The sequence below is a fragment of the Camelina sativa genome, chromosome 6, assembly GCF_030686135.1.
Source record: "Camelina sativa cultivar CO46 ecotype springtype chromosome 6, ASM3068613v1".
Classification (NCBI taxonomy): Eukaryota; Viridiplantae; Streptophyta; class Magnoliopsida; order Brassicales; family Brassicaceae; genus Camelina; species Camelina sativa.
The window spans coordinates 18724089-19204521 of NC_141885.1; the positions used below are offsets into that span (position 1 = coordinate 18724089).

At 34.9% G+C, this 480433-nt stretch overlaps 92 protein-coding genes, 6 long non-coding RNA genes, 3 other non-coding genes and 20 pseudogenes across 185 annotated transcripts; 66 read left to right on the forward strand and 55 right to left on the reverse strand.

The window, feature by feature from the left end:
* The first annotated feature begins 10502 nt into the window (after nucleotides 1-10502).
* LOC104699084 (uncharacterized) lies at nucleotides 10503-11636 on the forward strand. Its single transcript, XM_087456189.1, has 2 exons — nucleotides 10503-10993; nucleotides 11078-11636. The coding sequence occupies exons 1-2, from the start codon at nucleotides 10503-10505 to the stop codon at nucleotides 11634-11636; spliced, it is 1050 nt and encodes a 349-aa protein (XP_087312315.1).
* A 3694-nt stretch (nucleotides 11637-15330) lies between these two features.
* On the reverse strand, nucleotides 15331-16576 carry LOC104699085 (putative F-box protein At3g52320; annotated as a pseudogene).
* A 297-nt stretch (nucleotides 16577-16873) lies between these two features.
* Nucleotides 16874-17823, forward strand: LOC104699086 (F-box protein At2g26160-like; annotated as a pseudogene).
* Nucleotides 17824-20164: 2341 nt separating this feature from the next.
* LOC104791485 (putative sucrose-phosphatase 3b) lies at nucleotides 20165-22946 on the forward strand. Of its 3 annotated transcripts, none has more exons than XM_010517393.3 (8): nucleotides 20165-20674; nucleotides 20954-21033; nucleotides 21133-21537; nucleotides 21638-21832; nucleotides 21919-22209; nucleotides 22292-22481; nucleotides 22556-22602; nucleotides 22698-22946. In XM_010517393.3, the coding sequence occupies exons 1-8, from the start codon at nucleotides 20509-20511 to the stop codon at nucleotides 22785-22787; spliced, it is 1464 nt and encodes a 487-aa protein (XP_010515695.1). In that variant the 5' UTR covers nucleotides 20165-20508; the 3' UTR covers nucleotides 22788-22946. The 3 variants fall into 3 exon arrangements, with proteins under 3 accessions (XP_010515695.1, XP_010515696.1, XP_087309472.1); XM_087453346.1 differs by having other exon boundaries at nucleotides 20509-20674; nucleotides 20959-21033; XM_010517394.3 differs by lacking the exon at nucleotides 20954-21033 and having other exon boundaries at nucleotides 20345-20674.
* A 10-nt stretch (nucleotides 22947-22956) lies between these two features.
* TRNAC-GCA (transfer RNA cysteine (anticodon GCA)) lies at nucleotides 22957-23028 on the reverse strand. The gene has a single exon. It is a non-coding gene; the product is annotated as a tRNA-Cys (tRNA).
* Nucleotides 23029-23085: 57 nt separating this feature from the next.
* Nucleotides 23086-23924, reverse strand: LOC104791486 (G-patch domain-containing protein C1486.03-like). Its single transcript, XM_010517395.3, has one exon. It carries the CDS (start codon nucleotides 23607-23609, stop codon nucleotides 23205-23207), a length of 405 nt encoding a protein of 134 aa, XP_010515697.1. The 5' UTR covers nucleotides 23610-23924; the 3' UTR covers nucleotides 23086-23204.
* A 1108-nt stretch (nucleotides 23925-25032) lies between these two features.
* Nucleotides 25033-25982, forward strand: LOC109125293 (uncharacterized). The gene is made up of 2 exons (XM_019226938.2): nucleotides 25033-25451; nucleotides 25542-25982. The coding sequence occupies exons 1-2, from the start codon at nucleotides 25325-25327 to the stop codon at nucleotides 25682-25684; spliced, it is 270 nt and encodes an 89-aa protein (XP_019082483.1). The 5' UTR covers nucleotides 25033-25324; the 3' UTR covers nucleotides 25685-25982.
* A 7710-nt stretch (nucleotides 25983-33692) lies between these two features.
* On the forward strand, nucleotides 33693-35937 carry LOC104791487 (fasciclin-like arabinogalactan protein 15). Its single transcript, XM_010517396.3, has 2 exons — nucleotides 33693-35175; nucleotides 35725-35937. Exons 1-2 carry the CDS (start codon nucleotides 33927-33929, stop codon nucleotides 35781-35783), a joined length of 1308 nt encoding a protein of 435 aa, XP_010515698.1. The 5' UTR covers nucleotides 33693-33926; the 3' UTR covers nucleotides 35784-35937.
* Nucleotides 35938-36216: 279 nt separating this feature from the next.
* Nucleotides 36217-38239, forward strand: LOC104699087 (putative F-box protein At3g52320 pseudogene; annotated as a pseudogene).
* A 1790-nt stretch (nucleotides 38240-40029) lies between these two features.
* On the forward strand, nucleotides 40030-41565 carry LOC104791491 (RNA-binding protein CP33, chloroplastic). Its single transcript, XM_010517398.3, has 4 exons — nucleotides 40030-40544; nucleotides 40627-40728; nucleotides 40811-41119; nucleotides 41202-41565. Exons 1-4 carry the CDS (start codon nucleotides 40107-40109, stop codon nucleotides 41340-41342), a joined length of 990 nt encoding a protein of 329 aa, XP_010515700.1. The 5' UTR covers nucleotides 40030-40106; the 3' UTR covers nucleotides 41343-41565.
* Nucleotides 41403-43766, reverse strand: LOC104791488 (uncharacterized). Its single transcript, XM_010517397.3, has 12 exons — nucleotides 43667-43766; nucleotides 43527-43547; nucleotides 43318-43418; nucleotides 43170-43227; nucleotides 43045-43088; nucleotides 42866-42946; nucleotides 42676-42746; nucleotides 42467-42577; nucleotides 42282-42364; nucleotides 41924-42140; nucleotides 41749-41832; nucleotides 41403-41645 (listed from the first exon to the last, which is right to left on the reverse strand). The coding sequence occupies exons 1-12, from the start codon at nucleotides 43686-43688 to the stop codon at nucleotides 41576-41578; spliced, it is 963 nt and encodes a 320-aa protein (XP_010515699.1). The 5' UTR covers nucleotides 43689-43766; the 3' UTR covers nucleotides 41403-41575.
* A 1715-nt stretch (nucleotides 43767-45481) lies between these two features.
* On the reverse strand, nucleotides 45482-46988 carry LOC104791492 (syntaxin-122-like). Its single transcript, XM_010517399.3, has 2 exons — nucleotides 46314-46988; nucleotides 45482-46118 (listed from the first exon to the last, which is right to left on the reverse strand). The coding sequence occupies exons 1-2, from the start codon at nucleotides 46888-46890 to the stop codon at nucleotides 45664-45666; spliced, it is 1032 nt and encodes a 343-aa protein (XP_010515701.1). The 5' UTR covers nucleotides 46891-46988; the 3' UTR covers nucleotides 45482-45663.
* Nucleotides 46989-47806: 818 nt separating this feature from the next.
* LOC147942803 (outer envelope membrane protein 7 pseudogene) lies at nucleotides 47807-48276 on the forward strand (annotated as a pseudogene). Its single transcript, XR_015559229.1, has one exon. The product of XR_015559229.1 is annotated as an outer envelope membrane protein 7 pseudogene (transcript).
* A 1738-nt stretch (nucleotides 48277-50014) lies between these two features.
* Nucleotides 50015-53264, forward strand: LOC104791498 (lipase-like PAD4). The gene is made up of 2 exons (XM_010517406.2): nucleotides 50015-50545; nucleotides 51738-53264. Exons 1-2 carry the CDS (start codon nucleotides 50252-50254, stop codon nucleotides 53073-53075), a joined length of 1632 nt encoding a protein of 543 aa, XP_010515708.2. The 5' UTR covers nucleotides 50015-50251; the 3' UTR covers nucleotides 53076-53264.
* A 608-nt stretch (nucleotides 53265-53872) lies between these two features.
* On the forward strand, nucleotides 53873-55153 carry LOC104791499 (dof zinc finger protein DOF3.5 pseudogene; annotated as a pseudogene). The gene has a single exon (XR_015560474.1). The product of XR_015560474.1 is annotated as a dof zinc finger protein DOF3.5 pseudogene (transcript).
* A 2636-nt stretch (nucleotides 55154-57789) lies between these two features.
* Nucleotides 57790-58358, reverse strand: LOC109125298 (uncharacterized). Its single transcript, XR_015558964.1, has 2 exons — nucleotides 58220-58358; nucleotides 57790-58101 (listed from the first exon to the last, which is right to left on the reverse strand). It is a non-coding gene; the product is annotated as an uncharacterized LOC109125298 (long non-coding RNA).
* A 2123-nt stretch (nucleotides 58359-60481) lies between these two features.
* Nucleotides 60482-62260, reverse strand: LOC104791500 (E3 ubiquitin-protein ligase PUB22). The gene has a single exon (XM_010517409.3). The coding sequence runs from the start codon at nucleotides 62047-62049 to the stop codon at nucleotides 60742-60744; it is 1308 nt and encodes a 435-aa protein (XP_010515711.2). The 5' UTR covers nucleotides 62050-62260; the 3' UTR covers nucleotides 60482-60741.
* A 5792-nt stretch (nucleotides 62261-68052) lies between these two features.
* LOC104791501 (NDR1/HIN1-like protein 10) lies at nucleotides 68053-69535 on the forward strand. The gene has a single exon (XM_087453331.1). The coding sequence runs from the start codon at nucleotides 68448-68450 to the stop codon at nucleotides 69369-69371; it is 924 nt and encodes a 307-aa protein (XP_087309457.1). The 5' UTR covers nucleotides 68053-68447; the 3' UTR covers nucleotides 69372-69535.
* Nucleotides 69536-71863: 2328 nt separating this feature from the next.
* Nucleotides 71864-73088, forward strand: LOC104791502 (NDR1/HIN1-like protein 12). Its single transcript, XM_010517410.2, has one exon. It carries the CDS (start codon nucleotides 72177-72179, stop codon nucleotides 72801-72803), a length of 627 nt encoding a protein of 208 aa, XP_010515712.1. The 5' UTR covers nucleotides 71864-72176; the 3' UTR covers nucleotides 72804-73088.
* A 2709-nt stretch (nucleotides 73089-75797) lies between these two features.
* LOC104791503 (uncharacterized) lies at nucleotides 75798-76985 on the reverse strand. Its single transcript, XM_010517411.2, has one exon. It carries the CDS (start codon nucleotides 76639-76641, stop codon nucleotides 76003-76005), a length of 639 nt encoding a protein of 212 aa, XP_010515713.1. The 5' UTR covers nucleotides 76642-76985; the 3' UTR covers nucleotides 75798-76002.
* A 2749-nt stretch (nucleotides 76986-79734) lies between these two features.
* On the reverse strand, nucleotides 79735-83245 carry LOC104711799 (protein SMAX1-LIKE 3). The gene is made up of 3 exons (XM_087453348.1): nucleotides 81775-83245; nucleotides 81209-81410; nucleotides 79735-81120 (listed from the first exon to the last, which is right to left on the reverse strand). Exons 1-3 carry the CDS (start codon nucleotides 82917-82919, stop codon nucleotides 80014-80016), a joined length of 2454 nt encoding a protein of 817 aa, XP_087309474.1. The 5' UTR covers nucleotides 82920-83245; the 3' UTR covers nucleotides 79735-80013.
* Nucleotides 83246-92470: 9225 nt separating this feature from the next.
* Nucleotides 92471-94339, reverse strand: LOC104791505 (putative aspartyl protease At4g16563). Its single transcript, XM_010517413.3, has one exon. It carries the CDS (start codon nucleotides 94038-94040, stop codon nucleotides 92622-92624), a length of 1419 nt encoding a protein of 472 aa, XP_010515715.2. The 5' UTR covers nucleotides 94041-94339; the 3' UTR covers nucleotides 92471-92621.
* A 6767-nt stretch (nucleotides 94340-101106) lies between these two features.
* Nucleotides 101107-102021, forward strand: LOC104791506 (uncharacterized). Its single transcript, XM_010517414.3, has one exon. The coding sequence runs from the start codon at nucleotides 101140-101142 to the stop codon at nucleotides 101524-101526; it is 387 nt and encodes a 128-aa protein (XP_010515716.1). The 5' UTR covers nucleotides 101107-101139; the 3' UTR covers nucleotides 101527-102021.
* On the reverse strand, nucleotides 101111-103774 carry LOC147942804 (putative F-box protein At3g52320 pseudogene; annotated as a pseudogene). The gene has a single exon (XR_015559230.1). The product of XR_015559230.1 is annotated as a putative F-box protein At3g52320 pseudogene (transcript).
* A 995-nt stretch (nucleotides 103775-104769) lies between these two features.
* Nucleotides 104770-105542, forward strand: LOC104791507 (transcription repressor OFP6 pseudogene; annotated as a pseudogene). Its single transcript, XR_015560408.1, has one exon. The product of XR_015560408.1 is annotated as a transcription repressor OFP6 pseudogene (transcript).
* Nucleotides 105543-105966: 424 nt separating this feature from the next.
* LOC147942805 (uncharacterized) lies at nucleotides 105967-107152 on the reverse strand. Its single transcript, XM_087456190.1, has 2 exons — nucleotides 107024-107152; nucleotides 105967-106938 (listed from the first exon to the last, which is right to left on the reverse strand). The coding sequence occupies exons 1-2, from the start codon at nucleotides 107150-107152 to the stop codon at nucleotides 105967-105969; spliced, it is 1101 nt and encodes a 366-aa protein (XP_087312316.1).
* An 8254-nt stretch (nucleotides 107153-115406) lies between these two features.
* LOC109125300 (uncharacterized) lies at nucleotides 115407-120395 on the reverse strand. Of its 12 annotated transcripts, none has more exons than XR_015559239.1 (9): nucleotides 120076-120395; nucleotides 119782-119840; nucleotides 117674-119693; nucleotides 117218-117349; nucleotides 116844-116894; nucleotides 116645-116731; nucleotides 116409-116521; nucleotides 116208-116303; nucleotides 115407-115636 (listed from the first exon to the last, which is right to left on the reverse strand). It is a non-coding gene; the product is annotated as an uncharacterized LOC109125300 (long non-coding RNA). The 12 variants fall into 12 exon arrangements; XR_015559236.1 differs by having other exon boundaries at nucleotides 116998-117349; XR_015559234.1 differs by having other exon boundaries at nucleotides 116409-116731; nucleotides 116998-117345.
* Nucleotides 115518-122350, forward strand: LOC147942806 (putative F-box protein At3g52320; annotated as a pseudogene).
* Nucleotides 122351-126666: 4316 nt separating this feature from the next.
* On the reverse strand, nucleotides 126667-128715 carry LOC109125292 (uncharacterized). The gene is made up of 3 exons (XM_019226936.2): nucleotides 128523-128715; nucleotides 127241-128433; nucleotides 126667-127152 (listed from the first exon to the last, which is right to left on the reverse strand). Exons 2-3 carry the CDS (start codon nucleotides 127340-127342, stop codon nucleotides 126874-126876), a joined length of 381 nt encoding a protein of 126 aa, XP_019082481.2. The 5' UTR covers nucleotides 127343-128433; nucleotides 128523-128715; the 3' UTR covers nucleotides 126667-126873.
* Nucleotides 128716-129058: 343 nt separating this feature from the next.
* On the reverse strand, nucleotides 129059-130365 carry LOC104791509 (transcription repressor OFP18 pseudogene; annotated as a pseudogene). Its single transcript, XR_015559577.1, has one exon. The product of XR_015559577.1 is annotated as a transcription repressor OFP18 pseudogene (transcript).
* Nucleotides 130366-134043: 3678 nt separating this feature from the next.
* LOC104791508 (transcription repressor OFP15-like) lies at nucleotides 134044-134736 on the reverse strand. Its single transcript, XM_010517417.3, has one exon. The coding sequence runs from the start codon at nucleotides 134715-134717 to the stop codon at nucleotides 134142-134144; it is 576 nt and encodes a 191-aa protein (XP_010515719.2). The 5' UTR covers nucleotides 134718-134736; the 3' UTR covers nucleotides 134044-134141.
* A 1934-nt stretch (nucleotides 134737-136670) lies between these two features.
* Nucleotides 136671-138414, reverse strand: LOC104791511 (ubiquitin-conjugating enzyme E2 variant 1D). 2 transcript variants are annotated; one of them, XM_010517419.3, is made up of 4 exons: nucleotides 138138-138414; nucleotides 137438-137580; nucleotides 137188-137313; nucleotides 136671-137096 (listed from the first exon to the last, which is right to left on the reverse strand). In XM_010517419.3, exons 1-4 carry the CDS (start codon nucleotides 138169-138171, stop codon nucleotides 136956-136958), a joined length of 444 nt encoding a protein of 147 aa, XP_010515721.1. In that variant the 5' UTR covers nucleotides 138172-138414; the 3' UTR covers nucleotides 136671-136955. The 2 variants fall into 2 exon arrangements, with proteins under 2 accessions (XP_010515721.1, XP_010515722.1); XM_010517420.3 differs by having other exon boundaries at nucleotides 137441-137580; nucleotides 138138-138400.
* Nucleotides 138415-140340: 1926 nt separating this feature from the next.
* Nucleotides 140341-140872, reverse strand: LOC104791512 (protein GL2-INTERACTING REPRESSOR 1-like). The gene has a single exon (XM_010517421.3). It carries the CDS (start codon nucleotides 140788-140790, stop codon nucleotides 140485-140487), a length of 306 nt encoding a protein of 101 aa, XP_010515723.1. The 5' UTR covers nucleotides 140791-140872; the 3' UTR covers nucleotides 140341-140484.
* A 2945-nt stretch (nucleotides 140873-143817) lies between these two features.
* On the forward strand, nucleotides 143818-145866 carry LOC104791513 (uncharacterized). Of its 4 annotated transcripts, none has more exons than XM_010517422.3 (5): nucleotides 143818-144236; nucleotides 144318-144556; nucleotides 144770-144882; nucleotides 145244-145384; nucleotides 145482-145866. In XM_010517422.3, the coding sequence occupies exons 1-5, from the start codon at nucleotides 143984-143986 to the stop codon at nucleotides 145735-145737; spliced, it is 1002 nt and encodes a 333-aa protein (XP_010515724.2). In that variant the 5' UTR covers nucleotides 143818-143983; the 3' UTR covers nucleotides 145738-145866. The 4 variants fall into 4 exon arrangements, 3 of the variants coding, with proteins under 3 accessions (XP_010515724.2, XP_010515726.2, XP_010515727.2); XR_015559623.1 differs by having other exon boundaries at nucleotides 143823-144236; nucleotides 144765-144882; XM_010517424.3 differs by having other exon boundaries at nucleotides 143832-144236; nucleotides 144318-144530; nucleotides 144765-144882.
* On the forward strand, nucleotides 143820-143899 carry TRNAL-UAG (transfer RNA leucine (anticodon UAG)). The gene has a single exon. It is a non-coding gene; the product is annotated as a tRNA-Leu (tRNA).
* A 161-nt stretch (nucleotides 145867-146027) lies between the features above and the next one.
* Nucleotides 146028-147733, forward strand: LOC104791514 (small ribosomal subunit protein uS11x). Its single transcript, XM_010517426.3, has 6 exons — nucleotides 146028-146152; nucleotides 146390-146509; nucleotides 146613-146658; nucleotides 147050-147135; nucleotides 147228-147357; nucleotides 147483-147733. Exons 1-6 carry the CDS (start codon nucleotides 146150-146152, stop codon nucleotides 147548-147550), a joined length of 453 nt encoding a protein of 150 aa, XP_010515728.1. The 5' UTR covers nucleotides 146028-146149; the 3' UTR covers nucleotides 147551-147733.
* A 61-nt stretch (nucleotides 147734-147794) lies between these two features.
* Nucleotides 147795-156227, reverse strand: LOC104791515 (ABC transporter B family member 11-like). Its single transcript, XM_087454085.1, has 10 exons — nucleotides 155626-156227; nucleotides 155488-155542; nucleotides 155168-155343; nucleotides 151504-151725; nucleotides 151164-151402; nucleotides 149486-151073; nucleotides 149123-149389; nucleotides 148767-149030; nucleotides 148389-148688; nucleotides 147795-148295 (listed from the first exon to the last, which is right to left on the reverse strand). Exons 1-10 carry the CDS (start codon nucleotides 155881-155883, stop codon nucleotides 147942-147944), a joined length of 3723 nt encoding a protein of 1240 aa, XP_087310211.1. The 5' UTR covers nucleotides 155884-156227; the 3' UTR covers nucleotides 147795-147941.
* A 902-nt stretch (nucleotides 156228-157129) lies between these two features.
* LOC104791516 (ubiquitin-ribosomal protein eL40z fusion protein) lies at nucleotides 157130-158578 on the forward strand. Its single transcript, XM_010517428.3, has 5 exons — nucleotides 157130-157389; nucleotides 157476-157562; nucleotides 157645-157747; nucleotides 158188-158254; nucleotides 158357-158578. The coding sequence occupies exons 1-5, from the start codon at nucleotides 157287-157289 to the stop codon at nucleotides 158381-158383; spliced, it is 387 nt and encodes a 128-aa protein (XP_010515730.1). The 5' UTR covers nucleotides 157130-157286; the 3' UTR covers nucleotides 158384-158578.
* A 297-nt stretch (nucleotides 158579-158875) lies between these two features.
* Nucleotides 158876-161445, reverse strand: LOC104791517 (beta-fructofuranosidase, insoluble isoenzyme CWINV2-like; annotated as a pseudogene). Its single transcript, XR_015559624.1, has 6 exons — nucleotides 161178-161445; nucleotides 160932-160940; nucleotides 159818-160839; nucleotides 159498-159745; nucleotides 159300-159414; nucleotides 158876-159198 (listed from the first exon to the last, which is right to left on the reverse strand). The product of XR_015559624.1 is annotated as a beta-fructofuranosidase, insoluble isoenzyme CWINV2-like (transcript).
* A 1873-nt stretch (nucleotides 161446-163318) lies between these two features.
* LOC104791518 (uncharacterized) lies at nucleotides 163319-165691 on the forward strand. Its single transcript, XM_010517430.3, has 3 exons — nucleotides 163319-164403; nucleotides 164756-164924; nucleotides 165131-165691. Exons 1-3 carry the CDS (start codon nucleotides 163612-163614, stop codon nucleotides 165589-165591), a joined length of 1422 nt encoding a protein of 473 aa, XP_010515732.1. The 5' UTR covers nucleotides 163319-163611; the 3' UTR covers nucleotides 165592-165691.
* A 293-nt stretch (nucleotides 165692-165984) lies between these two features.
* On the forward strand, nucleotides 165985-166704 carry LOC109125295 (uncharacterized). The gene is made up of 2 exons (XM_019226940.2): nucleotides 165985-166211; nucleotides 166383-166704. The coding sequence occupies exons 1-2, from the start codon at nucleotides 166098-166100 to the stop codon at nucleotides 166530-166532; spliced, it is 264 nt and encodes an 87-aa protein (XP_019082485.1). The 5' UTR covers nucleotides 165985-166097; the 3' UTR covers nucleotides 166533-166704.
* Nucleotides 166705-166873: 169 nt separating this feature from the next.
* Nucleotides 166874-167752, forward strand: LOC104791520 (replication protein A 14 kDa subunit A-like). Its single transcript, XM_010517432.3, has 3 exons — nucleotides 166874-166999; nucleotides 167122-167399; nucleotides 167503-167752. The coding sequence occupies exons 2-3, from the start codon at nucleotides 167141-167143 to the stop codon at nucleotides 167565-167567; spliced, it is 324 nt and encodes a 107-aa protein (XP_010515734.1). The 5' UTR covers nucleotides 166874-166999; nucleotides 167122-167140; the 3' UTR covers nucleotides 167568-167752.
* Nucleotides 167753-167960: 208 nt separating this feature from the next.
* On the reverse strand, nucleotides 167961-173874 carry LOC104791521 (nicastrin). Of its 2 annotated transcripts, none has more exons than XM_087454086.1 (17): nucleotides 173515-173874; nucleotides 173272-173411; nucleotides 172978-173091; nucleotides 172781-172895; nucleotides 172123-172205; nucleotides 171895-171971; nucleotides 171396-171473; nucleotides 170859-170930; nucleotides 170683-170756; nucleotides 170442-170574; nucleotides 170271-170342; nucleotides 169970-170089; nucleotides 169658-169729; nucleotides 169421-169561; nucleotides 169132-169216; nucleotides 168598-169042; nucleotides 167961-168324 (listed from the first exon to the last, which is right to left on the reverse strand). In XM_087454086.1, the coding sequence occupies exons 2-17, from the start codon at nucleotides 173357-173359 to the stop codon at nucleotides 168060-168062; spliced, it is 2034 nt and encodes a 677-aa protein (XP_087310212.1). In that variant the 5' UTR covers nucleotides 173360-173411; nucleotides 173515-173874; the 3' UTR covers nucleotides 167961-168059. The 2 variants fall into 2 exon arrangements, with proteins under 2 accessions (XP_087310212.1, XP_087310213.1); XM_087454087.1 differs by having other exon boundaries at nucleotides 173272-173398; nucleotides 173515-173750.
* Nucleotides 173875-175271: 1397 nt separating this feature from the next.
* Nucleotides 175272-178951, forward strand: LOC104791522 (heterogeneous nuclear ribonucleoprotein Q). Of its 3 annotated transcripts, none has more exons than XM_010517435.3 (9): nucleotides 175272-175558; nucleotides 176350-176740; nucleotides 176829-176945; nucleotides 177084-177224; nucleotides 177382-177558; nucleotides 177707-177914; nucleotides 178005-178183; nucleotides 178279-178364; nucleotides 178449-178951. In XM_010517435.3, exons 2-9 carry the CDS (start codon nucleotides 176384-176386, stop codon nucleotides 178594-178596), a joined length of 1413 nt encoding a protein of 470 aa, XP_010515737.1. In that variant the 5' UTR covers nucleotides 175272-175558; nucleotides 176350-176383; the 3' UTR covers nucleotides 178597-178951. The 3 variants fall into 3 exon arrangements, with proteins under 3 accessions (XP_010515737.1, XP_010515736.1, XP_087310215.1); XM_010517434.3 differs by having other exon boundaries at nucleotides 175295-175558; nucleotides 175917-176740; XM_087454089.1 differs by having other exon boundaries at nucleotides 175315-175558; nucleotides 176118-176740.
* Nucleotides 178952-178991: 40 nt separating this feature from the next.
* Nucleotides 178992-180725, forward strand: LOC109125297 (FBD-associated F-box protein At3g52670-like; annotated as a pseudogene). Its single transcript, XR_015559625.1, has 3 exons — nucleotides 178992-180003; nucleotides 180082-180244; nucleotides 180336-180725. The product of XR_015559625.1 is annotated as an FBD-associated F-box protein At3g52670-like (transcript).
* Nucleotides 180726-180956: 231 nt separating this feature from the next.
* Nucleotides 180957-182518, forward strand: LOC104699091 (F-box/FBD/LRR-repeat protein At3g52680). Its single transcript, XM_087456191.1, is given in 5 exon segments — nucleotides 180957-181021; nucleotides 181115-181260; nucleotides 181263-181981; nucleotides 182062-182196; nucleotides 182309-182518. Coding segments are annotated over 5 exon segments (1275 nt in total).
* A 307-nt stretch (nucleotides 182519-182825) lies between these two features.
* On the forward strand, nucleotides 182826-184629 carry LOC104791523 (F-box/FBD/LRR-repeat protein At3g52680-like; annotated as a pseudogene). Its single transcript, XR_015559626.1, has 4 exons — nucleotides 182826-182945; nucleotides 183043-183911; nucleotides 183994-184108; nucleotides 184214-184629. The product of XR_015559626.1 is annotated as an F-box/FBD/LRR-repeat protein At3g52680-like (transcript).
* A 2529-nt stretch (nucleotides 184630-187158) lies between these two features.
* Nucleotides 187159-190014, forward strand: LOC104791524 (purple acid phosphatase 22-like). The gene is made up of 6 exons (XM_010517440.2): nucleotides 187159-187394; nucleotides 187709-188000; nucleotides 188090-188472; nucleotides 188764-188937; nucleotides 189054-189136; nucleotides 189496-190014. The coding sequence occupies exons 1-6, from the start codon at nucleotides 187299-187301 to the stop codon at nucleotides 189701-189703; spliced, it is 1236 nt and encodes a 411-aa protein (XP_010515742.1). The 5' UTR covers nucleotides 187159-187298; the 3' UTR covers nucleotides 189704-190014.
* Nucleotides 190015-193362: 3348 nt separating this feature from the next.
* On the forward strand, nucleotides 193363-194910 carry LOC104699092 (F-box/FBD/LRR-repeat protein At3g52680-like; annotated as a pseudogene).
* Nucleotides 194911-196938: 2028 nt separating this feature from the next.
* Nucleotides 196939-198528, forward strand: LOC104699093 (F-box/FBD/LRR-repeat protein At3g52680 pseudogene; annotated as a pseudogene).
* A 1137-nt stretch (nucleotides 198529-199665) lies between these two features.
* LOC104699094 (FBD-associated F-box protein At3g49020-like) lies at nucleotides 199666-202875 on the forward strand (annotated as a pseudogene). Its single transcript, XR_015559627.1, has 4 exons — nucleotides 199666-199676; nucleotides 199782-200628; nucleotides 200713-200847; nucleotides 200946-202875. The product of XR_015559627.1 is annotated as an FBD-associated F-box protein At3g49020-like (transcript).
* LOC104791525 (uncharacterized) lies at nucleotides 201134-202875 on the forward strand. Its single transcript, XM_010517442.3, has one exon. The coding sequence runs from the start codon at nucleotides 201589-201591 to the stop codon at nucleotides 202447-202449; it is 861 nt and encodes a 286-aa protein (XP_010515744.2). The 5' UTR covers nucleotides 201134-201588; the 3' UTR covers nucleotides 202450-202875.
* Nucleotides 202876-204392: 1517 nt separating this feature from the next.
* Nucleotides 204393-207211, reverse strand: LOC104791526 (alpha carbonic anhydrase 1, chloroplastic). Of its 2 annotated transcripts, XM_010517443.3 has the most exons (6): nucleotides 206990-207211; nucleotides 206786-206890; nucleotides 206329-206650; nucleotides 205840-205942; nucleotides 205558-205740; nucleotides 204393-204799 (listed from the first exon to the last, which is right to left on the reverse strand). In XM_010517443.3, exons 2-6 carry the CDS (start codon nucleotides 206856-206858, stop codon nucleotides 204605-204607), a joined length of 876 nt encoding a protein of 291 aa, XP_010515745.1. In that variant the 5' UTR covers nucleotides 206859-206890; nucleotides 206990-207211; the 3' UTR covers nucleotides 204393-204604. The 2 variants fall into 2 exon arrangements, with proteins under 2 accessions (XP_010515745.1, XP_087310216.1); XM_087454090.1 differs by lacking the exon at nucleotides 206990-207211 and having other exon boundaries at nucleotides 206786-206974.
* Nucleotides 207212-209024: 1813 nt separating this feature from the next.
* LOC104791528 (cytochrome b-c1 complex subunit 9, mitochondrial) lies at nucleotides 209025-210584 on the reverse strand. The gene is made up of 3 exons (XM_010517444.3): nucleotides 210242-210584; nucleotides 209917-209964; nucleotides 209025-209229 (listed from the first exon to the last, which is right to left on the reverse strand). Exons 1-3 carry the CDS (start codon nucleotides 210359-210361, stop codon nucleotides 209179-209181), a joined length of 219 nt encoding a protein of 72 aa, XP_010515746.1. The 5' UTR covers nucleotides 210362-210584; the 3' UTR covers nucleotides 209025-209178.
* A 1648-nt stretch (nucleotides 210585-212232) lies between these two features.
* LOC104791529 (protein BIC1-like) lies at nucleotides 212233-213211 on the reverse strand. Its single transcript, XM_010517445.3, has one exon. It carries the CDS (start codon nucleotides 212874-212876, stop codon nucleotides 212436-212438), a length of 441 nt encoding a protein of 146 aa, XP_010515747.1. The 5' UTR covers nucleotides 212877-213211; the 3' UTR covers nucleotides 212233-212435.
* A 1184-nt stretch (nucleotides 213212-214395) lies between these two features.
* LOC104791530 (uncharacterized) lies at nucleotides 214396-216522 on the forward strand. 2 transcript variants are annotated; one of them, XR_015559499.1, is made up of 4 exons: nucleotides 214509-214832; nucleotides 215040-215221; nucleotides 215828-215963; nucleotides 216249-216522. It is a non-coding gene; the product is annotated as an uncharacterized LOC104791530 (long non-coding RNA). The 2 variants fall into 2 exon arrangements; XR_002032561.2 differs by lacking the exons at nucleotides 215828-215963; nucleotides 216249-216522 and having other exon boundaries at nucleotides 214396-214832; nucleotides 215040-215375.
* Nucleotides 216523-218060: 1538 nt separating this feature from the next.
* LOC147942807 (uncharacterized) lies at nucleotides 218061-221177 on the forward strand. The gene is made up of 2 exons (XM_087454091.1): nucleotides 218061-220349; nucleotides 220730-221177. Exon 1 carries the CDS (start codon nucleotides 219029-219031, stop codon nucleotides 220079-220081), a length of 1053 nt encoding a protein of 350 aa, XP_087310217.1. The 5' UTR covers nucleotides 218061-219028; the 3' UTR covers nucleotides 220082-220349; nucleotides 220730-221177.
* On the forward strand, nucleotides 220175-222358 carry LOC104699096 (uncharacterized). Its single transcript, XM_087456192.1, has 3 exons — nucleotides 220175-220349; nucleotides 220476-220591; nucleotides 220730-222358. Exons 1-3 carry the CDS (start codon nucleotides 220175-220177, stop codon nucleotides 222356-222358), a joined length of 1920 nt encoding a protein of 639 aa, XP_087312318.1.
* Nucleotides 222359-224040: 1682 nt separating this feature from the next.
* On the reverse strand, nucleotides 224041-227383 carry LOC104791532 (cell division protein FtsZ homolog 2-2, chloroplastic). Of its 2 annotated transcripts, none has more exons than XM_010517447.3 (8): nucleotides 227022-227383; nucleotides 225932-226636; nucleotides 225534-225833; nucleotides 225365-225455; nucleotides 224870-224994; nucleotides 224627-224719; nucleotides 224486-224551; nucleotides 224041-224391 (listed from the first exon to the last, which is right to left on the reverse strand). In XM_010517447.3, the coding sequence occupies exons 2-8, from the start codon at nucleotides 226559-226561 to the stop codon at nucleotides 224266-224268; spliced, it is 1431 nt and encodes a 476-aa protein (XP_010515749.1). In that variant the 5' UTR covers nucleotides 226562-226636; nucleotides 227022-227383; the 3' UTR covers nucleotides 224041-224265. The 2 variants fall into 2 exon arrangements, with proteins under 2 accessions (XP_010515749.1, XP_010515750.1); XM_010517448.3 differs by having other exon boundaries at nucleotides 224041-224388; nucleotides 227022-227312.
* A 609-nt stretch (nucleotides 227384-227992) lies between these two features.
* On the reverse strand, nucleotides 227993-229077 carry LOC104791533 (uncharacterized). Its single transcript, XM_010517449.3, has one exon. The coding sequence runs from the start codon at nucleotides 228910-228912 to the stop codon at nucleotides 228145-228147; it is 768 nt and encodes a 255-aa protein (XP_010515751.1). The 5' UTR covers nucleotides 228913-229077; the 3' UTR covers nucleotides 227993-228144.
* Nucleotides 229078-233755: 4678 nt separating this feature from the next.
* On the reverse strand, nucleotides 233756-235489 carry LOC104791534 (protein LITTLE ZIPPER 3). Of its 2 annotated transcripts, none has more exons than XM_087454028.1 (2): nucleotides 235225-235489; nucleotides 233756-234338 (listed from the first exon to the last, which is right to left on the reverse strand). In XM_087454028.1, the coding sequence occupies exon 2, from the start codon at nucleotides 234321-234323 to the stop codon at nucleotides 234123-234125; it is 201 nt and encodes a 66-aa protein (XP_087310154.1). In that variant the 5' UTR covers nucleotides 234324-234338; nucleotides 235225-235489; the 3' UTR covers nucleotides 233756-234122. The 2 variants fall into 2 exon arrangements, with proteins under 2 accessions (XP_087310154.1, XP_019082487.1); XM_019226942.2 differs by lacking the exon at nucleotides 235225-235489 and adding an exon at nucleotides 234750-235182.
* Nucleotides 235490-237707: 2218 nt separating this feature from the next.
* Nucleotides 237708-241418, reverse strand: LOC104791535 (putative purple acid phosphatase 20). Of its 2 annotated transcripts, XM_087454094.1 has the most exons (7): nucleotides 241223-241418; nucleotides 240607-240798; nucleotides 239360-239663; nucleotides 238991-239234; nucleotides 238403-238733; nucleotides 238235-238323; nucleotides 237722-238122 (listed from the first exon to the last, which is right to left on the reverse strand). In XM_087454094.1, exons 2-7 carry the CDS (start codon nucleotides 240742-240744, stop codon nucleotides 237939-237941), a joined length of 1290 nt encoding a protein of 429 aa, XP_087310220.1. In that variant the 5' UTR covers nucleotides 240745-240798; nucleotides 241223-241418; the 3' UTR covers nucleotides 237722-237938. The 2 variants fall into 2 exon arrangements, with proteins under 2 accessions (XP_087310219.1, XP_087310220.1); XM_087454093.1 differs by lacking the exon at nucleotides 241223-241418 and having other exon boundaries at nucleotides 237708-238122; nucleotides 240607-240830.
* Nucleotides 241419-242279: 861 nt separating this feature from the next.
* LOC104791536 (uncharacterized) lies at nucleotides 242280-242829 on the reverse strand. The gene has a single exon (XM_010517450.3). It carries the CDS (start codon nucleotides 242764-242766, stop codon nucleotides 242437-242439), a length of 330 nt encoding a protein of 109 aa, XP_010515752.1. The 5' UTR covers nucleotides 242767-242829; the 3' UTR covers nucleotides 242280-242436.
* Nucleotides 242830-244687: 1858 nt separating this feature from the next.
* On the forward strand, nucleotides 244688-246678 carry LOC104791537 (zinc finger A20 and AN1 domain-containing stress-associated protein 6). 2 transcript variants are annotated; one of them, XM_010517451.2, is made up of 3 exons: nucleotides 244688-244908; nucleotides 245338-245480; nucleotides 245758-246678. In XM_010517451.2, the coding sequence occupies exon 3, from the start codon at nucleotides 245803-245805 to the stop codon at nucleotides 246334-246336; it is 534 nt and encodes a 177-aa protein (XP_010515753.1). In that variant the 5' UTR covers nucleotides 244688-244908; nucleotides 245338-245480; nucleotides 245758-245802; the 3' UTR covers nucleotides 246337-246678. The 2 variants fall into 2 exon arrangements, with proteins under 2 accessions (XP_010515753.1, XP_010515754.1); XM_010517452.2 differs by having other exon boundaries at nucleotides 244769-244908; nucleotides 245338-245674.
* On the reverse strand, nucleotides 246185-249908 carry LOC104791539 (purple acid phosphatase 21-like). The gene is made up of 6 exons (XM_019246367.2): nucleotides 249568-249908; nucleotides 249070-249361; nucleotides 248010-248404; nucleotides 247626-247799; nucleotides 247172-247260; nucleotides 246185-246980 (listed from the first exon to the last, which is right to left on the reverse strand). The coding sequence occupies exons 1-6, from the start codon at nucleotides 249718-249720 to the stop codon at nucleotides 246788-246790; spliced, it is 1296 nt and encodes a 431-aa protein (XP_019101912.2). The 5' UTR covers nucleotides 249721-249908; the 3' UTR covers nucleotides 246185-246787.
* A 471-nt stretch (nucleotides 249909-250379) lies between these two features.
* Nucleotides 250380-253168, reverse strand: LOC104791540 (purple acid phosphatase 22-like). Its single transcript, XM_010517454.3, has 6 exons — nucleotides 252813-253168; nucleotides 252251-252542; nucleotides 251677-252071; nucleotides 251202-251375; nucleotides 250996-251084; nucleotides 250380-250856 (listed from the first exon to the last, which is right to left on the reverse strand). The coding sequence occupies exons 1-6, from the start codon at nucleotides 252957-252959 to the stop codon at nucleotides 250649-250651; spliced, it is 1305 nt and encodes a 434-aa protein (XP_010515756.1). The 5' UTR covers nucleotides 252960-253168; the 3' UTR covers nucleotides 250380-250648.
* Nucleotides 253169-259338: 6170 nt separating this feature from the next.
* LOC104791541 (beta-galactosidase 2) lies at nucleotides 259339-264721 on the forward strand. 2 transcript variants are annotated; one of them, XM_010517455.3, is made up of 18 exons: nucleotides 259339-259743; nucleotides 259997-260092; nucleotides 260179-260291; nucleotides 260393-260459; nucleotides 260551-260643; nucleotides 260718-260861; nucleotides 261500-261588; nucleotides 261672-261777; nucleotides 261866-261950; nucleotides 262252-262370; nucleotides 262484-262645; nucleotides 262927-263102; nucleotides 263210-263319; nucleotides 263406-263515; nucleotides 263671-263781; nucleotides 263875-263985; nucleotides 264096-264301; nucleotides 264409-264721. In XM_010517455.3, the coding sequence occupies exons 1-18, from the start codon at nucleotides 259570-259572 to the stop codon at nucleotides 264518-264520; spliced, it is 2184 nt and encodes a 727-aa protein (XP_010515757.1). In that variant the 5' UTR covers nucleotides 259339-259569; the 3' UTR covers nucleotides 264521-264721. The 2 variants fall into 2 exon arrangements, with proteins under 2 accessions (XP_010515757.1, XP_010515759.1); XM_010517457.2 differs by having other exon boundaries at nucleotides 259448-259743; nucleotides 260393-260424; nucleotides 260505-260643.
* Nucleotides 264722-265018: 297 nt separating this feature from the next.
* On the forward strand, nucleotides 265019-269424 carry LOC104791543 (vacuolar-sorting receptor 1). Its single transcript, XM_019226927.2, has 12 exons — nucleotides 265019-265721; nucleotides 265820-266512; nucleotides 266788-266876; nucleotides 266989-267058; nucleotides 267145-267228; nucleotides 267345-267421; nucleotides 267522-267603; nucleotides 268107-268189; nucleotides 268292-268358; nucleotides 268602-268730; nucleotides 268849-268961; nucleotides 269061-269424. Exons 1-12 carry the CDS (start codon nucleotides 265424-265426, stop codon nucleotides 269154-269156), a joined length of 1881 nt encoding a protein of 626 aa, XP_019082472.2. The 5' UTR covers nucleotides 265019-265423; the 3' UTR covers nucleotides 269157-269424.
* Nucleotides 269308-270589, reverse strand: LOC104791542 (mediator of RNA polymerase II transcription subunit 28). Its single transcript, XM_010517458.3, has 3 exons — nucleotides 270266-270589; nucleotides 269721-269836; nucleotides 269308-269628 (listed from the first exon to the last, which is right to left on the reverse strand). Exons 1-3 carry the CDS (start codon nucleotides 270483-270485, stop codon nucleotides 269494-269496), a joined length of 471 nt encoding a protein of 156 aa, XP_010515760.1. The 5' UTR covers nucleotides 270486-270589; the 3' UTR covers nucleotides 269308-269493.
* A 226-nt stretch (nucleotides 270590-270815) lies between these two features.
* On the reverse strand, nucleotides 270816-273734 carry LOC104791544 (IQ domain-containing protein IQM3). Its single transcript, XM_010517460.3, has 9 exons — nucleotides 273216-273734; nucleotides 272963-273077; nucleotides 272646-272711; nucleotides 272448-272536; nucleotides 272233-272320; nucleotides 272002-272148; nucleotides 271805-271897; nucleotides 271620-271721; nucleotides 270816-271484 (listed from the first exon to the last, which is right to left on the reverse strand). Exons 1-9 carry the CDS (start codon nucleotides 273455-273457, stop codon nucleotides 271044-271046), a joined length of 1383 nt encoding a protein of 460 aa, XP_010515762.1. The 5' UTR covers nucleotides 273458-273734; the 3' UTR covers nucleotides 270816-271043.
* Nucleotides 273735-279818: 6084 nt separating this feature from the next.
* LOC104791545 (monodehydroascorbate reductase 1, peroxisomal) lies at nucleotides 279819-283179 on the reverse strand. Its single transcript, XM_010517461.3, has 10 exons — nucleotides 282907-283179; nucleotides 282458-282529; nucleotides 282304-282355; nucleotides 282088-282168; nucleotides 281804-281922; nucleotides 281494-281713; nucleotides 281288-281406; nucleotides 280864-280989; nucleotides 280640-280780; nucleotides 279819-280402 (listed from the first exon to the last, which is right to left on the reverse strand). The coding sequence occupies exons 1-10, from the start codon at nucleotides 282955-282957 to the stop codon at nucleotides 280079-280081; spliced, it is 1305 nt and encodes a 434-aa protein (XP_010515763.1). The 5' UTR covers nucleotides 282958-283179; the 3' UTR covers nucleotides 279819-280078.
* Nucleotides 283180-288340: 5161 nt separating this feature from the next.
* Nucleotides 288341-292740, forward strand: LOC104791546 (serine/threonine-protein kinase KIPK1). Of its 4 annotated transcripts, none has more exons than XM_010517462.3 (3): nucleotides 288341-288638; nucleotides 289608-291626; nucleotides 291705-292740. In XM_010517462.3, exons 2-3 carry the CDS (start codon nucleotides 289732-289734, stop codon nucleotides 292585-292587), a joined length of 2778 nt encoding a protein of 925 aa, XP_010515764.1. In that variant the 5' UTR covers nucleotides 288341-288638; nucleotides 289608-289731; the 3' UTR covers nucleotides 292588-292740. The 4 variants fall into 4 exon arrangements, with proteins under 4 accessions (XP_010515764.1, XP_087310222.1, XP_087310223.1 ...); XM_087454096.1 differs by having other exon boundaries at nucleotides 288443-288642; XM_087454097.1 differs by lacking the exon at nucleotides 288341-288638 and adding an exon at nucleotides 288874-289215.
* Nucleotides 292741-293160: 420 nt separating this feature from the next.
* On the forward strand, nucleotides 293161-294241 carry LOC104791548 (uncharacterized). The gene is made up of 4 exons (XM_010517465.3): nucleotides 293161-293486; nucleotides 293561-293671; nucleotides 293746-293826; nucleotides 293906-294241. Exons 1-4 carry the CDS (start codon nucleotides 293259-293261, stop codon nucleotides 293978-293980), a joined length of 495 nt encoding a protein of 164 aa, XP_010515767.2. The 5' UTR covers nucleotides 293161-293258; the 3' UTR covers nucleotides 293981-294241.
* LOC104791549 (uncharacterized) lies at nucleotides 294106-295987 on the reverse strand. Its single transcript, XM_010517466.3, has 7 exons — nucleotides 295722-295987; nucleotides 295382-295533; nucleotides 295231-295288; nucleotides 294793-294861; nucleotides 294611-294706; nucleotides 294428-294517; nucleotides 294106-294330 (listed from the first exon to the last, which is right to left on the reverse strand). The coding sequence occupies exons 2-7, from the start codon at nucleotides 295528-295530 to the stop codon at nucleotides 294280-294282; spliced, it is 513 nt and encodes a 170-aa protein (XP_010515768.1). The 5' UTR covers nucleotides 295531-295533; nucleotides 295722-295987; the 3' UTR covers nucleotides 294106-294279.
* Nucleotides 295988-300225: 4238 nt separating this feature from the next.
* Nucleotides 300226-302858, reverse strand: LOC104791550 (growth-regulating factor 4). Its single transcript, XM_010517467.3, has 4 exons — nucleotides 302345-302858; nucleotides 302049-302243; nucleotides 301459-301774; nucleotides 300226-300851 (listed from the first exon to the last, which is right to left on the reverse strand). The coding sequence occupies exons 1-4, from the start codon at nucleotides 302571-302573 to the stop codon at nucleotides 300407-300409; spliced, it is 1185 nt and encodes a 394-aa protein (XP_010515769.2). The 5' UTR covers nucleotides 302574-302858; the 3' UTR covers nucleotides 300226-300406.
* Nucleotides 302859-306343: 3485 nt separating this feature from the next.
* On the forward strand, nucleotides 306344-307620 carry LOC147942808 (uncharacterized). 2 transcript variants are annotated; one of them, XR_015559629.1, is made up of 2 exons: nucleotides 306344-306789; nucleotides 307591-307620. It is a non-coding gene; the product is annotated as an uncharacterized LOC147942808 (long non-coding RNA). The 2 variants fall into 2 exon arrangements; XR_015559630.1 differs by having other exon boundaries at nucleotides 307281-307615.
* Nucleotides 307621-310317: 2697 nt separating this feature from the next.
* LOC104791551 (uncharacterized) lies at nucleotides 310318-312430 on the forward strand. 2 transcript variants are annotated; one of them, XM_010517469.3, is made up of 4 exons: nucleotides 310318-310903; nucleotides 311462-311572; nucleotides 311848-311928; nucleotides 312054-312430. In XM_010517469.3, exons 1-4 carry the CDS (start codon nucleotides 310718-310720, stop codon nucleotides 312123-312125), a joined length of 450 nt encoding a protein of 149 aa, XP_010515771.1. In that variant the 5' UTR covers nucleotides 310318-310717; the 3' UTR covers nucleotides 312126-312430. The 2 variants fall into 2 exon arrangements, with proteins under 2 accessions (XP_010515771.1, XP_010515770.1); XM_010517468.3 differs by having other exon boundaries at nucleotides 310322-310903; nucleotides 312045-312430.
* A 730-nt stretch (nucleotides 312431-313160) lies between these two features.
* On the reverse strand, nucleotides 313161-315466 carry LOC104791552 (fructose-bisphosphate aldolase 8, cytosolic). Its single transcript, XM_010517470.2, has 3 exons — nucleotides 314940-315466; nucleotides 314311-314538; nucleotides 313161-314215 (listed from the first exon to the last, which is right to left on the reverse strand). The coding sequence occupies exons 1-3, from the start codon at nucleotides 314965-314967 to the stop codon at nucleotides 313395-313397; spliced, it is 1077 nt and encodes a 358-aa protein (XP_010515772.1). The 5' UTR covers nucleotides 314968-315466; the 3' UTR covers nucleotides 313161-313394.
* Nucleotides 315467-316300: 834 nt separating this feature from the next.
* Nucleotides 316301-319460, reverse strand: LOC104791553 (delta(14)-sterol reductase). Its single transcript, XM_010517471.3, has 13 exons — nucleotides 319220-319460; nucleotides 318990-319107; nucleotides 318832-318902; nucleotides 318668-318724; nucleotides 318458-318549; nucleotides 318068-318115; nucleotides 317803-317923; nucleotides 317672-317718; nucleotides 317500-317581; nucleotides 317283-317359; nucleotides 317089-317208; nucleotides 316870-316944; nucleotides 316301-316625 (listed from the first exon to the last, which is right to left on the reverse strand). The coding sequence occupies exons 1-13, from the start codon at nucleotides 319277-319279 to the stop codon at nucleotides 316472-316474; spliced, it is 1122 nt and encodes a 373-aa protein (XP_010515773.1). The 5' UTR covers nucleotides 319280-319460; the 3' UTR covers nucleotides 316301-316471.
* A 2305-nt stretch (nucleotides 319461-321765) lies between these two features.
* On the forward strand, nucleotides 321766-324164 carry LOC104791554 (CBS domain-containing protein CBSCBSPB3 pseudogene; annotated as a pseudogene). 2 transcript variants are annotated; one of them, XR_015559631.1, is made up of 2 exons: nucleotides 321766-321957; nucleotides 322247-324164. The product of XR_015559631.1 is annotated as a CBS domain-containing protein CBSCBSPB3 pseudogene, transcript variant X1 (transcript). The 2 variants fall into 2 exon arrangements; XR_015559632.1 differs by having other exon boundaries at nucleotides 321776-321957; nucleotides 322201-324164.
* Nucleotides 324165-324629: 465 nt separating this feature from the next.
* TRNAL-UAA (transfer RNA leucine (anticodon UAA)) lies at nucleotides 324630-324712 on the forward strand. The gene has a single exon. It is a non-coding gene; the product is annotated as a tRNA-Leu (tRNA).
* Nucleotides 324713-325286: 574 nt separating this feature from the next.
* LOC104791555 (bifunctional enolase 2/transcriptional activator) lies at nucleotides 325287-328664 on the reverse strand. The gene is made up of 13 exons (XM_010517474.3): nucleotides 328120-328664; nucleotides 327783-327846; nucleotides 327539-327603; nucleotides 327405-327452; nucleotides 327228-327314; nucleotides 327067-327147; nucleotides 326780-326962; nucleotides 326470-326685; nucleotides 326189-326383; nucleotides 326060-326110; nucleotides 325844-325984; nucleotides 325682-325738; nucleotides 325287-325586 (listed from the first exon to the last, which is right to left on the reverse strand). Exons 1-13 carry the CDS (start codon nucleotides 328183-328185, stop codon nucleotides 325506-325508), a joined length of 1335 nt encoding a protein of 444 aa, XP_010515776.1. The 5' UTR covers nucleotides 328186-328664; the 3' UTR covers nucleotides 325287-325505.
* A 228-nt stretch (nucleotides 328665-328892) lies between these two features.
* On the reverse strand, nucleotides 328893-329625 carry LOC104791556 (putative F-box protein At2g33200 pseudogene; annotated as a pseudogene).
* Nucleotides 329626-330117: 492 nt separating this feature from the next.
* On the forward strand, nucleotides 330118-331356 carry LOC104791557 (peroxiredoxin-2E, chloroplastic). Its single transcript, XM_010517476.3, has one exon. The coding sequence runs from the start codon at nucleotides 330532-330534 to the stop codon at nucleotides 331228-331230; it is 699 nt and encodes a 232-aa protein (XP_010515778.1). The 5' UTR covers nucleotides 330118-330531; the 3' UTR covers nucleotides 331231-331356.
* Nucleotides 331357-331715: 359 nt separating this feature from the next.
* On the reverse strand, nucleotides 331716-333877 carry LOC104699097 (cytochrome P450 76A1-like). 4 transcript variants are annotated; one of them, XM_087455543.1, is made up of 3 exons: nucleotides 333334-333877; nucleotides 332630-333045; nucleotides 331716-332484 (listed from the first exon to the last, which is right to left on the reverse strand). In XM_087455543.1, exons 1-3 carry the CDS (start codon nucleotides 333839-333841, stop codon nucleotides 332446-332448), a joined length of 963 nt encoding a protein of 320 aa, XP_087311669.1. In that variant the 5' UTR covers nucleotides 333842-333877; the 3' UTR covers nucleotides 331716-332445. The 4 variants fall into 4 exon arrangements, with proteins under 4 accessions (XP_087311669.1, XP_087311667.1, XP_087311666.1 ...); XM_087455541.1 differs by having other exon boundaries at nucleotides 331716-332500; XM_087455540.1 differs by having other exon boundaries at nucleotides 331716-332500; nucleotides 333268-333877.
* Nucleotides 333878-339078: 5201 nt separating this feature from the next.
* LOC104791558 (uncharacterized) lies at nucleotides 339079-342630 on the reverse strand. Of its 2 annotated transcripts, none has more exons than XR_768924.3 (6): nucleotides 342325-342630; nucleotides 341061-341111; nucleotides 340428-340501; nucleotides 339892-340321; nucleotides 339713-339811; nucleotides 339079-339553 (listed from the first exon to the last, which is right to left on the reverse strand). It is a non-coding gene; the product is annotated as an uncharacterized LOC104791558 (long non-coding RNA). The 2 variants fall into 2 exon arrangements; XR_768925.3 differs by having other exon boundaries at nucleotides 340402-340501.
* A 3193-nt stretch (nucleotides 342631-345823) lies between these two features.
* LOC104791559 (zinc finger CCCH domain-containing protein 18-like) lies at nucleotides 345824-348869 on the forward strand (annotated as a pseudogene). Its single transcript, XR_015559633.1, has 6 exons — nucleotides 345824-345948; nucleotides 346411-347322; nucleotides 347415-347844; nucleotides 347942-348082; nucleotides 348167-348272; nucleotides 348352-348869. The product of XR_015559633.1 is annotated as a zinc finger CCCH domain-containing protein 18-like (transcript).
* Nucleotides 348870-351135: 2266 nt separating this feature from the next.
* LOC104791561 (pyruvate kinase 1, cytosolic) lies at nucleotides 351136-354973 on the forward strand. 2 transcript variants are annotated; one of them, XM_010517477.3, is made up of 16 exons: nucleotides 351136-351457; nucleotides 351606-351702; nucleotides 351802-351899; nucleotides 351991-352146; nucleotides 352260-352337; nucleotides 352447-352578; nucleotides 352700-352780; nucleotides 352898-352969; nucleotides 353073-353162; nucleotides 353247-353391; nucleotides 353520-353608; nucleotides 353745-353840; nucleotides 353928-353995; nucleotides 354089-354188; nucleotides 354275-354334; nucleotides 354564-354973. In XM_010517477.3, the coding sequence occupies exons 1-16, from the start codon at nucleotides 351389-351391 to the stop codon at nucleotides 354714-354716; spliced, it is 1584 nt and encodes a 527-aa protein (XP_010515779.1). In that variant the 5' UTR covers nucleotides 351136-351388; the 3' UTR covers nucleotides 354717-354973. The 2 variants fall into 2 exon arrangements, 1 of the variants encoding a protein (XP_010515779.1); XR_015559634.1 differs by lacking the exon at nucleotides 353928-353995 and having other exon boundaries at nucleotides 351187-351457; nucleotides 353745-353870; nucleotides 354060-354188.
* Nucleotides 354974-356937: 1964 nt separating this feature from the next.
* On the forward strand, nucleotides 356938-359246 carry LOC104699098 (F-box protein PP2-A15). The gene is made up of 3 exons (XM_019246369.2): nucleotides 356938-357597; nucleotides 357717-357835; nucleotides 358399-359246. The coding sequence occupies exons 1-3, from the start codon at nucleotides 357286-357288 to the stop codon at nucleotides 358862-358864; spliced, it is 897 nt and encodes a 298-aa protein (XP_019101914.2). The 5' UTR covers nucleotides 356938-357285; the 3' UTR covers nucleotides 358865-359246.
* Nucleotides 359247-359645: 399 nt separating this feature from the next.
* On the reverse strand, nucleotides 359646-361733 carry LOC104791562 (putative carbohydrate esterase At4g34215). 2 transcript variants are annotated; one of them, XM_010517478.3, is made up of 3 exons: nucleotides 360472-361309; nucleotides 360191-360229; nucleotides 359646-360049 (listed from the first exon to the last, which is right to left on the reverse strand). In XM_010517478.3, exons 1-3 carry the CDS (start codon nucleotides 361084-361086, stop codon nucleotides 359753-359755), a joined length of 951 nt encoding a protein of 316 aa, XP_010515780.1. In that variant the 5' UTR covers nucleotides 361087-361309; the 3' UTR covers nucleotides 359646-359752. The 2 variants fall into 2 exon arrangements, with proteins under 2 accessions (XP_010515780.1, XP_010515781.1); XM_010517479.3 differs by lacking the exon at nucleotides 360191-360229 and having other exon boundaries at nucleotides 360472-361733.
* A 2222-nt stretch (nucleotides 361734-363955) lies between these two features.
* On the reverse strand, nucleotides 363956-365572 carry LOC104791563 (large ribosomal subunit protein eL24y). Its single transcript, XM_010517483.3, has 5 exons — nucleotides 365264-365572; nucleotides 364871-364946; nucleotides 364666-364767; nucleotides 364405-364553; nucleotides 363956-364293 (listed from the first exon to the last, which is right to left on the reverse strand). The coding sequence occupies exons 1-5, from the start codon at nucleotides 365272-365274 to the stop codon at nucleotides 364140-364142; spliced, it is 492 nt and encodes a 163-aa protein (XP_010515785.1). The 5' UTR covers nucleotides 365275-365572; the 3' UTR covers nucleotides 363956-364139.
* LOC104791564 (uncharacterized) lies at nucleotides 365548-367937 on the forward strand. The gene is made up of 4 exons (XM_010517484.3): nucleotides 365548-365955; nucleotides 366064-366999; nucleotides 367161-367208; nucleotides 367303-367937. The coding sequence occupies exons 1-4, from the start codon at nucleotides 365761-365763 to the stop codon at nucleotides 367714-367716; spliced, it is 1593 nt and encodes a 530-aa protein (XP_010515786.1). The 5' UTR covers nucleotides 365548-365760; the 3' UTR covers nucleotides 367717-367937.
* Nucleotides 367938-368211: 274 nt separating this feature from the next.
* On the reverse strand, nucleotides 368212-370032 carry LOC104791565 (late embryogenesis abundant protein At3g53040). The gene is made up of 3 exons (XM_010517485.3): nucleotides 369000-370032; nucleotides 368762-368919; nucleotides 368212-368668 (listed from the first exon to the last, which is right to left on the reverse strand). Exons 1-3 carry the CDS (start codon nucleotides 369909-369911, stop codon nucleotides 368365-368367), a joined length of 1374 nt encoding a protein of 457 aa, XP_010515787.2. The 5' UTR covers nucleotides 369912-370032; the 3' UTR covers nucleotides 368212-368364.
* Nucleotides 370033-370880: 848 nt separating this feature from the next.
* On the forward strand, nucleotides 370881-371727 carry LOC104791566 (beta-galactosidase 15). The gene is given in 3 exon segments (XM_010517486.3): nucleotides 370881-371191; nucleotides 371193-371301; nucleotides 371381-371727. Coding segments are annotated over 3 exon segments (489 nt in total). The 5' UTR covers nucleotides 370881-370925; the 3' UTR covers nucleotides 371495-371727.
* A 576-nt stretch (nucleotides 371728-372303) lies between these two features.
* LOC147942809 (beta-galactosidase 16-like) lies at nucleotides 372304-373085 on the forward strand. Its single transcript, XM_087454098.1, has 2 exons — nucleotides 372304-372756; nucleotides 372842-373085. Exons 1-2 carry the CDS (start codon nucleotides 372391-372393, stop codon nucleotides 372974-372976), a joined length of 501 nt encoding a protein of 166 aa, XP_087310224.1. The 5' UTR covers nucleotides 372304-372390; the 3' UTR covers nucleotides 372977-373085.
* A 946-nt stretch (nucleotides 373086-374031) lies between these two features.
* LOC104699099 (D-galactoside/L-rhamnose binding SUEL lectin protein) lies at nucleotides 374032-374861 on the forward strand. The gene is made up of 2 exons (XM_010414445.2): nucleotides 374032-374488; nucleotides 374576-374861. Exons 1-2 carry the CDS (start codon nucleotides 374153-374155, stop codon nucleotides 374687-374689), a joined length of 450 nt encoding a protein of 149 aa, XP_010412747.1. The 5' UTR covers nucleotides 374032-374152; the 3' UTR covers nucleotides 374690-374861.
* Nucleotides 374862-376172: 1311 nt separating this feature from the next.
* Nucleotides 376173-377427, forward strand: LOC104699100 (beta-galactosidase 16). Its single transcript, XM_010414446.3, has 2 exons — nucleotides 376173-376633; nucleotides 377108-377427. Exons 1-2 carry the CDS (start codon nucleotides 376247-376249, stop codon nucleotides 377225-377227), a joined length of 507 nt encoding a protein of 168 aa, XP_010412748.2. The 5' UTR covers nucleotides 376173-376246; the 3' UTR covers nucleotides 377228-377427.
* Nucleotides 377428-378274: 847 nt separating this feature from the next.
* On the forward strand, nucleotides 378275-379193 carry LOC104791568 (beta-galactosidase 11). Its single transcript, XM_010517489.3, is given in 3 exon segments — nucleotides 378275-378583; nucleotides 378585-378662; nucleotides 378768-379193. Coding segments are annotated over 3 exon segments (501 nt in total). The 3' UTR covers nucleotides 378882-379193.
* Nucleotides 379194-383650: 4457 nt separating this feature from the next.
* LOC104791570 (beta-galactosidase 6) lies at nucleotides 383651-384459 on the forward strand. The gene is made up of 2 exons (XM_010517490.2): nucleotides 383651-384073; nucleotides 384181-384459. Exons 1-2 carry the CDS (start codon nucleotides 383756-383758, stop codon nucleotides 384292-384294), a joined length of 432 nt encoding a protein of 143 aa, XP_010515792.1. The 5' UTR covers nucleotides 383651-383755; the 3' UTR covers nucleotides 384295-384459.
* Nucleotides 384460-385120: 661 nt separating this feature from the next.
* LOC104791572 (E3 ubiquitin-protein ligase UPL7) lies at nucleotides 385121-391871 on the forward strand. 14 transcript variants are annotated; one of them, XM_087454107.1, is made up of 16 exons: nucleotides 385202-385289; nucleotides 385713-385835; nucleotides 386111-386351; nucleotides 386460-387022; nucleotides 387187-387310; nucleotides 387415-388125; nucleotides 388214-388536; nucleotides 388686-388964; nucleotides 389069-389321; nucleotides 389431-389601; nucleotides 389709-389801; nucleotides 389881-389988; nucleotides 390096-390212; nucleotides 390303-390392; nucleotides 390484-390581; nucleotides 391471-391871. In XM_087454107.1, exons 6-15 carry the CDS (start codon nucleotides 387643-387645, stop codon nucleotides 390565-390567), a joined length of 2001 nt encoding a protein of 666 aa, XP_087310233.1. In that variant the 5' UTR covers nucleotides 385202-385289; nucleotides 385713-385835; nucleotides 386111-386351; nucleotides 386460-387022; nucleotides 387187-387310; nucleotides 387415-387642; the 3' UTR covers nucleotides 390568-390581; nucleotides 391471-391871. The 14 variants fall into 14 exon arrangements, 9 of the variants coding, with proteins under 9 accessions (XP_087310228.1, XP_087310225.1, XP_087310227.1 ...); XM_087454105.1 differs by having other exon boundaries at nucleotides 387190-387310; nucleotides 389881-389997; XM_087454106.1 differs by having other exon boundaries at nucleotides 387190-387310.
* Nucleotides 390898-392918, reverse strand: LOC104699101 (GDSL esterase/lipase At3g53100). Of its 2 annotated transcripts, none has more exons than XR_015559641.1 (5): nucleotides 392401-392874; nucleotides 392193-392323; nucleotides 391883-392116; nucleotides 391479-391718; nucleotides 390898-391334 (listed from the first exon to the last, which is right to left on the reverse strand). XR_015559641.1 is itself a non-coding variant. In XM_087454108.1 (5 exons), the coding sequence occupies exons 1-5, from the start codon at nucleotides 392639-392641 to the stop codon at nucleotides 391141-391143; spliced, it is 1056 nt and encodes a 351-aa protein (XP_087310234.1). In that variant the 5' UTR covers nucleotides 392642-392918; the 3' UTR covers nucleotides 390898-391140. The 2 variants fall into 2 exon arrangements, 1 of the variants encoding a protein (XP_087310234.1); XM_087454108.1 differs by having other exon boundaries at nucleotides 391479-391734; nucleotides 392401-392918.
* A 1054-nt stretch (nucleotides 392919-393972) lies between these two features.
* LOC147942810 (DEAD-box ATP-dependent RNA helicase 38) lies at nucleotides 393973-397066 on the forward strand. The gene is made up of 9 exons (XM_087454110.1): nucleotides 393973-394167; nucleotides 394304-394539; nucleotides 394717-395010; nucleotides 395120-395347; nucleotides 395478-395543; nucleotides 395909-396307; nucleotides 396404-396512; nucleotides 396632-396720; nucleotides 396808-397066. Exons 2-9 carry the CDS (start codon nucleotides 394306-394308, stop codon nucleotides 396874-396876), a joined length of 1488 nt encoding a protein of 495 aa, XP_087310236.1. The 5' UTR covers nucleotides 393973-394167; nucleotides 394304-394305; the 3' UTR covers nucleotides 396877-397066.
* Nucleotides 397055-398991, reverse strand: LOC104791573 (vacuolar protein-sorting-associated protein 37 homolog 1). Its single transcript, XM_087454111.1, has 7 exons — nucleotides 398791-398991; nucleotides 398230-398412; nucleotides 398054-398141; nucleotides 397790-397829; nucleotides 397657-397703; nucleotides 397443-397563; nucleotides 397055-397357 (listed from the first exon to the last, which is right to left on the reverse strand). Exons 1-7 carry the CDS (start codon nucleotides 398802-398804, stop codon nucleotides 397197-397199), a joined length of 654 nt encoding a protein of 217 aa, XP_087310237.1. The 5' UTR covers nucleotides 398805-398991; the 3' UTR covers nucleotides 397055-397196.
* A 127-nt stretch (nucleotides 398992-399118) lies between these two features.
* On the forward strand, nucleotides 399119-401849 carry LOC104791575 (carotene epsilon-monooxygenase, chloroplastic). Its single transcript, XM_087454109.1, has 9 exons — nucleotides 399119-399694; nucleotides 399850-400146; nucleotides 400252-400449; nucleotides 400547-400648; nucleotides 400752-400892; nucleotides 400962-401069; nucleotides 401172-401254; nucleotides 401348-401510; nucleotides 401603-401849. The coding sequence occupies exons 1-9, from the start codon at nucleotides 399179-399181 to the stop codon at nucleotides 401630-401632; spliced, it is 1638 nt and encodes a 545-aa protein (XP_087310235.1). The 5' UTR covers nucleotides 399119-399178; the 3' UTR covers nucleotides 401633-401849.
* Nucleotides 401850-402458: 609 nt separating this feature from the next.
* Nucleotides 402459-404566, forward strand: LOC104791576 (nicotinate N-methyltransferase 1). The gene is made up of 4 exons (XM_010517500.3): nucleotides 402459-402911; nucleotides 403127-403463; nucleotides 403573-403637; nucleotides 404094-404566. Exons 1-4 carry the CDS (start codon nucleotides 402546-402548, stop codon nucleotides 404391-404393), a joined length of 1068 nt encoding a protein of 355 aa, XP_010515802.1. The 5' UTR covers nucleotides 402459-402545; the 3' UTR covers nucleotides 404394-404566.
* A 103-nt stretch (nucleotides 404567-404669) lies between these two features.
* LOC104791577 (UDP-glycosyltransferase 73D1) lies at nucleotides 404670-406303 on the reverse strand. The gene has a single exon (XM_010517501.3). It carries the CDS (start codon nucleotides 406269-406271, stop codon nucleotides 404745-404747), a length of 1527 nt encoding a protein of 508 aa, XP_010515803.3. The 5' UTR covers nucleotides 406272-406303; the 3' UTR covers nucleotides 404670-404744.
* Nucleotides 406304-407670: 1367 nt separating this feature from the next.
* LOC104791579 (UDP-glycosyltransferase 73C7) lies at nucleotides 407671-412002 on the reverse strand. 15 transcript variants are annotated; one of them, XR_015559645.1, is made up of 5 exons: nucleotides 411360-412002; nucleotides 410186-411281; nucleotides 409976-410085; nucleotides 409831-409892; nucleotides 407671-409260 (listed from the first exon to the last, which is right to left on the reverse strand). XR_015559645.1 is itself a non-coding variant. In XM_087454114.1 (4 exons), the coding sequence occupies exons 3-4, from the start codon at nucleotides 409529-409531 to the stop codon at nucleotides 407837-407839; spliced, it is 1452 nt and encodes a 483-aa protein (XP_087310240.1). In that variant the 5' UTR covers nucleotides 409532-409591; nucleotides 409825-409892; nucleotides 409976-410063; the 3' UTR covers nucleotides 407671-407836. The 15 variants fall into 15 exon arrangements, 7 of the variants coding, with proteins under 7 accessions (XP_087310240.1, XP_087310241.1, XP_087310244.1 ...); XR_015559644.1 differs by having other exon boundaries at nucleotides 409825-409892; XR_015559648.1 differs by having other exon boundaries at nucleotides 409136-409229.
* LOC104699102 (protein fluG) lies at nucleotides 411987-416847 on the forward strand. Its single transcript, XM_087454112.1, has 17 exons — nucleotides 411987-412499; nucleotides 412637-412962; nucleotides 413064-413179; nucleotides 413258-413363; nucleotides 413593-413749; nucleotides 413835-413930; nucleotides 414044-414092; nucleotides 414226-414497; nucleotides 414589-414761; nucleotides 414846-414966; nucleotides 415051-415103; nucleotides 415202-415331; nucleotides 415410-415555; nucleotides 415638-415826; nucleotides 415907-416139; nucleotides 416357-416499; nucleotides 416604-416847. The coding sequence occupies exons 1-17, from the start codon at nucleotides 412338-412340 to the stop codon at nucleotides 416664-416666; spliced, it is 2535 nt and encodes an 844-aa protein (XP_087310238.1). The 5' UTR covers nucleotides 411987-412337; the 3' UTR covers nucleotides 416667-416847.
* Nucleotides 416848-421003: 4156 nt separating this feature from the next.
* LOC147942811 (uncharacterized) lies at nucleotides 421004-421509 on the forward strand. The gene is made up of 2 exons (XM_087456193.1): nucleotides 421004-421211; nucleotides 421349-421509. Exons 1-2 carry the CDS (start codon nucleotides 421004-421006, stop codon nucleotides 421507-421509), a joined length of 369 nt encoding a protein of 122 aa, XP_087312319.1.
* A 2562-nt stretch (nucleotides 421510-424071) lies between these two features.
* On the forward strand, nucleotides 424072-428625 carry LOC104791583 (putative pectate lyase 12). Its single transcript, XM_010517507.3, has 7 exons — nucleotides 424072-424728; nucleotides 424960-425214; nucleotides 425958-426166; nucleotides 427188-427438; nucleotides 427524-427715; nucleotides 427848-428056; nucleotides 428373-428625. The coding sequence occupies exons 1-7, from the start codon at nucleotides 424586-424588 to the stop codon at nucleotides 428572-428574; spliced, it is 1461 nt and encodes a 486-aa protein (XP_010515809.2). The 5' UTR covers nucleotides 424072-424585; the 3' UTR covers nucleotides 428575-428625.
* Nucleotides 428626-429376: 751 nt separating this feature from the next.
* Nucleotides 429377-430482, reverse strand: LOC104791584 (transcription factor MYB27). Its single transcript, XM_010517508.2, has 4 exons — nucleotides 430302-430482; nucleotides 430082-430211; nucleotides 429888-429988; nucleotides 429377-429798 (listed from the first exon to the last, which is right to left on the reverse strand). Exons 1-4 carry the CDS (start codon nucleotides 430423-430425, stop codon nucleotides 429431-429433), a joined length of 723 nt encoding a protein of 240 aa, XP_010515810.1. The 5' UTR covers nucleotides 430426-430482; the 3' UTR covers nucleotides 429377-429430.
* A 639-nt stretch (nucleotides 430483-431121) lies between these two features.
* On the forward strand, nucleotides 431122-432938 carry UMAMIT6 (nodulin MtN21 /EamA-like transporter family protein). 3 transcript variants are annotated; one of them, XM_087453350.1, is made up of 6 exons: nucleotides 431122-431476; nucleotides 431579-431641; nucleotides 431719-431835; nucleotides 431904-432309; nucleotides 432401-432552; nucleotides 432637-432938. In XM_087453350.1, exons 1-6 carry the CDS (start codon nucleotides 431292-431294, stop codon nucleotides 432827-432829), a joined length of 1116 nt encoding a protein of 371 aa, XP_087309476.1. In that variant the 5' UTR covers nucleotides 431122-431291; the 3' UTR covers nucleotides 432830-432938. The 3 variants fall into 3 exon arrangements, with proteins under 3 accessions (XP_087309476.1, XP_087309477.1, XP_087309478.1); XM_087453351.1 differs by having other exon boundaries at nucleotides 431195-431476; nucleotides 431909-432309; XM_087453352.1 differs by having other exon boundaries at nucleotides 431195-431476; nucleotides 431975-432309.
* Nucleotides 432939-433470: 532 nt separating this feature from the next.
* LOC104791586 (thioredoxin-like 3-3) lies at nucleotides 433471-434347 on the forward strand. Its single transcript, XM_010517510.2, has 3 exons — nucleotides 433471-433677; nucleotides 433789-433814; nucleotides 433956-434347. The coding sequence occupies exons 1-3, from the start codon at nucleotides 433471-433473 to the stop codon at nucleotides 434173-434175; spliced, it is 453 nt and encodes a 150-aa protein (XP_010515812.2). The 3' UTR covers nucleotides 434176-434347.
* Nucleotides 434348-434451: 104 nt separating this feature from the next.
* Nucleotides 434452-438172, forward strand: LOC104711881 (cell division control protein 48 homolog D). Its single transcript, XM_010517511.3, has 9 exons — nucleotides 434452-434654; nucleotides 434770-434935; nucleotides 435205-435433; nucleotides 435533-436299; nucleotides 436388-436609; nucleotides 436713-436784; nucleotides 436873-437154; nucleotides 437250-437609; nucleotides 437708-438172. The coding sequence occupies exons 1-9, from the start codon at nucleotides 434626-434628 to the stop codon at nucleotides 438011-438013; spliced, it is 2433 nt and encodes an 810-aa protein (XP_010515813.1). The 5' UTR covers nucleotides 434452-434625; the 3' UTR covers nucleotides 438014-438172.
* A 4348-nt stretch (nucleotides 438173-442520) lies between these two features.
* Nucleotides 442521-448339, reverse strand: LOC147942812 (uncharacterized). Its single transcript, XM_087456194.1, has 3 exons — nucleotides 446981-448339; nucleotides 446279-446902; nucleotides 442521-445208 (listed from the first exon to the last, which is right to left on the reverse strand). Exons 1-3 carry the CDS (start codon nucleotides 448337-448339, stop codon nucleotides 442521-442523), a joined length of 4671 nt encoding a protein of 1556 aa, XP_087312320.1.
* Nucleotides 448340-449715: 1376 nt separating this feature from the next.
* LOC147942813 (small polypeptide DEVIL 20 pseudogene) lies at nucleotides 449716-450338 on the reverse strand (annotated as a pseudogene). Its single transcript, XR_015560323.1, has one exon. The product of XR_015560323.1 is annotated as a small polypeptide DEVIL 20 pseudogene (transcript).
* Nucleotides 450339-457224: 6886 nt separating this feature from the next.
* LOC109133422 (small polypeptide DEVIL 20 pseudogene) lies at nucleotides 457225-457847 on the reverse strand (annotated as a pseudogene). The gene has a single exon (XR_015560324.1). The product of XR_015560324.1 is annotated as a small polypeptide DEVIL 20 pseudogene (transcript).
* A 1908-nt stretch (nucleotides 457848-459755) lies between these two features.
* LOC104791589 (uncharacterized) lies at nucleotides 459756-463403 on the forward strand. Of its 3 annotated transcripts, none has more exons than XR_015559244.1 (5): nucleotides 459756-460050; nucleotides 460413-460764; nucleotides 462322-462479; nucleotides 462555-462707; nucleotides 463001-463403. It is a non-coding gene; the product is annotated as an uncharacterized LOC104791589 (long non-coding RNA). The 3 variants fall into 3 exon arrangements; XR_015559243.1 differs by having other exon boundaries at nucleotides 460417-460764; XR_768930.3 differs by having other exon boundaries at nucleotides 459769-460050; nucleotides 460395-460764.
* Nucleotides 460795-461411, reverse strand: LOC104791588 (uncharacterized). The gene has a single exon (XM_010517512.3). The coding sequence runs from the start codon at nucleotides 461253-461255 to the stop codon at nucleotides 461013-461015; it is 243 nt and encodes an 80-aa protein (XP_010515814.2). The 5' UTR covers nucleotides 461256-461411; the 3' UTR covers nucleotides 460795-461012.
* A 2806-nt stretch (nucleotides 463404-466209) lies between the features above and the next one.
* On the forward strand, nucleotides 466210-466771 carry LOC104791590 (indole-3-acetic acid-induced protein ARG7). The gene has a single exon (XM_010517513.2). The coding sequence runs from the start codon at nucleotides 466276-466278 to the stop codon at nucleotides 466648-466650; it is 375 nt and encodes a 124-aa protein (XP_010515815.1). The 5' UTR covers nucleotides 466210-466275; the 3' UTR covers nucleotides 466651-466771.
* Nucleotides 466772-475129: 8358 nt separating this feature from the next.
* PAL2 (phenylalanine ammonia-lyase 2) lies at nucleotides 475130-478394 on the reverse strand. Its single transcript, XM_010517514.3, has 2 exons — nucleotides 477335-478394; nucleotides 475130-477044 (listed from the first exon to the last, which is right to left on the reverse strand). The coding sequence occupies exons 1-2, from the start codon at nucleotides 477739-477741 to the stop codon at nucleotides 475295-475297; spliced, it is 2157 nt and encodes a 718-aa protein (XP_010515816.1). The 5' UTR covers nucleotides 477742-478394; the 3' UTR covers nucleotides 475130-475294.
* Nucleotides 478395-480433: the final 2039 nt, after the last annotated feature.

The window sequence follows — 480433 nt, forward strand, 5'->3', positions numbered from 1 at the left end:
AAACTAATATTAAGCCTCTATTTGAAAACTATATGAATTGTAAAATAATTTTAAGAGACTCATGTTTATATCGTAAATATAAACTAAAAATAGTTTAAATTACTCTTAAATTTTTATTGTACGTTAATATTAATTATTGATATTTAACATGACATATCTAAAATTTAATTTACAAATTTTATTCTAAAATCAATTGTAAATTATTATATATACATTAAAAATAATTTTATCAATGAAATTTGATTTATTGATTATTTAATATATTTTAAAAGATATTTTTATTGTTTGATTATCATTTATTTATTTGTTCTTTCTCCGCAGATTTTTTTTTCATTCTTTAAAAACTGTTTATTCACTTATGCATTGTTCTTTTTATTCATTTTCTTTCTGTTCTTCTAATCGTTCTGTTTATTATTAGTCTCTATCAAGAAGGATTGTTCCCTAAAACGGTTCAAAGGAATCAACATTAAAAACATACACTTGCATAAAACATATTGGCTTGCTTAAATTTGCCTAGGTTTTAGATAAAATGCAAACAATACAAATTTGTCTCGTCTCGGTTTATAGTAAAAAAAAGTGTTATATAGTATGTTTTAAAAATCCTCATTTTTTTCTTATGGTTTTTTTTCTTTTTGGAAAATTGAGCATATGAGTGTGTGGGATCATATCCTTGTTTTTATCTGTTAGAGTGACCATTTCACAAGTTGACACCATAAACTCTCTCAGGCACTAATATCGAGGTATCTATTCCGCAAACTTTCTCCGACGCCGGTGTAGCTCCTACTCTCCAGCGTCGGGATCTCTTGTCTTTCTACCTTCTTCTAGTTAATCTTTCTTTCGGTTGTTTAAGCTTTTCCCCGTTTTTAGTCTTGTTACAAACCCCCTGGCCTCCTCAGATTCCGGTGACTTTTTGATCAGCAGTGACAAAGGACGACGGTGGGTTTTGGTTAACCCCCACACCTTGTCTCTGATTGCTTCAACCGGTTTAACAGATCCACGAATATCCGACATGCACAACCTCCGATTGGGATGTCGTTTCACCCCTGTAAAAGCCTCTATTGAGGCACCAAGCTTAACAGGCGAGCTCCTCTCTGGACCACTAGCCAAGCTATATCCGGTGGAGACGTTGGAGGCACACGACGTCCCCTTTTCCATGTCAAGAACCCATCTCTCCAAAATTGAACTGTCGGTGTGGATACTTGATCCTACCCTTTACAACAACTCTGGCTTGCTTATGCTGAAGGTTTGTTCACCGGAGATGCTCAGTCTCTTGCAAACCTATTCATCCTCTCCGTACAACCGCCGCCGCTCGCTCAATTTCGCTAGGTCAACCATCATGTTCTTCGGTCTTCTTTTGGTGGGCCTTTCCCTTATTGTCGGCCCATTACGCTTTCAGCAGGCTAAGCCCATGAGCACAAAACCCAAGTCAAAATTTTCTGAATATTTTCTAAGTCCACTTTCATTGTCTCTTCGTTATCTGGGTGGTAAGGACAAAAGTTTCCGTATACATCATATATCGATAGCTTTGATGTGGGTCTATGAATGTCAATGGAAATCCCTGGTACAAAGCAACCCGTCGTTTATCAATCTTCATCCTAGCGTTTAGCTATTGGGAATCCTGCCTTTGTTTTCAAACAACATCAATGGAGAGAGGAATATCGACATTATGACTCCGCCTCTACGGAGCGGTGGTTACCGAAATTTCCTCAACCCCATGTTTCCATATACCGTGATCTATGAGCCTAAGCATGTACAATCTACCAAATTCAGGGAAATAATCCACACAATGGTTGGTCCAGCTCTAAACCTCTGTAAGCCCAGGTACGAGAATTTATTTCTCTTTTTGACGCCCAATTTTAGCCAATGGTGTGGTCAAGTTTACGAACTTTGTGGATTCCATTTGAGTTGTAAAGCATCATTGTTGTTGTGGCGTCTCTCTTATTCCTTGAGAACCTTGGTTATAATATCTCTTTCGGTTTTGACCCATGAATCCTATTGCTTGATGTTCTTTGGTAATTGGATACTATCTCCAATTGGTCCGAGTTTAGTCTACGGCTTTGGTTTGATCAAGGTCTTTCTCTATCTATGGCAACTCTACCAAACATCTTTAAGCCCCAGAGCTCCACAAACCTTGCTCGAAAACTTGTCAAGCTACTACTTCGTGTAGGCTTCCTCAAACCGGAGAGAAGTTCAGCTTTGACCCCTTTATTAACGCCAACCAGTCTGATGACAGTGGCAATCTCCTCATCCGTTGGCTTGTCCATGGAAGAGCTATCGACAATCTTGATCTCACATGTACCAAAACTCCTTCAAGAATTTGGCTCAAAGCTCTCAAGAACCTATTGCCGATTAATCCTATCTTTTCTTTGTTCCTATGTTATTTTGGCATTGGGGAATGCCTCTTTATCTTGTATTCTAAGCTTTGTTGTAAGAACTTTGCATGTTGATTAATGAATGCAAGTTGTTTGACAAAAAAAAAAGAGAGTGTGTGGGATCATATGTATAGATTAATTTAGGGGAATTTTGATTTAAAAGGATGTTTCTTTTTTAATTTGTCCATCTATGCTTTCTACAGTAAATTGTTGATTATGCCTAAATTACCCTTTTAAAACATGAAATCAACTTTTAAGCAATTTCAAAATAGAAAATGAATGAAACAAATTAACAAGTAAGGAAGAGGAAGATTAAGGTTGACAAAAAATGTTTTTGATGAAAACATGATGATTTTCACATTAAAATTGTTTTGCAACATTTAGAATACATTTTCTGCAATTTGTATATATTCTCAAGATATTGATTATGAATTTTACGTACTCTACATGTTCTGAAATTTGTAGATTACGAATTCTACGTATTGTATTTTCTCTGAAAATTTTAGAATAGATATATCTTCTAAAAATTTTAGAAGTCAGATTTTGTCGGTGTTCTACGAAAATTAGAATATGTATTCTACACATTACTCTATGTTCTACTGAAGTTAGAAGACGAATTCTACCGTTTATTTTCTACAATCTACACTATGTTCTTTTTCTATTTTTCCCCCAAAAAATTAATAAAATAAAATAAATTAGTATGAACTCAATTATGAGAGATACTAGGTTTTAACCTGCGGTACACCGCAAGATTATTAATTTTTGTATATTTTATATAACTTACTAAAAAAACATAATGTTGGATCAAATATATGTTTTAAACTTTTTTACAATAATATTGAGTTATTTGTAATTTTATTTTCTTTATCTATTTAAAAATTATTATTTTCATTTGAAATTTAATTAATCAAAAAATTTTATTTTGGAATTTAATCAATCAAAATTAGTTGTTGTGAAAGTAAACATCTGTTAATATGTATAATACCTTGTAGTTAGTATAACATTATTTAAAGTTTATTCACGTAAAATTATTTAAAGTTTATTCAACAATTTGAAATTAGTTAATTTTGTCTATGAGTATGATGGAGCGGGTTAGTGTTGGTTTTTAATTTCTTTCATATAAAATTAAGTTTTAAATATTTTGTTTGTGTTTTTAGACCAACCCGCAAAAATATACTTATGATTATTTTTAGGTTTTTAATCTCTCTAGCCCCTTTTAGTTCAAATCCAATTTGAAAAATCCTCCACTTATTCTCACTATCCATTTCCTTTTCAATATTATTAAAATCCCACCATACCCTTCTTATATTATATTATAAATTTAAATCTTAAAAAAGAAATAAAAATAACCAATATAATAAACATTCTCTCTCCTCTCTCATTAACCCAAAAAAATGCGACATTTGTAAAAAAATTTGGAATTGTAGATATGGGACAACTGGAACCATTGGATAGAAAACTACTAATACAAAAATTTAGTGCAACTGAGACAAATGAGTACAACTATGTTTATGGACTGCTACGAAAAAATGTAAAATTAGGGACCGTTTTCTTTCTCTTTCTTTTGCAGTTGACAATGAAAATACTTCAGTCATACGCTTTCATTATGATGGATACTATTCAAGTATCAGAGAAAATATACGATGGATTTCAAGAGAGGATAAGAAAGTGTATTCTTTTCTTAAGAAGACATCACTAGTGATGTATCAAATGCTAAGTTGGTTGAGAAGATATGTAGTAAGATAAGGGTAGATGAGCCTATGAAAAATCTAAGAGTTAGTTACTTTCCCTTTTTCATTCCCGAACTATAAGGGAATACCAAATTATATAATTAGTGTTTGTGTTTGTATTTGTCTGTGAAACTTATTTGTTATGTTTCATACAACTAAGTTTTAACAGGTACAACTCTAATTAATTTCATTGTATTTGTACAAATTTGATTTGTTTTGTCTTGGTACAACTAAATACAACTGGTACAACTATAATATATTGTCTTGCTTAATTTGCAGAATTTTATTAAATTATAAAACTTAGAACCAAAATATAAAAACTTAGTCTTTTAAGATTACATTGTATATAACAACCACACAATTTTAACATATAGATCTACTTCACATGTAAAAAACAAATCTAAATCATAGAAATCCAAATTCTTACATAAACAACCTTAGTTTTTTAAAGTTACTTTGTATATAACAACCACAAATTATGAAAATCAAGAAATAATGGTGGTATCAAAATTTCAAAAGCAATCTCATTATCTAGATAACTCACACAATCTCATTATCTAAAGGAAAGAGATAAACTCACACAATCTCATTATCTAAAGCAAAGAGATAAACTCACACAATCCAAACAAAAAAACAAACTCAAACTCACACAAACTCAAACTCACACATATTCAAACTCACACAAACTCAAACTCACACAATCTCACAAACTCAATCCAAACACAAACTCACAATCTGAACACAAACTCACATAATCTCATTATCTATCTACATAATTATAAGAAATAAAATGTTTTTTTAACACAGTTCACGAAATCATTTCACCAACACATTTCCCAAACTCAAAACTCACAAAATTCAAATCCTTTTCACACAATTCAGAGAACTAAACCCAACAATTAGTCGAATTAGAGATCAAAAGAAAGAAACAAAGAGAATGGCTTACAATGACCGACAGCTGAGAGAAAACTAACGACGAATTTCGATTTCTCACGGCAGATTTCTCCAAAGAGAAGAAGAAAGGGGATTGAGAGAAACAGACGACAAAAAAAAAGATAAGTAGTAGATAAAAGATGTAATGAGATTGATTTTCCTCTGCAACTGTCGACTAGAGTCAGAGAAGAAGAAAGACGAGAAGAAAAAAAGATAATAAAAAAAATAAGGGTTTTGTCAAAGATTTGGGGATTTAAGATCCAAAATTGATATGGATATCTGAAAAAATATGGGTTTAGATCCAAAATAAGGTTGGATTTGTAAATATGTTAAAAACCCTAAATTTATTAGTCTTTTACTAATTATCAGAACAAAAATAAACATTTAAATATATTTTCTTTATTAGGGGGGCTAAATAGAATGGAAATTTAGATGCAGGGGCCAGAGAGATTTAAATCCTTATTTTTAGTCTAGGTCTGGACCCGTGGATATATAAAAAAATAGTTATTAAAAGAAATAGTTAGTTTTGTCTATGAGTATGATGGAGCGGGTTAGTGTTGGTTTTTAACTCCTTTCATATAAAATTAAGTTTTAAAATATTTTGTTTGTGTTTTTAAACCAACCCGCAAAAATATATAATTGCACTAATATTAACCTAATTCCCATCACATTCTTATGATTATTTTTAGTTTAGGTTTGGACCCGTGGATAAATAAAATTTTCCATAAATTATTGTTGTTTTTTTTAGTATTGTTATTGATATTTACACATATAATATTATTGATATTACTCATATGACTAAATCTGATGTAATCACTATTTAAATTGTGCAACAGGATATATATATATATATATATATATATGTATTTGACATCATAACTATATAAATGACACATGTTTTTAGTCAAAAAAACATATATCATTTTGTGGAGGTTAAAACAAAAATATATATATATATATATAGTATAATAAAATCATACATTATTAGTTTATTTTTATATTCTTTTCTACCCATTTTGACATCAATTGCTCTATCCATTTTAACATAGAAAACATTATACAATTTATGTATAATGGAAAACATGTATAATGTCAAACTAACTATGGAAAATCGAAATTGAATAAGGTAAGATACTATAGTTTCTTTTTTCATTAAAACATTTTAAAACTTGTAATTAAAAAGGAAAATAGAAATTGATGTTGTTCAGATATTTAGAGAAATATATATATTTCCATACTCGATTTTCCTAAATTATTTTTTTCTTAAAAAAAAATTTGTATTAAATGTTTTAATTACGATAGCATATAATGTAAATATGCCCAACTTCAAGCCTTCTTCTGAAAAATGCTGTGAAAATAATAATATAGATGATGGTAAAGAGAGTGTTTATGTTAACATTCATTGTGAGAAGCAAAAATAACCAAACTATATAAATAAAAAATTAAAGATCTAGGTTGCTTATCAAAACCATACTATAACCCTACTACATAAATTAATCAATGAAATAGAAACAATCTAAAAGCCAGAAGAGAAGAACAAAACGTAGGAGAATCACAGTAGCTTTATCTTCAGCGAAGAAAAACAAAAATATCTGGTTTGGCAAATTTTTTTTTTATGGTGTAGGAGAAGGGTTTTTAGAATTATTATTATTATTCTTTGGGATAATTGGAAATAATGGATCACTAAAAAAATGTTTGTCCATATACACCTTTATTTTAAAATTGTCATTTTTACCTAAAATACCCATACAAATTAATAAATCCAAATTCAACAAGTTTTAAGAAGTGAAATTTAGGTGTATATGTAGATATACAATTACTGAGGTAATATAAATATTTTCAAAAAAAAAAATTATACCATATTTTTTTGGTAGATAAAATTTGATATAGAATATTTAGAAAATGTTTCCTACTGTTCTGAAAATACCTGATTTTGTATTATAACATTTTGTACATGTTATACTAATTTCAGAAAAGGTTTTTGTTCTAAATAGTTTAGTAGTCTGAAATTCAAAATTCACGATATGCAGAATATGTATTCTACGGTTTATTCTATGTTCTAAACTTTTTTAGTATAAACCTTCTATGCTCTGAAAAAGTTATAATATGTTTTATTCCTTTTACTCTATCTCTGCGAAAATTAGTAGATATATATTACAGAAATATAGAATGTATACTCTGAAAATTGTAGATATCACTAAATATAGAAAGTGAATCTTTCTATATAGAAACTGAAATTGAATCTTTGAAAAAGGAAACTAAATATTTATCAAACCAAAAAAAAAAAAAACAGACCTTGAGAAACCGGTGAAGAACTCTTCCCTCTACAACAACCACGCTTCAAAGATGCAAGAACCGCTATTGAATTCCGCTTTCCTGGTTAACAAAATAAACACTCACGAATCAAGCTTCAATTTCAGTTTTCATATCAACACCCTTTTACATAAAGCAAACAGACCTAAGACCTGCTATATCAGAAAATCTGACTCTGATCTTGTTAGCTTCAAGAATTCTTGGAACTTCTTTGCCAGATTCAAAAGCTCTAAAGAACTTATGCTTTATATCTTTCATGGTGGGGACAAATTCTTTAGCTCTATGTGTGATATACTCTGATGGATCTTCTCTTTCACTGTTTCTAGCTTCATCATCATCATCTTCACAACTCTGTTTCCTCTGCTTTAAAACTCGACGAGTCTTGCAAAGTCACTGAGCCTTGAATAAACTTCTCTAATCCCTACAACTGGTGCATCACAATCGATCTCTGTTTGTTCACTTAGCCCTACAAATCTTAAGTTATCAAAATCATCACAAGTGTCAAAATAGTCCCAAGAAGACGTCTCCTGCCTGCAAGGAAGCGACAGAGGAGGAGAAAGCGCCGACATTGTCTCATCTAGATCGTCGTCGCCGCTACTCAGAGGGTTAATCGTGAAAGTCACAGCAGAATTAGCCGTATCTGTCTACATGTAACTTAGATTCACAAGGGGGTTAGGGTTATGGTTTGGATTCGAGCGAGTCGTCGGGTAGTTAAGAAGTTTTTTAAAAAAAAAAAATTTTAAATTAGCAATTTATATTTTTATTATTTAAGTTTATGTAAAAGTAAGGGTAAAACTGGTTTATGATTATTATAAAACCTAAATGACCAAAATTGTGAAAATAAAGTATATTTGGACATTTAAAAAAAAATATCCTTTATTTCCAATTCTCCCTTGTTCTTTTATGAGATTTTAGGAAAAAATAATCTCTAAGGAAAGACTCTTTATGACTTAGATGTTTTGGAATATGTTTAAAAAATTAGATTTTATTTCTATAAGTTGTCAAATAAGGGAAAATCGAATTCTAATTATTATAAAACCTAATACACCAAATTTTTCCAAAAAAGTCATAGATGGACAAATTTTAAAATAAACATCTTTTAAATCAAAATTCCCTTAATTTAGTTAAGAAATTGACTTGGTGTTACATGTGTTTTTCTTTTCTTTCTAGTTGTTGTATATTTTATTGCTGAATTGAGAATAAGAGGTTAAATTTTTGTTTCCTAAGTCTTCCTTTGCATTAATTATTGCAGCTTAGCTTTTCGAGTGAAAGTTAAGAACTCTGGTATATGATTCCAAACATTTCTGTTTGCAGAAAGTTCCAATTCTTATTGTTAGGATGCGTTGCATGTCTCATGTCATTCAACTACCACACATACAAGGAAGTGATCGGTGCTCTTGTAGTTATTATTATAAGATTTCGCTGGTAATCCGATTAGGATATCGATCAACACTTCTTCAGGGATCTTTGGTGTGGTAAGGCCCTATGAAGCACGGGGACGGCAGTTCCATGACGTCTCCCGTCTCGGAAACGTTTCAGGTATGGGGACGGCGAAGAAACAACATGGAAACGTCTCCGGGACGTTTTGCACACGGTGGGGACGGCAATAGTTTATGGGGATGGCAACGGTTCTAATCAAAAACGTTTCTGAAACGTTTCTATTGTAAAATAGGAAATTTAACTGTTTTTCTTCTATTGTCCAAAAAAGAAAAGGAAAATTAACCTTTTAAATATTGTCTAATTAGGGTTTACAAATATCAATGTTATATATATCTCATCTTTTTGCATTCTTACTTCACGTCGACGTCGTTCATCGCAAAACCAAAACACACAAACTTCTCCGTTTTTTATTTTTGGTGAAGACGAACTTCTCTGTTTAGCTCTGCAAAAGGTATGTCCCAACTCTGAAGCTTCTTAATAATTTAATATAAGTCAAATCTTTGTTTAATCAGTGTTTATAGATCGAAACAACGAAACTTATAAACATAGTAGTTGATAAGTTATGTAACTTACGTTTATATATTTTATATTGTTTGATTATATATTTTATAAGCGTTGGTTGATTATTAACTTACGTCTACGTAACTTTTTAATATTTATATGTAGGTTGATTATTGATATGGCTACTCAAGAAAACAGTGATAATGTCGATATTGATAGTGGATCTAGTCAAAACGGTGAAGCTCCATTATGGGCTTACGCGACTAAAATTCAGAAGCAAGGAACAACAGGAGGAACTTGGAAGTTTAAGTGTAAGATATGTAATGAAACCAAGGGGGGATCTTATTCGAGAGTGAGAGCACATCTGCTTGGATTGAAAAACGCTGGTGTAAATTCTTGTCCGAAAGTAACTAAGAGTGAAAGACAAAAGATGCAAGGGTTAGAAGATGATTTTGAGAAGAAGAAAAACGAGAGTGGAGCTAGAGAGGTTCCTTTACCTTGTGAAACAAGTTTTAGCTCTAAAAAAAGAAAGTCTGTCATCTCCCCTATTGAGAAAGCATTTGGTATTGAAATCAGAGACCAGTTGGATCAGGAAATTGCAAGGATGTTTTACACAGGAGGATTGCCATTTAATCTTGCAAGAAATCCGCATTATCACAGGTCCTACCAGTTTGCTGCTTCCCACAACATTGATGGTTATGTGCCTCCTGGTTATAATAAGTTGAGGACAACTTTGCTACAGAAAGAGAGAACTCATGTTGAGAAGTTATTAGAACCACTAAAGCTAACATGGAAAGAAAAAGGATTGACGATTGTGTCAGATGGTTGGAGTGATCCTACAAGAAAACCTCTGATGAATTTCATTGCTACTTCTGCTAGTGGTCCTATATTTCTCAAGGCTGTGAATTGTTTTGGCGAAGTGAAAGATAAATTCTTCATTTCTGATTTGATGAAAGAGGTTCTCAATGAGGTGGGTCATCAAAACGTCGTGCAAATCATCACTGATAATGCAGCAAATTGTAAGGCGACCGGTGAGATTATTGAATGCATGTTTCCTCACATCTATTGGACACCAAGTGTTGTCCATACACTTAATCTGGCCTTGAAGAACATATGTGCAGCAAAGAATGTGGAAACGAATGTCGTAACATATAATGAATGCAGTTGGATAACAATAATTCATGACGATGCGATGGCAATAAAAAATTTCATCATGAACCACAACATGAGGCTGTCAATGTTCAACAAGTTCAGTCCTCTTAAATTACTATCAGTTGCTGATACTCGTTTTGCTTCCATCATTGTGATGCTTAAGAGATTGAAGCTTATCAAAAGAGGTCTTGAAGCTATGGTCATAAGTGAGGAGTGGTCTACTTATAAAGAGGATAATTGGGGGAGAGCAAGCTTTGTTAAAGAGAAGATTGTGGATGATGATTGGTGGGAAAAAGTTTCTTATATCATTGATTTCACAAGACCTATATATGATATGATTAGGTTTTGTGACACTGACAAGCCATGCCTTCATTTGGTGTATGAGATGTGGGATTCTATGATTGAGAAGGTGAAGCTTGAGATCTACAAGAAAGAAAACCGTCAAATGTCTGAATATAGTGTCTTTTACACTGTTGTTTATGAGATCTTAGTGGCTCGTTGGACGAAGAATAACACTCCCCTACATTGTCTAGCTCACTCTTTAAATCTTAGGTAAATTTTAAATTATGTGTTTAACTTTTTTATTTTATTTCATTGACAATATATAATAGTTTTCATTTGTTGCAGATTTTATAGTGATGTATGGCTTAATGAGGATGCTACAAGAAAAGGTCCCTATAGAGATGGTGAAATCTCTCGTGAGAGAACGAAATGCTTTCGAAGATTGTTTCCTAATGATGATGAGCATACTAAGGTTCTTAATGAGTATGCATTATTCTCCATGAGGACTGGTCATTTTGCAGATTTATCATGCATTGTAGGAATGGGTACTATGGAACCCATTCGTTGGTGGGCTAAATTTGGTGCTGATACTCCATGTCTCCAAGCTTTGGCTTTTAAATTGCTTGGTCAACCTAGTTCATCATCTTGTGCTGAGCGCAATTGGAGTACTTACAACTTTATTCACTCACTCAGAAGAAATAAGTTAAATCCAAGCCGTGCTGAAGACTTGGTTTACATTCACAACAATCTACGCCACTTATCAAGGAATTCTGGTCAATATGAGGATGAAAAGACCAAGATGTGGGATGTTGGTGGAGATTCATATGATACCATGGAAGATGTCGGATTTTTGGAGTTTGCTAATCTTTCATTAGATGAGCCCGATCTTGAGAATGAGTTTCTCATAGAATAATTTATTTTAACTATTATTTAATATATTATAGTCATGTTTTGTTTCATGAAATTTTTTTTATAAGTGACTTTATTTATTTTATTTTACTAATATATGGATATTTTTATATTTTATATATTATAAAACTGACATACCCCTGCCGTACTCATACCCCTAAATATTTACTTCGCCGTTTCCCGTCTCTGTCTCTGTATCCGTTTCCCGTTCCCGTCCCCGTCTCGGTGCAGCATAGGTAAGGCCACGGTGGTCTTTCTTTCATTTCTCAATTTCCTACTACAAGACTTAAATTAATTTATAGATTTGTGTTTACAAAATCCTGTCGTAACTTGACACAAGAATCTGATCAATCACAAAAAAAAAAGGAAGAAAAGAAAAGGAGAGTACAAGAGCCAACAAAAAACACACATACTCAGAATTATGTTTCTTGTCCTTTAAGTTTGCTTTCGGGTCTCTTTGTTTGTATGTTGCGGCTCTAACAAGCTGCGCGGCTGCGCCTATCTATTTGTAAACCCTTGCTCCCTCATTCCTTTTCTCCGTGATTTCAAATTTAGACTGCAGGTCTAAGAGATATAGACGGAAGCAGCAGTATACAAACCATTATTAATTAATGGTTTAAAACTTGTATATTATTCTACACTAAAAAAACATAGATAAGTAACTTTAATTCATTGTTTTAAATTTTAATAACTTTAACCCCACAGTATAAAGTGATTCATGTCAAGTTATGTGAACACAACTTGGAAATCATTTAATCGGTTCGCAAAAGACAACTTTCATTTTAATTTGGAAATCATCATTATTCACATATTTATCAAAAAACAAAAAATATTTGGAAATCATTTAACCTTAACCCCACAGTATTTTATTCTGTATCTTATATAATAAAAGAAGGTTTTTTCTAATTTTTCTTAACAATGTGACATTTGGCACTCTACTTTTGTGACACATACCATTCTCATTAATTTTAAACTTCACATACTATTTTTTATTTGACTTTATTATATTTGTATCTTATATGGCATATAGTTTGTTAAAAACAAGATAATTATTGTATAGTTTGCTTTTTGAATTTCAACATTGTTACAAAAATATCTTCCTTCCATTTTTTAGTTTTAGCTTATAATATATTTTATAATGAAATCATATACCATAGAACCTAAAAAAAGTACTGATCAACCCAACTAAAAAATATAAACAAATTGAAACCAAATAAAAATAAATGGTTTCATACTTTTAAAATAAAAACTGAAACCAAATTAATTTATGATAGACTAATTTAAAAATATGGAACAATTTCAAATATATATATAAAATCATATTATATTCAATAATCATATATAATGTATTAAAGACACAACTCAAATTTGTATTTAATAGTATTGTATAAGTTACAGTTTGACTGTCTTTAAAACATATGTACTAAAAAAAATGGTATCATAACATAATTGTTTTATCTCCCCCAAGAAATAATAGAAAACAATAGTTTCAAAATTATTTATTGTTAATTATACTATTTATTTTAAAATGATTAGAAATAGATACAATTTATAGAAGAAAAAAAAATGTAGATTAAATTTGACACACTTTTATTTTCATGAATTATTATAAAAAATTAGTTAGACTTAGAGTATAAGATATATGTTTTATGATATCGTTTTAATAAATTATTTTAAAATTGACTTCTTTTTTTTTTGTCAACAAAAGATTAGCTCAAACGAGCCAATTTGTAGGGAAATTGTTTACATACAAAACATGATGCGGGGAGGTATGCGTTTGGCATGCCAGAGAATCCGTACTTACATTTGCGTTTCTAGAGATAAGAGATAACGAGAAAGTCGAAAATTCTGCTCTGTCTACCATGATGTCGTCTAGGTACACCGAGAAAGCTGGCTAGTCCGAAGGAGAAGACACCATATTCACCAAGTCTGAACAGTCTGTATAGAATGCCACATCTCTTAAGTCATGACCGATCATGCACCGTATGGCCCAAATGAAAGCTTCTACTTCGGCATATAAACGGGAGAGACTTCGTTATACATTAGTAGCTCCTTTAGTCAGCGTCGGGTCCTGAAACGATGAACAAACCCATCCCGCACCAGCAAGCGGATCACTCTGTTTCCAAGATCCATCTACGAAGCAGCGATACCCCGTTAAAATTGACTTATCATGTTATAAAATTATTTGTTGTTAACTATTACTTTTAGATATAAAAATAAAATCTGAAAAAAAAAATATGAAAATAAAATTAATATATAAAACAACATAATTTATATATCAAAGTAAGGTATTACTATAAAATGGTTTCATACATTTCAAAGTAAAAACTGAAACCAAATTAATTTATGATAGACTAATTTAATATAAAAGATTTTCTAATATATAAAAACCCACATTATAATCAATAATCATATATGTTTTATTAAAGACACAACTCAAATTCCTATTTAATAGTAATTTATAAGTTACATTTTGATTGTGTTTAAATTATATGTATTAAAAAACCATAATTGTATCATAACATAATTGCTTTATCACCCTATGATATAACATAAAACAATAATTTCAAATTTTAATTTATTGTTAATCATACTATTATATTAAAATGATTAGAAATAGAGACAATATATAGAAAATAAAAATTATATTAAATTTCACACACTTTTATTTTCATGAATTTTTATAAAAACTGGTTAAACTTATAGTATAAGGTATTTGTTTTTGTGATATTGTTTTAATAAATTATTTTAAAATTGACTTATCATACATAAAACTATTTTTTTTTAACTATTACCTTTAGATGATGACAATAAAATTAATATATAGGAAGACATAAAATTATCTATAAAAAAAAATAAGTAAGATCTTACACTTTTCTTTCTAGACTACTTATATATCAGTTTTTTATTTTCCAAAAAAAACAAAAAATATAAAAAATATATAAAAATATATATATATATAGTTTATCTTAACTATTTAACGAAAATACCATATATAGTTGACTTTGATATAAGTAATGGTCGTATTACTATAGTAACATACTGTTTAAATAATTTCAACAATACATTGTAATCAAAAATATTTAGTAATATTTACTTTAACTTTCCTCTTTTTCATGATCCTTCTATGAAACACTATATAACATATATAAATTATAAATTGTAGGTTAATCGTAGTATTATGAATATTATTTTTTAAGACATATATTAATAATTACATCTATATATTTCATATATAATTGAATAAAAACTTCATTTATATTTCAAGTTAATAATACATACATAAACCTCGCATCGCGTGGGATATTTTCTACTAAACTATAAACTAGATGTTATGTATAGTGTATATGAATGTTGTTAGTATCTAACGTCAACTTTCATCTTAATTACTTTTACTGTTCTTCTTCGTTGATCAATTCATGCATTGCCTTATCAGGTTATGTATCATAAAGTTTTGTAGTTTGGGCCTACTCATATTGAGGATCCTCGATTATTGCGAGACAGAGAGTGAGTTTCATTGTGCTTAATTGTTTTCAAGTATCTTACTAAAACAATCGGAATTTGACTAAGGTCTTGTACATGATGTTACTATCTCTCGCAAAAGAGTAGAGTTCGCTGGTTCGAGTGGCGCTTATTACTTCGCCTAAAATCTCTTTGTTATTCAAATAAATTTTTATATATATAACATATTACAAAATTTAGATTTCCAAGTACATGATGCTCTCAACATCATTCCAAAAAATTGACTGCGACCAATTGGTATCCTTGAAGCTATCCTTGAAGCTACCAGTTATAATATCAGGCCTTCGAGTTATCTCATTCCTCTCCAAATCATATATAAAAAAGTGTGAGGGCTGTTTATTCGACCACCAGTAATCTATCTTTCTAACGCAAACCTTGCCACTGCCACATGTGCCATCTATCGCTAAGCAATCTCCAAGATAGAAGTTAAGAGTTGGCAAAACAAAACTATTCTTATCCGACCATTGACTCGTGTTGGCATCTTCAACTACCCAAACATTTATAATAGAATCACCAATAAAACTATTACAATCAAAAACAGCTACTTTTCCTTTGTAGTTCATGAGACACCCCCAAAAGAATCTCTGGTATATGCCAGCGTCACAGGGTAATTCAATCAAATTGAACTCTTCAGAACTCAAGTCAAAACTCATAAGCACATATCTATGTGCATTAGTCCAAGCCCTATAATACAAAACACCGTTGATGGAGATACCTCGCGGGGAGGAGGATAATGGGCTATATAGGGTCTATGGGTAATGTGGCATTTAGTCTTTTTCCATGATGCTCCAGCTCCAAGTACCAATACTCGATGTTCTGATCTCACTACTATACGTTCCTTGTTGACGAGCTCCCAAACTATGCTAAGAACTTTGTATTCGTCATGAACAGGATCGTGTCCTAAATAGTACAATACATGATCGTTACCTTTTCCTTCAGAATTCATAACAATTGGCAATTCCACGAGCTGCCTTGTGTTAAGGTTACCAATTCGAACTCTCGTCCCAGCTTGGAAACACACCAAGCCACGATCAGCGTTCAAGAAGTGCTCTTCCATTCCCGGCATGTTCCAATCTTGGTCAAACACAGAGACAGATGTTGTGTCCGAGTGATCATGAGTCGATGATGTGAGCAACGCATACTCGCTCTGCTTTTTCGCATACAAGAACACGCGTCGGCGTGATGAGGCTTTAAGGTAAAGGTTGGTAAAGTATCGAGAGGTGATAAGGGAAAGCCATATCCTTGAGACGCACTTAAATCTCATCAGAGATTTCACCGGCAATCTGATTAGGATATCGATCAACACCTCTTCAGGGATCTCTGGTAACGCCATCTTTTTCTTTTTCCTCAAAACTTTTACAATCGCAAGACTTTTTTTTTTTGGTAATGCACAATCGCAAGACTTGATGAACACGCTCCCATGGTTTCACAAATTTGTGTCTCGAATTAATGTGTATGTAATTTTAATGACAAAACTCACTATTATATTTTAAACTTCTACTTACTTTATTTATTATTCGCCAAAAAAAACAAGAAAAAGGAAACCCTAACTCAGCAGATTCGGGATTTATCTTTTCTCTAGGTTAAGATATATCGAATATAAATACTTTTGATGTTTTAATCTTAGGGTTTCTGTTTTGAACTTTTTTTTAGACAAGTAATTAAAAAAAAAAAAACAGAGAGAGCTCGTCCATTGCTCTCTCGTCGATTAATCCAAAGATGGACAAACCTGAGTGGTCTGATTACCTGAAGAACTCATCGATTTTACTGCAAACCGCTTCTCAATCCAACGTCGACGTCCTCCGTATCCGTAGCATCTGTAAATCTTGGCGTTCCGCGACTTCTACCAAACAGGGTCTATCGAACAGCTTTCAACGCAAGCTTCCTTCCTCCAACGAGGAGATATAGACTCTTGATCTCTCTCCCACTACTTTCTTCCGTGTAACTGTCCCTTCTTCATGTTCTAACAAAGGGTGGCTGATCAGAACCAGAAAAGTCTCTGAATCAAGTAAGACTAGTCTCTTGGTCTCCTCTCTCTCGCCAGCTCATCACCTCTTGCCGCCGGCGCCGAACACTAGACCTATTGAACTTTGGGATTTCAGAGATTCGCAAATCGTACGAGATTCATGTATATGATGACTAATTCATTGAAGACTTGAACCATAGAAAACGACCATCACATATGTTGTCTAGAGTAGTTTTCCTAGACAATATGTATTTCGCAATCGGCCACGATGAGAAAATCTGGTACTGCAAGAGTGGAGAAGAAAGTGGAATTTGGACAAAAATCAAAAACCAAGGTGAAGATTTCTCGGACATTATACTTCACAGAGGACAAGTCTATATAAGCCTTACATGTAACCGGCGCAATTTGGTGGATGAATTTATCACAGCTCAGCCTCGTTAAATTCACACCTTCAACTCCAATGGACTACTACGGATATGAATGTTGCAAAGACAAGAGATTCGCGGACTATTGTGGAGATTTATGCATTATTAATCAACTTCGCCTAGAGGAAGCTGGTATCGAGAGGACCGTTGGTTTAAAGGTTTACAAGATGGAGGAAGAGTGGGCAAAATGGGTTGAGGTTAGTTCCTTGGAAGACAAGGCACTCATTGTGGTTAGGGACATTTGTTTTACGTACATTTTGTTCTATCTACTTCATTGATAATGTTGGAATGAGTGGCGAAAGAAGATGAGAGATTAGTCAAGGATGATGATGTTAGTTCCGAGTACTATGGACTTTCGAAGAATTATACCTACTTCACTAATAATAATAATAATATATATAAACTTTGGAATTATGCAATGATCAAAGGCGACGCTGTTAGAGACTTAGAGTGATCAAGCTTGATGATGGTAGTGTTCAAGGTTGATGATGGCAGTGTTCAAGGTTGATGATGGTAGTACATATCATCCATATGGCTAATTCTTTTACTCAGAGTTGTTTTCACATGTTCTCTCCTCCCTTTGTCTGGGAAGATTAAATCTCGATCAATTTTATATATGAGATCCAAATATCAGATTTTATAAATGTTGGCAATCGTTTATTAATTTTAATGTTGACTAATTAAGGCGGAAAATGACTAAAGTATACCAGAAAGAAAAAATTAAGACTAGCGTATAAAAAATATACTGTATGTTAATTTTTACTGATAATTCCTATTCCTTGTAATAATGATAATGTCCTATTCTTCGTTTTAATTGGAAATTAAAAGCTGATGGAAATAAGGAAATTAACTACAACAAGCCTATGGAAATTTTAAAACATTAAATAGTTTTTAACTTTGTATACATAACTAGGATTTAACCCGCGGTACACCGTGGGACTATATTTTTAAAATTTTAAATATTTAAATACGTATATTATATTTGTTTGTTATTTTGATGTTGTTTTATTAATTTTTAAATTATATACATATAACTATTTATTGAATTTACGGGACGATTTTAATGTTCATATATGATTTTAAATTAAATGGTTAAGTTTTTTTTGTTTTTTAATATAAATGTTACTATGTTATCTAAGTTTTGACCCGCGGTACACCGCTTGATTGTGTTTTTTTTATGTAGAATCATATAGAGATATGTGAGAAGTAATAGTTATTTTATGTTTTTAATGTATATAAAAATTAATTATTTTCACTTTTAATTTATCAATTAAAATTCATTGTTATAAAAGTAAACAGATCATGTTACTATGCAGTGCATCTATATATATAGATATATCTATATATATATATATGTGGGTAGAATATGCAAGTTAATAAATTTCAAACACATATGACAATTTTCTAATTTATGAAATTAGTTAATAATTAATTTCTTCAATTATTTTCTAAGGTTTTAAATTTTAGAATTTCATCCACAGGATATTTTTATTATTATATTAAATTTTATAAGATTTTAGAGGTTTTTAATGATAGTATTGAAATTATAGGATTTTTTTGAAGTGATACAACATGTGGTATATGTATAGTTTAGTAATATATTTGCTATGTGGTACACATTTAAAGGTGTTTAAAAGAGAATAACAATTCTACTTAACTCATCCTATATGGGACTAATGCCAAAAAAACGTTATATTGATAAAACATTGATATGCTAATTTGTTTTGTATTTGGTGAAAGATTATTTATAGAGGTAGTAATAGTTAGGTTTATGTTTTAAAAAAAGTCTAGAATATTGTGGTGATCAAATCTTTTTGCAATCTAAAATGAATGCTAAATATATATATATATATATATACTTTAAATATGATAGTCATATTTGTAGAATCATTGGTCGAACAATTATTTTTGATATAAGTATTTTAAGTTTTTAACACAAAGATTTGATTTTGATTGCACGTTTTATTGTTAGCATTTACTTGTTCTCTTTGTTATCCTTTGTTTAGGAAATTGGAGATATTGTTTGTTTCTATTCTCGATTTTAAGCTAATATTATGTATATTTCTTCAATAAATGTATAAAATATTAAATGAAAACTATTAATTAAGTCAAGATAATTTAGGGAAACTAACATATTTTTTCTCTAAAGATCTATTAAAATAGGTTTAAAGATTTTTATGGGATTAAAAATTTAATGTGTAGAGTTGTTTGTGGAAAAATCGTATAGATGTTGTCCAGCTATTTATGATAATAAACGTATCAAATTAGATAGATTTAAAATAGTTACATTAATTTAGTTTCTACAAAATGTTGTTTTAGAAAAATTGTTAGGGATTAATGTTGTAAATAAAACATATTAAATAAGTAAAACTTGAACGGCATAAACTAAAAATAATAATATAGAGTTTGTTTTTTCTAAAACGGAAAAAAGTATACAAACAGTCTGAATTTATGCTACTCGGCCCAAGAGAATCATTATGATTCATGCAATAATGTTAATTCCCTCTTCTTCCTTTTTCCTTTTCTCATCTTCTTGGAAATTTCCATAGCCATAAAAAGCTTAATGTAGTTATTATATCAAGACACTTTAAATTACGAAATTTTTCCAATAGCGTCCCCACAGATTCCCAAGGCCAATTAATTTCTAAGTGATACTTGTACTATGCTTTAAAGAAACTGCCCACAAGTTTAGTAGACACAATTATCACAACCCTCTCAAAATGTTCACTATCTTTAAAGAAACCTAAAGTTTGAAACTTTGTCTATTAAAAGAATTTTTTTTGACTTTGGAGTTGAAAAGACCCAATCTTTCTATTGCAGATACTCTGAACTAAACCAGAAACGAACAAGAGAGAAACAAATATTCTTTTCCTCTTTTAATGCTCGAGTGATCCTGACCGTTGATCTTGGCTTTATGGGTGGATGGGGCGGCATTAACTACGTGGTCCTTGAACTATCGCTGTATGTCCAACACGCGGAATAGTGTGTGTGAGTGTTATTCTCTCCTTCTCCTTCTTCTTCTCCGGAAAGCAAACAAAAGAACAAAAACAAAAACAAAAATAAAAAAAGAGAACCTTTTTCTCGTTTCTCTCAACTTGCAGAAGAAGAAGAAGAAGCGATTTACACAAGGTTTTCAGATCCTTCTCACTCATCTCCTCACTTAGAAACGTTTTAATGGGGGTTTCATCTTGTTTGATGCTTGGAATTGGTATCAAAATCGAATTTTTTTAATCTGTTATTGAACTGGGTTTAGTTAGACATGAGTTATAGAATCTACATTTTATCTCAACTTGTAAATAGAATCTTGTCCTGCTTCTTATCTACTTTTGTTTGGCTCTCTTCTTTACCAATTGTTTTAATGTTAAAAGAACAAAACCCATATGCCAAAACCCTCTTGCCTCTGTACAGGACAGAGTAATATAGTAACTATGGAGCGTTTGATTTCTCATCCTCCTCTCATGATTGTCTCAGACCTTGATCATACCATGGTAGGAGGAGATGGTTCTGTAACTCTCTCTTTTGTTTTTTTCTTCAGCCAAATGAAACAATTATGATTCTTGATGTGATTTTTTTTCACGTTTTGACAGGTTGATCATCAAGATCAACAGAACCTCTCTCTTCTCAGGTTCAATTCATTGTGGGAAGATGCTTATCGCCGTGACTCTCTTTTAGTATTCTCAACAGCAAGATCACCAATTCTTTACAAAGAATTGAGAAAAGAGAAACCTTTGTTGACCCCTGATATCATCATTACATCAATAGGAACCGAGATAGCGTTTGGTAACTCCATGGTTCCTGATCATGCTTGGGTTGAAACTTTGAACAGTGATAAATGGAACCGGGAAATAGTCTTGGAAGAAACTAGAAAGTTCCCTGAGTTAACTCTTCAGCCAAAAACTGAGCAGAGGCTACACAAGGTCAGCTTTTACATTGATGAAGGTAAAGGTGAGGCATTGACCAAGGAACTATCACAATTGCTGGAGAAACGTGGCGTTAAGTGTTTATTACTTATTATCTTTTTTTATGTTTTCTAATTCTTGTGGGATCTTTGTTACTTGAAACGTAATGTCTTTACTTTACTTTTTTTTACAGTTGGATGTTAAGATAATTTACAGTTGGGGAAAGAACGTGGATGTTATACCGCGAGGTGCAGGTAAAGGAGAAGCCCTCGAGTATCTTCTCAAGAAGCTGCAGGCTGAAGGAATATTCCCGGTTAATACTCTTGCTTGTGGTGACTCTGAACACGATGCTGAACTATTTAGCATTCCTGATGTCCACGGTGTCATGGTAATGTTCACTCATCAGTCATCACAGTCTCTATATTCTTAACAAAGCTCTGACTTGTTTTTTTTTTGTCAATGTGCTTTGTGAAGGTGAGTAATTCCCAAGAAGAGCTATTGAAGTGGCGTTCTGAAAATGCTTTGGACAATCCAAAGGTTATACATTCAACTGAAAGGTGTGCGGATGGGATTATTCAAGCCATTGGTCATTTTAAGCTTGGTCCAAATCTTTCTCCAAGAGACGTTTCTGAGTTCTTGAAACGCAAGAGGGATACTGCGAATCCTGGTCAAGAGGTTGTGAGGTTTTACTTGTTCTACGAGAGATTGAGACGCGGTGAGATCAACAACTATGAGACTTACATAGCCAGCTTCAAAGAGTCATGTGTGAGTAATTTAGTTGCAAAATGGAATCTATATTTATGTCTCCTCGGACTAATTCCTCTCTGTTTCTTTATAACATTTTCAGCACCAAGGTGCTGTCTTTGTACATCCATCAGGTGCCGAGAAATCTCTAAGAGACACCATTGATGAGGTGGAGATGTGTTACGGTGACAAAAGAGGGAAGAAATTTTGGGTTTGGGTAGATCAGGTTCTGGTAACAGACAACAACACTCCTGGGAAATGTATAGTGAAGTTTGCTAAGTGGGAACAATGTGGTAAGAAAAAACGGCATTACATTTTTGCAATATGATTTTTTCAATAACTTTAATTGTTTGTTTTTTATTGGCAGAGGATGAACGTAAATGCTGCACAACAACTGTTGAATTCACCTCAAAGGTATCAGATTCTTATAATTCAAATCAAATGAGCTTTGATTTTTAGTATCTTGAACAGTTGAATGAAAGAAAAAAAATGATTTGAAATCTCTGCAGGGAGGAGATTTGGTGTGGGAGAAGGTGAACCAGATTTGGTCAGAGGACGCAGAGGTGAAGGATGATGATAACAGTCGTTGGATTCTCTGAATATTTTTGGAGACTGTTTCTTCTCTTTCTCATATGGTATGAACATTCTTCAATATTTGTCTTCTCTTTCCCCCATATAGTCATTATAAGTTTTGAACTTTTTTTGGTAATCTCCAAAGAAGAATAATACTTGGGCAAAGTTTTCTTCCAAAAAACAAATAACTAAATGAGGGCCCAACCGGGTTCGAACCGGTGACCTCTTGATCTGCAGTCAAATGCTCTACCACTGAGCTATGGACCCAATGTTGTAAGCCATGGCTATCTAAAACTATTTAACTTTAAAGTTATAAACCTCGTATTTCTTCGTAGAACTAGGCCATAGGAAACAGAGTATTTCAGATTATGCAGTACAAAAATAAGCGATTGGAATATCTCTTCTTAAGGTAAACTAGAACAAAATAATGAGAAAATATATAGTTATACATTATCAGGCCAGAACTCCATGCGGAAGGCTCGTTCAAATACTTTTTCCGCTAAAAGTTTTTCGTGTTGGATCGTCTTCCGCAATTTCTTAGAGGGTTTCTTGTTCGTCGTCTTTGATACTGCTTCAGAATCTGTAACCCGAGGCTGTGCCGCCGCTTTTCTCTTAGCTGGTTTTTCAGATCCTAGTCCTTTTTTGTTATGTTTTGGCTCTGCTTGTAGAGGCACCAATATACCTTGTTCAGCGATTCCAAGACCAGTACCTTCCTTCCAGCCATGCTTCTTTAGGAGCTGAAAACCGATGTTAGATGAATCGATAGCAGCCGATGGATTGCTTGATCCAGAGGACTCTCCCATAACTGTGGACAACTCTTCACTATTTTGAGACTTTTCTGTTTTCATCCTCCTTTGAATATTTGTCCCAGTTTCTCGCTAAACAATCGTGGAAGTACAAACCAAGACTAAGAAGCTAAGGGTTCTAGGAATCCATGAGATGAGCTAAGGAAAAATTGCGCAAAAAAAAAAAAAAAAAAAAAATCCTTCAAGTAAATTTAGAAAAGGACTCGGCCTCTTTTTATAACCTTTTCTAATTAAAAATTCGACTGATGCAAATAAATTTAATTAGGTCATTAGTTTGTGAATTGTGAATGTAATGAACCGATGCAATCCACCTCAAACCAGAACATTACAATTAGAAACTGGTTTATTTAGTTAACAAAAAATAAAACCGATTCAAATATTAATTCCATAATTTCTTAATTAAAAAAAAGATATTTTATTTTCTCTGGTTCATATATTTTTCCCAAACAGACAAGTTTCAAAAAAGAGAAAAGAAAAAAAAAATCAGAACGAACCCACCCCACCTGTCAGTAAACCCGTAATAGAGGTTGTTGGAACCAAATCTCAAAAACCAAACCATATCTCTCTATCTTGGCTATTATTTTTATGTTATCCTTATTGAAAATCAGATGACTTTTTTTTTTTTTTTTTTTGATATAGAAAGCACACTTCCTTACCTTCACTCATTGGACAAAATATGAAATTATTCTAGAGTATATAAGACTTTGACAGTTATAGTCTTATTCTATATCTATCTCATTTTGTACAAGCTTCTGGATTTAAATAGTTTTTTGTGTGTTTCCAAATAAATGTCACTAATGGGACCAAAAAAAAAAAGCAAGTTGATGGTAGAAAGAAAACAAAATATAAATTAATATATGTACATTAAAAAATATATATAGTTTTTTTTCGAGGATTCCCGCCTTATATCAACAATTTGAAGGTAAGAAACAAAAAAAAAAAGCGAAATGAAATGTTTAGAGAGAAGACCTAATTATGTATAGTTAAATACTAAAGTTGAAAAAATGTCTTACTTTTTAAAGGGAATAATTGCTATACATAATAAATTTCTATACATAATGAAAGATTAAATTTGAAAAATACGAATTTTACAATTTGCAAAAACTCAAAGAACTTGAAAAGTTGATAGTTTGATAGGAGGTTTGTAGTCATTTGATTTGTGTTAGTATTGTCATTGTTTCATTATCTATTAGCAAAACAAAACAAAAAAAAATATAAGTATAGTGATAGATAATATTCCAAAAAAAAGTTATATGAAAACAAATTTGGAAGTAGTTAATAAGTTGGATTTTAGTTGTATATTTATGACGCATCGACTGTATAAAATGATCTCCTTTTGAAAAAAGAGTTGTTTATTTTTGTTGACCAAATAAAAATACTTTTAAAAAGAAATTAAAAAACAAAAAAAAAGTTTTAAAAAAAAGGCTGTGTTGTGTTGTGTTTTGTCTTGTGTGTATAAATTTAATAAAACCCACCATATCTCTTTCTCTCGTCCTCCTCTCTGTAATTTTTATTTTGGAAATGGTTCTTCCGTTTCTGTCTTCCTCTCTCCTTCTTCGTCTCTCTTCTCCGATCATGTCCCCTGATCCCATCACCTCCTTCTTCTTCTTATTCTCTCTTTCTCATTAAATTGTTTACCTTTTTTACCGTAGCAATTCAGATCGATCGCCCCAATATTTTTAACTAATTTTTTACACAGAAGAAGATTTTATAATAATAATAATAAAAAAACCCCTACCTACCTGCCTAAAAAAGATATGTCTATGGAGAGTTCATTAGGTTTCATGGCGGTGTTCGCCGTCTCAGGAAGCGTTGTCTTCTTAGCGAGTCAATTTCACAAGCGTCTTCTCTCCGATTACATGGACAAGTTCGATTTCGAAATCCGTACGCCCCCCCCCCCCCCACCATTGTTTTTCTCCATCCCTTCTGGTTCTTTTTTTTTTTTTAAATGTTTTTGGGGTTAATGGGTGACAGGATCGAAGAAAAATGTGGTGATGAAGAAGAAGGTGAGATTCGCGGCGGATGTGGTTGAGCCTTCGGGGAATAACAAAGAGTATCGCCGGAGACACTCTTCCAAATCCAAATCGTCCAATGCCAAGATGGCGGCAACTATTTGATCTTCTAAAGGTTTTTGTTTTTTTTTTTGTACAATTATTATGTAAATTATTCATTTTGGGGGTTTTTGTGATTTGAAAAAAAAAAACTCGTTATTTAATTTTCGGATTTTTATTTTTATATTTTCTCATATATGAATCTGAATCTGGGGAAAAAAAAACCTTCATCAAAGTCTTCTTCCCCAGGGGGTCAATTCTTTTTCTAAATTTTTAATTTTCTTGAGGGGTTTCTTACTTGTAAATAATTGTTTTGTGTAAATACATATTGGTGATTCCTAATTTACATATTTTTGTTCTTAAATCATTTGTTCTTTTGATTTTAGCCTAATCCTTAATTAAAGGGTTTACCATTCAATACAACACTGTATCTGTATGGAATATGTTGTGCTGGCTCTTCTTTAATTACAACTTTTTCCATTATCATTGTTTTTTTTATACATAAACTATCATTATGTTTGGTGACGTAATTAATATTATTTATTTAGATCCTTTACTTTATATTTAAAATTGATGATTTTATTTTTTAACCTAGTGTAATAAAAACCTTTTATCTCACTCAAGTTATTTCTTTTTTTCCCTTCCATATTGTGCAAAGTGAATTAAAATTTCTCTAGCCTCTTCTATTTCAATTTCATTCTGCATTACCCCACTTATTCTCACTATCCCTTTTCTAATGAAAGAATGAAACTGCTCTTCTAACAATTTTTAAAAGAAAATTGAACATCTAGTTGTACATATCAGCCTCCTAGTTGTACTATTTGCACCCTAGTTGTAATGGAATTCGAACCATGTGCACACATATGTGCGTATTTGCGTATGGAACTCACAACCATTAAGCTACTGTGTTTTTCGTTCAACACTTACTGACTTAATTATATTTAACTTTTAATAATCTTCATTAATGGTAATATTGTTTTTTTACTATTTAGTCCGTGCAAACTTCCCGATCTGATTTGATAGTCAAACATAACTTTTCTCTATTCAGTTAGTAATTTACTGATTTACTTTTACACAATTTTTCTGGATTCAATTTTTTAAAAAATCAAAAGAAGACGAGTCTCCCGAGAATTAAACCTTCACCACAAATCTGATAATATTGAAGCAAGTATACCTTTTTAAACAGTTAACTATAAAACAAGGTTTAAATACTTTAACTTATCTTTGCAGTAACGTATGAAAGCAATATCACAAAGTCAAGTTTATGCAACTAATATGTTTTCTGAAGCAAAGCCACAGCAGAGCCTTCAAGACTTTGGGAGTTGGGACTTGGGAGTGTATTAAACATTAAAGATCTTTTCAAAGATTTGGGATTTAAAATAACCGTTAATGAAAAAGGTTATGGTGACCAACTCCCGAAGGGTCACTGGCTAAATTAAATGTGGCTTACGAGAGTATGGAATTGGTCATTTTGATTTTTAAAATATAATTAATCTTCTGACGATTACAACGTGACGACATGCATATTTTATCCAACAAGATCGTATATAATATACTACTATTTGCAATGAGAATGTAAAGTGAGGATGACGACATAAACAGAGTGTAAAGAACAGAAGGTTCTTATTCTCGTTAAGAAAGGAGTTCATCACCATCTTAACCTTTGTCGTAGTTACAAGTCATATAAAACTCATAATCATGTTTGCGTTTATGGCCATGAACATGTTTTTACGAGGCACGTATTTAGTGGGCCGATGATGGGTAGTTTAAGTCACGTACGGCCCAATGTTTTGGAAACTATTTCTCTTGTGTGTATTTTATGAAGCTTAGCTTCTCTCTTATCAACAGTTTTGTTTCATACATGACTGAGATCAGTTTTGTTTTTTAGTCATGTAGAAGAAGACTATAATTATACATTTATTAACCTAATTAAACACATATGTTTCTATTTCAGCTATATATTGAAATATTTATTTGTATTAAGTTTGTAATAATGTAGCAAAAGTTTGTTTACTATACAATTGTCACCGCTCAGGCGCTCATGCATGCCAGCAAAGAGTAGAGAACTTGACTTAGATATGTCATATATTTTAATTTATGTCTCAGGTTAAATAGAGGAAATATATAGTATACTCCAGTGACTACAATTAGTGTTATGCAAATTTTATTAATTTTCAGATTGGCTTGAGTTTTATTACGTGCATGTGTCCAGGTCATAGACCAACTAGCTGTCTGAAATATAAATGTTGATCTATTAAATGCCACGATCCATAAAAATATCACGCATCAAATTCATATAGACGTATATTTTTTATATTTTACGAAAAATTTATTAAGCATACAGTATGAAACAATCATATGGTTGTCCAAAAGAAAGACAAATAAAAGAGATTTATTGAGAACTCCCATCTAATATTGAATTTGTAAGATCTTCCGTATCACAAGATTGGCCAAATTCTGTAGTTCGCATCTAACGGAGAAGTTTCCAAAGCAGTTTCTTCTTCCTTTCGTTTATTTTCATCTATCACATTCGTTTATGGAAAATATTTAGGTTCACTCTTAGGATGAATCATAATCATAATCTTCTATACAATATTTTATTTAAAATAATAAATCAAAATTAAATTAAAAACAAAACAAATTAAGGAAACAAATTTTGTATAATTTTTTTAAGGAAAGTTAAATATTGGTTTGGTTTAGATTTTACAATTATCAGTTTGAGTTTACAAATAAGGTGATTAGGGTTTAGATTTTACAATTCAAACAAAATTATATGTCGGTTTGGATTTACAAATGAAGTGGTTAGGGTTTAGATTTTACAATTAAACGAAATTATATGTCGGTTTGGGTTTACAAATGAAGTGGTTAGGGTTTAGATTTTACCATTAAAACGAAATTATATGTCGGTTTAGGTTTACAAATGAGATTGTTAGGGTTGAGATTTTATAATTAGAATGAAATTATAGTCGGATTTGGTTTAGAAATAAGATGGTTAGGGTTTAGTTTTTACAATTAGAATGAAATTATATGTCGGTTTGGGTTTACAAATGAGATGGTTAGTGTTTAGATTTTACAATTAGAATGAAATTATATATTGGTTTTGGTTTATAAATAAGCAGTTTAAGTTTTTAATTTTACAGATTTTATTTCCTTATTTTATAAGAAGGTGAATGAATAGGTTCTTAAATAAATTATGACATGTCAGATTCTAATTGGCTAAAATAATGAGAAGTGAACAAAAGGGTTTACTAGGCCTGAGACTTCGGTTATTTCGGTGAATTCGGTTCGGTTATTTCGGTTTTTCGGTTTTTTTGAGTTTTGAAAATCTTACTGAATTGAACCGAAATATATTTCGGTTTCTCGGTTAATTCGGTTTTAAATTTTCAAAATCGAAATTAACCGAAATTTGATTAAAAACATGAAAAAATCGGATTTTTCGGTTACTTAGAGATAATTTCGAGTTTTTCGGTTTTATTTCAAATATTTCGGTTTTTTCGGTTTCGGTTATTTCAGTTATTTTAGGATAAATTCGGTTATTTTAGGGTAAATTTCGGTTTTATTAGTTTTTTTCCTAAAAAAAAAAAAAAAAAAAAAAAAAAAGTTAAAAAAAAAAACCGGTTAACCAAAAATCGAACCGAAATAACCGAAATATTTCAGTTTTTAAAAAAAAAAAAAATTATACCGATCGGTTCAGCTGCCATAACCGAAACCGAACCGAACACCAAAAATATCGATTTAGTTATTTCAGTTCGATTTAAAATCCCAAGACTAGGGTTTACCTTAAGAGTGAACCCAAAAATTGTTCTTCTTTTATACTACTTCCTCACATAGCAAAATTTACCGGGCGAACACAACTATGAACTTATAGGATATACGTATTAGAATATATACAATATTGATCTGTGATATAGTTCTATCACATAAGGAAATTTCATCATATATAAAAATTCATGTTATGTTAATGAATAAATCAAACCTTTCTAAATTATGACATGGTATGAGAGTAGAAAGTTTTTTTTTTGGACAAAGAATAGAAAGTTTTTGTGATCTAATTTTTTTCTACTGATCGTCGTTGTGTGGCTTCAGCAATCGTCACATTCATTATAAAATCATTAACTTAATTTAGCCAACATTGTTGCACTAGCAGGTGTTGCTTCCGCTATCTTCTACTATTTTTTTAAAGATTCTACTAATTTTATGTTAAACTTGTCGTTATTGCTTTCATTTTTCATAAAAGCCACCGCCGTTTCTACTTTACTTCTACTTTGTCACCGCTTCACAAGCCACCACACATTTATCTTCTACCATTTCTACAAGTCGTTGTTACCATTGTTTTCCATGAAAGCCATAAGCCGTTGTAATTCTTCTACTTTGTCACCGCTTCACAAACCACCGTTTTTTTTATCTTCTATACATATTAAATCTGGTTTTTTTTTGAGAATTTATTGTCTAAGTTAATGTTTGAAATTCCGGATCACCAACTTGCGGGAGGATATTAAAATATATTAGAATACATACTTAGAATATTGATATGTGATATGGTTCAATCACATAAGGAAATTTTTATCATGTGTATAAATACTCATTTTATGTTAATGAATAAACAAGCCTTTCTAAATTATGTCATAACTATTCACAAATTTGGATGATCTAACATCTGATAAATGTTGAACCAGTGATCTGATTGCTTGTATATGTAGATTGTACGGTTTGAATCCAATACTTGTAAAAGTTCTAGGTAGACCATCATATAGTCTGGAAATCTATTATATGATTATAGCAAAGCTTCTATAAAATTAAATAGTATAAAATTTCCCCAAAATTATATGTAATTTTCAGAGATGCACATTTGATGAAAATGCGTATTTAGGAAACTTACTATTGTCTATTTGAAAGAATGAGTTCGAAGTAGATATTCATGTCACGGGATACTTGGCAAGTTTTTATGAAACAACTATTTAAATTTTTGAAAAATATCTGGTCACGAGTAAATAAATTCTTGATCAGTAACCTATTTGAAGACACGTTTATTATCTTTTTTTTTTTTAATTGATTTTGTTGGCTTATTTTATTCTTGACTTCAATAGAAATGTTTTGATTCATCTTTCCATATTTTGACTAAATATGTTTTCGATAAACCATATTTTGACTAATTGAAAAAAAAAAATCTATCAGTATAATAAAACGCACATTCATGACTTTAAAGTTTCATAATCATATTTCTCTTTAATGCAGGATGTGTTTGAGCTTGAAAGAAGCATACAAGCTGGTTCTGACAACACAAAGTCGAATTTGCAAAATTATTTAGAAGATCCAAGGTTAGATTTGAGGTCTTTTACAGATATGGAGGTTTTGAGCTATTGGAAAGGTAATAGGCAACGCTATGGTGATTTGGGTACTCTAGTTTATGATGTTCTTAGTATTCCAATTACCACAGTGGCAGCAGAGTCGTCTTTTAGCGTTGGAGGTTGTGTATTGTGTCTTTACAGAAACCGCCTCCTTCCAAAAAATGTACAAGCTTTGCTATGTATTCGAAACTGGTTACGTGGTTTTGCTGAGATAGAAGGTAAAAACATAGTCCATATTTTTAAAAAATTATTTTCTATTATTTTGTTGATTTATATTTTTATTTTTGAAAATTACAGGTGACATTGAAGATAACTTTGATGATGGATCTGAGTGTACTACATCGGTGGCAAGTAGCTCAGGAGTATGAACCTTTTATGTGTTTATGTTTGATTGTTGTTGCGTTGTGGTTTCTAAACATTTTATGTATTTAATGTTGCTGAACCTTTTATGTATTTAATTTTTGTTTTTGGTTTTTGCTTAATCTAATTAGAGATTATAAATTTTTGAAAATTGTCACAGATATAATAAAATACATAATATAAATCACATTTGTTTTTGGTACTGGTACAGAAAAGCTGTAGACACAAAAATACACAATGTAAAATGCAAAATAAATCATATGAGACAAAAAAAAAATGAGACAAAAAAAGTTCGGGGATCCACAAGTTTACCCATAAGAGTTAAAACCTGTTTAGCTTTATCCACCAAACCTAAAACCCGTTCAGATTTTTTAAATTTGGGTTCGGATCAGACCGGGTTTTTTTCGGATTCGGATTAGGCCGGGTTTTTTCACCCACCACAACATCCCTAGTTTGATTACTAAGCTTCAAAACAAAGTATAGTTTGAAGGCGACGAAGAATCTAACGGTTAGCGAAACGTCGCCGTTTTCTAGTTGTACGGCATGTAATAGAAGTAATGCCGACTCTTAAGTCTTAAGTCTTAACTAAGGCCGCTTGGCGTAAACGGTAAACACTATGGTAAACATATTCCCATGAGAACCCTAGAAGTCTTAATTTTAAAAGAAAAAATTCACGTACGACATTTATGTTTTAAAAATAACGTTGTTGCATACAATCCTAGTTTTTTTTCTTCAGCAATGACAATTTATATAATCCGTAATTAAAAATTTAAAACCCATCTATAATCTTGACCAACATGCAAGACAATTTATGTAATCCTGAATTCAAAGACACCCTCATGTTGTTATTCCAAACTTTTTCTTTCTAATCCTAGTGCCTTTTTCAAGTTCATCCAGGTTGTTCCAACCCGAAATCTTGTTGTTTGTCATTGTCCCATTATAATTAAGGAAGGAAATAAAAACCAGAAAAATTTACAAACAAGTTTTAATTTATTTATAGTTTTACAATTTACAAACAAATATGTACATCTTGAGACTATTGATATACAATACTGTTTGTTTTGCTATGCTTTGGTTGGTTTGTCGTGAATTAACAACAAAAAGTCTAATACATATCCAAGAAACGAATTCTACTTGGGCAGCGTTCATAGTTATGGGGATTGTGAGAAGTTTCAAGTTGAATCAAACCTGTTGAATTTTCTTTCTATATTTACTATGTTTTCTAAGTTTACAAAAGATCGATTATAACTTAACTCATTTCGTATACAATTTTTTACCATTTTGCGTTTACGCGTATATGTTAAATTTAATAATAAAATAGTCTTACAAGTTCTAAACGCAAGCATAGTTTTTCTTGTTGTAGCGTATATACAAACGACTTCCTAACTAAAACGAAAAAAATTAAAATTGTTAAAATTGAACATATACGATTATAAATATATATAAATAAATTCCAAAGAAAAGAAAAAAGTCAGTTTAGATCTAGATTGAATGATTTGCCAACTTGAACATCTGAGTTATTAGAAGGATCACCGGCGGCGAGGACTCTTTGTTTTCTAACAAACAAAACATTAAAATCAATGATTTTGAAAATAATAATTCTCTGTCTGTATAGAATTTTTTGAGAGGGGATGTGTTTTTTAAGTGTCGATTCACACTTAATAATAAGGAAATATTAAATCAGGCGGCTAGCATTCACTATCATATTAAAAACTATAGTCTATCAGTGATATTTTCAGTAATAGTAATTATCAGTGATATTATCAGGTGCTTAAAACATATAATAGTAATTATCAGTGATATTTTCATGCTAATTCCTTCCAAGTTTTGACGGTCACACCGACACTTTGTTTGATATGCCCGACCCGTGATCTCTTTTTTTTTTTTTTTTTTTCTTTCTTTTTCTTTTTGTCTTTCTTTAATAGTAAGTATGATACTAAATTACTAATTATGTTAGTGCTTTAACTCAATCTATATTGATAAAATAGTCTGGACAATCTCTCATATCTTAAGCGAAGTCATTTATGTTTACTAGTACGAACCAACTAGATTTAGCAAGTTATCCATCATGGTGAGTGGTGATGACCATAACTTATTTGAAACATTGCGGTTTACGAAATCAAAACATTTCCTTAAGACAATTGTCTGATACTATTACAATAAAAAGAACGAAAACGGAAAGTATATGACTTAAAGGCAACGTGAATGGTGTGCACTCGAGTAACCGACACACACGAAGCTCAAATTACAAAGACAGAGCTGAGCTGTTCCCTTAAAAAGCTGAACTCTTGGCTTCAAGTTTTATATGACGTCTTCATAAATTTATTTCCAACGTGTAGACCCCCAAAATTTATAAATAAATACGTAGAATAATTAGTGAAAGCATTAAAACCCACCCGCCCAAAAAACCATTACACAATAAAAAAAGAACATGAAACACAAATTAATTTATATAAAAAATAAAAATTAAAATAGGAAGAAGAGACATCACAATCACTTTTAATCACATCACCATATCAATCTCTCCTCCTTTATTCAACAAACCCAAAAATAAAAACTCAAGAAAACCAATTCTTCATTTCGCCGACACTTTCATTACCATGGAAGGCCTCTTCTTCCTCCTCCTCATCACTTTCTCCATTACCACCACCGCATTACCCGATAAACCCGGGTCGGGTCAAATAAACTCAAACTCGGTACTCGTAGCTCTTCTTGACTCACACTACACAGAGCTAGCAGAGCTCGTGGAGAAAGCTCTTCTCCTTCAAACCTTAGAAGAAGCTGTTGGTCAACACAACATCACAATCTTTGCTCCTCGCAACGATGCCTTGGAGAAAAATCTTGATCCTGAATTCAAATCTTTCTTGCTCCAACCAAAGAACCTAAAATCTTTACAATCTTTATTAATGTTTCACATTCTTCCCAAAAGAATCACTTCTCCTCATCAGTTCTCTTCCGCCGTCGTCAGCCACCGTACTCTCTCCAACGACCACCTCTACTTCACCAACGGAAAAGTCAACTCCGCTGTGATTACCAAACCCGACGATTTAACCCGACCCGACGGAGTCATCCACGGAATCGAGCGTCTTTTAATCCCACGTTCTGTTCAAGAAGATTTCAACCGCCGTCGTAGTCTCCGTTCAATCGCCGCCGTGTTACCGGAAGGTGCACCGGAGGTTGACCCGAGAACTCACCGTCTCAAGAAAAAACCCGCTCCAGTTCCGGCTGGAGCTCCACCTGTTCTTCCGGTTTACGACGCAATGTCACCCGGTCCGTCGCTAGCTCCGGCTCCGGCACCAGGACCCGGTGGACCTCGCCACCATTTCAACGGAGAGGCTCAAGTTAAAGATTTCATCCACACGCTTCTTCATTACGGTGGCTACAACGAAATGGCTGACATTCTCGTCAACCTCACTTCTTTAGCCACCGAGATGGGTCGGCTCGTGTCGGAAGGTTACGTTTTGACCGTTTTAGCTCCGAACGACGAAGCTATGGCTAAGTTGACCACAGACCAATTAAGCGAACCGGGAGCTCCAGAGCAAATTGTGTATTACCACATCATACCGGAATACCAAACCGAAGAGAGTATGTATAATTCCGTACGCCGGTTTGGGAAAGTCCGGTACGATTCACTCCGGTTTCCTCATAAGGTAGAGGCTCAGGAGGCAGATGGTTCGGTTAAGTTCGGTCACGGTGACGGTTCGGCTTATTTGTTCGATCCTGATATTTATACCGACGGAAGGATTTCGGTTCAAGGGATTGACGGCGTTTTGTTCCCGGAGGAAAAAACACCGGTCGAGAAGAAAACCGTCGCTCCGGTTATCAAGAAAACAACTAAACCAAGAAGAGGTAATCAATTTTTTTTAATAAATCTTTTAGTCTTTTAATTAATTTATGTCCTTACCTATTTTGATGGTGACATTTTAACCCCAAATTATATAATTTTTAACAAATACATACCACTATTACAAAAATAATAGAGTTTTGTTATAGACTATTATAAAGTAATTTGCTTAGTGAATTTCTTATGTTCTGTGATTTTATCATATTTAATGGATGATTAAATCATTGTTATAGAAAGGTAAGAGTGATTAGTCATTATATAATTAGTCTTTCAATGAGAGAGTACTAAGGGGGGTGTATTGAAACAATGAAGATATTAGTCATTATCTTTTTCTTTGTTTTTTCTAAATTCTAGTTATATTAGTCACATTGGTTAATAAAGATAACAACTTTCTATTTTTTTCTTCTAAATATATTTATTTAATTTGAGCATTAGTTAGAAACAATCATTAGCCTTCCTTGTTATTGCTATTGTTAATTCAACACACTGACAAAATAAATACTAAACCGATTGGAAAATTAATAATTTCTAATTGAATTTATATTATGGTGCAGGTAAATTGATGGAAGTAGCATGTACAATGCTGGGATCACAATTTCCCACATGTCAATGAGATTCTCACAGGCGACCAAACTGAATCCGGACATGAGAATTTTTATAATTCTGTAAACATGTGAAAAAAAAATGTTAACAGAAAGAAAGAAATAATGTAAATGATTATTTTTTGTGGCAGCTCGTTGCAATAAGAATGTTACATCGTAGTTTTAGTTTTTGAGCCAAACTTTTAATCAACCGGATTGGATTGATCCGGTCCAGCATTACTTAAGATGCATATATCTTCTGAAAGGATTGGTAAGAAAATAATTACAAACCTAACCCTAGATTGATTCGGTCCATATATATACGTGCTTGCGTGAAAAAAGGGTAACAAGACAATTCCTTCAGGTTTTAGGAGTTCGGACAACGAGTTGTTTTTTCTAGAAAGTACATGCTTCGGGTTGACTTACAAAAGAATAAAAATAAAGATAGACTTTTGGAACAGAAGTGTAGCTATGGGATTGTTTATTCGTCTTGCCACCGTGAAAGGGTTGAGGAAGAAGGTTGAAAGAGGATAAAGACGGAGACGGAGAAGAAGAGGCATCGTGAAGGCCGGTTCAAGATCAGCTACCTTTGAAGAGATCCCCGAAGAAGTGTTGATAGAGATTCTGGCAAGATTACCAGCGAAGTCGGTGATGAGGTTCAAGTGCGTGTCAAAGCACTGGTCATCCCTCATCTCCTCCCGATATTTCACCAACCTTTTCTTTCAAGTGTCATCACCGAAGCGAGAACCGCGTGTGTTCATGTTTCTTTCAGACAATGAACACCTTTGTGCGTTGCTCTCTAATAATAATAACTTTTTATCAGACTCTTACCCTCACCTCAACCAAGATCTGACCTTGCCGGGAATGGGAGGCTGCTTTGTAAACGCACTTTGTGGCTTAATGTGTTCAGAGTTGGGCGAGAGGTGCGTATATGTAACCTCACCACCAGGCAGCTCGTGAACTTTCCCCAAGTGAAATCTAACATTTTAGATGAAGCTGGAGGCGAGTTCCGTATGTGGAACTATTTTGGGCACGACTCTGTTCACGATGAGTACAAAGTGCTCAGCACAGTTTTTGAGGTGAGTAAGGAAGAGACAGTAGTGAGATCCGAGCATCAGGTGTTGGTACTTGGTCCTGGAGCCTATTGGAGAGGCACTCAGACCACAACTCTTCCTCCTCCTCCTCCTCCTCCTCATCGTCCTTACTCACAAGGTATCTCCATCAACGGTGTTTTGTATTATGGAGCTTGGATTGACAAGAACACATGTGTGCTCATGAGTTTTGACTTGACTTCTGAGGAGTTCAGTTTGATTGAATTACCCATTGAGGCTAGCATTGTCTGGCATGTCCATCGGGCTAATCTCATGATCTACGAAAGTAATATAGCTGTTTTCGAGTATTCACGTCTCATGACTGAATGTATTCTAGACCTGTGGGTGGTTGAGGAACAGTGGCGTATCTAGGAATTATTTTTACCGGGGTCGAAAACATAACTAAATTTTTTAAAAAACATAAATATAAAACATCTTACAAACCATTGTACGAGTTTTCATATCCTGAAATTAGAATCTATACAAAGAAAACAAAAAAGATTGTTTAGACTAGTTCTAATGATATAATTACAAATCGATTGAATTTTGTATCCTCAACGAAATCTTTCCTTTCAAAAACTTTCTCATTGTTTATTGTTTCCTGCATTTTCCTGAAATTAAAATTTTTTTGCAAAGAATAAATTTCTAATAACTTAAAAGTGTAAATCAAAACTAGTCAAGCTAATAAGCTATCAAAAGCAATGGCCTTGGTAAAAGTACTAGAATCTACATTTGCTTGCTTGCATTAGAACCAAAAAAAAATTGAAATCTACATAAACAATAATTAACAACTCATGGCAAATATTAGATACTAATTTTGTAATTTTGATTGGGAAAATTAGTATTTTTATGAATTTTATCCAATTTTCAATATAGATATATGAAATATATTCTTAGAACAAGATAAAAAAAAACAGAAGTTGATATGAAAATTTGACTTACTTGAAGACAAGGACTCGATGAGGAAGAGGAGTTGAAGTGGACCACTAAAAATAAAGTCTACCAAATATATATCTTTACAGAGGAATAAGATGATTGAAAGTTGAAACTAATATATGTATCACTAATTTTTTTTTTTTTTTAATTAATGAGGAGTCAATTGACTCCACACCCTTCAACGTGGATCCGCCCTTGTTGAGGATGCAGGGAAGAGCCTCCGTTTTGATGTATTGTTGATGCACAATACCGGTCGCAGCAGAGAGCTCAGGTTGTCTGGGGAAAGCTATGATAGAACTAAAGTATCATCAATCCATGCTATTTACGATCTAGAAAAGAACGGTGTATCAAGAGGGGTTGTTATAGGGGCACTACACCCCAAGTTCGCTGGAACCCGGTCTTTAGATACCACTCTTTGGGATGACGTCGAGAGCATCATGTGTTTAAAAACCTTAAACTAATTTCAGCTTCTTCTCTTTTTTTCTTTTGTTTATCTTTCTTGAAACTATATTTACCTTCTCTATTCAATCTAACAAGCACATAACTTATTATTATGTGGTCAAGCTCATCCTTCAGATATCTCAGAACAGAAATTTGTTATTGCATTTGTCTCTGGTCATCTTATACTATGAATTACTCATGCAAGTATAGAATGATCTTCATTGAGTCATTGGAAACATCTGTTTGCGTTATGACTTTGGTGTCCAGTGTAATCAAGCTTAGGAGGCTCAAGTACTATTTATTGGTTTATGGGCAAGACGGCAACACGCTAAATTCGAGAACAGTGTTTTTTACGAAGATGAATTATCTTTTTTTTTGGTAGGCCGTAGGGGACTAAGATCCTCTACAATTTATTAAGAAAAAAGGAAAAAACTACAAACGAACTTGTCGTGGGATCGCAGTCCCATTAGAGTCCTCTAACAACAACAAACTTAAATCAAGCGGACAATCATCCAAATAATGAAAACCAAGCGGTAATGAAAACGCCTAGTTGCCTAATCCATCTGCAAGACGATTAGCCTCTCTATACACGTGGGAAATTTGAACTGTCCAGTTCCTTGCAAGGAAGCCATAGCACAAACGCACTAGGAACGACAAAGGATGGGAATCACCTATACCTGTCTGAAAAAAGCCAGCAACTACTTCAGAATCCACCTCTACCTCAACAAAACTCATCTGACACTCCCACACCAAAACCAGACCATAATAGACCCCCATAATTCTGCTAATGGTGCCGAGCATATACCAATGTGCAAAGCAAACCCACAACACCATTCACCATTACTATTCCGCAGAACTCCTCCCGCAGTAGCCAAACCAGGATTACCTCGAGATGCCCCATCCGTATTGATCTTACCCCACCCTTCCCTTGGTCGAACCCATGAGATCAGCCTCTCTACCCTACCAGACTCCTTTCCAACTCCCCTCATCTTCTGATTTGCCTGATAGATCTCCTTAGCAAGGTCACGTAAAAACTTCACTCTATCCCGACATTTGCCCACAACACCAAAGACATTTCCACATCTCCACTTCCAACCCCACCAAACCACCGCTGCAAATAATATAGACCATGGGGTACCTCCGACAACAAACTGATTTCCCAAATTCTCATAAATCCACTCAAGCAAAGATTGTGTAAAGAAAACACCTCTCTGCTGTCTCGACACTAACCTGCTCCAAACTCCAGACATAGCAGGACAATCACGCAATATGTGGAGAATCATCTCCTCACCACTTTTACAAACTTGACACATGCCATTATCAGATAAATGACGCCGTTTATGCTCCATATTCTTCATTAGAATCTGATGAACATCCTGCCAAAGAAACAGTCTCACTCCCTCAGGAACTATAACCCGCCATACACGAACAAAGAACACACTCAAGTCTGGTCGTTGGACACTATCCTTAATTAAGGCAAAATATGCAGACTGGACCGTGAACCTCCCATCCGAGCTCTCCATCCACAACAACCTATCATAAGCACCCGTAACAGAATCAACCACAACTGCTGCAAGACGAAGGCCATATCTGCAGATACATAAGGCGAGATATTTTCCATACACAAATTATGTTGTCAAGTGTAACACAAATAATTTTTTTCACAACACTTTTAGTTAGTTTTATTTTGATGTAATATGATACTCCATATTTAATTACTTTCAAAGTAACTCTATTAAGTTTTAGTTTTACCCAAAAAAAAAAATAACTTAATAGTAAATTTTTAGGAAAATAATTTCCAAAAAAAATCGTTGATAAATAAATAAAATATATCTTATCCGCTCTCTCTTTCTCCTCCCAAAGTCTCACAAACCCCTTTTTGAAAAAATGTCGTCAGCTTATTATTGTTCCTCCGCCGTGGCTGTATCCGCCGCAGCCACCGCCTCTTCCTTTAACCCGTTATTCACCTCCCACTCCAATCTTCGACTCTTTTATCGCTTTACACCTAAATCCTTCAAACTCGTTGCCAGTTGCCCTAATTCGCTAATCCTCCATTCGAATACCCGTCGCCACCGCTTCTTCTGCACCGCCGATACCGAAGCTAACTCAGCCGCGAGCGAAATCGAAGCTTCACTAGAAGAAGAAGACGACGACGTAGAAGATGAAGAAGAAGAAGTAGAGGACGAAGAAGACGCAGATGAGAAACAGACTACGCAAGCGAGTGTTGAAGAAGGAAGGCTTTACGTTGGGAACTTACCTTACACAATCACTTCCTCTGAGCTCTCTCAGATTTTTGGAGAAGCTGGCAATGTCGTCGATGTTCAGGTTTGATGAGATTCTATCAAAGTATCGATTTGATTTGGAGAGAGTTTAAGTTAAGGTGAAAAGATTGTGTTCTTTGTTGCAGATTGTTTATGATAAAGTCACTGATAGAAGCAGAGGGTTTGGATTTGTAACCATGGGAACCATTGAAGAAGCTAAAGAAGCTATTCAGATGTTTAACACTTCTGTAAGTTCTCATCATTTTTGATCAAAGATGGTTTTAGCTTCTGAAGAATGATCTCTTCTCTGTGTGCGTGTTGAGTTTGTAGCAAATTGGTGGTAGAACGGTGAAAGTGAACTTCCCGGAGGTGCCAAGAGGTGGAGAGAGAGAAGTAATGAGAACCAAAATCCGTGATAATAACCGGAGTTATGTAGACAGTCCTCACAAGATCTATGCAGGAAACCTTGGTTGGAACTTAACCTCACAGGGTCTAAAAGATGCGTTTGGTGATCAACCTGGTGTGCTTGGTGCTAAAGTTATCTATGAAAGAAACACTGGGAGGTCTCGGGGATTTGGTTTCATCTCTTTTGAGTCAGGGGAAGATGTTCAGTCTGCTTTGGCTACAATGAATGGAGTTGTAAGGCTTCTTCTCCTTCCTTGTTTGGTTGGGTGATTTGGGTTTGAGACTTATTAGTTTTGGTTTTGGTTTGGTTTTTTAGGAAGTTGAAGGACGAGCGCTGAGGCTGAATTTGGCTTCAGAGAGAGAGAAGCCCACTGTGTCTCCTCCAAATGTAGAAGAAGGAGTAACTGAAGAGGCCAGTCTAGAGAGTAATGAGGTGCTTACAAACGTTAGTACATGAAGAAGCAACAGCACAATAGATTCCGGATAAGTTTTCAGACTGATCAGCACGAGGGCCAAAAGCGAAAATTTTGTTGTCTTTATAAATGTATTGTTGTGTTCTACTAAGAATAAGGCAATATATGAGATAGAAAACAAGAGACCATGTGTTGTAATGCGTTTAAATCCATAAATAGTGTAATGTAACGACATATCGTGATTCCAGTAAACTGCAATTTTTTTCATGATTACTGGCTAGTCAGTCTCGTTGTGCCCGGAAAGCATAGCATCTGCAGCAGCATCCAAATCCTGAGGGAAGAAGACCCTGCAGAAATATTGACAAGCCATCAGGACAAAACCATTTACATAAGAACAGTTCTTTGTTTTCTGTGACGAAATTATGTGAAACTGAAATAGAGAGAACATGCCTGCAAGTGTTGTGGTACAAGGTTGAGCTAACTTGATTTATATCACCAAGTCCTTTATAGCCAGCCACCACCTCAAGAACTTGCCTGGAGATGAAAATGAGTGTCTAAGAAGTGTGCCAGAGACTGAATAATATTTTAAGGATTTGGCAAAGGGTTTTTTCAATGATTCACTCACCGAACTAAACAAGGCTCGTTACGACCTTTGACAAGGGATTCTTGATCATACTTCTCTTTCTTCTTGGAAGGCCAAGTCGATTTTACAAACTTCATTCCGGCGTGTGTGTTTTTGATGTCACAATATGGCGAGTCTGTTTCGATCATCATCCTCTCTACTGGTATTCCTTTCATTACATCAAGATTCTCAGCTGTTTTCAACGAGCAACCGTTCACACCTGCCAATAGAATCACATACAACAAAATAAAAGACCAGAACAGTAATTCAAGATATTCTGAACAAATGTGATCCTATAAAAGCCAAGGAGAGCTAGCGCCTAAAGGCGTAGTTTTTATTGGAAAATAGTGAAAGTCTTTACCAAGGTACATTTTATCGAAAGAGAGAAGCTTATCACGGTCCAATGCACTACCAGTAAATGAATGAGCAACTCCTCCAGTGAACCTGATAGTGAATCATGGACTATAGAGTTAAGATGACTAAAAAAAGCAATCCAGGAAGTTTATCTAAACCCAAATCGAGAAAACATTAGCCTGGCATGTTCACCTGTTCTTGTTTCTCTCAACAATTTCACAGAAATCTTCAGCAGCTGCTCGCATGTGTAGGAACATTGGTAACTTTGTAGCATATGCTAGTTCAAATTGCTTCTCAAAATACCTTTCTCAACGAAGCAAATGTGGAAGATAATGTTAAAAGAAGAAGAAAACAAAACAATTTAAACATGCGATATATACCATTTTTATGATCAAACTTACTTCTTCTGGATATCAACAGAGCAGAACTGAAGCCTATCATAATCCAATCCACATTCACCAATTGCTACCACCTAAATTAATCATAAAAGAAAAAGAGTGTTCTGTTAATGGTTTTGATTGCTATCAATATGAAAACGATATGAAACCATCAATTCGAAGTATCTACTAGATTATAAGAATTAGCTAGCACCTTCCCTTTCTGCATTCCTTCTTTGGCTAATGAAAATAGAGCCTGGTAATGCTTTTCTGGATCACCGCTCTCTTCAAACTCCTGATGGACAAACAAAAAAATGACATTGAAGAACAATCCAAACAGAAGTCTTGAGTATTTTAAAACAACAACAACAACAAAAAAAAAAAATAACTGACATTGCATCTAGTTGGATGAACACCAACAGTGCAAAACAGCCTACCTGAAAAAATGCACATCCACCATCAAAAAACTTATAAAAAGATTAAAACTTTATGAGAGAAACAAAAAAAACAAACAAAACCATCAGTTTCTGCAATTGCAAGAGCTTCCCTTGATTCTTCCAGTGACCCACCAGTCACCTGTTCATAAAAATTGGAATCTGAAATTACTCAAATTCTATCATTTATAAATCATTCAAACAAAAAAGAGATCAATAACAGTGACTCAACTATGATTCTATCGACTCCAGCAGACCAAGCTCGGTTCAAGACAGTGGCAATATCGGGAACATGACAGTTCTTCCCATGGTAAAGTCCCTTGAACATCCCATCTGTTTCAATTAGACCCCAAAAAAATAATAAAATCATATGTTCAGTACAATAATTTGATCCAGAGAAGGATATGATCACAAAGTGTTTGTGGAAATGCCTCAACTAACCTGTGCAGTTAACGGCTATGTCTGATCTTACAGAAACACATCAGAAAGCAAAAAGAAACAACAGATAAGTTACAACAGAATCTTCCTACATTAGAAAGAAGAGAATCAATCGAAGAAGTGTTTCCCAAAATTTGACTTGCCTATCATCTTCAACGACGTCATTGCGAGACAGACAATGGCACAACGCAACACAGCACACAACCTTTTTTTTTTTTTAATCCTTCTGCTACTAATGGGCTTGTCCCGAAGCCCATTTGTTTAAGTCAATTTTATATTTTTTTTCCTTTGTATAAAAGTAAAATTTTATGAATACAACATTTTTGTAACGCTACAACATTAAAATGAGCTATAAGAAATTAAATAAAATCATTTATAAATAGCTATGGTTGAAGCAACTATTGTAGCATTAAAAAGACTCATTATTGCATTTGAAGAAAATATATATAAATGTGCTATAACAAAGCGGTTTATTGATGTTATATAACATACATAGAAAACACTATTGTAGGTGCTGTCTACCATAAGTGGGGCTGACATATATAGCTACCATATATGAAAACGCTATTCAAAACGTATTATAGCGAGTCTCTTGCTAGTAATGTGGACTTTTCTTGTATTGCAACATATACCATTACAAAATGCTTAACGAAAAACACCACAATTAGAACCACAACCGCCACCACTAAATAAGGATGATCTTGAGCCACAGAAGCTTGAGGGGGCGAACCTCCATCTCCACCATCATTACTGATCTCGTAACGCTTAAAAGCGAACACCAATAGTAGAACCCCCCAACACACCACCATTATAATCAAAAGCAAAACTGCAAAGCAAGTCCAGTTCCACGTGTTCTTCTGATAAAACCGCCCCTTGACAAGACGGTCAGCACCTCGTTTGACATTGCCTTCAATATCATCAAGCTGTTCACCCTGGTGAACAACCAACACAGCCATATCTAGCTCTTTAAGGTCCTTGTTCACTTCCTCTACGTCGTGGTAAAACTTGTCGAGATTAATCCCACTGTGACAGCTTCCGTCGGAGTTTTTCGCCTTTGTCATCTCAATGCTGTGTGAGTGCGGCTGAGACAAATCGTCCACGATGGAGCGGTTAAACGAGCGGGAGAGAAGATTGTTCATGTCTGAAGATAGAAGAGCTGACCAAAAAGAAAAAATCTTTGATCGGAATATTGTTTGTTACGTGTGTGATCATTATATAGATTATTACGTACCGAACATGTTAAGAAAAGTCCCATTACAACGCTGTTTTGAAATTTAAGGTTGCTGCTTTTGTCAATAAGGTTTCGCTAACCGGGTTTTCTTGTGAGCTGAGCGAACATAAACACATTTTCATTTAACAAATCCATTTTAACTAAACCGCATCGAGTACCATTTAACTGAACCATTTATGATGTGTAGTTGTGTACGGGAAATCTGAAAAAACCGCAATCTATTTTTTTCTTTTATGCTGCTGATGATCGAGTCTCACAAGAAAAATACAATTTTGATGTTGGTGTTGTTGTTGCAATTTCTCGGTGGGTTTGGGATTGTTTAAACCGGACGGTTTGGCTAACTTAACCAGGAGAAGGCTATGAATGTGATGTATTGAAATTAAGGCAAAGTGGAAGATTTTACAAATTTAGATTAGTATTAGTCGCCGATGAAAATTAAGACGGATATGTTTGAATTCGTACATTAGAAAGAATATAATCAATCTTTGTTTAAGTCATTTTTTTTAAAATGATGTATAAAAGTAAAATTTTATTCACCAAAAAAACATTGATTTGAGTTTCCAGAGCTTATTAAAGAAACAATAACAGAACATCATGTATGAATGTAAATTTTTTGATATATAGATATATCATAACACATCTGTTTTGATATATATATTTTTGGAAAGAATGTAAAATTTTGTTTGATTATAAGGACGGTCAAACTAATTTTTAGCTGATTGTGAAATGTGTGAATTAATCATAATGTAATTCATGGAAAAAATTCATAATCAAACAAAAATAAAATCTGTCTGAAGCATTATATTTACAGAACCAACAAAAAAACCATTGCAAAAGATAATTATCAAAAACAATCTCAAAACATAAATAGGCCAACAATGCATAGACCGAGAACCTAGCTCATAAGATTTAGCGAAGCAACCGCCGGTTCACAGACGGAGGTGGCGGTGGCAGAGCTTGAACCGGAGTAGCTTGACGAGGCGAACCTCCACCTCCACCACCATTACTCTCCCAAGGCCTAACAGTAAACACCACAACTAGAACCACAATACTAATCAAAAGCAAAATGGCAAAGCAAGTCCACTTGCGCGTATTCTTCTGATAAAACCGTGCCTTGACAAGCCGGTCAGCACCGGACCGAACAAGCGAGTTAGCTCGTTTGACATTTCCTTCAATATCATCGAGCTGTTCACCCTGGTGAACAACCAACACAGCCATATCGAGAAACACCTGGTGCAACTCGTTCAAGCTCTTCTCAATGTCTTTCACCGCGTCGTGCCTCTCTTGTATCTCGTTGATAGTGTCCAAAATCCTACCACGACCTTGTTCTTGTATCGCTTTTTGCAAAAACGTTTCACTCTCACCTGCAAAATTTTTAATTACAAAATTAATCTCATCAAAATAATTACTAATTTAACTAAAATATTCCCAATTATAAACTAAACCTCCAAAAAATTACAATTATCGATTATTAACAACTTACGCTATTTTCGTGCTCTCTAACGTTTAGAATTTAAAATTTGAAGTAAAACAAAAAGATTTTTTATAGAAATTGTTACCTGTGGAGATGAGGCGATCGACGGTATGTTCGTCGGGATTTTCTCCGGTGACGGTGAAGTACATTCTCATAATAGTCTCTCTGTACTCAGTCGAGATTGTCTCTCTCATTCGATTAAACTTATCCATAGCATCTTTAAGCTTCTTCCTCAACCCGTTAACCACCGAAGTCCTTTGCCGGTCAGACGACGAACCCGGTCCACACTCCGGTAAACCCCGGTTCACTTCATTAGCCCGATCCAAAGCCTCGAGGTTCCCTTTCACGCGCGTCGCAGTCTTAAGCGCAGCAGACACGTCAGCGTCCATCTTCTCCTTTAACTTCTTCACGGCCATAGCGTTATGAAGCGTCTTGCTCTGCTCGTGGCCCGATCGGAGGTTATGACAGAGACGATCGAGCTCTTTAAGGTCCTCGTTCACTTCCTCTACGTCGTGGTAGAATTTGGCCAGATTGGTCCCACTCCCACCATGACCGGTTCCGCCGGGGTTTTTCGTCTTTGGCATCTCGATGCTGTGTGAGTGCGGCGGCGATGAACCGTCGGCGACGGAACTTTTGAACGAGCGGGAGAGAAGATCGTTCATGGCTAAAGAAGATCTTCTTAGATTACGGAAAATTCAAAAGCGAGTTGAGAAAAAAAAAGATCTTTGATCACAATATTGTTTGTTACGTGTTATATAGGGTTTATTACCGAACATGTAAAGAAAAGTCCGATTGAAAACGCGGTTTTGAAATTAGGGGTTGCTGCCTTTGTCAATAAAGTTTACCTAACCGGGATTTTCTTGTGATTGAACCGAAACACGTTAACGAATCCATTTAACTAAACCATTATAGTTAGTTTAACTAAACCACGTCGAGTACCAGAAATTTTAATGTGTGCTGACTGCTGACTCGGTCAAATTTCACGACCTAGTCTCATAATAAAATACAGTTCTTGATGTTGTTGCTGCAATTACTTAGTTGGTGGGTTTGGATGCTTAAACCAAACGGTTTGGTTAACTTATTTGAATATCTGAACTTAAACCGGACCAGAACTTTCCAGGATAAGGCTATGAATTGAAAATTATTGAAAATGTTAGATGTATACATATAGATGTATGTATTGAAAATTAAGGCAAAGTCGAAGATGTTAGAAATTCAGATTAGTAGTAATAGTCGCCGAAGACAATTAAGACGGATGTTTGAATTCGTCGATGTCCATTTCTTAATTTATAATGCTAATATATTAGTTAATGACATGTTTCTAGTGGTGAATTGATTAGATAATTATAGTCTTTTTTGTCCATCCATTTGGTAGTTTCTTTATCTTTTTCTCCATTTTGTCGATGAAACAGTAGTTGAAACTTTAACGGTTGGACAAAATTAAAGTAAACAGGTAAAACTGAACTCAAAACATACCTATTTAAGTAGAATTGATAAAAATTAAAAATTTGTATCATCTACCACACAATGCAAATTTTGAACTCTAATAATGGTGAGGTAGCGAGTAGCGGCGACAAACACAATTTCGTTTTTATTCTTATTAAGAAGCCCAAATAAGCCCATTATAATCTCCTTAAAGCCCATCATGCAACCTTATACCGTCGATTCGACCGGCACGCGAAGGAGACGACGACGAGTGACGACGAAGCAGCGATGGGGAAAACATCGGGAGCTAAACAGGCGACTGTGGTGGTCGCAGCGTTAGCGTTCGGGTGGTTAGCCATAGAGATCGCTTTCAAGCCTTTCCTCGACAAATTCCGCTCCTCCATTGACAAATCTGACCCATCCAAAGACCCCGATGACTTCGAATCCGACGCCCCCGCCGCCGCTACTACTACTAAGACCCCGTCCGACGAGGGTTTGTAAAATTAGGGTTTTTAGCAGATCAAAGAGATTATGTTGATTTCAATCTTATATCTGTTTCGTGTATTGATGAATCTTTGGGTTTCGTATGCACCAAAAAAATCAAAAACAGTTGCGTTACTCAATTAGCCTAATGTTTTTTTTTTGGAAATTTCTGCTATAATCTTTGAATTTATGATTGTTCAATTGCATAACGAGAAGCCTTAATCTCTAACCAATACTTAGTACATGCTCTGTTACACATTTTAGAAACTGTTGTATCTAGTTTCAAGCTCAGAGTCAGAACCATCAAGGTAACCTTATAGGATCATATTGATATATGCAGAGGGAGATGAGACGACCATAACTTCAAAGGTCATGGGGATTTTTTTTTAACTTTTGTAAGACATAAGATAGATGTGTCAGATTGATTGGTTTACATATTTTGTTACAAAAAAAAAACTGTGTTTGTCTTAACACCTTTGTAGTTAACAGAGATGTCTATGCTCTCGTGAAAAGCTATGATCTGCATTTTGTAATGTATCTCAACTACACCGAGCTCATACAATGATAAGAAGACATCATTTTGGTACAAAAGAAAACAAAAATAATTATGTATGTTTGTCTTAACATCTTTGTAGTTAACAGAGATGTCTATGCTCTCGTGAAAAGCTATGATCTACATTTTGTAATGTATCTCAACTACACCGAGCTCATACAATGATAAGAAGACATCATTTTGGTACAAAAGAAAACAAAAATAATTATGTATGTTTGTCTTAACATCTTTGTAGTTAACAGAGATGTCTATGCTCTCGTGTAAAGCTATGATCTGCATTTTGTAATGTATCTGATCTACACCGAGTTCAAACAATGATAAGAAGACATCATTTTGGTACAAAACAAAACAAGATAACTATGCTTGTTTGTCTTAACATCTTTGTAGTTAACATAGATGTATATGTTCTCGTAAAAAGCTTTGATTTGCATTTTGTATTGTCTTTGCTCTATACCGAGTTCAAACAAATGATAAAAAGACACTGAAGGAGCTTTCACTGTCTTTTTTTTCATACATTGAGAGACGGCGACTTAAACTAAACACCTCTCTCAATGGATACTAACTTATAAGTTAGAACACACCGACTTCTCACTGTTTGAAGTATGATGATTATATTCTTCAGTGATCAATATCAGATTTGAATTTTTTCTTGACATCAAGGATTCAGATGATCTCATAGTTATCATTTGTAATTGCAAGAATTTTCAATACATGCTTTAAGTCTTAATCATCAGGTTTATCTTCCAATGACTTGAACCATTTTATTTTTTTAATTATGCCTCAAACCATTGTTTGATAATAATAATAATTGCCCCATTTCATACTCTAGCTTTTCTACACATAAATCCCAAACAGTGATTAAAAGATGAAATGGACATGTCACTGTTTTTTTTTTTTCTATTTATAAATGAAATATAGCATTTTGATGCAGTAAATTACTAAAATCATACCAAGTAGGATCAAAACTTGCATAGGGAGACCACAACTCAAAAATCTCCTCAAGAGTCAAGTCACAGTGACTCTAAGAAGAGGAACATGGGCCAGATTGAATGACTCAAACATGTTACGCCAAAAACAAAAGACTTCAATGCCTCGGTCATACTCTGATTTATCTGTAAGTTTCCATGAAAGGGATAAGTATCTTACCACAAATTTACTCCATATAAAAAAGTTGGAATTATTTTTCCATTTTTTTGTTAATCTATGCTTAAGTCTGAACCATTCAGCTTTTACATAGGATAATGCTTTGATTCGCATTTTCTAGTATACTTTTTGTCCTCTAGCCAGTGCTCAAACAATGATTAAAAAAAAACTAAAATGGACCTACCACATTTATTTATTTTTATTATAAATATATAAATAAACAGTACAATTTCATAACAACAAAAAATGTTAAAGAAAGAGACTTTGAGAGACGACGACAGAGCGAAGACTACCACCAAGAAAATACATAGGAAAGAGCCACGAAAGTAATATATAGACTCAAGCTTTAGAAATCCGATATAAACAATCTGAGAAGAAACGATCATCTTTCTTGCAACTCTCTATACTCGAATCCGATCATGGACGAATGTCGATTCGAGACGAGTGAGTTACAAGCATCTTTCATGATGTCAACTCCGTTATTTACCGATTCTTGGAGCTTTTGCAACGCCGCGAATTGCGAGGGGAATATAAAGATTCAGGACGTAGACAGAATCACGTACGTTGCTCTGCCGGCGGTGCCGGTGACTCAGTTGGGTGATCTTGTGGGTTTGAAGGTCGCCGGAGATGGGCTTTTCTCTGGCTTAGCCTCTGATGAGGAGCCTCTGCCTATGGTTGACGCGGCCATGCTCAACCTCTTCTGTCAATTAAAGGTTTGTTTTCTTCTTCTTTCTTTTCTTTTATGCAAATTTTACCCGATTTATCTTATTTAGTGTTTTTTACTTATTATCTTCAAGACACTTGGATTTCAACTAATGAGTTCACATAAATGCTACTGTTACAAATTCTATTACAAAGGGAGAACAAAAAAAAAATAACAGAACTAACTAACTAAATTACATATTTTACATCAGATAGTTATTTGTTTGGATTTGTGAGAAAAAAAAACTTAATTTTCTTCGACAGTTAAATTTACATATGGCTAGATGGTGGACCATATCACTATTTTTCTTTTCGTATAATTCTGACAAGTGTTTTTTGTGTGTAAATTAAATATTAAGGAATATATACATTTGTATTAAAATAATATCATTATCACTACCAACCCCCATTAGACAGTAGGCAAATAGGATAAGTAAGAAAAACTTAGATAGATAAATAAATGATTTTTTTTATAAGAAATCCTAAAAAAATTACAACTCATTTCTATATTTGTCTCTAAATATAGCAATTTTTATTTTAGAGGCAAATTTGTTTCAATCCACCTTTATTCTTATCTATAAAATAGAGATTGGTATATTTTTCTCTATAAATAGAGAAAAAATAGAATTTCTTTATATATTAGAAAAAAATAATAATCTTTATTTTAGAGGTGGGAATATAAGTAGATTGGAGTAAAACTCAACATTATTATAGAGTTCCTCTGTTTTAAAAATAAGTCAAGTTGAGATTTGAGAATTTTGGTTTGTCACCCACGTCTATCCTCCCAAGTGTCTATAAAGTAATTAATGGCATTGTTAATGGTAGCATTATGTGCTTAACACACCTCGCCAAGTTCTTTAATGTGCGCTCAAAAAGTTTATAAACCCATGACTATGTGTCAGCATCATTTTGTTTTTTCCTTTTACATCCAATACTTTTACCTTTTGTTTTGTCTCTAAGAATATAACTAAAAAAACAAATTCCAATTGTATTCATGAGTAGCAAAACAAGAACTTATTTTATCATATTGGGAGTTTGTTCGTTTATGTAAGTTGGAAAAATGGTAAATTGGCAAATTAATCTCTAAATAATCTATATGTGATTTGATTTTATAAGCTTGAGCAGGCTATAATTAGTACTATCGTAGTTGCAATCTTGATTAAACAACTAACTTACCACAATATCAATTGAATTAACGTATAGATCAAAGAAGGATTAGAGTCGGCATTGGTAGGAAAAAAGCTGGTGGTGATAACCGGCCATTCAACCGGCGGTGCATTAGCCGCTCTCACCGCACTTTGGCTTCTCTCACAACCTTCTCAGCCGTCATTCCGCCTCCTCTGTATCACCTTTGGCTCTCCTCTGCTTGGAAACCAATCTCTCTCTACCTCAATCTCACGATCACGTTTAGCTCACAACTTCTCTCACGTGGTCTCCATCCACGACCGCGTTCCTAGGAGCAGCAATGAACAATTCTTGCCCTTTGGAACGTATCTCTTCTGTTCTGACCATGGAGGTGTCTGTCTAGACAATGCTGATTCTGTTCGTCGGATGTTTCTAATGCTTAACGCCGCGGGAACTCTAAACGCCGAGGAGCAACAGAGGTATGGACACTATGTGTCCACTCTCTCTCACATGTTTCTTCAATCTAGAAGCTTTCTTGGTGGGAATATACCCAACAATAGCTATGAAGCTGGAGTTGCGTTAGCCGTTGAAGCTCTAGGATTCTCTAATGATGAACAAAGAGGTGTATTAGTCAAGGAGTTTATAGAAAGAGCTACAAGAATTGGTCGAGCTCCGATTCTGAGGTCGGCTGAGTTAGCTAATGAGCTTGCTAGTGTCTTGCCAGCAAGACTCGAGATTCAATGGTACAAAGACCGGTGCGACGCATCAGAGGAGCAGCTTGGTTACTACGATTTCTTTAAACGTTATTCGTTGAAAAGAGACTTTAAGGTGAACATGAGTCGCAAAAGACTAGCTATGTTTTGGGACAGAGTGCTTGAAATGGTGGAGACGAACGAGTTACCTTTTGATTTTCATCTAGGGAAGAAGTGGATTTACGCATCTCAATTTTATCAACTCTTAGCTGAGCCACTCGACATCGCAAATTTCTACAAAAACAGAGATGTAAGGAGCGGTGGACATTACTTGGATGAAGGGAATAGACCCAAAAGGTATGTGGTGATTGATAAATGGTGGAAAAGAGCTGGAGAGCCTGAGAAGTGTGTGAGAAGCAGATACACTAGCACTACGCAAGATACTTGCTTTTGGGCTAAGCTTGAGGAAGCAAAAGAGTGGTTGGATGAGGTGAGAAGAGAGAGTAGTGAGGCTCAGAGGCAATATTTGCTACGGGAAAAGATTGTTCCATTTGAGAATTATGCCGACAAACTGAAGAGAAATAAGGAGGTTTCTGTGGATGTTTTGGCGAAGAACTCGAGTTACATTATGTGGGTGGAAAATCTAAGAGAGTTCAGGTCGAAAATGGGTTATGGAAATGGAATTGAGATGGTTGTTGATGAAGGTGACGCAATGGAGACTTAGTAGGATTAGTAGCGTATCAAATGTTTGATATGCTATAATAACAAACTCTGTTAGTACTGCTGTTCTTCATTTCATGTAAGACTTTAATTTCTGATTTATGTTATGTTTATCATTAATGCTCAACAAGTTTCTGCAAGAGTTTCTATTAATGTAAAGTTATTACTCTAATAAAACCAACATGTTATATAAGGTAAGCTAATTTTTATGATTTTTTTTTTATATAGATAGAAAAACGTAAGACCTACATAGGAATCTTGGAGATTGCCATTGTTCACATGATCCAAGAAGCTCTTTTCCCCATTCAGATTTTCCTTTCCAATCCCCCTTCTTTTGTGGGTAATTAATGAAACTAATACAAGTCAAAGTATACTAATAGAGACAGCCCTTGTTCTTCAAAACTTGTGCTTTCTTGTTTCACATCCTCGTTTCTTAGTTTCTTTATATTCACAGATCGTTACGCATACCTTACATACCACACGACGATATATGATCTGTCTACTTACAAGTTCTGATCCTTAACGGCTTTGACTAAATCTTTTCATCGTGTGAATTTCAAATATGTTTCATATATAGTACTCGTTGTTATAATTAATTCCTACCATTATTGATATAAACTTTTGCTTTATTAAAGTGATTTTAATTACATTCTATTTAGTAGACTTATAATATAGAAGTCGACAAAAGAGAAGACATATATAGTAATCGTGCAGCCTCCATTAACTAAGCCGTACAAATAGCTCAATGTACTCCAAATAACCCATCTCTCCAAAGAAGCCATAGGCTTCTTAGTTCGCTTCGAAACAATCTCCAAGACGATCTATTAATTAACCATTTTCTTATTCATATCTTATTTTTTCCAAAACATATACTGGTATTTAACTATATATCAAAGATTCAAAACCCTTAACCCTGTCTCCCCCAAGAAGCAACAGTGAGCGCACCCTTACGAGGCATTTGCTCCCCCACACTTCCTCCACTCTCTAGCCTCCACGTGTTACACCCTCTCCACATGCACAAACTCACACACACACATTCATGCATGCGTATATAACACATTCTCCTTGTGAGAGAGGGAGAGTGGAAGAGAGAGATATGGAGAGAACAGAGGTCATGACGTCATCGTTCATATGGCGGCCAAACGCAAACGCAAACGCTGAGAAAACTCCCAGCTGTCCAAGATGTGGATCATCCAACACAAAGTTCTGTTACTACAACAACTATAGCCTCACTCAGCCTCGCTACTTCTGCAAAGGTTGCCGAAGATATTGGACTAAAGGTGGCTCCCTCCGCAATGTTCCTGTAGGGGGTGGCTGTCGCAAATCCCGCCGCCCCAAATCCTCCTCTGGTAACAACACTAAAACCGGCCTAACCTCCAACTCTGGCAGCTCGGGTGGTGGTTCACCAAGCATCGATCTTGCTCTTGTTTACGCCAATTTCTTGAATCCAAAGCCTGACGAATCTATACTACAAGAAAACTGCGATTTAGCCACAGTAGTCACTACGGATTTTCTTGTCGATAATCCCACCGGAACTTCGATGGCCCCTTCATGGAGTATGGACATCAATGATGGTCATAATCATCATCATTATAATAATCAGGTTGAACACATTGTCGAGGAATGTGGTTATAATGGTTTGCCTCCGTTTCCTGGTGAAGAGCTTCTCTCTTTAGACACTAATGGTGTTTGGTCTGATGCTTTGTTGATTGGCCATAACCAAGTAGACGTTGGTGTGACTCCGGCTCAGGCTGTGCACGAACCGGTGGTTAATTTCTCTAATGAATCCAATGATTCCACCAACCTATTGTTCGGAAGTTGGAGCCCTTTTGATTTCTCAGCCGATGGATGATCCTTATATATATGCATATATAAATATATGAATTTGTATTATTGCACCTATTATACATACATATGATATACACAATTATATGAAATCTTATGGATCATTTCATGTAATTAAAACAGTCGATCATTTAAGTACAAATTTAAGGGGTAATACTAATATGTATACACATAAGCTATATAATTATTTTGGTTATACTCGACCTATATCATATGCTGCTATAATTAGTCGTTTTCAAGATTTCCCCAAGAATCCCACGTGGAGGTCCTTGTCTTTGGATCCGATTGAGATTTGCTTGTTAATTACTTGAACTTGCAATTCACTGAAAGTGAGACGCACGTGTATCAAGATTGCACGTGTGTGAGCTTGTTAAGTATCTCTGGCCTATGTGTGTTGTAGATCCTTCTCCAAAAAGGGAGTGTCAGAGAAAGAGCATATTTGTTCCTACTTCTCGTTCAACTCCTTTCTACATATAAAAAAACTACACGTACGAACACATACATATGTACATATAGAAATAATTGACCATTAGAGATATACGTTTACATATTGATAATGAAAGAAAAAAAAACACAAACCATCTGGTCGCTAATCAGATAAGAATACATTTGAGCTACATTTGAAGATTTTTTTTTTTTTAAAGGATTGATTACAAGTGAGGCCATCTAACTCGTGCTTTTATCAAAGGTTACTCCGTCTACATGTGTAGAACCCTCATATTCCCATTCATATGTACAAGTACTGCTAGAGGTATAAATATATAGTAGTAATTGTGAATAATTTTCTCAAAAACTTAATTACATAATAGTTATACAATTATCTATGTATATATTAGGAAACCTTTTTTTGGTCAGAGAGTTAGGAAACCTACAAAAAGAATTATATTGTCTAATGAGAAAAAGGACTAGAATACACAGATTTGGTGAACTAGAATGGCGGTAATTACGAAAGTTGTGTTCAGCGGTAGGCAAAGAAGTTAACTTGGAAAGTTGTTTATCATCGAGCTTCGCGCGTCACACACGTTCCCCATACATCTCCACTTGATCCAAGAAATTAGTAAACTCTTTTTACTATAGAAAACAGTTGTGGTTTGATGTCAAAAAAAAAAAACAGTTGTGCATTTAAATTTCTTCAATTAAATGAAATAATTAAATACTATTGCCTTGTCATTTGTCAAGCCTGCTGCAAGGTGAAGATGAGTTCTTTGTAGGAGTATATAAATAGCTTAGTAAGTACGTAACCGAAATTGTAGATTCCCGGCCATACTATAATTAAAGAAATATATATATATATATATATATATATCTAAATCTTAATAATTTTAAAAAATTGTGTTGAGTTTTATCAAATAGAGATAACGTGGAAGTGAGTATATCAGAAGTAAAGGAAATTCCGAGAAATACACTTTAGGTTTAATTTGTATATAATATGCTTGTGAGGGTAGTTTTTAGGGTTAACGGAAAAAATTCACAGATAAACAATTGTTAGGTGATTGGTTTTGCAACATATCCTGCATTCTCGATATAGGGATTGATCAACGACAGACCAAGGGCTTATCTTAATTGGTTTTATGCAAACCTAAATAAGTAAATCTGTATAAAAACATGCTTAGACGATTTCTTCAAGTTAAGGTTTTCTGACTTGAAATATATCAAATCCTTGGTGCTACGTAGCCTTTAGAATTGTCGAAAGGGAAGTATTTTCTTGGTCACTGATTCCATCCAAAGGTCGTAGAGGCTCATAGAAACATAAGATTAAGGAAAGGTGTAAGAAAAAAAATGTATCGACAATTCTTTAAAACTTTTGTCTTTTATTTTTCACGCAATGTGGGTTTTCGGTTGGTGATTGTTCCAAGTCAACTACATATCAAGTAAAATTTAAAACGCCTTAAAATAAAAAAATAAAAATCTATTCTAAATTAATTTATAACAAAGAAAACGAATATCTCTAAAACTTTGTCCAAAACTAAGCTTTACAAAAGAAAAAACAAGGGGACCGCGTCAGGCGTTAACTACCGCCATGTAATCCGAGTCTTCGTGTCGACTTAACGTCCTTGTACATTTGAACATTGCATAAAATGAAATTCATAAATTAGAAGTTTTCTTAACCATATACTTAATACACTAGTCGTTAAATGTGAACCTACTACGTACACCATCAAAGTTAAAAGATATAAGCGTATCTATCGGTGTACGCCACGCGCGTCTATTTTTCAAAATTTTAAAATGAAATAGTATTTGTCAAGCGTGGATATTATTCTCTCCATATCGTTTTAACTACAAGTGCAAGTGGTGGTCGAGGCACCGCAGGACCAACTTCGTAGTTTTTAACTCTTATTTAGATGGCGACATGGTTGCTCCTATCGTAAGGTCAACCACAATGGGGTTATATTTTTCGAGCTCTTAAAATTTTTAATTACTATATTTTGTACTTTTGGTAGGATAAGAACTTTAGGAATCCTAATTAGAATTTTGCTCTCCAATGGTGGGTTTTAATTTTGAGTCTCTTAATTTTTTTTTTTTTAATTAAAAATTTAAAGTATAATATGAAATTATTACATTTAAGATATATGTTTATAAATTTTTTGCATTTCATAAAATTTTAAACAAAGAAAACATTAAAACATAATAAAATAGAAATACAATTCATAAAAAAGATCCTACAATTATGAAGTTCAAAACAGAATTTCAAGTAAATGCAGTAACCGTGATAAGAGAATTTGAAAGAGAATATGCTCAAGTTTGAAAGCACATCAAACATTGAAAGAGAATTTGAAAATCAGGAACGGCCAAAGTTACAATGACTGGACTATATATGAGATGCATATCACAATGAAAAATGGAGAAATCTCTGTAAATTGCAAAATATGAAGTTGAAGAATGCTATAAAATATGCTTAAGTTTCTCATGTAAAGCAGCACAAAACTGATTGTACATATACTCTATCAGAGAACAAGAGTTGCTTCTGAAGAAATCATACCATTAAGCGTGACCATGTCGTTGTCGGGAAAAACAAGCAAGTCCCTATCATCATCTTCTTCCAAGATCAACGACAGTTGTTACGCCTCTAGTCAAAGCATATTTGCTAGCTCTTATAAGTGCTTCCCTACGTTCTTCTACAGAGATTTCTTTAACCCAGGGAGTGACAAGCTCCATAGCAGCATCTATCAAAAGATCTGTCGGCTCTGCATTGGTTCAAGCATAAAAGCAAGTACCAGCATAAGTATACACTCACAAAATATAAAGTCCCTCTGCAATTCCAAGTATTAGAAGCATAAGCAGGCCACATGTTAGATGTATTACCGCCACTAGGCATCCTCATTATGGTTCCACCAACTGGATCTTTCGTTAAACTCGTAACACCAGCCATCCTAAGCGCAAGGGAACTTGCCAATGACTCTCAATCAACATCACAACTCCAAAATCAGTCTTTGGTTTCAGCTACAATGACCAAAGATAGAAAACAGAGGAAAAAAATCAAACCTTAGCCTTTGAATTTAGCTCTGCAAGCGGCATCTTTCCTCGAGTCCACCAGTCAACAGAACAAACATCAGCTGGGGGCTCTTCACTTGGCTCGGCCAACACGCACCTACAAGAAAGTGAAATGTCAAAACAGATGGAACATTGTCGGATCCATAAGAAAAAGAAAACATCCAAAGACTCAGAGTAAGAGAAACATACCTTGTCAGTTTTCAGTGTAGCAACTATCATATAATGAAGGTTAGATACAGATACTCCTCCTCCAGCGATCTCAAATTCACTAGCTTATGATCATGTACAACCTGCAACATAGTAAACTTCAGTCAAGACAAACTTATAGCTTTTTTTCTTAGTGGTAATCGAACAATAACACAAATTGAACCAAAGTTTTTCTGCTTCCTCTTAAACCAACAATAAAATGACAACTTCAACCAAAAATATGCATCATATCGGAACAAAGGCGAGGCAAGCAAGAACCCAAAAATTTCGAACAACCAACCCTAAACGCTAATTTGCGAACAAAATCCAAACAACCCTAATCCATTTAACTAATCGCGAATTCATACTACTAAACAGAGAAACTTACCCTCCGATTCCAATTGCTTCAACCTCAACCGAATGAATCGATTCAATATCCTCCGATTGGCCTCCCCATATTCAATCTCCTCCGCTTCGAATCTCCTCCTACCCCAATCTCCGATTCCATAGACTTTGATTCCTTCTCCTTCCTTTGTCAATTCTGGAATTCGATCGAGAGAGAGGAAAGAAAGAAAATATTCGATCGTCCGAAAAAAAAAATTCTACTTTTGTTTTTTTTTTGGCCAACGAATAGGTGACGCGTATGAGTTCTTATTCCATAAACGAGTCTACTAAATAAGAGAGACTCTTATATTTTTTTCTTTTATCTGATTTTTTTTTCTTCTTCTACACTGAAACTTCTCTTAAAACTCCCATTGGGGATAGCCTAAGATCTGACTTTTAATTTCGTGAAATTTGTTATATGTACAACTAATTAAGAATAATTATTCTTCAAAATATATACAAGTCCCTGATATAGCCAAATAAAGTGAGAATGACGGTCAATACTCAGCTGCTGTTGTCTTACTTTTTCCCAATCGGGTCTTATTTTTCTGGTTGTTAAATGATTTACAATAAGTAAAAAGAGGCATCAAATCATAAATTGATATGTTCCAGTTTGATCTTTAAGACTTTAACTACGAAACGCCTGTAGACTTTAACTACGATAAAGTAAAAGAATATGGAGCCAAAAAGAAAAACCGGGAGAGTAAAATCTCATGTAATCAAAATTAACTTTATATGGGAGATCATTTAGAAATATATATTGAACTTATAGCCCCAAAAGAATAATAATATTTTTTTTCCACGTAAAACGACACTGTACTCATGTTCACACCAATGCCTTGTTCCCTGATTGCTATAACCAAGGTGTATAGATTCAGAGATTCTTCCTATATTGTATTGCAATAACGTGCTTTGGCCTATACTGGTCTCCAAAAACAGAAAATTCTGAATGCGAAGCTTATTTTTTAACAAATCTTCAGTTTTTTATCTACGTTTCAGCTCTCTTTCCATTTGATCTACCGATAATGAAATGTCTACAGATCGTTAGAATGTACATTTTAGGGTAAGGGAATATAAGTTAATTTTTTTAACTGAACGGTCTAAAAAAATAAAATGATTTCAGTATTCATGACGAGTGCATGCAAAAAGCACATATATATGAAACATTTCTGGAATCAGAAAACAAATCTTAATTAGAAAAAAAGATAGTCGTCCAACGAAAAAACGACACATGTTGCCGAGATCAAAGATGTCGAAACGTACCGACACAAAATCCGCAGTGTACTTCCGCAGACATCAATTAAATGGTCAGAAACGTTACACATGCCGTATACAAATCTCTAAAAGAAATGGTTTATACAGATCGATGATGTAAACTTTTAGGTTTATCCACTCAATAAAAATGAGAAGTTGAAAGAGATGTTTTCTATAATTAGTGTGGAAATGAACAAAAAGAATATAAATAAGGAGCCTTTAACAATAATGTAAGCAAGTGGGGAAAAATAGCCATGTAACATGTGAATCCATTTATGTCGTCTTTGCAGTTAATTTTTTATAATTTCATGACAAGTATTCACTATTATCTACATGATAATGAACATTGGACAGGTATAACAAAAAAAAAGGAAGATCCGAGTTCGAACCAAAATAAAACCACTCTTCTTTGTTTTTAAATGAACTTATACGAAGAAGAACTCCCAAGGAATTGTTTGTATCTGATGAGAATTAATCAAACATATATGTGGTCCTATATATCTTGCTGTTCAAGCAGGATACGAATCATACAAATTTCTTGGAACACAAGGTGATTCCCGCCAAACCCTAGCGTGAAGCTTAAGCAATTCTTTCGCCTTTTCTTTAGTCTTGTTACCGCAGCTAACTTGAAGCACCAAACACAGCTTAGCTACAACTCCAAGTTGCAACATCTCCTGCAACAAAGACGGTGTTGCGCAGAACCTCCCAACCGAAAGCAAAACCCTGACCGCCCTTTCGCTAGTTATTTGTGAGACCCTCAATATCTTCTTAGACACAAGGGCAATAGCCGCACCGTGATTCAAGAAATCAGATCTCCCCTCCGCACACTGACATAACATATCAAGAACCACCATGGCCATCTCTAAATTTCTTCTCTCAGATGAGAAAGTTTCATCCATTAAAAGCTCGATTATCATTGAGATCACTCCAGCTTCTACGGCCTTGTGTCTATTCCTTCCCCATGGACATATGATCACCAAAATCTGCATTGCTGATCTTGTGGCCTTGTGAGAGATCTGGTCATGCAAGATCTGAAGGACCTCAGCAAAAAGCTCTCGCTCCAGCAATATTATCTGCATTGGATCCGCAACTTCAAGGATCTTCTTGAGAAGCAAAGCGGCATAGGCTCTTGACTCGTAGATCCCACGTTGCATAATCTTGGTCAACGTTTTCACAAGATTTGTTCCTTTCTTGTTGTTTAAAAGACTCTTGAGGGCTGTCTCTGACGTTTCGAGGTGGTAGAGTAAGCTTAGGGCTTCGTCCATCAAGCTTCTTGAAGAATCAAATCTATTTTCCAACATGTTTGACTGGCACATGTCGTTGAGGTTGGAAGAAGAAAGCGAAGAAGAAGGAGAGTTGTAAGTATCTACGGATTTGCTTACGATATTTGCCAAGAACTCAGGAACTTCTGCGGCTTCTAAGCACCGCTTGTTCGTAGTATTCTCCGATACTATTTGACGTAGTCGTTTGAGGCATTTGACTTGGTTTTGATGCGAAGAAGATGAATCTTTGATGAGCTTTTCGATCTCGGCTTTACAGATCGGAGGTTTTGGAGTTGGGATCCTCTCGATACCGTATGATGCGTTGAGCGTACACCAAGACTGGATCAGACGGCGAAGAGTGTGGTTTGGGGTGAGATCGGATTCGGTTATGACTTGTTTGGTGACCGGACATGTATTTTTCTTACCGGAGAATAGCCATTTCTCGATGCTGTCTCTGTCATATGTTATCCCGGTGGAAACTATCACCGGATCCTTCATGATATCTAGAGATATCGGGCAGAGAAAGAAGGAAGGAATCTCTATCTCTTGATCCATTTATCACGCCGAAAAATATGAGAAAATTAGAGAAGTATAAACTTGATGAATAGATATCGACGGATGAATCTCAAAGAAATGAAAATTTTGGTTTAATGTTTAGTAGCTGAGATTTAGGAGATATGTGGATTGGTTTTAATACGTTAGCAAAGAAGAGAGATGAAGGGTTGGGACTTTAAATATAAAGGAGTAGAGGAAAATATTCAGAATAATTACAAAAGTCAAAACACGGAAAATACAAGTATTGTTAAACTCTTTTTGGATAGCTGTCCCTATTTATTATTTTTGTATGGTTTTATAGAACGAACGAGGAACGCATAGAGATTTGACTTTTTTTTTTTTTTTTTTTGGGGTGGTGCAAATAACCAAAAAAAAAAAAATACTAAATAATCAAGTTGTATAGGAAAAGTGAGACGTATGAAGAGTGTTGACTTGTCAAAAGAGATGCGATTACGGCGAAGAAAGTGTAAATAGTAACGAAGTCATTGGGGATTGGTTGTGGCGGTGTTGAACACAAATAGGTTGTCTGCTTTGTGTCTATTTTTACTCACATGCCTTAATTGCTGATTCTTCCACTTTTTTTGCCATCCCCCATTGACTTTTTTTATATAATGTCTTCAACTTTACCCAAAAAATATGAAAACTAAACTTGGCAGGCTTATTTTCAAAACTATAGTAAACATTACTGTTATTAACCGAAAGGTAGATGCATGAAGATTTTTGGGTTTTTTTTGTCAACAGAAACAAGATTATTGTTTTGGTGCCGACAAAACCTAAAGTGCCATTAACGGTCCGTTGTTGGTTTTGTACATTGTTTTAGGCTGCAACTTTTATGACACCTTTTGGACCCATACTCCCTTGTTATGCTCTACCTTTTCTTTTTGTCTAGGCGCTTCCTTTCACAATATTTTGGATATTGGTACTTTCAGTTAATTTTTCTTTGATTTCCATACATTGTATATACGTTGGCTTTTTTGATATGAGTGCCAATGAATATTTGACATATGTCTACCTGGTGGCAAATACCTAAAACATATGCGGTTTTAAAAAAGAAATCTTTATGAAGTTAATTTCGGTATTCTTTAAACCAGTGGCATGTGATCCATATCCAAAAAGTCGACGTCCCTTCAAAACGAGAATCAAACTAAATGTCAATGTCCTAAATAATGTTAACTTTTAGAAGATTATATAAATTGCTACTAATTCGAAACTCACTTCGGTAAACCATAATGTATTAGAAATTTCTCTGTTTACCAAAAAATATATACTGCATATACAATTATACATATATATATTAGATATTTCTCACAAAACTTATTATTAATGTTATGAATGCGGATTCAGGTTTCAAGTTGCTCTAGCTAGGCACAGTAGATTTTACATAATGCTTTTAGGGATATTCACAAATTGTTGAGATATGTTAGTGGTAAAAGCAAAGTATCAAATTTTTTCGTAAGAAAATCACAAAAAAAATAATTATAATAATACTTACAAAAGTGGGCTGTTTTGTTTCTGTCAAAAACAACTTGCCAGTGCTAGGTACCACTTTGTGTTTTCCAAATAACATCTTTCGGTTCCAATGTCTTCGCTATTAAAATTTGCATATATTAGGAAGTCAAAAAAAAAATGTTTTTATAGCTTAATCATATGATTAATAAAACCATAATGGTAGTGATTGGTGAACAAAAACAAAGTATTACAAGTAGTATAGTTTTGAATTTTTACCAATCACAAAAACTTTACCAAAAACTTTATTAAAAGCTATCTTTTTAGTTTTTGTGTACAGTTTTCACGTACAGCTCTTTCTTACAGCTTTGCACTATTCCGTAACAGTTTACAGCTTCAGCTTATAGATTTTCTGTACAGTTTTGGCTACGTTACCAATCGGATCCAATATTGTTTATGTAGTCTCGTTTCTAATTTTCTTAGAGAAGGAAGGAATGAAAAGTGTATGATGAAGTTCTTCTTGGATCTTTGATTCTCTTTTTTTTCTGAGAAAAAAATCAATTTGTAAAGATCTAGAGTCTTTGATTGTTGGGTTGAGCCACTTGTTTTTTACATGGTCTCTTCTGCTTATGTTATTATTATTTGTTTCTATCTCACTTGAGCATAGTATGATTTTAAAAAAATTTAAAATATATGAAAAGTATGACAGAATCACAGAACTGAAGTGAATTATTTCCATTTTATTACTCCATCGAGATATCATTAGAAAATAGAAATAAGTTGGGCAACTCATGAGCACGACCCAGAATTATGACCAAGTTGCAACCATGCTACTAATCAGGGATTTATTCAACTACAAAATAATAAGTAATCTACATAGAAAATTGACTTCCATATTGAGGATATATATTTATTTGGATTATGTACAGATAGCTCTGTTCCCTTCTTTCAGCCGAGCGTCGGTCATATATTGCAACCAATTAATAAAGTTTAAGCATATAATATACGTATGCTGACAAAACACAGTATATACGTATACGTATATACATCAATGTGATTGATTTTTAGCTGATAATGCCAAACAAAAATTGAGTTACTTAATTCGTTATTTCCTTTAATTCGTTATTTCCTTGATTAAAGTATGTTTCTTTTATAAAATGTACTCCATTCCAACTGATCAGTTAGCCACGCCCATTTGTTAAAAAAAAAAAGAATATAATATTCATTCGGTAAAAAGAATGATGGTTCTGGTCATCCGTGAAATTGAAAAAAAAAAGCGTTGTAAACATTTCAAAATATTTGACTAATCATATGTTTTTGTATAATTATATTCAGTCGTTAAACAGTTTTTTCAGTTTAATGACCAAAATTTAAATATTATATATTGTTACGAAGTCAGATTATATCTGTAATTCTAACTTTATTTTACAATTTTTTTTTCAAATGTGTAACACACATATCATTATGTATTTGTTTCGTGGTTATACTTATAGATTAAAATTATTTGAATATAATTTTATACTAGGTTTTCACCCGTGGTACACCGTTGGACTAAATTATAAATTATTGCATTTTAAATAATAATTTTTAAGATATTTAGTTTTCAAAATCTCAATTAATTAACTTTTATTTAATTCATTTATAATTTTGTTTTGAATGTTTTTTCTTCTTCACGTTTTATACAATTTAGAACCTAATTACATTATATGTGTTATTAGCTAGATAGAATATAAAATTTAAAAACACTTACTTTTGTTTTCTATAATTAAACAAAGGTATATGTCTATATGGTATGTTAGTGCATATTTTTATGTGTATACAATTATTTTTATTTTTTGGAATATTAAGAAGTATGTGTAATATTTTGTAGTTCATATACTAAATAATGTATAAGTTAATTTTCCAAACTAAGACTACAAATTTATAGTATATGAAATAAATTAATGGTTTTAGTGTTAGTTCTATAGTCCAAACTCGTCATGCTAAGTGGATCACGCAACATATTTAAAGATTTTAAATCTGCAAAAACTCATCTAAAAGTTACTTTTTATCAAACCAAATTTTCAAATTTTTATCCAGTAAAAATACTTAGGTTCACGTGTTTACTTTCACGGGATTACTTCTAGGGTAAACTTCTTTATTCACCTCCTTATAAAATAAGGAAATAAAATTTGTATACATTTGCAATTATATTTGTTACCTTTTAAAACACTTAGTTTTTATAAAAAAAAATCAAATATAAATAAAATTAATTTATTTATTAAATTATTTATTTAATGCTAATGTCATTCCTATAAATAAGTATCAATTTCAGGAATTATTTTATAAATATTTTAAAAAATGTATATATAGATGCTAGTAATTCATTTACTTTTTCTTTCACCAACATGTATAATACATAGTATAAGAATTCGAGTAATGATGACCTAGCGACACCATTACCATGGATGATGGATAAGAAGAAAACAAATTCTAGTCGATTTAATTTTTTAATTTGATAGTACGATTTAACCTGTTTTTAACGTTTCAAACCGAATACTAATTAAAATGTTATGGTTGGTTACTTACAAGTTACAACCCACCACTAACGTAAATCTTAACTTCCAGATGAGAGTTCATCTACGAAAACAAATGTGAACACTTACCTGATCAAACTTTATTTATTTTAGTATTTAACTAAATCCCACAAAACGGTCAAAAAATGACCAATACGTAAAGAAACAAGCGGCCGTTTTTTTATTTGTTATTTCCTTAAAATGTACACTTTTTTTTGCTTGTTTCATAATATAATATGTTTTCAATTTTTAAGACAACTTTTAGACTACTTTTATATTTTTTTATTATTTATTTTATGCAATCTTGTTTTTAATTGGTTAAACTTTTTAAAAATAAACATTTTTTATTATATATGTTTTGGCTAAAACATCTTATATTTTGAGACGGATGAAGTATTAAACATGACTTTCTCCCTAATTAGTTTAGTGCCGATGCCAAAGAGAAAAACGTTTTAATTTATATGAAAACAATGACTTGTCAACCTATGATAACTATACTTTTGGTCAACCTATAGTAACCATGATACGGGCCACTGGTAAAAAAACATTGCAGACATCAATATAACAAAATAAAAGTCAATTAGACATTATCATATACTATGTATATAATAAAATTTTATACTTTCATGTCCCTAAAAAATTGATGTATAATTGATGTATGAGCGATTTCACGCAAATTAAGAAATAACGATTATTAATTTTAAATACAATATTATTTTCTTACTAAAAAATATTATATATTTATAAACCAATAACTATTAAATTTTCTTAATGATCACTTTTTGAAGTTTACAAAAGTTTAATATTAATTAAATAAAAGTGGTAAAACATCAATATTGCACAGATAGAGAGAGTATTAAATATGAAAACTGATAATATAGTTATTAGTATGTCAAGTTGGGACATGGAGAGCATGGTCTTGCACTCTATGTTGAATTATTCTAACACATTGAAGCTGATACAAGTTGAATAGTAATTCAAGTTTAGGCCCGTATGGGTGTGGATGGGTCCGATATGATAGGTTAACTTACCACGTCGGAATATGTCTAAATGGTACTTCTAGATATATTAAAATAAGAATGAGTAACGTAGAGATGTGTTATATTAATTTGGGACCAAAACTTGGTAATGAAGTGTGTGCAGCCAAAACTCGTCAAAAATGGTCAGAAAATAGACAGCTTCATACAGGCTACCACATGGGATTGGATTGAATATAAAAATGTTGGACCTCACATTATTGGCTATTCTACAGCTTCTTGGCCACATAACCAATTATTTTTTGTTTTCATTTTTTTCCTGTTTTAATAAATGGAAATAAGTAGGAGTTGAATTAGCAGATTCTAGCGTTGACAAAAGGAATCTTAGTATATATTCTAGCAAGTTGAATCTTAACCTCAAATCTATAGGATCGTGGTATAAAACAATTGCGTCTTTGAAATTCGGAAATGTGTTGTTGTTGTATTGTGATATTTTGATAATCTAACTACGAAAAGAAAAAAATTGGGATTTTACGAGGCCCATTTACGGCCTATTGAATACCATCTTATAACTGAGGCCAAATCTCCTGAATGGAAACACAATCACAACGTTGAGTACTAGCTACTAGCTAGGTTCAAGCCCAACCGTTCAATAGGATCAATGCACAGAACTACGAACTAACAATATACATAGATATTAGCTTTTATACATCACAAAAAGTTCAATTTTCTTTTTCCCATGTAAACTTCTCAGAAGTCTTGTTTCTTGTTCTATAAGTTACATAGATGCCACTGTTCGTTGTGAGTGTGACACATATGCTTTTCACCAAAGCATCCCAAAAAAGTAGTTAGTTGATCGGTTTGTGATTTGTCTTGTTGACTTGGCAATATTGTTGGGCATAAGAGGTGAAATTATTCACTAAATATTAGCTTCTCCATCATTACTACAATTACCAATTAACCTACCTCAAATATCTTACCATGTCATGCTAATTAGGTTTTTTTCCTTTTCCAATTTCGATCTCTTAGATCCATGACATTAAACATTGCTGAATTTTCTATCCTCTCAAAGATATGAAGACAGTGTCTTTTATGAGATTTAGGCTTTGGTTTTAAGATCTGTATGTTACAACAAAATGCCAGTAGTGCTAATTTTAGCTCAATCATATGGCAGATGCACTATTTTTATCGAAATTTATTAGCTTTGTCCATTAACCCAAAACAAAAACCAAAAAAAAAAACACCTAAGAAAGAGAAAAATCTTTAGCAAAATTAGGTTAATCTTCGTGCTTTCCACTAATCTCCCTTTCTTTCTCCAAATCTTTTCCGGGGAAATTTTTGTTTGATTAATATCAGAACTAATCAGAAAAAAGAGAGAGAGAGAGAGAGAGAGAGAGAGAGGAGAGAGACACACACAACGATGCCTCCTCCTCCTCCTCATCCGGAAGATGAAACCCAACCCAAACCCGATTCGGTTCCGGGTCAAACCTCCGAACGCGATACCCAACCAGCACCGGTACCAGTACCAGGTCCTCCACCACATTCTCAACCGCCTCCACCGCAAACGTACCCGCCGGTAATGGGATATCCAGACTACCACCAAGCCCCTCCATACCCAAATTATCCAAACGCACCTTACCAACGACAACAACAACAATACCCTTACGGTCAAGCCCCACCCGCTTCATATTACGGGTCATCTTACCCTCCCCAGCAAAATCCGGTTTACCAAAGACCAGCTTCATCCGGTTTTTTCAGAGGTATTTTCACCGGTTTAGTCGTATTAGTCGTCCTCCTCTGCATCTCCACAACCATAACGTGGCTCATCCTCCGTCCTCAAATCCCGGTTTTCTCCCTAAACAATTTCTCGGTTTCCAATTTCAACGTAACCGGTCCGGTTTTCTCCCCGCAATGGACGGCTAACCTCACGATCGAGAACCAAAACACGAAACTAAAAGGCTACTTCGATCGTATCCAAGGCTTAGTCTACCACCAAAACGCGATCGGAGAAGACGATTTTTTAGCGACCGCGTTTTTTCAACCTGTTTTCGTGGAGATCAAGAAATCGGTTGCGATAGGTGAAACGTTAACGGCGGGAGAGAAAGAACAGCCTAAAATACCGAGCTGGGTTGTGGATGAGATGAAGAAAGAGAGAGAGACCGGAACGGTGACGTTTAACCTGAGGATGGCTGTTTGGGTTACGTTTAAGACAGATGGTTGGGTGGCGCGGGAGAGAGGGCTTAAGGTGTTTTGTGGGAAATTAAAAGTTGGGTTTGAAGGTGCTTCTGAAAACGGTGCCGTTTTGTTGCCTAAGCCTCTTCCTTGTTTGGTTTACGTTTCGTAATTCTTTTTCTTGTTCTCTCTCTCTTTTTCTATGGATACGGTTAATTTCTTTTTTAAAATTCTTTTACGTGTTGAATGTGATTACTATACAAATTCATAGAGCAAACTCTTATGCTTAAGTTTTTTGAAGAGAGAAAAAGAAAAGGAATTAGATTCGATTTCCAATTTAGCTCGAGAAAAGAATTTTAAATGTTGTTAAATCAACTTACTATACAAGATCGTTGAGAGAATTTGTGTGGGAATAATTAAAAAGATATCAAAGTGATTGAGTGCGTCTCGGAATATAGGAAATTATTTTAGATCGCTAATTATAATTGCTTGTTTTGTCAAATGTTTTCTACTTGTTTTTGGTCTAATTATTATCTTGGTTCGGTGCATATCCAATTATTGTTACATGATATAAGAGTTCTTGCGCGTACATTTTCTCTCTTGTTGTATACTTGTATATATATATTTTTTTAATTCCACAAGTTACCATTTCTTTGTCTAAGCATATGCATTATTGCCTCGAAACCGAGTACTTGTTAATAAATCTTTTCTTTATTTGATAGAATCACTTTTCAATTTAGCTCGAGAAAAACCTCCATTTTCTAAAAATCAGCCACTCGGTTCTCAGTGTATTATGTGGTGAAGCAAATTAAAAAAAAAAAAAAAATTATGCTAATGTGTCACTTAAAGTTCATTCTTTTTTTAAAAAACTTATTCTTCTATATTGTATTTTATATGATAAGAAAGAAGATATTAGGTCAAAAGTTTGTTATATGCATTATTGTTTGTGATACATCAGGATAATGACGACGAGCTCGTCCCATCGTGTAATGCCTCACGTTAAATGGTATATATTGAACGTTAGGCATCTTGCGTTTTGTCAAACTGCATATCTTAAACTCTCTCTCTTTTTTTTTTCTTTCATTCTTTGCTAAAATCTTTTCCTCTTTAAGATGATCTATTATTAGCATAAACAGTCGATGCCCAAATATTGTTATGTGAATTCGATACGCAGATGTCACAGTCCGAAGGAAATGTTTCTTATATACTTTTTAATTTGGTTGGCTTCAATTAGCATTATGTTTGTATAAAGCTTTGAGTTATAAAAAAGGTTACATCTTCCATCAAACTTATGAACTGTCTATAGTTCAAAACTGATCATATTAAAGTTAAAAAGTAAGTAAAAACGAACATGAGGACATGAAAGCTAATATAATATAGTATATGCCTATATGATATTACGTTTTAATTTATTTACTTTATAATGATTAAAATCAATTTAATCAACTGTGATTATCTACAAGTGCACTCACTCACACAAGAGGCGGCTATTATATGCATAATTTATATAGATTCGTTGGTGATGTGTAATTTAAAGAGGAATAATAGGGTTGGTGCTTTGTCTTTTTTGTAATAAAACCAAATAAAAACTGTAACGAAGGAAAAGACACTTTGCATTATGATCAAATGTAAACTTTAAGAAAGAGATTCGAAGTCTCTAGTTGAGCTGTGGGGATAGAAGTTGTAGCCTTTAACGTGACCACGACGGTCCCACCCCTTAAACCGAAGAAAAGACGGAGACGTGTTTTGTTATCGAGTCAACAGTCAACGTCCGACGCAGACACCGTTCACAACAAGAGACGAGAGAAGCCATTAACATCATCAATCATGTAAAACAAATTACTTCAGGTTTGTTGATCATATACACGTTAAAACTGATCTATCAAATAATTTACTTATGTCCTCCATATATATATACTCAAGCAGCAAAGCTTTATAAAATTGTTAGGCAGTGTATCGAATGTTCGGAATTATATACTTCTTTAGGATATAGATATTAGTATTTTATACAGATTTGTTATATCTTACGTTGCATTCAATTGTCCTATAGACAAGTTGGCCATCGAAGAACTGTATAGGTGGCTAGGACTAGAAGAGTAGGAGTAGGTAATATTTTAACTTTCAACAGATTTCAATCGCTTTTGTCTTTGTAAATTTCTTCCACGAGATTGTTCAAAGCTTACAATACATTGTAAATTGTCGTCGAACTTTTTTATAAAAAAGTTAAACACCGACATCGAGTATGTAAAATAAGCATCGATACGACCAGGAACTATACTTTAGATCTTTCCACGTGGGAACATTAAACCGTAAATAATGCCGATAGCCGACCTGCCAATTTTTCTTCGAAGACAATAAACCACATATTTTAACAACCAAATTACCCTACCAAACCCAACGGTAAAATGACACGTGTAACTCGGAACTTTTTTTTCTTACAGAAATTTGTCGTTGATATACAAAAAAATTGCAATAGAAGAATACGCTTAGAATATATGCACATGGGCCATGTTCTTGTTTCGACAAAAATAATACTACTACTCCACAATTAACACTAAAAATGATGCATTGTCTTTTAACCGAATCAATCATGAGGGAAACTTCCATCATCACAACAAATCAAACTTTAAAATTTGATGCGCCAGAGCAAAACCTCACTAAATGTTAAAAGCCAAGCCACTTCCCAAAACTAAGAAAAAACTAATAGACAAGAGCGTAAATGTAACAATAAATATACGAATAGGTTTGGCTCAAAATCCTATAGTCTATACTTTATACACAACGGATATAAAAACGCGCATACATTAGCCTTTTTTACACACGATTATAATATAAGTATACACAACCATCTCTCTCATATACATTTTTTCCTCTATCTCCCATCATCACTAGTCACGACGACACGCAAAAGGAGAATAAATCATTTGAGAGAGAGAGAGAGAGAGGTACACCAGTGGCAAACTCGTAAAATAAAGATATGTCAAAAGATTGCGGTAACCACGGTGGTGGCAAAGAAGCAGCCGTCCGACGAATCTGCGCCGCCGTAATCGCCTTCATCCTAATAGTTCTGATCACTATCTTCCTAGTATGGGTCATACTCAGGCCAACTAAGCCAAGATTCGTCCTCCAAGACGCCACCGTCTACGCCTTCAACCTCTCCCAACCAAACCTCCTCACTTCGAACTTCCAAGTCACACTCGCATCTCGTAACCCTAACGCCAAGATCGGAATCTACTACGACCGTCTTCACGTCTACGCCACGTACCGGAACCAGCAGATCACTCTACGCACGGCGATCCCTCCGACGTATCAAGGCCACAAAGATGACGATGTTTGGTCGCCTTTTGTCTACGGAACCGCCGTTCCGATCGCACCGTACAACTCCGTAGCTTTAGGAGAAGAGCAAGGCCGTGGATTCGTACAGTTGTTGATACGCGCCGACGGGCGCGTGAGGTGGAAAGTGGGGACGTTGATCACCGGAAAATATCATATACATGTTCGTTGTCCGGCTTATATCAATCTTGGGAACAAAGCTGCTGGTGTTCTTGTCGGTGATAACGCCGTTAAGTATACGTTGGTTACTAAATGCAGTGTGAACGTTTAGAAAGTTTGACGCCGTTAAGTTGCTTTTCTTTTTTTTATTCTACCTATCATCAAATCATTTTCTTGAAATTACCAAACTTCTTCTTCCCACCAGCAGGATATTATTTCTGTTTCAATCTATATATATATATGTATATCTATCTTTAAAATGTCAGTACTTTTGGTTGTTATATTAAGCTTTAATTGTTAATTATAGATTATTACAATCACAACGGTCTGTGGTTGGATTTATTTGTAAATCCACTAAAGTTGAAATAAAATGGAGAATTGGGTTTGGTTCTTTTCAGTTTCGATTTTTTTTTGTTTTCCTTTGTAAATTTTACTACTTCGTATTCATCAAGAACAAAGCAGTAGTAACTTAGTAGAATCCCAGTTGCTTCATATTTTTTGCTATTGTGTTTATGTAGGTTTTGTTAATATCTGAGGAAGAATATAAATTATACTGCAAGGAGCCCTGATGCTCATAAAGTAAATTTATCTACTTTAGATGAGAAAATGCTAAAATGGTAGTAGGTGTATGAAATGTAAAATAACTGATATGATTTGGTGAGGCCTAAACAAGTAACAAGTCAAAATAACAACACACAGACACACAAAAAAATTTCAAGTTACTAGTTAAACTACCCAACAAAAAAAACAATTCTATTTTTCGTACTTGTATATTCAAGTCTAACAGAAGTATGCACTATACAGTAGTACTAGTATCTATTATTGGCTGTAGAATCCCCCACCCGGCTGTCAATGTCATGACCCTTATTCGAAAAGCTTGGGCCTTTGAGTTTCGTTTTAGGCCCGTAAGTTGCAATGGTGCAAATATAAACCTAACGTAGGCTTGTCAAAAACGCTTAGAATCATCATCATCAGACGCATCTGTTATCGCTAACTATCACAAAATTCCTAAGTATGTCACATGGAGGAGAAGCTCAAAACCATGACATCTAAGGTAAGAACCGAGTAAAGCTTTCGTTTTTCCCAGCTCGATTCTCAACATCTGTTTCTTAGTGGCCGCTTTGAACTTGGCGCTCACCTGTAAAGACTAGGCGATGTAATTGGATAGCCGAGCATAATACCTAATATCCAGAACATGTCGACATCGGTTTACATTGGCAGTTTTGATACATCTAATAACAAAAATTAGCGTAAAGACTAAAGAGAGGTCACCCTTGCGACCCTACTCATGTCATACGTTTCACGTTTTCACTGGGGATTTGCATCGACAACAAATTTAACGGTGATCAGTCCAGTGCTTACATGGAAGCGCCATTTATATCCTCAGACTCCACCAAGGATTTTTCCTTTGACCCCCTAATAAATACTTCCTATCCAACTATATTTGTTACGGGGAAAAATGTAGAAAAACAAAAAGAAAACAATATTCCAAGTCCAAACAATATAAAAATTTGGTAGATTCATAAAGCCAAGTATTTGATGTGGTTTATATTATATTTTTGGCAATATTTAATATTTTATGGAATCATACGATCCCACTACAAGAAAACATGGTGAAATCCTACCAAATTTCCTACAAAAATTTTGGTAGGAGAAACTTCCTACTAAAAACTTACGATTATTTTACAAAAAATAGTTGTCGTAGGAATTTAGTATAAAATTTCCTACGAAGTAAAATCGTGAGAAAATCGTAATAAATTTCCTACAAAATTCCTTCAAAATCTAATGTTATAAGAAAATTCGTAGTAAAATGGAAGTATTTAAATAGAAATCGAAACGGTATAAAATTGGTAGGAAAATTACCTTCTAATTTCCTACAAACACTGTACCGAAACAATTTCGTAAAAAATTGGTAAAAAACTTTTCCTACCAATTTCCTATGAAATTTATTTCCTTCCAAATTCCTACTAATTTCCTTAAAAAAAAAGCATAACCTACGTAATTCCTACAAACTAAAGAAACCTAAATCTACTTTCTCCCCTTCAAACATTTCACGCCTCCACCCAAACCTAGATCTACTAATTTTCGACTTCTTCTCTTCTCGTCTTTCTTCTTCCTTATTAGATTTTTAGGGCTTTGAAGCGTCCAAATCGAGAAAAATGGAGGTTGCGGTAGGTTAGACGAGGAGATCATGGATTCAGCATGTTACAGGGATTCAGTTTCCGAAGAACGCCGCTCTCGTGAGCTTAAGCATGTCGTCATCCTCTAATCCTTAGTATCGATTCACTTGTTCAACTTCGATCTCATCTTAGCTGAAACTTTGATCTCCTTGAATCAAAGATTTGGTTTCGTTGGTTGAAGCGGCTCCGATGTGGCGAGGCCAGTAAGAGGCTCCGATGTGGCGAGGCCAGTTAGCTGCGGCGAAGAAACTAAAGAATCTATGGCAAGGACATGGAGGCGACAGCTTCTCCGGTGATGTATGGTTTATTTCAGTTTTGGTTTGGTTTGTAGTCCTAACCGGACTAGTTGGGTTGATATGGTTAGGTCTTATGTTTAAAAGAATAATAATATGAAATAAATTGATTTTAGATTTATTTGTTATGTAAAAAATTGATTTTATATAGATTATTCAGATTTATCATTAATGATCATTTTATTTTAATTCAATTTCGGAATTCATATTATTATTGAAAAAAAGATTGTATATTATTTATTAATTTGGTAGGAAACTCATAGAAATCTCACAAGAATATTTTGGTAGAAAAATGGAATGAAATATATGGTAGGAAAATTGTAATATAGATTTGGTAGGAAAATGGTAAGAATAATTTTTTACGAACATTTTGGTAGAAAAATGGTTAAAAAGGTTGTTTCTATTTTCATACGAAAATTCTTACGAAAACGTTTTTGTAGGAAATTGGTAAGATTTTCCCTACGAAATTCCTATCAAAACTGATTTCCTTTGGGTTATTACCTCCAACATTTTTTGTAAGAAAATGGAAAAAAACACATGTTTCTTTCTATTTTCCTTCCAAATCTGCGGTAGGAAATCAAATGTTTTTTTGTAGTGCGAGTGATATTTTCAGTAGGAGTTATTACGTTAACGTTTAAGAACCCACACGTCCGTGTGATAGATAGCCTACTCTTCCATATGTTTACAAATTTACAATAAGATTTCGGTTTGGTTTATGATTTGGTTAATTACGGTTAAATACTCATAAAAACCAAACGAACCGGATATAATGGAAATGTTGACGCCGTATCTTTGACCGGGTCAATGTCCAGTTAATGAGAGAGATCAAACCCTTATCTCAGCCGTACAAACCCTCCTCACGTAGCGTCTTCGAGAGATCATCACGAATAGGAGAAGGCGACGGCGTGTAGAACGGCGGCGAAGCACATGGAGTAGAAAACGGCGTCGTTCCGTCGTGGTTATAGTCGCTAAAGTCAACCTCGTCGTCGCTTCCATCCGTCAGGATAATCTCCTCTTCAACTTCATCATCCTTCGCATGATCCTCCGTAGAGATGCTTCCACGTTGTTCAATCTCACCCGTCCGGTGATGATCGGACTCGCTCGTACAGTCTTCAGCGATGGTGAAGAGAGTCTCCGAAGGCCCGCTAAGTAGATTCTCTCCCGTTGACCACTTCGACGCCACGTCATCGACCGGCGGTGCGGCTGCTGGAGGGAGCGGCGGAGCTGTGGCGGAACCTATTCGGAACTGTTTGTTCTCGAGACAGAAGAGGAAGAAGTAAAGAAGCTCTTTGGACGGCGGTGGTGTAGCATTGGGATCACCTCCGCGGGAGGAGAAAACGTCGAGTTCTGATCCGGCGATACTACGACGACGAAACCGACGTTTCCACCACAAAACGTAGGCGAGCTGTGCCGTTACAGCGACGAGACAAAATGTGAACACAGCGACTAGTACTGCTGCGGTTTGGCTTAAACCCATTTTCACAAGACAGAGTTTGTGTAAGCTTGCGAGAGAGTAACACTAAAACTGCGTCGTTTCGTTTGTCCTAAATATGAATTTTGTGTGTGTTTTTTAGTAGATAAGCAAATAAACTGGGAGAGGGGTGATTTCGTACATTGTCTCTACAAATTATCTGGTAGTTGAAGTGTCATAATCGGAAAAGAGTTGCTGAGTAGGTTCCGGTTAGAAAGAAAGGTCTCTTTAATAGTCAAATCGCGATTGAAAGTGAAGTGAAGGTGTACAAACAAATGTACACGACTTATACTATTTCTAGTTCTAATTTTCTTTTGTTTTGTTGACCAAAAAAAATATCTATAGTTTTCTTTTTTTTTCAATATACAAACAACGAGCCAAAAATATTGAATTTATGATATGCTTCTTCACTCGTGAAAAAGACGAGCATCACCTTGACTCGTTGAGCATAAGCTAGGTGTGTGACTTTTATAGCAATCAAAGCTTTGGGCCACTAGTTATTAACTAACAACATATTAAACGGCCCAATATATATATAGTCTACTTCTTCTAAGGTTTATGATTAGGAATACGTATAATTTTTGTTTCATATCCAGACGTTCATTCACTTTTGCTTCATCAGTTTTAACGATGGTTCAGAATCACAACGTCTTCCAGATGTCAGTTAGAAACTATATAGTTTTTTCTTTAAAATAAGTTTCTAGTAATTCGTGTACATGTATATATGTACTGTCAGTACTGATAACATACCTTTGAATTATAAGAATTCTTCTTGAATATATATGCAGTTGAATTTATAGAAGTATTGTATATAAGATATATTATCCCTTGAAATGACCACTTATTTAAAGATATGGATTTGGGCCATGAAGTTTTTCAAAGTCGTTTTTGCCAACACCACTCAGTTTAATATAAACTGAACCTATATAAACTCGTACTCTCTTGTTTTTATTTAATTAATAATACCCGAAGAAAGTTTACAAGAGGAGAAAAAGTTAGTTTGTTTTATTGCTTTTTAGAAAGATAAATAAGCGAATTATGTTGAGATCAAAGTTTAGGTCTATAATGAGTAAATGCCCATCACAAGACTCTTAAAAGCTTAAAAACCCCAAAAGCAGAGAGATAGAATTTAGCTTTTTTACTCTTCTCTTTTTCTCTTCTGCTTTAAAAGGGTCACCCACTTTCTGCAATTCTTGTAAATAAATTAATTATATACTTTTCTAAAATCATGCTTAGCTTTATCTTCCTTCCTCCTTTTGAGGATAAACTTTAGATTCCATGCATGAATTGATGGACATATCTATAACGCATTCATATTATATGCGTTCATCTAATATGCAAATATATTATTGTGGATATCGTTGTGTTTACACTACACATGGACGTTTCCTTCAAGTGGTATGCCGTATGATTCACAATTTCACATAATCATAAAATGTTTTATCATTTAGAATCGACTATAGATGAAGTGAGTTTTAGTATAGAAAAAAGCTTTGTTGCATGCTTTTATGAATATAGCGCTTCTTAACATCGAATACATGTTAACCACGAGGTGGTGGGCTAATGGTTCTAGTCTTGGTGGAAGAGTCGCCCTATTGGTCTAGGCCAGAGATCGATTCTCCCCAAGCGCAGAATTGTTCAGCCTTTCCTGCAGAGAGATTAGTCTCGAATCTCTGCATAGGTTTAGGGATTTATTCTCTGGTTAACAAAAAAAAAAAAAAAAATCAAATACATGTTTTTTTTCATTGAATGTAAATTTTAATTAAACAAAAGAACTATTTTTAGTTTTTTACAATGAATGAGACCTTAAAAGTGAGACAATTTAGGGTTTAGAAAAAACATATTGAAACCAACAAATCGAAATATTCTTTGATAAGGTTATGCAGGACATAAACAAATAATATATGAATATTGTTCAAAGTAACCACTCTTTTTCCACCCTACTCCACAACATACCCTAGCGGAAAAAGCTTTTATCTTATTTAAAACCCACATTTTTTTGTACATAAAAATCAAAGCAAAGCACCAACATTGTGAAAGGAGAATCATTCACAAAAGTGATCCACACATATTCTAAGCCCTGATCCGGGGGATGTACTGTGTACATACATCAATAATACCTAAAACTTGTGAGATTGAAATGAAAACTTAAACTCGAAAAGGCAAAAGAGAAATAGAAAAAAGCAGTATAAGATTCTAAGGTGGTGGCTTCTTCCTTTCTCTGGGGAGAAAAGAAAAGAAAAGATGAAATGAAACAGAGAGGCAATAAAGTTTGTTGAGATCTTTAATATCAATCGAGCTGTCTAGGATTCTAAAGGAAACAATGACCAAATTTGTATGCTTTATCTTTAGACAGATAAAATGTTAACTATGGTTTGTCTAGTTTATATTCCGCCGGTTTCATATTAGACGATGGTTTAGTTAAATGTGTACTTATTAAAATATTTTAAACCAATCAAATATCTCTATTCTGTATTTGACGATCATAAGAACAAATGGATAAGTAAGTAATATTGGTTCTGATATCAACTACTTGTAAGTTGTAATGAAACAAATCAAATATTATCAGAAGTGCTATAATTGGCATGGCTAATGACAGTTTTCGTAAAAAGATAATAAGAGTAAAATTGTTTTATGATAAATGTAATTGAGTATTAGGTAAATACTGCACGGCATGTTCTTTCTTCTAGCTTAAGCGTTCTTTCTTCTAACTTAAGTATGTAGTCTAACTTCTTTTTGTAATAACTATTGTGAAGCAAACCAATTTTTTATATTCCTTTTATCAAATCAAACTTTCGATTTATTATAATGTTTTAAACCATGAATATATTATGTTTGGAAATTTTCAGTTTTTTTTTTTTGGAATATTCCTCATTTAGAATTTATTTAAGTATAGATGAATGGTTAAACCAGTGTGAACAAGTCATGTTTCTGTATTTTTTTCTTTTTCATTAAATCAAAATTATTTTGTATTATATGAACACCAAAATAAGTCAATTGATGTATCAACAAATTATTTTTATAACACTTGTATTAGCTCAATTCATCTTATATATATATTTTTTTTTCTTTTTTGTTTTCCAGCCATTTTCCGTCACATTTTCTTCAACATAAATTACCATTTACGACCATAATATGATAATTTTACATCGCGAAAGGAGAAAAAAAGATGAAAAGGAAAAAACTCAATTTTTTTCGACCCCCATATGGTCATATCCTTCTAGAAAGGCCCTAAGCCAAATTGAAAAAAAAAAAAAAAAAAAAAAAATCTACAACTACACGTTTAACGCAAAGTATTGTCCCAGCCCAATGAAAGAGAAGTCCGTAAGAGAAGAAACAAATAACGCTGACGATAAACCATGCATGCATGCATGATTGTTATTTTGATGAACACTTGAAATGAAACCGTGCATCCACCGCTTCGAGTAAGCCAATCTCATCACATGATTCTTCTTCACAAACGTCATCGTCAAGAGATAGGTTGAGATCGAGTGCGACACAAGTAGCAATGTTCTTATCCTCAGATTGTTCTGAACCGTCTGATTTCTTATTAACAGGAGGAGAACAAACTCTTGATCTTGAACTAAATCTTTCACAGCTCAAGATCACGATGGCGTCTCTAAGTGAAACTTCTTCACCACTTGAATTACGAACTCTTCCTCTCGCGATAGCTCTCTTGAAACCCACTTGAGACAAATAGTCAGCTTGTTCTATATCTTCCACTAAGAACACTCTGTTTGGATCAAACGACACGGCTTCAGAGAACCTTTCTATGTAACTCCAGCTTTGTTCATCTCTCGACCTCTTGTTCCTCAAATCTTCTGCGGCATCCGATCTTGTTGAAGAGAAACTGCTTAAGCAGATTGAGACGAAGCTGTCTTGAGACCCGAACACGAGTTTGGCCAATTCTCTAGCGATCTTTTCTTTGGCATCTACATCAAGACCTTGGAAGAACATCCATGTCTCTTCTTTTATATCATCGTTTCCGTTCATCTTCCTCGTATTTGACCCTGACCTGCATTTCAATATTGTTTTCGCTAACTCCGGGACTATATCCTTTTGCCACGGTACCTTACTCTCCAAGGCATCACATAGAGTTGCTAGGTTTTCTGCATTCATCTCTTTAAACCTAGAAGAGGCATGTTCCACCTCCATTGCATCGCCCGAAGAGGCTGCAGAGTTGATTGTTGAATTAGGATTCGAACAGACAAGCTCTGTTTTCTGCTCGCTGTCATGTTCTGGAATGAAGAGTCTTAAGTGAGATGTCTCAGGGACCACGGAATGATGACGATGCGTGTTTGTCTCGATCACGGGCCAATCACCGTTGGTTTGAAGATGATGATGCATAGTACTAGAAGGTTGAATGGAACCAGAAAAGGAAGAAGTAGGAGAAGAGAGTGAGAGTGTTTTTAGACATGGTCTCTTGTGGATTGAATCGCAGATTGAGTTCCACTTCACCACAAGTTCCTTGATAGACTCTGAATCCTACCAAGTCCAAAAATCAAAACTTAGACGCTATACATGTAAATGGAAATGAGAATGTGAAATTGATTCTATGTTTTATTCAACTTACAGTGTTGCTATTTTGATTCTCCTTCTTGTACTGCTGAAGCCACGCGGGTAAAGCTGCAGTGGTTACATTGCTATTGCTATTGCTGCACTTTAAGAATCGAGCTTCCACCTCAAACTTGACAGAACATTCCTCACAGAAACTGAGTTGATCCGATGGCTGCAGCTGGAGAGTCACGTTCTCTGACTTCTTGACTTCAACCTCACTGATTTGAAAGAAAAAATTATGATTAATTGCTTAATTAAGGAGTGTTAAACTTGATTTAGTCTTTGAACTAAAATGAAGTAACTTTTTTAGCATTTTCTCCAAAAAAAAATTAAGAAAAAGCTTATGATAAAAATATATAATATAATAGAGAAAAAGGTAGGAAAAGATGCACGTTGGTTCACCGCTCTTTTAGATGATCACCAAATAAAAGCAAAAACACTATAGGTAAAATTGTCCTTTTCGAAAAAAGAGACAAAATAGTTAGAACATATCCAACAAAAATATTAAAAATAAATAAATGACGAGATTTGTTGATTGCACATTATTTGACTATTTCAAAAGGAGAAGAAGACTTTTGTTACCTATCGGAGACGAGACTCAAACGGAGGCTACTACTACTACTAGTTGCCGGAATAGTAAGACTAGTGAGACACCAGAGGGACTCAAGCGAGGGTTGACCAGACTTGCATCTTACGTAAGTCTGTGAAGTCGCTAGACCCATCAACCAAAACCTCCCGTGATCTCCCATGACTAACCCACGAGCCAACTTCCCAATCTCCATTATCATATGCTCTACAACACCGTAGTTGCTGTTATTGTTATATACCGAAGAACCTCTGGTTCTTGACTCTACGAACCAGTTTAGATCTCCCAGATTTAGAATCACTCCTTTCCCTACACAGCTTCTCACGAGTGTCTCTAGCTCCTCTAGCTTATGTTCCACATCGGCTCTACTCGGTTGTCCGAACGATGAGAACGATAAAGTTATAAACTTTACGTCTTTTAAAGCCTCGGGCACGTCTTTTTTGTCGACTTTTTCCATCACCGATCTCACAACTCCGTCGACAGTAGCTAAACACTCTCCCACGATCACGAAATTTCTTCTCTTTTTGTCGACTAGACTGTTGATAACGTTCATGACATCCTCGTTCCTGACAGAAGTTAACAGCTTTCCCTCTTTAGGTTTACTAGAGGAAGTTGTTTTCGAGCAAATCTCTAAAGAAACAGCTTGTTCGACCTTGCTTTTCACTTGAGGACTCGAGAAACCAGCTTCTCTCATCACTCTACTTACGCTAGGATCATCGAGGATGGATATGATGAGCTGCTCCACCTCGATCTTGACAGCTAAAATTGGTTGCTGCTGGCTCTCGATGGATCCACGTCGCTGGTGAGCCTGTGCGCGTTTGAAAGCTGCACCAAGAGCGTTAGAGATAGAAGGGAAAGGGGAAGTTGGAACTCCTAACATAGGACTCCCAGTGGAGGTCGGGAGGCGGTTTAGAGCCACGTTGAAGCAGAGCTCAAGGGCTCGGCATTGAAGAGGGTGAGTGTGAGATTGGAGACAAGCTGTTCTAAGTAATCCCGTGGGAGCAGAGAGCATGGTACTTGCCACATGGAGAGGTGTGACCTGAGCATGTCCTCTCCGTCTAGCCAACCCCATGGCTTGTTTCACCACGTTTGCAGCATCCGGTGTGAGCGCTTGCTCCACCGTGCATCCTCCAGCTCTCATAGTAACAAAAAACCCTAAAGGAACACAAGGTGGGGGTAGTACTAGATAGTACTGCGAAGTAAAACTTCTACGAGAAAGGCTTCAAGGGTCTAGGCTTCATGCCATTTATCTTGGACAACAGAAACACCCAAAGCAGAAGGATCTATGCACTGTCTCTGTATGGAAGGTGGGACTAAGTCTTAACCTAAGAGCAGAGTAAGGATAGATAGAGAGCGAGGGAGAGAGAGAGAGAGAAAGAATGAAAAGGGCTTGGTCTTCAAATATATGAGGAGGGAGAAGGAGGAAATGTGTATGCTTTTCTTGTGAGAGAGGCAAAATTTTGGGGGGTGTTTTTGAGGGTCCAAAGTGGATTTTGTAGTGCAAAGTGGAATGCATGTGATGACAAAGCAGTATCAAAAGGCAAAGGTAACTCAGCTTTGCCAATATATTCTTTTCTTTCTCAAATTTCACAAAAATAAAGATGTAATGGGTACTGCAGCTAAGTGGGTCTCTCTCTTTTCTGCAAAGTGTATCACTTATTTAGAAAAGAACCTAATTAAAGAAGCAAATCATCATTCACTTATATAATATTTATGTAATAATTAATAGCCTCATCAGGAACATTTATAGAAAAATTTGGGATATTAATCGCTCTCCCTTTCTAGCACCTTGAGGCTACCTACTAGCCAAGTCCCAACACTTTTTCTGTTTTTCAGACAACAGTCTCTTACTCTAGATCCAGATAAGTAAGCTAAACTCAAGACGCACATGTAAGTAAGTAAGCAACAATCTAGGAGCCACAGAAAACATAGTAATGAACAGATTATTTTTTCCAATGTAGAAAATATATATATTTATAGCCAACTATGTCTTAACAAATCTAAGAATATTTTTAGTTTTACTCAAGTTAACATATTGTAATAAGTGCTAACATGAAAATACTTATGATTATAATGAATAGAAATCCTATCTCATTTTCAATACATAAAATTCAGTTCCAAAAGATAACCACAAATCATTGGCTTGACCGGTATCAAAGACTAGTAACCAATTTTATTGTAAACGAAAAATGTTGAAGAGTACGTTTCCCCAGCCAACTTAGGAGCACATAGAATGATTTTGAAAATCAGACATGTAATGTAAATTTCCTAAATGGAAAACATGTACAGAGAAGGATCACTAGCTTGGTCTTTGTATCATTTTTGAATTTTGGCATGGTATTTGGAAACTCAACCCCCTAAAAGTATCAAAACACTAAAAAGCAAATCAAACCATCTGACCCATCACAGACACTATATATATGCATCATTCACTTTCCTTTCAATACTTTCATAAAAGTGTGTAGCTTTTGGACCATATATCTCATTTTTAAAACGAGAGAGAAGAAGAAACGAAGGTGTTTCGAACAAGGAAAAGATTAAAAAGAAAGCGCATAAGGCAGTCTCTTGGTGGGGACAGTCTTTGATTGTATCTGCTATCAACACGACCAATCATTTTCAAGTGCCTAATGAAATCAGAGTTTCAGATCAGTAACAGGAACTCAAACCAATCATAATAAAAGAAAATGAGTTATTCAAGAACAAGAACACACAAGATATATACTGTCTTTCTATTCATACAAAACACAAATATTTATTCATAGAAGCAGTACTGTGCATAAATTATTTTTAAATTGCAACATAAGAGATAACAAAAGTTTGATTCTCATACCACTAACGAACATCTCAAGCCATGTATATATATATTTTGTTTTAACTTGGTAACACTAGATATATATATATATATACGCACACAAAGGTAAACAGATGCAGATGCCTGTTGTTAAATCTTTGAAGAATCCATTGAGAAAATCACAAAGCCATTATATTTCAATGAAAGTCCCATAATGAAAACAGTGATTAAGGAATATGCTACAGTCAGTGAACATAAAGAAATGATTCCGCGTATGGATTATTCAAACGTGAGATCATTGCAGTAATTGGTACAAGGAGCTTTACCTATTAGACTTCTTCTTTGATGAAAACATATCTATCTCTCTCTCTCACATGAAGCATGCCACTGCATAGAAAGAAGAGAAAAATGCACCACCGTTCAACTTGCCTAGGAATCTTCAATAAGATTTATACACTTTGATAAGAGAATCATATAAGCTATATTCCCACTACAGATATGTATGGCTTAAAAGACACATTTATTAGTTAACAAATGATCTCTTCTTGTGGTGAATTGACGAATAGAAAATAAAAATTACAATATCCTCTCACAAGAAACAAGAAATCTTCCTTTCATTCCCCAATCATCTTTTTTCAGCTTTTTACTTGTTTTTATGTAAGCCTTCACCTGAAAGCCACTATTCTCTGCAACAGGTACTATTACACTCACTTACTCACCCAATGCTTCTACAAAAGAAGCTAAAGTATCATTTACCCATGCATATATGTATCAACTCAAAATGGGGTAAATATGAGAATGTTGTGCCATGAAACAAAGAGAGAAATGATCTTATAATCATTATATTAAGGAAAAGCATATGCATTTTTTGGTCAAAGAAGTCCAAGTTATGACCCAAAAGACTATATAGAAATATCATGAACATAAGGTCACCATTTACAAGAGAGCTTTATTCTTCTATTTATCATGAATGCTAATAGGACACTTAATATTCAGCACGTTAATGTATCAGAACACATAGATCAATACCAGGGAATACATTAGGTTTCTAAATGCCCTTGGTTGATATTACGGGTCTTCATGAGGTTACTCCAAGTAGATCACATATATGTGCATACATGCTTAGTTACAAAGGATTTGTGGGACCAAAGAGGAAAGTTGTGAGAATAAACACAAACTCACAAACTGTTTCTTCCTCGCTGTCTGCATTTGAGACAGAAAAAAAAAAAAAAAGGAAAGGAGCTTTAATTTGTTTATTAGCTTAGACCCAAAAGAGATCCAAAGTGAGACCAAAAATCATTTGAACGCAAAAGCGTTCTTGAATGATGAGAGCCAAGGAATATATATGGTTGCTTCAGGCACACCCAATCAAAAACCCTTTTCTCCTTTAAATAAAATTAGCAAACTTTTTTTGCCCTAACTAAGATTCAACCTCTACCACAAAAGAAAAATCCATTTGCATAAACCAGTCCTTTCAAGAAAGTGTACATGACCAAAACAGTCAAATGTGAATGCTTTAACAAGGATCAGACCCCAAATGATTCTAAAGCGCTTGCGTTTACGAGAAGAACAGAATGTGAAATCAACCCATCTCTCCAGCCCACTTGCTAAAGTTTTAGCAAATGTAGACATCAACTTTTGAAGAGTTTAGCCTTTTACTCACACAGAATATTTTGCATCAGATTTTTAAAATTACTTACTGAGTAGAATTTGCTTGTTTCACATTAAACTGAAACTAGCGTGTAAGATCAAACAGCAAAATTTGAAAACAAATACAAACTCGCTAATTGTTTCTTTCATGCATTACGCGTTTATTAGTGGAAAAAGAAAAGAAATGGCTTTGTCTAAACCCCAAAAGACACACAAAGGTGAGACCAAAATCATTTGAATGCAAAAGTGTTTTGAACGAAAGAAAGCAAAGGAATATAGATGGTTTCTTCTGGCACACCCAATCAAAACTTTTCTCCTCTAATTAATCAAAATCAACTAACTTTGTTTGGTTCGACAGAAACATCCAGCTTCTGTCACAAAATAAAGAAGGGAAAGTCATTTGTGTAAACCTACCCTTTCAAGAAAGTGTGTGACGAGGATGGTCAAAATGTGAACACTTTAACCAAGACCAGACCCCAGATGATTCTAAAGCACTTATGTTCGCAAGAAAGATACATCGGAAATCCTAAGAGAGTCTCTCCATCCCACTTTATAAACGTTTGAGTTAATGTAATATCAGCTTTTGAATGAATTTGGCCTTATACAAAATGTTTTGCACCAGAATATCTTAAGAAAAAAAGTAAGGTACATATTGCTTGTCTTGAGTTAAAGTGAGAAACTGGTTTTAAATCTTGCATGAATTTTAAAACTCATACGTGGTTTTTCTGTGTCTTTTCTGCATGACTTTGCCCAGTGGTTTCTATCAAATCAAACCCTTTTCCAGGCGTTTTCATGAGAACACATACAATAGAAGAGTGCGTCTAGAATTCTTTAAAATAATACTAAAATAAGGCACTCTTATCATAAAATCAAGTATATAGAAAACCAATATATATATGGGATTATCTACTCAAAAGGGACTCCAATTTGGTTTCTAGCTCTAATTCAAAATAAGCATCTTTATTCTCCTGGGTGTGGCCATGTGGGGGAAAAAAAGAATAGAAGTAGCAAAGAGAAAGAGAGATATATGGGAATAGTTTAAGGCATAATTCTCCTTTGGATGGCGCCTAACTTTAAGAAAGAAAGAGATAAACTTCAAAGATTAAAGGAGGAATGGAGAAAAGTTGTCCTAACTTTGACATGACAGCCTTCTTAATCTAATGTTCTGACCTTTATTCACAACATGTTTCTTTATTCACAAAACTATTTCTTTGCCTTGCATAACAACATGACTTATTGATCCCACAATCTAAAAAAAAAAGGTTCGTTTTGTTTCAAATATATTTCAGTGTTCCTTTAAGAATCTAAAACTGTGGGATATATTCTTCATCACTTGTTCCCTAGATTTTCCAAGGGTTTTAATCTTAGCAGCGCCGCACAAGTATCAGATCATATCATATCATTGGATAAATATGTGAATCCATATAATGTCGAAGAGATCTAGCGTATGCAGTGAGCATCCGTCTGGAATTTGAATTTCATGGGCCACCTATCCTCTCGAAGATATAACTCACTATGCAAACAAGTATATTCACAAATCATACCAAAATTTGTTCTAAAAAAATAAAAGCCCCCAACAAAAATCAAAAACAGCTTGGTTACTACTTACTTGTAACAAAATAAAATTACTACAAGTCAAGTTCTGTAGTATATATCGTACTAGCTAACAATGATGAACATACCAAACATCAAAACAAAAATTTCTAATTATTTGCTAGAATCATTATGAACACTGTGGATTCAGGCTCGTCTCGAGCTAGACAGCGTGCACATTTGATCTAACCACATACAAACAGCTAAAGATCTCAATATTGAACCAATCAAGTAAGTGGCATGAGCTTAAAAACTAACTTAAATTGTGAGGTAACTAAGCAAACTGAGAACAAGCCCCATGAACAAATGCAATCTCAAAAGCCCAATAAAAAAAAAATTAGGATCATTGCATAATTCATGTTTTTTTTTTGTTACGGAATCCCAAAACCGACAATGTTCAGAGGAGAACCGTAGGGTTTGTAATTATTAAATTTGCTACTAATAAAATAATTAAAAAAATTGAGAAGAAATACTTGAGAAGCGAGAGAAGGCTGTTGATGAACCTTGTAAGTAAGTAAATGCCGGAGAAATGCGCCGGCGACGATTTGATCTGATCAGAAAGACGAAACCCTTGCTCGACCGTTTCGCTTGTATGATCCTTCGCGTCCGCGCCCGTCAAGCTTTGGGCTTGTTTGGTTAAATTTAAACATAAGGGATGAAGCCCACAAGTTAAGGCCCATTAACGGTATAAAGACAGCTTCCAGATAAAACTTTCTAGTTTGCTTTTATGGGGATCATTATTTTCCTTTTTGCGATTGATTATTATAATATCAACACCTCCTGCTATTTAATTCAAAACATATTTACAAAATTAATGTATTGTATCTTATAAAATTGCACGATGCTTACATGCATAAAATATGGTTTGTAATATCTGAAAAAAGGATTTTAAAATAAAAATGTGCTCCGAACCTTTTTTTATATATATAGATAGATACAGGTTTGTAGGATTATGAGTTCCAAAGTAAAAAACAGCTTGTTATCCGATACTTGATCTTTATATAAATTAAAAATGTGGCCTTTCGATTATTTTGTTCTTAATCAAAATTTATAGGTTAGTGGTTTGGTGTACTAGTGTGTATATCTATCAATATCATCTTGTTGAATTTAAAAATTTTAAATGTATGCATATGCAAGTGAGTAAATGGAAAGATAATATAGATTGAAGATGCTGCACTTTTTTGTTAGAAATTATGAACTTTTATTTATGGCAGATTTATGAAAATGGTCATGGTCTGTAAGCTTATCTTCTATTTCTTTGGACCAGCAGTTTTCAGATTGAAGGAGATCCATCCAGCTGCATTTTGGCTAATAGTGTGTCCCACTTTTTTTTTTTAGTCGGTCGGCCGCAACTAAGTGCAATGGTTACATTACTCCAAATGTAATCTTCTTAATCACATTCATTACACTTGTTGACAATGAAAAACAAAATAAAGTCACATTGGTTCATTCATTACACTGACCAAACAAAAATTACACTGATCGCGCGCGCCAGAACAATGAAACCAATCGGAACCTCATTAATTAGGTTTGGTCTTTACAAAATATCTTAATCTATGGACTTTTCGTGAGCTGGCATGGCATGGCATGATTAGGATATAGGAAGGTGCCATTGCTTTACAATATTTGACAAAAGAATAAGAAAAAGTAATGTTTTATTCGTGCATTGCTTATTGCCTCCTTTTACAATTCTCCAATTTTTCATTAAACCGAACATTTTGTGAACCGATTCTACTATATAGTTGCCTGAATTGTCATCAAAAACAATTTGTGAAAATGGGTTATAAATTCCAAGCTTTTTTTTTTTTTTTCGACTGAATGATTCATATATTAAGCTTCTGGAAGTATTTACAAGGTACAGAGCCCTTAGTTAGTATATCTCCAAAAAATAAGGATCTTAAACAATCAACACAGCTAAAACAAGAGAATTCAAAAAGACATTACTAAGGAGTAATGAGACTCTCTTGAGTGAAAAGCTCATGCAACCACCGTGGGTGCCCAGCTGCTATATATGATTGTAACTGATCCTCTTTTGTAACGCTTTGAGCAATCAAGAATGCTCTTGTGTTAGCGCTTCTATCCTCTTTTTGTATTTTCCAAAAAAGTAACAGTTGTAAAGCCAAAAGCAAAGTTTCAGAGTGGAATTTAAAAGATGGCCAAGCTTCTGGTCTTTGTATGGCCTGCATCAAGTATGTAGCCTCAACTGCTAATATAACTAGCTTAATCTTAAGGCTTCTAAGACTTTCGAGTACCCATAGCCAACATTCCAATTCCGTTTCCAGTTTTGTATCCATTCTACTAAAAGCTTTCCTAGAATGGAGCAGAACCGTACATTTGTAATTTCTGAGAACCTAGGACGCTCCTCCGAGCTTTTTATCTCTATTCCAGGAGAAGACGAAGTTGCATTTAAGCCATGATCTATCCGGTGATCTCCAGGGAGGTTTTGAGATTTTTCCATGATAGATTTCTCGTTGAACCTCTTCCCTGTGCTAGGAACCATTGCGCCGAGTCTTCCTTTATCTTCTCTATCATTTGAGGGATCATAAAGGCCCGACCTTCAAAAACTAAATTGTTGCGGTTTTTCCAAAGATTCCAAAGGATCCAAGGGATTGTACGCCTCACATTTCCTTCGCTTGTGGCCTTCTTTGCTAGCATCAACACAAAGTACAGGTTTTGATAGAGAGAGTTTTCAAGAAAACCCGATTCTGGAGAGGGTATATCAGAGAGAGCCCAAACCTGTCGAGCTACAGGACAGATGAATAACAAATGATTTAACGATTCTCCCTCCATTCCGCAAATTTGGCATCTTGAGTCTATGTGTATCCCCCTGGTCATAAGTCTTTCGGCCACTGGGAGTGCTCCGCTTAGTGCCTTCCAAATGAAGATTTTGAGTTTGGTTGGAGCTAAAGAATCCCAGATCTTCTCCTTTATACTATTTAGCGAAGGCTGCCAAGAGGTCTCTTGGATAAGCTCATCATGACGCTCCTGAGCTGCTAGCCAATATACTGAGCAAACCGAGTATTCACCACTCTTGTTGTGTTGCCAACAATAATAATCCGGGGAAGACACCACATGCTTGAGTTTGCGAATTAAGGCAATATCCCTCGGAAAGAAATGTTCATGCAGGGCATTAAGGTTCCACCCTTTGGTTAACGGATCTATAAGACTTTTCACCTTGAGCTCCAGATCGACAAGGATATTCTTCATTAGGGGGGCTCTCATTTGACCATCCAATAGCCATTGTCCTGTCCAGACATTTGTAGAAGCTCCATTCCCAATACAAAATCGCAAGCCTTTGATTAACAATTCTCTACCAAACAGAATACTCCACCAAGCAAAAAAGGGTCTAGGTCTGAGAGGGGCGTTGAGAAAGTGGTCCTCAGCGAAGTATCTGCTCTTCATGAAAAGGGAGAAGAGACTATTCGGTTGGTGAAGGAGTCTCCAAGCCTGCTTCGCCAACAAAGCTTGATTGAAAACTTCAATGTCTTTAAAACCCATACCACCTTGATCCTTGGAAAGACATAGCTTATTCCAAGAAACCCAATGAATCTTCTTTTGGTTCTCCATATTACTCCACGAGAAATCAGACATGGCACTTGAGAGAGTTGAGCAGGTGGACTTAGGCAGTTTAAAACAGGACATAGCATAAATTGGCATTGCCATCGCCACTGATTTAATCAAAATCTCTTTCCTTTCTTGAGATAGTGATCTAGCAAACCAACCAGAGAATTTGTTCTTCATTCTTTCATGGATGTAGGCTAGCATATCTGCTTTGGAGCCACTAAAACATTCTGGTAAGCCTAAGTATGATCCTGCTCCCCCTTCATTGGGAATGTTCAATTTGAATTTGATCAAATCTTTGGCTCTCTCCTCAACCTTTGCTCCGAAGGTGATAGAAGATTTAGCCAGGTTGATAGTTTGACCAATAGCTCGACCATAACTCTGCAGAATCTGTTGAAGTGCTTCACAATGGTTTTCTTCTGCCCGACAAACAAAGAGGTTGTCATCTGCAAATAATAAATGATGGATCGAGGGCCCATCCAAAGTGAATTGAAGATTTGAAATTCGACCTTCAAGCGCTGTTTTATTCAGGAGATGAGTTAAACCTTCAGTGCATAAATCGAAGAGGAAAGGAGAAAGGGGTCCCCTTTTGGCAGTCTTCTTTTTGGAGTTATCATCCCAAATGCTTAACCATTTATTAAAACGGAATATAAAACTGTGGTGACACACATCATAACCCAGCTTATCCATCTTTGATGGAATCCTATCGCCATTAGCAGAGCTTTTAATAGCTCCACTCCATTCTATCAAAAGCTGACATCTCTGTTTTGATAGCCATGAAATGTTTTGAAGTTGGTTCATGCATCCTCACACTGTGAACAATGTCATGCGCAATGATAAATTCCAAGCTACTAATTCCTGTTTTATTCGAACTTTATTAAATGGACTAAAAAGGTTTTACTTTTGGACCTTTAGTATACGTGGATATGTACTAACAATGTTTTGTTTCACAAGAATAAAATTTATAAAAAACAATACCATTATATAATTAGTGAATAAATTAGTGGTTGTTTCGTTATTTTTGATCAATAGACATCGACGTGTGCAATCATCACTGTTATTTGATAATAATGTCTAGCGTCGACAATTTTAGCATATGAAAAAAAACAGTTAAATTTTATTTTTACTTCTCTTACATATTTTTGTCACAATTTATAAACATTTAAACACCCTCTATTTTTTTTTCGGAAAAAAAAACATAAAAATTGATCTTCATCAAGTAAAATTTCCAAATTTACCCCTGGAATCTCAAGGGCTACACCTCTTCTTGGCGAACCCAAACCTGTCATTTTCCAAATCGTATTCAACTAAATAGTTCTGCTGCTGGAAACTCCCCAGTATAATCGCCGGACCAGTCCCGCCGGAGGGATTCACAGTGTTATCGGAAACCACCGTGAGACAAACAGTATCAGTGCTCCCAACGAACGTGAAAAAATTAGCTAACGGCAACTCCATCTTTGCTCCACCTTTAAACACAAAAATCAGCTCCGGGATCTCCACGTCTCCTTTCCCGGCGATGTTAAAACACGGTCCGATTCCGGTGACCTTCTCCACGTCTTTCTCGCGGGTGTAGTTCGACAACTGCGCCGCGAATTCTTCGGCGACGAGGCTAAACACGGGTCGCTCCATGAACGTGAATGTGGATCCGGAATCAACGATGGATCCTCCGTTACCGTTTGTTGCCGGCACGAGAAACTTGTACGGGATCTTCACCTGCTTCTTCCCGACGTAGATTCGCCGGAGATTGAGGTAGTAGTACCCGAGAAACGCTGCGTTTGAGACTTTGGGGTTTTTCCGAAACGGCGTGTAGCTAAGACCCGGGGTTTTCGACCCGGAGTTATGACCCGACCCGGCATCGAGATCAAGATCCGTGGTTACGTTGGTATCGTCGTACCGGCGAGAAACCAAACAGTGAGAGAATCTTTTGAGTTTCATCTGAGAAGGAAGCGACTCGGGTCCTCGTCCAAACCCGGCGATACCAGCGGGTTGTCGGGTCGAGAGAATTGAGCATCCGACTACGAAATTGGGTACGGTTAGATCCGGGATATCAAGTGTTTCGGATAATAAAACTCCAGCCGTTGATCCTAATCCGTATTGGAGAATGTACGGCGGACAAGGGACGGTGCAGTTTCGGGTATTCGGGTCACATCCTGGGCATTTAAGATTGGCTCCGAATAGAAACTGGCATTTCCGATTCTGACACCCGATGATTCGGGAAGAGGAAGAGTTCTTGGGGAAAAATCTAGGGATTCGGGTCGGATCCAAACCCGAGAAGTTGCAGCCGGAGCAGAGGTACCTCGAGGTACAAGGGAACCAAACGAGACTGCTTCCGGTATCGAAAACGAACGGGATTGCTTGAGACGGCGTGCCGAAGCTCAGGGAGACCGAGTAGCCGCCGTAGCTTTTCGCAGAAAGTGGGGATTTCACGACGGTTGCGGCGGAGGCTGTGGAAGCGGAGGAGAGAGCGTCTTCGTCGGGTTTAACGGATGTGCCATGTTTGAGCTTATATGCTCTAGCTATCGATGAGTCGGCGAGGCGGCGGAGAGAGAGGTAAGGATCTTTAGGAAGTGAGTGGTCGGAGTGGGAGAAGGGAGAGAGAGGTAATTTGACGGCGGAGACGATGGAGAGGAAGAAGATAAGGAACAAGAAGAAGAGAGGAGAAGACATTGTTTGTGTTTTGCGTTTTGTGTTTTGGGGGTTTGATGGCTTATGGGTTAAGTAAGTAAAGAAGGAGAAAGAAGAAGACAAAGAAGTGGAAAGTGGAGAGAATCATGTTCGATCTCTGTGACTTTCTTCTTCCTTCCTTTTTTTTTTTTATAAAAAAAAAAATGTTTTAGAATTAATTCAAAGTTGATTATATATTATGTGTCTTGTTTTTACAATAAGTACGTGGAAATGTATTTTTGTATCGTAAGTACGTGGAAATGTATTTTTGTATCGTCGACATTATACGTCTCTGTATACGTAGATATGAATCAGAGCCAGCCAGGACATATTTGTATTTATAGAAAAATGCCTATGGTATGGAATTTTGTGAATGTATGTGTGTTGATTAATGATATTCCCTGTACAATTAATTATTGAAATCCAAATTCTAATTATAGAACTAATAATGCTAAAGTTGCATGCACATATCGTTGATTTTTTTAAATAAATATACAGCACAAAGAAAATGAAAGAACAGTGGGAAATCACAATAGAGACACTCTTTTTTCAATTAATTGGGGTTGGATTGATAGGCCATGTGATCGCTCAAGTGGCTCCTAAACCCATTTACAATATCATGTGATGCATATTTATTAATGCATTCCTTCTCTAACCAATTTACACGTTGCTCTAATTAAATCCATTTATCTGGTTTTTATTCTAATTTGGAATGAGGTCCAAACTTTATTACTTTAAATTAAATTCATAAAGTAGAAAAAAAATCAACAACTTTTGTCACCAATTTAACTAATTACGTGTTTTTCTCCATATTTACACAAGTACACAACTACATAAAGATCCAGATTATTTGTGATTCGTAATATACTCAATGTTCTTGTTTTTTCTTATGTGATTTTTGCGTATAGATTGATATAAAACTTGAATAGAAAAATAAATCGTAACATGAACTTCGACTTTACAAAATCGATTGACCAAATAAAAGCATAGATACAATAGGTGTGAGTAATCGACCACATGTATATTTGTTGACCCTTATAAACTATGTGACCTTTACACTTTCAAAAGTGGCAAACAGTTATAAAACAAACATTTTTAATGGCTTTCCTTTCAAACATTTTTAGTGACTTATTAATGCACATAGTAAAACAGATAACCATACTGATGAAAGAGGAGCAATAAAAGTCAATAATTATATTTAACGCAAAATAACGTTTTGACAACTATGAACTTGCAGTGATTTTGCGACTACGATCCATTCAATATATTTTATACAGCAGCAGCGAAATATATATATATAGTCGCAGAAAAAAAATTGACACAAAAAGGTTTTCTGTTCATTACATATTGCAGAAACACAATGTAAGTATAAAGTGGTAAATTTGAGTAAGCAGATCAAGCCAAATAATATATAGTTTTACAAATATGAACGAACATGTACCAACACGATATAGTCAACTGAATTTTTTAATATTTTTTTTTAACTTCTTATTATTATGTTGAATGGACCAGCAACTATGGCACTACAGTCGGGTAAAACTACAAAAATCAGAAACGCAGAAAAAGAAATAAAAAAAAAAGTGAGAACAGAGAAACAAAGAGAGAATTAACCCATTATACATTAAGGTGATCAGTTATATATGTGAACAAAGAAATCAATTAGCAAAGCCCATTGAAAAAATGGTTGTATATACGATAATGAAAAGTGATATTACTACATCAGAAAATTAATCATGATGATACTTTTATAAGAGTATATATACAAATAAAAACTACACACAGATGCTTCAACTAAAGCAGTGATGTAGGTTACATCTGGAAGATGGTGAGCGAGAGCTTTCCTAGTTAGGCTCAACGGCTCAACCAATGATTTTTCGGAAGGGTTTAACAGTTCTTTTTTATTATTTTGATTAGGAGTTGTGTTGTTCTTTTACTCTTAAAATATGTCTTTGGAATTGCTGTTCTATTGGATATGGGGTTTTTATTTCACAGTAAAGCTATCTCAAGGGTTTTTCTAGCGTGCGATATGTATAGTAAGAATAAATAAAAATGATTTTAAAGATAGGTTTTTCTTTGAAATCAACCACTTTTATGAACCCTTCAAAATAACGTTCGTCATTCGAAGAATCAATGAATTTTGAAGTTTCCGTCAAGTAGCATTTTGATTGTTTCTATTATATATTCATTAAGGACAATACAAAAAAACTTTTCCAAATGACTTTTGTTTTACCAAAAAGAACTAGAATCTGACCCATACTACAGCGTGGGAAATATTTACAGATACATTAATCTGTTGAATTAGAATATAGCTAATTAAGATGAATCCTATATTTATTTGGATTGGATAAAATAGTAAAACGTAAAAGGTAATAAATTGGTAATAAAATGAGTTTTGATTAAAAAAATAACCTGAAAATAATAATAAAACATTATCACTATAAATTATTTAATTAAATATCGGTCATTAGTGTATTAGTTGTGATAAGATAACCTGAAAACAATAAAATAAAAAAGATTTCAGTATAAATTTTAATTCAGTCTGATACTCATAATTTTCATCATAATTAGGTATTTTAATGAAATTGTATACATAAACATGAGTTTGATATAATTACAAATTTTTTATGTTCCTGTAAAATAAAAGAAAAACATTAATATACATGATAATAATATTGAATTAAAAAATTCTTACAAACACATATATCTTGTTGATAAAAGCTAGATGAATTAAACAAATAACTATCAAAAGTGATTGGAAAAATAGCATGCAAATCCTATTTAATAGGTAAGAAAAGCATATTATTACCTTAAGAGAAGCGGTTTGTTCTGTACACACCTGAAAAAATTATAAGATGAAAGAGATTAGCTACGCTTATATGTACTAAACAATGAGAATAGTAAATCACTCAATGAAAATTCAAAATAACAAACATAGAAATCATGAATTCTACTATAATATATAGATGAACAACCATAAGAACAAAAAATGAGAAAAAGATAATCTGAAAATGCAAATGATTTATTCTCTGTTAATCATTATCATAAATTAGGTGTAATAAGATCATATATATTAAGATTTTTTTGATAAGATCACAATTTTATTATAAAAAAAACTAAGAAATTAATTCAAAACTAAAGATAATTTGATTTGTACGGTAACAACATTAAAGGATTTTTATAAATTTTGGATAGTAGTTATTTTTTAATTAATTTCGTTTATTTAAAAGTAATTACTGTTTAAAATTTTGGCTATATATCCATACCTAAACCCAACTAATGAATCCCCTATATAATTAACGACATTAGCTAAGGAAATAGTTACATTGATTGACAAGTTTAAATATTCAGTATTTACATTGATTACCAAGTTTAAATATTTATTATAGGAAACTCGAATATTCATGGTAAAGTTTATTTCCTAATATTACGTTTCGCATAATTAATCGCGTGTAAATTGGGATATTACGAAAACTGAAATTAATCACATAGTTACCTAAAAATATGGAAATAATTTTTAGAAATCCACAGTTTTAGAAACATGATAATATTTAATGCTACATATATATATATATATATATATATCTAGTAGATATCCAATAAATTCGGATAATCCATATGCTAAATATCCTATTTCTGATTTCGGATTTGTTAGCAAAATTGACTCGATCCGATTACAGTTTTGTACTTCTCTTTTACTAATATAGAGATTCAAATTTTTTTGCTTATGGTTTTTTTTCAGGACATGTGTATATGATTGTATAGATGATTTGCATACGGAATAGGCTTTGTTTTTGTAGCCATCGTCACCCATCTAAATAGCAAGTTATTTTTGTCCGCTGTTTTTATGTATACCAATCCACTTTTCATATATATGTGCATGTTCAATCATCTCTAATATGTGAACATTCATACTTTAAATTCTAAATATTCGTATACTGATCCGCAGTTTAACAACTTACGGTATATCATTGCACGAATATACAAAAAAAAAAAAAAAAAAAAAAAACTGATTTACCAACATGGCCGGTCACATGTTTGTAATCAAATAGAAATAGTAAAATAGTTGAAAAAGGGAAGAAAGATTTGAGAACTATCACGGGAAAAAATATCAAGTGCATCGAACGAAAGGGACAAAAACACAAAATATAATAAGAACAAAAGATTCAGAGGAACGATTAATAATAGTTTGTCCGCGGAAAATTAAGAAACACGTGAATTAACTTATTACGGAGGTACAAAGGTGGGACAAGCGCAAGCGGTGATGGTGGTCTATGCCTTGTTGTATCGTATGGTGACGTGACGTCACGTAGACTCCTGTAAGTCAAAAAGATAAATTCTACCTTCGTATGTAATAAACGATTAAAGTGCTAATATTACGTATATTGATCGTTATCTTAATATAACTAATTTTTGACTAGGGATTCTACTACATTTGAAGTGGATTTTATCTTTAGAAGTCGAAAAGTTAATTTTGCTCAAAATGCTCATTATCTCTGTCTTTATACTTAACTTTTAGAAGCTGTGATAAATTAGTTTGATTTCATTTAAAAAAAAAATTATGATTATGAATATGGGAAGTTGAGAATATGAATTAGAATAATGTTGAAGAACATCACGTTCAACATTTGGTTGATAAGGTAAGTAATGTGTAAAGTGTGTAATAGGTACATTCGATGTCAAGAGTAATTCAACTTTTTCTATTGTTTTAGAGTCACTCTCTAGTTCTATTTCGTAATCTTGAATTTGTTTTGCTGTCTTTTTCATTAGTCTGTAATTAGTTTTGGATTATATTCGCTTTGTTTGTCACCAATAATAACTAATAAGTAATAACATACCCAAAAAAAAGTGTTTATTTTGTTCGTTATTGGTTTGACGACAATATTAAATTTTGGTAGTAACATTATGTTTGTTTACCATCACAGCACCAACGAGCGATGTTAGCGTTTTAAATATTAACTTTAAACGTTGATTTATTAGCTTCTTTTAATCATTAGAATCAATAACAGAATCATTAAAATATGTAACTCCAGTGTTTAATACTAGTATTAATATCGTTGGATTATCACTCGGATTTACATCAAAAAAACAAATATGATCTGTTACAAACACCTTGTATTACATTCTGGCTTATCACACTTCTTATTACTGTCCTTCGTCACTGATACCCCTAACGTGACAGCAAATAAGCGAAGCATATGCTTGCAACAGATGGTATTATCTTTTATATTCGGCAAATTTTGGGAAAAGGTTTTTGTGGTCTGGTGGCTTAAAATCCATTAGTGAAGGCACGAGGGAATTTTTTTTTTCTTTTTCTAACAGCAAAATCATTATATAAATAAAATTTATATAGTCCATTTTTTTATTTTGGCTTCGTCTAACTCCCGGCTGGCTCTGACATCAAAACAAAATATTGATAGATAACTTTAATTTTGGTATAATTTTCTCTTTGAAAACTAGAATGGTGACTGCCATTAAAATATGGCCTTAGGGGTCTTAATTAGGACATTACAATACTTGACCATTTAGTGGAAACTATGCGTCTTTAACTAAGACATTATGATTATTCTATAAGTCATAGTTCAGAAAAAAAAAAACCAAAATACCATTTGATAAATTGCAAACCGGCCGGGAGAATGATGCAAAAGTTTTGAGGTTATGTATTTCTCAAAAAAGTATTTTTAATCAATTAAATATTTTTACCTATGCATAAAAGTGATTTAGCTCTAAGGGACTTTTGTTAGACCTTCATTTTATCCATATTAGTTAGTATATTACCAATGCCAACCATTTCAATAATACAATTCAAATTCAGTTTCTTCATGGTTAGTATGATCGATGTTCCTTAAAAGCTTAGAAAGGTATTTCTCCTTGTGGGACATACGCGTTTTCAAGGTCTCATAATACTACCATTTTGTCCTAAAGTCCATTGTATACATGAGAATCTAAAAAAAAAAGCAAATTCATATTTTGATCATAATTTGCAAGTGAATAAATTGTAAACCCATATACGAGCTAAATGGTATTTGAAGCCTTTTGCAATACAATGTTAGGGACATCAAAAGTATACAATAATGATGAACCATCAAAAAAAATAAAATAAAAAAGAATATATAATTCACAAGACTTTATCATTAATTACCTTTACTTCTCTCATTGAAACAGTAGTAACAAATTTACAATAAAGCTATCTTTTAATTGGGGTGATTATAATGATACTCTCTTGACATGTCGTGTTCTTAGAAATCGAATAGGCCCACATTCGTTTGTTTCGGCTCAATCACAAAATAAAAGTGGGCTTCGGATATTATTGACTGTCGGGCAAAGAGGTTGAAGCAACATGTGAGAGTATTTTCGTATTCTCGAATGGATATACAACTTATAACGCAACATCCGAGAGTATTAATCGGAGGATAACTCAATATTGACAAAGCTATAACGGAAGGAAAAGCGAACCAATGAAACATTATTCATGTGAAATGGGGCCAAAGCCGCTCCTATTTGACCCTTTTCTTGTGATGTTTGCTTTGACTTTATTCAACTCTTTCCGTGATATATGTGCCGTCTAATCGTCTTCATTTGGGGAGACTTATTCAAAGTGGAAACCTATTTTTTAGAGAAAAACATTACATAATTAATACTTATAGTGGAATGAATTAGTTTTGCATTACATTGCTTGTGTGTTATGTATTTTCAATCGTAAACATACTCAGAAAAAGTAAGAACAAAATCAATTTTGTACCAAAAGGCAGACACACTTGTTTTTAGAAATCAAGATAAAATAAAATATGGTCTTTGTTTTGCTTTGAATTATAGAAAGTAATCGTGACTGGAGCGTTCAGCTGCCAACCATCTAGCATTGCTAGTTTGCTACTACATCTCTCCTTTTCAATTTATCCAACATTTTGTTCGATATATATTTCTAATTCTAAAAAGCAAAAGATAATGTCTCAGTTTTAATATTTATATTAACACGCTTTACAATATAGTCCCTTTTTGACTTTTAAATGAAAAAAAAATAAAAATAACGTGATGATTGATATATAAACTTGTTAGCTCATATCCAAATTACTTCCAAATCTTCTCACTCTCTCTTTGATCAAAAATGGAGGCTGAGAATTTGATGAATCTCTCTCTTCTCCAACGTAGAAACGTTTCACGAAACCTAGACTTAGAGCTAGTCTCTGCTGTCAACAAATCCTCAGATGATCCTCTCCCATATTACACCTCCCTTAAAGATCTTCTCCCATCCTCCTCTACCACCGTCGATTCCCCTGCCGTCACCTCTGCTGCATCAGGTCCAACTATCAGGATCCGCAACCGCCTTGTAAAGCAAGCCGCGTGTGCTTACCTACAGCCTTCTACTCCAACTCCCTCCTCCAACCCTTCGTTCCTCCGCCGTGTCTCCTCCTCTTTCATCCGTCTCTTCTCCGCCTTATTTGATTCACTCCTCCGCATGTTCCCATCTCCTCGGAAAATCTTTAGAGCTTAGTGATTGACATACAACCGAGAGAATTATGAAACAATGATCGCATAATCTCTGATTTCTTTTTCATGTATGATTCAATATATTTTTTCTTTTATTTTAAAACAAATCGTGAAGATTTTTGAGGTTCACGTTTACATAAGACGCCTCAGCTTGGAAGTGGCGCGAGACACTCCATGATCGATGCTTTACTCAGTTACCTAGCCTTTTCGCCCGTATACGTTCGGTTATTCTAAGGGGATATGTTGCCAAGACTTGTCAAACGGACAAAAGAAAGGCGCCACCGATTTATTACTTACGTGTAACATATTTTTGTTTGTTATTTAAAGTTGAAAAACAAAAAAATTGAAAAAGGCTTTAAAGTTAAAAATAAGTTACGTAATTTTACTACTTTATATTAGATTAATGGATGTTTAGGAAATCCAGAGAATGGAGGTGTCAGCTATATCCAAAAAAAAAAAATGCTTTATATTATTCATGCTTATTTTACACTATTTTTTTTCATAGCATACATTTTTCTGAATTTCTTAAAGATCAATTGAAATAGATGTGTTATAGAGGTGGTACGGGGCTATATATGGTCTTTATTCTAATCTCCATCGTCTCGACTATTCGAAAGAAGAAGAGCGTTTGGTTAGAAATAGATAATGGATTTATGTGGGTTTGAATTTCTCTAGCTTATTCGAGCTAACTTGTTGGCTAGTTCAAGCCCATGCATCATCATAGCGCTTCATTATCATGTGTATAGTTTCGAGTCATATTAATGAAATGGTTGGTTCATTTCGATCTCAAATCCAACCGAAACAAACTCTCTCTCTATATATATGAAATCTACCCCTCCGTCTCCTAAATAGTATACACTCTCTCTTCCTCAGAAACAGAGCCAGAGTCAGAGCAGTTGCGGCAAAAAAAAAAAAGCAAGAAGAAGTTACAAGGGTATAATTTAGGTCTCCAAATACAAAATGCTCTCAATATCATCCTCCCAGAAATTGGATTGAAAACCCTTTTTTATTCCCAAAAAGCAAAGATATGGTGGTCGGCTTATTTCAAAGCTTCTTGTTATTTGGTTCCTGTTCAAATCATCAATGACAAAAGGTCTCGGTTGAAAGGATAAGAGATTTGTCTTTGCCAGCCTAATCTCTCTGCAATGGCCAGTCCCTAGGATCCCCAAGCTCTCGCCTTGGACAAAATTGATATTGGAAAGGGGGAAGACCAGAGTCTTGTTAGACCAATTCATCTTCCCCTCATCCTCCATAACCCACAGGTCCACAGTTGCATTAGCCTCATGTTGGGAGTAATCAAAAACAGCTAACTTGCCTTGGTAGTTGACAATGTTAGAGCGATATGTATGCCAGACTATGCCAGCTTCAACGGGTAATTCAATCAAACTGAACTCTTCAGAAATCAAGTTAAAACTCACAACCACACATCTATTTGCATCAGTCCAAGCTCCGTAGTACAAAACACCGTTGATGGAGATACCTTGTGAGAAAGGACGATGAGGAGGAATGGTACTAGTAGTATAAGGGCTTCTCCAAGAAGCTCCAGGACCAAGTACCAACACCTGATGCTCACATCTAACTGTCCCGTCTTCCTTGCTCACATCCCAAACTATGCTAAGCACTTTGTATTCATCGTAAACAGATTCGTGACCAAAAAAGCTCCAAATATTGTTGTCATTAGGTTCAGCCAAAAGTGTTGATGTTATGATGGGCAAAGTCACGCGCTGCTTGGTGGTGAGGTTACAGATTCGCAATTTTCTCCCAAGTCTGACACAGAGCAAGCCACGAAGAGCATTCACGAAGTAGCCTCGGAGTCCGGGCATGTCTAGATATTGGTCTAGTACAGAGGCAGACTGATCATGCCGCGGCGATGATGATGATGATGATGTTGAGAGGAATGCATACTTGCGCTGGTCTTCATGGTCCACAAGAGAGAGGAGCAAACGTGGTGGTTTCGAGGATGATGGTGATTCAAGGAAAAGGTTGGTAAAGTAGCGGGAGGAGATTACGTTATACCAGAGCTGTGAGACGCACATCGACCTCGTCACCTCTTTCGCCGATAACTTCACCAGTATCTCCATCAATAGATCCTCGGTGAGATTCTCAAACCCGCATGAGTTGTTAGCATCGGGCCTGACCATGACTCTTCTTCTCTTTCTCGGTCTGTCCAGTTCATCATCCTTCGACCTCATCTTCTTCTTCTTCTTCCTCAGCCCTCCTGTCACGGCGCCGAGACGGAAGGAAAACCCCATAGATTTCGATAGTTCTGTTCCAGAGTCTCGATCTTTTTTTTCTTTCTTTTTTTCTTTGTCGACGTATGTAAATTACGTTTATACAACTTTAGTTACCCTAAGTAAATAGAAAATAGGAATTATGAAAGTAAGAATATTAGTTATGCTTTTCTCTTTTCTTTTTGGGGTAATAAAAGTTAGTTTTTGTGAATTTCTCAAAATTAAGATAAACTGATGAAATAGATGGTACGAGAGGTGCTATGGGCCTATATATGGCCTCAATTCGAAAGTCTCGACTATTCGAAAGAAGAAGACCGTTTCGTGAGAAAGAAAACAAATACAATTGATAGTGTAAAGTGGGTTTGAATCTCCCTAGCTTATTCGAGCCAATTACTGTAGTTGGCTATTCAATCCCATGCATCATGAATTCATGATGCTCCATTATCATGTGTATAGTTTCGAGTCAAATCAATGAAATTGTTAATCTCACCCAAACTATTTTTTGGAGCTTATAAATTCTGAATGAGAGGATTTGTCCGACAACAATCGATCCCAACATCAACCAACAACTTTGACATTGAAGTTTGTGCTATACATATGATGTCCCAAACTATATAATTAGGAAATCTTATACATTCAAATTCAGGTTGTCAAAAAATCAATATATTGTGTAACAAATAAGTTTATCATTCATTCAAAAAAAAAATCAGTATATGCAATAAAATGTTCTATGTCAAAGCAAGAAATTAATAAATCAAACTAATGCTCTATATTTTTTGTGTAAGTTGACAACCAGAAATCAAAATAACGAACTATATTTTCTAATACACATTAATTAATTATGATGGTGATGTTTAAGAGTTTATTTAGTGTAAATACTATTAACCTTTTTCATGACCACATGCACATTTATACAACATATCCACTCTCTATATTTGTGACAAAAAAAAAAAAAAATCCACTCTATATATATATAAAATCTATCTCTCCCTCCTTTTATCTTTCTATATCTTCTCTCTCTCTTCCATAGTCTTTAGCGCAGAAACAGAGTCAGAGTCAGAGCAATGGCGGCAAAAAGCAAGAAGAAGAAGATCCTGAAGACTGTCTCCGTTGTCGACATAAGCTGCGGCAACTGTATAAAACCAACCTTGTCCTCTTTTCTCAACCTTTTCTCCAAAAAGCCCAAACCTCCCAGCTCCTCTAGCTACCGTCACTACCACTCCTCCTCCATACCATCCGCCACACCCTCCTCCACGCCTCTGTCCACCGCTGCCGTTGCCGTCGAGAAATATTCCGACGATCCTTACCTTGATTTCCGGCAGTCTATGCTTCAAATGATACTAGAGAACCATATTTATACAAAAGACGAACTCAGAGAGCTTCTTCAGTGTTTCCTCAGCATCAACTCGCACTATCATCACGGCATCATCGTTCGTGCCTTCTCGGAGATATGGGAAGACGTTTCCTCCGCCGCCGCTTCCGCCGTCCAAGCGTCCCCTCTCGTCACCCGTCACGTGTCACGTGCCTCACGTGATGACTATAATAACTATTACTAGGCTAATTAATAAAAATGAATAGCTATCTATCTATCTATCTTATGTATTTATGTTTGCTAGGGAAGTAACGTAAACGTGATCGTAATAACTCTTTTTAATTAAGATCATGTCACGTCATCAGTGTATTGACACGCGGGAAAACGTGTAATATGGTGATTAAGCTCTTACTTTATCCTTAGCTTTTGGGCATGTTCGTCTAATACTAATGTTATCCAACTTTGTATCTGTGTAGTGTGGACAGTGGACTTAGTTATTGTAATCTTCAAATATTGCAATTAACTAAAGTTTGTCTCTGTTACATGTTTATATGTTTTGTTGCGTAGTTTATAATCAGCCAAAACCGAATTGGGATAAATGTTTTAAAGGTTTTAGTCACTCGTGACTCTCGGGGATAGTGTGTTCCAAAATACACGTTTAATTATATTTATTTATTAGAAAAGTACAATGTCTGCAAACTTTCTGATCCTTAGTTAATTTTCTGCAAATACGATATTTTTGTACAAAAGGGGAAAATAGATCTGACGACGCATAGAAACATGATCAACGTTGTTTTTTTTAATGAATGTAAAATTCTATTCAACCAAAAAACGTTTGTACAATGAATGCTTTATTGTTTGGAAATAATAATCAAATAAGATTGAAATATTCTATACTTGGTCATAACTTATGTAAAAGTGGAAGATCGAGCATAGCTCTTGTGGAGAACCAGAATTGCAGGCCTTTATCGTAGCGATGATTGTGTAACCCCAAGATTGAGTTGAGGCGATTGCGTACAGTTTTGTCAAGGAGTTTTATAAGTCGAGCTTGCGGGGAAGGGGCTTCGCCATGTCGCCTAGCATTTCTCTCGCGCCACAAATGGTAAATAGTTGCTTGGAAAACATACTTGAGGACGAAACGTGGAAGGGGTGATAGAGCTGGGGAGGTAAGCAGTGGGAGCAGAGAGCTCCAGTCCGTTGAGTAGTGAGTCGATAGCAGAGACTGTGTGAGGTCTTTCCAAATAGCTGCAGAGTAAGGACAAGAGAAAAATAGGTGATCCCTTGTCTCTTCCGCTCCTGAACAGAGGACACATGTTACTTGTTGTCCCGAGGACCAATGTTTGATGCGATCTCCAGTGTCTAACCGGTTGTGAATCGCGAGCCAGAGTATAAACGAATACTTGGGGGTGGAATAGGAGTACCATACCCCTTTGTACCAGTCGACCCTTGCGTGTGTACTGCGAACATTATGCCAAGTGTGCCGAGAGGAGAAGGTCTTGGAGAACCGGTCACCTTGAGATCGCCATAACGGGATATCAGCAAAATTTGGTTGTCGAGCGGAGTGGCGACAAATGGCCTGAAGGGAGTTTTCAATGTCATTTAAGACAGCAAGCCGATGGTGTCGAGGCCTATGTGTGCTCATGGCCTCCTGGACTGTTGCCTCTTGCATAATCCCCAAGTCTATGGTCCCTTTCAATCCCACTATATCAAATAAACGTCCCATTGGTGACCAGACATTATACCAGAAGGATGTTGAAGCCCCGTTATTAACCTCCACCTTATACAGAGTTTTTGCCACATCCCGGTATTTGAGTAGTTTCTTCCACATCCAGGATCCAACAATAGAGCCATTATTAACCAACCAAAAGGATTCCTGGTATGAGATATGTCCAAATCCATTTCACCCAGAGAGTGTCTTGTTTCGAGAAAATCCGCCAGACTAACTTCAAACAACTGACCTTATTAGCATTTACTAGGGATTTCAGACCCAAACCTCCTTCTTGCTTCGGTTTGTAAATATCTATCCAAGCTATCCTTGCCTTCTTGGGGTTAAGATCCGGTCCAGACCACAAGAAAGCTGCACACATTTTCTCGATTTCCCGGAGGCACCCTGCGGGTAAGCGATAGGCAGATAACCAAAAATTTGTGACACTCATAAGAACATAGGAGATGAGAGTGAGCCGACCAGCATAGGACAAAGATCAAGCAGTCCAAGAGCTAATTTTATCCAAGAGTAGAACATAGTCAGTGGCAGAAGAGATCAACGTTGTTACCGTAGGAAATAGTAGACGATATGAAAGATAGGAGGAGACTTGTAGCCTTGTAGGTTCAGTACACTAAATTTTATTCGAACAGTATACGATTTCACTGAAGCACGTACAAGAAATATAGTAGTGCATTATAATTTTGTCGACATGTAACTGTATAAACAAGAAATTTTTGACAAAATAAAAAACAATAAAGTACAGGAATTGATGTCTAGAAAAACAAGAAAGGAGATATTTAATTTATCAGGAAACAAAATTATAGCCGGTTCAAATACGGGTAATAAATATACACCAAAGATTACGATTCTTGTTTTGAAATAAAATGAATTAGTGTACGGTGACAATAATAGCTTGTCCAAGTACGAAATTATTTAAATGGCAGAGCTCTTGAGTGTGGAGTGGACAATGAAGCACGTAGAAAACTTGTGGCTTTGGGCGATAAAATGCATGGCTCTAGAGAACACATATTTAAGATTCGCAATAATTAGAAAGAGAAGTATAATAATACTGATAATTGATAATCATTACGTTACTACACGGGTATTTATCAACTTCAACTATTTTTTTCGCACACACATGTGCACACGGATGTTATATATGATGCTAACATCCGACTTGTTATCAATTTTTGTAATCATGAATTTTTGTCAAGTTGCCCGCTAAGTTCCAATGAACATTTTTATGACATCAAGTGTGAAGTTTTGTCAATGTAAATTGTCAAAAAGAACCAACAATTTTTCCCCAAAATTCACCTCTGTCTAGTGTCTAGTGAGTTTTTTACTCCCATCACTACGTATGCTAGCTAAACAGTAAAAAAAATGTAATCGTTAAGATCAAGAAGACGAAAGATGTTGGTACAAAATGGTTTTCTCGACTCTGTTCACACTCGATTAGTTTCGGTTTTGAGTCCTTATAAATATATTCGTTATGGCGTCTAAAGATTTTATCCTTTTTTTTTCTCGTAAGCATCATTCTCAATTTCTCGTAAGCATCAAACCAGATCATAGCTATTTCCTTTTCTTTCTTTTTTTTTGGTTTTGTTATAGTTGATTTAAACTTTGAGTGTACGTACTGCAAATGGGTTCTATTGGAGTGAACCCGGCCTGTCACGGTTACCTTACATTATTATATTTTTCAATATCGACCTCTTTATGTATCTGGACAATTAATAAAGATAAAACCCTATACAGAAGGGTATACGCCTCATTTGCTTTCTCTCTTCTTTAATATCGCTTTTAAGAGTTTGTCCAAATTCACAACCTTTTTTACTTTGCCAATACTTTCTAAATTAAAATATACCAAAATCAATGTAAGTATGAACTTCTCGTCTTAAAAATTGTAAAAAACAAAAGAAGTAGGAAGTGATTGAGCTAACAGTCTAACACAATAGACTGTTCTGTATCCCATATAGTTTTACTGATGAGCAAAGTTTATTTCATAAAGTTTATTTTTGATAGTTTCAGTTTTTTAAACAGTTTAAGAACTTTAAAAGGACATTGATTCAATAATAGGTAGGGACTGTTTCATTTTGTAGGGTTTGGGATCTTGGAATGCTAGTTTCCGGGGTTTGAATGTTTCAACACTTTCGGATATATCTGAAAAAATCTTAGAAAAGTTTCAACGTTAAAATAATATCAGCCAAATTAACTCTGGACGGCGATATGTCGTCGCTACCAATTAAATGGAAAATGTCAATGTGTTGCAGATTTGTTTCCGAGACTTCATGTCTTTAAACTTTTAAATTTGTACGATTATGATTCACACGCATCAATGTCAAAATCCAATCCTTTAGGTAGACTGGAGCTCCATTAATTACATTAATTAGTCTCTCTAAGTTAAGTTAGAAATTTCTAAAACTTGTGGAAATATTATATCATGGACAACCGGTGCCGGATATATATTATGTGGTGCACTGTGCACATATTATTTTTTTTTGTATAAGATTGTGATTAATACTACTATATGTTACTCACTAGAAAGTTACCCACGTGATGAGTAGGTTATAAAATCAAATATTTGGTATGTAAAATAAAATTTTCATGATATATAAAATGTACATGATATTATTTATATATGTCTTGAAAAGAATTTAAATATATACATTTATAAGTTTATAATTATAAAGTGTGCATGTTAAAAGGACAATTTTCACAAATTGCATAAAAATAAATTTTTGTTTTAAATTTAGCACATCATTTTAAAAATTCTAAAAATACTAAAACTGCATCATACTTTTAATCGTATACTCTAAATACTAAATCATATCTCTTCAAAATTATACCCTAAATGTAAAATAGAAATTCAAACAAAAAATATATAGATAACCATTGGATGTGGTGTAAGCTTTTTTTGGCATAATGACGGATGTAGCAATGGTTACAGGAATATAGACATGAGGTATGATTGGTAACTCAAACAATACCAGTGCGATATAAAAGTAGTCTTGTTTTTGTACAAGTTAATCTACGTGTTAATTTATACCACTTTTAACGATTGACATATATCTATGATAAAAGTATTGAGATTACAATATGTACACATATATATATATATATATATTAAATATTTTCAATAGGTCTCTGTAATGTTTTCCGTATAATGCGAAAGGATGTTGTAAAATTTGGGAAGTGATTTCAAAGAGGCATAAAGAAGTACGTGATTTTTTTACCATGTATATATGGATTTTTTTACCATGTATATATGCATTACACGGTAAAATTAGGCAAAGTAAAATATTTTTTGTAATGGGGATAAAAAACTTTTTAAAACGAAAAAGAAAGCAAATTTACGAAACGTAAACTTAAAAATATATTGTAGTTGAAGTTCAGAGGACTTAAGAGAGAAATCTAAGGGACTTACAACTATAATATTATGAGTGAATGTTCAAAGCCAAAGAGATTGTGCTTTAGCATTGGGCTCATCTTTATCACCGAAGACTTCCAACTATAGTTTGAAAAAAAAAAAAAAACATTACAAAACAATGCAAAAACTTTAAATCATGACTATCATAAAACATAATCTTTTGAAAGAGGCTAATAGATATTGACAAGACTCTTATACCAAAAAACTAAAGTATGTGACTTCTTAAAATAGTCATCGATATATTAATCTGTTAATCATCATACTGCAAGACATCATTATATTTTTAAAAACTTCATAAGAAAAAAATAAAATAAAGTACCATGAAAAATGATGGGAAAAGAAAGACATATAGTGCATGATCGTTTTCTTCGTTATTAGTCATGTGAGCATTAGATCTTATATAATACACTAAACATTTTATGAAGTTTGTAAGAAATTCCATTGGCACATTATTCTGAGTAACTACATTCATGACAATAAATACAGTTATAAAGCATAATAATTGTAATTAATTCTATCATACATTATTGCAGCATGAATAGTTTGAACAAAAGAAAACGTCCACATATAATGTCTTAAGGTTATTGATTGAGCAAAGTAAATGTAACCTAAAGAAACTGAACAAATAAAATGTCTCAAATTAAAAAATGTGTGTAGACAATTTAGTTTTAGATTAGCAATAATGTGTATTTTATTTCATTAAAATTGAAAAATAATGACACATGTTAATAAAATAGAGTGGTGCCAAATGACAATTTCTCAGAACTCTACTTTACTATAGTTTAATATATAGTATATATTGACATGTGAAACCGATAAAAATAGTTAATTAATAAAGTTACGGTTATGATAAAAAAAATTAGTGTAGATTTTATAAATCATAAAAACAAAATAGTATAAATATATTCTTTTAAAGTAGATTACTTTTTTCTTTAACAAAAGTAAACTATCAAGATTTTTATGAAATAATACTAAATAAAAAAACTGAAAATAATTAAAGATTTGGTAAACAAAGAGTAAAGAAATTTAAAGGAAAATTAGTGAATAATTTACAAATTGTATAAATTAAAATAGATATATTCTTGTAAGATGGATTACTTTTTTTTTACCAAAGTAAACTATATAGAGTATTGCTATGAAATAATACTAAATAATACAAACCGAAAATAATTAAAGATTTGGTAGAAGATAAAAGAAATGAACATTTTTCTAAGTAAATAAATTTATATTTAAAAGATCAAAATTAAAACTAATGTAAAGTACACATGTCGCAAAAATAGAACGCTAAATGTCGCATCCATAAGCAAAGTTAGAAAAAACCTTGTCATCAAACTTAAAATTAATGTAAAGTACACATGTCGTAAAAATAGAACGTCAAATGCCACATAGGCAAAGTTAGAAAAAACCTTGTGATGAATATAAGATTCATGTTCTTAAATAGTTCAAAATTACGAACATCATTATATTTCAAATATGAGAAAAATAGCAATGACATGAACACCTGATGCGACTATATACATTTATGATCACGAATACAAACTTCATACGTATCAATGGTGAACTGTACATAATCAATGACTAGCTATAAAAATATAACCCAACTACCGAAAACAATATAGTCATCAATATATTCAAGTAAATCTTTAGATTAGATTTTACAGATAACAAAGAGAAACTAGTCATTAATTACGAGGTCATAAATTGTGACTGTTACCTGTTGAGAGCTAGATAGTAACTTAAATTTAATAAAAGTAAATGTAGTCATAATGTCTTCGTCCCCAAAGAAGACTCAACATGGATATAACAAAAAGAAGCTTAATACAATGGACTAATTTGGTTTGATGCTTATAGATAACCCAAATTGGATATTGGTAGTCTCCCATACAGATCAATCGACTGCCTAAAACAAAAGAAGCTTATTACTTGGTCTCAAATTTATTTTGTATTTACTTGGACTAATTTAATGAAGCTTACAGCTCATAGCTATTTGGCTAATTTGGTTTTTATTTTGCCAAGAATTTCTCAAAAGAAACCCAAATCAATGCAAGTATATGACCACTTCAAATTCCTTAAAGATGAAATAAAACATAAAAGATAAGAAATGTTTGGGCTAAAAATAGATATATATGGTTCTGTATTCCATACAATTTTACTGTTGAACACAGAAATATATTTTACTGACTTAATTACAGTACTTCTGAATTGAACGCCGAGTGAATACCAATACGTAGGGACTGTTTGATTTTGCAGGGTTGGGATCATGTAATGCTAGTTCCCAACTTAAATTATTGAGCACTTTAGGATTTATGACTCTGAATAATCTTTAAAAGTTTGGACATTGCAAATTTCAAACCATGATATATAGATTTCAAAACGTGTAAAAAACTAACGATATGTTGTATAGGCTTCTAGCTATCATCAATTTAATGAGAGTGTTTGTTCTTCTTAAATTATGTGTGTTATTTTACTTTTGTAGACTTAACTTTTTAGGCGCTTACATGTCGACTTAAAGTTTTTTTTTTGTTAAAATGCTTTCAATAGAAAATGTTTTACAGGGCCTAAGCCCAATTCGGAAGCCCGATAAAAAAATAAATTACAAACCCATAGTTAAAATAGAACCAAATGTTGAACCAGTTGTTGAAAATGAACCAGACTGTCGGTTGAGAATAACCGCCTCAAACCAGTCTCCATTATTTTTCTGGAGATAGATGAAAAGCCATTCAATGCACCTGAATCACGACAAGAAATTAGGTTTGTGAAGTTGTTTGTGTCGCCGTTCCTCTTCCTGAGAACCACAAGTGTAAGAGAGAGAGATTGTTCCAAGTTGGTGTCTCGCATGTTGGATGCTTTGTTCCGGATGATGGTGTCAATTTGACGAATTAGGAGATCAACGGGCTTGAAGGTGTTACGGTGGAGCCGATTATTCCTCTCCGTCCAGAGTGTGTAGATTGTTGCTTGCCAACTTAAGAGTGCCAGTTTCCTTGAGATGCGGGGGCCAGAGAGTTGCATGAGGTTTTGCACTGTATTAGACCAGGATCGTGAAGGGTTGATTCTGCAGCGAGTTGCTATGGTTGACCAGACCGTCCAGCTTAGGGAGCATTCAAACAGTAGATGGTCACGAGATTCAGGGAAGCTTCCACAGAGCAGACAGATCGGGTCGGCCTGCAGACCCCAGTTGAGCAGTCGATCTCTGGTGGGAGATCTGTTCAACATGAATAACCAGACCAAGAACATATGCTTGGGGATTCCTCCGGCGAACCAAACAATGGAGTGCCAAGGTACGATTGGTACTTCCTCCTTAATTGCAGAGCAGATAGTTCCCGTGTTATGTCTTCCCTTGTGAGTGTCATTAATCCACCAAGTATAAGTATCCGGTTCATCTGTTAGTGTTATAGTAGACAGATTTATATGGAGATTAACCTGTGTGTCTGATCGTGCAGGTGGAAGGTTCCAAGTTCCCTGTCTCCACAGATCCGAGAGATATATGCCTCGACGTATGCCCACCTGATAGATTCCGTCTCCTTGGAGGTAAGTAGTCATTTTTCCCAGTTGGCTCCAGTTGTCAGTCCAAAACAAACATGATTTCCCATTACCTGGTTTTATCTTAATCCAATCATAAGCCATTTCCCGAATCTTGAATAACTTTTTGGTTAACCAAGAGTGTTTGCTGTTTGACTTTCTGGTCCAGAAGCTGCTAAGGTTGCCAGAGAGAACGACCCGCCTGAACCACGCCACCCAAACTGAGCCAGATTGAAAGAAGATTAGCCAGATAAGTTTTATCATACATGCAGTATTCCAAGTTTGTAGATCCCTGATCCCTAGGCCACCCTCCTGTTTAGTTAGTGTTACCACCTCCCATGCGACCCGTGCAGAATGATGTCCCTCTGTTGACCCCTTCCATAGGAATGCACTTGAGAGAGAGTTAATTGTTCTAATACACTTTTTTGGCAGGACAAATCCAGAACACCAGAAGTTTGATATCCCTGCAATAATTGAGTTCAAAAGTTGGAGACGACCTGCAAAAGAGAGCGATCTAGTTGACCAAGCATTGAACCGGCTCTTGACACGCTGAATTAATGGCGCACAATCCAACAAGGTGAGCTTCTTTGTGCACAATGGTAGTCCTAAGTATCTGATAGGCAGCTGGCCATGAGCTATTCCCGTAATTGCAGTTATTTGGTCTGTTTCAGGTTGAGAGAGACCAGAGGTGAAAAAAACTCGTCTTTGGTATACTAATGGCAAGACCCGAGACTGCTTCAAACTCCTTCAGAACTTGAATTACATTGCCTACAGAGGATGCATCCCCATCTGTGAATATAAGCAAATCATCTGCAAAACAAAGGTGCGTAAGTTTCATGTCCTTGCATTTGTGGTGATAGCCAATTTTTCCCTCTTCTGCTGCTTTATCCAAGCAAGCTGACAGGCAGTTCATGGCTAGAACAAACAGATAAGGCGAGAGGGGGTCTCCCTGGCGAAGTCCCCGGAGTCCTTTGAAGTAGCCGTGTACATGCCCGTTGAAGCCTACCGAGAAGGAAGGAGTGCAGATGCAAGCTTTGAGCCAGCGCTGGTAAGTCTCCGGTACTTCAATGCCTCTAAGGCAGCTAAAAATAAACTCCCATCTCACCGTATCAAACGCCTTAGCGATATCCACTTTGATGGTTATTCTTTTAGGCCCTTTTTCGTGATGATAGCCATTTACCAGCTCTGCAGCTAACAGAGTATTCGCCACTAACAAACGACCTTTAATGAAAGCTGTCTGATTCTTTTGTACCAGGTCAGGGAGAATGGGCTTCAATCTTGCTACTAGCAACTTAGAAACGACCTTGTACAGAGATGGGAGTTTGGAACATAATTATCCACATCGATATCTAAATCCAGTTTAGTCCCTAAGAATCTAAGATGATACTAGAGTTTTGATATGAACAATGCTGGCTACCTCTCCCCAAGTTATCAATTTATAGAATCTACCTTTACCTTAATTAGTTCATGTTCTTATCAGTTCCAAAATTTTGATCATTATTATTTCAAAGCTCAACAATAATAATAGCAATGATATCAATACCTAATGCTACTAGTTTTGTAAATTCGACACACACAACTATAATTAAAGTCTTATCCCAAACATATAAATTTTTTTTTAACGCATATTCGATAATTCACAAAAAGTTAAGTATTATCCCAAACCAAAAAAAAAAAAAAAAAAGGAAAATAGTTTGACTTTCATATTTCTTACTTTATACATGTATTTACTTTTTAGTGTTATTAAAAGGAACAAAGTTTAGTATAAAGTGTTTATATACGTATGTAACTTGTGGGCAAGACTTTGGAATTTACAAAAGCAATGGAATTATCTTTCCGTACAGCGGCCGTGAAAGGGCTGAGGAAGAAGAAGGTGTGGTTGAAGGCAAACGAAGCCATGGTCACCAAGCCCGGTTCTAAATCCTGCGGGTTTGAGGGCATGCCGATTGGTCATACTCATTTTAGTGTCTTAAACTTTTAATAAGATTAAAAATAATATTAATTTAAGTTTAGATTCTTAATCCATTGTTTTTATTTTTTCTCCTCCCATTAGTCATCTTTAAACATGGGTGTCTTAAATAAATTTTATTAAAATTGTGTTTTAAATGTTGGTATATAATGTATACAATATTAAGAAAATAAAACTAAAAACTGTAGTTATAGTATAATACATTTAATTAAAAAAACAAATATATTATATTATTAAAACTTTAAAACATATATTACAATGAAAAAAAAACAAACTAAAAGAATGGGAGAAAAGATGTGAAACTTAAAAGAAAATATGTGAGCTAGCAAGAGAGATTGGGGAGAAAAGATGTGAAACTTAAAAGAAAGAAGTAGGCTGCATTGAGAGTTTTTACAAAATATACAAGCTGAGTATCAACACTATATATACACATCACAGAGAAAAAGAGCATCATATATGGTCTAATACAACTCAAACCTACTTGTGAATGGAACGAAAAGAGAATTCAGCGGTTTGAAACCTTACCGAGTTATAGAAAGGCCAAGTCTCGATGGTTTGCAACTTTAGTGTATCCATATTGATAGATTGGTAGTTGGCTATTGATCTTAACAACCTTGGTTTCTGTTACATTGTCGAAGAGAGGAAATGTCACAACAATGTCAACAAGCCAACAAAAATAACATATACACAACAACAACACAAGTTTCAAAGATTACAAGTTCTAACCTTGGCTTGCAAACGCAAAGCAGAGGTTGTATAAATGAGCTCCCATTTCCCATGATTAAATCAGACTTCAGAGGCTCCTTTGTTGGGTTTACTGCTTCCACCTTACGTGCTAACTATGACGATTCAAAAAAAGAAAAAGAATCACTCATTAGGTCTCAGTCACATTCTCTAGACCTTAAATGTACCAAAACTATTCTGAAGACGGCACGCTAATGGTTTCTGCTTCTCGGCCCGACCCTTTTTTGTCAGAAACACAGGAGGAAAGCTGAAAACAGCTTGGATTCTGAATCTTTTTCCGATCACCTTTTTGAATACTTTGCTCCCTGCAGAAAAAAAAAACAGAACACACAAGTGTTTGATGTGAGTTGATTAAGTTTGGATGAACCGCATACATTTTAGTCAAGTCTTGTCCGTTCGAAGAACATGATCATTTACCTCTGCACCAGCAGGGAGCAAACAGATTGAACGCAAGAGCCAACTGTTGTCCTGCAACATCAAATCAAAATGCATTAGATCCTCTAAAGTTTCTTTCTCTCTGTATCATTTAAAAAAAAAGAGAGAGACGATTGCATCAAAGAATTCTTTTTACCTCTGCACCAGCAAGGAACACACGGATTCATAAACAAGACACAATACAATACAACAAGAAGAACAAAAAAGAAGCATCGTCTCAACTCTCAAGTCTAAACATTGCAGCACTTCAATTCATAAACAAGACAAAACAATAACAAACAATACACAAATAAGACAAAACAATTTAACTATGTTCTTCCCACTCTTCGTATTGGCAAACGGATTGAACGCAGTACCGTTCTTCTTCCTCGTCCGTTTAGGTTTCGATCTCCTTAGACAAACCCATTTGAATCACTCTGTTATTGTTCCCACAATGACTATTCGTGGATCAACACCAATTTTGGATCATCATGGTTCTTGCCTCCTGACTGACGCAGAATTAAAATAAAAACTGAGCTAAGATAACAAAAACTTATATGATATCACAGAGAACCGGCACAATATAGTGGCTTTAGAATAATGAACAACACAGATCAAAACCCAATTCGCACAAAAGTAACAAAAACAGACCCAAATTGTGCAGCAACTAAACAGATATCATAAATATCCAGATTCAATAGTTTTATACAACCATTGATAAAATAAGACGGAAGCTAAATCCAAACCCATCTACAGCCTTAACAAGCACAAGCAGAAAGAGAAATCAAACATATCTCTCTATCCTTGCTACTCAATCAAACAAACAAACAAACCTGCCTCCTCTTTCGACTACTTCCTCCCTCCAAGATGTGCTACTGCTCCTTCTCTCCCATATCTCTCTATCCTTGCTACTCCTCTCACGGTCGATCTCTTAATCTCTCGATCCTTCTCTAACCTTATCCTTCCTTCTCTCCTTATCTCTGCTGCTCCTATGCCACTACTTCTCCGACTCTATCCCTCTTACCACCGTTCTCTTCGCCGTCTTCTCCTCCGAAATCAATCGATTAATACCCAGAATTGAAGAGATTAGTTTTAACTGGAAACTGATGGGTTGTGAATCGACTTATGAAAAATTGATTCTTCTCTCTGTTTGTTTCGAATTAGATAGAGAACCAAATGCAGAAAAAGTAAAAAAACAAAAAAAAACCATATACAATTGTGACACGTAGCGGGTCTCTCAGTGTCTTATTTTCTCCTCGTAGAGACACAGTTCTCTGTAATTAAACGACTAAAACTTTATTTTTATTACTTTTTATTATTTCTATTATAGTAAAAGATAAGTATAACTACGCTTTCAATCGAAAATGCCCCTACGCTAGAACAAGATTAAATATGACTTAACAATTATTTGGGTCGGATCAAAATTAAAAAATTAATCCGAAATACATCAGTCAGATAATTAGAGCCTTATTACTCGGTTTTGAATGGATTTTGGATATTGGGTATTGGATATTAACAATATTAAATGACCCAATAAGTGACCCAATATTAATAGGTATTTGATATTTCTCAACCGAAAATAAAAACTTCCCCAAATTTAACTCCTTATCACGCTAAAACAGTCTGCTTCTTTATACACCTACTACATTTCCTAAACAGTATATAAAATATTACCTTGATCATTATCATACCTCACCAAACTTCCGCGCGAATCACTAAAACTATTTAGGAAAATCAATTATGAACAAATATTATACATACCAAATATACATACCCAATTGCAGTTCAAGTACTATTTAATTACTATCATAAACTAACAAATCTCATATATTCATAATTAAAAGAGAATTTCCATAGAATATATCCTAAAACTAACCTAATTAGTGACCGATCTACGTCTTCATCAGTCATCTAGGTTGACTTCATCATACCTTCTACAATTTCTTTGCTTTGTTCTTTCAATACTCTTTAGAAATGGCGGTCATGGCTATTGTTCAATCAAGCCATACAAGACTGGCTGGAGGATTCAAGTCACAATTGTTCATTCTTGGCCACAATATATCATTCTCTCTGGTGAGACCATTGAAATGGTCTTAGGTGATGTGGTGGTAGGTTTATCAATCGTGTTATTCATTTCACAGTAGATATTACAATGAAGATTTGTTACTCACTATGAATATGTGAACTTATATTGTTTAGGGTACTCTTATTCATCTTATGTGTTTTTTTTTTCCAACAATTCATCTTATATGTGTTTAGAGATCGAAGATCCGCTGCTTTTGGCTTGGTTTGATCTAAACAAGTATTCATCTGAAGCCAGAGAACTAACGTTTGAGGACATACTATAGTAATTTACATGGAATCCAAAGACAAATGCTTCGAACGACGGAAGAGAACAAACAGGAATAAAAGAATATCTTATATGCCAAGTAAGTTTGATGGTCATTTATCTTTGAAATTTCTTTTCCCTTTTCTAAAAGGACCAAAATATGATGAAGATTTAAGGACTTTTGAAGGTATTGTCTATGACACTTACAAGGAAGCGTATTTGGTAGAGAATTACTAGATGAATGAATTATTTTTATGTTTGAAGACTTATAAAATATTTATGTATTTTTCAAAATATCTATGCTTTCTTGCTGTAGTATTTTTATTTGTTATATTTAAAAAAATTATTGAGATTAATTTTCATGGACATATCAAATAATTATTTTTTTATATATAAATCAAATAACGAAAAATATCAATATTATTTGTTAAGAGTTTCGGGAAACACTAACCAATAAGTAGTCTCTTCCAAACACTTTATCTCAATGTAAGATTAAATGGCTCTACTGAGATACATGATATGTGCTGTCATATATGCAATACATAACAAAATCTTATTGCAAGAACTTGCGTAGCTACAAAATAAGTAACCCAGTAAGAAATGTAAACTTACATATCATTACGATTACTTGGTATATGTTCTTCATCTCGATTATAGCAATTTTGTATACACTGGAAACATAAGAAATTGTATATTCATCACATACAATACAATTGCAAAGCAAAATACATACACCCATTAAATTTGCCACTTCTCTGATTTACTTCAAACATATAACAAATGAAAGGTATAATAATAACAAATTGGTAAACTGTGGACAATATGTTTGATTTAATCACAAGAAAGATGTATTCTTATTCTACCTGTAATAACATAAAATGAATGAGTGGATCATAGGCAGCTTACCAAATTAATTGTATTGACAAGGATCGGGCCAATAAACCAAAACCCAATACTGAATCCGCCGATCAAGATATCGATTGACTACTACATCTGAATGATCTTCGTATTTCCGAATTTGAGCTTCTCCGAAAACAATTGTAACAGATAAAATTCATCTCAAAGCAATTCATGTTCCATAAATAGAATAGTTGTCAGACTTGAGAACAGCAAAGGTTTGTGTCAAATATATTTTGAAAAGTCGAGGGTTTGGAAATCGAAGGAAAACGAGATGGTGTTTAGGGAAAGAAGATGAGAAAACAGTTCTCTTTCGGTCTTTCCAATGTAGATCCCGATTCATAGATCGGTAATTAAAAAAAAAAGGCTCTCGGCCCAAAAGAAACCCAATTTAATGCATCTCTTCATGATCCATTGGTATGGGAATATGTTTTACAGCCTTAGATCCAGATGGATAATTACACGCAACAAAAAAAATGTCGTAAGTAATTAAAGCTTAGCTTCCCAAATTTGCAACAACCATCTCACTATTAAAAGCTAACATTGATAAGTTTATAATGTAAATATCAATAACTCTCATAAATTAATAATTTAAACACTTTTGTTCAATTAATTTTATACAAATTAATTTATTTTACAACACTTTTACTAACAATATATATATATAGAGAAAAATTTAACTAAATAACACGTAAACATTTCCATATGCTCCAGCGGACATATTCATCCTTTCTCCGTGTTGTAGGGGCCTTAACTGGTCATTAATTTATATAAATCATTTTTTAATTACCAAAATCAATTACATACACAAATTATAATGTCTTTAATTTCAAATATTAAGAAAATGTACTCATTATTTGTATTCTTATTTTATTTTATCCAAATTTATGATAATACTAAAATTTTCTCTAATCTAATTTAGTTTATTTTATCAAAACGCATCATACCATTTATTTTTTTCTTTTTACTATTTTATCCAAATTCATTGTATAAATATATAATCCACTATAATATATATATATATAATCGATTGCACTATACTGAACTGAGAGTGTAACATATTCCAATTTGTTATAAACTGAATGTCTCTATGAATATTCCTCCGCGCTGTAGCGTAGGTCCGTCCCTAGTTAAAAAAGTATAACTGATCCCATCGGTATAACCGATGGGAATGCTTTGAGAATCTCACTGAGGATCTATCGATGGAGATACTGGTGAAGTGATCAGCTAAACAGGTGACGAGGTCAATGTGCGTCTCAAAACTTTGGTATTCCGTAATCTCCTCTCGCTATTTTTTTTTTCTGATAACTCAGGAGTGATCTAAAGGCTTTCTAGGCCCAAAGACTAATGTCCTGGAGCCGGGGGAAACCATGTTAAATTTTGAAACCCCGTGACCAATGCTACTCAAACCAGGTGGTGGGACTTTTCTCCCTTTACCACTGGATCAAGGCGACTTGGTTTCCTCTCGCTATTTTACCAACCTTTTTCTTGAATCCTCATCATTGACGTCCAAACGACCGCGTTTACATATGTATCTTGTGAGCAAAAGATACCTACTTAATTATACGTGTCTTATATCATCGTCGCTTAATGATCACTTGGATACGCCTGTCTTTGTATTCGACCAAACTCTGGACATGCCAGGACTAGGAGGCTATTTCATGAATGCTCTTCGTGGCTTGTTCTGTGTTAGGCTTGGAAGATGTGTGCGAATCTGTAACCTCACCACCAAGCAGCTCGTGGATTTGCCCATCATGAGATCAAAACTTTTGGCTGAAGCCAATGACAATATTTGGAGCTTTTTTGGACACGACTCTGTTGATGATGAATACAAAGTGCTTAGCACAGTTTGGAAGGGGGGCAAGGGAGATGACATAATGAGATCCGAGCATCAGATGTTGGTACTTGGTCCTGGAGCTTATTGGAGAAACACTTATAACATCAGTACTCATCCTCATCGTCCTTATTCACAAGGTATCTTCATCAACAGTGTGTTGTATTATGGAGCTTGGATTTACAAGAACACATGTGTGGTTATGAGTTTTGACTTTGCTTATGAAGAGTTTGATTTGATTGAGTTACCTGTTGAGGCTGGCATTGTGTGGCACAAATATAATGCGACCCTCATAAACTACGGAGGCAAATTAGCTGTTTTAGAATACTCCAAGCTTTCATCTAATGCGAGTGTGGACCTGTGGGTTATGGAGAGTGCAGAGGATATGAAGTGGTCAAACAAGAATCTGGTCTTACCTCTTTCACAAACGAATTTTTTACATGGCGATAAGTTGGAGATACAATGCATGAGTCGATGCGGTGAGAATAGGCTACTAAAGACAGAGAGGATATGGACTCGAACAAAACCCTCTGTCATATATGATTTGGAGAAGAACAAAATAACTAGACGCCTTGACGTAAATACACTACAAGAAAACAGCCAATTTTCGAGGGACAAATTCGTTGGTAAACCCTCAGAAACAGCCGTTTCTGACGAATTACCAAGAATAAAAAGTCCTCGGAAATCGTTTGTCGGAAATTAGAACTCTTCTGAAATCCGTCGGAAAATTTCGACGGATTTCCAAGGGTTAACTATTTCCAAGAGATTTTCAAGGACGTCAAACTACCGAGGAATTTTCAAGGGCATCACTTTTGCAAGGGTTTTCCAAGAGACATGATTTCTGAGGGATTTCCGAGGGATACAGTTTCCAAGGGTTTTCTGACGACGTCGGAGTTTCCAAGGACTTTCCGAGGGATCTTATATATAAATTACGAAAATAGAAATTCTCAATAATAAATAAAAATTCTCTATTTTTTCCTAAAAATAGAAATTCTCAATAATAAATAAAATAACAATATATATATCAAAAAGCTTAAAATAAATATATAAATATCCTAATACAAAATATATACATCCCAATACATAATTATCTAACTAAATAACAATTTTCATAAAACTAAAATAGTTAAAAAAAAAACAAATTATTTAGGATCACGAAGAGGGAATTGTCCTGGAAATTGGAAGGAAATGAAACTTTGAAGTTGGGAGAGTGTTGTTTGGGTCTGGATAAATTGTTCCTTAATCTTGAGGTTTTCTTGAACAAGTTCATTGTCCCGAGGAAAAACCGAAGAGACATTCCCATCTCGTGACACAAGATTTCCTAAACCGGGTCTCCGACCCTTGGTTAAAGGAATTTCTTAAGTAACAAAATAATAATTAATTAGTAATTAGAAATAAATAAAAAGGATAAAACATTATATTCAAATATACTTCAAGACACAATTTTAAAACTAAATCCAATCAAAATCTTTAAACTAGTATCAAAATTATTAGAAAACCCTACAAATTTTAAATAAATTAGTAATCAAATAAAATGTATTTTTTTATTTACAAAACTATTTCAAATCCCACAATATAACAACTTTAAAATTAAATCCAATCAAAATATTTAAACTAATATAAAAATTATAAGAAAAACCTACACAATTTAAATAAATAATCAACAAATTAATTCTAAAGTAAATTCTTTCTATAACTCTTTCTAAAATTAATTATAAATTAGTAATTAACAAGTAAATAAAATATTTTTAAAAACCTAATTATAAAGTAAATTCTTCATAATTTTAATTCTAAAAACCAAATTCTAATTATAAAAACCAAATTCTAAATTAAATTCTTCCTAATTCTAATAGAAATCCAAATCAAAATCCTAATTTAATAACAAATCCAATTAGGATCTAATTAAATATATTCAAAAATCTAATTCTAACAAAATATTAACAAACAAAACTAAGAATCATGTATCAAAATCATAATAAAATAAGAAACTTACATGATTATGTGGAGGAGAAGACCGATGCTGGAGTGGAGGAGAAGACCGACGAAGGAGTGGAAGAGAAGCCCGAAAATCAGAGTGGAGGAGAAGACCGGAGAACACCACCAGCGGCGGAGGAAAGACTGGCGGCAAGGCAACGATCGGCAGGGAGGAAGAAGACCACCGGTGGAGGAGAAACGAACGATTTTAACAGCACAGTTCGGCTGGGAAAAAATTGTGAGGCCGTATGTATATATATAAATCTTTCAGAGGGATATACCCGTCGGAAATTTCTAAGAAATAATTAGGGTTTTGCCGCGTGAATGGAATAATTGGCGGGCATAAAATTTTCGCATCGCAAAACCGTCAGAAATTAAATACCCTCGGAAATCCGTCTGAAATATTTTGGGTCCCCTCGGAAATCCGTCGCATAGTAATTGCATGTATATTTATTGGCTAGTCAACCATTTATTTAACCCAAAAAACACAAAATTCGGAAATTCATCGAAACAGTCCAAATCCCTTGGAAATCCATCGAAAATATTGTACCCCTTGGTAAACCGTCGGAAATTTCCGAGAACGTTTAGACGGATTTTATTTTTTATAACTGTTTTATTAAAATTAATTGATCTTAATAGTTGTTTAAAACTTGCCTAAGACATATTGTCAACACAGTTACAATTAGGATCATAATAGATAAAAAATCACATAGTTTTTATAAATCAAATAAATTTCCACTAAGTTTCAACTATATTACTAATATCATCTTATAAACACTTACGTGTAGATAATGTAATCTTTCAAGTGTTGTATTTTTTTTGTGGTACAATGTTTCATAATCTAATTAATTGTCAAATATGGCTTATTATAGTATTAGACAACACATTAGATGTATCAAAATTACAAAATTCTTTGTATAAATAAAATCCCTAGGAAAACCGTCGGAAATTACCGACGAATTTCAGAGGACGTCGGAAGTTTCTGAGGGTTTTCCTTGGAAATGAGATTTTTTCCTTAATATGACCATATTCGTCTTCCCTGGGGCAGCCCTCTGAAATTTCTTACAGATTTCCGACGAAATGTCCGACGGATTTGCGAGACCATATTATATTCTTTGGGTTTCCGTCTATAATATCGAGACTAATATATATATTTATATGTATTTAATATATAAATATACAAATACATACGAAATTATATATAATCGTAACAAATATAATCACAACGGATATAATGGCATAGGTCTCAGTAATCCGTTGGAAATCTATTAGAATTTACCAACGGTCTTCTGTCCCTCTTGAAAGTCGTCGGAAGTTTTGACAATTTTCCGACGAGTTTCCAACGACCGGGTTTTCGTCAGAAATTTCCAAGATATTACCGACGAAATAATAAATTTCCGAGTATTTTCTGAGAGTCGTCATTTCCTCATAATATCCTTGGAATATGTCGGAAACCTCTTGGAAAACTGTCGGAAATTTCCTACGGATTTTTTCCGTCAGAAATTCCGTCCGAAATCGACGTGCTTTCTTGTAGTGATAACCTCTTGTATTTGCATTATAGGGATTTCCATATGACTTTTTGGGAGGGATTTACATACGACTTAGGGATTTCCTAAGATTAGTTTATTATTTTATTTATTAGGTTTATAGATTAAACCACATTTAGATTTTCTTTGGATTTTTTTCAGATTTATTTTTTCTTTGGATTTTTTCTTTATTCTTTATTTAATAAGCAGATGACCATATTTTATCATCCATTTGGATATGAGTTGTTTCAAATATTAGCCACGATAATGATTCAAGCTATGAGGAGATAGCTACGTACGTTGGTACATTAGATATTGTATTCTAGTTTTATTTTCCTCTTTCATCTACATTAGTTTTTTTCCATCTACCCACCAAAGAAATCCTAAAAAAATTTGCATGTTTATTTATTGGCTTACTCGACTTGCTTCTTCTCCTTAACTACTTCAGTCATCGATTAATTCCTCTATGTTTTCATTTTTAGTTCTAACTTATTGGCACGTGTTTGGAATGAACTACAACTTTATCCATACTTGCTTGTTGGATCATTCTTACAGTTTTTCTTAATTATCCTTCAGTTGCTTTCTTTTTTTTGTCCAGATCCCTAAGGCTGTTGGCAAGTTTTACGGTATTGGGGTTGAAACCCATACTTTGCTCGTAATAAGATCTAGAATTCGAACGTCCTTCAAATGGCCTTTTTTCTTCTGTCCACGTATATAATACTTTCAGATCCCTTGGATTGAGTGAGGAAAGAATGTTCTGGAGAGTACGTTGACTAGTTTTTCCAGATATATTTATAAGCAGCATTGAAGAATATGCTAAGTAATGTGGTGATACTCAGCATATTCGCTATTAAACCAAGTAAGGCACTACAACAAATTTGTCCATTCTTAGCGTTCGATAAATACTATTATATGTGATACATATCGTTTTTGTAAAAGCTGTTTTTGCCCAAGCTATAATAGACCTCCCATATAATAGCGTTTTTTTACTCCTACTATTATATCGTTATATATAATAGCGTAATGTCAGCGTTATAAATGTTTTAAATATAGCGTCGTAAATGTTATTAAAAATTATTCAATAACATTATTGCACTGCTATTATAATTTATATTGTTGCAATATTTTATTGTTGTTATATTTAATATAATGTCTTAATATTTGTGCTATGATTTAGTATTTTTTTGATAAAATTAAAATCCATTGTGCTATATTACATGTTCATATTAGAGCTATTATATGGTTACATTTTAAAAGTGGAACCTGTTTTATATGAAAATATATATAATATAAAACATCCAAGAGATACACTTTAATCCAAAAATTACATAAGTCTCAACGTACATAAGTTTCAATATCATAAGTTCCTATAAGATAAACTTCATAAGTCTCAATACCATAAGTTCCCATAAGCTAAACAACACAAGTCTAAATAGCATAAGTTCTCATAATCTAGACAAAGGTACTTCAGTTTCAAACCATTACCACTTTGTCCTCTGGCCATGCGAATGTTGTACCAATTGCATCTTCCATACACTCGATAGCAGAAGTACGCCTCCAAACAGCGGCATCATTAACCTTCACCACATCTACCCAAACGCGTACTGCATTAGGTCCCAATGGAGCACAATGGACAACTTGGTCTGGATTGTTTGAAGACCAACGTCCTTCAGCAACGACCCGATTCTCCCCGGTAATATCCAACAATTTGCACTTCTGATTTTCCTTGCTAACTGACTCTTTCTTTTTACGCTGACAATATAACAACATATTATAAGCAACAACAACAATACTAAACATCAATAACATAAATAACACTTAAAGGAGTGAAGTACATTACCGGCGATCTCCGAACAGGTGAGTCTATAACATTTTTAGCTTTTTTGACAGGGGCTGAAGGAGTTGCTTCAGATATCTGATTATGAGATGAGACTGTTTGCATGATAGGAGTTGGAATCTAAGACTGAGACAGTGGAGATTTATGCAGGCATGAATCTTTTGATAACCCATATCAAAAGACTTCAGAAATTTCTTCACATCATTTAGTGATGTGTGAAGTACATTACCATCCGGTAACATTTCTGACAACGTCTCAAGGAGATCATTGAAGCTTTTGTCGGACCAGCCATTCTATGTTTTCATCTTAAACAATGTCACAATGGCTGATAGCTTGCTATGGGAAGAACAGCTTGGATATAAAGGGGTTTCTGCATCAGTTAGCTTTGCGTAGAACTCATCATCTATCTTGTCTTCCCCCTCAACAGTCTCACAATTTCTTAACGGCTCTTCATCCATAAACTCAGCAGCTTGATATAAACCAAAAATCTCATCATTCCACCGATTTAATTTCTCAACGAATTCAGCCCCTGAGTTCACTTCACCATGGTGATACCAATCTTTCCCCAACTTGTAAGTCTCATCCATGCCTCTAGTTACTAGATGAGCAACCACAACACTACACGAATGACGATCTACATTTCTATAGTCAACGCATGGGCATATTACCATGCCACTATCTCCTAACTCAGCAGCCACCGTCCGGACAAATTTCCAGGCACCTATTTCGTATGCTGGATCAAGTCTTCATTGTATTTGGAAGGAAGAACGACACAAACGAAGATACCTTAATGTCTATATTCATTTGTTGAAATCCTAACAGTATGTAATCAATTACATACCTGCTAAGATGAACCCATTCCTTGTCCAACATTTTAGTTTTTAAACAGTTGAATCTAAAACTAAGCATAAGTTTTTAAACAGTTAACAAAAATCAATACAAAAATCTAAATAAAGCAGATTTGAGAAATCAAGCACATGAAGAGGACACAAACGAGATTAAAAGTGAAATTTACTTTCGACAGATTTGAGAAATCAAGCACATGAAGAGGACACAAACATGCAATTTTCATATTCGACCAAAATCAAACTAACCTGAAAGTTTAACTAAAATGTGAACAAACTTACAGATTTGTTGTTTAGGTTTTAGATTTCTCATCTCTCAAGTTTGTCTTTGTTGTTGGACGAGCTTGACACCTCACAAAAGGAGATTTAAAGTGAAATTAGGTTACTGATGAAGAATGAAATTGAAAAAAAAAACAATTAGTTGTCTAATTTTAGGTTACCTTCGTCTGAGAAATCGAAGAGGAGAAGATATAGCTCGACTGGAGAAATCGAAGAAGAAGATACAGACCACGGGCGACACAGAGACAGAATGAAATCGAAGAAGAAGATACAGAGATAGAAGGAAATCGAAGACGTCGACGGCGATTGTGTCTAGGTTTTGAGATTTAGAGAGAGAACCGAAGGGATGAGGACAAAAAAATATTTGAGATCTTTTATTTTATTTGTTCTAGGTGTTAAAGCGGTTGAATAAAAGTTTTGGCTAAATGTTAAAGCGGTTACAAAAATTTTGGACCGCCAAAGTGACTTTCACTTCCCGCTTATGCTATAAATAGGCTTAGCACTAATAAAATGCTGTAATATAATTGCTAAAATCCGAAACTATTCTTTAACAGCAGTTACATAACTAGTGCTATCAAATGGTGCTATCGATGAGCAAATTTGTTGTAGTGAGGCCTTCGTAATGCAATCTTAATTTCACCATTTTTGATTATTTTGGTTGTTGATCAAATTTGTAGTTTACCATGCACTAATCTTCTCCATCAAAGAAAAAAAAAAATCGTATATGGCACGTGCTACAAAAAGTGTACACGTGTGTAATCATGGTTAACTCCATAATATCAAATCAGAAAAAGGAAGTAATCCACAGATTTATCAAAATGAAGGAATTATTAAGAAAGATACATTACCCATTTGGATTAATCTTCTCTTCTAAGTCAAACAACGACGATAAACAACAAACGCCCCTACTCTTCTCGCCTCTCGAAGTCTCCAGCAATAATCGTACGAACGTCGACGAGGTCTCATCGGAGGAAGAGTCCGACGTGTACAACGAAATCGGCCACGACGATGAAAGAGAATCCTCGACGACTACGTCGGAACTAGGTTCTCCGGCGACATCTTTGGATGGTACAACTGCAAAGTTTAACACCAAATCGACGAAGGCTGCGAAGATGTATCTATGGCTGGTCTTGGCGTTCACTTTCAAGAACCAAAATAGAAGTTTCTCGAGGCTTTTCCAGTCATGATGAAGAGCGTGTGCTTCAACCATCTTTTCCATTGAGTTCTTGAAATCAGAGTAAGGATCGTTTGTTTCCAAGGACAAGAGCATGAAGCCTTCTTCCTCTTCTTCTTCAAGATCTTCTCTCTTGGTAGCGTCATCGAGTATAGAGTTCGATGCTCCTCTCTGTTCGAAGATGAGTCTTTTCGATGGTTTTAGCCCTTTAATCACATTCTCTATAGACTCTATCTCCGGCTGATTTTCCATGACGTGGCTGGTGGAGGAGAAGGAGGAGTAGGAGGAGTATGAGGAGGAGGAGGAGAAGCTTCTCGGTGGTGGTTCGGATTCGTCGACATGTTTAGGTTTGTTAACGATTACGGAAGCTCTTGAAGATGTTGTTTTAGGGTTTTGTTGATGACAAGAAGGCCATGGCCATGAAGATGAAGAAGATGATGAACTTGAAGAAAATGAAGAAGATGATGTGTCGTTCTTGTTTAGGAATGGGAGTTTCATTTTCCTTACCATTTTGCTTTTTTTTTTTTTTGGTTCTTAAGAAAATTAGGAATGTAATTTTCTCTTTTTTTGGGGGGTTGGATTCAAAATTATAGGGAATTAATGGTGAGAGAGCGAAAGAAGATTTTAAGGCTTTTTTGAAAAAGAGAGTAGAGGCAGCAGCACCAAAGGATGTGGGGTCATTTTTTACAAAAGAGAAAACTTTATTAGATTTATTTTCATTTTATTAAATTTTGATTTTCTTTTTTTGGTTAGTGTATTTAATTATTGGCACCCAAATTTATTGTTGTTTGGTTGGGGATCATTCAATTTTTGTAAGTACATTTTCCCGGTTAAAATTTCTGTGTGTTTTTCTAACAATTTTGATAATTTGAATCTCTAGAATCAATATATATATATATATATATTTGAATTTCAAGAATATTAATTAATACATGAATTATTCCTAATAGTATATTAACTCACTTTAAAACTTAAGTAAACTGTAAATCTTCATAGAATTGATATTTTTGCGTAATTGCGTTCACTGAAAATGCAAATCAAATACATGATAAGTCCATGCATATTGTAGTAATTTAAGTATACTTTATCTAAAAATAATTTAAAATTTAACACATCTATGTATTTGATAGTGAGCAAATTAAAAAGAAAAAAAAAATATCATCATAAGTAAATAAAATTAAAATTTAAGAAATGGAACATAAGACCAAGTCCAACCGCAACAACTTTGTAGAGTTTTTTTAATATATATATATATATATATATAAAATGACACCTGTCTATTTGTTATGAGAAATGTTTTTTGACTAAAGTCATCTCCAGTGGGACATGGTCATCAAAAGAGTTCTTTAACAAAATATATATAATAACAAGAGAGAAAAGAAAAAGGAGGGAATCGTTTTAGAAGTTACTTAGGGAAGAACCGTTACTCGTACCAAATAGACAAGTGTCATCTTTTTAGTGGATACTACTAATAAAAGATAATAAATATATTTATAATTAAAACAAACTTTTTTCTTAAAAGAAACCTTGTAACGTTGCTCCGTTATACTTACTCTAAGTAACTTAAGAAACAGTGTAAGATTTCTTTAAAAAGAAAAAAGTTTAATCTTTTATTAATAGTAACCACTAAAAACCTCAAATCACATTTTAATATTAGAAGATTATTTAATTTAAATTTTATTTGTTTTAAAAAAATCAACCAATCAGAATATGACATTTAATGAAAAATATGTCTGAAAGTATTTTTAAATGTTTTGGCAGAGACCTTGTATCACCCACTAAAAGATGATGAACGGAAATGTCCTTTTAAAATTGAGATCCTATGTAGATTTTATTAATATTTTAATACAGTACTATTATCTAATTTAATTAATTATTTTTGTTTTTAAAGTGAACAATGAGATGGTGATAACTAGGCAAGAGAGTATATGTGGATGTCTTCATTTGTCTTCTGCCAGACCAAGATCTCTCTCTCCTCACCTTTTTAATTTTTTTTTAATTAAAAAGACACTGATCAAAAGATCACAAATCGGCTTGCTCTTAGTTAACATGAAAATACCCTAAGTAGCAATTCTCTCATTATTATATATTCTTTTTTAACAACTCTCTTGTTACCATCTCTCCTAACTACCTACTCAACTAGTGTTGTGAGAAAAGAGTTAATCAACGTCAATGTTTGATTAAATGTTCGTATTAAAAATTGACAGGCAACTATTAAACTATAGATAGATACAACAACATGACATAAACGATCTCCAAAATAAATGAGTCCAACACAATCGCCAAAATAATTGATTGAAACTTCATAGCTGTACCTGTCGAAAATATCCATCATGCATGATCATTATATTGTAATTATGTAAGCATTTCTTGAAATAGAGTACAAACTTGCAATATCGATGAGGCTGCACTTATTCAGTAATATATTCATTCATAGTAATCACCACTGATCAACTACCCCCCCCCCCCCCCCCCCCCCCCCCCGCGATTTTGTTAAAAATGGGAAACTTCATTTTTTATAATACAATCATCTCTTACATATTTTATAAAACAATCATCTCTTACATATAAACTGCATTAGTTCCTTAGTAGCATGATTCGGTAGTATAGAAACCAACTCTCGTCTTGGGCTGTTTGTAAATTTTCACCTACTTTATGTACATTCAAACAGAAAAAAATTATTCGGTAGTCTAGAAACTCTGAAAATTCAATGTGCTCAATGAAATTTGGGTTTTACAAAAAGTTGGGACCATAACACCAAAATTTTTTGGGTGTTAGTGCGACGTCATGTTTTAGATCAAAATTGAGTAGAAATATCTAAAGTCTAAACAATTAAAATAAAATAAAAACAACTAAAATGAGAACAACGAATTTAAAACATATATCAATAGATAGGCATGTACGTGTACGTGTACATATCCCACATAACACGAACTAATAAAATCAATAAACGCATTTAAAAATAGGAAACTCAACGAACAGTCGAAGGAACCAACCAACTATCAAAAAGACATGGCGTCGATGTTAGACAAATATTATAAAGTTCCGTGGTAGTCGCTTCAACTGAAACATTTCCCAATTTTAATAGTAATAATTCATTCACATATATTTGTCGAATCTGATATAACTTTAATATGCTAGGACCTTAAAAAGTTAAAGCATCGTGGCCATCGGCTAGCTTTACCTGTCCGGCTTGAATACGAACAAATCTAAAAGAATAATTTTAGATTGATCTACGTCGAAACAATATTTTGCTTACAAAAATTTGGTCTGGGTCCAACCCAAATAGTTTTTTTTTTTTTTTTGAACAAAGATTTGGTTGGAATTTATCAAGTTTCAAAGTAAAAATAACGAAAGAAAACAAAGTAAACAGACAAAATTTGCTTCAAAATTATATCAGATTATGGTGCGATTTTAATTGTAACAAAATATATAGCTATCGTTGAAACCTTAGTAGCAAAAAGAAAGGTGAAAAGACAAGTGAACAATACAAAAAGAGAGTTAAAGAGAGACAAAAGTGTAAATGCTTATATCTTTACGTATTTCCTCATGTAGACTTGTTTCCCACAAACATATTGTACTTCGAATCTTATAAAGCAGTTTAGAAAAATATAGTTACTTTTTATATACTTTCATATTTATTCACTGTTTTAAGCAGTTACATGCATATATATTAGTTATAATTTGTCAGCAGAAGAGACATGTGTAGTAACGTTGATTGCTAAAAGATTTTTATACCGACCATGAAAATTTTGATGAGTCTTATTGTCGATAAAATTGTCAAGGGTTTTCAACTACCGAGCATTTGCAGTTTTCCCAAAAATAATACTATTACACTAACAATTATATGTCCGGTCACGTGTATCAAAAAGACAATTGGATTGATGGCCAGGGCGTACAAAATCTATTGGTTTGTCCGCTTGTATTTGGATCTCAATGGAGTTGGATAAAATGTATTTGCAAATAACAATTATTAAGTCAAATTGAAACTCTATAGACTGCAACCCTTTTTTTTCTTTGGTCTTTGTCGATGTCATGCTTTCATGTATATGATCCACCAACAAAAACACATCTCTCTATATAATAAAATGTAAGTAATATTAAGGATTACAAAGAAAGGATTCAAACTATAGCTTCCTACCTTCCTTTTATAATGCGCACATCTACGCATGCATGCATGTTACGAGGCTCAAGTATATATATGGACCTCATCATCACATACTATATAGTATAACTCAATATTTTCACTACAATTAGTGATGAAATCATTGGAACTAATCTACTACAAAACAATTGTGATGCTTTGTGAATAAAATTGTGTTTTTATTTGATAAATGAACAACAACAAAATAGATTAAATTAAAAAATGTACCGTAGCTATCATATATTAGCATGACAGCATGAGTCACGCATGGGAAGCAAATAACGAATTATCTCACGAATATACGAATTGATAACATGAAATAAGAGATGAAATGCTCAGACAGAGATCTCTTAATTGGGTCCGCATCAATCCCTCTAGACGTACGTAACTCGTATACTCTTCTAACCGAGGACAAACGTCAACTGCATATGTTTACTTCTTCTCTCATGAATAATCATTAATCTATTCAGTAGTCTTCACGATACATTTGGATGTAGCCGCGATGAAGCGAGTGTACCGCAACCACCTCCACCATGAACCACTTGAAATTAGAGAAAGTGTAGATGGATTCCAAGGGCAAGAGCATGAATCCTTGTTCCTCATCTCTTCGAGAATAGAGTTTGATTCTCCTTTATGTTCAAAGATGAATCTTTTTGATAATTGTATCCCTTTGATCACATTCTCTATGGACTCGGTCTCCGTCAGCTCTTCAATGGCATCGATGGAGGAGGATGAGGAAGAGGAGGAGATGATTGCAGGAAGCGGCTCTTCCTCTTCCTCGTCCTCCTCTTCCCCTTTTTCCTCCTCCTCTCCATTTTCCTGCTCCTTCTCCTCCTCTTCCTCATCCCCCTTTTCTTCCTCGTCCTCCTTCTCCTTCTCCTCCTCTTCCACGTCGTCAGTAGGGTTGATTGCGGTGGTATTGACTCTGAAAGATTGTGTTCTAGGATTTTGGTGACAAGAAGGCCATCCCCATGATGATGAATCTGAACTTGAATAACATGATGATGAAAAACTCTTGTTTAAAAATGGGATTTTCATTCTTTCTATTTTTTCCCTCTTTGTTGTTCGTTATCTTTCCTAATTTCTTGGGTTGGAAATCAATATGAGAAATGACTTAGGGGGAGTATAAAAGGGTTTTGGGGTGGGTGATAGATATCGTGAAACTTCGTATTTATTGTTGAACCTAAGGGAATGTACGATTAAAAGTGAACAAAGGGTTAAAGACTTAAGAGTCTCTTTTGGATATCTGATTTTCGGGTACGTAAATCCAAAGCACGAGAAAGAAGATGCATAAATCCAAAACAACGTATAAAATCTAAAAAAAATTAGCCAAAAAAAAAAACTTATTATTATACTCCTATTTGGTTAAAAGGCTTTATATTATGAATAGTAAATTTCTAAGTTCATTTACGGATTCACGTAGACATATAAGTAAATACATAGTTTTCATGTTGCTAGACATACATACTCGAACCTCAAATCTCAATTCTCAAGTATAAAAAATTATTATGGTTCGAGACAGATCTTGATTTTATACAATAAAAGGTTAATTATTACTACGACGTACAGGATTATATATAAATTATTCTTTTAAATGTTTGTATTATTCGAAAAAATTAAGTTTAGAAAACTTTGTTGACCGTGTTACAATATTGCTGATCCATAATTATACTTATAAGTTTGGTCGTACTGTTACTGTACATAGTTATTTATCAACCATAACAATTATGTACCCTTTGGTCCATCTAATTTTGGTGAACATAAAATAATAACTGTACTATCACAATTTATTTTCTTTTTAATGTTCCTTTAAAACATTAGTCGACAACGCACAAATGTTTAAAATATGGATGTAACAACAGATCCCCGGAACTTAATTTCACAATGTCACCGTAACTATTAGTTGAAACTTGACAGTTGACAGCTTCACTTACGGCATGTGATTATGCGTATTACGTATATCTCCTAAACGATTTTTCACAATAGCATTCTCGAATATATATTATTTTCTTTATCTGTTTTTTGTTTTTAAAGAAAAAATTATAGAGATTTTTTTTAATTACATTATAGATTACATTTACATCTATCACCATAAGATCCAGGTTGGATTTTCCAGCCCTGAGTGTTGTTAATTTTTGGGCTTGAAATATGATGAAACATAATTAATTGAGCTTCTGAGCAAGGTGTAAATGTGTTATATAGGTTTTAATAAGGTTCAACCACATTTTCCCATTTACATATTTAATTATTTGGTTTTCGAAGACCACTCCTAAAGTCGTAGCTCAACTTTTATGAAATGCGGTAAAACGGAGTTAAAAAAAAAACAAAAGAAAAATGATTCAAGGAAGTTTAAGGAGTTATTTGATCTCAAAATCTCTCTCTCTCTAAGAAAACAAAGAGTTCATTTAGTAACAAAGAATTCCAAAATCATAGTGGCAACAACAATTGAAAGAAACTAGTGTCCGTTACGTAAAATGGATATCGGATCATGGAAAGAACTAAAGAAACAAAGTGTAGTGAATTTTCAATCCATGACCACGATAAAACAAACCTCAAGGATTGTATCAGACACACATGACATTGCTAATGTAAAGGTCCACATGTCGAAGATATGATTGTTTCTCTGTCGAATTTTTTAGTGTTTGACTGAGAGATGCATGCTAAATCAAGAACGATGACATGGAACATCAAGAAGTGCATGAAGAACTTATATACAATTTATCATTCGATCTATAAGCATTATCATCAGTGGAAAAGTGTGCTAATTTCGATCGTGACGAAACTATATCAAAGGTCATGTCATTCAGTTTCACCATGGCTTTCGTTGAATTGAATCACAGAAACAAAAATTAGGGTCATAAAGCTGGTCATGGCATCTTTTTCCATCGGTTTGGATTATAAAGATTCAAATCTTTACTTGTTGAGAATAACATTGGTACATTACATCACAAACCGATAAAACCTAACAGATTTCAATAAAAAAAAAACGGCTGAGAAAATATGTTAGAATAAAGGGACGAAAGTAAATTCAGAAGATTGAACACATATGGGAGTGGGGGAAGAAGCTGTTTTTGATATTTGCACACAATAATAAAACTTCAGATGATCAATCGAACAACATCATCATCATCACCATACCATCTTTTTCTTGATGAATTAAGAAAGGAAAAAGAAAAAAGCTTGAGAACGACAATGGATGACCCCCAGATACATACTTCGGTGGTATTCGACGGGGCAATGATTTTTCAGCAAACCAGAAGAAGATCCCAGAAGCAACTAGAAGCAAGTACCTTCTGGAGGTTGAACAAGCTTACGGTTATGCGACGTGGCCATCTCCTTCTTCAGCTGTGTCAGTATATCCTCCATTGTGTACTCTCTTTGCCAGTTTGCAAGAAGCCCAAATTTCTTAGGTTCCACCTATACACACACATATACGCATTAAAAAGTTACAGTGCATACAAAGGAAAGAGACAGATCATGGGAAGGAAGGTGGCGAGTGTAGGCGTACCACTCCTGTTTCGTGGTTGACACAACCCATGTTAACACGTGAATGGAACCGGACAGTTGGAGGTTTCTCAGGGTAATCTTTGTCACAAAAGAGCTTCAACTGATAGATTCTACCTTCATGAACAGTCTGCACAAAGGTGGACATAAAATTGATATCTGTTAGTACATTAAGATCAATGCTTCTTAAAACACTTGTTAACATAAAGGAAGACGAAGGAGAATGCTAGCATATAAAAAGCAAAAGATATAACTACGTTGTGAGGACCGATGATGGTGCCAGTCCAAGAACGCATATAGATGTCATCTCCATCATCCATGCCATAGCTCACGGTTCCATCTCCAATACCTTTCTCACCACGTTCAAGCTCCTCCAACAACCGGAAATTCCTCGGAACTATATCGTAATAAGAAAACACAATTCATATCGCAAAGCAATCATTTCTAAATTCTAAACAGGAGAATTGCACACACACACACACAAAAAAAAAGCATCTTTCTAATCAAAACAGAGAATTGAAAACTTTGAATTAACCATTACCCCCCCCCCCCCCCCCCCCCCCCACAAACTTCAAACAAGATGAAGACTTTCTATGTTCTAAGAGGTCTAAGAAGCAATCAAACACAAGAATTGGGAAAATCAGCTAATCATTTTCAGATAATTATTACCATCTACATACATGAAGACTTGTATAAACAGAGCGATCAGACTAAAAACAGAGTAATGAAATTAGCGAGCAAGGCGAAAGATCAAAGAATCAAATTTTTAATTTTATATAATAGATCGACGAAACCCATGAGAACAATCTCAAAAACCCTATCGATCAAAGAAACGAATAAAACCCAATACGAATTCTAAAAACCCTAACTAACCCAATAATACGGATTCACAAAACCCTAGAAAATTATATATCAAACGAGAACAGACCCGAAAGAATCGAAATTTTTGTTTACCAACAACACTAGATCCTCCTGAGCCAAGAGTCATAATCGATCAAGTTGTGGTTTTGATCCGATTGATTTTGAGATCTGATCGAGCAGAGAGAGGGAGAGGGAGAGAGGCGAGATGAACGCTAAAGGGGGAAATCGAGAAAGAATCTGGTGAAAAGACAGAAAGCTAAAACGTGAGGGGCAAATTTAGACAAATTGGGTACTTTCGGGGAGAGGGAAAAAGTTAAATAGTATTACTCAATTTTACCATCCACAAGTTTGTTTTCTATTCTTATAATTCCTACAAGTTATAATAGTTACAGAAACACCCCCTTGTTTACGAATCATTCTTTTTCTTCTATCGCGCTATAATTTTTTTCATTATATATTTAAAAATCATATTCCCTAAATTTAATTACAATTTCGTTCTAACTTATCATTTCCTCCCCCCAATGAACCTACCGGTTATTATTGTATTAGAAATATAAAACTGTTATTTATTAGCACAAATCCTACTATATTAATTGGGAATTACAAATATCAAATTAATCTTAAAATGTGTTAAAAAATTACATTCAGTTGCTATTAGAAAAATTTAATTAAGTTTAATTAATTAATTAGATAAAGATAATTAATCAAAAAACGTTGATAGATCAAATATAAAAAAATTGAGAAAAAAAAATATTTTTTCTCTCTCTAATAAGTTATGGACGAAAATTACTAAATATTTTTTTAAAAATATAAACCAATTAGAACTTCAAAAACTAAGATTTATATCCGAATACACAATATAATTATTTTTAATAACTAAATTTCGAAGATTTTGTTAAACATTCAAATTATTATTCTCCTATCATCTTTATTTTTTTTTTATTTACCAATTGTTTGGAATTTTCATATAATACTTATGGTTAATAATAATCTAGAATTTTTTCTGCATATGTTGTGATTTGAATATTTTAAAACGAAGATATATTACTCAATCTATAAAAATGTGTATTTTAATTTCTACATTGGCGGGTTTGTAAAACTAAATTTATATAGATGACAAATTAATAATTTCTATTTGTTCACAATTATAATATTAAAATTATTGCTTCATATTTCACAAAATAATGATGCAAATACAACAAACAAACAATATAAAACGTCAAAAATAAAATCCTATAATATTCTGAAATATTAGTATTCAAAAAGATTAATATATTTACAGAACAATTAAAAGATAAATATTATCTCAAATAAAATAGGTTTAAAAAAAATATATAACAATAATGTTTATTATTATATTAAAAAAAATTTAAAAAATGTTGATCCGTGATGTGCTTTAAGCACGGGATATCTCCTAGTTACCTATTGTGAACAAAAATAAAGAAATCAAATATTCTTGTTTTATTAAAAAATAAGGAAATATGCCGTTTAAACTTTGCAAACATATGATATGGAAAGCTCAAAGTCTTTTTTTTTTTCTAAATGTGGATTTTTTTGACATGCATATATATATATATATATATATACATATATATGAAACTTATTTAAAACCAACTATATATATATATAATCCAGATGACCAAAAAAAAAATCTCTAGATTTGTAACTAAATTATAGTAAATTGAAAATGACATGTCAGATCTTACTAAACTATAAAAATGACACGTCAAATCTCTATTGGACAAAAATTCTATTTCGTCGTATTTTCCTTAATAAATATGAAAATTTAAAATCATATTATTCAACACATTTTTGTAGAATTCAGTACTTAGAAATATAGAAATACCATAAAATACACCAAACAAGTTTTAGTAAGTTTGTTTAAACTTTGAAGAACCCTTCTCAGATTTGAAGTTTGTAAAATTTCTTAATATTTTTGTATTTGATGGAAATACATTTTTTTAACCTTAATTCTGAAAACCGGAATTAATGCCGATGAAACCTAAGCATACTACCAATTTGATTCTTAATACTATAGTTCGAGACGTGTCAATTTGTTTTCTTTGCGTTAAATATTTTTTAGTACTTTTTAAAATGAACTTTCCGTTCTGTTTGGCGTTTTCGATTACCTCTTAAAATATATATAAACTCAAACACCAAAACTAGCGTTTGAAACAATCAAACCCAACTCTTGATGAATATGACTATATGAGTGATCATCGTTCATGTCTTTGGCTTTCAAAATCTTAAAACATGAAGATAAATAACTTAACAAAATGAACCATGGACGGCCACGAAACAGAAATGATCTCTCTGTCAATTTTTGCATATAAAAATAGAGATTGACACTTATATATAGAGGACTTTACAAAGAACATTAAATTCATCATCCCAAACTCAAAAAGTCCAAATTCGAAATCCATTACTGCATAACAAGTTTCTAATCAAAGGTGATCAAATGGGTGGTGGTTTTGCAGTTGGGGCAACGTTGACGTTCTTGCAAGACCAAAGCATACATCATACATCTGCAACATCCCACCACCACCATGTCCAGCATCTCTTCTTCATCATCAACCCACGACGATGCAACCTCCTCCTTCACTTCCTCCACCGTCGACAGGCACGAGCTTTGCGATGATAACGTGTCGGTAGATGATGATCTTCCTACAAACCTATTAGGAACCACCGGCTCTGCCATTCTCGCCACTGGCTCGACTCTGACTCTTTTACCGTTCGTGTTTCTCATTTTGAAACTTCGGACTCGTCGAGAGGGGTTTTTTTTTTGTTTTTTTTTTCTTTGTGTTGTTCTAGGTGATGGGGTTTGATGATACTATGGCTTATGTGTGTGTATATATATATATAAGGAAGAAGAGGAGCTAAATATGATTAAGAATTAATAAATGTTGAATAAAGTGATTATGTTATGAGAGAGAAAATAGTACTTTGTTTATTTAGTAATAGCTTTATTAAATGGAGGTGGGAAAAAATAGTAAAGAAAGTAGAGACAAATATATGAAACAAAAGCGATTCAGTAAACAATGCATTAGTGCATCTAAAATTCTAAACCCATCCATCAAATTATTTATTGCTTAAATGTATAGGGGAAGGGTTAGATCTTACAATTTTAAAAAAGGAAAATAAATGATTATTATTAGTAATCAAAATTTTTAGTAATATATCCTTCATTTCACAATAGTTGTAATCTTATAGCTTCACTTTTTTTTCTTTCAAAATAATTTTCGTTTTGTATTTTTAGTGCATATTTGAAAACAAAATTTAGTTTTATTTATATTAATGTAGTTTATAAATTAGAATTTTATATTTTCTGATAACTTTATTAGTTAATGTTACACACTGTATTATATTTAACTATTCAAATATATCGGTTGCCACAAAAATACTATTATTGGACTGTTTTCTTGAATAAACTGTACATACTTTATATAAAATAATTCTCAAGTAACTTTAAATTTTAAATGACATATATACAAATTTTTTCTCACAATTTTTTTTCCTTTTTTCTCTGTTTTATTTGCAATGTTGTTTATAATTTTTACACATAAAAAAACTATCAAAATTATATTGTATCACTTACAATTTATAATGTAAAACTAAATAGTAATATAAATATAAAATCATGAGGAAAGAGTAAAGTTTTTTTATAAGACAAAATTGTATTAATGTCATTTATAGTCATTTATGAAAATAGGTTATAGAATGTATTGTTCATGCAGAAAAAGGTAGAATACTTTCTATTGTGAAAATAATTTAAATAGTTAAAATATAAAAAAAGGGTTACAATAACACTAGCTAATAATGATTCAAATCCATAAAAATATATCTACAAGACTACAAACTACTTTTCAGAAAAAAATAAAATAAAATAATTAGTACGTTTATATCGTGAAGCAATTGTTAAAACGACGATTTCAAGCTCCAGCTAAATAAATCTTTTATGATTGATAACCAAATGGACGTTGCAAAAGTACCCTTGAAACTCAATTACCTTTCCAAATTCTGAATATAAATCAATGTTTTTGATGGTAATATTTTTTGACAATACTGAAAAATGAAAGATATTATTAATATTGTATGTGACTAGTTATGGTAAACCATTACGATGTTTCTAATTTCGATATTCACTAATCATTCTAAATAATTAACGAAAATTGGAAATAAATTATGTTTATTTTGTCCTTTTGTTTTTAGTTTGTCCATATATAATCGATAGGAATAGAAAATGAAAGAGTAACAAAGTAAAATGAAATTAACAGGAACTAGAGGCCAACAACTAAAATACAGATATAGTAGCTGTTTATAACTTAGGAATCTCTCGTGTATTAAATGCTTCACAATTAAGAGGACAATCAAATTTAAAATGATTTGTAGACTAGTAAAAAATTTAACGACAGTTATGCAACAGGGTTTTAAAACTTTAATGGCGATTACAACAGGTAAGCCCAAAATGGGATGATTTGTAAAAGAGGCCTCTTTATTTTTATTTTTAAAAATTTGCTTCAGAAGATTATCAAATCTTTAGAAGCTATGATATGTTATTTTAGCAAAAAAAAAAAGAAGTTTATTCCTTATAAATAATTAGATAATGTCAAATACTACCATTGACCTTCCATAAAATCTTATACCTCAGCATCAGTTATTTGCCATGTGAAGCAATTTAATGGAAGTTAATGGTAGCTTTTAATTGATTCTACAATTTGTATTCTTGTGTTATCTTAATCCCCCATTCATTACAAATCTGAAGAGTGAAGGGGATAACTTCTCTCTTTCTCTAATTATGTTTCAAGTTACTAAGAAGATCGATTGAGCAAAAAATAACCAAGTTGTATATGTTTTTTTTTTTTTTTTGGCAAAGACCAAGTTGTATATGTAAATTATTAAGTTTCTTGCTTAATGATCCCATGCATAGTTGTATGTGATCAATATAAAAACAGAAACCTTTGCTCCAAAGTCCAAAGTATGTTCATTTCAAGATTGGTCGGTTGTGGTCAGAACCGTTTCTGTATATGAGCTTCAGAGCTTGAAACAGTAATGTGAAGGTTGAAAGTTGAAACTAAAAACATCAAAACATACATAGTTTTCTTTCATTGATGATTCTGGAAGAGGATCGATGTCTATCTAAATTGTCTTGTTCTGGTTATTAGAGGATTCCTTGTTCCACTGTCCAAACACTACCCCCTTTGGACTTTTTATTCCTCATTATACGGAAAATTAAATTTTTGGTTATGTGACATACCGGATTATCCGTTTTTCAATTAAAGCACTCGCTTGTCCAAAATCATCTCTTCCTCGTCAACTTGATTCTTCATTCAATTATTTGTTTTAGACTTTTTGAAACATTAATGTTTTTTTTTTTTTTTGCTATGACATCTACATGAAGAAATAGAGATGCAACGTCAACTACTATAAAATCAATATACATCGTCACCCTGTTAAATAAAATATTTCACTATATGAATATTAATACAAATTTGCAGCTAGGTGATTTGGACTTTGGAGGAGTTTTAGATGATTTTATGGTCCATATGTACTCGGGTATTTTTCATGGTTCAATTGGTCAAATATTTGATAAATGAATAATATTTACGTGGGATCATCAATAGCTAAAAACTTGTGCGAACGTTAAATAATTTACATACACCGATGATAAAAATAAAAACGATAATACATTAGCACCATTTTCAGTTTTACTACATTTTCAAGCCTGATTCTGAATGTAATTATTATAAATATGTAATAATAGACATAACAACATCCGACAGTTTGGCCGAGTGGTCTAAGGCGCCAGATTTAGGCTCTGGTCCGAAAGGGCGTGGGTTCAAATCCCACAGCTGTCAATTTTTTTGTTTCCTTTTTTTTCCTCTTCTTCGCTTTAATTTACTTCGCCGGAGAATTTCGAAGCTCAGCTGAAGAATCAATCAATGGCGAGAACTCTAACGAACCGATTTGAATCTCGCTTTTTGATTCGTTTCCTCGAGTCTCCGAGTCTGTTCGCTTCCTGCTTCACGAGTTCGAGATCTCTTCAAACCCTAGCCTACGAAGAAGTCCGATCCTCCGGCGACCGGAAGAATGAATCTACAGCTCTCATCCTTCACGGCCTCCTCGGCTCCGGAAGAAACTGGAGATCGTTTTCTCGCTCCCTCGCATCGTCTCTCTCCGTCTCCTCTGCTTCTGGTATGCTTCTCTCTGTGATCTGTATCGTCAGCTTTTAATTTGATATATCGATTAATTACTTTTGTTTTGTGTGTTGCATAGATTGGAAGATGGTACTGGTTGATCTGAGGAACCATGGGAGATCTGCGGAGGTGGAAGGGCTTAATCCGCCACATAGTCTTGTGAATTCAGCTAGAGATTTAGCTGATTTGGTGAAATCAAGTGGTTGGAAATGGCCTGATGTGGTGATTGGTCATTCTTTGGGAGGTAAAGTGGCTTTGCAGTTCATGGAGAGTTGTGTTCGTGGTGATTATGGTGATTCAGCTTCTCCTCCTAAACAGGTATTGGACTTAAGTGACTACACTTGTTCGATCAAAAGGACCACTTTGATAGTATATGTTGGTTTATTCATTGTTTGGTTGTCAATTCTTATAATCTATGCAAGTATGATGAGCTCTTGTAGGATGACTAGTCTGTGTCTTTCTGTGGGAATGATGAGTGATGACCATAGCAAAGTTTGTGTTTTTTTGTTCTCTCTCTTTGATGCAGAACAGCTATGGGTGCTAGACTCTGTCCCTGGTGAAGTCAACGCAGAAACAAGTGATGGTGAAGTAGAGAAAGTTCTGAAGACACTGCAGAGTTTACCTTCACCAATCCCTTCCCGCAAGTAAAATCTCATTCTTTTTGTGGGACTTGGTGTTTGTTTAAAGCTTAGTAGTTCCATTTACGGTTAATGTTCATAAGCATTCACATGCTAGTAGATACGTACTGCTCACTTATGATATTAAATTTCGGGTATGGGGTGTATAACATTAGTCTGATTTGGCTGTTGTTGCGCATGCCAAGGGCATTTTATTTTGATATTGGCATGTATCAGTAAAGTAAACACGCATATGCATGTGGAAGAAAGACTATGCTTATATGGTTCCTTCTAGCTGATTATGTTACACATGTCAGTGAGGCTCCTTTTAGCTTGTTTGTATATAAATCCAATCTCGTGCCCCTCTAACATTGCTATGTGATTCTAGGTGGCTGGTGGATCATATGATCGAACTTGGCTTTACAAGATCGTTATCCGAATGGATTGGCAGCAATCTCAAGAGATCCGAAGACTCAGAGACATGGGCCTTTAACCTTGATGGAGCTGTCCAAATGTTCAACTCTTACAGGTTTCTTTCCCCTCATAAGAACCAACGACTGTAATTATATAATGACTTTTCCAAGATTTTACTTTATTCATATCACTCCTCACTTGGCTCATTGCAGGGAGACTTCATACTGGTCTTTGCTAGAGAACCCGCCAAAAGAGACAGAGATATCTTTTGTGATAGCAGAAAAGAGTGACCGATGGGACCACGATACAACCAAGCGGCTTGAAACAATTGCTAACCAGAGACAGAATGTCTCAGAAGGAAAGGTTGCAACTCATCTTCTTCGTAACTCCGGCCATTGGGTACACGCAGACAACCCAAAGGGATTACTGGAGATAGTGAGTTCCAACTTCTTGTTCACACACAAGTAGACGTTACAAGAATCGCATCAGTCTTTTGATTAGTTTATCTATCTCTTGCTCTGTATTCATATTTTCATATGCAGAAATAGCAAAAATCAATTGCGACTAATTAATTACTTTGTTTCCCGTTTGCGTTCATGATTTTGCGTTTGCATTTCCTTCCAACACTGTAAAAACACGTTTAGAAGGATCTAATAATGTTACGAGGCATGTTAAAAAAGCCGGGAAAACGATCTTCATGGGCCATAACTTATTGGGCCTTATTAGGCCGTAACATAATACTACTTAACCCTAACAAAAATTTCAACTATTAAAGCAGCTATTCTGGTTCGTCTCTGTTGCTAGCTTAAGGCGGAACAAAAAAAAAAAAAAAACCCTAGTTGCTGCTTCTTCCTCTTCATCCTACATCCCGTTCGAAACCATGGTAAGCTTCGTCTTAATTTAGCTTGTGTTTCATGGATTTTAGTGATTAGAAGATATAATCTGGAGCTCCATTTATGGTACTGTATGGTAGTTTAGAGTGAGAAAATGTTCCTTTTCTTCGAATTCCGATCTGAAACCATTTGAATTTTTTTGAAAGATTTGGATATTAGATCTAGCAATGAATTTATCGATTTGAGGGTTTAATGATAATTTGTTCTGTGTGTGTGGAATATTGTAGTCGAAGAGAAAGACAAAAGAGCCAAAGGTGGAGAATGTGACACTAGGACCAACTGTTCGTGAAGGAGAATATGTCTTCGGAGTTGCTCACATCTTTGCTTCATTCAACGACACTTTCATTGTTAGTGGCTTTGCTTCTTCTGTGTCCTTGTTTTTTTAATTCTCTGAGCAAAACCAAAATCTCCATATATATGTTACTGAAATTTGTATATCTGAAATTGCAGCACGTGACTGATTTGTCTGGACGGGAAACACTTGTTCGCATCACTGGTAAGTATATATTGCAACTCTCTCTCTGAATCCTTTAATAGATGTAAGAACCTCCTGAGATGATCCTTTTGTTAACTAAGACGCTGTTGTGTATATTGTTATGAACCTTTGTAGTCTCTATTGAGTGTGAAATGAAGTTTCTTTAGTCTCTGCTCTTTTGAGGAATCCATTCTATCATCACAGAAATTGCTATGGCTGCTAATATAACCAAGTTAGATACCGTAGTTTCTGGTATTATGGTCATCTCTATTGGGTGTGAGCTGAAGTGTCTTTAGTCTTCTTGTTTGAGGATTCTATCTTTTTGAGGAAATCGTTTTTCATCTGAGAAATTGCATTGTTCTTGATTACACAATTGGCTGCTAAATTGATGTTTTGATTTCAACTTCTTTAGGTGGAATGAAGGTGAAAGCCGACAGAGATGAGTCCTCACCTTATGCAGCTATGCTTGCTGCACAAGATGTCGCTCAGCGATGCAAGGTACAAGCCAAGAAAATACATTGAATACCAAGCTAATAGTGAGCCTTTTTGTAAATGTGTAATCGGTTTGTGATTGTATTTTCGCAACTTAGGAACTCGGAATCACTGCCATACATGTGAAGCTCCGTGCCACTGGTGGTAACAAGACCAAGACCCCCGGTCCTGGTGCCCAGTCTGCTCTAAGAGCCCTTGCCCGTTCTGGCATGAAAATTGGTCGCATTGGTAAAATTATCAAATCTTCATCTACAAATTGTTTTGTTAAAAGAGCATTGCTGGGATCAAAATTATTTAATGAGTGTATCTTTCATTAAATAAAACCACTCACATTGTTCTTGTTTTTTCCTCAGAGGATGTGACTCCAATCCCAACTGACAGTACTCGAAGGAAGAGTGGAAGAAGAGGAAGGAGGCTGTGAGTTTCTTGGCGTTGCTGGGATCCCTTTATTGGCTCTACTCTATATTTAGCTCTCTTAATGTTTTATTTTGTCTTTTCTTAGAATGAAAAGAGTTTTGGATTTACCATGCTTTTGTTATTTTCTCAACTCTGAACACCTTTGAATCTTATCTTATATGACCTTAAGATATTCAGTTATTCACAATCTAGCATCTTTCAAAACTCTTAGATTTGGAACTGGTTCTTGCCAATCGCTGAGATCTCAATTTAGAAAAAGGGAAACTAACGAATAGTTTATACTTTATAATATGCTAGTGACAACTTCATATACTTGCACACAAACAACAACAACAAAAGTACCAAAGCACATATAAACTAGTTTTGACAGAAGCCAAAACTCTGAAGTTTTTAGCTCAGATAGCAGCGTTCATGTGAAGCTGCACTAGCGAAACATAAACTCCACCGTCGATGTTGATCAACGTCTCGTGAGTACCTTTCTCAGCGATCACACCGTTCTTAACGACAGCGATGACGTCAGCGTTTTTAATTGTCGATAACCGGTGAGCCACCACGACCGTGGTTCGGTTGACCATCACTCGCTCTAGCGCATCCTGAACCACTCGCTCCGATTCCGCATCAAGAGCGCTCGTTGCTTCGTCCAAAAGCAATATTTTCGGCTCTTTCACGATGGCACGTGCTATAGCCACGCGCTGCTTTTGTCCTCCTGATAACTGAATCCCCCTCTCTCCCACAACTGTGTCGTAACCCTAATAATTGTATTGCTTGTGATGTAAGTAAGTTTCGAACAAAAAAAAAACAGAGCTCTTGTAAACATATTCTGTTTTTTTTTTCTACCCTACCTGTTGTATGCTAGAGATGAATTTGTGTGCATTGGCGAGTTCTGCAGCGGCTATGATCTCAGACTCGGTTGCAGCGTCTTCGCTTCCTTTGCCATAAGCAATGTTGGCTCTAATCGTGTCGTTGAACAAGACAGGTTCTTGTCCCACAAGTCCCATTTGTTGTCTCAACCATTTCAGTTGCAGCTTCTTGAGCTCAACTCCGTCTAGGGTTATATGACCCGAATCCGGATCGTAAAATCTTTGCAGCAGTGAGATCACCGTGGATTTCCCCGACCCGCTTTCTCCTACCAAAGCAACCCTCTGAAAGATAAACGAAGAAGTTGATCAGAAACTTATAAATTCCTAATTAAGAGATAGTTAGGGTTTTTTCTTTTTTACCTTTCCTGCACGAATGGTTAAGCAAAGATCGCGGAAGATTTGAATGTCTGGTCTTGCCGGATAAGTGAAGCTTAAGTGAAGAAGCTCGATATCTCCCTTAACATTCTCCAACACTGTCCCTGACTCATCGCTCGAGTCTATCTTTGATTTCCTATCGATGATTGCAAAGATCGACGCAGCTGCAGCCTTGGCTTTGCTAGAATCTGGAGCGAAAGAGCTCGACTGAGAGATACCAACCGCCGCCATAGATAACCCAAAGAACACCTAGAACAAGATCCATTAGTCCATTCTTCTTCATTACTAGCTAGATCACACACATATTTAAGCAATGATTAGGAATATATATACGTTGTTACCTGGAAAACATCATTGAAACTAGTCTTGCTGTCTTCAACCAATCTAGCCCCCGCGTAGAAACTTGTTGCGTAGACACAAAACAGAATGAAGAAGGAAAACCCAGTCCCTAATCCGCTGAGGAAACCTTGTTTTATTCCGTCTTTAATCGGACCTTCGCATTGCTTCTTATACATCTGCATCACTTTCTCCTCCGCGCAGAAGGACGCAACTGTTCTTATACTCCCCACCGCATCATTCGCTACCTGACTGGCCTTCTCGTACTTCGACTGCAAAGTTTATTCAAAACCAGAGTAAGTTTTCTTGATCCACAAGAAAACAAAACCTAGGACTTTTACAAAACCGAAATAAACAAAAAAAAAGACCTTTGCGTCGGCGCTGAATCCTTTCATGAACTTGACTTGAACGAAACCATTGATACCAATAAGAGGAAGCAACACTAAGATTATAAGTGCCAATTCCCAACAGGCAGTGAATGCAATAATTAATCCAGCCGCAGCAGATGCAGCGTTTTGAACCGCTAGAGACAATGCATCTCCAACTAGAGCCCTAATCAAAGCAGCATCAGCAGATAGCCTTGCCCCCAATGTACCACTCGAGTTATGTGGCTCATCGAACCAGCCAACTTCCATGTGAACAGCTCTCTCAAAACACATTGATCGAATTCTTCGAATCAGTTTTCCTCCAGCTACTGCAAACAGATACATTTGAGTCGGTGGGACGATCAACGAAGTTACTCCAAGAGCTACAAATATTATCGCCCAGAATCTTGAATCTTTCTTTAACTCTTCAGCTGGTTTGAAGAATGCTTCGATGACTCTTGAAAGCAGAATCCCGAAAAGCGGGTAAACCGTGCCATTAATGGCCGCTACTAAGGTTCCTAGAAGTAGAACCGGGATCTCAGGTTTGTTTAGAGCTGCGATTTTGGTGAGTGATACTTTTGGTAGTGGTTCTTTACCCACTGTTTCAGTTTCCTCTTGGCTTACTTGTTGGCTACTGCTACCAAGGTTATTTCCAACCGACAAGGTTTCACCCAGGCTAATAACCGAACATATGTTTGATGGTTTGGCATCTTGACCGTTGTTTATCTCTTGCAACTGGATGAGCTGCGAATAAGATCCCTCAGAATCTTTTAACAAGTCAGAATGCGAACCTTTTTCCACTATTTTTCCGCGGTGGATTACGGCAATCATATCGGCATTTCTAACTGTGGTTAACCTATGTGCGACAATTACAGTAGTCCTGTTAACCATCACTCTATCTAAAGCCTCTTGAACGACTCTTTCGGATTCTACATCGAGCGCGCTTGTTGCTTCATCAAGAAGCAAAATCCGTGGATTTTTAAGAATAGCTCTCGCAATCGCTATCCTCTGTTTCTGTCCTCCGGAGAGCTGCGTCCCGTGCTCTCCTACCATTGTATTCAACCCCTGAGGTAACTTATCTATAAACGTTGCCGCATTTGCTAGCTCCGTTGCTGCTTTAATCTCTTGAAGCGTCGCGTTTTCTTTCCCGTATGCGATATTCTCCATGATGCTCGACGAAAACAGAACCGGTTCTTGGCTAACCAATCCTATTTTGCTTCTGATCCATTTCAACTGAAACTCCTTAAGATTAACTCCATCGATGAGTACTTGGCCGGCTTTCGGATCGTAAAACCTCTCAATCAAACTAATCACCGTGGATTTGCCACTTCCACTTTCTCCTACTAATGCTGCTGTTGCACCGCTAGGGATAAACAGAGAGAATCCAACGAATATATCCTCGTCAGGCCTCGCAGGGTAACTAAAATGCACATCCTTAAGTTCAATGTCTCCTCTTATATCTTCAAGAACCTTTCCATTTACGTCGTAAGCATCTATCAAAGGCTTTCTTTTGATCGTCTCAAACATCTTATATGCTGCAGCTTGACCCGCGGTAAATGCGGTTACACATGGAGATGTTTGCCCAAGCGACCTAAACAAGACAAAAACAGAACATGATTGTTAGGAAGTGCAAAAGACATGATCTAATATATATATAGATGTGATTGTCGAGACAGCTTACCTCGAACCCACAACCACAATGAGGATGACGTTAATCACAGCGCCACCAGTATACCCCTTTTCCAGTATCATCTTCCCACCAAACCATATAGCCAAAGCATAGCTGCTGAAAAACACAAAGGACATTACTCCATATCCTAAACCAGTTGAGAAATCTTGTTGAATGCTTGACTTATACGCCGATGTTATCAACTTCTTGTAGCTGTTAATAGCTTGCTTCTCTCCCGTAAAAGAAGCAACCTTTTAAACCAACACAAAAAAAACACAAAAGAAAAAGGTTAAGCTAACAAAATCTTAGTTAAAGTTAGTTTTGTATCTTAGAAAAATTGAGGTTTATATACCGTTCGGATAGACCCGATTGTTTGTTCAACAACAGCTGCTGCTTTTGCATAAGCGGCTTGTCCCCGAGAAGAAGTTCGAGTGACTATAAGTGCTATGGCTGCACCAGCCATTACATTAAGAGGAACTGAAGTTGACATAATCAATGTTAGTAACCATCCTTTAATGAAAGCTAAAACAAATCCGCCCACGGAAGTAGATAACAGCTGAATAAACCTCCCAACCTGCAAGAAATATACAATGTTACTAACACACTTTTAAAGTGAAATCCAGTTATTATCATATTATATAAACCTAGTTACTAACTCACCAGATCGTTCGTGACACGTGTTAGTTTTAACGATTAAAGATCAAAGTTATAAATTCACCAGATCGTGACACGTGTCAATTTTAACGATTAAATATCAAAGTTATTAACTCATCAGATCATGACACATGTCAATTTTAACGATCATAAATTACAGTTTTAAAGCTTTGTAAAAGAAAGAGTAAGATAATTGTAATCTTATTACATTTTAAAAAAAACAACTAAGATAAATATATTATATGTCATCCATATCAAAGTTTCACTCTTACAAAAGATTCTCAACCACTACATGGTAAAATAAATATACTATGTGCGTCATCCATATTTGGTCGTATAATTATACTATACTAGGGAGGAACCCGCGCTACGCCGCGGACATTTACAGAAATTTTTTTTAGTAAAAATATAACTTCTAAATTATTAAATCACATTGTTTGAAATCATTTATGTCAAACAAGATTATGCTTAGCTTTTTTGAATAACACCATGCATAAGGTTAATGCTTTCTCTCAAATTTCTTGTAAAGTAAAATGTATTAAATCATGGAATATAAATTGAAATTACAAGCAAAAATTTTAAAAATTCTCTTTAACTTTAACTACATTATTTTGTATGTGAACTAAACCAAAATTTAACCAAAAAATGAATCAAACCTAATTCTTAGGCTGTGAATGGAGACATCATAAAAGTGGTTTTGGAATGTGATTTTGTGAAAACCGCTTAAAGTCACCATTCATGCAAAAAACAAAAAAAAATTGTGTTTTTCCAAAAAAAAAAAAAGTGATTCGCGGTTTTACTCAACAGTTTTTGCCTTGGACCACCTTTTTAATCAACCATCCCTTATACCCAGCGGATTTGAAACTGTAACAGTAATACAATGTTTTTTTAATAATTTTTAATACACATATGCTTCTTTTTTTTTTGGTCAAACAATACACATATGCTTTCTCTATTCTTTTTTTTTTGTGGCAAAACAAATATACAAAAAACATTATTCTTCTCTTCTTTCTTTATTAAAATATAAATTAAAAAATAAATAACCAAAATGTGAATAACTTATGAATAAAATTTTTAGTTGGGCATAAAAAATATTTACATAAGAAGCTATATTTTAATTTTAATAAATCTGGATATTTATGGTTCTAAATATTTTTTTTAATTAACACAAAATATATAGAGGTTTATAGTTATATTAATTATTTATATTTTTACTAATCTACTCATACAAATATTATAGTAACAATATATATATATATATATAACTTTGTTATGAACCAGAACCATTCTTTTCACTAATCAAGAATTGCTTTGTACCGCTAATTCTTTAAAAACCGCATTTGTCCCGCAAATATATTTCTCTCATACTATGTGCGTCATCCATATTTGGTCGTATAATTATACTATATAGCCTAACACATTAAATTTTATGTCATTGTTTGCACAAAAAAATAAATAAATAAATTTTATGTCTTTATGGTTAGCCAATTTATGACACTTAGTACTGCAACAAGATTTGTGAAGGCACATGCGAAGAAAACGAAGAAAATGAAAATCATGAAAAACCGATTGGCAGTCTTGGGAAAAATGCTTGAATTGAAGTTTGAACTAATTTTTTATTATATTAAAAATATTTAAAATAGGGTTTTCAAATTAGCCCTTAACAAGATCATGACATGTGTCAAGTACACTGATGAGATGTTGACATGTGTCAAAAAAATATTATTTTTTAAAACAGATAATTAAGAAAATAACATCAAATCTAAATAAAATTTACATGTTTATATCTAAAAAAAATTCTAAATCAAAAAAGTAAATTAACAAAACTAATCTATTTTCCATTGTACGTTACTTATATTATACGTGTTTTCTCGATAAGATTTTGATATGTATAAATAAAAAAGTAATTCACTAATCATGTATATTATTAGCTTATTAATAAATAAATAGTGAATAACAAATTTAAAAAGAATAATAGAAGTTATCTCAAAATAATTATTATTTTTGAAACATAATAGGATATCTAATTAAGAAAATAACATTATATCTATATAACATTACATGTTTGTATCGAAAGCTTTGATCTTTGATTTTTCTTTTCTTATATAATTTTCACGATCTATTGCGTGGGTTTTTGATTCGTGCAAGTTTTTCAATGGAAGTTATCAGATGCAATAAATGAAATCGAAGTATATAAGCCTGCTAATTTAATCGAGGATGCAGACACTGATGGAGGTTCAAAATTTGATTCTATAGTTAGTAACATTATAAGTTTGGAAGATAAGTCGGTGGTTGATGTTTTTGGTCAAAATTTAGAGTTGTCTTTTATGAATAATGTTGATTACGGTATTGAAAAAAGAACTGCTTGATCGAATAATTGAGAAGCGGTTTCAAATTTGGGAAGTTGGAACATTATACCATTTTAAAATTGGTTTCAAACCGGATTTATGTGGTTTTCTATTGAATTAGGTTCGGGTAAAAATAAGTTGAGAATTTGTGATTAGAGAATATTTGAGACGAGGTCATAGCTTTAAGTTGTTTAAGTACAATTAGATATTTCTGAATAGTAAATAGGTCGTTGATCCTTAACGTGATTATGACATATGTCATATTTTGGATTGTATATAAAGTTTTTATTTTGTATATCTAATTATCTAAGACTTATATATATCATCCTGATTATAATTTTCAAATTTTTAATTTTTTATATCATATTAACATTTTTCAGTTTCTCAACTTTTATTGGATTAGTCATAAAATCATTGTAATCGGGTAGATAATATCTTTGGAGTAAAAAAAATTCATGGTTAAAGAAATTACGTCACAAAACAAGTTTAGTAATATAAGAACTATAATTTGTTTAATTTGTTTAATTTGTTTAGAAGACATTTTATAGGTGGCGATAAAAAGCATACTTTAACAATAAAATAATTTTGGGTGTAAAAACATATTTTTAATGCTAAAACATAGAGTAAATTTATATGTAGTTACTTATTAAATGTTGCTTTGATGAATTTGTTGAAGTAAAATATTTTGCAAATAAGTTGTGAAACGTTTTTGAAATTTGACAATAATAATAGTTGTAATGATGAGTACTTGGCAAAAGTTTTAGTGGGATATAATTTAGTTTTAGATTATTATAATAATTATTATAATATATTAAAAATATATAAATATAAATAAATGTATGAAAGTAAATACAAATATTCTCTAACTTAAATTATTTATATATTTACTTTAGGAAATAAAATTTCTTTGTATATTTTCAAAAAATTGTTTAAGGTTTAAGATTTATTTTCTAGTTATTATATAAGTCTGAAACCACAATATCCAAGTTTCTTTAGTAGTTGTATATATATTACCTTCTCACCCATAGCATCTTGTATAAGCACAGTATCTCCCGACATTCTACCAACCACCTCTCCTGTGTTTGTGTCGACATCGAAAAATCCAATGTCTTGTCTCAAGATTGTTTTCAGATACGTACTTCTTATCCTCGCAGCTTGTCTCTCTCCCGTGATCATCCAACAAGCCACCTCTACGAAAACATACAAAACATCACCTCCCTATAATTCACTAATCATTACGTAAAATAATGCAATATGGAGATGCTAAAAACACAAAACTTTTCTTCTTAATTCTTTATAATCTTATGAATAATTGCAAGAGGGTTATGGCTTACGAAGAAACGCAGCTCCTAGTGTTCCAAGTGCAAGGTAGAGGAATTTAAGACAAACCTATAAAAAGAAACATAATCATAAAATGTGAAGTAAGAATTCTAAAAAATTGAATTTAAAACATTACCATTAATTAGGTATACCTTTGCGACAACATCGACAATGTCTTTGTTATTCTGATTCTGTCCAAAGGAATCAATGAGATCACCAAACAACAATGTAACGAGAGGTATTGAAACACCATTCCCAATAGCTCCGAGTGAGCCACAGATCATCAAGAAGACATCAAACGAATCTGCAAACGCAAATAGCTTGTAGAAAGGAACTGTCTTGGTCTTTTCATCGTTTTCTCCTTCTTTAGGGTTTTTCGAAGTTGAAGGTTCACGTGAAACAGAGTCCATTTTCCGGCGCTGACACAAATCCAGATAGTTTTTTAGATATCTGATGATACCCAGATCGAGATCAACGGGTATATAATTAAAAAGGAACTACAAAGTAACCACCTTTTTCTTCTTCTTTAACTTTTTTTTTTCTTATCTAAAACCCTAAAAAAAGACGAAATTTTTTTTAAAAGACGAAGCAGAGGGAAAAAGAAAACGCACTCTCCATGCTTTTGGCTCAACTCGCAAAATCAGAGATCAAAAAGAGAAAGAAGTTGAAAGAGAACGGACCTGAAAGATGTGGTGAGAAACTACACAGAATATATTTTGTTTGTGTTTTGGGTTTTGCGAAAATTGCTTGAGAAGCAAGGAGAGTGGCTGTGAATGGAGTGGGTTTTTTTGATAGGGAGAGTACGTTTAGTGTTGGATATAATAACGACGTTTCGCATGCACATGGTCCAATAATGTACATCTGTCTCCATTCAACACGTTTGTGTTTAAAAACAGTTCATAGTCAAAAAAAATATATATTAAAAATAACTTGTGAAATATCTACATTGTTCGAGGCCAGGACGATCAGCACAGACAAATCCATCAGCAATTTAGTCTGCTCTATTTTTTTGGGCGGACAACAAACTTTCGTAAACCAATTCTATTTGTAATGTAAACACAGTCGGGAGTTGATCTAGAGCGATTTTCTTTGAACCTCACCACTAAAAACTATATTTCATGATAAATAAAAAACGGTTAATCCGTAGATTTTATCCGCTTTATCAAACACTATATATTTTGTGATAAAAAAGAAACGTATTTGGAAGCTGAAGCCAAAGATATGGATGATCCGGAGGAGTAGATTTTGTGTCAAGCTACTCCATGGCATGTGAATTATTATTCCAATGATCATTATCTAACAATCACATGTCTTGTTTCCTCTGAATATCGCAAAATTTTAGGCCATGAATGTTTGAGAGATTTTAGGTAGTTTTTAGATTATAGATTTTTGTTTTTAGATTTTGGTTACTCATTGAAGTGGGATTTTGGATTTTGTTAAAAAATTAGTAAAATCATCAAAAATCTGGATTTCCTATTTTTTTAGGAAAACCATTTTTCATAAAATGTTGAATGGTTGAAAGATGAATTTTTGAAAAATCTAAAACCAAAAACCACGTCCAGTCAAGGCCTTAATGTTGACAGAGAGTGGAACTCGGCGTTTAGTAAAAAAATATACACTGCAAAAGTTATTAAATGGGCTGGGCGGGGCCTATTTGTAGTAAAGGCCTGTAACAAAATGGAAAAAAATCCAGAACCCAACCTAATAAAAGTGCAAAACCCTAGACAATGAACATTCCGATATAAAGAGCCGCCTCCATCGTCTTTAGGGTTACTCTACGCGAGAGAGGAAGACGAAAAAAACAAAGAGAAAGATGCAGATCTTCGTGAAAACCTTAACCGGAAAGACCATTACTCTAGAGGTCGAGAGCAGTGACACCATCGACAATGTCAAGGCCAAGATCCAAGACAAAGAAGGTATCATTTCGTCTCGATTCTTCTCTTTTTACATTTGTGAAATTTTCAGATCTCTTATTTATCATTTTCACTTGTTTCTCCTTTAGGTATCCCTCCGGATCAGCAGCGATTGATCTTCGCCGGTAAACAGCTCGAGGATGGCCGTACTTTGGCTGACTACAACATCCAGAAAGGTAAACGATTCATTCCAAATCCTTTTTTTTTTATTCGTCATTTCACGAGCTTATCTGAATGAATCATTTTGTTTGTAATCAGAATCCACACTTCATCTTGTGTTGAGGCTCAGAGGAGGTATCATTGAGCCTTCGTTGATGATGTTGGCTCGTAAGTACAACCAAGACAAGATGATTTGCCGCAAGTAAGCTTCACTTCTCCTTGCTGATACAGATGCAATTAGGTTATTGTGTGCTGCTAGGGTTTAGTTGTTTGTGGGAATTAACTTAGCTTCTCAAGCCATTGTCAATGCATGTAGAGGTTATAAATGTTCCCGATAATAACATTTCCATTCTCCAAACTTTGTCAGCTGGTCAAAATATTCATCTTTCCAGATGATTTTCTTGAATGGTACATTTATATGCAAAAAATTGTTCTTGATTATCAAAATGTTTGTTGTTGTTTATAGTTTGATTTTGTGTTGAACTTTCTGATTCTTTATTGTTGCACAAGCTTGTTTTATTCCAGTAGATTAGTCCGTCCGATAGCAAATCACCGATTTCGTTTTTGTTTGAATAGTTTGTGGTTCTTTGTGGTCTCGATAGTTGCAAGTCAGAGATGATTCTAATGTTGTTATGTATTCAGGTGTTACGCTCGTCTTCACCCAAGGGCAGTGAACTGCAGGAAGAAGAAGTGTGGTCACAGCAACCAGGTTGGGTTTTGTTGCTTTGCTTATCTTTTGGTATCGTTTTTTTGTTTACCCTGTGAAATGTTATTTGAACAACTTTTTGTTATTGTTGATGTCTTTTTGCAGTTGAGGCCTAAGAAGAAGATCAAGTAGAGAGACACGTATCAAGTATCTCATCTCTTGCTTTGCTTGCTTCTTTTTGTTATCTTCCCTTTGATTGGGTTTGTTTTCTTTTGTTTCAGTGATGTTAAAAGATAATATCAGTATAAGGATTTGGTTTTCTATCTACTCTGAATCGGTTATGAGATATTCATGCTTAATTCCAGATTACTCTCTATCGGTTTTGAAGTTTTGAATTCGTAGTTTTACTGTGTTTTCAATTGTTTGTCTCGTATTATCTACAGTAGCATTAGCTACTTGGCTTGATTAAGAGAATCCATCTTGTTATATTGGTAAACAATGTAAGTTGAGCATGTCTTGGTGTTTTTGATCTTGGAAATTAAAATTTGGAAACCTAGAATGTATTTGTATGATAATCTGAACATTAATCAGGTTTAGCTTTCATCTCGCTCTATTAGTTAACTATGAATACATTATGCTCCATAAAGCTTTTTTGTGCAACTGCAAGTAAGAATGCCCTTCTAGAAGTGTGATTTAATTGAGATTTCTAGCCTATCTAAGCGAGAATCTATGTACAACAAGTTTCTTGTCTACAATATGTCTAACAGAATGAATGAAATTTATTACCGAAAAAAAACAAAAGTCTGAGGTGGTTATTTAGCTCTTTGGTTCATCTTCATAGGCATAGTTATGTTCCATGCATTGAGGCTTTCTACGGTCACTGGATGTGATCCGTTGTTAAATACGAACAAATGAGCTTTTTCTCCTACTGCCTTTGTCGGATACACTCGTGATGTTATCACTGTCTTTCCTTTTGCCCCAAAGCTCTCCACCACCGAGTGATCAATCTGCATTTATTTATAATAATTAGTGTCAATCCGTTCCTTATGTTACTTCTTATTATATCTACGTTCATATTTAGAAAAAAATGAATTAGTTTGTGACATACCAAACTCCTTAGAGAGATCTTTCCATCAGCGAGATCGACATCCACAAATCCAGCAAACGATGGTTTATACATCCTCTGTTTGGCGTCAGCGCCGGTGTCTGTTTTGAGAGTCGAACTGTCGATATATATGATTAATATGTTTAGTAAACAAATCAAAAGCATATGCACAATTTAATGTAGTGAGTTAGGAAAACATACGGTTTGGCGTCAGAGCACATGAGGACCTTAGGCTTGTTGGTTGAGGCATCTTTGAAGACTCTGAAGAAAACAGGAGTGTATTCTACTAGGTCAGATGTAGCCAACGTGATCAGACCAAAAGGTCCGACTCCGCCTGTCACATTTGAACCCTTCATGTTACACAACTCTAGTGGTTTGGTTGTGAAGCTTGCGACAAACTTTTCGGCCTTTTCTAGACTTCCAACGTTAAATGTCACATCCACATCCACCTGTATTTACGTAAAAAATGTGAATTATAAACCTTAAATCTTAAAAAGTGACGTGAATATATTGTAATTTACCTGAGCAGGAGTGATTCCTTGGACCTCAAAGCGTTGGCCCTTCTCCATTTTCTGGTTGTTCATTTGGACATTCTTTCCTCTCAATGACTCAATCTCTTCAATAGGCCAAAACACTAGTTGCTTACCGCTAGAGTCGAGCAAAACTGTTCTTGGGATAAGCTGAACTCCTGCCCAACCCTTCAAGGTATCATCTGCAACGGTGTCGGATTCATTGGCCCAACCCCAAAGAATTCTTCTGTTCTTCTTGTCATCAAAGAATGTCTTCGACGCATAGAAGTTACCATAATCAAATCTCAAACCATCCCAACCGTCAGGAGTGTTACCGTCGGGTATGTAGTGATCTGTCTTCGTATCATACTTACCAAGAGTGTAGTAGTCGTATCGGGTCAAGTCCAAACTAACTTTCAACACATGCTTGATGTTTGGACCGTCGTAGCTGAAGTCCAAACCGTTTTTCTTGTCGTTTAAAGATACCGGGAAGAAATCGGGACATTCCCACATACCGGTCTTATTGCTTGAGTGGATCGGACGTTTGGTTATGACCCATTTCTTGAAGTCACGACTTTTGTACATATAAGCGATTCCTCTATGATTATTCCTTGAGCCAACAAGCATTCTCCAATACCCATGTTTTTTGTTGAACCAAGCCGTGGTCGGGTCACGGAAATCGGATGCGTTCTCGCCATGGTCGGGCTTTAGGATTGGGTTATCGTCTGGTTTAATCCATTTCTTGAGGTATGGGTCAGAAAGGTCTTGGGGAATGGCATAGTTTTGGATCTGAGTCTGGTTCTAGGTGATACCCGTGTAGAGAATAACCGGTCCTTTTCCCGGTACATGGGTAGCTGAACCGGACCATGTACCGTTGATGTCGAACCATTTGGATGGGTAGATGGCTGGTTCAAGGGCTTCCCAATTGATCAAGTCCTTAGAAACCGAGTGCGCCCACACAATGTTACCCCAAACCGCACCTCTTGGATTGTATTGGTAGAAGAAATGGTAGATTCCCTTGTAGATCATTGGGGCTGTTTCAATTTTTTGTATTTTGTTACATGCAATCATATAATGTTTTTGCAATGAACTTATACATATAAAAAGTTGTAATGGACTTACGTACCATTAGGATCTGTTGGAGCCGAGAATGCCACGAAGAAGGTATATGGCAAAACAACAAACCGATCGAAAAATAAGTTAGAAACTTAGAATAATGTATTTTGCTGGTTGATAGAAACTTTAGTAATAGAAGCAATTTATCAATTCAAACCAATTTCGTTTATATATATATATATATATATAATTGTATTTTGGCAAATAATATTACTACCAAATAAATATGAACTTTGATTAAGATGGCACAATGTACCGTTGATCCAATGGCGGGGAGGTTGAAAGTGATAAGCCGGTCTCTGAAGAGGACTCACTTTCTCCAATGATGTTGATTGAGATTGCAATCTCTTGAAAACTTGGTGAAATGCATCCACGCCATTATTGCTTATACTAATTAAAACAATCAATATGACTACGTAAACGAACTTTGAAACACTCATTGGTGCAACAAAACCCTATATATGATCACAACAATTTATTTTGATTTTGTTTTTGATGTGTCACTAGTTTTTTTTTTCATATACCTTTACAAAGAGAAAGAACTCTGTGATGAAGAAAATTAGTTTTTTGATTCAATGTTTTTTTATCTAAAGGAACGACGAGAGAAAATATATTACTTTAAAGATAAGTTGGATCCGTAAAGTAATCTTAATCTCACTCTAAAATAAGAAGTACAGAATGTGGCTTGCAATTAATTTACTTTTGTTGTCTTTCTATCCATTTTTAACAACTATTTTATTACAAATTGAAATTAAATAGTAGTATTACTGAAGAAAAATAGTGGATAAGTCTATTGGCGCTAAATCTGATCTAAAACTAAGTTAAATTAAACAATATTGTGCATGACCATCAGTTTCCCCTAAGCACTTTACAATGTGTCATCCACTAATTCAAGTAATTTGAATGAAATTTCTTTTTACAACGAAGTATCTCTCCCAAACTAAAATGAAGTTAAAATGATCAAAAAGGACAAATTTTCCATCAACAAACAAAATAATTGTTAAAAACTTAAAATAGCAACAAAAAGATTGGAAGAATTACGTTATGGCTAGATACTATCAAAATAGATAGTGACCAAATAATTGGTTTCTCCAGAATAATTAATTAATGTGTGATGTGTACATACATATTTGTCACTATAGTTTTTATATCACAATGGTAACTACTTTCAAACTAAATAAAAATTAATATATTTATCTTAATTAGTACCACCATCATATCTATATGCTTTAATTTGATGTGTTAAAAATTAAAATATCAAAAATTATAAATAGTGTATGCAAATGACCTTCTAGTTGGAGTGAAAAAAATCATATTATAATTCACCACTTATATCATATGTAAGTGTAATTTACATATCATATTATACATGAACTACATATGGATTTATATTTGTGTTGCCTTGTAATTCACCACTTATATCATAGATGCTTTGAAGAAAAACAAATAAAGCGGCAGATTATTAATATGATCATTGTGATTTTGTATAGTATGTCAAATTTGCTATTTCTCTATTAATAATCAAACGACAAATTATTATGATAATTATGATTTTGTATAGTATTCTCATATTAAAATGAACAATTTTAGTACCGGCTAACAACGTCTTATACAGCTTCGTATTTTCCACCGAGAGATGAAGAGATGTTGTGACAATGTACATATTCTTTCTTATATAATGTTATATTATCATAGTTGTGCATGAGACTTTTTTTTGTTTTATTTTATAAAAAAAATTTAAGCATAATTTTTTTAATTTAATAATTTGTTACTATTTTGAATTATACCATATATTTTTCTATTGATTAGATTTTTATATTATTTCTTAACTTTTGTGCATTTAGCCAAAAAAAACAGCCAAAAAGAATACTTGAAAATAAACAATATACAAAATCCAATTAAATAAGATAGTGACATGGAATTACATACTTATTGTCACATTTAGCCATAATTTATGGAAAACAAAATCAAATCAATGATCTAGTCAGAGGATGAGAGATGCAAGTTCTCCGAGAAGACGTCTACTTTCCGCTGTTTTGGTTCGAAAATATATGTCTTATGAGCATGCGAGGTTAACAACGGTGACCACATTCCAAGGATCCTAAGTACATTCAAGCACCCACTAATTTGGTGGGTGTCACAGTGAAATTACTGCCATATGTTCCCCAATCATTTTGATCGTAAAAGGTTTTTGAATCGTGAGCATAAAAGAGGCCCTCATGGAGATGATGGATAAACACATCTTCCTGCTCTGGGAAGTGTTGCATGTTTCACATCATATCCTCCAAGTGGCGTGGTAGTAAGAGTTTTGGTTTTTTTTTAAAAAGTTTTATGATAGTTCGGATAGGTCCCTGAACTGCAAAAATAGAGTTATAAATAATTAATTAGTCATTTTGTAAATGGAAAAAATTAATCAATTCAACTAAAAAAATCAATGATCTAAGATCTTACGGTGGTTTATAGTTGGTCACCAGTAATAACTTGAGCTTACTTTGAAACTAATAAGACTAGTAATGTGACCAACACAAGACCAAAATGTAAATCCCGAATTACAAAACCAAATCTAATTGATCAATTAAACCAGGAAAAAAATACTAAACCGGAATCAAGTAAAGGTTACGTCACTGTATCTTCTTCCTTCCCATATTAGTTAACCAACAAGAAAATCTTAAAATATCAAACAAACAATAATGAGTGAGTCGAATCAGCGACCCGAGTCCATGACCCGACCCGTCGGAGGAACTGAGTACAGCTGGTGCAGAGCGATTGACGGCGGCACAGGCATCGCCGTCATAGCTCTCTTACTTTCCCGAACACCAAAACTCCAAAATCTCCAAAACACCCTCGACAAACTCCAGATTTACCATCCTACCCTCCGTTCCACTCTCCGTTACGACGCGTCCGCCAACTCCTTCTCCTTCGCCGTCTCCGCCGCCGATTCCCGCGTCGTAATCCATCCCTTCGATTCCGAATCCACCGCTCAGATCATCCGAGACAGCGACGATCCACGCGCTGATCCGCACAGGATCATCCTAGAACACGAGCTTAACAAAAACACGTGGATCGATCCACACCGTTGGATCAACTCCGAGTCCGCCGTGTTCGTCGTCAGCCTCTACGATCTGACCGACGACGGAGAGCAGCGTGTACTCACATTTCGGTTAAACACGGGGGCGTGCGATCGGACTGCTGCGGTCACGCTTCTGAGAGAGTTTATGAAAGAGACCGCGGCGGGCGATGGCCGCGGCAACGGTCCCGTGGCGGAGGAGACGACGGTGAGGTTAGGTAAGGCGATAGAGGAGCTGATCCCGAGTGGGAAAGGGAATAAACCGTTCTGGGCGCGTGGGATGGACGTGCTTGGTTACTCGTTGAACGCGTTTAGGTTCTCGAATTTGAATTTCGTGGACGCGGAGGAACCGAATCGGAGATCGCAAGTGGTGAGGCTGAAACTGGAAAGAGATGAGACTCTCAAACTTGTGGCTGTAAGCGACTCTGCTCTCACTCATCACTCTCAATTATTATTTCCGGATTATGTGCTAATTACTATTCTAATTACGTGTTTTAAGAGTATTAATATATATTTGTTTACAATTAAATAATGTTGGTTAGTATTTATATGAATATAATTAGATATGAGGAGTAACCGCAATGTGTATTGTTGCACTATTGTTATATTAATGTTAAGACAATCACTTGTGTGACATAATAATTACATATGCATAGATTTGATTTGTAACACAAAAGGACTAATAAGAGGATCTTGGTTTTGTGCTAAAGCTTAAAAGCATTGATTTGTGTCTGATGATTTGGAGCATTCAATTTACATTTTTGTAGGGATGCAAGGCAAGAGGGATAAAGCTATGGGCGGCATTAGCGTCCTCGGGGCTACTCGCTGCGTATTCCTCGAAGAATCTACCACCAGACCAAGGAGAGAAATACGCTGTGGTGACTCTTTCCGACTGTCGTTCCATTCTTGAACCTCCTCTTACTTCAAATGACTTTGGTAAGTATGAACATTTTTAGAATTACAATAATAAAGATTGCTGCTCTCTCTTTTATATATTTGATGAGGTATAGATAGATGTTCTTGGTTGCAACAAGTTATGTCTAGGCTTTGAAAATCAGAAATTGTAATTTTAAACAGTGTCCTTGTTGTTGTATTTGATCTAATGGTTTGTGATTTGATATTTTTGTTGTTATGTTTCTCAGGTTTCTACCATGCAGGGATTCTTCACACACACGACATAACCGGAGAAGAAACGCTATGGTACTTAGCCAAGAGATGCTACGACTCATTCACATCTGCAAAGAATTCGAACAAGCACTTCACAGATATGTCTGATCTCAATTTCTTAATGTGCAAGGCCATTGAGAATCCTAATCTCACGCCTTCCTCATCTCTTAGAACGGCTTTCATCTCCATATTTGAAGATCCTGTTATCGACGAGTCTCCAGAACCTGAGTTGGCTTCTCTCGGGGTAAGGGATTACATCGGGTGCGCGTCTATCCACGGGGTTGGACCATCTCTTGCGGTTTTCGATGCGCTTAGAGACGGAAAATTGGACTGTGCGTTTGTGTATCCTTCGCCGTTGCATTCGAGAGAGCAGATGGATGGGCTGATTCAACATATGAAAACTATTCTTTTGGAAGGATCTGCTTCTTCCTTTTGATTTTGTGTGTTTTGAAAATCAAAACTCTCTCTTTTGTCCCAGAGGCATAGATGATGGTCTCTGTAAAAATAGTTAAAAAATAAATTTACTTTGTATTCTCCTTGCAAGTCTTTGCAAACATATTCACGAATACGTTCTTTAAAAACATAATTCAAATGATAGTATCTCAAAAAAATGTAATTCGATACGAAACTAAACTTAATTAAGAAGATCAAAACAATGAAAAGTAAAAAATGCACTATTTTGTTTTTTTAGTGGAATCAGCAAATAATGCGGAAAATAATTCTAAGAAGAGTGCTAAAAAAAGCGTATGGAATGGCTGAAAGATCCATAGCAACACAACACAAACCCCAAACTATTTTTAGAGGCATTAAGACTTAAGAGCCACAAAATCCAAACTTACTTAGCCTCATTTTCTAGCTATCTTCATTTTGTTTTGTGTTAAAAACATTTTTTTCGTAAGAAAACAAAGAAAAAAGAAAGAAAGCCTAAAACAAAGTGTGAAAATGGCGACGGATACAACAACATTTCCAGAAGGCGATGCAGCAGCTGAACTAAATCCTGGCCAAAACAAAAATTTCCAAGTAGATCCTGTTTCTTCAGAGATCGCTTCTGAAAAGGTATCCTTTAGATATGTGACAAGATTTGTGATATCCTTATTGACATAGTTATTGGATGAGTTGATTTTGCATGAGTTTCTCAATTAACTACCAAATATTACAAGCTTTTATCACTTTTGTTAATCTTGTACACAAATGACAAATCTATACGCGAATTCAATGTGGAAAAAGGTACAAAAAATCGTGGAAAAAAGGGAAAACGCAAAGGCAAAGAGAGACGGGACAAAAACGCTAAAAAAGACGATCATAATATCAGCGGTGATCGTTGCAGTCGCAGGAGCAGCTTTTGCTATAACTAAGAAATTGAAAGAGAACAAATGATTTTTTTTTAATACAACAAAGTTAATCCTCAATTTTTTCCCTCTTTTTAATATGTAACTTTTCTTCCTCACAAAACTAAGAATTTTCTTTATCTATATAATATTATATATAAATATGTATTTGTAATATGTAATTTCAAATTTAAATAATGCAATTGAATATTATTAACTAACTAAATGATCTAATAACTTCATTTTGAAATGATCATAATCATAAACTAATGTTTTTGGAGTTAGTCCGTCCGTATTAAAGAACAAAAAAAAAATTGTGGATAGCGAAACACAATGAGCCAAGAGAAATTAATAAAGCCCAATCAGATTTATTTGGCGCCATCTGTAGCTTTTCTTTTCCCGCCCAAAATTGTCTCCGTTATTAACTCTCTCTTCACAAAGCCTCAAAAGTCTCAGAGAGATTAGGGCTAAAATCATTTTCCAACTTCGACGACACGATTCATCTTCTCCAATAAGGTAAATATTATCAGATCCTCAACTCTTTTATAGATTTGCTTTTGTTTTCGGTTTTATCCTCCTCCATCGTTGTTGATATGAAACTGATTGATTTAATCGATTCTGAATATTTTGACTGGTAGATCGAAAAAAATAAAAGAAATGGATACTTCAAGTCCTTCGGCTTTTGTGAACGGAGCTTTGTTGAGGCGATACATTGGTCAAAAGGTCAGAACTGTGATTCAAGTGATCGGTTCAGACACTGGCTCTGTGGTCGGGAAATCTACTGATGATCTTCAGATCGTTGTTAGGGGACCGTCTACAACTCCTCCTCTTACTACTTACCTTGAGGTTATTGGAATTGCTGAGAGTGATAACTCCATTCGTGCTGAGACTTGGACCAATTTTGGCAACACTTTTGGTAACATTCACTGATTCCGTCTTATCTGTTTGCTGATAGTTTTAGAAGAAGATCTTTGTTCCATTTTGATGTATTGAGTCTGTTGACAACATTTGCTTTGTAGATCCGCAGAATTACAATGAGCTATGTAAGCTAGCAAGTGGGGAGTTCAAGCACTTGTTCATCTAATGTTGTTGTTGTTGTTGTTGTTGATGATCCTGATCATCCAAGTGATTCCATTAAAACCTTTTGTAGATGCTTATGCCTTAATTATGTCACCCCCAAACCTTTCCTGGTTCTGAGATTTGCTTTTTATTTTTTTAACTTAGTCTATGTAACCATTTCTTAATCTATTACATTGCCATTTTTTTTTATATTGATTTGTTCAGTACTTAGTGTGAGGTACCAAAACACAAAAGAGTACACCATTTTTCTTCTTGGCAGTTAGTATTTCACTCTGGAATTAGATTCGTAATGTTGCTTTGTTTATTCTGTTATTAATCTAATCTTAGTGGGAATGCCTTTTTTAGCTGCTTTAGATTAATATTGAGAAAGTTCTTGCCAGTCTAATAGAGAACTGAATTAGCTCAAAAAGACCCTTTTTTAATAACCTTAGCTGAGAAAAAAGGTTTCCACTGCATAGTTTAGGCGATGTCTTGCTGAAACTGACAAATACAAGTCTCAGTCCTGCTTCAATGCTTTTGTGATGAGTGACTTTGCAGCCAAAATCCCGATGTAAGCCAACGTTGTCACTGTAATGCCTGCAACAAGGACTGTATTGTCGTATGCTGAGTGCTGGACTGTGTACACACGCACCCTTATAGTGTCCCAGTTGCTTTCGGTCCACACCGGATCTACCATCCCCATAGAATCCGATGAGTTCTGAGGCAGAATCGTCCAAGCTCCATCGTTATACTTCAATTGGGTTGAATAAGCTGGAACATACCTGCCAAAACCAGCACTTAATATGTTTAGTGTTACGGTTCCGACAACAAATTTGATTAGGCCACATATATCTCAGGCCAACGAAGATAATACTGATAGTTTCTATTTAAAGGTCAACAAGCCAAAGATAGACTCTCTCCAAGTCTAAAAAAGCTCCACTTCTCAAGCCAGCCTATCCAAATTAATGATTCCTATCAAGTGCCTACCAGACTTAAGACTTTGCCAATTTGAGCATGCAGCCCAAAAATGCAATTTACAAGCAAACAGAGTTTACCTGGTTGTGGAGACAACACATGTTCCCTCCTTGTTGCTCTCTGCTTTAATGCACACTTCGTCGGTTTTGCTACAGACTCCTTTTGAACAAACTGAGGTTGTGTTCCCCTTTTGGACAGATGTTTTATCCGCAAGAAAGTTCCATACAAATCTAGATACATCACCGACGTAACCAAGGTAAGGTTTGGAGGAAGGTTCTCCAAGGATGACGCCAGCATAGTTGCCTGGGCAAGTGTTTGTTGGTGAAATATAGTCTTTTACCAAGTCGCAAGATAAGCCCGGTTCACAAGCTAAAAGACAGTTTAGAAGTTCCTCAACGAAAGAAGCATTGACATGGATGGATCCCATAGCTGAATTGCTTATATCTTTGTCGTCACTTGCAAGGATGTAAAGTGTACGGGCCACAACAGAAGCAGCAGCTACTACAGATGTGGAGTTGATATTTGCTGCAATACAGTACCAGAAAGGGATCAGAAAAGAGCAAAATGGGGTTTAGAGCAAAAAGATGAGAACGTCAGGCTGTGACTTTTCTTACACAAGTCATCAAGGTGACTATGGTAGAACTTATTCACAAACTTGGTATCAAAGTCTTCAAGAACAACAGCTGAAGTCTGAGGGTTCTGCAACAATGAACAGGATGTTACACCTTTTTCAGTTTAGGGAATCTGGTTCACAATCACATAACATTAAAGCAAGTATACTTCTCCTCTCATATTCATGATCAACCGAAGGGGAAGTATATTCAAATAATTACTTTCTCTATCAAAGTCAGAATACATATTTGAATTGTCTTTCCATCTATTTACTTGGAATTTATATTGTACCTTTCTCATGAAAGCCATCAAGGAGGATGGGGGTATTCCAGGGTTTGCAGTATCAGCTGAAAGAATTTTGATGTTCTTTGATGCAAGTGAATCCTGAGCTACCTTTAAAGCATCCAGTGTCATGTTTGTAACTGAGGAAACCTAAAGACACAAAAAGTGGATGTTAAGTTGCCTATGCCAATTTTCACATTATCGAACCAATTATGTTAGAGTTTCAGGGTATCAGGAATTTCTCACCCTAGTTTTATGAGCAAAGAAGGTGTTTATCCCTCCACTTAAACCTTTTCCAACGGATCCTATTTCAAGCACCTGTTAGATAATGGAAGACATAAATTTGAATACGATCTTAAAATTTAGAGAATTGTGAACCTTCACTTTTAAAAGGAACTCTAATAAACAATAAATTTACTTTCTGCACTACGAAGGCAGAAATAAGTTGTAGCAACCATGAAACACATGCAACATTTTTCACTAATGGATTTCATGCATAAGACTGGCTGCCTCTACCAAATTGTTTCTATTTTGTCAGATCAAAACAATAAAGATTACCGTTTCAATCGGAGAATTGCCAAGGCCTGCGACAGCATCTGAATGCAGATCTAATTCGTGTAAGAACCTCCTGCTGCCAAGGTAACCCCACGTCTCTCCGGTCAGAACCAAAAACACAAGCTGCATTCATTTAGGAAATACATATAGAACTATAAGAGCCAAAACACAGCAGAGTGCAAGATATACCTCTAGTATCAAAGCTTGCAAACAACAAAAAGCGTGAAATAAAACTAAATCAGATGGTATACTGATGAGTGCAAGAAACTCAATAGATTTGGTACTTATATTTATTGACTGGCACCTGCTTTTTGAAATTACTAGAACCATCAACTCGAGAAAGAGCATCAACTGCTCCCAAAAGAGCTACCAGACCCTGAAAGAAAGAGAACACTTTGAGCAATGAACCGGGAAAAGAAGAATAAATAAAGGCATTCTAGGTCAATCCACAAAGCACAAAATAGCGATATCTCACAGATATTGGTGAATCTGCACCAAAACTTTTGTCACGGAAAAATGATGCAGAATCCATTGAGGCCACAGTTAGCACAATTGGTTTGCGGTTGTTGGAAGAAGAAACACTGATTGGTGGAAGCGAGGACCAAACACTGTCCTTCATGACAAAGTTATTAGAAAACTTAACGTATCCTTTAAAAGGTTTCATATGTCTTAAAATCAGACAGTAATATAGAAATTTCAATCTCCTAAACTTTTACCTATATCCTCCCAATGGGAGGCAAGTTCCTTCCTGCAAACAAGCCTCCGAATTGTGTGTTCCAGCTTTGGTAGTCTAATAAAAGAAAATTGAGAAGCGGATGTCATAATCTAAGTCAAAGTAAAGTACATAAAGCTGGTTAACATTCCAGTGAGCTACATTGCTAAAACCAAATACCTCCATAACCATATTGAATTCAGCAACATCACTGGTATATGTACCATGCTTCATCTTTTTCTTGGAAAGGATCTGAACAAATATATTAGGATGTCAAGATATAGTTGATAACCTGAAAACGTGGAAGCTATCCACATGAACCATACTCATTTAGATTGCTACCAACACAGAAGAAATATAAAGCTAGCTTCTTGACAGAACCTCATCTGGTAAGAACAACAACATATGAGGTTCTGTCAAGAAGTAATCATTTGTTTTCCTATTTGAAAATGGGTAATCAGTGTTTAGAAAATTTTATGCAAACTAAGCTAGGAGTAATTATTTCATATGACTTTGACGAAACAGATCTACTGCACCATTTTACAGCCATATTTTCATAGAGCAATACTGCTCTTACGAGTGTGACGAACGGTCATAATGCCTCTCTAAGGCTTTAGTTCATTACCTCATATTTCTAAATGGTAATCCATTTAGTTATTCAGACAACACAAATAGAAACATTTATAATTTGCAAAGAATTCAAGTTTGAAGGTTTACCTCCTGCACAGCTGATATGCCACTTTCTGACAATAAGTACACAGGAAAATTATATTTTTTCCACATTATGCCTGATGCCTGCAAATAATCATTTTTAACAATGGTCAATTGCCAGAGTCTAGAGAATTATCGCTTGCAAGTACTCATAAGAATTAAAATCATTTTTCTCTATGAAAAACCAATAACAGGAACTATCATTTTATGAAGGTAGATAAATATGCAACTGATTTATAGGCTTCTTTATAAGTGATCATCTGGACAGATACATGTATTGCTCTTGTAAAATGTATACAAAAAATTAACCATAAGAAAAGGATTTATTTATGGTGTTGTGTGTTAGCAGGTAGTTAATTATAGTTCCAGAAGAGAACAGTGTATACTCGGAAATGCTTGACAATGGATTTGGTGATAAATGATTGAAACAACTTCCAACCCACTACAAAAGTGTTCACAGGAAAAAGTAACTTCAAAGTTTCAGACAGGATTTATGGTACCGTACAGCTGAATTCCATTTGTAGTCAACGTTTTCATAGGGTGAAAACTGCGCTTGAGGAAACTTTTTGTCAGGAGAAAAGCCTACAAGAAAGAAGAAATAAATACTAATGCCATGGAGATAGATAAGAAGTATCAAGTACTTTGTTTAAGGGAATTAAGAAAAAAACAATCAATGTATAAGTCAACATCCATTCAAGTTGACAGATCATAAATATGTGGGTCGCCATAGTACCTGTTAATTTCTGTTGGAAATTAGATCCTGATTCAACTAGAACACCACCAATTTTGCTAGCAAAGCTCAAATCACTTGACACCCTGGAAAAGGCACAAAGAGGAACGATCCTGTGTCATTTCTATCTGAATAGAGTGTCTAAGAGATGTACAAGTCTAATGAACAATGCCAGAATTAAGCCAGACTGCAGGATTCTAGTGTAAACTACTTCGAGGTATACTCACTTTTTGTTTGTCGAATGGAATTAAAGCAAAAAATCCAATGAATAACAGGTTTCTACTGAATAATACCTAATCCATTTCTGATGCACCAACAACCAAGTGGCTACATTTATAGCAGATTTTTTAAAATGGTGATAAGAGGGTATACTCATTCCAGTCTGTTATTTCACTCTCAGGGAGAAAAAGAAGAAAACAAAAAGTGTTGGCCTTAAAATAGTGAAACTCTGCAACCTTGTATAGACGTTATTTTGAGGATGTAAGTTGAAAATGGCTGATTTGGTGAACACCACAAGCTAATTCTTGTTTGACGTTAAGTAAACACCAAAACGAGAACTACACCTTATTCATGCATATGTATATGCTGCTTAGCCAGGGGTAAAGCACTAATCCACAAGTTAAAAGATTATAAATACAATAGAATGACAAAGGAGACATGCCTGGTAAAGAAATCTTCCATTTCATCAGCTGTAACCAAAATAGTGTGTGGCTGAACCAAATCTTTAACGTCCTTCAATTTTATGATTGGAGCCACCACCTTATTCAATCCAGGATCTGAGTAATTATTAACATAGAAATTAAGGGAACTCATCTAATAACAACAATCAGTTACGAGGCAGCCACAAAAGAAGCTTACTTGAACAACCAATCTCTCCAGAAAGATTGAGAAGGCGTACACAAGGATACCCATCAACAACAACATACATTAGCTTCTGAAGGTCGGGAACAGATTCAATAGATGTTATCTCACCTACACACAAAAAAAGGGAAATCCAAACAGTGATCAGATAGATTAAAGTGATAATCTAAAGAGTGGACAAAGAGAGATAAGTGAATCAAAATTACAAACCAATCATTCCCAAGATGAACTAAAACGTAAAATGTTACATCAAAATCAACAAAAGATGAGACCAATTGGGACGAAACTCACCAGCGAGAGAGACATGAAGAGGAAGGATTGAAACTAGAAGAAGAGTAAAAGAAATAGCAACAAGACGAGGAAGTCCCATTGCCATCATAGCTGGCCCGCCGGAAAGTTGAAATCAGCGGGAAGCTACCTGGAAATCATCGCTGCAGATACGATCAGAAATGTGACCAAATTTCATAAGAGATAAAAAACAAACGTTACGAGCCCAGAAACGAGGAAGAAGCATCAGCTTGAGAGAAACAGTACCTAAAAAGGGGGAAATTGGAAGAGAGAGAGAGAGAAGAGCTTCGATTCGCCGGAGATAAGAAACCTAGTTGATAATTACGCGGTGGGAGTTAGAAGAGAGTCAAAGACTGAGAATTTTTCCGGTCGATTCGACTTTCAAAACTCCCCTTGGAAGGAATATAAAAAATTAAAAATTGAGCTACTCCTATTTTGTGCAGATTTTGATATATTAAAGTAATTAAAAATATTTATAGTTTTTTCTTTTCCATTCAACAACATTTTTTTTATATATTTTTTTGTGTGGTTAAAGACTATTTTTTGTCATATGGATAACATGAATTATTGAAGTTAACTTGCAGTAAATATTATAATTTTGTTGTTGTATGTATTATTTAATTAATTCTAATTTAAAATAATTGATAATTATAATTATTAAAAAGTATTATTAATACATTTAATAAAATTATTAAAAATAAAATAAATTAAAATATATAAATAATTAAATAAATTTACAAAAAACAAAAAAAACAAATAAAGAAATTTAATACACACAAAGTTAACTAAACTTCTTTGCTACATTGCAAATTAAAAAAATTAACTACATGCATTTCATAATATTTACAATCTTATCATATTTAGATGGATGCCTATTTCATTTCAAATGATAATCAAAATAATAATTTTGGCAAAATATAACAAATTTAAAATAACTAATTAAAAGAAGTTATTAAATAAAAGAAAAACAGTAAAATTTATTTTTATTGATATATCAATTAAAAAAAAATTGTATTATATAACTGTATTTTCGTTTTTTTTAACTAAAGAAAAAGCTAACTCAACTTACCACATCCTTAACTCATGAAATTTTTTATGATATTGAATAATGTTTTGAGTTAACAATTTTACAAAAGACATAACTCAAAATTGTATATTAACCATAACACATTGTAACTCAACCTCAATTTCAAAAAAAAAAAAATATTGTTCTTGATTGGTAACATTTTTGAATAATCTTTGAGTTACGTCCATAACTCAACTTAACTCGATGATAACTCATATTACCAATTAGAGTCATTATGCTTCTAGATTCATTTTTCTTTATTAAAAAAACCTGTTTAAAACATTTTTTTTTTACATAGTTGTCTCTTTTGTAAATAACATCAAATTAATCGACTGGTTCTAATAAAACAAACCAAAAAAGTATCGTTATCAATTACTATACATAGCAAAACGCGGGAAAACACGACTGTTATATGTTAGTTTAACTCTTTTAGTAAGATTTCGTCGAGAAATTAGATATAACGAAAGACAAGAGGATATTAATTTGTAATGTGTAAAAGAAAAATTTATCATTGGTTTTATTTTTTTCTAAATTATACTCTCTCCGTTTCATAATATCGGATATTTTAGAGGTTTTTGCTTGTTTTATAATATAAGATGTTTTCAAATTTTGAGGCAACTTTTAGACTACTTTTATATTTTCTTATTATTTATTTTATGCAGTCTTGTTTTTGATTGGTTAAACTTTTTAAAAGTAAATATTTTTTATTATGCGTGTTTTGGCTAAAACATATTATATTTTGAAACGGAAAGAGTATAATATAACGTGGATTATATATAAATTATGTATTAATTAGGAAAACTCGAAAATATTAACAAGAAAATTGAGAGACATTATATCTAATTTTCATCCAATTTTGATATATTTTTCTTTTTGCATAAAACTTAACATCAAAGTCATTTTTTTCTTTTTCTTTTTTTTTTGTTTGTTTGTTTGTAGATTTTCTGGCATATTAAGATCGGGTAATTTACCTCTAATATAAGATGGTGGTTAGCATCGTAAAAGGGTGACTACACCCTCCTCCTCCTCCTCCTCCTCCTCCTCCTTTGAGAGTCACTTGGGGCATCTTTTAGGTCATACAAACATTTTTACATATTCTCTCAACCTCAGCTGCTGGGCGAAACACTTCTACCTCATCCTCCTCTCCGTAATCCTCATCAAACTAGGGTTTTCTTCTGGAAGCTCTCTCTCTCTCTCTCCCTCTCTCGCTCTATCGCCTTCAAGGTACTTTCTCTCTCTGTCTTGTTTCATCTCATTGCGCCTCTCTTCGTCTCCTTTCGTGTATCTTTTTCCGTTGGGGATCCGAATTATTCTTCTTTCGAAATTGGGATTTTGTTTTGGTAGCTCTTCGTATCTTAATTGTAAAACTGAATCTGTTCTCAGTTGTGTTGTTGTTATCTATACCAATGATTGCGAAGTTTAGCTGAAACGATTTTGATAGATGTTTACTGTGAGTTTTAGCTTTGTACGGGTGTTATCGGATTGTTCTTGATTGGTATCATTGTGGTCTATTTTTGTGTGTAAATGTCTTGAGTAAATCAAATAGAAATTGTAGAAATAAGCTGAGGGATTCTCTTAACAGGTTAGATTGGCAGCATAAATAAAAATTCAACTTGCAATTGTGTGTTGGGAGATCTAACATGGAGCTGAAGTTTTCTAAGTGGGTTGTTCAGAGATACTACTTTGTCTTGACCTTCTTGTTGCCATGATTTTTTTAAAAACCTTCTATGCATCTATCTAACCAAGGCCTATTGATATCATGGTTTTTTTTTTTCGCTCTCAGGGGTCATTCGTTTCTTTTTTTTTTGTTTCACCTGTTGAGCATTTCGTCGCCTTCTTCTCTCTTTGTCTATTGTTTGTCACCTTTTTTTAGCCGCATTATGGCAGAGCGTCAATTCGAACCTTTTATTCTTCTTTTTCTATTCTATCGACCTCTTATTGTTTCTTTTCCAACCTTTCCACGGTTCTATTCTCTCTCTCCCCACTTGCTTCTTGCTTCTGTGTCTCCTCCACAGTTGTAGTGCAAGCCTTCTTTTCTAGATACTTAACATGTCAAGGACGAGGACTGCTGCTTCAGAAGCTCACGATTCAATGGAATCTGAGGAAAGGGTAGACCTTGATGGTGACAATGACCCTGAGGAGATTCTCGAGGAGGAAGTTGAATACGAAGAAGTTGAAGAGGAGGAAGAAATTGAAGAGATTGAGGAGGAGATAGAAGAAGAGGTGGAAGTGGACGAAGACGAGGATGTTGCTGCTGCAACTGAGGAGGAAGAAGAAAAGAAAAGGCATGCTGAACTCCTTGCACTTCCTCCACATGGTTCAGAGGTTTATCTTGGAGGGATTCCCACTGATGCTACTGAAGGGGACTTAAAGGGCTTCTGTAATTCAATAGGGGAAGTTACTGAGGTAATTTGACATATTTGTTTTACCCAAACTATGGTTGTGTTTTCATTTTATCTTGTGCTGACTGCTGAGGTTGGTGTGATGTTTACAGGTTAGGATAATGAGGGAAAAGGAATCTGGTGATGGAAAGGGGTATGCATTTGTAACATTTAGAAACAAGGACCTTGCAGCTGAGGCAATTGAGAGTCTAAATAATACTGATTTCAGAGTAAATTCTTTGATACCCACTTCTTGATTATTACACTCATTCCATTAAGACTTGTAGATAGCTTAGAATTCTCGATGGTTGGTAGTTTCAGAATTTTTGTGGCTCTTATTTGTTTGTTTATTAAATGTTATTCAACAGGGTAAAAGGATAAAATGTTCGACTACCCAAGCAAAGCATCGCATCTTTCTTGGTAATGTTCCTAGAAATTGGATGGAGTCAGACATTAAGAAAGCAGCGAATAAAATTGGTCCAGGCGTTCAAATTGTCGAACTCCCAAAGGTTTGTCTCCTGCAACTTATATAAGTTTCAGTTTGTAGTGATCTGCAACTTTAATATCATATTCTTGTTTGACTGTAACTTGCGGAAGTGAATTTTCTGTAGAAATTCCTTTCTCACTAGCTTGATCAGTTTTCTTTTTGGTTTTGTAAAATCACAGGAACCACAAAATATGGGCCGGAATCGTGGTTTTGCTTTCATCGAGTATTACAACCATGCATGTGCTGAATACTCGAAACAAAAAATGTCAAATCCTAGTTTTAAGCTTGATGATAATGCCCCAACTGTAAGCTGGGCTGAATCAAGGAGTGGAGGAGGGGACTCTTCGGCTTCCCAGGTTTGCTTCATTAGAATCTTTCTTACAAATAGATAATAGATGCCGCAACAGTTATCTTTTTAACAAAGTGTCATATTCATAGAGACATGTGTTTAAAATGTCTTCAAAACTTACTGTTATATACTTATATGGTGTGGAATGATTGCAGGTCAAGGCATTGTACATCAAGAACTTGCCTAGAGATATAACTCAAGAACGCCTAAAGGCATTATTTGAACATCATGGGAAAATACTGAAAGTGGTGATTCCACCAGCAAAACCGGGAAAGGAAGACAGTAGATATGGATTTGTGCATTACGCAGAGAGGACAAGTGTCATGCGAGCTTTGAAAAACACTGAAAGATATGAGATTGATGGTATGCGTGGTCCATTCAGAATATTTTTTTTCTGTTTACATCTCCTCCTTTGATGTTTCAATTCTAAAATGTATCCCAATTTATATACAGGTCATATGTTGGATTGTACTCTTGCAAAGCCTCAAGCGGATCAAAAGGGGAACACAAATACAGTTCAGAATATGCAGAAATCACAATTGCAACCAAACTATCCTCCTCTTCTTAGTTATGGCATGGCTCCTAGTCCCTTTGGTGCTCTTGGTGGATTTGGAGCTTCTGCCTACTCACAAGTGAGATTTCTACTATTTTGTCAATCATATAATTATGTCTTGAGAAGAACTTTTATGGATATAAATTCGGGGATAATTTTCTTGGAATGATGCAGCCATTAATGCATGCGGGAGGTCATGCAGCTGGTGGAATGTCGATGATGCCAATCATGTTACCTGATGGAAGAATCGGATACGTCTTGTAAGTTCTTTTCTATACTCGATTACTGATCTCATGCTTTTGCTATAATGCACGTGTACTCATCCGATGTGTTGAATGTAATAGGCAACAGCCTGGACTGGCGGCTGTGCCGCAACAACCACCACCAAGGCATTCTCCACCTTATAGAGGAGGCAGTGGTTCGAGCAGCAGCAGCAGTAGCAAACGAAGTAGCGACAACGGTAGGGGACGAAGCCGTTACAATCCTTATTAGAAATTTCAAAATTATGTCTCCTTTATTTGGAAAAAAAATACACTCCCAACCAAGCCAGCAAAACAGAAAGCCAATTTTAACCATTGTGTTGTCTTCTTTATGCCATTTGTTTTGACTCTTAAAGATTTTGCGGGTGGCAATGGGGAATCGTTTAACTTTTTTTTTTTTTTTTTTTGTATATTTATTTATTTATGCGTTTTCAATTATTGTTTAAAAAAAAAATGTGGTTTATATACAGTATGTCCTTTCCGTTCATGTATGGTCCAGGCTTACTAGTCGATAGGAATGAAAAGCCCATTAATGGCCCGAACTATGTCTCGTTTAAAATTACCATAATGTCATCATCTTAAATGTATCCGCCGCATTATATGTATATCAAAAATTCAAAACCCTTCCCGGCCGGCTGTTCAACTTCTGCATCCTCAACCGCCGTCTAGTCTCACTATTGGGTGAGTTTCAATCTCTTTCTAGTTTTTGCAATCGCGTTTGAAAACCCGAGTGTAACCACTGGGAAAGCAACGCCATTTCTGTCTCTATCAACAACAATGAGAAATCGAGGTGTTATGAATGAAGAAGATAGGTTGAATCAGTTGCCTGAAGCTTTGATTCTAAAGATTCTGTGTGTTTCTCCCTACAAAAACTGCCATAAACACGAGTGTTTTGTCTAAACAATGGCGTTCTCTATGGAATTTGGTGCCGAAACTAAAGTTCTATTCTGAGGATCACAATAGCCAACACCAAACATTTTCAGAAGGTGTTTCCAGATCGATCCTTGAACATAAAGCTACCGTTCTAGAGAGTTTGCGTCTCAGATTTAGCTTAGATAATGTTAGTCCTGTAGATATAGGACTTTGGGTTGGAATCGCGTTTACTCGACATTTGCGTAAATTGGTACTCTATGCTTCATACCCCGCGTATGATGAGACCTTCACATTTCCGGCTAGCTTGTGTACTTGCAACACACTTGAAACCTGAAACTCTCACTTGGTACTATTGTCTTCTCCGGTTCTTATGAAGTCTCTTAGAACTTTGCACCTTGAGTTTGTGAGCTACAAAGACGATGAATCTTTTCGTAACCTGTTATCTGGTTGCCCTATTCTTGAAAATTTGGTTTTGGATCGAGGTGAGTATTCTGGTCATGTTGTGACTTTCGTTATTGAAGTCCCGTCTTTGAAGAGACTTGAAATTTTTGATTATAATTGTGACGAAAGGTTTGGAAGATATAGAATTAATGTTCCCTCTTTGGAATACTTGGCATTCCAAGAGTTGATAGATATTGAGATTTGTCTGAATGCGCCGGAGCTGGTGGAAGTATATATCATTGGTGGTTCTTATATAATCGCTGATAAGTTTCTTGGATCGCTTAAGTCAACCAAACGTCTTTCTTTCGATTTATTACCCTTGGAGGTAAGTTTCAGCGCTATTGAGTGTTTTTTTGGTTATCTCTTTGTTATTGCAAGGTACCAATAACTGTTTCATGTACAGATTGTGTATCCAATTGGTAGTATCTTCTATCAACTGGTGAATCTAGAGATGCATACGTGTAAAGAAGAGTGGTGGAATGTACTTACGGTCATGCTCGAAATTTCTCCGAAACTAAAAGTCCTCAGGCTCCTTGATGCAAGACATTTCATCATTATTTTGGATGGTCTCTCTCTTTGTGGTTATATTTTATAGACTACTTTATACATTCCATTCCTCTTGTCTCGTTCGTTTGTCTCACCAGTATAGGAATAAAGATGATGATATGGTTGGCGGAAAATGGAATGAACCAAAGTATGTTCCTGAATGTTTGTTGTCTCACCTCGAGACATTTGTGTGGGAAAAATATGCTTGGGATAGACAAGAAGAGCAAGAAGTGGCTACATACATTCTAAGGTACGCAAAACAGTTGAAGAAGGCAACTATCTCCACTAATCCTATCGGTCCAAAAGAGCTCAAGAAGTTGGAAGAGAGACGTAAGATGCTCAAGGAGTTGGCTAGTGTTGTCAGGGCTTCCAATTCTTGCCACATTGCTTTTGAATGATCTTATATGTTATGTAAACTCTTCATAGAGCACGTTGGTTACGGTTATAGGGATTTACATCGGTTTTGGATCTCGGGGATGGTTTCTATATTTTGCCATTGGATTTTGAAAATTTTCTGAATTTTATCTTAATCCCTATGAGTGATGATATTGATACCAGTACCACCATCTTGGGCTTTTCTTTTTCATTTATTAATAAGTAAACCGGTTGGTTTCGGGTCGATTTTAATTCAGAACCGGTTTTGAATTAAAAAGCCCTAGTCTCATTCAGTTGACGAGCTTCAGTGCTCTGCTTCAACTTGTTGAATTTTGGGTTAAGAGCGATTGAAGTGCGATGTTAGCTTCAGGGAACAGCAAAAACGTGAAGAGTGTTACCGGGATAATGGAACAAGAACAACGGTAAGTTTCGTTTATTTCGTTTATGTTTTGCAAGCTCCAAACCCTAACTCATTAGTCTTTTCTTCTTTGGTTTTGGTGGGTGTAATTGTAAAGTGAGAGAAAGCCAGGTGTTGTTAAAGAGGAGTTGATCAGTGAGTTGCCTGAAGAGTTGCTTCTACATATATTGTCGTCTCTTCCAACAAAAAGAGTGATAGCCACGAGTGTTTTGTCTAAACGATGGAGATCTCTTTGGAAGATGATAACTCTAACTTTCATTATACACATCAATTTTCGGAGAATGTTGGCAGGTCTCTGTTTTCACACAAAGCTCCGGTTTTGGAGAGTTTTCATCTCAAAGTCAAAGTTATTGATAGATATAGCCATAGCCGTGCATGTGATGATATAGATATTGGAGTATGGACTGGAATTGCATTTGAACGTCATGTGCGTGAGTTGGTGCTCGAGCTTTGTTCAGAAAGGTCTGTTAGATTTCCAACTAGCATGTTTAGCTTTAGTACTACACTTGAGACCTTGATTCTCAAGTATTCGGTTCTTGTGGATGTTCCTTCTCCAGTTTGTATGAAGTCCCTCAGAACTCTTCACCTTGATTCTGTGGATTTCAAAGACAGCAAATCTATTCGTAACCTTATATCTGGCTGTCCTAATCTTGAAGATTTGTTCATTTATCAATGTTACCGTAAGGACGTTGTGCTGACATTCACTATAGTGGCACCATTCTTGAAGAGGCTAGTGATTACAGATTACTTTGTTGGATCAGAGAAAGGGGGCTATGTAATAACTGCTCTTTCTTTGAAATACTTGACACTTAAAGGGGTTAGTCATTACGGGTGTTGTTTGATTGAGAATGCGCCAATGTTAGTTGAGGCAATAATTAGAAAAGTTTCTTATATAGCCAATGAGAATATTGAGGGATCTCTCACTTCAGTCAAACGTCCTTTGTTGGACTTATCACCCTTGGAGGTAACTATGCTTATAGCTAGCAAGTGAGTTATTTTCATGCTTTCACAATGTTCTAATAAGACTACGATCTTTATGTACAGATTAAGTTTCCAACTGATAGTATCTTCTATCAGCTAGTACATCTAAAGATGTATACACGTAAAGAGGAGTGGTGGAATCTACTTACGCTCATGTTTAATAGCTCACCTAAACTACAATTCCTTAAGCTCACTGATGTAAGCCATTTCAGTATCAGTCTCAGCTAGCTTCTTTTGGTGGCCTCTCTTATGGGTTTGTAACTTTGACGGTCTACTAATGATATGCAATTGAATGTCCTTTTTGCCACAGGAAAAACGCAAGTTTAGAAAACATGGTTTGGTCGGCGGGAAATGGAATGAACCAAAGAATGTTCCTGAATGTTTGGTGTCTCACCTAAAGATGTTTGTGTGGACAAGATACCGTTGGGAAAGAGAAGAAGAGAAAGAAGTGGCTACATACATTCTAAAGAATGCAAGACAATTGAAGAATGCAAGTTTCTCAACAAGACCTATTGATTGAATCAAGGAGTTAGATGGTGTTGTTAGGGCTTCAAGTTCATGCCACCTTGTCTTCGTCGTAGATAGCGTAGAATGATATATCTTTACTAGACTCTTCTAGTCACATGGAACTACCGTGAATTTTATGAAGCAAAAGATTAGTAATAAACCAAACTTTCTTTTTGAATTTTATCTAATCCCAATGAGTGATGATCGTACCATTTTGGTTTTTTTTAATTAATTTATTTATTAATAAGTAAACCGATCGGATTCGGTTCGATTGAAAAACAAAACCGGTTTTGAATTTAAGAAGCCCTAGTTCCCTTCAATTGGCGAACTTCAGTGCTTTGCTTCTCTACTTGTTGAGTTTTGCGTCGAGAGCGTTTGAAAATGCGATATTAAGCTCCGGGAACAGCAAAACACTGACCGAAGATGGAACAAGAACAACGGTAAGTTCTCGTTTGTTTCGTTTATTGTTTAGAGCATTTGAATTCCTATGTATAGCGCTCTAAATGTTTGATTCGTTGATTTTTGGTGGTTCTAAAGATTGAGAAAGCGAGGTGTTGTGAATGATGATGAGGATAGGTTTAATCTATTGTCCGAAGCTTTGATTCTGAAAATTCTGTGTTTTCTACCTACAAAAACTGTCGTAACCACGAGTGTTTTGTCTAAACAATGGCGGTCTCTTTGGAAGTTGGTGCCAAATCTCGAGTTCAATTCTGAGGATTGCGAAAGTGAAGACCTTTCATTTTCAGATATTGTTTCCAAGTCTTTCCTTTCACACAAAGCTCCGGTTCTAGATAGTTTTCGTCTCCTGTTTGGATCAGAAGATGTTAGTTTCGTAGATGTTGGACTTTGGGTTGGCATTGCGTTTGCTCGACATTTGCGTGAATTGGTGCTCGATTTTTATCCTTCTGGGAAAGAGACCTTCTCATATTTTAGTAGCTTGTGTACTTGTAACACTCTCGAGAGTTTGAAACTCGTATATGGTTTTACTGTAGATATACCTTCTCCGGTACTTATGAAGTCTCTTAGAACCCTGCACCTTGAGTTTGTTAGCTTCAAAGACGATGCATCTGTCCGTAACTTTTTTATCTAGCTGCCCTAGTTTTGAACAATTGATAGTGTATCGAGGTGAAGATTGTGATGTTGAGATTTTCACTATTGAGGTCCCTTCTTTGCAGAGATTAAAGATTCATGATACCAATGATGGAGCTGAGTTTTGGGGGTATTTGATAAACGCTCCTTGTTTGAAATACTTACAAATTGAAGACTTGAGATGTCCAGGGTTTTCTTTGAATGCGCCTGAGCTGGTGGAGGCAAGTATCGTTGAAGTTGTATCTATAACCAATAAGAAGCTTCTTGGATCTCTCACTTGTGTCAAACGTCTTCTATTGCATTTATCACCCTTGAGGGTAACTTTGCTGATTTATTTATTTTAATCACCATTTGATTTCATTGTTTTCTTTACTCTAAAAATCATGGTCTCATGAATAGATTTCATATCCTACTGGAACTATCTTCTATCAGCTGGTGTCTCTAGAGATGGTGGAATCTACTCACGCTCGTGCTCGAAAATTCTCCTAAACTACAAGTCCTCAAGATCACTGATGTAAGAGTGACATTCATTATTAGCTAAGCTAGCTATCTTTGGGGTTATATTATATGGTCTAGTGATGCTATACATTGAATTTCTCCCTTGTCTCTTTGGTCTCAGAAATATCATCATGTTGGTGGAAATAGTTTGGTCAGCGGCAAATGGAATGAGCCGAAGTATATCCCTGGATGTTTGTTGTCACATTTAGAGACATTTGTGTGGAAAAGATTCGATTGGGGGAGAGCGGAAGAGAAAGAAATAGCTACCTACATTCTAAAGAATGCAAGACGATTGAAGAAGGCACATTTCTCAACAATTCCCACTGAATCGAAAGAGCTCAACAAGTTGAGAGAGAGACGTAAGGTGCTCAGCGAATTGGATGGTGTGGTCAGGGCTTCAAATTCATGCCACCTTGTGTTCAAATTTGATTCATCTGCTTAGGTATCAGACTTTTCTTTTGAAATATATCTATCATTATGATGATACAATCTTGGAATTTTATGATTTTGGAATATGGTATATGGACCTTTTCATAAGTCTACCAACGTCCGTACACGACTTATACGTCACACATTAATAAATCATATTTGGAATTATGAGAAGGTCCATATACCATATTCGTTAGGACCATATATAAAAACTAAGCACAACGTGGCCAGAGATGATGACATGATGATTCATGTTTCTTCATCTTCGCACGTTCCGATCCATCAGATAGGATTACTTGTTTTACTCTTTCTTGTATTCCTCACTTGTTCATTGTTAGACACGCGCCGCCATCCATTGTGGATATATATTCTCGCCGTTGTTAACGAAACATATGACACATTTCAAGATTTTTTTTGTTGTTTGCCTAGAGTAATTTCATAAATATTATGAACAAATAAATCAGCTTATTTATGTTGTTGTTTCTGATCACCGTCCACTACCATTAATATGGTTATTAGTATAAACCGAGATAGGACAACTCCTATACAACAAAATTATTCAATAAATAAATGATGATTTCTGAACAAAAATCAGTTTTCTTTGGCGTTCGAGATAATTAAACGAGCTTAATTAGGCCTTCCAAAAGCATAAATATACAACCTCAGTATCACTAAAGTAATGAAATTAATTGAAAATGTTGAAATGGCATTACAAAACTGTCTAATCTATATATAATAACAATCCGAATAAATGCGACCAACAGTTGTTTTTCAATCGTACCTTTTGAATATTTTCCAAAAAGTAGTAATAGTTCATTAAAACGGTTATTTATGAAAAGTTACAACGATTCACTGTAGAGTTGTGTTTATTGGAACATTCGTATCGTTTGAAATATATATATATATACATATATTTGTATGTTTGAACTGTTTTCATTTTTTTTTGTCATGATACAAAATAATATAAATTTTCAATATCACCAGTTTTTACAGCTTTCTAAATTATTCTCTAGCATTATTCTTTTAAAAGTAAAAGAAATTCCTCCAATTCTTGATTTAACAAAATATTTTTAGAATGATGAATCTAATTTGCAACTTATAGTTAATTTTAAATATAAAATTTAATAAAAATACCTAGAGTTTTTTTTCAACAGTTAGATGGATTATATAGTTACTTTTTGAATTTGACATTTTCAATATGGTAATAAAGATGTCTTCTATTTAAAATCAGTTTATATGAATTATTAGATATAATCAAGTGCAGACGTGTGTCTATTTAAATAGTCATTTCTTCTGAACTCTCTTTATATTTGTCTCTTCATCAGTAACCAACAAGTTTGTTGAAACAAATTTTTCATTTTATTTTGAGTCTAAATAATCGAATATTAATATCTAATATTCAACGTTATTCTATAATCTAAATAAAATTTTAGAAACCCTTAAAGCAATAGAGAAATTTAATACGACTTAATATAGAATTTACAGTTGCGTCTTTTTATCGTAACTTTTCGTTAAAACTATTTTAATATTTAAAATTTATTTTATCATGTTTTTGAAAGTTGTATATTTTAATTTCAATTTTTCTTTGATATAGTTTCACTCATTATTAAATACATTTTTAATTATAATCATTTAATAAAAATTACATTTACTCATTACAACCATTAATTCAATATTCTCAGTTAAGATCACTTTGTCATTATGATTTTTTTAATTGTAGCTCTTTACCATAATTCTTCATAAAATATCTTATATATTTATAATATTTTTTTAACCAAACATTAAATAAATTAAAAGATTACTTCAAGATTGGTTGCTCAAACAGGAGGATAAGAGTTTACAAAAGAAGTTTCAAAAATTAAAGATCTTGAAGATCTGGCAAGACAATCTACCCTAACGTTGGACTCGCGAGGGATCTTGATCAAGGTAAAGGAAGGGAGATAATACTTGAAACAATATTTTTTGCAAAGTTACATATATTCTATATAATATTTTTTGTTTATAAGTTTTCATTTTGATGGTTGTGTTTTTTGTAACATTTTCTGTTTAATGTTTCTGTATTCAAAATATTCTATTACATTCAAATGATTTCATAATATATATTTTAAAATTTTAAATTTATTTATTTTTTTTGTAAAATACTTCCTCCGCGACATCGAGGGAGGTATGAGTCCTAGTTAATCTTACATATTAAATGGCATTGTGGCATGGCGAGTTGAAACACGGATTTCCATTTTCCACCACGTTAAGATTTTAATGTCGACAAAAAAAACAAAAAGAACATTATAGTAAAGTCTAGTAGGACAACAATTTACGTAGGATGATGGTACCACTACCATATCACTCGTTTGTGGTATATGAGGCCTTCTTGCTCTGTATCTCAATGGCCGACGTTGGAACTGAGAACAATGGACTTTTTTCTTTCGTATTTATTAATACTTTACTAGACATCTTAAAACCTTCATTTAAAGCATCTCGTCTTTGTTTATTTTATTGGGTCCAGTTCTTTAAGGTTAAGAAAACGTTTGAAGCATTGACTTAAACATTATTCTCGTTAAATAATACACCAAATAGATAAAAGAAAGCTGCAAGCAAAACTCACAAATAGTATATAGTAAGATATTTTGGATTAAATATGAAAAGGGAAATGACGTAAGTTGTCGCGATGGTTAACGAGATGTATAAAAGTATAGACACTCCTGAAAACATCCACCGATCTCTTCAACATTAATCAACTCTTCTTCACCAAACTTAACCTCTTTCAAACATTAATTAAGATGAAACTTCTTGGTCTCTTTCTTTGTGTAACTCTCTTGTTCCTTTGTCCGTTCATATCTCAAGCTGATGACGACTCCAAATCTGATCCACAACAGGTTCTTTGATTTAACTCTCTTTCTCTATATATTTTTCAATTCAAAAGTATTCCCTGTTTTATTAGTTTCTAATATTTTCATCTTCCGTTTGTTATGGAATGTGAGATGTACAGTATAGTCCTTAATTTAAGTACAATGTATTTGTATTCAGGTAGCTTGAATGATGGATTTCTTTGATCTCCTTAGTTTTTTTTTTTTTTTTTTTGAAAAAGGCTTAAATGATCTCCTTAGTTATGTTCTTAAATCTATCACATATATCTTCATGTTACATTCTGTTACTAATCTACATATAAATCATGTTTAATAAATTAAAGGTGCACGTATCATTGGCGGGTAAGGACCACATGAGAGTAACATTCATAACAGAAGACAAGGAGGTGGAGTCGGTGGTGGAATACGGTAAACAACCAGGAAAGTACGTCGGAAAAGCCTTTGGAGAAAGCACTAACTACGGATACCTTTATTACGAATCCGGAGAAATCCACCACGTCAAGATCGGACCCCTCCAATCCAACACCATTTACTACTACCGTTGTGGTGGCAACGGTCCTGAATTTTCTTTTAAGACTCCTCCGTCAACTTTTCCGGTCGAGTTCGCAATCGTAGGTAACCTACTTCAAAGACTCTTTCTTTTATAGTTCATCATCACTTTCATGTCGAATTAATGAAAGATGTTTTTTTCTGAAATATTGAAGGGGACCTAGGCCAAACCGAATGGACAGATGCAACATTATCTCAGATAAAGAGTCAAGACTACGACGTCTTTCTACTTCCTGGCGACCTCGCCTACGCTGGCAGTCTTTCCCAGTCACTTTGGGACTCTTTTGGTTCCTTGGTGGAGCCACTCGCGAGCCAGCGTCCTTGGATGGTTACTGAAGGAAACCACGAGAAAGAATTCTACATAAACTTCAGGTCATACAATGCCCGGTGGAAAATGCCTCACACCGAGAGCCTCTCTGACTCCAACCTGTACTACTCTTTTGATGTAGCTGGTGTCCACACGGTTATGCTCGGTTCTTACACCGACTTTGACAGTTATTCCGATCAGTATCAATGGCTCGAGGCCGATTTAGCAAAGGTTAGTTTGTCGATATTAAGTTTGAAAAATGCTTAACAAATAATAATTTCATCCCTTTCACACAAAAAGCCGGGGAGATATTTTTTATATAAAAACATAACCGGCTTTGGAATTCTTTGAAGTTTTTTTGTTTTTGTTTTTAGTAAATAAATTTGACATGAAGAAAAAAGCCGAAAGATTTTTACACAATAAGGGACCTATAATTATAAAATGTTACGTAGTTAAAAATTTATATAAATTCTTGACAATTAACTGGGTTTTTTTTTCTTTCTATATTTGTATTGTAAAAAGGTTGACCGTGAAACGACCCCGTGGGTGGTAGTGTTGATGCACGCCCCGTGGTACAACACGAACGAGGCACATAAAAGTGACGGAGAGAAAATGAGGAAAGCTATGGAGTCTTTGCTCTATAGTGCTCGAGTCGACGTCGTCTTTGCTGGCCATGTTCATGGCTACGAACGTTTCGTAATTCCTCAATCTTCGTTAATCTCTTTATATTATTTTTCTATTTTAAGACTTCATTAAGTCATTGTTAATGTACCATTTAAGGGTTAATTGATGTCGAATTGTGAGTAATGCAGAAACGTGTATATAACAACAAGGCCGACCCATGTGGGCCTATATACATCACCATCGGTGGCGGAGGCAGAAGTCTTGCACCACCGTAAGTCACCTCTCATTATATATCTAAATATTAAAGGAAACAGAACTAAGTAAACAATGAAATAGTCTGAATGATTCGTATTCTTCGATCAAGGAAGAACAACGACTTTTTATACAAGCCTTACAACCACAACAACAGAGAAAACTAAAGAGCTTAACTCCGAAACAAACTGCAACTAGAAATACTTATTCAAACTCCTAAAACCTTGCTTGACTTATTCAACTTTAGACTTTGTCAAACATCCAACAAATATAGTTTCATAAATTCTCACCAAGCCAAAGGTTTTTGTTTTATTAAATGTGATAATTTAAAATGAATTTATCAATATGTTTCTTGTTTTCATATAACTTGAATTACAGGTTTAAGAAGCATCATTCAAAATTATCGGTATATCGCGAATCGAGTTACGGACATGGGAGACTGAAGGTTATTGACGGGAAACGAGCACATTGGTCGTGGCATAGAAACACTGACTCGAATTCAAGTCCTGGTGACGAATTCTGGCTTGAGAGTCTTAGCGCATCATCGTCATGTTGGCCTTCGAGTCGTTCCAAAGATGAGCTATAAATCATCATATACCAAAAATAAACATTTTAGACTTCTTATGTTCACTAGATCGCTTTTAGAAAAGTAAGGAACTACACGTATGAAGAATAAAGTCCTTCAGAACCTGGCAACTACTCTGCATTTGTTTGACGTTTTCTTGTTTTGAATAAGTCCTCCTTGTTTATAGGAGAAGAATTGTTGCATGTTAGTTAAGCTAGCTCCTTTTATCCTCTGCTTCTAATTGTACTAATTAGAGTGTTTGATAGATACACATGTTGAACTGTTGATGGCTTGTGTGTTACTCTGCAAAAATCCTTGTTCTTCTGCTTCAATCAGTCTTCACTCTTGAAGATTCGTTTTCAACTGTGAATTCAAACGATTGATTTCAAGTGAATCATAAACTAACAAACATCAATATAAGCAACCAAATCATTCTCGAATATATTATCCAACATCTTGCTGCATCTCGCTATTGGGTCATTTGGCTCTGAACATAGGAACTATAATAAACAGCTAAACATATCATCAAAATAAACTTTAAAACGCCTGTGGACTGGGATGTTTATATAAACTCATTAAAATCCAAATATCAAATATATGGTTTTTCAAAGGGCTTACAAACAAACATATTCTTTAAGAATATATGGGGTAAGCCTCCAGTGGTCGTTGGTGGAAAGTTGTTTGCTTCATGCTATTGGTATGATCCTTTTTCTTCTTCTCTAATTTATGGCTTGAGAATGATCATTTTTCTTCTTCTCTAGTTTATGGCTTATATCAGTTGATATAAGGAGAACAAAGAGACAAGGTTCAATGTGCAGAGGACTACAAGGAAATCTGAGCAGAGTACCTTAGACCTTGTCTCGTGAAGAATTTTTCCTTCTTATTGCGGAATGTGTATATTGGACCAAAATAGAATATGAACATTTATTTTCCTATAGGCTATTATATATATAATTAAAAAAAGAAAACTGTTGATGTCTACAACCCCTAAAACTAATTTTTTCTAATTTTTTTCCGTCTCCAAACTGTTTTACTTTCTCGAATCGATCTAATAACAAATCAAATCACAAAAGTGTAATCAATATAGATTTAAGAGCGAGCTAGGAATCAATGAATAAGAGTAGGAAGCAATGAAACAGAACTAGTAGACGAAGTAGAGATGAATCGCAAGTTGGAATATCTATTCTCATAGTCATAGCTAGCTAGTTTTTAGCTTCCAGCGGTAGATTCGGAGGAACTCTCAAGTCCATGTCCTGTGGAGTTGGAGTCAACATCCAAGACAACTTTCATGTAGGAATGTCCTACACTATCAACATTTTCTTCCACGTGTATCACCTTGTTCTGATCGTCAAGAGTCTTCAGTCCATCTGTTGTGGATATGTAGCTCAGTCATGGGAAAAGAAATTTCACTTTGCTTTTCCAAAGACATTTTTGTACATGGACACTTATAGAGAGATGAATAGCAAAGTGAAATTTAAAAAATCAAACTATAGTATCTACAATTTCAAAATCTTTTAATCTAGTAAATATTTATCATATTCTTTTTTTTAAAAATCAAACTTAGCTAATTTATAAATTTTCAAGTTAAATTATTATAAATATGTATCTTATTTCATATAATCATGCATTTTAATTAAGGAAATGGATGCAAATGAATATAATATTCAAATTTGATGCATACTAAGAAAATGTTCATACTCTATAAAAATTATTTATTTTGTTAATTTGTTCTTTTTGTAATATGTTTTATATGGATGATTATTTCAAATTTGTTTGTAAATTACCGCTTATTTTTATATATTTTTTGAAATCTTTGATGCAATTTTATTTTCCCTCATAGGTTGTACAATTATATTCTTATAAAAATTCAAATAATAACATAAGCAGAAAAACTACTTTTATTATATGGATGATGTGATGATTTATTTGTTTCACAAAAATATAATCAAACAAAGATGAGAGTTGAATATAATGATTAATTTCAAATTGATATGGTAAGATATATATAAAAACTTATTTGTTGAATTGATTTGTTATTGAATATTTTCAAAAATTATTAAAGATCTTTGTTTTTAGAAAACAATTAAATTGCATAAACTAGTATTTGATATTTTTATCCTTAATAACCATTATTAATTTGTTCTTTAGAACCTTTATTTGTAATGAAGATTTGATGTAATTTTGGATAATAATTAAGATTTAATTATGTACTTTCATAATATTAGTAAGGGAATTGTTGAAAATGCAGAAATAACAAATAAATTAAATTGCAAGCATTGTTACCTTCAAAGATGATAAAATCTGATGTAACTATGCTTGCAATTGAACTTATTTGTTGTTTCTGTAGTTTTTCTTTTTATGTCAATAATACCAAAGCTATATGTATCATCTATCATTATCATCTGGTATATCTAGAGAGACTACATAAGTATCCTTATGCTTGATAGCTCTCCTAAAGTTTTCATTGATGTAAGATATATCATTTTGAGTCGATTAGATATCTTTAAAATTTAATTTCGAAGGTCTATTACATTTGCGTTCCCCTTTTGTCTTGTGTTGTTCTCATCAACATAATCAAGATGTTGGTAAAATTGGAATTAACCTGAATAATTGAGTGAATTTAGGCTCAACCTATGGACAAACAAAGGCATGATCACATGTTGAAATAAATTACCAAGGATAAGATCTCGAAAACTGATGAGATTAAAATTTCGTAAACCAAATTTGAAAATTTTGGTTTTCCATATATGGGAGTCATACCAAGATAAATTTCTACACTTGCATTGGGCCACAGGCCCACAACTATGACTAGCTTTCAATTCTACCTACCACATAGAATTAACCTGAATAATTGTCGGGAAAGAGAAGACGAGAAAGAAGTGGCTACATACATTAAGGCACGCCTGTTGAAGTAAGAGGCAACTTTCTCCACAAGAACCATTGAATCGAAAGAGCTCAAACAAGCTTGAAAAAGACGTAAGATACGAGTTGACTAGAGTACTGAAAGCTTCAAATTCTTGTCATCTTGTATTTGAGGGTGAATCACAATAATCATATATATTCAATTATTTAGCATCCTGTAAAACAATCTCTCACCTTTACAAATTCTACTAATTACTAGTAATATTTTTAGTCAAGAAATTAATAAAAGTCAACTAAAATACTATAAATTAAATAAATAAAAAACAGCTAGGACTCCGATGATCCCTAAACGGATCAGGTCGAGATTGAAATCGGATCTTTCGTTAGATTTTATAAGTATATATTATTCAGATTAGATATTTTTGAATGAGTAAATCGGACCAAAATGGAAAAGATTCACAAAATAGAATATGAACAATAAATGTTTTCCTAACTTATAGCATGCAATATTTGTTCCTTCAAAAAAAAAAAATAATAATAACCCCTTAAAACTAATTTTTCCCAAATAATCAAAGAAAATATTTTTCATCTTTTTGCACTGGGAAAACTGTTGTCCTCTCTCGAACCGCTGATCTGATAAAAGATCAGCTGAAGCCAGATTCGAGCGGGGGTTGGGTCTCTTGAATAGTATTGTTAGGTAGACTGTGTTTGTGTTTGGAGCGTTATTGATTCGATAGCAGCACTGGGAAGGCATAAATCTGAAAGAGGCTTTGCTAATCTATTAAATTGTTGTCTCTTAATTCACTCTATCAAGGACAATGAAACGATGGTATGTTTTTCTGTTTCGTTACAAATATGGTTTCTTTAACTGCAAGCTAGCTATAAACCCTAATTCTTTATCTTTGTCTTCTTTTTGGTTTTGTTGGTGAAAGTTTGAGAAATCGAGTTGCTATGGGTAAAGACAGGATCACTGAGTTGCCTGAAGGGTTGCTTCTAAAAATACTGTCTTTACTTCCAACAAAAACTGTTATAACCACGAGTGTTTTGTCTAAACGATGGAGGTCCCTTTGGAAGTTGGTACCGAAACTCAAGTTCAACTCTAAGAATCCGAGAACTGCAGAGAATGTTGGCAGGTCTTTGCTTTTACATAAAGCTCCAGTTCTAGAGAGTTTGCATCTCAGAATCACAGATTTATGTGATGATATAGATGTTGGACTATGCGTGAGTTCGTACTCCAAGTCTCGATTTCCTTATCCATTTCAATCCAGTTTCCGAGTAGCTTGTTTTTCTGTGATACACTTGAGACCTTGAAACTCAAGAATCCTCCGATTCATATAGATCTTCCTTCTCCGGTTTCTATGAAGTCTCTTAGAACTCTTCACCTTGACTCTGTGACGTACAAAGACGATGAATCTGTTTTTAATCTTTTATCCGGCTGCCCAAATCTTGAAGATTTGCTCGTTCATCGAGGTTACCCTAATTGTGTTAAGAACTTTGTTATTGTGGTGCCATCTTTGAAGAGACTGTCGATTCCAAAACAGAAGGGGGGCTATGTGGGGCTATGTGATAAACGCTCCTTCTTTGAAATACTTGCAAATTGAAAGGTTAAGTGGTTATGAGCGTTGTCTGATTGAGGATGCGCCAGAGCTAGTTGAGGCAAATATTAGTAACATTTCTACTATAGTCAATAAGAAGATTTTGGGATCTCTCAAGTCAGCCAAGCGTCTTTCCTTGGACTTATCACCTTCGGGGGTAACAACTATTACTATGCTTGCCACATTTAACTTATTTGTTGTTTATGAAGCTTTAATACTATGATGTTTAATTATGCATAGATTGACTCTCCCGCCGGAGCTATTTTCCATCAGCTGGTGTATTTAGAGATGAGTACACGTAAAGTGCAGTGGTGGAATCTACTTAGGATCATGCTCCACAGCTCTCCTAAACTACAAGTCCTCAAGCTCATTGATGTAAGTTATTTTCATTATTAGTACTAGCGGTTAGATATATTTGAATGTCTAATAGTAATATACATTGCATTCCCCTTTTCCGCATGTTTGTCTCATTAGAAAAATCAAGATGTTGGTAAAGTTGGTGACATTGGTGTGGCTATCAGAATATGGAAGAAGACAAAGCGTGTTCCAAAATGTTTATCGTCACACCTTGAGACATTTGTGTGGACAAGATATGATTGGAGAAGTAAAGAAGAGAAAGAGGTGGCTACATATATTCTAAAGAACGCACGATGTTTGAAGAAGGCAACTTTCTCCACAAGACCCATTGAACCCAAAGAGAAGCTTGAAATGCTCAACGAGATGAATGGTGTGGTCAAGGCTTCAAATTCATGCCACCTTGTGTTTGAATAATCTTATATGTATTTCAACTCTTTTAAGTAATGAAACATGAGAAGAATCCATAATGGGTTTATGCCGTGTTTAGATTGAGATACTTGGAAGTACGTTTAAGAATTACTTATACGTACTTCTATTCTTGTTATTATTGTTTGGCATTAATTGATATCAAAATTTTGTGATTTATATTTTCTGGGGGAGTTTTTGAAAGTTTGATAATGTGAAGAGAAATCTTAACTTTATTATTTCTGCTTAAAATGTTTACAATGACAAAATAGAGTTTATATAGAAGAAGATTGTAGAAGGAGCGTAGGGTACACGTCACTACACACATCATTGATGGGGAGCCAAGGGTATCAAATCTGTTGTGCAGAGAGAGTTGTTGGACTATGAACCCCGTACGTTGATGCGTTGGTAAGGACGTACGACTTGTCTCAATCCCACGGTTTGTCTCGGGTGTTGTCGCAATCACTCTTGTTGTCGCAATCGCTCTGTTACCGTTGCAGAGTGAGGACAAATTATTATTGGGCTTGCTTTTCTGATTACAGCCCATATCTTCTAAGGCCTTGGACTCAAAAGTAGAAGATTGGGCTTCTGTTTGAACTGCAGGAACTTGATTATTAATACACCCCCTCAAACTTGGAGTGGGAGGCAGGACAACTCCAAGTTTGTACCGAAGATCACAGAAAGGTTGCTGAGGAAGTGATTTGGTGAAGATGTCAGCGAGTTGATACGCAGCAGGAACATGTTTGACGATCAAAGTGCCTAAAGCCACTCTTTCCCTCACGAAATGAAAATCCACATCAAACGACTTGGAGCGATTATGCATAGCGGGATTGACAGTTAAGTAAACGGCAGATAGGTTGTCACAATATAATTCCGGCGTTGCAGGTTGAGGAACACCAGTTTCGTGAAGAAGAAGAGAGATCCACTTGAGCTCAGACGCAACAATAGACAAGGTTCGATACTTTGCCTCAGTAGATGATCTGGACACAGTGGGATGGCGTTTGGCAGACCAACTGATGATATTTGAACCAAGGAAGGTACAAAAGCCACCAACTGACCGTCTTGTTTCTTTACAGTTGGCCCAATCACTGTCACTATAGGCTCTTAGAGTGGAATCAGTGTTGGAGTGAATGTTAATCCCCATACTAACGGTTCCTTTCAAATAGCACAGAACTCTCTTGAGAAGGTAGAAGTCAGCCAAATCTGTTGTGCAGAGAGAGTTGTTGGACTGTGAATCTCGTACGCTGATGAGCTGGTAAGGACGTACGACTTGTCTCAATCCCATGGTTTGTTTCGGGTGTTGTCGCAATCACTCTTGTTGTCGCAATCGCTTTGTTACCGTTGCAGAATGAAGACAAATTATTATTGGGTTTACTTTTCTGATTACAGCCCATATCTTCTAAGGCTTTGGACTCAAAAACAGAAGACTGGACTTCTGTTTGAACCGGAGGAAGTTGATTATTAATAGTTTTCAGCAGAAAAACAATGTCACTATAATCTATATATATAACTTGCTGAAATTGGAAAATAATAATATACGCACCGAATATATTTATTGAACAAATTGGAAAAAGCACCCAAAAAGAAAGAATATAATGTGAATATTTGTTTTCTTTTAGGTAGACAGAAACGGTAGGATGGAATTAATCATTTAGCAACCCCTAAAACATAGTATAATAATATATTTCAAATTGGTATGCATTGGGCAAATTGTTGTCAACCCCTCGAATCGCCGATCTGATAACGAATCAGTCACAAAGTGCAATCATAGTGTAAGCCAGATTCGAGCGGTAATTGGGTCTCTTGAACATTACTACACTGCGTTTGGGTTTTGGAGAGTCTTTGACACTGGGAAGGCAGAAATCTGAAAGAGGTTTTGCTAAACTACTAAATTGTGGTCTCTTCTCTATCAACGGCAGTGGAAAGCTGGTATATTTCTCTGTTTCGACATAACCCTTCTATATTGTTTCTTTAACTGCAAGCTAGCTCAAAACCCTAATTCTTAATTTTTTTTTTTGTCTTCTTTTGTTTTTTGTTTGTGAAAGTTTGAGAATTCGAGTTATTATGGGTAAAGACAGGATCAATGAGTTACCTGAGGAGTTGCTTCTACAGATATTGTCTTTACTTCCACCAAAAACTGTTATAACCACTAATGGCGGTCTCTTTGGAAGTTGGTACCGAAACTAGAGTTTGATTCTGACAATTATCAGGAGGATATAGCGAAATTTTTAGAGAATGTTGGCAAGTTTTTGCTTTCACACAAAGCTCCGGTTTTGGAGAGTTTGCGTCTCAAAGTTACTGATAAGACTGAAGAAACTAGATGTGTTATAAATGTTGGAGTATGGGTTGGAATTGCGGTTGTACGCCATGTGCGTAAGTTGGTGCTCGATCTTTTTTTATTTAAAAGTTTAGTCAGATTTCCAACTAGTGTACTTATCTCTGATACACTTGAGACCTTGCAACTCAAGTATTCGGTTCTTGTTGATGTTCCTTCTCGAGTTTGTATGAAGTCTCTCAGAACTTTGCACCTTTATCATGTGAGCTACAAAGACGGTGAATCAATCCGTAACCTTATATCTGGCTGTCCTAATCTTGAAGATTTGCTCATACATGGAGGTACTTGTAAGGTTGTGCTGACTTTGGTTATTGAAGCGCCATCTTTAAAGAGACTATGGATTCACGGTCAAATTGGGGGACGAAAGACTATGATAAACGCTCCTTGTTTGGAATACTGTGAAATGAAAGGGTTTAGTCATGGTGAATGTTGTCTGATTGAGAATGCTCCAGTGTTAGTCAAGGCAACTATTAGTAACGTTTCTTACATCGTTAATGAGAATATTTTGGGATCTCTTAAGTCAGCCAAACGTCTTTCCTTGGACTTATCACCTTTGGAGGTAACAAACAACTATGCTTGCAATTTAAGTTGTGTTTGTTTGTGTAGCTTTCATAATATAATATGATCTTTATGCATACAGATTAAGTGCCCTACCGGAGCTATCTTTTATCAACTGGTATATCTAGAGATGTATACACGTGAAGCGGAGTGGTGGAATCTACTTATGTTCATGCTCGAAATCTCTCCTAAACGACAAGTCCTCAAGCTCATTGATGTAAGGTCATTACTACTCGGCTAGATATATATATATCTGATGGTGTATCTTTCTCTCTTTTGATAGTAATACACACTAATTATTACTTGTGTTTGTCTTATCAGCATGATAAGGATGATGCTAGTAAAGATGATGTGATTACTAGCGGGAAATGGAATGAGCCAAAGTACGTTCCTGAATGTTTGTCTTCTTGCCTAGAGACATTTGTGTGGATAAGATACGGTTGGGAAAGAGAAGAAGAGAAAGAAGTAGCTACATACATATTAAAGAACGCAGAACTCTTAAAGAAGGCAACCTTTTCAACTAGACCCATTGAATCTGAAGAGCTCAACAAGCTTGAAGAAAGACGCAAGATGCTCAACGAGTTGAGCAGAGTTAAAGCTTCAAATTCTTGTCACCTTGTATTTGACGGTGAATCAATATAATCATATAAATTTACTATATTTTTCGATAGTCTGGGCTTCAAATTCATGTCACCTTGTGCTTGAAATGGAATGAGCGTATATATATATATATAGATATTTGAATCTTCTTGTCACATAGTAGAACTTTCACTATACGCTAGCTAGTTTATTTGGTGTAACAAGGTTTATATTCGGGTTTGGAGTCCAATTTCCAAGTATGGTGCTATGTCTGGCCGTTGGGAGATGAAAATTATGAATTTTATACATCATTATCTTGGGTTTTAAGGACGAGATTTAATGCATTTATTCAATTAGTATTTAGTAGTATTGGATATAACAAGAGAAAACGATCAGAACTATAGGAAGAACTGAGCTCTGAGAACAAGTGTTCGACAACATCGCTCGTAAATCTCTCTCTCTCAAGTCGCGCACACGGAGAACGTTAGGGATCAGATCGCACGAAAAACCTATCTAGCTCCTTTTGTCCTCTGTTTCAAAACAGAGTGGGTGCAGAACACCAAACCGCCTAACGACCTTCGCACGTGAGCCTGCACGTGGGACTACTTAAGTACCTAAACATAAGTCACAATCTAAAAGCCTCTCTGTCTGTACCAGAGTCTTCATCTTTCATATTAGACCTTTAACCTTCTGTAGTAACCAAAGTGTTTGATAGATACACATGTTGTTGAATTCTTGATGCCTTGTGCTACTCTGCAAATCTGAATCCTAGTTCTTCTCCTTCAATCAGTCTTCACTCTTGAAGCTTCGTTGTGAACTGTGTATCCAGTTGATTTCAAGTGAATCATAAACTAACACAAATCAATATAAGAAATTAATTCAAGATATTGTTACATGTGTAAATCGGACCAAAATGGAAAAGATTCACGAAATAGAATATGAACAATAATTGTTTTCCTAACCTACAGGATGCAATATTTGTTCCTCCAAAGAAAAAGAAAAAAAAAAGTAACCCCTAAAACTAATTTTTTCCCAAATAATCAAAGAAAATATTTTCATCTTTTTGCACTGGGAAAACTGTTGTCCTCTCTCGAGCCGCTGATCTGATATAAGATCAGCTGAAGCCAGATTCGAACGGGGGTTGGGTCTCTTGAATAATATTGCTAGGTAGACTGTGTTTGCGTTTGGAGCGTTTTTGATTCGATAGCAGCAGCACTGGGAAGGCACAAATCTGAAAGAGACTTTGCTAATCTTATTAAATTGTTTTCTCTTAATTCACCCTATCAACGACAATGAAACGATGGTATGTTTTTCTGTTTCGTTACAAATATGGTTTCTTTAACTGCAAGCAAGCTCTAAGCCCTAATTCTTAATCTTTGTCTTCTTTTTCGTTTTTTGTTGGTGAAAGTTTGAGAACTCGAGCTGTTATGGGTAAAGACGGGATCAGTGAGTTGCCTGATGATTTGATTCTGCAGATACTCTCTTCGCTTCCAACAAAGAATGTGATAGCCACAAGTGGTTTGTCTAAACGATGGCGTTTTCTTTGGAAGTTGGTACCGAAACTCGAGTTCAACTCTGAGATTAATCCGAGAACTGCAGAGAATGTTGGCAGGTCTTTGCTTTTACATAAAGCTCCAGTTCTAGAGAGTTTGCATCTCACAGTCACAGATTTATGTGATGATATAGATGTTGAACTATGGGCTGGAATTGCATTTGCACGTAATGTGCGTGAGTTCGTACTCGAAGTCTCGCTTTCCTTTTTTTCCATGCCAGTCCAATTTCCGAGTAGCTTGTTTTTCTGTGATACACTTGAGACCCTGAAACTCAAGTTTTCGGTTCTTGTTGATGTTCCTTCTCGAGTTTGTATGAAGTCTCTCAGAATTTTGCACCTTTTTCATGTGAGCTACAAAGACGGTGAATCAATCCGTAACCTTATATCTGGCTGTCCTAATCTTGAAGATTTTCTCATACATGGAGGTGCTTGTAAGGTTGTCCTGAATTTGGTTATTGAAGCGCCATCTTTAAAGAGACTATGGATTCACGGTCAAATTGGGGGACGAAAGACTATGATAAACGCTCCTTGTTTGGAATACTTGAAAATGAAAGGGTTTAGTTATGGTCAGTGTTGTCTTATTGAGAATGCGCCAGCGTTAGTCAAGGCAACTATTAGTGACGTTTCTTACATCGTTAATGAGAATATTTCGGGATCTCTTAAGTCAGCCAAATGTCTTTCCTTGAACTTATCACCTTTAGAGGTAACAAACAACTATGCTTGCAATTTAACTTTGTGTTTGTTTCTGTAGCCTTTCATAATATAATATGATCTTTATGCATAATAGATTAAGTGCCCTACCGGAGCTATCTTTTATCAACTGGTATATCTACAGATGTATACACGTGAAGCGGAGTGGTGGAATCTACTTATGTTCATGCTCGACATCTCTCCTAAACTACAAGTCCTCAAACTCATTGATGTAAGATTACGATCTGATGGTTGTCTTTCTCTCTTTTGGGGTTTTAAATATGAAAGTCTGATAGTAATACACATTTTGCCTTGTCTTTTTCTCACCAGCATGTTAAGTATCCTAGCTAAGATGATGTGGACACTAGCTGGAGATGGAATGAGCCAAAGTACGTTCCTGAATGTTTGTCTTCTTGCCTCGAGACATTTGTGTGGAATCGGATAAGATACGGTTGCAAAAGAGAAGAAGAGAAAGAAGTAGCTAAATACATTCTAAAGAACGCAAGACTCTTAAAGAAGGCAACCTATTCCACTACTACTAGTCCCATTGAATGGAAAGAGCTCAACAAGCTTGAAGAAAGACGCAAGTTGGTCCTCAACGAGCTGAGCAGAGTAAAAGCTTCAAATTCTTGTCAACTTGTATTTGACGGTGAATCAATATAATCATATAAAATTATTTTACAAGTCTCTCACCTTATAAATTCTACTAATTTACTAGTAATATTTTTTAGTTAAGAAAATTAAATAAAAAGTCAACTGAAATATAAATATAAAATCAGATAAATCAGCAAATATATATATATGGATATATATGGATCTTATTCTCTTGTATCAGCAAATATATACTATATGAATAAGCCAATATAAATACCAAAGTTCGTATCTATGAACCTTCTCTTCCCCTGAATCTACCTCTCAAAACTTGTCTCTTTCTCTAACAAGTCTTTTTAGCTAAAGTCTCATCATCGATTCAATGCCACAAGTCGTTTCTTCAGTATGCACCGGTGGCTCTGACCGGAAAATCTCATGCGAGACTCTCGCCGTAGCCGACGGCAACAACAACGAAGACTCAACTCATGACCCGAAGATCCGACCCGTTTCAATCTCCTCCGTAGATTTCCCACCGGAATCTTACTCTTTGTCAAAAGAAGAACAGCTCGAATGGCTAAACGACAACGCCTTCTTAGAACGCAAAGAATCACAAAAACGAAACTCATCTACTCCTAATCAGAATCCGAACCCTAATTCGAGCTCGCAACGAGTCTCGCTCAAATCAAAGGCGTCGATCATCGGATTACCGAAACCACAGAAGACTTGTTTCAACGAAGCAAAGAAGCGGAGGAACTGCAGAATCGCCAGAACTCTGATGATCCCTAAACGGATCGGGTCGAGATTGAAATCGGATCCTTCGTTACCGGAGCCTTCTTCTCCTAAGGTTTCTTGCATCGGAAGGGTGAGATCTAAACGCGACCGCAGCCGACGGATTCAGAGACAAAAATCCGGTTCATTTAAAGATAAACCGGTTCGGGTTAAGAAACCCGGGTTTTTCGCTAGCTTGCGAGCCATCTTCAGAACCGGTGGCGGTTGCAAAGACGTATCAGCTCACGCGCCGCGTAAAGACGCCGTCGTACCCACTCCGGCGAGGGTTTCAGCTAGGAGATCGACGGATATCAGAGGAAGACTTCCGCCGGAAGAAGTTTCACCGACGAGGAACAGTACCGGTTCGAGGAGATCATTAGACTGTGGCGGTGTTGAACCGGTGTTACCTGGTTTAGGTGGGATGACACGGTTTACTTCGGGGAGAAGACCGGATTTGTTGGTTGACGTGGCGTGACGTGCGGCGTTTACGGTGGGGGACTGGGCGGGGCCCAGCTTTGGAAAAACAAAACAAAGGATCGTGATTGGGTTTGGTTGGCCACGTGGTGTCCAGAAGCGTGTGTGTATATTTTTGCAAAGTCGTTGGCGTGTGATGACGTGGCGAGTGGTTTTAACTTTTTAACGGAGTTAGGAACACGGCACATATACTGTGAGAGCTTAAAACGCGGACGCTTTTTTTTTTTTTGCGTTAAAAAAAAGATTGCGTTTCAACTACTTTTCACCGTTTTGTTATTATCTTATCAGTGCGTTTTTATTTTCTCAAGTCTTTTGATTTTGGAATTTAGTTTTTTGTTATTACTTACATAGGTATTGTTAATTTATTTTTGTATATGTGCTTTTTTGTTATAGTGGAATAATACAATGATACTTTGTGAACAGTCAATATATGCTCTTTAAGGAAGATTTTACTTCTCTTTTAAATAAATTATTTTTGTTCTTTTATGTCACTTTCGTATTTTTAATACCGCTGATTTTGTTGTCGCAGTTTAAGTTTTAATTAAGGCAATTGAAATAGTGCTAGACTCTTCAAAACAATTTAAGAATGATAGAACATTGAACATTGAAAGTGAATAGTGGGAACCATGAACACTTTAATTTCTTTTGACTTGTTCAGGTCGTGGCGAACTTAATATGATCCGTAGCTAGTGTCATTTGTATATACTATATGAGTAGTTCTTTCATTTTCAAGAAAAGACAGGTCATTATTCTTAGCCATCTTTGTTTTTTTTAATAACATTATTAACGAATGGGAACAATTTGGAAAAGTCAGTCCTTCGAATTTGGCATTTCATTATTGGCCATCCATGATGTGGCCTTCGTAAAAAGGAACATAAGAATTCAGACTTGTAAGTTTTTGTTCATTTTCTGAAGAACCTTGTCATGTGTTAATAATCATTAATATGAATATGTAGATTTTTCATATTTAAAATTTAGCAAATGTTTTCAGCTATAGTACTTTGAATTTGAAAATGGTACGTACATGTTCTGAAGATTAAACTAGTATTGTGTTTCTAAAGATTATTAATAGATATAGTAAGACAAAACATCATGGGGCACTAATCGCTGAACAAAGTGTCATAACTAAATAACTAATAGTACATGTTTAGGAAGACTAAATCAGTATTGTGAGTATGAATTAGGTTAGAATAATTCTCATCTACAGGGCTTTTGACCTAGCAATAAGGTTTAGGGTGAATACGTAGGGAGATAATTTTCTTTGCTGCAAAAAGCGAGAAAGAGGTCCATAAGTTTTGATAATTTATAGTATACTTTTAGTATTTATTTTTAGTTACGAGAATTATTGTTTGTTTGGAGTTGGCAGGAAAGACAATGACAATTAATTTGTCTCACACTAGTTCTCTTTTTTTCTTTCCTTGCCACAATTATTTCTAACCAACATGTACAGAAACATTCAAACCCCCATGTTTAGATTTTTCTTGTTCTCTCCTTTCAAATTTCAATCATCCAAGTTCCAACAATTTATATAGTACTACTTATTTCTTTTTATAATATAAACTAATAATTGTAAAATTCTTCCATATATCTTTATTTAATCTATCTACGTCTATTCCAGATATTTTTCGAATAGAGAGATGCATTAGATGTTGCTGTAGAATTGATAGCCACAAATATGACCTAGTTAATGCCCAATTTAGCTTGGAGTCAATTAATCATTTATGTGTGGACTAATGCCTTGTAGATTTTAAGTCCAAAATTGATCTATTTATGATTCTTTCAAATTCGGTTGATGTTATACAATCATAATGCTAATAGCAAAAACCAACCACTAGGACAAATTTTCCAACTAATCGCTTACGTCTTGTTTAACACTTCTTGCGTCTTGCCTTTGGGTTAGTGGGATATTAATGTAGCCGTTGTTATCGATAATATTCAAACGTAGATCCAAATTAATTATTCCGACATAGTATTATTAGTTTGATTCACGTTGTTTCAACGTAAGCACATATCTCATATCACAACATTATAAATTTGGAAATCGAAGAAGTAGCAAACAAGAACACAAGTACCACATATATATGATTACTATTTAAAATATTGCTAATTTTACGAATCTAGTTAGGGTTCTAAACAAACCGATAGATAATGTAAAACTAATTTTTAATTGGGTTTCTTCTTCTTATTGCCGGTTTCTTCTTCTTATTGCCGGTTTCTTTTGCGTCGACAAGCTCGTGGAACATCTCCACTCTCCGGCCGTTGAGGGGTTGACAAGGTCTCGCATTGTTCTTGAAAGAAGTATCCAATGGAGATTTGAGTAGTTCTACTTGCTCCTTTGACATTGACCTCACCTGCATTTATTAGTTTATTAAACACACGGCAATATTCATAAATCACGATGTCACATTAGTTTGGACCGTTTCCATACAAAAATGTCAAATAAACATGAAACATTGAAACTAGTAGCTAGCTGGGTGTTAGTACTATCTATATCAATCGTATATTGACTTCTAACTCTGTTGTTTCATTCAAACGTGAATAACAAGTTTGACATAATGGGGTTTTTAGCTTAAAAGCAGGGGTTGTGGAGCCCAAAAGACACTCACATTGGTTGAATATCGTCAAGAATAATTGAATAGTCTATTAAATTTGGGATGAAGTTTGAAACTTTAAATATTGTTACGTACACTATGGTCTCAAGATCTTGATATATTAAAGTCTAAATAAAAAAGTAGTATAGGATTCTCATATGTTTTATCCTCCATAACAACAGAGTAACCATGCATTAACCAAGATCTTAGAATTCTAACATCATCACAAATTTCTTATTTCCTACTTCCTAAAATTTTAAAATCAGTGAAAAAATAACTTAGTTTGTAAATTTACTGAAACACTAGATCATTCACACCAAATTTCATAAATGTAGTAAAATTAAGTGTTTAAAAAAATCTGTAACTTTTTTTTCTTACTTAACTAGTAATATCTTCTACTGAATTATTAAAATTTTAAATAGAATGGTGAAAACTCAACCACTGAACTACCAAAACTTTAGCAACACACAAAATAAAAATATGTTTTAAAACCTCCCCTAACAGTAAAAAATGTTTACCTTGCCAAGGATGGTCCAAATAACGTTCTCGGAGCAAGGAGGAGTAGTGAGTGAACCAACGTATCTGTAGAACTTTCGAGTCTTACGTTCGATGTGTCTTGTGTCTATTTTTCCTACTTCCACTTGAGCTGTTTGGTTCCCTTTGCTTCTCTCTTCCTTTAGCTTCACCAATCTACCCTTCATCTAATCATATTTTCATATTGAAAAAAATACTAGCTAGTCAAATTAAGTCAATATAGTCACACTAATGAACTGTTGTGTATATATAGCCCTCATAAGTACCTGAGATAGGAAAGGCTCTTCAGCGCCGATTTTGAAGAGACTTGCCACCACAGCAAAGCTTCCATCTTTTGCTTGGTGTACCATGTGCAGCTCAGCTGCATATCTAAGTCATTTTTTAATTTTAGTTAATTATTATTATGAACACTTTTATATTTTTCTTTAAAAAAAAAGGAATTTCAATTAAAATTATATATAACTCAAAACCACTTGCAAATGGGTTTTGTGACTCTATGACTATGGGCTTCACAAACCAAAAACTATGGAAATAGTATCCCTAAAATCACTTGACAATGGGCTTTGTGACTATATGGAAATACAAATAGTTTTGGATTTTTTTCTCAAATATTGAGTAACAAATTGGCATATACTTTTTTGTTTTGATAAAAAATTGGCATATATTCCAAACTCGATTATTTTTTCTTTTATTTTACCGTAATAAAGAGTTTAATGGATTAGAAATAAATCAATGAAAAAAGAATAGGGACTTACTGGACTCCATGAAGATGATGTTCAGAAGGAGTGTGCCAATGCATTTGCACTAAGGTATAGTTCTTATTTTCTATAATCACATCTCCTGCTCCTTCCCCGAAGACCATCGCAACATTACAGACGTGGTCAACTAGCGTTGCGTTTGTGATGAAGTAATCTCGGTGTAGCGATTCCAATTTGCGGTTATAAAATATTTGTCTCCTTTGGATATCAATCGGAGATTGCAATTTACCGACCGCGCATTTGGTGAAGTGAGGGTTTAGGTGACCCCATTGGTATGGTCCATTTTTGCCTCTATATCCAAAACCTACTCCTTGTGTCTCTGCACATTATTATAATTACCGAACCAATTTATATAGTGTTAAACAAAAATCACATGTACATGCTCTCATATATGTATATCAGTATATAATATATATGGATAGAGATTAAAAAAAACAAAGAGTATTAGCATTACGAGCATCTGAAGGGCCAATGCAGAGGAGGGCCAAGACGAAGTAGGAGATCGTAATCATTGTCTTGTTCTTCATCTTGTGTTTAATTCCTGTTTTGTTGGAAAATTCTGCTAGAAAAAAAGGAGAAAAAAGATTTCCATTCAAAAAAAAGAATAGATTAATGTTTCCAAAACTGTAAATAAGTAATGAGTTTTTTTTTTCTAAACCTGGGGAGATTTTAATGTGTTTTATAAGATTACAGATTACTGCATGGCTGACAAGACTGGACTGGCTCTGCTATTTATAGGCACTCTCTTCTGATATTAGTTTTTTTTTCTCAAAATAAAAAAATAAAAAGCAATAAAGATGAAAAATAAAAAAGTTGAAAGATTACCTAAAACGTATGGTCATATGCTATCGAAGCGAATTTCTGTGGTTATATATGCTCTAAAGAAAAAGCATAACTTCGGATTGGTGGATCATTATATATAGGGATAAATTAATGGTAACTTTTAATATTTAGTCAACAGTAAAATAATTTTATTAATTATGTTGTGTATTTATAATATACTATATCAGAAATATGTAGTCAACTTTTTTGGGTTCAATGTTATCTTAGACTATATATATGTACAATGGAGGTGTTGAATTCATACAATAAGGGTGTTGAATAAACAAAAATGAAAAAAAATCTATGTGGATTGAAAGAATTCAACATGTTGAATAAATATAAATGGGACCAAACCAAATGTAGTAAATATGCTATATGTGTTCAAGCCTTGAAGGACGTTCGTCAATATCCTTTTGGATGATACAAGATAGCTAAACTATGGTGCTGAAAAAGAAAAAAAGAAAAAGCTAAACTATGGTAGAGAGCCTAGAGACCACGTTTTCCATCAAAGAAGTAAATATTAGATGTAGAAGGCATGTCAAATAATTGACTATAAACCTAAGTCATGAATTTTTGTTATATATAATGGTGAATAAACATAATGAAATGCAAGAAAAAAGTGATTATAAACTACATATTTTTCTTTTTGTTAAATCTTTTGAAAGAAATGATATTTTCAACTGTTTTATCTCATGAATCTGATGTGAAGATAACCGATGAAAGTTTTTAAATGTTTTTCTTTTCTTTTGTAAAGGCTCAGACTAAATAATTTTCTGCTTCAAAATGTTACATACTGATACAACATTGTCTATATCAAAACTTTAGCGAAACAAATAATTGTCTTATCCTTTCTGTGTGTGATACCTTTTCGTATAATCCACAGATGGTGCCTGCCCCAACAAAACCCACCTCCCATTTTTCTTTCTCCCCACTTCGTCTTATCGAGAGATTTTTTTCATTATTCGCATCTCATTATTATTAAGTTTATAACTATATATCAAATATTAGCACAAACAAATATAAATGAAAAAGGAAATTTCTCTGAAAATGTAAAAGAAAAAGTGGAACATGTGATGTGATGATCAGGTAGGGCATAACATAACGGTATCAAGACAAAAATGCCTTCGGAATATTCATTTGTCCATTACTCCGACCACAAAAACATCGCATTTGCACCAACTCCGATCTTTAAATCTCTTCTCGCAACAAAACAAAACGCATTATTCGGATCTATGGATGGATAGTTCCACTTGTTTGCCCATAACGATCCTTTTTCTTCTAAATCTTATTTGAATGATATCATTTGGTTTGCACGATGTTGATCTTCGCTATATCACACATGCTTGGCCTTCGAAAGTAGTGGTGCAAATTGTGTGATTTACCATAAAGAGATCGTCAAAATCTAATCTTTAACATTTTGCCCCACAGCTTAGTCTAGGTGGAAGTCTTCAAGCTCTCTCTCGTGCACAAAACTGAACCAATGTGGTTTTGTCGGTTTAATTCCCACTTAAAATCATGAACGCGGTTCTTCTATCGACAGTGACTTCTCTGGTTATTTTTTCACAGAACTCTTATCAATCATAAATGTTTCTTTCTTTTTTTGGTATCCAACATTGGGAAAAAGGAGTGAAAATGAATTTGACCTCTCTCCTCCATGATAACATTTTCTAAAAATTAATACACCTCAGAATATGGACTCTGTCTCTGTTACATTAAAAGTGACGCTTCAAGTAACCAAAGGTGAATGGAAATTTCACGAATGGGAAATTTAGTGGAGTTTGCTTTTAATTAAGGAAAATGATTTGGTTAACGCCAAACGACGACTCATGATAATGTTTATCATATTCCATCCACAATGCAAAAAAATTCAATTTAATCAGAACCAAATAGCTTTAGGTTGAAGTATGAATCATCCCAACGATTTTTTATATTTATTCAACAAAGAAAAGAGAGAATTAAAATGCAAAACAACATGGAAATTCCATTTCTTGCTTTTGGTCTGAGAGATTCAAAAAGGAGTAAATCTCATTCTTCTACTGGCCTTTGACCCAACACAGAGATGTCTTCGTACCGTTTCTGCAACATGACAAGAATATCATGTTATGAGTATAGAGTTAGAGTAGATATAATCTGAGACAGAAAAATCCTAAAGGAGGAGAACTACCTAGCACAAAACATATCAGGAGAACTATATATATCGAAACTCAAAACGTAAGCTAAAACAGTTTCAAATTAGCAAATTAATTACTACTCTATAACAAGTATTCAACTATTAACTAGTCAAACTAAACAGCTAGCAGAAATTGGGGAAGATGATGACTAGGGCCACGTTTGCAATTGTGTTTATGTTACCATGTGAAGTTTAAAATGTAAAGGTGTAAAGCCACAAATGAAAACTTTGGCGTTTAAATCATGTCCTGCGACTAATAACATAAGAATGATTAAGCAGAATTGTGACCATTTCCATATCAAAATGGACAGTACAGAGAATGGAGAAACAAACACCATCTAAACTCTACTTCAAAAGACCACAAGCATTAACAACAGCAAGAACACCAAACACATTGGGAAAAACTGATTGATTTCTATAACCCTATCAGAAAGGCAGTTTCAATGTAAGGTATATATTACAGTCAAAGTTCAGATGCAGAGTATCCAAAGCAACAAACAACAGGATTCAGGCATTGGATTGCATAAACAAGATCCAGTAATCACAACATAACAACACCCAAAGACATATATTCAAAAAACAAACATATATACCCCAACGTTGTTGCGTTCCCACAGCTTGTGAACACCGTAATCCACAGCCTGCAATACAATACGAACCCTTGTGAATATCCAAAATACAACAAATTGAGACTCAAAACTCCTTTATCTGGTTATGAAAACCCCAAAATCCAAAACTCTTGACACCAGTTTCTCTCAGAATTGCATCAAAACTATAATCTCCATCTCTCTATTGTAGATCGATCAATCTATATCCAATAGCAATTCGTTTCTAATCTAACCATAAACACAAAGTAGATCCGGGAAGATACGAAAGCTGATAAGATACAAAACAATGAAAAAGGCACTGATCTCTCACCCGTTCACCGAAAAATGCGCCGGCGATGATGAAAGTGACGTAGACGGAGTTACGGCGCATGATAAGCTTGTAGAAGCTTTCGAAAGCGCCTTTCTGATTTCTCCGAGCAGCGTACTCCATGGTTGACTCGTTTGTTTTTGTTCAGGCACCTGAGATCTCTCTCTCTCTCTCTCTCTTACGTATTTTAGGGTTAGGAAGAAAGCGATCTACAACAACAATGGCGAGAGCGTAAAGACGATGAGATTGTCGCAACGAATCAGAAATGATTCTCTTTTTGACTCATTCGTATCTGGAAGGAAAAAAAAACTTATGGGCCTCACAATTGTTTGACCCAATAGCCCATTTGAAATAACTCAGTCTGATTAGCTCATTATGATAAATTTTATTGTCTTGTAAACTAAAAGTTATCTGTATTCAAACGTTGTTGGGTATCTGGATTTGATGAAGACTTGCACAATTTGGGTCTTACTCATTTGTGATTTCTTATAAATGTTGGTTTAAAGAAAATATTTAGATCCGACTAATCTACACAATTTAAGTAGTTTGGAATAAATATTTGAATATCTCATTCATTAGTATATTTGGCATATATGAGTCTCATATATAAGTATTAGTTTCTTCATATGGTAATATTTTGAGAACTTTTTGGTTTATGTTTGAGTACTTTGTTGGGGAATGATGCAATAAGCGATTGTCACATTAAGAAAGCAGCACATTCTCACTACGCAATACGCACATGATGTGATAACTGATAACTAAATAAGTTCGTTCCATGATACCTAAATAACTAAATAACTGAACAACTTTTCTTCTTACGAAGGATGTTGTTGTACTTGAATCTCTTTAACCCACTTGTGTCACAAACTCACATGTGTCTAGCTTATAAGGCAGAGATAGGCTAATATAAAGATAAATTTATTAGAATATATACCACATCCGTTGGGATTAGTTTATTTGGATAGTATATATGTTTATTTGGGTAATATATATGTGATGTGGCAATTCTTGTTCTTTGGGTTAGATTTTGAGAGTGAGTTAGGTCCACTACTAATATGGTATTAGAGCTCATGGTTGGTCTAACAAACAAATTCTCACAAAAATAGTTTTTCACCTATGTGGCTCATATAAGTGGCATGTCTTGTTGTGTTTATGAGATGTTAGGTTTGGAAAGTTTCTCGTTGAATCGTTTTCCACCGACATCTCGAGAAATTATATTAAAATATCCCACATCGGTTGGGATTAGTTTCCTTGGGTAGTATATATGCAACTCTTCTCTCTTGAGCTAGCTTTTGGGAGTGAGTTAGGCCTATTACTACGTAACCCTCCTCCATTGGGTTAGTTTTTGGATATAAGTTAGACCCATTACTAAATAAAATTTATTTTTCTTTTAATAAATGTTAGTTTTGAATTGGACTTATCAGAAGTTAAGAACATGATTGGGCATATGTTTCGGCACATGCATATAGAAAACATTTGGAAATAAAATGGGCAAATGTCACGCTCAGAAATTGAACTTTTAGATAAAATACTGATCCAAATTAAGTTCTGATCAAGGTTGGAACAGAGACCTTAGTCACCAAGCAAAAAAAAGAGTATAATCCAACAATAGAGAACATATCAAAATTAATTACTGAAATTTGAAAAGAAGAGATAAATATCATACATTCTCTTAAGATTCATGAATATATGCGTATAGATAAAGAAACATATATACAACATAATTTTTCTTATACCAAAATTTTATTTATAGTGTTATAGTTATTTACAGAATTCTAAAAAATATTGCTATATCTTTTTTTTTCTAAACTTTAACTTGGAAAAAAAAAATTTATAGCTTTTGCCTTTTATGAAACCGACCTGATATCTACTCCCTGGATCAGTGGATAGTCAGCTATAGTTGTATTGTAATGTGACTATCTAAAAGATCGAATCACGGATATACAGTATGATCAAAATGTCAAAATATGCACAAATAAATACACTCAACGCAATTTGCAATGTCCTCTAATATTATCATTATGAGTAAAATGTATAGATCAATGATATACCATTCAAAAGCAATTTGCAATGTTCTCTAAAATTATAATTATGAGTAAAAAAGTCTAGATCAACAATATATCGTCATTCAATAGTGTCTTATTATTGAGGTACAGGAACCACATTTTATGTATATACTTTAATATATATAAAAGATTCAGCGTAGGATCAAGCAACGACTGTCTAATCGTTGTAATCCACGAGAAGCTGTAGCAGCTCGCCTAGCTTCCTCTACAAGAGCAGCACGTGCAGACGAGATTCCAGCAGGGACTAGACACGTGTCGAACGTTGAACAGTCGATCCAATCCTTAAGAAGCTCTTCTTGTCCCCATATCTCCGGTATCCAAACCCTACCGGCGATCTCTTTCCGGTGTTTCTTTAACCTCTCTCTCCCACTGTCCACTCTCTCTTCTTCTTGATTCTGTTTCGGTTTCTTCTCTTCAGGCAGAGTTAGATCTTTCTCTTCGGAAACAGAAGAAGCTGCTTCGTCGGGTAAACTTGGGGGATCTTGTTTCGTTTGGTCGGGAAGATCAGGCTGAGAAGATGGACTGATCGGGTGGGCCATTGGAGAAGACGTCGTATCATCGATGTTCGTCATGGTTATACACAAATAGTAAAGCACAGATTCAGATTCTTGGAGGAAACAAAAAAGATGAAGAGAGATGTGTGTTTTTTGTTTGTGTGTTGATAATATGTATTTTTTTTGTTGGGTTTTGTAAGGAAATGAGAAAATCGGGTGGGAGGTTGTGTTACACGTCGACGTAAGTTGTATTGTTTGGTGAATTTTCTCTTTTTCGCTTTTGTTTTATTTGTATGGTAAGTGACAACTTTACGTGTCTTTTTTTGTAGATTGGATTGCTTTGGCCCTTAATTTTTGGAGCCTTAATAAAATAAATAAATCATCAAAATATAGAAATTAAACTATATATTGATTAGACATTCCTCTTAAGTGTTTATTTTTGTGCAAGTGGTTAAGGCTTTACATATGTTGTTATATGATTTATCAGTTCAGGGTAAAACTCTCAGTTAGTGGATCCTTAAGGAGACATTTAAGAGAGAAGAAAGCATTTTGGATAAAATAGTGTGTTTCATGAGATTTCTCAAAGAAAAATATTAGTCAAACAGATTTTGAAGAATCTTTGGTTAACATTCAAAATGAAAATATGTAAAGAGATTCAGGTTTTCAACTCTTAATATGTTGAAATATTTTTTGGGGCTAGTATTTTGTGAATATTCATTAGTGATGTGAATATAAGAAAGCATTCAAAGCGATTGGATTTTTCGGGAGGATCATGAGGCTGATGTTGATTTAGGATTTATTCCGATGAAATATGTTTAGGTGGGGATACATCGAAATTAACTGATCCTGATAATGAAATCTGCAAAATATATATTCTAAGAAAAACTTAGAAGAAATTGGTTTCGAACGTTTAATCGACAACAAAATGGCGAGAAAAAACAAAATCGGCTACAAAAATTAAATATTATATTTTTAAAAATATTTACATAATGATTGACATATAGAGGTTACAATTTAAAAGAACTTCTCACGTGTCATTATACGGAATTCATTTGTCTCTTCGATACATATTTTCATGGCCTCTCATTGAATATATATATATGTTCATGTAAATTATGTGTTGATCAATATTTGAGATTTTGCTTACTCTTTTTACACTTTGATCCAACAAAAAACTAAATAGTAAATACAAGAAATTTAATGTATCTCTCTACAGAGAGCATATACGTACCATCAAATGAGATATATGTGTCCATATATATACATGACTGTCTGATGTAGATGTAGAATTTATTGAGATGGACTATATATTATGTGTCGTGACTCGTTTGGAAGATCGTAGAAGGATAAATTTAGTGCAGACGTTAACATTTAACCATACTTTTGAAGTTTGATTTCATATGGTCCTCTCGTTTCGATATTTTCTGAAATGTAAGTACATAGACGACGTAAACTTTCGTGATGCGCAAAATCAAATGTATAGAAGAGAAAGTCTTCTGAGCTGTTATGAAAAGGGACTTTAGAGATAATATCTTGTGCAAATTCTCTTTGTTCAATCGAATGTGGAAAGTCTCTGATCCCTGAATTTGTCGAAATTAAATCATATTTTTTATATATGACTTGGGTCTAATTTGTAAGACATACGTCAACGACAAACAGTGAAACGTTCAGCCTACAATTTATATATATCGGAACCTCCAAAAGTCTTGCATCAAATTACCCAGCTAGGTTCATAAAAATTAATATTAGCCAAGTCTTTTATTTGTTTATTGAGAAGATGTTACATAGCTGATGTAACAAACCGCGTTTTCACAGCAAACAAGAAGTCGTCAAAGTTCATGATTTTCTTTTGTTTTATTCACTATATACGTTAGATTTTGTCTGCTTCAATTTTTATATATGTACACCACTGGTCGACTCGGGAGATATATAGAAGAACAACGAAAATGAAGAAAACAACAACACAAGCTTTTCTTCTTCTATGCTTGCTTCATATATTTCTATGTCTATCATTTCAGGCTCGTGTCCACGAAGGTCAGTCTCATCTTATTCCACAACAAATTTTAGGAACGTTTTGAATGGTTTCATTTGACAGGAAGATTAAATCACAAAAATAGAATGGTCTAGTTTACAAACTGATTAGTTTGTCATGTCGTCTATTACAACCGTATAAACTCTCAAGTAATTGTTTTTTTCTTAATCTCTTATTATGCGGTTAAATAAACTCATTTGTGTTAAAAGGTAGACATGAGATATGCGTAAGACCCTCCCCACCATGTGGAGATTCTCCTAAGGGAGGAAGTGAAGATCCGGGACATACGTATAAAAAGCCTTGCAAACCCATTCCAAGACCACCCCCTCCTGGAGATTGCTAGCAGCCTAGCAACGTTGAACTTCCACGGCCTCCCCTTGAATAAGTTAATGTAATTATGTGAATAATTTGAGATATTTCTTACTCTTTACACTTTGATCCAGCAATAACTAACGATGTAGAATATTGAGATGGAATATATTGTGTGTCGTGACTCGTTTCGAAGATTGACGAAGGATATATTTAGTGCAGACGTTAACATGTAACCACACTTTGCACGCTAGATCTTTTATATATGGTCCTCTCGCTTCGATATTTTCTGAACTAAGTACGTAGACGTATACTCGAGTGATGCGCAAATCAAAATGACTAGTTTTTTTTATTTAAAGTAATACCATCGTATTTATAATTATACACATAAATACTCAGTTGAAATTGCCTTTGTTTGTAACCAGTGCCGGCTTAGCACATGTGTTAGGGGTATTTTCTTTTTGCATCGTATCAACGAATCTAATCAATGTTTGAGCCGGACCTTTTTGTAACAATTTATAAATTTCTCGAAAATTTGCATCACAAGTAGACTAATTCATTTTAGTTAAGTCCTATGTTTGTTTATTGAGAAGATGTTACATATCGTTGATGTAGAAAACCGCGTTTTCACAGCACACAAAAGTTTTATTTATCTATTCACCCAACGTTTGATTTTGTCATGCTTCAGTTTTTATATATACATGTACACTACTTGTAGACATGGGAGGGAGAAGAACAATATATGATCATGAAGAAAACAACAACACAAACTTTTCTTCTTCTGTGTTTGCTATGTCTATCCTTTCAGGTTCGTCTCCACCAAGGTTAGTCTCTTCTTCTTTTTTTTTTGTAACGTTTTAATTGGTTAAACGGGACGATTAATTGATTTGTCCCGAAAATAAAACGGTGTGGTTGATACAAAGTATGCCTTATCATCATTTCTTTCCAACATCTATGTATATTGGTCCCAAAAAAAGCGAGATAATACTTAATAACGATATATGTTACTACATATATCGCTACTTGTAAAATTCATGCACCTATATGACTTGATTTAAACAATTAAAAACCATATAAGCCTCATCATAACATATAATTTGTCTTTGTAGATGTCATATTTATTGAGATGGGATATTGTGATTGTGCCGTGACGCGATCGTGAAGGGGCTCTAAGGATTTTTATTTGGTGCAGACGTTAACATGTGACCACACTTTGATCTATATATATGGTCCTCTCCTTTTGACATTTTCTTAATTTACCCTGTTTATCGTTGATCAAGCATTCATACATTCATGTCGAAAAGTGATCAATTTAAAAACATTTGTTTATATAAAGACAATTTAACCAAAATGAAAATCAAGGGTTTTTAACCTTTCTATCTATATATTTATCCAATTGCAATCACTAGAAGGCAAACTCTTGAAACAAATGTGACAGAGACTGATATCTTATTATTAATTATAGAACTATTCTTAACACCTATTAGTCTATTACATAACCACCAAGGCAATTTACTTACCTACACCAATCTAAAAGGAGGTTATCAATTCTAGAGGCGAGGATAGCGAGAGCGGCCTTTCTTCTTCAAGAACTCTGGGACCTTTATTGAACTGCCTTCAGGGAAAGATGAAGAAGGACGTCTTGTTTCCTGCTTAGCAAGGACTTCAAGAAGGACGTATTTTCATATAGAGTTTAGATATATGAAAGATCGAATACTTGTAACATTTGCTGTGAGAATCGAGTATGTTGTGTGTCGAAAGAAGACAAGTTAATACCTAATTCCGAACGGTGAATTCTTTTAAAGACTTTTTTACCTACAATATATGCGAACCTCTCGCCAAAAGTCTTGCATCCGTAATTTTCCAGCTAGGTTCATAATATTGGAATTTTTAGTGAAGTCTTTATTTATTTAATTCAGAAGATATTACATAGCTGATGTACCCAACCCGCGTTGTTGTACCTGCAACAAGTACAACCAACCTGAAACTAGAATACTAGATAGGTTTAGTACTCAAACCTGGAATCTAGTTCAATTCATACATAATAGTTGCATACATTGCCAGAAGTGAATTAACATATACTTGGAGAGTAACTAAAATGGAATTCAAAGGGCTCATGAAATATACAGGAGTATGTACAGGACCTTAATATCCATTTTATCCAATTGCAGTTACTACAAGGTAGAACTCTTGAGACAAGTGTGACACAGAATGAGACACTGGAGTATGTATGTACAAAAGCATATCGTAGTCAACAAAATTTTAAATTTATTAGTCAACAAAATTACTTATTTACGAAGGTAACAACAAATAAGGGCAAAGGCGTTTTAAAATAAAAGTCAAAAACATAGGGCTAAGGAAAAAAAACAAATACAGCAAGCTCCTTTTGGCCTTTGCCCCCTTAAGGTTCATGAAGTTAGTATTGAGTAGTTACATGTATAGTATAAAGTTTATAACCTACAAAATATCTGGAAGACTGGAACCTCCAAAAGTCTTTGTATCGACCCGAAATTACACAGCTAGGTTCATAAGGCGGAACTTCAGTGAAGTGTTTATAACCTACTTTTTTTTTCTACAAAACCGCGTCGTTTTCTATAGAAGATAACAAGTTGACTTTGTTTGCTTTCCAATCTCTCTCTATATATACATTTGTAGTCGACAAGTGAGAGAGGAATACAAATGAAAATGAAGAAAATAACACTAGCTTTTCTTCTTCTAACTCTACTTCATATATTTCTATGTCTATCTTTTCAGGTTTCTGTCACAGAGGCTCGATTCCGTCACCTAGGTCAGTCTCTTCTCGTTTCTCGATAATTTTCTCTTGTCACATTAAAATTTTGAGTAATCTACTAATTAACTACTACTATTTAAAGAAATATCTATTTAAATTATAACTTGTTGACTTATATGTGTGTTAAAAGTTGGGGTAGGGGTACGCGCATTCCCCTCCATACCATGTGGAGATGCTCCTAGGGCAAGTCATGTTACGCTTGCAGGGCAATATAAAAAGGCTTGTAAAAGAGCTAAAAGAGCTCCAAGAAGACCTCCTCTCGTGTAGGTTCGCGATTAATATGAATTATCACAGTCACGTTCAACCCCCTCATCGACACCAGCCATCCACTCGCAACACAATTACCTTTCACTATGGTTTCCTAAGTTTCAATAATTCTAGCTCCAGTTTTTTTTTCTTGTTTTTTCTCCATTTTTACCCTACTCCTCTCCTCTACTCTACTCTATTACTTAAAGTGCTCCATGTAAAATGGGTGTTTGTTCTCACCATCCTCTAGCACGATAATAAATCTGTATTTGCTTGGATTATCATATTTGACTTTTGCATGAGTATTCTTGTTTGATCTAATAAGGTTTTCTCTTTAATTTCTCTGTTTATGTGAATCAAACATTCATGTATACATTATTAGGATAGTAAACCGGGTTTAATTAACTGGTTTATATCTATTGTATAGTCTATGTAGGATTAAGCTTCCTTTTACTTAATCCTAATCTTGTATATAAATAAGTGTAATCTCACATTTACAAATTAATGAGAAAATTAGTTTGTTCAGTTAGTATCTTATCCAGAACTTAATATGGTATCAGAGCCATACACTGACACAAGCTTCCGCCATTGATTCTCATTCTTCTCGAGCTTGTTTCTATTCATTGATTCTACAGCCATGAGTGCTCCTATCACTCCGCTGATCTTTGATTTTGTTTTCGAGCTTTATATCGCTGTGATTGAGTTTTTCTTTTACGGGCTCGTGTTCTTGTTCTTTGTTCATACTCTTTGATTGACCTAAATTGGTGCTGGTTCTCTTCGATTTGCTTAATCCCAGCTCAATCTTTCTATAATCTTTGATTCTTTTGATCAATTTCATCTTTACTCTTTACAATGGCTTCAAATCCGCAAAACTGTCCTGTAACTCCTAATCTGACCTCTGAATCGCGTCGACCTACTGATCAGTACGAGAATCCGTATTTTCTTCATTCATCGGATCATGCTGGGATGGTTTTGGTTTCGGATCGGCTCACTACTGGCTCAGAGTTTCACTCTTGGCGACGTTCTGTGCGCATGGCTCTTAATGTCAGGAATAAGTTGGGCTTCATAGATGGAACAATTCCTAAACCTCCCGATGATCATCCTGATGCAGCTTTTTGGTCACGATGTAATGATATGGTGATTACTTGGTTAATGAGTTCAGTTTCTAAGCACATAGGTCAGAGTTTACTTTATATGGCTACTGCATCTGCGATTTGGTTGGATCTTATGTCTCGTTTTAGGCAAGATGATGCACCTAGGGTTTTTGAGCTTGAACAACGGTTGAGTACTTTACAACAGGGATCTATGGATGTTACTACCTATTATACAGCGTTAGTAACCTTATGGGAAGAGTTGAAGAACTATATTGATGTTCATGTTTGTACTTGTGGCAAGTGCGAGTGTAATGCTGCTCTTATGTGGGAGAAATTGCAGCAGCGTAGCAGGGTTACGAAGTTCTTAATGGGGTTAAATGAAGCTTATCAGCCCACACGCAGGCATATCTTGATGTTGAAGCCCATGCCTTCAATTGGAGAGGTTTTTCACATGGTAACCGAGGACGAGAGGCAGAAGAATATTCAGCCTGCCACCAAGATTGATAATGTGGCTTTTCAAGCTTCTGGTCCTTCTGATAATGTTGGTTATAACCCTATGGCGCCTTCTCCTAATGGCTACTTTTCAGGACCTACTGATAATACTGCCTATGCTGCTTTTCGACCTCACCAGAAGCCTTATTGTACTCATTGTAACCGTGTTGGTCACACCATTCAGAAGTGTTTTAAACTTCATGGATATCCACCTAGTCATAGGAATGCTCAACGACCTCCAATGCAGCAAGTGTTATCACAGTCTGCTCCACCTCGTGCATCTTTTTCAATAGGACAACGTCCTCAGTTTCCTACATAGGCTCAATTCCAACAAGCTCAGAATCAGTATTCGCAGTCACAATATTCTCAACCGGGTGCAGTAGCCAATGCAGTGCTTAATTTTGCTTTTTATATGCCTGCTCCAGCACAAGTTGCAACTAATCTCGATCTGAGCAGTTTCACTTCTGACCAGATTCAGAGTTTGGTTCATCAACTCAGCACCCAGACCAAGGCTTCAGAGCAGCCGTCTTCTTATCCGTCTGCTACGATAACTGAGCATGGTGCTATGGCTGCGACATCTTCTTCTGGTAATGTTACAATTGAGTTTCCTTCTTTTAGTCTTCATTTTGAAAACAAAATTTGCACTTTTCAACATCAATGCCTTTCTTCTCTTTATTCTGTTCTACCTAGTGGTAGTTGGATAATTGATACAGGTGCAACTAGCCATGTGTGTTCTGACCTTTCTTTGTTTAGTGAGACTTTTCCAGTGACAGGTGTAACAGTCTCACTCCCTAATGGCACTAGAGTTGCTATTACTCATACATGCACTGTACAAATAACTCAAACATTGATTCTGCATGATGTTCTTTATGTTCCAACTTTTAAATTCAACTTGATCAGTGTGAGTTCTTTGGTTAGACATGATAATTGTTCTGCACATTTCTATACTGATTCTTGTTATATTCAGGACCATACTCGGGACTTGATGATTGGTAAAGGTGTGCTAATCCATTGTCTGTACATATTGGAGCATCATGACATTTCAGCATCTGCGAATTCTGTTTCAGCATCTTTTTCTGGATCCTTGCAAGTCGATGGTCGTGTCTGGCATCAACGCTTAGGTCACCCATCTTCTGTCAAGTTACAATATATGTCGGGTACATTACCTATGTTTATCTCTAATTCTTCTTCTCATGATCATTGTGATATATGTCCTTTAGCTAAGCAAAAGAAATTACCGTTTGTTTCACATAGTAAACTTTCTGCTTTACCATTTGATCTCATTCATATAGACACTTGGGGGCCATTTTCTGTAGAATCTATAGAAGGATATCGATATTTTCTCACTATTGTAGATGATTGTACTCGAATCACCTGGATTTATATGATGAGGAATAAAAATGATGTTCTTTCTATTTTTCCGTCTTTCGTTAAACATGTTCAAACACAATATAACTCTGTCATTAAGATTGTTCGTAGTGACAATGCACCTGAACTTGGTTTTTCTCAACTCGTTAAAGATCATGGTATGCTACATCATTTTTCATGTCCTTATACACCGCAACAGAATTCGGTTGTAGAACGAAAGCATCAACATCTCCTTAATGTTGCTCATGCACTTTTGTTTCAGTCTAATGTTCCTCTATGTTACCGGTCTGATTGCATTCATACTGCTGCCTTCTTGATAAATAGAACACCCTCTTTGGTTTTAGACAAAATGTCACCTTATGAAAAAAATTTCAAACCAAAACCAGATTATAGTTTCTTGAGATCTTTTGGTTGCTTATGCTATGCTTCTACTTTAGCTAAGGATCGAAATAAATTTATTCCTAGAGCTGAACCATGTGTTTTTCTAGGTTATCCATCTGGTTACAAAGGTTATAAGGTTCTTAATCTGGAAACTAATGTTGTTCATATTACTCGTAACATTGTTTTTCATGAGCATATTTTTCCTTTCAAAAATGTTACACCTTCTCTTCCTACCACTGATTTGTTTAGTAAAATGGTTTTACCTTTGCCTGTTTCCACTGAGATTGAACTTGTTGAAAATACACATTCATTGCCTTTGTCTGTTCCTGTTCCATCATCATCATCATCCTCATTACCGTCATCATCCTCTAGTGTTGTTGCTACACCAGATGAGATTGTTACAGTTGCCACAGGACAGGTTGCACAAAACAATGACAGGCCACGACGCCAAGCTAAAGCACCAGGTTACTTATCTAACTATCATTGCAATCTCACAAATACTTCTTTTTCTAATTTGACTTCTCTTGATCTTTCTATGTCTGATTCATCTTCTTCTTCTATTCTCGCATTATGCAATCTTGCTCAGCTCTCTGAAAATTTCTCTCCTTCGGATCCTCTTGTTGTTTATCCTCTTGATTTTGTTCTTACCTATTCCAAATTGAGTCCTTCTTATCAATTTTATGTTCTTTCATGCTCAATTGAATCGGAGCCACAAAATTTCAAGCAGGCCATGGCTCATCCTTATTTTCCCAAGGCTATGGATGTGGAGATTGTTGCTCTTGAGCAACTTGGGACTTGGAGTGTTGTATATTTACCCCCTGGTAAGACGGTGATAGGGTGTAAATAGGTTTACACTATCAAATATAACCCAGATGGATCTATAGATCGTTACAAAGCAAGATTGGTAGCCAAAGGGTATACTCAAATGGAGGGGATTGATTACATCGATACTTTTTCTCTTGTTGCTAAGCTTGCTAGTGTTAAACTTGTTTTGGGTTTAGCAACTATACATGGATGGACACTAACATAGATGGATGTGACTAATGCTTTCCTTCATGGGAGCTTAGACGAGGAGATCTACATGAGTCTTCCACAAGGATATACTCCTCCGGGAGGTGTACAACTTCCTCCTAATGCGGTTTGTCGACTCCATAAATCTCTATATGGTTTAAAGCAGGCTTCTTGGCAATGGTACCACTGTTTTTCTGGAGTGATTCTTGGAGCCGGTTTCTCTCAGTCTCCTGGTGACAACACTCTGTTTGTCAAACAACGAGGAACACGGTTTATTGCTCTCTTGGTGTATGTTGATGACATCATGATTGCTTCTAACAATGATAGTGATCTACAGGAGCTTAAGACTGTCTTGCATGCTGCTTTCAAAATCAAAGATATGGGCGCTCCTAAGTTTTTCTTGGGATTGGAAATAGCTCGTAATAGCAGTGGTATCTCTATTTGCCAACGAAAATATGCTCTTGATATCTTGGCTTCGACAGGGTTGTTGGCTTGCAAACCTTGCAGTGTTCCTATGAATCCCAATGTCCATTACACAAAGGACATGGGCACTCCCCTTGATTCTGCTCGAGCTACATCATATAGAGAGCTCATTGGGAGGTTGCTTTATCTCACCATCACTCCGCCATATATCACATTTGCTGTCAACAACTTAAGTCAGTTCCTCTCTTGTCCTGCGGATGTGCATCTTCAAGCCGCATACCAGATTTGCCACTATCTTAAAGGTAACCCTGGCCAAGGACTCTATTATGCTGCTAGCTCGGAACCTTGCCTTAATGCTTTTTCTGATGCGGATTGGGGCACTTGTCCTGAAACTAGAAGATCTATTTATGGCTTTTGTGTTTATCTGGGCAAAAGCTTGATTAGTTGGAAGTCAAAGAAGCAGCAAGTTACTAGTCGTAGCAGTACGGAGTCAGAATATCGCAGCATGGCTCTTGCCACTTGTGAACTCTTGTGGTTGAATCAGTTACTCAAAGATTTGAGGATTACTGTCACTTCGCCAGCCCAGTTGTTTTGCGATAACAAGTCGGCTATTCACATTGCTACAAATCCCGTGTTTCATGAGAGGACGAAACACATTGAAATCGATTGTCATACCGTCAGAGATCAGATGAAGAACGGGTTCTTGAAGCTCTTTCACGTCTCCAGTGCGAACCAACATGCTGACATCTTGACAAAAGCTCTTCAACCGGGTCCTTTCTACTCTCTTCTTGGGCGCATGTCTATATCAAGCCTCTTTCATCCTTCACATATTTCGGTTTCAGAGGCTTGAGGGGAGTGTATTAGGATAGTAAACCGGGTAAAATTAATTGGTTTATATCTATTGTATAGTCTATGTAGGATTAAGCTTCCTTTTACTTAATCCTAATCTTGTATATAAACAAGTGTAATCTCACATTTACAAATTAATGAGAAAATTAGTTTGTTCGGTTAGTATCTTATCCAGAATTTAATATACATAATTACACATGGAAGACCAAAATGAGAAAAAGAAAAAATCAGTATGTAGAAGCAAAGTAGACAAATGAAACTTTTATCCATCCATTTATCCAATTGCAAATATACTACATGGTAAACTCTTGAAACAAGTGTGACAGAGACCGAGGTATATAAATAGCATTTTTATGAGTACACATTATTGTTATTTGTATATAATCAACAATAAAACATTTCTAACACCTATTAAAGAATCACCAGACAACTTACTAACCCACCATTCGTATAAAGTGATCAAAAGTGGGTCTAGAGTCGAGGATAGCGACAGCGACCTTTCTTCTTCAAGAACTCTGGGATCTCTATGGAACTGCCTTCAGTGAAAGATGAAGAAGGTCGTCTCGTTACTCCCATTGATGCATCCGCTTGTGTCTTCTGTAATTTCAGAGTTTGTAAATATCACCATCGAATTCTTGTAAGATGTAAGAATCAAGTACGTTGTGTGTCAGAGGAAGACTAGTGAATATACCTGAAGTGGCCTCCCTTCCCCTTCTTCTTGGCGTTTGAAGCCGGTTGCTATTAGAGTAATACTTATCTGACAGCAAGAAAAAGTTTGGTATCTCAGAGATTATATAAGTTAGATCAAAATCCAAGAAAAAAGAATACTTACTTGACCACTATAGGATGGATCTACCACAGCGCCAAATATAAGGTTGGCTGTTGGATCAACGAGGTCGTAAATCACTTCTGCAGCAGCATTTACCTGCAAATCGTTTCCCCAAGATTCAAAGTAAGCATCACAGTATCATAAATAACATGGGATTGCAGCTTTGTTCTGAAACTTTTCCAGGGAAGAAACCAAGGGATATCTAGGACAGGATATGGACTTGAAACGTAGAGAGGGAGAAAGAACCTCGAATAGTGTTAAGTCACTTCCACCGGTTATGTTCCAAACAATTCCAGTGGCTCTTTCAATGCCAATATCTAACAAAGGTGATTGTATCGCGTTTAATGCAGCATCTCTTGCTCGTGTCTTTCCTGCTCGAATAACAGCTTAGCATGAAAGAGTGAACATGATGAATGCTACCAAAACATTGCACCCAAATAGTTCAAGTTTAGGATTTCCCTGAATATATCACAATACACATATGGTGTGGAACTGTCATTAGGTAATTTTCAGTATACCAAACATTATTAGACTGGTTCCTTTGTCACGGTTAAAGCACACCAAATCTGTAGTCCAATTAATCTACTCAGCTACATCAATAGTACATATGGATATAACGTCACCTATACAAGTCATGGGGTTCTTTAACCTGCCTTCTAACCAAAATTGCCCTTTCTTACTAAGTAACCCTGCAGGCTGCAGCAAATAGAGCTTTGAATCTAAAGACCACTGCACTCTTACCAGTTGCAGTTCCTATTCCCATCAATGAGGAACCTGCATTTGCCATTATAGCCCTCACATCAGCAAAATCCACATTGACCAATCCAGGAATCTGCAATGCAATGTCAGCTGTTAGACATTTTATACAAACAAGGATGCCAAAGGGAACAGATACATTACAAAGCCATACCGTAATGATATCTGATATCCCACGGACTCCTTGACGAAGTATATCATCTGCCAGATTAAATGCTTCTGTAACTGGAGTAGACTGAGAAACTGCTGCGAGTAACTTGTCATTTGGAATAACAATGAGAGTATCAACATTCTCTCTGAGGGCTGAAATCCCTTCCTGAGCCTGGACTGCTCTTCTCCGTCCCTCAAAAGAGAAAGGCGTAGTGACAATACCAACCGTCAAGATACCCATAGCTTTTGCAACCCCTGCAATAATAGGAGCCCCGCCAGTGCCAGTTCCACCACCCATTCCAGCCTATCAAAATAACAAAAAAAAATTAGCCAGCTAATCCTCAAGCAGTGAACATAAAGATCTGATCTTACAGTAAGAAAAAGTAATAGTGATAGACATACAGTGACAAAAACCATATCCGAACCATAAAGAGCTTCTTCAATAGCTGTTTTGCTTTCAGTGGCAGCATTCATTCCAATCTCTGGATTCCCACCAGCACCTAAACCCCTAGTCAACTCTTTCCCAATCTGTAACCTATTGTCTGGGAAAACAGGAGACATCCTCATTGCTTGAATATCTGTATTCACAATCCAAAACTCAACACCAACCATCTCACTCTCAATCATGCGATTCACAGCGTTTGAACCACCACCTCCAACGCCTATAACTTTAATCCGTGCCTCATTGTAAGTGTTTGGAGTAGATAACTCATCAGAATCCTCAGTGATGGGTCCACTGGTAGTAACTTCTTTTCTTGGATTGAGCATTGATATCTCAGGGTGGAGATTCAAGAACGAATCTTGGCTTTGGAAATGGCTAGGACTATGAGAATTCAAAGAGTTCCTGATTGAAAATGACTCTGATTTATGAGCAGCAGCAGCAACAACTACACGGTTTCTTGTACCTTCAGTCATTCTTAAGCAACCAGCTCCTCTGGTGCCTAGATGAGTCTCAGGTAATACACTTTTTCTAAGAACAGTGAGAACCCGAGAATCCGGAGGAGTTAAACAGGGGGAAACATAAGCTGCCATGTTGAGACCACAGAACCAACTAATCTTTTTTTGTCTAAAACTCCAATAGAACGGCCGGTTTATGCTAACACAGACCTGTTCAAGAGACGAGAAGTCAACCTTTAAGTCCTTAAATTGGTATTTGTATCCTACACTACTGTAATCGGAACCCCAGTTGCATCTGGATCAAGTTTATAGAAGCTAAGGTACACTTATAAATGAACAATTAGAGATTAAGCGATTACAAAGATCAATGAAACGATTCGTTTGTCATTCACAACCTTTTTAATCGAGAGCAAAATGTAAATTCAGTAGTGCTTCAATTTTTAAAAGCATCAATTTTTGAATCAGAAAGATAACAATTTGCTCGCAGTGCTATTACAAAAACACGAAATTGAAGATGGCGAGAATTCCAAAGTTTTGTAAGACAGTACACGAATACAAAAATACACATGAAACAATGTAAAGAGAGCAAGAGAACCTTCGAGTAGTAGTAGTAGCAGCAGCAGCATAAGAATTTTGAAAAATCTGAATTTGGAGAGCTTACAAAGAGGAAAAAGATGGAAACTACAATGGGAGGGTTTTTTGGTGTTTTCTGGGCTTTGGAATCTTCTTTCTCAATCACATAAATAAATGGGATTATGAATTTTGATTTTGCTGTAAATTTTTTTTTTTTTTTTTTTTTTTTTTTTTTTGCGTCAAATTGATTTTGTTCCTAATCTGTTTCAGAAACACACAAATTCATCTGGTTCAGTTGGCAAGTGTGTAAAACGTTGGCCGACCCTGACGGGAAGAGGATGAAGACAAAATAAAAAATTTAAGGTTTTAAGAGATATGGACCTCAAATTCTCTATTAATGCCCATTTCATTTTTCGGGCCTTATTAAAGATTTAAACATGTAACTGTTGACCGGCATGTTTGACGTAAGTCCGATTCGAGTTAAATCAGAACTCATAAGTTCATAACTGTTGTTAAAACAATATACCCAACAAGACTCTCTCATTACAGCCTCCTTTCCTGAAGTTATAAGCACAGTCCAAATTTCACCTCCATACTTCATACCCTGAAACCTTAACAACATATTCAAGCCAACACACTCTTATCTTTCTCCAATTGCTATAGAAATTGCGCTGATGATGAAAAGTTGATCTCTAACAGTTTCTCTCACCTATAGAACTATGTCAAACCAAACTACTCTCACTTGTATATCAGCGTAGTTGAAGCAACCTAAGTGCTAAATGTATAAATAAGACATGTGTTCTGACTTCTTCTCTGATTGCAAATGACTTTCATCAAACTAGAAACATTATAAACTCCTCGGGAAATCTACACTAAAACTACATTAGTATAACACATGTATGCTCATTCTTAGCATCACCATATCCAATTCAAAGAACAATTCATGGCAAGAAGCTGTCAAAGAGAAATACAAAAGGATGAAAAGATCCGAGATTTCAACAGTAACTTCCTCTAACGTTATAAAAAAAAACCTTTACAATGTCTCAGCTATTTCACCACAAACACTTGTAAGATTTCAACATTAAGCTACATGGTAATGGCACCAGAATGTTGAACAAATCTATCAATATTATGCAAACAACGAATCAAAAGATAACGAGAAGCGTAAACAAAGTATAGATCAAGAAACAGGCGTAAGAAATCAAACCACGGTGCTCTTCTCCACCGTCAGCAAGAGAAACCACAAGATTAGAGCAAGCCCTAGTAGCCCACAACACAAACGCCGCAGCGATCACAAACCTAACCGGACCTGCACCTTGTGGGACGAACAACGACACCGCAGACAACATCACAACGGGAAGCAGAGAGTAACCAACTAAGCTCGTACAAGTGTGAAGATTAAGATTCCCATTTCGACCAGCAAGCATATTGAAGACAATGTACAAGAAGATAGAGGAAACAACAACCCAACCAAGTATAACACCAAACTGAATCTTCCCAGCGAGCAATTGAAATAGGCAAAGCGCAAGGTATAAGAAGATCGGACCAGAGAGATCTGAATCTTTATGAACAGTCTTATTAATCCGGAAAGGGTTAAGAATCGATCTAGTCTTCTTCCAGATTTGATCTGGACGAATACCGAGTTCGTCGAGTAGAGGCTCCTCATCTTCGAACGAAGCGTAACCGCCTCCACCGAACGATGAAGAAGAAGCGATCGTTCCACCGAATGGTCCAGCTGGCGTTGACGCGGCGGCGGATGCGGCGTCAAAGGACATGAATGGGATTGAAGATGAAACGGAGGAAGGACGTGGTGGTTGGAAAGGAGCTGTGGGTACTCGGCGTTGTTGGAAATTTGCTCCGGCCGTAGATCCGCCGGCGAAATCAACCGGTGGAACTGCGAACTCCTTTGTCATCGTCCTTTCCTCAAAAATTTCAGATCTCGAATTTGAGAAAAGGGATTCGAATGTTACTGTTTTCTCAATTGAATCCGTCGGAGAAATTGAAATTAATCGGATCCGACGAAACTATCCACGTTACTAGTTATTTGGGCCTTACAGGCTTTGTTGTAGCCCATTAACTAATGGTTTTGTCTCAATAAGTGAATAACCCATGTATATTGCTTTAACTACTGATTAATTAAATCTAGGATATGAGAATATTGTGTATTCTGCCATGAAATTTTTCATGGATGTCACTTTCGTTTTTTGCTTCTCCTGCCTGCCACTGATACACTGCAGAAAGATCTCTTTATCTTCCGATCGATTTGTTCTTAAAATTAAAGAAAATAATTTTAATTAAAGAAAACAATTATTAAAAAAAATATTTTAATTACTTCGTAAACCCAACTCCTTCATATTCTCTTTTCAAAAAGAGAAATCTTTCTCTCGAAGCCTCAATTGCTCCAAGTCTCTTTCTTCTTTGTCTCTTCTTTCTTGTGGAACATCCGCCAATGCCCGCCGTCGTACGTGTTGATGATGAATTACTTAATATAGTCGCTTCTACGATCGAATCCTCCGCTTCTTCCGCATCCAACCGCCGAAGTCGGTGACACAGGGGAACCGTCTTCCGAACCCGACCCTTGTATTTAAGATAATTTTTGCTTTGTTTTTTTTTAATTTTTTAGGAAATCTAAAAAACGTGATTGAAAGTCTTCCTCGTTTTAGTGTGCGAGTGGAAGATGCCGAGATTTTAAGCGATGGAGAGCCAAGGGCCGCTACCGCCTCTCCCAGGTTTGTCTGTGTTTAATTGCTTCGAATTCTCATTAGAGCCGCGTACTTCGTCTAGGTTTGAAAACTGATCAGATAGACTAGTTAATAGATGCACTTTTTTTTGTCCACCAAATTATGAAAATAAGCCGATAGACCACATATTTGGTAGCCCTATATGTAGATCCGATTTTTTTTGTCCACCCACTGTTTGTATCATGATAGACCGTTGACTTACTGGTAGACAACCATCAGAACATGGTCCTTGTCCACCTTTGCGTTTTAACAAAAATCCGTCTTCTGACCTAAGATCCGACTTTGTATGTCCACCCACTGTATTTATCACGATAGACCATTAACTTACGGATAGAAAATCATCAGAACATGTCTTTGTTCACCTTTGCATTTTAACATCATTATGTCTTCGGTAACTCACAAGTTACCAAATGTGCAGGGTTGATGGGGCGATGGACGACATCCACCAAGAGAGGTTTTTGTCTATCATTACTTGTCCACCTAATTTACTTATGTGGTCTTTCTTAGACCAAATGTCTACCGTTACTTGTCTACTTAAATTACTTATGTCGCTCCTTATTATGTTTCCAATGCAGGTCTGATGACCACGCTGGATCTGGGTATGTTATGCCTCCGGAGGACCAGTTTGTAACTGACAATGATGTGTCCATGGTGGACCAGAGAAGACAGACTAGGTAGATGTCCACCCTATGATGGACCATTTTCAACTTTCGCCGAAACCACTCATTGGCTGATGAAAATTGTTGTCATTCGTTGAACATGTTGGGTGAAGTGTTTGGGGATAAGTCGAATTCCAAACAGATCGACATCCTCCAGGAGATGGTCGCAGAGTAAGTGCTGGGTAAACAGACTTTAAGGCTTTTGTTCAGCGATTCCCACCTCTTACCACACACCCAAAATCCAACCGCCCAACATCTGCTCTTGTTTTGTACACTTTAATTTATGTCCTTGTCCTTCTCTTTTGCAGTTGGGTTTTTCATTAGGAAATTTGGATACTGAGTATCATCATCTGGTGAATATGTCCATCCAATGCGATGGACATATAGTTATGTTGGTTTTGTTGTCTTCCCCGATTATGTCTACCCTATTATTTTAGTCGGAAGATTGTATTGCTTTGCTGTTTTAGTCCACCTTTTATCTTACTCGAGGGACATGTATTCATGTTTTTTAGGTCATATGTTATCTGGTTGTACAACGAATGAAGGTGTTTGGCTCTTTTATCGTTTATCTTTTATCTTTTACACAAGTTAATGGTGGTAGACATTCTAATCCGATAAACATTATAATTAGGATATACAAAAAAACAAAGTCAATAGAAATAAAACCGACAAACTTACAATCCAAATAGACATAACAAAGTCAATAGACATTACAAGTTAGATAGACATAATAAATCTGATAGACATTATTAACGATAGACATAACAAAATACAGTATAAATCTTAATTATCAGTTAGACATGTCTACCGAGACTAAAAGTAGACATAATACAACCGATAGACAATAAAAAAACAGACTCTTCCAACCTAAAATACAAAAAGACTCTTCCAGCTTACATTCATGGAAGCCACCTGGAAAATAGTTCAGTAGCCTGTGTTGAACAATCAACCATGTTTCTGTTTCTAAAAGGTAATACCCATCCCAAACACCTCCATTCTCCCTTTGTAACCGACCATATTAAATGCAAATACATACCTCTGCTTTTCCGACAACCAACTCCACCTTCTTTCACCTACTATTTTCTTCAGATCTGTTTTTGTTTAGGAAATGTTAGCCTAAAAAATGGCAGCATTAACTCCAATAAACTCCTTTTAGCAAAAGAAAAATTGTAATTGTCTGTCCATCACGCCATTAATGCATGTCCAATCATAATTAATATCTTCAATTTCGAATTCCCCCACCACATATTTTCGTCAATAAAACGAGAGGGCATTTTGGTCTTTTCATTCTATTGGTGCCTCACAGAAGTGGCATTTTAACGAGAGGAACCAAAAAATGGCATTTAGAACAAATTTTCAACAGAAAATGGCATAATCAATGAAATTCTCTTTAATTAATTATATGATTATGTTATCAACAAAGTTGTTGTAATATAGTAGTTAGTATTCCCGCCTGTCATGCGGGTGACCCGGATTCGATCCCTGCCAACGGCGAACTCTTTTTATATTTAAACACCATTTTAGTTTTGAGTCATTTTAGAGAGGAACACACATGTATTCAAAGTTGTCTTTTAGCTTCTAAATGTATTCGAAGTTGCCACTTGCCAACAACAAAAGAAATCAAAGTAATAATTTCTTCTCTAATCTTTAAAGTATTGTGTAGTTTTGTTCTGTTTTTGTTTTTATTTTGTGTTGTCGTCAGAGTTGTAGTTTTACTCCGAAGAGCAAAGTTAGAGAGGAACACATGCAAAAATATAATTGCATTTGGTTGAGGGTCAAAGATATTGTAGTATTTGTACATCGTCATCGTAACTCTAAGCCTATAACATTAATATCCGATATCATTACCTTATAGGTCTCTCAGTTCATAAAATAACATAGTAATGAGAAAAATATAATAATGATTGTAGAAATTGAAAAAACCAAAGGTCCATAATTAATTCTGACGTCAGATGATGATGCCTTCCTTGCATGGTCTTCCAAAGAGATTTTGAGTAATCATAAAACGGACATCTCTAAAATTAAGATTTCAAAGTTGACTTCGAGTTTTGCCTTGTTCCTATGATTTATGATGATGATGATTCGAATTCATTTCAGCCAATTGTATCATGATGGTTCTTCTTGGCCTCGATATTTAATTTTCATACAAACACTTGAGTTCGATGCGACATCTTTCTTGTTATATTTTCTCTAACACATTTTGAAGAACATACCAAACATTAGTAGCTAGTATTGTGATTTGGTACACATAAAGTCATAAACCAATTGCCATTAAAATATCATGTCTTAGATTTAATAAACTAATGGTGAAATCTAGACTCAAACATCAAGGATACACTCCAAATTGGTATGTCAATAATTTAATCAAAGCCAATATAAAAAGTTTATGAAACCAATTATGGTAGTCCAAAATCCAAATACTAAAATGTCAAATGAAATGCAAAAAAAAGTATATTTATAATCTGATATATTATTGAAGATGTGAAACGCTGTGACTTGATGTTTAAGGGAGTAGGAGTAGAAAATACAGAAGTCAAAAATAAGATCAGAACTCGTAGTTTAAGTTTTTTCAAACAAAAATGAATAGTCCTTTGACTAATAAAATTAGTAGGGAGGGTGATGACGTCACATAGAATCCGAATGAAAAGCCTCTTGTCTCATCTCTGCTGCACAGAGCCGCTTGAATCTCATGACACCTTTCACCTTGTGCTCTCTTTTTCTCTTCTTTCTTTAATAGTATAAAGTATAAACTAGTTTTAAATATTTGGAAAAAGTTAATTAGTTTTTTTCCATATTAAACCTGATATGTGTATAATTCTAGATGACTACGTTTCGTTCTATTTTAGTTTTGAACCTAAATAAATAAACATAAAACTGGGCATTAACAAGTTTAGCTCAACTGCTTAGAGCTATACTATTTTGATACTTAGTAAGTTAGTATTATTGTTGTTGGAGATAAAAGATTTATGCATAGATATGTTACCAATAGTATGATATTATCAACAACTTGTTTGAACCATAAGAATTAAAAATGTTCAGGTGCACATGGCATAATAATTAAATCATTTCAATTTAGGATGTTAGGATAAAACTTTGATCACGTGACTTGAACTTGCTACAACACACTGTAGAGTCTACATTATACTATTATTGAAAATTACGTAATCCTAATTAATATACATAAGTACAGTACAGTAGTGTTTGCTGAATTTGTATCAATTCAACTATTTTAGAGAAAATGGTCAAAGATTTTTTTTTGGGTGTAACGATATAGTTAAGATTTATTCTATCTTATTGAATATTGAATGCTTTTTCTAGGTTCAAGACTATACAAAAATTGAATAACTTGTCCCCAGTAGATTTAACTGATTGATATGGACTTGACAATATTTGATAAATAGAGAGCAAAAGGGTACAAATGTTAGTCCAAGAATCAACCATATCCTAAAGTCCCAAACCCCACACAATATGATCTTTAATTAACATAGAAAATAGAAACAAAAGTAAAAAATATGACTGAGAAGACTAACAGAGAGACACTGTCTTCTTGTAATAAAACAGAATCTTTCCTTTCATAATAACTACTACAGTACTACTGGATACTAGTTATCTTCCTACATTACACCAAACAAGATAAAACCAAAAAGAAAAAAAAAGGCTGGGTCTTCTTCATTTTTTCCTACGGATTCCCGATCTTTGCTCTAACGTTTTCTTGATTTAAAATCAAGATTGTCCAGAAGCAGAGCTTGATTTGTTGTCATTGTTTGATCCATTAGTGTTCGTAGTTTTGGAGAGTTTCTGTTTGAGCTGAAACAAAAGCTGTTGATTCTCTTGGTTTAGAAGCTCAGCTTTCTTCCTAAGCCTCTCGTTCTCTTTCATTATGTAACAGTTTTCTACATACAACTTCGAGTTTAGCCTCTCCATTTTTTTGCTTTCTTGCTACAAGAAAAAAACAAAACAAAATTATGATGAAAATTTGGAAGAAATAAAACAAAAGAGAAAAAGAGAGTAATAATAATATCAATAAAACCAAAGCTTGTGTTATGATTATTGTTCATGTTAAATCATTACAACACACATGGGTCGTGCAGCTTCACACGTCGGATGTGAATTACATTAGGAGAAAATTATTTGTCGCATTTATTTCGTTTTCATCCTAAAAATGTGAATTTATTTTTTTCCTATTCCTTCTTTTTATGAATTCAATGATCAAAGATAGAAGAACATGATTATAAATTTGTATGGAGGATAAAAAAGATAAAGCTACGAAAGAAAAAATAATTGAAGTAAATAGATAAAAATAAAAACAAGTAATCATGATGATATGCAGTAATTATAAATGTTTTTAACCTCTATGGACAGAGAAGAGTAATGATTATATTTGAAACGCGAGAAAAAAACAGAGTAAGCAACAAAACAAAGATGATGATCGTAGAGATTACAAACTTTATACAAGAAAAAAAAAATCAAACAATTTTTTTTTTCTTTCGGTTGCCTCTATCTCAAAGGAAAGGATAAAGATTAAAACTTTCCATCATTGAGGAAAAATTTAAAAGATAAAAAAAGTTTTGCTATTAAAAAAAAAAGAAAGAAAATAATGAGTTTGTCTTCACGTTAGTTCTACGTGTGACGTTACTACATATACATCTATTATCTTTACGTATGAACACAAAAGCAATATAGTAAAGCACGAGAACGAAACAAACAGAGCATTTTGATAAGAACCCAACTTGTGGTACACGAGTTTTGGGTGTGAGAACTCACGTAAAGCTTCTAGAAACAAACAAAGAGTAAGAGAGAGGAGAAGAAAAAGAAAAGGTTATACCTTTTGGGAAGGAGTGTTGAGAAGCAGAGTTAATTAACGAAGAAGAAGGAGAGAGACGCTACGTTGTGTGTAAGTGTGGAAGGTAGAGGGACAAAGAGAACAAAGTGAGACACTGTCTGTTATATAGATCCCCAAAAGCTAAAGAGAGAGAGAGAGGGAGAGAAAGAACCTTCTCTCTCCTGACACAACAATCATGCATTGTGTTGTGTTTATGCATATATGGCGGCCGCGAGAAGAGAGAGAGAGAAGAGATTTGTTGCATATTGCGTCATGTGAATGATGATGATTTATTAAAGAGAAAGAAGTTAAAGAGAGAAAAAAAAAAGAAAAAAAAAAAAAAAAAAAAAAGGAGTTACTTGCTTGCTTGCTCTTCTTTCGAAATTGATCTTTAGGGATATATTTGTAATTTCCTCACACAAGTCCTCATGGGCTCTTCATCGTATTCATCCTCCAAACAGAAGATTCGTTAGACCGAGGGTACTTTGGTAACGACAATGAAGTGGTCAGCCAGAAAAGAGAAGAAGGGTAAAATTGTCATAATATATAAGAGGATTATGAGAGGCTACGTTATAGAAGGCCATCGACCTCTCTCTAAAAAGAGATTCGCAATGATGGTAAAGATTGGTTCGAACCATCATCCTTCATGATTTCAATTTCAACCGTTTTGGACCATTTTTTTTTAAATGCTCTTTTTTCCTCCTCTTATTTACCCGGTTTGCTCAATATTTGGTTTACACTCCAACCATGCATAATTATGTTTTAGATTGTTTCGATAATACAAATATTTTTCCTTTTATGTGTTACCCTTAAAAAATATTTTTGTCAAACATTCGTAATATAACGGATATTTTTTCCCCCTCTTTTATTATTGTCTCAGCATTCCTTATTTAGATAATATAATTATGATGGGAGAAAAAAGAGAAAGAAATAATGAAGAACAAGAAGAGTGTTTGGACTTTGGGGGGTATAGAACCTACAAAAAACTAATCATGGATCATAAGTGTTGTAGAACGTGAAGTATCTTATAAACAGTGAGGTGGTTGTTTGTGGATGTATTTATTATGAGTCTTTTTTCGTAACTTTACTTTACATGACTCCGTTTAAAACTCGTTCCTTTTGGTATTTGCAAACAAAAAAAAGATGACTAAAAATTTCACGTTATAAATAAAACTACTTTTGCTAGTGTGTGTATATCTATCTTGTACGGCTTCTTTTAAAACTTCTTTCACGGAATAAATTTGAGCAATTGTGTGTTTTTAATGTTGTTTGTAGAAGTTAAACAAAACTGAAAGCACAATTAGTATTAAGGTAGGTGTGTCTTGAAATGGAACTAAAGAAGTGGGTGCACTTACTTACACCAAAGGCAATGATTTTAGAAGTGAGGAGCTTCATTTCTTGCTGGCGTGTGCATTGTCGGTTCTCACCCTCATTGGGTCTATTTTAAACAAGCTGAGCTATCAAATCCCCATGTTTGGCAATTCGATTTGGTGTTGGTTTTATTTATAAAATGAAATGTAAAAGATTATAAAATACTTAAATACATTTGGTTTATCTATATAGCCTACCCGGACTAATTTATCACAAACCAAAAGAAGTTGAAAATTCAAAATAGTTAAATTAAAACCATTGGAGATGGTCTTAATCTCCCCCTATGACTCTATGTAATGTAATAAACTACTAACTTTTTTTTTTTGAAACAGAAAACTACTAATTGTTTGGTAGATAATTCTATTAAATTACATTCGGAGAAAACATACTTCCCTTTTATTAATTGGAATTTTAAATTATGTTCTCCTTTTGCTGATAAGCCTTTCCTCTTTTTTTTTTTTGTCTTTTGAACTTTATTTGTTTTATCGTGGTCGCCATCGTTAAGGTTTAAAGTGCGTTCATATTACACTGCATGCAAACATTATCATTGCACATCTTAGCTTTTAGACGTTAATGTTAAATACATTATTTTATTTTTCTTTTGTTGGGAGGAGTTGAACAGAATACTACAGATCCTTTTCTTATCTTATTTCTTTGCAATGTTAACGTAAAAGAGGACTTGGCAAAAAAGAAAAAAAAAACTACATATACGATTAATTAGATACCACTACACTAGTGCTCCTTTCTTTGCAAGTGATACACATACACATTCTATCGCTTTATTTTCGGGTTGATAACGTAAATTAATAACGTATATTACCTTCAATTTACAAAAGGTGTTATTTCATGTAGTAAAGTCCGACAAAAAATTTAGTCAGAAATTCCAAACAGATAATTGTGGATGTCGTCGCAATTTCGTGGAAAATTGTTCTAGAATCGATCAATGTTATTATATAGTGTATTTTTTATTAAAAAAATGTTTTACTTATTTATTTTACATGTTGGGTCATTTAAGTCATCGTCTTTTAAATGTGGATTATTCACCAAGCACTGTACTGTATATCCAGTTTGATATGAGTCATATGAGTCTATGACTAAGAATTTGAAAACAAATATAAGAATCTAAAAAGGTTGAAAGTAATCAATATAAATATAACAACTTAATATATAAAGTGTTATCATTTTTTGTATGTATTTGTTTATAATTAAAAATTTATCTGTCCTGAATACTCAATAGAATTCATATATGTATTTCAGTAATTTCGATTCACATCGACCTTTAACATATATTATCAATGATGAGGCACATCCTAACAATATGATTCAAGAACAAGAACCGAGACGGTCTAAATATGACAAGATGAATCGGCTAAGAGACTGGTTAACCAAATCGAATCCTTTTTGACCGAGACATCATCGTCGTTCCTCTGCCATTCCCAATGTGCATGAGTCGCATTCTCGACCACCAATTGACCATGCCCAAAATTTGCTTCTCTGAACAATGATATTTCGGGATTTGGATCTTTATACCTATCATTTATAAAAACATCATCAAATCATTAACTTTTTAAATGTCACGATTGTTTTTATAATAAAATTAAAAAAAAAAAAAAAAAAAAAACTCAGTTGACGAAAATCTTACTCGGTAGCAAGGCCTTCTAGATTGCCACCATCCCCAATGTTAATATAAACTGGTCCACATTTATCAAACTTATCTTGGTACACTCGATTCTGTAAAATAAATCCACAATTAGAACTATATCCAAAATATATATAATTCTTAAATAAAATGAAACCATTTCAGACTTACGAAACGCTCGTAAGCATGGACGTGACCGGCAAAAACCAAATCGACGCGAGCTTTATAAAGAAGGGTTTCCATAGATTCTTTCATATCCACACTCTCTTTCTCTCCTTGGTGGGCTTCGTTGGTGTTGTACCAAGGAGCATGCACCACAGCCATTATCCAAGGTGTGGTCTTACGGTCAACTTTTTTGAGATCATTTTCTAACCATAGGTACTGCTCCGAGCCAGCCTTGAAATCTGTGTATGACCCCAACATGATAAAGTGGACTCCATAAACGTTGAAGGAATAGTACAAATTCGAGGTCGAGCCACTTTCTTCAAATGGCATGCGCCACCTGGTACGTGTTTACAAAAATATCGAAAATTAGAGATAAACCCTTTTCTCATCAACAAAAAAAAAAAAAAAAAATTGTTTTCTAACCAAAACATAGAATGTAACAACAAAGTTCATTTTAATAACTAAAACTAAGCCAATAATATATACTGAAGATCCCAAAATTAATCTAATAAATATGTTTTGAGGTTCTTTTTCTTCCTCATTTCCTCTCATCATCCTTATAATTTACTTAAACCTAAAATCAAAATAATGTACCTCTTGTTATAAGCGGTGAAGGAAGTATGGTGTAACAGAGGTATTTTTTCGACTTCGTGGTTGCCTTGAGTGACCATCCAAGGTCGTTGGCTTGCAAGTGGCTGCACCAAGCGACCAAAAGTGTCCCATGTGGGTTGGAACATGTTAGCGTACGATAGATCACCAGGCAAGATGAAAACATCGTGATCCCATTTCGATATATGTTCCAATGTTGATTTAGTCCATTCAGTTGTCCCAAGGTCACCTTCATTTTTAATCCAAAAAATTCAAGATTATGAAAACGATAACAAATAAATTTACAAGTGACATAAATCTTTTTTTTTTAAATGACAATAGAAAGAAGTGAAGAGGAAACATGGAGTGTGTTACCAGACACGGCGAATTTGATGGGGAATTGAGAGGGAGGGGTCCTGAAGCTGAACTCTTGAGTTGAATCTGGGCGTCCACATTTGTAATAGTAAACTGTATTGGGCTTTAATGGACCTATAACCACTTCATTAATTTGGCCGGATCGGTAGATCATCAAGTAGTGGTACGACGACGATGTTCCATTAGCCGAGCCTTCGTATTTGCCAGAGACTGTGCCATATACAACACTCGGTAATGGTATGATTGGGTGTTTTGTTATCCATGATATTCTCATTTTATCTTGCCCGACCAGAGATATATGCACCTGAATTTATAATTACAGTTAAACATCACGAACTCAATAGTAAGTAACTTGAAGACAAATTGTAGCCAAATTTTAAAATGTAAATAAAAACATGCAGAAGATTAAAAAAAAAAACTAATTAAAGTAAAAAATAGGAAAGTAACAAAGCGTACAAGCAAAACCGATGAGTGACGAAAGGATCTAACAGACACAAGACAAGGTTGGTGAATTTGCCGTGCTTTCACAGAACATATATGTTAACATGTTAGGTGAGGATCTCTGAATAATTTTGCATTTAATCTGTGATTGACTACTGTGGATACAAAATCTTATTTGAGTGAGGGATGTGTATCATATATATCCCATACCATTTTTGATTTTTACAATTCAAATAGGATCATATAGAGGGGAAGTTTCCTTATAAGCACAATTATAATTAGCTATCTGACTGTGATTTAGTATAAATATATGGGTAACTAAGGTAATTAGTTCTGTCAAGAAAATTATTTTTGGAGAGTGGAAATGCATTTATTCTAAATGAAACACTCAAAATGTCTCCATTCAACGTTTTGTAAATAATAAAATGGGTAAACAGTGTCCGATTCAATTAACATGTGTGTGTACAGTGTATATATGGTGTAAAATCACCCCTAATTGTGGCAAATGCTTCCGTGTAACAATTTTCTAAGACGATTAAGAAATTTAACAGATCTATTATTGTAACAAAAGTTTTTACAATTTTTCTTGTGAAACTTTTATCTTGTGAGCAATATCAATTTAATGAAGGTCTAAGAAAAAAACTACAATATCCAAGATGCCGAAGGTTCAGAGGTTTATGTTTGAAAAACACAAATATCTAAAGAGTGAACGACATAACGTCTTGACACTTGTCGTGTCAAAATCCTACTTTAAACGATTTACATAATTAATATAAACAGAAAATACAGATTTGAAAGTAAATTACCTGTTCGGGGAACGCAGGATCATCTTCGTTAGAAGGATGGATCACTAAATTTTTCCGAGGACCCGGCCGATCATAAGACAAAACATTTCCGGCTAAAACAATAAGCACTATCGCCACCAAACCCCAAACCTTCACCATTCTAACGGCGGAGAGAGATAGAGATGGAGAAAGAAAGAATAGAACAAGAATGACCTTTGACAAAAAAAAAAAAAGAGAATGAATGGACATGGTGTTTATAAACTAATCCTTTTTCTTTTCTTTTTTTAGTTTTGGGAAGTTTTGAAAATTGGGAAATGTATATGACCCAGAAAAAAACTTAGTAATTTGTAAATGTGCATTTATTAAGAAAAAAATTGTGTAAGCAATTGGAGATAACTCGAATTTGTCACATTTTCGAAACCTACATGCATGTAAATGATTCTATATTTGGGGAGAGGGGTATCTAAGGGAGGTGTATTCAATCTAATATTCTAAATGATTTGATTTTTTTATGGATTTTTATATGATTTTGATGATTTTAGAGAAAATGATACGATGTATTGTAATTTTTTTTAAAATCTTATCTAAAACTATGCGATTTAGAGAAATGTTTATAGTCAAGTGGTTACGGTACCACCTCTTCAATCGATACCACCGGAGTTCAACTTTACTAAGTCGCGTTACTCCGTATAGTACGAATTGGCTATGAACTGAATCTTGTCGATTTAATGATAGACGGAAAAAACTATGCGATTTAGATTTTTTGTATTTTTAACTAAAAAAAATTCTCTTAAATCTTTCAGAATCTCTACAAAATATTAAAATCAAAATTCACAACCGGTTTCCAATAACAATGAATTTTAAAGTAGATTATTAAATCATTAGTTCAATAACACTGTATTTCATGAAACAATTTAAAATTTCATAATTGAATAGCATAGGATTTAATTTGACAACATTTATTCCAATTTATTTATCATTAATTTGACAAAATATAACAATTAATTTCTGTCTTTTTGAAATAATTAGATTTTCATATACACACATCACTATTGTAAAAATTATTAAAAGAAGGGAGATTCTCAAAAGAATACATCAACTATAAATTAGTCTTATTAATACCAATTATTTACTTTTAAAATTATAATTATATATTTAAAAATCACATTGAAACTGGGTGGAATTGTGTACGACGTCTCGAATGAGGTACGTCGTCATATGTTTCCTCCAATACTCCATTAACTTAAATTTTAGATTTATCATTTTCCAACTAATCCTCCCATAACATAATTATGCTTTGGAAATATCAACACTTATAAATTTCTATTAACTTAAATTTTAGATTTATCATTTTCCAACTAATCCTCCCATAACATAATTATGCTTTGGAAATATCAACACTTATAAATTTCTAATGGTAGTAATCAAATCAGATTAAATTAAACAACAACAGAATCAAAGTCAATATTTTATCTTATTCACTACCTGCAATTTCAATTTTGTAAAACGAGAGAACAACTCGAGAGCAGATATGGTAGCTAAAGAGACATTAATGTCTCTCAACCATGTATTTTGATTTCATTGAAAGAAATTTGCTTGACAAAAAAAAAAAAAAAAAAAAAAATCAAAGTCAATATTATGAAATTTTTTGTGTTCATTGGTACGTAAATTTGACTTCAATAATCTAATCCGAATTTTGCCATCCACCAAAGTTTTTTTTATTTTACAATCATATGTTATACAACTACTAATACGATATTTTCCAGCATAGCTTTCATAATCACACGTACGTCAAAAAAAAAAAAACTCATTCGTAACAGATTTATAAATACATGCAAGAATGACTTGAGATTAAAACGTAGGAGTGATTCTAATGAGAAGACCCGGGAAAAGATCATCGTGGTCATGTATATGAGGATTCCCTTCAACGATGTAAGGATCTCCACACTTCTCACTTATCGTCTGCAACGTCTCTCCTTCTTTCACCTCATATATCTCATCGCATGCTGGCCGTCGATCAGGATATCCGGCGATCATCATGGACGGCTGTTGTTTCTGCATGATCTCCGTGGAACCCTCCTCTACTACGTGGAAGAAGTTCATCAGAAGCATCATGGCAGCAAACACCGTGCAGTACAAAGAGAACTTCTCTGCTACTACCATGGAAGAACTCTTACCCATTCTGAAATCTCTTTAGGGATTTGTTTCAAGGGAAAGATTTGGTGATTATACGAGAAGGGTTTTGTGGATTGATATATATGTTGTATTAGATGTGTGTATGGATTAAGTTTGATTAGAAAAATATTATATGTTGTTGGATTTGGTATGAATATTGGCGGGAGTTGAGACGGTTGATAGTTAATGTTGCAGGTTCTTTTTGTGTTAGGTGACTTGTTTTTGAATCCTTCCCATTCATCTCTTAATTACTACTAGACAAATACTCTAATTTAAGTTTAAATAATTAAGTTGACCAAAATGGTTGTGAATCCTAATCCAATTTTTTAAATCAAGACTAAACACGTCTATATATCAGCTAATTTTATCTATTGTATATTTAAATTACAAAAACGTTTAGTGCTCTAAATATAGAAGATCAAAGTAATAGTTTACTAAGCGAACTTTACAAATAAATTGTGTATATATTTTTGACATTATTTCTTAAATGTTACTTCAAAGTTCAAATCAAATTTTTGCTAAAGATCACATGAGGTTCTTACAATCAACTAAATCTCCATCATATTGAACAGAACACCATCCATGGGCCAAGCCCAATCAAGATAAATTTGAAAGAGAGAGCTTATCATAGTAATATGATCAAATCTTATGAAATCATCTATCTGTGATCAGATTTTATTATAGCAGCTCTATATGTTCTTTCATAATATTTCGTTAATCTTGTATGTATGACGATCCTAATCAACTACATCATAATAGTGTATGATATTTCTGTTTTCTTGTCCAACTAAAATATGTATTTTTGTTGCTCATAGCTCTAAGGATAAAAGTATGGCACGTGTTGATAAGTAGCTTCGTTGGGCAGTACTACTATATATGATGTTGTAGTTTAATCTAATCGAATAGAAATAGAGGAAGATAAGATAGAAAGAGTGTACTATTGCGATAAAGAGAAAGACTGGACTTCCATTTTGGCTCCTCTTCCTTCCAGCCTGTTCTTACAAATCTTTATCTTTACACATATTTTTTCTACTTCCCTAATTACATTAAAATTATTAATTAACATCATTTTACAAACTAGTTACAAACTTACAATGAATAAAACATTCGATATAAGAGTATTAAAAAATTGAGACATATTCTAGTTGATAATTTGATATTATTGGCTATGCCAAAGTTCCATAGGGCCTAATGCCTACTTGTTGAGATACTAATATTAATATCGCCTTCCTCATGTTGTATTGCCTCGTGTCATGCCTCCACTTGCCCGTCACTCGTTTCCTTCATCCTTTATCGTCGCTTCACTTATCATCACTCGTGTTTGATAGTTGCAATTTTTGATTATTATAAAAGTTCATTATTTTTCCATTCTACTTTTCTTACGATTTACATATTTTCTAGTAATATCTCCTCTATTATTGATTAAAATTAAGATAAATCATATTTAAGCTCTAATTTTGATGTGACAGCTTCTAGTGTTTAGATGCATGTTTCAAATTGTGTATTCTCTCTCATTCTTGTAGTTTGGACGAATCAAAAGTTAATGGAAACGTGATTTGAGAATAAAATAGTGTTTGCATTTAAACATGCATCTTTAGAAAGGTCTAAATAACTAATGACTAATGTATTTGTTGAAGTTTGTCCAATCGAATGATTGTTAGTTATTTGCAATGCGATTTTTTTTTAAGTATAAAACAAGTACTTTTCTCATCATCTTATGCATCACATTCCGATATCATATTGGATGGATGCTTTCACCTAATGAAAATATTTATAAAAAAAAAAAAAAAAGTCTCAAGACACAAATAACTGTTCGTTCCCCTACTAATAAACATTCTAAACAATTATCTTGTGATTAGTTCAAAAAAAAAAAAAAAAAAAACAATTATCTTGTGATATTTTAAATCGTAATTAACCAAACCCAATCAACGGCTTGCGTACATCATTTCCCCACTTCCAAAGTATCAAATTGATCATTATTAGAGGATTTAATAATAACCTTACAGACATGATCAAAAATACTACTCAACCGTCCAACTTTGTTTCCCAACCGAAAAGAAGAAAAAAAAAAAATCTAATACTACTAGAGACGACGATTGGTAAGATCTCAAGTGGGGGGTTCCTCTTCTTCTTCTTCTTCTTACAAAGGTATATTATCAAACACGTTATGACTCTCACACGGTCCGAAGGTTTGACCCCATATATAATTGAGTTTTCTTTCTTTTTTTTTTCTCTTGTAGGGAAAAGAGCATTTATTTTTGTTTGTAGAAAATGAAAAATCAACCGTAAAAGTAAAACCAGAATACTGTATATACTAGCTAGTAATACGAAAAAAAATAATAATAATAAAATGACACCAACATGACGACATTTAAAAATCAGTCAAAAAAATATAAAAAGATATGATTGTTTCCCAATAGTGCAATTTCATTACGTGTAATAATATATAATTAGTTTTTCATTACAACCACTAATTAGATTATAGTTCCAAACTTACATTTAGTTAATAAAATAACTGAAAAAAATAAAAATATAAAAAAAAACCGTTAATAATTTTTTGCTATTTAACTTTTTCAGCAAGCAGCGTCTGCGTCGTCGTCGTCTCTCTCTATTCGCCGTTGTTTCCTTCTCTCTCTCTCTGTTTATAACTTAATATTTTTCTCTTCCCAATAGTTTCATCATCGATCACTGAATCTTCTCTTCTCTTCTCTCAAGAACAGGTAAAGCTCTCTCTCTCTCTCTCCTCATCTCCTTCTTTTTCTCACCTCTCTCTCTCTCTCTCTCTTCTCTTTCTTTTTGATAAAACTTTTTCCCATCTATCTTTGTTTCATTTCTGTTTTTTTTTTTTTTTTCCTTCTTTTGGTTGCCGAGAGAAAACAGAGGAAACTTTATCTTTTCTCGGTGACCAGAACCGGTTCGTTTTTTTCTGTTTCTCGTCTTTTTATAAATTCTGTAGATTTGTTAAACTAATCAAATCTTTTTAACGTTTTTTTACAGATATTTATTTTTAAATATTTCAACGAGCGACGATACTAAAGATCTATGGCGGAAGAGCATCGATGTCAAACACCAGAAAGCAACCGTCTCTGTGTTAACAACTGTGGCTTCCTCGGCAGCTCCGCCACCATGAATCTTTGTTCCAATTGTTACGGCGATCTCTGCCTCAAACAACAACAACAATCCTCCTCCTCCTCCTCCTCCATCAACAAATCCACCGTCGATTCTTCTCCTCTCTCCGTTTCACCTCCGTCGTCATCGTCATCATCACCATCGGAAGAGATCGCCTCCGTCTCTTCTTCTTCTCCTCAGATCATCATCATCCCTCCTCTTCTCCAAAATCCTTCACCCAAGCTAGACATACCGGAGAAAAAACCACAACAGACTCCGAACCGGTGCACGACGTGTAGGAAACGGGTCGGGTTAACAGGATTCAAGTGCCGGTGCGGTACGACGTTTTGCGGTGCTCATAGGTACCCGGAGGTACACGGATGCACTTACGATTTCAAATCCGCCGGTCGTGAAGAGATCGCTAAAGCGAATCCGTTGGTTAAAGCAGCCAAGCTTCAGAAGATTTGAGATGAGATCTGAACCGTTCGTTTGCGATGCGTTGACTTTTCCTCCCTCCGGTCTTTCCCCAAAACGCGTTTTGGCTCCGCCTCCGCTCCCTCCTTCCTCCCGAGACAAACAAAATATAACCCGATGGTGTTGATTTGATCTCAGCCGTTCGATTGGGTTTTTATACATATATTATTGTATAAGATTTTTATGTATTTTTAAAATATTATCAATCAAAATGGACACGTGTCATGTGGTTTTAGGATGGAGACGCTTTCGCTTTCCTTAATTTTAATTTCTCCTGTTCTTTTTTTTTCCTTCTCTCTCTGAAAGAAATAAAAGTTATTCGCGTTGGCTTTTTCATTTTTTTATTTTATTTTATTGTGTAGCTTTTTGCGTGTACAAAGTTTTTTATTCACATCACAACCCAAGAAAGATAATAGGAGTATGGGTGGATTTTAGAGCTCACGTTCTAAAACGATTTCGATCGACAATGGGATGATGCTCTAGGGCTTTCAAAAGATAATTCATCGGCAATAACTGACATCTCGTCGTTGTTTCTATGCCACGACCAATGTGCTCGTTTATTGTCTATGATTTTTAATCTCCCATGTCCAAAACTCGATTCACGGAATGCCGACAAAGGTGACTGTGGCTTATGGAACCTGTTTATTATTATTATTTTTTTGTTTATACAAATCAGTTTTAAATTAACCAAAACAATTTTTAATTGGGTGGAAAAACATAGTGTATAACTTAGATTAGTAATTATTGTAACCCATATCTTCTCTACCAATATAATTTCAGTTGTGACAAAAAAAAAAAGATTAGTAATTATTAGTGGGAGGTGACATACCGTAAAGCAAGACCTTCTAGGTTGCCTCCGTCACCGATGGTTATGTACATTGGTCCACATGGGTCGGCCTTCTTGTTGTATACCCGCTTCTGCATTGTCCATAATTTGCAAATTAATAAAAACAACTAAGCATGAATATCAAAAGATATACAGTACGTAAACAAAACAAAAAAAAAAGAGATAATAATTAGTAATTACGAAAAAAAATTCCTACATAATATGGTAACAATACGTAATCGTATAATTTTGAGAAACGGCATATATGCATGCAAGTATAGTTCACATGATTCCTAGAACAGTAAACCACTAAAATTATTCAACTAGATAGAATCATACATAAATTCATTACGTAAAACTAAATTTAAGTGGAAACATATGTAACTGACAATATTTACTTCATTTAGTTCTAGCCATTAAAATTTAGAATAATTTAATGAAGATGGGAGGTACTTACGAAACGTTCGTAGGTATGAACGTGGCCGGCAAAAACGATATCTACTTGAGCACGATAGAGCAAACTCTCCAGGGCCTTTCTCATTTTTTCTCCGGAACCATAATGCGCCTTGTTTGTGCTGTACCATGGTGCGTGCATCACCACCACCAACCACGGCGTCTTTTTACGGTCAACCTCCCTCACACACACACAAAAAAAATATACTTCACAAGAACTAGAGAACAGTTGAATTCAAGTTAAGATTTTTTCAAGAACTAATATATAGTGATCTCATGTCAAAATCCAGACTAGTCTTCTTGGTAGTTTCTGCTATGTGAATTTCGCAATAATGTTGATTTGTTATAAACAAATAGCGAAAAGTTCATGTATATCCCAACTAGTTACCTTTTTTAAATCAGCATGGAGCCACTTATACTGATCGGAGTGGGAGTCAAAGGGGGTGTAAGAACCAAGCATAACCGTGTGAACGCCGGCTACATCAAAAGAATAGTAAAGATTGGAGCGAGAGAGGCTCTCAGCGTGAGGCATGAGCCATCGCGCATTATATGACTTGAAGCTTATGTGTTCTTCTATCGGGAAAGACTCGATCTCGTGGTTTCCCTCCGTGACCATCCATGGGCGGGTGCTAGCCAGTGTCTCTAAGAGGCGGCCAAAGGAGTCCCAAAGTGGCTGGTGGGTGTCTGCGTAGGAGAGGTCACCGGGAAGTAGGAAGACATCAAAATCCCGTTTCATCATCTGATCTAACGTCCGTATTGTCCAATCGGTTTGGCCTAGGTCACCTTCATTTTCCCATCAATAACCGGTTTTTTCGTAAGTAATCATTATTAGTGTTAACTTTAGGAATCACATTCATGTAAAAAAATATCATCAACTCAACCCCACTACTAACATTTGAGTTAAAACCAACATGCACGGACAATCAACAATAGATAGAAGAAAAAGATGAGACGTGTATAAAACTATAAAAGCTTGAGATTATATTTGGCGTATACTTAAAAACAAACAAACTCCAACGGCAAAGTTGTGGACATGTATAAAAAGTGGAATACATGTAATTACTTCCCGCACGGTTTGCATGCTATTGTATAAAGATAGTTAGTCCAGTTTTAAATCTTTTAATAAGCATGAAGTTTCAAATATTTGGTTATATAGGTCGAATTATTCCTATATATAGACTAATAATCTCTATGGACCGTCTCTGATAATTCATTTGAACTAATTAAAATATGATTAATTGATTATAACAATTTATGATCAGATTCGGCCTGTCCGATCGATCATACGACTATATGGACCAATCAGCGGTCAACGGCCACATAGGCAATTAGACCTTCCACGTTCCAAAGGGACATCCTATACACCAGTCTTAAAAATATCGAACCCCAATCAATGACAAAACAGTGAGAAAATGAAGAGAAGACACAGTTAGAGAAGGAACTATTACCAGCTACAGCGAATTCTATAGGAAATTTGGATGGAGGGGTTTTGAAAGAATATTCGTCACCGTGGCCTCCGCAACGGTAATAGTATTTGGTGTTGGGTTGAAGAGGACCAATCTTGACATGGTGGATCTTTCCGGAACTGTAGAAGAAGAATCTGTAAGAAGTGGATTCTCCGGAGGTTTTTCTGTCGTACTTTTTCGGACGTTTACCATACTCCACCATCGATGCCACATGCTTGTCGTCTGTAATGTATGTTACCCTCATGTGGTCTTTACCCGCCAATGATACGTGCACCTATAATTAATATATATGATCAATGCAACGTTAAACCAATAGACAACTTTATTTTTGGTGAACAAGAGAAACTAATTTTAGAGGCAAATTTTATGTCCTATCATGGACGCAAGAGATAGGCCATGCATTGGCAGCAGAACCTGTAGGTTTCAAATGGTTCGCTCGTATAAATGCAATAAAGAGGACATTGAGAGAATTTGATGAACCTGTTGAGGATGGAATTTTGGACGCCCGTGCGAGACAATGAAGAGGGGACGAGGCGGCTGGCGGGTGAAGTTCGAATCATAGTTAGCTTGACATACAAACGGAGAAAAGAAGAAGAGAGTAATTAAGCTAATTAAAAGACCAAAAATTTTCATCTTCTTAAATTTGAAAGAGTAGATGGTGATGAAGCTGAAGGAGAAGAAGTTGTGACGGATTGATCAAATATTTGAAGAGATCGATGGATGTTTCAAGTTTGTTTATACAACTCGACAAGTCACACAGTTTGTTTGTTGTTGTTGTTGTTTTTTTTTTTTTTTTTTTTTTTTAAGTTTAAATAGCTTGTACGTAGATTATTCATCTTCCGACTGTTTATAAGAAAACAAATTAAAAAAAGTGCTTGACCCACAAAGTCCTTAAATAAATTATAGGTTATTCTGATAAGTAGTATTGTAAGGGAAACCATTACATTTGCACAAATTAGTGTTTGGTCAAAGACCAAAAATAATAAATACGACATTTAAAAAAAACTAAAAATTAAAGGAGGCAAAGGTGCTTTAGATTATGGATCCTTTTGTTAAAATATTAAGATTGTCAAAAAAATTTGTTTAGTACAAAAAAAAAAGAAGAAAAGACGAAATGGGTCCAAATTTAAATTGCCAAGTCTGTTTGGTGAGTGGGTAAATACGATTCATGGCCACATACGGGTGGTTTGGAACCATCCGACATAGTGCATTGTACGATATATATTAGACTTTGTCAGTTCTTTTATTTTATATGTTTTTAGTAGACTTTTCTCAATGTTGCGAATAATTCATTTGTGTACAAGAACATTCTTATTGATAGAATATGTAAGTGTATATCAGACAAGCATTCATCAATCCTACAACTAAACCATGTTGAATACTAAAACAAAAAGCACAAAGTCCTTGAAGAGAAACTCCCAATACATCCTTCAAGACAAAAAAATATTGTCCAAGATAATAAAATTTCTAAGAAAGTGAGTACTTGTAGTTCCTTGCTTTTCTACAAGCGATCCAATGAACAGAAGAAGTCTAAAACCTTTTTTCTTTTTGGGATGATGATTTATAGCTCATCTTTGGAACTACTCGAAGGCCAACATAACGATGATGTGCTAAGACTCTCAAGCCAGAATTCATCAGCAAGAAGTGAGTTCGAGTCATTGTTTCTATGCCACGACCAATGTGCTCGTTTCCCGTCCATAACCTTCAATCTCCCATGTCCGAAACTCGATTCACGGTATACGGATAAAGGTGAAGGAGGCCTCTTGAACCTATTATTCAAGTTATATGAAAAGAAGAAACATATTGAGAAATTCATTTAAAATAATACAAATTTATTAAAACAAAAAACCTTTTACTTGGTGAGAAAGTATGAAACTATATTTAGATATATAATGAGAGGTGACTTACGATAATGCAAGACCTTCTCGGTTGCCTCCGTCACCGATGGTAATGTATATAGGCCCACATGGGTCGGCCCTGTTATTATATACACGTTTCTGCGTTTATCACAATTTGACATCAATTACCCTTAAATGGTACATTAACAATGACTTAATGAAGTCTTAAAACATAAATTAATAATATAAAGAGATTAACGAAGATTGAGGACTTACGAAACGTTCGTAAGCATGAACATGGCCGGAAAAGACGACGTCAACTCGAGCACTAAAGAGCAAAGACTCCATAGCTTCCCTCATGCTCTCTCCTTCACCTTCATGTGCCTCGTTTGTGTTGTACCACGGAGCGTGCAGCAACACCACCACCCACGGCGTTGTTTTACGGTCAACCTTTTAAAAATACACAAGAATAGAAAAAACCCCTATTGTCAAGAATTGATAGAAATTTTTAACTATTACGTAAAGTTTTATAATATGGTTTATCCCTTACTTTGTTACAAATTCTTTCGGCTTTCTTTTTCATGTCAAATTTATTTACCAATAAACAAAAGATCTCTACAAAGAACTCGAAAGCCGTTTGTGTTTTAATTAAAAAAATAACTTGAGAACGAACTTTTTTTAATGTGAACGGGATGAAATGATTATGTGTTAAGCACTTCGCCAACGTAAGGTGCATTATTTACAAACTAACCTTTGCTAGATCGGCCTTGAGCCATTGATACTGATCGGAATCAGAGTCAAAGTCGGTATAAGAACCGAGCATAACCGTGTGGACACCGGCCACGTCAAAAGAGTAGTACAGGTTGGAGTCAGAGAGGCTCTCGGTGTAAGGCATTTTCCACCGGGCATTGTATGACTTGAAGGTTGTGTGTTCAATGATTGGGAAGAATTCGATCTCGTGGTTTCCTTCAGTAACCATCCAAGGACGCTTGCTCGCGAGTGGCTCCACCAAGCGACCAAAAGAGTCCCAAAGTGGCTGGTGAGTGTCAGCGTAGGAGAGGTCGCCAGGAAGTAGAAAGACGTCGTAGTCTTGCTTCTTTATCTGAGATAATGTTGCATCTGTCCATCCGGTTTGGCCTAGGTCCCCTTCGATATTTCATTAAAAAGAAAACATATTTCATTAATTTGACATGAAAATTTGGTACTTAATTAACTCGTTTGAACCAGAACCCAACATATAGAATATTTGCGTGAAAATAATCCGATCCAACCCAACATGTCATGGATTGAGTGTTTTGTGCGTTAGAGTCTTTGAAGTAATTTACCTACGATTGCGAACTCGACCGGAAAAGTTGACGGAGGAGTCTTAAAAGAAAATTCAGGACCGTTGCCACCACAACGGTAGTAGTAAATGGTGTTGGGTTGGAGAGGTCCGATCTTGACGTGGTGGATTTTTCCGGATTTGTAGAAAAAGTATTTGTAAGAAGTGCTTTCTCCGGTGGCTTTTCCGACGTACTTTCCTGGTTGTTTACCGTAATCCACCACCGACTCCACCTTCTTGTCTTCCGTTATAAATGTTACTCTCATGTGGTCCTTACCCGCCAATGATACGTGCACCTTTAATATATCAAATATGATATATATCTAGATTAGTAAAAACAAAACAAAAAAAAAACTATGATACAATCAACAAAAAGTGGGTTATAGGGAAAGGAATCCATCACTCAATCTATCTGAATACATTTATACATTGTCCTTAATTAAGGACTATACTGTACATCTTACCTTTCATAACAAACCGAAGATGAAAATATTATAAATTAATAACACAGGGAATACTTTTGAATTGAAAAAATATATAGAGAAATAGAGTTTAAATCAAAGAACCTGTTGTGGATCGGATTTGGAGCGGTCATGAGGGACGAAGACGATGGGGCGAGGTGGCTCGCGTTTAAGTTCCGGCTCATCAGCTTGAGATATGAACGGACAAAGGAACAAGAGAGTAAAACAAAGAAAGAGACCAAGAAGTTTCATCTTAATTAATGTTTGAAAGAGGTAAAGTTTGGTGAAGAAGAGTTGATTAATATTGAAGAGTTCGGTGGACGTTTTCAGGTGTGTTTATACTGTTATACATCTCGCGTTAGCCATCGCGTCAAGTTACTTCATTTCCCTTTTTATATACTTTTTGTGAGTTTTGCTTCCAGATTTCTTTATCTATTTGGTAGTATTATTTAACGAAGAACATAAAGTCAATGCTTGAAATTTTTAGTTATACGGTTTTCGTAACCTTAAAGAACTGGGACCCAAGAAAGTAAACATAGATGAGATGCTTTTTTTTTTTTTTGGACAAAGATGAGATGCTTTAAGTGAAGGTTTTAAGATAGTGTCGTCCGTGAACATTTTATCGATAGGCCAAATAATTATGATCGTTGAGACAGTAATTAGCAGATAAATTTTGCCGATGTGAAGAAATTATATACGTTGGGATGTTCATTAAGTTTGCAACACAGTATATAGAACTTTGCGTAGAAGATATAAAATGAAACACAATATCTACTCAAGTATTTGTAACTACAAAAGAAAGAAAAGAAAAAAAGAAAGGGGTCCATTATTAGGAACATTATTATCAGTTTCAACGTCGGCCAGTAAGATATAGAGCAAGAAGCCTCAGATACGACAACCGAGTGATATGGTACCATCCTACATAAATCGTTGTCCTATTAGACTTTACTATACTGTTTTTTTTTTGTTGGTCGACATTAAAATCTTAACTTAGTGGAAATCCGTGTTAAGACTCGTCATGCCACAATTCCATTTACTAATATTTAAGATTAGTCAGTTTTTTCCGCCCAAAACAAAAATAGAAAAAAACAAATCAGTTTTATCATAGGTATATGTTAGAGCATCTCCAATAGTCTTTTATTTTTTCCTCTATAATAGAAATTCTCTATAATATAGGTAAATTTTACTTCAATCCACCTTTATTTTCATTTTTTAAATAGATATTACTATTTTTTTTTCTATTTATAGAGGAACTCTATTTTTTTCTATAAAGGGTTTCTCTATAAATAGAGAAACTCTATTTTAGAAGTGAGAATAGAAGTGGGTTGGAGTAAACCCTAAACCCTAAAACTCATCTCTTTATAAAGATGTCTATTATATAGGAAAAAAAATAGAGAAAACCATTGGAAATGGTCTTAAAATACAGGTTCAACCCCATTTCCACATTTCCAATTAATTTCATTGCTTTAATTAGTTATATTGAGCTTTGTATATTTGATGTAATTATTCTAGGCAAAAGAAAAATGTGTCAAAATGTTTCGTTATCAACGGCGAGTATATATATATATCCACAATGGCTGGGGGCACCGGACACGTGTCTAACAATGAACAAGTGAGGAAAACGAGAAAGAGTAGAACAAGTAATCAATCTGATGGATCGGAACGTGCGAAGATGTACAAACATGAATCATCATGTCATTATCTCTGGCCACGTTGCTAATTAGTTTTATTATATGGTCCTAACTCCTAACGAATATGCTATATGGATCCTTTCCTAATTCCAAATTATGAATAAATATGCTTTATTATGTGTTACGTATTTTAGATAAGCCGTGTACGGACGTCGGTAGACTTTTTCTACTTTTCTTTTCGGATATTGAAATCAAAATAGCATATAGTGATGATATACCACAGTTTCACTCCACCTTTCTTATTTTTTGTACATGTTTAAGTAAAATACAGAGGATTCACACCATTGGACACATTAAGTGAAACACAAAAGATTAATGGATTGAGGGGTCCAAAATTCGAAAGTAAAAATTTTGATTTGCTTGCCTTGATTGATTAGTGACATTTGCAATATAATGCGCAGGGTAGCTATGACCTTGGGCTATCTGACAGCCCATGGGCCCATTAAATTCACCAGTCCACAAACTAAAATAACCACCAGCCATAAAAAGGAGATATCAGCTTTGTAACCCAAACTTTTTGGACCTTATTTAAGCCCAACTCATTAATTTTGGTTAAACATTTAATAATAATAATTAAAAAGATAATATATTTCTAATTTCTTATAATTAAACTTTAAGTTATATAGACAAATAGAAAATGTAAACGGAATTCTTTGGTAGAAAACGAAAATTTGTTACGTACTGTTTGTAATATACGGATGCAAAATGAATTATATATCATATAGACATATACATAGATAAAATGCTTTCATTTGAAAACATATAACAAAAAAATAGGAAAAAAGATGGTCTAAATATTTTTAAAAAGATGCCACACATCGCAATTTTAAAAATGTATTGCCAATTACACAAAGGGATGTATTGAACTAAATATTTTATAAGATTTTAGAGTATTCTTAAAATTCCTGTTATCTAATTGGTGATTCTTAAAAATCTTTTAAAATCTAGTGTTATTGAATTTGACATTTATAAAAATCATTTAAAATCATTCACAATCACCTATTATTGAATTATTAATTTATAAGTCTCACTAAAAATCTACTGTTATTCAAAATATCACAAATTTTTTTAAAAAAAGAATTTTAAGTGATTTTACGAGATTTTTAAAACATTTTTGTTGAAAAATATGAGTGATAAAATCACACCCTCAAAGGTGAGATTTTAAAGGATTTCAAACAAAAAAAATAAAAAAGGAGTACGAAACCAATTGCATAATTTTTATGTTTTCTCTCTCTCTCGTCGTCTCTCACGTCCGGCAGTGGGATATGAAAACGCCGATCGACATCTATGTGGAGATCGAGAGATTGTCCAAGGAAGGGAAAACGATCTCGGCCAAGACAGGGCAAACGCTCGCCGGACAAGAAGGCGCAAACCAGGCGGCGTATCCTACTTACTTCGTTGGTCGTTTGGGTGAGGATGTGTATGGGAAGCTTATTGCCGAGGCGTTGGTGTTCCCGGGTTCATCTGAATTACGTGACATCTGTGAATGATGGGCCAACGGGACACGTCGTGGTCATGTTTCAGTCGGATAGTTAGAATTCGATAATCATTGTTGGTGGTGCTGCGGTGCTAATATGAAAGCTTGGCCTGAGAAGTTGAGTAGTGATGATATTGAGATCGTGAATGCTTGTATTTTCATGCTTCAAAGAGAGATCCCAAATGCTAAGGTTATATTAAAAATTTAATTTTAAATTACATCAAAGACTACTAGGAAAAACAAGTTTGAGAGGGATATTGTACAAACAATTAAGTCAAGGTTCCAAATTTTCTTGCACATTTAGCTTTGATATATGGCGTATACTATATATGCACATTCTATCCAGGAGTTTCAGATGCACTCAAATTTGCCAGCTCAAAGATTTACATTGTTACCACAAAACAGATGCAGTAGTAATGATTCCATTCCAATTCATAACTGTCTCGTCTGTCGCTATCATAAGTATGCGTCAGTAGACTAGATATATTGGTTGATCATATATATGTTTAGACTAGAACATTTAGCTTGTTCACTTTTCTCTTCAAGACTTTAAAATCGTTCCCCGTGACGTTGAAACAGAAAAAAAAAACAAGAGAACAAATCACATATAATAACGATGCTCTCCTTATATTTTATTTTAAATATCCTAAAATCATCCAAAATTCAATTATAAAATCTCAGCAAATCACAAATCATTTTTCCTAATCTAACAAATAACCACAAATCTCCTAAAATACACTCAAATCTCTCAAAATTCTAAAATATTAAAATCCCACCAAATCTTCTAAAATATCAAGTTCAATACACCCTCCCAAGTAAATGTATTCGCATAGTCACATATACCAACTATATGATGACATATGCTTAACATCACGAACATTTTATTCCAGTACACCATTTGTCAGAATCCAGCGTTGGTCAGGTTTGACCGCCGTTGACAGTCGTTGACCAACAAATTAAAAAAAAAAATTATTTTATTATAGTATTAGAAACAAAAAAACTAAAATTGTTTTATAGAGTAATTTATGGCCTTTTAGTAATTATATCCATTATAAAGATATATTTTATATTTGTTAATGCAATAAATCTTATAATAGTTTTTTCAATTGTAAAATTTAACTATAAATAAATTAAAAATCATTGATAAAATTTTCATATATTACAACTTTTATTTTACCACATACCCTACTATATTAATTGAGAAGTATAATATGAAACTAACCTTATAATTTTTTTTGCATATGTTGTGATTTGAATTTTTAAAACGAAAATATATTACTCTATCTATGAAGAAAAAAATGTGTGTTTTAATGTTCCACATCGGTGGATTGGTAAAACTAAATTTATGTAGTTGATAAATTAATAAATTTTATTTTCTCACAATTACAATATTATAATTACTTTAACATATTTCACAAGATAATGATGCAAATACAACAAACAAACACTATAAACCTGTAATATACATTAACCAAATTAAAATACTATAATATTATAATTCTTTTATTTTAATATTTATTTTAATACATGACCACACATCCCAACTTTAAAAATGTATTACCAAAGAATTACAATATTAACATTAAAACACACATTTTTTTCTTCATAGTTTGAGTAATATATCTTCATTTATAAACATTCAGATCACAACATATGCAGAAAAATTATAAGGTTAGTTTCATATTGTACTTCTCAATTAATATAGTAGGATATGTGGTAAAATAAAAGTTGTAAAATCTGAAATATTTATCAATGATTTTTAATTTATTTATACTTAAGTTTTACAATTGAAAAAAACTATTATAAAATTGATTGTATTAACAAATATAAAATATATCTTTATAACGAATATAAATATTTTGTTAATCTATAAAACAGTTTTATTTTTTCGTTTCTAATACTATAAAAAATTAAAAAAAAATTTGAAAAATTTGTTGGTTAATGCCGGTTAAACATGGTCAATGGCGGTCAAATCTGGTCAACGACGGATTATGATAAACGGTGTACTAGAATAAAATGATCGTGATATTGAGTACATATCATCATATAGTTGGTATATGTCACCATGTAATACATTTACTTGATATAGTTGACAATACATTTTTAAAGTTGGGATGTGTGACTATGTATTGAGCTATATTTCGTGTAGCTGAACATTTTTTTTCCAAAAAAATAAATATGTGCATGTACAATATATCGAATAAATATGTGCGGTGTAGCATGTATGCATGAGCTGAGCATGATGTATTGATGCATCCAAGTATCTAGCTACCGAGTGATAAAAATAAGTAGCTTATGTATGTACGTAGCTAATTGTTAGACATTGGTGAATGTTTACTTAACCATTAATTCCTTTCCGGTAGACGAAAGTACCCTAGCTAAAGCTTTTCTTGTTGAAAACATGTCCTAATAAATTAAAGAAAATGTTATGTCTGGTCAGTTCTGTTCTTATCCTTGAATTATAACGATACAGATATATATACTAAAGACATTCGTTGGTTTCACAAGACACAGTGCATTAACATTCGATCTATTAAATATACCACATGCACATGATGAGTTGTCCGATTTGCTTCCGATGAACTTTATTTTAACAAAACCCGAATGAGGTGATTTTACATTTTAAAACCATCAATTATCAGAAATCTGTTTTGTTGATAGTCTGATACAGCTATCTTAGTGAGCTGATTGTCGGCATGACTTAGCCGATAGTATAACTTTTTTCCTCGTTTTTTTTTCAATTATGATCAACATTTACATAGTTTGACGTTAATTAATATGTAAAATATAATTAAACTAGAATATAGGTAGAATTGTCTGAGCAAACCAAACTCAACCCTATTTGTTAATGCAATTTACAATTAAATCAGAAGGAAAACAAAATTACTATTTATACAGCATATAACAGCACAGTATTAATTTTCCGGGAACCTATAGGTTTCTATCATCTATCTTGCAATTACTTTGTCAACTTCAATACGTTGACCTACTTAGAGTTACGGACCACGCAACTTGCACTCAGTATCCCATTTTGTCAGAGGTTTTCTTATTCGATTAACTTTTCATATACAAACATACATGGTTATGTTTAAGGTGTCGTCTATATGTATTTGGTTTAATGTGTAGTATTTTTCTTTTAAGTCTGGACTAGAGATTGATAATGTGATGTCACCGCACCATATTCGAAAATCACTACTTGTCATAAAAATATCTAGAAGTGGAGTTCACCACTTTTAATTAGCTTGCATAATTTTCCGAGACCAAAAAACAAATTATTACATGTCTTTTAAATACATTAAAATATAAATAATGGTTAAAGAGGTGAACACGAAAAGTTAGATTAAAATAAAAATTAATCAAAGAAAGATTAATTAAGAAAATAATACTATATAATCTGACCCAAAAGAAATACTGTAGAAAGGATATGAAAAATCCTAAATTGGTAGGGCATAAAAGTTTTAATGTCATCCGCTCAAAAAGCAGAGAGAGGTCAGGGTCCCATAATAATTACCTCATTTTCATACGCATTCAATAATCTATCTATATGCACAGTGGCATAAGTGTCAGCCTTTACATATCTGTACACACACAGCTTCTAGATCCTCATTCATTCCAATCACAGATAGAGCTGATATTTTCAGCAAGAATCTTCTTTACCAGTTTCTATAAAGAAACAAAGAAAACATAGAAAAAAATGGGTATGCATTTTAGGGATAAAGCATGGATTTTTCTGGCAATTCTGTGTTTTTCATCATTGATTTACTCAACTGAAGCAGTGGTCACTTATGATCATAAAGCTTTGATCATCAATGGACAGAGAAGGATCCTTCTCTCTGGTTCTATTCACTATCCAAGAAGCACTCCTGAGGTACGTAATCTCTAATTTATATATTAACTAATAACATATATATAAACAGTTTATTTATATATCTACATGCAAACTTTTATGGTTGTGAATTATAAAATTTCTGAATGCTTGCTTTGATTTTATGAACATTTGTTTTTGTTATCTATCTTTCTGTATGTTGCTTATATAGTCTAGGCAATTTCATCGCACAGTTACATTTGTTTGTAAAGAATAAGTTAAAAGTAAAAAACTTGTAGATGTTCTGTTTATGCAGATGTGGCCTGATCTTATACACAAGGCCAAAGAAGGAGGTTTGGATGTTATACAAACTTACGTTTTCTGGAGTGGACATGAACCTTCTCCTGGAAATGTAAGTTAAAGGAATTAAACAATTGTCTCACTTGACTCATAAGTCATATAAAATCTTAATGCTCTGTATATTTGTGATTGCTCCAGTATTATTTTGAGGATAGGTATGATCTTGTTAAATTCACCAAGCTGGTGCATCAAGCTGGTCTATATCTTGATCTAAGAATTGGTCCATACGTTTGTGCTGAGTGGAATTTTGGGTAAATATAATAAACAAAAGTTTTGCATTTTAGAATATTTTTTTCTTCTTTCGAATATATGACTTTATAAATTTATAAAAGATTTATGATTTTTTTTACAGGGGATTTCCGGTTTGGCTCAAATATGTCCCGGGTATAGTTTTCAGAACAGATAATGAACCTTTCAAGGTAAAGAATTGTAAAAATAATTAATTTCCACTTTTATGTTTTCAGTCGTTTCTGATTGACAAAATTGTAACTTGATGCGACAATGGAAAAGATTGCAATGCAAAAATTCACAAAGAAGATTGTGGATATGATGAAAGAAGAAAAGCTGTTTCAGACTCAAGGAGGACCCATCATTCTCTCACAGGTTGTGTTTTCTTTGCCTATTTGTTTTAAATTGATAGTAAAACTATAATAATGTGAATGCAAAAAATTGGACAGATAGAGAATGAGTATGGACCAATGCAATGGGAGATGGGAGCAGCAGGAAAGGCATACTCAAAATGGACAGCTGAAATGGCATTGGGACTGTCCACAGGTGTCCCATGGATAATGTGCAAGCAAGAGGATGCTCCTTACCCGATTGTATGTTTCTCTTTTCCTTTCTCTCTATTATTTACCTTGATTAGGATGTCCCGTTTTGGTTTTGGTTAAACTTGGTTTAGATAGCATACTAATTAATTTAATTTAATGCTAAAATTTTGTATGGTTGAGTTTGGTAGAGTTTCTATTTTAGTTTGCATTCTGCTTTTTGTTAACCTATTAATTTTGTTCCATTTATCAGTTTAATTTGTAGTTTGTTGAGAAAATAGCCGGTTACATTTAAGTTGGCCGGATAGCGTTATACATTATTATTAGATATAACTTTTCTTATGTCGGCAAGACGGCAATTAGATATTCTTAGAGAGAAGAACTTTGTATATTTATAGTATTATTATTCTTTTGTCATTAGTGGGTTAACTTTTGAATTTTTGTTTGGCCTTTATTTTTCTTGAAGTAAAAACTTTCTTCTTCTTCTTAGATATTGTTGTCTTATCGCTATATAGTTACAATGAAATATCGTTTTCCCCTTTGATTTGATTGCCTTTGATGTATTTTTCCGTTTAAATTGCATGTGGCCACGCGGCCACGCCGGCCAAAAAACAAAAAGAATCCATTCAACTTGTTTAACTTTCACAATTTTACGAAGTTTGTGTAACGTGGGTGTAAAAATTATACAACAGATAGACACATGCAATGGGTTTTATTGTGAGGGTTTCAAGCCAAACTCAGTCAATAAGCCGAAGTTGTGGACTGAGAACTGGACTGGTTGGTACGTCACATGGCTGTATTAAAGTTATGTACATCATCTTTCTCGTTTCTTTGTACATCAATTCTTTTTGTGATGATTTTCAGGTTCACGGAATTTGGAGGTGCAATACCAAACAGACCAGTCGAAGACATTGCGTTCTCTGTGGCTCGTTTCATACATAACGGTGGTTCTTTTATGAACTATTATATGGTAAGTTTATTAAGTTTATTTAAATTTTTAAAATAAAATACAATTAAATTATGGTTTAAGATTTAAATAAGACAATGCGCTGTGACAGTATTATGGAGGGACCAACTTTGATAGAACAGCTGGTGTTTTCATCGCCACAAGCTATGACTACGATGCTCCTCTCGATGAATATGGTAATTAATCACGTTCACCCAGTGGCGGATCCAGCCAAAATTTTGATGGGATGCAAAAAAAACAAAAGCTTGTTATAGATGGGATTTGAACTGCTTACCTCTTGATCTTAGTGGTGCATCCATTACCACTAGACCACTAAAGTTAGCAAGTTTAATAGAAAATCAAACATTTTTTATATTCCATCTGGTGCAACTGCACCCCTCTCAACCAACCTAGATCTGCCCTGCGTTCACCTGTCTATTCGATTTAATTACTATGCTAACGTTTTTGTTCTTATTTGTGTCATTGTGTGTGGAATAGGATTACCTAGAGAACCCAAGTACAGTCACCTAAAAGAGTTACATAAGGTCATCAAGATGTGTGAACCTGCATTAGTCTCTGTTGATCCCACCATCACATCACTCGGAGATAAACAAGAAGTAAGTATGCGAATTTAACGAATTATGCAATGTACGTAATACTGAAGATAAGAAGCATAAAGATTCATACATTTTTATTTTATTTTGGGCCTTTTCTTTTGAAATGTTTTCAGGCTCATGTGTTCAAGTCCAAGACTTCTTGTGCTGCATTTCTCTCGAACTACGACACGAGTCATCCGGCAAGAGTTATATTTGGGGGATTTCCGTATGATTTGCCTCCTTGGTCTATTAGTATTTTACCAGACTGCAAAACCGAGTATCACAACACTGCAAAGGTTAATAAACTAAAAGCTTATATAATTATGTTACATTGTTTAGGACCATCTTTTCACATGATAAACCGGTGCATTCAAATAGGGGAACAAGGTATCAATTCAAACGAAAATATTGAATATGTGATTTGTATTGAAGTTCCTAATCTTGAAAAAAAAAACTTGACAAATTATATACTTTTAATATACGGCTTTTATCAAATAGTTTAAGACAATTGATGATGCTATTGATCTTGACACATAGATATTTGTTCTTGATTCCGCATGTACATCATGTAATATAGATTCGTGTACCAAGCATACTTATGAAGATGGTTCCTACTAGCACGCGATTTTCGTGGAAATCGTATAACGAGGCAATCCCTTCTTCAAATGACGTTGGCACATTTGTTAAAGATGGTCTTGTGGAACAAATAAGCATGACCAGAGATAAAACAGATTATTTCTGGTATCTTACAGAGTGAGTAAAATTTTTTTAACTCTTTGACTTGTGATATCTCATTAATATTTTGCTGATTTACTGATCAAACTTGGTAATGTTTTATGTTGTTTTGCGAATATACTTAGCATTACAATTAGTCCTAATGAGAAGTTCGTGAAGACTGGTGATGATCCTCTCCTTACGATTTGTTCAGCTGGACATGCTCTTCATGTTTTCGTTAATGGCCAGCTTTCAGGTAAAATAAAAATAAACTTAAGGGTCAAAAATCTCTCTCTTCTCTATTCAAACAAAACCTTAAAACATTCAGTTTCTTTGTTATAGGAACTTCCTATGGAGCACTGAGCAACTCGAAACTCACATTTAGTCAAAAGATCAAATTGCATGTAGGCATCAACAAACTTGCTCTGCTAAGTACTACAGTTGGTCTTCCGGTTAGTTTCGATCTTGTTTATGTTAACATACTTTCATTACCAGTTAGTTTGAGTCTTAAAAGCTTCTCTTGATTGACCATTCAGAGACCTTTTGCGTTCGCTTGAGAATGATTACGTTGTATATGAGTTTTGTGGTCTTCATTTTTTTTTCGCAGAACGCTGGTGTGCATTATGAGACTTGGAATACTGGTGTTCTAGGACCAGCCACATTGAACGGAGTTAACTCCGGAACATGGGACATGTCTAAATGGAAGTGGTCCTACAAGGTCCTCTTGAACAAGAGTTACTGAATCTTTTATACCAATAACAAAATTAATGTGTTTTCTTATTAATTCCCCCTTTTTTATGTGTTTATCTAGATTGGTACTAAAGGTGAAGCTATGAGCCTTCATACCACAACCGGGAGTTCTAATGTTGAATGGATAGAAGGATCATTCATGGCCAAGAAGCAACCCTTGACCTGGTACAAGGTACAAAATATTCTCTCAGTTTCTTAGAGATATATATAGATCTTAGACTTAGTTTTACGTCTAGAATGAGAGATGTGTTCATATCATATTCTTGATGTCTCTATGTGCAGTCTTATTTTGATACACCGGTAGGCAACGAACCATTGGCTTTGGACATGAACACGATGGGGAAAGGTCAAATTTGGGTAAATGGACATAACATTGGACGCCACTGGCCTGCGTACACAGCACGTGGGAACTGCGGACGTTGCAACTATGCTGGAATTTACAACGAGAAGAAATGTCTCAGTCATTGTGGAGAGCCTTCTCAAAGATGGTGAAGAAAAAAAGAATACCTTATCTTTCTCTTCTCCTATTACCTACCTTCTTCTTCTTTGCTCTAAAATCTAATTTTCTCACATGATTGGCTTACTAATGTTTCAGGTACCATGTGCCTCGTTCATGGCTAAAGCCGTTTGGGAACCTTCTAGTCATATTTGAGGAGTGGGGTGGTGACCCAAGTGGGATCTCTCTTGTAAAAAGAACAGCTAAATGAAATGAAGCCTTCCTACTTCATTTTTTTATCTGTACACAATCTGTGTGTAAACTACAAAAGCATACATAGATTCTTATGTACAGATACAATGGCAATAATTGGCTCATTAATTTGGAAAATTGTTCTATGTATCACTGCTCAAATACCTAAATATTATTGCAAGTGTATAATAAACCAAATAAGGCAAATCTTTGCTAATAATTATCCTGCTTACAAACACAATAATTTCATTTTCTTTTATATCTTCCTCCCATATCTAACAAGGCCTTATCCTACTACTACACACAGCTACACTTGACACCAAAAAAAGATAGATATGGACCATATGGTATGGCCGTATGGTTGTATCGTGTATCCATCCACCTCTCAACTAAAAGCATCAAATAAGCTGAAACACGATCTATCTCTTTCAGTACCGTCAGGTTTAAAGATTACCCACGTGTTTCCCGTTTACTATTCTTAAGACATTATTCAATTCTGCTCAACTCCTTTTTTGGTATCCACAATTCCATAAACGACAAAGAAGAACAATTCAATAAACCCATGCTGTCTCCATACTTAAATTAAATTAATTAATAAATTGATTCTTTTAACATACATGAATTGAAACCTAATCCTAATTACCATACTTTAAGTCCATTAGATAAATTACTTCATTATCTTCCTTAACTTAGAAGACTCCTAAATCTCAAAACTGTTCACTTCCTTTTAAACGAATCCAAAAGAAAGACAAAAAAAAGCATCGTACACTTCGCCTCGTGATTAGGTTTCGAAATCTTTTGTTCTATAGGGTTTCGGATCTTAAGTGTTAGGCTCTAAACCCTTGAATCCATTCAAAATCTTTATCTTTATCTGTTTTCAATCAATTGGGTTAAGTTCTATAAAGGAAGGAACTTTGAATCCATGGGGAAGGAGAAGCTAGGGTTTTTCACTCTCTCGTTTCTTCTGATCTTGAATCTAGCACTGTGTAGATTCGTCGTGGAGAAGAACAACCTCAAAGTTACATCACCCGAATCGATCAAAGGTGTTTACGAATGCGCAATTGGGAATTTTGGAGTTCCTCAATACGGTGGTACTTTAGTCGGCACCGTCGTGTATCCCAAATCGAATCAGAAAGCTTGTAAAAGCTACACCGATTTCGATATCTCTTTCAAATCTAAACCTGGACGTTTACCCACTTTTGTCCTCATCGATCGTGGAGGTTCGATTTCGATCTCTGTATTAAAGTTCTTACCTTTTTTAGTTGTTCCCTTAATTGGGTTGATGAAAGATCTGTTTTTTGATTCGGTTTTGGAACAGATTGTTATTTCACTTTGAAAGCATGGATAGCTCAACAAGCAGGAGCAGCAGCGATACTTGTGGCTGATAGTAAAGCTGAGCCTTTGATTACAATGGACACACCTGAAGAAGAGAAATCTGATGCGGACTATCTTCAGAACATTACTATTCCTTCTGCTCTCATTACTAAATCATTGGGAGACAGTATCAAGTCTGCGCTTTCAGGTGGTGATATGGTTAACATGAAGCTAGACTGGACTGAGTCTGTTCCGCATCCTGATGAGCGTGTTGAGTATGAGCTCTGGACGAACAGCAATGACGAGTGTGGGAAGAAGTGTGATACTCAGATTGACTTTCTCAAGAATTTCAAAGGAGCTGCTCAGATTCTTGAGAAAGGAGGGCATACTCAGTTCACGCCTCATTATATTACTTGGTATTGTCCTGAAGCTTTTACGTTGAGTAAACAGTGTAAGTCTCAGTGCATCAACCATGGAAGGTATTGTGCGCCTGATCCTGAGCAGGATTTCACAAAAGGGTATGATGGAAAGGATGTTGTCGTTCAGAATCTACGTCAGGCTTGTGTCTATAGAGTGGTGAATGAAACTGGTAAGCCGTGGATCTGGTGGGATTATGTGACTGACTTTGCCATCCGGTGTCCTATGAAGGAGAAGAAGTACACCAAGGAATGCGCCGACGGAATTATTAAGTCCCTTGGTGAGTTATAATGCTTCCCATGGCCCTTACTTCTGTAATATTATTTGATTGACTCATTACTTGTGGATGGGTATTAATTTGGAAACTGGATAGTGTTTTTAGGCGATCAGCTCATCCATGATATAGATCTGCTTACCTTGTATGGCCTGCTTGAACCCTTATATTTGACCAGTTGGATATTTTGTTACTTTCCAGTTTGTGCATTTCATTCTGAATTTTCTGACTACCAGCTTGAAATGGCTAATTTTAAATATGAGTTCTGTTAAATGCGTTAGGCATTGATCTCAAGAAGGTAGACAAGTGTATCGGAGACCCGGAAGCAGATGTGGAGAACCCAGTTCTTAAAGCAGAGCAAGAGTCCCAGGTTTGTCTTTTTGTAGACCAATTAGCTCTTACACTTCCTTTCTAGATCTTTTCTGTTTTAAATTGCCACATATTCTCCATTCCTTGTGTTCTTAAAAATGAGTCTGTTTCAGATAGGTAAAGGTTCCCGTGGAGACGTGACTATACTCCCAACTCTTGTCGTGAACAACAGACAGTACAGAGGTATTGAGGAATTCCCAGATTTTTCTCCCAATCTACAACGTCTTACTTATTCGTTTGCTAAATGAATCATGTTCATGTTTTTTTAGGTAAATTGGAAAAAGGTGCAGTTCTCAAAGCTATGTGTTCGGGTTTCCAAGAGTCAACAGAACCAGCTATCTGTCTTACTGAAGGTTTTATCATCCACTCTTTCTTTTTCAGAAGACAGATCTCTTATGGATCTATATACATTATATTTTTTGTTACTGTAAAACTTGAATCAAACTTGATATGCTTCTGATTTTTGCAGAGTTGGAAACTAATGAATGTTTGGAAAACAACGGTGGATGCTGGCAAGACAAAGCTGCCAACATTACTGCATGCCGGGTATCCTTTTGGCTAGATATATATATCGTTTTCTAACTTTTTGTTTTGTCGTTGCTACTAAGACTGATTACTCTTATTTGGATCTGAATCGGCTTTTTAGGATACTTTTAGGGGAAGGTTGTGTGAGTGCCCTACTGTTCAAGGTGTTAAATTTGTTGGTGATGGTTACACTCACTGCAAAGGTAAACTATCTTTTATTTGTGTAGCTTAACTTGTTTTGTGTAGCTTAATTTGTTAGTGACTCGAATGCTATAGTCTCTTCTTAATTACTCAATTTTGCCATTGTTTTTTCACTGGTAGTTCTTTTGAAGAGATTTTACTGATTGGGAAATCAAGCAATACTCAAGTTTCGTCCCTTATGGCTGTATTCTCGTAATCGTACTAGATGGTCTATTTGTTGATTTGTACCACCTGCGACTATGGTATCCTGATTGAAAATTAACTTGTCACTAACAAATCTAACATTATTGAGAAATCTTTCTTTTAATAAGTTCAAACTTAAAGGAAATTCAATCATATAAGTTAGTGAATTTTTTTTCTTTGCTCGCTGCGAAAAGCAATTTTCTAAATTGTTTTTAACCGTTCTACAAAGTTTTTAAAACAGAAGTTGTCTTACTATAGTATTTATTAAGGTGCATTTTCTGTATATGTATGTATATTGCTTTCAACTTTATTCACTTGGCAGCCTCTGGAGCTTTGCATTGTGGTATCAACAATGGAGGATGCTGGAGAGAAACCCGAGGTCTCTTCACTTACTCTGCTTGTGTTGTAAGTATTTCGTTTTTTATGTCAGTGTTAAACTTTTTGAACAATCATCATCTTCTTAATCTAAAATAAAACTTCTTTGGCTCTCGAAATGGGATTTTTCAGGATGATCATTCAAAGGATTGCAAATGCCCACATGGGTTCAAGGGCGATGGAGTGAAGAGTTGTGAAGGTACTTGTTAAGTAATATTTCCTAGCATATATATATATACACGTGGTCTACTTGCATATATATGTACTAGAAAACGTCTACATCATATCGAGTCTAGTGCTATGTAAATGCAGTCTATGATATTGTTAATTTACATAAATTTGTAGAAGTGGCTTATACGTACATACTCCTTCCGTTTAACAAAGATGATTTGGAGTATTTTGCTAATTAAACGTTCAAAATTATTTTGGTTGAATTTGTTAGATGTGGACGAGTGCAAAGAAAAAACAGTGTGCCAGTGCCCAGATTGCAAATGTAAAAACACATGGGGAAGTTATGAATGCAGCTGCAAGAATGGTCTGCTTTATATGCGTGAACATGACACTTGCATAGGTAAAAAAGAGTTCTTCGTTCCTCTTAAATCCATTCTGAATATGGACTGAGTAATGATCAGATATTCGGTTTTCGGATTTGGTGGGTTTTTGGCTAAAACTGTGAGATGAATATGTAGGTTCAGGCAAAGTTGGAACTACAAAACTCAGCTGGAGCTTTTTGTGGATTCTCATAATCGGAGTTGGAGTTGCAGGTCTTTCTGGATATGCAGTCTACAAGTACAGGATCAGGGTATGTTGTTCTTTACCCTGGCGTTGTTTTCATCATATACATGAAGATTTTTTTGCGGTCTAGATAGATGTTTAATAAGTAACAATTAAAATTGTGCAGAGTTACATGGATGCGGAAATTAGAGGGATCATGGCACAGTACATGCCTTTGGAAAGCCAACCACTCAACACAAGTGGTCCTCATATGGATATTTGAATGAAGTTATCAACTCAAGCCAAAGAGACTCTTTCTATGAGTAGCTTCTTTTAAGTTTCCATGTAAATGAGAATCTATGGATTTATGTAACTCTAGAAGAAAAGAAAAGAAAAAGAAAAAAAAGCCACAACAATAATAAGTGTTTCTGCACTTTTCGTAAGAGGTGTGGATTTGCTGTTTGCAGGTGGAAGCCCCCTTTGGTCTGCATAGTACTCTTACAATGTAAAATAGACATAAAGGATGAATAATGAGGAGAGAGTTTACATTATTTACTATTGAAAACAACATACTTGATCACCAAAAAAAAAGAAGACAAAGCAATAAACTCTGATTCATGTCATACTTTCTCCAGCTCTACTCGGTGTTTCTCTATCTGTTCTTTCACTAGCCTCTGCGATTCTCGGATAAGCCTTGAGTGCTTCTTTATCAGCTCTTCCTTTGTCTTGAGCTCTTCCTCCATTTCTGCAATCTCCTATTAACAACAACAACAGAACAGAGCAGAAACCAGGGTTTAAGTCAAATGGGTTTTGGGAATTCACATTTTGCAAAAGAACCGAAGCTAACCTTCTTAAGGCTTTCTGCTCTAGTAGGTGCACGATCTTCTCGCTTCAATCCCATGAAATAAAGCTGAAGCTTTTTCGCAGCTTCCATAAAATCTCTGGCATGCCGCTCAACATCAACTGCAGATAGTTCAATGAGGGAACTAAGAAGTTAGTCCCTTCCCTTGGTTCAATCCACGAATCAAATCAAATCATCATAATTTTTTAGCAAGCAAGCTAGAGTATCCATTACAATCAATGCTTCGGTTTGAGATGAATTCTAAGAAACCATTCACTCAGATCACATAAGTTAAGCAAGTGACTGAACGCAAAACGAGTAAGAGCCACCTATATGATATTCTCCAGCAGAAAACACACACTATCATAACCAATCACCAGACAACAAAGTCATTGTTTAATCACACCCAACAAGACTCCAAACCAAAACCTTAGAAGTTAAAACTGGCATTATCAAAATCAGTCAATTCTTGTTCTCAAAATTGAAAATTGTAGTCGCGTAAGGACCGAGACAATAACAACCTCAAGATGGAGATTAAGAAAGGGACTGACTTTGATGAGAAGGGTGAGGAGAACGGTCGATTGCTTGAAGCTCTCTAGCGGGTAAACATGGGAGCAGAGCAGCTTCCAAAGCAGTGACGCAAGCCATAATGTCCTCTATCTCATGGTTGTGATTGTTCGAAGACGTCTCCGGTGATGTAATTCCCGGTGGACGGTCAGGCGGCGACGGCGAAGGGTCAGAAGACGGAGGCGGCTTTTGCTGGTAATTCATTAACGGCCGATCTCGATCTCTCTCCGTCTCTAATGCTTTTTGCCTTAAGGTTTGGTGAAGCCGAGTAAAATAAATTGGGCTTCTTATTGAGCCCACTCACATTCGAGATTGACTTCATGTGCAAATTGATTTAAGCTATTTTTGTTCTTTCTACTCTTCTTTTTAACAATTTTACTGTAATTTTCTTTTACTAAAAAGTAAAAACTCCTAATTTTCTCAAAAATCAATTTTAGTAAAACAAAATAAAGTGTATTTGACTCTTTAGTTTAGGCATTTTAGCTTATGGATTTCTGATGAAATTTTGTAAAATGAGAAGCGATTCACTGAAAATTGTAAAACGTTCTCTCTTCATTATCAGTGAAAATAGCTTGAAAATAGCTTTTACACATAAACTGATAAAAGACATCTCATTGGCTTACTTCTACTTCATCTCATCCAGGTGAAAAATAAAAACACAACAAAAACTTTAGATAGAACTCACAGTCTCACACGTTAATAAAGAAGTCACAGAAGAAGAGCCTATGGATTAATTAAACTACTACTTAAAACAACGTTTGATCAGACATCAAGCCTCCCGGTCGGAGAAAGTGTGCTGCTTCGGTATCTTGGAGACAAGTTAACAAACTCCAACGCCTGTGTTCTGAGCTGAACCGGGTAATCAGCTGCACAACCGATCCTTGGACCAGCTCCGGTACACCATTTCAGCGATAGCTGATGACCCAACTGTAAGGATCTTGACTGTTTCTTTGAGTTGATCCTTAGTAGCATTGACTTCTGAGGCACATTAGCTTTTGGACTCTCAAGTGCACCTGAGAGCGTTCTCTGGTAACTACTACGTTTCGCCTCTTCAAGTGTACCAAGTGTTCCGTTACTGTTTTCATCTGTTTCAGTCTCTGCTTGTAACGTTGAGTCCTCTTTCTTTAACGTTTCGGGATCATCTCCTCCGTTGGATTTAACGTAATCCTCGTAGGTGTCGGAATCTTCACTAGCTTTGTGGACCTACAAATACAAAGTTACATTAGCTTTCAAGTAGTCACTTCTCTAAACAACCAAACTCTAGTTAATAATATTATTCAGTAACCAAGATTAGAACATGTCAAATTGCTTAAGGATGAGTAGAACAGAAGAGTTTACCTCAACATCGTCAAGGTTCACTGCGTTCTCTCTGAGAAACGAGAGGAATGTGTCAAGGCTATCATCTGATGGCCTGTAATGTCCGCTGTATGCAGAGATTGTCTAAAGAAATGGAGACATAACGATCAAACAAGAATCACAATAGGCAGACATAACAAAGTTGATATGTCTTGATGTCACATTACCTTGAGAACTCCATCGTCAACAATCACCCTCCCGGCGGCTAATGTTGCTCCTCCGGCTAAAAAGCTTGAGTGATGGAACCTTCCTTTCTTCTTCTGAAGTAAAACATAAATCAAGAAAGGACGATCCATTAGAATCTTTCTTCAGTAATAATATCAAATCATAACCAATTGAAAGATATACCGGTTTTTTAACTTACCAGACCAGCATAGAGTTTCTTGAAAGTACTCATAACAAAGATCCATTTAGTTCCCTCGGATCCATGCATAGTGTGTAGAAACTTTCCAGTTAACTTGTGAACAATCTTCCCTTCTATGATCACATACTCATACTCTTCCCTCTCTTGCTGATACCGGGTAAAAAAAAAGACATATGAGAAATCACCAAACATGTAAATCAAAGTTGACAAGAGAAAAAAGATGGCACATACAGGTCCAAGATATCTAATGCATTGCTGCTTAAGCTTTGACCTCGGACACTCGTTAAGTTCTAGATTTATCCCTCCTCCAACATCCAACCTGCAAAAAACAAAACCACAAAATTTTCACCTAAGAAAGGGTTCTTGAACTACAAGAAAACACTAACAATTCATAATGAACCTTTAGATAGTCATAAACGGGTGAAAATGTGGGTTTTAAGCATTACCAGTAAAAGAAAGGCTGACCAGCATCAGCTTTACACCATTCTTCATAGTATTTATGCAGATTGTGTCCATACCGGTGTCGAGGATCAATCTGATGTTAAGTTTTTATAATTTGTAGTCTTCTTGTTACATTTTGATCATAATATAAAACCCAACAAAAACAATGAAATTTGTTGGAAAAAAGGTTAAAAAGAATTTACAGCTTCAATCCAGTGCTGAAAGGCCAACTTCTGAGCTTTGTCGACTATGGACAGTCCCTTCCCCACCTAACCATAACCAAACCACAAGATTACAAAACCAAGTGGATATTTTTTTTCTTAAAATATACATATTTTTGAGAAATTTGACATCATTTTTTTTTTCTAAAATTTTATCAAAAAGACGACTCAAAAGGGAAATATACATCACAAAATTCCTACTAGAAATTCGGTGAAAAAAACGTTCTTGATATTTTCGCAAGTTAAATCATCAATTTTATAGATAAATAATAAACATAAAAAAAAAAAAAACATAGTACCTTAGAAGCATTCAAGCTCACACGATTCCACCTAGAAACAGCAGTTTCAGGTCTCGAGTAATCAAAAAACGAAATAGTACTATGATTAAGCCTCGCATAGTCCATCGCTTGCCACCTTCACCCGTCATTATTCATTAACCAACACATTAATGACTCACATATACTACTACTAATCTCCTCTTCTTAAATAAAATTAAAATTTAATTAGGCTTTGAATTTTAATGACTTTATTATTTACTAAGTATAATTTTACCAGAGCTCTTCGGCGACGACGACAGAGTCAGCTAATCTACGCCGCGTGCGATAACTTCTGTAAACCTTCTGCACTTTCACCGCCGCCAAGCTAGTCGAGTCGTCTTCACACGCGCTTTCTCCGAGTGATGATTTCTCCGGCACTAAAGATTCATCCCGGCGGTCTACCGGAGAAATGAGAATATCACCGGCGCCGTGTGAGAACGGCGAAGGCTGAAAATCGAAGCTCGCAACTACCTGCATCTTCTGTCACCAAACCAAAGAGGTCTCTTTTCTCTCTTCTCTCTCACTTGGATCTTAATGTCTTAACAAGAAACAGAACATTCAAGAGAAGAGATAATGAATGGGCAAGGAGAGATAGAGAGACTTTGGTGTTTGTTATGTTATCAAAGTGTTGTGTCCATCTGTGTGTGTATTTATTTATAGAACTAATGACCCGATTTGTATACCATTTCCTTCTTTGTCCTAATTAGTTCTTTATTTTCTCAATTTTGTTTCTTTTTGCCATTTTGACTTGTTCTTTTTTTTTTTTTTTTATAAAATTGTATTTCTTGTAGGAAATAGACAGGTAAGATTGTGATTTTTAAAATTTTTGTTCGTAGTTGAGTGTGAGTGAATACAAGTAATATACATGCCATTGATTTATTCTGTTAATTATCAATGCAAGTTAGGTATTTAATTTTTAAAAAATATATACGTCACTGACTCAGTTTAGATGAGAATAATTAAAAAAAAAAAATTCAATGTAGGTTTAGAGCCTACTGTTAAGCTTGTCGTTTCAGATGATCGCATTTTAATTAAAGGTTCTTATCCAAGTTATAAAATGTTGTAGTAGTGATGTGAAAAAAAAAAAAAAAGGTTAGAAGAATGGAACTATCTAGGATATTGCTTTTATGTATATTTCGTATCATGTTTAAACTAATATTGTATTTGGCTATATACGAATGTCTCTTTTTCCACAAATGATAACATACAGATATAGACAGTATATACAGGCTTATCAGATCTAGACTCTCTTTACGGGTGATACATGGAAGATGATACATCAACATTTGCTTAGATTAGTAAATCACTAAATTTCATATAAGCGTACTTTTTCCATGTTAAGATTATATCCTTCTTATTCTTTTTTTTTTGTCAAATATATCCTTCTTATTCTATACCTATAGATTCATACGAAGTACCTATATAGAAAAGGAAAAAAAAAACAAAACAAAAAAGTAAAAAAAAAAATCTATAAAAGGGCGTTTATTTTTACTTCAATTTGAGATTTGGGAACTTAAAAAAGAATTATCAAGTAAATGACAAATTTTTGGGTTACTTCAATTTTTACTTTTTCTTTTCCTAATAAACTAATGTTTTAGGATTTTTTCTTGTTTCTAAAAAATTAATGCTGTAGATTAAATAACAGAAATGATTTTTTTTATTTTATGTTTTTGTCTACATGATATGTTATCTAAGGTTTTTTTTTTAATATATGTGAAATTATCAAAACATGAATCTATTAGAAGGAGATGGAGTATTATATATATCTCTTTATAATATTGTCTCCTAAATGGCTATATGATCTGTCTAGAAAGAACAGGCCCGATCATATATATTACAAAAACGAGAGGATACGTGAAATGTAGATGAAAGTTCATTAATACATACAGGTGAAATATAACACGTATGCGCGAAACTCATGAATGACTGACTACACTATACATACAGCTTCATAATTCATAAACCAGAAATATCATAAAGGGTAAAATACAGTCTGGCTCTCTGTCTGCCAAGAAGTATAATATAATTGTGTCTGTGCCAGTAGTGTCAGTGAATGTCATCATTCCGTGGGATAGAATCTCCACACACAAATACATGACTTTGAGAATCGAATATTTTACTGATTTATAAACAAACAAGAATTTTTTATGACTTATTCATTTCTAATGGGCTCCAAAATGTCATCATTCCGTGGGTCTCCAAAAATGACTTATTCATTTCTAATGGTCTTGTTATCCAAAAGAAATTAAAGATTACATTATGCAAGTGCATCAGAAAAACATGCGATGTCAGGTTTAAATCTAGTTGAAAATTATAGTAAGAGTATTCTTTTTCTTATTTTGCAGTTTCAAACATCCTTCATTTTTATTAAGTATACATTCACTATGTTCCTTCTCATTTTTATCATCATATTTATTACATCGACATGTAACAATTAATCACGCGTGCAGAAGTGACAAGCCTCTCATACTGGAAATAGTTGTATCGTTTAAAAATTTTCAACTATCACTATTGATTATACCATTGGAATAAGACTTCCAAATAAATGGCACTATGCAAAAGGAAAAAAAAAAGTTACGATGTTCAGAAGAGAGACGAGAAATCAACCGACATCCACATAATTCATTTTAGTGACTCATTACGAAATTTTATAATATACCGACATACACAATGGTAAAATACACATGTCTTGCTCTAACACAATAATATATATAGTGTCTTATTGTAATCACCTTATGTTAGTATATATAATTGAGTATACACCATATGATTTTGATGAAATGTAAAAGGAAAATCACAAATTTTGTATTCGTCATGCGGACTAAACATGTATGCATGAAAAAATTGTCAAAAAAGGACAAATAAGTCAACATAAATAATAGACCATAACCAAAATACATCTTTTGAAACTATGGATGGAGTAATTCCTCAACGTTTTTTTCTTTTCTAATATTTTTTTGGAATTTAAGCTTCAAGTATTCGATTCAGGGACAAATGGACTTATGTGCTTCTCTCTACCTGTGACAATGGAATTACATTTGCACAATTTTAACAAAATTTGTATATGTTTTTAGACTATTTATTATTCAAATAATAATGGATGACGTGAATCCGAAGTCCATGTTTTCATGTTATGATTTATGAGTAGTGGACACCTGATATATTAAACTTACGTACGTACGGCCATAGTATTTGAATGTAATCAAAGTATTTATATATAAACATATTTACATATAAATATATATATATATATATAATATTAACAAAACGCACACATGCACGTTAAATTAGTCAAACTAGTCCTGACCTAAATCATACGTTGGACTTTTTTCATGGAGGTTGGCTAATTTGACTTTGGTTTCAACTTTCAAGGTAGTACCTATTGAAAGAATTTGAGTTTCAAATTGTGATAAACTAAAATTAGTTAATTAAAATTTCGTACGGTTTTGATATCGAGGGCTGAATTGTTGTTTTTTCGTACATCCCATGATCGGCAAATACTAACTAATCAGTCATCGATTAATTAGTTTTATACTACCTAATTAATTAAACTGTTGTGGTTTAGATGCACTTGTCAAATGTGAGGTAGTGGTACGTACCTCTTCTGAATTGTAAACTCATCTTCTATTCTAATTTTAAGAGATTAATATTGTAACCGGTATAAACCATTAATTAATTCAGAACATTTTGCTAATTCCCATCTAATGTCTCCAAAATTATAATTATAGTAATCGACACGAAGCATGCATGAACCTATATATAATTTCTAAGTTCTTCTACACCATGTAAAGTGATCAATATATTAATAAATATTGAATTGGTAATTTGGTATATACACAAACAAAAAAAAATGGTATATAAATTTGTTTGGTTGAAGAGTGACGAAGAAACGTAGAAAGTAGTCGGAAGAAGCATGTGGTCCACGTGATCGGACTTCGTCGGACGACCACTACCATTTAATGACTCTATCTCTTTGCGTGCTTGCATGTGATTCTCATTGATTTGCTCGTATATGTACGGTCACTCTCTCCAAAGACCTATTCAGTATACACTATATAGTCTATAGTCTATATATGTATCAATATCGTGGTGTTTTGGTTTTATGTGGTGTATTATTATTTTTCTACCAATTCATATAAAATATCTAAAATATTAGTAGTATATTTTAGTATTCCATTTATGATTTCCAAAGGTGCTAATTAAACCATCTCTAAAACCAAAAGACTTCAGAATATGTTAGGTTCAACTTCAATATGTCGACGTTGCGTCAAAATGTGTTAGGTTCAATGATCGACGTTGCGTTAGTACAACTAAACGACTTTAGATATTTAGATACCCACCGAACCGAAGTACTTTCTCTACAATGTGTTTCCCTAGGATATTGATGGATATAATTTATCCGACCACCAAATTGTTCCACTACAGCTTGGAAATTTTTGTCTGTTACGTGATGAGAGCTCTTTGACGAGTTCCACGAGATTTCTCGAATAAAGCGTCGTAGAACGTAGACTATCTGTCAATGAATATGATATCACCCGTTCTTTGTTAAATACAAGTTCTACTATTAAAGTATCGTTTAAGATTTTTCGTATAAATTAAAAATCCTCACTAAACATTTTATCTATTAACAACACTTGTCAAAGCTATATTAATCTGTTTTAACAAAAAAAAGTTTTACTATTCATCTCTATTCTACTACTGTCAAATGTTAATATTTGTGTATCCCCGAGACCCCGACCTTCATTACATGACTACTAGTATAGCGAGTCGCAGATTTGTAAATTAATCGAACTACAGCCACTGAGAACAAAAAAAAATAAAAATAAAGCTACCTCACAAAAACACTTTTCAAACACAAATTCACTGTATGGGTCAACAAAAATCGGCTGATTAAAGATCTGACCAATCTAAACATGCATCACTTTTTAAAAGCATATATACATTATAGTTTTATATATTCCTTTAGTACGTGAAAATAAAATGAAAGATTTGTGTTATTTTAAGTAATGTCGTATATATAAACCATGTAATATTCTGATAATCGATTAAACATGGGAAAAAAGATTAATCATTTCACCATGAGAATGACTATAACTTAGGATAATTAGGTGTTAGTTAGGATGTCTATAACTTGAGCTACAAAGAGAATTGTAAAATATATATATATACAGCATCCATTTTCTGCATTATCCCAATAATGTAACTATTGCATGACGATCGTATTTGTATCGACACATATATTTTATGCATTCAACTATATACTACACTACGACATCTTAAGCATCTTCGCAATCACATCTTTTATAGAAAAACAAAGATAATAACATTGTTTTGTTTATATGCTATAAGAAAATTAAAAAACCTAGACGATGATAATGAGATGAATATGTGTGAAGCCGTACAGCGGTACAGGGTAGTGAGAAAGCTAGCAAATAGCATTGTATGACACGACGAGGTACATGAATTATTGAGGTTGCAATTGGTGTTTACTATATTGTGAAAAAATAAACATTTTAGCAAGGGTTTTAGTGTTTTACCAGATGATGATGAAACTGGATCGGATGACTGTTTTTTTATTTATTTTTTCGAAATTCTTGTGAATATGTTTAGAAAATATGTGTAGAAATACCAATGATTTGACCAAACAAATAAACGGTTATGTTATTTTTCATATTTCTTATTTAGCCAAACAAAAGCTTATTAGTTTTAAATACAATTAACAACGCAACGTTGAAACTGATCATAAAATCTGACTTGTTAATTCTGAAAAACGTCATACTTGAACACACATAAAATTACAGCTACTCGTCGACAAAAATTAAAATTAAATAAAAACTTAAGACTATATATTTATATTTCGGTCAACGTACAACTATTCCAAAATAGTGGATTAGGTTGAATATATTAGGTCATAAATGTCTGTCCCTACCATATTTGTTGTCTTTTTAGGGGAAAAACGTACACACGTAAAATCAACTTATTCGCCCTCCTCCTCACAAATTAAGCATATGGGAAATTATGGAGTATTTATTACAAGAGAGAAAGAGATAAGAGTATTGAATGAATAATTCTGGTGAATTTTGGTTGTCCTTCACTGTCCTAGTATTTATTTCTGATTTACTTTAAATTTAAGACGACGACCTAACAGTACGACCTCCATACTTAATACTAGAGTTTTGCCCCACCAACAAAACTTATGAATATGTATCACACACATCTCTCGTTATGCCAATTAGTTAACAGTGTTTGGCTCAAACACTTATTATGATTTTGATTGTAGCGTTTTTGTTAGTGTCCAAACCAGTTTTCGTTCAAAGAATCGCAAAATTAAATTATATACCTAAAACCAACATGGAGACAATTTTCTCCGTTTTTGTTTAGTCGATTTTAAACACAAATTTTATCAGCAAAAAGAAACAACACACGTTTACAAACGTACCATCAACTAAAAAACTTCAAATCTACCAAATCTTGAACCGAATCCTATAAAGTAAAACAATGATACATATATTGGGATAAAACCAGTAACATCATCATATTATTTCAGCCCATAGACACTCCTCGCAGCATAATGCTAGATTCCTAGGACACAAAATACAAACGTACTCATCAGTGAGAATTGAAGTTATTGATCTTTAATGCGCTTATACTCATGTGCATAGATTAATATTTGCAATTAAGGGAAAAAAACTAGATGATTTTTGATAATTTAAGTATACAATTATAAGAGGATAATTAACTTGTGTTTTAAACATTGTAATAACTAACACGATAAAGTGATTCTAAATATTAATTCAACCAGCACCTAAGTTAGATTGAATAATTGACTAAATGCGAATTAGATTGTAAAAGGACTTTATACCCAATACAAATGTACTGAAATACAGAAAATCAATACATGATCTAAAAATGTGAATGTGGTTCAGGTATACTCTGCCCGTAGTAGACCTTTCTCATGGAGTTTAAAGAGGCAAATACAAACACACGAATTATTTTTGCAAACGTACTCTACTACAAAGACATTTTGCTAAACATTTTTTATTTTAACATAGAAGAGAAAAAAGTGAGTTTATTTTGGTGGCTGTGTGGTGTTTTCACTCAGATCTTAGCTGCAAAGGAAATGCCTTGTTTGGTGAGCTCGTCAAGGCTCTCTGCAGCAGGTCTAGCTTTGGCAACATTAGCCAAAGCCTTGTTCTCATCACCGCTGCCTCCTTCCATGAAAGCTCCAACCACTTTACCACCTTGAACCCAATATGCTCCAAATTTTGGTTTTGGGTTTGATGGGTTGCTGTCTCCAAATAACACAGAGTCTCCTACGTTGTCTCCATAGAACTGCCACGACAGATCAAAGGAGCGAGAGTAGAAGAATGGAAGATAGTCGTATTCCTCCACTGCTGCGCCTCCCTCAGCCGCTTTGATCGCCTGCCACAATGTATCACATATGTAAACGCTTCTTCAGATATACAACTATGTTACTCTGTTTTGTTTGAGTTTTCGTTTTACAAAATGTAATAGGGGGTTTTCTGCTCCAAATGAAAGACAAGCGGATATAGAATCATTTCTGTTTGGCGTTCGCACTTATGTTATGGAAAACAAAAACTGAAATTTCTTTTTCATATGTCGACACAAATGCAAGCGCGTAAATTGGGGTGTAAGTACCTTAACAGCTTGCTCTGCTGATTTGCGGGAATGGTCAACATGCTCGACCCTTCTCACGTCTCCGTACATTTTCATAGGGAAAGTGGCAACATCGCCAACAGCATAAACATCTGGGACACTTGTTTTGAAGAATGCATCGGTCTGCGTGAACAGTTGAGTGGTTAATCAAAAGATCCAAATCAGAATGGTACAGGAGAAGAAGTGCACAGCCTGCAGATAGTTACCTTAATTCCACCTTTGTCTTCCTCGACCTGCCCCTTGAATAAGGATGTCAATGGTTTTGCACCAACCCCAACTATCACAATGTCGGCTTCTAGTGTCCTCCCATCCTTGAGTTGTACTTCCTTCACCTGGAGGAGAACAATACAAGTAGGTCATTTGCACCGGGACAATGTGGAAAAAGCTATTTAGTGGTGATCATTAAACCAAAAAGAAAACATGCTCATAACAATTTGGTTTTTTATTTGAAAACCATATATATGGGATCAAAATCGATTTGTGTAATCAAACCAAACAAGAGTTCATCAAACTGAACTGAACCTAATGACATAGCCTTTTTACTTGGTTGTAGACATTAGTTTCTATATAACCAAACTGAGACATAGACTGCATTCCCCACTCCTATTAGCTAATGTTTATATGGTTTACCTCTCCGCTGGAATGAGCGGTGAACCCAGATGCCACTGTTCCTTTGATGATCTTCACTCCCTTGTTTGTATAGTAAGTCTCATAGAAAGCAGCAATATCGGCGGTGAAAAGCCTAGGCACTGCATGAACATTTTGTTTTCATTACGTGTAACTAAGTAATACATATAAGAATAACCGAAATGCAAAAAGGATATGAATCAACTTACTGCACCAAGGTTCAGGGAAAACCATAGTGACATCAAAATTGTTGATCCTCAGAGCTGCACTAAGCTCAAGACCAATGTAACCTCCACCAACAACTACAGCCTTTCCACCTTTCTTAGCTTTAATTGCTTCAACCAAATTGTCAGCATCATCAATTTCCCTCAGATAGAGGATATTCTTGGAGTCTGCACCTTTTACTCCAAAATCAGTCAATCTGAGCACCTGCAAAAGAAGATAAGAGTTACTACCTTCTTATCATAGAATTTGTAAGAAGCTTTCAGATGTGAGAAATTCAAGGATATCAGTCTTTACAGTAGAACCAGTTGCAATAATGAGAGTCTCATATTTGAAGACATCCCCAGCTGCACTGACAAGACTCTTGGCAGAGAGATCAGCTTTCACTATCTCTGTGCTTAGTATCAACTCAATCCCTGCAAATACAACAAATCACAATAATGATAGCACGATTTAGTTCCATCCAATAACATAAGTCTTTAAAGCTTGTATAGAGCGTAATATAGCATGGGATGAGAAGAGTCATCGTCGATCAGTTGGACTACATAGATGAGATTGATAATGTGCAGCGAGATTGTTACCTTTCTGCTTGTACGATTCAGGAAGCAGTTTTTCTCCACCACTACCGACACAGCAATGGAAACCTGGAAGTCTAGCAGCCCCTGAAATAGAAAGAAGATAATATGCAATTGTTTTCTCGAAAGCTTAACAGAAAGCCAGGTTGCAACAAATCAAAACTAAACATTGTGATTTGGAAAGTAAACCAGAAAAAAAAAAAAAAAGAAAATTGAATTTACCTTCAGGAAACAAATACCCCTTGCTAAGTGCAGGGCGTTCATATGGAGCCACCTAAGCCAACCATATTGAAGTAAATAAAGATCAGAGGTTACAAGACACACTGCATAATAAATAATAGAGTTTCTCAACCAAGTAGAGAGAAAGAAAGCTTACGGCCTCTTTGGAGATAACTGCCAATTCTCCTGGTTTAACACCTTGATTGGCAAACTCCTTAGCTGCGTATCCCTACACACAACAAAAAAAAAAACGGAGAAAAGTATACAACAGAATCCTGAGGATACTCACTACGCTATTAGCGATTAAACAACAACAACAATACATCGATTAGCGATTGTAATATGATCAACTCAACGAATCTTAGACACTGCCAAACTGGGAAGCGAAAGGCATGAAATAAAAAAATCAATCACAGATCGGACGTATAAACATACGAATCATAACCCTGAATCATCGTAATCGCTATCGGAATTAACAATAAACGAACTACAGGCCTAAAACAAAACTATGAGAATTGAGGTTTTTTCGCGAACACAAAATCGAAAGTAATGGCTTGAAAAAAAAAACAACTTAAAAGAGGAAGGAGGAGAGAAAAAAATACTCACGGCTGAAACGCCACCGCCGAGGATGATGTATTTAAAGCTCTTCTCCGCCATTTTTTTTATCCGATCGTCTCTTCCTTTTGTCGCTGCTGAAGTTGGTTTGTTAGAGAAGAAAAGAAAAAAAAAAAAAAAAGGCTAATATGAGATGAGCTGAGTGAGTCTAATTGGCCACAACATTAACCGTTGATTGGATGAAAATCTTACACGTGGCAATATTATAGCCGTCGTGATCCATGCTCTCTAGGTCTGGGTGAAAGTAGAAGAATTATTAAGGACGGAAAAAAACGACTGATTAAATTCTTTAATTAACCTGAAAAAAAGTTTAGTGGGAAAATCACAAATGTGCCACGTCATTGGATAAGTCATGAGCTTCCGTCTGAATGGGTTTGGGATGATTTGGGCTTCTTTTCTGATCTTTTAAGGCACAAATTTTTCATTTTAAGAACATAAAAGTGAAAATTATAAAAAACACTCGAACATCAACAAACTTTTATAATAAGTGTAATGGTGGAGTGGATTAGATTAGAATATTAGATATACAAAGACAAAAAAACACTCCACTCAACCAGTAAACAAGCGTAAGTTTGTAAGACATAAGCTATAATCCAAATTTAACACAAACTTTTAAACGACAAGTCAAGAGCATATACATTTTAGGAGCAAAGTCATATTCCTACACATAACTGAATATGACATGTAGTTTAATGGTTCGTTGTTAATGTCGTCAAAAGTGTTGTCACCTAGATTCAAACTTACATAATGTTATATTGTTGAAAAAAAAAACTATCAACAACGACAACAACGTTCTTCTCTCTGTTTGATTTTGAATTAATACATTTGAGATCATCCTTTAAGAGATCGTAGTGGCACGGCACCTAAGGTCGTTGGAGCTCGTAGCGGCGTAAGTCATGTGCAATCGAAATTTTGATTACTTAGTTATTTATTGTCAGCAATTATTTTTGTAAATAAGAATGACTCACAATCTTTAAATTTTCTATTAGCCAAAGAAACGAATTTACACTCCCATCCAAAAACTATAGGTGCAATAACCCATTTCGATGATGCTCTTACTTTATTTTTCCAATGTTCTGATTTTAAATTGTTCGAATTTCAAAAAATATTTAGTATATAATTTGAAATAAATAACTCGAGTTGATAAATGGAGGAGAAAAAAAATTGGTGGAGTGGATTAGATTAGATATATGCATACAAAGACATAAACGCCAAGCAAGCCTTTCATGGGGTGTGTGGCTTGTCGACACAAACATGTGAAACCAATACTTGTTGCCTTATATTCTCTAGCTTGTTCCCTTTCTTTTATCTTATTTTTTTTCTTTACCCAAAAACTATAATTTGATATCCCCTCTACTATAGTATTATATATCTTCCTCGGATACTCATCTCTCAGATCTTAGTTCTCATTGATATCGTTTTGTTTATTAGTTATGCAGAATATAGCATAACTCAAATCATTTGTCCTTGTGTTCGCCGTCCACTCAATAATTTATAAACATCCATACCTAAATTTTTATATATACAGTTGCAACAAAAACTTATAATCTAGTGGTTTATATTAGTGTAATCATTGTATCATAACTTGGTATATAAATTGTGTTGAGTTATATATCAAAATATGTATATATCTTTGCATCGAAAAGATCAGATATAACATTGACAGAACGATCAGAATAAGAAGAAAGAAAATAAAACAAAGTGGAATGAAAATTTGAATGGTGGTTCAAAATGATCTTCTTAAACACACAATTTTGGGTTCCATCAATCGTTATTCTTGAAAAGATGCAAATATTAAAGAATTCAAATAAAATAAATTAGCAGGACCATTTGATATAATTATATATGCGCGTGCATGTGTTTGTATAATACAATCTTTTGATGTGATGGTTGGTTTAAGTTAAGTAATAAGAAATAAGATGCGGATGTATATGACATTTGATGATCTATTTTTTTTTTTGTGTTACTTAGCTCATGTTCATTTTATATATTTAATGGGGGATTTAAAGCAAGAAGGAAGAGATTTAAAGGCGCAGAAAGAGAGAATCCTAGGCTCAAGGGCTCTCAAAAGAGACCTATGAAGTCTATTATTTCCTAACTCCACGTTCCAACTATGATTTAGGGTTTTTTTTTGCCAGATTCAAAAGTATTCTGTTATAGTATTAATTTCGATCATGGTATTGTCAATTTCTGTTTTTAAAAATATGTTGATCTTTTTTCCTAGGCATTTTCAATCTTCATTACTCAAATTTTAGTTCAATACTTTATTCTTTACTTACTTCATTTTTTTTTTGACTGGCCATAATGACTTCTTCCAGATTATTTAAGATTTTGTGGTTTATACTAATTGTATATAGTTACTGTTTTTGCATCGAGAACGTACTTAACTTATTGTAAATCGCAAACGCATAGTATGTTGTACCAGAGTAGAAGGATCGAGTTGCCAATATTTAAGCTTTCCCAACGAAATCCAAGGTAATCTATAAATACCCATTGACCTACATGTATCATGATCATACCATACAGTCAACAGTAAATGCAACAGTATAAGTCAATAAGTGTGTACATACGTATTACGTAAATATGATCAGTATGATGCTATAAGCTCTAACTCTTACTGTCGACCCCAAACAAAATGAAACCATGTTGTGTAAATATGACATGTAATATTTTCTAATATGTTCTCTTTTTCTTTCTTCTGATTAAGTATTATCGTCTAAATCATATGCAATTATGCATAACTTATTTTTACTTAATTAATTAGGTCATAGGATGCTGTAGAGGAATGAATGTACTTAACGTAAAAGATGACATTATGTGTATAAAACTGATAAAAAATAATGACAGAACAAAACTTAAACCCATATATGTATATTGATAAAACACATATATATTACAAACTAGGTAAAAACACAATATAATAAACTAATTTAATCAAATAACCTATGAAAATTTTCGACTTTGCTAGACATGCAGTCATATTCTACTTTTTATATAGTCATTCTATATGTGTTTTTACATTCGACTGATTGTATTGTTTTTTGTCTGCTTAAATTAGAACAAATATATCGTTTAATCATTAATGTTTCCCTAGTTAGTAACATGCGTTAGTTCGTAACTCCTCAGTACTTTTTATCTTATGAGCTACTCTTTGAAGTAATATAGTTCCATAATGACGATTTTAAAAACTAGTTAATAAAGTATGATCTATACAGTGGTTTCACAAAATAAATATACTTAAAGAAAACGTGATTTCGTCGAAAGAAGTGTTATCGAAAACATTTTGAAAATAACTGCGCACTGGTTACCATACCAGTCTTATTCTGACAATATTGCTCCACCGTTATTATAAAAGTATTCACACTGTTTTTATCTTCTCAACCAATCGTACCTACCATCATCATTCACAGTAACATTAAGACATATGTCGAAAGTTGTTTGTATAGTCACACCGACTGTTGAAAGAACACAAAAGTTACCGACTAATTTATTTATTTTTGGTTTTACTTAAACATAATCTTTTACCTCTTGAATTTCGTCAAACTATATTTATTTTTGTTTTTAACACTTTTTTTTTCTATTCAAATGAAAAACTTTGACATGTTTTGAAAATTTCATTACTCAACTGAAAACATTGTTATAGAAAGCTCCTTAATAATATATCTACAGCATAGTATATATATTAGGAAAAATGCCAAAAAAATTCAAACTTATTTTTATTTGGACGTTTAATATTAAATGGTTTTGGATTGGAATAAAAATACACCTAATAATAAAAATATATTATTTAAAACCTAATATAATAAGTGTTATTGTTTTCATACTCACGATTTTTCAATAAAATTAAAATTCTAATTTTACCCCGGTTATCTAATTAATTATTAATTTTTAATATAAAATTTTTGATTTTCTGTTAACCATGTCAAACCAAGAATTAACCCCGGTTATCTCTCTTCTTCCTCCTCTCCCTAATCGTTGTTGCTCCGGAACTCGAAAAGTTCAATGCTCGCTCTCACATGAACGGAGCACACATCAACGCCAATGGGAGACAACATTGTGATCCTCGGTTGGGGTGATGGTTACTACAAAGGAGAAGAAGACAAAGAGAAGAAGAAGAAGAACACGAACACGGCGGAGCAAGAGCATCGAAAATGAGTGATTCACGAGCTTAATTCGTTGACCTCTGGGTCGGGTGCTTTAACCGCTAGTCAAGGTTAGATTTACGAGTTGGAGACGATGGTGTGTATCGCTGTTCAAAACGGCGTCGTTGAGCTTGGTTCCTCGAAAGCTTTAAACCAAAGCTCAGATATGATGGATAAAGTTAAAAGCTTGTTTAATTCCAACAACGGTGGTAATAATGGTGGTGAAGCTTGTTCTTGGAGTTTTAATCTCAGTCCACATCGAGGTGAGAACGATCCAGTTCTGTGGATTAGTGATCCAACGACGAACACCGGAATCGGATCTCCGGTGAGGGTTAATAATGATAATCATTCGAATTCTAATTCTAAGTCAGATTTCGAAGCTTGAGAAGAATGATATAAGCTCTGTTGAGAATCATAATCGTATTGGAGAGCGAGCATTTTACTTTTCGAGTTCCAGAGCTTAGACGATTAGAGAGAGGAGGAAGAAGAGAGATAATCGAGGTTAATTCCTGGTTTGACATGGTTAACAGAAAATCAATATTTTTTTTATATTAAGAATTAATAATTAATTAGATATCTGGGGTAAAATTGAAATTTTGATTTTGTCGAAAAATCATAGGTATGAAAACAACAACACTTATTATTTTAGGTTTTAAATAACACGTTTTTATTATTTGATATATTTTTATTCCAATCTAAAACCATTAAATATTAAACGTCCAAATAAAAATAAGTTCGGGTTTTTTTTGGCATTTTTCCTTATATATATTACAGGTGTTTGCAACTTTCATCAAAAAAAAAAACTTTCATCAGCAATGCATGATATGCAAACATAACTTTTTGTGTAGATTAGTGTAATATCAGGTTGGGTAAGGGATATGCTAGTAGTCACTATTCGATGAATGATGGAAGATCTTTGACAAATTTTGACTCTGGTCAAATATGTCAAGATAGTAGTGGAAGTAAATTATTGATCATCAAGAATTGCCGGGATGGTGAATTCAAGAAAATTATTTTGACATGACAATATATAATATTAATATCTAGACAAGTACACATGTTCTATAAATATATTAAAAACATAAATACAAGTAAATTTTTTCTCTAATAATGAACAAATATAATAGTAAATTTTTATGGACCAAAAAAAGAGATTGAAAAACATTTTGAAATCTAGATTTTGATATGGAATAGTGTAAGAATCATAATATATTCTAGAAAAATGAAGAAAATGTGTAGGAAAATAGAATATGAAAGGTTACAATTTTTTTGGTTTAATTATTGAACGTATAAAAAAATAAGTATGAAAGACTCGCAAACATATGCTGTGGGGCCCACCATGTTTTTCAACTTGATCATCTCTCTCTTAACTCTCTCTCTCATTCACCCAAAAAAAACAAATTTTTTACATCTAACCCCAAAAAAAAAAAAAAAAACTTTTTTACTTTCTCTTCCTTTTCTCTGGATCCTCTCTTCTTCAAGGTCCGAGGCCATTAGGGTTTATCCGAGGCTCAAAATCCAACCTGAAATTTTGATTTTTATTTATCAGCAAGCAACCTCTTCTTCTTCATCTTCTTCTGGGTAAGTAAGCCCTTCTCCTCCTTTTAAGTTTTCGTTAGCCTTTACCTTTTTTGCTTCTGCACGCCTTCATTTGCACCTTTTTTTTTGTTTAGTTCTTCTGTAACTCTCTCTTTGAGTGCCTTTTTCATGAGATTTGGGGACCGTATTCAGGGGTTTGAAGATTATTCCTTTTTTTTTTTTTTGTTTCTGACCTTTCATTATCTATATGTGGTCACTTGTGAGTCTTTGCAGTTTCAACTCAAAACATTTAGGTTTTATATTTTTTTCAATTTGTTTTTCTGGATTTGCTTTAAGCTTATCTTTGTTCTCTCTCTCCCTGATTTGACATTTGTGATTTGTTTGTGGGGTTTTGTTATAAAAAAGTATAAAAATTTGCTACATTTAGCTGGGTTAAATCGAATCTTCTTCACTCATGCTTCACCAGCTACACTGTTCTTTGTTTCCCAGTAATTTTTTAAAAGTTTTAGAGATCTGTTGTGACTTAATCGATTCCTTCTGATGTTGTTCCTCATAGTTTGTTAGATCTCTTAACCTCACTCCAAGCTTGCTTCTTTACGCGGATTGATTTATTAAACTCGTAAACTTTTTTTCTGTAAAAATTCAATCTTTAGGGTTCATACTTCATAGCGATTCCTGTTCACACATCAGTCGAGTAGCTAATTTTAGTATCAAATGTTGCAAAATATCTCCCGATTTCAATTACAGTGATGGTTTTTTGACAAATTTTTCAATATAAAAATGTCTTCTTTTTTCTTTTCTTCGCTGTATTAATATATGGGTACCTCTCCCTATCTGTACTTTGTGTAGGGTTCATGATTAAGTCTACAAAAGAAACATAATGAAAACACCTATAGCTCTATTAACTTTGCTTTCTAGATCTGTTGCTTCTCTTTAATTTCATATATCACTTTATACACACATTGCTTGTTCTAAAACCAGTTTTTTTTCTTTCTGATTATTCTCTTTCAGGTAACTGTGTGATTGTGTTTCCATCCCAGAAGTTAAGAAACGGATCATAGAAAGATGAATAACTCGGTGCTACTTTGATTTATCTCAAGAGATTTTGTAGTTTCTGTATAAGCTCTGTTTTGCAATGGGATCGTTTGGAGGCGCTTGTGAAATTGTGGAAGAGAAAGATGATGAAGTAAGATTGCCTAAACATTCCGGGAGATATGGTAAATCAGTTATGGGATTATCGAGTAAAGATTTGGAGCGGAAGCCGCGAGAGTACCATGGCTCTCTTGAGTATGATATTGATAAGCTTTTTCAGTCTATTTCTGTGAAACCATCAACAAGGTTGATGAGTTCTTCTTTCCATAATCATGAGACGAGCGCAAGTGCCGGTCCAAGCAGGACTACAAGCCCTTCCAAGAGAATTGCTTCCATGAAAAAACCTGGCACACCTCAGTCGCCTAGAGTTTTTGGTCTCTCTGATTCGGTTTCTTTGAAGCAGGCTTTGAGGGATCGTTGCATTTCCAAGGCGTCGGAAATGGCTGCTCAGAAACGGTTGTCGAAATCCGCAGCTGCTTCTCCGAGGGTGTCAGAAGCAGACAGGATAAAGAGTTTGTATGACCAAGTTTCAAATGAATCTACTAGCAGCAGGTCTGGGCTTGTTCCTGTGGAAAAGGGTAAAAGAAGTTTGGTTGAGAAACCTCCGATGTCGTTAAATGATAAACCAAGCTCTTCATCTAACCCAATTTCTGAGCCATCTCAAGATGGAACCAGTTTGGGATTACAAGGAGAGGAAAATCAAATGCGGGAGATTAAGCTGTTGCATAAATCCAACAAATCTGTGTCTTGTCTTAGTTCTGGCAGTGGAGATTACGAGATAGAGTTAGATGAAACTGTTGCGTCTCCTTCAACTCGTGCGTTTGTTCAAGATGATGTGATAGAGATAGACAAACATGTTACCTCACTGCCTTCTCATTCTAGCAAGAAAGTTAATGCGACAGAGCTTGACAAGAATATCCCCTCATCTGCTTTAGACTCAGAGCAGAAAGGGAAGTTGGATGATGCACCTAGTTCAGGGACAGAGAAGAGCAAAACAGTACGAAAGGTAACAAGAATGATTCCACGTCCCAAACAACCCAAAAAAAAGATTTTGCTTAAGAAGAAGTTAAAAATTGGGTTGGTTTCAGTAACTTACCCAACAAAAAACGATGAAGAAATTGTTCCTTCCATAGATTCTAGTGCCAATCAACTTCTCTGCCAGAGATGTCACTGTTCGTTGAAGAGCACCAGTATTGATAACCACCCACCCTCATATACTGCTAGTCATAATCCTGAGATTTGCTCAGAAAGTTTGAGCTCTGTTTCAAATAATGTTGGTAAAGAAGCTCATCAAGTATCTGACGGGAACTCCTCTGGTTCTTGTAATGTCAGTCAAAGCTCTGAAGCTGAGATTGTCATCATGAAACAAGATTTTTCCTCGAGCAATAACAGTGGAAACGGTGCAATGCATGAAAAGGAAAGAGAGAATCCAACTTCAAGTGAGAAATTCGAGTTTTCTTTGAGTTCAAAAGATAGTCTTGGGGATTATAGCAGGAGCACAAGCATGAGCGAGGAGAGCAATCTGAGCAGATTTAGCTGTGGGAATAAGCCTCACATGTCGATGGATGTGCGATGGGAAGCGATTAAGCATGTGAAGGTTCAATACGGCTCTATGGGTTTACGACACTTCAACCTTTTGAAGAAACTCGGTTGTGGAGATATAGGAACAGTCTATCTCGCCGAGCTGATTGGTACAAACTGTTTGTTTGCCATAAAGGTCATGGACAACGAGTTCTTGGCAAGAAGGAAAAAGTCTCCACGGGCACAAGCAGAAAGAGAAATACTCAAAATGTTGGACCATCCTTTTCTTCCTACATTATACGCTCAATTTACTTCGGATAATTTGTCTTGTCTAGTCATGGAGTATTGTCCTGGAGGAGATCTTCATGTCCTCAGACAGAAGCAGCTAGGCCGGTGTTTCCCTGAACCTGCAGCAAGGTAATATTTTTACCTTTTACATTTCGTGTTCAGGTCATTAATTTAACTTAAACTGATGAGAAAAATGTGTTTTTGTAGATTCTATGTTGCTGAGATTCTCCTTGCATTGGAGTATTTACACATGCTTGGTATCATATACCGAGATCTGAAACCAGAAAACATTCTTGTCCGAGAAGATGGACACATCATGCTTACTGATTTCGACCTCTCACTTCGTTGTGCTGTGAACCCGACTCTTCTCAGGTCAAATTCTCCGCCTGGTAAAGATCCGGCAAGGATCTCAGGTCCATACAACACATCCAACTGTATACAACCATTCTGTATCAGCGAACCATCTTGCCAGGTTTCTTGTTTCAGCCCTAGGCTCTCCTCAAACCAACAACAAGGTAGAAAACAAAAGAAGGCAGATCATCTTTCGAAAAGTCAACAACAGTTGAAGAGATCATTGCCTCAGCTGGTGGCTGAACCAACTGAGGCAAGGTCCAATTCTTTTGTGGGAACACACGAGTACTTAGCCCCAGAGATCATTAAAGGAGAAGGACACGGCGCTGCGGTTGACTGGTGGACTTTCGGGGTTCTCCTTTACGAGCTTCTGTATGGGAAAACACCTTTCAAAGGTTACAACAACGACGAGACGTTGGCCAATGTCGTGTTGCAGAACCTCAAGTTTCCAGATAGTCCGCTTGTGAGCTTCCAGGCAAAGGATTTGATCAGAGGGCTTCTGGTTAAAGAACCAGAGAACCGGCTTGGGTCAGAGAAAGGATCTGCAGAGATCAAAAGACATCCTTTCTTTGAAGGATTGAATTGGGCTCTGATCCGGTGCGCAATCCCGCCTGAGCTTCCAGATTTCTATGAGTATGGTGGTGGAGCAGAGGCAGCTGCGGATTCTCCTGGAGGCAGTGATAGTAAGTATCTTGAATGTAAAGCCATAGGCGATCATCTTGAGTTCGAGTTGTTTTAAGCAAGACAGAAAATTTTCTGGTAAAAGTTTCAGAGTAAAACGTTGTTGTAAGTTAATATATCTAAATGTCTAATATGTAAATTTAGCTCTGAGACATAATCTCATATAGTCACCCGCTTTAGTCTCAAAATTATATATATACTCATTCTAGTTTGTTGCCGGCTTCCAAATTTTATTCTATGTTCTCATAATCTGGGTTTCAATCAAATTTGCAACACCAAATCATATACCAAGCCACACCTAAGTAACACAATGTTACTACAAGTTTCTCGGCTAGTTTTACTGATCAAATTTGTCAAAATTGCGATGATTGTGCATCTTTTATGCTTACACTGCCATTTTGTCATTGCATTGATAAGGCCATTTAGACACAAGTTATGTTACCAAAGATGTGCAACTTGCAAAAACAGTAAAGAAGAAAAGCCCAAAAAGGACACCTTTGATCATCAGATTGGCTCCACTTGAATTACGAAATTGAATTTATTTTTCCTTTATTACTTTTCCTTTTGGCGGGATTGCTTGCTTTGATTTTGGGATGGTGTAAAAGCAAAGTTATTTCGTTTGACAAGGTTTAAGCAAAAGCAAAAGACATTAAAAAAAAAGTAGATAAATATATATTGGGACAGACATAGATAGACTTGTTGTAACAACAACAAGAATACTAAAAGAAAATGAGTAGCAAGAACAACTTAGGAGCTGCTGCAGCTTCTGCAGTAAACACCAATGGTAAGCTACCAATGGAGGAGAACGAAGATGAAGAGATATGGAAAGTTGCAGTGTCGAGGTTTCAAGCCAGAGAAGAAGAGATCGAGAGGAAGAAGATGACTGTTAAGGAAAAAGTTCAAAAGCGGCTCGGTTTTGCAGAGGAAGCTACAAGATGCTTAACTCAAACACTGGAAGTAAGTTAAAAAAAATAAAGCCTTTTTGTTTAACATGGTAGACAACAGAGTTATTGATGTTCATACTATAACAGGAGTTAGAGATTATGGGAGATCCTATGAGAAAAGAAGTTGGAATGGTGAGAAAGAAAATAGACTTGGCGAATAGAGATATCAAATCTTTGGCACAAAGCTGTCAGAAGAAGGTTTCTCACTATCTGTCAAAATCTTTACACATTTATACTCTGCAGCTCTATTTAACACGAGAATAATTTGACAGGAGAAGGAATACAAAGAGACATTGGAAGCTTTCAACGAAAAGAACAAAGAGAAAGCTCACCTTGTATCAATGTTAATGGAGGTAATTGGTTTAAAACCACTTTTAAGGTTTGTAGATTCATACAGCAGATCCAATGTGTGTTAATGATCTTCTTTGGCAGCTACTGGCTGAAAGTGAAAGATTGAGGATAAAGAAACTGGAGGAAATCAACAAGACTGTTGGAACCTTGCAATAAGGAGAAACAACCCACACGGATCCTACCTTAGAAGAGTCTGAAAAATTTGTTTCGAGGTTTTTGGTATTAGATTTTGTTCAAGTCCTTTCTATTAAAAGTGAACTACTATGTACCATAAACAATGATTTGCCAAAGGTTTGAAGATATGAATACGGCCAAAACCAAACTTCTTAGAGGATACAAATTTGTTTGATACATGATGTCTTTGTACACATAGATAATCTAACAACAAATCAAACATCCTCAAATTGTTATCTGAAACAGCTGCTTTGGTTATTTTGTCACTACCCGTTCTTGTTTTACTCTGCTGGCTTAGTGTTTACACACCTATTTGCGTAATCTAAATACTCCTGCAAGTAACAATCAAACATAAAAGATCTTTTCATGGCTGGAATGAGGAAAACAAACAAAGATTTCATCGGTCTAACTAAAGCAGAATAACCGTACCTGAAGTATAACTACAGCGGCTAACTTGTCCGACATTGTCTTCTCTTGAACTGGATGCAGATTCAAGGGCTTCAACAGCAGTTCAACAGTCTGTGGATTATATTAAATGAGAATCAAGTGCTCATAAGCTAACACTAGTATTTACTAGGACTTGCTAGATCCTTACATCGGCAGAAAATATACCTTTGATGATAATCGCTCATCCCAATATGTGTACTTCACATCCTTCAGTTTTTCGGTTTTACGAAGCTCCTCGATGAAAAGATTTACAGTGACAACCTGTTCCATGTTGAAAAATTTTCTTTTGGTCATAGGTACAAGAAAAGAGGGAAAATACTTAACAATTAAGTGGACAAAAAGCTTACATCCTCTACATTGTTCAGTTTGCCAAATGGATAACCAACAATTAAGCCGGACACTGAAAATGCTTTGACCTGCATGAGACAAGGAGATCAGGGAAGGCACAGGATTGGTGTAAACACATGAAGTTCATAAGTCTACTTGTTGATAGATAGATATCTACAATGTCAAGGACTCGTGTTGGATATAACTCAACAAGTCAACAGTAAGTTTTACAGAGAGACATCAAACACCTAATCATTTAGTCACCAGTAATCAAATAGCCGTAGGGAAGAAAGTATTGATCAATCATTACAATCTTAGTAGAGACACTGATCTACACTACTAACCCTTCTTCTTCATGTCCAGAACAACTACGAAACTATAGCTTCTCCACTTCTTAGCAGGATAAAATCTAGAGCTAAAAAACAACAGGAACAATCAAAACTTTAACACTTACTTACCAAGTTCTGAAAATCTGTAGCCATCAAGTCAATGTTTGTTTTCTTCCTAAGCAGAACACTGCAAGAAAAGTAACAAAAAAACACTAATGTTGAAGTATCTGACTGAAACACTTTGAATCTAAAAGATTGAATGAAACAGAATGATAAGCACCTCAACGGAGACGCAACCATATTTGAAGGATCTGAGATAGCTAACCCAACATACTTATCACCAACATCTAAACCAAGAAAACGACCAGGGACTGATACTTTTGTCTTCAACGCATTACCTAATAAGCTCAATGGCTTCACATACTTCATTTCCTGTCCACCAAATAAGTTGAATCAAAACTTCCAAAAACACTTGTCCAAAATCGAGACAAATTTCAAATAATCAGTTAATAAGGTGCATAAATTTGAATGCTTTGGTACCAAAAACCCTTCAAATGAAACAAACATTCGAAAAAGGGTTTTAGAAACTAATCAGAAAGGTTGAAACTTTCTTGACGTACTTTCAAAAGGTGGAAGCTTTCTGGCGCCGGAGCACGGAATCTGGCGAGAAAGAAACGAAGAAATGGTTCTGTTAACACAAAACCGTCCACGAACGTGAATTGGAGATGTACCGGAAAAGGTTTATTCCGGTTTACTTCGAAGCTTCACCGTGTCTATGTGAATGTAAACGCCTGTGGAGAAGAAGAAGAACAACAAAATTATTAGGTTTTGGTTTCCCCTAAACCCTTCGGCTGGGGGAGAGTGTTTACTTTAAACCGGAAACCGTCTGAATCGAGGTGGTTTAACTGGTTTACCAAAATTGATTCGGTTTAGTCAAATCTGAGGTTACTTGAGATTTGAGAGGATCATATACACTAACTAGGTGATGAGGTTACTTGAGACTTGAGAGGATCATATACACTAACTAGGTGATTCCCCATGCAACATATACGTTGTAGTGTAGTTAAAGCGTGGGTTGTAGTGTAGTCGACACTTTCTTATTTGTTGGTCTTTTTCGTTTTTTCTTTTGTATTATTTCGTTTTAATTAGGTATATACGGGCTTCGCAGTCACTTGTATTTACACACTATATGTTTATACTATTTCGTTTAGATATGTACAAATGTGGTGTTTATTTTTTATGAATTATGAGGATGTTGTTTCTTGCTTTTGAGGATCCAATCTTATCATTGACTGATATTGTTCCCAATACATTTATTATATTTTAGATTTTCTAATTAACTGCTTATGTAAACCCTTCATACGTTGATGTTGTAATAATAAGTTATTTTTTACAAATAATTATCTTCCGTGTAAGTGATTATGTTTGTATGCTCATGTTTTGGTCTAATATCAATAAGATCATTTCTGTTTTTCTTTAGTTGGCTTTGAAACCAATTTTGAGTTAAGCAAATAATGGGTCGAATTATGGTGTTAATAAGTAATATAAATTCTTATGTATATATATTGTATATATGTGACTATAAGTTTAGCTAACTAAAAAATTCTGTAATATTTAAATATAATCTTGAACATATATATTTTATTTGTGGGAGGAATGTATGTAATTATTGGATAAAAATTATTTTTGAATTAAATGACCTTTTATGCCTTCAAAGTGAGTTAAATATTAATAAATTTTTATATGTGTCTTGACTTTTTTTTAAAAAGGAATACCAAGTGTTTCCTTCCAAATTTGAAGTGACATAGTATTTTAGTTTTCTTATATGATTTTATAAACTTCAATGTAAAGGTTTTTCAAAGTAATAAGTACACTCACACTAATCATCTGCTCATTTAAATATATTCAATAAGTATGTTGTTGTTCCTACAAATAGGACAACATATATTATAGTTTAACCATGAAATTAAGCAATGGAAATGGAACTTGTGATTGCAAGACAAAATGCTTATATATATTATGTTACACATTGATCATTTAAAAATGAATAAGAACATCTAATTCTCAAATAAAGTTAATTTTTTTGTTAAAACCAACATATGTGAATTTAAATTTAACTATACAAATTTAAAAAAATAAATATGAATAGATTAGAAAGGCAAGAAATATAAAAGAAATATTCTATTTTTATATAAATAAAAGAAAATTTGAAAACAATGTTAAATATATATAATACTTTCTAAATTAAAATATAGAATCAAACTCTTACAAGTTACAACACATATGAGATATAATAACATTTGATATTGGTGGGAGAGGAGGAGAGAATGATTACTATAAGATGGTAATCCAAATTAGATAATGGAGATGAATCTTTAAAAAATAGAACAATGTAAAATATATATATATATATATAATACTTTCTAAATTAAAATATAGAATCAAACTCTTACAACATATATGAGATATAACAACATTTGATATTAGTGGGAGAGGAAGAGAGAATGATTACTTATAAGATAATAATCTAAATTAGATAATGGAGATGAATCATTTAAAATAAGAACAATGTAAAATATATATCATGTAGTATCTAAAATTAAAAATTTAGCATTAAAAATTTACAATGATATTTCATTTGTATTTTACAACCCATACAACAAAACTAAAAAATTAAAAATAAAATAAAAACGAAAAATGATTTGAGGTATTGTAGAAGAGAATGAGAGAATGTGAAAGAGATAGTAAAAGAATGACAATATGAGAGAACGAGAGATTGAGAGATTGAGAGAATGCTTATTGATATCCATTTATATGATAAGAAATTATGGAAGTTACATTTAGAATTATGGAGTTACAATAGTAATTTATTGGGTTTGAATAAAATTGAGTGGTAGAATATGATTAATGCATAATTTATTTTATTTTCAGTTATAATTTTATTTTAATATGTGAGTTAAATGTATTGTGTTTATTGGGTCTTAAATATTGTTTAAAGCAATTAGAAAGCAAATAAAAAAAAATAGAAAACATTAAATGAAAATCAACCAATAAGGAGAGACCAAAACCTTACTTTTATATATATGATATATTGCTTTAAACTTTGAAATGAGAAATCATATATATAAAAGTAAGGTTTCACTCTCTCCTTATTGGTCCACTTGGAAATGCAATTTTAACAAAAAAAATATTTATATTAAAACACAAATTTAAAAACAATTAATTTCACATTTAACTCACATAATATAAAACTGAAATCATATAAATTCCCCCTATAAATTATGCATTAACTTTATTTCTCCACTAAGTTATATTAATCAATTGTATTTAAACAAAACAATAAATTAGAATTGTAATTCTCATTTTTCTAAATGTAATTTTTCATCATGTCTCTTATTATAAATACTCATTATCTTATTCTCTTAATCTATCACTCTTTCATTCTCTCATCTTCTTCCACTACTCTCAAATCTCTTTTTTTTTTTTGTTTTGTATTTATTTTGTTATTGTTGTTGTGTGGGTTATAAAAAAATCAAATCAAATATCATTGTAAAAGCTTAGTTTTAGAGTTTGTATGATATGTATATCTTATATATATTTTTAAATTTTTTTAATCTTTAAACTTTGAAATGAGAAATATATTATAAACAATAATTTTACATGAGAAATATATTAATTTAACCAACCAAAATATGAATATAAGTTTAGCCAACCAAAATAATTAAAAAAATATTAAAATTTAACCAAAAAAAATTTCTCTTGAAAGATAAATAAGTTAGTAGGAGGAATGAATTAATATACAATTATTGGATAGAAGTTACATTTGAGTTAAATGGAGTTACATGCCTTTAATTATAAATAAATATTTTAATTTTTTATAACCTAAAATAAAAGGAATACCAAGTTGCTGAATCAAAATTCACATGATTTGGTTGTTTGGTGATATAAACTCAACACTTACACATAATATTTCAAAATAAAAAATATTACTTTTGAAGTGACATACTAAATTAGTTTTCTTATAAAATTATATGAATTCTTCGATCTCAACAATTTTTAAAACCCAAAGGATAACTTATATTTTTTTGGTTTTTTTTTCTTTTTCACTCATCAATTTAATTTATAGTGCTAGATTTCATAGTAATGGTTTCATCTTTAGAGAATTTAGTTAAATTGTATTTTTAAAATTATATTTTATTTTTATATTTAAGTTCCAGTTGAATATGATTTCTTTTTTGGATCATTTTTTATTTTGATTAAACACACAAAAACCAATTGTTTAATTATTTTATTTTTGTTTTCAAAAACCTCAAATCATAAAAAATATATATATTATATTGATCTTTGCAGATTTATCAATTGGATCAAAAAAGAAAATAGTCTTTATAAATAGAGTTGATAGTTGATAGACTTTACAAAAAAAAATAGACTTTATAAATGGATAATTATATTGATCTTTATAAATTATTAAAAATTATATATGAATATGTGAGATAACCAGAGACATAATAGATAATTAGATATGGATCATTTCAACTTCATGATCTTATTGTGTGGTGAATATTGTAAGAAAGTATGAAAATAATGACTTATAAGATGTTAATATAAAATAGAAAATGGAGATAAACCTTTTAAAAGATTAAAAATTTAAAAAATATATATAAGATATACATATCATATAAACTCTAAAACTAAGCTTTTACAGTGATATTTGATTTGATTTTTTATAACCCACACAACAACAATAACAAAAAAAAAAAAAAAATAGAGATTTGAGAATAGTGGAAGAAGATGAGAGAATGAAAGAGTGATAGACTAAGAGAATAAGATAATGAATATTTATAATAAGAGAAATGATGAAAAATTACATTTAGAAAAATGAGAATTACAATTCTAATTTATTGTTTTGTTTTAATACAATTGATTAATACAACTTAGTGGAGAAATAAAGTTAATGCATAATTTATAGGGGGAATTTATATGATTTTATGTGAGTTAAATGTGAAATTAATTGTTTTTAAATTTGTGTTTTAATATAAATATTTTTTTTTTGTTAAAATTGCATTTCCAATTGGACCAATGAGGAGAGAGTGAAACCTTACTTTTATATATATGATTCATTAATTTGATTGTGAAACAATTTTCATTGCTTATACAAATTCTTAAACTTCAGACATAAATATATTAGCAAACTAGGGAAACAAAACAATTCCAAAACAGGAACTTTGACACAAATCCAATCCAAAAAAAAAAAAAAAGAACACAACAATTCATAGAGTAGACAACAAAAGATTACATATTTTCTTCAATGAAAGACTTGAGTAGAGATGCCCATCTGATGAAGAACACTTGGAGTCGACGAGGCTGACCTCAAGGCCTCAGCTAATGGTCCACCCATATTGTTATGATGGTTCCCTCCATTGCTCCACCAATTCAACTGCTCCCTCTCACTGTTGTTGTTGTTGTTGTTGTTTCTCATGTTCTCTTCTTCTTCTTCATTGCCTGTGGAAAGTTTTAAAGAAACATCTGAAGAAGTGTTACCGTTACCAGGCATGGAGATTGAAAGATGACAATTTGATGAGCTCATTGGACTGGAGGTAGAGTCAGATGAACGTGGCCAATCGTCAAAGAAATGCCTCAAGATGTGACCATCGTCTGATCTTCCATTGCTGAATCCATTGTGAGCTTCATATGGCCTCTTGTGATTGTTACTGTTGTTGTTGCTTTCTTGTTTCATCTCTGAAGAACAACTGCGAGAAAGAGACATAATCTTTTACGATTAGACAAAAACATGAACATTGTCACCAAAAAGATTAAAACAATAACATTTAGGTTAGGGAAGTAAGTTGTTTTCTTTTTATAGTCAAATGTGTGTTGTGAAGAGGAAGTGGTAACAGAATCTAAGCTTTATTTTTATTTTTTTTGCTTCTATGCAGGTTTGGTCAGCTTTCACTTGAGGTCCTACCATCTCATTATTTCAAATACATAAGCATATACATATATCACACACTCTCTCTCTTTCTTTCTATTTCTCTGATTGAAAAGTCTCACCCAACTAGTAAAAAAATTAGATTCTATCAAATCCAACTGTTATCATTATCTCTCAACAAAAGAAGAAAAAGAAAGAATAATGTTTTTATCACAAAGGATGATACGTCTCTGTTGTCACCCAATTGCCAACATTACCCCTTTCTTCACAGCATTACTTCACAGTGATATAACTATTTCCCAAACAACCAAGTTTCTAATCATATATATCAAAACTATGTTTTAAATAAAAATTATTTGTAGTTTAACACCAAAGCTAATAATGACTTCAATTAAACAGAGTGTTTTTGTTTTGTTTTTCTCATGTACCTTTGTTGATGATTAAGTTGGAGATGTTGAGATGAACCAGAAGAGAAGAAGTGGTTGTTGTTTGGTCCATGACCATGAGCATGACCAAGCTCCTCCCCTAAGACAAAAGACGGTGCGGCAGTTGTGGCTGTTGTTGTAGTTGTAGTGGTGGTTGTGGTGGTTTCCACAGGCTTTCTTGAACGGTTTCTTCCACGGTGGATATGGCGGTCGCAATACTTGTGACCGGCTACAACATCCCTCGAACATCTCCATTTCTTGCCGTCTGTTCTCTTGCACCTCCCTGGCTCAGGATCCATTGCTCCTCTTCCCCAATACCCTGTTTCATTTCAAGTGTGTTTTCATTACTAAACAACCAACAAAGATCTCACTCAAGACAAAAATATGATTAAAAAAGTTTCTATAACCCAACTAGTCTGATTCTATGATGCTCATAGATCTTCTAGGAAAAAGGCTTTAAAATATTAATATTGGTGTGTCTTTGGAATATTTAGATCTTGGAAACATAACTCCAACCTCAAAGCAAAAAGCATCTTTCGTTGAAAGAATCTAAAGAGAGATTAGAAGCATAAACAAGAGAGAGAGAGACTGACAAGAAGGTTGTTGATGAGGAAAACTATGTTGAAGAGGATGGTGAAGGAAATGCATAGGGGACTGATGGATGAGACTTTTCTTGATGGGTAAGAGGAGTTCTTGAGGAACAGAAGTACCAGCCAACATGTATCTGTAGATCAGTGCTTGTAGCTCAAGTTCTTGCCACTGTGTCCAGCTGAACAAGTTTCCTACCTCTACACAAATTTAACAAAGATACCTCAGATTAATATATTAGCAATAAACTTAAACATTTGAGTGTGAAAAAAAAAAGTCTTATCCTTTTGAAACAACTTACTGAGGAACTTGGAAGAAGAAGAAGAAGAAGAGTCAGGAGAGAAGCATGAGAAAGAAGAGGAAGATGTGGGTTCAGGGACAAAGAGAGGAAGAGGAGCCGCAGCAGCAGCAGAAGTTGCAGTTTGGGACTGAATCTGATCAAAGAAAAAGTTTGATATCTTAGTTGCAGAGCCTTGTTCTTCTGACTCATTCTGCTGCTGACTTCTCCATTGTTTCAGTTGCAAGTCCATAGACACAAAAGAGAGAGTGAGTGAGAAAGAGAGAGAAAGAGAGACAGAGAAATGTGTTGGTTGCTTTTGGGATAGTATTTTTTTTTCCCCCAGCTCACTTATTTTTTGTTTCTAGAGAGAGTCTGGCTTAATAAGCAAAGACAGCCACAACAAAAGTCTCTTATTTGTTTGGCTTCTGATGTAAAAGTAAAAGAAACTTTTTTTTTTACTTCTTCTTTGTAGGAGAGAGCTAGAGAAAAAGTGTTAAGACTATGAGACAAGACAGTTGAGAGCATAAACAAAATTAGAGTGAAAAAGATTGGTTTTATATAATAATATTTGATTGGTTTAAAATATTGTTTCTTTATGTGTGATATAATAAAATTATGGTAAGTCAGAAAACCCAGAAGAAAAGCTCACTGCAAGATGCAGATGGAGGAGATAGTAACCTGCAGTGTTTATGTCTCACTGCCTTGGAAATATCACTTCCTTTTTTTATCTCATTTTAATATTCCATAAGTAGGTTAAAGACAAGTGAAGAAGATGCCTATTAAGATTATGTATAATTAAAGATTCATTTAATGTGATGAAAAAGTAACCTTCATTTGTGTGACACACATGTCATTTGTTTCAGAGATTGTGTTACAAATGTATTATGCATAATCACTTTCGGATTTGACTAAATCAGTCAACTGATATTGTAGTCTCTATTTTGAGTGATTATGCATAATGTGATCTCTGAAATTTACAAAATTATACTATGTGACTTGACTAGCTATGATATTTCTATTTACAAGAAGCTACTTAGACAACTAAAATGTCCATATAACTATTTTAGCATTTGTAGCTCGTATCAACCATTCTTGTCTTTGGCTAATAAATAGTTTTAAGTTTATTTAGTGGGCTAGTTCTACTTTGTAACCATCGCTACTTTTTTCATCTGTTACAACAATATGTAACGTCGGTGTGGTTTTCTAAGCTTTTAAATTAAATATTTTATATGTAGTCGAACTGAACATCATCTTTGTGATTTCCTTTCTCTTAATGAAAACATGGCTAGCTAGTAGTATATCTAAAACACATCGATACCAGGAAATAATATATTACCAGAAAAGGCCAAGTAAACTTGGGAAACATTTATTAAAAAAAAAGTTAGAAACATTTACTAGTAGTATATGATATCTTCTTCACTTGGCTGAATAATACAAAAAGGCATTTACTATTTTCAAAGTATCTTTATTTGGTGGTGCAAAAACAAAAAACGATAGCATTATTTTGTTGTTTTGAGGAAATAAAGTTATGAATTAGAGAAGGACGATAACGAATATCTCATGTAGGAGTGAGCCACCAGCCTTTGGCGATGGTATATGATGACTTGATGAGAGAGTTTTCCTAAGTTTCTATTCATTCACTCCCACCAGTTTCGGCGGCATTTATATGCACTAAACGTTGCGTTTTGGACTCCTCTATCTTTTTTTTTGTCAACTGGTTTTATATTGATAATATAGGTTACATCTTCCTTTTTACAAAACCATCTACACCTTAATACCCGTCTTTACCTACATCTTAAACCGAAGTCCTCTCTGTTTCTACAAACAGACAGAGTTAAAACTCTATTTCTACCTATACTAACAAATGGTTAATCCTACTCCAGCCATTAAAAACTTAAGTTCAATCAGATGATAGTCTTGTGTCTTCAGCAAATAACAATTAACTAATTTAGGCAGGATTGGTGTACTTATTATAAAAATGTTTTCAAAAGGACAATTCTTGATTCAGCTCTTTTTTATTCACCCTTTTAAATTAAAAAACAAATCTTAATTAAGGAAACAAATTATGTAGATTAATCAATTTTAAAATTATTAATTCTAATAATATATTACAGTTTTTAGTTATTACATCTAAACCCTAACCATTTTTTATAAACTCAAACCGACATATAATTTTGTTTAATTGTAAAATCTAAATCTTAACCACTATTTTATAAACCCAAACCGACATATAATTTTGTTTAATTTTAAAATCTAAACTCTAAACACTATTTTATAAACCCAAACTAACATATAATTTTGTTTAATTATAAAATCTAAACCCTACCACTCTTTTGTAAATCCAAACCGACATATAATTTCGTTTAATTGTAAAATATAAACTCTTACCACTCTTTTGTAAACCCAAACCGACATATAATTTTGTTTAATTATAAAACCTAAATCATAACCATTTTTTTATAAACCCAAACCTAAAATAATTTTTAAAATTATAAATTTAAACTCTAATCATCTTTTATAAATCCAAAGTGACATAATTTCCTTAATAAAAGATCTACATAATTTGTTTCTTTAATTTGTTTTGTCCTTTTATTTTAATTTTAATTTTTTTTTTAAATATGATATGACAGCATGATATAGGAATCGAACACTGCACCTATAATTGACTCTCAGCCACTTTAACCACTAAACTACTAATATTTACGGCCCAAGCTTGTGCTTGGGTTGCTTGGCCTCATGGCCTGACACTAATTAAAAGGGAGTGAATGATAGTTGTTTACCCTTAACGGTGAACCTAATAATTCCTTTTCAAAATGCCTATAAAAAAGTGTGATATTATTAGAATGCCTCCAAAATATATTAGCTTCTAAACTATAATAAATAATTTTTGTTGATAGTATTACTATTAATGGATCTTGTGCACTAATAATGGATCTTCATTAACAATGGATCTTGTGGGCACTAATATCTTCGGGCCAGAACTTGTCATATACTAAAACAAAACAAAAATTCTAACATATATATGGCATTTTCTTCTGTCCTTACTATAAGGAAAACAAACTGAAAGCAATGTGTGAACGTGATGACATTGATGACCAAGAAGGCAACCAAAATCCAGATTAGATTAGATTGTATATTTCTTTAGCGTACATAAAATTTAATAATTTCGTATGACAATAATATAAGGTAAAAGCATTAGTTTACAACTTTACATTCCTAATATACTACATTTATAGCAGTTGCTCATGTTACATAGTATGGAGCATGAAGAAATATTACAAACTAGATCTGTTGTCTTACTCTGAAATTAAGATAAAGATATTACCAAGATTTATATTCAGTGGACGAGGGTTGGGTCACGTGCTATAACTAAGACCAGATAAGATCGATAGAGGGACCGACCCAAACCCTCCACCTACCTACTCACAGATTTGAAAATTCACACGAGCCGAGTCGAAGCCGGACAACTAGATAATAATCTTAAGGAGCTCTAGTTTCCGACGAGGGCGCAGACAGTGAGTCCCACTATGTAATGTGTGACCCCAATGACCAATTATGTGTGGGTTTATATTTACCTTTCTGCTCCAAAAGTTACCGTCTATTTACGCACTATGCCATATAGTCTTGCGGTATTGGATGATTAAACTGTAACCAACATTTTCTTTTTCTTGAAATGTTAAATTTATTCATCAACAAAAAGTAACAGATACAAAGGAAAATCACAGAAAAAAAAACACAACTTAAAATAGAGACATTGATACATCTTTAGGAACATCCTCATCAGGTATTCTTACCCGGTCAAAACTCATTAGTAGCTTTTACCAAAATCATATATGCTCTGAAGTATGAAATCATCATATCTAGTAAGTAAGAAAGCTAATGGGCTCAGTTTTGGGTATTATGAATCTGGGCTCGCATTGAGTGTCCTAATTTTAACCCCAAAAAAACTTGTAGGTTTGACTCCATACCTAAACTATAACGATTGCTTATATCTGTACATATATCATGGAATATATAGCTGAGAATGAACTGGAAATAGTCATAAATGGTTGGAACAATATTCAGAAGAAGAAAAAAAAAGGGAGGATGTGAGTAACTTGTATATGACAAAAGATAATCAAAAGAGAAATAAAAAAAAAGTTTTTTTCTCTCTCTCGAACAAGAAGAACCGTTCGCCCTAGCCATCACCCAACTATTTTTCTCCGATGACCGGCGATGGGTGGCTTCCACAGCACCATCGTCGGTTCCAGTTTCTTCTCGTTTTAGTTTATCCGTGTTTGTCTTCCTAGCTTTGTCAATCCTAAGCTTCGTCGTCTCCACCCTTTGTCCCTTCCTCTCGATGATGATAGTCCATTCCGGCGTGGTGACTATCTCGGAGGACTGGTGGCCGATTGTTGATGTTCGAAAGTGGATCTATTCCCCGATGGCTCTCTCTCGTCCCTCCGATCTGGTCATGGAGGTTTCAGGTTCCCGATCTCGTTCTAATGTCTCGACAGTCTAGCTTATCGGCTATGTTCTTGTTTGATTGTGAGTCAGTGGTGACTTGTCGCATGTTCCGGTTGCTTGGTTTTGCGACAACGGCCTCTTTGTTTTTGGGTCCCTCCTTCTTTGGTTGTGTTGAGTAACTTGGCTTTGGTTTTATGTTGTTTGATCGCTTATGTTTTCTCTAGTTAGGACAGTCTAATTGTTAGTTTAGGCTAGATCTTTGGATTTAAAGGTCCTTAATCTACGGGTTGGCCTTTTTGTGCAATCCGGTATCATCTCTTTTGTTGCCTCTCTTCTTTGATTTGGTTGTTAACCTGGTTGATTTGTTCTGCTTCGGTAATCTGTTTTGGATTTTGCTTGTGATTAGTCTCTGTTTGCCCTTCCATGGCTGAGTTTTCAATCGGGTTCCTCTTATTGCAATTATGGATGATACTTTTTACCCTCTTGTTTGGGTTTCCTCCACTTTTGCTAGAAGGTTGGTTTGGTCGTCTTCTTTGAGCTAGTACGTTCATCTTCCTTCATCAAATTCTCTGTCAGATTCCGCGATTCGTTCTACTGCAATTAGCCTTCTCTGTATTTCTCTTGTTTGGACTTATTTGGGTTTCTACTATTAGTGGCTCCTTTAAGTTCCATAGAGTGTTTCAGAAACTCATTCCACTTTTTAGTTCACAATTGCATTTTATAATGAGTTTTGATGTACATGTGACACGACAAATACGTCTTTTTGGGACATTGTGTCAAATAATTTAATTCTTCTGTGTATTAATTATTGGTTTTGTCAGAAATAAAACTGTATGCATATTAATATACAACACCACAGCAGAAGGCCAGAAGGGGTCAAACATCAAATTGAGTCAGTCAACTTGGGGGGTCTACTCTACTACTCTAGTCTCTTTTTGTGGTTGTAGGAAAGGTAAGTCACGCCAGCACACTGAGCCATCACGTAGTTTACCACGTGCCTTATTGTTTTCCTTCATTCGCCATGAGAGGCCCATACTCGTAACAAGCAAGCCTCTAATTATATTAATGGGCTTCTTTATTATACTATGCTTGTGGGCTTTTTTTAACTTGATACATACATATGTTGTTGAACACCAACAAAAACGTTTGTAATATTTGATGTTTAATAGTAATACATTAATTTGACAAAAAAAAAAACAAGATAAAAGAAAATTGCAGAACATGATGGGTCTCGTCACCATTCCTCGAGGATCTCTGCTTCTTTTTTTTGAGGTCCACAGTTAGATGGAACCTACTACCATGAGAATGAGATAATCTCTCAATCCAGACCGTACATCTGTCTGGTCCCCTACCGCCACCGGTTCTTCTCTGTAGCACTAACGAGTACCGATCAATCATCATCATATGCCTTTTGTTTTAGGTAATCATCTCTATGCTTTTTATTTGGAAATCAGTTTTTGTTATACTACACTCAGTTTGAAAAAATTCCAATCTGTAAAGTGTTTTTGATTGACATCACTGACTCACAATATGTCTATGAATGAAGAAGACATTGTTGTTGTATGTTAATTACATATAAAGTGAAACGTACTTTTCCAATACAAAAAAAAAACATAACTCTTATATAGATGCATATGTTTGGTTTCTGAAATATAAACAAAACATGTAAGTTTGTTCGGATTAACTAACTAGTACGCAATAGTGGTTGACAAACAATATAACCAACCAATCTCTACAAAAAAAGTTATGACTATATTGTAAATTAGGTCTGTACATCTTGATAAGTTTATAGATATGTCTAATTCAAACATTTACATACTTTGTCGATAATAGATACTTAAGATTTTAGAGCAATCAATAAACACGAATGCTTTTAGCTTTCTGACAATATTCTTATAGAGAGAGAATTCGATCTGTCGTAGACTGAGATAGATAACGATGAACAAAATTAAATTCACAATTGGTCTTTCCAGTTCAACATCTTTACTAAAAATCTATTGTTTGCTTGGATTCGGTGAAAAAGACGATGAATTCGAATCTTCTGAAGAATGATCAACTTACAAAACCAAGAAAATGCAATAATAATAAAAATAGTTTAAGAAGAGAAGGTAAGATCAGTTGAAAAGAAGTTGATAAATTATTGTCCAACGCGTTTAGTGAGCTGCTGCCTCGGTGCCTCCTCTCTTCCCAACTTGTATTTACACCTTTCTTTTTCCCCATATTCTATATGTTATGTTTAAATTATTCGGATTTTTTACACGTACTAAAGGACGTTGGACTATTATTATAGATTTCACATATATTTCTTTTGCAAATGGATCATCACGAAGTGTGTAAACTATGTGAAGTGGAAAAAAAACAAGTGTAAATGAATTTTCATTGTTTGAAATATTGACATATTTTTAGCCTATAGTAAATTACTATTTCAGAATCTATTATTTGTTCTCATGAGAATGTCTTTTAATTTTGTTTGCATCTCGAATCTGTCTCCGAACTCCGGAGTAAAGTAGAAAGATTATGAATGTTGTGTTCCTCATATGATTAGGCAGCTTTGGTTGGCATTTTGCTTTTCAATTTTTTTTTAAAAATAAAAAAATAAACTCTTTAATATCTCCACGCATTTGCTTTTCTAAAGCTGTTAGGATTTTTAAAAGCATGCAAAAATATGCATATCAGATTTTTTTTTTTTGACAACAAAATGATCAGTTCATATGCATATCAGATCATAGCATAATTTATAGGAGTTAGAAAAGAAAATGATAACAACAGATCGAAATATTATTATTATTATAATTATTTACGAATTGTTCGTTTATCAACATGTATTACATTAAAGATCTTTGAATTTGTAGATGGTATATATTGATATGGTAACACAGCAATGTCATTATAGACAATATTATTGTGAAGCTGTTATTTTACAAATATCTAAAAACATTTTGGCTTTTGCTTTACAGCCGTCATCTTTTTTTTTTTTTTTTTTTGAAAGATGGATTCATTTAAAAATTCGAAGAGAACGCCAAGTGGCCAAAAGCCAAAAACTATAGAAAAAACACCAAAAAATTGCATCTACTCTCACAATAAATGTAGGATTCAAGGTTCAAAAAAAGAAGAAAAAAAACATTAAATGATTCCTGAAACTGACCGTTCACATATTAATGTCAAAAGACCAGACGACAAAATTCAATAGTAGTAGTTCAGAATCCAATTATTATACTAATGCAAAAAGAAAAAGAAATTACTCTCTTCTCTAATCATTTTAGCTAAACATTTCTTTAAATTTTCCGTTATACGTTTAAAATAAATACCAAACCAAGCTATAATTTTAAAATTTAAGGATTCAAATTCAAAAAATTCCTCGTATCAATCAAGATCTCTCTAACTACATTCACAAAAATATCCAAACAAACCTCCATATATATAGGATTAAACCAAATAATTCGCCACCTCCAAGTAGAAAAAACATTATAATTTGAACAAAAGAGAGAAAAAACAATATATAAACGACACGTAATTAAAGTATTTATTGTTGAGAATACGAACTTAACGGATACGTAAAACAAACTCTTATTTGATTAAAATCCTCAAAATAAAATAAAAGAGAAAAGGAACCAAAGTGAGAAGAAGAAGAGGACAGAGAGAAGAAACCCTTTTTTTACCACCACACACACAAAACACACAACTCACAAACAAACCCACTCTCAAGAACTAAACTCCATTTAAAAACCAAACCTTTTTGCTTAGTTTCATTCCCAAATCAGTAAAAATAGGTTTAATCGAAGAACCCCATCGGAATTCCACTGAGGAATTGCGTCAGTCTCGTTCTTGTTGCGGCTTGAGGAAGAAGAAGAGCTCTAGTTTCAGTAGCAACCAAGAAAAGAACAAGGAGGAACAAGTCAAATCGAAGATGACTACGGACCACCTACTCAGCCTCAGAATCAGCAGCAGATGATGAGTTTGAGTTTTAGTAGTCAGATGTCTAAAGAAGATGAGGAGATGGCTCGTTCTGCTCTCTCTGCTTTTAGGGCTAAAGAAGATGAGATTGAGAAGAGGAAAATGGAAGTTCGTGAAAGGGTTAAGGCTCAGCTTGGTCGTGTTGAGCAAGAGACTCGTCGTCTTGCTAATATCCGCGAGGTTTGTTTTCCTTTTTTTTTTTTTTTTTTTTTTTTTAGATTTGAAACTCAAAATGGTTTGAAATTTACACTCATGCAGTTTTGGTTGTCTTTGTGTTTGCTGTGATTTGAATTTTTGGTGATGTTTCTGCAATTAGAAAATTAGGGTTTTAAAGATGTGAACATTGTGGATTTTGGACTCAGGGATTTAGGCAAAATTGAAACTTTTTTTTTTACCCTTAAAGTAAAAATTTCAACTTGGAAGGTTTGATGATCTGTGATTGATATATATTATAAACTGGTTTATTTTGGAGTTCTAATTGGGTTATGAATTATGATTTCACCTTCTAAAATTGTATATCTTATAAGCATATGGTTTTGTATGTACTTCTCAATTTGTTTTGCTGTTGAGTAAATTTGGTTTGTTTTATCACATAGTGAAGAAGTAAGTCTGTTGATTTGTGAAATCTAGGCTTTGTGGTTGTGGACATGAACTTCTGCTTTTTGTAGTTTGTTTTATGAGTTCTGTTCTCAAGAAAGGGTTTAACTTTGTGCTAATGATCATATATTTTATTTTCAGGAGCTTGAATCTATGGCAGATCCTATGAGGAAGGAAGTCAATTGGGTGCGTAAGAAGATTGATAGTGTCAATAAAGAACTGAAACCATTAGGCTCTACGGTTCAAAAGAAGGTATATATACTTTTCAAGATCAGTTGCTTCATTCGATTACCCGATTAAAGTATGTCTAACTACCGGTTGCTATTAAAAGTTTTGGTCTTTTACCAGACCCAAACTCAATCCTAAATGTCAGCTGTATAGGGTTTTGGGTTGTTATGGTGTTGACAAAAGATTTGTGGGTTCACAAAAGTCAATATTTTAGGACTTGTTTTGGTATTTGCTTCTTGATTCAATAAACAAAACCCAAAAGCTTATGTTTTTTTTGTTGTGTGATGATATGAAAACAGGAAAGGGAATACAAAGAAGCATTGGATACATTCAATGAGAAGAATCGTGAGAAAGTTCAGCTGATCACCAAGCTAATGGAGGTTAGTTTCGAGTTCTTGGTTTTTATTTCGTTGAATCAATAGAACCGAGTTTTTATTTTCGCGCTTATTAACCTTAATGGTTTGTGTTCTGTTTTCTTAAATTTCTCCCTGGGGAGATGGGACAGTTGGTTGGAGAAAGCGAGAAGCTGAGGTTGAAGAAGCTGGAGGAGCTAAGCAAGAGCATTGACACCGAGTGAAAAGCTTATCTCACAAGACAAGACCAACCTATCAAGAACTAATTTGGGTTTAGGGTTATATGGTTTTATATTGTGTATTTACTTTTTTTTTTTTTTTACATTTTGGAATGTTTGCTTAGTTTTTGGGTGTTTTAGTTTTTTTATTTTATTTTATTTGGCTATGATTTGTGGGTTGATTTGTAAAATTATGATGGGTTTTTTCGTGTTTTTGATTAACCATTAGTAGGGAACGGAAATGGGATTAGGCTACTGAATGCTAAACGGTTTGTAAGTTTGAATTTATTTATTTTGTTTTTTCTTTTGAATATTATTTTATTTTTAGCTTTATTTTAATTTCTTTTCCCCCCAAACTATGTTTAGCTTTATGATAAAGTAGCCTCTCGCCGTCAAGAGCGTGTATAGTGCTTTTGAAATCGTCTCTCGTCTAAGAAAATCATGACTCTTGCTTGACCCACACAATAGACTTAGACTCGATAAATTCAGGGTTTAAACATTTTCCAATTATTGTATGTCAAATATATTACTAGATTACGAACCTCCCTTAACTTTTGTATCAAAATGTAAAACAAAAAGGTAAAAATATTCCATCATTTACTGATATTTTGTTGTGCTCTTCAAGTATTTCCATTATCTTATCTCTGTATCAGATTATTCCATTGAGCTGGTAAGATTCGATCTAAATTTATATATACTACCAAACTATTACATGATCTGGAAAGCAAATGCTTTTATGATATATAGTGGAGAACTAATTTAACATATATTTGAACAGCGTGCCCATTTTCTTTAGGCCCATCTTACAAACGGATATAAGTTCTTTTAGCTGTTTTCTTTTGATTATTAACTTTTGAATGCTTTCGTATGAAAACACTTGTAGACAGTGGAAAGAAAAGAGTAATTGTTCTGTAGGGACTAGGGAGATCCGGAGATGTCGTGTTCTTGAATCAAGTAGTTTTAAGATAATAAATTAGGCTTAACAAGTGGAGAATGATCATTAGCTGATTTTTTAAAATCCACAAAAGAGGTCTTTCAAGGTTCAAGAGAAAATAACCTCAATAGGCTTTTTTTTTTTATTTGGGCGTGTTTTAAAACACTCAATTCTAAATAACACAAACCCAACCAAAATCAAAACACAAATTCAAAAGGAAATCGTAGGAAAAAAAGAAACACCTTTAATCCGATAATGTAGAAAAACGAAAAAAAAAAAACCCTAGAAATATATCCAGGAAGATGACAAAACGCCACAAACTCAAACCATAGACGATGTGCTCAGTACTTGTAATCCTTCACGTGAAGGCTCTCAGCTGCTCCATCACCAAGCTTGGCATCACCCTTGTAGGTTCCAAGAGTGGCTTCTGAGTTAGCCTTGCACCTCACATACAAAGCCTCTTGAGCTGCCTTAACATTTTCCTCTTTGCCCGCCCATGTCTTCAAGGTAGACTGCTGCAACGCACGTCCGAAAGAGAAAGACAATGACCATGGCTTCTTGGTCTTCAACTGGTTCATTGCGTTCAAGTTCCTGGTAGCTTCTTCCTCACTCTGTCCACCAGATAAGAAGACGATGGCTGGAACAGCTGCTGGGACGGTTCTCTGAAGGGCACGGACGGTGTGCTCAGCGATGACTTCAGGTGAAACCTTGGGGCTGTCTGATCCTGGTGTAACCATGTTAGGCTTCAAGAGGGTTCCCTCAAGCAAGACGTGGTGGTCGCTAAGAGCCTTGTAGCAAGCTGCAAGGACACGCTCAGTCACGGCAGCACACTTCTGGATGTCATGGGATCCATCAACAAGGATCTCAGGCTCGACAATTGGTACAAGACCGTTCTCCTGGCAGATAACAGCGTATCTAGCTAATCCATAAGCGTTCTCATGGATGGATAGCTCAGATGGCTCGTTCTCGCCGATCTTGAGGACTGCACGCCACTTGGCGAAACGAGCACCAGCTTCGTAGTACTTCTTGCAACGGTCACCGAGACCGTCAAGACCTTGAGTGGTGGTCTCACCGTTAGTTCCAGCAAGCTCAACGGTACCCTTGTCAACCTTGATACCGGGAAGAACTCCTCCTTCCTTCAAGATATCAACAAAAAGCTTGCCTGTAACAAAGAATCAACACCATCATCAGTAAGAAACCATCACAAAAACATACATAATATAAAACATAAAGAGAAAAAAAGGATTGAGTTCATACCATCGGAACTCTTTTGGTAAAGAGTCTCCTCGAAGAGGATGACACCGCTGAGGCATGGGAGAGCACCAGGGGCAGTGAAGAGAAGCTCACGAAGGTTACGTCTGTTGGTCTCAACGTTCTCGACGTTGATGCTAGCAAGACGCTTTCCGATGGTACCGGTGGACTCATCAGCAGCCAAAATACCTTTTCCAGGTGTGCCGATGTAGGCAGCGTTGGCGATCAACTCATCTACATATGTTCCAAAACACATAAACAATCAATCACACCATAAGAAACAACCAACAACTGTAAATCAATCTAAAAAGCTTCAGATCGTGAATACTAGATTAGATCCGTTCGCGAACTATATAACAAATCGATAAAACGAAGAAAAAAATCCGAACGAGTCTAAAACTGATGAGAACAGAATCAGATCTACGCTAGTTTTTAGCCATAGAAATCATCGACAGATCCAATTCAACTCTAAAAACAAGCTAAGCTCAAGAATAAACCAGATCTAGACAATTAAACACGCTTAACAAGAAGCAAAACAAGAGATCTAAAAGCTTTTCAGGAATCGAATCACGAATCTAAACAGCAAATCGCTACGAAAGTATAACAAGCAGGAGGGAGAGAAAGAGAGATCGTACCGGCGAATTTGCTGGTGAAGGCAGACATGGTTGGACGGAAAGATCGAGGAAATCAGAGAGAAATTAAAAAGAGAGATGCGGAAGAAGGCAGACGAATGGTGGACCAGTAGAGGAAAAGGGCTCGGGCTTTTTATAGCTGCGGATGCGTCTCTATTGGTTGGTGAGAAATGTTAATTTCTAGGGTCAGATCTTTGCATGTTCCCCAAGAAATAGCTTTTTCAGCCGTTGGATCTTCACATGGTTTTTTTTTTTTTAAGTGGTAGTTTTGGCTAATCTTCGTTCTACCCCTTGTTAGCGTGCAGTCACAGCAAATTATCTAAGGGGTAATTTGGTAACTCCATGTCTTAATTTAACGAGCAGCATGACTTCGGCCTCATTACGGCCCAAACCGTCACGACGAATTATATTTTAATTTATGATTATTTTAATTGATATAAACACTTAATAGTTGACTACGAATCTCAATAGAATATTCTTTATTGAGAAATGTTATGTGTTTCTAGATTCACAAAAAAAAAAAAAAAAAAAGTGTCTTTGATATCACCATAGATCTGAGATGTAGATGGAGACACATAACCGCAAAACAGCTGCGACTCTTCAAATCAATGAATCATCAACAAAAAACTATCAAATTCTTTTCCCTTCCTACCGACACATGTTGTAGTCTAGAAGTTTTTTTTTTTTATGTTGTTGTGTATTAACATTTTGAACTTTTAAAGGTGTCTTTTAGGATCTTCAATGGGTTTTTTTTATATATCTACTTCCTTTTAGGTTCAAATAATTATAAAATTGATCTTTAGTATATTATAACGGATTACGGGACTTTGACACGTATTTCAGCATTTTTTAATATGTGTATATAATTTTTTTAATAAAGCTCGTTGACAAATAAATTTTAAAAAACTTTATGATCTACTAAAAGTAAAATATGATTATAAATGGAAACAACTGTTCCGATATTCCATACTATTATTTAAGAAAAAATAATAATATAGGATAGGAAATACATTTTATTTGAAGAATAAAATAGGGGGAACAAAGGAAACAAAATCCTTTAACCAGAAAAAAAAAAGAGGAAACAAATATGCCAAAAGGGATGTATGTAGATATTTAGGTGGTCCATTCAATTTTTTTTTTTTTTTTTTGGTCCATTCAACTTTGTAATCGTCAATATCTATTTTTGTTATTTTTTTCCATTTCATCCAATAAACATATGCAGCAACGTTAAACATCAATTTGTTCTTGTATTAGTCATTTTCTATTTCCATCATGACATTTAACATCAAACAAATTGTTTTCTTCTGTAAATTTATGGAGTCTGGTTTTAAAACAAGCCAAAAAAAAAAAACACAGAAAAACGCTGCTATCAATGTTAAATAATTATGACTGAAGTAGAATTCTCAAACGTATCAATCAAGTATTGCTAAAAGGCCATAATGGGATCTTCTCATGTCACATTGAAAACAAGATGATGAGAGAATAAGACACAAGAGGGTGAATCTGAAACTGGGAGGATTCGTGACTTGGCACATCTAATAAACGTAAGGAAGTATTCTCCAGGGGACTACTCTAAGATACTCTGCCCAGATCTCCTTGTACTTCTCTGCGCATCTCACCTCATCTCTTCGTTCTCTCCATATCAACAGTATCAGAAGATATGTTGGGTAGAAATATGGAACCGGAGAACTGAATATATACAAAAAAACATCATCATACAAACACCTTTGGAAAAATGAACTTGAAAGCTTTGGAAAGTTCAAACGGTGGGTCTTAAAAGTAAGAGAATCTCATACTCTATCAATCAATTATACCAGGTTGGAGCTCAACATCGTTTATATAAAGCCAAAGAGACTTAGAAACTTTTGATATTGGTATTAGTTTCTACATGACTTTTGGTGGTGGAAAAATGAACTAAGGAAGAAGAAGATACCTTATTCCACAGGGTAAACTGAAGGAGAGAGCAAGCATCAAGTCGCCAAGGTAATTACAGTGCCTTGCAATTCCCCTGTAATATATTAAAAAAAAGCAACTAAGTTATCGGAAATGTTTCATTGCGGAACTTTCATTTCTATATTCCCAGCATGTGAACAATCAAAGACAGAGACGGCCAAACCAATCAAAGAAACAAAAGAAAGATAATATATCATACCAATAGCCTGAAGCCAGTAACTTTCCACCAACTACCACTGGAGGCTTGCCCCATATAGGTGTTTTTGGGTTCTTCTTAAAGATATGTTTTTGTTTGTTAGCCCCTCGAAAAACCATGTACCTGTCAAAAATGAAATTGAGGGGTTTTTAGTGTAGTTTCTAAGAATGTAAAATTACACAAGACTCAGAACTTACCCTATCAGGAAGACAAGGCAATTGGCTACAATAGCAGGAACTGTTAGTTCTACTTTGTTGTACAAGAGCCACCAGCCCTGTACCATAGAGAAGATAATCCAGTCACAGAGTGATCAAGCATTCAAGAACGATATTGTTTTCGACAATAACTGTAACATGCCTAGAAGATACTATCAATAAATATGTTCTGGTTGTGTTCAAGCTCACAGTTACATGCCTGAATGCTAAAAGTGAAAGGAATCCACAGGAGATCTCCAAACACTAACATGAAGCCCAGTCTCTCTGCAATTATGTCCCACCTGAAAATGTAAAATCAAAGTACTTGTAATTATGGAAATGTTCATATTTTGGTAAAACAAAAGTGTTTCCTTAACACGCCATGAACTTACGTAGAGGTCATGTATTCTTCATGAACAAAGTAGTCCAATATATATAACTGCAATTATGAAAGTAATCAAAACTAACAAAACACAGATAATCAACTACAGGAAGCAGGAGTTGTAAGTAAACCCAAATTTACCGCACAGAAGATTTGGTAAAGAATCATCGACTGACTCAGTGAACCATCCTGCACACTTTTCTCCAGAATAGAGAGATTGATAAGTAGCCATCCCATCATCCCTGCTCTGACAAAGAAAAACCTACACAAGGAATAATTCCCATCATCATAAACATGCATAATTGTAGATAGTACTAAACTGCTACTCGATATGTGTACTGAGCAAGCTGAAGCAATGATGCAACCCGGGATGTCAAATATAAGAAAAAACGGAAAGATGGATTACTTGAGATCAATGCTCATAAACTGAGGATTCAGCTGTAATCCAAACCACCTATCACATGAAACAAACAAGATGAGGAAAAAAAGAAGCAGTTGTTTGGAAAAAGCAAGTAAAGACAGCTACCAGAACTTAAAGTTTCAGTAGAAAAGTTGAAAAGCTAAGTCACTGCTGCTGTTAACTGAATTAACGCTACGACCATTCGAGGAGCAATTACTCAACACTCTACGAGGTTCTGTAGAATCATAATGTCTAAATCGTTGTCTCAAACACTATATAGTACCAGAGTACAGATTCTTACTTAGCTATTCTCTGGCAGGAGCCAATATATATAACTTAAAAAAACGGTTTATGTGACAAGAAAGGAGGAGATATCCAAATATATTATGTCAGTACCAGTCATGTACAAGATTTCCTGAGACATGAGGCTTTAGGGAAGAACTCTTATCCGAGGAACTTCTCCCAGTAATATACAATGCTAATGTCACCTGACAATATTAAGAAAAATCATGAAGATTACACACTACACCACCCAAGAGCAAATCTGATCCTGTTGTAAATAAGACTAAAACAAAGATAACCTCAATTAGGATTTGATCATCTTACCAAAACACAGAAAATAAAAGTAGTAGAGAGTAACTCAAGACCTCTATCCGCAACAACCTGCAAAACATCTCAATGGTATGAATACAAAGAAAGCAATTCCAGTCTCAACTCACTCATTCGGATTCATAGAAACACACAATTTCAATCTTGGTAACTACACTTACAAGAGGTGATACAATGCCAAGTTTTGCACAGAGTCCCAAAATAGCGACCAACAATGTTAACGCCAATAGACCTGTAAACAAATGTTTGGGGGAATCAACAAAACGAATTGAAATAGAAGTGGCGAAGATCACAGAATTACAGAGAGACTAAATTAAACCATTGCATCGGTAACGAAGTTGAGAGCCATCTGATAAAAGAACGCCGCGTATAACTTTCCCGGGAAGAATTTCTCCGGCGACGGCCAAGTAAACGAAGTAAAACACAAGCACATAAACCTAAGAATTCTCGGAACGGAATTAAAACAGAAATTGATAAAAATCGAACAAAAAATCACAAAAATTTAAATAGCGACATTGAAATCGAAAGCGAATAAGAGAGACAGCTCACAGATTGCGATGATGGAATAAGAGATGGTAGAAGAACACCGAGATCCATATCTAGGAGCATCAGAAGATGAAGGATATCAAAGTAGAAGATGAAGAAGCATTCGAAATCGTTTGTATCGCCCTCTTCGATTTGTTTTTTAGTTTCAAGTATTTTTTTTAGTGGGAAGCTCGTGGACTCTGATGAGCTCTCTCACTTGTGTGATTCGTGGGGGAAATTATCAAAAAGAACCCTTAAACTCTTCATTTATTACGAATAAAGCCTAAAACTAATAAATGTCTCGAACCAAAAAACCAACCTGAACCTAACGGCTTATGTGGGCTGGCCTGGCCCGTCTTAATTGTTTCTCCAATTTTTTTTTTTTTTTTTTTTTTTTGTTAAACCATCTCAGCCGAATTCCAAATTTGATGATTGAATATTATCATATCGTTTCTGCAACTTCCAAATGTGCCAAAGAAGCCAAATAAAAAGATGAGAGTCCTGGGTACACTTTACAGTTCAGGGATGACAACGGTTATTCGATGATTTTCTTTTTCTTTAAGATTACTAGATGCATTGCATTACGTAAAAAAGCTAATACTATATAGAAGAAAAATAAACTGATGGTCAGCTACTAAAAGAAAAAATTACATGTTGCCATTGGATTTCCTAGATGGTCACATGAATTCTTTGACTCTGATTCTTCCTATTTTTTGGAGGATTAAGTTGATTATGTTTAAATCAGCTTGTCTTGGGGCATCTCCAACAATGCCTTCATTTTAAAGGGAGTCCATCTACAAAATAAAGGTTTGAAGGTGACTTACTCCAATGGTACATCCTCAAATTTATTTCTAAAAAGTTTTCTATTTACATTATAATCCACAATCTTACAAATAATTTGTTATAATCACAAAACTTTCATAGATAAATATAAAATACACAATGAAAAAATATATCAAACAATATTTAATAAAATACAATAACTTCTATGATAAAACAACATATAATATATATATATATATATCAAATATATAAAATAATATTACATGTAAAATATAAAGTTATTCAATATAATTATTTCCATAGATATATTCAAATAAAAAAATTTATATAGATATATTTCAAATAATAGAATATATATATAGATATAAATCAAACAATTTAATTTATATAGATAAATTTCAAACAATTAAACTTATTAGACCTTTTTGTAAGATAGAAAAGTTATAAAGACTAAAATGAAATATATGTAAAATTTTAAAAGACTGAATAGTGCACCCCCAAATTTGAAAGTTCACTATTCAAACTCTTAAAAATTAAAGGTTTAAAGGTCTATTAGAACTTAAAAACCCTCAAATTTTTAAAGGTTTAAGGATCAATTGGAGTTGCTGTTAGAGCAATTACATTGGTTATACTATCTTCTGAGTATCAAAAGAATTAAATAATAATACTTTTATTTTAATTTAATTATTTATTTTTTTATTGTTTACTTAACCAATCAATTTATGACAGTTGTAGATTCATTCTGATTCAGTATCTGTATAACTCTTGGCAGAGACACTTGTTTCTCATTTCTCCACCTTTTCGTCTTTTTTTTTTTTTTTTTTATTCTTCACATCCTCCATAAATATGTGCAATGGGAATGCCCTTCGTAGCTTAGCTCAGTTTTGTAATCGTTTCATATATGAATGGAAAATCTAGATAATTAAAAAGAAAAAAAGAGTTCACTTGTAAGTTCTAGCAAAGAAGAGTCATGGGTCCAGTTGACCAGAGAAGCTACTTGCGTGCATTATATCTTGTCAATACTTTTTTTTGTTTTCTTTTATCATTTGACCATTTTTTTTTCTTTTAACCCACACAAATCTTTATTTAAAAATTTCTATTAAAAATTTGGTATTTTATTTGAACCATCAACTTTTTTACGGGTTATTAATTTGAGATTTAAATAGCAATTTAAAGATTTTTAATATTACGTAGAATTTGTTGTTATTAAATCAAAATTTGTTAAGTTTTGTTAAAATTTAGTGTTATTAGTTTATGAGTTGTAAAAAATCATTTAAAATTTGTTAAATTTGGGTTATTGGATCCAGACTTTTATAGAATCAATAAAAAAAAATTTGTTATTCAATTAAAACCAAAAAACAAATCTAGGATTGTTAATGAATTCAATTATTATGTTATTATTTATGATTTTTTATATATTTTTCACAAGTCATAGAAAGTATCACAAAAACATGTTTGGAATACTTTACAAGATTTTAGAAAACTAACTAATAAAATTATAAAATATTCTCTAGCACTTCTTAAATTTTTTTCATTTATTTATTTTTGATGATTTTGGTGAAAGTTTCAAATTTTTTCTATAAATTAAAATCTAATAAAAATACATACAAAAGATTAATATCTTTCTAAAAAAAGATTGCTGGTGATTCAAATTTCATACTTTTGAAAACGAAAGGGTAAAGTTATGGACAATTATCAGACAACATTAAATTCCCGCTTTGTTACTTTTGTTTTACGGATCTTCTATACTATAGAAAAACTCATTAAATTGTACCTACATTTTTATTATTACAAGTTGTCCATTATATTATTAATAATAATAAAAAAAAGACGAAAGTGGTGAGGCGAACCACCACACACACGGAATCAAAAGAACAGCCAATGAAAACTCGATAAATGGCTGAACACAATTGTTAAGAGCCGTTTGGTTATTTTTTTTCTAACAAAATTGCTCAGAGAGAAGAGGTTGAAGAAGAAAGGTAAACCCTAAAATCCTAATCTTCTACTCATTATTCTAGGGTTTCAAGTTTGTTTTATTATTTCCCTTCCCTTGGCCTCTTAAATTCTAATCCTTTTTTGACGACCTTCGATGCGTGTATGTGCGCGTCGGATTCTCATAACAAATCTTGTTTATTGTGAAATTTGGGTTTATTCAGATTTGTTGTGCTTATATAAATTTTTTGACGGTGTTAGAATTTAAAGGTTGAATTTTTCATTCGCAGAGACAAGTTTGTTTTCTAAAGGAATCATTTTTTTTTACGGATTCAGGGATCTAAAGACATCCCTAGATCGATTGAATATGAGTACTCAAGCGACGGGTCCGTCTTCAACATCAGGGAGAAGAAGCACTACTTCAAGTGTACGCCGAGGACCACCACCTTCCAAGAAATCAGTCCAATCAGAGAACGGAAGCGTTAATGGTGGGAACACCTCTAAACCCAATTCACCTCCTCCTCAACCTCAATCTCAACCTTCTTCTAATGGAGAGAGAACAGTGAAGAAGCTTAGGTTATCGAAAGCTCTTACTATCCCTGAAGGAACCACTGTTTTTGATGCTTGTAGAAGGATGGCTGCTAGGCGTGTTGATGCTTGTTTGTTGACTGATTCAAGTGCGCTTCTCTCCGGGATTGTTACTGATAAAGATGTAGCTACAAGAGTGATTGCTGAAGGGTTGAGACCTGATCAAACTTTGGTCTCTAAGGTTATGACTAGGAATCCTATTTTTGTTACTTCTGATTCATTGGCGCTTGAAGCTCTTCAGAAGATGGTTCAAGGGAAATTTAGGCACTTGCCTGTTGTAGAGAACGGTGAAGTTATTGCTTTGTTGGATATCACAAAGTGTTTATACGATGCGATTTCGAGGATGGAGAAAGCTGCAGAGCAAGGTAGCGCTTTAGCAGCTGCAGTGGAAGGTGTAGAGAAGCAATGGGGTAGCGGGTACTCTGCTCCGTATGCTTTTATTGAAACCTTGAGGGAGAGAATGTTTAAGCCAGCCTTGTCAACGATTATCACAGACAATTCAAAGGTTGCACTTGTAGCACCATCAGATCCTGTTTATGTTGCTGCGAAAAAGATGCGGGATTTGAGGGTTAACTCTGTTATCATTTCTGTTGGGAACAAAATCCATGGAATCTTGACTTCAAAGGACATTCTGATGCGAGTGGTGGCGCAGAACTTATCTTCTGAACTGACTCTTGTCGAGAAGGTTATGACTCCGAACCCCGAATGTGCATCGCTTGAGACAACGATTCTTGATGCGTTGCACATAATGCATGATGGGAAGTTTCTACATCTTCCTATAATAGACAAAGATGGAACCGCTGCAGCTTGTGTTGACGTTCTTCAGATTACTCACGCAGCTATTTCTATGGTCGAGAACAGTTCTGGAGCTGTGAATGATATGGCTAACACGATGATGCAGAAGTTTTGGGATTCAGCTCTTGCTTTAGAGCCACCTGATGATTCCGACACTCAAAGCGAAATGTCAGCAATGATGCATCATGCAGATATTGGGAAGCTTAGTTCTTACCCATCTCTAGGACTTGGAAACTCGTTTTCATTCAAATTCGAAGACCTTAAGGGCCGTGTACATCGGTTTACTTCCGCAGCTGAAAACCTAGAAGAGCTGATGGGCATTGTGATGCAAAGAATTGGCAGCGACAACAACAGTGTGGAACAACGGCCTCAGATTATATATGAGGATGATGAAGGTGATAAGGTTTTGATTACATCGGATAGTGATTTGGTTGGTGCTGTTACGCTTGCTAGGTCTACAGGACAAAAGGTTTTGAGGCTGCATCTGGACTTCACCGAGTCAACAAGGAGCTTGAGCTCAGAAACCACTCAACTCAAGATAGAGGATTCTCGAGATAGAGGAAGTGGATTGGTTTCATGGCTTGGTGATGTGGTGGTTACAGGAGCTGTTGTTCTAACAAGCATAGCCGTAGTTATTTACTTGAAACGTTCAAAGATCTGAATTTTGCTGAAGCTTAACTGTTTGGGAGGCAAAACAAAAACAAAAAAAAAAACTCTTTTTCTTCTATTTTGGTAAGTTTTTATACAAGTTGTCTCATTTGTCTTTTGGGTTTACATTGTTTTTGCTGATGCAAAAAAACAAACTTTATGTCCCTACGATATTTAACTTAATGGGGAAAAATCCCTGTGAAGAAGAGAGTATTACATTTAACAGAGTTTATGTTAAAACCTCTGAAACAGAGAAGATAAAACCAAGGAATATTGTTCCACTGCAATTTCTGGTATTTGATCTAATTGAAAGTATGTATTTGCTTCTGACTCGTGGATGTGTTTGTGTCATACTGTTACTTACCCAGCGCGATTGTTGTGTGGATATGAGGAACAGAGTGTGATCTATCAATGTCCTGTTGATTTTGTGGTTTTTGATACAATATTCTGAGGCATAGCTACATACACACTGTCACTTGTGATCTGTGGATATGTGGTGTAGTTATTATTTTCATATTACGCAAACCAACAAAGAAATCACAATCTCCAGAGAAGGACATTATCATTCATTATGTGAGAGGTAAGATACGACGATTGAAATGAGTCGAGCAAAACAAAAAGATATAGTACCAAGTTTGTTTAGTTTATTAGGTTATATTTATGTATGAGTGGCTGAATTAACAGAGTAGCAGGTTTGCCCGAGAGGTTAAGGGGGAAGACTTAAGTTCTTCTGCACATAAGTGCGCGTGGGTTCGAACCCCACAGCCTGCATTTTATTCTAACCACAGATCGATACCCTTTTATTTACTTTTTTTTTTTTTTTAATATTAGCATTATCAAAATAGGAAATTAGTCTTTCATTTTAGAAATTAATTAATTACTTTATAGAATAGGTATTTCCTTTCCAGCAATTACGTTACTAGCTTATTATTAATTAGATATTTTAGTCAACTTTCTTTTCTTTGTGAGGCAGTTGGCAATTTTACACCAACAAAATGTCATGCTAATCCTTGGAGACATCTCCGGACACTTGGGGTTCATTAGGGCTTTACAATTTTTGAAATCGAGAAATCGCTACAATGTTCTCTAGTACATGCCTCAATGTCCAACAAAGGAGCTACTTGGTAGTGTAGATACAGTACGGCTTTGGACTAGCTTGTCTGCTGGTGGAGACCCTATCGATGAATGCGGTAGCCGGTAGTGAAGAGCTTAGTACCGATGATACGGTTTCTGATTCCGATTCTGAGGACAACTAGTCGAAACTATGGACTCTGATTTACGTTAGATTGTGTAATATATATCAAAGAGACATGTGACCTTGTGAATCTCGTAAAGAAACACGAGATAACAAAACAAAAGCTCTAACATTAATATAAAGTAAGGCTACTGTCTTTTGAAAAGGCAGAACTCACATGAAATCCAACAGTCTTCTTGTTCAGGCTTCTCTACCAGAAAGTAGAACCAAACCATTTCAGCTGAGACACAAATCCTTTATTTAGCCTTTTTAAAAACCTCAAGTACAGTATCAATTAAACTCTCAGATTTGTTTTGAGTCTCTGTCTCTCTAGTATGGCTCGACGGGTTTGCGGAAGTTGGCTCCTGCATACACTGCCTCTGCTCCAAGCTCTTCTTCAATTCGCAATAACTACATTCATTATATCACACAACATTACGCTCATCAGTCTGATGAACCAATCTATTGTGATCGTAAAAAAAAACAAGACATCTTTGATACTAAACCTGGTTGTATTTGGCAAGACGCTCTGATCTGCAAGGAGCTCCGGTCTTGATTTGCCCCTGTGTTATATAACAACAATACCAACAGACTCGATATCATGATATAATTTGGAAAAAAAATACAATGGGATACTTCTTGCTATATGATGTTAAATTTTGACTTACGGTTGACAAACCGACAGATAAGTCAGCAATAAAGGTGTCCTCGGTCTCTCCACTACGATGACTGGCCATTACTCCCCAACCAGCTCTCTTTGACATCTTAACTGCCTCGATACTCTCGGTTACAGATCCAATTTGGTTAACCTGTTTGTTCATGCACAAAGAGTTACTAACATTATTCAAAGGCAGATAAGAGTACTTTGTGAGTGAGGATGTTACCTTCAAAAGAAGAGCATTGCAAGACTTTTCCTTAATTGCCTTCTCAACCCTCTGCATCCGTATAAGAGTGTTAGAGATATAAGCACTTTGAGAAAGAGAGAGAAAGTTCTAAGGTAACAATGGCAGAACCTTGGGGTTGGTGACTAAGAGATCATCACCGACAATTTGAACTTTCTCGCCACACTCAGCGGTCATTTTAGCATAGTGCTCCCAATCGTCTTGGTCAAATGGGTCTTCAATGGACACAATTGGGTACTCTGAAACGAATGACTTGTACAGGTCCTTTAGAGCATCTCCAGAAATCTTCTGAGAACCATCATTGTTCTGCATATACAAAAACAGAGCAGGGGATAGGTATTGAGAGCATTGTTCTTGATTTCTTCTCAAGTAAAGAAAATGATTGTGATCACCTCTTCTTTGAAGTTCAAGTCGTATTTCTTGTCTGATGAGTAGAACTCAGATGCAGCAACATCCATTCCAATGACAACCTTGCCAGTGTATCCAGCCTTCTCGATGGCAGTCTTGAGCAGTTCGAGACCTTCCTTGTTCTCCTGAATGTTTGGTGCAAAGCCACCTTCATCACCAACGTTTGTTGCATCCTGGCCGTACTTCTTCTTAATCACAGACTGAAAATCCAAATGAGAGCAAGAAGAGTGAATTAGTCACATAAAAGAAATGTTCTTAAATCATATAATTCACCAAAATGATTCTACGATTTACCTTTAAGTTGTGGTAGACTTCCACACCCATTTTCATGGCTTCTTTGAAGGATGAAGCTCCAACAGGGAGAATCATGAACTCCTGCATTGCAAGCTTGTTTCCTGCATGGGATCCACCGTTGATGACATTGAAGGCAGGAACTGGCAGCACAATCTTTGGATTACCAGCAAGATTGGCAATGTGCTGCACAAGGATACAAAGAAAAATAAAAAAGAGTTGAGATGATCTTTGTACTATCAAACAAAGTGGCAATGTTTTGTGCTAATGGTTGCAAGAGATGATCAAACCTTGTAGAGAGGAACTCCATTGACAACAGCGCCAGCCTTGCAGACGGCGAGAGAAACAGCAAGAATTGCATTGGCGCCAAGCTGTAAGCAAACACAAGAAGATCATCGTTCAATATCTCAAGTGAATCCACAAAACAAGAAGTATTAATCTAAAAAAGCACCTTTTGCTTGCACCATCCCCACTCGTTTTGGGTACCATCAAGTTCGTGAACCATGTAGTTGTCAATAGCAGTCTGCTGAGTTGGGTCCTGCAACAAGCGAAAACACACAAATCTTGAGAAAGTGAATCACATAAGAAACTTCTGATGTAAAAAGGGTTTAATTAACAGGGGGGTCACCTTGCCAATCAATGCCGGGCCAATGATTGAGTTAACATTTCCAACAGCCTACAGACACCAATTCACACAAACATTTTGTTCTGTTTCGAAAACCAAACCCACTACATAATCACCAACAATAACCACACTCTCACCTTTGAGACACCTTTTCCAAGATAGTCTGATCCTCCATCCCTCAGCTCAAGAGCCTCGTATATTCCTATGCAAGATGTTACAATAACAAGTTAACAGACTCAAAAAACAAACCACCACTATGTAATAATCTTAACCAAACATATCTGTCTACTACATAAGACAAAAATAACAATAACAAGAAATAAATTAAAAAAAAAAAAAAAAAAAAAAAAAAAAAAAAAAAAAAAGAAAAAAACAGCATACCAGTGGAAGCTCCACTAGGAACAGCAGCTCTGACCTTAACGCCGGTGGATGTGTGGACATCGACCTAAATCATCAAACAGATAAACTCCATAATCAGTTTTCGAATCAATCGGTGAAAAGCTAATCAAAACCGTGTGATCCGTTAATCCAATCAGAGCAAAATAGATTAAACATTGATCATCCATATCACTCACAAAGCAATCTTAGTAACCAAAAAAAGAAAAACAGAGCGATGGATGGTCACAGAAAACATAATCTATTTTAAATACTCATCATCCAAACGGATCTATCTACGAGAGAAGTAACTCAAAGGAAGCTAAAAAAAAAATTAACAAACCTCGACGGTAGGGTTTCCACGGCTATCAAAGATCTGCCTAGCTTTCACAACAGTGATAGTAGCCATTTGTTTGATTAGATCTTATACAAAATTTTTGATCAAGAACACTGAACACTTGGCAAAGCTTTGGTTTACAGTTTACACTAATGTGATTCTTTAGGCTTTAGCTTCGTATATATATTGCCGTCGGATTAAAACTATTAATCGCCGTACGATCTTATAAAATAAAATAAAAATGGAAAACGTTAAAACGCTGCGTCGCACGCAGCCGACCTTTGCAGATGACCAAATGGCTAGGTTTACATTTTTTTTTAGCTCTTGCTCTCTTGCCCAAGTAACTTTGGGGAATTAGCTTAAACACTAGAACAAGTAATTAACGAATAAGGAAGCTAAATATTTATTCGATCATATTTATATATATATATATATATATATATTGGTTTTGACTAGCTATTATATAGTATAAATTATAAGCTCCATGGACCATGATGATTGATGATGTAATTTTAGAATCTTAATTAACCAGAAAACCAAGTGCAGTGCATGTAAAGTTGTAAACACAAACATAACCTAAGGACAGGTGGAGGAATCACAGTCGCAGGCTCGCAGCACAATTCAGGTTGACGCATATTCCTTTGGCATCTTTTTGCTTTTGATCATTTTAAAAAAAAAATTTGGTTGCTAAATCATTTTTGTTAACTATTTTGCTAAAGCAAGCCTCCCCTAACAATCTAACACGTAGTTTCCACTAATGAAAAAGCGACAACAAAAATAAAAAGGAATATTCTGTTGACGGCTAATTTTTTATCAACCAAAATATTAAATCTACTTGGTAGTTGGTGCTCTGCTTCAGCTGTTAATTTTCATCAAGATATTCTGTTGGCATCTTTTAGACTTCTGATCGAAGACTTACGAACATGTCCAGGAGCAAACCAGAAACTCTTCCAGAACTTGTCGCAAGATCAAACACACCAGACTTACTTTTTCTGTTGGGTTAAGACAGCCACTTGGGGAAAGATCATCATAACCAAAACAGATTGAATCACTCTTGACTCCCAAACCATTAACATCTTTGATTGTTACACCATGACCAAATATCAACACCTCACCTGCAAGAGATTCTGCTCTTTCCCAGTCACCACTTTCCATATTCATCTTGAACATGTTAAAGAAACGTTTCTCTTCTAACCCTTTCATACTCACAACGATCAAAACATCCCCCGAGTTTGTAATCGCAACCTTCACCTTCCAAACGGATTCCTCAGGTTGCAAATCATAGCGAAACGGATGGTTACGGTACGGGTTTCCTCGGGTGACTTTGTTAGGGAAATCTCCAGAGAAATCAAAAATCTTGACGTAGCTATCAAATGTAAATAGGTAAAGCTTGTGGTCTTTATACGCCATGTTTACACAGTTAACGCCTTCAAGAGTGTACCAATAGTCATCTCCTTTCTTAATCGTGAACAAGCTGTTTTGGTCGTGGTGGTTCCAAGCTACAACGTAAAGTCAAAGAGAAACTCAATTAAGGAGGAGTGTTGGACATAATTGAGTTTTGTATAACATAAAGTCACATTTGTATAAGTTAGTTTCTAGCTAAGAGTCGTGATGTTTAGATTGTGTCGTATTGTCTAAACGTCACAAGTAGAAGAGATGAAACTCTTATTTGCGTCTGTTGTATTATCTATTTAAAGCATCGAAACTATGATGTAAACACACAAGTTTTTCAGTTTATTAATAATACCACAAGTTTTGATTATACTATGTTTTATCTTCTTGGCAGGAAAATATTTTATTACCTTTTTTCTTTTGTACGTGGAGTTGATGAAATCTTCAAATTCATCGTCTCTTTGTTCTTGACATGACTCCATCGATGGAAGATCGATCGTCTCGCTAGTAAACACGTTCAAAAGATATAAGAAACTACGATTATTCATCAAGAGCCAACTGCTGCAACTAGCCATAACAAAGCTTTTCGAGAAATCGAATCCGAGGTTTTCTAGGTTGTCAAACTTGTTTTCACTGGGATCGTACAAATAAGTCAAATCTTCGTGGAAAAAGAATTCGCAATAGATACATAGGTAGCGTACATTCTCTTGAAACATCATACCAATGTGAGCAAACAGTTCTCGCTCGACGAAAATCTTTAGTCCCTAATCCTTCAAAGATTATTCTCAAAACATCGGAACAAAGGTTGGACCAATCACTACGAATTCTAGACATTGTTTCTTGTCTCCGTAGTGCTAACGATACCAATGGCGATTAGGGTTTGACTTTTAAACCCTAAATATCTTAAAAAGTAAACATACAGGCCCATACGGTAGATACAATTTAAGCCCATTAAGGCCCAATCTGTCTCATCATCTTAAACAAATCACAAACCTGAAGTCATCCCTCTTCACCTAAACAGCATCAATGGCGACATCTCTCTCCGTTTCTAGATTCATCTCCTCCTCCGCAACCGTTATCTCCGTCGCTAAGCCGTTACTTTCCCCCACCGTATCCTTCACCGCGCCGCTCTCCTTCAATCGCTCCCTCGCTCCTAACCTCTCTCTCAGATTCCGCAGCCGCCGCACCAGCTCCGCCGCAACCAGATCCTTCGCGACAACGCCAGTCACCGCCTCCATTTCCGTCGGAGACAAGCTCCCAGACTCAACTCTCTCATACCTCGATCCATCCACCGGAGACGTCAAAACAGTAACCGTCTCATCCCTCACCGCCGGGAAGAAAGCGATCCTATTCGCAGTCCCCGGCGCATTCACACCGACCTGCTCGCAGAAACACGTCCCTGGATTCGTATCCAAAGCAGGAGAGCTCAGATCTAAAGGCATCGATGTAATCGCCTGTGTCTCCGTCAACGACGCGTTCGTGATGGAAGCGTGGAGGAAAGACCTCGGAATCAACGACGAGGTGATGCTGTTGTCCGATGGAAACGGTGAGTTCACAGGGAAGCTTGGAGTTGAATTGGATTTGAGGGATAAGCCTGTTGGACTCGGAGTTAGGTCAAGGAGATACGCGATTCTGGCTGAGGATGGTGTTGTGAAGGTTCTGAACCTCGAAGAAGGTGGTGCTTTCACTAACAGTAGTGCTGAGGATATGCTTAAAGCTCTCTGATTCTGAAATTTTTCTTCTTTGTTTGAATTGTGTTTTACTTTTGTGTTTAGTTTCTTTTTCTGATGTACGAATCGTTGGATTTGTAAACTGGAATAAATGAATCAGAGGCGTTTTGTTTTGTGAACATTGGATTAGCGTTTGCGTTTTATGTCACTATGTTTGTGAAGTTGGTGTTCTCTGATTTGGTACCGGTAGGAGGCAGTCTAGCGACGTCGTTTGATGATGACTGTTGTTGAGTGGTTTGCTCAGAATATTCTAGAAATCTAATCTAACTATTAGTAAGGTTGTTTAGCAACTAAACCCAAAGGAATGCTCCAAAAGGCACATCTATGTATGGGAGATTGGAGAGACCCACAAAAGATATCTCTTTTGGAACAGACGTTGGGGCTTTGGTTGCTAATTGCATGCCACGTCTTACGTGCTAACGTTTGCATCGATGCACATATTACAAAAGAAGACAATGACAATGACAATAACACCAAATGTGGTCAACTTCGGCTATGTCAGTTGAACCGAATCAATTCATTGACAATAACGCCTTATTCGCATCTTTTGGGGTATACATATTGGATTGCTTTGGGTATGTAAGTGTTAAAAAGTACACATTCATGTGAAGAAAACAAAGATTAAAAAAAAAAATAACTGCTTAGCCTAGATAAGGAATTGGAATCGCTTCCAAAGGAACAGATTTTTTCAATGTAATACCAATTCTTTCTCCCATATCCATTTCTTCTGCGCTAAGCCCATTTTCCAAGGCCCAATCAAACGACCTTACCATCGATCCAATGGCTAACGGCAAGATCCGTGACGCTAAAGGCAAAGCTGGACACATCCGTCTACCCGATCCAAACGGCAAGAACTCGAAATCCTGTCCCTTGAAGTCTCGGGGATTCGAGTCGGATATAAATCTTTCCGGTTTGAACATAACCGGGTCGATCCATGTTTTAGGATCGCGCCCGATTGCCCATACGTTAACCAAGACTTGTGTTTCTTTGGGGATAGTGTATTTGCCGAAGATGTGACATGTTGACATAGCCTTGTGTGGGACTAGGAAAGGCAGAGGTGGGTGTAACCTTAAGGTTTCCATGATAACAGCTGAGAGATAGGGAAGGTTGGGAAGGTCTTCTTCTTGGAGCTTTTGGTCAGGGGATTTGAAATATGTTCGGAGTTCGGTTTGGAGTTTGGTTAAGGTTCTTGGGTTGTGTAGTAGCTCCGCTAGTGCCCACTCCAACGTGCTTGTTGTCGTATCCGTCCCTGCCGTAAACATTTCCTATCAATAAAATTTAAATTGTATAAAAATATTTGACGTTTTCTCTTATATAATTAAATGTAAACTTTTTCTAAACACATAATTAAAGTGACAAATACAAAATCGAGATATATGGCGGGTAAAACTTACGAAAACAATAACGTTGATATCTCTTGCTGAGAAGCTACAAGGTTCTTCTAGGTCGACTCCATCGCCGCCACGAAACTCCAAAAGAACATCTAAGTAATCCTTTGTCTTCTCGTCGCTCCCTTCTCTCTCCCTAACCTCTGATCGTTCTCTGATGAACTCTCCGGTGATCTCAAAGGCTTTCTCCACGTGGAACTGTGTTTTTCTTCTGATTCCTTGTGGGTCAATGAATCTTAGCAAAGGGAAGAAATCGGCAACGTTGGGTTTCCCGGCGAACTCCATCACTTTCCTGGTGTGGTAAAAGAACTCGGACCCTCTTTTTGAATCGGGATCGAGCAATTCTCTCGAAAACATGAGGTTTCCTATGAGGTTAAACGCCATCAAGAAGAAGTATCTCCCCACGTCGATTGTTTTTGTACCTGATAAGAAATAAATTTGTAAAAGTGTTTATAAAATATACATTAGAATCAATATAATTAATTAATATACGAAGGATAATTCTTAAAAGAAAATTAAATTCTTAAAACTTTGAAACTTTTAAATTCTCCTAAAAATAAGTAACATAATATTTTGAATAATTATATAATCACACCAACCAATGATATATATGTATAGCTAAAATGGTTTGTATCAGTGAGTACCAAGAACGTTGTTGCTGAGCGTCACACATGTGTTGTTGATAAAAGGAAATCTAATATAATACGCACCGTTTTGGCCACCTTCCTTGACGAACCGAAGCATCTGCTCAACACACTTAGAACGTACATCACTCATAGCATCAAGACGGCGCGTGACAAAGAACTGAGTGGTGCAGAGTCGCCGCAGCATCCGCCAATACGCACCGTACTGAGCCGTGATGAGCGAGGTGTCACTACTCTTCCTTCCTTTCATCGCCTCGTAAATCTTCCGGCCAGCCAACGGTGCGTCGTGCTTCTTAAAAATCTCCCGAGCCACTTCGCTCGAAGAGATCACAACTGTCAGCATCGACCCGAGCCGCAAAGTCATGATAGGCCCGTGACGCCGTGAAAGTTTAGTCAATGAGTGGTGCGGCGGTGAACCAGCGAGTTGAAACATGTTGCCGATCACTGGCCAGGGATTTGGTCCCGGAGGCAGTCTCGTACGACTTTTGGTGTGGAGGAGACATGTAACGTATATGACAAGGGCAATGGATGTAAATAATCCAATTAACTCGTTGTTCGTTAATTGATTAATCATTTTTTGTTTTGTTTTGGTCTGAATATGAATACAAACCTTTCTACTTTATAGTTGTAATCAGGCCTCTTTATAAATCATGACAATGTTAAATAATTCATAGATCTTATGCAACCTTGTCGGTATTATGTTAGGAATCTTTATCGGATATAATCGCTTTGTAAGTACATTTCACTGTAAGCCCATTAAAGCATCCGATTATGTTAAGAAAGTTTAAGTGGGGCAAAAGTGCAAAACTAGAAGGCCCATTCGATGATTGTTGTAGAACCTCAGGAGCGTTTGTTGTGTACTTACTACTCACAGATCACTTAACGGATGTTAAAATATAAACACATGTTTCTGTAGATATATATAGCACATTAAAAACAACTTTAAGTGAGATATTGCTGTAGTGTAGTGGTTAAAAGTGAGTAAACTATGACTCTTTACCATGGTTCGACTCCAGATTCTATCAGAATCCTCACTTTTTAAATAAAGTAATTTCTCTTTTTTTATATCTCGATACAACCACGCTTGGTTATATTTTAACAGCTGTTAGTGTTAAGTGATCTGTGACGAACGTTATTTGAATTTAGCAATCATTTAAATATCAAATTACTTTAAGTCAATGATAATTTATATGAAGTATTTTTCTTCTAATCTAAAAAGATCAAATATTAAACATCCAAATAAAATATAAATAAAGTATTTTTTGGTTTTTTTTTCTTTAAAACTATAGGTACCAGCTTAGAATTTTAAAATTTTGTATGTGCTTAGTTTTTCCATACGAGTTTAATTACGTATCATAAATAAATAATATGAAATGCATGCATTAGAGCCAACAGATTTCTCCTATAAAAATTTTTAGTGGATATCTTTAATCATATTGTAGACCAAATTCAATACACATTTCTCACCCAATTCCTAATATCTTAACAGAAAAATATTAGAAAACAAAAAATTTCTAAATCTCAAAAAAAGGAGAAAATTAGAAATAGTGAAACCATAGTTAAGAAATCTATACAAAGCATACCAACTTACAATTTTAAAATTTTGTATGTGCTTACTTTTTGTAGATGAGTTCAATTATGTATCCTAAATAAAATAATATAAAATGCATACATACGTTAGAGCCAAGCCAACAAATTTATCATATAAAAAAGTTAATTCTTATGTTTCATAAAAAATGTCATTTTGAAACATTTCATACAAATTAAGAAAAGTATGAAATTATACATGTTTGTTTTTATTTAATAAGTGGTTAATGATTTAAATTCAATGAAAAAATCTTTAGATTTAGGGATACAAAAAAAATGTAACATTAAAAAGCACATTAGAAATATAGAATAACACCCCAAAAAAATTTCTCAAATGACACATTGTTAAACAGAGGAAATATTAATTAACTATCTCTATTATTTTTTTTCCAGATTATTATGGAAAATATATAGGTTACAAGAATATGAGACTTTTCAATCTGTTATGGATCATAGTATCCACAAATATTCTTCGTGGTGCTCAATTTTTTTTCAGTTTTATTTCTTTTTGTTATATCAAAACTCATTATATTACTATTTATTATATTCTTTTTTTTTTATATTTAATAGTACTATTTTATCCAAACTCTTTACAAAATTATACGGTTTACCATAATCAACAATATTATAGCAAAATAAAAATGTAACATATTCTAATTTGTTATGAGTCGTATATATCCATAAATATTTTCCGCGCTGTAGCTCGGATCTGGTCTTACTTTAGGTTTTTAAAGATTCAAAACTGGAATAAAACTCAATAATAACAAGGTTAAAAATATATATTCCCTTCTCCATCCTAAACATGCAAGTATGAACAAAAGTATTCTATTTTAAAGTTTCAATCAACAAAATACCTAATTCTATAAATATCCATTAAACATATGCCCACAATTTTTTCATCCAAAAAGAAAAAGAAAAAAACCCAGTAAATGGGCCATACCATTTTTCCAAAGAAAACACTGATTATCACGTAGGGTCTTCTTCGCTCTGCGGACATTTGACGCCACGTCACCTGAGGTGACGCACCACGTCTGTCTAACTCGAGTTGTACTATACAAGAGAAGAAGAGAGACTTGTCGTCAAATTGTGATAAAACCCAAGCTAATCATTCATTTTGTCCTCTTCTTTTGCGTCCTCTGTTGATTAAAAATCTAAAGTTTTTTTTTTTGTCAACTGGTTTTGATTATATTATATAAGGAATATCATGACCAAGAGAGTAATATACAAGATTGAGCTAACAGAACCTCAAAAATCTAAAGTCAAACCATCTCAAAATGAGTAAAAATGAGTGTAATTTTTTTTTCTTTAACTAAACCCATCTTTGTTATGGTCAATGATAATAGATTTATATATATTTTTTTTCTGCTGATTTTTTTTGTGGTAAAATATATTAATATGTTTTATATTTTTGAAATTTAATTTTACAGGCTTCAGATGAGGTCCATTATTGCATCGGTATACATGACCAACCAGCTTTTTTCCTTCATATTCTACAAAATCACAAAATACAGTTTATTACGTTTTTTAAAAATTTATTTTTATCTGTTGCAGTATGTGTTGATTATCATTTATAATTTAATTTCTTGTTACTTAAAATTTTCAAACTAATTTTTGTTACAGAAATCGTCGTCAGAGATTCCTAGAATGACTGGCAAAAAGTGAATGCCAACATATGAAACGCACATCAGCAAGGTGAAGTGTCCCCTAGGCACTATACCAGTGTAAAACGTAACCGATTTGGATCATCGGGTAAAACCCTAAACGGGCACGGTTAACGGTAGTTACCAACACGATGTACGTAAAGCGGTTAATCCTAATATATACTATTTTACTGTATTTGTTACACGTTTTAAACTGTGTAGATTCAAGAAAGTATACGTTTTAGTCTATACTTTTTTCTTTATAGTGTATTAGTGTATTATGGTCAAACGAAACTTTTATTTCAAATGTTTCTGTTTCTGGCCTTATGGCCGAAGGTTTTTCCATATCATGTATGTTAGTTTTCATATTGTATATTGCTGGGCCTGTATGTACGTAGCTTAGATTAGAGAATATCCTAATATTTAACTGGGCCGGGTCTGATTTTTTTTCTTATTGAATTTTGGAATCAAGATCAATGTTTTTTTGTATCTATTGTCAGACATCATAATTAGAAGTTTGTTTAGTTTACAAATATTATAGAACAGTAGTAAATGTTTTAGAAATTAGCCGTTTATAACTTTATATTAATTGTAGTATCTTTTTGGTTGAAAATAATAGTATGCAGAGGTGACTACGGATAACCAACAGAAACTGTATGGGACCATAGCTACGATTAACTTGTGGGAACCAGTTGTTGAAAACCGTGGCGAGTTGAGTATTTCCCAAGTTTGGATAACTTCGGGAAAGTATGAGACAAAAGATCTCAACACTATTGAAGTCGGCTGGCAGGTTTGGAATACTATGTTTTTTTGCTTTGTATTGGTTATTTCTTTCATAATCCGTTAATTTAATTATAAAAATGTGATTAATACAATAAATAATTTTTATTATTTAACTATTTAGGTGTGTGAGCTGTTATACAATGACAACAAGCCAAGATTGTTCATTTATTGGACGGTACGTCTCACTTTTATTTTATTTTGTACTTATCTCACATTTTCAAACATAAATTACCTTATTTTATTACTATAATCTATTAATTAGTATTAAGTTAAAATTTCAAACTTATCCATAATTTTATTATATAAAATTTAGTTTTCAAAGTTAGTAACTCATATAATCGTGACATGTGTCAAGCATATCGATAATATTTTGACATGTGTCAAAAGAAATTTTATTTAATAATTATAAAAAATTAAAAAAACTGAAACATAAAAGGATTACAATTAATATTTTTGAAAAGTATATAAAAACGAAAGTAATATATTATATCAGTAATTTTAATAGGAAAGTTATCTATTAAATTCCAAATTTTACTAGGAAAATATGTGCAATTATTAAGGAAAATATTTGCAATTTAATTGTAATTATTATTTATTATAATCATATAGTAAAAAGAAATTTATACAGAAAACTGATTACAATATAAATTTTTTTAAGGTGTTAAAATTAGTGATTAACATAATATAAAGAAAAATAAGATAATCAAAATAAGAAATTAATGTAATTTTTTAAGTTTTTCAATCGGTTAATGATTTGATAGCGTATTCAATAGTATGTTATTATATAAACCTTAGTTTTCAAAGTTAGTAATTCCTTCTCTATATATATATATATAACAAAATTTAGTTCTCAAGAAGTGTTAACTCATTTACATATATATAGTAGAAGCTCTATCTTAGCATACACAAAAAATAAACTTAGTCAGGGAGATCTCTTACCAAATCCGTCACAGATCATAATAGTTAGAGGGGGTATTGAACTTGATTTTTAAAGGATTATGTAGGATTTTAATATTTTAGAATTTTGAAAAATTTTAATGAGATTTTAGAAGATTTGATTATTTTTAGAGTTTTTATATTAAAAAAGAAAGAAAATGAAATGTGATTTTGCGAGATTTTATTATAAACTTTGAATGACTTTAGAATATTTCACAATCCAAAAAAAAGGAAAATTTGACTCAAATATTTTCAACGACACATTCAAAATTGTGATATTTTGGTTTATTTTGTGAGAGAATGGGATGTGTAGAGAGGGGAGAGAAGTAGACGTCATGGAGCTTTTGGGAACACTGGTGGGGTCTGTTTATCAATGTCATGGCCGTGGAAAGCCTCGGTGGTGGTGGAGGAGCAACGCCGGAGTAACTGGAAGGTGGAGAAAAGAAGAACAAGAAAGAGTTAAGAAGGAAATAAGAACAGTTTGAAGAGGCGACTTTGGAGGCTCGTCGGGCGCCGGATTTGACATCAGTTTATCAATCTAAAATCACCAGCGCGTTCACTATCATGCCACGAGCTCGTAGCAACTGACGGAAGTCCGATCGGAGTTATATTCAAGAAGTTATGTGGTTTGCTTCCTGCGCAAGACATATCTGAAACAGTACGAACCTGCAACCCTAGAAATCAGATTCGAGGTTATCTCCTTGGAACAGCGTTTGGTGGTCCAAAACTTACCTGATCGAGCTGAGATTTGGTGGGGAGTTTCACGGTACGACAACCTAAATATTCAACGGTGGGATCGTGATTTTAACTGTTAGTTAAGGTTTTACCACAATTCAGGATATAAAACATCCAAAATAAACCAAAATATCACAAAATTGTGCATTTTCATCAGTTTTAATGCAGAGCACAAATGAAGTAGCAAAATAACCCAGAAAATTATGAAATTTGGTGGAAATATCAACAACAGTCATACTAAGACACAGGAAAAAGCAGATGATGATTTCGATTTACAGTTTAATAGTTACGGCCACTTTCCCAGAACATATCCAAAATAATTCAACCTGCAAGTAGCCAACTTTGAGCCCAATTTCCCAGAGAACTACAGCAGCGTCAAACATACTTCCTCAAGTCCGACCGTTCTATAGATAGTTTCCTCGTTTTTGCAAACTGCAACATTGTACTTCCAGCTATCGACTGCACATGATCTGGATCACCGCATGATTGCACATCTGCAGGACTCGTGCCAGGAGGAACTCTTTGACCAGACTCAGCACCCCCATTTCTTTCATAATGCTTTCCAGGTGGTATTCGGCTCTTCTCACTTCTAGCAGAATGAGCATCTGAAAATAAAAGTAAACCTGTGACAAATGATCCAATGTTGTCGAATGCATATAAAAACGTAAATTACTTGTAACTTCTAAAACTAAGAGAGGCTCTCATAGCAAAAGAAGCCGATACTAACAAAACCAAGTAACTATCATTTCAGTCAAAGCACATACCATCAGTCTTATCCAGCACCTCGCAACCTATTCCAAGATGAGGTTTGCCTTGAGCTCCGTACCTGACTCTTTTGCCTCCTCCGTCTGAATTTTTTTGAACTGTCATATATTGAAGAATTATTTATGGTGTGGAAGACTGACTGTCAAACAAATGTGTGAGAGCGAGAGAGACTACGCACCTAAAGCAACGAATGCAGCTAGCTTACCAAACAGAGATGTTGGTGTTTTGATTCAGGAACGAAGCTTCAAGACTGTAATCGATCCTTCTCCCCCCAGTGTTGTTTCCCAGAAAAATATATTTTGATTGAAGGTTTGCAGAAATCGATCATCTCTTTTTTTTTTTTTTAAATCCTTCAAAATTCTATCTCAAATGGTATAATTTTGAGAGTGGTATCTATACTATTAATTGGGAAGCACTTAGGGATAAAAAAAAAAACAATTAAGTATGTATGACATACAATGCCCCTACGATTTACAAAAAGCAAGAAGAAGGAAAAAAACACATGAGGACAAAATGGTAATCTAACAGAAATAATGGAACGCGGATCCTTAGTAGTAAGTATTATCTTATTCGGATCCTGTTTAGAATACAATCGTTTCCAAACAGACCTGTGAACAAATTGTGTTAAATTATTAGGGAGATAAATATGTCAATTTATCACAAACAAAATATTATGTTAGGAACCAACCATAACAACACTCTTTCACATTATACCTCCACAAATCTGAATATTCGCAAAATGCCGTTTATGGCAACAACCCAATCTTGAAATATGATAATAATTATATCTGTCATAGAACACAATAAACAATTAGGGAGATAATTATGCTAATTTATCATAATACTATAAATACTGGCTTCCAGAGAATTAGAAACTAACCATATCAACACTCTTTGACATTAAAACCCCCAAAATCATAATATTTGAAACATACCGTTTATAGCAACTAACCAGTCTTGAAATACAATCATAATTATATTAAAAACGATAATCGAAAAAACAAATTGATATCTATGAAATATTAACAAATTAACAAATACAAGTCTAAAACCTTAACAACAAAAACTAAACCGATCATTATTAAAACCTGCACAAACAGTTACCAAAAATTATCATACCGAATATATCAATAACTGATTTCGCAAAAGACAAAGATATCAGTCATTTGAAAATATTCTTAATATCATACCAAAACGTTTTTTTCCTCAATTCATTGCAAACAATTAGGAAATCTAATAAAATTTTATCTGATTCAAATCAAAAAATATATAAGGTAAGATTTAATTACCTACTTAATCTTGAAATGCTATAAATACATGTTATTCATGAAAGCGGGATAATAATACCTTCATACTTTCTTCACTTTGTTTACGGCTTAACGGAAATGGCTGCGCTTCCTGCAATTCAAGTCGTAAACAAAATCTGTTCAAGACTAGCTGGAGAATTCAAGTTAAAATCATTCATACGTGGAAGCAATACACCACTTAGTCCAGAGAAACCATAGAAATGATTTTGTCTGATGTTTCGGTAAGCTTATATAAATAGTTTGTTTTATTTATGATATTCGTTTTTCATTAGTTTATTAGTTTATATATGTATGTTTCTATGCACTTTGCAGGAACCATGATTCATGCCACTGTTAAAAAACAACAACTCAGCATGTTTCAGAGAGTTATTGTTCCTGGAAAGTGGAGAATAAGCAAATCAATGATAAAATCAATCAGGATGAGAGCGATGAATAAAAAATGATGCCTTGATCACAAAGACCAAGGCCGAATCACTTGATGAGGTCCTATTATATTTAAAGCTTTATCTTCTTATATAATCGAAATAAGTTCCTAATCACATCTTATATTCTTAACAGGTTACCGACCATGAAAATTTACCATAACCAATCAATAATATGATTGGTAAGACCTATATTTTCTTGGTGTATGTGGAAAGAGAAATTTTGTGGGATGCCATGGTAAGGTCTCCTACAAGGTTTCTAAGGTACTATAAAAGGATGGCTTTCTAGCATAGTTAGTCATTGATGATTCAACTGAAATGGTGAATCCAACTACGATGGTGATCAGGTTCTAATACTATCTTATATTCTCTCGTGATCTGTTCTTTGCCTATAAGCTACTGTGGTTTACGTATAATTGAATTTTGCCTAATATCAGGTTTCACTCTCCTTGACTTATTTTACAAGAGACTAATGTGTCTACCCTTCTAATGGTGAGGCAACCGAACAATCATCCACCTCTAAGAAGTTGTATGTCCAACCAATAGACTTGGAGAAATATGAAGAGGAATTTGGTTTTAAGTTTTTTACTCTTAACTTTGAAGATAAACAACTCAATGATAAAACTTTAAGTTGAGAGTGATGAGAAAGATACATGAATTAAAACAATTCCAGTGAAACAAACAAAACCCACGAATCTTATTCAGAGAAACCACAATAAACCCCATGAATTATGAATTAAAACAAAAAAATAGAAATACCCAAATCTGTAGAAAACTAAAAGGCTAAAACTTGAATCTTTGAATTGAAGAAGTAATGAAAAATAGAGATGAAATTGATGGATCAATAACAAGGGTTGTGTATGCTCGGATTACAAGCAGTACCTTTGAGCATGAAAATGGTGGCGACAATGGTTGGAGCTGCGACTTATCTTGAGAAGCACCAGATCCAGTCCTCATAAGAGGTGCCGGAAAAGGCTCGGAGTAGGAACTGTAGGAATCTCATCTTTGATCAATCATGTGCAAGAGAATCAAGCATGAGAAGAAGAGAGTTAGTAAGAATAATTGCAGAAGAAATCATTGAAAGAAGAAGAGAGGAGGAAGACGAAGAGAAGAACAAAGTGTGGTTTTGTGTCAACGAAGAAAGAAAGAGCCAGCAAAGTCAAGGCCCAATTAATATTGGGTTTCGTTAGTTTAAGACAAAAACAAATTCTATGTCTAAGTAGTAGTAAGTGTTTAATTTGAGACCAACCCGCTGGTCTGACCGCCGGTTCAACCACCGGTTCACGGGTTTTAGCGGGTTTTTCTGGTTCTTTACGGGTTTTTATTTGTTACGGTTTTAGAGGTTACCTGGACCGTAATACCTACCGGGTCGCGGTTAGACCGGTCCGTGTCTAAAAACATTGGTTTATATACTTCCATAAATTTTTCTGACGGATACAGGATGAGATAAGACAGATTTTCTGTTCAAAAATAGATAAAATAATTCAAACTGTTATTTTAACACCGAACCCAAACCCGATTTAACACCCCTAATCAAACTGTTAAAAATATTTGGATTAGTTTATAAAATATACATGTAATATTATTTGACATTTTCATGTAAATAATCTTAAGTTTGTCTTTTAAATAAAACCCTACACGTATGTGCGGATCCGAATCTTAGATATTTTGCCGTTACATTTCTTTTCGGTTTTTTGTTTTCTTTTTGCTTTCCTTCCATCGAACCAATAAGAACAAAAACAATAACATTAAGACACATATTAATTGAAAACAATCAGCCCATATAAGTTGGTATTATTAACTTTTAAAAATAATTATCTAATAGAATACAAGTCATTCGAGATATGAATTTCAAAATCTTGAAAAATGATTTTTCAAAAATCAGAACTCATAATCCTGAAAAATATTTTTTTAAAAAAAAACCCCGCACGTACGTGCGGGTCCAATCCCTAGTTTATCAACTAAAAAAAAAGAAAGTCTCCTATAATCATTCAAAATATCATTTTAAAAAAAAGTTGTGATATTTTGAATAACAGAAGATTTAAGGTTGGTTTTATAAATTGTTGATTGAATAACAAGAGATTCTGAATTATTTTAAAGGAATTTACATAAATCTTAGTTGAATAACATTGGATTTCATACGATTTTTAAAAATTCTTAATTGAATAACAACAGATTTTAAGAATCTTCTACAATCCTTTAAAATATTAGTTCAATACCCCCTCTTAGTTTATTTTTTATAATTAGCAAAGCTGTGTTATATATGCTATTATTGGCAAAGGTTTATATTGTATATACACTACATACATACATATCAGTTATTAATATATAAAACATTTATCAACAAAATTATAAGATATTAATATAGTTGACTAGTTTTCTTTTTTTGAGCTATCAAAACAAAGTATTATTCATTATTCATACTGTTTTTTCAAAAAATATTTACATAATTTTTGGTTTTTCATTCATACTAATTTTGCGGAGACTCAATGTGTAGAGATAAATAAACAAATTTAATTATTTTTTATTATTTTTTTGGTAAAAGCTCTAAGCAAAAGCACATCATAAGCTAGGTCATAAAGATCTCGAACCAAATTAGCCGGAGATTACAATAATTTTAATTATCTTCTTTATTTGACATCATTGTGTGTTTATATATCTATAAATAGAAGGTATAAGAGTTATGTATCTGATCCCATATATGTGAAATTTGCATATATATATATACAACTAAATTGATGAAAAGCTTTACTAGATAAAAAATTATCATCTAAATTTTAATAACTATGAATCTTGTTGAGTAGGTTTAGTTATCAAAACAATCATTTTTAGTTGCCGAAAAATGTCGTTTAATCTACAATGTTAAAAAAAACCAATTTGCAAAATGTGAGTTCAACATCCCAAATATTGTGAGACAATATGTAGAGAAAATATATATATATATATATATATATATATATATATAAAGAAATATATATATATAAAAAGATATAAAGAAATATATAACAACTTTTAAAAAAACAAATAAAAGTCAAAATGTAAGCCAAGTCAGATTGATCTCAATTCGCCGATGATCATGATAGTAAGTTTATTCCTATTTTTAGCAAAGTGGTATCAATAAACACATGTGTATGTAGAGCTATAAGAGTTGTGTATATTATATATGCAAACAATATGCAAAGATATATATAGTAAAATCTCTAAGCATGTAGTAAAATCTCTAAAAGATATATAAGCAAAATAAAAATAAATATATATAGTAAAATCTCTAAGCATCTAAACATATATCAAAAGATAAATTAAGTCAGAGATTTCGTACCAAATCCGTCACAGATCACAATAATTAGTTTATTGCTATATTTAGCAAAACTATTTTATATATGTTATACTTGGCAAATGTCTATATAGTATATACACTACATACATATATACATGATACTAATATATAAAAATTATCAAGAAAATTATAAGATATATTAATATAGTACTTGATTAGTTTTATTTTGTAAGCTGTCAAAACACATTATTCATACTGTTTAAAATTAAACATTTACATCATTTTTTAGGTTTTCGTTCATCCTAATTTTGTTGTGAGTCAATGTGTAGAGATGGATAACAAATATAATATTTTTTAGAAAAAAATATTTGGTAAAAGCTATAAACATAAACACATCAGAAACTAGGTCAAATAGATCTTGAACGAAATTAGACGGAGATCACATTGGTTTTAATTATCTTTTTTATTTGATATGATTGAGTGTTTATATATACAAATACAAGGTATAAGATTTATGTATTGATCCTATATATGTGAAGTTTGCATATATATATATATAAGTCTTAAAGTATGAAAAGCTTTACTAGATAAAAAAAAATCATTATCTAAATTTTACTATGAATCTTGTTGAGTAGGTTTAGTTATCATAACAAATCATTTATTGGCAAAAAAAGTCATTTACAATGTTAAAAATGCAATTTACAAAATGTGAGTTCTTCATCCCTAATTTTGTGAGACACTATGTGGAGAAGATATATATATATATAAAGATAACACAATTAAAAAAAAACAATAAAATGATAAAAATTCCAAATAAAAGTAAAAAAAAGCCAAGTCAAGATCTCAATTCGTGGATGATCATGATAGTAAGTTCATTTGCTATTTTTAGCAAAGCTGTATATATATACACACATGTGTACGTAGAGCTATAAGAGTTGTGTATACTATATATACAAAATTGAAGTGACAACAAAAGTTGTTGTCTCACCGTTTGTTCCTTTTTAAGAGTGTTGGTTTGTGTTTTGTTTTTATTGTTTAGGAGTGGTGTTTTAAACAGACACACATACCAAAAACAAAGGAAACAAAAGAAGTAGAAGATAATATATGCAAATGACAAAAAAAACTTTGCTCAGGTGAAGAGGTGTCTCAGCTTTGATTTTTGGTTTATCTATTTCGTCAAAGACATTCTTTCTTCAATTCCCAAAGACTCTTCTCCTCTTGACACACAGGTAATCGATTATTTCATTTTTAGATCATTGTTTTTTTTTTTTGTTTAGATTGACTCAGTAAATTGTATATGTATTTTAATTTAGGCTTATATATATGCTCTATATTTAATTTATGAGTGTAATTTACCAAATATAATTTGTTTTCTTAGTTAAAAAGAATAGAGTAGATGTAAGAATCTTAAGTAAAAAAATATATACAAGAGTGTGTTGGGATTAAATTTTGTTTTGATTACATTGGCGACTCAGATTTGTCTAGTAGTTTTTCTTATCCGATCCATGACAATGTACATAGCTTTTGATCTTTGATTTACTTACGATGCAAATCTTTTTATATACGAACATGCAGGTGCGTTTATTAGTGAGCCTACATCATCTACTCACTTGTCCGATTTTATGATTTAATTAGTAGAGTTTGACTAAAACTTGTTATAATAATTTTTGAATGATTTGCTATATATGCAGGACATTTTTTGAGAGAAGACGTAACGTTACGTTACTAGAGATGAATTTCACAGAAGCTATGAATGTTGTGCACAACAGAGTCCATGAACTTGAGCCAGTGAATGCATCGAAGATCATTGGTTATCTCTTGTTGATGCAAGACCACAACGATCGTGACATGATCCGTCTCGCATTCTGTCCAGATTCGGTGATGCGTTCCATGATCAACTGTGTCATATATGAATTGGCTAAAAACTCTCATTACAACGTTCCTTCTTCTGATCACATTCAAATCCGTAAATTCAGACCATTCACCGGTTCATCATCAAACCAATCTCTTTTGGTTACTGTCTCTCCTCCTTCGGTTCTCTCCATGAGGACAAGTTTTTGGGAGAATACAAACGACATGGATTCATCATTGCAAAACAATGTTCAGTTCTTGAATTTTGAGGATTCTTCTATGAGTAGCCATGAATTCTCAACTAGTTTCTTCTCTCAGGAGAAACAAGGTTTGTCTTTGAGAACGAGTCGAAGATCACCGAGTTTACCGGAGTTTCCAGTCAAAATCTGCCATTACTTCAACAAAGGGTTCTGCAAACACGGCAACAACTGTAGGTACTTTCATGGACAAATCAAACCGGAGAGAGATAGTTTTTCTCAGATGTTCAATCCAAACAACAACATAAGCGACGATGAGCATGTTGTTTCCTCTTGTTCTCTTGAGAAGCTAGAAGGAGAGATCATTGAGCTACTCAAATCAAGAAGAGGTGTTCCAATTTCCATAGCTTCATTGCCAATGATGTACTATGAGAAGTACGGTAGGACCCTTCAAGCTGAAGGATATCTCACAGAGTCACAAAGACATGGCAAAGCTGGCTATAGCCTCACCAAGCTTCTTGCTCGCTTAAAGAACACCATCCGCCTCATCGACAGGTTAGTTAATTACTAAACACATTTTAACAACAAAATAGTCAAGGAAGTATAGTTTAGGTGTTGTTTTGGTAAATGGTGTTTGAACTTTGTAGGCCTCATGGGCAACATTCAGTTGTACTAGCAGAAGATGTATCAAAATTTGTGGAATACACGGAGATCAGAGAAACGAACAAGGAGCGATTCTTGCTGGTTCTAGACAGATTTACTTAACATTTCCGGCAGAGAGTAGTTTCAGTGAATATGATGTTTCAAACTACTTCTCCAAATTCGGACCAATGGAAGATGTAAGGATTCCTTTTCAGAAAATGAGAATGTTTGGATTTGTAACTTTTGCTTACACCGAAACCGCCAAACACATTCTTGCTAAAGGAAATCCTCATTTCATTTGTGGAGCTCGTGTTCTAGTCAAGCCATATCGGGAAAAATCATGCTCCAGTAGATACATTGGCTACAACAAGCCTCTACACGACATCCGGTATGGATCTCGATACATTGACAAAGACACAGAGATGAACACTACTGGTTAGTACATTCTTGAAACCTTTTTCTCTGTATATATATACCAATCTTGTCTTTACTATTTTACCTAAATTGTTTATTTTGTGTTGCTTGCTTTTAGTGCCGATGCGGGTTAGCGAGAGCTCAAGACTAATGAAAAAGCAATTTCTTGAGGAACACATGCAATCAGTTTCTAGGTCCTTACCTAATGATTACTCTTATGTCGGTTTCTCTTCCAATGATTTCAAGCTAACAACAGATGGTAACTATAACTCTTCTTAGAACATAATATGATCTCAATATTAAATAATAAAAAGGTAAACTGCATGACTTTCTTTATTTGTAGAGGAGGAACAAGAAGAACAAGCGGGACGGCTGAGCTATCTTCTGGATTATCTAAACACCGAAGATAACATTATGAACACATGCACTACCTACAAATACAATGATAGGTATGCAATAATTTTTTATATAATAAACAAACAGATTTTAAGAATTTTTTTAGTACTTCATATTATTTTTTTTCATCAGGAGGATACACTGTGAAGTTTTAGACAGCCAAGACTTAAATCTACCCGATAGTCCATTTTCTTCCCTACATAGAGAGACGACTGTTCATCGAACCAAAGTGACAAAGGAAAATAGGAGCACAAAGGTTAGAGGAAATTTCAAAAAAATTAATCACTCCATCATCTTTGTCTTTGGGCTTAGAGTACTGGGAGGGAGACTTTGAGTTTAGAGTGTTTTAGTGGATGGCATAGAGAATTTAGGTTCTTTAGCAATACCATCACATAGAAAAATGGGAGACAAAGAGACACACAACATAAAGAATCTGTTTGTACAACAATAAGAGGTGAGCACAGTTAATGAAACACACATGGATTATGACTAATTAAAACGTTTATGATGGTTTAGTTTTCTATTGGTTTTTAACCTTAATTTGTTATGCAAGGCTGGATCATATTTCATTGTATCATATGACGAATCCGTCTAGTTTTAAGAACACGGTTTAGAAAAGTGTGTAGGTTGTTAACGATGAATCTTCTCTATATTTTTTTTCTCATGAATGTTTGAACACATGCATACACAGTGAATATGAGATCGATAACATGCAAAAATACAAAACTATGGAAAATAATATTCTAAGAATGCTATAATCACGCGGTCAAAACAAGTTAGCGTGGATGGGTATCATTAAAGGAGGAGGAATATTAATAGGAAAAATACCAAATCGGGATCTCGAAACCGTGTTCTTGTGAAGCGATCAAAATGTGGTGTTTACAAATTGCACACAATGTAGTTTATTCGAAGGATTATAATACAAGAGAAAATAATGACAACAATCTGGAAAATGTTGTTGCGAATTACCCAACAAAATAATAGCAATGTTGACCGAAGAAAATAGAAATTATATTCTTCTCGTGTTCAATAAAACATGAGATACGTACGTACCAAATGGACATGTGTATGTTAACGTACCACCTGACATGCACAATAAGCGTTTGGATTACAAACTCCTACCAAGTCCTAACAATTAACACACCATGGCCGACCAAAGTTCTCGCATATGCTCTAAAAGAGGCGCGTGGGAATTGTTTGACCCCTCCCCCACGAAACTAAACTATCCGGTCGTAAAAAATCATCCACAGCTCCACGTGCCTACTAGCTCTTTACGATTTTAGTCCTAAACAATTAGCTTATTGCAGATCCAGTTTCTATGGTGTATAATAAAATAATGTAATTTTCACCCAGTCCTTCTAGTTTTAGCTTGATGTTATTTAAATGCATATATTTTACATTCGTACTATTTATCGTATCATCTTTATTAATGTAATTACTAAAATAAATAATTCAAAAACTACAAAACATTATCAAATACGATGTCTATGTTGTTAAATTGTAATCTATTTTTTAATAGAACTTAAATTCTTATGATTTTTTCTTTCAATTAATAAGAATGGACTTTCAATTGATATAATTATGGAACAATTTATTATATTTTTTCTTTCTTTGATTTTTTCCACTTTCAGCTATTAAAAAAGCTATCTCATATATAAATATATTTACTAATGTATTTTTCCAAATTTTTGTTTCTCTTTAGTTCTTAGAGAAGTCCTTTTTCTTTCCAAAGTAAAAATTTCAACAATCTTAAAAGTAATAATTTTGTATAATACAAAATTGGTTCATTACCTAATCACTGAATATATATATGCTGAGTATTTAAGAGATGTAAACTATTACATATATGCCCAAACGTTTCACGCCAAATTCTTTATAATTGGGATATGTTGATGAGTTGAATATTTTATGATATCGACAATTCAAGAATGAATTAAAGAAAAACAAAATTGTCTTTTTAAAAATCTGACCAAATATTTTCGTCGTGCAACTATGTAAATTTAGGTATCTTGTATGTTTTACAATGTCTGAAGGTTTTTGTGTGATGCAATAGAAAATTTTCTATTTAGTAAAAACAAATATATAGTTTGATGTTATATATATATATATATAGTTTGTAACTTTTGCTTCTTTTTTTTCGTCTAATAGAAGCAAAAGTTTGAGAAAAATACAAAAAAAAAACTTAAAACAAATAACACTAACTAAAAGTGCAACAAACCACACTTGATACTGAAGTCAATCGATTCTCCAAGTGATACGGCTGAAAACAGAGTGATCAGGAAAAACCATGAGTCTGACACCAATCTCTTCCTTCACTCCTTCGTTGTTCCTATAGTCTAAACATCCTAATGGTCAATATCATTCCTCATTTGATCATGCAACCACGATGGTCCTCCAAGTGATAAATAAGATTGGAATCTACCATCTCGTGTGACACTTTTAGCTACCATCTCGCGTGACACTTTTAGTAATAGCCATTGCCACCTTATTCGCTGAGCCAACAATTTGATGACATTCCCAATATAATTTTTACTTAATGTTAAATTAAGTATATATATTTTAATTTTATTATTAAATGTAAGATAACTAGTTAGAAATATGGATTGAATTTGAAAAATTTAGCAAAATCAAGTATAAATATTAGATGACAAATCGATCAAAAATAATTATACTAAAATTAATAGTTAGTTATAGAATAAAAAAATATTGGCATGCAACTTTTGTTATATGGAGATGAGGAGCTATGCTTTAGCATATTGTTTGATCTTAAAATTAACTGACGTATAAGAATTTAGAATATGAAAAAGTAATATATATATATTTAAATTGAAAAAGTTTAAACAAAGTATATATTGTATACCAAACATAAAACATTAGGGTTTAAGTTGATAAGAAAAGAACATAGGGGTATAATTTGCATTAAATGGAGAATGTATAGGTTAAAGAGTAAGAGAAAGAAAAAAAAAAAAAAAAAGCGTCGACTTGTTTCCTTTTCTTTATCATTTATTTTGCCACCGTTGCGTAATAATATCATTGAACGGAGTAGAAGAAAGCATATTCCACGGTCACCAAACCTCTCCCTTCGAACTTTTTTTTTCAGTCTGCGTCTCTCTCCCGTCACCGTCGAAACTACTGAGATCTCTCTCTCTCTCCAATCACTTCACCGAAGATGCATTCCAGTCATCTTCTTCTCGAGGAGCCGATCAGGATGGCTTCAATCCTCGAGCCTTCCAAATCTGTGAGCTCTCTCTCTCTCCCTCCCATCCCTTCCTGTTTAATGCTCTAATTTCTCAATTCTTCACCGATTTGAGATTTTTCACATGTATCGATTGCTCATGTAAGCATCGACTTCGTTGTAGAGGTTTGATCTGATCTTTTTTTCTCAGAGTTTCTTCCCGGCATTGACTAAGATCGTCGGAACTCTCGGTCCTAAATCCCGATCCGTCGAGGCTCTCTCCGGTTGTCTCAAAGCCGGCATGTCTGGTACTAACGATTATTTCTCTTTTTGTGTTTCTCCAGTTTTGTTTACTTGATTTAGGTTCGTCACACACTAATAGTTATGTTTTCGTGTTCTGTAATTAGTGGCTCGATTTGATTTCTCTTGGGGAGACTCTGATTACCACCAGGAGACACTAGATAATCTCAAGGTTGCTGTGAGGAGCACTAAGAAGCTTTGTGCTGTATGTTTTTTTTTTCCTTTCTCTTCTCTCAACTTTACTTTAGATTTGCTATATGCATCTGAGCTGAGATGTCTGATTTTGGGTTACTTAGGTTATGCTTGATACTGTGGGACCTGAGTTGCAAGTTATTAACAAATCTGAGAAAGCTATTACTTTGAAAGCTGACGGCCTTGTAACTTTGACACCGAATCAAGATCAGGAAGCCTCTTCTGAAGTTCTTCCCATTAATTTCAATGGGCTTGCCAAGGTTCTCTCTTATGACTCTTTATAGAGAATGAGATGATATTATATATGTAATCAAATTGTTATAGTGTTTAGTAGTATAGGTGTGTGATGTGTGTTTCTGTTTGATGTTTTCAGGCGGTGAAGAAAGGAGATACTATCTTTGTTGGGCAATACCTCTTCACTGGTAGTGAAACAACTTCAGTTTGGCTTGAGGTAAAAAAAATTTGAAGCTTGCGAATATAGTTTTGATTGTTTCTCTATGTCAAAGTTTAGACGTTTAGATGTATATGTTTTAAGACCTACCTCCCAAACGAATTTGCAGGTTGCTGAAGTTAAAGGAGATGATGTCATTTGCCTGTCTAGGAATGCTGCTACTCTGGCTGGTTCTCTCTTCACTTTGCATGCCTCTCAAGTTCACATCGATCTGCCAACTCTCACAGAGAAGGATAAGGAGGTCAGAGTTTCTTCTAATCTTTAAATCTCAGTGGTTCACTTTGTTCCCTCTATAATAATACATTTTTGGATTTATTGTTCGTGTGTTTGACCAGGTTGTATTTATTTGATATATCCTCTAGGTTATAAGCACATGGGGAGTCCAAAATAAAATCGATTTTCTCTCATTGTCTTATTGCCGACATGCGGAGGATGTTCGCCAGGTCTGTATTTTGTTATGCTGCCCTTCAGTTGTTGTGTCGTACTGTTTTGTGCATGCACTGTTAATTATGTTCTTCTTATAAGCTTGAACAATGACTAATTGTTGTTTCATAACACAGACCCGTGAAATGCTTAAAAAGTTGGGTGACCTCTCCCAAACACAAATATTCGCAAAGATTGAGAATGTGGAGGTAAGTGAAATATGTATTGATTTTTTGCTTTGTATGATGTCACAGTACCTTTTCTTTCTTTTTTTCGCTGAAGAGGAAGCTGCTAATTTTATATTTTATTTAGGGACTAACCCACTTTGATGAGATTCTACAAGAAGCTGATGGAATTATTCTTTCACGTGGGAATTTGGGGATAGATCTACCCCCAGAGAAGGTATGTTGGTTGGTCATTCAAATTGATTTGTCCGGCACCAAACTTCACACTTTTTTATAGTTACCTTGGTGGGTTTTATTGTAGGTGTTTTTGTTTCAAAAGGCAGCTCTTTACCATTGCAACATGGCTGGAAAGCCAGCCGTTCTTACCCGTGTTGTTGACAGTATGACTGACAACTTGCGACCAACTCGTGCGGAGGCAACGGATGTTGCTAATGCTGTTTTAGATGGTATGTTTATCCTTAAATATGCTTCTTAAATTCTTAGCAGAATCTGCTTGGTTTGATAAGTGTTATGAAATGCTGGAAGGAAATTCTTATCATCGCTTCTATCATAACTTCCATCTTACTTCCTGCAGGAAGTGATGCAATTCTTCTTGGTGCTGAGACCCTTCGTGGATTGTACCCTGTTGAGACAATATCAACTGTTGGTAGGATCTGTGCTGAGGTAGGCTGCATGATATATTCTTTTGTATCATTTTGTTGCTTTTATCTTTACATCCCATGCATCTTGTAACTATGTGCAACCAAATTGTGGCTTGTCTTCAGATTTGCTCTTACACAGTTTCTTTATCTGTTCATAGGCAGAGAAGGTTTTCAATCAAGATTTGTACTTCAAGAAGACTGTCAAGTATGTTGGAGAACCTATGACCCACTTGGAATCGATTGCTTCTTCAGCTGTAAGTCTGTCATCTGTGCTGCAGAGAGACGTAAGAAATGATTAGAAATGCAAATTTTCTAATATAGCTTAATTAATGCTTGATCAGGTACGGGCAGCCATCAAGGTTAAGGCATCAGTAATTATATGCTTCACCTCTTCTGGAAGAGCAGCCAGGTTCATAGCATTTCTTTTGGCTTAAACTGTTAATTTCGTTTGATCTATTTATATTTCTCGAAAGTATTTTTTATTCCTTTGAATTACGTGCAGGTTGATTTCGAAATACAGGCCAACGATGCCTGTTATTTCTGTTGTTATTCCCAGGGTTAAGACAAATCAGCTGAAATGGAGCTTTAGTGGAGCTTTTGAGGTATGTTTCTCCCCTGGTCTGTCGAGTTTATAGATTACATTCATTCCAATTTCTTACAAGGTTAACCCGTGTATCTCTCTTATCAGGCGAGGCAGTCACTTATTGTCAGAGGCCTCTTCCCAATGCTCGCTGACCCTCGTCACCCTGTAAGTCTTGTTATCTTTCTTCAACTGCATATTATATCTTCCTCTCTATTGGAGATAAAGACACTGACTCAAAGATACCCTATATGTGTTACACTAATATCACTCTCTCAAGACTTGTGCCTTTAGTATCATCAATATTGTTTGGTGTTCTGTTTGAATATGGCTGGAAACACAAGTATAGTACAAGTCTTTCAAACGTTTTTAATGAAACTTTGCTGTCTCTTTTAAGGCGGAATCAACAAGTGCGACAAACGAGTCAGTCCTGAAGGTTGCTCTAGACCATGGGAAGCATGCTGGAGTGATCAAGTCCCATGACAGAGTAGTGGTGTGCCAGAAAGTTGGTGATGCATCTGTGGTTAAGATCATCGAGCTCGAGGATTAACTTTTGCCTCACAAAAAAAAATCAAAACATTATAAAATTGGCTGCATTTTGGGTTGCCTTGAATTGATGATGACTCGAATGCCGGAGTGAGTATATTATCTCCGGGACTTTTGGTTTTTTTGCACTTAGGAGATTTGATGTCTATAAGGGTTGCCCCTTATTTTTCGCTATATTTGATTACCTTCAAAATTTAAGCATATGATAAAAGAGTATACAATGCCTAGCAAATTTTATAATAAGCTGTGTTACATTCCCTATTTTTTTCGATCTGTGACAAAGTTTTCTATCCTTTTAGACTATTTTCTCTTCTCTTGCAGTCACATCTCTACACATGAAGTTATCTCTTTTTCATAATTTATTATTGGTTTTATTCCTCTGAATATACATAGTGAAGCTTAAAATTGGTGGTTGATAAAATCGTATTTTGTCATTATTAATGAAAGAAGCAAAAACTGATTATCTAGGGAGCCATCAGAAAATAAAAATATCTAAGGCAAGAGAAAACAAAAAAACCAATATAGAGTTACACAACAACAAACTCTTATATTCTGTCATTCTGGATAACATTGATGATACAAGAGTCTTTTTTATAAAAAAATTTGTTTCGTATCTCTGGACCTTGTACACACACCATACCGTTTTCATATTTTAATTCGATTACTTTGTTTGATTATCTTTAAATTTATTTCGATTAGTCCACAGCCATGTGTTAGTGAAATTAACCTTCGTTAGTCTAATAGTTTCTGTTTGTTATGGACATTACCATTATTTACAGATTGCGGATTCAAAATTTCTGGAAGCATACCGTGCTGAACATTCAACCATCAATCGTGATTCCAAATATGGGGTAACTAATCTATGATTCTATATATATATATATATATATATGTGATGGACAAGTAATCCTTATTTATAATATGTTATAAAAAAAACAAAAAATTATTAAGAATATTATTTGAATGATGATGTTACCACCAAAGAAAAACAATTTATATATTATGTAGTTAACAAAAATTAAACTGAAAAAGAATACTAAATATTAGTTGTACACCACCTAAATAATCTTAATTAATATTGTCTTACATCAATAATGATTTCTGGTTGTGTTCAATTTATATGGTAGGTTTTCAATTGATTTTTTTTTTTTTTTTTTTTTTTGCATGCTAAAGTTTGGAGACCAACATTTTCCATGGTTGGTTTGAACATTGAATTGGGGTTTTGAACAATATTTAACGCCTCTCTCTATCTAGAAAACAAAAGAGAGAGACATTCACGCTTGATCATGAGTTATGATTTACGAATAATGCATTATGAATAGTTTAATTATGATGTTCTTGTTTTCAATTAATTCCCTAAACTCTTCCAGACAATTCGCTTTCTGAGAGAGAGAGTAATGATGTTTCATTGCTCCTAAACAAACCTTTACGAACAGCTCGTTGTAAATTAAGTTCTCTTTAATTTGAAAGCTAACAACAGTCTACGTCAATACATTTATTGATCTAAATTCCCAGTATATCTATATTTAAACACATGGTGTAAATGTACATCACAAAACTTTGGACAAAAAAAGAGAGGACCCTACATTATTATTTGTAAATACGTTAGCAACTACTCCAGAGAATAGTTTACCACATAAATTAAAACGTGAATATATTACAAAGTGAATCTTTTGGGTTTCATTGATTTGATGTTGATGATGTTGTTAGATTCACTCTAACGAAGACTAGTCTCATTTTTTCGTATGGGCCGGCCACCATCACTCAACATGAGATGAAACATTATCAAAGCATTTATGAATTTAGCCAAACATAATCCTAAATCTTTTAAATCAATTTGGACCTTTTCTGATTAACAAAAGAAGATTTTTTTTTTTTTTTGCATAAGGATATTTAACGAAGATCCAAATTGTTTAATCACACGAATGATTTGTAACGGAATAAAAAAAAAAAGTTACAACATCCTCCCTCCTCATTGTTTACACGTACTACAGTATGTATAAAAAAAATACATAACTCATTGGAAGAATCTTAATTTTAGGACTTAATTAGATTTTAATTTAAATTTAATTACTTCCACCAAATGCTTTACATCAAATCAAACGGACTTTTTCACGATCGTTCGGCGCTGCCACGTGGCACAAGTTTCCATCGTTGGATCTTAACATTGTACACGTCACCATTTTGCTGCATTCTTTTAATACTCTTTAGATATATATATATATATCTCTTTCCCTCACTTTCTCCGTTTCTCGTCTCCTCCTCCGACATTTTTCCGAGAAAATCACCACTGAGAAAGAAATATAGAGATAGAGAGAGAGAGAGAGAGAGAGAGAGAGAGAGCAAAATACATTAATAGAAAAGCTTTCATTAGTATTATTATTATCTCCGCCGCCATGGCTATCGAGCGTCATCGATTACGCGTATAAACCAATTTCGTTTTTTTTTTTTTTTCTTTTTTCCTTTTTCTTCTTGTGTGTGTACGGAGCTCTGCGTTTTGTGTAGCTTCTTCGGTCAACTTATTAGAAGAACGAGAGAGAGAGAGAGAGAGAGAGAGAGAGAGAGGTATTAGAATGGGTTCGTCCTTGTCGAATCTAAACGACGGGACGAATGGTTTGTCAATGGGAACTAGTCTGGGGGATATACCGGAAAGCTGCGTGGCCTGTGTGTTTATGTATTTGACTCCGCCGGAGATTTGCAATCTGGCTGGATTGAATCGTGCATTTCGTGGTGCGGCTTCTTCCGATTCCGTTTGGGATAAGAAGCTCCCTGCGAATTATCAGGATCTGCTTGATTTGTTGCCCCCTGAGAGGTATCTTACTCTCTCCAAGAAAGATATTTTCGCTGTCCTCTCTCGTCCCATCCCTTTTGATGATGATTCTAAGGTATTTTTTTTACATCTTGTTTGTGAGAGTTACGAGATTGTGATTGTGATTTTGTTGTTTTTGGATTTGGGAATTAGGGTTTTGGATGAATTTGTATGAAACTGTGTTTGTGTTTTCAGGAACTATGGATTGATAGAGTTACAGGACGGGTTTGTATGGCAATTTCAGCTAAAGGAATGGCTATAACTGGGATTGAAGACCGGAGGTATTGGAATTGGAATCCAACTGAAGAATCTAGGTACTCCACACAATCTCGCTTCTTGAATCTCAATTAGAGTTTTAGAAGATCAACAAGTAGAGATGAAAATAGGCTTGCAAAAGACTTGTTTATGATAATGTAAATTGACCTGAGTTTCGTGAGCTGTTGATCCTTGGATTGGTAGAGTTACAGGGCAGGTCTTTCGAGAACACTTGAGTATATATATATAAGAAACTAGACTTGGAAAAGGTTGTTTGAGGATTACGGTTTGATTAGTGGCCTGTTTTCTCGTAGTTTGTGAGGAGGTGACTCTGCTTTTTGAGTTTTGATAAATAGCTAATGTAGACTACGAGTGTTCTTGCCTAATATTTATAGTTATGGATTTTTTGAGTTGCTATTGTAGCGATGATTCATCTCAACTGCGAAATGATTAGGTTAGTGAGACAGTTCTGCATCTCAGTTTTTGGTATGAGACTGCTTTATACAACATGAGACGGGTGCGTAGCATGTGATAGAATTCCAATAATGAACAACTTAAAAGATGTATCAGTTTGTTTGTGGAACAAAAAGAGTAAAATTCTTGTGAATCTTCCCTTGAACAGGTTCCATGTTGTAGCCTACTTACAGCAGATTTGGTGGTTTGAAGTTGATGGAACAGTGAGATTTCATCTCCCACCTGGTATTTACTCTCTATCTTTCAGAATTCATTTAGGGAGATTCACAAAAAGGCTAGGGAGACGTGTGTGCCACTTTGAACACACTCATGGTTGGGATGTAAAGCCTGTAAGGTTTTCGCTTTCAACTTCTGATGGTCAAAATGCATCATGCGAATATTACTTGGACGATGTAGAGAGAGACGAAGCACTCGGGCAACACAAGCGTGGTTGCTGGATCGAGTATAGGGTTGGAGAATTCATTGTGAATGAATCAGAACCATCAACCGAAATCCAATGGTCGATGAAACAGATAGACTGCACACACTCGAAAGGAGGGTTATGTGTTGATTCAGTCTTCATAAACCCAATTGGTGATCTGAAGGAACACAGAAAGAAAGATTTTGTGAAATAGCTTTAAGAGAGATGATCACACACACCAAAAAAAGCTTTTGATTCTGGCAAGGTAAAAATTCTTATTAGTGGTTTTTTTTTTCGGGTCAACAAAATTCTTATTAGTGGTTATGTCGTCGTTTTTACTGGTTCCCAAAATTAGGGTACATCGAGTTTTTTTTATTGTCATTTTATTATTGTGCATTTCATCGAGTTTTTTTTTTGTTTGTTTGTTTTGTATTTACTTCATACTCATTTTGTTACACATTTTAGGCGAGAGGACTCTTTTTTGTGTGTGTATACCATGTTTATAGGTTGGATGTTGGAGACTATGACTATCTGTATCCAACCAAGATTATCTGAATTATTGTCTCTGACTAATTCTATTTATTTTGTTGTGTGTTTTTTTTTTTTTTTTTAAATCATATCCAATCAAATATGATATGCATAGGATTGGATCGAATAATACAGGCTATATAAAAATACAATTATCCAAAATATCTTTCAATCAAGCTTATCCAAAAATTCAAATGCTTGAATCCTTGAAACTATCAAAAAGATACATTATCTGAAAAAGATGTATGTTACAAGATACAGAAGAAGTCAAGACAGATGAGCTACGGAAACGAATTTATATGATGTAAAATATGTACTGTACTGAAAAGTTTGAGTATAGTCTTGTTTTCAAGGTCGGATTCACTTAAAGATTTAAGGATATCCAAAAAAAATAAATCCAGGTATTGGATCGGGGAATCACACATTTGTCTAAATTGGATATTGTTGATTTTATTTAAACAAAAAAATTATATAATTCAATTCATTAAGTGAATAAGACTTAAGTTTCTTTATAATAATAATTTGAACAAATATCATGAGGAATCCAAAAAATAAAGAGAAGAAAAATAAAATGTTACAAAAATGGTAAGGTAGGTGCCAAGATTTCTAAAAAGATGATATAAAGGGAACAACAGAAGGAAGTGATTAGAAGAGGCATATAGAGTGGTTGAGCTGAATTGGGAATATTGTCCGCGAAACTCTGGGCTATCATTTGACCGAGCCGGACCTGAGATGAAGTGGTAAGATGCAAACCGTCCGGTTCAAGAGGTAGACCCATGGCGTCAACACAGTACACGTTCTTAAGATCTGTCTTCAGTTGAGCTTTTCTCACCGCATCAAGATATGGTCCTGCCCCTGTCGCTAGAGCCACCTTTTTTTGTTTGTTTTACGTCCAAAATAACAAAACACATAAACAAGATATTTGAAGAATGTTAACTAAAAATATCTGATACATTGATACCAGTAGATTTTTTTATTTTAGGAATAAGACCAAAAATGTCAATTTGCATACACCACAGCTGGATTGGTAGTACGATATTTTAGCTACAGCCTGGATTAAAAAGAATGAGTAATCACGATTCACGAACCATAAAAAAGATTGCTAAAATAATGGAGCATTAAATACATTAAATCCGTAAATACTATATTCAACAAGATTTTTAGTCTGCATGTATTTTTTTTCTTTTATTTAATTTTCCACTATTCCAATATTACTTATCAAAAGTTCTACGAACTATTTGCTATATTGCGGATTATACCAAGTAGAAGCTAGATTGTTATTGTGCAACGTACCTGTATAATAGGAAGATTTGGCTGATCTAAATCACTTCGAAGATCAGTAAAATACTTGACTAGTCTCTTCTTATATACCGAAGCATCCACCATATCCACCGTATCCGACTCACCCTGATACCACAAAATCCCCCTGTACGAGCCGCCTCCACTACTAGCAACCGCGGCTTTCGCTCTCCTCACCGTCTCCTCGTAAAGAAACTCACCCTTTTGCCATTGGCTTAGTTTAGTCCCACCGATAGAGCAAGGAACCAAACCCACATGACCGAACCGGTAAAACAACCGATCAGCAAATGACATCCCCGGTCCAATACCATTGGTCTTGTTAACATCAATGTCAACGTGTAGTGGCTCTTTAGCAATTTCCCACTTGAGCTTGGCCGTGAGACGGAGGATTGAAGGGTTTGATCGACATTCCTGGGGGATCACACCGTCCCACACGGTGGTGTTTGTAGCGGTGTCGTTATAAACTCCACCTCGACCCGCCATATTGCTTTGCCCGGCCAAGATGAAGATACTGATGTTTCTTGGAATAGTTTGGGATTGGATTTGTGGTGGAGATTGAAGAAAAATGATGATGATGATAATAAAGAAGAAGAAAAAGATCTTGGTCATTGCTTTTGAAGTAAACTTGAAGATTGAGATTGAGATCCAGATCAGAGTCGAAGTAAGATGGAAGAGAGAATAATGTATTCCTCCTCTTCTTTTGTCTCTTTCTTCATATGCACTTCAAAAAAATTAGAAAGAAAACTTAATTAGTTTGGTTATTAAGTCAATAGACTCGAAACCTTTTCATACACAACAGGATTATATACAAAAATAAAAGGACTGATTTGTGTCTCGATACCTACACCTACATATATAATTAGTATGGGGATTTAAAACTTGATTAATTAAAAACGAAGCATAACAACGGTAATAACGTGACGTATAAATAAATATTAATACGAGAATGACGTAATCTCACAGCAACCAATAGAAAATGAAAAATTATACTAATTGGATTTCTATACTTTGTTAAATGTTTATGATTTTCTCAAAAAGACAGCTACCTAAACCAAAACTAAACCGAATCAAACCCAAAACCAACCAATGAGAGACATTTAATTTATTAGGTTAGAAAAAGTTGACCTGATATAGTAATAGAAAACTGAGTGATCTCTCCCATAAGTAAAACAGAGATCGTCACATGCACAAATCATCGATGATTCACTTGTTCTATTTCTTACAGATCTGCAATATATATTTCCAAACTATTATATGTTTTTGATGATTAAAATAGAAACTAATTAAAAAACCAAAATGATAAGAAGAAGAAGAAGGATCATGATGAGCGAATATGCAAGACGGCGTGCGGAAGTGAGTGATGAGTTCTTCACTTTTTGTTTCCTTTTGCTTTTCATATTCTCTACTTTAATAATTTTTGTATGCATTCATTCTTTTTTTCTACGTATTAGTGCTTTCTTGAAATTTATCATTTTGTAGTTTTTTTTTTCTCTTTTTCAGTTATACTAGGAATATTGAATATTCACATGAATGTTACCAAATAACTTTACGACCGACTGAGCTACTATGGCCTTCTCTATTGCAATGCACTACTAACAATTAAGAGGACAAACTTCGAACATTTACAAACAACAGAGCTGCAAGTAGGGTAGGTTTAATTAGGCTTTGCTTTGCTTTTTTGGAACCTAACCACTCGCACCAATTAGTTCTAACATTGCAAATGACTTCCACTTAATAATTAAAGAGGAATAAAAGGCTGTTTCAAGAAACGTTTTGAGCTCTTCTTGTTTCACAAGGAACAGCAGAAGTGAAACACGTTGTACTAAACACAGCATATTATGTATAATTAATAGGGATGGAAATATTAAACTGAATCATATATAAACATATAAAGACATAAACTATAAAACAGACAGAACAAAAAAATGAAGGTTTATACTACTAATATACGAATAGAATAGATGTTTTTAGTTTTTGTTACCGACTTTTATTTTGTTTTTCCAAAAACAGAACATGACAAAACTCAGAAGAAATCTTAACAATGACCTCTCTCAATAAAACCTTTTGATTTTTCAATATTTATGTTTATCTCCTCCCCTGAAACAAAAAAAAACACTAATTGAAATTTGTGAGGCTTCAGATCATGCATATGTTAATGTACGCAGTACGTTACATATATGAATGTACTCTCTAATCTCTTCTCTCTCTCTCTCTGGAGATCTCATCAATCCCAGCCATAAATGGCGGAAACTAGGAGAAGAATAGACTAGATTACAAATAGAATAATTATGAAGGTTTACTAATACACCAATAGATGTTGTAATTGCTGTTACCGACGTCTATTTTGTTTTTCTAAAAAACAGAACATGACAAAAAACTCAGAAGAAAGCTTAACAATGACCTTTCAATCAAACCTTTTATTTTTTCTCACCCCTGTTGGTTTTTGATGAACATTTTTTTTTGTAAATGATCGATGTACATTTGTAAACTCTCTAACCTATACATATCTTCTTACATTCCACATGAACCTTTGAAGCAGCCCTCACATACGAATTTCATAAAGTACTTTGGTATGCACTCTATTGGGATCAATGCGAGGGCTGCCGCAACGGCTGATGTGGAATGTAGATGATCAACAGTCATGAGGCCGGTGTTGGTTCTCTCTATTTCCCACTTCACAAACAAGTTTCATATATCTCCGAGAGAGAAATAGATTTGTTTGCTCCACAAGAGTTTAGAATTCTGATAGGAGAGACCGAAATAGGGATTGTCGTCTCTGTTTACAATCCACACGTAGTTCCTCGTAAAGATCGTGTGGGTGGCAAACAGAAACGAGTTCCCTCTCAATTGACAAAGTATTAGTGTAAATCGAAAATACAAGAGGAACCAAAATCAAAACAAGCACAAAAAGAAAGAAAAGTTAGGTGTGAGAAAATGGTGGTATTGTGGTAGAGTTATCATTTTCATCTTCTTCTTTTTTCCTTGCATCCTTCCTTTATATAATGTATCGAAATGTATAGTTGAGAGTGTATGGCGTTTTTGGGGGACAAGGATCATGCATGAACACAATATTTCTCCAAAGACATATGTTATGTTTTGGCCCCGTGAGAAATTTCCACAAGTAACTTTATTGCGAAAGTTGTTTGAGCCAATAACATGAATCTTTTTCAAATGTATGTAATTGAATAGTGAAAAAAAAAAACTCAACCAATATTCACGGTCACTGCAACTTCGGTTCTGAACAATCCGTAACAATTCAGGTTGTCACTCGTGCACAACAACAATCCTGAACATAATACGCAACAAGGTTGTTTGTTGTAACACTAGATAAAGCCAGTTAGAATCGACAATTGCACACTAACGCCAAAGCAATCTAACGTATGACAACAGTTGGCAACGTAGTCCGCAATGCTCTAAACAAGTTGGACAAAACACGAACACTTTTGAATCAACTGATGTGAGAAGACAATAGAGAGAGTAGTAAAATGAAATTCATAAGTAACAAAATTCTTAAGTCTGAGATTATAAGAGTTGCAAAAGTAAGAGACAAAAACTGATAACAAGGTTTTACGTTTGGCATAACATTCTGGAATCAACATTGCTAGTAAAAAAAAAGTAGCCACTACGCAGAAAACACAAAGTGAGAGAGATGGCTAGGCTCTTCAGCGTTTGCCACCACCACCTCCCAACTTAGGACCCTTTCCTGCAGCTGCAGCTTTGGGGAAATTTGCCTTGACCTTCTGTTGCTTAGAAGCAAATTCAACCTTCTTAGCCTTCTTTTCATCTTTGGTCTTCTTGATTCTTTCCTTGATCTCACTGTTAAATCATAACAATTCATTTTAAAAAGTCAAATACTTTCCTCAAATTTAACAATTCTGATGATACTAGTTGAATGATTCGAGTCTTGAGAGAGGAAAGAAAACTAACCGAAGAGCAGCTTCTCTGGCAGCATCACGAACTTCTGGCTTCTCAGCTCTCTTCTTCTGAATCACCTCCAAGGTAGCACCAACAATAGACCTAGAGTATGGCTTCTTGGTTGCACGTCTTCTTCTCTTCACAGCCTCTTGAGCTGCATCCTATAATATGTAACAAAATCAATTAGATATACTGATCTTTATTCACATGGGTCCGACATGTTAATCAAAAACCATAGAGAAATTTGGAACTCTATAAGGGTATCATCACTACCTTCTTGTGTTGTTTTCTGTACATGGCAGTCCATGAAAGCTTGGAAGGCTTCAACTTATTGTGAAAGTACCTCTTGCACTTTGAGTTAAGAAACAAGAAAACCTGATGGAACAATGAAAAACAAATATCAACCATTATAAGACTAAAGACCAAAAACATCAAATCTCATAAGATCAGGGGATTCATAAAAGTGAGTTTAGCTAACCTGAGAATCAGATCGGATAAATCTAATTCCCCTTCCTGGGTAAATTTTCTGCCCACTGAAACGACAAAGCTCCGTCCTGTATATATTCCGAAGATAATACACCAAATGAGACATTGATTGCAACAAGCAAATGATCTTTGCTAGTGAAAATATCTAAGTCTACATGATTAGAAATGAATCATATAGAGACCAATCACAGACCCAGATCCATCTAATCTTCATAGAGCAAAGAAAAACCCCAGCTTTGACTACCAAACTAACGAGAATCAAAGAGCCAGTCCAGAACAAATCAATCTCTCCGATGGAGTAAAATCATGAATCACTACACTACGCGATGCCAATTAGTCTCAATATAGGAACATAAACAGAGAGAGATAGAGTAGATTTGATTACTTGAGAACCATCGTTGCTGTTGCTCCTCCTCTTCGTCTTCTTCTTCTTCCTTCTGCTCAGGCTGCTCCCGGAAACCCTAAACTAGAAAACCCTAATTCAGTCGACACTTATATATAAGAGAGACTAACCAAAGCCATTTCCGTGTGTTTATATAATAACTTGGCCCGAACTGTAAGCCCAATAAAATAAACGCATCAAATAGGCCCATAGTTTTATTATTAAAGTGATGACGTCAGCATCTCCTCCAATAATTTATTTATTTTCCCACAGCCGACGACGAACCTGTCAATAGACCTTAAAACGGCGACGTTTCATAAAAGAAGGTTTGAAACAAAGTAGCAGCTAAGCTTTCTTCTCTCTTCTCTGCACAAGCTTCCAGAAACAAACAAAAAAAAAAGAGATCCAAAAAAAAAAAAAAAAAGAAAAATTGGATTCAATCGTCTTCGGATATTCCAAAGAGTACTATATAAGACTAAGATAAGAGAGATTAGTTGGATATGGAGGTGGAGAAGTGGAACAGCGACGGTGGTGAATACACGTCGGAAGACGAAGGAACGGAGGATTACCGCCGCGGAGGTTACCACTCCGTCCGGATCGGCGACTCGTTCAAGAACGGCCGGTATGTTGTCCAGAGCAAACTCGGTTGGGGTCATTTCTCTACTGTTTGGCTCTCCTGGGACACTCAATCCTCTGTACACACCTCTCTTACTCTCTCGCCATTTTTTTTTTAAATACGAATTGCTTGAATCTAATCCTTAAGATAGAGTTGGTTCTAATTTGTTGGTGTGATTTTGTTACAGAGATATGTGGCTTTAAAGGTGCAAAAGAGTGCTCAGCACTACACTGAAGCTGCAATGGATGAGATAACAATATTGCAACAGATTGCAGAAGGAGACACTGATGATACTAAATGCGTTGTGAAGCTTTTGGATCATTTCAAGCACTCAGGTCCTAATGGGCAACATGTATGTATGGTATTTGAGTATTTGGGTGATAACCTGTTAACGCTGATTAAGTATTCTGATTACCGTGGCTTACCTATTCCGATGGTTAAAGAGATTTGTTACCACATGTTGGTTGGGTTAGACTACTTGCATAAAGAGCTTTCGATTATTCATACTGATCTCAAGCCTGAGAATGTTTTGTTGCCGTCAACGATTGATCCGTCTAAAGATCCTAGGAAGTCAGGAGCTCCTCTTGTTCTCCCCACTGATAAGGATAAGAGTCAAGTTGACTTCAATGGGGATTTTGTCAAAAATCAAAAGACAGGGGTTCGTAGAAAGGCTAAGCTTTCGGCTGCTCAGGGAGACGCTGAGGTTAAAGGCAATACTGAATCTGAAAAAGTTCGTGGACTTGGATCACTGGTTAATGGAACACCGAGTGGTGCGGAGAAATTGATGGAAGAAGAGTGTCCTTCAACTTCTGCTACAAATGGATTAGATGGTAGCGAGAAAGGGAAGCAAGGTGGTAAGAATGGGAGTCGATCGAGTAGAAGGCACCTTGTGGCATCTGCTGACCTCAAGTGTAAACTTGTTGACTTTGGTAATGCATGTTGGACTTACAAACAGTTCACAAGTGACATTCAAACGAGACAGTATAGGTGTCCAGAAGTCATCCTTGGATCTAAGTACTCTACATCTGCAGATCTTTGGTCCTTCGCTTGCATATGTTTTGAACTTGCCACTGGAGATGTACTTTTTGATCCCCATAGTGGAGACAATTATGATAGAGACGAGGTATGCTCTAGTCCTGGTGTCTGTTTGCTGTTGTGTTATCCTCATATTTTTGGCTTTCTCTTATATTGTTTTGTGGGATTTTAGCATCGTTATGCTTTTAGATCGTTTTAGTTTTGTTTATGGGAGTTTGGAGAATCTAATTTGGCCTTTTCTGATAATAGGACCATTTGGCTCTGATGATGGAGCTTCTTGGGATGATGCCACGCAAGGTATAGCAGAATCATCAGCAGATAGTTTGATTTAAGAAGTTTGTTTCGACAATTTGAATAGCTAAACCCTTTTTTCTTTTTTGTGTGTTTGCAGATAGCATTAGGAGGCCGCTACTCCAGAGATTTCTTTAACAGACATGGTGATCTTCGACACATCAGAAGACTCCGTTTCTGGCCCATGAACAAAGTCCTGACCGAGAAGTACGAGTTCAGTGAGCAAGATGCGAATGACTTGAGTGATTTTCTTGTTTCGATTCTTGATTTTGTCCCAGAAAACCGACCAACTGCGGCTCAGTCTCTGTTACATCCGTGGATCAACTCTGGTCCTCGCTCTGTAAAACCTTCGCTCTCACCTAAAAAATCCGAAGACAAGCTCGATACAGAGAGAAAGAAGACAGAGAATGAGGAGCAAGAAGCTATGGAAGTAAAAATGGGGAACGTTGTCATATCATCCTCAGACGCCAAACCAGGTACGAGCAGAAGCTCCTCTCTTAAGCAAGCAATTTGACTTCTGAGATTTGTCCGTTTGATATCTGAGTTCTGTTCTGTAATTGAGCGAGGGAACCTTGTGATATTAAAAATTGGCTGTGTGTCAGTGAGATAGCACGAGTGAGAACCATCTCAAAAGCTTGTTTAATAGAAAGTCATGAGCTCTCCAACAGTTTCATGTATGCAGAGTCATATCTTGATTGTGTACTTTTACGAATCCAATACAAATTTATTCACACATTTGTCGTAAAATATTTGATTGAAATATACACCATCATCTGACAAAACCACTGATCAAGGGTTTGTGCAATTCCGGTTTCCGGCTTGGTGCTAGTGTTTTAACACCATTACGTAGGCAGTATTAGTCAATTGATGTCATATTACACTTGACACATCTAGTTTAAATGCTTAGCGGCAATGGAAGCAAGACATTCGTTATTTTGTAGCTTTTCTAATGAATTTGCCACACTCAAGAAAATCAATTCATGATCAGCCTCGACAACAGAATCCGATATATAGATATATATGCTTTCACTTTTTCATATCACCATGTTGGAAAAGGAAACATCAGTTAAACCCCCAAAAGGCCTAAAAGAAAAGCAGTTTTATTACAAATCAAGACTGGTATCTTCTTTCACATAAACCCAAACGCAGCGTTATTATTACATCACAGCTTCCCTTTCTCTTCCACGACGACTTTGCCTCTTCCTGCATCGTCATCCATCTCCCCAACATCGTTGAAAGTCTGGCCAGTCATTTGATCCGACGTTTTCAGGGAAGTTGCCACGTGTCCAGGCCTTGTATCTTTCACGTCAACCGTCACAGTTGTCTTCCCCGTGCCTGTGCCTTCGTCTCCACGCACCGCCCGTGTCTCATCACCAGACGGCGTCGTCGCACCAGTCAGCTTACTCTTTATTGCTCCCGTCATGTTCCCCAACGCACCCATTATCGTTCCCTTCCCTTCTTCACCTCTACAAGAACAATTACAACACATATTAGCACATTCACTAAGTAAAAGTTCCGACCCTTGGATCAAATATATTCTAGGAGATCATGTCCTATACCTTTGGGCAACAGAATCTCTAGTCTCATGGGCTTTGTCAGCAGCCGTTTCTTTGCTCTGTTCCGTCCTTCTAGAAGCATCTTCTTCAAGTTCTTTGCCCTCAAGTCTCATCTCTTCCATCTTCCTCCTCGCTTCTTCTCCGGTCTCGTCCAGCTTCTCCTATTAATTAGCAATAAACGTCATTTTACTAACCAACTGTGCATATCTAAACACATAAAATATTCTGCTAAGTTCATTACCTTGGCCGTGTCTTTGGTCTCAACGGCTTTTTGTTTGGTTTCCTCTGTCTTGCCAGACAAGAAACCCATAGCTCTCTTTGCCGTGTCCACCGCACTATCCTTTAGTTCACCAATCTTACTCACTCCCACATCTTTCCCTTCCGTCGCCTTCTCTGCTGTATAGTCTTTGTATTCACCCATTTTCTCGGCCGTCTTATCTTTGGCTTCCTTAGCCTTATCAGCCGTGTAATCTGCCGTCTCCTTTGCTTTCTCTGCAGTCTTATCCTTTGCTTCTATCGCCTTGTCCACTGTGTAGTCTTTGTATTCACCCACCGTCTCGGCCGTCTTGTCTTTGGCCTCCTTTGCCTTCTCAGCAGTGTAGTCTTTATATTCGCCCATTTTCTCCGCCGTCCTATCTTTAGCTTCTTTCGCCTTCTCTGCCGTGTAATTTGCGGTTTCTTTAGTCTTGTCCGCCGTCTTGTCTTTAGCTTCTCTCGCCTTCTCTGCCGTATAGTCTGCGGTTTCCTTAGTCTTGTCCGCCATCTTGTCTTTAGCTTCTCTCGCCTTATGAGCAGTGTAATCAGCAGTTTCCTTTGTCTTCTGTGCAGTACTGTCTCTAACCTCTCCAGCCTTCTCTCCGGTTGCGTCTCTCATCCCCGCTTCCTTCTCCGATGCAATCCCGGCTCCCTCTCTGGTAGACTCAGCCGCATCATGGCTTTTACCGATCACTGCTTCTTTCGTTCCTTGCACGGCCTTCATCACCGAGCCTATTAGTCCGGGCCTCTCCGGCTCGGTCGTCGTAGCCCTCTCTGTTACTTTGTACGTCACATCCCCTCTGTTGATATCTTTCAGATCTTCAGCCGCTAGACTAGCCACGGCCTCAGCTCTCTCAGCCTTCGCGGACCTCTCTGCCTCCCGTTGTCCTGACGCCATGGTTTGTTTGGATGCCAAGAAAGATTTTAGATAGATTTTTAAAAATATATATATTTTCGAATTGTCTCGTGGTGTGTTAATGAGTATTTTAGAGCTGCTTGTTGGTTTTATAGCAAGTGTTCTAGTTATAGTGAGATGCCACGTGATGACCTTGATGAAGCAAAAGTTGCTACGTGTGTTCTGGTATTCTCCTTAATTTCCGAATTCATTAATCCAAATATCCCTTTTGCTCGACACGTATCTGAGACCATCGTTCTATTGAGAAACAATGCCACGTGGGCTTTTCATGCATCGAGAGAGCTGGGACTTAACGTGCAAGGAAGCAATTATGGTCGGTTCTCACATACTTCTAAACCGTGTATCACGCATATTAAAAAAACGTTTTCCCTTTTTTTTTTTATTTATTTCTTTCAATTATTTGTGTTAGTTTAGCGAAATTAATGCACCCAAAGTACAAACTGTCCCACAACCGAGAACTAAACCTCATAACATTCCTAGAAAAACAATACAAAATCCGTATAGACAAAAAAGTAGACGCACCTTAATTCATTGACGTACGTTTTAACTTAAACTCCTAATTTAGGGTTTCATTGATAACGTTAATCAAAGTTCTTTTAGTTTAAAAATGAATTAGTTATGGCATAATTTTTCCAATCAACAGAAAAATAATAATTATGGAACATGTAATTTTGCTGACAATGTATTTTCAGCAAAGTAGAAAATATATTTCTAACATGAGAGAGTTTAACCGGTTTCAGAAACCATTGAATGGATTTCTACTTTTTGCTGTTGTAAATGCAAACCTATTATTAAGTAATCGTAGAAAAGTCAAAGGAATTGTCATTCACTAACTCCTCCGAAAGCCAAGAAGAAGGAGAACAAAAAATCAAGTGAAAACTTTAAGACCACGTCCACAACCACAAGACGAATCCACCTCTCATATAAATTTCATTCTTATTTAAAGAAAATAATTATCCATAATTAATAGCCTACGTACACTCTTTTGGATCATTTATGAGAACACTAGGGAAAAAAATGGGAACTTCACATTGCCGTCGTCTTCATGGCTTTATTTTGCTTCTAGCTATGTTTATTTCCTCTGTGTTTAGTGTAGCTGCAAAGATGGAAGGCGTTTCTTTTCTCGGTGACCCGAAACGTAGTCTCTCCGGCTCCAATGATTCCTCTCTTAGTGAGTCTGGGGGATCATATAAAATGTGCGCGACTCATAGAGAGGCTAAGGATGGTGAACCAATGCCATTGGATTTTGATTGTGAAAAAGGGTGTTATTTCAAAAATCACTTTCGCCGACTATGGCCAAGCAACTGGTAGCTGTGGGAAATTTAAACGCGGTAATTGTGGAGCAAGCAATACCTTGAATATCGTCAGAAAGGTAAATAAAATCAATTAACACATATATAATTATTTTCCAAATAGTGTTCTTATTATTATCGTTTTTTTTTTGGGTGCAGAAATGTCTTAGGAAAGAGAAGTGTAAGTTGTTTGTCCCGGACAAGATTTTTGGTCCGAGTCACTGCAAGGGAGCTCTCAGACTCGTTATTGACGCTACTTGTACGAAAGCTTAGTTTTTGGTTTCCTACTTTAGTCGTTTTGTTTCAGATTACAAAGGTTTCCTTTCCGAGTTAACCTTTGTTGTACTTTTTGCTTGAGTTTAGTCTAAAGTCCTTTGTAACTTTTTCCTTTTTCTCTTATTTTGATAAAAAGTCTTTTAATTTGTAACTGATATATACGTGAGTTCATATATAACTTTATTTATTTTTTATTTTTATTTTTTTTTCAATTATATAACTTTATTTACTATACACGAGTTTTTGATATTAATTAAGATTGAGTATAAGGAGTATGTAGTTTAGTTCTTTTCAAATTATTTGCGCTCTGTATTCTCTTATAGAAACAACAAATACAAGATACTATTGGTTAAGACTTAAGATACAAGATACAAGCGTCGTTACGGTTCAGCTAGCTGTGTAGCCAAACATTATTTTTACTAAAGTAATGACATCCGTTACGGCTAGGACGCATATTTTTTAAGTGCAGACGTAAAATATCGAAAGAAGAATATACTAATTAGTTTTCCGGCCTTCCAATAAAGTTAATTAGCAGAGACGAAATTCTAATGATCACTGGAATTGTGAAACCGGTTAAGCTATATAATAAGGTCTTGGGGAATATTTTCTACTGAAAATGCAAAGTAATTGAATAGTAATTAGAAGTGACATTCACCAACACCTCCGATCGAATGCCAAATTTAGAACAAAATTTAAACGACAAATTGATAGAAAACTTCGCAGCCATATCCGCAAACAAACTCGCATCTCCAAGAACCATATAATTATTCCATTGTAAATCAAAATCAAAACATTACATATTTACATTTAACAACCATCCTTAAGTTAGTAGCTATCTTATAGCATTTTCATTGTCTTTCTGATCTATAAGGAAACCCAAAACTAGAATAAAAATGGAAACTACACATTGTCTCCCTCGTCATGGCTTAATCATTTTGCTTCTTGTTACATTCCTTTCTTATGTGTCTTGTTTTGATTCAATGATAAACGGTTCTTATATTAATGCAAGAGACATCAGAATCCACCGTTATAGGAAACGTGTTCTCTCCAGTTCCAAATCTGGAGGATCTCAACCGAATCAACGGCCACTGTGCTTTGCGAAATCGGCGCCTAGAGACTTAGTACCCATCCTTTGTGGTGGAGGATATGTTATCTCTGATATAAAATTTGCCGACTATGGCCAACCCACGGGCGACTGTGAAAAAACGTTTAAACGTGGAAACTGCGGTGCACCCGCTACTTTGAGGTTCGTCAAAAAGGTTTAAATCTAAACATATTTGATTATCTCTTTGAATGAAGTACTTGTACGTATTTTCCATATCTTATTGTTCTTATTTTATGCAGAATTGTCTTGAAAAAGAAGAATGTTATCTTCCACTGACAGACGAGATGTTTGGTCCGACCCATTGTAAGGGACTTGTTAGATTCGCTTTTTCCGGTTCTTGTAAGAAGAAAAAAAGTAACTTAAAGGATTCGTGATTCTTATAACAAATTTGTCTTTTTGCTCTTTTTTTGTTTTTTTTTACAATTATGTTGTTGCTTATCATATTTATGATTTTTTTAGAAGGAATATCTTTTATCAAGTGCATCTTTTATGTTGCTAACTTAGACAATCCATCGAATCACGCTCGTGTTTCCTATGTGCATATTTGACTGGACTCTTTTCCTCTCCGATTATACATAAGAAAGAGTGTTATATAACAATATGCTATAATCAAATCTATCTATGAAAAGATATACCAGCCAACAAGTAACCTCCGAGGGAACTACATCTACATGACTACATGTACCCTAACCCTAGTGTTTTTGTGTAAGAGGGACTACAGATAACTTAATTGGCAATTTATATCAATTATATAAATGTCGTTATTGAAATTCAAATCCGCATAATTCTGCGTTTTTAAAAAGGATGTATAAATTGTTTTGATAGTGAGGAAACTGAAGTAAAAGAATGCAAAATTTACATATTAACATGGAAGTGTTGTTTTGACAAAAAAAAAACATGAAAGTGTTGAAAACACACGTAAGAGAGCGGAAACTCGCCGATATTGTCTATATATAGGAATAAATTTTCACCTAGCCAAAAAAGTTTAGAGCAAAGCATACAAGATGAAAAAATCTCTATAACTTAATAAATAACTTATTGTTGGTGTACAAAACCTTATATATGTAAACAAGAAGATCAATCTTATTAACCAAAAAAAAAAAAAGATCAATCTTCATGTTAACGCCGAACCTTCCTAACAAAAAGGTTATGTAAGAATACATATGGATAAGTTATCAGTAATTCAGTATAATAATACGATCAATTAGCGGAGACAAGAGCCTAAAGATCCATGGGATGTGAGACTAATTAGACTACCTTTTTTTAGGAAAGCAATTCAAAAAATCTTCTGGAAATGCAAATTTGTTATTTAGTAAGCGCGACAGAGTCAGAATGAATGTCCTTCACCAACACCTCCGAAAGCCAAGATGAATGAAAAGTGGAAAAAAAAAAGAATACAAATGAATTAGAACATAGCTAATAGGACAAATTGATAGTAAACTTCGCAGCAACATTATGAAAACACTACCTATATATAACTAAATACACACGTAATTAAGTAGTCTGCTTAGCATTTTCATTATGCCTTCTGATTTGTAATAGAACGCAAAATGGAAACTTCACATTATTTTCGTCGTCATGGCTTCATCATATTGCTTCTTGTTATGTTTCTTTCATCTGTTTCTAATCTTGCTTCAAAAATCAACGGGTCTTTTGATGCAAGAGGCACTAATTCTAAAGGATCTCCTCCACGGGGAAAAGAATATTCTTTCTGCGGGTTGAATAACCCGTCTGAGGATGGTATCATATTTGCACCTAAATGCGATAAAGGATATTGTTTTTCGCAGATCAAATTTGCGGACTATGGTCAGCCCACTGGTTCATCATGTGAAACGCTTAAACGTGGAAACTGCGGTGCGCCCGCTACTTTGAGACTCGTCAAAGAGGTTGTTAACAAAGTTACCCAGCAATTATAATCTGTTTGACGATAATTCTTTCTTATTGATTGTTATTATTTTTTTTAATTCATGCAGAATTGTCTTGGAAAAGAACGGTGTAGGATTTATATTACAGACGAGATGTTTGGTCCGACACATTGCAAAGGACCTGTTAACTTCGTTTTTTCTGCAATTTGTAAAAAGACTTGAGGCTTTCTTAATTGTTTCATACGTTAAGAGAAGGTTATTCGTGTAACGTTTTTTCTTCCCTTTATTGTTTTGATGCACCGCATCTCATGTTGTTGATTTACGTAATCCACTGAATTAGGCTTTTGTTTCCTATTTCAAGCTTTGAAAAGAAAACAAAAAATGATTTTAGACCTCCTCCGGTCCGGTGATCAGTATGCTAATTCAATTATTCAGCTTTCCCTAGCTTCCACTGTTTTTTCTAAAATGTATTATTAATACATAGAAAATGCATCTCAAGGGTAAGTGTGAATTGTTATCCTATATGGATAAGACATAAGAGTACGTACTATAATTTTTTTTATTATTATAAATACCTTTTCATTAATTCTTCAAATTGGGTAACCAGATTACAACCAAGCTCCAACACGGAGTGAGACCTACACTGAGACAAACAAATGCATAAACAGGAAACAAAGACCATGGTTAATGAAAAACACGAAACCATGCAACCAAGAGAGTATCTGACGGGTTAGAGATCCTTTGATTGAGCGTTAGCGGACCCAGATGAGACCTGAGAATGTTCTTTGTTTCCAAGAGTACTGCAGAAGCTGGACGGAAGGAGGCGGTGTGAATACGGGAGTTTCGTTCTTTCCAAATTGAGTACACCGAAGCTTGGTAGGCTAGACGAAGGATCCAAGCGATGTACGTACTATTATTAGTTGTGCATGGAACTTAAATCGGAAACCTGATGATATGTACGTTTTACCGCACACTCTAAGAATCATATCTAACAACCACACGGATCTATGTTACACACGTACGGAGTAAACTCGTACTCGCCCAAAAGATATAAAATCAACAACGTACACTTTCTCTTCACTTTTGCTTTTACCCAAGCAACTCAATATTTCCATTTATTTCGTATCGTCAATATAGCTTCATGGATATTTTCTTCTTCATGCTCATCCTCTTGAAATTAATATCGTCCAACATGTTTTCTAGGATATCAATATTGTAGACGATCTCGAACTCTCAAAATAATCAACTAATTAACCCAAAAAAAAAAAAAAACTGCGGAATAATTTGTTGAACGTTGTATATAGTTACAAAACCGGGGAATTCCAAAACGTTAAATGATTAACACATGAAAAGTGGTACAACATGTAGCACTTTTATATTATTTTGACGGGTACAAATATAAGAGCAAATTTTTAAGTTTGTTATTTTAATACTAAAAGGGTTATAACAATAAAATCAATTTAAAGAGACAAAATTACAAAGTTCAACGAATAATTGTGAAACCAAATAAACTGTCTTTTGCAATAATAATTTTTTTTCCTTTGAAAAAGCAAATCTATTAATAAATAATCGTAGAAAAGTCAGAATGATGTCCTTCACCAACACCTCCGAAATCCAAGAATCAAAAGAAAATTTTGACAGAAACATTTGCGGACACCTCCTCACACGAGTTCGTCTCTCCAACAGACTTTAATTTGCAGTGGAAAAAAAAAAGACCCTATATATAACTACGTACGTACTACTATATGTTAATAGCATTTTCACTACACCAAAAATAAAATGGGTGCTACTCATTGTCGTTGTCATGGCTTCATAATAGTTCTTGTTATGTTTCTTTCCTCTATCTCTTGTTTACCTTCAAAACTGGACGTTTATTATGATGCGAGAGGTATCAAAATCGAAGTTGGCCTGAAACAAAATCTCTATGATTCCATTCCTAACCCTCGTAGTGATTTTGGTAGTTCTCTTCCTACGTTGGCCAATCAGATTCCAGTTTGTCGTCACCAAAACAGGTCTAGGGCCCCCGTATTGATATTTGATTGCAAAGAGAAAGGATATGTTTTCACAAAGATTAATTTCGCTGACTACGGCCATGCAAGTGGTGATTGTGGTAACTTTAGACGCGGCAATTGCGGCGCACCCGATACCTTGAGGCTCGTCAAAAAGGTTTGTAACACTCGTTCATTGTGATTTGGTACGATGTTTTATATTAATTGGGTTTGCGGGAAACTCTTAGTTCTTCCCATGATGAGTTGGGGTATGGCAAATCCAAACATTAGATGCTCATTAGAAAACATATTTATTAAGTATATGTACGGAACACAATACTAAATAAATATGTGTTCATTATGTTGATTTACCATTTTTTTTTTGAATTACTAAGAAGTTCTGGGCTTAGGCCCGTACATCCCCTCAATCCAGAGACCAGAGCATTTTATATGGTCCCTTCCCAAACACCGTCTCTCGAACCGACGACTTCTAGACTTTTGCGAGAAAGTCTTTACCAACTGAGCTATCAACGCTTGGTTTTTTATCATTGTTCATAATGATCTGTTCATTATGTTGCTTCACCATTATTTCATGGAGAATGAAAATTTCATTAGATATTTCAATAAATCTTATAAATTGTTATTCGTGCAGAATTGTCTTGGAAAATGGCAGTGTGTGCTTCTTTTGGGGAGAGGGGACGAGATGTTTGGCCCGACACACTGCAAGAGTCCTCCTTGGTTCGTTGTTGAAGCTACTTGTACAAAAACTTAGGTCTCTACTGCACAAGTGTTTCTTTATAATTTTTTCAAACTTAGGTCCCAACTTTGCAGCTTCAGCCTTAATGCTTTGATCTAAGTTTGTCATTGATCATATTCATACTAGGGCTCGTACCTCCCACAAGATCGTGGAAATTTTTGTCGTACATGTATTATTCGTTAGATCAACTTTAATTTATACAGTTTTATTTTATATTTTGTTCTTATAATTCTAATGATTTTCGAGTCACCGTAAATTTAATCCAAAACTAATTATACATCCATCAGCTCATATTGTAAATCAGAAAAGGTCCTAAATCAGGAATCCTAATTTCTTTTGTTTTGCTCAAGCTCGAAAGAAATGATCAAGCTTATGAAGAGAGAAGTTTGGGTGTGAGGAGAAAAGTATTTTTAAGAAAAAGCTCACTAAAGTTTGCGACTAGGAGGAGAACATAGTTCTACAATTTTTGTCATAAAAAAAATAGCAGTTTTTTAGTTTGTGTATTTTTTCTTCTAAAAGTGTTAAAGGGTCTCAACTCTCAAGTGTTAACTGCAATTTGTTTTTTTTCTTTCTGAAATAGTTAAATAATTGATGTTTTTATATATATGTTTTTTAAACGCGACATAACCAATAAATGGACAACGTAAATAACATCTCATATTACATGTGCTCTATAAAAGTGCCAAATATCTTAAAATGTAAAAAGCTAACGGATGATTGTGAAAGTAATTAAACTCTCTTATACTACAAAAATCTTATAATTTTTCTTCACTTATTTAGTAATCTATTAATAAGTAAAAAGTAATCGTGGAAAAGTCAGAATGTCTTTCCCTAACACCTCCGAAAACCAAGAAATAAGAGAACTGAAATAATAAATATATAAACTGATAGAAATTTTTGTGGCCACATCTACACACGACACGAATTCGCCTCTCCAAAACTTAACTAATCCAAGTTTTGATATATATATAAAAAAAAAAAAAAAACAAGAACCTATAACTACATCCATAAGTTAGCATACTTATCATTTTCGATATTTTTAAATAAATGAGAACAGAAAAAATGGATAATTCACATAATCGTCGTCGTGGTCATGGCTTCGTTTTGCTTCTTGTCCTGATTTATTCCTCTGTATTTGGTTTCTCTTCAAAGATCGATATTTCTCGTAACGCAAGAGGCATCAAAATCGTCGGAGACCAAAAACGTTTTCTCTCGGATTCCAATCATTACCATCGTAGCGATTTTGTGAGATCTCTCCAACATGGCAAGGAACATTCTGCGTGTACGAATCATAAATCTGTTCGAGGTCCGATAACACGTCTTTATTGCCAGGACGGATATATTATCACCAAGATCAATTTTGCTGACTATGTTCAATCCCACTGGTGCATGTAAACACTTTAGACACGGTAGTTGTGGCGCACCAGCTACCTTGAGACTCGTCAAAAAGGTTGGTAACAAATTAAATATGTTGGTTTTTTATTTTCTTCATGTGGAGTAGTAAGTATTAAATATTTCAAATGTATCTTAATTATTGTTGGTATTATTTGTGCAGAATTGTCTTGGGAAACCGAAGTGTGTATTTTTAGTTACGGATGAGATGTTTGGTCCAAGCCACTGCAAGGGACCTCCTACACTCGCTGTTGACGCCACTTGTACAAAATCCTAGGTTTCATATTCCTACTTAAGGGGTTTTTTTGTTTGTTTGTTTGTTATAGACTTATAGGGATTCTTATTGATGTTTCTCTTTTCTTTCGTTTTGATCAAGTTGTTGTTGGTCATAAAGTTTATTGTGCAACACACGAGAGGGCCTTTGATGCACGGATCTTTATGTTGTCGATCAAGTTTCAAGCGCTTTTATATCATCAACATAGTCTTTGATTGTTTCACTGAATCTTTATTTTGTTGGATTTTGTGAGTTTCTAACTCAATACTAGTTTATTATGAACTGATTGACTCATAATTATTTGGGCTTCATATATAATTGTCGATGTGAGATTTCTAGCTAACACGTCTTCCAAAGATAATCAGTGACATAGAATTAGGATGTTGTGGTGGGTAAAAAAATCCAGCCTGGCCCGAATCTAAAAAAAGTCCATCCAGAAAAAGCCCGATCTCATAAAACCCGAATGAGTATTAGGTCTTGTGGGTAAACCCGAACGGGTTTTTAGTTTTGTGGGTAAACCCATGGGTACCCGATTTTTTTTGTCTTATATGATGTATTTTGCATTTTGCATTATGAATTTTTGTGTCTTTAGCTTTTTGGTACCAAATATGATTTATATTATGTATTTTGTTTATTTTATTATATCTATGACAATTTTCAAAAATTTATAATTTTATATCATATAGATAAAGTATACCAAATATATTTAAGAGTTTTGATAACCTAGATAAATATAAAAACCAAAATCAAAGTCACAAAAACAACAACAACAAAAAAAATTTCTCATTCTTCCTCCTATGGTTCTTCCAAAACCTGATCAGAATCTAAACAACAACAAAACAATGGAATTTCAGTCAAAAATTTCATAATTACATCTTTATTCTTAAGTAACAATCTTAATTTTTTTTACCTTGGTCTCATACTCCTGAGCTACTAGTCACAGATGTGATACCTTCAACCTCATCATCAAAGTTGTCTTTAATGTCACCTGTAATTAAAAAATAGAAATTCTTACCTTCAACCTCATCATCAAAGTTGTCAACCAAGCAAGGGAAGTTACTTATGAATTGAAAAAATATGGATTCTTACCTTCTAACTCAGCATAACCACATAACCAGTTTCTAGTACATAACAAGGCTTGAATATTTCTTGGAAGGAGACGGTTCCGGTAAGGAGTCAGTACCCGACCTCCAATGCTAAACGATGACTCTGCTGCTACTGTGGTGATTGGAATACTGAGCACATCACAAGCTAGAGAAGCCAAATCACCATAGCGTTGCCCACTGCCTTTCCAATAACTCAAAACATCGATGTCAGTGAAAGACTTCAAATCTAGCCTTGGATCATCCAAATAATTTTCCAAATTTGTTTTTGTGTTGTCAGAACCAGGTTGTATGCTCCTCTCAAGCTCTAAGATATCCTGTATAAAAGAGATATGAGGATGTGTAAAGATATCATGTGTCATTAAGATATAGGGTATAAAAACTAAATGGAGAAAAATACTTACAAAATTTGGATCATCTTCTAGTGGTGATTCATTAAGAATATCAAGTGGAGTTTGTGTTGATGAGAAAGAGGTAGAAGTCCAAGCCTTTTCCCTGTGTTCATTATAAAGGTCCTTCAAGTTCTGCACAACAACTTCGACCTTTTCTTCAGAAGTACTCGGATCCAGTTTGTGAAAAGCTGATTGAAGAATTTGCACCTTTAACCTTGGATCTAAAATAGCTCCCATAGCTAGAATGATACTATACTGATCCCAATACTTATCAAACTTCAACTGCATCATTTTAGCCATCTCTTCCACTCTCAAGTCACCACAATCTGCATAGTCTTTCAAAAGACGCTCAATTTTCCACACTTGTAGAAAATACACATTAGCAGTAGGGTATTTGACCCCTGAGAAATAAGTAGTGATGGTACTGAATGGCTTCAAGATTTCACAAATTTTCTCTCCTCGATCCCACTCATCTTCAGAAGGCAAGTTTTTGTAGTTTCTGTCACATTTCTTTCAAACTACTAAATGCCTTACGGAACTTTAAAGCTCTAGCAAGCATATCATATGTCAAATTCCAGCGTGAATCAACATCTAGAGATAATCCAGCAGCACCTCTTATCCCAACACTCTCAACACATGCTGCAAATTCTTCTCTCCTAGAAGTAGATGATTTGACAAACCTGACACTCTCTCTAATATTTTTCAAAAGATCAGCAGCTACATCTAAACCATCTTTCACAATAAGATTCAACACATGAGCGCAGCATCTGACATGAAAAAACTTCCCTTCACATAACAATCCATTACCACTAATCATTTGAAGACGATGCTTAAGGATCTTCTGCATACTATCATTATTCGTAGCATTATCCAAAGTCAAAGAGAAAATCTTCTTCGCTAAACCCCACTCCTTCAAGCAACAAAGAATTTTAGTAGCTAATTCTTCACCTGTATGAGGAGGTTTCATCTCACAGAATGCTAGAATCTTGTTGTTTAAGTTCCAATCATCATCAACATAATGAGCAGTCAAACAAATATACCCTGTGAGAGTGCCACGAGCTGTCCACAAATCTGCTGTACAACATACTCTTCTTTTAAATTCTGCAAAAACCTTTTTCAGCTTTTCTTTTTCCAATTCATATCTCTTAAACACATCATTCCCAGCAGTTTGTCTACATATAGGCTGACAGTTTGGATTCAAGTACTGATCTCTAGCTCTCACTTTCTCATATTCAACATACCGGAAAGGCAAATCATGGTATATTATAATTTCACAAACCATATCACGATCTACTTTGTGATCATAGTGACTTTTTGCATTCAGCCCTGGAGGTCTCTTGGGACAAATTTCTAAATGACGCTTTAATGATGATGTTCCCTGACTAATTTTAGTGATTAGCTTCTTATTACAGTGAACGTAACGATCTCTCTTTTTTCCATTTGGTCCTACTCCTACTGGTTTATACTCTTTCCAAACAGAAGACTTTAATCGTTTGTTAGAATCAAATACCGTAGAGTCTGTATCAGTAGGCTGTGTTTCACTTGCTCCTTCAGCATCATACTCCACATCCACTTCCATGTATTCATTCTCTGCATTTAAAGCCGCCATTGTTTCTAATGTTTGAGAATCCATCCTAAAATAAAACCATATCAAAAACAAACAAGAATAATGTCATATTGTCATTCTCAGACCTCATAACTCATCTCTACAAACACAAAAAATAACATTCAACAATCTAAGCACAACCGATATGTGCCTTTGTTTATGTTATAATCTCAATCTCAATCACATTGTCAACCAAAATACATGCAACGACAACAAATAAATCACACATGCAACGACAACAAATCAAAACAATGTTTAATATAGGCAAAAATTACTACTACTTCACAGAACAATTTTCAAAAAACAAAAGTGATTAAGTCAGAACAATTTTTCTTCTAAGTTAGAATTTCTCACCACAGCATCAACGAGCGCAAATATCTCCACACACCCAAAAAAAAACCTAATTTGTGATTGATGGATCGATCTAAGAGAAACAAATCCAAGAAACGCAAATCTAATCTGGATATAGAAGCAAATCTAAAGCAGAACAAAATAGTGAAATGAAAACAGACAAAAGTCAAAATAAGTTGCTCAGATTCGTAAGAACATCCGCCATTAGTTTACACAGCAACCAAACACAAAGAAGAAAGAAGGGAAAAAAAAAATTAAAAACACTAAAAAATGAAAGACGCAAATCTTGCTCACCAAACGCAGTCCCAGAGGAAATCAAACATCCATTGAAGCAAAAAATCGAAGGGATGAGAGTAGAAGAAGATGATGAAGAGAGATGAGGTCTCACAATAGTTCTGAGATTTCGATTTGCTCTTACACTCTCTATTTTTTTTTTTCTTGGTTGGGGTTGGTTTTGGGGTTTGTGAAGGATGGGATTCTCGGTCTTTGATTTTTTTTTTTTGAAGTCTCATGGGTACCCATAACCCAATAAGATAAACCCGAATAGGACTCTCTAAAATGGGTACCCGAACCATTTAAAACCCATGAAATTTTAACATAATAATCAGATCTTTGGGTTTCTTATTTTTCATGGGTCCCGGGTACCCATCGGGTTAAAACACATTCTTAACATCCCTACATAGAATCCCATGGTTTTGTTACAAAAAAAAAAAAGAAGAAAAATCCCGTGATTTGATAAATTATGGGTTAGTTCAGTTTGATCAATATTGGCTTCCTCTGATCGGACCAACTTTGAAAATCACTTTGGTTTCAGTTGTTTGAATTTCCAATTCAAAACCACTTTATTTTTGATTATATATATAATGTGAGTGCATGGAATGAGAAGGACTGCAGACGAACACAACCCATCTGAAAATGTGAAATTTAGAGGTACAGTATGCATGTGAAATTATCATTAGTTTGGTGGGAATTAATGTAAGAACACTAATGAAATTTCATGACATACATGAAAAGCAAATAACATGAATACACGTACTCTCATATTCTGGCTGCCTTTATATAACAATAAATTAATTAATTAGCAACGACAACAATCTAAAGATCAACAAATAATTTAGGAAACAAATTAAACTCACAACTATGAAAATTCAAAATGTTATTTTTTTTTCTTTCACTGGGAATATTGCAAATCTATTAATAAGTAATCGTGGAAAAGTCAGCATGAATGTCTTTCACTAAACTCCTCCGAAAACCAAGAAAAGAAACAAGAGAATGGAAAAAATATAGAACTAGTAATTGGGAGGAAATTTCGTGGCCACATCTACGAATGAATTCACCTCTACAAAACTTTGATTAATTCATAAGTAGCTAATCTACTTAAAACATTTTCGATAGCTTGATCATGAGAGCATTAAAAAAAAAAAAATGGATAGCTTACATTGTCGTCATCATCATGGCTTAACTCTGGTTCTTGTTCTACTTCATTCCTCTCTCTTTGCTTTAGCTTCAAAGATCGATGTTTCTTACAATGAACGAGGCAGCAGGATCGACGGTGACCAGAAACACGTAGCATGTACGAATCAAGAACCTGATCCCGGTCCGCTAACGCGTATTTCTTGCAATGAACCTGGATATGTTATGACAAAGATCAATTTCGCTGACTATGGCAATCCCACTGGTACATGTGGACGCTTTAGACACGGCAATTGCCGCGCATCAGCTACCATGAGGATTGTCAAAAAGGTTAACAAAAATAGACTAACATTAATGTTGGTTTTTGCCTTGTCCATCGTGTGTGGACTAAATTCATAAATCTTTCAAAGAATCTTAATTATTGGTTATTTGTGCAGAATTGTCTTGGAAAAGCGAAGTGTCAACTTTTGGTCACGGACGAGATGTTTGGTCCGAGCCATTGCAAAGGAGCTCCTATGCGCGCTGTTCAAACCACTTGTACAAAAGCTTAGATTTCATATTTCTCAAGTGTTTTTTCTTTCTTTTTCTTTTTCCCCCTTAGATCTCGTTTTTGGTCAAGTTGTTCTTTTCTCGTTTCTTTGATGCTTGGATATTTATGTTGTCGATCATGTTTCAAATGTTTGATCTTGATCACTAATTCTAACCATTTTTACACATTGACGAGATAAGCACATCTGAAAATTTTCACCATACTCTTCAAAATGGAAGAGAATTTGATAGTGAATTTACGATGCATCGGAGGACGTTAATCAAACTCATAACTGATTATAACTTTATAAGAGTAAGATACCTTCTGTTTGCTCCTTATGGATGTGCAAGCAGCAGTGCATAGAGCTAAGTTTATTTTAATTTAGAAATAATAAATATTTTATCATTTAGAGAAATTCAAGTATTCAACCAATAAAACTATATTTCAGAATTTAAAATAATTATAAATTATTAAATTACTAGAAATAGTTCATAGAAACTTGAATTTTTTTTTTGATGTGAAAAAAGTCTAAAACATTCCATATATTGAAACAGGGAGAATACTTTTTAAAAAATTAGAAATTTTCACTATTTTAAAAATTTTAGGCTAAAAATATACCATAATTCAATCCTGTACAAACTAGATTATTATGCCTACGTATGTAAATTCTTTTTTTTTTTTTTGTACAAATTAAGAAAAAAGCTGAATTTGTATAATATATTTTTAGAAAGTACAACGTGTTAAGATGCAATTTGTCAAAAAGTATCCTTAACAAAAAAGAAACAAATCACTTGGAGAAAAAAAAAACAGTCACAGTACAATAGAAAAAAAAAGAAGAAGATAATAATGACATACTAAAAAGCTGACGTCATAAAGAAGTGGTTGAACCTTGACGTCAACCTTAACCCAGATACGAAAACAACGTCCGTGTGCCAAAAATATTTCATTCGATTCCTTTTTTTTTTTTTTTTTTTTCTCTAATTTTCGAATCCAATGGACTTGAATCGCAAACACAAGGTATCTCCTCCTCGTCCTTCTTCTTCTTCTCGCGATACTTTTGAAATTGAACCATCTCGACGATGATCGCTTTCGAATTCTCGATCTGAACTCTGCTAATGGCACTGAATTTTTTGTTTTTCTGCTCAAAAATTTTCTGGTTGAAATTGCTAGTCCTAATCTTTCTAGGAAAACTTAGGGCTCTTAATTCTTATAGGACTCAGATTTTGTGGAAGTTTTAAGCTCCTGGTAGTGAAGAAGACGCTTGATATGCCTCAATTTTTTGGAATATTAGACTATTAGAATCGTCTTTCTTCCGAGGGAATTTACTTGTTTTATGTAAAAGTGAAATTAGGGTTGGTAATTGAAAATTATGTTTCGGTTTGCTTCAAAATTGTTGATCAAAGGTTGATTGCATTATTCTTAAAATTGGTGCATCATCAGGTGTCCCTTAGAGGCGCCAGCAGTGGGGAGATATCACGGGATGCTTTGCTTGCTAAAGTGTCTCAAGAGAGGGAGTTACGCAGTTACGCAAGACGTGCTAATGCTGCTGCACTTTATATTCAGGTACACCTCTTTCTGTTGACTTTTGGCTCAACTCAAGTGGTGAACAGTAATTAAAACCGTGGCTATCGTTAACAAATATATTTTGTTGTTTTTAATAATATACTTAAAATCTACGAAGGAGAACGTTTTGTGCTGTTTATATGATTGTTGGTATTGGAATAAGTGGCGCTAAGCTTGGTGTTATCATTTCCAGTACATTTTTTAGGATTATTCTGAGTTGGAATTTCTGGATGTCGCTTTTGGTATAACCTTACATCATTTTCCAATACTTGTAGAGAGTTTGGAGGTCTTATATTGTGAGAAAGAAGGCAGCTATAGAGATCCAAGAGGAGTGGGAGATTTTACTGAGTTGCCGTTCTGATACACTTACCAAAAGTTGGGTATCAAGCACAGTATTGAGACCGTTCCTCTTCTTTATCAGATCTTTGTGTATCCAACATCAAAAGATACATGCAAGAGATATACACTGCATGCAAACTTGCTTTAAGATTCTATTGGAAAGCATCAACTCTAATGGTATTATTTTTTTTTTTTTTTTTTTTTCGCTTTGAATTTCTAATCGTTCTTCTTGCAAAGTAGGAGAGATAGAAATTCTTAATGGATGCTGTTATTGTCATTTTGCAGATCAAAGGTGCAATTTTTGCTCACTAGCAGTTGGTACATTTGAAGAAAGTAAAATATGGGACTGTCAAACACGAAAAATGGTTTCTCTCTGCTCCTTCCTTCTCATGGAGTGTTATTATTCACAGGAGAGGATAAAAGATGTTATTGGTGTCACTGCCCTTCTGTTGCGTATTCTTATTGTTTTAACTGATCCCAAAAGCTGGAAGATCATTACAAAGGAAAATTTTGAAGATGCAGAAACAGCTGGAAAGATAATCATTCAGTTTATAGGGAGCTGTAGAAGTGGATATTACTCATCAGTTAGAAGTTATATCAAAACATTAACCAAACATACAGATGAGAGACTGTTGATTACTACAAGTGCAGTAACTTTGACTCTACGACCATTCCATGTGCGACAGCCTGCTTTTGTTGATGAGCATCAACCGGACACGGATGTAGCTGTTGAAGAATACGTTTCTCTGATATTGACGATTCCTCGACTAGTTTTCTGCCTTCCAAGCGCTCTCATACGTGCACTGAAGCACAAGAGCATACTAATGCCAAGCTTTCACACTATATTGGTAAAACTTATAATAAATTTTCTTAGACCAATTAATTTTTGTCAAAGTCTCAAAAAAAAATGTAGAGAGAATAGGTTGCTTGTTTTGAGTCTCTGTTACTTTTTCTTGTTTACTTTCTTTTTTCCAAACAATCGAAGGACTTATTAAAGTGTGGCAGGTGACAGCAGATTTTGAAGGACAAAATCTTGACCAGAATATCTGTAATGGAGCATTCAGAAAAGCAAAGTTGTACCATGGAGATTCCTTCTCTTGGATGGGCTATCGGGAACATCATATCCCTGGCAACAAGTAGTGAAACTGACTTTATGGATCCACAAGAATTAAATCCAGAGATGTTTTATGTCTTGTATGTCCATGTTATTGTGACTCTAGCCGAGAATCTCTTGTCTCAGGTTGAAACTGTTGGAATTCAGGATATTCATCCTGATATTGAGGCCGCATTGAAGACTGAGAAAGGAGAAAATTCAGTTAAGATTTCTTTCGTGGAATTGCTTCGGCCAGTATGTCAACAGTGGCATCTCGCAAAACTGCTGGCAGCTTCTGGGAAAGAAATTCGTGTTATAGCAGAGAAAGATACAGAAACACTAGGATTGCTTGATATAGCACGATTATATTCATGCATGTTGAGAATCTTCTGCGTGCTGAATCCTGTTGTAGGGCCTTTGCCTGTCCTTAACATGCTATCCTTCTGTCCTGGATACATTGTCTCTTTGTGGAATTCTCTAGAGAGTTTCCTACTACCTAAAAGTGGTTGCCGTGCTGATGATTTATCTCAAGGATCTGTTAAAACTCCCTGGAATACAAGAATTCCATCTGAGAAGAAAATGAAACATCTTAAGAATGATGGTGTCAACAAGTGGGTGAATGTGCTAAACAAATTTTCTGGTAAATCACCAGGCCCGCGTGAACATGTGGAGTGTACTAGTGATCAACCAGAATCAAGCCAGGTTAATGAGTCAACTGATGATGCGTGGGATGTGGAAACTTTGAGGTGTGGTCCTGTAGGTATCTCCAAAGATGTGTCATGCCTGCTTCATCTATTTTGTGCAACCTATGCTCATTTACTCGTTGTTCTTGATGACATACAATTTTATGAAAAGCAGGTAAAAATGCAATATGGTTTCCTGCAGTGTATATGTTATTAGTCTCATACTATTTAGTATTTAACTGAAGGTTTGTTTTGGCATATAGGTCCCCTTTACGCTGGAGAAACAACGGAGAATTGCATCAATGCTAAATACACTCGTGTATAATGGATTGTTGCGAGGTACAGGTCCTGAGAATAGACAACTGATGGATTCTGCTATCAGATGTTTGCATCTATTGTATGAAAGAGATTGCAGACACCCTTTTTGTCCTTCTGCCCTATGGCTCTCACCTGGCAGAACTAGTAGACCTCCAATTGCATTTGCTGCTAGAACTCATGAGGTTTTACCAACCAGTAATGTTCTTACGTCTCCAAGCATGGGTTCTGTTATAACAATTACTCCGCATGTCTTTCCATTTGAGGAAAGGTAATCTTACCTTGCTTATCCTTCATAGCCTATCCATGTCATTTTTGTGCTACAAAATCTTCTAACTAACTATTACATGTCTCCTCAAACTCTTTATCTGCTTTTATCTGTTGACTGATGTTTATTTACATGTTTTGTTATTCCTGCAGGGTCCATGTGTTTAGAGAGTTTATCAGCATGGATAAAGCTTCAAGGAAAATGGCTGGTGAAGTGGATGCACCTGGTGCGAGGTCAATAGAGATAGTCGTTCGTCGAGGTCATGTGGTTGAGGATGGATTTCAGCAACTGAATTCTATTGGTAGCAGGCTAAAATCATCCATCCATGTCTCGTTTGTGAATGAGTCTGGCCTTCCTGAGGCAGGCCTAGACTATGGTGGGCTTTCAAAAGAGTTTTTAACTGACATAACAAAAGCAGCTTTTGCTACTGAGTAAGCTCTTCTATATGCATACTTTATTTTAGCCTATGCTGTTACTTGTCCAATGGATTAATTTTTGTTTTTATTGGCATTTTCTTTCCATTCTTTTCCAAAAGGTATGGGTTATTCTCGCAAACCCCTACTTCAGATAGGTTGCTTGTTCCTAGTCCATCTGCACGGCACCTTGAGAACGGGATTCAGATGATTGAGTTTCTTGGAAGAATTGTTGGAAAAGCTCTATACGAGGGAATACTGCTGGATTACTCTTTTTCACACGTTTTCATCCAGAAGCTTTTGGGACGTTATAGCTTTATTGATGAACTATCAGGGCTAGATCCAGAGCTCTACAGGAATCTCATGTATATCAAGGTAAAAACCATCGCAGGTGATATATCTGTCATCTCATATGTCAAAATTCAATCTTGCGTAAGTATCACAAGAGAGGGTTTCTGAGATCAAGATTCTTGTTTATACGCAGAATTATGATGGTGATTTGAAGGAGCTCTGTCTTGATTTCACAGTCACTGAAGAGTTTTGTGGAAAAATGAACATAATTGAGCTCAAACCCGGTGGGAAGGATATTTCAGTCATGAATGAGAATAAAATGCAATATATTCATGCAATGGCTGACTATAAACTCAACCGGCAGGTATGTCTTTTTCTCGTTTTATAAAGAATCTACAGGTCAACCATCCTGCAAAAAAATTTACTTCATAATTAATGAGGTAAAAATGTTTTCCTATGTCTTGAATGCAGATTGTGCCCTTTTCAAATGCATTTTACAGAGGATTGACTGACCTTATATCTCCTGCTTGGTTGAAACTATTTAATGCCCATGAATTTAATCAGGTATGCGGCTTTATTGAAATGATTTCTTGAGTTTTTCTCTTTTACGAAGCGCTATTGTCTTACAAAAATTACTGTGTAGTTACTCTCTGGAGGAAACCATGATATTGATGTTGATGACCTAAGGAAGAATACAAAATACACTGGTGGTTACAGTGATAGCAGTCGAACAATCAAAATCTTCTGGGAGGTGATAAAAGTCGTGATCTCTTCTTTTTCTTCGTATTCTGTATGCTAATTTGTGACATAGGCGGAGAGTTGAGTGGCTCGTTTAATTTCTCTTGTTGCATGTCTCAGGTCATGAAAGGGTTTGAACCGAGTGAACGTTGCATGCTCCTCAAATTTGTGACTAGTTGTTCTCGAGCACCACTCCTTGGTTTCAAATACTTGCAGCCAACCTTCATCATCCATAAAGTTTGTTATTGAACTTTAGCTTCAAATGTAGGTGTGACATTCTGTTTGGTACGTTTTTTTCTTATGTTTGTGCTTTTTCATCTTCTGCAGGTCTCTTGTGATACTTCCCTTTGGGCTGCTATTGGAGGACAAGATGTAGAAAGGCTTCCATCTGCTTCCACGTGCTACAATACTCTTAAGGTGGAGTTTCAGTTGTTCTGTCTCCTTTGTTGTTTGCTTGTGAAGATTCCTGTATCTTTTTTGTTCAGTCTTTCTTTGTGGATTGCTTCAGCTTCCAACGTATAAACGAGCAAGCACTATGAGGGAAAAACTGTTGTATGCGATTACTTCAAATGCAGGATTTGAACTCTCGTAGAGATCTCTGACCAGGTATTCATCCCTTGTGATGCAACTAGACCTTTTATCCTTTATTCTATTCAATATATAAGCCTTCTGTCAGTAAAATTAGTAGGGCTGGTGTAAATAGTGTGTTTGGTTTATCTTAAGATTATGGGAACTTGGTTGGGTTTGATAAAATACGAAGCTGATATGGAACTTATATCTTGTACTGTATGCCTAACGAAACCTGAATTTTTTTATGATGCTCACATAGCAGTAAACTTTGATTTATTTATTCCTTTACCAAAATTCTTGCTGTAATCAAACTTAGAAATGTTAGTAGAGAGATAGATTAGACACACAGATAAAATATCAAAGATTGTGATATTCTCAAACAAAGCTTGGACCTATAGACCCATGTCACCCATCACACAGACCAGATTGGTAGTTTCTACATTCGGTCACACACACACACAATCTGTCTCTTATTTATGAGTTATACATATAAAGAAGGAAAGAGAAAAAGAGAGGAGAGAGAGAGAGACACACACTTTGGTAGCTATTTATTGGTATACAGTTTGAATTCAATCCAACTGAGATGAAACTCAATTCAAGAGATTAGAGAAATCCCTTGACCCAGTAGTTGACCAGCCAACAGCTCGTTTACAGCCTCTGTGGGGTGGAATCCATCCCAAAACACATATCCTGTGGCATTTACACACGTTCCGGGGGATAGAGAATTGCATAGGAACGATGTTTCTATTGTTCCTGTTCCGCAGCATGCCCTTTTTGTTTCAAAGAATCCTAAAATACGTGCAGTTTAGACATTTTATCTTGTTAGTCGCAAAAATAGATAAAATATCTGAGAAGTTCTTCCTATGAGTAGCTCACTCTATCATGGTTTCAAGGTTAATAAGGATTTAAAATTTGCATATGGCAGGCTCGTACCATTGTCAATTGGGTTGGTGATGATGTCCAGGAAAGGTTGGTAGACATCAAAGGCAACGAGCTTGAGGCCTGAGTGTCTATTCATCAATAATTGGGTTGTGGTCTCAAGTTTGGTGTTAAACATGACAGCATCGTTGTTCAGTCTCTCGACACAACTTTTGTTTCCTGCACCGAAAAGAGTGATAGCTGCAGGCAGGCAACCCATCGGCGGTAACGATATCACTCCAATTCTCCTTGCTCCTAGTTCATACAGATTCTGTTACAAGTGACAGTATGATTCTTGTTGACACAAAGAAAGGGTAAATAACTGATACGTTTTTTTGTTTCGTGTAAATTTGCACAGTCATATGGTTGCTTTGTTATGAATATCGAGTTCTACAGTTAGTTACTAAACTTAGAAGTACCTGGATGAATTCTGAGTAGGATCTCATGAGAATGTCAGAGAACTGATCAGGTGTATTTAGGATGTTGAGTATAGGATTGATGTAATAGTTCTGAAGAAAGTCGCTAGATCCCGCGCTCAAAATGTGGATTCCTTTAGAGAATAGCCTGCGTGCGTTCTCCCTCCCGATCATGCTTGTTACTCTGTTTTGATACGCCCTGTAATAGCTTAGCTGTCGTGTTAAGGAGATCGCGCCCTGCAAAAGGAGGAGCAAAGCTCATGGATCAATTCACGTCATGTGTGTTGATATTGTATTGTGTTGTCTCCCTTACAAATGGAACAGACGTGGCATCATAGTATCCTGAAGAAGCTGATGCAAAGTTGGCGCCAATCGAGAAATTCTCGTTTCTTGCTTCTCGGCTTAGGAATGCAGGTGGGTATGAAGAGAAACCAAGGTACTCAGCTAGACACGAGGTGGAAGATAAAAAACCAATTAGATTAGGGAGAGAGAGATATGTGGTCTTGTGATAACGAATTTACCCGAGAAATCTACAGCCAGTTTCCCGTTGCAGAATCTTCCGGTGGGTCTTTGGTCGATGAAGTCTCTGCCATAAGGAGGAAAGTTGGATTTGACAATGCTGAGTAAGTTATTGTTGTTGCCAACGTCAACAATGGAATCACCGAACATGATGAGTGCAGGAACAATAGCTCCTCTGGATTGACAGAAGAAACAAGAAAACAAGACAAGAACCCTATACCCTGAACCTCTCATCTTTTGCATTCCGTTTTCTTCTTTGTCTAATGCAATCAGACCGTTTAGACAAAGAGAGAAGAAAGAGAAAGAGAGGGAGAGAGTGATCGATAGTTAATAGTCACGAAGAAAATAGAGAGTTAAGAAGATGATGAATGTATAATAATATAATCATTCTCCCCATGCTTATGTTTAAGATAAAGAAAAAGCATTTTCATAGTGCAAAAGAGTAGGTGAAATTTGTATGTGAGGTCTGTTTCTTTGGTCATTGGTCTTGGACAATAAGCAATATTTATTTTTCCATCCCGGGTTCGAAACCAAAACTTCCATCATAGTGAGATTGCAGTTTGGTCAACACGACAAGGTCTCCCTTGATCCACTTTGGTTTGTTGTGCAAACGGGTTACAGACTATTGAGACAATCCATCTATCTTTGATTGATTGCTGAGTTCTTCATTAATCTAATTTAGGTTCTTGGTTAACCGTTGGAAGGCATGAAAATAAGTTTTTGAGAGTGTGTTCAGTTTTCTTGGCAAGAAATGATTTGTTTGAAGAAAAACAAAGTTGAATATTGGCAAAACTATCATTATAACAAAGTGTGAGCTCCACCAACTTTTTGTTGGTGATGTAATAATAATGTCTCAAGTATAATGTGGCATCCACTTTGTGCACCTCAAAGATTATGTATGTTTTGTTTTTTTTTCCTTCTGTTCTCCCTCAAAGATTGTGGTTAAGCCATCATGGCTCTTTTTTCTTATAAAGGGCTCTTAAGCCATCATGGTTTATTTTACATTTCATGTATATTTTAATGAAAAGCTTACCAAAATTTTTACAAAAATGGAAAAATTTGGGCCAGATTACCATTGAATTAAAAATCTTTACCTGATACAAAACCCAAATAAGGAAAAAAAGTGGCCAATTCTGACACAAATTTGGCCTGTTGGCCATAATATACGAACTAATGTGTTAAGTCTTGTCTTGTAACTCTTGTAAATTAACAAATGAAACCTGCATTTTTGTAAACACTAACCTAAACGAAGTTAAACTTTCCAAAGTTCAAAGATGATTAATAGAATAGATTCTATAGCCAGCCATAAGCGACACCACGTCCTTTACTGTTCTTCAAAATGCTACTTTCACAACCTCTAGATGGGCTTCTCATAAACTAAAGCCCAATTCGAACTGTGCTGGGAATTCTCTTAAATTAACTTCCCCCCGTTTTAATTTTACCTTTTTACTAGTATAGTAGCTTAAGTTTTTATAATTAAAAAAAAAGGATAAACTGAATAATTAACAAAATCAAAAATAGGCTAGAGTTGGTTTAGCTTGTAATTAAACGCCAGTAAATTTTCATTTTTTACTAGTAGCTTCAGATTGACGTCAGTTAATTTCCAGATTTTACCAGTAGCTACAAAATAAAGCAGCAGCTTTCTCATTTTTTTTTTTTTTTTCATCTTTCTCCCCCAATTTGTCTCGTCCGACTTCAAAACCACAACACAATCGTTTCATCAATCGTCTTCTTCGTTCTCTCTGATTCTCCCATTCAATAATTCACAGGTTCCTCCAAACTTCTCTCTGATTCTCAGCTCTTTCACGAATTAATGGAAGCTGATGAGTTCTCTTCTGCATTAGGTTTTTTTTCTTAAAATTGTTCGATTTTGGTTTCTAATTTTTTTTTTTTGGCTAATAATAGCTATGGCGGATACAGTAGAGAAAGTTCCCAACGTTGTTGAGTCATCATCTTCCTCCGTGGAAGCACCTGTTATCGCCGATAAGACTGAGCCCACGACGACGGAGAAGAAAAAGTGGGGCGATGTTGAGGATGATGACGAAGAGGAAGCAGTATCGGAACTCAATTCTTTGACCATTAAGGAAGAAGAGAAAAGTGATTCTGTGCTTGAAGAACCTGAAGATTCAAACATCAAAGCGGTATTTAACTAGGACCTTTCCGATTAGTAGATTTCGTTAGTGTAGTGAATTGTGATTTGTGTTGAATCTCGCCTAATCGAGCTTAGATCTGGGGTTTTACTATGAAGTAATTAGGGTTTGTTTTTGGATCGATTGCTTCGAAGTCAGATTTATTTGATTTTGATTTTTTTTGTGAAGGTTGTTTCGGGTGATACACCATATACATCAGCAAGTAGGTTTGAGGATTTGAACTTATCTCCTGAGTTGATGAAAGGCTTGTACGTGGAGATGAAATTCGAAAAGCCTAGCAAGATTCAAGCTATCAGTTTGCCAATGATTATGACTCCTCCTCACAAGCATCTGATTGCTCAGGCACATAACGGATCTGGGAAGACCACTTGTTTCGTTCTTGGAATGTTGTCTCGGGTTGATCCGACACTGGCAGAGCCTCAGGCGCTCTGCATTTGTCCCACTAGAGAATTAGCTAATCAGGTTTGTCTTGTTCTGTTACTCTATGATGATCTGAGAGTTGTTTGATTGTTGACTTGGGAAAATCTTGTTAAGAGGCTTAACTCATGTAAGTAAATTGGTTGGATGGCAGAATATGGACGTTCTTCAGAGGATGGGGAAGTTTACTGGGATCACTGCAGAATTGGCTGTGCCAGAGTCAACGAGAGGCGGACCATCGGCTCCAAGACGAGGTCCTGTTACTGCTCATGTGGTGATTGGCACCCCTGGAACGCTTAAGAGGTGGATGTCATTTAAGAGACTAGGTCTAAATCATTTGAAGATTCTGGTTTTTGATGAGGCTGACCATATGCTTGCTACGGTATGCTCTTTCTTCTGTTTTACTTTGTTTTCTTTATTTCTCAACTGTAATATGATTAACTCTTTTGTATAATGTAATAATTGTTTCCCTTCAAATGTGGTTGGTAACTGAATATTCATTGCTATTGCAGGATGGCTTTAGGGATGATTCCTTGAAGATAATGAAAGACATTGGGAGAGTTAATCCCAATTTCCAGGTATGTTTTTTTATGCTTCTTGACCGATAAGTAGGATGAAAATTGATTTCTAGTAGTCTACCATGGTATTGAGGGGCACAAGTTATTCTGTTGAACATATGTCTATGTTTGTTTTGATGCTCAGAAGCTCTTAGTAAAAAGAAACAATTCAGCTGTGTTTTTATATTGTTTAGAGCCCTTTATTTTATTAGGACATGTCTGTGTTTAAACGAAGATGAATCTGTCTTTACTGCAAAAGGCTGTACTAAATTATGGGTTATTTCATTATCTCAGTGGCTGTTAGTCTAAATTAAAGTAAACTATTTTTTTTTGCTTTTTCTATAAATAGTATTGTCTGCTTTTGTTCTTGACCTTCTTTTCTACAGGTTCTACTTTTCTCGGCAACTTTTAACGAAACTGTCAAAGATTTTGTGGCGAGGACAGTCAAGGATCCCAACCAATTGTTTGTCAAAAGAGAGGATCTAGCTTTGGACTCGGTAAAGCAGTTTAAAGTTCTTTGCCCGAAGGAGGAAAACAAGATTCAAGTCATTAAGGATCAGATTATGGAGCTTGGGGATATTGGGCAAACCATTATCTTTGTGAAGACAAAAGTGTCTGCTACTAAGGTGCACAAAGCCCTTGCCGAAATGGGATATGATGTCACCAGTGTCCATGGTAATTTGTCTGAAGTGGACAGGGATAAGATTGTTAAGGAGTTCAAAGACTGCCTTACTCAAGTGCTAATTGCTACTGATGTCATTGCAAGAGGTTTTGACCAACAGCGGGTAAATATTATCATTTGACCCTTTTCCTTTCTTCTCCTTTTTTCCCAAAGTTGCTTATTCAATACCTCTTGCTGATTATATATACAATACTTGCAGGTGAATTTGGTTGTGAATTATAATCTTCCCATTAAATATGAGACCGGAGAGCCAGATTATGAGGTGTACCTTCACAGGGTTGGGAGAGCTGGTCGGTTTGGTCGTAAAGGTAAGTTTTGATTCTTGCATTTTTATTTATCTCAAGTGTTGCCACAAGTTTTCATCAGTTTCTTAACTATGTTTGCCACAAGTTGTCATCAGTTTCTGAAATATGTATTTGTATTGTAGGAGCGGTATTTAACCTGATGTTAGATGATGGGGGGGATAAAGAGGTGATGGAGAAGATCGAGAAGTATTTTGGAGCAAATGTTAAGGAGGTATAGTAAGATTTAATGAGAACTACATATATATCTTTTTAAGTGTTTGTTACAACAGTATCCAATGAATTTTAAACTTTACTGCAGATTAAGTCATGGAACTCTGAGGAGGAGTATAAGAGTGCGTTGAAGGAAGCTGGCCTGCTCGACGAGTGAGGAAGAGGAACAGAGTGTGTTCAAAACATCTAAAAGACTTATGTCGTCTGTTTTTTGAGATTGCTTAAAAAAGAAACTTGTATACGTCTTTGGGGTTTTTTTTTAGTAATCTTTTTTATCAGATTGCTGAGATTTTCAGACTGTTGTAGCTTATTTATCATAAGGGAAAAAAACATAATTTTGTTGTCAATGTCAATCACTTGAGTATGAACTTAAGAACAGTGAATAATTTTCTTTACAACATCGGATAAAAGTCAGAGGACACAAACCCAAGACTTCGGTAATTGTGTTGAGTTCAATGTGCAAAGCATATTATAAATTCAAATGTTTGAAGTTTTAGCAGCAAGATGAATAAGTGCTCGTCGATGATACGTAGTACGCAGCTTCTTGTATTTCTGCACAAATGCTGCCGTATCAATTTCCTTCTCTAGGAACTTCTCTTGCAGGGCTTCGGATTCTTCATCCACCTGATTCATAGCCTCTGCAATACCAGCAAAAGGTGTTTAGAAGTGATGACATGACACAAGAACTGTAGAGAAGATGAGGGAAGAATATAAACTTGTTACCTTGAAGTTTATGAAGAAGAGAACCAGGGGAGTAGAATTTGAGGATCTCTTCTTTTTGCCTCTCAAGCTCATTGAGCTTTTCTTGCGCAGTTGCGAGCTCAGTTGTACGAATAATTCTGCACTGTTATCAGAGTAGCTAATAGTAAAAAAATGAGATATCCAAAAAGGTCAAAGATGGTAAACTGAACAAGGATAGTTGGTTCTTGATACATACTTGGTTTCTGAGTTCCATTATCTGTGGCTCTTTCTCCAAGTTCTCTCCTGTTACATTTGACCACAAAAAAGTTTTAGATTTCCGGATGAAACAAGAGTTTCTCGTAAAATGTAATGAGCCACAGAGGACTTACTAGCTAGCTGCAACGTTTCTCTGCGGAGCTCATCTTTGATCTGATGGGTAGAAACAAAGCACAAAACAAATTAATGCGGTTTTACTTCCAAAGACTATAAAACACAGAACCATAAAACACCACATTACTTAAAAGATGATGCCATGATGAAGTAGCAAGAGGAAACAATGAAAAATCTCAACACATACCTAATGAAGTTACTATCTTAGAAATATAGATAAAACTTGTCTATCCAGAAACAATTGACTGATATATAAAACTTACATTGTTCTGGATTTTGACCTGTTCAAGAGAGAGCAGAAATTGCTGATACGCATCTTTGTCATTGAGAAGCTTCCTGAGCTCATCCACGCTACAGAAAAGTAAACAACACCATTCAAAAAGAAAGCAAAACAAAAACGCAACACACGAGAAGAAGCATTAACAAACAAAACGCAAACCTTTTGTCTTTCAAGAAGACGATAATGCCAGCTGCTTCATCCGGTGAGACTTGCGCTGGCATCTGACCAGATGTTTGAGGCCGGGATGAACTTGGCGAACTGACTAAAGAAGGAGAGTACCATGGCGACTGTGAAGAAGCTTCAGGAGGACGAGACTGTCCTTGTTGTTGATCCTTTGATCCCCTTATATGTCACAACAAAAAAATAAACCATCATCAACTACAAATCTCAGCTTCTAGGTCATCAGTATTATACATCACCGATTCAACCAAAATGCAGAACATAGATAAGGACTCATCAAAACTCCTACATGAAACTACAACGTTCTCTAATCAGTAACTGAGCAAATCTAGACTAATACTACCACCTCAAAAGGTACTTTACCAACAACCTAATATCCTAAATCGCCAACAAATCCAATTTTCATAACACAAGTAATAAAACAGAAACCACTTTAAAATCAAAGAGATCATATGAAAAAAACAGATAACAAAAAAAAAAAAAATCTCACAATCACGGCAACACACAATATAAAGATTGTAAGAAAAATTGGTTTATTACCAAAAATTGAACATCTTTGTTTCAAGAAATCGTCGACCAACCAAAAGGAGCAAAACTCAAATCTTCGTACTTCTTCTTCTTCTTCTTCTTCCCTAAAGGCCTAAACCACCAGATCGACAAAAAAATTAACAACTTTTAAGAAACCTGACTCCGTCTCCGTCGTGTTTCAACGAAAATTCCAACTCTTCGATCTTTTCCTGTGTTTCGTCGTTTCAGATTCTTTTTTACTTCTTAGCTCTCAAATAGGCCCAAATACAAACAATTAAGGCCCATTATTGAAAATGGCGGCGTTTTAATCATCGTCGTCCTTATCCACACGCTTAACGGCTCGCGCTTCCTAAACATTGTTGTTGTCTGCACCCAAGCTTCGAAAAAGAGCTCCTCATCAATGGAGTCTTCTCTCTTTTCTCCATCTTCCTCCTCCTCTTCTTATTCTTCTTCTCTCTTCACTGCAAAACCTACGCGTCCTCCTTCCTCAAACCCCAAATTCTTCTCTTTCCCCATCAAATCCTCCATAGAGAAACCTAAACCCAAACCCAAACTCGAGACAAATTCTTCGAAATCACAGTCATGGGTCAGCCCAGATTGGCTCACTTCACTCACCCGTACCCTTTCCTCAGGTAAAAACGACGATTCGGGCATACCAATCGCAAGCGCGAAGCTCGACGACGTCTCTGACCTCCTCGGAGGAGCTCTCTTCTTACCTCTTTACAAATGGATGAACGAGTACGGACCCATTTATCGTCTCGCTGCTGGTCCTCGCAATTTCGTGGTCGTGAGTGACCCAGCGATTGCTAAACACGTTTTGAGGAACTATCCTAAGTACGCTAAAGGCTTAGTCGCTGAAGTCTCCGAGTTTTTATTCGGTTCGGGTTTCGCAATCGCTGAAGGACCTCTTTGGACGGTAAATTTCATCTTCCTCCACATCTCAATTTTGGAATCGTTGGGCACTATCTTGTGTGATAAGTAACCTTGACTCTAGGTTTAGGGTTCAAAGCTTCTCAATTTGGGCTTAGTTTTGAAACCATTGAAGTCTGATTTTTTTTTTTTTATGTATAGGCGAGGCGAAGAGCGGTGGTACCGTCTCTTCACAAGAGGTATTTGTCTGTGATTGTGGAGAGAGTGTTCTGTAAATGTGCAGAGAGGCTTGTTGAGAAGTTGCAGCCTTATGCAGAGGACGGTACTGCTGTGAATATGGAAGAGAAGTTCTCTCAGTTGACACTTGATGTTATTGGCTTGTCTCTTTTTAACTACAATTTCGATTCTTTGACTACTGATAGTCCTGTTATTGAATCTGTTTACACTGCTCTTAAAGAAGCTGAGCTTCGTTCTACTGATCTTCTACCATATTGGAAGGCAAGTTTTGTGTTTTTTTTTTTTTTTTTTCCTGTGGTTTTGTTGATTGTGGCTCAATTGGATTCTAGTTTAATTAAGAGGCTTTGGTTGTTGTTTTTTTTTCAGATTGATGCATTGTGTAAGATAGTACCGAGACAGGTGAAAGCTGAAAAGGCTGTAACTTTGATAAGGGAAACTGTTGAAGACCTTATTGCCAAGTGCAAAGAAATTGTTGAAAGAGAAGGGGAGAGAATCAATGATGAGGAGTATGTAAATGATGCTGACCCTAGTATCCTTCGTTTCTTGCTCGCAAGCAGAGAAGAGGTTTTAACTTTTTTTTCCTTCGGTTCATTAGCAAACCTTGGCCATTCATTATTGCAAATTGAAGCTGATGTTAGATTGTGCGGGTTTTTTTTATCAGGTGTCAAGTGTGCAGTTACGAGATGATCTTCTCTCAATGCTTGTAGCGGGTCATGAAACCACTGGATCTGTCCTCACTTGGACACTTTATCTCCTAAGTAAGGTACCTTTTGGTATCTTATACTTTGCCACTTGAAAGGGAGCTTCTCTGTTCTCATTGATCAGTAACACTTTTTACCACTTGAAACTTATATATGTGCATATAGAACTCATCTGCATTGGCGAAAGCACAAGAAGAAGTAGACAAAGTTTTAGCTGGAAGAAACCCAGCGTTCGAGGATATAAAGGAGTTGAAGTACATTACTCGTTGTATAAACGAGTCAATGCGTCTCTACCCTCATCCTCCTGTAAGCAATCAAGCTCATTTCTCTAATTATTCATGAACTAAATTTTCTGATTGCTTTATTTCCTGGTAGGTCTTGATTAGAAGAGCTCAAGTTCCTGACATTCTTCCTGGGAACTACAAGGTTAATACCGGACAAGACATTATGATTTCAGTCTATAACATCCATCGTTCTTCCGAGGTACAGTTCACTTCCTTCATTTAGGGGAGCCCAGTCTGGTATCAGTTCGTATTACATTCATGCCCACATTTCTTATGTCATTATATGTTTGTTATTCCAAAGGTATGGGAAAAAGCAGAGGAGTTTCTGCCTGAACGATTCGAATTAGAAGGCGCAATCCCTAACGAAACAAACACCGATTTCAAGTAAACTCAGTAGTACTCATGTTTTGACACAAACCATTAAATCAAGCTAATACTTTGATCACAAATGTTAAAAGATGATTTGCATTTCAACAGATTCATACCGTTCAGTGGAGGGCCTAGAAAATGTGTAGGAGATCAGTTTGCATTGATGGAGGCAATTGTGGCACTCGCAGTGTTTCTCCAGAGGCTAAACGTCGAGCTGGTTCCTGATCAGACCATTAGCATGACCACGGGAGCAACCATACACACCACCAATGTATGACAATGTTCTCCGAACTCGAGAAGATTAATCAGAGTCTGTTTAGAATATAATTTCAAGTTTTCTGATGCTTAATATTTTAATTGCAGGGATTGTATATGAAAGTGAGCCGAAGGTAAAGCCATAATCTCGAAGATGAATATTTTATAATCATTGGATAGATTTTTTTAGTTACCATATCTTGAGTGGTTGGTGTTGATGAACTTCTTTAATCTTTTGAGATATAACGACAAAAAAGATTTATGGAGTTGGAGAAAAAACAAAACAACTCAATTATTTCATATATCGGTAATGGTACAGTACTATGAATATTTAACAGTGATACGCTTATTGGTACTTGTGATTATCCTGTCAGATCCATACAGCAACTTTGTGTTTGTTCTTTTTTTCATACAATTCATTCCATAATTGCTATACCATCCATACCATTTCCTTTCCTTGCTGTAACCAAACCATTTATTCCATTATTACAAGTTTAACAATACTTCTAACTTGAAGACGACAAAACCAGGTTAACTAGTGTATAAAACTTTTTCTGTAATTTGATAGTGTGTATCATAGATCTAATTAATACGTTTTATTGAAATATTTGAATTAATTGAAAAAGTACCAAATGTATAAAAAGTATAAGAAGGTAACAAGACAAATATCTAGATTATCATATATTAACAATTAATTTTTAACCTTTCTCTATAATTTCAATTTAAAAAAAAAAAAATATTAAAACTTTTAAAAATCTTTAAACTAAAAGTAGAACTAAATCTTTTTATTGTAGTTACCATTTAAAATTCTTTAAACTAAAAGTAGAACTAAATCTTTTTATTGTAGTTCCATCCCATATGGACCATTTCATTTTAAATTAAAAGTAGAACTAAATCTTTTTGTTGTAGTTCCATCCCATATGGGACCATATATACCGTATAAGGTTAACCTTGAAACCATATGGACCTTACGTATTATATAATTCTCTACTCACTACTCTTTCACTTTCACATACGAGAGGAGAAGATAACAAACAAGCAAAAAAAAAAAATGGAGAAGGAGAGCTCAGAGAGTAGAAACAGAGCTCGTCTCGCTATATTGGAGCTGGCTAACATGATTAGCGTTCCCATGTCCCTCAACGCCGCTGTGAAATTAGGCATTGCCGACGCTGTTTGGAACGGCGGGACCAATTCTCCTCTCTCCGCCGCCGAGATCCTCACTCGCCTCCTTCTCCCATCTGGCGGCGATCCCGAGAATCTCCAACGTATACTTCGAATGCTCACCAGCTATGGTGTCTTCTCTGAACACCTTGTTGGATCCACCGAGAGGAAATACTCTCTTACGGACGTTGGCAAAACTCTCGTCACTGACTCTGGTGGCCTCTCTTACGCAGCCTACGTCCTACAGCACCACCAGGTTTCCTATATATTCCAATTATGAAAAACTTTAATCAAACCAATTCTTGATGGTTTAGTTTTGTAGATAAGGATAAGGTTTCGAGTTTATACTAAGAATTTATAAATGTTATATCGCAAAATATATTATAACTTTTTCACATTTCTCGAGATTAGTCTAGATTTCCGATTATATTTTAATAAGTAACCTAATTGTGAAAGTATAACATTTTGAAGGATGCCTTGATGCGAGCATGGCCACTAGTTCACACGGCGGTGGTGGAGCCGGAGACAGAGCCGTACGTGAAAGCCAACAGCGAGGCAGCATACGTGCAGTATGGTAAAAACGAGGAGATGAACGATCTGATGCTGAAGGCAATGTCCGGGGTATCTGTGCCGTTCATGAAAGCTATATTGGAAGGCTACGATGGGTTTAAATCCGTTGAGCAATTGATTGACGTAGGAGGTAGCGCAGGGGATTGTCTCCGCATGATCCTTGAACAGTTTCCTAACGTCCGTGAAGGGATTAATTTTGATTTGCCTGAGGTTGTTGCCAAAGCCCCCAGTATTCCTGGTGAGATTTATGTTTTGTATTAATCATATTTTACGTTATTTATTTCCGGAAAACAAAAAAAAAAGTTACTTTTTATGTAATCGACGATATTATTACCGTGTGGTGTTAGGAGTGACACACGTGGGTGGGGATATGTTCCAATCAATTCCTAGCGGTGACGCAATCTTCATGAAGGTTCGTTGTTACATTATTGTCACGAGAATACACCTACTAACATTTTTGTATATATATAGGAGTATAGGACGAATACTATTTTCCCTCTATATAGTTTTAATAGTTATAGGTATATACGCTGATTACACAAAAGATCAGAGTTTAGTTAGGTATAACCGTATAATAATGTGTTTGGTAGTATATAGGTTTAATTAGTTTATCGTTAGATCATGCGACTGGCCACCTTTATTTTATTTAAAGATCGTTTAAATACTAGTAATACATTTTTTTTGACCAAAAAAACAAAATATACTAATACATTTATCAAACCAAAAACGTGTGAGCTAGCTAGAATCTTGCGTGGGTAGGATCTGATATGTTTGGTGAAAGAACAATACAAACAAATAAACACATTTTTTGCTTCGCTGGTCCCAAAATTAATAATTTGTATAATGTTGTGTTGTCCTGAGTGCACAGTGGGTGTTAACAACATGGACGGATGAAGAATGCAAGCAGATAATGAAGAATTGCTACAATGCATTACCTGTTGGAGGAAAGCTAATCGCGTGTGAGCCTGTCTTGCCTAAGGAAACCGATGATAGCCACCGGACTCGTGCCTTGCTAGAAGGCGACATCTTTGTCATGACCATCTATAGAACCAAAGGTAAGCATAGAACTGAAGAAGAGTTTAAAGAACTTGGTCTCTCTGCTGGATTCACTACTTTTCGACCTTTCTACATTGATTACTTCTACACCATCTTGGAGTTTCAGAAGTAATATCCTAAAAGCATTTATCTTCCCGTGTTTCTAAAAGCTTTTAAATAATGAATATTCAAGGAGGCCTCTTTGTTGAGAACCTCTAATAAATACATTTTCATCAAGATGTACGTAATAATGTAACAGTCTATTTCTAAATTCTAAGTGCATCCTTAAAAGGGATTATTCATAAATTTCATCTTTGGAGAAAAGGACTCTTTGATGATTGCGAGAGTAGTACTCTTAATATCAAGTTCGACGCAACATATGTGACTTTATATGTTGTTATGCACTAAATTAAAAACATCTATTGAATTATTTTTCTTCGGCAAAGAAAAATTCCTATGGTATTATATTCTTACAAATTTTATATCAGCTTATAGTCAATTGCTCTAAAACATCTTGCATTAAAATTGAAACGTTCAGACTCGAAGATCCCTTTTCATTCACAGCCTTATTCGCCATTACTGCAAGTTCTTGAATACGTATCCTTCGCCTCACAAATTCACTATCATTATCACTTTCTTCATCTACACGTTGACAATGTTCTTCCATCACAAGCTTTATAGCTTTCACAACACACTGTTTCTTGACCAACACTCCAACTCTCTCCTCGTCTCCCCATCGCACCGGAATCTCCACCCCAACCCTAACCCCGATTTTCAAAACCTCCACGACTAATTTCTCATTGAGGAATTGTTCAGCGAACAACGGCCATGTGATCATTGGTACACCAAAACAAATCGCTTCTATTGTAGAGTTCCAACCGCAGTGAGACAAAAACCCTCCGGTTGAGCCATGCGAGAGTATCATAGCCTGAGGACTCCACCCTTTTATTACTATCCCTCTTCCTCTAACTCTCTCTTCAAAATTTTCGCGTTTTAGCCATTCTTCTAGCTCATTCATGTGTATTTCCTCGGTCTTGATTACCCAAATAAAGGGTTTTCCCGATTCTTCTAACCCTACACCTAGTTCTATCAATTGATTTGGTATTAGTCGACATAGGCTACCTAGACAAACATATAAGACTGACCTCGGTCTCATTGAATCTAGAAACTGCAAGACCTCGGTCTCACTTATCGCGATGTTACCGTTGTTTCCTCTGTCGAATAGGTCCGCCATACGGTCGTTGCATAAAGAAACGGGTCCAACGAACCATACCTTCTTATCGATGGCCTCAGCGTAGGCCTCTGCATAGCCAGGCTCCAATTCTTGGAAGCTATTAACAATAATTCCAAAGGCTTCTGATTCAGATTCGCGCATCTTGTCGCGAACATCATCCATATTTTCTAACTTCTGAAAGGCACCCGGTAACTGAGCTCTAGCTATCTCAATCCTATGTGGCATTGCTGGTATAGAGAATGGCTCCGAGGCCGAAGAAACTGACAGGTGCGGGCTATGAAGATGGAGGTTGTGCGAACTCAAAAGAGAGAAGCAACACATTCCATGGAACACTATCCTCGGGATTTTGAACCTCTTTGCTGTTTTTGAAGTCCAAGAAAGACATTTATCGGAGATTATGCAACTTGGAGGGTTATCTTTTTTCTCAAGAAACCGTTCCAAGGGCTCCTGAAGTCTATCCACAGCGTCATAGAATCTCCGTAGGAGGTCTTTGGATGGCAGAGTGTCGAGAGTCTCACAATCTTTGGGAAGACCAAATTCTTTGTAGGGAATTGGAAATGTAACAACGTTGATTTCAAGACCAGCCTCCGATCTTGCTCGGTCAACTGTCTTTGCAAACCTAGAAGCATTTTGAGGAGTTGTAACTATGGTAACGATATTGCCTTGTCTCGCAAGAATCTTGGAGATGTCGACCATGGGGATCAGATGCCCTTGAGCCATGAGAGGGACCAAAACAAAGTGAAGTCTTTTGGCATTTGAAACTAGTTTTGATTCCATTTTTTTGGGTTTAGCAAATGCTTAGACATATAGAAGATACCAAAATTATCGGCTATGAATATATACATGTGTGAATCATCTGGTGAGAGACCTTAATGAATTGGGAAAGTCATCAACAGCTGTATATTGACTTTGAACAAGTCACAAAAAAAACTATTGTTTAGAGAACCAATCATGTACCCTCATTGTTTAACGTTTTAGTCGCTGACGGTGGTGAGTTGCGTCATTATACCATGACAATTAAAATGAGTTACATAAGAAAAGACTACAAGGAAAATATGAGGAAGTTTAAATCCTACAATGAAGCCAAAAATGTTAATCCACTGATGATACGTAAAGTTAAAATAAGCGTATGTTCACTATTTTTTTAGTAGTGATACAAATTAGAATATTCACTGATATTTAAGAGAAAAAAAAGACTATTGTTATCTTTGGTTTACTTTCTTTATTATGATTTCGGTTTAAGAAGTGCAATTAGGTCAAGCTTGGCCGTAAGACTTCCATGATAAAAGGACTCTTTGAAACGTTCAATTTGTGCGTATGTCATGGTGAACAAACTAAGGAAGACCAGTTCAACTTTTGGAATATTTGAGAGCATGCATTGACGCATATACCTTTGAGAATATAAGCAAATAAATATGTACACACGCATATATATATATATATATGTTGTATACTTGTATGATCAATAATTATACATAGAGGTTACACTTACTTTACAAATTGTATATCTTCTGTATGATAAACGCAAACCTATGATGCATGATTGTTGTTCGAGACATTTTCATGTTGTAGTATTGTATTTCGGACAGTTTTTAATTAATAGGTGATAATCATCCAAAGCCACGTCCAAATGTCAAAAATAAAATTGCAACAACTTCTATAAGAAGATTCACAGAATTTCAGAAGTTTCGAAACATTTCTGTATATCTTACCCAAAAGGCATGTTTAATTTTCTTTTTTTCTTTTTACAGAAAACTGAATAGAGTAATATATTAAACGAAGAAAAGTCGATTCAATAAAAGTCATTCTTCTATGATCCTCTCTTGTCGTCTTTGAAATATTGGTTGTAAATTCTTGAACAACTAAAGCTTTGGATTTCCAAATCCCTATGATGTATAATAGTATCTTATTTTCTTCATCTGATATCGACATGTCTTTATATGTAACCATGTTAACTAAAGATAGATCACTGTATAATATGGTTAGTTTTTATAATAAATCTAGAGAAGATATGTTCTCTATCCTGCAGGCCTGGTTTTTTCTTGTATGAAACAAATTTTGTCTGGACGATATAGACTCTTGCCAAAAACCACATAGTCTGTCACACCGTCATTGTTAAATTATCCGTTGCTGTAAACACGACCAGCTCAACTATGTCATAGGCATTGTGCAGGCATTTCAGAAACCAGCTCAATTATTTTATTAACTTGGTTTTCATTTCATTACAAACTACAAATATTTTACAAGCATATATATATATTTTTTTTTTCTCAATCAACCAACAACAATCCTACCGATGTCAAATATCAAATCCCAACAACAATCCTTGAGAACCCTCCCATTCAAATTTGATGTTGTTTTGTTTGCTCCATAATGTCTTGAATGAGCAATGTGAAATTAGCATCTGAAGATCCTCCTTCTCCCAAAGCCTTATTTGCCAAGTCACTAAGTTCTTTGACTATTCTTCTTCTCTCTTCTGCTTCTTCACTATCACCCATTAGCTCGTCCACTGCTTTTCTCACACTTTCTCTACTCACCATCACTCCTATCTCCTCTTCTTTTCCATATTTCATCATTTTTTCTACTCCTATCTTTAACCCCGATTTTAATATCTGCACGATCAACTTCTCATTCAAGAATTGTTCAGCAGACAAAGGCCATGTCAATAATGGTACTCCTGCAGTAATTCCTTCTAGAGTCGAGTTCCATCCACAGTGAGTCAAAAACCCTCCGATGGATGCGTGTGAGAGGATGAAAACTTGGGGCGCCCAACCTTTGATCACAAGTCCTCTACCTTTGATCCGCTCTTCGAATCCGCTTTGCTGCATCCACATTGCTAAATCCCCATATTTTCCCCATTCTCTTATTACCCATATGAAAGGTTTCTTAGATTCCTCAAGGCCTAGTCCTAGCTCTTTGAGTTGAGCCAAGGGAAGATTACATAGACTGCCAAGGCAAACGTAGAGCACCGAACCAGCTTCTTGAGAGTCAAGAATTTGAAGACATTGGTCCTGACCAATAGAAGCCTTGTCTCCTCTTTTAGCTTTTTCTAACCCCAACTTATTGCACAAAGAAACAGGTCCAACGCACCAAACTTTTCCAGCCCTTGCTTTCCGATATTCTCTTGCATAATCAACCTCTAACTCTTCAAAACTGTTCACAATAACACCATAAGAGTCATTATCAGCTTCGATAATCTTGGCCGTACTCTCTTTCATATTTCCTTCAATAAGCTGTAGCACAGAGACTTGCGGTTTAGTGAACTCAACTCTATCAGGAAAGCCAGGTAAATCGAAATACTCATCGTTAGATTCTATAACTTTTAAGATCCCGCTTTCTCGAACCACTTGTATGCACATGAGGCTGAAACAAGAAAATCCATGGAAGAGAAGTTTGGGGATCTTGAATTTCTTGGCAAGTCTTGAAGTGAAAGGAAGGCTCATGTCTCCAATTATGCAGCTCGGCCGCGGCTGAACCATCTCCACCATAGCTTTCTCTACTTGCTCCTCAAGCGAGTTGGCTGCGTCAAAGAACTTCACCATATCGACCATTGAAGCCAACATATCTACACTCTCGCACCCTTCTGGCAAACTAGCTTGTCGAGACGGAAACTTAACTTCAACGATGTTGATGGTCGGAAAGGAAGAGGAAGAGGAGAGTGAAGTCTTGATCTTGGCTACATTTTGGGTAGTTGTGATGATAGAGACGGTCACGCCTTGACGCTGGGACAAGAGCCTAGAAATATCGACCAATGGGATCATATGACCTTGGGCCATAAAGGGTATTACGACGAAGTGAAGAACATCATGAGAACACATTGTAAAAGATCTTAATATTAGCAAACAAATAGATGTTTCTAAAGACTTAAAAAGCAAGCCACTCTTTACAAATGTTATATATAGCTACGATAGAGTTTAGATCATAACAAGTTTTGACCCGTCTAAAGATAATGCGTAAGAAAATTATATTTTACTTTACCAAGAAAACTTCAAATTGAGTTTTGATTCTAGTCGATGAAAAGAGTAGACCGACCACATATATAACAATTAGTCTGATCGTATCTGTTGATATATTCGTGTCATCATCTGTATTGAAACCTAGGAACAAAGAATTAGAATATGGCAAGCATCATGAAATGGGTCAAAAAGATAATAATTAATTAAAAGAGTTGGCGGGTCAAATTAGGTCTCCTGAATATTTTTGAGAATTCGTACATTACAATCATCGTTAACTTTATTTTCACATCACATGAGAGTAGATGTATCTGTTGATTTCTTTGTTTTGTTCATTTTATGACACAGAGCTATAAATGATGGCTTTTAATACTTACACTGACCCGAATCATTAGTAATGACATTGCTGATCTTGGAATTTTGCTAACCAACGCCCCCCAAACACCTGAACAGACGGTTCCATAACTTACTTACAGGCATGAGTCTCCAATTTATCTTAAAGTTAAGAAGAGTAAAAAGAACAGTTACCTTAAGTGATCCACTTAGTGTGAACATTTCACAACTTCCAAATTCTTCTGCATTAGACTGCTCAATTCACAGACCAAAGCCTCACCCCATAAGCCTCTTTTTGCCTATATCTTAAAACCCAAAAAAAGAAACATAGTTTAGAAACAAATACAACCACCAAAATAGAGCTGCAATACTCAGCATACAGTATTAATTTTTCTAAGAGGATACCTGAGTTCTCACAAGTGGATATCATTTGTTTCTCGAGTTCCTGGACTGCATCGAATATCCCATGAGCAGTATAGGTTTTGATCATAGTAGCAAAAGTGACTCTATCAGGCTTACATTTTCTCTCTTCCATTTGTATGTACAATTCTTTCATCGTAGCCAAATCACCAGCCTCACCATATGCATTGATTATGCAATTGAAGAACGGAGTATCCAGTATCACATCAGAATTCACAATTTGCCTCAAAATTGAATCTATCTTAAAGACAAGACCAGCTCTACTATACGCGTTAACAAGCGAACAATAAGTGATTGAGTTTGGTTTCACTCCTTGATACTTCATTTTCCTGAATACATCATCCATTTTCTCGATTCTTCCAGCTTTTCCAAACGTCTCAATCACTATATTATAACTGACAGTCGTCAAGGAGAAGAACCTTTTCTCCATGAAATCCATAACCGAGCACATCTTCTTATACATTCCCGCTTTTCCAAACGACAAAATCAGTATATTAAATGTAGTAATGTCTGGCTGCACTCCCATGAGCTGGAACCGATTATACCAGCTCTCCATCTTCCTCGTGTTACCACCATTTCCATATGACCCAATGATCGAGTTAAGCGTGAAAACATCCGGAAGAGAATCTCCATCCTCGATCATATCAGCCAGAACATTTTCCATTTCCTCAAACATACCAGCCTTTCCATACCCATCAATAATAGTATTGTAAGTAACCGTACTGCATCCAACTCCAAGATACGACATCTCAAGAACAATACTTTTAACCAGATCAAACCGACCAAGTTTGCAGCAACAACTGATGAGAACAGTGAAGGTAAACACATCTGGCTTACAATCACTAACCGATTTCATATACTCAAGCGTGGCGAACGCCTTGTCAAGAAGCTCGCTTTTACCATAAACAGCTATAAGAGATGTATACACATCAATGGTAGGTTTCAATCCTTCAGATAACATTACTTCAAAAAGCAAGCTAGCTTGATCAGGCTGTTTGCAATTCCCAAGCGCTTTGAAAAGCTTTGTGTATGTTTTGCATCTTGGTTCATACCAATGCTGCTTCCTAAGAAGATTGAAAATCTATAAAGCAGAGAGATTGGGCAAATGAGTTTCGATTAGAGTAAAGAAATTAGAAAAGAATTCAAAAGGGTACTGTACCTTTAACGCAGACTGCCATCGATTCTCTTTGATAGCTTCATCAAGTGCTTCAAGAACAGCTTTTGGCCATAAAGTTAAGTACTTTTCGGAATTTGCTTTTCTCTCGACGCCTTTGACAGCAGCGTCTGCTCTCAGAATCCGGGATAACTCTTTCTTGGGATCTATTCGGTGTCTTGTTGATATCAGACCAGAGTTTAATTTCCCAGTAGGTTCTTTGGGGCTTTTTGTCGAACACGTTGTGGGCGTTGCTGAAATAGAGGCTACACGCCGAGAACAAACCGTGGAAGATATGTGTTGCCGAGAAAAGCAGAGTTTTATAGTTTCAATGGCGTATGGGGAATTAATCCCTTGAACAGGATTCTGTATCACTTCCATCGGAGAAAAAATGCGAGAGAAGATAAGGGGAGGACGAAGAAGACACTGCAAATTTCGGTGTAGGGAGGAGCTAGAAGACGATACAGTTGTTCTGCTTCATATGTTCGGTTTAGTTCAATTAGATGGTTCGGTTTACATAATTAATCGGTTTGTATGATGTAGCGAATGGTTTGATGTGGTTTTAGATTCCGATAAGTTTCACTTTTATCTTATTTATCACTTTTATGATTTATCTAGCACTTTTTCCGGTTCACAGGTTTTAATCGAAAATAGATGTGAAATTTTAATTTCAAATTTGTCAAACCGAAATTGGACGCAACTTCTTGGCACTGAACCGGAATTTGGAATTATGACATGAACCGTGGAGGCTAACTGTTAGTCACGTGTTCATTACGCTCCTCCAGACGCCGCCGTGAACGGGGCACCGACCAAATCAGACAACAAAAGAAAAGTCAAAGATGGAAACTTTCACTTATGCTTTTAAACAAGTTCCTGTAGTAAACAACCTGTGAAGACTGTAAGAAGAACAACAACACGAATCAAGTAATCGAGAGTTTGATTTTGACTTAAGACAAAGATAGAGAGAGAGAGAGAGAGAGAGAGATGGAGTTTAAGGAGTTAAAAGAAGCAATAGAGGAAGTAGAGCTCGTCGATGGTCACGCACACAACATTGTCTCTCTTGACTCGTCTTTCCCGTTCATCGGAACTTTCTCCGAGGCTAACGGCGACGCCTTGACCTTCGCTCCTCATTCTCTTTCCTTCAAGGTATACACACGACCGATGATACCATATGTCTCCTCTCCTGTGTTGTTCAATCAAACCCTCTTAAAACGCCGACGTTTTAGTTTGATTAATTGGTATGGATGTTTTTTTTTTGGTTGTATTGTATGAGTGAAAAACAGAGGAACTTGAGGGAGATTGCTCAACTTTATGGCACTCAAGTATCTTTAGAAGCGATTGAGGAACATCGTAAGACCACGGGTTTGGAGTCTTTTACTACCAAGTGTTTTCAAGAAGCTCGAATCTCTGCTCTGCTCATTGATGATGGATTGAAGCTTGACAAGAAACATGACATTGAATGGCATAGAAACTTTGTTCCTTTTGTTGGTCGAGTCTTGCGTATCGAAACTCTTGCTGAGCAAATCCTCGATGAGGAGAGTCCTCCTGATGCTTCTTCCACTTGGAGTTTGGATTCTTTCACTAGAGCCTTTGTTGAAAGATTAAATGCATATCCTTTACCTTTATCTTTACTTTTTTTAATACACACTCTTAGTGAATGTGACTATATATACACTAGAGTTGGTTTACCTTGACTACTTTTGGTGTCACGCTTGTTCCAGAGATTGTTGCTTTAAAAACTATTGCTGCTTATCGTAGCGGTTTGGATATTGATACTCATGTGAGTAAAGAAGTTGCTGAGAAAGGCCTCGCTGAAGTCTTGCAAGGTAAGACGGTTTGCACATTGGTCCATCAAGAAGTAACATAGCTGTTGTCTAACACTTTAAACCCTGTTGTTACTGCAGCTGGATGTCCTGTACGCATAGGTTACAAAGGCTTGATTGATTACATTGTTACTTGTAGTTTGGAGTTAGCTACACGTTACGACTTGCCCTTGCAGATTCACACAGGGTATGTGTGCAAGATTTGGTCAAACTCTGTGAGGGTCTTTGTGATTGATGTTAGTAAAGTCTGATTCTTTTCTCATTAAACAAACCTGAATATTTAGTGAGGTTGAAGTGTGCAGTAAGCTTTTGTCCTTCAATTGAGGATTTGTTCTGTGCTTTACATAGAATCAGAAACTCATGTTCTGAGGTTTGTAGTAATGAAAAATCTAATTTTCTTTTGTTGTTTGAGACAGTTTTGGTGACAGGGATTTGGATTTGAGGTTGTCCAACCCTCTTCACCTTAGAACCCTTCTTGAAGACAAAAGATTTGCAAAGTGTCGTATAGTTCTTCTTCATGCATCTTATCCATTCTCAAAGGAAGCATCGTTTCTGTCTTCAGTTTATCCTCAGGTTTACTTCATCCCATTTCAATTAATCTGTAAAGTTATGTCTAGTCGTTAACTTATTTTCTATCAATCTCTTTTTGTTCCTTAAGGTTTACCTTGATTTCGGGTTGGCGGTTCCAAAGCTTAGTGTCCATGGTATGGTGTCTTCAGTTAAAGAGCTCCTTGACTTAGCGCCAACGAAGAAGGTAATTACTAAATGCAGCATGTTAACATTGCTAAGTTTCTTTATCTCTTACTTGCATTGTTTTTGTTGTTGACCATGAGTCATAGAAAATGCTAAGCATAGGAAATTTTGCAGGTTATGTTCAGCACTGATGGGTATGCATCTCCTGAGACCTACTATTTAGGTTAGCTGAAGTTGCTACCTCTTATGTATAGTTTGTAACATGCTTATATATATGTTTTAATCCTGTTTCTAAGATTTGAAACTTGAAATCTCCTCGCTTTAGTCTTGAACAAAGCTCTCTATGTTTTTGGCAGGTGCAAAGAAGGCACGAGAGGTCATCTTCTTAGTTCTGCGTGATGCTTGTGCCAGTGGTGATCTCTCACTCATGGAAGCTATTGATGCAGCTAAAGATATTTTTTCAAGAAATTCGATTGAATTTTATAAGCTTGATTTAAAGACAAAATCTTCTAGTCCACAAAGTATAATATCTACCAAATTAGAGATGAAGGAGCCTGATGTTCAAGAAGATAGTAGTTCCTTTGTACGCATTATTTGGGTTGATACATCTGGACAACATAGATGCCGTGTGAGTTTTTTTTTTTTTTTTTGTGTTTCTTCTGAAGAAAAAACCTCTGTTTCTCACCTTGACAAGAATTATGTTTATTGTATTGTTTCAGGCTGTTCAAGCACATCGTTTTAACAGTAGCGTGAAGAAGAACGGCGTTGGTCTGACTGTTGTAACAATGGGGATGACTTCATTTGCTGATGGACCAGCAGAAGGGTCTAATTTGACGGGTGTGGGTGAGATTAGACTGGTTCCGGATCTATCAACCAAGCATACAATACCTTGGTACTTTACTCGTGTTCGATCTCTTTGCATTTAACTTTACATATCTTCTTTTCTTATTTGTTACCGTATCATATCTACTATTAGGACAAAGCAAGAGAGCATGGTTTTAGGTGACATGTACTTAAAGCCTGGTGAAGCATGGGAATACTGTCCAAGAGAGACCTTAAGAAGGGTCACAAAAGTTCTCAAAGATGAATTTGATTTGGTAAAAAATCTTCATAAACTCTCTCTATGGAAACTTTTATTTGCTTTTTGGTTTGCTTGAACTCAAACTGTCCTTGGCTTTTAGGTAATGAACGCTGGTTTTGAGAATGAGTTTTATCTCCTCAAGAATGTTGTGCGGTATGTATGCGACTATAAGTTTCTTGAATCTTGGTTTTTTTGTTCAGTCCAATCATTTTCATAATCTTAACACTAGTCCTACCCAAAACTATTTTAAGGGAAGGGAAAGAAGAGTATGTGCCTTTTGACTTTGGTCCGTACTGTTCTGCATCCTCATTCGATGCTGCAGCTCCTATTTTCCATGATATTGTACCTGCACTCGAGTCCTTGAACATCACAGTTGAACAGGTTACCAAACAGTTTAAAAATCATTTCATAATGATCAGTCTGTATCATGTGTCTTGACATGTATATATTTTGTCATAGTTTCATGCTGAATCCGGGAAAGGTCAGTTTGAACTATCTCTCGGTCACACTGTTGCATCTCATGCTGCCGACAATTTGGTTTATACACGTGAAGTTGTAAGATCGGTAGCAAGGAAACATGGATTGATTGCGACCTTTGTTCCAAAGTATTTCAGTCTCCTCCCCACTAAAGTTATAATGCCCTTTAACCGCAAAGTTTTGAAAGAATCCATTTATGTGTTTTGATAGGTATGATTTATGTGACATTGGTTCTGGGTCACATGTACATCTAAGTCTTTGGAAAAACGGCAAAAATGTCTTCCCGGCATCTGATAAGTCATCTGCTCTTGGAATTTCCTCCGTTGGAGAAGAGTTCATGGCTGGAGTTCTGTTTCACCTTCCTTCAATTGTAGCAATTATAGCTCCACTCCCAAACAGGTAACTCTAGAACCATGTATTTCTAGTAACTTCCTCAAGTTGTTACTAAAAGTTGCAATATTTTTAACTAAAAATTTCAGCTATGATCGACTCCAACCTAATACATGGAGTGGAGCATTCCAATGCTGGGGCAAGGAAAACCGTGAAGCGGCTATAAGAACAGCTTCTCCACCAGGAACTCCTGATGGAATATTTACAAACTTTGAGATCAAGACTTTTGATGGCTCTGCAAATCCTCACTTTGGTTTGGCTGCTATAATGGCTGCCGGTATTGATGGTCTCCGACGACATCTCAAACTACCTATTGGAATAGGTATACATATTTCTGTTACTCATTTTCATATATTTAGTCTTAAGATGAAGCTTTTGATCTTGAGTTGTTCGGATGAAGTTTTTCACATCCTTCAAAATACATACCTACTTTTCAAAATATTTTAGGCGATGTGTGGATCGTTCCATTTTCGTTATATGTAACTTAAGGTCACGTATAATATCTAATGTGGGATATAACAATTTGGTCAATGAAACAGATGTAAATCCGGCAGATGTTGCTGCTACATTGAGCAGGCTTCCAGAATCGCTCTCAGAAGCTGTTGAAGCTCTGGACAAAGATGAAGTTCTCCACGAACTGCTCGGACAAAAGCTTGTAGTTGCCATAAAAGCAGTCCGTAAGGTAACGCTATTGTCTCTTTATTAGACTGATTTAAATACAGTACTGGTAACTAAAAGTACATAATGGACTAATATGTTTTTGTATTTTTCAAATTATTGTAACAGTCTGAGGCCGAGTATTATTCCAAGAATCCAGATGCATATAAGCAACTCATTCACCGATACTAATCCTTTGCGCCTCGGAGTAATATGATTGTTCCATCATTTACTCTTTTATTGTGGACTTTTTGTCACATGAAGAGAACTAGTATTGAAGTTTCACTTGAACGGAGTATCTGACTACTGTATATGCAAACCACAAACGTGACATAAAGATGTGGATCAGAAAATAAATAAACTATATTTCATATTTCGAGACGCATGCTTTAGTATTTCTTACTTTTTCGTCCCACGCTTTCAAAAGCCTCAAGTTTTGGTTCTCTACTTTTTAAAAAATAGATTTCAAGTATCTGATATCTACTATACTATTATACTGTTATGTTTCTTTGCTTTTGTCCAAAAAAAAAAAAATGTTTCTTTGCTTAAATGTTACTGTTATATCAACAGTAAGTAGTATAGAAATTTTAAGTTAACATGTTCAAAGGTTAGGTTCATATGGTACGCATATTATGCTCAAACAAGTAGGCGAATAAAATCTATCTCCATGTGAGCTGTATCTAACTGGGGAAGAGAACTTATTGATAAGTCCAAAAAAATTTCTTCCAAACTTCATGATTCATTCACACTAGACAAATTCGTAGGAAAGTACAACATAATTAGCTTTTCGGGCTTCTCTTTGCTAACAGATCAGCTAAATATAAGTTCAAAGAAAACTACAGCGTAAATTAAGACTTATATGCAAAAAACTTTAAAACAAAAAAAAGGAAGAAGTCAACGCATGGTCCTTGAAAACGATTTTAAATTTGTTGTCGCATGATCGTGCATGTACGTAATGGTAAATATTGTTGGTTGTTTTATTAACGAAATGTAATATATACGCAAGTCAAATATACAAATTATAAATTTGTGGGTCAAAAGGATAAAATTTGATCTAAGACAGAAAGAATAAACCTCTCTGTTGATCATTCAGAGATCAGGTGTAGTTACGAAAATAGTTTTTTGGCTAGTGACATATATGAGATAATGAGAATGAAGACATCTATAAATGAGTGAGGATTGAAACTTTGATATTGAAATTAGTAATCTACTAAACAAAGCTACTTTATACATATGTGACTCGTCCAACGTATAATATAAAATAAGTTACTCTGAATCGAACCAAGGTAACTTAATCAATTTGTTGGTAACCTTCAATTAGTAGAATAAAGCTAGCTAAACTGTATTCGTAGGTCCATTTCCATCAAGATGCTCGCTCATAAATCAATAAAATAGAACATGTATGGTCCGGATGTTTTGTCATTAGACAAGAAAACAAAATAAGCCTTCTATAAGTTCATATGGTGGGGGACCTTAATCCATGGTTAGAGGCCTAGGGGTCGATGAAAAATCTAATATCTCCACCTTAGTTTTTCACTTTTTACATTTGCTCCCCTCGTACGTAAAATTTACCTGCTGTAAAATTTGGATCTAGATCGAATAAATTGGAAATACTAAAGGAGAAAAAGAGACAATAGCATGAAACTGCTTTGCGTATGTATCTATAGATGGGATGGGACCATTGGGTCCATGAAGCTTTGTCAAGAGCCAATAAAGGATCAACTGCAAAATCAGAAACTTTATTGACAAACAAAAAAATGCAGTTCTAAGTTGGTGGGTCACACTGTATTATACTACAAATTAGATTCGCATAATTAATAATATGAGGTAAAGAGCTTTGACTGTTTCCACTTGTACGCTATATCCCTCCGACTACACCGAGAGATGGTCACTGACTCACTCGCTAATTCGCCACGCTGCGTCAAATATATATTTCTTCTGGTTTAGGACTTTATATAAGATATATTTCTTATAATAAATGGGTCCATAATGTTCGCGTAAATGGTTACTGAAACCGCTACATGCAAATATACACATGTACTTATAACTAATGATGGCGTTCGTGCATAAATTTTTATAGTGTTTTCAACTACTTAACCACCATATTTTTAAAAATAAATGAGTACGATATGGTGTAGTAATTTATATAGTTTAAAGAAGTAATATGAATGTTTGTTAATTAAGAACTCTAATCTAATATTGTAACACCAGTCTACAAACACCTTGATCTTAACACCTGGATAGTATTGACGAAGTTGTGTAAAAATTAAATTATAGATTCTGGATAATTACAAATTGATGATAAAAGATGACTACTACAAAAGTTGATAAAAGAAGATTACTTTACGTAATGTTGGCGTTTTAATGAACTCCTTAATTTCATCGCTCGTGGAAAAAAACACAAGCAAACAATGACTTTTTTGAACACTATGATTGGTTACAATGATCTTATTGGACATGTGAGGAGGTAAAGTGTATATCTTTATATCTATAATGTTTTTTTTTTTCTTCACCAAAGATGTCGCCTAACATCACGTTATTTAACCCTACATTTAGCTTACATTAGTACACTTAAAAAAACTAATAATAATCCAACAATCACGCCAATTTTATCCTCATTAGTTCACACTTTAATGAGGGAACTAAGACCTTCCTTATCGGGGGTTTATAGGTAGAGTTCTTAGAGTTTTGGTTCCAAAAAATTAATCAGAAATAAAAATAAACGGTAAGATCTCCCCTTATATAATAGACTCAAACTTAGTTTAAAGGGCGCTACGTGTCAGCGTATCGTTGGATGAGAGAAAAATATTAAAGGAGAATTTTTTTTTGCATAATCTATTTTTTCTTTTTTCCTTTTTCTCTCTCTCTTTCTCTATCAAGAGAGATGCGATTAAAACAGACTCGAAGAATTTGGGATCAGAAGCTTGAAGGTTTTGAATCGAAGAACCTGGAATCAGAGGAAGGGTATGGATTCGAAGGGAATGGAGAGAAAGAGATAAGTAGCGAAGGCGATTTGGAAGCCAATCGCGAAAGAAAGAATCGACTAACAGTTGGAGATGGATGCGGTTTGAATTTGGAGTCGATTAAATCGGAAGAGAGATTGTTTCAATTGGAATTAGAAAGGTAAGTTTCTTAGTACAATTGTTTGAATCGGAAATTGTTTTATGATTAGGGTTATTTGATTTTGGATCGGAAATGAGGGTTATTTGAAGTTTGTTGAAAAATTAGGGGTTTTGTTGTGCATGTGTTCCAAATAGATCATTTTATTTGATATTGTTAGTGGCGAATACCAAATCTCGCTGAAGCTCACATCCTCATATTGTTCTCATGGACTCTCTCTCTCTGTTTGCTTGATTCTGTATATGTGAATTCCGTATATGCAATGTTTTGTCGATTGATGTACTGTCATGATTCACAGGATGCTCTTAGACAATTGTAGAGGCTAGCTTATCGACAGAGGGAACTTGCCATTGGAGAACCTAATCTCTTTGCGAAGACCTTTCCGGTTTGTGATTCCATCTATAGTTCACATCTACACATCTTTGAGCTATGTCATGCCCCTTAATGGGTATATCCTTTATGATTCAGTGATTTCGTTATGACAGGATGGAACAAGAGCCGAATGGGAATATCCTTTTGCGGTGGCTGGCATCAATTTCTCATTCATATTTGTTATTAATCAGTTTGTTTATGATACATGAGATGCTTTATACTTGGGATGCTTTATTAATCGATTATGTTTTTGTACTTTGGATGTATTATTAATCAGTTTGTTATGTTAATGCAGGTCGACAAGAGGAAACCGTGTTTGTACAAGTAGACCCAAAGAGGAAACCGTGTTTGAACCAAAAGCTGAACCATCCCCGTGACATCAAAAGACTACGTGTTTGTACAAGTAGACCCAAAGCAACTCCAGCCCCGTGACACCAAAAGAAGCCGTGTTTGTACAAGTTTTTTGTATTGTAGTACTCTACCACATGTTTGTCTACCATTTTAGACCACATATGTATCCAATGTTTGTGTACCACAAAATTGCATTCTTAATTTGACAACACAACCGCCTATATAATGGCAGAATGAAGCACAACAAAAATTCACACCAAATCACCTTTCCTTTATTTACAAATTCTCTTCAAATGGCTTCTTCTTCCCACAATGATGTTGATGATGTTGATGACATAATTGATGAATGTTTTAATCAAACATGTGATCAAATCAGCAACCAAGTTTGGCAAAATCTGATGGCTCCACCAGTTCAACAACAACGACCACCTAAACTAAGAAAAAAATGAGTTTACATTGAAAGAAATCGAGAAGTCGGTCATGAGCACTTGTGGAATGATTATTTCAGTGAGAATGCAACATACACACCCCAAATTTTCCGACGCCGTTTTAGAATGAACAAGCCATTATTCATTCGTATTGTTGACCGACTCGCAAATGAAGCACCATATTTTCAACTAAGAAGAGATGATACCGGAAGGTTGGGTCTGTCTACATTGCAAAAGTGTACAACAGCAATTAGTATGATGGCATATGGTTCTGCAGCTGATGCGTTTGACGAATACCTCCGACTTTCTGAATGTGTGGCGCTAGCATGCTTGGACAATTTTACAGATTCAATCGTAAATTTATTTGGAGATGAGTACTTGAGAAGACCTACACCAGCAGATCTTCAGAGACTACTCGACATATGCGAGTATCGCGGATTTTCCGGCATGATAGGAAGCATCGATTGTATGCATTAGGAGTGGAAGAATTGTCCCACCGCATGGAAAGGTCAATACCCCCGCGGATCTGGAAAGCCCACAATCGTTTAGAGGCGGTGGCTTCGTATGATCTCTGGATCTGGCATGCTTTCTTTGGACTACCAGGTACATTAAACGATATTAATGTTCTTGATCGATCTCCAGTCTTTGATGATATTTTGCATGGTCGAGCTCCTAAAGTTAAATACAGTGTCAACGGACATGAGTATAAATTAGCTTACTATTTGACGGATGGTATTTATCCAAAATGGTCTACTTTTATCTAATCTATTCCAGTGCCACTAGGGCTGGGCACGGGACGGGTACCCTTGAATTTTCTCATACCCTTTATCCGACCCGACCCTAACGGGTAATAGAAAAAAATTACTCGTACTCGACCCTTAAATAACAGGTACCCGGAAAAACGGGTACCCAAAAAAAAATAGTTGACCCTTTAAACACCCGACCCTTTACCCTTACCTGGAAAAATGAATATCCGATAAAAAAAATTGTCAACATTCGCAATAATACTTTCATATTCCAAAATCCGAAAAAGGAAAAATTCGTAAATGTATGCAACATATAGGTCCAAAAATTAGAAAATTACAAACTTAAAAAAATAAAAATAAAATATTAATTCAATTGGGCGTCGAGTTGGACTAAGTTGAACTTAGGCTTTAACTTTAACTCTATAATATATTTATAAATTAATAATAAATAATAATAATACAAAATATTAAAGGGTATTTACGGGTCGGATAACAAAACGGGTAAAAGGACGGGTAACGGGACGAGTATTGAAAACTAAACTAATACCCTATACTCGTCCCTTATTCACGGGTAATATTACTATAATACCCTTTACTCGACCATAAAGCTGCGGGTACCCATTTTTCGGGTCGGTACGAGCCGAGTAACGGGTCGAATACGGGTAACGGGTCTTAGTGTCCAGGCTGAACTGCCACAAACTCCAAAAGCCTTTTTATTTGCAAGACAACAAGAAGCTGTGCGTAAAGATGTAGAGCGTGCTTTGGAGTTTTGCAGGCTCGATTTACCATAGTCAAAAACCCGGCTCTTATTTGGGATAAAGTAAAAATTGGGAAAATAATGAGAGTGTGTATCATACTGCACAATATGATAGTAGAGGACGAACGAGATGGATACACTCTGTTTGATGAAACTGAATTCGCACAATTGGAGTCAAATAGAGCTTCAGAAGTTGACTACACGCTTCCAACAACCAGACCTTCATGTGTCTCTACTATGCTCAAACTTCGAAAGGATGTTCGTGATCGAGAAAAAAAAAATGCTTGCAAGATGATTTGGTTGAGAATATTTGGGCAAAATTTGGAGCAAATCAGTATTAAAATTAGTTATTTTCTCCATTTATGAATTGCACTTCTATTGTAATATGTATTAATGTTTTATTATGTTTTGTATGTTTGAAAACTAATTAAAATGCAATATTTTCTAATTTTATAAAATCTTAAATGTTTACATATTTATACCACTTTTATTCTATTTAAAAATTTTAAATTTAAAAAATCAATATTTTAAAAAATAAGAGACTCAAAATTAAAGTCTACCAATAAATGAGAAAATTTTAACTAAAAGATAGTGGGTTCTTATATTCAAAATCAAACAAAATTAATTCATAAAAAAATTTAAACCCCACTAACAACCCCTCCGTAAGAGCTTACCGATATTGTTGCTCTAAGTGAATTGTTTGTGCGCATTATGGGTACATGTATGTATAATTGCGGGGTTTTTTACTCGGTTAGGTTGAATTGGTCAAGTTGCAATAGTGTCTTGTCCTATCATTTGATCTATTAGATCAACTCTATTAACATAAATTTTAATTAAAAAAATATTAATATTATATTATTATATGATGGATTTCTTAAAAACACAATAGCAAAATTCAATTAAAAAGGTTTTTTAATGTCTCACATGCTTCCAGACAATTATCTTATAATATTAATATTTCTTTATAAATTATAAGTATGTTGAAGACACTCTTCAATACATTTAAACATAATGGAGATGGTTTTATCTTCATGCTCATACAAAAGTTTATTATCCTTCTAAGTCAAGGTACTTCTTATCCAATTTTTTTCTTTTCATATAAGACAATAGATATAATTAGGTATCTACAATTGCAAAATCTTGTATGACTACTTGACTAGTATATATTCTGTTTTACATATGTGAGAAATGCAATCGAGACATGCTCACAAAACTGGCTTAATGCACCACACTAACATCATCTATTCCATGCAGAAAATAGTTATAGATAACAACATATATAGAAAGCCTATATCGCGTAGGTAACAATCACTTGAAAGACAGATCTGCTGGTTGATTGTAATTGATAAATTCAGCTGCCAAAGTGAGAACCTCAGCTTCAAAGTGAGATTGAATGCAAATGTGGGTACCGGTTTGATGATGATTTGGATAATATCGTGGATGCTGAGATTGAAGGTGTTTGGGTCCTGGTTAGGAAAATAGTGAGAGACACAACAACTTCCCCCTTGTGAGTTTCTTGAAGTGCTCATATTTAAAATTTGACCTAGTTCATTGTGTATATGTCATTCAAATTCTAATTGGATTATCATACTATTAAAAATATATATAACAAATACTTCTTATAGTGGGAAATCATATCTAAAACCACCTATAGATGTTTGTCAAAAAAAAAAAAAGAAAAAAAAGTCCACCTATAGATAATTTTGGAAAATGAATAATCGAATCTCTAACCTCTTTTCAATTGAACAACAAAGGACCCGTAATAGTAGCATTCATATTGTTAAAGATCGTAGGTTTTTTTTTAATTTATTTTATTTTATTTTATCATAAGGTAACATCGCTTTTATAATAAAAGGTGAAAAACCGGACAAGAGATTCAAATATCAAAACCTACCGTTTGTTAATCTGTTAATGCTTATGGATAGGTATCCTTCGGGTGAGTTATGATAATTACGTAAAATGAGATAGTATTACAATTCATATAGTATAAGAAAATAAGGAGCTTCAAAGGAAAAAATTGGAGACCGTTTCCTCGAGACAAGCAGATTCTCAATCCTCGAGACTGTCAGTGGAAAACAACCTTCACTCTCTCTCTCTCTCTCTTCAAAAAGAACAAAAGAAAAACAAAAATACAAAAGCCAAGAAAGCCATTATTACAAAAGCAATAACACACTGTGAAAAGCCACTCAAGAACACTGGTCAGTAAGAACAGAGAGAAAGAGAGAGAGAAGAAGAACAAACAACAAGCCATGTCTTAACTACTCTCTTTTCTCTTCTCCCTCCTTCTAACTAACCAAAAACCCCTAGAGAATCCCTAAATCATCAGTTTCTTCACCAATGATGCTTCCAAGAAGCTGCATTGTACTTTCATTCTCTCTTTTTTTGTTCCTTCCCCAAATGGGCTTCGCCATGCTCAACAACAGAACTGTTCTTCTCACACCACATCCCGACCCGGAACGAGTCGCTTATGAAGTTCAGTGGTACACATACTCCATTGCCTCTTCTGGATCTACTACATTTACTCTCTTATTTCACATTCTTTCATGTAAATTTCTAACTGGGTTTTACATTTAACTAGCTATCAGTGTTCTTGTGAACCTGTGGTTGCTCTGTTTTTTTTCCCTGTTTTACTACGTTCTCTGTTTCTAAAATCTCCGGTTCTCTTAAACCGGACAGACTGTAAATAACCCGGTTTTTAATTTGTTTCACAGGAGAGTAAATGCATCTATAACAAGACGTCAAGCTCTTGACACGACGGACCAGGCCGGTTCAAACCCTTGCTTCACCGGTAACCCAATCGATGACTGTTGGAAATGTAACCCAAACTGGCCCAACAACCGACAAGGTCTAGCAGATTGTGGAATCGGGTTCGGACAGTACGCCTTGGGTGGCAAAGGTGGTCAGTTCTACTTCGTCACTGATTCTTCCGACGACGATGCCGTCAACCCTAGACCGGGCACTCTCAGGTACCTTTCCGTTAACCGACTTAACCGGACTTCCTAATAGTATAATAATCTTGACAAATAGACAAAAATGTTTTGTTTTTTTTGTTAGGTTCAAGACAAATATATTATCTTTAATACTCGTTTCTAGACCGTAAGTAGATTTTTTTAGTCGTTAGTTTACAACACTAAATAGTCTAATAGTATATACTTTACTTGAATATTACATGTCATTATTGTTCTTTAACCCTAAACCCTACCTATACACTTTCACAATTTAAGAACTTTGTAAGAAAATAAGATTCTGTTTTAGCTACGTTTATCTTTTGTCATCTCATATTCACATGTCCCAAACCAATCTATTACGTACGACTTTTTCAATACCACTTGTTTATATTTCTAAATAAGCCCTCCATTTTGTGAACAAAGTACCAACAACTCTGATTTTTATTTAAATTATTTAAATCCCCTCAAAACCCTTTTGAAAACGTTTAGATAAAGCTCTATAATCTGTTGTTAAACATAATGTTTAGGATGTTTGTAATTTGACGTTCCTACATTATTATTTTAAAACTGTATTTAGAAGTGAAAATATAATAAATCTAGAGAATAGACAAGTACAATAAAACAAGTGTATCAGTCTCATGGGGCCTCGAAAAAATCGAATAATTTGGGGAATCTTTATCAATGTCAAAGCAATCGGGTTTACAATGTGAAAATTTTGTTTTAGATAAGATTAAAATGAAAAGTGCCAAAAAAATTGACAGATACGGAGTGATACAAGAAGAGCCATTGTGGATAGTGTTCCCAAGCAACATGATGATTAAGCTAAAGCAAGAGCTAATATTCAATAGTTACAAGACACTTGATGGGAGAGGAGCTAATGTTCATATTGTTGGTGGTGGCTGCATCACTCTTCAATATGTCTCCAATATCATCATCCATAACATTCATATCCACCATTGTTACCAATCCGGTAATTTATGTTTTACTCTTTTCACATTTGCTCTTTTTCTAAATTCTAATCCTTTGTTCAAATGTGTATATCTTTTTTTTTTAACGGCCAATAATCGTTAGGTTTTTTACTTTTAACTTTTTTTTTAATTTCTTCCCCTAATAATTTAGTAGGTCCGCAATGGTGTACACTAGGCCTGGGCATTCGGTTAACCATTCGGTTTCGGTTCGGTTGTATTCGGTTTCGGTTATTTTGGATATAGTAATATAGTAACCATTTGGATATTTTTGAAATTTCGGTTCGGTTCGGTTCGGTTTCTTTCGGTTCGGTTTCGGTTTGGTTATTTAAATAAATAACCATAACTAACATAAATTATATTAACATTAACCAAATAAACCAAATATAACCAAAACTAACCGAATATAACCAAAATTAACCAAATATACAATAACAAAAATACAAAAAAGGGAAAAATATGGATTCAATTTTACAAAATAGTATTTAACTTTGTAAATTCAAAATAATAACATTTACATATATTGATTATTTAAAATATTTAATTGTTTTGAATCTAGAAATAATTTATATTTTAAGTTTATTTTATAGTTTTGCATAATATTAAGTATATAATATTTGATATCTTCTAGGTTTTCGGATATTTCGGTTAACCATTTAATTGTCGGTTCGGTTCGGTTCGGTTTCAGTTAGTTTGGATATAGATTTTTACTAACCATTCGGGTATTTGAAGAATTTCGGTTCGGTTCGGTTTGGTTTTTTTCGGTTCGGTTTCGGTCGGTTATTTGGTTATCGGTTATTTTGCCCAGCCCTAGTGTACACATTTTCTTTCTCATTCGTTGGTATTCACACGCAAACAAAGAAAACCTGATTTTCGAATTTAGCAGCATTTATTGATTTATTTCACTCATAAAAGCATATAGTAAAGAAAAAGGAAAAGATTAGAAATTAAACCTTTCGTCCTTTCCTGAAATAGCATTGATTGGTTTATTCATAAAAGCATTCTGATACTATTGTTTGTCCATAGGGAATACTAACGTGCGGTCAAGTCCAACGCACTATGGGTTCAGATCCAAATCGGACGGTGATGGTATCTCAGTCTTCGGTTCAAAGGACATATGGATCGACCATTGTTCTCTATCGAGATGTAAGGACGGTTTAATAGATGCGGTGATGGGTTCCACTGGAATTACTATATCGAACAACTTCTTCTCTCACCATAATGAAGTCATGCTTCTCGGTCACAGCGACCACTACGAACCAGACAGTGGCATGCAGGTCACACACACACTAGTCCATTATATTCATTTTTCTTAGCGACTAGTTGATATTAAATGAGAGTAATGTTTGTGTGATAAATTAGGTAACAATTGCGTTTAATCACTTTGGAGAAAAATTGATACAAAGGATGCCTAGGTGTCGTCGTGGATATATCCACGTTGTTAATAACGATTTCACTCAATGGGAAATGTATGCGATTGGCGGTAGCGGTAACCCGACTATTAACAGTCAAGGTAACCGCTACACCGCCCCGACCAACCCATTCGCCAAAGAGGTAAATAAACAACCCTTATATGCGATTTCAATAGTCTTGGTTAGTTTATTTTTATACTTTGGTTTTGGTGTCATAATGTCTTATGCTATACAACTTTGTATGGTATTTATAAATGAGAGTTTTATTGTGTAGGTGACTAAGAGAGTGGAAACGCCCGACGGCGATTGGAAAGGGTGGAACTGGAGATCAGAGGGGGACATTTTGGTGAATGGAGCCTTCTTTGTGGCATCCGGTGAAGGTGCGGAGATGAGGTATGAGAAGGCGTATAGCGTCGAGCCTAAATCTGCCTCATTCATCACCCAAATCACATTTCACTCGGGAGTTCTTGGCGTCGGCGGCAGGTTTGGATTCTACATTCTACCATACAAAATTACAAATCATTCAGTCTTTGCCATATTTTACGTTATCAAAAAGAAATGATCACTTTTAAACAAATCAACACTTTGAATCTTTTGTTTTACCAATACACACCATATTATAAAATTGTATTATAAATGTCTACATACTCTTTTGTTTTCTTGTACTTTTGCTTTTTAACTTTATCTTTTTTCTTTTGTCTAATTTTTTCTTTTTACCCCACTATATTCATAGTTTTCTCTCATTAACCTCCCAAAAGTCAAAATGGAGCTAATTTAGGGTGTTTGATTTTGGTATTAGGAATAACAATCTTGGGATGTGGACTACTACGGGATCAGAAGGTAATGGCGGTTTAGATTCTTATAATGACTATACCGATGAAATGTCTGGTGCCGGTTCAACGATCTGGTTATCATTCTCAGTTCTTGTGTTATCATTCTTGCTTAATTCAATATCATATCTTGTTCTTCAACCCAAATGTTTATCTTGTAACATGAATTGAAATTTACCTAATTTATCAAAGGAACAAGCAAAAAATTGTTTCCAAACTTCATTCTTGGGTATTATTTTCTTCTTTGGAATAATCTTCAGTACGTACTATGTCAAGAACAATCACACGATTCGTACCATCAATCAATTTGGTATTTTGATGGACCTCATAATATGTAGTTTTACATAATTTCTTACAATAACACCACGTGTGTCATATTGTACGTATATGTAATCGTGACGTTGTAATAGTCCTATGTCACTCCTATCCTATCTTTAATTAATTACATTACATAACTAATACCTCTAATAGAGATTATATATTATCCTTAACGTTATATTATCTTCTTCTTTGGTCTTGTTATAATTTTATACAAGAGGTGTTCCATACATGCATCTATACTTAATAGTTAATACCATATTTATATACTTCTTTAGGATATTGTAATTTACAGTATGTTGAACATTAAATAATTTTCTTTTCCTGAATACAATACAAAACAATTTTAACAAATCATTTGGCACAAAAGTATACCAAACATTTAATTTAATTCAGATTAAATAAAGCCCATCAACCAATAATGTTTACCAGAAAAGTAATAGTTTTTTTTCTCATCCATTGGGGCATGAACTTCTCATTTTTTGTTGTTGTTGTTTGTAACAAGACCTGATAGTAAACATCAATGCTACAGTTTACTTATTTTCTTGTTATGGATATGTATATAGATAGACCTTCAACTACGATTCAAATTTCATTAGATATTTGATTCAAATTGTATGTAATTGATGCTTAGTAAGCTTGTTTCATTATAGCACTTTCAAATTCAATTACCCAAGAGTTACAAAAGTAAAATAAACAAACTTTAGAGTCATGACCATAGAGAACATGAAAAATCCTCAAAATCCCTAGTCTCTTGAAACCACCAAGAAGCAATGTTAATATTGTTCTCACTGCTACTGCCTTCTGAAACATTTGCTTCACTCTGGTCTGTAGAAATCTCCGATATCCAATCCGAAATCCGGTTTTCGTACGGTGAATTCATTATACCAAAGCTCTCTGTTTCGCAAATACCACCATTGGTTTCTTGACCACTTTCCATACATCTCTGGTTAGATTCCTTCACAGTTTCATCAAAACCATGCTCTTGAGACGTCACTTTTGTCCTCATGATCTCTGTTTCCTTATACTTGTGAAACAATTCTTCTCCTTTATTCCCTCTCCAGTCACTGATCTTATCTGCAGCAAAAAAAAAACATCATACTTATATTGAAAAGCCGATCCAAGACTTAAGACATGCAAAGTTAAAGATCAACCAAAGTATCTACCATAGTTTTGAGTTTCCTCTTTCTTTCTAAAATGAGTTCTCCAATAGTTCTTAATCTCGTTATCAGTCCTACCGGGTAATCTTCTCGCAATCTTCGACCACCTATTGATATACAATATTTAGTTCAAACCAAAAAAAAAAAAACAATATGCAAGTACGTAAATTAAAACAATTCATTTTTTTGTGGTCTCTCACTTGTTACCCCAGAGTGCATGGAGCTGAAGGATGATCCTTACTTCTTCTGAACTCATCAGTCCATGCTTCAGTTTCGGATTCAGATAGTTCATCCACCTTAGTCTGCAACTCTTACCACTCCTCTTCAAACCTATCAGTATAAATACAACAAACAAACATATCTTACATATGTAAATTTCTATTTTTGGAAAGTTGACATAAGATAGGTTTCAAAGTATACCGGAAACTGTTGCTAAAGAATCCCAACGACGTTCTCCCAATAGGGTAACAAACTTCACTAGCCGTTCGTCCTCTTCCTCGTGCCATGGCCCTCTACGAAGTGTTTCTTGCTTCTTACTCTCCATATCTTCCTTTCCTCTCTCTTTTTGTTTTGTGTGTGTTACGTTACTTAACTAAATCCTTTCTAGATTTGTGCTTTGAACTAGTAAAGCTTGCTTGAGCTTTGCTTAAATAGTAAAGTCATGAGTTTACCCAAATTGGGAAAATGCTCAAAAAGCTGACGAACAGAAAATATATAGTTTAGTGGATAATAACATCATGCATCAGTTAGTTAGGTTCTTGTTTTTCCTTCTAGGTCATCATTAACTTAATAGTTATATAGATTTGGATTAGGTTCCAAGTATCTCTTCTTTATGAATCATCATCAAGTAGTGATTTAAAAAAAAAATTTGTCAGGGTTTATGGCTTTCATCATCTTAGAAATTCAAATAATTTATGCAAGTATATATCCAATCAGGTTTGGTTTTGAGAAATTTAATTTCTTAAGGGACTGAAAAAAAAAAAAAGTACTTTAATAGGTATTGAGATAAAAAGAGATGAAACAAGATCTTTCTGCATCTTTTCTCCACTCATCCAAAAGTGTAAGCCAACGAAGCACTCCTTAAGTTTGATTAGTGAAGTAATTCCTGAGTTAAGCCTAATCTCATTTTGGCACCAAAGAGAGATTAAAATGGACGCAAGAACAAACTCGTAACTGAGCCGGTTAAGAAATCTATCGATATTTGACTTGGTTAAAATCGGTTGAGACTATTCCACTTCTCACATTCTCACGTGAGACAACCCTGCACATGACAGTCACAGTCTTATCTCGTTTTTGTCGTTTACAACAAAGTCGCCGCAAGAGACCCTTCAAGTTTAAAAAATAAAAACCAAAACAGATCTCTCCGGCCGTCTTTTTGTTTCTTCTTTCCTCCATCTCCGGCATCGTAAGATGTCTCCGGTACCGGAAAGGGCAAAGCTCCACATAGCTATGGTGGTGTTTCAGACAGGGTACGCAGGGAATCACGTGATCATGAGATACGCTCTAAACTTGGGAGTAAGCAAGCTTGTCTTCCCACTTTACCGGACCATCGTTGCTTTCTCTGTTCTTGCTCCCTCTGCTTACTTCCTTGAAAAGTATATATACACTTCTTTAAATCAAAGACTAATCTTAAATCACTAATTCTTTATTCTTGTTTATTTATAATCCTGATTATTTTCATTTCATATTTCTAACAGAAAAGAGAGACCTGCGATGAACATGACTCTTCTGATTCAGTTCTTCCTTCTTGGACTAATCGGGTATGATCTTGTCTTTAAAACCTTGAATTGTATAAGACACAAATCTAAAATTCAAAAACTCTTCTTTTTGGTTATAGAATAACGTTGAACCAAGGATTTTACATATTTGGATTGGACAATACTTCACCAACATTTGCATCAGCAACAGAAAATGCTGTTCCTGCTGTTTCATTCCTCATGGCCGCCTTGCTCGGGTACTTCTCTTGATTCTTGAATCTCATTTCCCCTCATATCTCATTATTGACACACCACACCATTGTAGAGTAGAGAAAGTGAAATGGAAGAGGAAAGATGGTATAGCTAAAGTGGTGGGCACAATTGTATCCGTGGCAGGATCTTTAGTTATAACGCTCTATAAAGGACCAACCATTTACCAACCGAGCCTGCATTTAATGAACCAACAAACCATGAAAGCTGAAGAATCAGAGGAACAAAACAAGAACTGGACGCTGGGATGTCTTTGTTTGATGGGTCACTGTTTATGTTGGTCAAGTTGGATTGTGTTGCAGTCACCATTGCTTAAGAAGTATCCAGCTCGCTTCTCCTTTGTCTCTTTCTCTTGCCTTTTCGCAGTTTTACAGTTCTTTGGAATCTCTGCTTATTTCGAGAGAGATCTAGAGAGTTGGAAGATAACGTCAGTAGGCGAATTATACGCGTTACTATACACTGTAAGTTTTTTTTTTTTTTTTTTTTTTGTATCTTTTTAGATCATGACTCTGTTTTAAAATATTCTGTTTAATTTGAATCATATATATGCAGGGATTGGTGGGTTCAGCAATGGTGTTTGCAATACAAATATATGTAGTGCAGAGAGGAGGACCTCTGTTTGTATCAGCGTATCTGCCTCTTCAAACTTTAATTGCTGCTGTTTTAGCCACTTTTGCTCTTGGTGAACACTTCTACCTTGGAGGGTATGTACCTATTTATGTCTTTTACTCATTACATTGTACATACTTAATAAGTTTTTGATACAGTAATTATGTTTGTTTTATCAGACTGATTGGTGCAATATTAATCATGAGTGGACTGTACTTAGTTGTGATGGGAAAGAGTTGGGAGAATCAAGAAGCTCTTTGTCAACAACAAAGACAACATATGATTTCTTCAGCATCCGAATTTGGTCATGAAGAAGACTACCATAATGATAAACCAATATCTTCTCTTAATCAACCATTAATTTCTTCCTAAACTTTATTCTTGCATCCAGCATATCGGAACACAAGAATAACAACGGAAAGACCAAAAAAGCAAAGCTTATAATATGCATGAGATCTCACAGAGTATCTTTTTTGTTGTTGTTGTTGTTGTTGTGTGTGTATCCTCTTCATCTTATTATGGAACCGGAACCAGACTTGGAACGTAAACAAAGTTGGAAACACAAGGGTTACGTCCACCTTCAACTCTAAAGGGTTGTCTTGTCTCAACATGTTTTTTGATCCCACCCTGACCAATTTCGTAAAAGCTGGTACAAGCATAGCCATCTCCTAGAACTTCATCGCACCATAACACGATAGAATCGGTCTAGTGGATGAAGAATGTAGGAACATTCATGTAACTGAAGAGCCAGGGATGTAACACCGGGAGATCAGAGTGAGTCACATTAAAATATTTACTTCAGGAGACAACTCCATCAGTCACCTTGTTTGTGACCCACACCTCCATCTCCCTTGTTTGGTCTCCAGGAGAGTACCTCTGTTTGTATCAGCGTATTTGCCTCTTTCAAACTCGTAATTTGACCCGGTTTTTAACAAAACCTGTCGATGTTGAAAATTATAATTGGTTAAAATCGGTTTAGGCTTAAATCAATTGGTACTTGTGGTTCGGTTTAGATGTTATATTTATCAAACTTGTGGTGCGCGAAACGGATAAAAATCGGCAATTTCGAAACCAAACACACAAAAATGAGAAAACAAGAATCGGAGGAAGCAAAACTTGAATTGGAGTCCAAATCGAATCATGATGGAAATTTGAAAATCGCACCGGACGACCAAAGTTTCCTCACAATTCTTGACGACATCAAATCTTCGAAATCTCCGGTTATTACAGGCCACAACTATCACATTTTTGTACACACGTTTTTAAGATCCAAAGCTGGGTTCTTTCGTAATCTGACTGGTTCGTCTTGTGTTTGTATTTGTGACTTGCAGGCTGTTATTAACTACGGAGCTTCATGGTACGTTTTTGTTCTTCGTATCTGCAAAATATGCATATCGTGCTTACAAAGTGTTCGATGAAATGCCTCAATGAGAACGATACTCTCTTTCTTTTTTTTTTTTTTTTTTTTTGAGATTATTATAGCGTTGAAACTGTGCAGGTGTGGAGTATGTAGCCAGATACTTCCTGCATTCCAAAAGCTGAGCAACAGTTTCTCGAGGCTCAAGTTTGTTTATGCAGACATCGACGAGTGCCCTGAAACCACTCGCCACATCCGTTACACACCCACGTTTCAGTTTTACAGAGACGGCGAAAAAGTCGATGAGATGTATGGAGCTGGTGTAGAGAGGCTCCATGATCGTCTTTGGCTCCACTCTTGAAACCGAAGACTAGAAACGGTTGTACTTGCTTGCTTACTTGGTATATGGGTTAATGACTTATGTAAAGTGTGGGCTATGTTGGAGATCGGACGGTCCATACTTTAAAATCAACCATCAAGATTTCTTTTCTTTTTCTGGTAATGACCATTAAGAATAAGACCGACCTTATTAATTGTACTATTTCTTTTTGTAAATTAACTAAAATAACGCCAAAAAAATAAAGAAAAGGAAATAATACTTTAAAAAATGGAAAAATAAAAATACCTTTTCTTTGATAAACAAGAAAAAAAAAAACAGATATTTTATATATATATATTTTCTTATATAATAAGCGCGCACACACACACCTGCCTTCTTTATTTTCTCACATAAGAAACCGAACCGATCACACTTCTCGAACCTTCTTCTTCTCTTTGGCGAAGCTCTCTCTCTCTGTTGTAGAAATCAAACATGGCGAATGAAGCTGAATCATCTGATTCGTAAGTACTTGTTGATTACTACTTTCTTCATCTTAAGATTTCATTAACTCTTCGTGTTTGGGCCTTTTCTGATTTTTTTTGTTTTTTTTTTTTTTGGTTTTGAATGATATATCAGTAAGGGGACGAAGAAGGATTTTAGCACAGCGATTCTGGAGAGAAAGAAGGCGGCGAATCGTTTAGTTGTGGATGAGGCCATCAACGATGATAACTCCGTCGTTTGTCTTCACCCTGCCACCATGGAGAAGCTACAACTCTTTCGTGGTGATACCGTTTTAATCAAGGTCTGATTTTTTATTTCTTTATTTTATTGCTCTTCTTGTGTTGTTTCCTTTGCTAAATTAGCGTAATTGAGGGTTATTAGGGTTTTGTGTCTTGTAAGGTCAGAAAGGTTTGATTTTTTTTTAAAAATCCGTGTTGGGGTTTCTAGAACTTGGGATCATCATTGTTGGGTCTCTCAATTTTTATACGTTTTTGGTCTTGGGAATGTTACTTTAGTTTATATGTATTGACAATTTTGTGTCTTTTTCTGCTTTTGGGAATTGTGTTGCAGGGAAAGAAGAGGAAGGATACTGTGTGTATTGCTTTAGCTGATGATACTTGTGATGAACCAAAAATTAGGATGAACAAGGTTGTTAGGTCTAACCTCAGGGTTAGGCTTGCAGATGTTATCTCTGTTCATCAGTGCCCTGATGTCAAGTATGGCAAGCGTGTTCATATCTTGCCCGTTGATGATACCATTGAAGGAGTTTCTGGAAATCTATTTGATGCTTACCTTAAACGTAAGTGATTTTTTTCTCCTCCTGTTTTTTTTTTTTTTTAATCTCTTGTTTCATGTTTAGTACAGCGGTTTAATAGTAGTATTTGTCTGTTTGTGTCAGCTTATTTCTTGGAAGCGTATCGTCCGGTGAGGAAGGGTGATTTTTTCTTGGTTAGAGGAGGGATGAGGAGTATTGAGTTTAAGGTTATTGAGACTGATCCTGCTGAATACTGTGTGGTCGCTCCAGATACAGAAATTTTCTGTGAGGGTGAGCCGATTAAGAGAGAGGATGAGGAGAGGCTTGATGAAGTTGGGTATGATGATGTTGGTGGTGTCAGGAAACAGATGGCTCAGATTCGTGAACTTGTTGAGCTCCCATTGAGGCATCCACAGCTCTTCAAGTCCATTGGTGTGAAACCTCCCAAGGGAATCTTGCTCTATGGCCCTCCTGGTTCTGGGAAGACATTGATTGCCCGTGCTGTTGCTAATGAGACTGGTGCGTTTTTCTTTTGTATCAATGGTCCTGAGATTATGTCGAAGCTAGCTGGTGAGAGTGAGAGCAACCTCAGGAAAGCTTTCGAGGAAGCTGAGAAGAATGCTCCCTCTATCATTTTCATTGATGAGATCGATTCTATTGCTCCTAAAAGAGAGAAGACACATGGGGAAGTTGAAAGACGGATCGTTTCCCAGCTCTTGACACTTATGGATGGGCTTAAAGCCAGAGCGCATGTGATCGTTATGGGAGCAACCAACCGTCCCAACAGCATTGATCCTGCTTTGAGAAGGTTTGGACGGTTTGACAGAGAAATTGATATTGGTGTTCCTGATGAGATTGGTCGTCTTGAGGTTCTCAGGATTCACACCAAGAACATGAAGCTCGCAGAAGATGTAATGCTCTGTTGTATATTTTCTTTAGTTGCTTCTTTTCGTTTGCTTTCTCTGTTTGTCAGATCTGACATGGTTTTCTCTTATTCAGGTTGATTTGGAAAGAGTCTCCAAAGACACACATGGGTATGTTGGTGCTGATCTTGCAGCATTATGCACTGAAGCTGCTCTCCAGTGCATCAGGGAGAAGATGGATGTTATTGACCTAGAAGACGACGAGATAGATGCTGAAATTCTCAACTCTATGGCTGTGACTAATGAGCATTTCCAGACTGCCCTTGGTAACAGCAATCCTTCTGCTCTTCGTGAGACGGTAAGTTCAGGAGATCAGTTTTTTGGTTTGCGGTTTCTAAGTCTATTTGGTATCATTCTTATCAAACGCATGTCCTCAAACTGTTATTTTCTGTTATAACCAGGTTGTCGAAGTGCCTAATGTTTCTTGGGCAGACATTGGTGGTCTTGAGAATGTCAAGAGGGAGCTCCAAGAGGTAAACATTAAGATTTTCAGCAATCTGACTTTTGTTTTTACTATTGACCTGTGAATATGAACTAATATGTTATAATTCTGTGTTTTAGACTGTTCAATATCCAGTGGAGCATCCTGAGAAATTCGAGAAGTTTGGGATGTCACCGTCTAAAGGAGTCCTATTCTATGGTCCTCCTGGTTGTGGAAAGACCCTCTTGGCTAAGGCTATTGCAAACGAGTGTCAAGCCAACTTCATTAGTATCAAAGGTCCTGAGTTACTCACAATGTGGTTTGGAGAGAGTGAAGCCAATGTGAGAGAGATATTCGACAAGGCTCGCCAATCTGCTCCTTGTGTTCTTTTCTTCGATGAGCTTGACTCCATTGCCACTCAGGTATTGTCATCGATTCCTTATGCTCTTTACTTATGCAACCTATGCGCTTTACCTTTATCTCAAATAACTTAAATGAACATCTCTTGTGATAACAGAGAGGTAACAGTGTTGGAGATGCTGGTGGTGCAGCAGACAGAGTATTGAACCAGCTTCTTACAGAGATGGATGGAATGTCTGCTAAGAAGACTGTCTTCATCATCGGAGCTACAAACAGACCAGACATCATCGACCCTGCGCTTCTACGTCCTGGTCGTCTCGATCAGCTCATCTACATTCCTCTTCCTGATGAAGAGTCTCGTTACCAAATCTTTAAGTCTTGCTTAAGGAAATCCCCTGTGGCTAAAGATGTTGACCTGAGGGCTCTTGCTAACTACACCCAAGGCTTCAGCGGTGCAGACATCACAGAGATTTGCCAACGTTCTTGCAAGTATGCGATCAGAGAAAACATCGAGAAGGTATCTTGAAACTGAAACTTAAAACTGGAATCTTTCTTTCTTTGTTTTCTTAATGTTATCGAGTCTTATGATCTTTTGATTTGGTTGTTTTGCTATAGGATATTGAGAAGGAGAGGAAGAGAGCAGAGTCGCCAGAAGCAATGGAAGAGGACGAGGAGGAGATTGCAGAGATTAAAGCTGGTCACTTCGAGGAATCCATGAAATTTGCTAGGAGATCAGTAAGTGATGCAGACATTCGCAAATATCAGGCTTTTGCTCAGACTCTCCAGCAATCTCGTGGGTTTGGAAGCGAGTTCAGATTTCCAAATGCTCCGACAGGGACTGTAGGTACTGCCGCGGTTGGTGGAGCTGACCCGTTTGCCACTTCCGGGGGAGCAGCCGACGATGATGATCTCTACAGTTGAATGATCTGATCAGACTTTGTCCTCTTTTCTCTCTTTAGTATTTAACTTAGTCTGCTGGAAAACTTTTCGTTGGTGTTGTCGTGTGTTTTGTATATAATCGTTGAGTGTCATGATGGAAATAAAGTAATAAAACTCGAGAAATAAGATCTTGGCACTAAACCTTGTGGACGTCTAAAATAATAGTTCTAGTCTTCTAGACTTTTCTAATCCTCCCAGGACAAAAACTGCAGACTTGGGAAGATACTATTGTACTACTCTTGAAGTGATAATCATGGTTGTATCTTTAGTTGGGCCTCTATGGACTTGAGGTCTGTTTATGTGTCCATAATTTTACAAATGGAGAAGAGGTAAAAGTTTGTGAAGAAGAGTCGAAATGAAAAAATCCTCAAATCTTTTTCGTAAAATTCTAAGAAACACCTGTAAAAGTGTAAAGCCTTTTGCATTTAGTAGATTTGAAGTCCTTTTTCACTTTTGTGAAAAGGTAAATCTTTGTTTTTATTTTTGTGTCGTAGTGGGTAAACTAGTATATGAAAACGATCAGGGCCTTACCGTCTGTCTTGGCAGGTTTTTGTCAGGCTGGTCCATTTAGCAGGCCAGACGACCTCACGAGTTTGTGCTCATCATTCTTCGAACCCATCTCAACTCTTTTCCATGATTGAATCTGGCTTGGACTCTTTTCATTATTTCAAATATATATTAAAGTTTTCATAATATGAGATTTGTATACAGATAGAGTTGCATTTATCGTTTTTTACTTTTTTTGCTTTCGAGATACGAAATTACACAATTATATTTATAACTACATTAGGTTAATTGTCTTAAAGTATATACTGTATACATTTAAATGTATTACGATCTCTACCTCAAGTTTTTCTAGTTAATGATATGATCTCGTGAATCCAGATTCTTTACCGTAAGATAAGTCATCATCAAAGTAAACTATACTATATGCACTAGCTAGTACACAAGAAACAAACTTCTTACTTGTTAGTGTGCACAATCACGATCGTTGTCAGAAGGACCATCATATCGCTTAATATGTCATATCTTGTACGGAATTAACTAGGCCGAGATCGACCCAATAAATACTTATACCTGTAAAGAGTTTAAGTGTAAATTCACGATCATCAGATCTGTTAGACTGTAACCATTGTCTTGAAATCTCAAGAAAAGACAATTTATTTAACTAAAGAGACGTGTCTGTTCATGTCGACCATCTCATTTCTTGACTCTTCTACCAAACATGAACGTCACGGACCTCACGTTAATACCAAATCTTAGTTTCAAAAACGTAGCTCAATTTATTCATCTTGCAAATTCATAAAATTTCTAGAAAAAGTATGCATATGTGTAGGTGTAAAGACGAAAGAGGAGGGACGGTCTTGGGGTTGGCCCGCCTTCTTGGAGAATCTAACACACACCCGCACGTGGGAAGTCTACAAAGACTGCTACAAACGGACACCGTCACGTGGGGGTCGTCTAGCTGAGAAAAACTCATACGCAATCACAAAATTAATCCTTTTGTTTTGTATATATAATGATTATTATTTATTTTTAGAAAACAAAAAGGGGGAATGATGCCATCATCTAGTTGGATAAGTGACATTAACAGATAAAAAATTTACATAACTTAATTTAATTACTTAAATATACAACAATGTATCTTATATGATAATAACTAGTGAATGAAGTTAGTGGCATTATATGTATCGTGTTTGTTGAATGTGATGAATAAATTGATGGAGATTACAAAAAGAAGATTAGGAAAAAGAGAGATGGATGCAAGTGTTTGGGTTTCAACGTGTGTCAGAGAGATGCACGTGTTCTTTCTTCTTTTCCAACCCTAAAGGGTCCCCAATCCCTTTTCTTACGTGTGTTCTATTGGCTTTTGTAATCTTAATGATCTTCACTTTTATTATTTCAAAATTGCTACTTTTTGTAAGGCTAAAAGTCTAAATTAATTCCATACATTACCGATGTGACCAATCTCTAACTTAGAAGAAAGAAGAATACAATTAATATTCTTTTATATACTTTGTGTTTATTTTGCAACGACAATAATAAAATACAAAGCAGTGTGGGAGATTATATATGTCATTCGGAATATAGTAAAACTGTAAAAGCAGTGTAAACTACGGTACATATATCAATTAGTTTAGACTTGGTAATACGTAGTAGCAACTATATAAACTGTGGCAGGAATGCATGTAGCTAGGAGTACTTCTGTAAATGTAATTACCTAATTGATATATCGACCTAGAGATTAAATCAATTGATTTTCTTTTCCATAATCTATAACTGCAAACTAACATTAGAGGCTTTACACTTATATAGATCTTTCCCTTCTCCCTAACCCTAAGTATGTAGTAATGTGATATGTATTGCAAAACACCAAAACTCTAACGTAAATATTTTTCCTTTTGCTCCCCTATTTTCGAATCTATATTAACATTTTTGAAATACATTTTGTGTTATGCCCTTTTCGTTTTGCTTATATAAATTTTTATTTACAACATTAACCTTTCAAAAGTTTCCAAAAATAACATTAGTTCAGATTTTCTTTCCTAAATATTTTACATTCCATTTTAACTAAAAAATTACACCAAAATCAATATGGAAACACAAAATATAATATCTTTTACTACAACTTCTATTGTGTATTGAAAATATTCTATCTATGAATCTTTTGCAAACCAAGAAAATAATAATTTGATTCCTATTTTGTTTTAAAAAACCTGTGAATTTTGATTCTTAACTTAAGGATAACTTCGATTCACATTTATTTAAATATTATAATTAATATATATATATATATATATATAAACTTAATAAAATTTTAAAATATTATGAATATGTAAAATTCAAAAAAATTCAACATACTATATAATAGATAGGTTATAAAGGCGACATGTTGGAATTAATAAACTATCATTAAATTTGTGCTAACACGGGTTAAATCCTCATTTTATTATTTGTCAATAGTATTAATATTAGAATATTTGACATATAAAATTAAGTTGATTTAACTAAGATTGTGTAAAATAATTGAATCATTAGGAATAATGTGACTTAATCATAGCGTATAAATGACTTATTATGTATTTAGGTCCCTTATTTTTTTGTTATAATAATTGAAAATCAAAATAAAGTCTCACACTAAACAAATAAACTAAATATAACAAACAAATAATCATAAAATATATTACAAGTTAAAAATGAATATAAATATTTAGCTAAACAAACAGTCGAAAAATTTAGTTATTTCTCTATTTACAAAACATTAAATATTTAACAAAAAAATACAATATAAATATAAATAATAATAAAAATTATAGTAGCGTCAAAAAGAATAAGAAAAGCAAAACAACAAAACCATCCACCGATTCACAGTTAGTGGAATACAACACAAATATAAAAATAGCAGAGTTAATTAAAGAATTCCTTAAATCTTATCGGGACAATAATTATGAGGCCATCGATGTTTTTTTTTTTTTTTCACATCTATTTCGTCAATGATGTTGACTTTTTTTACTTATACACATCAAGTTTTCTTTATGAAAAAAGTTTTAAAGTTCCGTTTCTCAATTATCCCATCATCATATAAATAATAGAAACACAAATTGATCTTTCAAAAAAGAAGGATCTTTTTACTTAAAAAAAGTGCTCGAGGGAAATGTTTGTAATTTTTTTTTTTTTTTGGTTAAAGTTGTAGAAAAGGTAAAAAATTAAACAGTGGGAAACGATAAAAATAGTAACGAGGGACCGCACGAGTGCATTTGCACACCTTTTTCGCTTCGAGGAATCCCATCCCACTGTCGGCTCACAGTTTTTTCACCTACATTTGGTTTTCAACACATGTACTGTTCACGATCCAAGTATTTGATCGGACATAGATAATATCAAGATGCAATTTACGCTCATCTACAAATAGTCAGATATGTTTTTTTTATTTTTTAGAGTATCGATCGGACAAGTATCCATCACTAATTTGTCTGACGACTTAAAATGTTTCGAAAAATAATAATCTATGTTCAATCAGCAGTTGCGGCCTGTCGGAAATGTTCGAGACCTTGGTGCAAGTCTGCAAGAGCATGCACGTGATGTTGGACGTTTTAGTTTGTTTGCTTTTTTGGCTTCGGATTCGTTTTACATTAGTTTAATAGTGTTGGGTCGTCTTTTGTTTAAAATATTAAAAATCTATTAAGATAGTGGTAACATTGACTGCATCGGTCAAAGCATATGCATATAGTTTTTCTTGATAATCGATCTTCTATCTAAAAGCATGAGAAAGCAAATGTTACAAAGCCTAAAAGGCTTAATAGGCTAATTAGCCCAAACACACAATAAAAGAACCAAATTTTGAATCTACTTAGTACATGATAGCTGGTCCATAAAACTAATAATCAAATACCCAATTTGATTGACGGAGATCACAAGTAGTCAAAACAAACAGAGAGACGACGGAGAGTTGAAAGAGACGATGAAGAGTGATGATGATCAGAGAATCTTAGGAGAACCAAATCTGAAGCATTTGTGATGCTTGGCGTGGGTTTGAGAGGCGTATGCTGGCTATTTTGTTCCGGACCAAACGATCAACATCACGGATCAAAGTATCCACCAATTTGAAAGTGTTTCGATGCAGACGATTGTTTCGTTCCGTCCAGATGAAGTATATCGAAGCTTGCCAAGCAATTAGTAGAAGTTTTCTGTTTGGCTTGGAGGTGGAGTATACTCGAAGCTGGGAGAGAAGAGTATCCCAATTTTGAGATGATCTAAAGTTGCATCTGTGAGAGATATTAGCCCATATGGCACCTGAGAAACTACAATCAAAGAACAAGTGGGAGCGTGATTCTGGATTGGCATTGCAAAGAAGGCATGTGGGGTCGCTTGCTAGTCCCCACTTCAACATCCTATCCATAGTCGGACTTCTGTTTAGTACCATCAACCAAGTAAGAAATTTATGTTTAGGAATTCCTCCAGAAAACCATACCTCTCTAGACCAGGTAACTAACGGTTTTTGATCACGGAGCAGGTGGTAAATGTCACTTGTGATATATTTTTCGGAAATCTGATTATTAGGCCACCACTCATATGAGTCTTGAGTTTCTGAAAGTGAAATTGTTGAGAGATAAGCTTGGATTCTCACAAGAGATTCAGACCTAGCAGGAGGCATGATCCAGTTCCCATTCTTCCACAGCTCGGCTAAAGTTGATGACTGAGGGATACCTAATCTCACTGATCCTTCTTGTGAAAGATAATCTCTGATTTTTCCAAATGGAGACCAGCTGCTTGACCAGAAGTAGCAGTTTTCCCCATTACCTACAGATTGTTTGATCCATGGGTAAGCTAAATCATGAAGTTGCAGCAACTGATTTGCTAGCCATGAAAATTTCTGTCTTGTATTGATGACCCAGAAGTTGTTAATGTTTCCATCTAACATCTCTGTAGTGTACCAGTGAGCCCAAATGGAGCTAGGTCTGAAAAACAACAACCAAATCAGCTTAAGGGCAGAAGCAATATTCCATGTTAAAATGTCCTTTAACCCAAGGCCTCCTTCTTCCTTACTACGAGTCACATTCTCCCAAGATACTCTGGCCGCAGTATGCCCTTCTGTTTTACCTTTCCAAAGGAACTTAGCAGATATGGAGTCAATTTCTGAGATGCAGCCTTTATGAAGGATAAAAGAGCTTGACCAGAAGTTAATAATTCCTGCAATAACAGTAGATAGCAGTTGCAGCCTTCCTGCAAAGGATAAAGATTTGACCGTCCAAGAGTGAAGCCTGGATTTTATTGCCTGGATTAGAGGAGCACACTGCAACAAGGTGATCTTCTTGGAATATAGGGGAATACCAAGGTATCTAATCGGAAGGGAACCAATTGAGAGTTTTGTAACTTGTTGGAGTTGATCTAATTCATGTGTCTTAAAACCTGCAGCAAACAATGATGTCTTTTGGATGCTTACTGCCAGGCCTGATCTACTTTCAAAATCCTTCAACACCTCCAAGATACTTGTGATAGATTGGAGAGAGCCATCAGAAAAGATCAGTAAATCATCAGCAAAGCAGAGGTGTGTAAGTCTTGTCTTCTTGCATTTAGGATGGTAGTTGAATCTCCCTTCCGTTGCTGCTTTATCTAGAGTTATGGACAAACAATTCATGCAGAGGACAAACAAGTAAGGTGAAAGGGGGTCACCTTGCCTGAGCCCTCTTTTACCTTTAAAGTAACCATGAGTAGTTCCATTAAACCCAACAGAGAAGGACGTTGTGCAAATGCAGGCTTCTAGCCATCTTAAGAAAAATTCAGGGATTTGGAGACTTCTTAGGCATTGAAATATGAATTCCCACCTGATAATATCAAAAGCTTTGGCAATATCAACTTTTAAAGTTATTCTCTTTGGTCCTCCAAACTTATGATAACCTTGTACAATTTCTGAGGCTAGCAGTGTATTCTCTATAAGTAATCTTCCTTGAATAAAAGCAGTTTGATTAGGAAGAATTACTTCTGTAAGGATGACTTTCAGTCTTTTCACCAACAGCTTTGAAATTGTTTTGTAAGTTGTATTGCAGCACGATATTGGTCTGTAGTCAGAGATAGAAGTAGAGCCTGGTTTTTTAGGGACTAACGTCAGTATTGTTGCATTTGTGGCAGATGGGAGGAACCCTGAAGTGAAGAAACGTTGAATGGCTGACACAACTTCAGAACCAACAATTGGCCAAGCTACTTTAAAGAAAGCTGAAGTGAATCCATCAGGCCCGGGAGATTTGTTTGGGTTCAGCTTGAGGAGGGTCGATGTGATTTCAGCAGCATTAGGAAAAGAAGAAATGACTGTTTTATGGCGCTCACTGCAGTGGAAGTTCTGAAGCTCTATAAACCAAGAGAATGGAGAAGTGATATGCGGCAGATCATGAGGGGCAAGAATCTGTTGGAAGTGAGAGACAGCAATGTTACTCATTTCAAGGGGGTCAGACGTAGATGGTCCAGTATCCACGCAAAGAGATCTGATAGAGTTGTACGATGCTCTAGCAACTGCAACTCTATAGAAGAAAGAAGTGTTTTGATCCCCTAATTGTAACCAATTGATTCTAGACTTCTGCTTGAAGAAAGACTCCTCAATTCCCCTAAGGAAGATCCATTTAGAGTGGAGATCCCTTTCAGCTTGGAATGAGTCAGAGGATGGATTATCAAGAGCTTGTACCTGCACAACTTTTAACAAATCGTTAGTAACACTCACTCGCCTTTGAATATCTGAAAAACTCTCTTTATTTAGTGTTTTTAGTACTCTCTTTATAATTTTCAGCTTAAACCCTAGTAATGAAAGATCTAAAACTCTGTCTCCACTATCAATCCATGCAGCCTCAACGTGGGATAGAAAAAGAGGGTGGTTAGAAAGGAAGTTAAAGAATTTGAAGGGTTTTGTGCCAACAAATGGGAGAGGACAGGAAAGATCAATAATGCAAGGAGTATGATCAGAGAATTCTTGAGGTAAGAAGGAGGCTACGCTGTTTGGAAAGCTACTGATCTAATTATCATTGACTAACACTCTATCCAACTTCTTTGTGATAGGCTCTTCTGGTCTGTTATTTGTCCAAGTATGGTTACAACCTTGAAATCTAAGGTTAAAGATGCCCAGAGATAGTAAGTGATCTTTCATTTCCATCATATCTCTGGTGAGGTGGTTGACATGGGTTAAAGAATGCTCTTCATGATGGATGATCTGGTTAAAGTCACCACCAATTATCCAGTTTTGATTTTCAAGGAAAAGAGTTGTCTGAATTTCTTGGAGGTCATCCCACAAATGAGTTCTCTCTTCTCTGATGTTTGAAGCATAGACAGCAGTGAAAATAAAGCTTGTTTCCTTTTGAATCTGAATTTTGCAGGTGATTGATTGCCTAGACTGGTGAAGCACTTGGACAGTAGTTGAAGGTTTCCAGATAATTATGATCCTTCCATCGTCATCAGTATCATGGTTGGAGGTAAACTGCCAGCCAGGGCAAACTTTTTGCATAACTTGATTCAAATTTGGTTCTTTTATGTGTGTTTCCAAAATAGCACCCACAACTGGCTGATTAGTATAGAGCCATTGTACAAAAGGTCGATGCTTATCCGGGTCATTTAGGCCGCGGACATTCCAAAAAGATATATGGGGACTCATTGGGGTTTGGATTGAGCCTCTTTCTGGGTAAAAAGAGGACTCTGACCAAGAGTATAAGAAGAAACATTAGAATTAATGGGTGAAGGTATAAACAGGGGTTGAGAGGTTATTACTGAGTAGGAGTTTGGATCTGGATTTTCAGGTCTACAAGGAGGATTTTTGGTAGGTGAGAGGGACTTTGGAGGGTTAGTGTTGGTGTATGGTGGCTCAGAGGGGATAAAAGGGTTAAACGAAGTGGGGATTGTTTTCAGGCCATCATATTTATTGGTTAAAGGTAAGGCAAGCGAATTGTCTGAGACCACAATAGGACGAGACACAAACTCTGCTTTCAGAGCCAAAACACAATCCACCTGAACATCCATAGGAGAGTCAACAGCAATTGGAGACTCAGAGGTAATAACCGACTGATTAGTTTCTTTATATGGAGTAGCATCAATAACCATATGCTCCTCTAATTGAGATGTCTCAGTAGATGACACAGGAGCTGGCTCAGTGGTAGGCTCCTCTATTTGGTATGTCTCAGTAGGTGACACAGAAGCTGGCTTAGTGGTAGGTACTGGAGCAACATGAGTTGACTTTATATGTGACGCAGGAGTTGACTCAAAAGGTAAATTAGTAGTCACATGAGTTTCAGGAACAGTTTGAGCAACATGATCAGTTTGAGCGGCTGGAGCAGTGTGCTTGACATGATTACTATTAGGAACATGGTTTCTCTTTGCTTTAGCAGTAACAGGGGTCTAACAGTTAGCCGCTGTTGGACAATTTCTCATAAAATGACCAACTTCTTTACAGAGATAACATGTATGAGGGACAACCTGCGCACCAGAAGAGTTTGTGGGTGCAGTAGGTGGAGAAGGCGCTGCAGGAGGTGGAGCTAGCAAACAGTTCCTTAGAATATGACCCACTTCCTTACAGTGGGAGCAAATCGGAGGCACCCAAGGGTATTCAACCTTCACAGTGAAGAGTGATCCATCTGTCCTTAGAACTTCAAGAACTGGGGGCAGCGGCTTAGTGGAATCAACCTCCACCTTTACATGAGCAGTACTTATACTGGTAAGATTAATGGTCCAGTCATCTGTTTCGTTTGGTTCACCAATGAGTCCAGCAATGTGACTAAGTCCTTGTTGGTGGATGAGGTCAAAAGGAACATCTTTTAGGTGGGCCCAGAGTGGGATGCACTGTAGAGAAGGAGAAGATTCGTCGAAAGAGGTAGACCACTGGGACACATGAAACATAGTAGTCTTCACATACCATATTCTCTTTTCTAGAACTTTCTGTTTAATGTAATTATTTGGCAGTCTAACAAGAACAGAGTTTCCTGCTGGGGAGAGATGGATTTCCAGGTGTTTACCTTTACCCCACATGTAGTTTAGGACACTCTGAGTAAGGTGGTAGGGCGGTATCCGACCAAAGAATTTGCAGATGATAAAGTCTTTATGAAGTTCGGCTCCTTTCTGGAAAACTTCATCAGGAATTTCAACTCTTGGGACCCCTGATGGAGAGTAAGAGACATGGGATAACCTTTTCAAGGATTTATCTACAGATGGTTTTACTTTTGAGGCATATGAAATTGGATCACTAGCAGTTTTAGGAGGTAACGGGACATTTAGAGAAGTGGGAGGATAATGGGAGGGGAGAGGGGGAGAAGTTTTAGAGATGACAACATAACTTAGTTTAACATTTTGAGTATGAGAGTTGGAGGAAACAGGTAACTGAGAGGGAGTAGTCCCAAGTATGCCATGAAAAGATTGAGAAAAAGGAGAAAGAACAGTAGTAGAAGAAGGATTCAAGTTTTTTGTAGCTACTGTAGCTACTGTAGCATTTTCAGATCCAGAAGGAAGAGAACCAGATATGGGATTCAAAGATAATTTTGATGAGGAGACCAAGTAAGAAGTCAAGAGCTGAGTCGTAGAGACAACCTCATGAAGGGGTTGGGGAGGAAGTGTAGAAGGAGAAGTAACTTCTACATGACAAGAAACAGTAGTAATTTGAGTTCTATGAAAGTTTTTTTGTTTACGAGGAAACAGAAGACCTGAAACAAGAGAAGGAAAGTCAGAAGGAGATGAAGGGTCAGGGGGATCTGGAGGAAGAGGCGGAGGGCGGTTGAGACTACCAGCCGTAGCCGAAGGGTTGAGAGGGGAGACGAGAGAGTTAGGGAACCAGGAGTTCGCCATCACCTTTTTTGCTTTCTACTTTTATTTCTTCATATGCATATAGTTGTACGTTAGGAAAGAAAATAACTTTTCTACTTATATATCCTAGCTATATTTTACAGTGACTTATCAAAAAAAATGACGTTAATTATAAATATATATATTTAGAGATTATAGTACATATATATATATATATATATATCTTAAAATAGCAAGAACTTTTGTACATTGATAATTACGATCATAAATAGTCTAACAGAGAATCATATTGACTATGTCATCATTCATATCATATTCAAATTACGTACGTATAGTACTATAGTACACGAATACTGAGAATCACATTCATATCATATTCAATTTACGTACGTATAATACACGAATACATGCTGTTTACATAAAGAAAGAGCAATATCTTTTATTCTTTTTTTTTAACAAATAAAGAATAGATTTTATACGAACTAAAAAGCATTACAATGAACACGTAAGTCCTAAGATATAGAGTTACTATTATTTTCACTTGTGTGCTGTATGATGCGAATCCTGAGTTCCATAATCTATTATTCTTTTGCTTTTCCTTTTAATGTATTTTATAAACGCATGGAAAATGATGTTTGGTTATCCTCTTCAATTTTATGAAAATTCAAAATTGGAAAAAACACACAATAATCAAAAATCTCGCCCTCCCTAAACCGACAAAATAGAAAAGCGAATAGAGCACAGTTTCGATTTGTGCATTATTAGTATGAATTTAGACTCGAGTCACATGGACTCTCAGGTCGTACGTAGACTTTGTCATAATTACATTCTATCTTCTCCACCTTTTTCTCTTACTTTTTTCGCTGGTATCGTTACGCTAATTAATGTATGATTTCACTCTCAATCAAGGACGATTCATTTGTGCATTGACCTAATCACATCTATCAATCTATCGATCATGCATGCTTTATGTTTATAATTTGCGCATCCAAACTAAATTAATACTAATGAGGTTAATTAATTTATAGCAAGCTATAGTTTTTTGTCACTTAAAACTCTGCAGTGCCTAACATGAAAGTACGGTGGATGAGATTTGATCTCTGACCTCAATATCTACTATGTTTTCAAGATATATATTTCACTACATGACGGTATAAGTATATAACTGGTAGTACTAAACAAATGTTGCCAAAAAACTGGGACAGATTATTTCAAAGTTTTTGGGATTATTCTTTAAATCTCTATGGGCCTATGAGATGTTTTGCTGTTCTATTATTCACATGATTAACGACAACGAGCATTTGGAGGCTCAAATGCATGTCGTCTGAGTATTTCTGATATACAATAAAGTTTCTTATAAACTATATAAATATTTGAAGATCTTTCCAACTTACAAAAAAAAGGCTATTACCTGAGCAACTAAAACTTATTGAGAAGATGTCATTCGATTCATTCACACGAGAGACATAAAATTCAAATAAAGCATTCCATGAATGCATTCACATCAATTGCTTATAATCTTGTGTATACATAACTTAAATTTCAACCCTAATTCAAATGTTTGACACTAGAGGGAAAAATAAAAACGGCAACGCGACCAAAAAAAATTAGAAAAGTACAAGAAGAGAGAAGAGAGAAAAAAAAAACACATATATAAGGTAAAGATCTAAATCACAATACGGTCTCGGTCTCGGTCGCGGTCACGGTCACGCCCGCAGACTAACATGGCTAGACAACGGCCAAGGATGTAAAACTTGGCCCGTTGTTTCTTCACCATGTGACTACACTTCGCCTTGAAGGTCTTCGACGGCTTGCATGTTCTGCTCGTGCTGTTCTCTTCTCCCATTACTTGATGATTTCCAACACCACGACGACAAATTCAAAATTTTAGATTTTTCTTTGCCGAAAAATGGAGAGTTTTTGTTGTAGTTTCTGCTTCTGAAATTCTGTTGTAGAAATGTGAGAAGAGGGAGAAAGGGAGAGAGTTTTAGTCAATATATGGAGAGAGCTAAGCCCTTGAATTATAAAGAGGGTCACTGGCTTGGTACAATAAATGATTGATATGTGACATATTTTTGTTTATTTGTAAGAATACGTAACACTTATATATGTAATATTATACATTTTTAGAAGACAAGAAAATAAAAATATTAAAGTGATATAAATTGTGTGGTTTTGTTTTGGGTGAAGTACTGTTTGAGGTTTTTACAAGAGATCTCTAGATTGAGTTAAGCTGTAGAATAATAAAATAGCGTGTATATATATTTGTTATCTTGGAATATGCAATTAACGATTGTATATAGAGATCGTGTGGGTAACTTTGGCTATTAATTTCAGTAAGGTTTATTTTTATTTACAATTCATATAAACTTTTAATATAAAATAGTTATAAGATTAGTAATTTATTAAAACTTGACATATATTCATTTTTTATTTTTATGTTGAAGAATGATGATTTATACCATTTAAAGTTTTGATGATATCAAAAAATGCATTTGGATTTAGAAACAGCATGTTTAATTTAATTCGTAATTAACAAACAAAAAAAATGTACTTCTGATGGGAAAAAAAAAATGTACTTCTGATTTTCTTTAACGTAAACGTGTGAATTGGATAAGGCTAACATTTCTGACTATATCTTTATGAAACAAATTGCTGGAAATTAAATTATAACAAAGTTTTGAGCTGTAAACAAATGCGTATTCACAAATCACAGTTGGAGTCATGCGACAAACTTGCATGTGTGTATAACTTGAAGAGATATGACCACATACAGCATGGACTAGGACCCGATGTTCTCTACTATTAAATGTTTTCTAGCTATATTCTTAGTCAAACGTTAAAGTTAATTTTGGCGTACTCATTGGTAGATCTTTGGTGAACATATGAAATGTGAATGGTCGGTCTGCGTAGACCGAACCCCACATACGGTAATTTATGGTCGTCGTGTGGTAGCTCATTAGGTTCGTACGACAAAAAAAAAGTAAAACCACACTTTTTTTTTTGAAGTTTACGTATCAAAATTGATTGTACTACCTCTTCTTTAATTTCATACGTGAGTGACCCTATTGAAGTAACAACACTAAGAATTCTTTGTTCCATCTTTTTCTTTGTGTTGTTATATTTTTTGTTAACTGTAAGCGAGAGGTTTTAAATCCCACGTGATCATTACGTCTGAATCCAAATATATACCACTGATCAGATGATTAAACACCAAAAGACTAATACACACACGCGTGATATAGAATTTATTTTTTTTGGTCGGCGCCGAGAAGTAATTGTGTGGGCTTCATCTTCGTTAGTAGTGGATAACTCAATTCAGAGTGGAGGTTGGTTTAGTTTTAGCCTTTTAGGAACGTTGTAACTTGTAAGTTTTTATGTAAACTTTAAATATGTTTAATCTTTTGTGATCATTTATATCATGTAATTAGTTTAAATAAATTTAAATAAATTTAAATATTTAATACTACTACTACTACTGTATTAAAAAATTAATATACATGCTTTTATGTAGGGATGTCAATTAGGTTGTCTATGTCTAAATGAGTGTGTCCAAATGGATATATACATTTTATGGATATTTATGGTCAAAACCCAAATAGAACCATGTCCAAATATGTCCAAATCAAATAGAACCATGTCCAAATATGTCCAAATCAAATATATCCAAACCAAATTTAATGTTTTCGAGAAGAAAAAAAACGATATATGAACAAATTTATACAACAAAACTTATATGTTAGGAGTTATTTTTTTCCCCTTTTTTCCACTTAGAACTAATTACAAAAAAAAAAAATCTGTTAACAAAAAAATAAAATAATTCTAGCGTTTTGATTATATATATATATATATATATTATATACTAAAAATATATATATTTCAAAAAAATACAGTATATAATTATGTTGTTGCCTTGTTGGTATGAAAGGACCCGGTTTAAATTAATTTCGGTCAGATTGACCCAATGGGGAATCTCAAAACCTGGTAACAACAATCAATGGTGGTGGCGAAGATTCAAAATCGAGAGTAGGAGGAGGAGGAGGAGGTCATCGTGACTGGTGAGTGACTGTGTCATGCTTGATTAATGGAATCTAAGCCTCTCCGTTCCCCTCTTTCATCGAAGCACATAATCATGAGGGGCAAGAATCTGTTGGAAGTGAGAGACAGCAATGTTACTCATTTCAAGGGGGTCAGACGTAGATGGTCCAGTATCCACGCAAAGAGATCTGATAGAGTTGTACGATGCTCTAGCAACTGCAACTCTATAGAAGAAAGAAGTGTTTTGATCCCCTAATTGTAACCAATTGATTCTAGACTTCTGCTTGAAGAAAGACTCCTCAATTCCCCTAAGGAAGATCCATTTAGAGTGGAGATCCCTTTCAGCTTGGAATGAGTCAGAGGATGGATTATCAAGAGCTTGTACCTGCACAACTTTTAACAAATCGTTAGTAACACTCACTCGCCTTTGAATATCTGAAAAACTCTCTTTATTTAGTGTTTTTAGTACTCTCTTTATAATTTTCAGCTTAAACCCTAGTAATGAAAGATCTAAAACTCTGTCTCCACTATCAATCCATGCAGCCTCAACGTGGGATAGAAAAAGAGGGTGGTTAGAAAGGAAGTTAAAGAATTTGAAGGGTTTTGTGCCAACAAATGGGAGAGGACAGGAAAGATCAATAATGCAAGGAGTATGATCAGAGAATTCTTGAGGTAAGAAGGAGGCTACGCTGTTTGGAAAGCTACTGATCTAATTATCATTGACTAACACTCTATCCAACTTCTTTGTGATAGGCTCTTCTGGTCTGTTATTTGTCCAAGTATGGTTACAACCTTGAAATCTAAGGTTAAAGATGCCCAGAGATAGTAAGTGATCTTTCATTTCCATCATATCTCTGGTGAGGTGGTTGACATGGGTTAAAGAATGCTCTTCATGATGGATGATCTGGTTAAAGTCACCACCAATTATCCAGTTTTGATTTTCAAGGAAAAGAGTTGTCTGAATTTCTTGGAGGTCATCCCACAAATGAGTTCTCTCTTCTCTGATGTTTGAAGCATAGACAGCAGTGAAAATAAAGCTTGTTTCCTTTTGAATCTGAATTTTGCAGGTGATTGATTGCCTAGACTGGTGAAGCACTTGGACAGTAGTTGAAGGTTTCCAGATAATTATGATCCTTCCATCGTCATCAGTATCATGGTTGGAGGTAAACTGCCAGCCAGGGCAAACTTTTTGCATAACTTGATTCAAATTTGGTTCTTTTATGTGTGTTTCCAAAATAGCACCCACAACTGGCTGATTAGTATAGAGCCATTGTACAAAAGGTCGATGCTTATCCGGGTCATTTAGGCCGCGGACATTCCAAAAAGATATATGGGGACTCATTGGGGTTTGGATTGAGCCTCTTTCTGGGTAAAAAGAGGACTCTGACCAAGAGTATAAGAAGAAACATTAGAATTAATGGGTGAAGGTATAAACAGGGGTTGAGAGGTTATTACTGAGTAGGAGTTTGGATCTGGATTTTCAGGTCTACAAGGAGGATTTTTGGTAGGTGAGAGGGACTTTGGAGGGTTAGTGTTGGTGTATGGTGGCTCAGAGGGGATAAAAGGGTTAAACGAAGTGGGGATTGTTTTCAGGCCATCATATTTATTGGTTAAAGGTAAGGCAAGCGAATTGTCTGAGACCACAATAGGACGAGACACAAACTCTGCTTTCAGAGCCAAAACACAATCCACCTGAACATCCATAGGAGAGTCAACAGCAATTGGAGACTCAGAGGTAATAACCGACTGATTAGTTTCTTTATATGGAGTAGCATCAATAACCATATGCTCCTCTAATTGAGATGTCTCAGTAGATGACACAGGAGCTGGCTCAGTGGTAGGCTCCTCTATTTGGTATGTCTCAGTAGGTGACACAGAAGCTGGCTTAGTGGTAGGTACTGGAGCAACATGAGTTGACTTTATATGTGACGCAGGAGTTGACTCAAAAGGTAAATTAGTAGTCACATGAGTTTCAGGAACAGTTTGAGCAACATGATCAGTTTGAGCGGCTGGAGCAGTGTGCTTGACATGATTACTATTAGGAACATGGTTTCTCTTTGCTTTAGCAGTAACAGGGGTCTAACAGTTAGCCGCTGTTGGACAATTTCTCATAAAATGACCAACTTCTTTACAGAGATAACATGTATGAGGGACAACCTGCGCACCAGAAGAGTTTGTGGGTGCAGTAGGTGGAGAAGGCGCTGCAGGAGGTGGAGCTAGCAAACAGTTCCTTAGAATATGACCCACTTCCTTACAGTGGGAGCAAATCGGAGGCACCCAAGGGTATTCAACCTTCACAGTGAAGAGTGATCCATCTGTCCTTAGAACTTCAAGAACTGGGGGCAGAGGCTTAGTGGAATCAACCTCCACCTTTACATGAGCAGTACTTATACTGGTAAGATTAATGGTCCAGTCATCTGTTTCGTTTGGTTCACCAATGAGTCCAGCAATGTGACTAAGTCCTTGTTGGTGGATGAGGTCAAAAGGAACATCTTTTAGGTGGGCCCAGAGTGGGATGCACTGTAGAGAAGGAGAAGATTCGTCGAAGAGGTAGACCACTGGGACACATGAAACATAGTAGTCTTCACATACCATATTCTCTTTTCTAGAACTTTCTGTTTAATGTAATTATTTGGCAGTCTAACAAGAACAGAGTTTCCTGCTGGGGAGAGATGGATTTCCAGGTGTTTACCTTTACCCCACATGTAGTTTAGGACACTCTGAGTAAGGTGGTAGGGCGGTATCCGACCAAAGAATTTGCAGATGATAAAGTCTTTATGAAGTTCGGCTCCTTTCTGGAAAACTTCATCAGGAATTTCAACTCTTGGGACCCCTGATGGAGAGTAAGAGACATGGGATAACCTTTTCAAGGATTTATCTACAGATGGTTTTACTTTTGAGGCATATGAAATTGGATCACTAGCAGTTTTAGGAGGTAACGGGACATTTAGAGAAGTGGGAGGATAATGGGAGGGGAGAGGGGGAGAAGTTTTAGAGATGACAACATAACTTAGTTTAACATTTTGAGTATGAGAGTTGGAGGAAACAGGTAACTGAGAGGGAGTAGTCCCAAGTATGCCATGAAAAGATTGAGAAAAAGGAGAAAGAACAGTAGTAGAAGAAGGATTCAAGTTTTTTGTAGCTACTGTAGCTACTGTAGCATTTTCAGATCCAGAAGGAAGAGAACCAGATATGGGATTCAAAGATAATTTTGATGAGGAGACCAAGTAAGAAGTCAAGAGCTGAGTCGTAGAGACAACCTCATGAAGGGGTTGGGGAGGAAGTGTAGAAGGAGAAGTAACTTCTACATGACAAGAAACAGTAGTAATTTGAGTTCTATGAAAGTTTTTTTGTTTACGAGGAAACAGAAGACCTGAAACAAGAGAAGGAAAGTCAGAAGGAGATGAAGGGTCAGAGGGATCTGGAGGAAGAGGCGGAGGGCGGTTGAGACTACCAGCCGTAGCCGAAGGGTTGAGAGGGGAGACGAGAGAGTTAGGGAACCAGGAGTTCGCCATCACCTTTTTTGCTTTCTACTTTTATTTCTTCATATGCATATAGTTGTACGTTAGGAAAGAAAATAACTTTTCTACTTATATATCCTAGCTATATTTTACAGTGACTTATCAAAAAAATGACGTTAATTATAAATATATATATTTAGAGATTATAGTACATATATATATATATATATATCTTAAAATAGCAAGAACTTTTATACATTGATAATTACGATCATAAATAGTCTAACAGAGAATCATATTGACTATGTCATCATTCATATCATATTCAAATTACGTACGTATAGTACTATAGTACACGAATACTGAGAATCACATTCATATCATATTCAATTTACGTACGTATAATACACGAATACATGCTGTTTACATAAAGAAAGAGCAATATCTTTTATTCTTTTTTTTTTAACAAATAAAGAATAGATTTTATACGAACTAAAAAGCATTACAATGAACACGTAAGTCCTAAGATATAGAGTTACTATTATTTTCACTTGTGTGCTGTATGATGCGAATCCTGAGTTCCATAATCTATTATTCTTTTGCTTTTCCTTTTAATGTATTTTATAAACGCATGGAAAATGATGTTTGGTTATCCTCTTCAATTTTATGAAAATTCAAAATTGGAAAAAACACACAATAATCAAAAATCTCGCCCTCCCTAAACCGACAAAATAGAAAAGCGAATAGAGCACAGTTTCGATTTGTGCATTATTAGTATGAATTTAGACTCGAGTCACATGGACTCTCAGGTCGTACGTAGACTTTGTCATAATTACATTCTATCTTCTCCACCTTTTTCTCTTACTTTTTTCGCTGGTATCGTTACGCTAATTAATGTATGATTTCACTCTCAATCAAGGACGATTCATTTGTGCATTGACCTAATCACATCTATCAATCTATCGATCATGCATGCTTTATGTTTATAATTTGCGCATCCAAACTAAATTAATACTAATGAGGTTAATTAATTTATAGCAAGCTATAGTTTTTTGTCACTTAAAACTCTGCAGTGCCTAACATGAAAGTACGGTGGATGAGATTTGATCTCTGACCTCAATATCTACTATGTTTTCAAGATATATATTTCACTACATGACGGTATAAGTATATAACTGGTAGTACTAAACAAATGTTGCCAAAAAACTGGGACAGATTATTTCAAAGTTTTTGGGATTATTCTTTAAATCTCTATGGGCCTATGAGATGTTTTGCTGTTCTATTATTCACATGATTAACGACAACGAGCATTTGGAGGCTCAAATGCATGTCGTCTGAGTATTTCTGATATACAATAAAGTTTCTTATAAACTATATAAATATTTGAAGATCTTTCCAACTTACAAAAAAAAGGCTATTACCTGAGCAACTAAAACTTATTGAGAAGATGTCATTCGATTCATTCACACGAGAGACATAAAATTCAAATAAAGCATTCCATGAATGCATTCACATCAATTGCTTATAATCTTGTGTATACATAACTTAAATTTCAACCCTAATTCAAATGTTTGACACTAGAGGGAAAAATAAAAACGGCAACGCGACCAAAAAAAATTAGAAAAGTACAAGAAGAGAGAAGAGAGAAAAAAAAAACACATATATAAGGTAAAGATCTAAATCACAATACGGTCTCGGTCTCGGTCGCGGTCACGGTCACGCCCGCAGACTAACATGGCTAGACAACGGCCAAGGATGTAAAACTTGGCCCGTTGTTTCTTCACCATGTGACTACACTTCGCCTTGAAGGTCTTCGACGGCTTGCATGTTCTGCTCGTGCTGTTCTCTTCTCCCATTACTTGATGATTTCCAACACCACGACGACAAATTCAAAATTTTAGATTTTTCTTTGCCGAAAAATGGAGAGTTTTTGTTGTAGTTTCTGCTTCTGAAATTCTGTTGTAGAAATGTGAGAAGAGGGAGAAAGGGAGAGAGTTTTAGTCAATATATGGAGAGAGCTAAGCCCTTGAATTATAAAGAGGGTCACTGGCTTGGTACAATAAATGATTGATATGTGACATATTTTTGTTTATTTGTAAGAATACGTAACACTTATATATGTAATATTATACATTTTTAGAAGACAAGAAAATAAAAATATTAAAGTGATATAAATTGTGTGGTTTTGTTTTGGGTGAAGTACTGTTTGAGGTTTTTACAAGAGATCTCTAGATTGAGTTAAGCTGTAGAATAATAAAATAGCGTGTATATATATTTGTTATCTTGGAATATGCAATTAACGATTGTATATAGAGATCGTGTGGGTAACTTTGGCTATTAATTTCAGTAAGGTTTATTTTTATTTACAATTCATATAAACTTTTAATATAAAATAGTTATAAGATTAGTAATTTATTAAAACTTGACATATATTCATTTTTTATTTTTATGTTGAAGAATGATGATTTATACCATTTAAAGTTTTGATGATATCAAAAAATGCATTTGGATTTAGAAACAGCATGTTTAATTTAATTCGTAATTAACAAACAAAAAAAATGTACTTCTGATGGGAAAAAAAAAATGTACTTCTGATTTTCTTTAACGTAAACGTGTGAATTGGATAAGGCTAACATTTCTGACTATATCTTTATGAAACAAATTGCTGGAAATTAAATTATAACAAAGTTTTGAGCTGTAAACAAATGCGTATTCACAAATCACAGTTGGAGTCATGCGACAAACTTGCATGTGTGTATAACTTGAAGAGATATGACCACATACAGCATGGACTAGGACCCGATGTTCTCTACTATTAAATGTTTTCTAGCTATATTCTTAGTCAAACGTTAAAGTTAATTTTGGCGTACTCATTGGTAGATCTTTGGTGAACATATGAAATGTGAATGGTCGGTCTGCGTAGACCGAACCCCACATACGGTAATTTATGGTCGTCGTGTGGTAGCTCATTAGGTTCGTACGACAAAAAAAAAGTAAAACCACACTTTTTTTTTTGAAGTTTACGTATCAAAATTGATTGTACTACCTCTTCTTTAATTTCATACGTGAGTGACCCTATTGAAGTAACAACACTAAGAATTCTTTGTTCCATCTTTTTCTTTGTGTTGTTATATTTTTTGTTAACTGTAAGCGAGAGGTTTTAAATCCCACGTGATCATTACGTCTGAATCCAAATATATACCACTGATCAGATGATTAAACACCAAAAGACTAATACACACACGCGTGATATAGAATTTATTTTTTTTGGTCGGCGCCGAGAAGTAATTGTGTGGGCTTCATCTTCGTTAGTAGTGGATAACTCAATTCAGAGTGGAGGTTGGTTTAGTTTTAGCCTTTTAGGAACGTTGTAACTTGTAAGTTTTTATGTAAACTTTAAATATGTTTAATCTTTTGTGATCATTTATATCATGTAATTAGTTTAAATAAATTTAAATAAATTTAAATATTTAATACTACTACTACTACTGTATTAAAAAATTAATATACATGCTTTTATGTAGGGATGTCAATTAGGTTGTCTATGTCTAAATGAGTGTGTCCAAATGGATATATACATTTTATGGATATTTATGGTCAAAACCCAAATAGAACCATGTCCAAATATGTCCAAATCAAATAGAACCATGTCCAAATATGTCCAAATCAAATATATCCAAACCAAATTTAATGTTTTCGAGAAGAAAAAAAACGATATATGAACAAATTTATACAACAAAACTTATATGTTAGGAGTTATTTTTTTCCCCTTTTTTCCACTTAGAACTAATTACAAAAAAAAAAAATCTGTTAACAAAAAAATAAAATAATTCTAGCGTTTTGATTATATATATATATATATTATATACTAAAAATATATATATTTCAAAAAAATACAGTATATAATTATGTTGTTGCCTTGTTGGTATGAAAGGACCCGGTTTAAATTAATTTCGGTCAGATTGACCCAATGGGGAATCTCAAAACCTGGTAACAACAATCAATGGTGGTGGCGAAGATTCAAAATCGAGAGTAGGAGGAGGAGGAGGAGGTCATCGTGACTGGTGAGTGACTGTGTCATGCTTGATTAATGGAATCTAAGCCTCTCCGTTCCCCTCTTTCATCGAAGCACATAATCTCCGGGATGTGTGCTTCCACCTTCGTTGGAGAAGCGATTGGAATTGGAAGAATTCAGTAGTATGCTTCAGAGAGCCTCCACGGAGATTGATTGCTGCATTTTGCATAATTGCTTTTGTAAGTTGTTGCCTTGTGATATATATTTGGCTTGGTGATTTGGTTACTTGTAATGCTGCTGGCTTGAGCTTTTGGACTCACCTCACATGTTAGTACCTAAACTCAGGGGAAGCAGCTAGCTAATCTTTTTTTAGTAAGGTTTATTACATAGCTGAGTTCATTATGTTTGTGGATCAGAGAGAGGTTATTATAAAAAAAGATTGGGTGTTCTCAAGCTGCTATAGTATAATGTTTTGAGGACAATAGATTAGGTACTACCATGTAAAATTAACTTGCTTTATTATCGAAAAGGTTTCTTTGTGTTTACTTCACTTGAATAATCAAATTTTATGGCATCAACTTAGGTTTTTTTTAATGGAAAGGTAGCTTTGTGGCTGTGGAGAAGTTACACGCATCAGATTATGGTCTCCCAGTTTGTGTTAAATGGGACTGCATAGAAATTGAGATCAATTTTGTGCATACATTAAGGTGAAGAAGCAAAACTCGAAATTCCAGTTCTATCAGTCTATTGGGGAGGGTTTTGTGCTTCTGTACTTTGATTCTCCGTGGTGCCGAGCATGGTTTCGATGCTTTTATCAATTGGACCAGAGAGGCCTTGCTGTGTTGCTTATAATTATCTTAGAACCTGAGGCTTTTGAAGGAAGAAGCAGATGAAGCTTTACTGATCATCCAAAGCAGCTACTCTACCAGACTTTGGCTAAACTAGCTGTAAAGGTACTCATTTCAACTACTCTTAATCAATACTTTCTTCTGTTTATAAACTCACTTCTTATGAGTGTTATTGTCATTCATTCATCACATGCTCATACCACAAGTCTAATGAAAAGCATATATATATATACATATACTTAGGATACATCACAAAAAAAAAAGCACAAAACATAGGCCATTACTCACTTCATCACATCACAGTCTTTACATATATACACACATACACGTTTTAGGAGCTCCTTTTGCTGATTCTAAGCTGTTCCATCGTCTCCACCACCGCCTCCCCCGTTGCCACCCCAATTGTCAAAGTTCTGTCTTGGAATGTTATGATGGTTGTCTACTCCTCTTGCTGATGGAATGACAGTTTTTTCCTTCTGAACATGGTGAAGCCTTGTGTCTATCCCTCTCCCTCCACCCTCCACAATGAAAGAGCTCATAACCACCATTATTACCATCACCACCACTACCAAGTCATGCCTTGTCTGAATTTGCATTTTTGTTTTGTTTTGCTTCTTCCAATGTCTTGTGCTTTTTATAGAAGAAGTAAGGTTTAGGTATGGGAATTCTTACAACTGTTTTCAGTGTGTTCCACTCGCAAAAGACAAAACAAAAGATTGATTGATTAGCCTTAATAGATGATGTGTTTGTTTGTTATTGTTTTGTGACGATTGATACAAACAAAAAAATTAAAAAGAATAATAATCACTCGTCCAAATAGGAAAGTTCCACCGTTAAAGTGGTGAAGAAGACATAAGAATCAATGAGAAGAATTGGTTAGTTGCCCGAATAGGAAACTTCCACCATTTTTATAGTGGATCACCTTTTTCATAAATTTATATATGTTTGTGTAATTAAAAGTCAATGAGATGGTAACAACTGACAAAAAGTAAAATTTTCAAGCAATTTACATAATGTTTATTCAATGATCTCATTGTTCTTTGTAATAGCATGCGATGATGGCCGAACAAATTAATGACAAGTGTGAGTGTCTCTCCCCACAGAATTATCTACACCCACAAAGCAACCATTTGAATCATAGTCCGACAGATAGGTCCATTATTTGCTATGGCTTAATGATGAGTTACAAATAAATTACTCTGCTAATAACATCAAAAGATTTGGTAGAGGCAAATAATTCAGAGAAAGCAACCATCATGCATTGGGTTTTTGTTGGGCTGCTAATTGCTCATGGGGGCTACTTTTATTTTGGAAACGGCTTAATTAATCTCCATGAGGATATTTTAAATGGAATGAACTGTATCTTTCAACTCCTGTATTTTATGCATAGTTTGCAGAGCTTTTTATGGTTATGTTTATACTTAAATTGATAACAATTGATTAATTATACTCGTGTGACACTCTTAAGACTTCAGCTTCTTTGTAGCACATTGCATCATATGCCTTGAGCTCAAGTTTCACAATGTCTACACTATAAATGACTTTGAATTATCTTTACATTCTCTGTGTTTCCTCATGTGATCTTTGCATTTAATGTCTTCCTCAAAGTCAGAGATCTTTAGCCTAACATGGATGATAACGATGACGATGATGATGTTGCAGGGATGTAGAAGCTGCGTTGAAAGTGAAGAGGCGGGATTTGTTAGAGCTCAAGGCCTATATGACCTCAGTCGTTACTGATCCTCATTTAAGCATTCGTAGAGGATGGATGAGTAGTGAATCGTCTGGATACTTCAAAGGCTGGTTCGACAAAAGACAAGGTCTGTCTATTCGTTTTCATTTTTTGCTCGTGTTTCCAAGTCTTCGTACAATGTAAAATACTTTACTGCTTCTAGGTAGTAAGGGCCTGGGAAGTTTCAGAAATCTTGAGCTCGGTAGAAACTTTTACGATAACAGTGTCTTACCATACTTGAATGAGGCTGTGTCGCTCTCGCTCAAGACATTGATTCTCCGTGACGCCTTATTTGATGGTGGTTTTCCTGTTCAATGTAGGTACTTCAGAACAAATCAATACTATAGATGTCATTGACATTGAAAGTCTTTTTTACTTTGTTTCTGATAGTTCTTAGTTTCGGCACAGAACTAATCAATCTGACAAGTTTGAAAGTACTGGATCTAAAATTCGAGTTCAGTTGCGAGTTACCAGGACAAGGATTATTATCTCTGATTATCCGTTAACACTTTGTGATAAAAACCAGTTCGATTTTGTAACATCATCAATAATTTTTCGGATGCAATTTGTTTATTTATAAGCCATATTGCATCTCTTTCGTTTTGGCAGAGCTCACCAATATGCGAAACCTAAGAGCTTTGGATCTTAAGCAATAATCAATTCTCTGGTTCATTGCAAAAAAACAGGCAAGTTATGACAAATACTGCTTTTGTAGTAGTGGAACTCGTCTCAGTTTCGTTTGTATATTTCTTGATGTTTCCCTGTGCATCGATATTGAGGTTTGATGGTGGAGCCTCGGAGCGACGTATGTAACAGTTTTGATGGATTCTCCGTTATCTAGAGAGGTTTTCTCCGTTATCTAGAGAGGTTTTCGAGGAAGGATGAAATCAGAAGTAATTGTCAACATTTCTTCAAAGATGATCTTTGATCTTTACAAGTTATAGGATTGTTGTATGCATATTTTATGAGCGAGGACGTATGATTAAATTTAAAGCCACTAATTATCTTTCAATTTTTCTATTCCAACGCCATATCAGAAGCCGTAGTGAAAACAATTTTATGTGTTGTTTGTTACTACTCTCTCTCTACGAAAGTTTAGATATAATTACTTGTAGAAACCTATAATAGGAAAAAAATATCACATGAATCGATAATAGTAATTCAGAATCGATTACAAGACTAAATTGGAGAATGGATTGTTGTATGATTTTAAATTAAACTATCATGAGAAGAATATAGCTCTACTGCCTCCCAAAACGAAGCATGGGGGAGAATTAAATAGTTTGGTTGGAAAATGGAATGTTGTATTGTATGATTTAATTTAAGTTAAAAATACTATCATCTTCTTGACCCTTTACATTTTATAATCACCGAACCTCAAGAGTCAAGACCTTTGTAGTCCAGCCTCCAGTGATTATCATCAAAGTATTTACAAATTGTCCCCGTTATGCGCTTATCAAATTCAAACCCAAATGCTTCACTATTTATTATAGTTCAATCTTTTGACAAGAGTATACTCTCTCTGTCTCATCAAAATTGATGTTTTGAGATATTTTTTTGTCCCACAAAGATTGATATTTTGTAAACTTCAAAAAATAATCATTGAAAATATTTAAAATTTTGAATTGTTATTGGTTTAAAATTAAATAATATCTCTTTAGTCAAAGAAAAAAATATATTTAAATTCAGTAATCATTGTTTTTTAAAAATATATAAAATTTTTTAAACATCAATGTTTATGAGAAGGAGAAAATACTTATTAATCATGGTTTTTATTTTTTTGGTACTAAAAAGTGATATAATAATGGAAAAAGAATGACAGCTGGTAACTGTGGAAAGACACATGTGAAAGTCAAATCAAATAATAGTGTGGGTGTGTGTAAGAAGGGAGGTATGGCTTCCTCATCTATGCCTCTTTTTTGTTTTGTTTTTCTTCCAAAATTAAGAACAAAAGTCAAAATAGGTTTTTATCAAATTACTGTAGAGTTTACGAATTCTTTTACTAGCTCTAACCAGTTGAGTCGCTAATCGAGTGACAGAAATAGGATGATCCGAGTATATACAAGACATTACATATATATGTACTCCAACTTGACCATCATCATTATGACATCAATGCTTTGATTTGTATCAAATTATATATATATATATATGTATGTATATTAAAAAATTTCAATTTCATTTACGTATGTAACTTCATTAAGTGAATTAATTTAGTGTTCTTGAACCCAAAATCAAAGGTCGGTAATTTCGACAAGGTTTTAAAACTTTAAATCATTCCTTAGCTCATCGAATGAGCTTATTCGTAAGAATGATGAGACTCTCAAAAGACAAACATCATAAAAGCCGTCACGTTCCCACAATAAATTTCATGCAGACGAAGCCAGCCTAGTTTTAGAATGGCCCTCATTCTTATCGATAACCAGCTCTTGAACCGTCCCGGGTCTGATGATACATCAGTTCTGTCTGGTCCAAAGACTCAAAATGATGTTTAGTTATAAAGTTCTTGATGATGAGATGTTTACTTTGTCTGGCTCAAAGATTCACCGAGTTTGTTTCAAATTAGAATCATTATAAAACACTAGAAAATTATTTATAAACAAATAATATTTTGGTAAGAAAACTTAAAGAGGATTAATTTAAAACAAAAAATGACCAGACAATGTGAATCATAGTTGTTTAATTGTACACTAGTGTTACATTGTTGATGTGTCACCACCCCAACTTAATTACGCACACTGTATATTGTTAACAAAATGAAATCTGAATTGATCATTTCAAAAGAAAAAAAAAGAATCTGATATCCAAGCCGACACAACCCAAAAAGTCTTATTATATTTGAGCTAAAACCAGCTCAAACATTCTTTTGTTCTTCATTAAACAAGTTTAATTAATTTTTAGATTCGGTCCTAGTTGACACATTGGGATAAAGAAAGAAAAAAAGAACATACCATAGGCTCATCTGCATAAGTGATGTGTAAGAAAGAATGATTGCTCTTCTCATACTCAGCTATTTTGGGGGGGGGGGGGGGGGGGGGGGATGAATCTGAATCCTAATGAATAGTTGCTCTGCTCTGTTCTGCTCCCCAATCATATATATTGGACCCTGCAAAAACTGACAGTTCTTTATCAGAGTCTACACTTGCAATCCATGCACTATAACCTTTTAACTAATCCCTAGTTAGAGCAACAAAATAATAAAAAACAGGCCTATGTAGATAGATTATTATCATATATCCATTCATAGAACCATTAAATAAGATTATATCTTATCACATGAATTCTGGATTTGTATAGATAATTTAGGCTGATTCAAAAAGTCACTGCAACTAGAGTCTTGTATCTTCAAGAAATCACAGTAAATTTTAGAATCATTCAAGCCATGATTCATAACTCGAGATCACACTTTATCCAAGAAGATTTAAAACCCATCACTCCTATCTTTCCTTATGTGGGGTCTCACAAGCCTTAGTCCCCATGAAAATCAGTTACAAGTGAGAAGAAAAAAAAACATTTCTTAATATATATAGCAAATGTAATAATGCAATGCATGTTCGTATAATTTCAGTTTTATGAAGGAAAATAACGGAACCGCACGAGTGAAACAAAATGGCAAACAATTATCATGCATGATTTGAAAGCCCTCGTGATGTATCTTATCATTATTTGAAAAGAAAAAAAATCTTGCCCATAACATATTCAGAAACACTACATTTAATATCACCATGGACCTAAGATTTATTTTCTATCTAAGCTATGTAAATCAACCATCTATATATACACATGTCCTTCACCATTGTACTCTTCATCACAAAACCATCTCTATCTATATTAATCATCCTTTTTTTTTTTGGTAATTCGAAACCTCTCCTTCTATACTCAAAATGAAGAACAAGTTCATAAAGTCATGCGGAAGCAAACTCAAAACCATAAAGAGTAAATCCATAGTCATACCTTGTTGTACATCTTCATGCGAGAGTTGCTGCGACACGGTTTTGTGGAGATTCAAGAAAGAAAATGAAGCAATACCAAAAGATGTTCCAAGAGGACATTTGGTAGTGTATGTTGGTGATGATTACAAGAGGTTTGTGATAAAGATGAGTTTGCTTACACATCCAATCTTTAAAGCATTGCTTGATCAAGCTCAAGATGCTTATAACTCATCAAGACTATGGATTCCATGTGATGAGAACACTTTCCTCGACGTTGTTCGTTGCAGTGGCACTCCGCAGCATCAGAGAAACTGCATTGGCATGTAATGCAAGAAGGAGGGAGGATTCAAAAGACATATTCATTTGATTTTGATTCATCATCTCCAGAGAGAATTAATGTTAGATAATGTTGTACACTAATTAAGTAAGAGTTTTCGTAATATAAGTATCACCATCGATCGTATTATAAGCAAGTGTTCACTAAACATGTAGCATTTTAAATGTTTCCAATAAACTGAAACATTAAGACTCTGACAAAGATCCGAAGATAAATTGCAAAACTTATAACCATAACTTGATCATGCCTCTGTTCTGTGTCATAGAAAAAGACTTGAACACTTGTCAGACTTGTCTGATGCAGATATTGTCAGAGAATAGAAACAATTTTCAGTTTCTATCAATTGCCTTTTACATTATTCTACTATCATTCAAATGAAAAAATCTCAATATGTTATGATGTTATTGTATGTGAAGATGCAGCATTTGAACAAGTGTTTGAACTACTCCAGAAGGACATGACTTTAATACGAAAACAGAGTATCGAGTGATCTATGACGACTATTATCAAGACTCATACAGATTTAGAAGGCACGAGAAGCTTCTAGAAGATTGAAGAGCTTCATGTTTACAATTGGAATGTAAACATGAAAAAAGTGGGAAATTTCCTAAAACATAAAGAAAAAGGAAATTGTCCAATTCCTATTAGGATTAGATTAGGTAGTTTGCTAATTAAATAGCTAATACCTAAATCTATAAATAGGGATGCTAAAACAAGGTTGAGTTTTAGCACAAACAAGAGAAAGTTAACCTAGCTATTAAGTTTTAGTTTTTAAGAAAAAAGAGCTAAAAATTTAGAGAGAGCAAGAGGTTTCTTTAAGAGAGTTTTAAGGGGTTAGAAAATTGTTTAGAACAAACTTGTAAACAGATTTTCTATCAATCAAAAAAGAGTTTAAAGAAATCAATATTTTCATTATTCAGATCATAAGTTCTCACACTTACAATTGGTATCAGAGCAACACTTGTTCGGATTACTACAGGTGAGAGTCTGCGGACAAGATGAAGAACTACGGAGATCTGATCAACAATAACAAAGTTGTCTTGGATGATGGAAACTATGGGTTTTGGAAATCAAAAATCAAATCTATCATAGGAGGTATTGATCGTCTTGCTTGGAAGACTGTTCTGGAAAAGTGGGAGGAACTGACGATCAAGGACGAGTCAGGCAAGCGAATTCCCAAACCCGAAGCCGACTGGACTGATGAAGAACAGAAGAAATCCAAGTACAATTCAAGAGCATCGAGTGATATTCATTGCATTGTAGGAAGGAAGCAGTTCGATCTAATTCAGGGGTGTGAAACTGCTAAGGAAGCTTGGGATATTCTGCAAATCCAGTATGAAGGGACCACAAAAATGCAAAGCTCAAGAAAAGACATGTTGGCTTCACGATTCGAAAATCTAAGGATGGAAGAACACAAATCAATATCAGGCTTTAGTTCAAAGTTAAGTGCGCTAGCTCAGGAAGCATTAACTCTTGGAAAGACTTATAAGGATCAGAAGCTGGTCAAGAAGTTTCTAAGGTGTCTACCTTCAAGGTTCATGGGATACAAGACTGCACTAACTGTTTCACATGATCTAGACAGTCTTAGTTATGGTGAAGTGGTTGGAATGCTGCAAGCTCACGAGATGGAGCTTAATGGAATTAGGAACCAAAAGGTATAGCCTTAACGATTAGCAGAGACACATCAGATCAAGGAGAAGAAGATTATGTGAGTTTATTAGTAAGAAGATTTGATCGTGCTTTAAGAAGAATAGAACAAGGTAATTCACAAAAGAAGACTGGAGTTTCCAAAAAGATCAGTGAAGATAAGAAGGCTGATATGCAGTGTCATGAATGCAAAGGGTTTGGACATTTCATTCGTGAGTGTCCAACGATTAAGCTTCGAGATGCAAAGTGCACTATTTGCAGAGGTACATGACATACACATGAGGGATGTGTGAGTAACCTTAAACACAAGAAAGAGAAGTCTATGATAAGTATTGAAGATGATTCAGATGATGGTAGCAGTAGTGAAGAAGAACTCATAAATCTAGTAGCGATGGTGGGAATTACAGAATTTGAGAATGGAGAAGAGATAACTGATTCTGAATCGGAAGATGAGGAGGTTCTTGATATTGTTCAGAGTTACAAGGAAGTTCGAGAAACACTCATTACCTTAGGGAAGGAAAATCAAGACTTAATCAAAGAAAAACTTCATCTTGAAGTTGTGGATTTAATGAAAGAAAAATTGGTGTTATCTGCAAAAGCAGACAAGCTAGAGAAAGAGTTAATTAAAGAGAAGAAGAAATCCACAGAACTTCAATCTGAACTTGATCAGCAGTACAGAAAAATTCACTTGTTTGCAGGAACAAAGCAACTTGAGAAGATTTTAAGCTATGGAAGAACTGAGAAAACTCATAGAGGGTTGGGTTTTATTGAGAACCAAGGAGACAAGAAAACAACAACTAACTTTGTTAATGCTGGAATGCACCAATCTGATTTGAAAACATCAACATCTGCATCTGAGAAGTTCTCAGGCTGCTTCTTTTGTGGAAAATTTGGACATTATAAACGCTATTGCTCTAAATTCTGGGAAATAGTCTATGGTTTAAAGCGACAAGGGAGATTTTTCTGGAATGGGTTTAGGAGACAGGTTTGGATAAAGAAGAATGACCTGTATCAAACAGAAGCAATATCATCAGGATTTAGGTGCAACATGGCTATGATTACTGAGGAACAGGAAGATTCTGAGCCTTGGTTCTTTGATAGTGGGTGTTCAAGGCATATGACAGGAACTAAGAGTAATTTACAGAATATTAAGAAACTGAAAGGAGGCACAGTAACCTTTGGAGATGGAAGTAATGGTTACATTCAAGGTAAAGGCACAACACGTGATACAAAACTTCCACCACTAGTAAATGTCTACCTGGTACAAGGACTGCGAGCGAATTTGATAAGTATCAGTCAGTTGTGTGATGAAGGCTTGACAGTTATGTTTACAAAGATAGACTGCAAAGCGGTTGATGAATCAGGCATTATCAAGCTCTATGGTGTAAGGTCAAGGAACAATTGTTACATGTGGCAGAGAAATTCGTTCAAATGTTTTGATGCACAAGGAAGTCTAGATCTCTGGCACCAACGACTGGGTCATATGAATGTAAGGAACTTAACTACTCTTGTTAAAGAAGAGATCACTCGAGGAGTACCTAAGCTTAAAGGAGAAGAAAATATGGTTTGTGGACCTTGTAATCAAGGAAAACAAGTCAAGATTCAGCACAAAAAGGTGCTTGAAGTTCAGTCAAAGTCAGTTTTAGATCTGGTTCACATGGACTTAATGGGTCCAATGCAAGTTGAGAGCTTAGCTGGGAAGAAATATGTGTTTGTGTTGGTAGATGATTTTTCTAGATACACTTGGGTTCATTTCATTCGAGAGAAGTCAGATACAATGGATAACTTCAAGATCTTGGCTTTGCAATTGCTTAATGAGAAAGGTGGAATCAAGAAAATACGAAGTGATCATGGTGGAGAATTTCAAAACGAATCAATGAGAGAATTTTGTGAACAACTTAGGATTTCACATTAATTCTCAGCTCCCAGAACTCCTCAACAGAATGGTGCAGTGGGGAGGAAAAACAGGACTCTTCAAGAAATGGCTAGAGCAATGATTCATGGGAATAATGTGCCTAAGAAATTTTGGGCTGAGGCGCTCAATACAGCTTGCTACATAGTAAACAAAGTGTATGTTCGAAGAGATACATCAAAAACTCCATATGAGTTATGGAAAGGCAAAACTCCTAATTTGAGCTACTTTCATGTTTTTTGATGCAAATGTTATATTTTGAATGGCAAGGATTATCTTGGGAAATTTGATTCCAGAAGTGATGAAGGGATGTTTCTTGGCTATGCTGAGAGCAGTACAACATTTAGGGTATTTAACAAACGCACAGGGACTATTATGGAATAAGTAAATGTGGTGTTTGATGATCGGTCTGTTGCTTTAAGAGATAATGATGATTCAGACAATGATGCAGAACAAGTAAATATTATTGAAGGACAAGAAGAAGATTCTGGACTAGACACCTCTGATCATGTTCCAAAATCTGAAGAAACAAAACAAGTACACAAGAATCATTTTGCATCAGATGTTATTGGTAACATAAATGAAGGAATGAGGACCAGAGGAGTGCAGATTGATTTTAAAAAGATGACTAGTCATTATGCAGCACTAGAAACTGTCTACTTTGAGTGTTTTGTGTCAATGATTGAACCCAAGAATCACATAGAAGCTGTTCAAGATGATTTCTGGATAATTGCCATGGAGGAAGAACTAGAACAGTTTGAGCGTAATGATATTTGGGAGCTGGTTCGTAGGCCAATAGATGTGAATATTATTGGGACTAAATAGATTTTCAAAAACAAGATTGATGAGAGTGGAGTTGTGATTCGAAATAAAGCAAGGTTGGTTGCAGAAGGTTATACTCAGATCGAAGAAGTGGACTTTGAAGAGACATTTGCTCCGGTAGCAAGACTTGAATCGATTAGATTGTTTTTGGGAATGGCTTGTATCCTGAATTTCAAAGTATACCAGATGGATGTCAAAAGTGCGTTTTTAAATGGGATCTTACAAGAAGAAGTATATGTTGAGCAACCCAAGGGTTTTGAAGATTCAGTTAAGCCTGACTATGTGTACAAGTTAAAGAAGACTCTTTATGGACTGAAGCAAGCTCCAAGAGCTTGGTATGAAAGACTAACTAGTTTTCTTATGGAGAAGGGCTATGTTAGAGGAAGTGTTGACAAGACCTTGTTTGTCTTGGAACAAGATGTTGATATCTTGATGGTTCAAATTTATGTTGATGACATTATTTTTGGCAGTACATCTAAGAAGTTGGTGGATGGTTTTGTGAGTCATATGACACAAGAATTTGAAATGAGTATGGTTGGTGAACTCAAATATTTTCTTGGTTTGCAGATTACTCAGTCTGATCAAGGAATTTTCATTTCACAAAGTACTTATGCAAGACAGCTTCTGAAGAAATTTCAGATGGATAAGTGTAAAGAAGCCAAGATACCTATGAGCACATCTCTGAAATTGTCAAAATACATTGATGGAAAGGAAGTGGATGTCAAGCAGTACAAGGAAATGATTGGAAGTTTGTTGTATCTCACTACTAGTAGACCTGATTTGAGTTTCAGTGTTGGAATGTGTGCAAGATATCAATCAAATCCAAAACAATCACACCTAGAAGCAGTCAAACGGATCATTAAGTATGTAAAAGGGACTGTTGATTTTGGAATTTGGTATTCTAAAGGCTCAAATCAAGGTTTAGTTGGATATTGTGATGCAGATTATGCAGGGAGTGTGACAGATCGGAAAAGTACTAGTGGAGGATGTTTCTTTCTGGGGAATAATCTCATTGCATGGTTAAGCAAGAAACAAATTCAGTCTCTATGTAAACAACTGAATCAGAATATATAGCAATGGGAAGTTGTTGTACTCAATTGTTATGGATGAAGCAGATGTCAGCAGATTATGGTATGGATTCAGGAGTTTTACAGGTGTATTGTGATAACAAAAGTGCAATTGATATTTCTAAGAATCCAGTTCAACACTAAAGAACCAAACACATTGATGTAAGACATCACTTTATCAGAGAACTGGTTGAGAGAAAGCAAGTTCAGATTGATCATGTTGATATTGAAGATCAGCTAGCAGATATATTTACAAAGGCTTTGGATTCTAATCGATTTGCAACATTGAGGAATTCAATTGGGGTGTGTGAAATGTGATTCTGAGTTGATGCTGGTCAAGAACGAGTGTAAGGAAGATTCTGGGTTTGAGATTGTTTAATTAAGTGTGTTATTTAAACCTGGTTATTTGCGGTTTTGGTTGGATTTTAATTTTTAGGTTAAAGGTATGTTAGGTGTTGTCTTCGGTTGTATCGACGGATTAAAAAAAAAAAAAACAGAGATGGTGAGAGCGACTCGACAAGGTTTGGTAAGAGGAGGAAGGAAATCGAAGGTGAATCAAGATGGTGTTTCTCAACGACCTCATCTGATCGACGAATCAAGCAGTGATGATGATCAATCAGCTCTTGATAAATCGGGGGGGGGGGGTGATGTTCAAACCAATTCAGTAGGAGTTGAAGATTCCGCAGAAGACAAATCAGAATCAGCTTGTAATGATGAAATCGCATCTGACAATGTGGAAGAAGAGGTTCGAGATAAGGGCAAAGGAGTTGATTCGGATTCTGAGGATTTCTGGGTTGAGGAAGTCTCAGTGCAAGAGCAGACTGAGCGTCACACGGTTAAAAAGAGGAAGATGAAGCGAGAGTCTTCTTCCATTGCCAAGCGGTCTAAATCTGCAACTATTAGTGCTAAAAGTGTTCGTGCACAGGGGAAGTTTAGGTCTGATGTTTTTGTGTCCAAAGCAGCTCAAGCAAGGTATGCATATATTTTTTCTCGGAAGGTTACAAAAGAAAGACAACTAGATTTTTCTCAACCAGATGACTTTGGGATTCTTGATAAGATTATGGATCTAGGGTTGCATTTTTCGGTATAAGATTTGCATGTGTATGTCAAAGAGGTGGTTTGTGAGTTTTATGCAAATCTGCCAAAGGAAAAAACTAGGAATGGAATTCAAGTGTTTGTTAGAGGTCACTGGTATGAGTTTTCTCCTAGTGCTATCAATGAGGCACTTAATCTTGAATCATTGTCTCAAGAAGATAAGCAAGCAGATGCAGCTGTAGATAGGCTGAGTAAAAATAAACTTGCAGAAGTTCTGAGTGGTCGCGACAAGTTGTCTTGGAATTAATTGAAGGTTAGGGATCTACCTGGACAAATTGCACCTCTTTTCATGTTGGCGAGTTATAATTGGGTTCCTTCAGTTCATAGGGATCATATTTCAATCGATCGTGCTCGAGTTGTGTATAAGCTTGTTCAAGGAATTCGGTTTGATCTAGGACAACTAATTTATGATCAGATTATGGATATGAGTTGGATTGATACTACTCGGTGCATAATGTTTCCTAGAACCATTTTCGAAACACTTAAGGTTCAAGAAGGTCCGCTTGAATGGTCAGATGCAGAAGAAGAAGTAGATGTTGAGTTTTATATTAAAGATGTTAGGACTGGGCGAGCTTATGCGGTTAAACACAATTTGCTTCCTGTGAATGAAGACCCCACACCAGTTCGAAGACAAATGGATGAGGGATCTTCTTCGACTTCTGAGGTAATTCAGTTGGGTAGCATTCGTGTGCCACAGGTTGGTCAAGAAAATGAGGAGAATTCATATGCAGCTTTGGTCAACACAGCACAAGCTCTACAGAGACTTACTAAAGTAGTTCAGAGGCTCATACAGAATCATCCACTTTCCAAAATGATTTGAGTTGTTTTTTAATTGTTGTTTTCTCAAGCAGGGGGAGAAGGAGAAGAGGCTGGTCTGAAATTCTGGGGGAGTCTGGCTAGTCTGAGATTCTGGTCTGAGATTCTGGGGGAGTCTAGCTGGTCTGAGATTCTGGGGGAGCTTTGTGTTTTCATTAAAACTTTGGAAGATTTTCGGTGATCATTTTAGTTCATTGTGTTTGGATGTTTGACTATGGCTTGATGATCGCTTTTGGTTTATGATATGAACAGTTGACTATGGTTTAAAGATGTTTGTTTTATATCTAAGCAAAAAATTCTTATGCTTGAGAAGCACAAAGTTAAAAAAAGGGGAGATTGAAGATGCAGCATTTGAACAAGTGTTTGAACTACTCCAGAAGGACATGACTTTAATACGAAAACAGAGTATCGAGTGATCTATGACGGCTATTATCAAGACTCATACAGATTTAGAAGGCACGAGAAGCTTCTAGAAGATTGAAGAGCTTCATGTTTACAATTGGAATGTAAACATGAAGAAAGTCGGAAATTTCCTAAAACATAAAGAAAAAGGAAATTGTCCAATTCCTATTAGGATTAGATTAGGTAGTTTGCTAATTAAATAGCTAATACCTAGATCTATAAATAGGGATGCTAAAGCAAGGTTGAGTTTTAGCACAAACAAGAGAAAGCTAACCTAGCTATTAAATTTTAGTTTTTAAGAAAAAAGAGCTAAAAACTTAGAGAGAGCAAGAGGTTTCTTTAAGAGAGTTTTGAGAGGTTAGAAAATTGTTTAGAACAAACTTGTAAACAGATTTTCTATCAATCAAAAGAGAGTTTAAAGAAATCAATATTTTCATTATTCAGATCATAAGTTCTCACACTTACAATATGCACGAGAGGCTCCAAGAAATGGCCATGAGATGCATAGCATAGACATTATTTTAGTATATAAAAGGAGAAACTCACATGAAAGGATTCATAATGCTTAGACAAAAACAGTAAGAAACAAGTACATTTGAAGCTAGACACCAATAATACATCACAAGTCTTCTTTTCTTGATCACTCTCTTTTGTCAACTGTGTCCGAATCCTCAAATGGCAACATGAAAGTAACAAGTTAACAACTAGTTTTACACGTAAGTTTTATATCATATATATCATACAGAGTGAAACCATTCATTCACATTACAATCAAAAACTCAATTCAAACTTAAAACAGTAAAAGAACAACAAAAATTTAAATCGAAACAGAACAATTGAAAACAGAACAGAACAGAACAGAGGAATGCTCTCTTAGCAAATCGGAATCGGAGCTCCGTTCCATTCCTTGAGACAATCCATCAACGGATCAATAAGCTTACCTTCACACATTGCAGTGAAAACCTTATCAAACTCCTCTCCTGGAGACACAACCTTTTCTCCGGTCAACAACTTCGTACCGAGCTCTTCCCTCACGAACCTATACAACGGATACGACCTACACTCCGTAATCCGGTTCGGAATCGCAGCAGTTCCATTACCGTAAGCCGCTCTAGTCGCTTCCACTTCCTTTGGGAGCACAGCCTTAAGCTCCTCTTCAAAAGCTCCAATCTTTTGAAAGATTGAAGTCCCTGCATTCTTCTCTGTCTCACCGTTAGATAAAGCGTGATCAACAATGACTTGTCTTAGCTTCTGCATCAACGGGTACGTAGCGCTACATGGATCATCCACGTATGTGAACACTTGTTCACGATCAACAACCTTAAGCAAGTCTTTCTCGCAGAACCGCGATGGATGAAGCTCACCATTGACACCAGTGGTTAACACTTTCTTAGCCACTTGAGAAACCGTGTTCTTCACAGTTTGTCTCAAATTCTCTTCCAAATGTCTCAAATCCACAGCTTGACATATCCCAACAAGGAACGTTGTTGACATAAGCTTGAGAATGTCAACAGCTTCAGATGTTTTACGTGAAGAGATCAATCCAAGAGAGTTGACATCTTGGTTATGTTGTTCAGCTGATTGAACATGGCTTGTGACTGGATTAGCCAAGTACTGAAGCTCAGAACAGTAAGAAGCCATAGCAATCTCAGCTCCTTTGAAACCATAATCCAAACTTGGATTACTCGAAGCTGTTAGATTCGAAGGAAGTCCATTGTTGTAGAAATCGTTAACAAGCTCAGAGAACTGAGCAAACATAAGCTTCCCAATCGCAGCAATGGCCAATCTCGTGTTATCCATAGATACTCCGATCGGTGTTCCTTGGAAGTTACCACCGTGAATCGCCTTGTTCCTCGAAACATCGATCAACGGGTTATCGTTGACTGAGTTGATCTCACGCTCGATCGATTTCGTCGCGTAACGGATCACTTCGATTTGAGGACCTAACCATTGAGGAGATGTACGAAGAGCGTAACGATCTTGTTTAGGTTTTTGTAACGGATCCATCTCGTGAAGCTTTTGAGCTAATTTCATGTATGAGCTTCCGTCGAGGATGTGTTCCATTATCGCCGCCGCTTCGATTTGTCCAGGGTGATGTTTCAAACGGTGAGTCAGGTGATCGGTGAACTCAGGCTTCCCGCTCATCACCTCCGCGAAGATCGCCGACAAAACCTCAGCTAACACCGCTTGAACATTCGCTTCGAATAGAACCATCGACGCCATGCCAGATCCAACCGCCGTGCCGTTAACTAGAGCTAACCCTTCCTTAGGCTGCAGATCGAAGAATCCGGTACTGATCCCGGCTTTCTCGAAAGCTTCTTTCGCGGTTAAGGATTCGCCGTTAGGACCGGTGGCTTTGGAGTTGGGACGTCCCGTGAGGAGTCCGGCGATGTAGGAGAGAGGAACGAGATCGCCGGAAGCGGTTATGGTTCCACGGAGGGGAAGCGAAGGAGAGATGTTGTGATTGAGGAGACTCGTGATCGCTTCGAGGATCTCGAATCTGATCCCTGAGTATCCTTGGAGTAGAGTGTTGACTCTTACGAGCATGGCGGCTCTTGTGGCGGACTCCGGCAGCGTGTGACTTGTCTCCTTCGTGTTTCCGAATATTCCGGCGTTCAAAAATCTGAAAAAAAATAAAAAAAAACAAAAAAAATAATTAAAACCCGACCCGATCTGAATCAACCCGACCCGAGTAACCGACCCAGCGTGTTTCCCATGCACTCGTGAGTTTATTCAGTGACAAATTATACAAGAACAAAACTAATCTCTGCCAATTACCCACTTAAGCTACTAATTTAATATTTTTTTCCTGATCACAAATCCCAAAAAGAATTTGAAAAATAAAATAGGAATAAAAATCTCAAATTAATTAGTTACTCATAATGTTACGATTATGAATTTAATTAAAATTACCTAATGAGTTCAGTTTGTAGGGCGGTGCCGTTTTTGGTTCTGCGGTGAGAAGTAGCACCAAAGCCAGTGGTGACACCGTAACTGTCAGTGCCTTTGTTCATACTCTCCATAACCCAATCGCTGCTAGCTTTCACACCGGCTCTTGAAGACTCAGCTAACTCAACCTTAACATCGCCGCCTACGGTGGAGATGGCAGCAACTTGTCCGATCGTTAGTGTTTCTCCTCCAAGATTAACAACTGGTCTACGGTACTCTTCAACCATCTTCTTGACTTCGTCAAGATGGCTTCCTTTCATTTGCTCAGCGGCTAAACCCCAATTCAACGGATCCGACACCGTCTTTGTCATCACGGCTGGTTTGGCTGTCTTCTCTCCTCCGTTGCACAACATTGCTTCGATCTGATCCATTTGGTTTTGAAAAAGTTGTGTGTTTAGTGAATGGGATGATCAAGATTATTCAGATCTCTTGAGTTTGTTTGTTTGGGAGTTAGAGAGAGAGAGAGAGAGAGAGGTTTTGAATTGTTGTTGTTGGTGGGGTTTTGGTTATTCTGAGGAAGAAGAGAAGAGAGAAGAGTGGTTTAAATAACAAGGACAATGTTAGTGTTGTTGTTAGGTAAGCACAAGAGAGGCGAACACAAGAGTTGATTTTCGTATTAAAAAAAAAAAAATTAAAATGAAAGAATGAGAGGGGTGGGTGAGAGATTAATGATGACCGTTGGATGAAGATCATAGATCTAATGGTGGAGAATGGAGAACGTGAATTTGGTTTGAGTCGCAAAAAGTGTTTTTTTTTTTAAATTAACGCGGTTGGTTTACGTTGTTGTGTTCGATCAATAACAACCTCAATCCTCAAGGGTCGAAAAAGGGGGTCGTGGCTGGTGGCTGAGGAAAATAGCGTTTTGCGGTTGGTGAGACTTTTTGGGAGACAAAAAAAAAAATGTATTTACGAGTGGGGGATTATGGTTTTGGAGATCAAATGGGAGTAGCTGTAGAATGTTAAGAACACGTACTTAGGTCAACTTCAAAGTCGTCCCTTATATAAAACAATGTACGGAAATATTGCATTTACACATTCTTTTCCACAAATTAATAACATAAACACATACATTAACCTCTCTTAACTTATTTCATATTATTGAATCTTACTCTTTTATTTTCTTCTCATTTTTTTCTCATTTGATCTTTATTTTTTATCTCACTTTAATTACATTGTTTTAAATGTAACTTGTAGACAGAGATTGTTTTTATATATATTTCAATCTTTTATCTTTCTTTTCACAAAAAATAAAATTATGAGTTCAATCTAAATCAAAGACAATTGAATTAGTGTTCATTGCCAAATTAATAATTTCTAAGTCCAGACTAAATTAAAGTAAATAATATTGGAATTAATAAATTTATTTAACTAATTTTTCAATATGAAATAAATGGTTTATTTTAATTAATTATCCATTTTGATGCATAAATGGTTAACAAAATATTGCATTTATAATTATTTTTACATTATAATTATTATAGATAGACAAAATTTTACATACACAAAGTGGGTGTATTGTTCATGATCAAAATTATTATATCCATAAAGTTGTCTATTTGTTAAAATTTTCGTGTAATAAATGAGAATGTTTTAAACATACAAAACAATGTCTACTTTTAGGAGTTAGGATGTATTGTTTTGGTTTTTTGTTTATTGTTTATGGTTTAGGATTTATTGATTATTGTCTATTGTAGAGGGTTTATGATTTATTATTTTGTTATTTAGGTTTAGTTGTATGGTTTAAGGTACAACGACAACATCAAAACTATATGATCATGGTCAATGTGGATACTATTGCAATTTGTGGATACAACTTAGACATATGGATAGTTATTTATGTTTAGTTTGGTCTCATTATAAATATAAACAAATAAACCACTTGAATTCGAACCAAACAAGCATGGATTGTTTGGGTAAAAAAAGGGCGGGTACCCTTTCTATTTTTTCAGTATCAACACTAAACCAAACATTTGACTTCAAAATATATATATATATATATAAGTCGTTTGTTAATGATATTACTAGCTAGATCTGCACAAGGTGGAACATTTGACTCCGGTTAAGTTTATAATGACTGTATATACGTTTCCAAGTATGATTATTATTGTCAAGTGCTATGAGTTATGTAAGTGTAGTTATTACATTAAAATTTTTCTAGAGGAAGGAAATAGAAAAAAAAAAGTATTATGGATGAAAATATATATATATATATATATATATATATATACACCTTTTCTCTGTAAATATGGCATTTACACGAAGATTTGATGAATTTTGCCATTACTCACTCTTTACAATGATTATCTTTTGTTCGATCAGGTAATATAAACAGTCAGGTTGTGTCAGAGAGCTAGTACAATACATTGTCATAAAATCAAGAGCGCAACATGCTGATTAGAAAAACAAGGTGATTAAGAATATTAATCCCGGTTTGCGGTTTTATGATAATTAATTAACATGTTGATTAGGAGAATATATAATGGTTAGTGATAACAATATCTAACAAAGTGATTAAGAATGTTAATCCCGGTTTATAATTTCTAATTACTTGAAATGAGGCAGTACTCTGTTTCTTCTCTTGAGTATACGGAAAATATTATCCAATTAAGTGATTTTTTTTTTTTTTTGGTCATGAGCTTATATTGTATTTTATTTGGCCAAAGTTGCTAACATTTTATCGAGTTGAGAAAAACAAAAAATACTCTTTGTTTGGTTAGAAGCCTAACTCAAAGGATATATCTTTTTTTGGATTGTGACTTATATAAGTTACACCAAGAAGGAAAGAATCCAATTGCTGTTTTTTTTTCTTCCAATGAGTTAACGTCGTAAAGGCTGTCTGAGGTGTGCATTTATCTATATATTAGAAAGAAAAAAACATAAATGAAAGTTTATGTGGCTGATTTTGACAAATGACTTTTGTGATTGTATATTTTGAGATAATATGTGACCTTTGAAATGGGGGAAGCTGAAGGGGGTTGGTGAGACGAGTGGTGTCTGATGGATCTTTGCCACTGTGGTTGTTGCATTGATGACCCACAACAAGGGCTACCTCACGTAATTTTC

Coding starts and splice junctions, on each gene's coding strand:
- LOC104699084 (XM_087456189.1), top strand. CDS start 10,503: ATGAACCACAACATGAGGCTGTCAATGTTCAACAAGTTCAGTCCTCTT. Junction 10,994..11,077: donor GCTCACTCTTTAAATCTTAG/GTAAATTTTAAA, acceptor CAGATTTTATAG/TGATGTATGGCTTAATGAGG.
- LOC104791485 (XM_010517393.3), top strand. CDS start 20,509: ATGTCCAACACGCGGAATAGTGTGTGTGAGTGTTATTCTCTCCTTCTC. Junction 22,482..22,555: donor TGCTAAGTGGGAACAATGTG/GTAAGAAAAAAC, acceptor TTTTATTGGCAG/AGGATGAACGTAAATGCTGC. Junction 22,603..22,697: donor CTGTTGAATTCACCTCAAAG/GTATCAGATTCT, acceptor AAATCTCTGCAG/GGAGGAGATTTGGTGTGGGA.
- LOC104791486 (XM_010517395.3), bottom strand. CDS start 23,609: ATGAAAACAGAAAAGTCTCAAAATAGTGAAGAGTTGTCCACAGTTATG.
- LOC109125293 (XM_019226938.2), top strand. CDS start 25,325: ATGTCTATGGAGAGTTCATTAGGTTTCATGGCGGTGTTCGCCGTCTCA. Junction 25,452..25,541: donor CAAGTTCGATTTCGAAATCC/GTACGCCCCCCC, acceptor AATGGGTGACAG/GATCGAAGAAAAATGTGGTG.
- LOC104791487 (XM_010517396.3), top strand. CDS start 33,927: ATGGAAGGCCTCTTCTTCCTCCTCCTCATCACTTTCTCCATTACCACC. Junction 35,176..35,724: donor AACAACTAAACCAAGAAGAG/GTAATCAATTTT, acceptor ATTATGGTGCAG/GTAAATTGATGGAAGTAGCA.
- LOC104791491 (XM_010517398.3), top strand. CDS start 40,107: ATGTCGTCAGCTTATTATTGTTCCTCCGCCGTGGCTGTATCCGCCGCA. Junction 40,545..40,626: donor GCAATGTCGTCGATGTTCAG/GTTTGATGAGAT, acceptor TCTTTGTTGCAG/ATTGTTTATGATAAAGTCAC. Junction 40,729..40,810: donor TTCAGATGTTTAACACTTCT/GTAAGTTCTCAT, acceptor TTGAGTTTGTAG/CAAATTGGTGGTAGAACGGT.
- LOC104791488 (XM_010517397.3), bottom strand. CDS start 43,688: ATGACGTCGTTGAAGATGATAG. Junction 43,419..43,526: donor CATAGCCGTTAACTGCACAG/GTTAGTTGAGGC, acceptor TAATTGAAACAG/ATGGGATGTTCAAGGGACTT. Junction 43,089..43,169: donor TGCAATTGCAGAAACTGATG/GTTTTGTTTGTT, acceptor GCATTTTTTCAG/GTAGGCTGTTTTGCACTGTT.
- LOC104791492 (XM_010517399.3), bottom strand. CDS start 46,890: ATGAACGATCTTCTCTCCCGCTCGTTCAAAAGTTCCGTCGCCGACGGT. Junction 46,119..46,313: donor CGATCGCCTCATCTCCACAG/GTAACAATTTCT, acceptor AAAATTTTGCAG/GTGAGAGTGAAACGTTTTTG.
- LOC104791498 (XM_010517406.2), top strand. CDS start 50,252: ATGGACGAATGTCGATTCGAGACGAGTGAGTTACAAGCATCTTTCATG. Junction 50,546..51,737: donor ACCTCTTCTGTCAATTAAAG/GTTTGTTTTCTT, acceptor ATTAACGTATAG/ATCAAAGAAGGATTAGAGTC.
- LOC104791500 (XM_010517409.3), bottom strand. CDS start 62,049: ATGGATCAAGAGATAGAGATTCCTTCCTTCTTTCTCTGCCCGATATCT.
- LOC104791501 (XM_087453331.1), top strand. CDS start 68,448: ATGCCTCCTCCTCCTCCTCATCCGGAAGATGAAACCCAACCCAAACCC.
- LOC104791502 (XM_010517410.2), top strand. CDS start 72,177: ATGTCAAAAGATTGCGGTAACCACGGTGGTGGCAAAGAAGCAGCCGTC.
- LOC104791503 (XM_010517411.2), bottom strand. CDS start 76,641: ATGGGTTTAAGCCAAACCGCAGCAGTACTAGTCGCTGTGTTCACATTT.
- LOC104711799 (XM_087453348.1), bottom strand. CDS start 82,919: ATGAGAGCTGGAGGATGCACGGTGGAGCAAGCGCTCACACCGGATGCT. Junction 81,411..81,774: donor TTGAGTCTCGTCTCCGATAG/GTAACAAAAGTC, acceptor CTTTCAAATCAG/TGAGGTTGAAGTCAAGAAGT. Junction 81,121..81,208: donor AGAATCAAAATAGCAACACT/GTAAGTTGAATA, acceptor TGGACTTGGTAG/GATTCAGAGTCTATCAAGGA.
- LOC104791505 (XM_010517413.3), bottom strand. CDS start 94,040: ATGTCTTCTCCTCTCTTCTTCTTGTTCCTTATCTTCTTCCTCTCCATC.
- LOC104791506 (XM_010517414.3), top strand. CDS start 101,140: ATGGAGGCTGAGAATTTGATGAATCTCTCTCTTCTCCAACGTAGAAAC.
- LOC147942805 (XM_087456190.1), bottom strand. CDS start 107,152: ATGTGTGCAGCTTTCTTGTGGTCTGGACCGGATCTTAACCCCAAGAAG. Junction 106,939..107,023: donor CCCTAGTAAATGCTAATAAG/GTCAGTTGTTTG, acceptor ATCTCATACCAG/GAATCCTTTTGGTTGGTTAA.
- LOC109125292 (XM_019226936.2), bottom strand. CDS start 127,342: ATGCAAACAGTCTCATCTCATAATCAGATATCTGAAGCAACTCCTTCA. Junction 127,153..127,240: donor CACCTGTTCGGAGATCGCCG/GTAATGTACTTC, acceptor TTATATTGTCAG/CGTAAAAAGAAAGAGTCAGT.
- LOC104791508 (XM_010517417.3), bottom strand. CDS start 134,717: ATGAAAATCCCATTTTTAAACAAGAGTTTTTCATCATCATGTTATTCA.
- LOC104791511 (XM_010517419.3), bottom strand. CDS start 138,171: ATGACTCTTGGCTCAGGAGGATCTAGTGTTGTTG. Junction 137,581..138,137: donor AGGAGGATCTAGTGTTGTTG/GTAAACAAAAAT, acceptor ATTACGATATAG/TTCCGAGGAATTTCCGGTTG. Junction 137,314..137,437: donor TCATCGGTCCTCACAACGTA/GTTATATCTTTT, acceptor ACCTTTGTGCAG/ACTGTTCATGAAGGTAGAAT.
- LOC104791512 (XM_010517421.3), bottom strand. CDS start 140,790: ATGAGAAACACGAACGGTAAAAGAGTCAGAGTCGAGCCAGTGGCGAGA.
- LOC104791513 (XM_010517422.3), top strand. CDS start 143,984: ATGGCGAGAACTCTAACGAACCGATTTGAATCTCGCTTTTTGATTCGT. Junction 144,237..144,317: donor CTCCGTCTCCTCTGCTTCTG/GTATGCTTCTCT, acceptor TGTGTTGCATAG/ATTGGAAGATGGTACTGGTT. Junction 144,883..145,243: donor TCACCAATCCCTTCCCGCAA/GTAAAATCTCAT, acceptor ATGTGATTCTAG/GTGGCTGGTGGATCATATGA.
- LOC104791514 (XM_010517426.3), top strand. Junction 147,136..147,227: donor ATGTCGCTCAGCGATGCAAG/GTACAAGCCAAG, acceptor TTCGCAACTTAG/GAACTCGGAATCACTGCCAT. Junction 147,358..147,482: donor CATGAAAATTGGTCGCATTG/GTAAAATTATCA, acceptor TTTTTTCCTCAG/AGGATGTGACTCCAATCCCA.
- LOC104791515 (XM_087454085.1), bottom strand. CDS start 155,883: ATGGACTCTGTTTCACGTGAACCTTCAACTTCGAAAAACCCTAAAGAA. Junction 155,344..155,487: donor ACTAGGAGCTGCGTTTCTTC/GTAAGCCATAAC, acceptor ATGTTTTCGTAG/AGGTGGCTTGTTGGATGATC. Junction 151,074..151,163: donor ATTGTGGTTGTGGGTTCGAG/GTAAGCTGTCTC, acceptor TGTCTTGTTTAG/GTCGCTTGGGCAAACATCTC.
- LOC104791516 (XM_010517428.3), top strand. CDS start 157,287: ATGCAGATCTTCGTGAAAACCTTAACCGGAAAGACCATTACTCTAGAG. Junction 157,390..157,475: donor CAAGATCCAAGACAAAGAAG/GTATCATTTCGT, acceptor TTTCTCCTTTAG/GTATCCCTCCGGATCAGCAG. Junction 157,563..157,644: donor TGACTACAACATCCAGAAAG/GTAAACGATTCA, acceptor GTTTGTAATCAG/AATCCACACTTCATCTTGTG.
- LOC104791518 (XM_010517430.3), top strand. CDS start 163,612: ATGAGTGAGTCGAATCAGCGACCCGAGTCCATGACCCGACCCGTCGGA. Junction 164,404..164,755: donor AGACTCTCAAACTTGTGGCT/GTAAGCGACTCT, acceptor ACATTTTTGTAG/GGATGCAAGGCAAGAGGGAT. Junction 164,925..165,130: donor TCTTACTTCAAATGACTTTG/GTAAGTATGAAC, acceptor TATGTTTCTCAG/GTTTCTACCATGCAGGGATT.
- LOC109125295 (XM_019226940.2), top strand. CDS start 166,098: ATGGCGACGGATACAACAACATTTCCAGAAGGCGATGCAGCAGCTGAA. Junction 166,212..166,382: donor CAGAGATCGCTTCTGAAAAG/GTATCCTTTAGA, acceptor ATGTGGAAAAAG/GTACAAAAAATCGTGGAAAA.
- LOC104791520 (XM_010517432.3), top strand. CDS start 167,141: ATGGATACTTCAAGTCCTTCGGCTTTTGTGAACGGAGCTTTGTTGAGG. Junction 167,400..167,502: donor CAATTTTGGCAACACTTTTG/GTAACATTCACT, acceptor TTTGCTTTGTAG/ATCCGCAGAATTACAATGAG.
- LOC104791521 (XM_087454086.1), bottom strand. CDS start 173,359: ATGATGGCAATGGGACTTCCTCGTCTTGTTGCTATTTCTTTTACTCTT. Junction 169,562..169,657: donor TCTTTGCTCATAAAACTAGG/GTGAGAAATTCC, acceptor TTGTGTCTTTAG/GTTTCCTCAGTTACAAACAT. Junction 168,325..168,597: donor TGTGTTGTCTCCACAACCAG/GTAAACTCTGTT, acceptor TGGTTTTGGCAG/GTATGTTCCAGCTTATTCAA.
- LOC104791522 (XM_010517435.3), top strand. CDS start 176,384: ATGTCAAGGACGAGGACTGCTGCTTCAGAAGCTCACGATTCAATGGAA. Junction 177,915..178,004: donor TGAAAGATATGAGATTGATG/GTATGCGTGGTC, acceptor ATTTATATACAG/GTCATATGTTGGATTGTACT. Junction 178,365..178,448: donor GGAAGAATCGGATACGTCTT/GTAAGTTCTTTT, acceptor TGAATGTAATAG/GCAACAGCCTGGACTGGCGG.
- LOC104791524 (XM_010517440.2), top strand. CDS start 187,299: ATGAAACTTCTTGGTCTCTTTCTTTGTGTAACTCTCTTGTTCCTTTGT. Junction 187,395..187,708: donor CCAAATCTGATCCACAACAG/GTTCTTTGATTT, acceptor AATAAATTAAAG/GTGCACGTATCATTGGCGGG. Junction 189,137..189,495: donor GGCAGAAGTCTTGCACCACC/GTAAGTCACCTC, acceptor CTTGAATTACAG/GTTTAAGAAGCATCATTCAA.
- LOC104791525 (XM_010517442.3), top strand. CDS start 201,589: ATGCCACAAGTCGTTTCTTCAGTATGCACCGGTGGCTCTGACCGGAAA.
- LOC104791526 (XM_010517443.3), bottom strand. CDS start 206,858: ATGAAGAACAAGACAATGATTACGATCTCCTACTTCGTCTTGGCCCTC. Junction 205,943..206,328: donor CATCATCTTCATGGAGTCCA/GTAAGTCCCTAT, acceptor AAAATGACTTAG/ATATGCAGCTGAGCTGCACA. Junction 204,800..205,557: donor TTTGGACCATCCTTGGCAAG/GTAAACATTTTT, acceptor TAATAAATGCAG/GTGAGGTCAATGTCAAAGGA.
- LOC104791528 (XM_010517444.3), bottom strand. CDS start 210,361: ATGGAGTACGCTGCTCGGAGAAATCAGAAAGGCGCTTTCGAAAGCTTC. Junction 209,965..210,241: donor GCGCATTTTTCGGTGAACGG/GTGAGAGATCAG, acceptor ATTGTATTGCAG/GCTGTGGATTACGGTGTTCA. Junction 209,230..209,916: donor GGGAACGCAACAACGTTGGG/GTATATATGTTT, acceptor GTCATGTTGCAG/AAACGGTACGAAGACATCTC.
- LOC104791529 (XM_010517445.3), bottom strand. CDS start 212,876: ATGACGAACATCGATGATACGACGTCTTCTCCAATGGCCCACCCGATC.
- LOC147942807 (XM_087454091.1), top strand. CDS start 219,029: ATGGCTTCAAATCCGCAAAACTGTCCTGTAACTCCTAATCTGACCTCT.
- LOC104699096 (XM_087456192.1), top strand. CDS start 220,175: ATGCCTGCTCCAGCACAAGTTGCAACTAATCTCGATCTGAGCAGTTTC. Junction 220,350..220,475: donor GGCTGCGACATCTTCTTCTG/GTAATGTTACAA, acceptor TAATTGATACAG/GTGCAACTAGCCATGTGTGT. Junction 220,592..220,729: donor CTATTACTCATACATGCACT/GTACAAATAACT, acceptor TGTTATATTCAG/GACCATACTCGGGACTTGAT.
- LOC104791532 (XM_010517447.3), bottom strand. CDS start 226,561: ATGGCAGCTTATGTTTCCCCCTGTTTAACTCCTCCGGATTCTCGGGTT. Junction 225,834..225,931: donor CGGATATGGTTTTTGTCACT/GTATGTCTATCA, acceptor TTATTTTGATAG/GCTGGAATGGGTGGTGGAAC. Junction 225,456..225,533: donor GGATATCAGATATCATTACG/GTATGGCTTTGT, acceptor ATTGCATTGCAG/ATTCCTGGATTGGTCAATGT.
- LOC104791533 (XM_010517449.3), bottom strand. CDS start 228,912: ATGACAAAGGAGTTCGCAGTTCCACCGGTTGATTTCGCCGGCGGATCT.
- LOC104791534 (XM_087454028.1), bottom strand. CDS start 234,323: ATGGAGAGGCTAAACTCGAAGTTGTATGTAGAAAACTGTTACATAATG.
- LOC104791535 (XM_087454093.1), bottom strand. CDS start 240,744: ATGGTGAAGGTTTGGGGTTTGGTGGCGATAGTGCTTATTGTTTTAGCC. Junction 239,664..240,606: donor ATCCTGCGTTCCCCGAACAG/GTAATTTACTTT, acceptor TTATAAATTCAG/GTGCATATATCTCTGGTCGG. Junction 239,235..239,359: donor CATCAAATTCGCCGTGTCTG/GTAACACACTCC, acceptor TTAAAAATGAAG/GTGACCTTGGGACAACTGAA.
- LOC104791536 (XM_010517450.3), bottom strand. CDS start 242,766: ATGGGTAAGAGTTCTTCCATGGTAGTAGCAGAGAAGTTCTCTTTGTAC.
- LOC104791537 (XM_010517451.2), top strand. CDS start 245,803: ATGGCGGAAGAGCATCGATGTCAAACACCAGAAAGCAACCGTCTCTGT.
- LOC104791539 (XM_019246367.2), bottom strand. CDS start 249,720: ATGAAAATTTTTGGTCTTTTAATTAGCTTAATTACTCTCTTCTTCTTT. Junction 248,405..249,069: donor TATAGAATTCGCTGTAGCTG/GTAATAGTTCCT, acceptor GGGAAAATGAAG/GTGACCTAGGCCAAACCGAT. Junction 246,981..247,171: donor CTAGAAGGTCTTGCTTTACG/GTATGTCACCTC, acceptor AATAATAAACAG/GTTCCATAAGCCACAGTCAC.
- LOC104791540 (XM_010517454.3), bottom strand. CDS start 252,959: ATGAAACTTCTTGGTCTCTTTCTTTGTTTTACTCTCTTGTTCCTTTGT. Junction 252,543..252,812: donor CCAAATCCGATCCACAACAG/GTTCTTTGATTT, acceptor GATATATTAAAG/GTGCACGTATCATTGGCGGG. Junction 251,376..251,676: donor TCAAGGCCGATCTAGCAAAG/GTTAGTTTGTAA, acceptor TATTTTTAAAAG/GTTGACCGTAAAACAACGCC.
- LOC104791541 (XM_010517455.3), top strand. CDS start 259,570: ATGGGTATGCATTTTAGGGATAAAGCATGGATTTTTCTGGCAATTCTG. Junction 261,951..262,251: donor TGCTCCTCTCGATGAATATG/GTAATTAATCAC, acceptor TGTGTGGAATAG/GATTACCTAGAGAACCCAAG. Junction 263,103..263,209: donor TATTTCTGGTATCTTACAGA/GTGAGTAAAATT, acceptor GAATATACTTAG/CATTACAATTAGTCCTAATG.
- LOC104791543 (XM_019226927.2), top strand. CDS start 265,424: ATGGGGAAGGAGAAGCTAGGGTTTTTCACTCTCTCGTTTCTTCTGATC. Junction 266,513..266,787: donor CGGAATTATTAAGTCCCTTG/GTGAGTTATAAT, acceptor TAAATGCGTTAG/GCATTGATCTCAAGAAGGTA. Junction 268,359..268,601: donor TGGAGTGAAGAGTTGTGAAG/GTACTTGTTAAG, acceptor TGAATTTGTTAG/ATGTGGACGAGTGCAAAGAA.
- LOC104791542 (XM_010517458.3), bottom strand. CDS start 270,485: ATGAATTACCAGCAAAAGCCGCCTCCGTCTTCTGACCCTTCGCCGTCG. Junction 269,837..270,265: donor TCCTCACCCTTCTCATCAAA/GTCAGTCCCTTT, acceptor AACTATCTGCAG/TTGATGTTGAGCGGCATGCC. Junction 269,629..269,720: donor GAGCAGAAAGCCTTAAGAAG/GTTAGCTTCGGT, acceptor TGTTGTTAATAG/GAGATTGCAGAAATGGAGGA.
- LOC104791544 (XM_010517460.3), bottom strand. CDS start 273,457: ATGCAGGTAGTTGCGAGCTTCGATTTTCAGCCTTCGCCGTTCTCACAC. Junction 272,321..272,447: donor GGTCAGCCTTTCTTTTACTG/GTAATGCTTAAA, acceptor TGTTTTTTGCAG/GTTGGATGTTGGAGGAGGGA. Junction 272,149..272,232: donor GCATTAGATATCTTGGACCT/GTATGTGCCATC, acceptor ACCCGGTATCAG/CAAGAGAGGGAAGAGTATGA.
- LOC104791545 (XM_010517461.3), bottom strand. CDS start 282,957: ATGGCGGAGAAGAGCTTTAAATACATCATCCTCGGCGGTGGCGTTTCA. Junction 282,356..282,457: donor CAGTTATCTCCAAAGAGGCC/GTAAGCTTTCTT, acceptor TGGTTGGCTTAG/GTGGCTCCATATGAACGCCC. Junction 282,169..282,303: donor GGGGTATTTGTTTCCTGAAG/GTAAATTCAATT, acceptor TTTCTATTTCAG/GGGCTGCTAGACTTCCAGGT.
- LOC104791546 (XM_010517462.3), top strand. CDS start 289,732: ATGGGATCGTTTGGAGGCGCTTGTGAAATTGTGGAAGAGAAAGATGAT. Junction 291,627..291,704: donor TTCCCTGAACCTGCAGCAAG/GTAATATTTTTA, acceptor GTGTTTTTGTAG/ATTCTATGTTGCTGAGATTC.
- LOC104791548 (XM_010517465.3), top strand. CDS start 293,259: ATGAGTAGCAAGAACAACTTAGGAGCTGCTGCAGCTTCTGCAGTAAAC. Junction 293,487..293,560: donor GCTTAACTCAAACACTGGAA/GTAAGTTAAAAA, acceptor ATACTATAACAG/GAGTTAGAGATTATGGGAGA. Junction 293,672..293,745: donor CACAAAGCTGTCAGAAGAAG/GTTTCTCACTAT, acceptor ATAATTTGACAG/GAGAAGGAATACAAAGAGAC.
- LOC104791549 (XM_010517466.3), bottom strand. CDS start 295,530: ATGAAGTATGTGAAGCCATTGAGCTTATTAGGTAATGCGTTGAAGACA. Junction 294,707..294,792: donor AACTGAACAATGTAGAGGAT/GTAAGCTTTTTG, acceptor AACATGGAACAG/GTTGTCACTGTAAATCTTTT. Junction 294,331..294,427: donor CCGCTGTAGTTATACTTCAG/GTACGGTTATTC, acceptor TGTTACTTGCAG/GAGTATTTAGATTACGCAAA.
- LOC104791550 (XM_010517467.3), bottom strand. CDS start 302,573: ATGGACTTGCAACTGAAACAATGGAGAAGTCAGCAGCAGAATGAGTCA. Junction 302,244..302,344: donor TTCTTCTTCCAAGTTCCTCA/GTAAGTTGTTTC, acceptor AAATTTGTGTAG/AGGTAGGAAACTTGTTCAGC. Junction 300,852..301,458: donor CAACTTAATCATCAACAAAG/GTACATGAGAAA, acceptor TCTTTCTCGCAG/TTGTTCTTCAGAGATGAAAC.
- LOC104791551 (XM_010517468.3), top strand. CDS start 310,718: ATGATGAGTTTGAGTTTTAGTAGTCAGATGTCTAAAGAAGATGAGGAG. Junction 311,573..311,847: donor GCTCTACGGTTCAAAAGAAG/GTATATATACTT, acceptor ATATGAAAACAG/GAAAGGGAATACAAAGAAGC. Junction 311,929..312,044: donor TGATCACCAAGCTAATGGAG/GTTAGTTTCGAG, acceptor CTCCCTGGGGAG/ATGGGACAGTTGGTTGGAGA.
- LOC104791552 (XM_010517470.2), bottom strand. CDS start 314,967: ATGTCTGCCTTCACCAGCAAATTCGCCG. Junction 314,539..314,939: donor CTTCACCAGCAAATTCGCCG/GTACGATCTCTC, acceptor GAACATATGTAG/ATGAGTTGATCGCCAACGCT. Junction 314,216..314,310: donor TTACCAAAAGAGTTCCGATG/GTATGAACTCAA, acceptor TCTTTGTTACAG/GCAAGCTTTTTGTTGATATC.
- LOC104791553 (XM_010517471.3), bottom strand. CDS start 319,279: ATGCTCCTAGATATGGATCTCGGTGTTCTTCTACCATCTCTTATTCCA. Junction 318,725..318,831: donor TTGGCATTGTATCACCTCTT/GTAAGTGTAGTT, acceptor GATGTTTTGCAG/GTTGTTGCGGATAGAGGTCT. Junction 317,924..318,067: donor TTTATGAGCATTGATCTCAA/GTAATCCATCTT, acceptor TTCCTTGTGTAG/GTTTTTCTTTGTCAGAGCAG.
- LOC104791555 (XM_010517474.3), bottom strand. CDS start 328,185: ATGGCTACTATCACTGTTGTGAAAGCTAGGCAGATCTTTGATAGCCGT. Junction 327,453..327,538: donor TTGGAAAAGGTGTCTCAAAG/GTGAGAGTGTGG, acceptor TGGTGTCTGTAG/GCTGTTGGAAATGTTAACTC. Junction 327,315..327,404: donor GCCCGGCATTGATTGGCAAG/GTGACCCCCCTG, acceptor CGCTTGTTGCAG/GACCCAACTCAGCAGACTGC.
- LOC104791557 (XM_010517476.3), top strand. CDS start 330,532: ATGGCGACATCTCTCTCCGTTTCTAGATTCATCTCCTCCTCCGCAACC.
- LOC104699097 (XM_087455540.1), bottom strand. CDS start 333,841: ATGATTAATCAATTAACGAACAACGAGTTAATTGGATTATTTACATCC. Junction 333,046..333,267: donor GCTCAGCAACAACGTTCTTG/GTACTCACTGAT, acceptor ATTTCTTATCAG/GTACAAAAACAATCGACGTG. Junction 332,501..332,629: donor ATATCAACGTTATTGTTTTC/GTAAGTTTTACC, acceptor TTTTATTGATAG/GAAATGTTTACGGCAGGGAC.
- LOC104791561 (XM_010517477.3), top strand. CDS start 351,389: ATGCATTCCAGTCATCTTCTTCTCGAGGAGCCGATCAGGATGGCTTCA. Junction 352,579..352,699: donor TCACAGAGAAGGATAAGGAG/GTCAGAGTTTCT, acceptor TATATCCTCTAG/GTTATAAGCACATGGGGAGT. Junction 353,609..353,744: donor TTGGTAGGATCTGTGCTGAG/GTAGGCTGCATG, acceptor ATCTGTTCATAG/GCAGAGAAGGTTTTCAATCA.
- LOC104699098 (XM_019246369.2), top strand. CDS start 357,286: ATGGGTTCGTCCTTGTCGAATCTAAACGACGGGACGAATGGTTTGTCA. Junction 357,598..357,716: donor CTTTTGATGATGATTCTAAG/GTATTTTTTTTA, acceptor TTGTGTTTTCAG/GAACTATGGATTGATAGAGT. Junction 357,836..358,398: donor AATCCAACTGAAGAATCTAG/GTACTCCACACA, acceptor TCCCTTGAACAG/GTTCCATGTTGTAGCCTACT.
- LOC104791562 (XM_010517478.3), bottom strand. CDS start 361,086: ATGACCAAGATCTTTTTCTTCTTCTTTATTATCATCATCATCATTTTT. Junction 360,230..360,471: donor CAAATCTTCCTATTATACAG/GTACGTTGCACA, acceptor TTTTTAATCCAG/GCTGTAGCTAAAATATCGTA. Junction 360,050..360,190: donor ACTACCAATCCAGCTGTGGT/GTATGCAAATTG, acceptor AAACAAAAAAAG/GTGGCTCTAGCGACAGGGGC.
- LOC104791563 (XM_010517483.3), bottom strand. Junction 364,768..364,870: donor TTATCCGATCTGATTCTCAG/GTTAGCTAAACT, acceptor TTGTTCCATCAG/GTTTTCTTGTTTCTTAACTC. Junction 364,554..364,665: donor ACAGAAAACAACACAAGAAG/GTAGTGATGATA, acceptor TACATATTATAG/GATGCAGCTCAAGAGGCTGT.
- LOC104791564 (XM_010517484.3), top strand. CDS start 365,761: ATGGAGGTGGAGAAGTGGAACAGCGACGGTGGTGAATACACGTCGGAA. Junction 365,956..366,063: donor CCTGGGACACTCAATCCTCT/GTACACACCTCT, acceptor ATTTTGTTACAG/AGATATGTGGCTTTAAAGGT. Junction 367,000..367,160: donor ACAATTATGATAGAGACGAG/GTATGCTCTAGT, acceptor TTCTGATAATAG/GACCATTTGGCTCTGATGAT.
- LOC104791565 (XM_010517485.3), bottom strand. CDS start 369,911: ATGGCGTCAGGACAACGGGAGGCAGAGAGGTCCGCGAAGGCTGAGAGA. Junction 368,920..368,999: donor AGACCAAAGACACGGCCAAG/GTAATGAACTTA, acceptor GCTAATTAATAG/GAGAAGCTGGACGAGACCGG. Junction 368,669..368,761: donor AGAGATTCTGTTGCCCAAAG/GTATAGGACATG, acceptor TTGTTCTTGTAG/AGGTGAAGAAGGGAAGGGAA.
- LOC147942809 (XM_087454098.1), top strand. CDS start 372,391: ATGGAAACTACACATTGTCTCCCTCGTCATGGCTTAATCATTTTGCTT. Junction 372,757..372,841: donor CTTTGAGGTTCGTCAAAAAG/GTTTAAATCTAA, acceptor TATTTTATGCAG/AATTGTCTTGAAAAAGAAGA.
- LOC104699099 (XM_010414445.2), top strand. CDS start 374,153: ATGGAAACTTCACATTATTTTCGTCGTCATGGCTTCATCATATTGCTT. Junction 374,489..374,575: donor CTTTGAGACTCGTCAAAGAG/GTTGTTAACAAA, acceptor TAATTCATGCAG/AATTGTCTTGGAAAAGAACG.
- LOC104699100 (XM_010414446.3), top strand. CDS start 376,247: ATGGGTGCTACTCATTGTCGTTGTCATGGCTTCATAATAGTTCTTGTT. Junction 376,634..377,107: donor CCTTGAGGCTCGTCAAAAAG/GTTTGTAACACT, acceptor TTATTCGTGCAG/AATTGTCTTGGAAAATGGCA.
- LOC104791570 (XM_010517490.2), top strand. CDS start 383,756: ATGGATAGCTTACATTGTCGTCATCATCATGGCTTAACTCTGGTTCTT. Junction 384,074..384,180: donor CCATGAGGATTGTCAAAAAG/GTTAACAAAAAT, acceptor TTATTTGTGCAG/AATTGTCTTGGAAAAGCGAA.
- LOC104791572 (XM_087454099.1), top strand. CDS start 385,266: ATGGACTTGAATCGCAAACACAAG. Junction 388,537..388,685: donor GTCTTTCCATTTGAGGAAAG/GTAATCTTACCT, acceptor TTATTCCTGCAG/GGTCCATGTGTTTAGAGAGT. Junction 389,802..389,880: donor ATGCCCATGAATTTAATCAG/GTATGCGGCTTT, acceptor ATTACTGTGTAG/TTACTCTCTGGAGGAAACCA.
- LOC104699101 (XM_087454108.1), bottom strand. CDS start 392,641: ATGCAAAAGATGAGAGGTTCAGGGTATAGGGTTCTTGTCTTGTTTTCT. Junction 392,324..392,400: donor ACTGGCTGTAGATTTCTCGG/GTAAATTCGTTA, acceptor CCTCGTGTCTAG/CTGAGTACCTTGGTTTCTCT. Junction 391,335..391,478: donor CACCAACCCAATTGACAATG/GTACGAGCCTGC, acceptor CACGTATTTTAG/GATTCTTTGAAACAAAAAGG.
- LOC147942810 (XM_087454110.1), top strand. CDS start 394,306: ATGGCGGATACAGTAGAGAAAGTTCCCAACGTTGTTGAGTCATCATCT. Junction 395,544..395,908: donor GAGTTAATCCCAATTTCCAG/GTATGTTTTTTT, acceptor TCTTTTCTACAG/GTTCTACTTTTCTCGGCAAC. Junction 396,308..396,403: donor GAGGTTTTGACCAACAGCGG/GTAAATATTATC, acceptor CAATACTTGCAG/GTGAATTTGGTTGTGAATTA.
- LOC104791573 (XM_087454111.1), bottom strand. Junction 397,564..397,656: donor TAATGGAACTCAGAAACCAA/GTATGTATCAAG, acceptor CTCTGATAACAG/TGCAGAATTATTCGTACAAC. Junction 397,358..397,442: donor TCTTCTTCATAAACTTCAAG/GTAACAAGTTTA, acceptor CTGGTATTGCAG/AGGCTATGAATCAGGTGGAT.
- LOC104791575 (XM_087454109.1), top strand. CDS start 399,179: ATGGAGTCTTCTCTCTTTTCTCCATCTTCCTCCTCCTCTTCTTATTCT. Junction 399,695..399,849: donor CTGAAGGACCTCTTTGGACG/GTAAATTTCATC, acceptor TTTTATGTATAG/GCGAGGCGAAGAGCGGTGGT. Junction 401,511..401,602: donor CAACCATACACACCACCAAT/GTATGACAATGT, acceptor TTTTAATTGCAG/GGATTGTATATGAAAGTGAG.
- LOC104791576 (XM_010517500.3), top strand. CDS start 402,546: ATGGAGAAGGAGAGCTCAGAGAGTAGAAACAGAGCTCGTCTCGCTATA. Junction 403,464..403,572: donor CAAAGCCCCCAGTATTCCTG/GTGAGATTTATG, acceptor GTGTGGTGTTAG/GAGTGACACACGTGGGTGGG. Junction 403,638..404,093: donor GTGACGCAATCTTCATGAAG/GTTCGTTGTTAC, acceptor CTGAGTGCACAG/TGGGTGTTAACAACATGGAC.
- LOC104791577 (XM_010517501.3), bottom strand. CDS start 406,271: ATGGAATCAAAACTAGTTTCAAATGCCAAAAGACTTCACTTTGTTTTG.
- LOC104791579 (XM_087454113.1), bottom strand. CDS start 409,312: ATGTGTTCTCATGATGTTCTTCACTTCGTCGTAATACCCTTTATGGCC.
- LOC104699102 (XM_087454112.1), top strand. CDS start 412,338: ATGGAGTTTAAGGAGTTAAAAGAAGCAATAGAGGAAGTAGAGCTCGTC. Junction 415,104..415,201: donor CTCCTCAAGAATGTTGTGCG/GTATGTATGCGA, acceptor AACTATTTTAAG/GGAAGGGAAAGAAGAGTATG. Junction 415,827..415,906: donor ATAGCTCCACTCCCAAACAG/GTAACTCTAGAA, acceptor TAAAAATTTCAG/CTATGATCGACTCCAACCTA.
- LOC147942811 (XM_087456193.1), top strand. CDS start 421,004: ATGGCATATGGTTCTGCAGCTGATGCGTTTGACGAATACCTCCGACTT. Junction 421,212..421,348: donor CATGATAGGAAGCATCGATT/GTATGCATTAGG, acceptor TTGGACTACCAG/GTACATTAAACGATATTAAT.
- LOC104791583 (XM_010517507.3), top strand. CDS start 424,586: ATGATGCTTCCAAGAAGCTGCATTGTACTTTCATTCTCTCTTTTTTTG. Junction 426,167..427,187: donor CCACCATTGTTACCAATCCG/GTAATTTATGTT, acceptor GTTTGTCCATAG/GGAATACTAACGTGCGGTCA. Junction 428,057..428,372: donor GTTCTTGGCGTCGGCGGCAG/GTTTGGATTCTA, acceptor TTTTGGTATTAG/GAATAACAATCTTGGGATGT.
- LOC104791584 (XM_010517508.2), bottom strand. CDS start 430,425: ATGGAGAGTAAGAAGCAAGAAACACTTCGTAGAGGGCCATGGCACGAG. Junction 430,212..430,301: donor TTCTTTAGCAACAGTTTCCG/GTATACTTTGAA, acceptor TTATACTGATAG/GTTTGAAGAGGAGTGGTAAG. Junction 429,799..429,887: donor AGAGGAAACTCAAAACTATG/GTAGATACTTTG, acceptor TTTTTGCTGCAG/ATAAGATCAGTGACTGGAGA.
- UMAMIT6 (XM_087453350.1), top strand. CDS start 431,292: ATGTCTCCGGTACCGGAAAGGGCAAAGCTCCACATAGCTATGGTGGTG. Junction 431,642..431,718: donor TTCCTTCTTGGACTAATCGG/GTATGATCTTGT, acceptor TTTTGGTTATAG/AATAACGTTGAACCAAGGAT. Junction 432,553..432,636: donor GAACACTTCTACCTTGGAGG/GTATGTACCTAT, acceptor TTGTTTTATCAG/ACTGATTGGTGCAATATTAA.
- LOC104791586 (XM_010517510.2), top strand. CDS start 433,471: ATGTTATATTTATCAAACTTGTGGTGCGCGAAACGGATAAAAATCGGC. Junction 433,678..433,788: donor TCAAATCTTCGAAATCTCCG/GTTATTACAGGC, acceptor TGTGACTTGCAG/GCTGTTATTAACTACGGAGC. Junction 433,815..433,955: donor ATTAACTACGGAGCTTCATG/GTACGTTTTTGT, acceptor GAAACTGTGCAG/GTGTGGAGTATGTAGCCAGA.
- LOC104711881 (XM_010517511.3), top strand. CDS start 434,626: ATGGCGAATGAAGCTGAATCATCTGATTC. Junction 434,655..434,769: donor GAAGCTGAATCATCTGATTC/GTAAGTACTTGT, acceptor ATGATATATCAG/TAAGGGGACGAAGAAGGATT. Junction 435,434..435,532: donor ATTTGATGCTTACCTTAAAC/GTAAGTGATTTT, acceptor TGTTTGTGTCAG/CTTATTTCTTGGAAGCGTAT.
- LOC147942812 (XM_087456194.1), bottom strand. CDS start 448,339: ATGGCGAACTCCTGGTTCCCTAACTCTCTCGTCTCCCCTCTCAACCCT. Junction 446,903..446,980: donor CAAACTCTTCTGGTGCGCAG/GTTGTCCCTCAT, acceptor GCTAACTGTTAG/ACCCCTGTTACTGCTAAAGC. Junction 445,209..446,278: donor CAGATCCAAACTCCTACTCA/GTAATAACCTCT, acceptor AAAGTTGTGCAG/GTACAAGCTCTTGATAATCC.
- LOC104791588 (XM_010517512.3), bottom strand. CDS start 461,255: ATGCAAATTCAGACAAGGCATGACTTGGTAGTGGTGGTGATGGTAATA.
- LOC104791590 (XM_010517513.2), top strand. CDS start 466,276: ATGAAGAACAAGTTCATAAAGTCATGCGGAAGCAAACTCAAAACCATA.
- PAL2 (XM_010517514.3), bottom strand. CDS start 477,741: ATGGATCAGATCGAAGCAATGTTGTGCAACGGAGGAGAGAAGACAGCC. Junction 477,045..477,334: donor CTACAAACTGAACTCATTAG/GTAATTTTAATT, acceptor ATTTTTTTTCAG/ATTTTTGAACGCCGGAATAT.